Below are 576716 nucleotides of genomic sequence, written 5' to 3' on the forward strand. Positions count from 1 at the left end.
ATGGGAGAAATAAACAGAAAATTGTACTTGAAAAATAACTAGATAAAATTTTTTTATAAAAGAAATGAACTCAAAATAGATTAAAGACTTAAACATGAGAATTGAAACCTAACCTGAAGCCATGAAACTTCTAGAAGAAATAATAGAAATAAAGCTCCTTGCTCTGGGCCTTGGTAATGACTTCATGGAAATCACACCTAAAGCACAAGCAATGAAATAAAAACTAACAAATGATTCCCTTGCCAGTGTGGATCGGCTGGTTGGGAGTCATCCTATGAACCAAAAGTTCACTGGTTGCATTCTGGTCAGGGCACATTCCTGGGCTGCATATCTGGTCCCCAGATTAGGGGTGCAGGGAAGGCAACCAATCAGTTTCCCTTTCATATCAATGTTTCTCTCCCTCCTTCTCCTTCCCTTACTCCCATTCTCTCTCTCAAAAAAAAAAAAAAAAAAGAAAGTGGAATGACATCAAACTAAAAAGTTTCTCCATAGCAAAAGAAACCATCAAGAAGTGGAAAGAAAACTTATGGAATGGGAAAAAATATGCAAATCATATATCTGATAAGAATATAATATCCAAAATACATAGATTCACAAAACTCAATAGCAAAACAGACAATCCAATTTTAAAAATGGACAAAGGACCTTGTTAGATATTTTTTTTCAGAAAAAGTTACAGGAATGGTCATGGGTACATGAAAAGATGCTCTGCAGCTAGTCATTAGGGAAATGCACATCAACACAAGGAGATGCCACCTCACTGTTGGAATGGCCATCATCAAACAGACATGAGTACCAAATGCCGGCATGGATGTGGAGAAAAAAGAACACTTGTGCACTGTTGGTGGGATTATAAATTGGTACAGCCACTGTGGAAAACAGTGTGGAGGTTCCTCAAAATATAAATTTAAAAATACCTTATAAGCCAGCAACTCAATTTCCAGGAATATAGCCAAAGGAAATGAAAACACTAACTGGAAAAAAATACCTGCACCCCCACATTCATTGCAGCACTATTTGCCATAGCTAGGAGATGGAAACAATCCAAGTGTCTATCAATGGGTGAATGGATAAAGAAGTTGTTGCTGTGTGTGTATTATGCAATATTCAGCCATAAAAAGAGATGGAATTCCACCATTTGCAACAACATGGATGGATGTTTGAGGCATTATGCTAAGTTAATAGTTCAGACAGAAGAGAGACACTGCATGTCATCACTTATAGGTGGAATCTAAAAGAAAGAAAGAAAAACAAACACTGAACTCATAGGAAAAAAATCATTATATTTGCTGTTAGTGCAGTTGGGGGATGGGAGGAAGGGAACTTGGAGGTGGTCAACAGGTAGAAACTTCCAGTTATAAAATAAACACTAGAAAGGTAATGTACAACCTGATGACAATAGTTAACACTGCTGTGTGAAAAATGGTAAAGTTGTAAAGAGAGAACGTTCTAAGAGCTCTTGTCACAAGGAGAAATTCTCTTTTCAATGTATCTACATGAGATGATGGATGTTAACTTGTGGTGGTAATCATTTCACAATAAATATAAATCAAACCATCATGCTGTACATTTTACACTTACACCATGATGTATGTCCATAACAACTGGGAAAAATAATTAGATACCCAACATTTAGAGTTGTTTCCAATTGCTCCTACTTCCTTATTTTCCCTGAGTTAGTGATCACATATTAAACTATTTTATGTTTAAATTTATTTGTATGTGTATACAAATCTTTATTTCTCATACACATACACATTGATCTACTCAAAATTCAAATTGTGAGTAATGTGTACAACTCTCCTATAAACATTTTTCAAGTCAGACTGTTCATTTAATTAAATGAACATCATATATAATCTTGTCTCTGAACTGCCTACTCCATACTGATTTTCTTTTCTCTTTGATTTTATACAATAGCTTAAGTTATTCCTCTTTGAAGGACTTATTTCTGACCTTTTTTTCCCTCACTAACCACACACAGTGAAATCTGTTGCCTCTGTAATATTTACCTGGCACACATGCTTTCTTGTTTTGTTAGCCTCCTTCACGTATGTGTCTTTTCTACCAAAAATAAAGCTCTACTTTTCTACCACTGAGGGGTACTACAGTTTTCCTATGCTTCGTGTATCCCAGTTTTACACATGTCTGTACATGTGTAAATAAAAAGAAACTATATTATCAACTGGGGCCTTTTCAAGCTATGCATGTTCTTTAGAATCAGGTTACTCAAACCCACATTTTCTGATTTTTTTAAAAGTTTTATCTGCATGGATTTGTACCACCAAAATTTCTCAGTCACATTTTTTGCTTGCATAAGGCAATACAGGGGATGTGTCGACCATATTATACAGTCTATTTCTCAAAGATAATAAATATATTTACATCATTATCCTCTTTGAAAATGCGATCTAGTGATTCAACAATTCCTCTACTACCTAACCCACTTTTTGCAGATAACGTTTTGTGATTGGGCCAGTTAGCTCAAAGTTTAATAATTTCAGTCCTTTGAAAAGGCATGAAGGTTTAGCTATCTCACTGTAGCTCAGATATTTTAATAATGATATCCAAAGGTGAAGCCACCCACATAAATCACTAAAGAATTTTGTTTACAATATGACAGCTTTTTTCTCTTGGCTTCTCACAGCTCACATCAATTCCAAATTTGTATTCACAAGGCGAATCCCAGGAATACTTCATGTTATTGAGCCAAAACCCTGTACTTGGTAAGACATGCAAAGGTACCTATGCATGAAACTTTCAAGTCTGACATTCAAAAATAATCTACTCACAAAATACAGCTTAATTTCATAACTTGGGAGGCAAAATAGCTTATATGACTCCTCTCTGGGCTTTATCTTGATTTTTTCTGACAAAATGAAGTGCTGTCAAAAAATCAGTCTGAAAGAACTGGAAATCATACCCTCGATTCATGGAGTTGGAGTGCTGAGGGGTGACACAGCCATCATAAGGTAAGTTCAAGTAAGAAGTGTCGGCTCTGGATGTTTCAAAACAGAAAAAGAAGGGAGTAATAGCTGCCTGTGTGAGACCTATTAGGTAGCAGGATGCAGGCCAACCAGACTTTGAAGGTGGTTGTATACACTACTTATCTCTAAATTCTTCTGTTGAACCACACACGCAAAGCAGTGACATCGCATTGATAATCCAGGTCTACTGAAGGAGATAATAACTCACTGCTTCAAGTCTTCCTCGGGCATAAATTCTGCCTGTTCAAGGGTGTTGATGTTAAGTTGATAAATTATGGTATTGAACCTTACCTGATACAGCTCTGAATCCCTGGTGAAATGGGAGTGTGACTTATGTGTGGTGTTTTTTGGCAGTTCTGTGATGACTACCCTTGGCACTCTTACTTCCACTTAGGGAACATGGGATAAATGGGCTTCTTCATCACTATTACTTTTGACCTTTGTACTAGTAATGGCAACAAACAAGCCCTTAATCACTGCCACTTTTTTTGAAACTTGAGATCAAGTCTAAAGGTACTCAGGAGTTCAACCTGTATTCAGCAAGATAAAGCCATGTTTGAATTCAATGTGGTATAATTAAATTTATTGAAGCTACTTAAAGCCAAAATATATAGAAAAATTAGTTGAAATGTAGTTGTTACAGTTGTGTCTGCCATATATAGCTGTGATTTTTTTTTCTGGAAGTAGTCCCATTGCTGAAGATTCAGTCTTGAAAGAACTGAATAGACATTTAGATTTTTATATGTCTCCCATGCAACTTATGTTTCTGCTTGTACATATAAGTTTCTTAAACAACTTCAGCCTGACATTGGAGACTTCTGGAGAGGTCTGTGGACTCTTCCTCTGTGCAAACTAAACAGAGAGTATGTAAGCTTACATTTTCCTTTTACCTCCTCTCCTTTTTTCGTTCATTTACTTTTGCCTTACTTAGTAATGAAATGATGAAGTATCTGTAGACACAGTGCTGAACGAAAGATGATAACTGTTTTCTGTGGCAAGACTTCAAACAGGAAACAAAAATTTTCAAGATAGAGTTGGGGAAAAGAAATGAAATATTACAGTTGAACATCCAGGAGCACATTTTTCTTCATCAAAGAGAAGATGGTTAGAAAAAAATAAACCTAAAAGTTAGCCCAAAACAGAGATTAATTTTAATTAAGGCCTAGAAAAAAATGGCAAGTATATTGAGAAATGACTTTCTCTGCTTTGCTTTCCTTTTCATTTCACGATCTATGCTTGAGGTCAGACTTTCTAGGCTTCTGTAGAGGCTCATTATAGACTAAAAAAACAGGGCACTTTTAGGTATTCCAAGTGAAAACCTAATAGTTTTGGGAAAGGTAAGATGCTGATATACTTCCCCAGTATATCCTTATAAGACACTGAACTATGCACCGTGAATACTACAGTGATGAATAAACTTCAAAAACATACCAAGTCTATTGTGCTCTTGATATATGTGTACATGGCCTGTGTAAGGAACCCAGTGGAGGCAGGGAAGTAGATTAAAAGTTCATGTTCAGTAAAGAAGTTAACTGGGCTTCATGTTGGTTAACAAGTACTGCAGTGCCCAGAGAGGGTGCTATACCCACGGGGGTCTAAACCTGGACCTAAAGTGTCCAGGGGACAGGAAACTACTGAGGTGAACCCAAGTTTTTCCATGCCAAAATATGCCTCTTGGGATATTGACTTTAAACTGGTTATTTTTAAGAAACAAAATATTTGAAATAACCTTTAACCTTCCCCCTTTACTTGCCTAGGAAATACAGATAGAAAAACCTGCTTGCATATTCACCTTTGCATATTTATATTAAGTGTGGCAGATAGAAACCTAGCAAAGCCTGTTTGATAAATCCCTCCCTGGGTCCTACTGTCTCTGGGGAGCCCAGCAAGAATTTGTTAACAATGTGTTTTCTCTTTTTATCTACATGTGAATTGCTTATTTTTCCCTTGAAATCCCAGACTCCCGCCTCCCTCTCCTTTATCCAGAATGGCATGTAAGTTTCAATCGCACAATGTATCCTGAGATCTCATATTCCTATGGAATCTCCAAATGTACATATGCAATAAATGTGGATGTTTTCTCTTGTTAATCTGTCACATGTTAATTTGATTATTAATCCAGCCAAAAGAACTTCTAAGGGAGAGGAGAAAGGTATTTCTTGCACCCCATGCTACTACTGATTAAACACCCAGTATGTGTTACTCACTTTATATATAGGTACATTACATGTACTTTCTCATTGAATGATCACCACAGTCTTGTGAAGTAGGTGTTACTCCAGATTATAGGAGACCATTCTGCGTGATGTGGGAAATGTGGTCCATATTCTACCCACAAAGGCCAGTGGAAAGCCAGGTCCAGCACACAGAACCCACACCCACGGAAAGGTTCTCCTGTGGGGAATCAAGCCTGCATTGTACCTAGGCTGCTTTGAGACTTGCTTTTTGCTAAAACTCCCTCACCCTGAATTGATACAGTAAACGTTTACTGCATATTTTTAAAGTAACTTCCTAAAAATCTATGCTAAACCTCCCAAGGACAAGTGTAACCAGTTCAACCACTTTTTCCTTTGCATTTGCAGATATTTTTTTTCTTTGTAGCAATTAGCAACTTCCTCTCCTTTGTTATCTGTAAAAGGTAACCCCCTAAAGCAAACCTGTACATAGTAAATGAGGACCATTCTCAATGTAATGTGCCCAGAAAAGCAATAAAAGTTTGTCCGGGTAAGGGATAGGGACAGCCCTCTCTTTCACTGAGAGAGTGGCCATGTCATCCCTTTTTCTCCACAGGATTTCTGTAGTCTGTGTGAATTTGGTCTCATCCGTAATGGTGTGGACACTGCGGGCCAGTGTCCACATCACCAGACGAGCAAACCAAGACTCAGAACGAGCATGTAATAACCTCCAGTGGATGTCACTCATTTAAATCTGTAAATTTCAACATGGTTTCTACAGTCAGTGAGACACAAAGTAAAAAATATGTAAAATTGCTGCCTGATGCATTTATGTATTTATTATGCAGATGCCACTTTATTATAATATACCCATAAACAAGAAATAGTGACCCTTTATCTATTATAAGATATATCATGGCAGGTAATGTCCAGAGTCATAACATTCTTCCAGAGGTATAATCACAACCACCCGCCCCCTCCAAAAAAAATTCAGTTAAAAATAAAGCCAAACTTAGAAAAGCTGAAAGAGTAGTCACATTTTAAACACTTCTATACCATTCATTCAGATTCAGCAATTGTCAAAATTTTGGCCTGTTTGCTCTGTATCACTCCTCTTTCCATTCTCCTCTGTCCCTTGCCTCTCTTCCATCTCAGGTGTCTGGTAAAACATCGCACAGTCAGGTTTTACCTAATTGTTATGTTCTCACGACTACATTCAGGAAAAAACATGTTATGGCCAGAACATCGTGTAGGTGAAGTTTGCTTTCCATTGCATCACACCTGTGGCACATAATACCTGTTTGGCTCATCAATGGTGATTCTAAGTTTTGTCTCTTTGCCCTTTATAAATAATAACACACCTATGGGGTATATATAGCCTAGAACTTCAAGATGAAGAAATATTTTCCCCAGTAACCTTTTACCCAAAGACTTCAGCATTTATTGGATGTCCATTGCCCAAATCAATTATTACACTGTAGCTGTATAATAGAGATTCTAAAACACTAAAATTTTTGCCATGTATTTTAGTTGGCATGTAACAATATACTTTGGGGTATATCGTATATGTGAAAGCAATCACACATGTCAAAAAGAGAAAATGGAACTATATTATTATAAATCTGCTTCAATATATTGAAGTAATATATCATCACCTGAAACTAGATTATAATAAATAAAAATGTACACAAAGGATCCTAATGTGACCCCTAAAATAACAACATAAAGAATTACAGCATTAAAGTAAAAAATGGGGGAATTAAACTAAAGTCATACTTTAAAAATCAGTTAATCCAAAGACAGCATAAAAAAGGAAAACCAAAATATTGGCAGTGAATCAAGATGGCAACATAGGAAAATCCTGAACTCACATTCTCTCACAGCCACGCCCAACCTACAGCTGCATATGGAACAATTGCCTCGGAGAAATAGCTGAACAGCTTCTTCAAATCGGAAAATGAGGAACAGGCCAAGCTGAGGCAGACAGGAGAGGCTAAGAAGCAGCATCACCATGAACCACCCCTGGCACAGCCACCCACAATCAGGAGGGGACTCACAATTCCAGAGCTTCTCTATGAGGAGCCATGGGTTTGTACCCAACATGAGGCACCCCAACTTTAAAGGCCTGCACGTGAGAGACAAGTCCCCAAAACGCCTGGCTTTGAAAACAGGGCTTGTGTTCATAAGACCCAAGGGGCTGAAGCAAATGGAGAAACTGCTCTTAAAGGGCTTGTGCAGGGACTCGCTCACCCCAGGACCCTGAGCAAAAACAGAAGTTTGAAAAGCTGCCTGCCTCGATATATGGGAGATTCATTTGCTAATCTTAAAGCATCTGCTGGAAGGGCAGGGGCATACTGAGATCCTCTCCAGGGGCAGAGGCGTCACGGCTGGGTACCATGTTTGCATGTTCCTTCAACCTTGCTGAAATGGATGGCTGACATATCTTTTTCTTGGTGGGTACCATTCCTACTCGCTGACCAGTGGTACTGTCTTTGTATTTTCTCTCTGCACTGCTAATGTTGGTGAGTAGCATCCCACTTCCCCCAATCCTGGGTAGTAACATCTTAGTGCTCTCCCTCCTCAACCATACTCCACGGTGTTAGTATTTATGGGAGAAGAGCTTTAAAGTATGCCCGATGCCTTGGTTTTTGCAGATGCAGCCCAGGAAACATTCCTTGATCACCTGCCTTTGGAGGGCAGAGGGGATTGCGTTTTTGGGTCTCATGGGACTGTGACATTTAGAGAGAGAGCTCTTGGCAGACTACCATCCCCAGGACACAGAGAGCAGACTGAAACACACCCCCAGTCTTTCTCAGAAAGAGGCCAGTTTGTGTGTCTAGGAGCTGAGGCTTCTAGACAGGAGCTGCAAGAGTTGGGTCTGCAGAGGTGCTCTCAGAGACTGAGGGCCAGTGGATGTAATCTTTGTGCTTACTCTCTGACTCATTCCAGCTTGCTGGTAATCCCATAAAAGAGTTTTTACCCTTGACTTCTGCCCTACTTTTCGCAACAGCTTCCAGAGAACACCTCTACATCCCCTGCTCAGGTGGCCCATGGACAAAAAGTTAAGCAGCTACCACCCTTTGGGCACAGCAAGTGGCAAAGGACCCAGGAGCTCAGGTTTTTGTGTGTGTGTGTGTGTGTGAAAAATGCCTATGAGTTTATCATAGATGCAGATTGAGGAGCAGCCTCTTACTTTTAACCACACATCTAAGGATTGACTAGGAACCTTTCTAGAGACCTAGGAATACGAGTGCTATCTTTGTGCACTTCCCCGAGTGCTCCCAAGTATCAGTATCTTTTGGACACAGTATCTCTGACACATGTCTGGTGCCCTGGGTTTTACATCTGGTTCCATCCAAAAGCAGCAGTACACATGTTCTTCTCAAGTGCTCGTGTAGCATTCTCCAGGATAGACCATATGTTAAGCCACAAAGCGAGTCTTAATAAACTTAAAAAGACTGAAATCATATCCAGCATCAATACTATGAAACTAGAAATCGATGACAAGAAAAGTGGAAAATTGACAAGTACGTGGAGATTAAACAACATGCTTCTGAACAACCAAGGGGTCATTGAAAAAAAATCACAGGAGGAATTAAAAAATAGCTGAGACAAATGAAAATGAAAATGCAACATACCAAAATTCATTCAGTGCAGTAAAAGCAGCACTAAGCAGGAAGTTCATAGACAAAATACTTACTGCAAGAAATGAGAAAAAATCCTCAAATAAGTAACCTAATTTTATAACTCAAAGAACTAAAAAGAGAAGGAAAAGCCCAGATTTAGCAGAAGAAAGGAAAAACTAAGGTCAGAATGGAAATAAACAGAGACTAAAAGGACAATAGGAAAGATAAATGAAACTAAGGTCTGGTTCTTTGAAAAGACAGATCAACTTAATAAACCTTTAGAACCCTAAAGGGGGAAAAAACCAAAAAGGGCTCAAACACATAAAACCAGAAAGGAAAGAGGAGATATTTCAATTGACAGCACAAAAATAAGGGCATAGTATGATCATAAGAGACTACTATAAACAATTATATGCCAACAAATAGGACAACTTAGACAAAATAGATACATTTCTGGAAATGTACAACATTCCAGGATTGAATCATGAAGAGACAGAATAATTGCAAGTAAGAAAATTGAATCAATAATCAAAAACCTGCCAACAAACAGAAGTCCATGGCTGCAAAGCTGCACTGGTGAATTATACCAAACATTCAAGAAGAATTAATATCCTTTTCTTCAAATTCAACAATAAAAGAGGAGGAAATTCTTTCAAACTCATTTTAAAAGATCAACACTACTCTGATACTGAAACCAGACAAGTATACCACACACACACAAAAGTATAAGCCAATATCCCCAATAATCATAGATTCAAGAATTCCCCCCCAAAATTAGCAAACTAAATTTATCAATACTTTGAAAAATCCACACATCATGATCAAGTGGCATCATTCCAGGAATGCAATTAATCTATGACAAAAGAGGCAAAAATACACAGTGGGGGAAGACCAGTATCTTTAATAAATGTGGTTGAGAAAACCAGACAGCCACATTCAAAATGATGAAATGAGACCACTAACTTACACCATAGGCAAAATTAAATAAAAGTGAATTAAAGTCTGGAATGTAAGACCTGAATCCATTAAATATTAGGAGACAAAGTAAGCAGTAAATGCCTTGACATTGGTCTCAGTGATGATTTTTTGTGGATTTGATGCCAAAGGCAACAAAGGCAAAAACAAAAGAAGGGACTACACCAAAGTAAAACACTTCTGCAGAGCAAAGGAGACCATGAACAAAGTGAAAAGGCCACCCACTAACTGGGGGAAAATATTTGCAAATCACATATTTGGTGAAGGGTTAATGTCCAAGCTATAAGAACTCATACAACTCAATGAAAACAACAACAACAAACAATACAATCTAAAAGATGGACATAGGAACTGCTAGACATTTTTCTAAAAAAGATAAACAAGTGGCCAACAGGCTCATGAAAAGATGGTCATGACCAGTCGTCAAGGAAATGCAAATCAAAGCCATGATTTGATGTTGCCTCATCCCTGTCAGAAAAGACAAGGAATCACAAGGGTTGGCAAAGATGTGGAGAAACAGAGGCAATGTGCACTGTTGGTGGGAATGTGAATTGATTCAGCCCCTATGGAAAATACTAGGGAGGTTCTCTAAGAAATGCAAGTTTATCCAAGGGGAAAAAACACTAATTAAAAAATATATGCACCCCCCATTCACTACAGCATTATTTGAAATAGCCAAGATATGAAGACAACAAGTCCTTTGATGAATAAAAATAAAATAAAATATGGTGTTTATATGTAAAGTGAAATATTATTCAGCCAAAGAAAAGAAAGAAATCTGGCCATTTGCAGACAACATGTATAGACCAGACCTTTAGAGCATAATGCCAAGTGAAGTTAGTCAGAAAGAGGAAAACAAATACCATATGATCTCGCTTACATGTGAAATCTAAACAACAACATCAACAACACAAAACCAAGGTCAAAGATAGGACTGACTGGCAGTTGCCAGAGGCAGGGGCATGGTGTGGGGGAAATGGGTGAAAGGTCAGAGATACAAACTCCTAGTTATAAACTAAATAAGACATGGGAGTGTAATGTACAACACGGTGACTGTAGTTGATAATACATTATTGCATATTTGAAAGTTGCTGGGAGAATAGATTTTTAAAGTCTTCATCACAAGAAAAAAAAAATGTAACTATGCATGGTGACCAGTGTTAACTAGATTTATTGTGGTGATGATTTCACAACACATAGAAACATTCCATCACTATGTCATATACCTGACAGGTTTAAACCTAATCATATCAGTAATCAAATTTAATATGAATAATATAAACATCACTGTGTAAATGACAGAGATTGTCATACTGAGTAAATTCAGCTTTCAAATAGAAAGGCAAAGATATGTACAATCTATTTAATTTCAATTATACCTTAATAAAACTGCTAAAACTAAGTAAAATTAAATTCATGGCTAAAAAATAAAAAAATACTGACTTGTATGTATCACAGAGTGGTTTTGCCTCATCTCTACATCTTTCATCATCTATAGTATTACCAGAATGAACTACTAATGCATAAGACAGAGAAAAAAGACACATTAAAGTCCTAGAGAAAGTATATATAAGTATGATATTTTAACTAGTTATTGTTTAGGTACAAGAAGGCTGTGAATTTGGTCATTTCAATTTTACATTTTCTCCCTTTCTAACTGTCTTATCATTTGAGTTACCTCTATCACGGATTACCTGGGTATGCCATATCATATCATCAGCAAATAAAGAAATTTACTTTTCCAGTTCTTACACGGGTATTAGATTTGCTAAGCACAGCTCTGCTATTAAAAAAATAAAAAGTATGATTTATGCTGAATGCCAAGAGATTCAGAAACTCCTTCCATGAGTAAAATGTAATCTAGTTCTATTTCTTATTAGATATCAAAACATAAAATCTCATAATCTGGCCAATGTTGAAAAGTATTTATACATGTTCCTTGACAACTCTTCCCCTTCTTTTCCCCATTATCCCCCTTCTCCCTCCCCTCTGGTTACTGTCAGTTTCTTCTTTATTTCGGTGTCTCTGGCTATATTTTGCTTGCTTGTTTGTCTTGTTAATTACATTCCACTTCATAAATAAAGCCTTTAAGAATCAGAATGTTAACAACTTGACAACAGTAACTCAGTAACTTTGGACACACTGTATAAGCCGGGGGTCTCAAACTCACTTCCACTGGGGGCCACATCCACATCATTGGTGGCCTTCAAAGGGCTGAATGTAATATCCACTCCTTCACAGTTAAGGAGTCGTCACATTTGTACGGCCCTAAAACTATTTTGCCCCTTTGAAGGCCAGCTCGAGGCGGACGTGGCACCCAGTGGAAATGAGTTTGACGCCCCTGACATAAGCCCAGGTCTGATTTCAAGGTGCATGATCTGACCCTTATAATTGGCTAATCCATACGATAAATTTTATAAGCTATTTGCATTGCCTGTTATTGTGTAACAGACCCCCCCCCAACTTGGTTACATAAAATAATAACAATTCATTGACTCACACAGCAGGGAAGGCTTCTTGGCTTCATACAGCACCAGGCACAGTGGGCTGACTGAGACTGATCCGCTTTTAAAATGGCTCCTTCGTGTGGCCAGCAAATTGGTTCTAGCTGTCAGCTGAGAGCTTAGCTAGCATTGTTGGCTGAACTCTCTACCTGTGGCCTCTTCAAAGTGGTCTCTCTGCGTAGGGGGGGTTGCAGTTTCCTCACACGTGCAGCAGCTGAGTTCCAAAAGCAAGCCTCCCAAAAGCACCAGGTGGAAGCTGTATCATCCTTTCTAACCCAACACCAAAAGTTCCAAAGCTTAGCCCCGCCCCACCCAGATGCAAAGGGGAGTTACATAAATCCTACCTCTCGGTGGGAGGTGCTTCAACACCACATTATTCGGAGAGCAGATGAGATGGAATGTTAAAAAATACAACCTACCATGGAAATTATTTGTAATGTTGTTTCTCCATGTTTGGTCTGTACACAAAGGCCATCTAAACCAAACTACCTGATGGACATGTGGTGATTCATAGATATCACCTGTTTTTAAAAGTATGTAATTTAAAACTTTGAGATTATAACCTAGGAATGTACTTTTTTTAACAAGTGATTTGGGTGAATTTTGTGCATCTGAAAATTGGGGAACCACTAATCTGTCCCAACTCTCTTATTTGGAAGAAAAAGAAAATAAGAACTAGAGAAGTTAAAAGACCTCTCTAAGAACACAGAGTGGGATATGTTACTTTCAGCCTCACTCTAGGAGTGGGTTACTGTTGAATTATTGAGGACCTGGCTCTTTAAGATCGCTGTCATAAAGACAGCAAAGAGTACATTCAGGGAAGAACACTGCAAACTCGAATTCCTGCTGGGCAAGGAGGCAGTATAAATGACTGTGGCAGACCTGATATGACAAAATAAAACAGGAAACCAGGGAAAGGTCACAAACTAGAAGTTTGAATGATCAGAAACCCAGGGGATCAGAAAGATTTATTCCAGACCCAGGTTGCTTGGCCTGGGAAAGAGGGCGAAGGCAGTGGCCAACACAATAGAAAGGTAACACAGTGATAGAGGAATGAAGGCACCCACAAGAGGTCCTAAGATGTCTTTGGTGCACAGATGGCTCAGTGCCTCCTCTCTCTTGGTGGGCAAGGATGTTTGCTTAGTATTTATTGAATAGGAGGTAGGATCAGGTAAGAGAAGTCAGATTTCAGGGCCTCCAGGAAGGAGCTGAAACTGAGCAAGTGATACACACTGATTTGCCTTAAATTTTAAGTTGCGTGAACATCCAGTTTGATCCCTCAAGTACACACACACATACACACATACAAATAATCACACATGCATGTTTATACCAGTGATTTTCAACTGGTGTGCCACAGCACACTGGTGTGCTGCAAGAATTTTTAAAACATGCAAACCCTATTTAGCCAGGGGCACTGACCTCTTGCCCCTTAGAGTATCAAAGAAAACAATGACACCAGCCAACACAATAGACTTCCAGTGTGAATGAATCAAAATTATACCTATTTTTTTTGGTCAGATCAGCAAAAATATGTATTTTTGGTGTGCTGCAGAATTTTGGTATTTAGACTGTGTGTGCCATGAAATGAAAATGGTTGATAATCACTGGCCTACACCAATCAAACTTTTATAACCTTGATTACATAGAAACAATTACTTTAGTATTTACAATTCTACTAACACTCTTTGTCACCCCTGTAGACACTGGAATCAAGAGAGATTGTGTTTTCCCCAAGGGGTAGAAGTTCTTCAGAAAGTCAACATCAGTGGTCCCCAAGGAGCAGCACCTCTGCTGACCCTGTCCAGGACACTCCAACAGAGTACCTCTCAAGAGATTGTCATTTTAATTGTTCCATGTCCCCTTATTACAGAAATAAACAGCTTGCACTCTCAAGAGCTATTGGATCAAAAGCCAATTCTCAGACGCTCTTATTTTTGTGCAAGAGGACAAAGAAAAATATTTTTGAATTCTGAAGAAGAGTACTTCTCAGAGTACCTTTAAATAGAAATAACAATCTCTTTAAGAAACAAAGTCCAATAAGACTAGCTTTTACACTTCTAGGACAGTAAATAAAACACACTTCAAAGGACCAGACCAGCTCTTAGAGGTCCTGTCACTGCTGTTGGGAGCCCCCACTGGCCTTTGCCCATCAGGGGCAGCTGACGTCCATCCACATGCCCATATCTCTCTGCCACTGCTGATTGCTAATTTCCTGAGTATTAATTACAAAGCTCAGTCCTTCCCCTATTGAGTCTGAAATAGAGAATGAAGCTAACTTTAGAACAAAAGCTGTCAGATCCCCTCATCCGCTCAGTACATTTAAGGCCAAGGACATGCAATGCGAAGAGACACATTCCTCCCCTTTCAGGAAAACTTCTGTGAAATTAGGATGACTCAAACTTTCCTTGTGGGTTCTTAAAATAAAGGGTGAGTGTTAAAGACATTCCATTTTTGAATGGCCCTTAAAAATCTTTTTTCTGGGAGATCTAGAAAGAGGGTAAAATTATCTCAGCTCATTGAACACAAATAGACTTTCTGCCCATCCTTCGCCCCATGGTTAACCCATCGTCTCAGTCACAGCTTGGCCTCTAGTTCCCAAATCAGTGCATTGCGTTAGCTGTTTCGCAAGAGGAGGAAAGAAGGAACAGAATTTTGAGATAATTATTTTTTTTACTTTTGATCTCAGGGAAAAATTGCACACCCTGGGGCTGCCATTTCCTTGTTTTGTTTGCAAGGTGCAGTTTGTGGTACATCCTCACACCTCCTCCCCAAGAACTATTTCACGTTAGCAATTCCCATGTGGAACAGGAAGGAGAGGCAGAGAAAGCAAGGACCGATCTATCACACTGGCGGGCGTGGAAGGTGCCGGTGATGTAAGGCTCTATACTAGCCACAAACGTAATTTTACTCAAGTTTATACTGTTGGGGGACCTACTTTAACATGAAATGCATCTTCCATTTAAAAAAATATCTCAAGCATTTATGATAAAGTGAGTGGAAAAGCTGGGAGCAAGTTAAATCTGAAACACGTGTATCTGCATCCATCTCTTAGGCCCTGCGACTTCCCTTAGAAAGGAGTATGGAAATTTCGTAAAGTTAAAAAGAATCCTTAACCCTAAGAACACAGACTGAAACCTGAAAATTAATCTCAGAATTGTTCAGGGACTCTGTGAGTCCCACACCCCTATGACCTTCCCATCATCTTGAACATGATTTCACATGATTCAAAATTCCTTCATACCAAATGGTTTATGAATATTGATAACATATCGGCCAAACTTCTACCATCTCTTGGCAGCTCTTTCTCCTCCTTCCCTTCCCCCTGGTTTCTCTCCCCCTCCCCCTCCCTCTTCTCTGCCTCCCTCTGTCCCTCCCCCTCTCACTTAAAGCCATTTGTCATTTAGCTATCACTTTTTAAATTTTTATGTCCTTAAATTCTCATTTTCTACCCAATATAGCTTATTTAAGTTTTTTTCCTTTCTGACAAGTACACTTTCTCCACCTCCTCACATACATATCTTTCATGTGTAATAATTTATGTCATTTGATGAACAAAAATAATAAAATGCACATACTAGCTGAAGTTCTCCAAACTGGTGTTGAACCAAATTTCTGGTTGCTGTGGCCAAGCCAAGTTGACACGTAAAATTAACCATCATAATGAATTATTACTTATTGTTGAATGCAATTTGATCAATTCTTTTAAAACTGAATTCCAGCCCCAGTTGGGTGGCTCCGTTGGTTGGAGTGTAGCCCCACACACCAAAAGTTTGCGGGTTTGATCCTGGTCAGGACGTATAGGATGCAACTTATAAATGTTTTTCTCTCGCATCAATATTTCTGTCTTCATCTGTCTCTCTCCCCATCTTTCTCACTCCTCCTTCATTGCTGACCAGATATATCCACTGGCAAAAATGAAAAAAATGAATTCCATGTGTGAAAAGTGTGAAGACCTTCTCCCGAATGCAGGAAAGGAGAGAAATCCTGGCTCCACTGACTGTCCGTCTACCGGATTAACAGTGGTGAGGGTTTCTCTGGACCTTCCAAGTGTCTTTTGAAAGAGATTCATTCCTTCAAGGTCTTCCACCTGTATGGCCTGACTGAGCAGTAATGGTCTATTTTTGTCCAATATTCTCCGAGAGCAACATTTCCTTTGCTTCCCTCACCTTTTCATTGTTCTGTTGATGTTTGTTTATTTTTTGCAAAGATATTCTTAGAACTAGAAGAAAGAGGGAAATGTTGATTGCCCCAGAGTTTAACTCTTAGGAGATTTTGAAGATGTGAAAACTTTAAACCCTGGGAAGTAAAAAGAAATTCAAAAATAGAAATAAAATACATAGATTGCCTTTGGCTTTTCCTTGAATGAACCTAAGTAAGTTTTGAAGTCCCTTTGCAATAAGGTCTGAGCCAGTCCACACTTTCTCCTGCCAAATGTTGCTTTCCGACCCTGGTCCGTCAGGGACAACTGGCAGGGACACCGAGTCACATGGCTTTCCTGGACCAGGAGGAGTTCCCTGCCACCTCGCGATTTCTGCGTCTCTGAAAAGTTGGCCACACTGGAGAGTTTTCCTTTAAGTAGATAAATAACTGTAAGAGTTTTGTGTTGTTATATTATACTTGGTTTTTAAATGTAGATGAAATTAGACCAAGATATACATTTAAATTAGACAAAAGCATGAACACCTGTCCTCCCACGATCCAACAGCTCCTTTTTTCTGGGAAAAGAAAAAAAACCTCATGCCCATCTCAGGGCCCAGTTTGAAATTTGGTGTTTGTCTTTTAAAATACTGCTTAGAACAAATGTGCTTTGATGGAGAGAAACATGGGAAAATAATTAGACACTATCCTTATTTGCATTCTTTAGATCCAATCCTGATTAAATCCAACTAGTAGGGTGTTCATTTTTTTTCCATTGGTGCCAGTTTTTATGGAGTGGCAATTAAGTCTCATCCATGATGAGTGACCTACCAGCACCCTAGGAAAGCCATTTTCCGAGACACAGCTCTCAACCAGCCTAATAAGCAGTTTGTAAAATGAAGATTTCTGTGCAAAGGCCCAAGGAATGGGTAAGATTAGAAGTGACACTCATGAATTTCAAAAGGTAGAGTTGAGCCTGAGTTTCCTTCTGGGTTTTGCTGAAAAATCCAGCCCTTATTTCCCTGGTGTGTGTTTGTGCATGTGTGCACCAGGACTGAAAAGAGAAGAGTCGGACAACTTTGTAAACTTGCAAATACAGAATGTGCACATCACTGAACTCAGTTACAATGTCTGTTGGACAGAATTGGCACGGAGTCAGAGATGAAAGTAATGGTGTGGACAGCCTCACCCCATTACTTTCAAAGCAATTGATTCTGTTGTAGCCATTTTATCACTCTCGATTTAAAAAGGAAAAAAAATGGAGGTGGTTTATCATCTCTCCCTTCTAATGGATAGGAACATAAATTTGCTCTCAATGTGGGATAAGTGAACAAAATATTAAGTGCTCGGCATGTCAGTCTCTGCGTCTGTCCCAAAGATGAGATGGCACCTGCTCAGCTCAATTGCCAAACGTTCAGACTTGCTTCCTGTGTGAGGGATTTTGGCACAAACCATGCTTCCCTACAATGGCTTTTGAGAGTCACAGCATCTTGAAGGAAAAAGAGATGCCTTTCTAAGTGTGTCATTGGTCAATGCTTGAATGTAACATACTGTGTGATGGTAAGATGGTGGATTTTTTAGGGTCTGGCACCATTACTACTATCTGTCTTTGAGTATGTGACTTTTTTAAAATTATACTATTAGCTGGAAAGAGAGATATTGATTAAGGGTGCTTATACTGTCCTACGAAGCAAATGTTTAAAAAGAAAGCAAGCTGAAGAAAGAGAAAATTCTGTACTCAATACTAAACAGGTAGTTACTAAAATATACATAATAGGCTTTTTCTTCAAATGTTGTTCTGCCAACACTGGTTTAAAAACAAACAAACAAACAAACAAACAAACAAACAAACCCATCCCAGAAGACAGTATGATGTTAGAAGGCAAAGTTGAGGGGTGAATTAAGAACAGGAAGGGTCCGATATATTTTACAACCCTATAGTTGCTTGGTTGATCATTTAAGCGGATTGTGGTGTGCCTGTCAGGTCGCTGAGTATGAAAGGAGAAATTCAGGAAGTGTCAGAAAGGTCTTTGAAACAGTGTTTCCAATTGGCTAGGTAACGATCAGTTCATGTTTCTGGGTTGAACACAATGGTTCTCAGACTTTGCTGCCCACTAGAATGACCTTAGAGCTTTAAAACATACTGTTACACTGTCTCAGAGACTCAGATGTAAATGTCCTGGGTTTTGGCTTGGTTATCAGGGTATGTAAAAGTTCCCAAGATGAGTGCAGTGGGCAGCCAGAATTCAGAATCCTGGTTCTCAGACATGGGATTCTCAATCGTGTTCACCTGTCCATAAATGCAGCCATTTGGGATTAGATTGGTGTTTGCTTTGGGAAATCCCTGTTACCATTAAAGTGTGAAGAGGACCCGTAGCTTATCTTTCTGCATCAGAATGTTAACATACAGGGCCTGCCTGAAGTAACGCCTGTTTGAATGTGGTTGGTAGGGTGATAAATAATGCGGGTGTAAGATTTTGTAATAAAAAAGGAGCGTTATTTGTGCTGGACTCTGTACTCAAGCACCGTTGAAGTCACATTTTTCTATTTAGAAACAAAAGCTCAGCTGGGAGTTGTTGGAGATATTTGATGACTCACTGAGTTGATAAAATTAACTAAGTTTTGAATATCATCAACAAGTTATCCTTTAGCTTGCAATATTCCTCTCAAAGAAACTGTTTAGATAAGAACATTCAAACCATGAAGGTCAAAGTACATGAGTGACCAACTATGAGAGAGATAAGTTCTGGGGAATCTAGTGTATAGCATGGTAACTATAGTCAGCAATACTATATTTTATATGTTGAAAGTTACTGAAAGAGTAAATCTTAAATGTCACCACCATAACAACAACAAGAATGGTAATTACCGAATTTTGGGGACCATAAGACTCACCTAGGTTTTAGAGAAGGAAAATAGAAAAAAATTGAAGCAAAAAATATGGTAAAATATTTAATAACATAAATAATGTACACCTTCACCACCACCTCCCCCTCCAAACCCTGAGCAAGCCAGGTAAGCTACATTTGGACTGTTTGGGGTGGGGGGAAGGTGCATCTTATAGTCCAAAAATATGGTATGTGAGGGGAAGGGTGTGTTAATTAAATTTATTGTAAACATTTTGCAATGTATACATACATTAAATGTTGTATACCTTAACCTTACATAATGCTATATATCAATTGTATGTCAATAAAGCTGGGGGAAAAACCATGAAGGGCCCTGGCTAGTGTGGCTCAGTGAATTGAGTTTGGGCCTGCTAACCAAAGAGTTGCTGGTTTGATTCCCAGTCAGGGCACATGCCTGGGTTGCAGGCCAGGTCCCCAGTTGGGGGCATGTGAGAGGCAACCACACATGGATGTTTCTCTCTCTGTCTCTTTCCCTTCCCCTTTCTCGAAAAATAAATAAAATCTTTTAAAAAATAATTAAAACAAATCCACAAAGGACCTTTGAGAAAGCGTAAGTAAGTTTTGACCTTTACCCTTTTAAAAAGTTATTTAAGTGGTTATCTAAGTCAATAGAAGTGAGATCATTGAAATGGTACTACCAATGTTTTATTCAGAAAATAATATTTAACATGATATGTAATATATAAATGCAAGTTATGTATTATACATACTATAAATATACATATATTCCATCCATACATAACTATAAGTGTACTTTTGTCATATTCATGAAAACAACCAAAGGGAATAGAAAAGAGTTACTACCCCCATTTTGCAGAAGAGGAAAGTAGGTTTTTGGGTATGAAGTGACTCGCCCAAGGCTACTCCTGGACAAAACAGTGGAAACAGAGTCAAACCATGTTTCCTCAATCTAAACTGGTATGTCCTTTCTCTGGCAGAGACACCCCTTACAAAGTCTCTTAGAGCCTTAGTTTTCCCAAGGACTAGCTAACTGAAACTGAATTTTTCTGCATTAGAAATAGAGCCAGTAACCAAGTAGTAGGAGAGAACACATGTAAATACAAATGGATTTTGAGGAAATATTCCTATATGATTAGAACACTTATTGCTAAATGCTATAAGTGTTGACAGGGAAACAATTTTGAAATATGGCATTTGGTAATTACGTTATAAAATAATTAATTTTAAATCAATTAAAGATACATAAAAGAAAGAAGTGTTGGTTGATACACTCAGTTGCAAAAACATGTCTGTAAGTAATAATTTAATGATTTGTAAAAGTCATATTTAGCACCTACTTCTAAAAGCAAGAAAATATTTTGATAAACATGTTGTCATAAGAATGGCAGTCAAAGACAAATACCATATGATCTCACCTATAAGTGGAACCTAATCAACAAAACAAACAAGCAAGAAAAATATAACCAGAGACATTGAAATAAATAACAAACTGATGGTAGCCAGACGGGAGGTGGAGGAGATAATGGGGGGTATTAGGAGAAAGGGTTGTCAAGGAACATGTATGAAGGACACATGGACAAAGCCAAAGGGGGGTAGGATCGAGGGGGGGAGGTGGGGATGGCTAGGATGTGGGGGGGAGTGGGCGAGGGAAGAAGACAATTATACTTGAACAACAATAAAAAAAATATTTAAAAAATTAAAAAAAGAATGTTAGAATTCTGAGACATCTGTTTGTCCCTGATGTTATTTCTAAGCATCAGAATTTAGAAATTAAGATCATGAAATAAGTACTTCACACTATATACTGATTCTGAAATATTTTTATGTTACACACCTTCTAGAGAAACTAATAAAAGCTATAGAAGTTCTCTCTAGGAAAACTTCCCATCATCACAGCATTTTAAATAAAAAATTTGAAAAATTGACGGACTCTCAGATTCACATAAGAATTATGCTTAATTAAATGAGTATAAGAATTCAACTGATACAAAGTAATCCATTTAAGTAGAGTCATTTCAGGCAAGGGGACTTCAAGTGACATCATTATTTTTTAATGCAGAACCTTCTTGTTTAAAGAGTGACAGAGCCTGATATGTCTCTATCACTCTGTACATAACTTCAGATTTAAGAGATTTGCTTATTTCCTCTTTAGGTTTTTTGCCAATACTTTTAATCTAGAACTAGAATTAACTGACCACTAATATATTTTAACAGAGTAGTTAACCGCTTAGTTTGGTAGAATTAATAATATAAAGAAAAATATATATATATATATATACATTTCACTCAATTATCTTAAAAACAAAGAAATCAAGGATTCTTCTCAGAAGAGCTGGAAGTTAAATGAGTTAAGAGAATTCTTCAAATCAGTTTTAATAGACGTTTTGGTTGTATTTGATTTCTTTCTCACTGATCCTTAACTACTATCACTTGTTGAATTTAATTTTACATGGTTATTATACCCATTTTAAGATACACTCTCAAATCATGCTAAGCTATCACAAACTTAGTGTTTGATATACCCCAGAATTCATCGGGAAGGTTAAACTTTCAGAGCTCAGAATTAAAACAGCACAGAGATGATTTCAGCTCTTACCTGTGAGAGCTTGGAAGCTTGTCACTCGATTCCTTACAAGTCAGACAGCTGAAAATCAATGACTATTCTTGAACCCGCCAGAGAATTAACGTTGCAGGGCAAACCGCCCTCAAATCTAAAAACACAGGCCCATCAGAAAGATGGCGGTGGATCTGTTTACTGAGAACAGAAGCTACTGGAGACATGCACTCGTACGAGGGCTTAAATGGTACTTGTGATGAATGGCTGGAGGTGCCAGAGAGAAGTGCCTGGGGACCACAGTCTTAGGGGACCCCCACGTTTAGGAACCCCACTAGAGTTTCACAGTGAAAAATCTAAGAAAGATTCTCTTGTGGCTATGCCCAGCAGAGGAGGAGAGAAATCAATGTGAAATATGCCCAGAACCTTCTATATAACAAAGGTCTTGTCTCCAGAACAAAGACTTTGCCAGAACTTTATTCCAGCTGGAAGAAGAGAATCTCTCCCATCATAGCACTTTTAGCCCTTCTGTATCACTGAAGGAGGAGAAAATATAATCAACAAGGGTCAAGATTTAAGGAAATATATTAGGAATACTATAGATGAAGAGGGTGCAGTGAGGCAGGGGGAGAAAGGACTCTATCAATGAAAAGCATTTGTGAAGTTTATAGCCCCCAGCCACAGACCCACTAAAACACTGAGGTGTAATGAGATTACAGAACGCTTCCCACCCAACGCCTTACTTCCCCATGAGGGGAAACAAGTACAAAACACCAGAGGAATTTGAAACCTCTAGCACAGAGACCCAGATGCATGAACATTAAACACAGCCGCACTCCTAGAGAAAGTACCACAAATCCTCACACTAAATAGGACCTCATTATATCAGGTCCTATTACCCAAAGCAACATGTCTGGCTTTCAACAAGAAAATTACAAAGCAGGATGAGAGAAAAAACAAAAACAAAAACCACAGTCTGAAGAGACAAAGCAATGATCAGAGCCAGATTTGGACGTGAGATGTTAGAAATACCAGACAGGAAATTTAAAATAACTATGATTAATATGTTAAGGGCTCTTAGATAAAAAGTAGAAATTAGCCCTGGCTGCTGTAGCTCAGTGGATTGAGCATGGGTCTGTGAACCATAGGGTCACTAGTTCTATTCCCAGTCAGGGCACATGCCTGGGTTGCAGGCCAGGTTCCCAGTAGGGGGTACACAAGAGGCAACCACACATTGGTGTTTCTCTTCCTCTCTTTCTCCCTCCCTTCCCTTCTCTTTAAAAATAAATAAATAAATCTTCTTTAAAAAGTAGATGGGGTGGGGGTGTGGTGGGGGGAATGGAGACAACTGAACAACAATAAAAAAGTTAAGGAAAGTAGAAAATATGCAAGAATGGATGGGTAATGCAAGCAGAGAGATGGAAACTCTAAGGAACAATAAAAAGCAAGTGGTAAAAATAAAAATGTATGTGACATTCTCTAATGGAAATGGAAAAAAATGTGTTTGAAAGGTTTATCAGTAGGTTGGGCCTACTGAGGAAAGAATCAATGAGCATTAAGACATGTCAATAGAAACTGACAATACTAATTTCTGATGAAAATGTGGAGCAATGGGGACTCATGTTTACTGTGTGTAAGCAGTTTGGCAGTTTCTTACAAACATGAACACGGCAGTCATTCTTCTAGGTATTTACTCAGACTGAAAACTCACGTGCACAAAAATACTTCCATGCAAATATTTACAGCCACCTTCTTAATAATCACCAAAAGCTGGAAGTGCAAGATGTTATTCAGTAGATGGCTATTTAAAAAGGTGTAGCCCTGGCTGGCGTAGGTCAGTGGATTGAGTGTGGGCCTGAGAACCAGAGGATCATGGTTCAATTCCCAGTCAGGGCACATGCCTGGGTCGCAGGCCAGTTCCCAGCAGGGGATGCATGAAAGGCAATCATACATTGATCTTTTTCTCCCTCTCTTCTTCCCTTCCCTTCTAAAGATAAATAAAATCTTTTTAAAAAATCAAAAAGTTGTAGTACTTCCATTCAATAGAAGACTCTTCAGCAATAAAAAGGAATGAACCCCCTAGAGGCACAATGATATGGATGGCTATTAAATGATGTTTCTAAGTGAAAGAAGACAGCCCGAAAAAGGTACATATTTATGATTCTAATTATGTGACATTCTGCAAAGGGAAAAGTTATAGAAATAGTAAAACAATCAGCGTCTCAGATTGGGTGTGGGATTGAATAGGTGAAGCGCAGGGGCTTTCTTAGGGCATGTTAACTACTCTGCAAGATTCTGTACTGGTGGATACATAACATGGAATTTGTCAAGTGCATAGAACATTAAAAATGATGCTTAATATGTATACATTTTGAAAATCATTCAGGAGGTTGAGATATTCCATTGTAGAAAGCAGAAAATGCCAAGACATTATATAACTGCATTACAAATATATATATATACACACATATATTATTATTTTTTTTTAATCTCCCAGAAGAGGGCAGGGCTGTAATGTGCTGACCTAAGTCACTTTGGGATGGAGACCACACCGCTGAAAGTCAAAGACAAAAATCGCTGTACTGTAGTTGATAAAGCTGTTTCTCATGGGGGTGCAGGTAAACAATTCTGAAATTACTTTGCATGTATATTGGCACTGAGCAAGTAAATAAATGAATGTGGATGATGGGAGGCAGGTTTTTTTAACTGTTGGAATGTGGAGTTTCTGATTAGAAATGGGAGAAGACCAGGATGATCAATGGGGCCAAAGATGTATCTTGGAGACATCAGTATGCATTCTGGTTTAGCTTAATATGGATAAACTGACTAGGGCTAAAAATATTTGCATGCGTATATGTAAGTTAATATGTGTAAACATGTATTCTCTGTCAGCTGAAGAGGCCTAGAAGCAATGACACCCCATTAGACATGTGCACGCATAGTACCTAGATTTTGGTTTCTAATGCTGCTCTACAATAAAAGAAACCAGAGGTTTTCACAGAAGTGAGCTGAAAGTATTTAAATGATCCCGGAGCACTTGGTAGGGAGGGAGAGGCAAACCCAGACCCAATGATGAGATACGTCAAAGGGATATGGAGGTCAAATAAAAAAACTCCCAATAGCCAAAGTTGGAGCCATTTGAGCAACAAAATGGATAAAGTAGTACTGCATTATAACCACGGTACAAACTAAATATATAGGTGTTCATACTGATATACAAGCTGATTGAATAAATGATAAATAATAAACTGAACTCCCTCCCAGGAGATACTCCAACTCAGCAAGTGCTGATGCATAACTCCTCATTCTTGGTGTGACTTCCTTCCAAAAAGTACAGTGTGGACAGCAGGAAAGAAGAATAACTTACAGGAAGGAAGTCTGGTGACCATGATCTCAGCCAGGTAATCAAAGTGAATATCAAAAGCAATGTCATGTTACTTTTGCATGCGCTTGACATGAGGTGGATTACAACAGACGTTACCACTGTGGTTTTCCTTCCCAAATCCCACCAACCCAGTCTCATCATGAAAAGACACCAGACACACCCACCTGAGGACTGTGTTACAAAATATCTCACCAGCACTCCTCAAAACTTTTAAGATCATGAAAAACAAGAGAAGTCTGAGACACTGTCACAGCCAAGAAGAGCCTAAAAAGGAATGATATCTAAAAATAACATGATATCCTACTTGAGAACCTGGAACAGGAAAAGGGCATTATGTAAAAACTAAGGAAATCTGAATAAAGTGTTGACTTTAGTTAATAACAGCATATCAACACTGGTCTATTAAATGTTACAAATACAGCACACTATCATAAGATGTTCATTATAGGAGAAACTGAGTGAAGTGTATATAAAAAGGATGTCCTCTCCTTGTAATTTTTTGTAAATATAGAACTATTGTAAAATAAAAAGTTCATTTTAAAGTCTTGCCTAAAGTGTTTAACACATGTCAAATTCTTAGGATTCAAAGGTACAGACTGTCTATCCATTGCTAGAATGTTGTTTGTTCAAAAAGCCTTACTTTTCACTTACTCCTCTACACCTTGTTTTTCTCCTCACCAGTCTCTGTGCCTATAATATATAATGAGTACTTATGTTTACAACAACATAAATATTATAGAACCCTCTGTTATTATCATTAAAATCGCTTATTTCCAAGTTTGCCTTGTCAAAGCTGACTTGTCTTTAGAGCCATGTAAACTATCTTAATTATTTCTCACTTTTCTGTTTGGAGCTTACATTTTTGTTCTGACAAGTGTGGACTAGACTCAGACTGCTTTCTCTTGAAAACAACAATCTAATTCACCGGATTAATTTTTAACAACACATTAAAACTAAGTTACTAAGCTTACTTTTATATAAATATATATATATATAAATAGTTACTGTATATAGTTTTAATATACAGATGTATCATGTTTGATCTTTAAATAATCAACAGCAGTACATTTAATACCTCTTTAATATGAAAATGCCTATTTTTCAACTTTGCCAGCTGCCCACATTCTCGGAATGTGTAGCTCCGGTCTAGTGGCTTGTGAAAACATAATGAGAGATGCAGAGAGCCTACTTCCTGGAGGCACATTTGCAACTGCACCTGAACACCAACACAAGCAGAATCATAAAATGGCAAATTGCATGTTTCAGATGCCAAACTGCAAGACCAGATTGATATTCACACCTGCAATTACAGCCCAAAGCACACAGTACGTGGTATGTTCCAAAGAGATATGTGATCGCATTTTGCAAGCACTGCCTGATGGCTGGAGAGCACCGCTTTCCCTGATACACAATGAGTTTTCTCTCACACAATCATGATTGTAGTGATACGAGCATTTCAGAACTATTTGGAGGAAAGTCTCCCATTACATGTTCCAGCTTCGAGGCTCCTTCTACAAAAGAGATGGGTTAATCATGGTAACTAAAATACTGCAAGGATAATTCATATTCATTGCTGATAAAGATTGTGTCACTTTGGTTTTCTGAAAGCCTCAGAGTCATTTTTAAAGTTTATTTCAATGTGGACAAAAGAAAAGAAATGAAAAAATTATTTAGAAAGTTGGTAAAACATTTATTGGGTGAAATCCTGTCTCATGATGGAAATTATATGGGATCTTCAATTACATAGACTTTCTGAGTGCAGAAATGTGGAAGAAAAACGGGGGGAAAAGGAGGAAAGCAACATCTGTAATATATGAGGCCTTCCAAGAAAAAGCCCAGCCATTGTTAATACGACGAGAATGGTTAGTGCCACATCCATGAACCTGGCAGCCAAGAAAGGTGGATTGGAATGTGCCTGTGTGACTAATGACAACTTCACTGTACTAGTCAGTGTGGGCAGTAGATGCCGTTGAGTGAGCACTGTGTCCTGCGTGGTCATCACATTCAAAATGATTGAGCAAGCAGATCAACAAATCTGCATCATTTTGCCTTTAGCTTGAGCATTCCCTCCATGGAAAGCATTCAGATGGTTCAGAAGGCTGTAGCTATGGGCACCTTGTGACTGGCAGCTTCATGGTGACAACATGCCGCTCATGCATCGCACTTCATGCAGACTCAGCCCTCCTACAGCCCAGATTTGGTGCCTGGCGACTTAAGACTTTTCTCAAAACTAAAATCACCTTTGAAAGGGAAGGGATTTCAGACCATCAGTGAGATTCAGGAAAATACAACAGGGCAGCTGATGGTGACTCAGAGAACTGTGTGAGGTCCCAAGGTGCCTACTTTCAAGGGAACTGAGGTATCATCGTCCTATGTACAATGTCTCTTGTATCTTCTTCAATAAATGTCTATATTTTCCATAGTATGTAGCTGGGTATCTTCTGGACAGACCAGAAGAGAGAGAGAGAGAGAGAGAGAGAGACAGACACACACACACACACACACACAACTATCCTATTGATTCTCTTTTTTTGGAGAACACTGACTAATATAGGGTGAGCGGAGTATGATAAGAACCTATACTTAAAAGTGTGAAACCAAGAAGTCTACATATCAAGACATTATCAAGATAAGTCAATGGACAAGGCAGGCTAGACAAAGGTAAGTAACCAGTCATATGTTATTGGTCAGCAACTAGTGAGTCCAGGGCCAGAGGGATAGACTGCTACTAAGGGAGAGGCACTATAAGCAACTTCTCGAAGCAATTCATTTCTTCTTCAGGAATTTGTTTGCTTTTAGGATAGGAGCCCACCAAAATGCCCAGCCATTCCAGGCGGAAGCAGGTGAGACACACTTGAAGTTAGGTAATTCAAACACTTGGTTGAAAGATAGGTCTAAATATAAGTGTTTCCTGATGGTTGTATTTCATTTATAAAGAGGTAATAGTAGTTTTTAATAGAAAATTAGCAAAGAAAAGCCATGTAAGTAAAAGCCAAGTTATCTATGTTTGAATATTTATCAAAATATTTACCGGTTTGGACACGGCTTAGTTATACATAGTGGACACCGTGCTGCACCATCCAGACCATCTACATAGGACACAAGGCCCTATTCCCTCAGCTACGTAGAGTACTGTTAGCTGACTGCTCCCCTCTTTTAAACAGAATTGCCTTGCCCAAGACCACGGTCCTTCTCTAAAGGAGCCAGCACCAACCGAATGTTGAAGTGAGGGGATGAAGGCTCAATATCTTTGAGACAACACTGAACAGCTGGGCTTTAGAGCCTCGCTGTGGGATCCTCTGATGTCTCTGTTAGGACTTTGCTATGACGACAGTGCAGCTTATCCTCTCCTCCTGGGCAATCTTGCTACCTCAGCTTTTCACGTAGACGCCTCCTTTCCTTACCCTGTGTTGAAAGTATGGTTCAAGCAACAGCTTAAAGACAATGCCCTACAAGGACAAGATTTTATGCAGAATACACTCGAAACCAATATGTGCTCTATCATGCTTTGCTCTCAACAGCAGATTGTATGCTCTGTGTACCAAAGGGTGAAAACAGGGGTAGCTTCATGAACTATTGTTTTGAGTATACCACATGGCCAATTTTTTCTTCCAATCCCCAGAAATCCAGGTTCCAGGGGTTAACAGTTCCCAGTTACCAAATAATAATTATCTCACAAGGGGACACTGGAAGAGCCCCATAGAATTTTAAGGAGTGACTGCCACCAGGTAGTTCAGCCCCTTCAGTTGCCAAGGGATCATTGGGAAGTAACAAGAGCAACTGATCCTAGTCAACAAGAGAATGTAGAGCTCTTCTTATACAAGGGAAGTATGGCTGAGTATGTTCAGCATCCAGAAAAAGTGCTCAGGCAACTCTTGGTCCTCTCGTGGCCAGTTCTGACAGTAAATGGAAAAGCAGGACAACCAAGAGATAAGGCAGGCATGGGGACGAGAGATGGAGATACTTTAAAAATGAGGATCTGAGTCAAACCAGCAGAAGAGGTAGGTAAGAGTGAGAGGAGACTGTGAGGTTAATAGAAGAGGGAAATGATGAATATTAGTTTTTGGAGACCATCTTCAATGGCAGGAACTACCCTCTATCCCACGGATCTTCCTCTATAAATTTACTTCAGGAAGGTGAGACCACCATAGTCCTGAAAGAGCTGCTTTCAGAGCTTCAACAAAGGAGTGAATCTGAACAAAACAAGGGGTGCACTTAGAAGTGTGTCTCTTGCATACCCCCTTTGGAATGGACTAACCTGTTTCCCTTGCTGGTGAGGCTACTGCTGGCTGATAGGTGGAATGGTCTCTGGCAAAACATCTAATCAAAAGGTATGATCTGCCTATAATGTGACATTATAACACGTCACATTTGTAAACTTTGTTATGCAGATGCTATCTAGTTGCCTTCAGGTGGAGAGTTGCTTCTCTCAAAACCTTACCACATTTCGGGTAGCCTGCATCTGATGAAATATGGTTATAAAGACCTGGCCCCTATGGCTAACCTTGGGGTAACTAACAAAGTACAACCCTGACTTCACAGGACTCTGCAGGGTCATCTGGACCTTTTGCTGCAATTGCATTGGGAACCAACCTTTCACTTTGCCCATCCTACTTCATTTTTCTTCCTATAATAGTGTCAACACAGAGAGCATTTCCAAAGTAATTACCCAAATGCTACTCTCTATCTCAGGGTCGTTTCCTCGGGAATTTAGTCTGCAATCTTCAATCAGTAGATAATTAACTGAGTAGCTTCCACCATTCAAGATAAAATGAATATAACCATACAAGGCAGGGGACCCCAAAAACCCTGGAATTTATTTATAAAAATTTGTGTGTTTACTCTTCCATGTTGAAACTCCAGTTACCTTCAAAGTACTCCCCATTTGATATAACACACCTATTGAGATGGTTTTTCCACCACTCAAAACAGTTTTTGAATTAATCAATTTTGATGCCTTTTAGTGCTTCTGCCATTTTTTTGACCTCTTCCACATCAGCAAAATGTTTCCCTTTGAGAACTTTTTTTCATCTAGGGAAACAAACAAACAAACAAAAAACACACTTGGAGCCAGACTGGGTGAATAGGAAGAGTGGGGCATGAGGGTCATGCCATTTTTGGTAAAAAAAAAAAACCACTGAAACTTCAGCATGGTGTGGGCAGGTACACTTGTAAATCACCCATTATGAAATGAGCAAACACATTGAAAGAGTCTTAAAAAATTTACTGAAGCCGAATGCAGCCCCTCACAACACCACCAGCTGGCACACTGATCCAGGTGGGTTCCTAGAACACTCACCTACTGGGGGAAACCTGTACTACAAGAGGCCACCAGAAGATAATTCCAGTTTTGGGGGCATGTCCCTTATATACCATCATGGTCTTGGATAATGTTTAATAATGTATATAAAAGTTTCTAATATAATGGTGAGTGGAAAAGAAGCAAGGTATAGAATATAATTATGAAAACACATTAGAGAAGCAGAGAGGGAGAGAGAGATATGGAAGGAAATGCCCCAAGTTGTTTATATAGGCTATCTAGACTTAAGAAAAATTGCAATTTTTACATTTATGTTTTTCTGTGTTTCTTAACACTCCATGCTTAATATGCATTGCTTTTCAACTACAAACAACTATTTTAATTGGCATTTCAATGCTCTGATAGCAGTGTACATTTTATGAAATTTTGGTGTCAATGTAATTTTCACACATAACGAGGATGACTCTTTCATTTATCATTTTGCGGGAGCTACAGGCTTCTTCGTTTTAGCCAATGTAGTAATTTTTGATGGTAGGCTACATTTTCTGCCTTCCTTTGAAATGACTATGGAATAATTGTTGTTTTTGAATGCACTCCCTCCACAAGAGCTTTCCAACTTAACTCTGACTTGTCTTCCTTTAGAACATGCTGCACCTCACACGGCGCTCAGCTGCTGAGATGAGGCTGTGTCCAGGTTGCTGTTCCTGGACTGTGAGAAAGCATCTAATCCCCAGGCATCAACTCACTGGCCATTAGGACACAGACTTTCTAAAGATGGTTTCCAGGGATGCTATCTAGTTTCCAATTTCAAGTTACAGTCCTTTATGCTACCCGCGGCCTCCTCATGAGTCATTTCCCTCCTGATAAATGTATTATCCCCTCTCACTCCTCCAACACTGCTATTTAACCTTGAGGAGCAACAGAGGCAGCTGAAGCAAAAGGGTGGTACGGGGTGGTGTGTGTGTGTGTAAGAAGCAGGGTGCTGTCTTCTTTAATAACCAATTCCCTCAGGAGCTGATCTCTGCTAAATTGGAAAGATCTTTTATTTTGAATGACTGGCTAATGTGATGTCCAGTTAAGTGATTGCATTCTGAGCGCTGGCACTGGTGCCTCATACAGGCTGACAGGCCCAGGTAACCAAAATAAGCACCTACTGCCAGCTGTTGTTAAACGGAGCAAGGAAAGAAGAGGATTAAAATATCCAGCTGGGGTCCTAAGAATGAGGCTACAGCAACACAGCTGTAACAGCACCAGCGAGACAGAGGCATTAATGAGCTTTCTATTCTTGTTACCATTTTAAGACGAGATGGCTGTGCATTTTGGAGGTAAATCCCACTCCTGTTACACAGTTCTGAAAACTCATGATTTCTGCAAGTGTGGTGCAACCCAGAAACAGCCCTGTGCATTCCATCCCTTTTGTTCATCTCTGTTTATATTCTCACCCAGCAAAATCAATTTTCTCCAGCAAATAGAAAATGAGGTATGTGACATTTGCTATTAGAAATAAAAATACATACCATTGCCTCGCTTTTGGTAGTTCATTGCTATGGTTGTATATCCATGTTTAGTTTTGGTTACTATTTTGAACCAACTTGAACTTTTCAAATTGGCCTAATAACTTGTATGGCATATATAGCTATGAACAAAACCTGAATCTTTGCACAAAGATTGCCAACAAATCAAGAAAGCAGATCGCCACCCCCCTAAATGTCACTGTGACTTGAGGTTGCACAGTATGAGGTTTTCCAATGCCTATTCAGCTGTTCATCTGTTTTCATCAATATTTGACACAGCGTAACATTACTGCATCAAAGGCATGCAAAAGGCCTTATGGTGTTGCTCACTGTGATGGATTTAACTAAGTAAAGAAAGTTTGGTTTACTCTAGAAACTTTGCTTCAAGTGCAAGCAATTTAGAGCTGAGTATGCTTGAAATAGTTTATTGCTTTTTTCCCCTGTGCCAAATTTAGGTGTACCTTCACACATAAGCAATCCGCTCCAAATAAAAAGTAACGGATTCACCACACATCTAATGATTGTCTGCCAAAGGAGGCCAAATACAGCAACTTCATTAAAAGTAATTGAAGTCACTAGATAATAAAAAGTTCATGAAATAATCAGATTAGGTTAACTACATGGCAGTGTGTGTGTTTAACTTAAAAAGAGAATTCAAAATAATCAAGAGCTGAACGGTTGATGCGACTTCATTGACACAGTGTTTGAGGTGGAAATCAAAGGGAGTATCTTGATAATTGCAATGGAGACAAAAATGTTGTTTTACTTATCCATCTCATTTTGTCCTTTGAAATAGAGATTTTGAGGCCTCGGCTATCAAAAACATATCAAACCATATTCATTAAATGGAGAAATAGATTTATGCATATGATATTAATTTCTAAAAAATGAATAAATTTTAAAAATGAATGTAAATAAATGAACTGGTAGCTTGTCAGTGTTCTCTAGGTTTCAACGATTTTTACCCATGTGACTTAAGTAATATTTTTACATATGTGAATTATCTAGTAATTGTTAATAATCAGATGAAATTCAAATTTGACAATTCAGTTGGTATCTTCATTGCTCACCCAGCAGCACCAATCCATCCCAAGCTCTACCACAATTCTTTATAAAAACAGTAGGATATAGGAATACATGCCACCTGACCTACCAGCAGATGCAACTCCCACTCATCCATCCTTCTCGCATTCACTCATTCTCCCATTTAACAAACATTCATCATTCCCAACATTACCCTGAAACTGTGCTATATGCAAAAGGAAATAGATACATAGTTTGGTCTCTGAATTCTAGGTGCTTATCCCACACTCAACAGGCTGCATGACAGGAATAAGTAAATCTGCGGTATCTGGGTTGAGATTTTTACTATGCCACTTTTTAGCTATGCAAGATAGAGATGATTAGTTGTCCCAAATTCTTCTGTCACTTTGCTTGAGAAACAAACTTTCGATTCCTTCCTCTTCCCCATCAGCAGTGATGCTATGATGGACCAACTGCACTTAAGAGAGAGCTGTTTGTGTGTGTGGGGTTGATGGGTCAGAGGTGGGGGAAGATGGTCCAAGAAAAGTTCATACAAGGGGGACACACAGCTTTAGTGAACTTGTTCTGTTCTCCCCACAGTTTCTCCTGCTTCTTGAGTGGAATATAAGTGTGATTTCCATAACTCCAACAGCCATTTGAGGAAAACTTGAGAATGAATGTCAAGTACGTAGGTGGGCAGATCATGAAGAGCAAAGAGTATGAATGGGTCCATGATGACTTATTTGAGCCTCCATACAAATCATAAACTGCCTACTTTTAAATATTTTAATGTGTGAGTGAAATTAATTTTTATTATGTTTAATTGTTGATTAACGATTCCTAATTCATAAAGTATGTGATCTTGGTGAGTCCCTACTCTCTCTGAGCTCCCTTCTCTTCAGCTTTAAAATAATACTAGTTTTGTAGAATTTTCAGTGAAAAGTCTTAATGTCTGTAAGATAGCCAGTGCATAATAGGGGTGTGCACAGTGGGCACTCCCTGAGCCTGGGACTCTCTGACCCAGTTTGACTGCTCGATTATCGTGAGTTCTACAACATTGTCGTCAAAAACTATGTTTATCAGGGGTTCATCTGCCTTTGAATATCATCTCAGAATATATTAGAGGAATTAGCTCCTTATCTATAGAGGATTTTCATCTACATAAAAGCTGAAGTCATAATAGGATTTAAATAAAAAAGAAACTAATAGAAATGTCAGAAAGTAATATCAGTGAGAGTCAACTGTTTGGTGCCAGACAGAAGTGCTTTTGCCTCTGGAGATCTATGACTTGATAGGTCACTGAGAAGAGAGAAATACCAATGAGTAATATTTGTCTCATATCTGTGGCATGTTGGCATTCATGGGAGATGAGGCCATTAAAAAATTAACAACAGCCCCAGCTGGTGTGGCTCAGTGGATTGAGCGCCTGCCTGTGAGACAAAGGGCCACTGGTTCAATTCCCAGTCAGGGCACATGCCTGGATTGTGGGCCAGTTCCCCAGTGGGGGGCTATGTGAGAAGCAACTACACACATTAATATTTCTCTTCCTCTCTTTCTCCCTCCCTTTTCCTCTCTCTAAAAATGAATAAAATATTTTAAAAATTATCAACAAAATATGAGATGTACATAGTGCTGCAAAGAGAATTGAACAACAGAAAAATCTCATTACAAAGCCAAGGCTTTATAAAAAATTACATGTTGTCCAAATTGTTCCAAACCAAACGCATGTTCTCTATATGTTTTTAAAGTTTAATTTTTATTTATTTCAAATATATCTCAAATACATGTATCTGCTTTAAGCAGCATACATGTTTATGGAAATAAGTGGGTACACACTAAACAGTATTTAAAACAAATGCACTGGAAAATGAAGCAGAAATAGTCAATGATTAGTTTTGTCTTGGGCTTTCAATATAAAGAATTTATTATTGCATCCTGGTTATGAAATGCAGAAGACTCCCAAAATAATGTCTCTAATTTGTTTTAGCCCTGATGTTTAACCTAATTAACACAAATAAAGGAAACAATAATTAATACACACCGAGGTCTACATGACGTTTATGGCCCTTGGTGTGATGCATGAGGGGAAATGTCTGGCACTTTGAATAATGCAATAATTAAACAGGACAAAGAGGGGGCTCCATTATCACCATGATAATGAAAGATAGGAAGTCTTTCTAAAAACACAGGCTGCCTCAGGACTTGAACGGAATCTGCGCTACACCAGAGAAGGAATAGCTGGATGTCTTTGGGGTTTGTCTTTTTTATTTTCCTTTTTTTTTTTTTGGAGAACTGAGAGTTTCTAATAACCATCTGAAATACTTCCCTTAACTACTTTCCCACAGAACACACACACTTTATCAAGTTCATGAACCTTCCATCCACAGTTGAAGAGGAGGGTGGAGGCGTCAGTCACAGCATCACAGACAGAAGTGGGAGAATCTTGGGGACCCAAACTTTCATGTCTAGATGAGGAGAGTGAAGCCAAGGTGAACAGTGGCAGTATTTATTGTAGGAATTTTTCTGAAATAAGAAAATGAGAAATGGGACTCTTTAGGGGCAAAATGTGTAATATGCATTTGAAAAAGAAATACCAATAAATTTCTGTTGTGTTTACGTGGTTCTAGTAGAGTTTCATTTGTAAGTGAAAGAACATTGACTAATTCAATTTTCAAAAATTCTTCATTTTTAAATAAATGAATAGCAATAATATAATAAAATATTAATATTTAGACCAAAATTGATTTTGCTTTGAGGATAGACTAGCAGGTGAATACAATTTGATAATGAAATAAAATGTATTGCTAATGCCGATGATAGTATTGTGTGTAGTTCTGGGGGAGGGATGGATATGGGATTAGACTCAGAGTGAATAACTGAATCCATAAAAAATTTAGGAAAGGTGCAAGAGTTTTTAAAATTATTATTATTGGTAGGTATTGTGTAGATTTCTAATTTCCTTGACAAGAAAAGGTTTAAAGTGATTAAGTTTTTCTTACCATAAAATGAATTTCCAAGACAAACTAAAATGTGTACAAATGGCTACGTCTCAAAGAAGTATGTTTAAGCAGCTAAATTATTTCAGCCCCAAGCTTTCATGTAGTGTTTTTACAGAATAAATTTAGAAGAGATTTTTTTGTTTTATTTTCAACTACACACTCGGTGTGTAAACCTATTTTCTTGATTTCTTCAACCATGACCCAATCCAACACAAAGTTATCACATTTCAGATATTTCTGAGTTCTGTAGAAGAGAAAAACATATATGAAAAAATGTAGTCATACTTGCAAGCTGCCATGGAAAATCTTAAAATGAGAAGCTAGAAACCACCATGGCATTCCGATTTAAATGAACTCCTGGGACAGTGTGAGACAGGAGGTAGGACTAGGACATCGCGAGTGCAGGAGGAAAGTGATTGGGTGTTTGGGTAACAGGATGGGAAGCAACTGAGGAATTTCTGTGCTTATGTCAAATTAATATCACTAATTCATTCTGCTATTACCGAACTGCCTTCCCCCTTCTGAACGTCCTGCTCTGCCTCATTTCTATTTGTTTTTGCATCTGTGCATAACCACATACACGAGTGTTTCGATATGATTTTCGTGTGCTAGGAAGGGCCCTGATTACAAACGGAACCTCCAAATCTTCCTAGGAGCCAAGGGAAACTCCAATAGTGAATCCCGCTGTGTAATGAAAAATGCCCTGAATTAAATTCCAGAAGACAGGCTCTCTCCCACTCCTTCAAGGTACATTTGTGCAGGCCACTTAACCTTTCTGAACCTCTGCTCCTGCTCTGTATGAAGTGGAATGGCCATGCCTTTAGCCCAAGGCATTGCTATTCTGGTTGTTGCGAATACCAGAATAAGATAAAAATGTTTTACTCTGTATGCTTGGACAGCATCCTCACAGGGTGTCATTGACTAGGTATTTTTGCAACAAGAAAAAAGAGGATAATGGCTTTTAACTTTCATCTCCAAACCCCAATATATTGACACCATGCAATAGGTGTACATATGTCTGTCTCTCTGATATTTGTACTCCATATTTTGATTGTATTGTAGGGCTGTTTCCTTTTAAAATTCAATTTCATAAATGTACCTTCATGTTTGTGCCACAGAAGCAAGTCGCAAAGTTAATAAGACCAAATGCATGTAATAGTAAATATTTCTATAATTTTATGTCTATGATAATGAAAACATAATATATATGGGGTGGGGGGAAAAGCAGGTTTATGGTTGTAAATGCATAAAACACAGTTTATTTGTGTGTTATTATCTTATTGTTTTTCATACAAACAACTGTCAACCTACTGTTGCCCCACCCTGTACACATGTGTGTGTATTCAGTGTGAAAACACACCATTGTCTGTTAGTCTGGGATATAATTTCAAGAAGAGAATTCCTCACTGCCAGCAAGTTCTTTGTTTAGGCTATAATTAATGGCAGTCATTTGTATCAAATGGCACCTACTACACTCAGTAATGGACCAAGTTTTAAAATTGGATTGAGATCAGATTGTGTATGGATGACAAGCTTTTGTTCAAGATTGATGATTGTAAATTGTATAGAATCAGATATGAGCATAGCAGGTGCTTTTCTAAGAGCTTTACCTGTATTATCTCACTTCATCTTCACAAATTTTAAGGCAACTTCATTGCCATTTTATAGTTAAGTGCTTTATAAGCATTATTGCATTGAATTCTCACAACAAACCTTACAGATACCATTATCCTCTTTGGAAATGAGAAAACTGACATTGAGAAAGGTAGCAATTTCTGGACATCGGCTTCAAACTCAGCCCTGTCTGACTTTATGTGCTGCCAAATGGCATAATTTGGGTGGAAATAAGTACAGAGACATTTTTAAATGACTGGTCTGTGTTGAAGTTCCAGGCTGAGTATTTAATAAATTTAAGAGAAATCATCTTCCAGGACCTCAACGAAACCAATTTGTGTTTGTCAAGTAACAACTTTCGTCTGTCTCATGAAATTCTATTCTTAATAAGCACAATCATAGTATTACACATCGATAAAAAGAAAGTAACTTGGAAAGCTGATGAAAGCAGATGTAAAGTAGGAGGAAGAACATGAAAGCAAAAAGAAAAGGAAATGAATGACAACATTATTTTCTAAATGGCAGGAATGCGAAATGATATTGTTGTGAATGAAACCCATATTAAGATAACTACAGGATATTTTTACTATAGAAAGTAATATATAGTTACTGTAATTAAAGTCTCTAAAAAAGAAAATCAAATCAGTGAATCAAATTTTATAAATTAAATATTTTAAAATTTAAACACTAAACCCTATGCACAAAATGACTAATCATAGAAAAAAAGTGCAGCTCACAGCTAAACAAAACAAATTTTAAAATAGAACAAAAATATGAAATGAAATATTTTTGGTAATATAAATTTTTCTCTCACAATCAACCAAAAATATGAGAAACCTATAACAACACTGTATTAATTTGATATGATATCTGTAACAAGTTCTCAAGTTCCAAGAATTAGGATGGGTATGTTCTTGGAGACTATTACTATAGTCACTCTCTAAAGTAAATCAAATAATCTGAATACACACCTGTGGGCTACGCAAAACAATTTGAATCTATAAATAACAAAACCAGGAAGAAGTTAAATGTATTGAATATATTAAAAAGATGTAGAAGAAAATACAACATCATACCAGAAATGACAATAAACTTAAGATATCCAAGGAAGAATAAATGTAAGAAGAAAATTAAATAAAGAAGTTAATAAAAAAGGCAAGAGACTAAAAATGAGATAAACAGTAAAAAAGAGTCAGAGAGAAAGTTATTGCAATAGGAAAAAAGGAAAAGAGGCACCACAATACATAGTTTTTAAAAATGAAGACATTGGAATAGAACAAATGCATAAAACATAACATACATTTCTAAATGTAATAGAAAACTTGAAACTTTCTACCAGCCTACTGGAAATATTGACTGGCAAGAATCAATTGAGATATATGCTAGAAAAATGATTTGAATTCAAAGGTAAACACAATATCCTCAGTGTGTCCAGTCAAAAAAATGAAATAATTGAGAAGGACAAGGTGATTACTGGCATCAGAGTTTTCAAAACAACATATAAATCAAGGCACAATGGAGCAGCATTTTCGAAGGACAGTGAAAGTGTGAACAAAAGATTTGCTATTAAGTATCAAGGCTACTGGAAAACAATTTTAACATGAGGGCACGGAGAGAACGCTGTCAATGTGTATCTCCCTGAACAGTCTACTAGAGGTAGACTTCACCCAGTCAGGAGATGGCTGGCAAAACCCTGGCAAACAAACCAATACCGAGGGTTTCATATATTTCATTATAGAACTGAGTCTAAACCAAAAGTGGAAAAATAATGTGTATACATTCTATGCTCTAGTAAAATCAGAAGAAAGCAACTAAAAAATGAGAGATCTGAGAAAGAAAAAGAAACTTGAATAAGCCACAGACTGTTGTGTAGGAATGCAAATTAAGAGTAGCCAACCAGATAATAAAAAGTAAGAGAAAGGGGAATTAAGGGCACATCAAATAGTATAGATATAAAGGTATCTCTAAAACAAACATGTACAAAACCTGAATTTTCATAAATATTGGGCTGGCCAAAAAGTTGGTTTAGTTTTTTTCTACAAAATCTAAGACACATTTTTTATTTTCTCCAATAGCTTTATTGATTTGGATATTTTGAGTATGTCAGCACTCTCCTGCATGCTATAACCTACACTGATTGTTCTCAACTAATGTCTCAATTTGATTGTTATAACTTCGACTGATCTACCTGACCGTGGAGCATCATCCAGTGACAATCCAGAGCATGGAACTTTACAAACCACTTTTGACACGTTCATTCAGTTGCAGCACCTTCTCCATAGACTGCACAGATCTTTTTTTGCATTTCATTTGCATTTTACCTTACTTGAAATAATAAAACATAATATGCTGAAAATGTTGCATATTTTGTCTGCAACTTGAAAATAACAAATCTTTGAAATGTTCACTTGAAATCTATATGACCCTGCTAACTGCTGTCACCCCAATAAATTTAATTTAAAAATTAAAATGTATGTATTATACATGAGTGCATATAATTTTTATACATAATTTAAAACTAAGAACTTCCAGGCCCTTTTGGACTTTCAAGACAGCTGAAGCACATTTGGGCTGTGGGTTTCCAAAGGAGGTCCCCCATAGTCTCCCATCATAAGCACACAGAGAAATAGGTGGCAAAAGCCCATCCAGCTTTTGTCAAAACCCGCTGCTTTCTCCTCCTTTGGCATCAACACGTGTTTATTGAATCTTACTGTGTACATGGTGGACATGGTCCACTTTCCTGTATTGTGGTGTATTTTAATTTCACAAATCTTTACCAAGGGACTGTTATACCAGGCACTCAGTACTGCTGGGAGTGCAGATACCAACACAAGAGAGTTGCCATCCTCACTGACCTCACTGGGAGGCCTGCATTTCCCATCTCCTTAGATGACGGAGTTCTCATACTTCTATATAGTCTGAAAGTGATTACTCATCTGCAAATTAGTCTGGAGGGCATTTAAACACTGGTATGTGGAGGTAGAGGAAGCAGGCGCGCAACAGTCTCTAGGACAGTCCGATGTGGATTCATAAGGGAAATCCTCACTGGATTGGCTTTCTCTACATGGCCAGTAGGCAAATAAATGCAGGGAGCTTTTCCCTGCAGACACAGGAGCAAGAAATCTTTCATTAAAGCACTGAAAAAAGGAGAAAATATGAATGGAAGAAAGAAGAAAGAAAAGGAGAGTATGAAAGATAAAAAATAAAAAAGGAAAGGAGAAAAGAAAACAGAGAGAGAACACCTTGTATATATTTATAGAATTTCAAATGCAACATGATTTGGCATTTGAATATCACTAGAATGTACCTGTCTTTGACTTCAGCTTTTGCATTATGTATTTATGTAAAATACATTTAGCCAGGAGGAGCCTTTGAAATTCTCATTACTATTCCATGAGAAAAAATTATAAACTTATTCCTGCTTATACAGACTCAGAGTTGTCTGAGAGCCTCCGCAATTTAATTATTTAATCTGAATCTAACTGTATGTCTCTTTTTCTTACCATCTGATTAATTGACATGAAATTATCCCACAGTTATTATATCTCATTAATGCCTTTGGGTCCTGTGTTCCCATTTTGTTGTTCCATCATGTGATTTTGAATGCATAAGGCATGACCAGCTTACTACAATCTTCAACCCTTTTCATCTCATGGCACATATAAATAATTACTAAAATTCAGCAGCGCTCCAAAATAAATGTTTTTGTCAATCTGACTCAAATAGATACAAGTATGATGTATTCACACTAGACCACTATTGTTGTATTTGTTGGCCATTGTCAATTTCTTGTTTAACGACCAGGGGAAAAAGAGGTCAGTGCCCCTGGCTAAGTAGTCAGGTAGTGCATGTTCCAAAAATTCTTACAGCACATCTGTGCACCATGGCACACTGGTTGAAAACTGCTACTGTATATAATAGTTTGCTGCCTACGGGATTTTCAGGTATAGTTTTAGTTTTCAGAGTGATAGAGAATTGGGGGCCTCAGCCTTGACTGAAAATTGGAACTATTCATTGGCATAGCAGAGTCTGAAAGAACTGGCATTCCAAGGGGCAAGCTGACTTCATTTTGCAAGGGTTGAAGATTTGAATACAGCTTTACACACATAGTTTATCAGATATTACAAAATCTTCTGAATGAACCATTTGTTTCTGCAAACAGAAATCAAAATCCATAATGCAAATATTAGGGTAGTAGTGGCTATAAGGCCTGAATAATGGGATGACAAAATACAACTTCGGTGAGCTGTAATCACAAGTTCTAAAAGTCCATCTTTGATTTTGCCTGTGCATTCACTGTTAGGATGTGTATCAAGATGATGCAAATAAAGTTTTTAACACTGTAAATATTGTGATGATGTTTTCTGAAAGTTTAGATCATGAAAATGAGCAATTCTAACACAAATATGACCCAGTCATGCCTTAAAAAAGGAAGACTAAATGACTATTATTTCAATAACAAAGAGAACAACTGGACTAGCTCCTGGTAAATGATCAAAATGGAGTATACTAAATAACACGAATTTGGGAATGGGCAGAATAAAAGAGAAGCTACAAAAGCACACATGGAGACATAATCTCACAAGTTTGTGATGAGATAGGCAAGTACTTCCAAATTAATTAGAAGGTTTTTCATCTGCCAGAAAGATATCGATGCTCAATCAAAAATAGCAGGCACTGAATTTGCATAGGCTTTCCTCACCAAGGAACACATATCCAATATGACCTTGTGAAACTGAAGTCTGGTAGGTAGAGCCCTGGGGTGTTGGATGATGAGCCTCAGTTCAGCAAAAGACCCCAAGGGAAATCAAAACAGAGAAGTTTAACACCCACAGGGCCTGGAAGGAGTACTTGGCAGACCTCAAGGGGTCACATGGGGAGGTCAAGGCAGAGAGAGACACAGAACCTGAGGCACACACACTTTTTCGGAATAATGGGTGGGATGCCTAGGGGGTTCCCAGTCTAAGGCTGGACTGGTCAATTCAAAAGGAAAAGAACAGGGTTTTAGTAGGCTCCATGGGTTCTCGTCTAAGTGCACACTGAGGAGCGTGCTGGGAGGCTGGGGAGAGTTTTCTCAAGTGGGCCATCAGGAAACTTGTATTTCCTGTGACTGGATAGGCTGTTTTCTAGCATGTGAAGAGATTTCAGTCTAAAACGGAACCAGAAGACATGAAATGAAGAATTTCACTTAGGCACCCTCAGAAGAACAAAACTCTTAAGAACTGAGAGATTTATATTCCCTAAATGCCTGCCTTTCCAAAAACTGGGACTTACCCCCTGACCAATACCCAACAAGAACCTCTCCTCATCCTCAGGACAATTAATTTACTGCTTGAACTAAAGCTGGACTCCTCCCGACGTCCCCTGCTTTGCACTTCTTGCCCATTGATAGAGCCCAACCCAAACCTTCAGTGGACTCACCGTCAGCTCTCTGCAGTTGGCTTTTCCTGAACTGCAATTCCTCTGCTCTTCCCGAATAAGCCTAATTTCTGGTCATTTGCACTTGCCTCGACTTACCTCTTTAGGGCTAACAAGGGAGTGCATTGGCATGAGGGGCTACTGAGAGTTTAAGGTCCCCCGTGACCAAACAAAATAGATACCAAGACAACAATGGCAAGCAGAAACTTAGCTGCACTCTTGACGGTATCATATAGTTCCCTTTATCATTCTGTGAAAATGAGCAGTTACATTTCCTGGTACAGGGACTGCAACGAAAATGTCATGTGAGTAAACAAGAGGAGAAATTCTGAAAATAGATACATTGTCTCCTTTCAGTGTATAGCCTTTTCTGTCAGACCTTAACAATTGATCATACTTTCTACAGTATATCAAGTGATGAATTAAATCACGGCAAAACAAAACAACAGAAAATGTTATCCGTATCTACTAGGTTCTTTGATTTTAAAAAATGTAGTTTTAAGTCATTTTCTAAAATTCTAAGAATCAGAAAAATCAGTAAAAATAAAAACAAAAGATGATTGATATCTTGTCCAAATGCCCTCTAGACTCTGCTTATAAATATGCATATTTGGCCAGTAAGGGCAAAGGTAAATTTTGGAACATTCTATTCAGTTTATAAACGTCTTACAAAAGTAAATAAAAAAGATTTAATCTATTAAATTTCCCACAGACCTCATCAATGTGGTGCTAAACCAAGATGTGATTTGCTTACCTATGGTATTGAGGATTTTTGTAATGAAAAATTTTATCACTTCACAGTTTCCTCAAAATGTGCAGAAACACTTAATGGTATTTTAGACTTTATTGAAATAAAGAAGAGATAGGCTTTCACGTATATTTCTCCAGGTTGGGTCTCATTGATTTCAGCCACAGGAAAGATATTAAAATGTTGGCCTATTACAAAACCATATTTTCAAAGACTGGGACAAGAAGAATGCTTTCCAATTCAGAAATACTTTAAAGATGAGAAATAGGAAAAGGATTACTTAACAGAAATATATATGCTGTTTCTCCAAAACCATTTGAAGATATTTGAAGGGCCATCACGAGTCAAGAAAAGGATGAACTGAGAGCCTGAATTATTTATTTAATACTATGTGCGGGTCGCAACAAAAATTCATACAGTAAAAAAACATGACTCATATTTTGGAAATGAGACAGCTCCAGGATCCAAAATTATGTTTATAGAAAAGGAAAGCCAATTTTAATGTCCAAATCTGACTTCAGAAATTCTGATTATCTCTCTGTGATTATGTCAATCTTATTTCAGCGTCAGGGCCTTTGCTTTAGCTGTACCTACTACCTGGAATTTTCTTTCTTTTAATATGACTTGTTCACTTATTTTATTCAGAACCACACTGAAACATCACTTCCTGGAGACTCATTTCTCAGTATCTTCTTTTGTAAGATTTTTCTCTCTCTTTTTTACCTTCTTGGACTATTTCACTTTTATTCATTGCACTAATCACTCCCTAGAATTCTAGCTTATAAATCTATGTGTTTATTCATTTTGTTTTAAAATATTTTATTTATTTATTTTTAGAGAATTGGGAAGGGAAGGATAAAGATAGAGGAAAACATCAATGTGCGGTTGCCTCTCACACGCCCCCAACTGGGGACCTGACCCTCAACCCAGGCATGTGCCCTGACTGGGAATTGGAACAGTGACCCTTTGGTTAGCAGGTCAGCATTCAATCCACTGGGCCACACCAGCCAGGGCATAAATCTATTTGTTTAATTCTCCTTTTTCTGTCTCCCCTCTAGAACGTAAGATCTGTTAGAACTGGGCTCTGTCTTAATCATTAAGCTACAGCAACACCTTATAACAGTGTCTGACTTAGCAAAGGAGTCAGACAAATACTTAAGTATTTGTCAGCTTGTGACCAGAAAGAGAATTCACAATAGTTGCCTTCTTCTGTCTCTAAAATCTTCTGGCACACGTGTTTAAATTATGAAATTTCATTGTTTGTCTCAAACCATGCAATTACAGTAAGAACATCATTCTCTTGGAGGAAAAACCATGCCTTGGCTCTTGATATCTACTTCAAAACAATCTAATTATTACGTATATAGCAGAAGTTTCTCTAGATTTGTGATAAGTTTTACCATTTTTTTAGGCAGAGTAATTATTAAATGAATTCTCCCCAACTTTTTCTCTTTTAATTTTTTTGCCAGTTACAGGAAGGAGGTAGTTGGGGAAAGGTAGTTGGGGACAATCTATTTTTATCCCAACAATTTCCCCAAGCCCTAAGTCTTAAAGTATACTTTCTTTAGAAATATAAATTTTTATTATGGAAAATGTCAAATGTAAATAAGTTAGTATAATGACCCCTCCAGTTACTCATCACTTTTATTATTTTATAGCCAACTTTTTTTCATGCATAGACTCACACAGTTTAACTTCAAAGATTATTTTAAAGAAACTTTCAGATGTTCTATTACTTAACCACAATATTTCACTATGTATCTTTGCAAATGGACAAATCTTTGTAATATAACCACAGTTATACTATCTCTCCTGATGACAAATTTTATTTCCTTAATATCATCAAATATTTCACTGAGTTCAAATTTTACAAGGTAGATACAGAAGGCAAAAAGAAAAAAAATGACACAGCCTTGGCTGGGTGGCTCAGTTGGTTGGAGCATCGTCCCATATACCAAAAATGTTGCGGGTTCAATTCCCGCACAAGGCACATACCTGGATTGCAGGTTGATCCCCAGTCGGGACACATACAGGGGTCAACCAATCAATGTTTCTCTCTCACATTGATGTTTCTGTCTCTAAATCAATAAAAACATATCCTCAAGTTATTAAAAACTAAAATAGGAAATAAATGCAAAGAATACATGTAAGCAAATCAATATTATAATTACATTAAATGTAAATAGTCCAAACACTCAATGAAAAAGCAACAGTTCTGAGACTGGGTAAAAAAGACAGCTATATATGTTGCCTAGAGTCAACTTACTTTGAAAATAAAAACACATGTAGAAAAAAAAGTGAAGAATAGAAAAAGATCACTATGATAATAAAAAAAGTGAGTGGCTATATTAATAACAAACTAAGTAGATCCTTAGAATAAAGAACACTACCATGGATAAAGAGAGCCATTTCATAATGACAAAGAGGTCCATTCTCCAAGGGGATAGTACAGTCCCACCTGCCTTTCACATTATAAAAGAGCTTACAAATAGATGAAGCAAAACTGATAGAGCTGAAATGAGAAGTAGGCCCATCCATCATTATCATCAGAGATTTTAACAAACCTCTTTGAGTAATGAACAGAAGAAAGTAAACAGAAACTCAGTAAAGATATAGAATACTTGAGTAAGACTATCAGTCAACTTCCCCTAATTGACATTTATTGAACGCTCCAATTAAATCCAGCAGGATATATGCTCTTTTCAATTGCACATAGAACTTTTACCAAAGTAGACCTTATTTTTGGCCATAAAACAAATATGAATGCACTTTTAATAATGCAAATTACATTCAGAATGGAGCTCATTTAGATATCAATAACAGGATATTTGTGGAATTCATTTCAGATTGGTGATTAAAAATCAGACTTCTAAATAATATATGGGTCTAACAAGAAGTCACAGGGGAAATTAGAAAGTGTTTAGAACTATGTAAAAATACAAACACTACATATTACAATTTGTAGGATGCAGCTTAATGGAATATGGAGGGGAAGAGAAAGAGAGAGAGAGAGAGAGAGAGAGAAAGCGAGAGCAACTGCTAAATCCTTGTATTAGAAGAAAGAAGAAAAGAAAGATAAAAAGATCTGAAAGCAGCCCTGGCTGGTGTAGCTCAGTGGATTGAGTGCAGGCCTGTGAAGCAAAGGATCGTGGTTCTATTCCCAGTCAGGGCATATTCCTGGGTTGCAGGCCAGTTCCCAGCAGGGGACGCATGAGAGGCAACCATACATTGATATTTCTCTCCCTCTCTCCTTCCCTTCCTCTCTAAAAATAAATAAACAAAATCTTTTAAAAAATCTGAAAGCAAAGGGCTCAGCTTCCACCTTTAGAAATAAGAAATGACAAAGTAAGCAAAAGGAAATAATAAAAGAGCAGAAATTAATAGGAATCATGAAAAAATTTTAAAAAATAAATTAAAAGTGGGTTCTTTGAGAGCAATAAAATTAACAAATACTGGCCAGATAGTTCATAAGAAAGGAACACACAGATTACAAATATCAAGTATGAGATGACATGAATATAGATTAGCTGATATTAACATGATAAAGGAATATTAAAAATAATTTTATGTAAATATATCAGATAATTAGGAGAAATGAGCAAATTCTTTAAACAAACTTCTAAAACTCATTGAAAAAGAATTAAATAATATGTTATAATCTTGTATCTATTAATAAAATTAAAATTGCACTTGTAGTTAAAATTTGTCCCACAAAGAAAACTCCAGGACAAAATGGTTTCACTTGAAAATTCTACCAAACACTTGAAGTATATACAATACCAATTTTACACAAAATGTCCAGGTAATTGGAGAGCATACTCTCCTCTGGAGTCTATGAGGCAAGAATTAGTCTGATACAAAGAGAGAGAGAGAGAGAGCCTGTTGCAGAATAAGTAAACAGTCCCAAAACCCTATTAACATACATACAAAACTTTTTAACAGAATTTTAGCAAGTCAAGCAACACATTAAGAGGATGATATATTATTACCAAATAAGGTTTATCTCAGAAATACAAAAGTGGCTTAACATTCAAAAATCAATAAATGTAATTCATCATATTGCCATACTATAAAAGAAAAACCATATTATCATTTTAATAGATTCAGGAAAAGCCTCTGACAAAATCCAACTTCTATTCATTGTAAAAGCTCTGCACAAACTGGGAGAAAAGAAAACTTCCTCAGCTTAATAAAAGGCATCTATGAAAAACCTTCAGCTAACATACTTAATGATGAAATACTGAATTATTTTCTTACAAGATGAGAAATAAGAAGGCTTTATTTGTACTCTGGCTGGTGTGGCTCAGTACATTGAGTGCCACAGCCTGTGAATCAAAGAATCACCAGTTTGATTCCCTGCCAGGGCACATGCCTGGGTTGTGGGCCAGGTCCCCAGTAGGGGGCGCATGAGAGGCAACCACACATTGATGTTTCTTCTTCACTTTCCCTCTCTCTAAAAATAAATAAATAAAATCTTAAGGAAAAAAGAGAAAGTTTTATTTGTAATATCCCAGAACTTGAAACAAACCTTCTATTTAGTATTCACTGGAGTTTTTGCTAGGGAAAGATGCAAGGAAAGAAATTCAGAGAAGAGAGGCAAAATGGTTAAAATTCATAGGTGGCATGATTGTCAATGTAGAAAATCTGATGATATCTACACAAAATAATATTAAAATTAGTAACTGATCTTATCAAGATGTTAAGATATGAGTATATAAAAATCAGTTTCATTTCTATATAGTCATAAGAAATAATTAGACATTGGAATTTAAAGATAGATACCATTTAGAGTATCATAAAATATAAAATTTGTGCAGGAGGATAAATCTGACAAATATATGAAAAACTATAGCTGAAAACTTTAAAAGTTGCTGAGAAAAATTAAAGAAACCCAAAATAAATGAGGTGATAACACCAGTTTCATATAAATTCTTCTCAAATTTACATAAAGATTCCACATAATTTCAATCAAAACTCAAAAAGACTGTTCTGATGAAAATTGGCAAGCTGAATTGAAAATCTATATAGAAATGCAAAGAGCCTGTTTAAAAAGTTCAAAATTAGAGAACTAAAACTACCCTATTTAAGACATTATAAAACTACAGCAATTGAAGACTGTATTTTGACACCAAGACAGATGAATAGATCAATGGAACAGAATATGTAGCCCAGAAAAAGACCCATAAACTGGGAAAGGCCACAGATTGGAAGGAAAAAAAAATCTTTGCAAAGTACATATCTGATAAAGAGCTTGATTTGAGAATATATAAATATTCTTTAGACCTCAATAATAAGAAAATAAACAACACAGTTAAAAGAAGAATATGGGGCAAAATGTTTGAAAACACACTTCCCTAAAGAAGAAATATGGGTGAAAAATAAGTACACAAAATGCTTACATCATTAGTTTTTAGAACAGCCAATTAAACCAGAATAAAATACCAAATCTATTAAAATGGCTAGAATTCAAAGGACTGAGCATACAGTGGCAAAAATACAGAGTAATTGGAAACTCTTATAAACTCCTGGTGGTACAATTACTTTGAAAACAATTGAGTAAATTTCTCACAAAGTAAACCAGATACCCACCATATGACCTAGCCATTTCATTCCTAGGCATTTACCCAAGAAAATGAAACCACGCATCAATACTATGACCTGCACAAAAATATTCTTCCTAGCTTTATTTGTACTGGCCCAAAACTGGAAGCAACTCAAAAATCCATCAATAGATGAATGAAGAAACAACCTATGGTATGCCAATGCCAAAACAATAAAAGATTGCCCAGAATTTTTTAAAAAATTACTTGCTGCCTCAAATGTTCTGTCATGTTCTTTGTTGCCTATATAATGCTTATTCATTTTTCAACAAAATTCAATTATCATTTCTTCCAGAAAGTTTTCTCTCATACCCTCTTCACCAACCACACCAGGCTGAAGTCCATGGTCCTGCCTTGTGTCTCTTTTGTATTTATGCTTCATTATGGGTTGCAGACACTTTCAGATGCTCATAAACCACTTCTGCTTCCCTGGGCCCATAGCTAAAAAAAAGTCCCAGTCTCCCTTGCAGTCAAGTGCAACTGTACAATTGACTCATAGCCAATGGAACTCAAGTGGAAGTGACATGTAACTCTTTCACTTCTGGCCTTGAAGAACTTCTTTAGTGCAATCTTCCACCCTCTCTGTCCACAGTACTGAAGACTAAGCAGTGTTTTCAGAAAAGGATGAAGTCATCAAATGAAAAGATTCTTGATGTTAAGTGAACTTGGGAAGGCCAGTGACCTAACCATTGGAAACTCAAGTTGAAATTATTAATAAAAAATGTTAAGGGAGGCTTCTGGTCAAGATGATGGCACAGGCAAACATGGCTCAGCTCCTCATAACCATATCAAAATTATAACTAAAATATAGAACAACCATCACTCAGAACTGTCAGATACCAAGTTGAATAGAAACCTGATGACTATGTAATTGAAAAAATCACATCCATCCAGACTGGTCTAGGAGGGGGGGAGATGAAGAATGGGTTGGTCCCACATCCACATGTGGTGAATAAAAATTCAGGGGGATATCTGGGGAGTGAGGAGTCCCAGCCCCACACCAGGTCCCCAGCCCAGGGTTCCAGTGCCAGAAAGATAAGTCCTAATAACTTCTAGCTGCAAGAACCAGTGAGAATTGAGTTGGAAGAAACTTCTAGAGTCCCAAACAGTACCCCTTAATGAGAGCACACACAGACTTACTCCGATTCATTTCCTCTGAGCTCCAGTGCTGGTGTAGCAGCTTGAAAGGCACCAGTGGCACACAGGGAGGAACCGAAGTGTCTGGCATCAAGGCAGGAGCTGGAGGACAGTTTTTCCCCAGACTGGAAGGTGGGCAGAGGCTATTGTCCCTTTTCTGAGCCCTTCTCCTAACAGAGGCACAGGCACAGAACTGGCAGACTGGTGCCATACCTGAGACTCCATCAACCCAGCTAGCATTGTGTACCCCACTCTGAAGATTCTCTGAGGCTCTGTCCCATCTAATTTATGGCCCACCCAAACTGTTAGCAGAGACTTTCTCATATGAATGGCTGGTCTTAGCTCATGCCTCCCAACTTTCTAAATCCTATCAAACAAGCAACAGCTGGCCTCAGTGAACCACCGGCCCTACCTCTTGCTAGGTGGCTCCAGGCACTGCACTAGTAGCAGCCAGACTAGGTTCACAGCTTGGCTTCATCTGGGACCTTCCAAGCAGAACACAAATAGCAGCCATATCGGATTGCTTTATAGCTCATGCTTTATAGCTCGACTGGGCAAAACACAGTTGGGGGCTGACCTTGGTCTGCAATACCAGGGAAACACCAGAGGCTGTACACCCAACTGGAAAGCTATAGACCACATTGGAGAACAACCACCCTGTCCCTGCACAGCTGATCCTCCTTGGAGGGCAGAGGTTGGTGGTCAGTGGGCACAGCCAGTCCTTGCAGTTGACTGGCCTGGGTAAATCCCTCCCACTGATCTGCCAACAGCCATCAAGGCTCAACTACAAGAGGAGGGTTTGGTCAACTCACATGAAAGGCACATCTCAAGAACCCAGCTTGGGTGATAGGGGAAGTTGTGCCACTGGACCCTACAGAACATGTACTTACTATATTAAGCCAAGACATGGAGTCATAGCAGTGCTGCCTAATACATAGAAACAAGCACAGGGAGGCTTCCATAATGAGCAAACTAAGAAACGTGGCACAAATGAGAGAACAGAACAAAATTCCAGAAAAAGAATTGAACAAAATGGAGATAAGCAATTTCTCAGATGCAGAGTTATAAGGATGCTCAAGGAACTTAGTGAGGGCCTCAACAGCATTAAAAAGATCCAGTTGTAAACAATTGAAATTTTAAAAAAATTACAGGAAAACAACAGTAGAGTTGATGAAGTCAAGAATGAAATCAATGACTTGGAACATAAGCAAGCAAAAAAACAACCGATCAGAACAAGAAAAATCTAAAAGATAGTGTAAGCAGCCCCTGGGACAACTTTAAGCATTCCAACATCTTCATAAGAGGAGTGCCAGAAGGAGAAGAGAAAGAGGAAGAAATTGAAAATCTATTCAAAAAATAATGAAAGAAAACTTTCCTAATTTGGTGAAGGAAACAGACATGCAAGTCCAGGAAGCACAGAGAGTCCCAAACAAGATTGATGCAAAGAGGCCCACTCCAAGACACATTATAATTAAAATGCTGAAGGTTAAAGATAAAGAAAATATCTTAAAATCAACTAGAGAAAAGCAGTTAGTTACCTTCAGGAAAGTTCCCATAAAACTCTTAGCTTATTTTTCAAAAGAAACTTAGCAGGCTAGAAGGGACCAGCAAGAAACCATAAAGAAATCAGCAAGAAATCATATTCAAAATTATGAAGAGCAGAGACCTATAGCCAAGATTGCTCTATCCAGCAAAGATATCACTTAGAATTGAAAGGCAGATAAAGATCTTCCCAGACAAGAAAAAACTAAAGGAATTCATCATCACCAAACCATTATATATGAAATGCTAAAGGAACTTAAAAAAAAGATCAAAACTGGGAATAATAAAATGGCAATAAACACATATCAACAGTTAAATCTAAAAAACAAACTAAACAAGAAGAATGAAGAGAATTATGGATACAGAGAGCATTTTAATGGTTGCCAGGTGGGAGGCAGGTTTGGAGGCCTGGGTGAAGAGGTAAGAGGTTTAAGAAGTGTGAATTGGTAGGTACAGAATAGCCATGGGAATGTAAAGTCCCCATGGAGTAGGAAATGGAGTAGCCAAAGAACATATATGCATGACCCATGGACATGAACAATGGTGCGGGGATTGCCTGAGTGGGTGGTGCTGGGTGGAGGGGGGCAATGGAGAAAAATCAGGACAAGTTTAACAGCACCATCAACAAAATATAACTTTAAAAAAGTGTTAAGGAATGTAGCTGTCACTGCAGTTAGCATCACCCCAAACTAATCCACTTTGCATTCATACTGAAAACACTGAATGAGAATTATATATGTATCTGAATCTCTTGCTAGATTGTTGTAAAAATCCAGAGTTTAGGAGCTATACTGTGTCTTATTCATATTTGTATGCCTGAGTAAATGCAGATATTCAATGAATGATGATCTGAAGTACCACATTCTTGAATGTAACGTGTTTCAGGCAATTTGTAAAAGTTTTATCATTTAATTATCTCAACGTTGCTTGAGGCATGTTATCATTTTCTCTATATTCTAAGCAAGAAAAGGGATACGAGAAGACAAGTGATTTGGATGAGGTTGATGACCGACAACCTGAGAAGGAGAAATGATGCCCAAATCTGCCTAACTCTAAAGCCCACGTTATTTTCTTGAAACATGTGTCACAGCATCTGTGGAAACCTGGGTCATAACCGTAATCTTGTATCTTATCGTTCTCAGAAACCTGTTGGCCATATTTGGCTCTGCGGTTCTCCGATGGAGATGAACTCTTTCAAAAATCCCGGAAGGAACTACATATTCTACGAAAGCTTAGTGAAATTTACTATTTTCCAAAATATTTTCAGTCTATCATGTGCATTTATCTTGTCTCTAGAAGGACTGTAGGCTTACCCTTTGAATAAGTGCCCTTGTTTTTTATAGGAGGGAGAAGAGGATTTTTCTTCAAACAATGAGACAGTTTATGATTGAATCAAAACAAAATACCGGTGACTTGTTATCTTCCAACAAGAACTCTGCAGTCTTTTGCTTGCATACTCCTTATTAGTCTCCGTGGCAACGGGTAATCACTTGTTTCCCTTAAATAGATGAGATGCCAACAAATATGTAATAGTGGTTTGATACATCAGCAAAGAAAAGTGCTGTAATGACAGTGTAATAAATCTGAACATGAAAAGTTAATAGCCACATTAGTGACAGCCTAACTGTAGTGTGAAAAGCACATGGAGCCTGAATTTTCAGCTTCTGTTTCATTCTTTTTGTGATACTCAGTTCTCCCTGAATACCCTCCTTCCACCCTCCCTCCCTCATCCTCTCCCTTCCTTTACATAGCCGCAAACCTATAATGAGATGAAAGTCCTTCAAGACTAAAAGATACTTGTCAATAATTTTTTTCTCCCTTCAGAAAGGATGCTAAATTTTTCTGAATTCTACTAAATATTTTTATTAAAAATATGACTTCGAGGTCATCCTTAAAGAGTTAAGTGTGCAATTTGAATCCAATATGTTTATCTAAATAGGTTGCATTTTTCAGTGTTCACCTTGATTTGTTCCAGTCAAGGTCATTAATCTCCATTAGGATAGCCTCTCTTCTCTCTGATTAAATACTTCAGCTCTGTAATAAGGTGTGGTGCAGAACTCACCATGGTTTTTTTTTTTTTTTTTTACCAGGCAGCCAGGGATAGCTGGGGTGGGCTTGAGTTCCTACCTCTGAAAGTATAACTAGGTACTGTGACTCTGCTTGACTCATGGGGTACCTTTTCCTCTCCTCATACTTGCTGGGCATACATGGCCATTTTTTCAGTGGCCATTGGACAGTCATTAGTTTAATGCATCCTAAAAATTAACTGTGGCACCAAATTTAGGCCAAAAGGAGGGGCCAGTCACATATGTCTCCTACATCTCCGTTTTTTACTTTAGTTCTACTACCTCCAGTTACAATGGTTCCTTCTCGTCTTTTCCATCTTCCTTTAACTAGGGTACTCATTTACGTCTCTTCCCTTTATAGAGTAACAGAGTCATCTTAAAAATATATGTCTCCTCTAGGGCATGAAATAGCCCAATGTTAAAAGGTGAAGCTAAAGAAAACAACAGATTGGGCAGTAAAAACCTAAATAAGCATAAATATAATGATACTACTAGAAATTATTTCTATCACCTGCCAAATATTGACCATGTGTCGATCAGTGAGCTAAATTCTATGTACGTTATTTGTATTAAATCCTCACAATGTGGATATTCCTACCTTCATTATACAGGCAACTTGGGCCTTCACAGTTGTTAAACACCTTGTCCAGGGTCACATAACTGCAAAGTGGCAGAGTCAGTATTTTACATCTGCTTTTGTCCAAAGCCAATGCAGAGGTGACAGTGTCATTTAAGGCCAATGAATAATTTTTTACGAATTGTAGTCATCCTTCATGCAGAATTCTTAGAGGGCGATTAACTAAACCCTGAATAGTTTCAGGTCCCTGCTGTCCAAGCATCTCCTCCATTATTAATAAGAGGAGGAATGGCTACTAATTATGTAATGCCTTAAGTGTGCCAGGAACATTCCTAACCCAAAACATGATCACTGATTATAACCATGGGCTCTGGAGTTAGACTGCCTGGGTGGAATTTTTATTCCACCATCGTGAGACATTGGGCTTCTGTTTCTTACTTAACACCTCAGTTTTCTCATTTATGAAGTGGGAAATAATTAAAAATTTCCATTAGTATGGAGTTATCATGCTAATTAGGTGAGATAATACACATATAACTCCTGGGGTGATGGTGACTGCATTTAGGAAACATTCAGTAAGTTAACTAAATTTTAAGTTGTTTTATTGTAGCAGTGCGCTTAGCAATTGATATATTATTGCACCTGTTTCTCTTATAAATTCTATGAATTATGCACTATAGTTATCCATATTTTACAATTAAGAAAGACAAGGCTCAGAGGGGTTATGTAATATTCCTAAGGATGCAGACCAAGTGGTGGCCCAGCCAGGGTTCCTAGTTCCTGCATTGTCCCCACGCCCACCTTCTCAATAGCTGGTACCTGACTCTCACCATTGGACAATACTCTTGGTCAGAAAATACGATGCTATTTGAAGCCAAACTGTGTCCGTGAAAGTTTATCCCCTTGCTCTTAGTTTTTGTTATTATTTAACATACATGAGAAATTTTTCCCCTTCCTGTCGTCTGATATTCCCCATCTTTGTTCACTTACCTCATCCCGAGCTTCCTGGCTTCACTAACTCTCTGTCACAAGCAATTTGATAAAGGTATTATAAGGAAATGTGCAAATGTTACAAATATGTGTAACCCCAAGCGGGAAAACTGAGTTTTCCTGTGTTTGACCAAAAGCCTGTCTTAAATATGAATTTATTCAGGCATCAGGGCTTTTCTTATGATGGAAAATAACAGAGGCAATTCATTGAATCTGTGAATTTCTGAGCCAGTTCTCTGAGAGTTGGTCGTGTATCCTTCCTCACCACCAGGAGAGGGACATACACGTCCAGATTTCACTCTGCCCCCGAGGGGACACAGGGTTCAGCTTGGCAACCAGGTGACCACACCCCCACACTGCGCAAGGACTGCCTTTCGGAAATCAGTAACTTTAGAGAAGTTATGTGCATGTTGAAAATTTGTATCACAGCAACACGCACAATTTTAAACAATAAATCATTCTCCAAATAACTTTATTCACGGAGGAGAGGTTCCTGTCTCTCAGTCGAAGTAGCACTTGATGTTCTGTTCTTCCTGTGTTGAATCTAAAAACCACACAAATCTCCTTCCCCTCTGCAAATTATTATCACAAATGGAAAATGCCCTGGTTTTCAAGGGATGCTAAAACATTGTTTTCCAAAAATTCTCTGGAGTGATTTCAGAAACAATGTCGGGGATGAGAGTTTGATTTATAAAGATGAGTCTCTGTCAGATGTCATCTCTGGATCTGACTTGGCTGAGGAGATGTCTGATTTCATTTCCAGTCAACTCGCACTTTGAGTCTCCTCTCAAGAATCGTGAAGTTTAGTGGGAGGGAGGGGCGGTGGAGTAGAGGAACAGATAAAACAGATGACACAAGATAGAACACTACACACATTTTAACACATAATTAGGAGAGGAATTAGGCAACCAAACCAATGAAACCGGGCTACGTTTCAAGTTAATCCCTTTGGAAATGCCAATTATCTCTATTTTCACTCACATCTCATCTGGTCCACTTCTGTTTTCCGTGGTCTATGGTAAGTGCATCTAAATAGGCCAAAGACTCTGCCCATAATGCCTCTGGCTGTTTGAGAAATACTTGACCAGCCTTTATAGACCAGAACGCCTTCTCTTAGAAACACCATGGCACCCCATCCTGTGTAACCCTCAATAAATTTTGGCTCCTCTGAAATGCTGTCTCACCTGGAAGCCTTCCCTGACCGCCCTTCTCCTCTTCCACCTACAAGTTAGGTTCTCTCTTTTGGTTCTCATACATTTTATGTATCCCCCCAGCATAACCTACATTTATTGGTCTGCCTGTCCATCTACTTTCTAAAGTATGAAATTCTCAAAACAAATGCTATGCTTTAGGCTTAAAACATATATATCCCAATTGCTTAGCAAATTGTTCCTTCAAGAAATGTTTGTTGGATGACTGGACGGATCAATTAAATGATAAGACCTGATAGTGGAAATTTTGGCATCACTACTTTTCAGGCTCACTAGTGAAACATTCATTAATTTGGGACATGACTAAACAGAATAAGAAGAGCAATTGGAAGCAACAACACTTGGGTTTAAATACCTACTAGGGTACTCGCTGCTATTTGCTGTTGGGCCAATTGCCTAATTTAGACTATGCATGCCCTCTTTCACACATTATGCCTAATAAAGCTTACTTCAAAGGCTTTTTATAAAAGTTAAATAAAATTATAGAGGGTGTGGTCAATTTGAAGCGCTCAATAAGTGATAACTATTATTACTTACCAACTGAAGAATCTCTCTGCACTTTCAAACACATTTTTGTTCCTGAATACAAATTATTAAAGAGCTCCCAGCACACACAACCACATGCACAGACATCCCCTCCTTACCACTGATGTTCCAACCAATAGATGATTTACCGACATGCACAGGAGCACAAGTGTGCTCGCAAGTGCGTGCACACCCACTTAAGACAATCATGGGTGCAAAACACCTGTTGTTTTTGAAAACTACCAGTTGGCTTAGAAGCTTGTTTCTAAAAGGCAATGGAGGAATAATAGATCATAATAACAATAATAATAATGACACTTATACAGCACTTATTATGTGTCAGGTGTTATTTTAAACACTGCACATGTTAGCTACTGGACACAGAAACACTATAATGTAGGTGTACTATCAGTATGCCCACTTAACAGATGGGAAACTTAAGCCCAGAGTAATTAAATAACTGGCCCAAGCTCAGACATTTTGTGAATAGCATAGTAGTTGGGCAAGTTTGTCTATGCAGGCGGCAATGACGTGAAGTTAACCCATTATAAAAGAGGTGGCTGGACAGGAGCGACTCAATATTTGTAGAACAGAATGTATCCAACCTTATCATTCTAAACCCATGGAAAGAGTGAATTATGAACCCCCCTAAAACCAGAATTATCTTCTGGAGGGTGGACCCCTTGTAGTACAGGCTTCCTCCACTAGGTGAGTGTTCTAGGAACCCATCTGGATCAGAGTATCAGCTGGCGTTGTCGTGAGAGGCTGAGTTTGGCTTCACTGCATTTTTGTGAAGACTCTTTCAACATGTCCCACTTCATGGTGGGTAATTTACAAGTGCACTTGACCACACTACACTGGGTGCTCAGCAATTTTTTACCAGAAACAGGATGACCCCTCCACCCCACCCTCCCTATTCACTTGATCTTGCCCTCGAGCAACTTTTTTGTTTGTTTGTTTGTTTCCTGGGTGGAAAAAAGCCCTCAAAGGGAAATATTTTGCTGATGTGGAAGAGGTGAAACAAAAAATGGCAGAAGCAATAAAAGGCATCAAAATTGATGAGTTCTAAAACTGTTTTGAGCAGTGGAAAAACATCTCAATAGGTACATTATATTGGATGAAAAGTACTTTGAAGATGACTGAAGTTTAAACATGTAAGACTAAGTACACAAATTTTTATAAATAAATGTCTGGTTTGTTTTGGGGGGGTGGCATCTGCCCTCATATGCATTGTTGCAACAGAGGTTCAAATTCTCATTCCAATGAATGGTACCCTTTTATTGTTTGTTGTCTACTGGCCCCTACAGTTTTGAGACTCCTAGGCATGGTGGGTGGCAGGCATGTGTTCTCAATGTAGGTGCCTCTTTGAATTTGGAGCTTGCAATCACAGTGTGTCCCTGCAGGGGAAGAAGTACAGTGATATCCAGGGCATGTCAACTCACTAGAAGCTGCTCAGCTATGTAGTTATCAAAACTCTCCATTTTTATTCTGGTCTGTCTGCATAAGGCTTACATCTATGAAACACAAATTACCTGCCCTTCATTATAGAGTCTGAAAGAGTCTTTACAGAAAATAAATAAACCTATTTTTGCCCTGCTGTGTATATATATTTCCAAGCTGTTTGTTTTACCTGTAGAAGAGGTGTGGTATAGATTAATAGAAAATCACAAAATAATGTCCTCTTCACCTAAAGAATCTATCTGTCCGCCACAGAAGATGTATGCTAATGTGGAAAAATGTCTTTGGGGGAAAAGCCTGCTCCCAGTGGTGGTGGTATTTCAGTGCCCTGTGTCATGCTCCAGATGACAATGAAAGGCCACTGAAGACTGTGGGCACGAGGAGCTCTTAGACAGTGAGGTATAGCGTGCATCAGAACCACCAAAAGAGCTGCAAACAAGAAGGACTTCATCTTCAAAGATTCTGACTCTCTGCCTTAGTTGGGGCCCGAGAATTTGTGTAACAAGCTTTCCTGGTGATTCCGAGAGGGCAACTTTAGTTGTTTAATCATTAATGCCATTTGTTTTACATCCTTCAAAAACTGTAGAGAATTGAAAAATGTTTCCTTGACCCTTAGGTCATTACCCCAGATCCTAAGATATACAAGCATTTTTAATATCAAAAATGGAAGGCAATTAGTCTCAGAGGTATCATAGATCATAACAAGATTCTCCATTAAGTAATGGGGATAGTTAGTCCTCAGAGCTTTCAGAGTGCCCTCGGGAAGGCAAATTTGGCCTTGTAATTTTTCTACCTGATTTAAAATGTCCATTTTCTGCCATACATCTCACCTGCCCTGGTTGGAGCTCTGGCTCAGAGACAGCGGGGGCAGACATGAGGCCATGACCAGACGTCTCGGGGTTCTGTGATTTTCTGACTGCTGTTAAAGAATTCATCAGGTTCAGCAGGACCTCTCCTTGCTGCTGTGTAATTGATGACCCCTCTCACGACAATCTTATTATTGTGTTACAGTGACTACAACACACGGAAGATGACATAAAATACATTTGAAATGGAATATAACAGGTATTGCCAAGAGCAGCAAGGGCTGGTGACTGGACATAGAATTCGCACTTTGGTCTGAGTGTCTTTGATCCCTCTAGTGCAAAAGCAAAGATGGCCAGAGTGAAGTGGTGTGAATCTGAAATAAGCTCAGAGTCGTCAGCATCATCATCATTGTGATCATTGCCGACATTATTCCCTAACAGGTTTAATTAAAATGTATGTCCTTTAGCCTGGACTACACACGATTTGTAGTTATTTATTCTCTAGCTAGTGTCTATGACATTTTGTTATTCTCTTGATGAAAGAGCCTGATTAAAAATTTTGCAGTGTACAGTAGAAACAAATTAGACATTCAAGTTCTTGATCTAAAGATTGTCTCCAAAGCTCACTTAGTATTTATCTTGGGGCAGCTGCTTGACTTCTCTGATCTTATTTTACATTTTTAATATGGGAATGATAATATTTGTCCCTGTGATCATTGAAAAAATGATAGTGAAAATACCCTAAGCATAGGATTTGGTATAGAACCTGGCACTGAATATGTTTTCATTATTTTTTCCCCTCACTTTGCCAACAAAGCATTGTTGTGACTGCACAGTATAAAGGGTACATGAAGGGGTAAGTGAGGGATAGAGGGAAGGAAAAAGAGGAAATTCAGTAACGTCACTTATAATTTATCATAATTCTCTAGGAGACACGTTCTGTCTCTTGCCCAAGTAGATTCCCTCAAAAAGCAACATGTTTTATTAGATACAAAGTACTCTGCAGAAACTATTATTATTGGAAGGGTCCTTAAATATCGTCAGTTTCAACACACTTATTTCATAATTTGGGAAAAGGGGAGTCAAAAATAAAATCTCCATACAATTCATTAACTAAACCAGGGCATTTATGAGCTTGCAATGAAGAACCACTATTTACTACACCAGTGCAACCTGGATACATTGAAACTATACCAGGCAAAGCAGGATGACTAATCAGATGACCCAAAGACAGCCCATGCCTTGCCAATGGTCCTTTCAGCCATCCCTTTTTTTCCCTCAGTTCAACACTTTTTTTTCTGACATGTCTCTTTTAATACCATATCCTTGGGTTATATCAATGATCAAATAATATATTAAAGAATATTGAAAATCTTCAAAGCTTCCTCTGAGATCAGTTTGAAGCTAGCCCTTAGCTTTCTTCTCTGGCTCTGTCCTGCTTTCCTTATTCCTTCTCTCAAATAAAAACCAACTTTCATTAGCATCCGATTTTGGGTTCTGCTTCCAGGGGGCCAGCCTAAGACAACAGGATTGGTTGTGGAAAGTAAGGAAGAGAGTGTTTGAGAAATAAAAATATAGAGGAACAGACAGTGCTCAGGGTCCCATTTTGCTTGCTTGCCACCTCCAATTTCAAGATCAAAGGCGGAAGGCACGGTGGTACTGATTTGGCTCAAGAATGAGACAAGTCCTAAGATTGTAAATAACCCCTCAAAGGGAGGGGTACACATTGTTGGTATTAGTTCTCTGGGAGAACTGCAGTAAGCCCAAAGTGGGTTGCCTACCTCCCCTAAAAAGAGATGTCAAAGTCCTACCTTGGAATGTGAGAATGTGACCTTATTTGGAAATAGGATCTTGGCAGATGTAGTTACTTAAGATGAGGTCACATGAGAGGAAGGTAAGTTCTACATCTATTACGACTGGCATTCATGTAACAAAAGGAGGAGAGAGGCCATCCTGGAGGGAGGCGATGTGAGACTCACAGGGAGAAACCCAATGTGGAAACAAAAGTAGAAATGGGAGTGTGTGCGTGCAAATTAAAGGCTGTTGGCAACCTCCAGAGACTAGGAGAAGACTCGGAACAGATCCTTCCTGAGCCAACACCCTGACTTTGGACTTTCCTTTTCCAGAACAGAGAGAATGAATTTCTGTTGCTTCCGGCCATCAAAGTGTATGGTTAGTCTTTTAGCAGCCCTAGAAAATGAGTATAACAGTGTACAACGGAAATGAGTTAGCATACACTGGGTTGTTTTTTTTTTCTCATGAATCTGGCAGAACCATATTTTTTTTTAACCGGGGGTTGCTCGCAATTGTGCCCCCGTCTCTCCTACTTCTCATCTAAAGGGATCTAGAGAAAAGGAAACAGTGTCCAAAGTAGGCTTTTATTTTCCCCTACCCTGTATAGCATTCTGCTTCCATTAAGTTCTGCATTTTTGCCTGTAAGTCACAAACATGCAGAGGGGATGTTTATGTTGTCTTTCCCGTCATAAGCTGATCCACCGAAAATGTGCTGACATTCTTGCAAATAATTCCAAGTAATGAAATAAACAGGATAAACTGACAACTGGCTTTTGAAGGTGAACCCTTTAACAGGAGGGTAACTCAGTAACGTTCTAATTGTTTTCCCCGGAATCAGACCTCCGCTGACATTTGGTTTTAGCTTCAGCATCACGAATCCCAGGCTATGATTGGAAAGACCATGCACCATTTCCAAGGACTTGGCCAGAAATTATTCACAATGCCTGGATTATGCACTTTGAAAAATGTGAAACTGAATGTTAGTCCAGATTTTAAGTCTAGTTTTGGCTTCTGCTCCTGGCTTGGGGTGTTCAACAGAAACTTATGCTCCACTTAGTTTTTATTTCTCTTTTAATTCCCAGGCAAAACAACACAAACAAGACCTTGTCCAGTAGAGAATTAACAGTTTAAAAATCATGGATGTTAATACCAATGTCCATGTCGGTTTATTGCCCAGGTAGATAAGAATAATGATTTTTGCATCGTATGGCTAATTCTATATTTTAAATTTTATTCCTATATATGGGAAGGAAATTATTTCAAAAGCTAATATTGGGTTGGCCAAGCAAGTCCATTTGTTTTTTTTCTGTATGATGGCTCTGGTAGCACTTAGTTGTCTTTAACATCATTCAAAATGACTTTGTAAGATTGCATTGTGGCAGCTGTCATATCAGCGCGCATTAAAAAAAAATCAAAATTGGTGATTTTTTGTGCAGCCTTTTGAATACTGAAGATGGAAGAAAATAAGCAACATTTTTGGCATATTGTGCTTTATTATTTCAAGAAAGGTAAAAACACAACTGAAATGCAAAAAAAGATCTATGCAGTGTATGGAGAAGGTGGTGTGACTGATTGAACAAGTCAGAAGTGGTTTGTGAGGTTCCCTGCTGGAGATTTCTCACAAGAGGATACTCCACAGTCCGGCAGACCAGGTGAAGCTGGTAGCCAGCCAATCTAGACATTAATTGAGAACAACTGATGTTATACTACACAGGAGACAGCTGATGCATTCAAAATAGCCAAATCAATAATGCTGTTGGTGAAAATGAAAAATGTTTATTTTAATTTATGGAAAGTACCATACAGACTTTTTGACCAACCTAATAAAAATACTTTCATATGTTTTTTTCCAAACTAATGATCTAGCAACTGACTTGTATTTGCAGTAGTCTGTGGCCCTGAAAACAGAAGAAAATGTATTTAGCAAAGGTATGTCAGAAACATTATTATTTCTGAATTTTTCTTCATATTTTACTTAAAGGAAGAAGAGGTAAGAACTTATTTTTTATATGAAATATGCTTGATGTTTCTTCCTAAAATTCTATTTCTGCTGATAGCTGAAGCCAAATTCTTCTGTAGCAAAACACTGGGAAAATGCAGAATCCCTTTCTTGAATTTAGTCACCCACTGCCTGAATCAAATCTTTCCTGGATGTCAACTCTAAGAAATCCCACACACATTCTAGTCATTAATTTGTCACAGGTCATATTCTGGTGAAGGGAGCCTTAATGAAATTGATGTTTGCAAAACATTGCGCCTTATAAACTGCCTGTCCAAAATGAAAATGAAAATCAAAAAGCATTACAAGATAAACCTAGCAATAATGAATCAGGGGGAGGAAGGAGAGGGAGAAAAAGGGCCCTGAAAATTAGCTGGCAAAAGAGGATGTGGTGGTTGAGAACCAGTATTTCACGCTGGGGTTTGCAAACGAGTGATCACACAGGCCTGAAACAGTAACTGGGGCTGGAGAGTAGATCATAATACATTGCAAAACGTTTCTTCGTCCAAAGGGGGCAGTCAGGGTTCAAGTGCAGCTAATAGCTGATTAGCTGATTGGTAGGAATGCCACTCTAGGACTCTTAGATTGTTCTTAATTTTTCAAGAGAAATCAGAATTTCCAATTAAAAAGGAATTTTTTCATATTTAGATTTTTTGGGGATGATAAAAATGTGTTGAAAAAACACTGTTCAGACAAAAATACCTTTTTTCAGTCCTATGAAAACATGGACTCCGATCTTACACCTGTTATGAGCACTAACATTTTATTTCAGCCAAGACCAACCACAAAGTTTTAAAGTTGATATAAATAAAGTAACTATTCTGCTTAACAATTAATTGAAAGGTACTAAGTGGGCAGTTCAAAGATGAGAACTCTAGTCTAGCAGGGGAGAAAGGAGGGACAATGGGATAGGCATCATTCAGAGAAAAAAAAACAAGTATTTTATCATTTTTCCCTGCAAACACATTTCTTTTGAGAAACGGTCATGAGACATATATTCTGTGAGTCACTGAAAGTCTTAGCTGTCACTTGGAACAATCATGTCACGTCAATTTTCTGCACTTTTCTAAATAGTAAGATATAATAAGAGCAGAACATACAGAGTACACAATTTGTTATAATATTCCCTTCCCAAAGAGCCTTAGAACTTAAACTAAGAAGGAAAATGTTTCCCCCAAATGGATACATTGTCTATGGATTATTTATGAGTAAGAGGAAAATAAGCAACCATCTTTATTTCATGAACCAAGTGAAGAATTAGATGTATATATACAAATTTTCTAAAACTGTCATTATGTTGCATTTGCCTGGACAATTTTGATATTGTCTAAAAGAAAGGAGATGATGGCTACAGGTGTCTCTAGAGCTGCTGAAGGAACCAGGTAACTTTTATCACAGGGAAATAGCACTATGTCTTTCTTTTAGTGAAACTGAAAAATTCTTCTAAGAGAATTCCTGGGAAAATAAAGATTAATTTGTTTACAGCTGTCAGCTTAACTTAGTACAGAACCAGAGACAAGGCAGAACTTTATATATTTTAAATACTTGAGCCAATAAAATTGATAGCAGCTTCATTTCCTATTAGGGAACTTATTGGCATAGGGGAGAATTTCATTATATGACTTAAAACAGAAAAATTGCATGATACAAATCTTACAAATTGTCCTGATTATTATTTTAAATTTAGAGCTTCACTGGCGTACAAAGGATACTTCTTTGGGTATGCAATTAAATACATAATAACAACAGAATCATATTTCAAGTATCAAAATGTAAAACACCAATTCCATCTCAATGGTCCGCCTCTACCTGGGGGCACCTAACACCTCTGACTAAAGGTTATTCAGCATGATTGGCTGAGATGAAAAGAGCCAAGTCAGTCAGTTACTGAAAACATGGGCTGATAAGGCGGCACAATGTTGCATCCTGAGCATTTTAGCTTCCACTGCTCAAGTCAGGCTCCCAGATGTGCAGGGGAGGACAGAAAATGCTACTTCTCCAATAATGTGGCATCACTGTAGCCAACTGATGAGTCAGACACCCACATCTGTGTGGCTACAGGCAAGTCAGTTTCTTTCATCCCTGGTGTCTTTATTCCTTATTTTAAATAAAGTCGTGTCTATTGTACCTCTTCAATGTTTGTGGTAATGCTCCGTCAAATAAGAGGTATTATTGTTGTCAGGTGAAACCTTATAAAAACCTTTTGCCAAGCGGTTGATACTGAACAAAGCCCTGCTAGTATTTTCTAAGCTATGGGATTTCAAGGAGAGAAAAAAAAATAGAAACCACACTTTTCCCTTAAGGTGTTTTTGTTTTTTGCAAGGTTACAACAAATATGGACAAAACCTTAGCCTATTGTTTTTTATTTGAAATATGATTCAATGTTTTGGAATGTTAAGGCCAAAGTTTTCGATCGGAAGCCTGGTTGTCAAAAACAAATACTGTCTTCAATTTGCAATCACTAAATGCAACGGGATTAAGCTATTTTTAGCCATGGGACTAAGGCTCAAATTGGCTCCTGTCAGTAAACAAGCATAGCCATCACTCAGCTCTCTGGATGTGGTCAGTTTGTAGTTCTATTGTTAAGAATGACCATTTAAAACTAGCCAGCACTCCAGTATTCATGCAAGTTGAGTATTTCATCACACATTGGACAACACTGCACTTTCCAGTGACCACTCTTAGGAGGTTATTTAATTAACATGAATTATACAATACCAGTAAATTAAATACTACTAGCAGAAATTATTGTTATAAATAGGTAATAAAACCTTGGTTGAATTGACATGAGATTTCAAGTGATAAAATGAATTTAAAACATGACTAAAAAATTTTCCCAAGAGGAAATATGTTCTTAGCATACAGCGCCATGTGTATAAGGAAATGTGTCTTTAAAAAAAATCAGGTATTTTTTTACAGGAAAAAAAATTAGCTTATGGCATTGCTTTGGTATCAGGTCCATCTAATTTCAAATATGTGGGAATATGCACACTGTAAGTGTAAGATGCATTTTAGAACAATTTTATTGAAATTTATAGGAATTAGGCTTAAGATTTTGGAACCAATTTCGCAACACAAGCGTCTTAATTATTTTTACTAATTCAGTCTATTAAAAAGTATATCTTTATAAAGTAACCTCATTATTGCCTACCCACCCTGCCATACTTTTCAGAAATGAATCATCAAAACGACAAGTGAATTGGCCTGGGTTCCCCAAGGATAATTTGTGTTAAAGCCAGAAACCACGTCCATCGTTCTGTGACCATCAATCAATCTTTTGCCCACATCCTTTGGCTGCAACCCTCTTCCCCAATATGTAACACTGCCACACATTTTTTGTAATTCATTTAAAAAACACATGTCATGCCATGAAATTCTTCTTGATCCTTAAATGAAAACTAAATTTTCCATAATCTCAAGAACTTTGTGTCTCCCGTTTGCGCCCATCACAGAATTCTTCAAACCCCGCGACCCTTTGTAACTAAGCTCCGTGAACATCTAATCAAGTTGCATATAGACTTTTCCAGTGCAGACTTGCCTTCCTTCACCATTCATAATTCTGGTAAGGTATAAATCCATTTCTGGAAATAAAAACCTTATAGGTCTCTCGAGGATGACAGCTCAACCTATCCGTCTTTCTCGGGAAGCCCTGGTATCATTCTCAGAAACAGTAAGTAGACAACAGAGACTTGCCATATAAATGATCCATTTCAGTGTCTGATAGTAGTAGCCTCTGGAGTTACTGAAGAATCTCTTACAAAGAGCAGCTGAGACTCTCCAAAAATGCCTGTCCTTTACATGAAAACCAGTAGCAATCAATGTGTAAAGCATTCACTGTCAGTACTTAATTCCAGTATACGCGTACCTTCGAGATAGGACAGGTCTGGTTCCAGATGACTGCAACAGAGCTCGTGCAGGAACACCTCGGAGATACGGTGGTGTGGCCGTTCGGTTCCTGACCACCGTAACAAAGCAAGTCTTGAGATAAAGCAAACCCTAATCCTTTTCTGGTGGAGGGGTCTTGCTTCAATTTGTTAAAAAAAAAACACCCAAAAACAAAAACAAAAAAACCCTCAACACCTGTGAAACTCAATAAAGCAAAGAACAGTCAAACGAGGCATGCCTGGAATTCTTGCTATTAATAATGGAGAGACGATATAACTAATTGTCCTTTGGCTGTGGGGCACGTGGTCTTAATATGTGGCCATTAGCCAAAACACCTGCAAAACCAGGGCATAATTCATGAAGGGGCCCACTTGTACTGTAGGGAGAAACCTCAACCAAAGGAATGAGGGCGGCATTTAAATTTGTTGCTCCCTTCACACACACATTGCCAACTTTCTGTTGTTTCATTGGGGTTTGTTTTGTTCAGAATTCGTTGTGTTCTAGATTGAGAAAAGAGATACAGTGTATCCTTCATGACTTTGTTGTAAGTCCATCATGGATTAGTACTTCCTATGGTAATTGTAACTGGTGGTGAAATCTGTAGTTAGTCAGAATAGCCTACTGTGTGGTATATACTCAGGATGGGAAGGAATACAGAACACTTTTCAGGACACATGCAAAATATGTGAAGAGCTGCATGGTTCACTAAGAGAAAGCAGTTTTATTCCTGACGGGATGAGAGAAGTGGTCCTCTAAATGCGGCAACAGTAAACCAGCTCAGCTTTTATTCACTGTCATCTGTATTACTCGTGAAGAAATTAAGGACAACACATTAGTTGGCTATTTAATAGTTACCCAGCTGGTCAGAGACAAAGTCTACAACAGACTTTGACTTCTTTTAAGCTCACTGTTTTCCATGCCACTTTGTAATGTTTCCTGTATATAAGTAGCTATTAATGCAACATTATCCGTGCTTATGAACTGAAAGGTAGTTCTATACACCAATTCAATTCAGATGAAGGAGGAGGTTTCTCCATCACTTAAATCATCTTTTAGCTTTGTAATCTGATTTCTTTAGGGAAGCTGAAACATTACATGTGTGTAGAGACAAAGATACGAGTTTAAAATTTAATCGTAAGTGAAATTTAATGCTCATGTTTGCTATGTAATCGTTCTGTTCCTTAGAAACTTACATAGGCATACCTATAACACACTTTGATCCTATTTTTAACACTTCATTGTATCTTAATCTTCAATCCTTTGTTTAGTGATTTACTGCTCTTTTAATTTCTGAGTATAAACACTCTCTTGGCTAAATAGTTTCTTGACAGCAAAATAAGTAGCACCTTTAAAAAAACAGGTATGTTTTTAATTTCTGCATACACACATATGATGATAACAGCAGTGAATTATTACAATAAATGAGGGAATACCCAAGAATACCTAAAGATCAGGATCCTATTGGATGAGGCAGTGATGGTATAAATTGCCAAAAGCCACCTGTGTTTGCTTATGTGAATAGAACAACCAGTCTTCAAAATTTAGGACCAGTGAGAGGAGCAATTTGTCATTTGTAATCACCTGTTTTCTCTAAAGAGCAATACAATACCTCCCCAACAACTGTTTCCCATTTGTCTGGATGATCTGGATGAGGTGCAACAATGCTTTTTCCAGAGGCATTGGGCTCTTGCAATGCATTTATATTTGTTTCAAATGAAATCAGAGATGTTTTCTCTATCACTCCCTTGTCACGGGTGTGATGAATGAGAAGGGATGCATATACATGTATATCCATAAAGTCAAACGACCCTTGGGGATTTTCAGAGCACCAGTGCTGACCAATCTGCATTATTCATCTTTATTCACAAAGAAAGTTCCCTCATGGAAAGAATATTAGCTTTATACCTGTCTGAACTCTAATAGATGTTGATCTGGTGTTGATACATATGTGGAGTGAGGGGAAACAATTCACAGAGAATCCATTGTAAGTTCTAAGGTTAGGCTTCATCCTTTATTAGGTAGTGAGTAAAAGACAACTGATGATTACAACTCCAATTTAAGAGACCATTTCAACAAAAATGGTTCCATAGTGAAGTGAGGCAGAAGGAATTGACGTATTTCTGAGTTTTCTCATATGGCTGATGGGAGAAAATATGGCTGATTTGTTTGTTCCCAGAAAATCATTCAAGTTAGTAACGCCTTGTGATCCAGGATTCTTGTAACCCACAGGCCCTGCCTTCTAGGGGCCTGGCTTGTTCACTGCGGTGACAGCGGGGAGGAACAGCACAAGCACACCGTAGTGAGACTGCATCGATTAACACCAAGTTCCCCAACGGAAAGAGAGGCTTTATCAGGTGTAGGTGGTTGGGTAAGAATTCAGGCTGACCTATAGTGAAAGAAAAAAGTTGACAAAGCAGAAGAAGGAAACTCAAGTTCAAAACGGTCCGAAGATGGTCGCACGAGATTTAGACAGAACCCCAGACAACAAACTCTTGAGGAACTCTCTACCTGATGTACTAGCAGAGTCCATGGGTGGAAACACGACAAGCGCTTGCTAAGACCAGAGAGGAGAGACAATGGTCAATGCAAAATCACCAGATACTCTCCGAATACAAATTTTAATGCTAACCCACCTGTTTCAGCACGCTGTCTACAGTTTCACATTCTTTTTAGCGAAGACTGATAAAATATTAAGTTTTTCTTTTTCTTTCTTCCTACCTGCCTGCCCTCCTCCCTTCTTTCTTTTTTATTTTTTGGTTGTTTGTCTAACAAAAGATATACAAAGCCAACTGCTTCAAAGATATGTTTATATGACAAAGGTCTATAGCTAGATGGTAGACAAGAACTCTAAAGACCATGTTCCATGTTGAGCACCGAGCACGCTGTGGGTGTTACTGAAATAGAAAATGACATACGCTAAATACCTCTCTCTCAAATGGTTTCATCTTGTATCTTTCTCTCTCTCAAAAGTTACTACAGTTTAGATAAGAGTAGTTTCGGGAAGGCCATACCCAACCCTTCCCCATGTTTTTAAATAGTCTTTACAAAACCTTTTCAAAAATATTTTTTTCTTTAAACCTAAATCATGTAGGGTTGATTTGTACATGTTCTTATCATTTTTCTACATTTGACTGCCGTTGTTCTTATTAATGCAACAGACTGGTGCATCAAACCCCATCATAGTGATAGGTACATGTTTGCTTTCTATGGGAAAAAGCAAATAGCCTTTATCACAAATTAAAGGCACAGCTATTTTTATGCCATTTGTTACCAACTTAATGATAACATGTAACATGGGATGGTTATATAATTATTTTATATAGATTTTCTTTTTTATAAGTTATTCTCTTAGTCTTTCTAACATATATACAATATACATATATTTATATATACCCCTGATAAATCTTGTTTTAAAGGTAAAACATCAACTCCTTTCAGCCTTATGGTGAATATCAAAGGCTGTCGGTATTTTACAACTCCACGAGAGAAATGATGGTCAAGTGCATCTTACCAGTATATTTTTTCTTAACAATATATCCTTGGTCTGCAATGAACCCAGATTTCCTTTTCTGAGTTAACATTTAAATATATATTAATTGTTTATATCATGTCAGTAGGAAAGCAAAAAAAGAAAAAGAAAAGAAAACCCACAACAATAGCTAATGCCTATCATCACAAAGCAGAAACCTTTGCCTAAGAGAAAACCCTACTGGTATGATATAAAGGGATATTGCAGAGGTTCAATATTCTGTTTTTACTGGATATTAGCTAACATGAAAAATCTTTTCTTTGCATTATCATCCTAGCTTATGATTGTCCCTTATCCATGAAACTGAAGAGTTGTACTAATTTCTTTTTAAACACCCATGACGCATGGTTTTACCTGTTTTCAGATACAGGTTCACCACAAACTCTTCCCTATTTCCGGGCTAGGGTGGTAAAAATGGTACTTTGTAAGAAATCATCTTTATTACTACCTCCCCAACGTCTCTGTTTGGTCCTGTTCTATTGCTCTGAACTTGAAGTCATCTCCGAGCTGCATAGGCGGAGGAGAATGTGGACCGGGGAGACCTCCACAAAACCATTACGCTTTTGCTTATTTATCGGCTGCTTAACTGGCATGAAATAGTTGTTCGTTCTACCTTTTGCAATTCTTTAAAACCTAGCGGCATAGGTCGAGACACAGCACTATTGTTTGACAAGACATCTACTGCATCTACTTCTGTTGGGATAAACGCCCACTAACTGCTCTCACAGCAAGAGGACCGCACGGAGACTACTATTCACAGTGTTGCTTTGTTTTTTGTTTTGTTTTTTTCTTTTTTTTTTGTATTATTTTAACCTACAGGGTAAATTATTATATACACATTAGAACCAGTTAATGCCCTTAGACCATATATAATTGTTTCATAAAGCAGGAAAGACAATGCAGAGGGAAATAGGTGCCCCGGAAGCACAGTCAGGAAGGCTTCAGAAGTTCTAGATACCACTACAGGTCAAGGCTGGAGATCACTTCTAAAACAACCGCTGTTCCAGAGGAATGCTTGAGTTTGGAGAAAATACCGTCCCTCCCCACCCTCCCCCAACCTCCCTCCTTTTTTTTTTTTAAATAATTTTTTCAATTCACTATCAAAAGTCCTGGCTCTTCAGATATACTTTAAACTATAAATAAACACTGCATAGTTCTCTTTTGTTTGTTTTGTTTTTTGTTTTTTTGAAAAATTATTGCAGTACAAGGACTCCACGTGGAATTCAGTAAGGAGCGAACAGCACGGGAGTGTGGGCGGTCCGCATGGGCCCCGGGGCAGGCCGCAGCAGCGCAGGCGGGAGTGCGGACGTCTGGAACAGAGTGGCCGCGGGCGCAGTTCGGAGGCTGAAGGGGGAGTTCACGGCCACGGCGGCAGCGGCCGCTGCAGCGGCCAGCGGGTTTGGTAGAATTCGTGGAGCCAATGGCTTTGAAGGTTCTTTCGAAAAGACTAATTTTACCTGCAAGGGAGAGGAAAGAAAGAGTTACGAGGGCAAACGTTTTGGAGTCTACACTTGGAATTCAATATGGTGGGGTAGCTTTTTAAATAGAGCAGTAAACAACTACAAAGATAAAGTCACAACTGTGAACTGACAATAAAAATAACAGAATGTGTAGAGAACGTCTTTCATGTGCAAGGCTTGGAAGATTCCTGAAAATGGCTGAGTTAGGGTTTTTAAAAACGTTCTTAGAAAAGTACTCAGCAACCTTACTTTATTTTTCTTGGTGCATACACTTCCTGAGGAAAGTATTCATCTTTAGAAGAAAATTGGGAGTTTTTACTCCACCCCGGAACCAATATTTTTAAGGAGAGATTCATTAATGCCATCAGTTACTACAGGCTATGCAAGGGTGTGCCCAAGTAGCATAGAGAGGTCTGTGGTACTAATTAAGAAAAATAAAAACAACAAAATTCCACTTTCAAGAAAGAAGTAAACTTATCTCCCCCAAAATTTGACATGTCCTGCTTCAACTTTGTGGGATGGTAACAACATTAGGTCAGTCCTACAGACACAACCAGCTCATTCTCTGGCTAGTAGCACCAGTAAGACGGCTGTTCTCACGCAGAAGATGATCCCGTTTATAGAAACAGTGACATATTTAGAGCTAAGGAGGTTCTGGGTGCTAACACTATCACAAGTTGACTTGTCTCTTTGACAACTATTCCACTGAATGTCAAAGGCTACATCTCCACTGGTCAGAGACGGCGCTTAAGGTTATGACTAGAGATGCTGAAACATCAGCTCTGGGCGGAATGCACAGTCTCTCAATGCAGATAAAATTGCTTCAGAGTAAAGTGATTTCATTTGTATAAAATTGGGTCAACTCCTACTTAGTTCTCAGAAGAGACGACTGAAGTTTCCCCTTAACTGTATTTTCATAGGTCAGCAGCACACAATAGCACCGGTTACAGTTGACCGCTGAACAATGCGAGGGGGTGGTGAGGGCTGCCAACCGTCCCCAGTGCCGCTGAAGATCCCCGTGTAACTTTCACCTCCCCCCAAACTTAACCACAGTTGGCCCTGCCCTCCCCATCTGAAAAAGACACCCAACTGTGGATTGAAAATACTCTTCAAACTGAGGTTGACTAAATCCCTGAATGCAAAACTTGTGGATGCAGAGGGCCAACTGTATTTATTGAAATTCACTTAGACGTGGCCCTGCACAGTTCAAATCCATGTTGTTGAAGGGTCAACTGTATAAATAAGGTCTATGTTGAAGAAAACACTTCAGGACATATTGTCTATCAGTTGTTCTTAACTTTTCATTGTGCCTGGGTCTCTGATGAAAGAGACTGAGGCACAGTTAACCAGAAATAAAGAGTGCATGCTCATAAATAGTAGCTTAAGATGTCACGGGGTTCACAGATTTCCCCTAAAATATTACAAAAATTCCAAGTCAGTGTGTTTACTAATCTAAGAGTACTAGTATGTTTAGTAATCTAAAGAGCACACATAGAGTAATGGAAAAAGAGCCTTTCTCAGGAAGTACCTCCCAGGCATTATACAGTGACCGTGGATGAATACTTAATAAAGTAAGCCATGCCTTTGAGGCCGTGTTACTCAGAATCCAAAATATTTTTGAGGATCTCAATAACACCAATGCTCTGTCTCTTGAAGATAAAAAAAGAGATAAAGAAAACTTGACTTTCACTGCTGTTCCTTCCTGAAAAATATCCACTAACATCAAGACCAGATTTTAGGTGATTACTTACCCGACTCAGAAGATTTTGGCCCTTCTCCCTTCCCCACGCTCTGTCATAAACCTGAGCCCAACTCAAAAAGAGAAGGTCCTGGCCTGTGGCTAAAGGCGGCCAAACACCCCCACAGCTCATTAAACCATCAATTCTGTTGGTGATGTAGAGGTGGGACTCTCAAATCAATTGTTCGTCATTACTGAGGGACCTCCCATGTGTTTCACAGAGTAAGTGACCAACATCCAAGCTCAGCAGACCGTGGGACACAAAGACCACACTCACCCCCAGCGGATGTGCTGCCTTCTGGAGTTTGTTGTAAGGACTGTATTTGGGTTTGGGGGGCTTCCCAGCAGCTCTGTCTTTGTGCCTTCTACTGCTAATGTGCTACAAAAGGCAATGAGAAACAACAGCTTAAGAAAGTTCACACCAAAAAAGGTCCTCACAAATCTTGCTTTAACCTGGGGAAGAATATTAATTATTGCATGCAAGTTTCAGAAAGACAAATATAAAAAAGCATGCACTTTTGCCCTTGGATTCTCAGGCCTGGAGAATATGTATTTTTATGATCTCCATTTTAGTATATATTCTAAGAGAGGAGTTTTTTTCCCTAGCCTTTCTCCTTATCATTGCACAGAATTCCCCCCCCCCTTTTTTTTAGAAGTTTATAAAGATAGGAAAGCAGGAAAGATTTTTATGTGCAGATAAACAAAGATGCCCAGGCAGGCATGAATTTATCTCCACACTAATATTTATCTTCATATTTGTACAGCCAAGTGTCAACGCCTTAAATTCTAAAGATAAATAGCTATGCTGCACAAAATCAGCAGAATATTGTACATAGGCGTATAAAACACAACATAATATGGGCCTTCAATTGGAAACAGAACTGATCTCTTTGTAATGCTACTCAGAGTAAAGTGAACACGGCAGGACCAGCCATCTCTTCATCAAGTGGCTGCACAATTTAGAAACACAGTACAATGCCACGGACTCAAGTACATAAAATAACAGGATAGCACGGGGGTAAAGTTAGCAAGTAAATATCTAAACAAGGAAAAATGGAACATTGTGACTTGAACTTTAAATAAAAGCAACACTTCTGAGTGGGAAATCTGGTGGAAACAATTCTAATGTACGTTTCCTGCCACTTTTCATATATAAGAATAGCACAAACTCACTTCAGATAATGTCTAAAGTCTGAGAAGCCAGCACATTTTACTATTCCCTCAGCAACTAAATAACATAAACATCCGTAAATAAGCACAGTGAACAGAAGATAAGTGAATGGTTGGCTGGACGATGGATTGATGGATGGATGGATGGATGGATGGATGGATGGATGGATGGATGGATAAAGGAAGGGATGGATGGATGGATGGATGAGAGAAAAATACAGAAGGAAGGGGCATGAGGGAAGCACAGACGTCTTGCTAAGGACGATGAACCCATCTGTTTTCATTTCCAGAATATGTGTCCTACCTGTTTAAGTTGTGTTTCAGAGTTGACGTGCACATCACAGATTTCACAGTGAAATGTTTTGTTTTGCAGGCCTGTGTTTCCCTTATTAACTGGTCCTTTGCCTTTCACACCTGCCCTAGGAAAGGCTTTGATAGTCCCGCTTCCATTCCGGGCTTCTAGCATAGTTTTGTGCTTTGTACCTGCCAAGGGTATTCAAGAAAAAAAACGGAAAAGAAAAAAGAGGAGAAAAATCTTAGCTGGCAAATGCCCCCAAGAAAGAACATAATAATACAATGTGATGCTTAGGTTTAGTGCAGTTCTTCCGGAGGTTGTGGCTGAAGGATGGGTGTTGACATGGAATATTGGAAGGATGCATCTGGACCACTTTATACAACCTGACTTAATCACTTGTTCTTTTTTTTAATAATGCCCCGCATGACAAATAAGCACCATCAATCTAACAACTAAATGCGAGAGTCCTAAGAAATTAAATGGGTGTGACTTCATTTCATTTCCTCTTGATGCTAATAAGACATAAATGATAGCTGATGAGGAAGAGTGATTGAGTTGCTAACGGTACAGTTGAAGGTGATGGGTAACAAACATAATCGCTTTAAACATGGTGCATTTAGAGAAGTAGCACTAATTAAACACCCGCTTTCTAAATAGAGTACAAATAGGCTTTCCTGGCTATGTGTTTTAGGTTCAGAGAGGAAGAGAAATAGCATCAAGATCTTAATGACTATGCAACCCCCCCCAACTCATTCAGAGAGTAAATCCCACACTGATTAGTGATGTGATTTCAAAGGTAAATAAATGACCAAGGACATAAGGGTGGAATCACAGGCTAAGCAGATCCGCTGTAAATAAGTGCATCCTTCAAATACAGCAGCAACATCACTGGACTGTCACACAGAACTCGTGTAAGTCAACATCTGCTTTGGAAAAAAATCACTAAAGCTCACACGCAAGTTTTCTTCCACAATATTCTTTGGCTCACAATATTCTTTCTCTTGGCATTGGTAAGAATTCTTTATTTTTTTCCCTTAGTCATATGTTTTTTGCTATAAAATTTTCCCTTGTAATCATTTATGTCCTTTCTGCCATTCTGGTTTTATAAATCCTTTTTTTAAAGTGGTTTCTCCTTCCTAATTGCATTTATTACATCGTTACCAGTTCTGAAAGCACACACAGAAAATTCCTAACTTATTCTTGGGCAGCCAGCCTCCCAGAACCATTGAATATGGATGAGAAAAACGTGCTGAGGGCACTCTGGGTCAGTGCTGATCACCATACAAAAACAGGTTTACGGCTACATGTTTCTCTTTTTCAAAATGATTATGACTTTACCGAATTTTATATAAAAACATGTATCTTTACAACTTAGATTTCCTACTTTGAATGTACCATTGCTCTGCATAGCTATGAACAGGTTCATATCACAACCTGTGAGAAAAGAGGAAAATGTCACCATCTAGCGAGAGGACAGGATGGACTGAGACACGGAGCCACAGAACCGGGCGGTGGCAGCGGCTGTGGGCCTCACGGGGGCTGCATTCCCTCGTCTCCCTGGCAAGACGGTAACACGAACTCTTCCCGGTTTGTATGAAGACAGCATAGGGGAGAGCAGAGAAAAACAGTTCTCCCAGGAAGCAAGAGATATATACATACACACATGTGAAATATATTTATATGAAATATATGCTTTGCGTGTGAGTGTTGGGTGTTCAACCTTCTTTATCCAAACAGGTAATTCTATCAAAACTATTTCTTTTCCAGGTAGCTCCTTCCGTCAAACCGAGAAGCATGCCTGGGGCTGGTTTGGCTTATGAATGCCTATAAGTAGTCAGTAGGAGGCTAATGCTTGCCCTGACTTTCTGACTCCTGATTCACTTGTGGTGGGAGTTGGTGTTTCGGGGGCGGAACCTAAATGGATCAGAAAAGTATTTTAATCTATTCAACAACAGTTAAGTCATTTATCTCGCCTGAGAAAGGAAAAAACCCAGATGTCTGTGGCCTGCCTCAGGATTGAGTGTCGGGTGAGTCAGAGAGATGAGAGGGAATTCAACAGATTTGGCCTCAGTCAGAGGATTAGAAATAGCAGGTAAAGTTCCAGAAAATAAAATTCCCCCAATAATATGTCCTTGGCAAGTTACGTCCCACCTGTGTCATGTCCCTGGGGAAGAGGAGAAATGCATATGTGTACATTTGAGAAATATCCCTCCTCTCAAGAAAGCTTTGGATTTTGGGCATTATTTTTTAGCGTTAGCCTCTCCACACAGTAGTAGATAAGAAAACTGAATATCCCTACTCATGCATAGCTTCCTACAGGCATGACTGTGTGCACACATGCACATATACTATACATATAGTATATGTATATGTATGCTGTACATATATAGTGTATAGTGGCTAAAAATGTGTCAAGATGCAGTGAAACACTTCAACTAATAGCTTGGACTCTGGGCTTACTATCCATCATTAGTAGAGTGGAGCTTTTGAACCATGTGACCTCCTTCATTTTGCGGCAGATTGTCGGTCATAATTAAATAGCTATTAGATAGTTTTATAAGATCTTAATGCTTGAATAAGCTGTAAGGATAGCTGTATTTTTTCCAAGTAGAGCTAAAATTAAGGAAACGTGTCCTCCTAGTTTTAAAGCATTTATATTTTTGAGATTGAATATGCGTTAATATAAGACCCTGACTATTGGGAGAACTTATACTCATTTTGTTCTGATAAACACTGCAAATATTGTGCTAAATTACTTACCTGCTCACAACTGCCCTAGGAGTTAGGTGCTACTATTATGGCCACTTTAGAGATACCAGTCTGTGATGCAGAAAGGATAAGCTGCTTGCTTGGCTTACAAAGCAAGCACTCCTTGAAGTTTGTGGCAGGTAGAATGCGGTTTTCGAAGTCCCTACAGCTACAGGGACTTAGCTGGAAACTCACTAAGAATTTCTGAGCCTGCTGAATTCCAGTTACACGTGAATCCCTCATAGCACCTTCAATTTCCTCCTTTGTTAATGCAGTCTTTTCTACACTTGGATTTTGAGTCTTTCAGATCCTCATTCCCCAGCATCACTCTGCCCCTCATGCCCCCACCTTGCAATGCTCCTTTCTGCTCAGCCCAGTATCAGGAAATATGATGCTTAGAAAGGTTGTGGCTCTGTGATGGCCAGTCTAGTCACCTCTGATCACTGGTTCAACATTGTGCAAATATCTTGCCAGACGTGTGCCTTCCTGTGTGATTGCACAGCGGGTGTGTCGCAAGTCTGCTACTGTATTTTACTCCTTCTTCCCCAGAGGACAGAATCTGCCAGACGCTAAAGGAACTATTTTCTTCCTATCGCTTTAAAATGCTGACACTGGCTATGACCTTCACTGGAAATGTCATGATTCCTGAAATGGGAAACGACACTCCAGCCACAGTTGAAATTCAGCAGGTCATAATGCTCCAATAAATACTATTTTTGTTTGCTAGTTTGTTTTTGGTGACCTTGGGTCAAGATATTTATTTATCTTATATCTGCAAAAATCAAGTAGTATGTGCGAGGAGGTGAAGAGGCCACACGTCCCTTCTATAGCTCGCATTTTCACGACCACCCCTTTTTAGGTGGCTCTCCAGTTAGGTACAAAGGAAGAACAAGTGAGCAAATGACTTTTTAAGATTCAATAAATCATTCATGAGGTCATCAGAAAAACTGAGGAAAAAATTTTAAAATAAGAAACATAATTCTACCAAGGCGAGGAGTACCAAAATATTAATAATGTTTATCAAGTTCTAGTCTTTTGTTTTTTTACTTGTATATGTGTATTTAGAATATTTAGATAACTTATTTAATGTGACTGTGTGTAGAATTCCCCATGGAATTATATGTATTTTTAGAAGTTCACATGATTTTTAATGACAACACAGACTTACAATGTAGGGATGTGATATATTTAACCACTAATCTGAGACATTAGTATTGTTCCCTTTTCCCCTATAATTAGGTTGTAATGAACATCCTACTTGTTAAATCTTTTATCCCACATTTGGTTGTTTCCTATGAATAGATTTTTATATGGGATATTATAGGGACAAAGAATATGACTATTTTTAAGTCTTGATTCAAGCTGCCAAACAACTTTCTAAACATTATATAGGATGTTTCAGAGGGATTCATTTTATAGAAAAAAATGTATCTCGGTATAGTTGCAAAACATGCCCCTGTATAAAATAAAATGTCAATATCATACAGTTCAATTTTCCAGAATGCCCATGAAATGATATTTAGTACTGCTGGACCAGGAATTTTCAACCTTTTTTCATCTCACGCCATGCATAAAATAATTACTAAAATTCTGTAGCATACCAAAAAATAGACTTTTTGCTGGTCTGACAAAAAAAAACATATAATTTTGATTCATTCACACTGGCCAGGAATGGCTGTTGTCATTTTTTAATTTGACAGTCTAAGGGAAAAGAGGTCAGTGCCCAACTAAACAGTCAGGTACTGCATGTTTTAAAAACTCTTGTGGACGCACCAGCTGAACGTCACTGGACTAGACCCTTATCAAGCCCATGCAACTGCCAGTGATGATTTGTTACCTTCTCAGTGACAAATTCAGATGATTTGGCTTCTAAACAGGCAGAAAAGCGGCCGGTCTCCACACAAGCAGCAAATGCAAAGGCGTGTTTTGGACGTGCTAATTTGACATTTGGTATAATGGCACTACATTCCAACGCTAGTGCGTCCTAAGAAAGAAAAGTTCTATTGAATCTACACACTGAAACTGTACAATTGGCTTCAAAAGCCTCCATGATCTGTTTCTTTTTTTCCTCTAAATTTCAAAGGAGCCTTTTATGACCCTGACCTCCTATATGATATGTATTTTCCATGTTAATCATATTTTCATTTTGTCTTAGGGATGAAAACTTTGGTTTACTTTATCAGCATGTCAACTAACATGAAGCACCCCAAATGATGACATCCATGGTACCAGGTAACCAAGTAATGCCCCAAAGGAGTAAAAAATCATATCATTTCTGTTAGCTTCCCGGTTGAAAACAATCTGCTGATTCACCAGTAATGTATCCGAAGTCCAATGTGCAGAGTGAGAGAAGAGGTGAGAGAAATGGGGCGTCTAAAACAGGGGAAAGGAGAACTTTGCTGTCAGCATTGGAAAAGGCCTCCGATGAAGAGCTGGGAAGTCGGGATGGGATGGGAGACAGGCCACACACAGCACTACCTGTGGGGACCTACATCATGGACACAGAAAGCCCGGGGAAGAGCTCTGCAGGCTCAAGGATCCGGTGCGCAGAGCCCTGGCTGGGCCTGGGAAGATAGGATGGGAAGATAGATGCACAGGTTGATACAGCAGCCACCTTGAGATCTCAGCCAGTCAGGCCTCCAGAAACCCTCTTTTGTCCATAATCATTGACTACAGGCCCACTGAGGCTTTCCCCTGCTTCCTTACACATGCATCTATGCACTTCATGTGCATCGGTCCCATCGCCTTAAAACAATGCCCTTAAGAGCATGGAAAAAATGCCATGTGACTCTTACATTTACTACCCAGGAGAGTCTAGAAAAAGGATCTTTACACAATGAACTCTAATCACTCAATAAGGACAAATGAGACACGCTTTCATAGTGTAACAGATATAATATTGCATTAGTTCTTTCTAAAAGCAGGGTTTTGGTTACTTTTTGTGTCAACTAGTTTTATCTGTAGGTGTTGAAATTATTTTTGATGAAAGTAAAATGTGCCCTCAGTAGGAAATTCGAAGAGCATTTAAACTGAAAAGCAAAACCCTGCCCACCTCTCACCTTCAACCTGCACGCCCTCAGTTGCGACCCATTTTCAGGTGTAAACTTCCTGAAATATTCTACACATGGTGGAACACAGAGAGGAGGTGTTAAGACTGAATGTTTTTTTTAATTGTTTGTAGAAAGTGTAAAGAAGTCATAATAGCAGAATTGTGATAGGGGAATTTCTATCTTTATTTTCAATCAAACTAAAGTCTTACCATTTTTGTAGAAGATGCTGAACAGGATTGGCAGATAATCTTCGGGCCTCAATAATAAGAGGGACAGGCACCTTAGCCACAGGTGACTTGCTTAAATGAGCTTTTCGCTGGAAACATAACATGACAGCTCCCCTGAGGAAAGTCTTTCCATATTTTCTTCCTGAATACCAAGGCACAAACTAGGCATGGGCTTCTCGAAGGCCTGGTTTTACTCCTATTTTTATTCTCAATGCCTAGCACATAGTAAATGACCAGTGAAGATTGGCTGAAGTATCAGATAATAAACCGTAAAAAACAAGTATTTGTAAAGAGACTTGGGGGCTCAGGTGTCTGGGTCTCAGGAAAAAGAAGAGAGGTCCTGGGGCACATATTAAATACATTGTGACATGGAAGCACACAAACCAATTTCATGATGTTCTAAGTAAATTTACAATTTTGTTTGGGGCCACATGCAGCCTGCAGGCGGCGGGTTGGACACCCAGGCAGCTGTGTGGTTCAGGTTTCCTTGTGCCTCAGTGTGCTCAGCTGTGAGAAAGAAAATGATACACCCTACTGAAGAGTTGTCTTAAATGCATTTATTGTTTTAAAGACAATTGTATCTGCTCAACAGATTTTAGTTAATACTCTCTCTTTCTTCACACTGCTGTTTTGTTTGGACAAAATGTTTAGAGATCTCTAAGCATTTTAAAATATAGTAAAGCCCATCATTGGACAACTGTCTTTTCTCTTTATTAAACAGAAAAGGGATAGAAACAGTGAGAGATAGAATAAATTGTCTAGGGTCGGGGAATCTGGAGTGAGCTCTGGGACAATTATCAAATGTTTCCCCTTCAGGCCATTACCAGGAGAATCTGCCCGAATTAGTAATGAGTGTTCACTAAAAAATATTTCAAAACTTTAAAAAAATTATATTAAAAATCATCAAAATTAGCTACACGTAGCATTACCTAGTAGGATTTTTTTGGGGGGAAAGAAAAGGACAAAACATATTTTGTAATATCTGTGTCTGTAACGTATGAAAAAGAGACTTCCAGATCACTGGAAGCGGAGCTTTAAGCATTCTTAGACTGCTTTGTGAATCCTGCTAGTAAGCTCAGGAGAGCTACCTCTCTTCCCGAATTCCCCTATTAACAAAGCAAAGCAGGGATGTTCCTATGCAAATCCTGTATTTTATTGTTATGGAATATAAGCCAATTAGCTTCAACTTCGAAGGGTTACACATTTGTGAAAAACAAAAAGAGAAAGATGTGATAACACAATTGATCCCTGAACAATGCAACTGGCTGCTGTAGTTAGGCCAATAATCATGCCACTGAATTTGATCCTCAAAAAGTGATACATGGTTTGTTAATGAGAATGAGAGAGACAGAGAGACAGAGAATATGAATGAACAGATGAGAATGCATGGGGCCCAAAGAGAACAGGTATCTTGCAAAAGTTCCCCCCAAGTTCACATACAAAAATTACCTGCAGATCTGAGGTAAAAACTAAGTCTGATCACTTCTAGTCTATTCTAGCCCATTCTACCAAACTGTACCACAAGCAATGTTTGATGGAAGTTATACTTGCAAAATTCGTTTATGATTAAGAAGACATTTTGCAAAGATTAAAAGGAAAACACACTTGGAAAGGTCACTGCTTCCCATGAGCAGATCATAAGTGCTACTACTCAGTGCTACAGGCCTTCATTTTATGTATATAATGTGTTTATACAGAAACAAACAGAAAGGAAACACACTTTGAATTACAATTTGGATGCAAGAAACACACCCCCTGCCCTATATTTGGTTGCTTCTGATCAAAATCGGCATTTAATTCTGGTTCCCTAAAAAACACAGTCCAATCTTAACGATGCTTTCCTAATACCTGGCCCTAGAAGAAAGCAGAGAATCCCTCAGAATTACACTGAATGGGGAGGGATGAGAGGCAGGAGGGCACTGGGGGTGGGATGCTGAACGCGGTCTCTCAGGAATGCAAGTAATAAGTGTGCACATTAAGGACAACTAGAAAGCACTAATTAAATGGGTAGAAAAGGTACTATGCTTTCCCTAGCACCATGAACTGGCAACTGTAGATAATATCAGTGATGGGGAGGTTAGGGGGTGGAGGGATCAAGCAAAAAGGAAAGAGGACTCAGGGCCATAGTGAGGTGATTGTGAGGGAGCGGGTAGATGGAGGGGGGGTATGACAGGGATAAATGGTAATGGAAAGAACTACAAGAAAGTTTAAAAAATTAAAAAAACACCCCTTCAAAACAGAATGACACAGCTGAAATGTCTGCATCCCTTTTCTTCAACAATTAAAAATTGTTATCTTTAGAAAACTAATGTTAGTGATAAAATAACAATTTCCTAAAAATATTTTGTTGGTCTATATTCAGAATAATCAATGTGGTTAATGTTAAGATTTCATATAGATTAAATATGCACATTTTATTACTTTTTCTACAACAAACATCATATGATACGTGGAAATTAATTGAATGAACTCTCCATTATAGAGTCAGCCCCAGACACCCAGGAATTCATCTGGAAGCTTTTGTTTCAGTAGTAAGTTATAAGAGTTTGAAGTCTTTTGAGCTCACAAAGGCTGTAATTCATTCAACCCCTGTGGTACTATATATTTTTATGAAAACAATAGATTATAAATAAACAATGACAGCACAGTGATTGTGAAGGTGAAAAGACAGTATTTGAATTAATTTAATTCTGTCATTCTATGTGACCAGTTGAAGTTACTGTATTAAAGGAGCTGTGCAGTGAGCAGGTGTTGGCGAGCTCCAGGTGCCCACGTGGGTAACTTCCTGGTGACGCACCCTGCACTGGCCACCTTCCCTTCCCTGGTTCCTTTTCCCACGCCCCTCACCCCCCGGAAAAGGGCAGATAGTTATCTGCCCTCAAATCTTTGTCTCTGAGTCTGCTTCTGATGGACTCCAAACTGAAACACATGACAATAATCCCGTGCGGAATCCTGCAACTCCTCCCGCAACTCCTGACAGGAGAGGACACACATAGAGCTTCTCTCCTTCCCACTCACCCGGTGGGTTTCCCCATATCAAACCCTATGGGAAGATGCAGGGCTCCAGGGTGCAGATGGCCCTTGTCTGGGGCCAGTCACCTTCATCTTCATTCAGAGGAAGTCCCGGACCCAGTGAGCCTCCCAGTGTTGTTGCAGGTACAAATAACAGAACTGAACCTGGGACTCAGAAATGGTGCCCAAACAGGGTTGAAGAGCATCTAACAGTACGTCCCTTCTTCGTTTGCCACCTCCAGTCCTGGCACAGCCAGCTCATCCAAGTCTGGGGTGAGGCCTAAAGTGTGCGTTCGGCCTGGACCCTAACTGGGAGAAGATCCCTGGTGTAGGAAGGGAAATACAGGGGCACGGAACACACCCAGCAGCCTGGAGGGAAGGGGCGGGGCTGTAGTCCCCTGACTAGGCTGCAGGTTTGCAGGAGACGTCCCAATAAAGGGATTCAGGTAAGAGCGATGACCCACCTTACGTTTTCAGGTGGGATGGTTTTAGTACCTCTCAGCTTTGACTGCAAAACATTGTACATTTTTTTTCTTTTCCCGAACTATGCTTTATAGGCTCCAGATACTTAATAAATCAGAATTCCTAGATATAGAAAATATATTTTAAATATAAATGAGGGACTATGTTTTCAAAGCTCCATGAATAATTCTGACACACGGAGCAGAGATGAGGACCATAGCAATTTGAAAAATGCTGACCCGATGTGATATAATCTTAGAAGTAATTCCTTTTCACTTCTTAATCAAATGCTTCCGATAAGAATTCAGAAAGGAAAGCCAAATTCTTGACAAATTAACTCCAGCCTCAAAGAAGATGGTTTGTGTACCTCCCCCCCATGAATGTTTCTCTGTTACTATGCAAAATAATCAAGAATTCTTAGAAAGTCCATGGTCTCCCAATGATGTTTATGTGCTCCCAATCATCTTGCATCAGGAAGAATTGTATCTGTACCAGTAAACACAAAACCAATCTGTATGGTATACAGTCTGACTTGGGGACAGATGCTTTTCTGGGTTGCTCAGCCCTTAAACTCATGAACTCTCCCTGACTGCAGCTCATGTTGTAAGCAGGAGAAAGGGGTGTGCTGAAGGAATTGCTCTTTGTCTGCAACTACTCCCTTAGAGCCTTGAAGTCAGTACTTGAACATCACCAGTACAGCACCATGGCTGGTCAATGACAGAGCTGCCGTATTAACTCAGGGTACAGCTCACAAACGATTCTTTCTCTACTACAGTTGCTGACAGAGTTCTGGCAATGAACCCAGTCTTTTAGAGAAAAGTTGACTTGGGCCAAAGGGCTGGGTAAAATTGCAGGCAGGACATAACTAACTAATGAACTAACTAAGCAAAGACTATTATCTATATATTTTTAGATAGACAGATATACCCGATATATACAGATCTAAATAAATAAGCATAGATATATAGTATCTGGATACAGATATAGAACATATAGATGAAATCAAAATATGTTAAGAAAGCATTTCGTCCTGACATGTTTTCTGTTATGATATATTAGAGGTTAGAGTTTATGTTTACAAAGCGTGGGTTTAAATCATTGCTCAGTCACTGAATTTGTTGTGTACCTTCTCGGAGCCTCAAATAAGGTGATGAGCATCTTTGGGTTGTCAGAAAAAGTAAGTAAAATATTATATGTACAGATCATGCCTCAATGACTGCCCAGAATAGACACTTTCTTAAGTTTAATTGCCCAGGTCATAAAAATTTAGCCCAAACAACATTATTTGCCATAAAACTTAAAAACCAAAGGTACATGGAATTAGGCAACAAAATTTTGCAAGTCTGTTGTTGGCACAACTTCAGAAATTTCATTTAGAAGCAAATGCATGGAAGTACTTAACAGCCTAGAAATCAAGTAAATACAAAGCTTCTATTTTAGAATTATTTTTCACTTTATCCCTTAGCAAGAGTGTCCAGCCTTTTGGTGTCTCTGGGCCACACTGGAAGAAAAAGAGTTGTCCTAGGCCACACATTAAATATACAAACACTGATGAAACTGAAGAGCAAAAAAAGGATTTTAAGCAAATTTACAATTTTGTGTTGGGCCGCATTCATAGCCATCCTGGGCACCATGCGGCCTGGGGACCAGAGTTTGGACGCCCCTGCTAATGTTTAATAACACTCACACCTACAACATCCACACCAACACATGAACAGCATATCACAGGAGCCCTGGAAACCCTCCCTTGACCCCATGTCAATGGCATTCGCGTGTCATTTTTATTTTTTAGTGGTTAATGAATCGCACGTAATAATTGCCAGTCTTCTGGCACCTCTTTGTCCCCTGCTGCAAAAGATCTAATCTATTCGGAGGAAGATAATTGTGGCGCAGTTGAGACAGAAAAGAAATGGCTGCATCTCACCACTGTTGTGGGCCTCCAGCTGTGAGGCGGAGTTGACAGCGACCTTGCATAGGGAACAGTAGAGAAGCCTTTTTGCCTTTTCTTCTTCCGTCTCCGTAGAAGGACATGAGCTATTGCCAGTGGCCGTTGTGGGGCTTTTTTCCACGTTGGAGGTGATCTCAGTTGTCATAACACTGCTTTTGCGAATTTCCACAGTTGTTGTTGTTGATATTGCTGGTGTCCCTGCGGTGCTGTCTGCATTCAAAATAGCATAGGGGAAGAAAGTGTGAAAACAGTGGTAGTGTCTTGCCCTATTTGGAAACATATAACTAACATTATATTCTGTTAATAATGATAAGAGCAGCTATCGATTGCTGCCTATTAACTGTGAGTCAGCCGTGTCATGAGGAAATTTACCCAGGTGACCACGTGCACTTTCGGACACCGATAGAAAACATTCAGACGACTCTTGAAAATATACCGACACACTTCACTTTGTTCTATGGAGTAAATAAATATTCCCGCAATTTTCTGTCCCTTAGTGAAATAATCTTTACAATGTATTATACTTTGTACAAATATGGCTTTTAAAATAAACAGGATACTTTTCAGATAATTTTTATTTACTACTTATTTTCCTATTTCTTTCTTTAATTAAAAAAATAAGTATGGATCATTTTACATATGCTTGTACAAAAAGAAAAAGGGAACTTTGATGATGATTGCTTTGTCCAGATCCACAGTTTAGAAAATCATAGTGCATGTATTCATCACCAAGTACAAAAATCATCACTATACAAATAAGAGGGATTCTAGGATGATGTATTTATTATATGCATGCTCGGTTCCAGGCTGTGTTTTGGGAGTTTGTGATATACTATTCAAACATTAGGCCCCTCTTTACAAGGAATACAGCCTGGTCACAGCGTGTTAATGTCAAATACTTTCAAGAGTTTCACTCCTCAAGTGTTGATACGTTGTAACCCTACAACTCTCTGGCTTCCTAGTCTGATTCTAAATCCCCAGAGGTCAACATGTTTAAGTCACAGGTGGGAAACACAAGGTCCTCAGTTGAATCCAGCCCTCCAGCTTGTTTTACCTGGCCTAGCACCTTGTGTTCTCGCTTAACTGTTAAGTAGTAGTTGCATTTATACAACCTTAAAATCATATTCGGCCCTTTGAAGGCTGATGTGGCCCCTGGTGAAAATAAGTCTGACACTCCTGTTCTAAGTGGAACTACCTTGCCCTAACTTCAGTTGGGCATACACAGCTCTCATTCCAAATACACCAATTACCATAGTTGTTAGCAATGTCTGCATTTCCAAGAACAAACTGTGAGTGAGCTCTGTGCTCATATCCTTTCCACTCTTTTACAGCTTATTCTGCCTTCCCACTGGCTGGATCTTAACCTCCTGTTCAAAATATTCCCATATTCCCAGGCTGTCTGTCCAGCTAAGCTGCTCTTGCAATTGTTTCTCATTCCATATGCTCCTGTGGTCACTACCTAATGCCACACTGAAAAGTCCACGGTAAATGGATTGGGCAGTGGCTAGCAAGGACAGTGCTCCACCTGCAGTGACGTGCTGCCTTGGTAAATGCTTCTTTTTAGCTCATACTCTCAAGAGCTGATCACTGTTACAGGATGCATCTTACCTTGGATACCCCTTTGAAACAGACACAGAGGTGGGAATATAGGTGAGATTAATTATAGCTTCTTTCCCAAATGTGGGGTCAGAAATACTAGTCACTAAGAAGATAAATGTGGTGTTGTTGAGGGTTGTTGTAGAAAACAATTCATCTGGATCTTATTTCCTTTGCCTGCCACTCCACACACTTTTAATCACTTACTTTAGCTGCTAAGATCATCAAGTCAGCTTCCTTCAGTGTCATGGAGATTATTCTCCACCCATGTTTTAAAAAATCAGCCCCTCATAACTAGAGAAAAGTAAATAAAATTTACTATAACTCCAGTTTTGCCACCAGAATTCATGTCTTCCTTTGAACACGGAGAGGTGCATTTCCCGATTAGTTTTTACTCATCCTGTAAGGTACCTGCTTAAAAGTACAACATCAGGTACCAGCCAGAAAAGAATTCTGAGAACTTGCATATGCCATAGAATACAATGGCTACTTTAAGATACTCTAGTAGCTTTTCATTTTTTCCAATAAACCAGAAATGACTGTTTGAAAGCATATGCCCATGTCTGTAAATAAATAACAAATGGCCAGTTAATTTGCTGTTTTATACACCTAATTTCCTTTAATCTTCAAAGAAACATGTGCAAATAAGGAACTTCTGGAACTTAAGAAAATCTCCTAAGGTCGCACAGTACTATATGGTGAATGAAAGCAAAGTGTTTCAAGCCACAAAGAAATGAGAGATTTTGAAACAAATACTGTGAAAGATATTCTTGGCCATGACAGTGATCCTCTACAGTAAGGGGACACACACCATTTTTTTTCTTACGATCAGCTCTGTAGAAAGTGACATCAGTAAGTACAGAGATATTTAAAGTTACAGTGGCTGGAGTACAATACTATTTTTACTTATTTCATTTAAATCTAAATCAAGCTATCCCTAGTAATAACCCACTTCTAACAATTGTTCTCTGGATTGACCATGTTTATTTTATGTCTTGATCTGAAAATTGTACATAGCACAGATCATAACAACCCTGAGCTGACTTCTTGATTTTCAGCGACGTTCATAATAAAAGCATAGAATAAAGAAAGCCATGGATCTTCCAACCCCTGTGACAGCTACCTTAGTGTCTTTCCTCATCCTGGAGAATAATGTACATTTATACTGAAGACATCACAAGATCCAGACACCAGGTTCTTGAAGCCTAGGACTTAGTGAAGTATTAACATCTCTTAAGGCAAGTCTGTTGCATGAGACAGGCTTAGGGGAATTGGTACCAAAACACTTAATTTCTGGCACTTCTACTTTGTATCTCCTTTATAACACATAGCTGAGCACAGATCTGTTATTGTCAGTAAGTCTGAAAGAAATACAAAGGTATATTTTTCATTTTAAATTTAATATGTAGATCTATAAAGGTAGGATTACTATTAACTTATGACAAGGCAGATTTTCCACTTACTTTTCATTTATAAGTGGTGAAGGGGCCATTTTTAACCCCAAAATTATTTTTTGGTAAATATATTTTAAGATTATGCTGAATTCAAAGAGAACCAACTATTTAAGAATGGAATTAAAAATTACATACAGCAAGGAGACATGGTTTATAAAATTAACAATTATATATGTTTTATTCATTCATTAAATAGAATCTTCGATCAGTGATCATGTTAAAAGCATCTACTCTTAATATGATGGGATGAGAATTGCCTCTATGTCTTCCTCCCCAAACTCATTATTCCTGTCTCACCATGAGAAAAGCATAAAACAAACCCAAGTGTAAGGACATTCTATAAAATTCCTGACCAATTGTCCTGAAAAAATGGCTAGGTCATCACAGCAAGGAAGACTGAGAAATGCCAGTCCAGAAGAATTTCAGGAGACACAATGACTCAAAATAATATGCTATCCTGACTGCAACCCTGAGGAAGGAAGGGAGAGAGGAAGGGAGGGAGGGAAAAAAGGAAGGAAGGAAGGAAAATACCCAAAGCACATTGCATAAAAAGCTAAGAAATCTGAATAAAGTATGAATTGCAGTTAATAACAACGTGTCGGTATTGGTTCACTAGTTGTGAAAAATTAGCCATGGCAATGTGACATATTAACAACAAAGGAACCTGGGTGCAGGGTGTCCTGACCCCCTCTGTAAGATTCTTGCATCTTGTTCTATAAACCTGAAACTATTTCAAGTTTATGAAATTTAAGAAAATAGAACTATAACCAGTCAACAGGGTATCACTGTTACTTTGGAGAGTTACAGTCACAAGGGATCTTAGAGCATAGTGAGAAGCTATAGTATACCTTTCCTGGTTTGGGGATAAGAGAATTTTAGTAAATGTCCCAAGGTCACATAGTGCTCCAGGGGAGGAACTGGGACGTGACACCTCGTCTCTCCATCCCAAATCCAGTGCCTGTTATCCTCTGAAACGACTTATGTATTTAAACTTCACTCCATCGATATTTATTCAACAGCTATCTTGTGCTTGGTTTTATATTAAGTCACTAAGAATGAGAAGGCCAAAAAAATCTATCCTGTACTAAAGTGGTTTATGAGGCATCTCATTATGTCTTTAAGTGTTAACAATAAAACTAATCCTTAATCAGCACACAAGGAACTCAATACACATTTATTGAAAGAAAACAATGAATGACTGAATAAACGACAGTTACAGAGAATGAGGGCACAAGCACTTTTAAAGCATGGACAAGTATGAGCTCATTCGAGCTTCAGGAAACCTCCCAGGGGCCATGCCCTTGGACCCTCATCCGCGAGGAGAAACTGAGCTCCAGAGACCTGGGGACCTGTCCCGCCCACGCCAGAGCTGCCGGCTGGGCCGCAGTGATTTGAACTCAGACAGGCTGGCTCAGAACCACATGTTCTTCATTTATTGTGTATGGCCAACATTTCAATCATCTTCACAAAAGAATAAGTGACCCCCCCATCAATTAATTCACATTGGTTATGATTTATGACGCATGTTTGAACATAGCATCTTAAAATCTTGACTTGAAAAGAAAGTAAACATGGCCCAAGCTAGAGTCCATCATGTATGTCCACACATCCATTTATGTCAAATTTAAGCTGCTGGAATCCATGTATCAGAAGGAGGAAAGAAAAGGAAAACCTACAGCTTTCAAATAACCTCTTATGCAAGATGGTAAAGTTTAAACTGCAGGCCTTCCTTATTGCCCTCCCTCTCTCCCTTTCTCTCTAAGATAAGAAAGGAGAAAAATAATTCACTTTTCCTAATGTTTCCCAAAGACAGATTCAGATTTCTTTACACTATTCAACTAACGACTCTCCAGGGACAATCTACATGGCAAGGGTTTGAAAATGATGGGCCAGTTCTGTGGGGAGAAAACAAGGTTGGAGATGATCTGGACCTGCTTTTCTGGGCCGTTTCTCTGCCAGTGCCCTGTAGCAGATACTCATCATTGCCCACGGTTCGGCCTTGGCATCCAAACACACTGCTAATACTTTGTGGAACGGGGTTTTTGTTGAGAATAAAAGGAAACTGGACAGTATACAGAGTAGCCCATTTGTGGTTCTCATCCTTGTAGGAGAACATTGTAAATACTTTTGAAAAAATCCTCAAAGCATAAGGAAGGATTCCAGAAAATACCAACAACTTGAATTCCAGATAATAAAATAGAGCAGCCAAGGGACATGGTCTGGATAAGAAATTATTCTCCTAGTTACAGACCTCAAAACCCAACTAGGAGAACCGAAGGTGAGTTAAGTTTTCTCCTTGGTAAGGGTGTAACTGGGTCAGCACTCAGAGTGCCCCAGGATCTAGGACAAATCTTCACTAACCTATCTCAGTGGGTCAGAGAAGCAAAGGCCAGCCACTGAAAGTTCATTTGCATATCTCTGACAAGTTGGCTAGATTTCATAGTTACGCTAAATAGCTCTGCCTGCCAGGGAGGTGGGCAGGACTTTAATCCTTGATGTAGTAGTGCTGGTGGGAGAAGCTTGGAGGTGGTTTGCTCTGTCTCACGGCACCACACCTGCCTGGACTAAAAAAACGGCAGCTGGAGAAAGGCAGAAGTTACAGAATGGGCAGATGTAGCCGACTGTGGGAGGAGTCAAAAATGGGGTTACAGAGAAGGTGCTGGGATTCAAACTAGGCATGGCAGCCATTCCCTGCTCTCGGCTGTGCGGCTTGGAAGGGAATAGAAGGGTTGATACAGGGTACAGCCAAGGGGGAGGGCCCCCAAAAAGATTTGGAATGGTGTCCAGAATTCAAAGTGTATAGGAATATTGGAGAGACATATAAGATGTCCTCACCTTTACCCAGTGGGAAGAGACAAATAGAGCCAGGGCCATTGAGAGCTGTTTTGCATAGCAACAGTTTCGCAGCTAACCTCTGGAATGATTATTTAACATATCTATAAGCTTTAACTGGTTTCATAGATATGTTAAATAGCAGTGGCCAAGTTTGGAGAAGGGAGAAGGGAGTGGCTGGGACTCAAGGTGAAACTAGGGGCTGCGCTCCTGAGTGAGAGTGCCTGTGTGAGAGCTTGGAAAAGACTGGCTCCAGGACATGAGGGGACAACTGCCCAGGTGAAAGGGAAAATCACGCAGCTTTGCCAGAATGGAGATCCCTGCAGCCAGGTGAAGGAGAAAGCCACATGCTTTTGGTGAAGTGCGAACACCTGCAGCTTTGGTAGAAGAGGCCCACGCAGCTTTGGGGTGCCCCCTTTGGCCGCGTGGCCTGGAAAGCAGGAGAGACTTTGACTGGAACTGGGTACAAAGAACTCTTGCCAGTGGACCATGAGAGGGTACCACAGTACTTTGGATTAACTAGAGAGAGATCCTGCCTGCATGGTGACACGGCTGACGGTGCCAGTGGCCTGAAACACAGACGTGTGCTCTTTTCCTGATTTTACGGTACCCGGAGTTGGGACAGTGGGAGAAGCGGGAGCTGTGTGGGTGTAGGTGTATAACCTAAAGGACTTTGATATTTTAGTGGAGGCGTTAGGCCTGAATAGCATTAAATAAACATTTCATTTCCTTTTCACAAATCTCTGGCATTGAGAGATGTCTTTCCAATTGGCGGTGGACAGAAGAGCCCAGTAGATATTAGTATTCCGTCCTTGGGAGGGCCCCTGTTGTGTAGCAATATTTGGCATCCCTGGGTGGGCCAAATATTGTATTGCCCTCCCCCCCCCTTGGACCTCTTGTTCGGTAACAGGGTCATGAACAAGGGACGATGTAGCAGCCATGAGGCCGGCGCGCTCTCTCTGTCCCCCTCTGCCCCTCTCTCTGCCTTGCGGGGTGGAAAGGAGAAGGGCTCTTGGCCATTGGCGGGGTAGCAGTGAGGGAAGAGACATGCTGTCTGTAGTGAGGGATTTTTGCCATGTGGTTTGAAAGAGAGCGGTGAGAAGAGAGAGGTAAGCAAGCAAGGAGCTGTGTAATTTATAGAGAGGGAGGGGGCCATGCAGCTTGGACTATTAAGAAAGGAGATACTGCTGCTGTGATCGTGCTGGCTCTAGCTGATGCTGGAGCTGCCAAGGACTCCCTTGCAAGGTTCTGATTTGCTACACCTGGATTTGACCTGGACTCTCAGGACTTGTGCTTTTCTGGACTATTATATGGAGGCTGGCAGCAATGTATTTCAGATTCTGCACAGGTAAGGACATGGAAACTTTGGGGGATATTTGTGGTGGGGAGCATGGGAAGTGCTTGATCTCCTGAGAAGAGGGGCTCTGAGCTCTCCCGAGGTGGGAGTGTTGTGAATAAAAGCCTGCAGTAATTGTTGGGTCATTCACCACGGTGCCACATGGATGGGCCCCTGTCTGCTTGACAGCAACAGGAATCAGTATTATGACCCAAAGGTGCTGATCATGTTTTCCCATCAATTAAAGACTTGGGGTTATATACAATTTATTTCTTCTTCTCTGTGTGAATTTAAGTCTCACCCAGGCTTACGAGGAAGTGACCAGAACAGCTGCTTCCTCTTAACTAGGTGGACATTTTGAAGAATAAAAGGGTGCTCCATGACAAAAATCTCAAGTTTTCAGAAGTTACTACTGGTGGTCTCTTTCCTACAGACTTTATTTGACATAGCCAACTATTTAGCACAGTACCACACTTGCAGGCTTGGGCAGAAATGGCCCCTGCATTGGGTTCTGTACTTCCGATGGTTCCACATATCACAAGCCACTGAAACAAAAGTCTAATGTTTTCTGATCTTGTAAAAAGTGTTTAGATAACTTTTTCAATAACTAATTGAGCAAATTGGAATCACAGGGAAGGAAAGTAGGAGCTGAACTGGGTGCCCCAAAAGGCAGAGTTCACAAGTGTGTGTGTGTGTGTGTGTGTGTTTGTGGTAGTGTGTGTCTCTGTGTGTATATCTATTTGTGTGCATGTCTGGCTTTGTGTGTGCTGAGAGGTGAGAGGAGATCACAGCCTCTGTTTGGAAACTGGAGAAATGGGTTGGTTTGTTCAAAGGTAGTTGCATCATCATAACTGTGGTATGTTTAAGAGGACAAAGTCCCCCAAATATTCCCTCCTTCTCCTCTGCTCTGCTGGTATGGGAAGTGCTTCAAACTGCCTGGTAATCCTGGACCCACCAATTGAAATCGGAGAGAATGAATACCTCCCCCAGCAGGTGACTCAATTTCGCTGGGTCCAGTCACCACGGAAACGCACTGGCTTTGTGAACAGGCTCTTCCCGGTCCCTGCAAACCTGTGCTACCAACTTTATAGGACATGGGGCTGACTCAGGTGAGTAGATTCCTCATCTTCCAGGTCATCAGGGCAATCACTAGGCTCCGGAGTTTCTATGTGAAACTTGAAGTGTAACTTGTAAATTTTCAGCTCTGTGGCAGGTGGTACCCATTTGTACTCTTGTCTTGGCCCTGAAGCTTTGGGGGTCGTACTGATTGCACCCTCATGCATCAGATCCCGTGCTAATCCCTGGAAGTGGAGAAATAAACATGATATAATTTGTACACTGAGGAGTGATAGGGCTCTAATATGATGAGAATGGAGGGAATATGAATTTGCTCTCTTTGAGGAGAATAAGCAGGAGGAGGTACCCTAAGAAAATATTAGAAAAATAATATACTTCAAACTGATTTATCATACCTGCAATACTTCGTGCCATGTAAAAAATGACCCACTGTACCTTTTTAATAAAGAGACACATTCTGTCTTAGAGTGACCTGAATAAAACTGTTAATGTTTTAAGGGGTCAGGTGTATAATTCTCCTACTTTTACACCACTTGAACTACACTTCCTATGTCTTGTGCATATTAGAAATTATAGAAAGGCAGGGATTTCAAAAACTCAGAAAACAAAAATACCCAACTGCAACTTCTGAGACGCTTCCCGAAGTTGCCCAGCAGGTGATCTGTTTGAGGCAAGGACATCAGCACAGTAGATTCACACACAGTGAGAACGGTGTGCGTGGTCGTCTGCTGAACTCCCTTTGCACCGCACCCTCACATGCAGATTAAAACACGAGTTGTTGTGATGGGAAGTATTTGAGACAGAGCCCACTGTTTCCAAAAAGGAGACTCCACTCTTGGATTTCCCTCTTGAAGCTGGAACCAAGTAGTTTCTTTGGGATTGGCCATTTTTAGGAGGACTGTGTGATTTGAGGGTCATGTTAGACTACGTTTCATTTCACAGGAAAATTTATCAGAAATGTAGGGTATGACGATCAGTGACTAATAGTTTGGGGTAAGAAGGCTAGAGAATATAGTTGCCAGGTTAGCAGTTGGTTGCAGAAACTCTCCGAAGAAGGTGGCGATCAGGACCAGATTAAAGAAGGCTTGACTTGGGCCAGGGAGCTGAGAGGGGAGCGAATGAGGAAGAACAGGAGCAGGAGGACCAGGCCAAGCAGGAGGGAGGTCAGAGGCTCCAGAAGCACAGAGGGCTCAGAGGAACTGTCCATCTTAGTCACCATCCAACAGCTGGTCAACCAAAGCTGAGATCCACTTTATACCTTCAAAGCTTGTAGCTCTGAAACGTCCTTGACCTCAAAAGGGACTTCTCTAGTTGGAACTGAGATTTCACCGAGTACAAATGCAGGCATAAAGCTAGGCAATACTTACACAAACACATTCACACACACGCACACACACGGCAACAGGAAAAGACAGGAGATGCGTGAATTTGGGCCATTGCCCACAGTAGAATCAGGGAATGTGGGAAATGGGAGACCACGCAGCCTCACTAAGAAAAAGGGGGGTTCATTACACCACTCTGGTCAGCTCTCATCCTCTCAGCTTTGCGGGTCAGGTTTTACCAGATGTTTTGATGATCAGTTTGAGAAAAGCCAACAATTTTTATGAAAAATTTCCAGATTTTAAGTTTTAGCAGCTGTGTATGTGTGTGTGTGTTTGTGTGTGTGTATAATGTCCTGTGAGGGGCGAAATCTTCTCTGTGCTCTGCCAGAGCTGTGTGGGCTGCTGGTTTGGAAGGTTCTCGAGGGACACTGCCTGTCCTCCGAGCACAGCTCGCTTGCACAGCGGTTCAGACTCCGGTTCTCCCTCACAAGGCAAGGTTTCTATTTTACAATAGAAATGATTGCGATACAATGATTGCGGCAAGTCTTTTTTTCTTTTCCTTTGCCAGATAATCGGCCCTTGTTTCTTTCAAGTCCACAAGAAGAGGCTTGCTCTAGGGGAGATGCCTTGGTGTGTGTGGACGGCTATGCCTGAGTTCATACTTGTATCCCAGGGGTGTTCTTGGTTGGTAACAGTTGCCTCAGCGAACTCTAGTATCTCACCACATTGGAGCGTTCGTTCCTGAAATTCAGCGGGGATTATACTCCCCGCTGCCACAGCATATGTGTGCTCCACAACACAACTAGAACAGAGCTTCCCAGATGCTTGGTAATTGATAAGTATAGAGGCTGTTGTCAACAAATTTGTGCTGCTAGGCCTTTGCCTTTCTTTGAAAAGTTCAGACTGTATCCCCTTAAGACACTAAAATAAAAATTGGCATAGCAATAAGAAGAGCACGTCTCTGACCTGCTAATGTAAGCTTTCATTTTTAATTCACTTTTGCGTTACACTTTGTAAAACTCTGCTTCTTCCCCTCCATTCTCCCTGTGCTCTCTTGGTTTTCACACTACCCACCAACAACGAGACCAACATGTTGGAAACTTCCGTGAATCAGAAATAATCCTGTCACTGTAAACCAGTGTTTTCTAAAACTTCTGTGCACACCGCAGTCCCCTGGGAGTTTCATAGAACAGCGACTACTGATTCCCGCCCGCAGAGCTCAGGGTTCCGAGGTCCAGGTTTGGGGCTGAATGTGTGCACTCCCCCCGAGTACCCAGGCGGTGCCACTGCTGCTGGGCTGAGGACCATACTGCGAGAAGCTGACAGTTTGTTTCTGGATGACACGAACTGGTCTCAGGTGTAGAGCGATAATGTCACTTAAAGTCATGAAAGTCAACATGGGAAGTGGGGGACTGGAGGACCACTGTCCTTCCTGCACCTGGGGAAGTTCCAGTGACATGGGATTTTTCAGCACTCAAACAGGGACTGTGTGTGGCAGGCCAGCGCAAGTTGATTACCCTAAGTGAGAGTCTGGAATAAATTGGAAACAGGTTTAAAAAAATGCTTTAAATGTAGGCAATGAACACTTTCTACGGAAAGATGCATCGTTTGAGATATATGTAATAATAAATGAGGGAGGATGTAGACACACTCAGACCCTTAAGGCCAAAATAAAATACTTATTTAATGTTCTACTGAGCAGTTGAACCAGGAGCTCTTTTTATAAGAATACAGTCTTCTCTCAGGAACTTGGAGTGTTTGCTTCTAAGGGAATCCATTTCCTATATTGTTCACAGATGTATGCTTGATCCCTTTTGAATGTAAATTAATTCAAAGCAAGTTCATTCAAAACTAAGTGAATCAGAAGGCAAGACCACTAGGCTTTGAGAGTTAATTGAGCGGTTCTGGCCACTGGACATACAACTGAGAAGCACCAAGGGGTTAGTTTTGTCAGAACCTGTGAACTTTTCTGATAAACAGCACTAGAGAGAAAGAAAGGGGAAGATAAAAAAAGAAAATCAATGTATTCCAAAGCTACTTTAAGTGATTTAGATGCCATTAGATCAGAAAACTGCCTTTTTAGGCTTCTAATAGAGATTTTAATTTTCCCCCACAGGAAGGCAGAAGAAAAAAACATCTTCTCAGGTCTCTAAGTGGTCATTCTCCTGTCCTGGGAGCTTTCAGAAGGAAAGAAGTGTGGATGCCACAGTAGCCATTGCCCTTCCATTAATGAACAGGTCTGTGAGTTGAAAAACTCCACTTGAAAGCCAGCAGACAGTCATGGTATATTATGGTTCCTCAGTGACCACACAGGCTGGTTTACCTGTTGATAGTAGTAACCGGCTTCTTCCTTTTGCCTATGTGCTTAGGTTAAACATAAGGGTTTGCTTTGTATCCTTAACTTCCATAATACCTGACTACTGAGGTTTATGCTGTGATACATCATGAATCTTGAAAGCTTTAGTAATTGAAATTGAACACAAAGTGAAAGAGGACGTGCCTTCTGAAGATGAAGTTAGAATGTGTCCAGAATTGAGAATGTAGAGATAGTCATGCCAAGCCATTTAGGATACAAATCCTTGTCATAGTATCCTGTGCAGCAGCTCACATAATAAAAAGAAAGTTATAATTGTCAGCTCATCAATGTTTTTGTATCTTAGAGCTGTCTTGAAGATAAGAAAACAAACTCTCACAATGGATGACACAATGATAAAGTATTTAGTGTGGATATAATATAGAACATTATTCCATCTGGCCTCAGGCACTTTATTCTGTGTATAAGAGTTGCTTAGCAATTTGCATTAAATGTTAGTGTTTCACAGATTGACTATGCAGGGAACATTTAAATCACTACAAGCATACCATGATGTAACTGATAGGCCATTCAGAAATCCACATTCCAATTTTTTTCTCCACATTTCAGACCAGGAAAGGGTTTCCAGGGAATGGGTTCCACAGGAAAAACTATGGGAAATACTTGGCAAAGACAAGAGAAATAAAGTAAAAGAGAGGGCCCTTAAAACATTGAGAAAAATATCATACATTTTAAGTGACAACTTCAACAACTTCTAGGCATTCCACTTCAAGCAGGAACTATGTTGTCTCAAGCACCAAACTACTAGTCATTTCACCCCAAACAACAATTTATTATTATTTTTGTCTCTGCAGAATGGAGAAGAAGAGGGAGTCATCATAAAGTATATTTGATAAAATGTCTGTCTTCAAAGTAGTTGTTTCCATGGAATGTTAATGTACTTCAACCAAGTCGAATTTTAAAAGTTGGAGGACACACAAAAATTAGAAAGAATATGCATATCAAATAGAACAGGAAACATTAGAACTCTACTCATTATTTACTGAAAGGTTGATTGCTGAAAAATTAATAGACCTGCTTAGAAACTAATCAAATTCTGGAGCAAATGTCTCTCAGCAAAACCAACAGAACTATTTTTCTACAATGGTAAGATTCCTTTTTTTTTTTAATCTATAGAAACCATGTAAACCAGGTTTTCATGAAATTGCAGACAGAAAGTTATCTTTCCTATTATTTCCCTATCACATTTCTAGAAGTTTTGGGGTACAGCAAACTGCCCCCTGCACAATAACCCACCACACTATATACTCTTCTGTTTGTTTTTGAGAATATATTCATTGTAATAGTATCACCATTTCACCAAAACAGTAATTGAAACACCAAAAAAACAGACAGTCTCTCTTTTGTCTAAATGATGCAGAATAAGCATTTTTAATTTTCCTAGGCCTCATTTAAGAGACTAGTTATTTTGCCATTATTTAAATAGCTTCAAATCTAATTACTTATTTTGTGTATATATTGAAGGAAAAATGCTTATTCTGGCTAACTTCCTGGTTAGCACTATCAACCAAGATTTAACTCAATCCTTTAAGATAAATATATTTTAAGGAAGGGCTATGATAAAGAATAAACCACCTGGGAATTAATTTCAAAATAAAGTATTATTTTTGATGGTTAGTACTGACCATTCTGATTGTGTAGAATGCCAAATATTTTCATAGCTACAAAAGGATGGATATCTAGCCCCACGACCTGACTTATCAAAGGATGATGGCATTTCTATTACCCTTTGGGATATCATTTCATAAGTCAAATCATAACACTATATTAGAGACCACTTGCGATGAATAGAAGTTCTGAAATTTCATCACTAACTTAGATACATAATTTAAAAATAATTTGTAGCTCAGCTTTAGAAAACAATCATTTTTTAAATTTAGGATACGTATTTGTATAGCTGTTTTTAATTATCACTATTTCTACTTTTAACCAACTGTGAAATTGAAATGAAAAGCCAGCACTTGGGTAAACCACTTGGCTTTGTAGATCACTTTTCAAAAATTGGGTTGGAAGAGATTCTGTTTTATGTATCCTGTTTTCTGTAAACCTTTTCTAAATCATTAGGTTCTTTCGATGATGTTTCTCCAGAAATGGAAATGTCTCAGTGCAATATGTGACTAGTTCTTCATATCCTTCCTGGCAGGCTCTCTGCTCTGGGAGGAAGCCCGGCCAAGGATGCTGGCAGTCCAGGGCTGGGTGTGTGTAGTGAATCATCTGAGTGCATAGGGCGTGTACAAGGCAGACCACATCCAAGCTTGGCACTTGCAAGCCTGTTGCCAAGGAGGCAGGATCACAGCCAGTCCATGAAAGACAATTCACAGGACTGGGGAGAAAAGTCAGAGCCACCAAACGAGTTGGGTGAGAAGGAACAGCCCTGGAGTATTTGAGGACATGGCTGGCAGACAAGGTGGTGACCTTGCCGGGTTATTTGTAGCATGATGTCTTATCCCTTAGACAGAGCTGTCACAGTTTGAGAAAAGAGTATTCATGACCACCATCTGCCCCTCCCACAGAAGGGGGCAGGAAGCAAATGAAGAGATGGCCACTGTGTGTCTAGAGACTTTGGGCTTCATGCCCCTTGTTCCCACTACAGAAAACCAGGGTGAAGAGGCAGGAGAGGCAAGCATGGGGCTCAAGCTGTCTTTCTTCCTCCTCGTCTATTCAGCTGGCCTACTGACTCTCCCACCAAAAATACAACCACAATCTTAATAAATAAATTAAATAGCATGTGTACAGATGTGCTTCTCCTTTTGAGATTTCAGTGTGCTCCCATAAGCTGCCACTCACTGAAGACATTTCTAGAGAAAAAAAAAGTGTAAACTTTTGAGACTGGCTGGGAGGAAGAAAACAAGACAAGGGACCAAGGATTGGGCAGGCCAGCTCATGGGGTTCGGTTGTACAATGTGGTTCGGTGAGGTCATTTTTCTCGGAAGTGCATCCAGGGAACATCGCTGCTTTGGCCTAACTTTGTAAAAAAAACACAATGTTTCTTACCAAAAGGGAAGCCAAAAATAAATTCATTTGGATGATTTAAATGCACAGATAATTCTAAGTGTTAAACTCTTGATACACACTTAGAAATTGAAAAAAATATATTTTACTTTCACACTTTATTTTCACTAAACGTATGATATGTGCATCTTTAGCATTGTGATACCATAGTTTTCATAGTCATTTACTCTTACTTCACACTCCAGAAAAAGGCCATTGTGACTTAACCTTCAAAGTACAATCCCAAAGTCAGTAAAAGTTTCTTCTCTGCCTGACTCGTCAATCTGGGCTAATCAGTGTCTCCTCAGACTTGAAGTCTAATTAAGGTGAAGGGATCTAAATGAGATAGAAATTATTTGGTTTTGCTTATTAGCTCTGCTTTTTGCAAGATAAGGGAGAATTAGAAAGAAAAGAAGCAAGAGAGAAGAGTTAGAGAGAAATGTGTCTTACTTGTCCTTCTAAATTATAAACTTCATTGGAAGAGAACTTTACTGAGCTTCTCCTCTTAAAGCATATTTTTATCAGTCAGCCCAGATGGACCAATGTAATGAACCAATCCACAGAATTTGGATAAATTTCTTCTCTTTCGATCTTTGAAGATCCCATCATCACAGATGCTCTGCTTCTATTGAGGGATATGGCTTATTGAGATTTCTGAGATGCTAATGGAAAAGGTGCCACTGGATATGATGATTTATGAATTCTGATGTGAATATCAGTGACAAACCAAAGTAAATGCCGAAGAAGTCTGCAGCTGGTTTTGCAAGATGTATGGTATACAATATACTCAAAATGATAGATAATGCACCAGCCAAAATTAGACAAAGTTTGCTTCTGCAACTGCTTCTCTGTCTCATTATTTTTGTTATTTTAAATTTTGCATGATACAGAACAGCTCCCTCTAGTTAGTCCAACAATCTAGCTGCTGTCCAGTTTTACCAGTTCTTATTCTAACTGTCATTAACGTTACATGAAATAGCTATTGGGGATAACAGTGCACTCCCTTTAAAAGAAAAAACAATTATAATATTAACAAATGTGTAATAAAGAAAATTCAAAAGATGCAAGTGACAGTAATGTCCAACATCATTTTCAGTCCTTTTTAGTTTTCAAATAAATTTATAAATATTTTTCTCTTTTTATCTTTAAAACAATAATGTGAGATAATAGATATTAGAGTTCTTATTTTTTACCTTCAATAATTTTTATTTTTCAATTACAGTTGACATACACTATTATATTAGTTTCAGGTATACATCCCAATGATTACACATTATGTAACTTACTAAGTTATCAACCAGATAAATCTCGTACTTGTCTGACACCATACACAATTATGACAATATTATTGACCACATTCCTTATGCTGTACATCCCTTTGACTATTTGGTAACTACCAATTTGTATTTTTTAATCCCTTCCCCGTTTTCATCCATCCCTTCAACTCCCTCCCATCTTAAAGACCCTTAAACATTTCTTGTAATACTGGCTCGGTGATGATGAACTTTAGCTTTTTCTTGTCTGGGAAGCTTTTCCTCAGTCCTTGTACTCTACTCTACAAGATTGGTGGGTAAAGCAATCTTGGTTGTCAGCCCTTGCTTTTTATCACCTTGAATAGTTCTTGCCAATCCCTTCTGGCCTGCAAAGTTTCTGATAGGAAATCAGCTGACAGTCTTATGGAACTTCACTTGCAGATAATTTAACTGCTTTTCTCTTGCTGCTTTTATGATTCTCTCTTGTCTTTAACCTTTGGCATTTTAATTATGATGTATCACTGTGTGGGGCTCTTTGGGTTCCTCTTGTTTGGGACTCTGTGCTTCATCTGCTTGTATGTCTATTTCCTTTGCCAGTTTAGGGCAGTTTTCCATCATCATTTTTTCACATAGATTTTCATTTCCTTGACCTCTCTCTTCTTCTGGCATCCCTATGATGTGAATGTTGATACACTTGAAGTTGTCACAGAGACTCCTTATACTTTGGATTCTTTTTTAAAAATTTTATTCAATCTTTATTGTATTTTTTCTCATTACCTTTTAGTCCTGTTATACTCCCACCCCCAGCCATCACCACACTCTTTTCCTTATTTTATGAAAAACAAAACTGGCTTGTTGATATAAAATCACTTGCTGGAAACCTATGGCTATTAATTAGGAAAGCTATTATCAGTACCAAGATTTCTTCTAGTTTATTGTTGCTGCCTGGTAGAAAATATTTAGTCATTAAGAGCTCAGTGTGAAAAAAGTTACATAATATCCATAGAATTTGCAGAATCATATGCTAATTTTTGTTTTTACAAAATACAGGGTGGGGAAAAGTAGGTTTATAGTCGTTCATATGAAAATGGTACAATAGCTAATAAAGAATAATACAAGAATAAATTCTATGTTTCATGTTCTCATAACTATAAGCTGACTTTTGTCCCACCCTCTATTATTGCTAAGACAAAGTATATAACTAGAATACATTATATATTTAGTTGTGAAGTAATTTGATAGTACTTAGAATAAAGCCCATGTATTAAACATTTTTGTGTGATATTACTATATTATTTAAAATTTAAAAACATGCAGATTTTTAACACTTATATTTACTATGGTTTCTAGCCTTATTTTTTGAAATTGTAATAATTAAAAAAAAACAAAAAATAAAGGAATCTTTTTAAAATAGGGGTAAGGTAGCACCACTCTTTTCAAACTATTTCTCTCCCTATTTCACTCCAAGTGAAAGGCAATGTCCCACTGAGCTTCCTCCCTTAAATCAGGAACAAGAAGAAGATGTCTCTTTGATCACTGCTATTTTCAAAACTTACTCAAAAACTTTCAGTGCTGGGACTATTAAGTGAGAACAAAATAAAAAGTACACAAATTGGAATCTAAAGAATCTTTCAAAAAATGAGCTCCTAGACAAGTTTAGCCATGTCATAATACACGAGATCACTGTACAAGAATCATCTGCATATCTATCTATTAGCAATTAGCAATCAAAAATAAAATTAAGAAAACAATTTTATTTAGCACAGTGTGAAAAGAATGAAATACTTAGGAGTATATGTAAGCAATGAAATGGAAGACTGTAAACCAGGGGTGTCAAACTCATTTTCCCTGGGGGCCACATCAGCCGTGCAGTTACCCCCAAAGGGCCAAATGTAATTTCAGAACTGTGTAACTGTATCTACTCCTTAACTAGGAGCAAGGAGCTCGATGCTGCTGCCAGGAAGAAACAAGGTTCCAGGTCAGATAAAACAAGGTGGAGGGCCAGATTCGGCCTGTGGGCTTTGTTTTTGCCACCTGTACAATACGCTAAAAACTACAAAACACTCCTGATAGAAGTTTTAAAACACCTAAATAAATGAAAAGATATTCCTTACTCATGGTTTGGAAAACAATTTTGCTCTTATTAACATCTTACAGAGTGAGCTATAGCTTAAATGCAAAACCTATCAAATTCCTAATGGCCAGGTTTTTTCTTTTGCAGAAGTGAACAAGCTGACCTAAAGTGCATATAGAAATGAAGGGATCCTTGACAGTCAAAACTATATTGAGAAAGAAAATAACATTGGAATACTCATACTGCCTGTTTTCAAAGTCACTAAATACTACAGTAATCAAAACAGTATGGCAAAGGAAAAACAAGCATATATAGATCAATGAAATAAAGCTGAGAATTCAGAAATAAACCCACACATCTATGGCCAATTGATTCTTGGCAAGGGTGACAAGACAATTCAATGGAGGAAGAATAGTGTCTTTGACAAATGGTACAGGAATCAATAGATGTACACGTGCAAGAAGTGAAACTGAACCCCTGTCTCATATAATGTACCTTCCAATGTGAATCAACAGCCTATAAAAAATTAAAATTATAAAAGTCTTAGAAAAAATATGTGACTTTGATTAAGAAATGATTTTTTTAAATGATATAGAAGAAACAAAAGAAAAAACCAAGTTGGATTTCATCAAAAAACACAAAACAAAACAAAACAAAAAAACTTTGTGTATCACCTACAGAATGGGACAAATATTTGCAAATCATATATCTGATCAGGATCTGGTGCCCAGAATATACAATAAATCCCAACAATTCAACAACAAACAAACAAACAACCAAATAAAAACATAGACTAAGGATGTGAATAGGCCGTTATCAAAATAAGATATAACAAAGGGCCAATAAAGATATAAGAAGATATTCAATATCATTAGTCATCAGAGAAATACAGATCGAAATCACAATGAGATACAATATCACACCTGCTAGAATGTCCACAATGACAATGACAGATTAAATTTCAAAAGGACAGAATATAGCAAATGTTAAGAAGATTGTGGAGACCATGGAATCCTCATTCACTGCTGGAATATAACATGAGGCAGTGACCTGGAGCTGTTTGGTAGTTTCTCAAGCAGTTAGATACAGAGTTAACACGTGACTCAACAATTCCACTTCTAGGTATATACCCAAGATAAATGAAAAGATAGTTTTAGACACAACTTCTAATGAATGTTCATCACAGCACTTCGTAACTGCCCCAAACTGGAGACAACCCAAATGTCCATCAACTCATGAAAGGACACACAAACATGTTATGTCCAGCAGAATATCATTCAGCCACATAAGAAAATGAAGCACAATGCGTTACAACACAGATGAATCTTAAAAACGTTATACTCAGTGAAAAAACTCACAAAAAATCACACAGTGCATTATTTCATTTACTAGAACAGTCAATTTCATAGTTACAGAAAGGAGATTAATCGTTGGAGATTAATGGGGGGAGCAGGATTTAGGAGGTACAGGGTTTATTTTGTTGGTGATCAAAATATTCTGAAATTAGATAGTGACGCAACATTATGAACATACTAAAACCTCTAACTGTACACTTTAAAATGATTAGAACAGGGGATTATGTGATTTTGTGTGCCCCAAAGTAATTCTGTTTGAAGCTGACGCTGGGCAATGGCCAGAGGGTTTCTGTGGTGGGGTCCGCCACTGTCTATCTGACTTCATCCTTTTCTTCCCTCCCTTTCATTCTCCCTGTAACAACCACACTGCATTGGCTTTCTTCTTACTCTTCTGCAACCCCCCGAGCATTCTCCCAGCTTAGAAACTTTGACTTACTACACCATTTATCCAGATTCTTCTTCCCCGAACAGTCACATGACCCACCTCCTCTTCACCTGTAAGTCTGTATCACCTGGCAAGGAGGCTTTATCTTACCACTCTGGATACAGCTTTATCCCTCTGTGCATGCTCGTGATTCCTCTCTCTCTCCCCTGCTTTCTTTTTCTCCACAGAATTTATAAACAACCTAAGGGCTATTTATTACCAGTCTCCTACCCAGTGGCATATAAACTCTACAAGGGCAGGTTTTTTAGCTCTTTTGTTGTCTGCTAATGCTTAGCATCTGGAATTGTTCCTGGAACATAATAGATTTCCAGTAAATATTAGTGAATGAATTAATAAAAACAATCCCAAGCTAAAATGATGCTTGTAAAGAAGAAGGAATAGAAGACAAAGACCCAACACCAAGATGATTGCATTTATGTAGAAACCATTTTTCTCTTTAAAAATGTCTAACTTCTTTTGTTCAGATGTGACTTAAGAAGAGTAATTGTGTTTTAAATGAGAAATCATGTTACAGGATTTCTGAAGTCCCTCCAACCTCTAAAGTAAACAAATGCTCTGAAAATGAGAATGTTTATAAAAACTCAGCTCTAAGATCCACAGAGTTTCTTTAAAAAAGTGATTAATAAGTTAATTTGACAATTAAACACAGGTATAATTCTTCATGAGCCCTTCCATTACCAAAGACCAATAGGTCAATTAGACAGGGTGTATGGAGAAAATTATTTTCTGCATTTGAGAAGTTATGCCAGAAATCATATCAAGGCACTATTGCCATCCTTTTTTTACATTTCCCCATTATGCCAGGTCAGGGAGAAAGGGATGATACAGTCCAGAAAAAAAAGTTTCTGACACTCTTGGGGGAAACAAAACCCCCAAACAACTAAACTTTAAGCACCTGAAAAAAGATTCAGCTAAAAGCTAGCAATGCAGGATGAAAAAACTGTAGGAAAATTTAAACTCTCAAGCATCAAGTAGCTGTTTAACACTCAGGAAATGTGACTCAACATTATGAAAAAGATTTAGGTTCTCTCTTTAAAATATGAAAAAAGTTTACTTTGACTAAATATAATGGTTCTCCCAATCTCATTCTAAACCTAATAAATTTCCTTAATGTTATTAGGACGAGTATATGGTTATACTTTATGTTTATCCATTTCATTGTTTCAAACAGGAACACCATCACTGAGTACAAACACACACTGACACTTGTTTTCAGTTAGTTAATTCTACGAGAAGGCTACGTGCTAAGAGTATCAACATCTGGAAACTTTACAAGCAACTTTTGACCTCGTAGCTGAGAATAACCATAATAGCCAATAAACTGGGACAGCCACTGTGTCAAACATTTTGACATAGATCCTGGAAAGGCGAAGCACAGAGTCCCCATAGGACCCAGCAACTCTCCTACCCAATTCCATGTGTACCTAAGAGAACGGGAAACATACATCCACACAGAAACTTGCACACAGATGTCCATATCAGCATTGTTTATAGTATCCCAGAAGCGGAAAATCCAAATGTCCGTCAACTGACAAAAAGAAAAATAAAATCTGATGTATTCAAATGTGGTGGACCCTGTCCAGCAGAGTCCACCTGTTGTGGCTGACGATGAGAATGAATGCACAGGTGACAGCAATCCTGTGGAGAAAAAGGGAACAGCATGGCTACTCTCTCAAGGGGAGAGTGCCTATGGTGCCTCGGCAACTCTCGCAAGAGGAGAGCACCCTGACCCTTGCCTAGACAGGCTTTTATTGTTTTCCTGGGGTCTTACATCAGAGAAAGATTTATTATCTATTACATAGAATATTATTGTCTACATTTTAGGTACAATCAAGGAAATGAAAAAAACATGCAGAGGGAAATGGCAATGAGCTGATTAGCTCTGTCCTTGGGTAAATTCATACAGGCTTTGGAAATTACCTTGAAGACAGACAATACACATTTGTTGTTTTAGACCAGGGTGATGGAGTTTTAGCAAGAGCAAGCCATTACAGTCTGTAAGTATTTTCTAGGCCCGATTCCCACGGGAAAATTCGGTTTGAAGGTCTGGCTCCTGTCCACCACTTTGCTTCTGTAGGTTTTCCATACAGAGCTGAGTCACATTTGCCAGGCCAAGACAAACCGGTCCCCTACATCCAAACAACGAATATTCTGCCCTAAAGAGAAATGAAGTCATGATACATGACATTGTGAATGAACTTGGAAACCATTATGTTAAGTAAAAGAAATTGATCACAAAATACCAGTTATTATGTGATTCTATTTTTATGCAATATCCAGCATAGGCAAATCTATAGAAAGTGTATTAGTGGTTGACAGGGAAGAAGGGGTTTCAGGGGGAGGGGAGAGGGACCACTAATGGGCATGAGGTTTTTTTAGGGGGCTCTAAATTGATTGTGGTGATGAGCGCACAGGGATGTGAATACACCACACACCACTGAACTGTATACTTTAAACAGGCACATTGTGTGGCATGTGAATTATATCTCAATAAAGCGGTTGTTTTAAATAAGTAATAAGCTGTGAACACACCTCTTTATTATGAGGAGACATGACCACCTGCTGACCATCCTGTCACCAGGGAGGACAAGCAGGGGCACAGGGTATGCTGTTATGTCTGTGCACGGGTGGACTTCAGAAGTATCTGGAGGGGGCTCCTTAGGATTTCAGCTTGCACTGTTGGGAGGCTGAGCCTTATAAATTAATACACGCAGATGGGACGGTAGTTATCATACAGCTCAGACCAAAGCAGCAAATCCTCCTAAAAGACAGCTATAATCATTCCTTTTCTAAAAACCTTGTGGAACAAAATCTAAACTACTATGTTTAATACATCAGTCTGGCTCTCGAGAGTTTTCAAGCTTCAGTTCCAGCTTCTCACCTACACATAACATTTTTTATAAGATTTTATTCATTTATCTTCAGAGGGGAATGGAAGGAGAGAGGGAGAGGAACATCAATGTATGGTTGCCTCTCATGCGTCCCCTGCTGGGAACTGGCCTGCAACCCAGGCATGTGCCCTGACTGGGAATTGAACTGTGATTCTCTGGTTCACAGGCCCATGCTCAATCCACTGAGCTACACCAGCCAGGGCCACACATGACATTTTAATCTTCTCAAACTACCCTAGTTGCCCCAAACACTGTGCTCTTTCCTAACTTTGTTTGGAAACTTTGTTTGTGATTCCTTTTCCATGTGCTTATAACACTTTGTCCAAATTCCTATTTGGGTCCTGATCATTTGACTGTAATTAAATTAGTAATCTTTTCAATTAGTAATCTTTTAAATTTAGTAACCTTTTCCTCAGACCATGAGTCTCCCAAAGCCAATATCTGGCATGCAGTAAGTGCTTAAATAAAATACTTATTACTTGGCTGGCTGGCTGGATGATTGAATCTAGTGTTGCATTTAACCGTCTCTGCTTGACATCTCTGCTCTACAGGGAAGGAGGGGAGGCTGGAGTGAAACAATACTTTATAAATACAGTGTAAGTTGAAAATTATTTAAGTGGTGTGAGCAATCACAAATTAAACAGGTGGACAATAGCGTGGAATAAGCACAAGATTGACAGTTAGGATGTTTAACTCCTAATGAATTCTCAGTCCCCAGCAGAAGAGCATTCCACTGTGCCAAGTATATTTATATTTTTAAACAACAAGGCCCTAAACACAAGCCAACTACCTCCTCTACACTAGAGGAGTGCTCATTCAAGAAAGATAAATGTCTATATTAAATGGCCACCTTTCTGAAGTTTGTTCAAAGATAGGTACGATAAGACCCGATTTTCACCTTGGGTAAAGATGAGTGCACATTTCCCATGGAAGACAGACGTCTACTCTCAGGTTCCAGGTCCCAGGCTGACCATGCACAACCTCCCCCAGGGGTGCTCCACAGTCCGGGCTGCAGCCAGCATGGACCCTCATCACTAGCGCTGCTGGCTGCTGCTAACCCACCTGTCAAATTTTCTGAATTCTCAGTCAATTTACTCTGGCTGTTAAGCTTGATCTTTTGTGCCCACATTCCTGTTGCTGCTGTTTACATAAGGATTCATAAGAGACTCAGGCCTGACCTCACTTTCATGCTCTGGTGCTCTCTCAGGCACATCATCTCTTTGCTTTCCGGTGCGAGACAAAAATAAAATTCAAATATAGTTCAGTGTTGTATGCACTGGCCGCATGATGTCGATTTGGAGCATAATGCTTTCAAGTTTCCGTAGCTGCCTGAAATTCAGATGCCTCAGCCTCATACTCTGTGTCACTACTTTGCAGGTATCGGATCCCGTGAGAAACTGTGGGGAGCCACAAAGCGGTTGGCGGGTGTCGGGTCTTTATCATTTAACTCTGATCATGTCAGATGGTACTCAGTATAAAGCTTTAACAACACACTGGTAAAGTTGTGTACTTCAATGGGGACAAAAGGAATAAAACAATCAACTTCCTTTAAATACAATATCTCACTTAACTTAAAAATTAAATCTTTGCATGCAATCTTATAGTGAAGGTATACAACAAATTGGTCTTTGAATACACACATAAGGGGGGGCTTGGATGAGAGAAATAGACAAAAAACTGTACTTGAAAAATAACTAATTAAAATTTAAAAAATACACACATAAGGGTTTATAGGTGTGGTCTCTGTGGTGCATGTATAGAAAATATTATATTCTATTGACTACAAAGTTACCACAGCAATTGTAATCTCTAAAATTGATAGTTTTCTAATTTGAGATACAGTCATGATGTAGTATATTTTAAAAAGAGCAATTAATTAGGGCAACCTAGATTTCTGATCTAGTTTCTGAAAGACTCAAGACTCACTTTTCGGTCATGAAAAAATATTAAGTCGATGGCCTTAATAACACCTAGAATTTGTTTAGCACAATTTGCTAAATGCTTTTATACCCATTCTTTCTCATAGAATTCTGGAAAATCAGAGTAGAAGCTACTTTTGTTAGTTTTAAAATGTGACGGTAGTGGATAACACTGTCTTATATAACTTAAATTTGGTAAAAGAGCAGAACTTAAGTGTTCTCATCCAAGTCAGTCAATCAATCAATCAAAGATGGATATGTTAATTAAGGGGGGTCCTCTGCACAATGTATACATATCAAAGCCCCACCATGTACACCTTAATTATCTTACAATTTCATATGCCAATTATATATTGATAACACTGACGTAAAAACACATAAAAAGCAGAAACACAAGTGGGGAGACTTGAACTGGCTCAAAGACAGGAACTGTAAGGAGCCCCGAGGCCACCGTCTAGCTCTCCCGTCACATATGGTGTCTCAGGGAGCTCAGGAGAGAGAACGATGTAAAACGAAAGAAGACTCTCTGCCTTTCATGTTCGAAAATCATTTTCACTGCATAGTTTTTCCTCTTTGGTCTTCACATTTTAAATGATATGTGATATATTTTTTTTCATGAAAAATTCCTCTTTGAAATTAAGTTTTAATTTTCAAGAAGGAAATTTAGGAGAGCAATTCTAGTACAGATGTTAAAAATTCAAATTATTCATGTTGAGCCAAATGTTAAATAGTACCTTAATTGCCTTCAAATTTGCACAGCAACTAATTAGGACTCTAGCCAGTGGAAATCACGCGGCATCAACCTGTAGCTGTACCTCTCGAATGTTCACAGAGAGGAGCCCGGTATACACTCTGACAGCGTGCTCTCCAAAGAGCTGCAAGTATCCAGCAAAGCTGCAAGCCGGAGCAAACGGGGACAAAAAACACATCTGCAGCCATAATGAAGTATTTTTGACATCCGAGCACTAAATATGGGGCTTAGATTATTCCCTGTGACTTTCTAGTTCTTAGCATAGTAGATGAAAATAGGTAGCAGGCATATAGTAGTTACTTAGTAAATCTTTGATGGAGCTAATTTTTTGAGTCCTTCTAACATTTCTTAGCTCAAATTTGTCTTGCACACAATTTGCACACGCTGTGACAACCACAATCAACAGCTGATCCCCTAGATGACAAATCCAGGTGCCTCCTAGTGGCTCGGTGGTTGGAATTGTTACATTTGAATCTAAACACAACCTTTTCTACTTTTTTTTTATTGATTATGCCATTACAGTTGTTCTATTTCCCCCCTTCATTTCCCTCCACCCTACCCCCCTGTCCCCACCATTACCCCCCCTTTAGTTTATGACCATGTGTCTCAAGTTCTTTAGATTCTATATTTCCCATACTATTCTTGCCCCCCCATCTATTTTCTATCTACTGTCTATGCTACTTATTTTCTGTAACTTCTCCCCCCTTCTCCTCCTCCCACTCCCCCGTTGCTAACCCTCCTTGAGATCTTCATTTCTATGTTTCCACTCCTGATCTAGCTGTCCTTTTAAGTTTGCTTTTGTTTTAGGTATGGTTGTTAATAACTGTGAGTTTGCTGTCCTTTCACTGTTTATGCTTTTTTAACTTCTTTTTCTTAGGTAAGTCCCTTTAACACTTCATATAATAAGGGCTTCCAGTCCCCACTCCCCAGAGACAGGATGCAAGACTTTTCAGGTATGTGAGATCTCTCCGAGTATAATGCTGCGAGCCAGGATTTACTGTCTAGAGGAAAAGCTATATAATGAGTACTTAGCGCAACAGCCATGGCGTTACCTGGAAAAGACATTTACTTCCGAACTGATCTTAACACCTATGACACTTGCTTGCAATTAAGTAGAAAAGAAATATAAGCTACAAGCAGAGAGGGATAGGTGGGTAGACAAATAGCTAAATATTATATTCATGGTAAAAGTAGACATTAAAGTATGTGTAACATTATGCTAGAAATAAACAGCAATTTTTAGGAGGCTAAGGATTAAAAACATAATGGAGATAAGAGACAAAATAAGTTCAAATAAATTTTAAATGCTATGCGGTTTGAATTATATAAGGCTACCTTATATAATTAGAATAACTACATATTATAATTATGTAATATATATTATATATAACTACATATAATTATATAGGCAGTGTATAATTATGTATAATAATTATTATATAATGCTGTACATAGTAAGTTTTTAAAAAGCTAAGCTAGTAACACAATCTTTAATATTGTTTGATGAATAATAGTATATAGACTTGAAAGATTTAAAAAGTGTTACAAATAGCTCTGGCTGGTGTGGCCAGTGGATTGAGTGCCAGCCTGTGAACCAAGGGGTTGCCAGTTCAATTCCCAGTCAGGGCACATGCCTAGATTGCAGGCCAGGTCCCCAGTAGGGGGCGCATGAGAGGCAACTGCACACTGGTGTTTCTCTCCCTTTCTTCCCCCTTCCTCTGCCTCTCTAAAATAAATAAATACAATCTTTTAAAAAGAATTACAAATAGCTACAGTAATATTAAGGGTAATATGTACGTTATTAGTCTAGGTAATTAAAATAGTAATTATACAAAAATAACATAGATTAAAAGGAAAAAGAATAGAAAATATTCAGTAAGATTACAAAACATTATGTGTAACATGATCCCATTTTTATAAAAAAATATATCCAGATATTTTTAAAGGGAGACTAGAAGGATATATATGTGACAAACAAAATTTATTTTTTTGTTTTAAAATACATACATATTAATTGACTATGAAGCTATGTGTTTATTTCTGAGCTCTCTATTCTCTTCCATTGATTACTATGGGCTTATAGTATAGTTTGATATTGGATAGCATGGTTCCTCCAACTTTGTTTTTCTCTCTCAGGATTGTTGTTGCTATGTAGGGCCTTTTGTGGTTCCATATACATTTTTGAAATATTTTTTCCAGTTCTATGAAGTATGTTATTAGAATCTTGATAGGAATTGCGTTGGATCTATACATCACATTGGGTAGCATGGACAGTTTAATGATGTTAATACTTCTACCCAGGAACACAGTTATATGCTTGTACTAATTTGTATCTTCTTCAGTTCTTTTTTCAGTGTTTTATAATTTCATGAGTACAGGTCTTTTACAACCTTGGTTAGATTTAGTACTATGTATTTTATTCTTTCTGTAGCAATTGTAAATGAGATTGTTTTCTTAATTTTCCTTTCTGTTAGCTCATTATTGGCATATAAAAATGCAACTGCTATTCGACAGAGGAAGCAGGCACATACAATGGGATAGGGTAGTTTATTCAATAAGTGGTGTGGGGAAAATTGGACAGATATGTGCAAAAAAATGAAACTAGGCCACCTTCCTATACCATACACAAAAATAAATTTGAGAAGGATTAAAGACTTAAATATTAGACCTGAAACCATAAAAATCCTAGAAGAAAACATAGGCAGTAAAATCTTGGACCTTGCTTGTAGTAATATTTTATCTGATCTATATCCCCAGGCAAGGAAAACAAAAGGAAAAAAAAAAGCAAATGGACTACATCAAACTGAAAAGTTTTTGCACAGCAAAGGAGACCATCAACAAGATAAATAGACAATCCATGAAATGGGAGAACATGTTTGCCAATACATTTGATACAGGGTTAATACACAAAATTTATAAAGAACTTACAAAACTCAGCACCAAAAAACAAGCAATCCAATTAAAAAATGGGGAAAGGTCCTGAATAGACACTTCTTCAAAGAGAACATAGGTCAATAGACATATAAAAAGATGCTCAATGTCACTAATTATCAGAGAAATGTAAACTAAAACTATAATGAGATATCACCTCACACCTGCCGGACTGGCTATCATCAATAAACAACAAACAACAAGTACTTGCGAGGATGTGGAAAAGGGGAACACTTTCCCACTGTTGGTGGGAATGCAAGCTGGTGCAGCCACTGTGGAAAGCAGTATGGAGATACCTCAAAAAATTAAAAATGGATCTGACTTTTGACCCAGCAATCCTGATCCCACTTCTGGGAATATATCCAAAGAAACCTAAAACACTAATTTGAAAGAACATAAGCACCCCTATGTTCATTGCAGCATTACTTAGAATTGCCCAGATGTGGAAGCAGCTCAAGTGTCCATCAGTAGATGAATGGATAAAAACAACTATAGGACATTTATACAATGGAATTCTAGTCGGCCATATAAAAGAAGAAAATTTTACCCTTTGTGGCAGCATGGATGAACCTAGAGAACATTATGCTAAGTGAAAGACAAAAACATTATGCTAAACCAGTCAGAGAAAGACAAATACCATGTGATTTCACTCCTAGGTGTGATCTTATGAACAAACTAAACGAGCAAAATAGAGACAGACTCATAGAGAGCAGGATGACAGCTATTTGTGGGGAGGTTAGGAGGTGGAGGGATTGAGCAAAAAGAACTCATGGGCAAGGACAACAGTGAGGTGATTGCTGGGGAGAAGGGGTATAAGGGGGTTAAATAGTAATGAAAAAGTACAATAAAAATTAAAATAAAATACATACATAATTTATTCTCACAGTTAGCAAAAACACTAATTACTTAAAACAATACAGAGATGGAGAGCGCAGGCAGGTCACAGCAAGGCCAACCCAGGAGGCTCGGCAGATGTGACCCAGGCAGGGCAGAAGCACCTGTGGAGCCTGAGCAGAAGGCGACCTCATTGCTGAGCCGTGGGTGTGGCAGAGCAGCTAAGCCCCTTCCAACTGGGCCTTGAAGACTGCTCTCCAGAACAGCAGGCTAGTGTTCTCTCACCCATCGCTCCAGACTCACTAGCCGTCTCCACCAACGTCTACAGCCATTTCCAAGTGGTTCCACTACAGCCCAATCATCTCTTCAGAGTTGAGGTCCCTCACTTGTTTTTCAGTGACAGACATGATAACATCCAAAATTATGCATAGAGTTAAATGTTTATAGTTTTAGAGATGACGCTTTTTTCTTCCTAGTTTGGAACTATCAGATGGTGCTCTCATGGGAGACTTGCTCAGCCTTAACTTCTTCACATGCAAAAGGGATAAGAGTAAGTTCCACACTATCTTATTTATGGTGAGTGACAGCACCCATATAATGGAAATACCTGAAACCAAAGCAAAGAACTGAAGTGAGGTCTGCGGAAGTACATGCTTTACACCATTTTTAGTTTAACCAAAGGACGCAAGGGTTATAATAAGATTCAGACTCATTTAAATCTCTACCTAAAGCAGATATTTTAGACTACAATATCCTCGGGGTATTTAATAAAGCAATGCTTCAAACACATAAAGCAGACTTTTGAAAAAGCAATTACAGAAATTACAAAGTTTATAGTCGCTGACTGGAAGTTTAATGTTAAAATAACACATCATATACATACAGTTTTTTGTTAACTGTCATCTCAAGTTCTTAAATGAAAAACCAAAAGCCTGCTTTTCAATGGGTGTACTGGTTGGAAGCAAAGACATCTTAATGCTAATCCATTAATTTTTGTATTAAAAACAAAAGCAAGAATGTATCTCCCCAAGCTGTCTCTCTCTCTCTTCCGGTGCATCTTTCCCTCCCCTGGGTGCGGGCACACCCTGCACTGCACATGTGTGTCCACCCAGAGAAAATCCCTCAAATGCTGGTTGCCTTTGTTCTCTCTGGAACACCGTATCAGCCTCAGAAACCACAGCAGTCCACTCTTCTCCAAACAGTGTAGGCTTCTATGTAGAATTACAGTTCCAAAACCACAGCTGTTAGAAGCCGTCCAAAGTTAATATGTTAATGCCATGTTTTCAACTCATAATCCCCCCCAATTCCCCCCCTTTTTTGGAAAACATAGACTCACATACTCAATTATCTACAGCTGCTGGGAAATAATACACACACATACACACACAACCCATGGACTGCATTTCCAAAATAACTTCTGAATTAGGAGGACAAATAATCGCAGCAGATGTGTAATGTATTAAAATGTTCACAGAAATATGACCCATGTGAACATGAGAGAGTATCTCTGCTCACCACACATGACTCGCCACTCTTTCTCCATGGGGCGCAGGCAGAGGGACCCAGGGAAATTTATGAGGCTGTCCTGCGATGCCACTGCTGGCCGAAGACTCCGCTTCAGAGTAAGATGCTATAAATTTCTTTCTCATTAAATACTCAGTCATCTTCACAGGAAGGTTTTAGATCCAAGTACTATATACCCTGTGGTTAACAGAGTTCCATCCATCTCTCTCTGTACAGGAACTTGTCTGTCAAATATTTCTTTGCATGCGTGTTTTTACGGTTCCCTTGACCACTTGGAAAACCTAAATTTTATTTTCATATAGGCAACTACATTTACATCTAGAGTCCTCGCAGTTTCTTTTGCTTTTAGGTTAAGTTTTTACACAACCCTTTAAATGTTTAATGAAAAACACTATTTTTTTCCTTTTGGATACCTTATATTTGGGACAAGGAGTAACTAGAACTTCACAGATCTAATCACATAAATCTAAAAGTTAACTATAACACAGTGAACTACCAACACACTTCTTTTTGTTTTTATACAGAATAAATTTGTTTGTGCTCTCACATGGCTGCAGAGGAAAGGATTCCTGAATGATAAGAAGAAAATGAATGAGGTATAATCACACAACTATCTTTGGGTGTAACAAAACTATGTGTGACACACTCATTTTTAAAGATTGTTTTTTTACTGAAATTTTTCATTCAGAACCATGGTTATGTAGGTGCTGTAAACTGGTTTACTAATGCCATATATAATCTCAGTTCATTTGAAGTACTTTCTTCTCAGTGGGAAGAATGACATATTGAAATAGTTCATGCAGAGCTTAGATCTAATGGCTCTCGTCCTATCTGTACATTTGCAGGCCCGATCTCCCCTGCAACCCACCACAAGAGGGTTACACCCTCTTATCACCTGGCAAGGGCAGACAACACAAGGCAAAACATTTTCAAGTCCAGGAAAAATCCATCAAAGAATGAGTGAATCAGAAACCAAACCTGCCAATGATCACCAGGACTTAAACCTAAATTCTCAAGTAATTCCTCCAAGTGTGCATTAGAGTTACTCCATTTTCTTGGCACTGTAGCCCCATATCTGCGTGAATCTCTACACACACACATCTTGTTTTCTGTTCTGACCCTGCCTCTTCTTTTACTGTGACAAGTAAGCCATTCAGCGTCCACCTGTGTGGATTTTACAACATTTCCATAATCTGTTTCTTTATCACGTGGTTTATGCCTGTGATTCATCGCAAAGCATACTTAAGCACGGCAGTGGGGATGGGATTTGGCACATAAATGGACTGACTGCCTGCAGGCCGACCCGCTCTCTCAGGCTGTACAACACTCAGGCTCCATCGTGGCGCTTCAGGACGCAGGAGCTGCTGTGAGCATGAAAAGAGGCATTTTTCTGTACCCATTCATGCAAGGCACCTCTGCTACCACTGTTCACAAGGATGGTGGAGAGCTGTTGTCTTACTTTTGATAACAAAATTCAGAGTAATATCAATTCTCACCTATGCCAGTGAAATAGCTCTGTAAACCATATCTGCACACGCTCCATCACACCACCCCAATGCATCCTACTAGGCAAATCTGCTATGATTTTTACCATATCCTATGTTCATTTGCTCAACATTTTCGGGATCATAATCCAACAACCTGAACTTAGCATGACTTATAAGGTCTTTTAAGATCTGGTCCCTGCTTCACTTTCTAGACCTACCTTTCAGCTTGCCTGGTCCTCCATATAGCCACCCTAGTCATAGTAAACTTCTCTCGCTTCTTAGAAAATCATTCTTACCTTGGTACTTCAAACATCATGTCACCTGCGCTGTAACATCGTCCCTCCTCCTTCTCTGAGAAGTGCCTCTCTATCTCTCAGCTAAGACAGTGCTTCTTCCAGGAAGCCCTTGAGGATCCCCTCCTGCACACTATTACTAACAAGCATGGCTTTCAACGTCTGTATCTCAGTTTCCCACCCCCTTTACTTGCATTCCTCACTCGTCTGAAAGCTCTATAAGAAATGGTAATATATTTATCTTGTTCTTCATTATGTTCTGTGATTCTTTCTTAAGGCATTTATTAGGCACAAGAATTGTTAAGCTAATGAAAATCTGGTTCCAGCTTCTTGAACTCCATGCTCTCTTCCCATTACACAAGCCCTCTTTCTTCCTGCCGTAGGTCTCCATGAGTCATCGGCCTTGGGAAGCAAACCCAGAAAAACTCAGGGCCCTGGAAACTTAGGAGAGTGTCTATTACTGTCTCACCATTTGAAAAATCAGGGCATATGAACACAGAAAGTTAAGAAAGCCTGCCCGAGACACTGAGCTGGAGAGAAGCAGGCTCAGAATCTGAATCCAAATCTAAATCCCTGGTTTATGGTCTCTCGACTGCACTTAACAATAATCAAGAATTTCTCGCCAACTCCCCCCAACAGGTTCTTGGGCTATCGGCTCAAGCATTTACACTCTTCTTGTTCATGCCAAATACTATGGGGGGTTGGTAGCTCATTTCATTAACGTTTCTTCCCATAGTGCTCATCAGTATCATGTAAAAGTAAAATTAAGAAGGAAACAATGAAATTCTGTGTCAAAACTTGAACACATATTACAGTTCCTTTCGTATTGCATAAATTTGTCAGCTTTTTCAAAGCATGAAAACCAAGGAGAGTTCTTTGGGGGTGTTATAGTTCTTGTTGTTAGAGGTTTACAAAATATCATACATAATATGTATTTTTTCTAAAAGAGTAATCTGATTCTAAATGAACATACATGGAGAGATTAAGTAAGACAGACAGTTTCTTTAAGACATTATTACACATACATGCCGACTTCATAGTATTTGGGGAACGGAACAGTTTTACAAACAGTTTAAGGTATCTTTTCTTTTTTCTTTTTTTTTTTGCTAATTGTAAGCATCTCCCATTGGGTCTAATCAGGGGAACGATGGCAAAGGGTGAGGTGGGCAAACATGCTGATTTCAGTTCACTTGCACCGCTGGAGCGCTGTCCTGGCCTTACATGCCTGGCTCAGCAGTGTCTTTTTGTGGGGTTTCCCTGGTAATTCACAACACCCTAGTTCCGTCCCAGCAAACCCACGCTTCTCTTTAACAACAATTTGAGGCTCACCTGGGTGCCACATTCCCCAGGACTTAGAAATCCCACTTGTGAGAATACACGAAGCACTGATGAGCACATTGGAAATGCTGGTTCTGCTACTTGTGCACGGTATGGATTTGAACAAGTTAGCATTTATAAACTACCATTTCGGCATCTACAGAGTGCGAGTACTAATCACAATGTAATATCTATTGCACCACACCCACTTAGGCTAAAGTGTAAATGGCCAACAACTCCAGATGTTGGCAAGGGTATGGACAAACGACACTTATCTATTGTCTGTGAAATGCAAATTAGCACAGTCTCTTTGGCTAAAAGTTTGGCAGTTTTTTTTTTTTACATAAAGTGAAATGTACTGCTATGTTAGAATACAGCGATTCTACTTTCTGGGTATTTACAAAGAAAAAATTAAAATGTGTCACAAGGAAGGTATACACAAATGTACTGAGCAGCTTTGCACATAAAAGAACCACAGCAACTCAAATAACCATTGCCAGGTAAAAGGAAAGCTTGTGGCATATTTATAAAATGTGTTATTGTTTAGCAAAATGAAAAAATTAGTTCATATAAAAACAACAAGGTCCCTGATGAACTTCAAAATCCCTGCCGTGCAAATGACACTAAACTCACAAAAGTACTGGTATGATTCCACTGTATCACATTCTATAAAAGGCGAAACTAGTCCCCCATGATGGCGAGATTGGCACTTGCCTCTGAGTCGGGAGGGGGTGGACTGGGATGGGGTGTGAGTTAACTGACTTTCTGGGGTGATGGAAAGGTGCTCTTTGTTGACTAGGGTGATGGAGGTCCTGGGGAACGAGATTGTCTAAACTCATTTAACATCTGTGCATTGGGTTGTATATGAAGCATGCCTCAGTCCAACAGTAAAGTCACTGAAATGTGCTCACCCATACTGGTTCGTATAGTATTGTAAACAGACCACAGGAGGAGGCCACAGACTTTTGTGCCATGAACTTGGAACATAATCACAGTCATACTGTGATTTCACCCAGGAAAATGTCACCCTCTGCCCTCCTCATAAACCGAGTTCCCCTCCAGCTGACCCTGTCATGCTTCACAGAACACATTTTAGTATATGTTGCTTTCTTTTTGAGGACAAAAATAAGCACATTATACTAGTCCTTTTAAAACAGGTTTTTTTTTTCCCAAGGAAATTTAAGAAATGTAGGGCATTTCAAAATGAGTGGAATTTTTCAACTGTAATAATACACATTAGACAATTATCAGAAAAAGTACACTTTGGTCTACATTATGAGAAAATGTCTTAGTTTGTTTTTATTCCAAGTTACTCCATGCTGTTCAAGTTGCTTTCTATCTTTTTAAAAAGGACTCCATAGACCGATAGGAGTTCGATTACCTGAGAAAAGTTTTAAACTTTTATTTTCCTTATTTTATTATATCAGTTTGTCATAGGGATGGCCACTTAAAGCTCAGGAAGGAATTATTCAAATGGAACTCAAGGCATTAAACAACCACACAAAGAAGACTTAAAGGGAGAGAAAGTCAGTAATTGTTTTGTGGTCTAGAAATTTAATACTGGATATCCAAAGCAATCTCTCATCTCTTGCAAAGCACTTCACAAAGCAGGTGCATTAAGAAAAAAATTGATGGGTAAGAGGACTATGAATGTAGCTACTAATGGAATGTGTTGATTTTAAAGCTGAGTAAAATGTAAGTTATATCGAATAAGTATAACTGCTTTTCTCTCAGCACTTTACTTGCCGCATGTCACATTAGGCACTTATAGCACATTTTCCCCCTTGGAAATACAAGTTCATTACACAAGTGTGGTAAGGAAACATTTGTGTCCTTCTTCTCTATCTTCTTACTTTTCCTGGTACAGTGCTTTCTGGACCAGCTCCCCAACAAACTGGTGCTGATAGAACTAGAGAGTTAAAAGCACATCGTGAAAGGCCTTTATTTTATCAATGGCCGGATACTAAGCATAATCAAGGCAGCGTGAGGAAAGGAGGCAGCTGCCCAGCTTTAGAATTCTCAGCACAGTCACTAGTATTACCCTGAAATGTGACGGGTGTAGGTGAATCCTGCCTACATTACTCTCCAATTTCTACAAAGCTCTCAGATCATAAAATGACAGAGAACACCATAAACATTTCCATATAAGCTTTTCAAAACATTTAAATATTGTTTCTAGAATTAGCATCAGAAGACATCCTTCAAAATAAATTGGCCGAATTAAGTGTGATATGTAGCTAATAGGATTTCTACCTTTACATTTGGGGGGAAAGCAAAATAAATGGTTTTCCTAACATTCAGTCAGTCACTGTTCTTTACTGTCATATCACAGATCATAACCTACCATTTCAAAGTTGCTCCTGCACACAGAAGACATGCCCTCTGAGACTGACTACGGAGATGAAAAAATGTCGGACACAGCAACATGCTAGGAAAAGGGTCTGGAGACAACTCCCTTCTTGTGACACAACTGTTGTTGAGAGATCGTTCATAACCTGCAGCCACCACCGGGCCCAAGGCACGGCATCGGCGTGAAGCACAGTGTGGGGAGGTGTGCGATTCCATCCCAACACTGTGTGGCTGCCCGAGCCTGATGGGAAACTCAAGCAAGTACCGGGACTCCAAATTCACATCCCGTCCTTAAAGATGGTGTAAGCTTAATTAAATTATTGAATTTTAGGGTTAGATGGTAGGTCTCATGTTATAACTGTCTCCATTGAATATGGAAAACAATGGGGCCTGAATAAAGTGAATGACATGCCCAAGAGAACACACATACTTCAGCCCACTGCCAGGGCCAATCAATCCCAAAGTCTCCCGAGTCCTGAGTTCGAGCTTCTTTCACTGCACCACTTTCTGGATCATTTTCTTACCATTACGTGGTAGGATCTATTCATACAAGGACTTTATTTTCATGAACAAAGTTCAAAGCCATGACCTGCTCATAGTACAAAAGTTCCACTAATTCATAACCTCTCAAGGAGCTCTGGAAACTCACTAAAGAGCCCAGAGCAAATAAGCAAACTCATTTCTCTTTAACAAAGTGTCAGCCTCTTCTATTTGTGGTGAAAATACTTTTCCATTCATTAGTCTGTTATATCAAGTCTTCTAATGATCAAAAGTTCCCAGAGGATGGAATACAGAGAATACTTCTTACCTCTCAAGTTATAACATCAAAATATTGTTATTATAATCAGTTTTGCCTTATTTGAAATAGTCTGCACTGTGTAGGGTTACGTTTCCCTGAAGATTCTTTAGTTTTGACACAATGGAAAAGTGACTTCTTCCTGAGTATATTTACAAGGTCTCTCTGAATATCCTTGTTCATAAAAAAACTCAGAGAGGCAAAGGAAATCAATTATTGTTTGCCAGTTAAGTTCCCCCCCCTTGTTGGAGGAAAACATAAAAATGTTTTCTTCCCATTTCATTACATATATAGGGTTCAGAAAGCAAAATGCTAAGCTTGCTAAGTTACTTTGCTTAATTTAGGGAGAAAACGTGTTTATATGAGGACAGGTTAGTACTATTGTCATCTTGAAATGTGTTCTAGACAGCCGGCCTGAGGGTTTAAACTATCTTACATTATAGTCTTTGATGAATTATCAGGATTCAAGTTTTTCCATAAACTTCGTAAAATTTTTAATACTTTATTCATTTATTTTTAGAGAGGGGGAAGGGAGGGTGAAAGAGAGGGAGAGAAATATCAGTGGTGAGAAATACATAGATCAGTTGCCACTTGCAAGCCCCCAACTAGGGACCTGGCCGGCAACCCAGGCATGTGCCCTGACTGGGAATGGAACCAGCAACCTTTAGCTCACAGGACGATATTCAATCCACGGCCACACCAGTCAGGGTTCCATAAGCTTTTAAAGTGATAATTCCTTATGTTATAATAAAGCCATGTTGCCAGAGGTTAGCAGGTGACAAAGGCAGAAACATTTAATTCTATTTCAACATTGCTCGACATATGAAACTGTGCTAGGCACTTCAGGAGGCTATAAAAATAAGTTTTTAAAAATATGACAAGAAATCTTGACTCTTGAAGAGCTGAAAACTAAGGAAAGAGAACAGACAAGAACTTTGCCCAATGGCACTTCAAGGGGACACACAAGGAGGGAGGCAGCCCATGAACTCCGAAGAGGAAATGATGACTCCCTTTTAGATGGAAGCTGCGCACCTCAGCCACAAATGGGGGCACTATGCAGCCAACTGCTTAAGCCTGAACCATCTGTCCTGTCTTTTACCTCTCACCTCCGATCCATCAACACGTCCTCTTGTTTTTATATCAAAATGTACTTTCAACCCACCCACCACTTTGTGGCCATACTGTTTCCACTCACCATTGCTTCTTTTTTTTCATTTTAAGATTTTATTTATTTATTTTTTAGAGAGAGGGGAAGGGAGGGAGAAAGAAAGGGAGAGAAATAGCAGTGTGCAAGAAAAACAACTGGTTGCCTCTCACATGCCATCATCTGGGGACCTAGCCTGCAACCCAGGCATGTGACCTGACTAGGAATCAAACCAGCGACCTTTCAGTTTGCAGCATGAAACCCAATCCACTGGGCCACACCAGTCAGGGCACCATCACTTGTTGCCTACACTGCAATCACCTTCGATCAGTCTCGTGGATCTCATTCCTAATTTCTAATCCATTCCCTGCCCTACAATGCAAGTAACCATTTCTGAAACATGAACGAGATGATGCCCACTTCAAACCCTTTATTGGCTTCCCATTGCTCTTACAAGTCCAACTGCTTGTCATGGCTTTCAAGACCTTAGCATGACTGAGTTCCTGCCCACCCACACAGCCGCCTCCTTGCTTCTGCAGAGGATCTGGTGGCCCTGCTCAGCCTCCATGCCAGAGGCTGGACAAGCTCTATGTCCCTACCTCACTCCCACATACATTCAGGTTATAATTTAGTTTCTACCAATTCAACTGCCTGAAATTGGAAGAAGGGATTCTGATCACATTTCTGTCTCTTTTTTTCTCCTCTTCTGCCAAGTAATGTGAAGGAAGAAGCTGGTTTTTCTGGGGCTATTTCCTATGGGTGGCTGTTTCCCGAGTATAGTGTCTCCCTGGCCCTGGACGTGGCCCCGTGCTGGCCCAGTTCTACAGTTTGGTTTAGATGTCCTTTTCTTAATGCATCTGTTATCCATTTTATCCTTCCTACTAAAACTAGCTCAGGTGAATTCTAAATCCTGCTTTCCAGCTCTGAAGGATATGTTTACATGTCTTCAGTTTCACTAATATACCAAAGTAGTTTTGCTCCTGTTTAAAGGTCTCGGCACATACATTCTTCCTCAACTGGGCTAGCCCCCTCTGGGCTCCTTCTCATATCTCACCTCTTAATGTGAACTTTAGCATTTCAGAGATACTTTCCTTGGCTGGTGAACCCAACAGAAATACCCCCCATTTTCTCCTACTAAATACTCTGCTTTGTAATTTAATACTAGTTATATAAACCACAGTGTATAAAGTATCAGACACTTTGCATCCGATATATGAAATATGTCTTTATAACCACCTGTCAGTGATTCCTGTGGAAAGTAATACAATAATAATACAAGAATAAACTTGTGGTTTGCATACTCACAACTATAAACCTACTTTTGCCCGCCCTTGCATATAACCTTGTTTATCATGTTCAGACACTAAATTGTAAGTTCTGCCACTTCTCCCCAATGTATACCTGGTCCCTTGGGGACTGCCTGGCACAGCTATTTTTAGAATGAATCTATGTTGCTTCCAGGAATTTTCCAACTTTTCAACCAGCCCATTCTTCTTTCATTGCTTTTCACTGACCATGGCTAAGCCAGTGAAATCAAGAGGGAGGTCTCTACCCAGAGCAGCTGGGGACGCTTTCTCAGACCACAGCATCAAGGCAAACCACAGTGCAACTGCCAGAGATGGTGAGGACCACAGGTGTGGGGGCTGTGTCCTCCTTGCCTGGCACCCAGCAAGGTCTCTGAACTCTGTGTAGGTGCTTGAGAAGTAAATGTTTGGTAAATAAACTGGGCTCATTCAATCCTTTCATCTGAGGACAATGCAAAGTCAGGGAAGGTTACATCCCTCTCTCAAGGTCAAGTATGTTGTTTGGAGGTGACTTTAGCTCCAGCACCATCAGATACACAGAAATCATCCTTTCTTACACCACTCTCATACAGGTCCAGCGTCATCCCTCCTTAGCCTCTCATATTTCACTTATGAGATTAGAAGTATATTTCATTTATTTTAAGCCCTACAAGGCAAAATTGAAAAACCATTTTGAATACTCAAACTTTAAAATGTACAGGATATTTTCTAACCAAGCCCTCTCACAAGCTTTGCTATTCTCAAAATCCAAAATGATTTTCTACTGCTTGAATCCCAGATCTAGTCCTTTGCTAATAAAATTATACATAAATGATACAGTCCTCATACTAATGGTTACATTCCTCATGACATGTTTTCTTAGTTTTATATTTTTATTATGACTAAAATGCATTTGGTGTAATTGATAAGGATCCATATCTCTACTGGCTGGTATAGAAAATATGGAATAAATTAAGAAAAAATCTGCAGAAAAATCTCAGAGATGTTATTTATGGCTCATATGGCAAAGAGAGTGATAAAATGCTAGTAGGATAGTTAGAAATTTAGAAGAAAAAAATAAGAAATTTGCTTGGGGGTCACAATAATTCTTTTGTGTTATTCTATTTATCATTATGAGTATTCAAATATTTTTATTAGACAATGTAATTAGACTAAGCATTTTTATTAAAATATATATGTATGTGCACCCCAATTGGTGTGGCTCACTTGCTTGGGCATCATCCTGCAAAGCCAAAGGTCACCAGTTTGATTCCTGGTCAAGGCATATGCCTGGGTGGCAGGTAGTCCCTATTTGGGGCATGTACAAGAGGCAACTGACTGATATTTATCTCTCACACTGAGGTTTCTCTCCCTTTCTTCCTGCCTCCTTTCCCCCTCTCTAAAAATAGATAAGTAAATTCTTTAAAAATATAAATACATATATATATATATTCTCTAACAACATGTCTGCAGGCATCTATTTCAAATGGAGTAGTCAACACCCGGTTTTGATGTTTAGGTAAATAATAACATGTAAAATAAAAATATACCTTAATTTAAAATGTCTAATGGCACTTTTATTCATTTTTAATCTTTAGGAAATTAGGGATTTAATACACATTTTTAAATCTTTCATAGCTACTAAAACAAAAGGTTTCTTTCTTTTAAAATTATTTAGGCTGATGTCTTTTTTTTTAGATTTTATTTATTTATCTTTAGAGGGGAAGAGAAGCAGAGAGGGAGAGAAATACCAATGTATGGTTGCCTCTCGTGGGTCCCCTGCTGGGAATTGGCCTGCAACCCAGGCATGTGCTCTGACTGGGAATCGAACTGTTATCATGTGGTTCGCAGGCCTGCACTCAATCCACTGAGCTACACCAGCCAGGGTTAGGCTGATGTCTTTGATATAAAAAAAGATTCAAGGGGAAAGACCGTTGAAGATCCAACATTGTGCAATTGCATAAAATTTCAATGTATCTTTATTTTTTTATGAGCCAAACACCCCCCTGCTGCCTAAAAGACACTCATATTTAAAATTTCAGGCCCATTAACTCTTTCGGTCCCTCAAAGAAATAAGCAATGCACACATGTATTAGTACAAATCAAATTTAAAAGAAGACAAAGATGGCATTTTATAGGCACTTAAATTTTGAGTTTAATGTAGGGTCCGCTGGCACTCTTGGAAAAATCTATTTCTTTTCTCTTGGTTTTTACAGCATGATATAAAATCATTTCCAGTTTGATGCTGCTTATGTGTATATGCATTTTGCATAACCTGTTAATCATCAACAGAGGGAAAGGGATATTGTTTTCTCAGCAATCCGATCATCTGGATTAAGAGATAGAGCACAGTTAAATATTCCTGATTATTTGAACACAGCTCTGTAAATATCCCTAAACTCTGACCTGAAGTGTTACACATTTAAACAGTTGAAATTGGTTTGGGCAGAGAAGCTGCCAGCTATGACAGCTTTCCTCTTGTAAACCACAGTGTTTTAAACACGGAGTTCAATCCACTTTAGTTGTGGTCAGAGGATGGAATTAAACATTGTCTCCATTAAGGAAGGCCACTCTTAATTCAGTCATTCACTCAGCTCCTAAAATAGGCTAGAATATTAACCACAGCAGGAAGACAAGCAATCCAATTAAAAAATGGGCAAAGGACCTGAATAGACACTTCTCCAAGGAGGACATACAGAGGACCCATAGACACATGAAAAAATGCTCAGCATCACTAGCCACTAGAAAGATGAAAATTAAATACACAATGAGATACCCCTTTACACCAGTCAGAATGGCCATCATTAAATAAATTGACAAGCAAGTGTTGGCAAAGCTGTGGAAAGAAGGGAACCCTAGTGCACCGTTGGTGAGAATGTAGACTGGTACAAGCACTGTAGAAAACGGTGTGGAATTTCCTTAGAAAACTAAAGATGAAACTGCCTTTCGATCCAGTGATCTTACTGCTGGGACTATACCCTAAGAATCCAGAATCACCAATTCAAAAGAACCTATGCACCCCAGTTTTCTAAGCAGCATTATTTGTAATAGCCAAGTGCTCAAAATAGCCTAAGTGCCATCAGGAAATGAGTGAATCACAAAACCGTGGTACATTTACACAATGGAATACTATGCAGCAGAGAGAAGGGGCTCCTACCCTTTGCAACAACATGGATAGAAATGAGGGTATCATACTAACTTAAATAAGCCAGGTAGTGAGAGACAAATACCATATGATCTCACCTATAAGTAGAACCTAATCAACAAAACAAACGAATAAGCAAAACAGAACCAGAAGCTTGAAAATAAAGAACAAACTGACAGTGACCAAAAGGGAGGGGAGAGGGGGATGGCAGGAGAAGTAAGGGGAAGGGGCAAGGAAAGGAACATGGATGGAGGACTCATGGGCACAGACGATGCGGAGGAGGTGACTGTGGGAATGGGGGGATGGGGTTTGGATGAGCAATGGGGTAAAAGGCGGAACAACTATAACTGACTAACAATAAATTAAAAAGGAGTTTATATCATATACAACTTAAAAAGCAGTAATAAAAAAGAAATAGATGACAGGATAAAGTGACAACCATTTCTTATAAACACTGGGTACACAGATTTTTGTGAATACAGATATTAACTCTTTTGGATCTAAAACATAAATGACCAACTTGATGTTTTTATGCATGACCTGGTAGGCTAGAAGCATTGATATCATTCCCTGTATGGAAAATTTCAGAAGATTCTAGAGCTGTAAGTTAATTTAGTTGAATATTCAGCAGGAAATGCATATCTCTCTGTATAATTTCATCTAGGATACCACTTGAGAAATTTATCATTGCTTTATGTAACTTTTGTGGAAATTTTTCTCCTCAGATCTGATCCATAATTTAGCATGTGTAATTAACACATGTAATGATGTGTTAATGATCTCTTATTTATACAGCATCTAGCTTCTATGAACACAAAGTACTCTATTTACTTAATGCATTCTCTAAACATATGCATCTGGAACTAACTTTGGACTTAAGATAAATTAACTCCACTAAAGAGTAGATTTCTGTAAAAAAAAAGATTTATTTAAAGGCAAGAATTAAAAATTAAGACATGTGAATATTCTTTTGCATGACTATTTAAAACATTTGACTTCAAATTAAGAGTACCGAAAAGTATTTCCTATCTCCTATCAGTGTTCAGCAGGCTCCTGATGACTCACCTATAAACTTACACTCTTATTAGCATCATAAGGACTTAATTTGTGATGAAAGGCTATTTTGCAGTTGCAGCTTATTCTACATTTACCTGCCTCTGTAATTTGCTTTACTTAGGGCTGTCTCTTACATTAATATTCATCACAAAAGCTGCCTTCTAATATTACTTGATTTGACAGAAATGCATTAGCTATGACAAATGCTTCATAATGTACTCAGTATTAAGGCAAGCAAAATTTATGGTAATTATTGCTATTTAAACACATGGATTATTCCTTCTGGTCTTTAAGAAATGGAAATAAAATCTACAGTCACACAGATTAGAGATACCTGTTTTTAAAATGCACTTTATATTAATATCATTCTCCTAAAACAGCCATATGAAGAGGTGATGGTATACCATAATCATGGTAGACTCATGTATTTATTTGTAGAAAGAAGAAAATAAAAAGGAATAGACTTTTCACTTGTGTGGGGGAAAAAGGAATCTCAGAAGGATGAGTTACTTGGTATAACAGTAAGGTTAAGGCTTTTGTCACTCAATATCAGTTCATTCCCCGGAGGGCCGTTGCTTTAAGCATTCCCCTGTCCTTGTCACATACAGCCATATCACCAGCTCCTTGCAGTCCAGAAGATGAAGATCCAGAAGATGAAGAGGGATTTCTTTTCCACTTTAACAATACGAAAAGGCATAGCACATGTGGCTTGAGTTACTACTAAGTTATTTGACTGGTGGTATTTGATATTTGACTTGTTCATATTTTAGAGATCAGCTCACAGGTATAGTCATCTCCCAATAATTCAGCTTATTTCAGAGGTTATGGATCATTTCAAAGTAGCAAGTAATTTAAAGATATCTTATGATTGAAATGTATATGCAGATGGTATTTGGATATATATGGTGTTCTGAATGATTTTAACCAAATAGCAGTATCATTAACTGTCATTTCCTCAGTTACATAAATCACTAAATGTTGTTTTTGAAAAGCACATTTTGAGTTTGCTTATCACATAAGGGAATCCTTAATTATTTACTTAATCATCTAGCTTTTCCAGTTTTGTGGATTGATTTATTGAGGATGATTCCACACTGGGCAGAGGGAGTAGAGACAGGAAACCCATAGCTGCCTAAGACACTGGCTGGGAAATCACTGGGAGACTCTCTCACCTGGAGGGAATCCGGTTAAGATTTCTATCCTAAAAATGGGATTTTTGACAGAAATTGTTAAATTCTAGGACTATAACTAACCTATTTATACCAAAATATATCAACTAAAAAAGTAAACACAAAAGAAATGTGATACAATAAATGAGAAAACTCACTGCTTTAGAAATAAAAGGCAAGGCCCAAAACAGAAGTAAAAAATAAGTTACTATCAAAAGTAGGTATTATTTCCAACAGAAACTGCAACCTAGGAAGGTTGTGTGTCCTACACAACCCTCCAGAATCCTATTTTCGGAATTGGGAGGCTGCTGACTTTCATAGCTGCTAATTTAGAGGCTGTGCCTCTCTGGATACTGACTTAGGAGAGAGATTAAAAGAATTTATCTAGAGAGTCACAAATCCATTCAATGAGCTGCTGAGTGGAAGGGATGGAAGGGATGCTCAGTGATTAATGAGGCCAATCTGACTGATGATCAAAATTTGACCATGCATACGTACATATGAGCGCCCCACTTGAGCTGAGGAGTCACCGTGTGCATGAATTTATAGCTGCATACGAAGAAATGGAGCCAACTGTCATAAAGGCAAGTACAAGCCTTTCAAACACACACATTTCAGAGACATGTATTTTACGATGATGCTCGCTGAAGGCTCACATCAGTCATGACACAGCCTCCCGTCCCGCTTACGAAGTACATGCTGTCTGTTTCTCTGAACGTGATGACATGTCACCAAAAGATGATAAATGTCCTCACAAACAGGTAGGGCTAAAACACACTTGCAATATTTCTCTGAGGTTTTGCAACAACAAACATCTAGACTGAATTTCCTATATGCTGGGGAATAAAAAGTAAAAGGCTTCAACTATCAGAAAAGCTCAAATGTAAAGAGATAAAAATCAGAGGATCTGGGTATTGGGATAGACATTACACATCTATTATAACCACAGTTCTGAGCTGGAATTTGCCCCAAAATTTCTTAACGACTAGTCACATGGCATGTACCAGAATTCCTCCATAGTTGGCAAAATACCTGGAATGCTTTATTTGCTCTATCTGTTCGCTCATTCATTTATTCATTCAATGATGACTACTTGCATTATGCTTTTTTTAATAACCCAAGAGTATGCAAGGCAGTACAAAAATATCCATGAACAAGACAGAAATATTTCTGCTCTTACGGAACTTCTCTACTGACTGGAGGTGGCAGACAAACAAAACGGTGCAAGAAATAAATTATGTACAAGTGTAATGGAGAGACCATATGTGGTACCAAAAAGAAGTTCTCTCTTACATTAAACCTAGTGAGCTCCTCTGTACTTTTCGCCAAATAGTCCAGGTTGCATACTTTCATGCCATGTGGAATAAGGTGTTATTCCTTCTCCTACATGGTGACACACCACATATTTGAGCACAGCTAGCATCATGCTTTCAAAACTTCTCCAGGACAAATGCCTCCAGAATTTTAATTTTTTTCACATTTAACAAAAAGTTGTGGCCCTTAATTCATAACTCTGGTCTTACAGAGTAAGTATTGTTTTTTATACATGCAGTGGTTCACGGACTATTACCTTTGTTCATCATCACATTTGCTACAAATAATTACAAAGCCCCAATATAAATACAAGAAGGACTTGAACATGGAGGGGAGTACATGGATATTTAGTGAACACTGTTAGTTTGACATCTCATACCTAACATCCAGATAGTACTTCTAGCAACACTATCATCTTCCTCACGGTCAGTACTATACCTTTTCTATAGTACTTCCAACTATAATCACACACACATGCAAAATAATATGTACATATATAATGGTATTAATATAAGTTATAGTATTAGAATGACTAAAACTTAATTGAGGAATCAAATAATATACTCCCTGAAATTATAACACATATAAGCTGGATCCCAACCTTGCATCACAGAGGCAACCAGCCTGTTGCCAAGGATCAGGCCTCTGGAGTTAGACTGGCTGGACTCCAATCCTGGTTCCAGCATTACCAGCTTTGTGACTCCGGGCACATACTTAACCTCTCTGTTCCTTAGTATCTTCATTCACAAATAGTAATAATACATTCATACCTTTGTTGGCCTGTAGTATGGATTAAATAAATCAAGGTATGTAAAATATTACCTGCTTGGTATAGATATACACTATTGTTATTACAATTATATATGCAATAAAAATATAATTTCTTTATTTGCTAAAACCAAGTTCTTCTTCTGTAAGAGCTTCAACCATGCTAAGTTGGAAGTGGGTGGGAAGATGCAGTTTCGCATTGAATTTATTAACATCACCACAATCTTTCCAGATTGAATAGTCTCTTTTGGATTATTTTTAACTCTATAGCAGAGATAAAATTTGTCTTTTTGTCTTTTCCTGTTTTTAAAATGATGTAAGACCTTTTGATTTCTCTTAGTAACAGTTTCTTCATGCTAATTACATCACAGGCAGACACTTAGGAGGAGGCCTATTTGTCAAACAAGCCGAACAGAAGAGCTGTGCAGAACAGGCACCGTGAGGAAGGGCATGCTGACCTCTCTCTGTCCCCTTCCATTAACTTCAGGAGAATTTCAGTTGTTCATAACATTTGTTCTAATCTTCCTGGTGATTGAGGCAAAAGGAACAAGACAATTCTTAGGATAAAGGAGAAAGCATGCCAGTTCCACAGAGAGCTGGTATCGGGTAGCTTTCCTGTTGCCTACATGCATCTCCCTATCTAGAATTGAATCTTTCACAGCACTATGACCAAGGCAAATCTTGCAATCTTATTCTAGTGCATCTGACTCTCTGCAGAAGAACTGAAATGCATTGCTCCAATTTACCTGGTTCTCAACCTTCTGTCCATTCAGTGCCACAGATCTTTAGAAACAGTACAGAAACGATATTAAGGAGCCTGCCATCAGAATAGACTTGGGCCCACTGGGCAGTTTGTTACTTAATTTTGGCTGTTTTTAGGCCAGGGGTTTTAGAGGATGAATAAATCCAGCTCTCTGGATGGAAAGTTGCAGCATTTATTTGTTTAATCTCTCCAAGCAGTGCAAAAGCATTACCTGAAAGTAGAACTTAGAATTGGATTTCTAGTCCCAGAGGACACCCCTGTTGCTGCTTGAATTGGCCTAAAGCCCTTGCAGGTAACAGCACATTTGCAGTTAAAGTCTATTAATAAACTGATGAAAGCTCACCAGTTAAATCTGGAGAATGCTATTTAATGCTCTCTTTTGCTTTCAATGGACTGAAACCTGTTAAAACACTGCTAAATAATAAGGCAAATTTTTTCTCGCAGTTTATAGAGGGACAAGGACACACATACACACACATACAATTGAGAGATTAATTTCAATAGGCTGTGTATGAAAAAACAGCTGGAATGGAGTAAAACATAGAGGCTAGAGGGTCCAAGGAGCCCCCCCGAAAGATGAGATAAAGCCCAAGACATTTCACTCAGGCAGAACTCTATGATTACATTATCAACTTTTCCTGGGGCTATTAAATCAGTGGAGCAAAAAAATAGGCACATTTGGTCCATAGACGGAGAGAGCCTGGTACAGCAGAGAGAGGACTGAAACAGCACAACAGATGTCTCAGGGCTCTCGTCACAAGGTGCATGCTCAGAAGGGCTCTTCCGGGGGCTCTAATGCAGAGAACGGCATATTGAGCACAGAAAACGAGAGAAGTTAGAGGATGGAGTTTTAAAGACTTTCCTTAGTCTTAAGTTCCCAGATGGGCCGTTTCATCTATTTTTGGATTCCTGATGTCAAACCAACCAGTTGGCACAGCTGTGGCAGTGGCTTTTTGCTGTTGTGACACCTGCCAGGATCCGGCATCACAGTCAACACTTGGTTCTTCTTTCCAGCCAGGGACGCTCTTCTGTCTACCCTACTCCATTCTGTGGGCTATCCTCGACTTGTGGTAGGTTTCAGACCTCCGGAAAATTTTGAAGTTCTTGTTCAGAATGTGGCTTCAAAGTCAAGGACACCTCACTCTTCTGGTTATGGAGGCTCCTTTCTGATTTCCTGTCTTGTTTATTGGAATTTGGACTCAAAACCTTCCTCTGAAAAGTTGAGACTATCCATTCATCTTTTATGTATATAGTAACCCTAAAATTCTTATGCTTGAATCTATGGCTCTGCTGTTATGATGCTTTTACACCAACTTGGATTCTCTCCTTCTTGCCTTAGTGACCACAGTCAATGTCTTTCCCTGTTACTGACCTAGTTTTCCCCTTGTTCTCCAAACCCTGTCATTCTGCCTTATCTATTAGGACAGGATAGGATAGGACAGAAGACTACTGTGGCAGATTTTATTTTACAAAGATGACCACCACAATAGTTTCCATCTCACAACACCATCTGACATGTGACTTGACACCACGCCATCATTGGGTGGAATCTAGGCCCTCCCCCCTTGCACCTGTCTCACCAACATGATACACCAAAAGGATATTAGGACTTTAGAACCTAGGTTAAGAGGAAGTAAAAGATAAGCCTGGCTGTCTTTTTGAAACCCAGATGCCATGTTGTGAGAAGCCCAGGACACAGAGAGGCCACCAGCAGGTGCTCTAGCATAAAGTCCACATGTAGAGAGGAAGGCTACACAACAATCCCAGAGCAAGCTACAAGCTGCCGTTTCACTGTAACTACACAGAAGATAGTCCTCCTCCTCCTTCCTCACCCAAGCATAAGTCCCCTACTTAATCTCACCATCCTGAGAAGGATTAATAATAGTAATAATCATACCAAGATAATAATTAAGACATGTTAAAATAAATAATTGTTTTTTTCCACATTGGCAAACTTGTAGTAGTTTGTTTTGCATATGTAAAAAATTAAAAAAATTAAGTACCTGAATATTCAGAGGCCTCTAGACCAGGTATAGGCAACATATGTCCCTTGGGCCAAATCCAGCCTGCTGCATGTTTTAATAAATTTTTATTGGAACTCAGCTCATTTATTAACATATTGCCAATGGCTGTCTTCATGTGACATTGTCAGGGTTGAGTACTTGTGACAAAAACGGCATGATTCACAAAGGCTAAAGCATTTAATACCTAGGTCCCTGACAGGAAAAAACAAACAAACAAACAAACAAACAAACAAACAAACCTTTTCTGACCCATAATCTAGAAGAACGGCTGACTTTCCTTCTGTGACTTTGCGCTGTGTGTATTTACCATATGGCCACACAGTATAGTTGTATCCTACCCAAGTATGTAAAGTCTTATTTTATTTTGCACACCAAAGGTAAAGCAACAGATATACACTGATGTATTAGAGTAAAGCTTTCATTAAACTGAAACACACCACGGAAATTCTAAATAACCCCACCTGTGATTTTTATAGTGCTAATGCTGAATTGAGTGAGATGAGGTGTCTTGACATAGATATATGCTCATTGCGCAAACCACGGAATGTGATATGTTGGAATAAATGTTTTATTTTTCCTTCTGGAATAAGAACAAAGCTGATAAAACCAGAAACTTCTGACTGTTCAGAAATTTAGGTGGGTAGGATTTTGGAAGATAAAATAAGGGCAGATTTCTCTGGTTTTTAAGTAAAGACAAATAGTCTAAAAAAAGTAACATCTTAACTGCATTAACCTAATCACAAAGCACCTACAAATTAAATGGGCTTGTGTTATGGATTCTAAGTGTGTTCTCTGTGAAAAAAAACAAACAAACGAACGAACAAAAGAATGTTGTCAGTCAAGGCCCACTTCTCTCTTTCATTCCTTTTTGTACTATAGAAAAATTCTGCAGGATAAAACATAGGAAAACCAACCTATCCTCCCCCCCCCATTAATTGCAAGTGTGATGAAAGATGCTACCTCTCTACCTTTCTGAATAAAGGGAATAATAGTGGACAGAAATACCCAATGGTTAGACAGCCATGCCAAGTAAATTATCTGTTGCTGCTCTCACAGAGCTATCGGATCAGTGGCTTTAACAGAGAGATACATAGCCTGATTAGAACCCTGAATTATTTTGAAGATAGTGGTCTTCACCTACTGTTTCAAAAATGTTCTTAAGATCTATTTTTTTGTCAGGGTGATGAGTAATTCCCCTCTTTTCTAGGACTCAAAAGTTAACCCATATTGGTATCTGGAAATGACTAAAAGACATTTATTATATGACAAATATATTTATCCATAATACTTGCAAATGAGAGATTTATGTAAGGCTTCTACAAATATAAAGGTAACTATAATTTCTGTCCAATTTCTGATACTCAGTCTTCTGCAAGATCAAGTCTTTCAAATGGGGGTATCAATAACTTAGGAATAATTCTTTACATATTAAAAATGTTTTTTATGAGGCTAAAATGCAATAATTTATATGATGACATATTGAAATTTTATAAACTATATAAATAAAAACCACACTATTTCCCTGTTTAGGAAATTATCAACCTTCTAGGGAAAACTATTTATAACCTTGAACTCTATATTCCATTACCTTATATTTAAATATCATTATATACACTGATCTAAAATGTCTTACTAACACAAGTGGAAGCTTGCACTTACAAGTCCTGAATCAATCCCTTCTAGGTTACTGGATTTTTAATTACTAAAATTAGTGCACTAAATATCACCTCACTTGCCTGAAAGAATAAAAGCAATTTTCCAAAAGAGGAGATTTCTGAGCTGTTATACATCCTGCAAGACTTTAATCTCTTCCAATGTAGGCAATCTTGTATCTTTATTTGATAATTTTGCATAGTCATTTAGAAAAATTAATATTTAGTGGAAAAAATAAAAGGCAGACTTTTCTTTTTTATGTAAGACCTGAGTTTTGTTTCTCCAGAGAATTCTGCCATTGTCTGGAGAGTATTACAAAATAAGCAAACACAAAAAAGTTGAGGTTGAAGTGGCTTCAAGAGCAACTCCTAAATTATCTGCTATAAATTTTATATAGAGAGATCAAAGATGATACTTTCCAAAACCCATGAAGCTCTTCTGTATGGCGAAGTAATAAAAATAATGGCATAGTGTTCATTAACACAATGCAGACTAGCAAAAAGCTTTGGCCCTTAACCTCTCTTCTCTTACCAGCTTCCACACAGGTGAAAAGCACAGTAAAGACCCGAGGAGCATAAATGTGGGCAGACACATGCATTTAACAGGTCCAAGGGCGGATATGCAAAAGCAAGTATTTGCAGCAGCACCTTACAGGTGTCAGTGCCTTTTGCAAAATAGTCCAAGAGATAAGATGATATTAATTAACAGCCAAAACTAGGACTAGTGCTAACGAGGACTACGGGTGGATCAAGCATTTTGCTGCCTATGAGGAGGCAGAAAGGCAGAACTGTGGGAGGAATCAGAACTCAGTTCACATTCTAGCTCTGCCTCTGACAAATGTGTTGACCTCAATCAAGTCATTTAACTCAGAACCTGGTTTCTTTATCTGCAAACTAAGAAGGCCCACTTCCAAGAGTTAGGTACTCCCATAACCTTCACAAGCCTCCAGCAGAGAATTTCTAAACCATGTTCTTATAGCCTTTTGTTCTCTAAAGCGAGTTCCTGGATGACAGGAGCCATATCTAAAAACACGCAAATACTGAGTACTCGTTAAATGTTGTATAAAGAACATCTCATCTAAGGGGTTGATTTAGGGTTCCATGACCTTGATGTTAAGCTTGGCACATGCTGGTTAATGATGTTTGTGTCTCCTTCTACCTTCCTCATCTGGAAAGGTCATTCCAATTGCTCTAGACCTGCAGGCACCGCACCTGCTATTATCTCCAGAAACATCATTTCCTATCCTGGAATATATTTTGGGTTTATTTCTTCTTTTACCAACCCTGATGATAGAACTTGTGTTCTGCATCTTAGTTTCCATCTCTGCAGCATCTTATATACTGCAAAAATATTTATAGATAAATGAGCGAATGGATAAATAAAAGAGCAAATAAATAACCTCAAGTTCATGATTTGGACTTAAAATCTCAGACCATTTCAGACAAGGATGAAAAAGATTTTCTTTTCCACAAGTTCTTCTACTTCCTTGGCAACATGAAAGGAATGCATTATGTTTTTTTCTTCTGGCTTTACTTAACTCTACTAGAAGACTCACAGGAAAACAGCAAACTGGACAAAAAATAAAGTAAGGTCCAAATGGGTATCACTACTGCTACATATTCTCCATCTTGACCTTCATCTTGGAGTTTGGCCAGGCACTGACTGTTCGTCCAATTGTTAGTCTGAGGGTGATTGACTTGAGCAGTCACAGAAGTGTAAGGTATTGCCAAGGCTGCCCCCAAACCGAGTCACAATGAAGGCAAACCAAAGCACTGGCTGTGCGTGGCCGGGTGGCAGACTCGCCCCCACGGAGTTAAATATACTCTCCACCCTCAAGTTTAAGTTGATACCAATGTCACAAGTTGAAGTTAGTACATAGTGAATCTGACTCAGTAGAGCTTTTAAAAATGTCCTTAGCTTTCATTAGAAACTGAAGTAGCACAGTAATTTAATAATGAACCTGAATGCAATTATGATAATTAAAATAGCAACTTAATTTTATGCTGTCTCTGAGAAATGTGCAACCCAAGGGTGGCATATTCCAAGTGTGAGTTACACTGGTTAATGCCTTTGATGAGTATTATCAAGTGGTAAATGCAATAAAGGTCAATTAATCAAACTTGACTGTATGTATTCAAACCATTACTATATATTTTAGCATGTGTTAGTTTTCACTGTTAAAAGAATTCTTAGTAGCAATAAATGGTAGGTAGAAAATAGACAGGGGGAGGTTAAGAATAGTATAGAAAATATAGAAGCCAAAGAACTTATATATATGACCCATGGACATGAACTAAGGTGGTAGAGAATGTGGATGGGAGGGGGTGTGCAGGGCAGAGGGGAATAAAGGGGAAAAATGGGACAACTGTAATAGCATAATCAATAAAATATATTTAAAAAAAGAACTTAATTAAAAAAAGAAATTCTTAGGATGGTCTTCCATAAAATAAAAGTAATATATCATTATGCCCTGGCTGGTGCAGCTCAGTGGCTGAGTGCCAGCCTATGAATCAAAGCGCTGCTGGTTTGTTTCCCAGTCAGGGCACATGCCTGGGTTGCGGGCCGGGTCCCTATTTGAGGGTGTGTGAGAGGCAACCGCACATTGATCCTTCTTTCCCTCTCTTTCTCTCTCCCTTCCCCTCTTGAAAAAATAAAATAAATAAAATCTTTAAAAAAGAAACATAACATTATTCATTGATTACAATGTAAAATTGCTAGTTGCTGGGACAAAAATGTAGAAGACAGAGGTGTACACTCCATCAAGGGGGGGATAATTGACAGGGCTGACAAGGCCGGTGACAGGCCATTCCGACGGGCACTGGAACTCAGAGCTCACCCAGAAGGCTGGACGTAGGAATCAGCCAGGCAAAGAGTGTGAATGTATTTGCATGTTTGTGTGCATCCTTGCACACTGCCCTAGCCCACAACATGTGCATCCTCTGTGCAAAAGTGCATGATACATGGGATGGAGTAAAGGGTAAAGGAGGGCATTGCCAGGCACAAGAACACCTTGCTTTCAGTACTTAAGTGTTTTTGTTGGGCTGTAGAGATGTGGGGGGCCTGCCAGAATGGTACACAAAGGTCAGATCACAAACAAGTTCTGATGCCACGTGTAGACTCTGGAGCTCACAGAACATACATGCAATTCTCAATTTAAATATCTGTTTCGTGCAGTATAAGTTCATGTCTCTAACTACAAGAAATTTGGTGTTAACACATTTTGTTTCACACTTCATGTCTATTACTATTAGATATCAAGCCCTTCACCTTCCCACTTTGGGAACGAAGTTCTCTAATTGTTCGCATGGTTTTATAGGTGCTCTTTTCACATTCAGTCATACTTGATTAACGTCCAATTTTGGTTATAGTTAAAATTCTACCTTTAAGAATTATTTTGCAGTTGAATGATTTTTTCATTGTATAAGGTAATGTCTACTCAATTCCTAAGAACAGCATAAAAATAGCAAAATACCACCCTTTCAGAAATTAAAAAACACACATACGAATGCACACATAGATACAGATGTTTCTATAAGCATGACATGTGTACACAAAGCCACTGAGAATTTAATTGAATTCCTCCTGATGTATAGTATTTCACAGATACTAATTAGGTCTTTAGCTTATTATTTATTTTATAGATTTGATATTTAAGGTACAGAAAGACAAACAGTCACATACACAGACATAAACACACACACATGTAAGAGACCCCGTTGCTTTGGGCTATTCCACAAAACTATCACTAGCTTGTCAATTTAGTTTGAATTCCCCTCGTATCTTGCACACCAGCAACTCACCAGCAACTGACCAGAGCTGTGTGACAGGTTAAGCAGTTTAGGTCCTCACTTCTTCGCTCATTCATTATGTTGAGAAGACAACACATTCCTGTCCAGATACATGCTATATATCTGGGTCAAGATTTTTATCAACCAAATGGAACGAGCCAAATAACATTAATCTGGATTTCTTTATGCATGAAAAGAACATGATAGGATGTTTTTGTTATTCCACATCACCCCTACTACACAATTTGTCATCGCTGATTCACATTCAAAGACCCTGGAATCACAATATTCAAATGGGCTTTAGGTGTTTTTTCTCTCCCCTTCTGAATTTCCCTTCTCCTTTTCAGTCTTTCTAGCTATCTGCTACCACCACGCTCTCCTAGCACTTATCACACATCTTGAGAAGGGAACACTTGATAAAGTCTTTCTTTGACCGAGCTGAAGCATGCCATGAGCCAGTACTAAGAAAAGAAAAAGCACTTTCTTCTAAAATAAAAGATCTCACAATGGTGCTTCAACCACTGTGCCAAGATGCTGGCAATTGCGTCCTTTATCATAGTGGTGATTGTCCCAGGGAGGCTTTGTTTGGGACAATGGGTCAGAAAAGAAAGACCCCGGGAGCCTGCACAATTTCCACTACACCAAGGAGGCATTTGTCCACCACTGTACCAGATCTATAAGTGCTGATAGAAATGTGCCCCTTTTCAAATCACTTTATATTGGCTCGAAGTACAACAGAGCTATAGATTCGTAAGCCACAAAACTTTTCTTTTCTTCTTAAAGAAAATGTACAATGCTGATTATAAAGACCTGGGAGAGTGGGATATTTTAAGGACAGGTATTAAAGACAGAATCTTGCATATAAATATGTGTATAAATATGTATATATAATATACACTGTACTATAGCATCTGCATGTATATGTGTAATATAATGTTGAAAATACATGACTTTCTGATATCAAGGCCAGCTTGTACTTTGTTATCATTTGGGACATTTGCTTAAAGCCTCTGTCAAGAAAAGCAAACTTTTCCCATCTTCATTTTGAAAACAAAAACAAAGCTAATCCTATTTGTCTTCCACCAAAAACTGTGTGTCTGGTTTGTAACTGACATTGAAGTTTAGCTTTTCCTTACAAACAATTTGTCTACCACCTTCATTTCCAGATCACCATTCTAATGATTTACCCCCAAGCGAAATGAAATAAGAAAAAAATGTGTGTCCTTCGTTTTGTATGGCACTGAACCTGCTATAAATATGTTAATGCTCAGGAAAGGAAAGAACCCAGACTTAGTGACCTTATCATTGACCGACTTTCCCCAAGAGGCTTTCTTTCCTGATGTATTTGTTGGCAGTAGCTGGCCTTCATTTTACATCAGATATCCTCTCTATCATTAGATAAGGCTCTTTATCGCTTTAAGTCCCTGAACAAATAACATGAATTCCAATAAACATTTAGACTCAATTATTAATCCAGAGCAAATAACGCTTCTTTGCATTCAATAGACTTTCTCAGCAATAGATTCAAAAGCACTGCACTCTTGAGAGGGGAGTACAACATCCTTGGAGTATTATATATTTTTTTAAAGGGAGGGCAAATGGATACAAAAAATGACTACATCTTAAGTGAAAAGTGCAAATTTATATTGTAAGACAGTACTTTTATCTAATGAATACATTGGCAATAAACTGACACTTGACAGAGAATTATGTAATAGAATCCAGAAGAAATGTTCTCGGATCTCACCAGAAAGATGGCTAGGGTAAATCTACACATTTAATAGGTTAATTAACTCCTGAATGCTAATCCCTAAGGGGCATTAGAAATTTTAAACAAGTATAAAGGACACAGGGACAACAACTAAGGGGGTTGGAAATGGGAGGGAGGTGGGGAGCACAGGGCAGGGTGGGCTGGGATGGGAGTAATAGAAAACTGTACTTGAACAATAATTAAATAAAAAAATTAACATCATTAAAACAAAAAAGAAGATAAAAAAAGAAATGTTAAACACTCTTTACCTGTTCAACTAGAGAATCTCAAAGAAAAACCAAACAAATCTCAGGGCCTACATTTGACCCTGGTGAAAATTTGCACCTCTAAAACCTGATGAGCCACATCTCAGAATTCCTTAGATTGATGGGACCCATTGTTCTTTTGTGGAGACAGCACTCACAAGTAAAGTCTAAAGCTTTGCTATGCTTCAGTTCAAGAACAAAAACACAAAACTCATTGCTTCGAGTTTGAAAACTACATATTCTCCTTTACATAAAAAATACCCCATAAAGAAAAAAATAAATAAAATGGTTACTCAAGTATGTACTCTCAACAAACATGTCATTATTGAGCGATAAAAAGAGGTAAAGACATAAAAATTATATTTTACGAAGAATATGAGAGGGTAGTTAGGAAAGTATGGATTCTTTTAGAAATTCATAGGCAGAAAGAAAAAAGAGAAAAGTGATAGACTTTTAAGACAGTTAAAAAACAGTATAAGAAACAAAGACCCCAAAAAGTGGGTCTCTAGCAGAAAATAGTGCAGGTGTGGGGTCTCTAGCAGAAAATAGTGCAGGTGAGCAATGGAAGAAAAGTCGTGAAAGGTAATTATGGTCAAATCACAGAGGAGTTTAACACACAGACCCACTGAAGGTCTCTGCATGGTTAAGTGCTGGGACCCGTGCTTGGGCCAGTCTAAACACACAGTAGGGGCAAAGAGATGATCATCAAGGGGCAAGAACTGAGGCTAGGGCAAGTGTAAGGGTGAGACACATACCACAATGCCAGGAACTTAAGGGCACTAACCACATGTGAAAGATGTTTCCTGGGACTGTGAGGGGAGTGGATTCCAACTGAATCTGTGTGCGAAATGAACTGAGACAGTGCAAAGAGGCAAAGACAACTAGGAGGCTTCAAGCCTAGACGTGTGGAATGCTAAGACACCTAAGCACCAGTGACAGTTGACGCCATGGTAGAATCATGAATGCGATTGTTCACTAACGCTGCTTCCCCTCCCTGGAGGAGATTGTTTGTTCTTGCCCATTATAATTGGGCCACACAACGTGCTGGCGATGGAAGTGAGAGGTAAGTTACCTGTCCCTTCAGTTAAAAAGCTTAAAAGCCTGTTGATTCATGACTCTGTTTTCCCTCTTCCATAGACCTGGTAATATTTAGCTCCTGACTGCTTCGTTAGCCTGGCCCTGGAGTTAAATTAACATGGAAGGAAAACCACAGCTGATGTGTTGAGTGAGTAAGAAATAATTAGTTGCTGTAAAAGCCACTGAGATTTAGAAGTTGTGATTACTGCAGTATAATCTAGCCCAACTGAACTGATAGGCGATGGGAACAAATAAAATTTCTCAAAAAGAGAAAGCGAAGAAAAATTAGAGGGCAGTCTAGCATAAGACTAAACCCAACAACTCTGAATTTGCCATTTCATAGGAAAAGAAAACAACTGACTTAGATTGCCAAGTTACTTTGGGCATAATTCCTTAATTTTTGCCATTACTTTCTCTGTGGAAAACTCTTCTATTTAAAAAAAATGCTGCTAGATCAGATAAAGCTACTCTGGTCAAATCTGAAAATGTTTGCTCTATGAAGTATTGTGTAACAAACAGCAACCACCCTATACACCAACAATTTTGAGTGTTTAAAATATTTTTTAAAATATTACTTAGGCTTGTGAATTTTTCCTTGTGAATGTTTACCAACTAATAGTTCTTATCAGATCACATGGAATAGTTATGTTTTAAAGTTAGGGAGTATCTTTATTAGAGGAACTAGGCTTTCTGCGAGCATTTGGGGGCTGATCCCCGTGCGCTGTCTCTTATTCACCCCTCCAGCATGTAGACTGACATGAGTAATGAAAGGGAACTCCAAGATCATACAGTGAGTAAAAACCTACCAAGGTGTCATTTAGACATATTTGTTAGCCTGAGGCAGTAATGAAAAGCTATAATACATGATTTAGAAATTTAAGAGGGATTATTTGTCACAATTCTCTTTTTATCAGGTGGATTTGTGATGAAAGTTTGGTGGTTTTGTTTTTTTTTTAGTATTCTGGTTCTGGTATATTTGTGAAACCAAGGAAAACCTTCAAGCTAATTTTCTAATTCAAATCCACATTACTTCTTGCTTTTTCACTACTGTTGCCCAGCTTTCTCTTAAGGTTCTTGTCTACCAAATCTTTGTATATTTTGCCTTTTTAAAAGCAATTAGTTTTTATTTTATTGTATTTATCTATTTTTAGAGAGAGGGGAAGGGAAGCAGAAAGAAAGGGAGCGAAAGATCAATGTGTGGTTGCCTCTCACGTGTCCTCTACTGGAGACCTGGCCTGCATCCCAGGCATGTGCCCTGACTGGGAATCGAACCAGCGACCCTTTGCTTCACAGTCCCATGCTCAATCCACTGAGCTACACCAGCCAGAGCTAAAAGCAATGAGTTTTTAATATAGTTGGGTTATCTTTACTGAAAATAATTCAGTAAAATTAGCAAAATATGATTTAATGCATTTATATCTTTTAGCTATGCCTAAGCCCACACATCACAAAATAACACTGTACATTAAGCAAAATGGTTCATATTTTTATTATTAAAGAATACATGATCTTTAATTCTAGAGTCTTATCTCTCTCTGTCTGCCTCCAAGTATCTAACTCTTCTGGGAAAATAGCTCAAGGACCCATTTTGTTTTCTGGGTTATTATCCTTCCTAATCAGTATGAGGAACCAGAACAATCATTTTAAGAACATTCCAATTGGTTGGCATAGGTGCCTCTGAGTTATATTGTAATACAAATGGGATAGGAAACTATAAAATGACAGGAGCTTTCTTGGCTAATTTTTGTAAGACAGTTTTGTGGAAATCCCAGTTTGATAAAATTTGACTTAAATCATCTGGTAAGTGTGCTACAGTCTATGGTCTTTCAAACTATAAAACTGGTGGTGGGGGGGTTTAATTAAAGAAAAATTTTTAGTATAGATGTATAGACCCCCATAGATTAGAAGAGCAATGTCTTTCTTGATGCCTATCACTTCCTTTGACTTTAGAATATTTGTACCAACTATATATTTTACTCTCCTTTCTGCCTTTCTGGGATCTTCTCTAGCTCCAGCCTGAAAGGGGTTTCACCATTTCAACAACATTCCGACCATCAGGTAAGGCCTGGCAATTCCACTGGGAACCAGTTAATTTTAGGTTGCCACCCATAGGCCAATTCAAAATTTGTTTCCACTTGACTTCCAGAACAAGAGAGGACTGATGACTACCATCCTTTACATTTCAGTGTTTAATTGAAGAATAGAAGAAGGCATTCATAACAGAGACAATGCACGTAGGTGCCTTTTCTAACCCAGGTGAGCTGCTCTACCCGCCATGTACCTGTATATTTTTAAATGATGCATTCTCAATTTAACATGGACTTTTGCACTTTAAAGAAGAGTCAAGATAACCCAATGGCCATTACTGATGAAAATATCCAAGAGCAGAAACACTTGGGGGCAAGCAAACTCTTTATATCAAACTTTTTACAGCAAACTCATCTGTTTAAATCAACCCTGTTACATGAAATCCATCTCTTTGTTTTCCCTACCAACTTCCTTTTTGCAAATGAAAGATATTTCTTTATGGAAAGTGTGGCTTTAGAGATGATAGTTTGTTCCCTAGATAACTGGGAACTAAAATTACACTCACATGCATCATTATTGCTCATTCCCCTATCGTCCCCAAGAGAGGGGAGTAAGTTTTAAATTAATAGAGAAAAGATTGATGCTTTCCCTGTAAGTTTTACATGTAAATTAATAAAATCATGTAATCCAGATTTTACTCTGGATACTAAAGAACTGGAGATGACAAGCACTCCTTTGGTACCTTTAGTATGTTGTGACACGGAATTGAATGGATCAGGGATTCAAGGGGGCGAGAGAAAATTCACCTGTCCAAAAGACATTTTACTCAGCACCTACACTTGGTGACAGGGTACAAAGATGACAGCAGCACTCAGCTTCAGAGAGTACACAGGGTTCTCAGGAAGGACTGCATAATGCATCTACCAGTAATACCTGGGTGAGTGACAACCATGTTGTCATGGGAACGTGGGGAGAACATCATTATCCCTTACAGATTCACAGAGGAATAAGCATCTCTTCAGATCCTATGAGTAGCATATATGTGTCTAATGGATGCAATAAGATATAATAAAGTCACTATGATCTGTTCTATTTGTTCACTGTAGCATTTCATGTCTTCAGCAGTCATGGCCAGAAGAGTCTCTTCCAGGTAAGACATTACCATCTATAATGACACGAATGCTTCCTGACTATTGCCATTCATAGTGACTAGGAAACATGTACCAGCCCTTCCCTTTCAGACAGTGATTTATTAAAGATGTATCTATGTATCACAGAGGATTTCCTTTCATGTACATTTTGAGGACCAGTGTTCTCATATTTTAAAATGTTGGCCTAGGGAAACCCCATGGGTTTCCCCTGCTGCAAATAAACTGGCTGTTTGCAGGAGCTATCCCAAAGGGCCTTTCAGAGGCCATTATTTCACTGTGAAGACTCTGTTAAAAAGAGTAATTGGTATCAATAACACTTACCTGGGTATGCAGAAGAAAGGTTACCCAGCTGTAACAAGCCCAGAATAACACAGCTACTACTTAAAACACTGCAATGCTTGGGATTTATGAGAATAAGTCCTGTCAGTAATAATGCCCTTATCAGGGCCTTCTCGATCCATTTGGCATACGGTGCTGTGTGCTCACAGTTAAATCAAATCTGCCACATAGTCGTGGGCTCTGGTGCTGCATGCTAGATCCAAGCAATGCACACTGGGCAAGGTTCTCTTCTCAAACAGGGTTGTTTGGGACAAAGCTTCAAAGGCCTTTATGATTCCTATGTGACTTTTAAAACGGTCAAACGACTATGTCACATGCAAACTCTGCAGTATACCTTGGGATCACCTTCATGTCTTCAGGGTATTAGAAAAAGGAGGGGAATCAATTACCAACACATAGAAAGATGGATTGAGCATGAATCAAGGTGGCAGAAACATAAACAAACAGACACCAGGTCAGACAAGGGAAGAAACCCCAAAGAACAACGATGATGACAGCAACAACAATAACAACAACAATAATAACAATAATAACAACAACAACAACAAAGATCGTTGCTTAACCTGTTTTGTCAGAGCTGGTATTGATGGTATTGGTAGTGATGGAGGTGAAGGTAGTCTTTGCGCTGTCCTTGGCAGTGACAGATTTCTGCTTATTTTTCACAGCTTCCAGTGCTTTGAGCTTCTTGGCATGTTTCGTGCCTTTGTAGTGGGCCGCAGCCTGGCTCTACAAAGGAGAACAAAATGAACCATGCAATCAGGCTCATTTCTAAACTAGCATTCTCTGTATTACTGCAAATACAGACTCCCTTTCAATAATAGGTACCATTCAAGCTAATTTTGGCTGTGGCCAAACAGCAGGGTTCTACTTAGAATGATGCTGGAAAGCAATGGGAATCGAGTTCTAAAACCTCTGGATAAAAGGAAGAGATATTTTATTGCTTCTCTTAGGAGAAATGTAGCTGAGCACTAACACATCAACAGCATTTTCTTTGTGGAGTGGAAAAAAAATAAGAATTTACACCTGTATCGTCTTTGTTCTGCCATAGAAGATGCTGGGCTCCCAAAGATTAACAAGGGCCCTAGAAAAAAATAGCTCTCACCTTCCTGGCTTGGGAAATGTGTTTTCTCTTTCTCCAATGCACCTTATTAATACAATCCCCAACAGGTGTCTACAGAAAGAAGTTCACCTATAACAAGGGAAGTTGGCACCCTGGGGACTGAGATTGAAGCTTGAAAGTTCAAAAGCAAATGTACTGCCTAAGTCCAAATGGAGTACAGGGAAGCTGGGCAATTCTCTGATGCTTTCTTTTCTCCTTGCTTCCCACAGAGGGTCGTCTGGGAAATTGGAGGCAGTGACATTCTTTCAACATGTGGGGCTTTGGTGCCCAGATCTGTTGTCAGGAGGACCCACTGTGTTTTGACTACCTAATGGGGCCGATGCAATTCTTTTGTCTGTGTCTTCTGAGATTTTTAAAAACAGTAATATATAATTTCCCAAGCTTCTTTTTTTTTTTTTTGCTTCACACTATCATTTTGGTACTGGAGAGACACATTCACAGAGGTAGAAAATCATCATAAAGAAATCTATATGCATTCATGTTTATTTATGCAGATTGAAAGCCTTTGTGGCTTGGGGTGGGCTGGGAGTGGGCAGGGAGATTCTTAGGTCAGGTTTTCTAGCTCAAAACCTTTAAAAACGTCACCTCACAAAGAAGGGGTCTCAGTGGAAAGGTATGCCTGTCAGGCCACCCGTTACTGCAAAGGCTTAAACTCAATGTTCCATTTTGCAAGAAAAATAATAATCACATTGTTCTCTTCATTACAGCAACTGTGGTAGGTAGGGTGTTGCAAGCTATCTTTTTATAAATGATAAATAACCCACACCTTCATTTGCATCATTCTAACAAGTATCCTGAAAGGACTAGGTACCCTTATTGAAAGAACACTGGACAAGGAAATTATATATTAGAAACAGTTTGAACAGAGAGGACACTCATGCATCAGTTACAAGTTTTCCAACAACACATAACATCAAAAGACATAGTGTGAGGCAAAATATGAAGTTAAGACTTGCTATCGTTAATTGAAGAACCAGAACTAGACTGAATTGGCTTGATTCTACGTGGAGAATGCTACTTCAATGGACAGAGAGGTGTGTCCCTTTTGATTTCCTGTCTAGTTCTCCTTCTTAATAAATCAAGTCCTTTGGACAAAGCACCACTGTAGGGCAATATGCTACAGTCATTTCAATCACAATGTCGTTGGTCATCTTCTCTAGCAAACTGTCTACATACTTTTCCTTACAGCAAAGTTCTTCTTTTTCCTCTGTCAGCATTCCTACTCCAGTATGGAACTGGATGCTTTATATATAATACATATTAAAAGAGAGTGTCTAAACTAACATTAATATCTCTACGTTATACATTTTAAGGTTTTAGCAAATCTGCCTTTTCAGTGGTATTTCAAACCAGACAAGACTTTGTTTTAGAACACCACAGGATCAGGAAAGTATCACTATTTTGGAAATTAAGAAACTTATCCCAAAAGAACCCAACAAGAGAATAGTTGTATCCCCCAAATACTCTCCAAACAAGTACAACTAAGTCAATGCTTCCCACAAGTGAAATAGCCTGGGGAGCTGTGGGGAGAAGGGGCTAATAAAGTGACCAATAGTCAGGGTGCCCCAAATGAGACACCTAATAGATTAAAGGCAAAAGAAAACAAAAATACACACTCACTTGTTAATTGAGTAACAGTTCCAAAGCACTCTGATAATAATTCTGTAATTAAACATTATTCAGCTAAAGAAAGCCAACTAAGCCTCCCATAAATTTGAAAAACAAATCCCCGTGGGTACAGGGAACCCACACCACAGAGAGCAGAATTTAGGGGAAGGAGGGTCCACAGAGGGGACATAGCACCAGAGGAGATCAATGTGGTTGTGATGGAGTAAAAGTGGACCTAATAGTTGGAAACCAAATGTAGACCCTTTAGGAGATTGTAAATTTTCTTTCTCATTGACTTTTATTTAATGTTTGTAGAATTTATTGAATTGCTCTTGTGTTATACTAGTATTAATTTTTTGATCTGTGCATATTAGCTCCATAACTCTTGGTCTAACTTGATATAGGTGTGTTGAAAAAAGTGCGTTCCTTGTGGAAAAAAAAAAAAGAAAAGAAAAGAAAACCAACTCAGAACTCCTTACTTACTACCCCTTTTTGTTTTCACTGGACTGGATAGATTATTCAGCCACATCCAATCTTCCTGTGACTGTAGCCTAAGAAAAAATCCTGCTGGGAGATTTTCAAAAAACAGCAGTTGGCCAGCGATGCCTCTTTGGGCCCGGTCTGGGCAGAGAGACGCTGGATGCTGGATGTAACAGAGAACACCACAGTTCCTCCCAGGTTGTTTCCTGTTATTTACCAGCCAGTCTCTGAGTCAAGTCTGGGAACCGTCAGACACAAGCAAACACTAATTTTTCACAGGAATGATTCCAAGGTTAAAGAGGAGGACTACTTCCTGATGACATATTTCAGAATTGTGTATTTTAAAAGTAAAGCAGAATCAGATGTTCACAGTACATGCTGAAGTGAGCAGAACAATAAAAATTGGACTTTGACAACCTAACTTTTAAATAATAAGTGGAATTTTGGGGTATTGTGTAATAAACATCCCTATTACCGACCTTGAAATAGCACCTGGCACCAAGGAGTCTGACAAGTGTCATCGCAGAGGCGGGTGCTGACAGTAAAGACAAGGGCACACATTCCGGTAGAAAAGGATGAGGCCACTTTAAATGTCATCACCACATCCTAGACATCAGTGGCCAGTCAGACCGGTCAGTCATCAAATTTAATCCTTGATATTTCAAAATGGCTTCCAGTTTAAAAACAACACAAGTGCCAAAGTAGGTAAAAATAACTGCTAGGTGGCCAACATTTGGGAGAAGAGTTTCATCCTTCTGAAACACACACACATTTACCTAAGTAAGAGGCTTACTTATCTTACTTATCTACATAAGAGGCTTTGTTGTAAATCACTATTATCCTGTGAAACTCACTATATATTTAGTATTCATGTATCATGTTATTCCTTTAGCACTAATACCTTGTGTACTTTTATGCTACATCTTTTATATAAATGTGTCTCAAAATGTTGTTTTTTTAAAATAGGAAGTATATTGTAAGTACATGTATCTGGTCACCATAACCAATGAATTTTCCTGAACACATTATTTCAAAGGGAACAATGTGATCTTTGTTGGTTGAGATAATGTAATTTTATGACATATTGAATTTAATAAAATAAATGGAACACTGTAACATGAAAATACAATATAATATAATGAAGAGTAGTTATTGAAGCTGTTCTTTGGGGAGGGCATGGAGAACACTTGAGTCAGAGGAATTCTTTTTAAATTTTTTTAATTATCTGAGATTGAAAATTTTAGCTTAGATTACCATTTGAAGATGAAGACAATATGAAATGATAAAACATGATACAGTATGCTAAACTCTAAAACACTCTAGATTTATATTTTGAGAACCCTTAACAATTAATCCATGAAAAATGTTAACAATGTTAATTAATCTAAGTACAGTTGATTTTATGCAGCATATACTCACTTCAGGTGAAACCCTGAGGTGGTGGGGCACAGGCTCAGCCACGTGGATTAAGAGCAGTACACGGTGCACCTGGCCAGGGGCTTGTTAAATAGGTCAAACCTCGCTTTTGTGTATACCAATCAAAGGTTTCCAAGTCCTTGCTCTATCTGAATCCCTTTTTCATCAACCAACCCTCAGCTTTATTTAACATCCATAGAAAGCAACTGGAACAAAGCGTGGGACCCAGACCAGTAGCAGCAACAAGAGCCGGGAGCTTGCTAGAGAGGCAAATTCTCAACCTTCCTTCCAGTCCCACAGAATCAGCAATCTGTGTTTTAAAAGCTCTCCAGGAGATTCTGGTGCATATTAAGGTTTCAGAATCACTCATCTTAAATATTACTGCATTTTCTCCAAAGATGACCCCTTCTTCTATACATAGCCAGTCTAGCTTTTAAAGATTAATGCATACTCATTTGAAGATTCAACATTTATATACGTCTAAATTTCAGAAATATATATTACCCCCAAAAATTATCAAAAGTTTCTTTCCTTAAAAACAAGTCATAAAAAAAAAAACTCAGATACATATGTAAGTGGAGGACTTCTATCCAAGGCAGATGAAGGCAAAAGAGCAAATCCACCTTGAAAATCTCCATACAATTCTAAAACCCTATGTAAGTGCTTTCCAGGTCCTTGTGACTTTCTCTTTCCAGTTCCTACTTTTTCTCTCCAAGCTAATTATTATTGCAGCATGACCCTCTGACCCCATTATTTTTACCTCCACATGGAGTGCTTTGCCACAATCCATTTTATGGGGGCTACAGGAATCCCCAGCGCCATGAAAAAATAAGCAAAGCCAAGACCTGTATCACAAATGTTAAAACCTGACTATCCCAAGTACCTAATTCACTATTTTATTTGCATTAAACTAATGTAGTTTAGTCATGTCCTGGTTCTTTATGTACTTAGGGCTTTTAATTTTTTTTTTCTGGAGGAACACTTCTTGCCAGCAGGCAAATAAAAACCACTGGGGAAAGCCAAGTAGAGTGGCTCTTCTGTTACTCCACTTAAACTATTTGAAGGAGAAATTTAAAGGTAGAAGACCTCATTGTTTTACATTTTACTTACTGTTGTGAATACATGTATGTTTAAATTCTTTTACACAATAGGGGAATCGATGCAATGCAGATATTTTTATTCCTTAATTACATGTCCCATAAACAGTATTTACTAATTTATTTCTACTTGTGATTGTGTAGTGAATGTGTAAGTAGATGACTACACTGTGCATAAAACTGAAAATTCATGGCATTGAGCCCCAAAGTAAAAAACATGATTCAATTAAGGGTGCTCTCCCTGAGCTCAACTGATTGATGCTTTAAATGTGTTCCTGTCTTCTATACTCTTCAATATAGAAATTGACAGTAATAGTCACAGGAATAAAAAATAGGAAAAAAAAGATAATCCCACAAGAGTAAAGTGATTTTTATACACCACCACTACTCACTGGGAAAAAATCTAAATAAAAAAGGAGGCATGTCATAATTTCTGAGATACATTAGGTAACTCTAATTTTTATTTTATAAGAAACAAAAATACCCTGTCATCAAATACTTATGTGATTATAACAAAATAATTTAGATGGACTCTTTTTCAAAGCTCTTCCACCCATCTACACCATCACGATGCTTAAACACTACTCATTTAATGTTTTCAAGTATCTGATCTGAATGAGAAGGCAGAGAGCACTTGCTGACTTGAGTGAGAAAAGCCGCTGTGAATGGTTTCACCTGGCTCCTGTGGTGAAACCATCATTTCTGTACCTTTGGGATCCAGGCGCTGTCTCACTGTGGTCTCATGTTGGAGCCTTGACTGGTGGACAGGCTAACAGTGGGCTCTGCAAGCCCAGAGTGCATGGCCTAGTTGAGCTGAAAGGGATATCTGACTCTGGCTTGGTAAGCTCAATATTTGGGGGAGCTTTGGGGGAGCCAGAAACCTGCAGTGAGTTTTAACCCCAGTGATGTAATCACAAAAATGTCTTCTATGGAACTGAGATATGTTAAAAAATGTTGTGTGTGTTCAATAACCCTTTGCAATGTCCTTAGCTAATGCTTCACTCCATTTGTGAGTGTCACGTACCATTTAAAGTTTGGAGGCAATTACAAATGTTGAATCTAAATATGTCTGTGGGTCAAGCTATTATAGGTGTTGGTATCATCGGCAAAGAAAAACATCTTTATTTCCTGGCATGACATGCATGCTTCCTCTAAGTAACCCCCAGCTTAACCTCCAGGCACCCTGGAGGTTGCTGCAGCCCCTGAGCACCCCTCTCCTTGCACCCCGAAGCCCTGCCTCCCGGTCACAATGTCTGTTCTTCAGCAAGGATAACTGCTTGTAGTGCAGATAAGTGGGGGTTATACCTCCCTTTTATTCTCTTAATAAATACCACAGGAAGAAATCATTTTCAAGCCTTTGTATGACTGGTTCCCTCTGCATAGAGCACCTTATCTTGCTGACAGATGGCTACTGGTCACCTGCCACCTCCTTCATGTCGTCTTGGGTGTGCCTGCATTCTAACACTGACACAAGAAGGGTTAAATGTCGTTTCCTTCTCGTAGAGAATCTCTCAACAGAGAGGGAAAGACATGATGTTCCTTGTCATTTGTCCCCAGGTCCTAGTCTAGATATCCAAATAGGCGCCTATTAAATGCACTTGGAGTTAGCGTCACACTTTGATTTCAAAATGGAAATCCGCATATGGTGTCTCAATGGATTTTTATATGTGAACAGGGTTCAACTTAATTCTCTGCCGTTCTCTGGCACTTTGCCTTATCTGCTGAACACACTTCAGGGAATTTTTATGGCACTTAATGTTGTAAAAGCATCTGGCACAAACACAAACTATTATTTTTTTTCTATGGGAGAAGCTTATCACCAACTGCAAATTGTGCTATTTATGGGAGCTCTCTTTGCAAAGGAATAGTATTGAGATTGTTTCACTTTTTAAAAATTCTGATGAATAACTAATATGTTTTTTTTTAAAAACCTGGGAAATTCAATGAGTAATTTCAGCGATGACTCTGCAATTTAAGGTTTATTTAAAAGACCAAATTCTCTTAAATACATAAAAAAATTTAGTGGGAGCATGCTATTTCTGTGGTGACACCATTTTAAACTCTCACAAAGGAATATTTTATGCTCGAAAACAGTACAGAGGAACTGATCCTGACATCACGAACTACTTTCCTTCCTTCAAATCAACATGATAATACATATCCTGTATCTGCTGAAGAAGAACATCTTCCATTAGGGGAAAACAATTAAATTTCCCATTTCTCCGTAACTCATGGAAGGACTTCTTTGTATAGGTTTGTAGCATTTCTAACTCATAAAGCTGAGAATTGTTACAACTGTTCCCTTAATGAACTTGTCCCATGGATCACCTCTAAATTGCACAATTGTTAAGGAGATTCTTCAGGTCTACAAATAATGGTTGATATTTAAGCCAGATGTTTCATAACAATTTTCTGAAGCACTTTGGGTGCACTGGGAGTATAAGAACACAAATAATCTCAAGAACCTAGACTTACAGGAAAAATTCATATTTATTTCAGCCCCTTTGCTATTCATTCACTCACGAAGGATTCACTGACCTGTGGCCAGACGCTACTGTAGTTATGGGGATGGAGAGAAAATGAACAAGTCAGACTGATGAATTACTCTAAATTTACAAGTCTGCTCTATTAAAACATACAATAGGCAAAATAAAAAAGGTTGAAAAATACTAAAAAAATATTTTCAAGTCCTATTGCAAAGGGATTAAACTTCACATTTCTAAATTCACTCTAGCTTAGGCCCAGCCCTTAGATACCATTATTAGCATCTTTCTATTTGCATCTTTCCATTATTAGCATCTTTCTATTTGAGGGTTCACCTACTGCAGTAATTTTAATACAAGCTCCAATAAATTGATGCTGATGTGCTAAACAAAAAAAGTGTGGAAAACTATGTTGATGCTTCTTTGTATCTCAAAATGTGAAGCCTTCAGGCATCAGGAAGCATCACTGGGCACCAGTCGGCTCTTGCTGAGAGCCTTGTAGACTCCGTTAAGGATTATGCTCTTTACTCTCTGCTCAGATGCAAGGCTACTCAAAGGTTTTTGAGACAGGCAGACACATAAACACTTCTGCATTTTTATGAGGTCACTCTGGCAGGAGCAACAAGGCTGGACGTGAGCAGGAGGGCAAGAATGGGGAAGGAGCAGAGGGTTGGATTATTATCCATTATCACTATACTTAGCAGTCCAAAGAAGAGATGACCACAGCCGAAGGTGTGATGATGACAGTAAGTGCAGAGAGAGAAGGGTGCCTACATTTGACTACCAAGTGAGTTAAATATGTCAAGAACTGATGGTGGACTTTGAGGGTTGGTCTCAAAGATGCCTCACAGGTTTCTGCTTTTTGCAAAGGCATGATTCAAGGTTCCATTTCCTAAGAGGTGTTGAGATTTGAAGTGGTCCAAAATTTTTTGGGGGAGAAGAACATGAGGTGGGTTAGGGTATGTTGAGTTTGAGGACTCTAAAATAGGGGTGTCTAACCCACAGCCCGTGGGCTGCAGGCAGCCCAGGAGGGCTATGAATACAACCCAACATGAAATCAAAAATCTACTTAAAGCACTATGGAATTCTGTTTTTGTTTTTCTAAATGTTTATGTATTTAATGTGTGACCCAAAGCAACTCTTCTTCTTCCAGTGTGGCCCAGAGATGCCAAATGGTTGGCCACCCCTGCAAATTTAAAGCACTGAAGTAAAATATGGGTTCTGTAATTAGTTATGTGGTCTGGAGCTTAGAGATGAAGTCTAGGCTGTAGCTAAATTAGGGAGTTATCAGCAACAGATGGCAACCCAAGCCACTGGGAAATGCCATTTGAAAGGCAAATAAAATATTTTTTCCTGTTTAACCACTGAAACGCAATCCTTAATCAGCTGCAACATTTGAATGAATGAAGTAAGACTCTGACTGACAGTGCAGGAGACAACATATTTCCAAATTTTCCATTAAGCTAAAGTATATTTTCATCGCTTAGCTTAAAAAAAAAAGAGTCTTAAAGTGTTTTAAAATCTTCAAGGTCAGCCAGAGAAGGATTCATTTTTATCCATTCCTCTTTTATCCTTATATCAAAGTAAGTGAACTAGAAAGGATTCATTTCTTCTGATACATATAAGAGCATATCTTAGCATTTGGTCCCCTGAGGCTGATTTCATAAGGATAAAGGTTCTATCACTGGAGCTGCTACATCAAGATTGGTCAAGTCTGAGGACGGGAGGCTACATTGAAGTGGCCTTCGACCTATGAGGAGGCTGTTGTCTCGGTTAAAATTGTAGTGGACGGAATCAGCCATTTACAGGAAATATATTAAAGGGAAGGTCAAAACCGGCAAGGCAGGGTGAGAGAGCACTAATCGAGGGTGGACTAAATAGAAAAGAGAGCTGGACTTAAGGAGTGTTATTAACCTGTCTGAACTGAATAGGTTACATCCTGACATCCAAAAAAAAACAGAAGAAGAAGAGAATTTAAAGATTAACATCATATAAATTTCTCTCCCCTTGATAAATGTAGTAACAACAAAACAAAACTAATGCCACCTGTCTCTATCTATTCAGTATGAAGACCGAGGAAGAAAGGGTTACTCTGTAAATCATATATTTAAAAATTATATGTGTCACATTTAAAAGTCTTAGTAACTGAAATTTCAGCACTCTCTGGCTTTCACATTTGAAGAAGTAAAAAGCTGCAACGTGGTGAGGTTACTAAGATTCTAGTCCATATTATTTTTTAATATTTTCAAATGTTAGTTTTCCATTTTTAAAATAGACCTTTAAATTCAATGCTTTGGGGGACAGTGTCAAAACAGGGGCTTCATTTGACATGTTTTCCCCCAATAGTTCTTTTGTGATTAACAACAAAAAAAGTTTTTAAAAAAGCTTTTTCTAAGTAAGAATTATGAAAACTTTATAAGTATGACAAAATGTCTAACTATAGGATTTGGCATATTATCTGAATCCCCAAATTGTTTGAATTTACCAGGGTTGAAGTAAGTTAACAAATTAAAGAACAGCTATATTTTCATGGCAAGTTGGAATATTTTGAAGCCAGTCTTAAATACAGGAGTTGTCTAAACGATGCTTGTATGTATCACTGCTTCCATGGCTTAAACTAGCAAGAGATTTCCCCCCTTGGGCATATATTAACAATTTACTTTTTGCAGACAAGTACACAAATATGATTAGCTTTTGCAAATTGCTTTTATTCTGTTACTGGTAAGTAATTTTTATATTATTACAGCGTAAACAGATGCTCTTTTCCACTACACATTCAGTAGTAATGAGCTAACTTCATGTGTTAAAGCAACAAAAGAATGTTGCTTTGAGAATGATACAGCGATTCAAACATCACAGAAACCCAGAGAAAAATCAAGGATGAAGTTTGCAATGATATCCGAATATTTAGTTTTCCAGTTTTCCATAGGGAACTGTGGCGCCCATGTCCTTTGAGGCTGTTTATTCAAAGTTGTGCTTTCGCCTTCACAGGGCAAGTCCTGGACACAACCTCCCAAGTGAAAAGGTTCCCCCATTTCCTCTGCTCATCCTGCGCCCATTTCCTGAAACTCCCACTGTGAGTGCCATTCCTTTAGGTTAAAAATCAGATTTACTTGTTTGATCTGTTCATTAAAATATTGATGTATTCAACCAGTGCTTATGCTGTGGGGCATTCCAACATCTAGACAGGCATTGCAGGAAGCGGAGGTGGAAAAGGAGATGCAGAACAAGGAAACTATGATAAAACCTGGCGAATCCAGCGTTATGAAAGCCAAGAGAATTAACAGCTTGTGGAAGGGAATGGTTTTCCCTGCTGACTGCTGCTGCATGTCGGCCATGCACAGAATATCCGCTGGGCTTCACAATATGTGTGTTTTTGGTGATTGTGAAACAGGACAGGACACCTTCATGATTAATCCATCAGTTGGAACAATGGGTATCTGGAAAGGTGAATAAATGAGAGATCTGAATGCGCGGTCAAGGTTGCCCACGCAGGTGGCCTTCAGATGCACACATTTGTCTGACACTGTCATTCTGCACTGAGCACTGTTGTCTTATTTAATTCCCCCACTTTCGGTTTCCACATTACAGGTGGACATCTGGAAACACACCTGCACTTTGATGCTATCATTTGTAAAAGCACACACGAGTTTATATTTTTAATAACAGCAATGTGTTATCTTAAAGTGCTTTCACTTTTGTAAAGAAGGTCTATTGAGTAGACAATTTTGCAACTTTAAGAGAAGGAACAATGTAAAACAAACTATGAAAAAATCATCCAATATTAATCCTTGCAGACTTTTCATTGATTTTATTCTGTCAGCAGGTGCATGGCTGGTGCTCAATACCTATTTGTTGAATAATTGTATATTATTGTGCCAAAGATGACACTACACTCTGCTGTCATCAGAAGCATTTAATTTACTTATCAATATATATTAGACATTCCTTCATTGGATCAAGATGTTTTGGATCACATCCTCATGGTGACTGCCACCCTTAGGGAGAGGTGATGTCACTTGGTACAGTAAGTAACAAGAAAGGGGAAGGCAGAGCTCTAAGCTAATCTCCTGACCCTATTTATATATGCAACATAAATCCTTTCACCTCTAGTGTGAAATTTTCCCCATCCCTAAATAGAGTACTGTTACAAAAGGTGAGAAGCAGGTTAATGAGGGAAATGATCTGTTACTTTGAAAGTAAATTTCTAGGTCAAGACTTGCAGTTCAGGATGGCTATGAATGTGGTCCAACACAAAATCACAAATTGACTTAAAATCCTTTATTTGCTCATCGGTTTGCATTGGTGTTTTGTGTATTTAACGTGTGGCCCAAGACAACTTTTCTTCCAGTGTGGCCTAAAGATGCCAAAAGGCTGGACAGCCCTGATCTTAATTATTCATAGAAATATAAACTTAAGGCTTTCCTCCATAGATTTTTTCCATTGGCCACCCTCTGTCTTCAATGGTCATAACTTGCTAAATCACCAAAAGCAAGGGAGCATAGTGGCCTGCCAATCAGAAATGCTTACTGCAGAAAGATTATGTACAAGATAAATAAATGTGTATGTTCGCTAAATGTAAGGTCTATTTTTTTACAGCAGCTTAGCATTAACACAACTAATACCAAGTCTTTCCATAGATTTTTTAAGATAAGAAACAAAGAACTCAGAATTGCCCTAATCGTGATAATATAATAGTCCCCCCTTATCCACAGATGTGCTCCAAGACCCCCAGTAGATCCCTGAAGCTGCAAATATTACCAAACCCTACACACAGTTTTATCCTGTCCATCCATACAAAGGGTTTTATGTAGAGTTCATAGTTTCCCTCAAAATCAGATTTTAGTATATCCATTTCACAGATGAGGAAACTGAGGTTCATCGTGTTTAAGTGACTTGCTCAGGGTCCACAGGGAAAGATTTGAAACCAGATCTTCCTGTCTCCAAAGCTCATGATACTCCTATCACATTATGAAGAATTTTCAAATATTTCTTTTTTTTAAAGATTTTATTTATTTATTTTTTAGAGAGGGAAAGGGAGAGAGAAAGAGAATATAAGAAACATCCATGTGTGGTTGCCTCTCACATGTCCCCAACTGGGGGCCTGGCCTGCAACCCAGGCATGTGCCCCAACTGGGAATTGAAACAGTGACCCTTTGACTCACAAGCCAACACTCAACCACTGAGCCACACCAGCCATGGCAAGAAAACATAAAAAATAGAAGTATATTTCTCACAGAACCAATTCTCCATCTTCTTCTATAACCCTCTATCTTTAACCACAAAAAGAAAATAATACCTTTTGAAATATTCTAGCTAGTTTATGTGGCACAATGAGAGGAACTCAAAAGAAAGTTTTTCTTCCTTGACAAACAACCTGACTATACTACTCTTCTATTTAAGGGTCATGTGAATGAATTACAGACAAGGAGAGTGAGTGGAAGTGATCTGCTACACGCCCAGCCTTGGTTTACTAAAGCTTCCCAAGCACCATTTTCCAGGCTCTTCACACTGCTGCCTGTTTGATGCAGACACAAGTAGCCACTTCGAAGCTCCACATTACAGATGTTAAAACCACGAGAAGGAGCCTGGATTTCTGAATTACTACTTGGAAGGGATGTGCCAATGAATGAAGGGCACATATTTTGGACATTCCCTAAGCAGAATTTAAATATCTATTATCAGAGCCATGATACATCTTTGATTGATTTACACAACAGCCAGAGTTACACTAACCTAATGAATGCATCTACCTTCTTATTATGCTTTACGTCTAGATGGACATACAGTTCCCAGCCAAGGGAGAGAAGAGAGGGTGAGACGGTGTGGGTGCAGACAGGCACGTTGAAGTCTGCATAATTTATTTTTTAGCTAATCTTTGCTGAAAGGAAGCACCAAAGTGCTCTGAAAATCTACATGTCCCATGATTTTAAGAGAAGCAAGAATACAACATCTCTTCCTTTAGGCTTCTTTGGCTATTTGTTTGGCTAGCCTGGAGTAAAGAAATACTTGGTGGGGGGTGCTGGACCACAGATCTGGATGGACCCGAATCACCCTTTCTATACAATTCCTTGTCCGTTTTTAATAAGCCACTATGATTGGCATGCTCAGTTTCCCCAAATGCTCACTATACCTGAAACCAAAGGCGGGACCACGACTAGAGAGGGTTTTCTCCATCCTCCATCACAGCCAGGTGCTACTGCCTCACAACATGCAATGGAATTTCGTCCTGATCTCCTATCTGATGTGGACAGAATAAGTCAAAAGGCCCTGCTCCTTCCTAAAGAGACCTACAAATGACTGGTGAAACTCCCCATGACTTTAACACCATGCACTTCAAAAATAAGCACTACTTTGATTCTAAGAACCTTCAAACCTACAGCTTCTTATGTTTCTTCATTTTTCCTGGCTGTCCTTTCTCATCACGCACTTAGAAAGCGTAGAAAAATAAAATAAATTACTTCCATGTTTTTTTAAAATCTTTTCAGGAGACACAAAGATAATGTTATGATACTTTTTTAAATCTTACATGAATTTATCTATAAATCTCATAATCTCTTTTGCAAACATTCCTTCATTTTTCACTATCTTCAAGTGAAGAAGAAACATCATGTTGCAATAGATGTGGAAATGCAGAAAATGAATAAATCATTGTACAAATTTTAATACATCCAAGGGGATCATAGAACCAGGCCTATGAGCTAAGCAACAGGTATAAGTCTTATTCAAATTAAAATCAAATGAAACTAAGTTTGAGTTTAATGGTCCTGAGTTTAAATGTTGGCTTTCCAAACATGGACAGTATGATCTTGAGCAAATTACTATTTTCTAAACTTAAGTGTTTCCATTTGCAAAATTATTATAGGATACACTATTTTTTACTTTGTCAGGACCAAATCAGAGAAGCAAAATTACAGTGTCTTGAACAAAGACTAAATTTGAGTGAGAAATTCGGGGCATCTCCATCCTGGTCTTTGATTTACTTACTTTGTATCACATTAGAACCTTCTTGCGGAAGAAATAGCGTTTTCTCCATCCAACTACCAGACTCATCTGCTTTTAAGAACCTCAACTAACCGAATTCTACCAGGTCTCACTTGCGCTAATGGGAAGAGAAAACAGTAATAGTCTTGGTAAGACAGAAAACCAACGTTAAGAATGTTTTCAGAATAATTTGAAAGAGGAGTGCTACAACAGACCCTCAGCATGTGGGGCAGAAAGTTTGTTTTATGGGTTATTTCATGCTAAGGATCTTAGAAAGCCTAAGTCTCCCTTCCAAAGAGTGAAGGACGCATGGTCGAAAGTTGCCCAGCCCTACTGCAGTTACCTCTGCAAGAAAGCTGTAAGGAGAAGGGGATGACTGAGAGTCAGCTGTGGGGGAGCAGCAGGGAGAATAACTTGCCAGGGGCCTCGCAGACCCGAAGGACAGTAACACAGCTAATGAAGAAGAGGGGATTAAAAAGAAAGAAATCCCTGATTTCATCTAACCGGACTAGCGGCTGACCTTGTGGACTCACAGGAAATTACATAGGAGAGATAAATAAATTTGTGAACATGCATAGTCATCTAACATTTGATTTCCTTTTTTAAAGATTTTTATCGACTTCCGCCAAGATGGAGGTTTAGGTGGATGTGCCGTGCCTCCTCACACAACCAAGTTTAGGGACAACTAAATATTAGCATCAGAAAACACAACCAGAACACGGAAAACTGAACTTTTCGGAAGTCCGCTAACAACAAATTCTTCAGCCCGACCGGCAAGGGGCGAAACCGGCATCTGGTGAGGAGTTACAAAGGAGGGCTCGGTCGGACCCGGGCGCGGAATCCAGACGCGCGAATCCAGACGCACGGGTTCCAAACCCAGGATTGGACCTAGTGAGCGACCGAGCAACCCACCGGGTGAGCAACTGCAGAGGAGACAGTGGGGAGGCGGTGCAGCGTGTTGACTGCGGTTGCCTAATTGCGCGCGAGCGAGGGAGTGGGGGGTTGGACATAGACGGCGGCCAAGGCCATAGAGGGCGCCGCCATTTCCCTGCTCTGACCACGCCCCCACATACAGCGTCACAACCAAGCGACCTGGGACTCCAAGGCGCTGCTTCTCCCACTTAAAGGGCCAGAACAGACCAAAAATGTCGCAGGAAGACCTCAAAGCCCCACAGATAAATCTAAGCGACGAAGAAATAGCAAAACTCTCAGACGCACAGTTTAAAACACTGGTCATCAGCTTCCTCATAGATCTGGTTGATTATAGCCACAAATTAGAGAAACATATGAAGACTAAATTAAGGGAAATGAATGGAATTCCACAGGAAACCCATAGAGATGAAAAGGAAACTGGGACTCAAATCAATGGAGTGGACCAGAAGAAACCAAATAATGGCCAAACAGAAAAGAGTCAAGGAGCAAGAATTCAAAGAAATGAGGAGAGTCTTAGGAACCTCCAGGACATCTTTAAATGCTCCAATATCCGAATTATAGGGGTACCAGAAGGGGGAAAGACACAACCACCAGTGGAAAAACTATTTGAACAAATAATAAAAGAAAATTTCCCCCAATCTGGCAAAGGAAATAGACTTCCAAGAAATCCAAGAAGCTCAGAGAGTACCAAAAAAGTTGGACTCAAGAAGAAACACACCAAGGCATATCATAATTACATTAGCCAAAATTAAAATGAAGGAGAGAATCCTAGAAGCAGCAAGAGATAAGGGGACAATCACCTACAAAGGAGTCCCCATCAGACTGTCAGCAGATTTCTCAAAAGAGACCTTACAGGCAAGAAGGGGCTGGAAAGAAATATTCCAAGTCATGAAATCTAAAGACCTACAACCAAGATTGCTCTATCCAGCAAAACTTTCATTTAGAATGGAAGGACAGATAAGGTGCTTCTCATATAAGACCAAATTCAAGGAGTTCATCATCACCAAGCCCTTATTATATGAAATGTTAAAGGGACTTATCTAAGAAAAAGAAGTTAAAGAAACATGAACAGTGAAAGGACAACAAACTCACAGTTATTAACAACCACACCTAAAACGAAAGCAAACTAAAAGGACAGCTAGATCAGGAGTGGAAACATAGAAATGAAGATCTCAAGGAGGGTTAGCAACAGGGGAGTGGGAGGAGGAGATGGGGGGAGAAGGTACAGAAAACAAGTAGCATAGACAGTAGATAGAAAATAGATGGGGGGGCAAGAATAGCATGGGAAATATAGAACCTAAAGGACTTGAGACACATGGACATTAACTAAAGGGGGGTAATGGTGGGGTTGGGGGGTCAGGGTGGAGGGGAATGAAGGGGGGAATAGAACAACTGTAACAGCATAATCAATTTAAAAAAATAAAAAATAAAAAGATTTTTATCTATTTATTTTTAGAGAGGAGGGAAGGGAGGGAGAAAATGAGGGAGAGAAACATCTGTGTGTGGTTGTCCCTTGCATGGCCCCGACTGAGCAGCTGGCCTGCAACCCAGGCATGTACTCTGACTGGGAATCGGACCTGTGACCCTTTGCTTCGCACTCCAGTGCTCAATCCATTGAGCCACACCAGCCAGGGCTGATTTCTTTACTGGCAAGGAACTAGGTTCCCCCAACCTAATATTATGGACATAGCTATGTTCTTAAAAGTCCTTGCAGTGAAGTTATTCTCACCTGTATGTAGGTACAGACTAAAGAGGTACTACTATACTACAAGCTGGGAGTGGACGTGGGTGAGAAAATTTCTCATTCCTCAACTTCCTGGTATTCCTCTCCGTAGGTGCTCGTTGCTGCTTCTCCAGGTGGTTCCTGAGAACGTTTTTTGGGACGCTTAAGACTCAAGGAAAAGGAATGTCCTTACAGGTACCTTTCAGTTAAAACATCATATTCAACATAGTACATTTCAAAGAAACAGGAAGACAGACATGCTGTGTTCTGGAAACACTCCTTTTTCTACCTTGAATATTTTAATTCTTGTTAAAGTCACTTGAAAAGGCACATTTCAGATTTATTTCTTCTTTTGATTTTTGGTGAGATGATAAACAACCTTTTTAAATTACTTTTGTTTGTTAATTAAATGCTGGTGTAACTACCATCACAGTTTCAACTCCCACTCTCTTACTTTCTCTGTCATCCAAGTCTATGTCGCATATTCCCAAGATCTTTCAAGAAAACAGGAAACAAAATCCCAGTTCAAACTGCCAAAAGATGTATCTTCCCTTTTGTGGTGGCTACAGAAAAGCACTATATTTAATGAAATGCATGGACTTTGTGGTCAGAAGACATGGTTCCAATCCTCCTAGCCTACCACCCGCTGGTAAGGGGGATTTACATAGGCTTCTAGAGTTCCAGCTTCTCATTGGCAAAGTAGAAGTAACAATGCATGACTGTCCATTCATTCATTCTCGAACCAAATGTTAAAATCCATACCACCTATTAAAAACTCTGCACTAGATGCCAGGGTTGTTAGCCTGATGAAAGAAAGTCTCAGTCCCTGTCCTGGTGAACTTGGTATTATAGGGGTACAGGAGATGGTGAATTTTAACACATTAAGTTCTCAACGCATGCCAGTTATCTCTATAATTGCTCAGGACACTGTCATTATTATGACACATAAACCAATCTTGGTGCAGGTCATGCGGTTTTTAGGTGATTTCAAGACATACATGAAAATAAAGCAAAAAAGAGCCATTTGCTTTCAGATGAAATGTATTTCTCCCACAGGACTGCTGTTGGAATAACTAATGTGTACGTGTATACACCTATGTATGACGCATGTTGCATAGCCACCGTCTGACCATTTTTTGAACTTAAACCCAGCAGTTTCATATGCCCATCCTACTATGTCTGCAGTGGGGGAGGGGCTGCATGAAAGATACGTGTGGGAAGAACAGAGTGATAAATAGTACCTGTTGTGAAAATTTCAGTCTACTCAACATCCTATTTCACTAAATATAGATTTCTGATAATTAGATTTTTAGGATATTCTTAAAAACGGACCATTTTGGCTTTCTTCTGGCTATAGCTCCCATATGGATTCTGAAAGCCTAATGAAAAATACTTTTAAAATGAAATCACCTATACCCCATATCTAAAACAAATGCAGGCAGCATTTGTACAAAGTGCATCTCTGTCCGGTGTCCATAGTATTATAACATTCTGAGTAAATTTCCCAAATAGAAATATATCCAGCAACTTCCAGGGTCATTTTCTGTCTCACCTTTGTGCTTACCCTTTCCAAGTGTATATTCATTTCAGCATACTCACTGCAGCCTATACTGAGTTCACACAACGCTTGTTGAATACCTGTGTTGGCCAGAAGCTATTCTAGGTACCGTGCATTTAAGAATATACGTAAGAGAGTAAATCAAAGCATTTCACAGAGACAAATAGCCTATAAAATTCATTTCCTGGCACTCCAAAATATCACTAGCCTCTAATTTTGGAGAGGCTGTGGAGTCCTGTGAGTTCAGAAGTATGAGGGTTAAAGATCTTGCGACTCACAGCCTGAGTCTGCACCGTGAAGATGGATATAATCACTGCCATAAATTGATAAGTTATGCATAAAGCTACAGTGACAAACAAGGCCACAAGACATCACAGGTCCCTGAAATTACTGATGTACTACCAAACTCCAGTGGCCCTCACCCAGGACGCTGCAGCTCTAAATCTTCCCAATGGACTGGCAAATAAGCACTTCACCATTTAACAGAGGCAGAGGAAGCCATTCATCATGGGCCTGTCGCATGAACTGCTGACGCAAGAAACTTCCTTTTAGGAAACCACACAAGCACCATGTGAGTGCTTATCAGTTGGAAAATACCTGTTCTGTGCCCATGCCATCCGTCCCTATGTGAGACTAAAGGGCAGTTCTTCTTTGAGAAACATTTTGGCGCACTAAGCATCTGAACTCCAGGCTCAGCTTATAGTGGTAAAACTATCGTGCACCTGTCCATGCTATATGAACTTATTTATAACCATAGCTGTGCCTCTATGATGTATCTATATAACTCCAAATGCCAACTGTCTGATACCTGAACAGCAATTCACTGGATACCATTTTCAGAAAAATGTTAGGTCAAATGTGCATTTATTACTCCAGATCTTGTGGCTTTGAATAAAAAGCAAAAGAGAGAGAACCAGAATCAACCTGTCAGTTGCCAAGTCAAGCTATAAATTGCTTCTGGAATGAATTTATATTACCCACCTATATATTTTTTTAATATTTTTTTTATTTTTAGAGAGCGGGGAAGGGAAGGAGAAAGAGTGGGAGAGAAACATCAATGTGTGGTTGCCTCTCATGAGTCCCCTGCTGGGAACTGGCCTGCAATCCAGGCATATGCCCTGACTGGGAATTGAACCGCGATACTCTGGTTTGCAGGCCCGCGCTCAATCCACTGAGCTACGCCAGCCAGGGCTTTATATTACCTACCTATATTTTTTAAAAATTACAATGACTAGGCATGTTCAAAGATTTACTGAAAGAAATGGCTAAAAGGATAGAATACATTGGCAGTGCCAAATTAACAGTCAATTATCTAACTGAGAACGAAAGATAGAAGTATTGGGCATCTAGCAATCCCTTATCATGGATTTGTCATTTGTGACTTTGGAAAGATACCAAGTTTGAAAAAAAAAACGAGAGTAAAACCCACTGTGAATCTACTGCTTTGATTACAATGTTCCCTTTCATCTTCACAGTATCTGCTATGGTCATGTTATCATCTTCACTGTATAAGAATCTGAGATTCTCAGAAGTTGAATTTGCTCAATAGCACACCACTAAGTGTTGGGACAGGATTACCCTGACCGACGCTTTTCCATATCATGACCCGGAACAAATAGTAATTTGGAAAATAACTCCTTTCTCATCAGAACCTGCATTGTGGATTAGGTGCAAACCCAAACAATGGTCTTGGTGATTTTACCAAGGGATCATCCAAAATCTGAACAGACTACTCTCCACACTCTAAAATGTTTACTATAGCAGGCTTAACATAATCTTCCCTTCCCTGCCTTCCCACATCCAGCAAATGTGGTTCAACTCTCTGCCACAAAGAAACTGGAACTCAGTGTAGCAGCAAGTCACTCCCATGCTGATGGGACGAGAGAGCTGGAACAGTGCTTTTACAGGCCGCTCACCTCGATAAGCACAGCTGGGCTAGGGAGACCGCTTTTCCTAAATTCTGCTGCCAAGTTGAATTTTATGATCTTCACTGGCAGATGATCAAATGCAAACTCTTAACTTACAGCCAAGTTACCTTAGGCAGCTGCTGGAAGAACTGATTTAGAATGCAAATCTAGTCCTTAATCTATGGGGAAATTGCTGTAGTGATGGATGATTTTTGAAGCCACAGTTCAGGAAAGACACCCCTGATGCCCTCTAATATTATGGAAGGAGAAATATTTAGGTGTCCATTGTGTACTTTTGAGCATCTACCCCATAGCAGGGACTGGAGTCCCATGAAAAGAAGGTACAGGTGTTTAAAATCAACCTCAACTCTCTTTTCCACATAAGGAAAAGTGAGGTCAGAAGACAGATAAGTAGCATAATTTCAGACAACATCTTCTTAGTACCTAGGATTCCATTACTTTAGACTAAATCATCTAAAGGACAAGGCAACTGGGATGTAATAACTTGCCTAGAATTTTTGTGTAATGTCAAGAAAGTACAAAAGTTATACCTGTTATTGATCCTGCCTCTAAAAATCCTTTTAACTCTAGGATTATCAGTTAAACATGATAGTCTTTTTTTATTCATTTAACTACCAGCTAACAGTGACCTTCTAGAATACTTAAAACACGGGGTTTACTGTGTCATTCTGCATCTTTGATACTCCTCTCTTCCGTCGAACCATATCTTAGAAAATACGCAGTCCTAGTTATTAGGAAGTTTATTTTTATTCCACTGAGTTACTAAAGAAATCTGGGCTTGTACAATACATAAGATCTCATCTCTTGGCAATGGTCAGAGTTAACACAACTACAACAAAAAAGGTACATTGCCAGGCATGGAGAATGATTATTATGGAACTTCAAACAATTCAAAGAATTATTAGAAGAATAAAGGGAAATTTGCTACAATGAGTAAATAATTAGCAAAGTACAACCACTTTAATTTTATTTTCTGCTTTACGCTGTATACAATGGAGAAACACATACTTGACTATTAGACTAGAAGCTGATTATTAGACTAGAAACTCGCGTAACCCATGATTTGCCTCTAACTAGTCACTTTCACATGTGTTCACCGTCCCAAATGAGCCAACAGACAGAAAGGAAAAAACAAAATGGGGCCACTAACCACGCCTGACGGTGGTCCTGCATTTCCTTGATCTTATCCCGTCCCTCTGACCCTTGGTGGTCAAACTGAGGCAACTTATCTGGAAACACAGCGCTCCAAGTACTTGGACAAAACAGTGAGCCACACAGACCACAGTCTTTGACCTCAGAGAGAGTACATACTAATTAGCAATGGGTAATGAACATAATAAATCAATAAATTATACAGTATATTGAAAGGTAACCAGTTCTTAGGAAAAGACCCATCAGGTAAGATGGGTGGGGGAAAAAAGAGAAAAGAGAAGGGAATGACAGGGGTTGAAATCCTAAAGACGTTTTAGACTTGAGTTTATCTACTAGTTAAACAAGTAGAAGATATTGAGTGAGCAGTTGGCACTCAAGTAGGAAGTTGAGGAATTGACTTTAGCTAGAGATATAAATATGAGTGTCATTCTGAATTTATATAGATAACATATTTCTTTCTTCCACCTCCGGACACTGAAGCCATTCTTCTGTGAACTAGAATTGAGACACCTTTTACAGAAAATGCAACTCTTCATGAGACAGGACTATGCTAAAAATCTACTCTTCAAGACTTTTCATTTCCACTGAGGTTTTATTTTTTAGCTTTTTTTCCATTTAAAACATTGGCAACATGTCTCAAATTAGAGGAGATGACATGGTCCAAATTTTAGTAGCCTGATTCCATGACAAACGGGTTACTTCCCAATATCTCCATCAAATTTTCTGCCAGCATGTAAGGTGCTAATATAATTAAAATATAACCAAACATCTTGGCTGTGGGAAAAAAAATGGAGAGAGGAAACTCTTTCCTGAATTATTCATTTAAAATAAATACCTGTAATTTCATACCAGTCTCCAATAAATTGTAATACATTCTCAGCCAATCTTAGTGTTTTATTAAATATACAAACATGGCCACTTAGTCTGATTTTCAGAGTTAGGCATTAGGTCCTACACTGTGGCTACTATTTCATACACTGTGGCTGAAAATCAGCCCTGGCCAGTTCGGTGGATTGGAGTGTCGTCCCATAGACTAAAATGTCTCGGCTCTGGGTCCTGCTCAGGGCACGCGCCCAGGCTGAGGATTTGATCCCCACTTGGGGGCACATACGGGAAGCAACTGATCTGTGTTTCTCTGATACTCATGTTTCTCTCTTTCTCACTCTCTCTCTTTCTTTCCTCCCCTCTCTCTAAAATCAGTAAACATATCCTCAGGTGAGGATTTTAAAAATAAAGTAAAATGTAAAAAATGTATAAAAACTATACAGCAAACCTAAGAGAACAAATTCCTTGCAGCAAACCATTTGACTAGACTCTCTGGGCTAAGAAAAGGTGAGCTATTTTGACCTACTTTTCATGACAAGATTCAGTCTGCTGACTGCTTAATAAATGAGACAAGAGTGGGTGCAGCAAAATCTCACATCAATTATTAAACCTGAATGATGACAAAGTACCCCTTGACAAAACCGATCAGCTACTGTACTAGGACGGTTCAGGACCACACATTCATCAGTGAACCAGCTTGAGCTCCTCGGTCAGCTTTTCCAGACCCATTCAGTGCTGTGTTGTTTATGCTTCCCCACGGATCACTTTCTCATCAATTGATGCCATTTGCCCTTGTTCTGTTTCATAGATTAGAGTAACAAGTAATAATATCTATATATTGGTATCAAATGAAAACATTAATTTCTCTTTATTGTCCTGCTTCATCACTCAAAAATATAAACATATCATTACCATTTATAGAATACATTTTAAGTTTTATAATTAATCGTTTGAATAGTGAGGCAGATTTATAATCAAATCCATGTTATCTTATAATTTCATATTTTCAGTTTTCTTTACACTGTACTTGAAATGTGAAAATATGTTTTATATGTCTCTAAATTATTGTTCTGTATTTTATAAAGTAATAAAAATACTACAAAATGCAAGAAAAAGAGAATCCTTGTGGATTATACAAAGAACATATTAAATGTTTATTTAAACATATATATTTATTTTAAATACTCTATGAAGTTAGTAACTATTTTACTATGATGACATTCTATCATTACTCTAGTACTCCTCTGCAAATGTTACTGTTTTGAGAAATATGAGTTGGCTTAGAGAGAGAGGAAATACTTTTATTGCATATAACATGGACTACAGACATAGCTAAGAGTAATGCTGACTTTGAGCAACAGATTTGAAACATTTACTTCTCAATGTTTTTTTAAATCATGAGAAGAGCTGGTTAGTGTTACTTAAAATAAGATGAAAATTAAAGATAAATATTCCCTAGCCCGAGTTAAAACATAAAACAAACAGTCTAACTTAGAAAACCATTAAAAATCAACAAAATTAGACTTGGAAACATTCTAGTAAAACATATGCTAAACTGTTTTTTACAGAAATAATGAATATTCATTGAATTATAATTCATAGAGTTTTAATGTCTACAGCAACAACATTAAGAAAGGGGAAAAGTTAATATGAAGATAAGAAAACAATTGATCATAGCTATTCTTTTGCATTGAGAAGGCAAAAGCAGTATAATAATAACATAGTACAAATTATCAACCAGACTTTGAAAGCTATTTCTGGGGAATATTTGCTACGAGAGCAGCTAGAGTCAAAGACAGACATGAAGACTCCATGAGACCCAAATGTAAATGATAAAAGCATCGACAAAAGCCTTGAAGGAAAACACTTTTCCCAATGAGGGATGATTTGTACTGGCCTCCAGGTGTAATATTATGTGCACTGATGAGCTGATCAACAGAACAGAACTTCTACCCAGCTGTAATCAAGAGTGATTGATGGTTGGGACAAAAAAGTTGATTATCATGACAAGTTCACTGATGCAGAGAAAATAAGCTCTGCCTGGGAAATGGATGAAACCTGTTCAGAGACTACCTTCTGAAACCTTATTTATAAGGAATTTAAGAGAAGGTTTATGGTTGTACGGATGGACCTGATACTCCAATAAACCTGATAAGAATACATTTGCTATACATCAAATTTGCCACACATCAAATGTATTCATGTATTCTTATCAGGTTTATTGGAGTGTCAGGTCCGTGTGATGCAAGGAATTTAAAAGCTCATTCCGGCCCAATAAAAGGTAAACTACATAATGTTCAATTACATGCAGAGAGATCACTCTACTTCTCAGACTGAAAATCATACATGGACACAGAAAATTACACTTTCACAGCATATCATGCCTCCATATGCCCTCCTCAGCCCCCTCCTTCCTCACCAAGAACCAGTTCCCCAAAGGACTGTAACCTTTACCACTATCAGATTCAATTTACATCAAAACACAGATTTGGACTGAGACAACAGATCCCAGAGGCAGTATTCTGCATTTACATGAGGTTTGGCCAGCTTGGAAAAGGGGAATCGGGGCCAGAATCTTGGGAGTAAGTTCAGTGCTCTAACACAGTAGCTTGACTGTGCAGAGAATCACAGAATATGAAGGAATGCGTCCATTTTTTCAAGTTCTGGTTCTAATGTCCTCAAAGAAATCCCAGCAATATAATGTGTATATAGTATGTGATTTACAGCATGTAAACTACAACTTCACCCTCCTCAAGCTCATCATGAAGCCAAACAGCCACTTCTAATCTAGGCACTGTAAGAAGCTTTGAGTGTGAACAAGACAAAATGAATGGATAGGTTCGCTTCATCTGTACAGAGATCTTTGGCCAGGTGGACACTTGAGAAAGGTAAATGTATTCCATCACCATTACTGTAGTTAATTAATATAGCCAATAGCCAATTAATATAGGATTCAGCAGAGATATAATATCAACTAGCAACCCATTAAGAAAGTCAGGGTACAAAGGGCCATAAAAGCCCAAAGGACCCAATAACAGCCACTAATATGAATTTCCTTTTTCTCAAGTTTTCTTGCTCCTCTTCCCAGGAACAAATCACTCTATTTTGTCCTAATTACTAGTCCTGTAGTGAACCTGATGATTTATGAACTGCTGAAATAAACTATAATGAAACAGAACAAAAGGACAAGGGGGGTTTGATAGTGACTACGATGAATGAAAAGATGAACACCTTTTTTTCACACTTTCAGTTATTGATTATTAATCCAAGTTTCTATGAGTATTTTTAGTGCCTAGTCATACCTTGAGAAATGTATATAGATGTGAAAAGAAACACAAAACAACTGATGGCGATTATATTAGATATGTATTACAAGCATTTCTGGACAACTGGATTACATCAAGGGTTTTATTCCGTGGCTAATAAAGACCTCATTAATCAGACAGTGATAGGACTGCTGATGTGCTACGAAATCTTCAGGGTATAATCATAAACTTAAAATTGGGGTTTTTAACTATACTGATTTTTAAAAAATAATTAATTTAGAGGTGACTACATGGCAAACTTTCAAAACTGTAAGATTTGGTTTCTGGGCTGCACTGAAATCTAAGCCCACTTTTTCATTTCCCTTTTGAGTCATGTGAATTTTCTTTTTTAGGTTTTCGGGAACCAGTTGCTTAGGATATACACTGCATTGCAGAGGAAGCAGGCACTGGGGAAAAGGCAACCTACAATTCCATTTTTATTCAAATGCAGCAATTACTCTAAATGGCCTCGGTGAAGCTGAAACTTAGACCATCTCAGAGATTCCTGTTCCTACATTCATTTTCTCATCACAGTGAAAAAGGTTTCCGGTTTTGAGCACTTCCTTCATTCACTCACTCAACATTGACTAAGCAATATCTGGGACCTGCAGAGCTTCCCCAACATTATTAGGTTTGTTGCCTCAGCTTTTGGGGACATGTGGGCAATGCTTAGCTCAGTTCATTGCAACCATATCTCTTGCTTCAATAAATTGTACCCACTCAACACATTCTTTCCTTTCACGCTTTGCCCATGCTTAACTTTCTCCACAAATTCCTTGCAATCAATAGGTGGCACTGGATGAAATAGACTCACCAGGTTTTCTTTTGTCCCCTTGAATACTTACTGAGATTATTATTGCCCTCGTAGTGGTTCTCAGGTTTGAAATGTGTTTCTTTATTTTAGCTATCTGTACTACCAGCAGTCTAGCTACGAATGCATAAATGCTTTTAACCTTGATTAACTTCTGTATTGTATGCAGGACTTAAGTGATCAATTGTCTTAGCTGAAAACTGTCAGGTGAGAACAATGCAAGTCTCAAAATAAATTTCCCTTAGGGTATGTTATTTGAGATGATACATCCAGCTTTTTCAACAGCTTAAGGGTCTCGAAAAAAGTCAACTAAATATTCTGGCCTTTGATTTTTCCATCTATATAGTCTATAAATGGACAGAATGGTTTCCTAGACATCTCCGATCCTAATATACTATACAGCAATTCTCTGAGGTGCTCACAGTACTGCAGAGAAAAATAAATATCTCTTTGATGACTGGAGTTTATCTCCACATCTACTTGTCGTATCTAAAAACCAACTTTCTCTTTCTAGGCATTCAAGGTCAAATTCTCCACGTCTAGGAAACTCTATACAAAAGTGAATTTTATTTTTCTTTCCTTACAGAGATAAGAAGCCCAGAGAAGTAAGGACTCTTTTATAAAGATTTCTCTTTTCCCTGTCCCTTCTCTGCATTTCATCCAGATGAGAAACTCTGCTATATCGATGACTCAGACAGTCTTAACATGTCCCAGTGCTGAAGTTTTATTTTAAAAAGACTGCCAAAGAGAGTAAGTACAGTGCTTAAACAGATCCCTGTGCTCCTGACTGGCTCATTTTTCTCCTAAAATAACTAGTAGCCAGACCCAACATTTCTCGACTGGTCTTTCTGTTCGGTTTTGTTACCTGAGGATTCTGACAGAGATGTGGGCTCCGTTTCAGAAGTAAAGGCTAGTGAAGCCGAGGGGTGAAATAGCATCCAACTGTACACTTACAGTGTAATCCCTTCCACGGAGAGGGCCTCATCATCTGTTTCAAAATCAGTGACAACCTACAGTCATCGCCACGCACTCCAGAGCTAGTTCCTCACACAAAGGTGACCTGATGGCCCCACTGAACTCCATCTGGTTCCAGGTGTGTTTCCTCTCTTATAGAAGCTGAATGGCCCTCTCATAGAGCTGCTTTTGAAGAAGAAAAGCCCCCCGTGGGACGGCCGTGGTGTACAGGCCAAAGCTCAAATAGCTCTGTGAGCCCTGCAGATGAACGGGGGCATTCTCTCATGAAAGTGATGTTTCAAAGCTGCCTGAAAGTTTAATTTATAACTGGGTCCCTCAGAGCCTTTGAGACTTAGCAGCAGCAGCAACACACTTAAAGGGGTTGAGACTTTTTAATAAACGCAGGTTTGCCAGGGAAAAGTTGCCCCTCAGCTTTTCAAAGGTAAAAGATTAAGGATAACCAGGAATGAGAACCTCAAATGGACACAAAAATGCCTGGAATGTAGACAGTTTAAACTGAATAGATTCCTTTAAAAACTTTAAAGATACAAAAGATTTTTTCCAATATTTGTATTTCTTACGAAGTCATTTAACACTCAGGAAAAAAATAATTGTAACTCCATTGATTATCTCATAAAATAAAAATGATCTTCCCATTGCATTCACTGTACGATTTATAATCCAATTGCCTACATGTTATGTCTTATAGTCCTTAAGACATGGCTGTAAAGAATGGCTAGTCATTTTATTTTATTTCAATTTACTTTTCAATCCCGAGTTGATTTAATTAGCGTCACTCCAACACTCTCAGTGGGCACCTCACTCCAGCCTCCCGTCGAAAACATACGTGGAAAGCACTGAGTCTGATGGTGACAGGTGGAGCTCAGGTGACCTTCCCCCTCTCCTCCCAGCTGACCACAGCCTGGCACTGCAGGTTGAACTGTCCGTCTCACCCTCGCAGTCCAAGCAGAAGGTGGCTTTGCCCAGGGGCTACAGCAGAAATCTGGTGGAGCCAGGCATTTAATCCCCATTTGTTATCCAGGAGCAGTCGTAGCAGACTTTCACTTAGTAAAATTGGTGATCTTTCCTGCGGTTTCCATGGGGACCTGGAGTTTTAGAGCAATTTCAAGAAAGAACATTGGAAATACACGGAGGGGCGAAATGTTAATGCAATCACACTGTTCTAGCACAAACCATTTCTAGTACCATGGGAGACGGACAGATGAGTCGCTCTCTCCTTAAGGCCCCCAGGGTGCACAGCTCTGTGTGACTTTCTTGAGGTCAGGTGTGACCTAGTCCTTACACTCAGAATACAGGAACAATGAGTCCTTAGTCCCCAGTTACAAATGTGCTTTTGTTAGTTATTTGCTGTGTGACCTTGGGGAAATCACTCAACCTCTCTGGACCTTGGTTGCCTAATGAGAGTTATTTTAAAAGAATTCCAGTGAGATTGTGTGTGTGTGTGTATAAGATAATTTTTCATGTTATGATGGTAAAGTGTTTTAAACAGCCTACACTCGGTGTGTGCCTAATATAGTATATGCCAGAGAGCCCTACTAAGCCCTTTACGTGTATTAACCCATTTAATGCTCAAAGCAAGAATATAAGGTAGACTCTGTTATTATTCTCCCCCTGTTACAAATGGGAAACCAAGGCACAGTGAGTTAAAATAACTTGCCCAAAGCCACATAGCTAGTGAGGCAGAATTTGAATCCAGGTAATCCCCTCTAGGGCCACCTGCCATGATTCATTTGACCCAGTTCCCGATCCCCCCACATTCCATAATCAAATTCTGGTCTGTAGAGAGGTGTTCTATTCTGTGGGACAGAAGGGGGGCATCCAGCTTCCTCATTATCTGGGGGAAGTGTCCTTTGAAGCTATTCACCAAGGTAACCTACCTCATAGTTACTACAAAAAAACATTTATCAGTGAACTTCAAACTTTGCAAACTTAAGATTCACTGGAGAGTTTGTTTACCAAAAAAAGAAGAAGAAGAAGAAGCTGATGCGTAGACATCTCCCAGAGATAGCATACCAGTAGGGCTTCAGTTGCAGATGACTGAAGTCATTCTTGCTACTCGAAGCTGAAGAGGATTTGGCTCAATGTTGCAGGGAAGGGAAGGGAACATTGGGAGAGGGGTCATTAGGTGTAGCAGCCAGAGATGCCTCGCTTCTATCCCAAGGTGCCTGGACCCGTGAATTCTGGCAGCACAGCCAATGGCTCAGAGCACACACTACATCCTACAGGTGAGGACTCCACTGTCACCAGGTGGCATCTCCAAGCGGGTGCCGTGCCTCCTCCTTCAATCGGTCATTCATTCTACCATCCAGAAGATCAGCTACTCTGGGTTATGGAAACATGGGAAAAGACAAGAGAGAATCCCGGGGCACCAGCACGTGAACTCCCTTCTTTTGCTGTAAATGGATTGGAGAACAGAAGCAACACTGGCTTTGGGTACCATACTTTCACTCACTATATTTAGTTACATGAGTCTCCAATGCGAAATTCCAGAGACTGTGACAGTATATTTCAAAGTTTCCGATATAATCTGACAGTGCTTTTATTTCTAGATAAACACTTCAGTGAATAACCATCCTGACTATTCCTGATGTTTCTGAATGTTGAGTGAACTTACGATCGTGGAACCTGTAAGTCTAATGAAGAGCTCAAGGACCCACGGCTAAATAAGAGGTGACAGATCTAGACAACAAGTAGTTTAACTCACAGCAGGTCTGACTGGATCCCAGTAGTTCCACAAGAGAAGGAGGCCTCAGGCCCTCTCTCTGCGACAGCCTGACCAGGCAGGAAACACACAGAGTTCCATCCATGCTATCATCGTAGGCTCTGTTGGCACTTTGGGACGGACCTGCCAGCCCACCTGGACCAGATGAGGCAGCAACATCTAAGAGGTGCCCACTGACCCTGTGAGGGCAGCTACTGGCCAGGTAGCCTTGTACAAGTATCGCACACTCTCGGCCCCTCAGTGTCCACACATGATATTAGTAGAATTTTCCTTCTATGTCTAACATATTATGAAATGCTCTTGTTAGGAGATTAACCATAGTGAGGCATAGATGCTACAATGTTATAATTCCTTAGTTGGGGGCCTGAGATCTTATTTTCCATTCTATAAACAGTCATTGAGCAATCATTCTCTACATCACTTAATAATTTTACATCCATGCTGGCCCCGCTCTAAGTTGTCTTTCAAAGGTGCACTTAATAACTTGCCCAGGCCAACCGTAATTTATGCTTATTTTAGAATGCTGATAAAAATAATTGGGCAAATTATAGCCTTTCAGTCTTTAATTAGAAGCTTTTTGCATAACTCCATGTGTGTTTCATATAAGTCTTGAGAACAGTTTTCCTCTCCCCAGCCCAAAGAACAGCCTACACCAGGAGAAGGTGATCTGATTTAAAGTACATAAAATACAATGTAGCATTAAAAAGGTATCTACCGGGCCCAAAATGAACTACCCAGGAAATAGGTATGGCATAATACCAAATGCAGAGTTTATAATGTAAAGGGTCAGAAAATAAATAAAAGCTTAGAGGAAAAGGAAATTGAATTTTCATGATGCAGAGATGAAAAGAACTACAAACTATTACTTTCACTGGAAAGGGAAGAAGCTTTGAAATGTAAAAAGGTTCATAAGGCAAAAAATAGTTTCCTATGTGATGGAGGATTCAACCAAACATACAAGTGAATTACAGTGTACTTTTCCAAAAGGGTTCTATGTTTAAGAATGGAAAGAAGAAGATAAATTCCAGATTTACCAGGAAAAAGTGAAAAGGCAGTTGTATTGAGATTATAAAGTCTTGCTTTGGGATTAAAAGATCTAATATAATATACATCTGTATTTTCTCTTTATTTAGAGATTATTTTCTTATATGTGAAACTCAATAATAAATTCAATTGATCTCAGTATTCAGTTTTAAATATTATATAAAATTAAGATTTATGAATATGACTGGTCAGTAAGTAAACAAAACTAATATTTTCAGCACACTAATTCCCTTTATTGGCATAATAATACTATGGAGATATTTTTAAAGTCTCTAATGGAGTTTCTATTTCTATATTTTAGTTCCACAGTAATTGCATTTTGCTTGTAAATCATGGTTAAAATGTTGCTACGTCATTTATAAACTCAATTTGGGGGTCCTTTCTATTTTTAAAAAACTTCAATATTAAAAATTAGCACTGCAGAGTGAAGTTATATTCAAGTTCAAGATAAAAGGGGGGAGGGCAGTGAATTCCCTTGTGTTCAGTTTATACAGACCCATGAAGCAGGACTGAGTAATTATCTGATCAATGCAGGTAGTCAGGAAACTCAATTCAGACCTCTGAATAAATGAGTATCTATGGTAGGCAGAACAAGGATACTTAAATCCTAATCCCTGGCAACGAGGAATTTGTTACACTTCATGATAAATGGGGATTAAGTTAGCAGATGGAATTTGGTTTCTAATCAGATGGGTTTAAAATAGACAAAGTATCCTGGATTATACAGGTGAGTCCACACTGATTACAAGGTCCCTAGTCCCAGAAAAGAAGATTGAGAATCAGTAATAGAGGAAAGATTCCATCAGCCAGCTGCCTCTGAGGAGGGAAGAGGGCGGCTTCTAGGAACTAGAAAAGAAAGGCCAGGAGCTGAATTCCCCCCTCCAGTCTGCAGGAGAAACATAGTCCAGTGAGACCACTTCCGACTTCTCACTCCCAGAACTGTAAAATAATATATGTGTTGTTTTAAACCACTAGGTTTATAGTAACTTCTTACACAGCAATAGAAGATTAACACAGGAATCATAGTGAATGGGTTGTGCTTGCAACTGTTTAATTATGACCCACGCTGATTACAATCTAAAGTTCCCAAATACCTTGACTATTTTCCTTTTACCACATGCCAGACCAACCTGAAAACAAAGTCGTTAGAATAGGAAGCAATTGTTACTAATAAATACATATTGAGTCTTATACTGCCTTAAAACTTCATTTGCAAAATAAATCGTTATTCTCTTACCAAGGAAATAAAATAAAATTACATTTTAGAAAAAGTACATAAATTTTCTTTATATTATGTTAGGTTCTTTATTTTAATGTAAATAATCATGTACATAAATATATATGTATTTCCTGAAACATACCTGACAATATTTCTAAAGTCCTTAAACTTTGACTGAAAAGCAACAATAAGAGAACTGTACGATTGTTCACTGAGTGTTTAGAAATGATCAACTTTCCAGTGATAACTGACCTTGAACAACATGGGGTTAGGGGCCCCAGCACCCTGCACAGCTGAAATTTGTGCATAAACTTGATTCCTTCCCAACAGTGGGCTACTCATAGCCCACTGCTGACTGGAAGCCTCGCTATGACACACACAGTCAATTAATGTGTATTTTCTATGTTGTGTGCTTATATACTGGTTTCTTACAATAAGTTCAGCTAGACAAAAATCTTATTAGAAATTCAAGAAGGGAAAATCCACCTATAGTACTGTCTGCAGTTATTGAAAAAAACCCATGTCTAAGTGCACCCACGCAGTTCAAACCCGTGCTGTTTAAGGGTCCATTGTATTGAGTTCAGAACTCTTATTGACATGTCAGGCTCCTCTTTCTTTGTTTTTTTAAATAGCTGGAAGGGATTACTGTGTACTATTGATCACAGTTAATATCAGTAATACATTAAATATCAGTAAATATCAGTTAATACATTAAGCTATGGTAAATTTCATAAATTTTACAATTTCATGAAATTTAAATCTTGTTTGTATTAAAAAAACAAGGAAACAAAAACAAAACAAAGAAGAACAACAAAAATTCCTCCAAATAAAATGCCATATGTTTAGTGCATTCTTTATTATAGAAACAAATACATTTAGGATGCAGTGCAGGTAATTTCTTCTTTTTTTTGAAGCCAACAGAAAGGATGTTATAAAATTACCCAATGATTATACTGTACTAATAGGTATGAATTCATAGGGTAGCAGCAACCTTATACAAAACAGAATGGTCTCACAGAAGAAAAAAATACTTTATTTACGCACATCTGTTTCCTCTGCCTGATTATCTCATATGCCACCTTCACCAGGGGACACCTAAGGGTCCTATTCCACACAGCGATTAAACACCGGAAAGGCTAACATTCTCCACAATCCATCTCAACTGAGGCCGAAGTCATGGCACCTTGGAGGAGGCATTTTGAGAGGATGGGGTCCTTTTTTTGCCTAGTATATCAACAAGGTATTCAATTTCTATTTCTTCCAAACCAGCATTCTTTCTCTTTTCTGTACTTCTCAGGACCAACTCCACACCAAAGCAGATTGTGGGCAGCAGTATTTTTTATTGGCCAAAATTGGTTTCTCTGTGATAAGCCAATAGTCTTCCCTGATCCTTAGGAAAAGTATAAAAGGTTTGAATAACTCTTGGTGAGTAATTTGCAAAGCATTGGTCAGGTTCACAATTGTCTGTATTCTGTAATGTTCTCCACTTTGGTTTTATTCATTAAAGGCTTGAGTGCTTTGAGGGCTTAAGAACCCCTGTTAAAATGCTATTATTTCTAGGACAGTGAGTTAAGAACTCTAACACAAAAATAATTAAGGACACAGGGCTGATCTGGAATTGGGCACCACTAAGGCAGGCAAAAAGAATTTACAAAGCCAAAATCTTGACCTTGAAATATAATTTGGGACCTATCTTATTTCAGAAAACCTAACGGTCCTATATTTGACTACTCCCCAAAGGGAAAGCATATAACCTAAATTCAGTATTTTCAAGGAACTAAAACAATACCATTAAACAGCAAGTATATAAGATTATATATGTGGGATTTTTTCATAGTAAAGAACCAAACATAATAAATTCCAAAATTAAAGCATAGAAGGAGTTAAAATATTATCTCTGAATTTTGACATGCTCCATTATTGAAGAAACATGTTTAAGAAATCGCTTCTGCAAGATTAGAACAGCATAGCACATTTTTTTAGCGCATACTAAATGATAAACTTACATCGGAATTAAATCTCAACTGGCAAATGTTGCATGATATGATTTGCTTTCTCCGATGAGGAAGAGGAACCCCAAATGTATGATTTATTACAGCTTTCTGAATCGGGTCCATCTGTAATGAGAAAAAAATACAACAAATAGAAATAAAGCTTGTCAGTTCCATTGGAATGTTGCCTATTTCATTAAAGAGTCAATCTGTACAGCTTCAATCTACTGCTCACATTATAAAAACATTTTTATTCTAAGAAATGGCATGCCTACTTTGTCAAAAAATAGAAAACAATAAGCCTGAAGCTCACTATTATGAGGAAATAATAAATGTACCCATTAGAGTCTGCATACTGTTTTTCTCATTTAGAATCAACAATTTTCTCAGTTTGATAATCCTAAAATATAATTAAAGGTTTATCAAAACTCGAGTTATTATAAAGCCCAGAAATTGTACACAGAAGTGCAGCTACACCATTATCCCAGATGCTTTTCAAAATAGACTTGGTTAGAGGGTCAGCTCTGAAAATAAATTATGGGCCATTATCCAACATAAACCTTATGCCATTCTTTCCTACCTTAAGAATATAGCATACAACTCCTGCTCTCCGAAAATTCAAACATATGGAGCTATCGATGCAGTCAGCAGCAATTTCATGACCCTCTAATACACACTGGTGTCCTATGGATTTATTATTTGAAGTTCAGAGAGTTTGGGCCATAAATCAGTTATCTTTGTTCATCCCATTTTCCCAGGACAAGTGGCACCAAAAATGTCAATAATCAGGATCTAATGAAATGTAATGTCTCCTCACAGAGCTTTGTCCTACAATCCACATCAGTGTTTCTCAACTGTTTGAGGCACATAAAAACTTTGATCGCTTCTTAGTACGTGTACAACCTCTTTGCTTATTTGTTTCTTTTAAGGCTGTGATCAGGTTTAAAAGTGATAACTTATGAAATTTATTTAGCACAGTTGGTGGTGGGCATATTAAAGAGCCCATAAATGTTGGCTATTACTGTATGTTGCCGTGTATAATGTGCACTTTTTCACCCAAATTTTTGAGGGAAGAATAAGCATGCACATTATACATGGGTATCATGACTGCATACCATGGGTATAATAATGGGCATAATAATCTCATGTATAATGTGCACAAAATGTGCATTATACATAGAAAAATACAGCATATTTTCTCTATTGCAGCGCATGTGAGATCAAAGTTAACACGAGTCTCACACTCCTGTAGTCCTTGTTGTCATACTGCCCGTTCCTCACATGGCCTCAAAAATTCAGAATGATTTAACCCTCTTCCCCCCCCTCTTTCCTTTTTTTTGGTTTTTTTTTTTTTTTTTTTTTTTTATAAAAAAACCACCTCCCCACACTCCCCACCCCCTTCAAAGATTTTGATTTTATAGTTTTTTATATTGAAATAAATAAATAAGGATATATAAAAAAGGAAAAAAATATTATACATATAGTCATGACTTCTGGTGAAGGCCTGCGGACTTTGGAACTCCAAACTTGTGTCATAGAAAGTTCTTACTAAGAGTGCTCACAGTGGGTTGAACTATTTCAGATACAATTTCACAGACACACACCAAAGCTAAGGATGCGTCTGTGAAATATTTAAAAGTCACCGTCACTGATATACTGTAGCTTGTTAATTGCCCTAAACAAGTCACTGATAAATCCCACCACCTTTTGTGTATTTCATATCATCAGAACCAGTTTACTCATAGGCTCTCCTCACCGGTAGGCAGGAGGAAGTTCCTGTTCATATTCACAACGTCTACTAAGTTTTCTAAGTACTCTTAATGTACTGTTCTACATAACAACAACTATAAAAATAATAGCACTCAACATTTATTAAGTGCCCTCCTATGCACTAAGCATCATGGTTTATATGTTTAACAGTTAAAATGGTAAAGAGAAAATTATTGATGTAACAATTTTCACCTTCTACCATCACTTTACATTTTATTTATCTGATGTTAATCCTCACCCAGATTCTGGATAAATCTCAGCAATGTGATTTTCCTAGTCACTTTCAGATATTAACAAATTTTAGTATCCTTTCCTCCTTTATTAGTGAATTCTAACATGTTTTGTTTTTAACTAGTTTTATTTGTGTAATTTACACACAATAAAAGTCACCAGTGTTAACTGTAGAATTGGTTGAGATCTGACCAATACATACAATGATACTAATTATCATACAGAACATTTGAATTACTGGAAAAAGTTCCCTTCTGCTCCTCTGTGGTCAATTCCTTCCTTCCACCCCAAGTCTGTGAATCCACTGGTCTGCTTTCTGTCACCGTATTCTCAACTTTTCTCGAAGTTCGTATAAAGGGAATCAATCATACATTATGTGGTCTTTCATATGTCATCTTTCATTAAAAATAATGCTTTTAAGAGTCAGCCATGTGGTTGCATGTATCAGTAGCTTATTCTTTTTTATTGCTGAGTGGCATTCTTCTACATGGAAATGCCAAAAGATGTTTATCCATTTGTCAGCTGATGAACCTAGGAATTGTTTCTAGCATATTCTACAATCTTTTCAAGTCTCCATACACATCTAAAGCTCATTCTCAAATTCAGTTCACTGATTTCATCAAAATATTAAAATTACTTGAACAATTAAAAAAAATTAAAGTTCACTTTGAATTCCAGTCTTTTTTCTTTAGGTTGAACCTACTATCAGAAAGTAGTTTGGAAGGGCATAAGGAATGATACAGGACTCTCTCTCCCTCTCACTCACACACACACACACACCCCCTTCTCCAAGTTCTCCACCCCAGCTAAGCTTCCAAACCTTTGTCAACCTCATACCACTCCTATTTCCTCAGACCTCAAATGGGCAGTACACAGAGCCTGAGAAAGCCAACCACCGCTCGAACGTGTCAGTCTGGCTGCTTCAACAGCCCTCATTCTACTTTCCAGGATCATTCTTATATAACTTTAAACATACCATCCCAATGCTTGTATGACCACAATCACAGAGAACGCTGGGGATAAGTTCCCTTTTGCCAACAGCTACAGAAAACTCAAAACAGAAAGAGGTCATGAACTTAGTTGTCTTATCATGGTATATCGCATCTCGTCTGTGCATAAATGGGGCCCATTTCTATCAGGGGATAAGGTGAGTTATGCCTATAACCCATTTAGGAATACTTAAGTCCTCTTATCATAATACCATGAAATAAAAATGAACTCCACCTGTATATTAAATATGTTCTCTGAACAACAATGCTGAGTTTTTATCTCATGTCGGTGAACAGCATATTGTTTTGATCTTCCAGGGACACTAGGGAGGCAGTGACCACGTTCAGTCCAAATTTGTGTAGGAGGTTTTTTGGAACTAGAAACCCTGAAAATGTGGCATAGTCTCTAGATTTAATTCTTTCATTTGAATTGAATGATGGTCTGATCACTGTGACTATAAAATCAAATATCACAATGCAAAGTCATATATTCTTCTCCAGAGACAATTTTATTTCCCAGTATACTTAAAACCAGGCAACTAACTAAGTTGTATTTTAAAGATGAATTTCACAAATGATAGTTACACGACAAGTATCTATCTTTTATCATTTAGGAATCTAGTACAACAAAATAAGTTTAAGGTCTTCATTAATGAACATAAGTCACATTCAACTCTCCTAATATATACATCTTTAGACATATGTAAAACCATTTACAACAAGGAATTACGAAGAGCAAAATATAAAAACCAATTCTGTTGTTAAATAGTTAATAAAATAAATCTATATGGTATGTAACTTTATTAAAAGTAACATCTACTATCAGCTCGGGGCACACACACACACACACACACAGCCACTGATCATTTTGTTTAAACATACCAATATTTTCCATTTTGATCAAATATTTTGTTCAAAAAGATGAGTCACATATGTTGTTCCCCCACCATGAACAAATAGGTCTGATCATTCAACACAATCATAGTTTGCTGTGCATTGCACATTATCATTAGGGTTTTTTCTACAAAATCAGGCTCCAGAGATGCCAATATATATAGGCAAGAAAAAAAGGGGGTTCTTAGGTCAAGTAAGTTGTAAGAAACAACTTACTTGACCTAAGTAATCATGGTATAATATGATTACTGAGGTACAATAATCGTGGCATTCACAGTGCACAAAAATATTCAATTCTCTGGGATTCTGCACAATAGAAATGTTTTCATTAAATTCTTTCTAACATAATATAACTAAAGCTTTAGTTGTTTTGTTGGTGTTTAAATTTAGCATCCCTGGTTCAATGCATGCAGTTTAAAAAACAGTAATCTGAAAAATAAAATTATAAAAATAAGAATAAAATGTAAACCCTTCAGTACAAAAGTAAAGACACTAAACTAAAGCTGTGATGCATAAAAATCAGATCCAAAAAATCTTTCACACACTTCATTTTCCTACATGGCCCTGAATTGAAACCTGATAGAAATGGTAAGATACATAGTGTTTTAAGCCATATTTATCTAATTTCTAAAGTGGGGTATTTTGAAAGTTAAATTTTTCTAAATACAATATCCAATCTCCCAAAACAAACAAAATTAAAGGATGATTCTGTACTTATTAATATGCTTACCCAAACTATAGACAAAAATTCAATTTCAAACTCAGCCTTGGGCCTTATTTAAAGCCAAACAAGTATTTTTTTTTCCATTTAGGGTCTAAGGATCTTGCATTTCTATCTCAGGCCCTGCTTCTCTCTTGGCCCTCTGGGCATTCTGTTAAATTGATTTGTAAATAAGTGTGCAGGGCACAGCCTCAGGTGGAGCAGCCGTGGCTCTGGGCTCCCTTCTCTAGAACGTCTGTTGTATTTTCAGAGAGAAGCGGGGCTTACACCTGAGTTCACATTTCCGGCTCTAAGACACCTCTTCTCTTTCTGTTCCTATTACTCTTGTGGCTTTCGGTTTTAAATGTGAAGAATAAGAACTTAAATGCCAGGAAGTTTAGAAGTCGCAAAATAAAAAGGCTGTCTCTTCCAGATGGCATTTCGAAGTAACAATGGCAAGTAACGTTAACTCTAGAGGTTACTCTTAAGGGCACCTGTAGTGTGTTTTTATGTTTATAGCATCATTCCCATCCTAGCAACTTCCTGAGGAGCTCTCGTTGCCCCTTGGTGAAAATGATAAAACTAACAAGCCTTGTGATAGCCATTGCCCTTAATATCTGTGACTTGTGGGTATTAAGTGACATTCCATAGAGAACCAGGTACACTTATTACATCAACTATGAACTAGTAAAATGTGTATTTAAGTTATTTATATTGATGTATTTCTTGCCAGTCTCTCCTAGCCTGCAAAGTTTCCTTTGAGAAATCAGCTGACAGTCTTAAGGGAACTCCTGTGTAGGTGACTCTCTGCCTTTCTCTTGCTGCTTTTAAGATGCTCTCTTCAGGTTTAACATTTGGCATTTTAATTATGATGTGTCTTGGCGTGGGCCTCTTTACAGAGGCCCCATCTTGATTGGGACTCTCTGTGCTTCCTGGACTTGCATCTCTATTTCCTTCACCAAATTAGAGAAATTTTCTTTCATTATTTTTTTTCAAATAGAGTTCTAATCTTTTGCTCTTTCTCTTCTCCTTCTTGCATCCTTATGATGCAAATGTTGGACCTCTTAAAGTTGTCCCAAAGACTGCTTATACTATCCTCACTTTTTTTTGGGGGGGGCGTTCTTTTTTATTCTTGTTGTTCTAATTAGTTGCTTTTTGCTTCCTTATGTTCCAAGTCGTTGATTTGATTCTCAGCTTCATCCACTCTACTGCTGTTTCCCTGTAAATTGTTCTTTATTTCAATTAATGTATCCTTTTGTTTTTGACTGGGTCATTTTTATGTTTTTGAGGTCCTAACTAAATTCCTTGAGCATCCTAATAACCACTGTTTTGAACTCTGCATCTGATAGATTGCTTATCTTCATTCATTTAGTTCTTTTTCTAGAGTTTTTATCTGTTCTTTCATTTGAGTCATGTTTCTTATTTCGACAGCCTCCCTGTGTTTGTTTCTATGTGGTAGGTAGAGCTGCTACGACTCCCTGTCTTGGTAGTGTGCCCTAATGTAGTAGATGTCCCTCAGCATCCAGTGACACAGCCTCCCCTATTGCCCAATCTGGGTTCTCGAGGTGTCCCCCTTGTGTAGACTGAGTACCCCCTCCTCTTGTAGTTGAACCTTGGTTGCTGTTGGCAGGTCAATGGAAGGGATTTACCCAGGCCAATTAGTTGCAAGGATTAGCTGTGCCCCCTGATCACCCACCTCTGCCCTCCATGGAGGATCAGCCGTGCAGAGCCCTGCAGGGTGGTGATGCTCTAATGTCCACCGGGTATATAGGGCCTGGGTTTTCCCGGGTGGTGCAGGCCAAAGTCAGCCCCCTCCTGTGTTTTGCCCAGGGCCACCCTGCCTAAACTATAGAGCAACTGGAAATGGCTGCTACTTGTGCTGGGCTTGGAGATTCCCAAACAAAGCCACGCTAAGATTCTAAGCTGGCTGCTGCTAGTGTCCTTCCTGGGGCCACCTAGCAAGAGGTAAGAGGGCTGGAGGCTCACTGAAGTTGGTTGTTGCTTATTTGAAAGGATTTAGGAAGTTGGGAAGCATGAGCCAAAACCAGCCATTCATAGGGAAAAACTACAGTTAACAGCTGTAAATTGGGTAGGATGGAGCCTCAGGGGATCTCCAGGGTGGGGGCAGACAGTGTTAGACAGGTGGATGGAGTCTCAGATATAGCACACACCTGCTAGCTGTGTGGCCCTGCTAGCCTGTCTACTCAGGAGAAAGCTCTCCCCCAGCTCTTGTCTCGGTGCCGGCCACTTCAGTTTCTCCACATATATACCACTGGTGCCTTTCAAGTTGCTACCCCAGTGCTGGAACTCAGAGGGAGTGAGTCTAGATAAGGCCATGTGTGGGTTCTTTAAAGGGAACTGCTTGGGACTCCAGAAGTTTCATTCACTGACTCAATCCCCGCTGGGTTTTGCAGCCGTAAATTATGGGGATTTATCTTCCTGGCACTGGAACCCGGGCAGAGAAGCCTGGTGTGGAGCTGGGACTCCTCACTCCTGAGATATTCCTCCCAAACTTTTATCCACCACGCATGAATGTGGGACCACCCGCTCTGCATTTCCACCCCTCCAGCCTGCATGGGTGGGGTTCCTTTAGTTCCGTAGTTGTCAGATCCATGCAACTCCATTTTTACCAGTTCTGAGTGATGACTGTTCTATAACTTACTTGTAATTTTGATGTGGTTGTGCAAGGAAGTGAGCTGTGTTTACCTGTGCCTCCATCTTGACCAGGTGTCCTTTCCTTGAATTTTTTAAAATGAATGGATAGCATTCAAAATGAATATGTAACATATAAAAATGTGTGTGCACCTGAAGTATATCAGTTGGTTTTTTAATGTGTACATACTCTTATCATCATCCCAATAAAGGTATAGAACATGTTCCATAATCTAGAAGTTTCCTAGTTCTGTTCTTGCCCTGTAAATACCCTCCCAGTGATCACTACCATTATGAGATTATCAATTTAGATTATTTCTGTATGCTTTTGTACATCATAAAATATAATTGTGCAATATGCATTATTGGGTGTATGGCTTCATTCATTCATTCAGCATTGTGAGTATTTTGTCCCTTTTCAGTGCTGTCCCTTGTTCTAATGTATGACTACACCACAACTGTGTGCCAACTCTGTAGTTGATGGAGGTTTCAGTTTGAATCTATTCTGAATAAAGTCCCTATAAATATGTGTGACTACACATTTGTTAGATACAGCAGCCATTTCTCTGAGGTGTATAACAAGGAATTAAATTTCTAAGTAGGATATGCATAGGTTAAGCTTTAATAGATACTGCCAGTGAGTTTTCAAAATGGTTGTTATAATACTGCAGGGCAATTCTGGTACTAAATACCTGGAGTTAGTGTAGTCTCAGTGGATTAAGATCACATTCCCCAACAGGGCTGTCCTCACCCCAGAATCTAGCTGCAAGTTCAGAGTCTCCAAGTTATCTGCACTTCTGACAAACTACCAGTTTAAGGGCTACCATAACCCCAGAGGGTTCAATAACTTGCTAAAATGAATAACCAAATATAAGAAGGCACTATACTTATGAGTATAGTTTTATTATAAAGGCTATAAATCAGAATCAACTAAGTGGAGAGACCCATAGGGCAAGGTCTCCAAGAATCTGGAATGTAAAGCTCCTATGTCCTCTCCATGGACTCAGGACACCCTACCAGGATGCATCACCATCCCGGCACCCTCCCAACCAAGAAGTTCAACCAGGCCTTGCTGTCCAGAGTTTTTATTGTGGTTTCATTATATAGGCAAAATTCACTGAATAACTGGCCACATGCCTGAGCTCAGTCTTTAGCCCCTTCCCCTCCAATGCAGGACTGGTCCCAAAATGCTGAAGCTAGAGGATGGCTATGTGAGTTTTCACTATAGTGTTCTATTCTTCCACATGTTTGAAATATTCCATAACAAAACATTTACTGTAAGCACACATAAAAAAACTATATATTGTTTGAGGTACACACATTTGTATATAAAAGTATGCAAACTAGAATGGAAGGAAGAGCACATAGCAAACTCATAGGAACTGTCTTTTGGGGTTAAGGATAGGACTACAACTGTGGCTAAGGAAGACTAGTGCTCCATCCATCAAGTTTCACTTATTTAAAATATAAAAATGGAAACAAAAATGACAACATAGTAGCAGCTGTAAAATTCTCAGTGAATATGGGTTTTGTTATAATAACATACTCTTTATAAATCCAAAAGTAAAAGTTCACATACAAATCATTCAATAGAAAATACATAAATAAAATCCATTTGAGGGATAATGTTTTTATTTTCCTTTCTATGGGATCTGGATGAGTAGGGGGTTTACCAATCCCCTAAGTTCAAGACAGCACTGAGTGGGGTATGCGTCTGTGTGTGTGGCTGGGTGGGGAGAGCTGCTGAATGCAGGTACACAAATAGCAAAGGATATGCATGAGTTCACTCGGTAAATAAATATATTTGACTAGAGGTAAATTTATTTCCATCAACCTCTTTCATCAGGTCAAGCCCAAATCCACAAAGTTAAGCCAAATAAGAAATATAACATATATAAGTCACATAAATACATGAAGGGGGCAGCCAGTTTTGCAATGCACCAAACTCTCTTTTAGCTTAAGTCTGTTGTCCATTCCACTTCCTCTGCTGTGAACTCTCTTTCTGCCATGCTTTCTAGTTCATCTTCCCCAGCTAATACCTAGCCACTGTTTTAGGACTTTAATCAGGACTCATCTCTTTTCCAGATTTGTAGCTGACCCCATTCAAATGGGCTGGGTGCTCCCACTCATCCTTCATACCACTCCATCATACCATCTGAAGACATCTCTTGACCTTTTTATCTCCCAACACAGAGTCAAGTCAAGGCAGGCCTGGGTCCCACTGTTCTCTGTACCCAGCAATTAGCAGAGTGGCACACACTTATCAAAGGCTTAACACATGTCTGTTGAGCTGCTAAGTAAATCAAAGACCAAAATCAAAACATAACAGTATTGCAACTGTATTAACAACAGCAGTGGGAAAACCTGGCTTCCCACGGAAACCGTAGGCATGCGGGGTGAAGAGAGCTAATTAGAAGCAAAGACAAGTGGGAAATGACAATGTGGGATAAAGGATATAGACGCTGGGATCTACAGCTGCAAGCCGCCAAGCAGAATTTTCTAAATTTTGTATCATGTGTTGTCATCTAAGCAACAGCAAATTGTTGACAGGCTCCCTTTGCACTGTATGCGCCAATGGTGGACCATTTCCCCAGCACCTTCCCAGACGAAGACTAACGGACATACTGATCCCTGATCAGTTAAGGAGAAGTTGGTTTTATTCAGAAAACCAATGCTTGAACGGAAATGAGGAGAGCCATTTGGATGCCATCCAAGTAGTCAGGACATGTCCACGTGTAACAGACATTTCATTATTGGTAGCTTTCTGCCATGACTAAAATAATGCTGTGCCTAATGTCCTCTGAGTTGAATAATCAAGTGAAACACAGGAAGTTCAAAGTAAAAGATGGATAAGCTTGAGGGGATCGTAAGGCATTATTTTTCTTAGAATGATTTATGTGCTCAAGCAAATTGCATTTAACCGATGTGCTGTGGCTCTGTCATGCACGGTACGCCGGGAGATGCCTTTACTCTGAGATTTTTAAGTGGATGTACAGAACTGTCACCAACACGGTTTCTCAGTCATGGAAATTTAACTGTGGGCACCCTGTTATATATCATCTATTTGTGGTGTTTTCTGTGGGTAGGGCTATGTTTCACCTGTGCTCATAACCCCAATGGTTCTCATTCCTTTCCCTGATCCAGTGAGCACTCAATACACATTTAAATTTTATTGAAATGCATTATTTTATAAATTTAAAAAATCCGTACCCTCAGAGGAAAATAAAAGTCTCAGTGGGGGGAAAAAGGATAGAAGATGACTTCATTCTATTGATGGGCTTCCTTTTTCTGCAACAATATTTTTTCTAGCCAAAAAAAATCATTAAAAAACATTTATTTATTTATTTTTAGAGAGAGGGGACGAGAGGGAGATAGAGAGGGAGAGAAACATCGATGTGTGGTTGCCCCTCATGTGCCCCCCAACAGGGGACCTGGCCTGCAATCCAGGTATGTGCCCTGACTGGGAATTGAACCGGTGACCCTTTGGTCTTCAGTCCGGTGCTCAATCCACTGAGCCACACCAGGCAAGGCAAAAGTTAAGTTTCATGTGTTTTCTCTAGTTAAACTCCTTTCTTTTTTAAAATCACGGTGCTATTAGATGGGTTGATTGATTAAAACAATTAAAATGTAAAAAGTACTATGCTAATTGGCTTTTTAATATTTCCTTTTTATTTTTATTTCTTTTCTTTAGATTTTTATTTATTTATTTTAGAGAAGGGAGGTAGAAAGAGAGGGAGAGAAACATCAATGTGCAAGAAATACATCGACTGGTTGCCTCTCTCACACTTCCAACTGGGACCTGGCCAGCAACCCAGGCATGTACCCTGACTGGGAATCGAACCAGCAACCTCTTGGTTTGCAAGCTGGCACTCAATCCACTGAGCCATACCAGTCAGGGATTAATATTTCCTTTTTAATACATTAATGTTGAATCAGTTTCCTAAGGCTGCTATAAAAAAAGGTATTGTAAACTTAGTGGCTTAAAACAACAAAAAATCATTCTCTCACAGTTTAGGGGGTTAGAAGTTTGAAATCAAGGTGCTGGCAACCCAGTGCTGATTCCTGTAAAGAGAACTATTTCTGCATATTCCTAGCTTCTGGTGTTTTACCAGCAATCTTTAGCAATCCTTGGTTTAAGGATACACAACACCAAATCTTCTATTTTTATGTTGCATTCTTCCTATGTATGTTGGTCTGTGTCCAAATTCCCACTTTTTATCAGCACACCACTTATATTGGATCATGGACCACTCTTCTGAACTCATTTTACCTTCATCATCTCTATAAAGAGCCTATTTCCAAATGCCGTCTCTTTCTGATGTATGAGGTTGGAACTACCACACACTCTCGGGGGAGACACAATAAATGGAATGGACAATATAAAAATCTAGAAACCACTGTGAAATTTTACTCAGGCACTAATTCCAGAATTTCTTAGTTTGAGGGAAAAAATACGAATTAAAGTAAGTTTTCCTGCCTTGGTGGTTAAAAAGTAAAAGGGAAAGTTTGAACAATCAATGACTCACTGAGCCCACCCTTCCCCACCTTCTCCTTAACATGATTGTCTTTTAGCTTCAAAGAGATTTGTGATCCCCAAGGGTCCAGGAAGAAGGAATCAGTTCACGGAATTGAAATGTACAAGGAGATGAGGGTAATGGAACAGAAAGAAGTAGTGCAGGCCATTACTAGTGAGCCTGCAAATAATTTAGATGAGGTATTTTTGGAACGTCACAAAATCAAAGTTATAAAGTCTACAGAAAAATTAAACAATGGCATATTGGTATGAGCTTTGAGAATGATTATTCTAATTTTAATTATTTGGTTACATTGGAAAAGAAAAGGCAAATCTGAGGCTACATAGTTTGCCTGTTTCTTTGTTCAAACCACGACTTAATGCACTTGAGAAAGTATGATGAGTGGAATGGCTCTTTTTATACAAATCCCATCTCTGTCTGTAAATTCATATGACCTCTTCCAGCATGAAAATTCCAAGAGAACACATGTATATGGAATTAGGCACACAAGGATATCTTTGCTTTCTATGTTCTGTTCAAAAATGCAAATAGAGCCCTGGCTGGTATGGCTGGCATGGCTGGCAAACAAACATACATGTTTGTACATATGTATGCATGTGTGTATACATGCATATGTATTATTGATGTACCAAAGTATGTAGCAGTGTTTATGCATCATTTCCTCACATAAAAGCTCTCACTGCTTGGAAATGGGCTTCAATTTCTGTTTTGGGCTAGACCTAATAATTTCTTAAAATATTCTATTTCTCCTTGCACTGAAGTATTCAATCACTAATTCACACATACATTTGCCCCTACCCCTTATTGGGGGGCCCTTATACCCCTTTTTCTTAGCTGGTAATGTGGAATTCAAGACACAGGGAGCATTTGGTGTTCGCAAACACTCACTGCCTTCCATGAACTTGCCCAGCTTACATCTCTGGATTCATTTCCATTTCTCCTTGCCTCTGATATTTTGCTTCTGTAATACAGATCTGCTGGCAATTCTTTGAATAATCCACTGTAGTTTATTGTCTCTTGATCTTTTGTAAGGCTCTTTAATTTTTCAATATTTACCACTTATATATTACATATATCATTCTTGTCTTATCCTCTGAAATACTATTTTTCCAAGAGGATCCCCTCTAGTCTTTCAGTAGGTGAGGCTGAATACTCCTCCTCCCAGTCCCCACAACACCCTACACATGCTGGCGACAAGTTATAATAAATATCCATCATTCAAATACTCTGCTTATAGTTGTCCCCTCCCAAAATTGCAGAAGGTGCCACAAGTTTTATTTGTCTAAGAAAACCAAGTGTCTGAGCAGAAAATGCTCCAGAAAGGTTTATTGTTGAAGAAAGTAATTAGATGTAAAAGCAGCTTCTCTTGCCAACTGTCAGTCATTTTAAGGAGAAAAGTATTGCCCAAGATTTAATTCTTGATTGAAACCACTTTGTTCAACTTTGTAGAAAAACTGCATTCTCATTAAATTGCATTGTCATCTGAAGCTGATTGTGTTTTGGGGCCTTGATGTAAATACGCCAAATGAACTGCATGTTTTAAAGTACAAAATAATAATCTGCCTCTTAATATGCTTGCCACATACTGAAGGCAATCCTTCTCAACCCTGGCTGTACACTGGGAATCATCCAGGGAGCTTGTTAAAAGTACAGGGCCAGAGCCCCAACACAAGGCAAATGCGTTCAATGTTTAAAATGTTCCATGGGAAATAGAGACAGACTCATGGAAAGAGAGCAGGCTGACAGCTGTTGGGGAATGAGGGTGTGTAGAGGGGGATGGAGGAATTGAGCAGAAAAAAGAGAGAGAGAGAAAGAGACAGCTCATAGACATGTTCAACAGTATGGTGACTGTTAGGAGTGGGGAGGGTGGAGGGAAGGTGGAGAGAGGTGTAGGGGAACAAACAGTGGACCAAGTCTTGGTGGGGTGATACAGTATATGGATTATGTGTTGCAGAATTCTGCACCTGAAGTCTGTATAATGTTGTTAACCAGTGTCACCCCAATAAATTGGATAAAAAGAAAAAGTAAATAAATAAGTCTCCAAAGGAATGCCTGAGAAATACTGGTTAAAACTTGGTATTAAAATCAACTTCCTGTGATTAAAATGTTTTCATAGGATGTTTCCAGGAAACCGATGTGTTCTTTTCCACTAATAATTTCAGGCAAAAAATCCTTAAAAAGATGGGATATTATCCTGTTTCACAGAAATGGAATCCTAGGCATAGCCAGGATTGGTGATTTGCCATGGCAACCTATTTCTTATTGGGCAGCTCCAAGATTTAAATCCAGGTTTATTAAAACCCACTGTTCTTCCTATATATCAACTGACCTTCAAACATGTGCAGCAGTTCAATAAACTTCTGAACTCAATTTAAGAACTAGATCTGAATTTGGGGTTCTTGGGAATTGGTAAACCTCAGGCAGGACCACATATACATTTTAGAAAAGGAAAAACTATGAAGAAAACAAAACCAGAACAACTTGGAAAAAAAGCCTATTTTAAAGTATTTCCAACAATTGACTTGCTTTTATTACACTGCAGGCTATTTTTAATCCCCAAAGTGTTGCTAAATCACTGTTTCACCTCTGCCCATATCTTTTTTCTACTCTGCCTGGTTTGTACTTCCTGACCTTTTTAAAGAACGTAAAGAAACTAATGTAGAGTTGAACTGTACTTAGAAGTGCTCGGCGAGATGTTTTTAACTGGGGAGACTAAAGAAGAACAAAGTCAAGGCTATTGGGTGGTCTCAGAAATCCTAAAGGTCAAATCCACCTGAACCCATGGAGAAGTAGTTTCAAACCTAACAGCTTCTCTTAGCCATCAAGGCACAGTTACATTTTGGTTATATTTTAAACATATTTTTTTAACTAAAAACATTAAGTACAGTTTATACTCACTATTATTTTGAATTAGTGTCAGTTGTACAGCATGGTATTTAGTCAACCATACACTTTACGAAGTGTTCTCATATCTCCAGTACCCAACAGCTGTACAGTTACTACAACATTACTGACTACTTCAGAGTTTCCAATCTGTAGTTCTCACTGCCTTCACCTTCTCTCCCAACCCCCCAATGGACCTCCCCAATGGCAACCATCAGGCTGTTCTCTGGATCTAAATACTTTTCATGTCTACCATACGGAAACTCATGCAACTTTTTTTTTTTGAAAAAACAAAAACAATGCAGTGCCATTGCACTACTGGCAGCTCATTGTATAAACTACATCTTAAATTGCATAAAAAAAATATATAACCTGTACCCACTCAAACCACTCTTCACATGGCCCATAGGGGTTTGAGAACCTCAGACGGATTCCCATGAGCAAGCACACTGAGAACCACTGATTTAAAAAGTTATCTCGTTAGCTGGTACACTGTCTAGTACGTTTTGTATTTCCCAGGTACTTCAAATCTTCTTCTATAGACACCCTTGGAATATATTGTTCAGTAATTTCTTTTCTAGTTTTGTTTATTTTTATCAATACACACATGATAACAAACCAAGGAGTAGAAAAGAGCTTCAGACAATAAGGAAAACTCTCCCAGGCCATAAGTAAATGCTTGAAGCATTCATTATTTTTCTTCTACTTGACATCATTGCTCTCAAAAACATGCTAACATGTTTACATCTTTAAACACTAATGAAGATGAGGATGTAACAAGTACGTACCATCACAGTTTGTGTGTCTCTCCATGTCCCTTCACATACCTTTCAGAGTTTTATTATCTTCAGCATTCTCTTATTATTTCATAACACTAAATAATGTTTCTACTTTTATATTTGTTTTCATGAATGTGAGTCAGAATATCAAATTCCCTGTTTGAAATTATTTGTCTTCTTGCGTATTTTCTCCCCTTACTTTCCAATTTCCAAATTCGCTCAACTACACTTGGCCTTTTAAATGTTCAAAAAATTTTTAACTAAAACATTTTTCCCCTGCCTACAATCCACTCTCCTTGGCTTTGTTTGAGGATGACTCAAAATGTAAAAGCTAATACACAAAATTATCATTGTTTTGACTTTATCAGTATTTTTCTGTTATGTGACAGGATTCCCTTTCTGTTACTACGGCTCCAAAGCAGTAGACCTTGGCCTATTTGAAGAGATTATTTTTTAGTTTTGAGCGAAAGATCTTCTACTTTTCTATTATCCATCTGTTGCTCAAAATCCAGCCCTATTCTGACATATCTACCATGATTTTCTGGTTTTGCCTCTCTTTTTATATAAACAGTATGTTATCTTAAAACAAAATGGTGTCTTCTCGATCAATCCCCATGTTTTCAGCCCCACCTGTCTCCTGCAATCTATTTTGTTCTCCCACCATTACATCTGGAGACCCTAATTCCAGACTCTTCTCTACTTTCTTTTTCTATGTGCTTCTGTCCATCTATCTGGTCTCCAGAAATGTATAAACCTTCACCTGGTGGCTATTCAAAACACCTTGGTTCCTTTGCACCTGTGTCTCCTTTCTGTATTCCTTCAGGTTTATTTCAAGTAAACCTAGTATTTGTATAATCTTTATTTCATTTTTGAAGAAAACTACAGGTTATTTCTAAATGTGTTTTAACAAAAAATCTGAAGAAAAGCATGCATACTAAAAGTGCACACTAGTACAAAATACCTGATATTTGATATGAATAAATTACAGTTTTCAGGTGAAGGGTTATTATTGCTCGCATTTGATCAGAAAAGCTACTCCACTTAAATAATCACCATTCTGAATAACATTTTAACATCAAGAACATGATTTAGGATCATGTCACTTCATCTGAAATCTCCTGAGAACTCTTAATGAAAGCTGATTTCCTCCACTCTTAGAATATGTATTTTCTTCCATCAGGAAAATAATACATGATAGCTAATAACTACGGTTTCCTCCTTCCTCTGTTGCTAAGTTTATTCTGTGTTTGAAGTGAAATTTCCAAAGCAATTCTCCAGATACTGCTTGATAACAATTTGCATTTTGTAAAGAAAAAAAAATTCCTTGGCTGAAGAAAAGCAAATACTAAAAAGTGAATTGCAGTGAAGGAAATGTACCAGTACTAAAGACTTCTGCTAATTACCTGGCAAAATAATCTGGCTGCCTGAGGACCTCTGGGATGTCCATGCTAACTCTTAAGGAAAACACATCACAGATCAAGTGTCAGGCTGCTAAAATGAATTTCAAATAATTCCAAAATATAAAACAGGAAAAGACCACACACTGGCTGGCACGGCTAGGCAAGCGTTGCTCTGACCATTTGCACTTTATCATGTAAGTGCACACAGCAATAAAAAGAAGACAATGCAGGGTTCAGAAAAGTGGTAAGGAGGATAGCTGAGAATTGGATATTGGAGAGACAAAATAGGTTCTAAAAAATAAGGGATCCTGGAATACAAATCTTGTGGTGGATAGTCTTGAATTTATATCTAGGAATGGTCATCTACTATTTTTTTTGACCTTGGGAAAAAGTATTGAGAGGATTAAATGAGGAAATACATGGAAGCACTTGAAACAGAGCCGGGCATGTTCAGAATCCATAATGGCACTGTGTGGTTTTCAGATACCATCCTTCAGATACTGAGGATCGTGTAAGTGGGAGACATAAAAGGTCACGTGCTGTTTTTCCTATGCTTAAGATCATGCCTGAAATATACAATCATGAAAAATATCTTGTACTGATTGTTGAGAGATTACTTAAGATGATAAAGAATTGAGAGTGATGAATTAAAGACAAATTGGGAGGGTTGATCAATTTAATACGCTTTTAAAGAAGAAGCTGAACACCTAGGCCAAACATATGCTTGCAAGGAGGATGGCCTTCAATTAGTGTTGATGGGTGAAAAGGGACCTCGTGAAGTAGACAGAAGACAGGAACTCTGTGCACTCCTGTCTGAGGTAGGGCATGTATTCCAACCACTGGGGCAGATACAGCAATGCAAAACACCCGGTTCTGATCCCCAGGGAAAAACTTAGAATAATAAAAGCTAGAAAAACATAGACATTTTAGTTCAAATTTCCAAATGTTGGAAGAAAGATAGGAGCAAAGTACCATGGAAACAGAGGAAAGGAGGCAGTTTCTCAGTTTGAAGTGGGGAGAGGGAGTCAGGCAGCTCTGGAAAACATCAAAGAAAGAACCTTATTTGGATTGAATAAGTAGGAATTATTTAGATGACAAAGAAGAAATGATAATTATAACAGAAACCACATATTTAAAAGAATAAAAGAATGTGAGGTTTTCAATAGACATTGAAAATTGAGGTATGAACAAAGAACAGTATGAATGAAAAAATCTGAATGTGGCCAGGTCATCTGGGGCTTGTGAATATCACATGTGCTATGTCCATGAACTTGGACTTTTGTCCTTGAGCAACATGAAGGTATAAAAAAACACTCAGCTCAAAAGTATATGCAACAGCATTTATATTTTTAGAAAAATAATTGAAACAAGAATCTGAAGGGAGAAAATCAATCTGGAGTCAGGAAGACAAATCAGGAAGCCTGTGCAGCAGCCCCGCTAAAAACCACAGGTCATAATTCAGCCAAGAGCCATTGGAAGATGGAGGGATGGACTGAAGAGATTTGTAGGAGACAGGCATTTAAGTCAGCATTATTTTTTTGAAATGAGGCCCAGGGAAGACTGATTCTTCTCTTTGGGTAACTGAATGCATAGTGACCACATTAACCATCACATAAATACAGGAAGAATGGCAAATTTCAGAAAGGTATGTTTGAAGGTGTATGTGTGGGGATGGGGATTAATGAGTTCATTATCGAAAAAATATTAAATCTTATGTGCTAATGGCAGTCTTTATCTGAGAAATATAGTAGAGCTGAAGGAAATTAGAAATAAGTCTCTAGAATCTAAAAGTATGTGCAGTGCTGAAGTTACGAACTATAGTTCTTGGTGTAACAGATGAATGGGTGATATGGAATAGACTTTTGAGTAAAATGAGAAGAGAGGAGGCTCCAAAGGGATTCCTGGGGGAGCTCTGATATTTGGGTGATGTCAGAGGTAAAGACACAACACGGGAGCTGAAGGGCAGAGAGCTGGAAGAGAAGTAGGAGAGAATGGAGCAACTGAATCTAAGGGGACAGAGAAACTGGAAGGAAGGAATTACCATACAGGCCAATTTCTGTGCAATTTCTGGAGTTTATCGAGGGAAGATTCTAGCATGCTTTGGATGCCCAATTTCAATGACTAAAAGCTTAGACTGCCTATACTCTACACGGTAGACACCATAACTGAGCCCGGTGGGATACAAAGACAAAGTCCCGGGTCTCAATAAGTGCGCAGTCCAGTGGGGAAGATAAATGCATGTAGAGATAATTACAGCACAAGACAATATGATTATAATTGCTGTAAAACAGGATGATAAATAGAAACCCACGTGAGAGACTAGTGAATTTTGTTGGGGATGGATCATATAAGGCTTCACAGTGGGAGAAAAGACGCAACTCAAGAGTAAAGTGGCTTTTTCCCCCATAAGCCTTTTCAGTAGATTTAATTAGGTTCTTCTTTTTAGATTCTCATATATAAGCTAAATGAAAATCTTCTGATGACTTCTAATCACTAACCTCTTTCAAAAATGTATCTTTATTTTAAAAATCCATGAAATTTTATTATTTAGATTTTAGAATGTATAGGTCAGTATTTCATTAAAAGACATCCAGCTTTAATTGGAGAATATATGGATAATTGAACTATGTTTGCAAGAATAATAAGAATGTATCACAAGTGCAGAACCTTATAAAGATAATTTTTTAAATATTCTGAAAGACATTAAAGAACTAAATAAATAAGAGATATATCCTATTAAGGATAGAAAATAATTAAAAAGTTTCTTTGTTTTTTCCAAATCCAACTAAATAGTCAGTGAAATGGGAATCAAATAGCCATGAGGTTTTTGATAGGACTTGACAGGATAATCCTAAAACTGGCAAGGGAGAAGAAATTATCAAGAATAAACAAACTGCCCTGACCAGTGTGGCTCAGTAGATTGAGTGTCAAGACACAAAGCAAAAGGCTGCAGGTTCCATTCCCAGTCATGGCACATGTCTAGGTCGCAGGTTCAGTACGCAGGTGGGACATGTAGGAGAGGCAACCAATCGATGTTTCTCTCACATGCCAACATTTCTGACACTCTTTTTCCCTCCTTTCCCCTCTCTCTAAAAAAATCATTTAAAAAAAGAATAAACAAACCACCCTTAAAGAATGAGAACATGGATAGACCATATCCTATCCGATGTCAAACCTTATTGTAAATCTATGGATTAAGACAATGGTATTCACTCAGAGAAAAGGAAATAGACCTGAAGCTTATGAATAAATACATCTATTTTCAAAATGAAATATGCTATTTCATCCAGTCATTCAATATGTATTACTGAGTGCTGATTATGTGCAGGAATGTTCTGGGTGCTCGGCTTCCAGGAGTAAATAAAACACACACAAAAGTACTTTCTCTTCATTGGGCTTATGCTGTTATAGTGGGGGAGATACACCATACAGTAAACAAGACAAGCATATAGAAATTCAAATACCCATAAGAGTGAGGGAGAAAAATAAAGCAGGAAAAAAATGGAATAAGTTTGGGAAGGTGACTTAGAGAAAAAGCCCAAAGGAGGGGAGGGAGGGAGCATGTACCCACCTGAGAGAAAAGCACTTCAGGTAGAGGGCAAAGCAATGCAATCACCCCGAAGGGGGAGCAATACCTGAGCAAATATGTCATTGTCATGTAGTGGAGACAGAAATGACAAATCAATGAATGAGGTGGGACATTTGTTTACCCTTGTGCCAAAAAAATGAAATTGGATTTATAACTCATACTCTACACAAAACGAATTCCCAGTAGGTTACAGATTTAAATGTGAAAGCAAAACTTTGTCTTTTAGAAGACAAGGAGAATATTTTAATAATGTTATGGTAGGAAAAAAATTTTTTACTTATGACAAAAAAGGTTCAAACACCTGTCAAACTAAAAACGACTGTTCATCAAAAGTCACTGTAAAGATGACAAAAAGACAAGTTATCAGTCTGGCAAAGGATTAATATCCTTAATATATAAAGGACTTCAATAATTCAGTCAGAAAAATCATAACTTGATAGAAAATATACATTTCAGAAATTGGAAAAATAAACAACTAATATACATATGAAAAACTGATCAACAGTACTCTGGGAATTTTTTGAAAACATAAGTTTAGGATTCCATTTTCATCCAACAAATGGGCATAAATGTTTAAAAGTATATAATAGCCCCAACAACTGGTAAAGACATAGAATGAAAAGAGTTCTTACCAACCCAGGTGAGAATAAAAACAGGTACCTCTTTTTGGTACTATCTACTGAAGTGGAGTTCCTGGTACTCTTAGGACCCAGCAATCCCATTCCCAGGTGACAGATGAGAGAAACTCACATGGTTGTACACAAACAGGCGTATGTGAGAGCATTAACAGTAGCGGTCCTGGTAACAGCCAAAAGCTGGATCCAGGTCCCCCGCCCCCATCTGTAAAATAGACCTGTACCCTGTGGTCTATGCAGAGAATGGATCAGCCAGCCATGCAGCATAAGAAATGAAATACGGCTTAGTGTGACAACGTGGAAGAATCTCAGACACATGGCTTTGGTTTGGCAAGATAGGGGACAGAGAAGCTATATGTATATACAATATTTCTGGGATGCCAAAACACAAGCAGATATAAATGGGAATGCTGAGTAAAACTTTTGGATAGTGGATACTTCTGATTGGCAGGCAAGAAGATATCATTGGCAGGGAGAAAAATTAATTATTTTAAAGATTTTATTTTTAGAGAGGGAGAGGAAGAGAAACATTGATGTGTGACAGGAACATCGATCAGTGGCCTCTTGCTTGCCCCCATCTAGGGACCTGGCCCACAACCCAGGCACATGTCCCTGTGGGATCTGAACCCACGGCCTTTTGGTTTGCAGGCTGCGCTCAAATCCACCAAACCATACCAGCTGGGTCAACAAATTATTTTAAAAGTTAAAGATAATGCTCAATTTCTTAAGCTAGATAAGAGGTTTGTGATGTTTACATCGTATGATGGTTTATAACACCTTCTGCTTTCTTCACTGGGTGTTGAGGAATAGGGAGCGAATGGGGTGAAACTGCAGTGGTGGGCCAGGGCCCCCCAGCCCTTCGTAGTGGGTGTCACTGTGCATCTCATCAAGGAGCGGAGGCATTCAAAAGAATCCCAATGCCATTACACTTTTTAGGAAATAAATTAACATTTTAAGTACGTGTCCAGTATCTTAAGATCATGTTAGACATGGCAATTCAGGAAAGTACTCAGAAAAATAAGTATGGAATATGTTCCTTGAATTTCTTAACGTACTCCTTGAATTAAACTGTAATAAACTGAAATTCTACATTATAAATTTCTCTTTCTTCACAACTGACTCTTTTATTCCTCAATAAACAAAATATTTACAATATTCTCTGTTACCTAACCAAAAAACTCTATTCATTGCTATATTACCTAAATACCTCTTGGGGGGGTGAGGGAATCTTTGAATGGTAATGGAAATAAAAGGAAATTTAAAAAATTTAATCGATTCCCAAAACCATTATTCACCCACACTTACTTACTTACCTTTAATGAGTTGATTACATGATTAAATATTATCACAAGCAATGTTTAGTTTTAAAAGCCAACAATATTAAGTCCAATATAAACAGAAATTAAACTACTAGGTACTCATAAGTGTTTACTATGTTATCCTCAAACAGAGAAAACACACAGATGTAATTAATTTCGTATGTATTAACCTATTGTTCAGGTCACACACCAAACCTTTATTAACCATGGAACCTCCCTGCCTCTGAAATCTTAAATACATTGTTCACTCTGTCCACTAGCTCCCTCAAGTTCTACTCCATTTTTTCTCACTGTATCCTGTTTTCATCTTCCTTCAGAATGCTGGTTCTTTCCAGCCAAAAGTCTTTATCCAGTATCTACCCTAGAAACTTCACACCAATGGCTGTCATGCTCCATTGTTTGATGATATTCCCATTACATTTCACTTTAATACACCCCTCACAGATCAACCAAACATTTGAATTCTTAGCTCCTTCCTTACTGTTTATTTATCACCAGCTGCTCAAGTCTGACACTCCTTCAAGATCAACTCCTAACTCTTACTAGTGGTGAGGTATTAGACAAGTTAATTAACCTCTTTAAGCCTGTGTATTTATAATTAAGATAATAACGTGACATAGAAGTACGTTGTGAAGATCAAGTGAGAATAGGTTTGCAGAGGACTTAATTAGCATATTTTCTGGCATGTAAGAAATTTCACAATTATCACTTATGATTATTAGTAGTTTTCATGACTTATCTGAGATGAATAAAACCCTCAGGTTGATTTCCTGCTTGTTTCCCACATTCTTGCTGCTTCTCTACAAATTCTATAACAAGATCCTCTTCCTCTGCCCATGTCTTAAATAACACCATTCTCCCGTATTCCATCTGTATTTCAATCTTATGACTTATTTACATAATACCATTTAGGGTCTTTGTAAAAGGACACTATTGTTAAAATTGTAAACAAACACTAAGAGAAACAAGTTCATGATTGTCAAAGGTGACAATATATTGATGTGTCTGATATTTCTCTTTTCTCACTGTGTCCCCTATTTACATTTTCTCCTGAAGTCTTCTCTTTTTCATAATGTTATCATCATGGCAAAAACAATGATTGCATTATGTATAATCTTCTGCTCTGTGGGGGGAAAAAACTAAAAAAATGTATTAGCAGAAAGCTTTTGGTTTGATCAAACTCCTGTTCTTGAATCAGATCTTTTAAATGTGAAAGGAATGGCAGCTTCTATTTTAAGATTTTGAATTCCACCAACAGGTGCCTTTAAAGAAAAAAACCTATTCCATTTCTTCTAAGTAGAAAGCAGTTAGAATCTGTCAATCATAGTACAAAACATCCACAAGGAAAAAGCATTCTAGAACACAAAGCCATTCGTTTCTCTAAATCAAATGGAAAGGTGGATCTCTCAGCCAGGCCCTTTCCTTCCCATACTCTATTCCCTCCCGTGGCTAAGGGACACCAAGGGCTGAAATATGGCCCGCACAGCAAGCTACTGACTGTGAAATGATGACCTGCATGACAGATTCTTGCATGACCGCAGAGTGACCCCCCAAATACACAGCCACCAGAGAACAATAGCCTCCGGTCACATAATGCCTTTTCTTCCTGCTGCTCTCATCTCTTTTCTGGTTACTCCCAACTCCTTCTGCTTGAGATCTGTCCACCCAATTCCACTTCTCATTTGCAATGGGACTCTGGTTAGGCCTCATTAAAGGAGGGCGTGGTGGACCAGTGATGGGGTTCTGGTGACCCTGATTCCAATGGCAGGGATTTGGACATTTCTGGCTCCGCTTCCATCACCTCTTTTTCCACACAAATCTTTTTCTCTTACTCTCTTCACCATTGGACTAGACCCAAGTCTGGGTCAAAACAACTTCTGAAATGTCAATGACTTTTATTCCGCCCTTTGTGGACAAACTTTCATCTTTTCTCTGTGAGTTTAACTGAGGATGGGAAAAGTACCTAAGTAGGACAGAGACTTTGGCCATCTCTTACTTTTAGTACGAGCAGTAAATCTTTCTTTCCAAACACAATTCCCTTTCTTTCTAAACACAAAAATACATGCACGCATGCACACATGCATGTCCACACATGCAAAAACTTAAACAGACCCTATTTTGCTCCTGGGTCCCTAGGCATATAATATAAACTTTGTTTAAACATTCAGACAACAGGAAAGAAAATGGGATCTGAAACTATTGGCAATGAAAAGAAAGTGGCCAAAGGATAGGCTAGTCCCAGAAAACTTCAGGAAAAAAGGAAAAGAGAGGTTTTAAAAGGAGAAAAAAAATGCCAAGGCACTATCAGAGCCAAGAGGATTTCTGACAGGTTTATTCTGCCATGAAGACCTATCCCCTGCTGCTTACTCTCTAAATACGGGCTTCCCAGTTTAGAGCTTTACTTGAAGGGAGTTAAGGTAGCACATGTCCAAAAAGACAAGAAACAGATAGCTTTCCACTAGAGTTGCTGTCCCAGAAGAACACTGGTAATGGAAGATGAGAAGCAGCTCCAGCAGGTAGGGCTTTTGCATTATGGAGTGGATTCGTTCAGCCAATGCTCAAAAGTTGTTCTTTTATCAATGAAAACCATAGGGGTTTCTATGTAATACTTCACACTAGAACTGCCAAGATCACTCAGTTATTTTGCAGTGTGCATTTCTCCTCCAGATTTCCCACGATTGTAGCATCTTCCTGGAAGTGTAGAATGACAGATAGGAACAGAGCTAGCTAACAGAGGAGCTCTGTGTACCTTTGTTTTAGAACAGTCCTGTCTTAGTCTGCTTTTCCAGAAACAGACTCTGACATGCAGATTACACTGTGCAAGTGATTTGAAATGACATGCTCCTAGAGGAGACATACAAATATGCAGGGGAAGAAGGACAGAGAGAGAAGGAAGAAGATAATTAAGGGTGCGATTTCTGCCCATGGATAGTGACTTCAGTCTGATTCCATAGGGCTGTCTAGATAGAGTGTAGGCTATGCTGCAGTTCGCCCTGACCTGAGACAGGGCCGTCGAGCTAGCACATTCCCACATCTGTCAACCATTGCTAAGAACCACCCAAAGGCATCTTAAACTGCCAGAGATTTCTGGTTCTCTGCCTGAAATGGTGATGTGGCTTAGTAGCCCAATAATGGCTGTGTTATGAAGAGTCTCAGACAGTGTTGCAAATAGAAGCATGCCAAAGCCAGGAGGGGACACAGCTACAGTTGAGGAGATTGAGGGGATCTGGGTGGAAAATGGACAGTACTCACTACAACAGGCTCTTTAAGTAACCATGACCTGGTAACTGTACATGTTAAGCTTAGGGATCACTCTGACATGAATGGGAATTGGAGAAAAACATAATCCAGTCCCAAAGTGGAGGATTCTTTCCATCTTGCCTTGCAGAAGGAGATTTTACTTTGGGTGGTAAAGACACCATGCAATATACAGATGATGTATCGCAGAATTGTACATTTGAAAGTTATATGATCTTATTAACCAGTGTCACCGCGATAAATTTAATAAAATAATAAAGATATCTGGCAAAGATTTAAAAGTAAAGGAATTCAACAAAGCTAAGAGGACAATAAACGTAATTGTAACCTAAAAATTATCTTTAAACTTTTTAATTTGTTTAATCCTATGTTCATTTATAACATAATTTTAATCTTCTAGCCATGGACCCCTGAAAAAAGATACAAAATAAACCCATGACCTAGGATACAATTTCCCTTCTCAATTAGCTCTTGAACCATAATCATAATTATGTACATATTTTTTACCAGCAATAACAGATAAGTATTTATTAGTTAGCCTTCAGATCCAACATAAGATAGTCACTTCCTTCATGGGCCATTTATTTGCTCTTATCATAGGCCCCTGACTATCATTCCCTACCAGGTACTCTGGATATGAGGTGAATATTTCAGTTTGATAAGAGTTTATTGTTAGAATTGAACAGGATTGAAAACAAACAAATAATAACATGAACAACAAAACTATCTTTAAACCCCAGAAGTTAGAATCAATTGATTTTCATATATACACATTTTTGTAAAGGCATAGGCATGTATACATACCTATGTATATATATTCAATCAATAAAGCACAAAATTAAATTGCTCATTCGCTACCATAAGTAAAACTAACAGTTAATTAAATGTCTTAATATCTTACAGCCAGTTTAAATAGTTAAGTAGTTGTGACACTCTCTTGTCCAGATTAAGAAGATCTATTTATCTTAACAAAGCTCAGACCAGAAGAAGGAACCCTGGGATCATAGCTCATATGCATCAGGGGTCTATTGCAAGTTCCAACAGACAACCATGTACTTGGACCCCACCCAATAGTTCTCCCAAGGACAAGAATACAGCATCTCCGGAAGCTTGGTTCTTCATTGTTCCAGGCCCTATAAATGCCTATAGCAGTCAAGTCTTTGCAGCCCCTATTAGCAATGAAATTCTCACCCTTGTTCAGTTCTTCACTTACTTCCCCAAGTCCTGTTATTCAGGTACAAGTCTTCACATTAGCGTCGCTGGAGACAGGAACCCAATGCACATAAAACAGGAAAATCAGGTCCCTACTACAAAAGCAATGTCATACCCCAGACCACCTCTAGAAATTGAAATGAACTAATGCTCAGTTTCCAATTTCATTCGTTTTCTCTTCTCTCCCGGCCTCTGTCCAACGTGACACACCCAACAAAGGCACTTCCTCACTACAAAGGAATACACTGCTCTCAGCTGAATCCTGTTCTAACAATTGAGGGGTGTTTGGGCAGCAGAAATAGTGAGAGAGCTCTCTCAGTGAAGCAAAATAAAACTGTCTTCAGATGCAAACCATCTAGACCAAGAAGGACAAAGAAAAGAAGATAAGCATGAAAGTCTTGGAGTGATCTCTCATGAGTACCAGTGTACATCGAGTCAGCCTCCATGCCTTCTCTCATGGTCTCCACCAAAGACACGCACAATACGTGGACGAATCTCCTCTAATGACAGCAATACAGAGGCCCAGGTATTGATGCAATTTCACAATGCACAGGCACTTGTATTTTTCAGGTCATAAGAACCAGCCATTTGATAGCGGTGACTGAAACATAATAAACATTTGACTGCAAAAGTCTGCAGACTCTATCATCTTTTCATGAAAAGAAAATGCAGCAAAGAAAGTTATTCTAAGTGGTTCTGAATTTCAGCTTTAAAAGCTGTAAGAAGGGAAGGAGGTAATCTGAGTTTCAGAGTAGTTTACTGCCAAACACATCAATAATTTTATAACAAATTTGAGAAAGAAAGTGCAGAGCAAAGATACAATGAAAGCCACGAGCCACACTACTCAGTTTACAGAGCTGGGGAGCCCTGGAAGAGCAGAAACATATTCTTCAGAGATTCCTCGTCTTCTTGCAAATAGTCTACAAGTTATGCGGCACAGTCAGAAGGCAAATTCTCATCTGTCCAACATCCTCTGCTTTTGGGAGGTGATGCTGTAAGGAAATCGAAGTCTGGGGCACAGTATACACAGTGGTGCTTCTGCACTAATTTTACTTTCCCTCTGTGCTCCTGAGAAGTTGTGTCCCTGCCAATGTCATCATTTCTTTGTCCTCATAGGTAAGAGATACAAAGAGGATTGATGGTGGAGGAAAAAAGCAAATAATACTTTATGACATACTTTCTCCCTATTTCCAGACCTGAACAATTCAACCTATGAATGCATCCCTCTGCTAATGTACCCCAAGAAACTGAAAGTTTTATTTTACAGTAGGTACGTTGATTTTCCATATGCTTTTCTGGGTATCAAATACACCAGCAACCTTGATGCTACATAATATTATAGACAATAGTTGGTGTATTTGTAGATTTGAAAAAAATACTGACAAATGACCTAAAAACAAGGCATTTTAATTAAATAGGGTTTGCTTTAAAAATGAAGCTAGTTTCAGTTCAAGTTTTAATAAGCTAGTTATAATTTATGACCTAATTAATTAGTGGCTTCGTTTTCTTTTTTTAGTGGGAACACTCAAAAGATTATTTTCAAGTAGTGTAATCATGTGACTCAAGAAATCCTGTAATTTACACTGTACTTAATATTTATGAAATGGAATAAGCAAAACCCCTACAGCTATATTCAACTAATGCGAAGTAGAAATTGTGTTATTAAAAAACGATCTAAAGAAAAATGAAACTTCATTTCTACTCTCACAAAACTTACAAACAGAATGCAGATATAAACAAACCACATGCACATCAAATGGCACAGGAGTTGAGGAGGAAGAGAGAAAATGAGAGTGATTTCTGACAGGGCTCAAGGCAGATTTCAGTGTCTTCTTTATCTTCAGATTTCAGACAAAGCTTAGAATTGCGAGTTGGGGAGGGCCACGAAAATGGAAGGAATGGCGAGAGGCAGGCACATCAGACATGGCAACTACATGGGAAAGGGCACAGAGGCAGCCGGGCTCTCTCAGCCAACTGAGGGGATCGTGTTTTATCTGCAGTATTGAGCAGAGGCAGGTGATACACCAGGAAGGCTGTGCTAAGATGAGCTTCCCAAAGACCTGGAGTGTGTTTTTGAATGGCTGCTAAGTGGCATCATAGACAGACTTTAGAAAGTTTAATCTAACATTCATGTGAAGAGAAGGCTGAATAGGAAAGAAAAGAGAAGACATGGAAAACTAAGACTGGTCTGAAAATAATCCAGGCAACCTTTAATGAGTGATGGAAAACAGAAGGTGAACTGCAAGGATGACTGGCCTTGCTCAAAGGAAATCAGCTGGTTCACATCTCACTTTATAAAAACAAAAACTACTACTTTATAGCACCCCTATTAGCAAATACACTTATAATAATTCATAAGGGGCTATATGACTTAAGATAGAAAATAATCATACCACTCTTAGAGAAAGCAGTCTTGGAAATAAATGCTGATGCTTTCTTATATTTTTAACTTAATATGTATAAGGATGTATTAGCTTAATATTTATACAGCTATATTATATACACACACCTCATTTCTAAGTTATTTTTTTAAAATTCTAGATTTAAAATGGTGTTTCCCAAGGATGAGAATACAGTAGACAACTGCATACACATAATGTTTAGTTTCAGGAGAGAAAAATCCACAATAATAATTAATAAACACATAGAAGAATTTAAGGTGTAGTCGGTAAGAAGGAAATTTAGGAGAAAGAACTGGCAAGCACTACAGCACATATTCCCAACTGGGTCATTTATAAATGAAGAAACACTGTAACTGGACCAGATACTACAGTTGGATTGAATGGCAGTGAAGCAAAGCCATTGCTCAAAACTCAAATTAGGCTTTTGGCCCAATGGATAAGGGACTAGGGTATTAAACAATTTCTGTTTACTTGAATCCTAAAAGAAAAAAGAGCATCAATTTATGCTTTTAGTGAATTAAGACTCTATGAATTCATGTGCTTTACTTTACAGCACAAATTAGGAATGTGACTAGGTTAAGTAAATGAACAACTGGGATCTTCAAACGAATTTTTAACATAAAACTCCCAGGGTCACAGAGTTTCTCCTGGGCTCCCAGGCAAACACAGATCTGTTCAGTTTCAAAACTGTATTATTCATTCAACTTCTTTAATGATTTAATGATTCCAGCAAGTTCACTGTGTTTTCTTTTTTGTGTGTTTATATTTTTTATTTTTTAAATATATTTTATTAATTATGCCATTACAGTTGTTCTATTTCCCCCTTTATTCCCCTCCACCCTGCACACTCCTCCCCCACCATTCCCCCCTTTAGTTTATGTCCACATGTCTCAAGTTCTTTAGATTCTATATTTCCCCTACTATTCTTGCCCTCCCCCCCCCATCTATTTTCTACCTACCATCTATGCTACTTATTTTCTGTACCTTCCCCCCCTTCTCCTTCTCCCACTCCCCTGTTGCTAACCCTCCATGTGATCTTCATTTCTATAGTTCTGCTCCTGATCAGCTGTCCTTTTAGTTTGCTTTTGTTTTAGGTGTGGTTATTGATAACTGTGAGTTTGCTGTCCTTTCACTGTTCATCTTTTTTATCCTCTTTTTCTTAGGTAAGTCCCTTTAACATTTCATATAATAAGGGCTTGGTGATGATGAACTCCTTGAATTTGATCTTATCTGAGAAGCACTTTATCTGCCCTTCCATTCTAAATGAAAGCTTCTCTGGATAGATCAATCTGTGTTTTCTAATGTTCATGAATATCTTACCTAGGGATTATCGACAAAGGCTGACCTCAGTGGAACAAGGCATTCTGAGTCTATTCACCAAGTTTAAAACTTTTTCCGATGTTGTGTTTATAAAAATGTTTGAAGAGCATTCCACTAAAGAATATTTCTAAATACACTTCCACTATTTTGAACGTGAATCTGGGGTCACATGTAAAGTTTTCTGTGAAAGGTCCGTGAAAAGTAAATGCTGGTTCCCCTTGCAGACTGGCTCTATTGTTTACAGATGGACAGACAGACTACTTATGGCAAATGCAGGGCAAGCCATTTTATAGATTTGGTTGAAATCTGTTACTGCATATGTGAGGATGAGAAAGTTGAGCAGGATGCTGGAAAGGATTTTTAAGAGATAAGCACAGTGCCTGCAAATACCATTTCCTGAACACATAACTATTGAAGGGGTGAGCTGTGGGGTTTCAAAAGATACAATCATTAACTTAGAAGAGTTTTCATCTTATACTTATTTTTAAAGACAGAAGTTTTTTTCCAAGTTGCAAAGCCCCTGCATCATGGTTTAGGTAAGAGATGTTTCCTCTAGGTGACCTGGAATAGCTACTATGTATTGAAAATCTGCCACACGCTAAGCATTTTGCTGACTCTAATGCTGAGCTAGTGTATACACTTGAAATTTGGTGTTATTCTTGTTTTACAGATGAGGAAATAAATAGATTATTTATGTAAAGGTATAGAGAACAATATTTGAAGTGGACCACAGAGTACTTTGGTTGAAAAGAAATAGGAGTCTGAGGATTTTTGATTTCTAAGAGTAGTATGGCATTTCTACTTTGATATGTCCTTTTTTTCCTTTTACAAAATTTCCAAGTAAGGCCTTCTAACCTGATATTTATTATTGCTTCAAGATGACATAATCAAATATTTTGATTAATATCAGTTATACTAGGTTGGCCAAAAAGTCTGTTTAGTTTTTTCTGTAAATTGAAAGACATATTTTTCATTTTCAGCAATAACTTTATTGATTTGGATATTTTGAGTACGTCAGCTATTTCACGCTACTGGCTTCTAGTGGGCTGAGACCAGGGGTGCTGCTAAACACCCTCCAGGGCACAAGACAGCCCCACAGCAAAGAATGATTTGGCCAAAATGTCAACAGTATCAAGGAATTTTGCAAACCACTCTTAAAATATTTGATTAGTCACAGCATCTTCTCCATATACTGCATAATTTTTTTGCATTATACACCAGAAATGTTGTGTATCTTCTTCTATCTTCAGTATTAAAATGGCTGCAAAAATTCACCAATTTTGTTAAGTTGTTTTTATATGCATGCTGATATAACAGCTGTCACAATACAATCTAACAAAATTATTTCAAATGAAGTTAAAGTCAACTAAGCACTACTAGAGCCATCATACTGAAAAACTAAACAAACTCATTGGCCAACCCAATATAAAGTCAGTTGATATAAAACCAATCATATCAATATAAAATATCATTTTTCAAAGGGCAAATGACTGCATCTAATATGCCTTATGTTTATTTTTTATGTAAAATGTTTAAATATCAATCTCATAATGAACTAAGTTATATTTACTCATAAAACATATTATAAAGATGTATTTTATTTTAAATTTAGTTGATTGCTTTTTTAAAGAAAAAATAGGAACTTGTTAATCAAATAAATTTTCAAACCACATATGAAGTATTGTTTAAAACAGGTCTAGACAAACACTATGAATTTCTATGCAACATATACTTAATGATCAAGATATTAAACTCTTAAGAAATCCGCTTTTAAAATGTGGTTATCACAGCTTCTAAATTGAGTATCTGAAGAAAATCAAATAGCAAAGCATTCTTTTATGGAATCAAAACAAATCCGAAAGGAAAGTGAAGCAACTCTATCTTAAGATGGGAGATAAATAAATTTCTGTCCCTTAGTCCTTCATCATCATCTGAAAATATCAAAGACACAAGAATCAGAATCAAAACCTGTATGTGGGAAGATAGCAAGAAACATGTTTCTGTACCACATGAAACAAAGTGATTAAAGATGAGGTCCTAACAACTTACAGAGAAAGAAAGAGAACAACGACAAAAAATCAGTTAAGAGTTATCCCTCGGAGTCATAGGGAACATCAGGGATTTGCAACACCAGGCACCGTGAGGACAACATTCTGGGCTGTAAAAGCAGTGGGTGCTCTATGAGAAGTGTTTGGATGGGCAGTTCCCATCTCCATTTCCTATTTCATGCTTTCTGTTGATCCATCATTTGGGAAGCAAGATATGTATTCTCTGGAAATGTTAAAAACCAAAAGACATCATGCCCTGGCTGATGTAGCTCAGTGGATTGACCATGGGCTTCAAACCAAAGGGTTGCCAGTTTGATTCCCAGTCAGGGCACATGCCTGGGTTGTGGGCCCAGTCCCCAGTGGGGGGCCATGTAAGAGTCAACCACACATTGGTTTCTTTTCCACTTTTTCTCCCTCCCTTCCCCTCTAAAAATAATAAGTAAAATCTTAAAAAAGCAAAAGATATTAAACACAGCAGAGGTGCAATAATTGACTAAATGGGAGTTTACTAAAGATCACTAGAATAAATGGTGAAATTTCCTAGGCACTTTCTTCCTTCCAACATCTAGAACTTTGCTGTCTGGCATAACTGCCTATTGAAATAAAATGAAATTAAAACCTACTTAATCAATTGCATTAGCTACCTGCCAAGCTACCTTCCAAGTACTTGACAGATGCACACGGCCAGTGGTTACTGCCCTCGACAGCACCAGCCCAGAACACGCCCATCATCATAAAACATAGTCCCGTGGCACAGTACTGAAGAAATAAGCAATCCGTGTTACAGCCACCAGAAACAACATTAAATACTGTCTCTAAATAACATCTGAAAGCCCAAGAATAAGACCTACAATCCATAATGTTAGACTCTTCTAATAAAAAAAATAGCTGCTACTCATATATCTATCTCTACATTGCTGATACTACGACCACTCACACAGGGCATCAAATTAGCTTGTTCATGAAAATTAGCTTATTACTCTTGAAAATAAATTTAAAGCTGTGGATTGTGAGACAGTTGAGAAAACCTTCCAGCATAAAAGACAGAGAATAAAAAACAGACAAAAGCAAAACACTCTCTCTCTCTCTCTCTCTCTCTCTCACACACACACACACACACACACACACAGAGGAAATGCAAAGGAAACATAAGCAGTACAAAGACAGAAAAAAATTTTTTCCATTGGTATATAATAGAATGTATTCGTGAATAAAATGAGAAGGTGCTGTTAAAAAGAAATATTTAAATATGAAAAAAGCCCAGAGAAATTAATTATAAATACAAAAGCATATATATGCAAAAAGTAGTAGAAAACCTTAAAGATAAACTTGAGAAAATATCTTCATATTTAAAAACAAAAACAAAAATAAGCTAAAAGTATACATAGTAGAAGGATTTGACAATGTCCTACAAGTGAAAAGTACATGTCTCCTCAGCAATTTGGTTCAAGTAACCACTTGAACCAAGAAATTTAAAGATTAATCCTAGAGATTAAACATCCAACTAATGAGAGTTCAAAAATAAAATCCTGGGAAAATTGGCACAGAAAGTTGTAATAAAGCCCAGGAAACATTATTTTTATTGATAAAAATTAACACAATGATTATTATTTGATAGCCCACGAGCAATTTTACAAAACAAGGTGAATCCATATATTCCACTAGATGGATAACCAAGTTATTTACAAAATGTGTGCTTGAGATCAGTTAAGATTTCTCACTTTAGGAAGAAGATAAAAGCATAGGCCAAGACGAATCTGAATTCTTACTGCTGACTCATTTTCATGAATGTAGTAAAACATTCAAAACCTCAGGAAAGATAAAAACCCCAGCTAATGAGGCTATTTGTGCAATTTCATTAGCATGAATACTTCCGATTGATTAGCACAGTGTTACAAGGAAACCTCAAGAGTAAAAAGTAACACAGACAATTGCAGGCTGCTCTCCCAAGACAGAAAAAACCCCAGGGGATGAAACATTGAGGCGGTAAGAAAAGCATCTGGCCTCCTTTGCAAATGAAAGTCTCATAAAAAGCAACATCTCCTAGTGCTTGTAAGACTGGGATGGAGCAATTGCTTCACTTTTAGAAGGTTACAAAGTGTGAAATCAGTTAAGGAAAGCAAAATTTAATGCACTTATTTGTAAAATGTTACCATTATTTTACGAACGAATGATCACATCACTTTGACTCACAAGGATTCAAAGATGACCTGCTCTTTTCCCAGCCAGGCAGAACTGCATTTCATTAATTATCTGGAAGATACATTGGACCCCTGAAAGGGCTGTAGCAGCCTCATCCTCCAAGAAAAACAGACCAGCTCCTACTGCGGTGAGTGAGGTGCTCCAGCTAATGGTCTGCACCCCTCCATACATGTCTCCACTTGCAGCACTTCTCACGATATCATAATGGTCTCTTAATATGGCCCCTCTTCTCTAGGACACTTTATGTTCAGAAAGAATAGGACCCAGGCTCTCTTATCCACTGTTCTACCCATAACAACTAATACACTGTGTAGCACACCTTGGCAGGTATACAAATATTAATGGGAAAAATGAATAAATAAATGGAACGCTTCACTTTAAGATGAGGAAATGCAGTGTTAGGGAAACAAATACCAGCCCAGGGTCAGTTGGTAGAAAAACCAGGAGCAGAACTTAAGTCTTTTGTTCCTCTGCTTATGGCTTTTTTTTAAGCACTAAAATTAATTTAATGCTAATTACTTGTATATTAAAGTATGAAAATAGAATGTTAGCCCATATTTAAGAGGCAGAACTGGCTGAACTAATAAAGTATGTCAACAATAACTGAAAAAGAAACTTTGAAACAAGTTATGCAAGAACTTTATATTTGGTAAAGTCATTTGTTAATACTCTTAAAATAAAGGAGAAGAAACACCACTTTATCAGTGGCATTGTGAGGGAGTGGAATTATGAGAGACTTCCAGGATCAGCGTCATATGGTTTTGTAATGTTTTCATTTTCTATAATCGTGTACTTTGTAAACAAATAAAGTAAAATCAATAAACAAGAGCCATGAAAATGTGATTACAACCTTCTCCTCCACTACATTCCCCTCTGCTGCTCTCACAGCTTCAGACACAAAGATCCGTTTACTGTTGTGACAAAGCCAGCCCACTGCCTCCCACTGCCTTCTCCCATGCAGCTGTTGACACCGGGAGTTCCCTGCCTGTATCCCAAACCTACTACCATTCAGGGCCCAGCTTAAACACCATCATGCTCAATTACAAAAAAATAAAAATAAAAAGAACTGGATATACAGCAAAACGCTGAATATTTTCTACATAACAAGCAAGGGAAAAAAGATGAATAAATGGCTTCCATTAAAGAAGCATACAATTTAATTCGATGATTAAGAGATTGCTACCCAGAGTTGAAGAGGGTGAGAAAAAGACAACCGTGTGCAATATTGGCAGGGATGTAGAGCAGTGTCAGGGCTCTGTTTACTTTTGCTTTGGAAGGAGAGGACTTGACAATGACCTCCAAATGAAAAGCACATGTCCTCTCAGCAGTTCGGTTCTAGTAACCACTGATGAAGATACATGTTTACTTCTTTTTACATTAATAACGACTGCAGCAGTTTTTCCAAAAGGTCAAAATGATAAAATAAGTGTCCATTTATAGGATTCTGGTAACGTAAATTGCGTTGTATCTATAATGATAACATTATATGTATAAAAATGAATGAGCTAGTTCTCTATGAGCTAATATAGAAAAAACCTTCAACATAAGAAGTGAAAACAGAAGCATAGAACAATATGTCTAATATCTTTCAGTATGTTTAAAAATATCTTGACATACGACTTTATAGGCATTAAAACTATCAAGGTATAGTTGAAAGAATACAAGTAGTGATAACTTTCTCTAGGAAGTTGGATTGGGGATTGGTGTTTTTGTTGTTTATTCATCAATATTGTTTGCATGTTTTTGTTTACTTGTTCATTTGTTTTCATTTTAGGCTCAGAAGTGACATGATTGAAGTTTAGGAATTTCAGATACTTGGAAGATGAGTCTGGTGGGGCATCCAGTTTTTGGAATGGAAGAGGAATACTCAGCTAAAAAGCACAGAGTAAGAGAAAAGGAAAAGTATTTTATATTCTAGAATCCAAGGACAAAGAAAGGAGTAGGTGGTTGGCAAGGTAAAACCCAAGGGAGTAAAAGAAAGTAAGGCCTGAGAATTAAGTGGTTCTGGTGATTAACAGACAAACTTAGAGAAAGTAATTAGTCCAGTAAGGTGGAAAGAAAGTAGGTTGTAAGAGCTGAAGGAGTAGGTGGGTAAGGAAATGGGTCACTTAGTGTAGGAAACTCACTAAAGAAATATACACAAAGACCTAGAGAAGTGGAAACAGTTTGAGAAATTTTTTTCACAGTGAAAGGTTATTTATTAACTTAGCTATTTGTTTACAGAGAGAAGACAATGAAATATTTGTGGGCAAAGAAAGAATGCTAAAGCATGATGACTGATGGCTTGTCATGGCCCATGCATGTCAGCAATGGGTAACATCAAATGCACATGTGTAGGGAGTAGCCTTGATGACACTTCCGACATGAGCAACAAGCATGAGAAAACAGGCAAACCCACTCAAAGATTTGCAGTAGAGAAGAGGGAACATAAAAGAAAAACAAACTTAGTCCTAATTCTTATCAGTAGAAGAAACAGAAGCCATGCTCTTTTCATCAGAGTCTGGAGGCTGAAGTAGATCATGTGTGGTGTGTGTGTGTGGGGGGAGAAGTGGGGACAGGTAATTCTGAGAAACAGATAGGGAGTTAGGCAGGAAAAAAAGTTAAGGATATCTGAGTCCCACTGAGAGTTCACATACACAGGGAAAGATATGAATTAGACCTAACACAGATGTTTTGTTAATATCTCCTGCTAAGTACAGGGGTCTGGCAACAGAGTGGAGAAGGTGGAATGGGGTGATCCTGGCCTTAAACTGAGGCGAGAAGAGTAAGGCAAATGTGACTCATAGCATAGCTATCGCAACTTTCTATATTCAGTGGCTCACACCTGTGGCCTGGGTAGGGGACTGTGAGTGTGTTGAGCAGAGGTGACAGGCCAAACAGAATGGCAGTCATGGACAACCTAGATAATGAATCTTTTTCTGCTCACACTAAAAAGAAGAGGTGATTCCTCTTCAGACGTCTTGCAACATTCTGGTCTGACCCACTCCCGTGGCATTTATAACCTCTCCATGCCTCAGTTTCTTCATCTCTAAGATGCATGTGCTAATAGCAAGCACCCACAGGAATAATGTGAAGGTTAATTCTTATTTTTGCCTCAGTTAATTGTTACTACCATCTGGTGAGTTAGGTATTATCATTAATCACAAAGTTATAGATGAAGAAACAAAACTTCCTACTCGGACCTTGAGTAATTCTCGAAAATATTTGAACATAAACATGTCACAACAGCAGCCTGCTCTATTCAACACTACCCACCGCTGGATGTAACATGCACGGCGATTCACGCCCACTGCCTATAGAAAAACCACACGCAGCACACTTTAGAACGTGCAGGCTGGACTCCCGATCCTCTTTTCACCGACTCCACCCCATTCCTGATGGTGCCTCTGTTCCCTGCGGGGGGCTCACCCTGCAGACCCCATCACCTGGACCCCTTCCAGTGGACTTCGGGTCATGTTTGGACAGTAGGGGCATCAACGGGAGAACTGAGGGATGGAGTGAGAGGTCAGAGCACATCTACCCCAGGGCCCTCTCAGTGCACATACCACCCTGACAGTTGCTGCTCTTTGTCAAGACCATAGCTTAAGCCCTGCAGTGCTCAGCACAGCGCTCAGCTCTCGTGGACTCCAGAAATTTATTTCTTCCCCGTATCCCTTCAGGCCCTGCGGGGGTCTTGCTGCCACCTCTGGGTTTCCTGACTCAACCTGTGGGCTCCTGTAGCATTGCCTCACTTCTAGGCAGTTTTCTTTTGATTCTTTTCTATTAAACCTTTTGGGATTTTTTTCCCCCATCAGTACCCTGACTGATTCAGAGCATAAGGAAGTACCATACATTTTATGTACAAAATGGAGCATCAATAATAAATTTTAGGTGGCTTGAGAATGCACTCGAAATAGATGGAGAAACTGAGGCTCACAGAAGGCAACTGGCTCCCAGGCTGAGCTAGTAAAGAGCAAAGTGAAGAAGAGCCAGGTTTGCTCACTGCCAGGGCAGAGGATTTGTGCTCCATCGTGTGGTCCCCCTCACAGAGGAACCTGAACTGGGAAACAAAACGTTCTGATTATGGGAAGCAGCTGCAAGACAGCCACTGTGGCTTCTATTAAACGAATTCTACTGTCAGACCTTTCCACCCCACCGTCAGAGCAGTCCTACCATCTCTCTCTGTGGAGATAATTAGGATTTAACCTCCATGTTGGAGACAGAAGGCTGCTAGCTTTCAAGAAGCAATGTTACCAAAGGGTCAAAACTATTTTCTTCTGATCAATTCTGCTGTAAATGGATGAAGTTCTTCTATGTGCTTCTTGCTTGGGGGACGGCGGGGTAACTGTTCTCCATGCGATATTTGCAGCAAATCATGTATCATTAGGCAAAGTTGAGGAATACAGTCTTTAATTAAAACAATCCCTCAATTCTGAGGCACCGCAGAGCAGAACATTTATTTCCATTAATCTAAATGAATTTCCTAGCTGTGTTTTGTCCTCCCCAAAATTATTCTTATAAATTGATGGTGTGCACACATATTGATGGTGTCTTAAATACACACACATGCAAACACACGCATAGAGATGTATACACATATACACACAGCAGTCTATGCAGACATATACACACAAATATAGTCTTGAAGAAACTAATATAAATTTAATTTGTTTAATGTAAAGAATAACGAACACTTATTGTTTAGTTAGGGAAACGTTTGCATTCATGACTCACTGGGCTACTCCAATAATTGGAGACAGTACTTATTATTGTTGTCATGTTGGACCAGAGAGAACTAGTGGTAAAGACAGAGCAGAAATGCGTATCTTCAAAGAGAGAAATCTATGGATGCTTCTGTCTGGAGAAAGGGAGAAATTATCGGGGTCCCAGATGGTTTTCTGGTCTTCTCCCTACCAGAGGCCTCATTGTTGGGTCCTGCCTTTGAGTTCCATGAGATGTCCCTTTGTCCTTTAGTTAATCTGCCTCTGCTTTTAATTTATATAAACAAGTTTAAATATTTTGTGTTACTTATAACCAAGTGACCCATAATACAGAAATATACTTTTTTAAAATAATTATGTATGTCTTCTAGGAATGTGAATAAGAACATAAATTCTGAGGGTTGCTGGTTTTTAACCATAAGCATCAATAAAATATCAGATGACTAAAAATGTAGAATTACCGACAGTGGTTAAAAGTGTGGGCTCTGGATTCAGATTACTGAGGCTCAAACCTCTGCATCAGAATAACAGAAAAACAAGTTATTTTTACCTACCACACTTCTACTTTCTCCGCTTTAGAATACAGAAAATAAAAGAATTTACCTGAAAAGGTTATGAGAATAAAGTAATGTATAGAAAGAGCTGCCACAGTAACTGACCCAAAGAACAGTTCCAAACATGAGCTGTTTTTGTTGTTATTTTTAGTCTGATGCTCCCCACAGTTACTTTGCCCTGTCCTACTCTCTACACAAACCTCCATTTTGGGGTTCAGGTAGAAGTGTCCAAATGCCATCTACGAGTGAGAGGCACTTTTAAATTCAACTGTGAAGTAAGGTCAAGCTCTGCTACACTCATTAGCATTAACACTTACAGTTCTTCTTTCATCCTTGTTTAAATTTCCAATAAATTTCATCCACTTCCATAAGAATGGATTGGGATGATGAAACTGTGGAGACCGGGAGGAAAATCCGTTTTAAACATCTTGTCAATGATGAGTCAGACAACCTTGGGACATAATCAGGTACCTAATATGAAAATAATTGTGCCATCATTCATAAATGTAAATGACTGCCAAGCGCTTTTGTGAGGAGTCACCCTGGAGTTGTCCCAGCTGTGCCACATAGAATTGTGCTACCTAATTTTGCTGGCTCTGACCTACAGCCCAAAGCAAGTCTTTTCAGAAGAAGAAGGTTAGAGAAAGAGTAGAGTTCATATTCTAGAAGAAGTAAAGCCTACTGGTAGTCCACATAGGGATTTATCCACCACATCAGGCTCATTAACATATAGCTCTAGCCAACTGAGCTAAATAATTAGGGTCAGCTATAGATAGAATTACCACTAATTATTTCCAGATTTCAATCTCTGGGCCTTTCATTCCAGAATTACTGATTAAAAGAAGGAAGAAAAAAAGTGCTCAGAAGTGTGGATTCAATTTATGTTTCATAATCATCTATTAGCAAGCCAAATGGCTCATTTATGGAGAATGCCATCCAAATCAGGTTTTCCAGTAGTAAATATTTAAATTCAAGGCACTTGAGAAAAATGTTGCTAAATAAATTCTAGACACCACTGTTTTGTCTTGTTAACATATCTTCCCATTCTTTTTCTGGGAATATTCCCACTCATGAACTATTCTGAGCATCTTGGAGCACCTTGCCCCATGGTGGTCACGCCCATTGTCATAAGTTTTGGTAGAGAACCTAAAATGAGGTAATACTATTCCATCTTTGGGGTTCTCTTCCAAAAGAAACTAAGAGAGGATGTTTCTTGACACTATGATAGTCTTAGAACTATTAATATATAAACTAGATTGGCTTGCAACCATTTCCAAAGCTACATGAAGACAAATAAAACCCATATGCGGAGAGAAACAGAGATGAGATGCATAGAAAGATGAAAAGAGAGGCCTGATGGAATTTGAGTACGCCTTCCATCTGTCCCTAGCTTTACTCTTACCATTCGTAATTATACAGGCTGATAAAATCTCTCATTTTTCTTAAACTAATCCACTAAACCAGGATTACTTTCTTGAAATATTTTGACACTTGCTTCATAACAAAGACCCCAGAATTACAGAGACAATTTAGACAGTAGTCATATATACAAAAATATATACATATATAGATATGCATAAGTGTAGGAATATGACTTTATAAAGGCCTCATAGTAAGCTTTTTAGAGATTGTATTATAACAAAGGAGAGGCATCATGGAGTCAATTATATAAGAATACCAGTCTATCAGGATATGACTCTAAAACTCACATTACTGGAGTTAAGAGTAAAGCATATTGATGATACTAACTTTTATTGAGTTATTATAATGTGCCTGACATAGATATAAGCACTTTACCTCTATTATTAGATTTAATCCCACAATAGTTCTTTTAGTGTGAATTAAGTATCTACTTATACAAGGCAATCTAACTACAAATTCAGTGACTACGAACAATGTGCATTTTATTATCGCACAGTTCCTGCAGGTTGAAAGCTTAGATAGTTTAGTTGGGTCCTCTACAAGCTTATAATCAAGGTGCCAGCCTGGGGTACAATCTCATCTGAGGCTTAGTGAGGAAAGATCTGCTTCCTCACTCACTTGGTTGTAGGCTGAAGTCAGCTCCTAGTTGGCTATTGAACGGGGACTCATTTTCTTGCTGGCTGTTAGCCTGCCCCAAGTTTTTTGTCTTAGGAAATCTATCTGTAAGCAACTCAAATCATGGTAACCTGCTTCTCCAAAGCCAGTAAGAGAGAGAATCTCCTTGCAAAACTAGTGTTTCAATCACATGTAACAAAATCAATCATGTACATATGCGAGGGGGACCCAAAAAGAAATGGAATTATCTTCTGGAGAACAGGCCCCTTATCCCCACTAGGTGAGTGTTCCATCAGTGTACCAGCTGGCAGTGTTGTGAGAGGTTACATTCAGCTTTAGTGAATTTTTTTGAAGACACTCTGAGCATGTTTTCCCATATCATGATGGGTCATTTACTAATGTACCTGCCCACACAATGCTGAGTGTTCAGCAGTTTTTGACAGAAAATGACATGACCCCCATGCCTCACCTTTCCTATTCACAAGTGACTTTTTTTTGTTGTTTTCATTTGTTTCCCTTAACGAAAAAATCCTTAAAACACTTTGCCTATGTGGAAGAGGTGATACAAAAAATAGCAGAAGCACTAACAGGCATCAACATCGATGAGTTCAGTCTTATTAGGCAGATGGGAGACACAGATAAAAGTCTCTGAAGATGGCATGATGCTTCACCATCATCAAGACGGGAAAACCTTGACTGGAAAGAAAGGTGGGTTTGCACAGTAGAAGCCATATTCTTTTGCTTATACCCCACACTACTTCTGTAAAGGTTAGGCTTCGAGAGATCTCTTCACTACACAGGTAGGAAAAAGAAGGAAATTCACAAGTGAGTATCTGTGAAAATTTACCACTGTTCCAGGCAGGTTGTAGATGTTATTTCATTTAAACTTTAGGAAGCTCTGTGAAATAGCTATCAATTCTATATTCATACTAAGAAACTAAGAAGCAGGGAGGTCATATAACTTTTTCAAGGTAGAACTCAAACCCAAGACTTTAAGTTGGACACTTACATTTTATATATAACATATCATGGTGGAATTTATTCATTTATTCAGCTGTCAAATCATGAGGAGTAATTAAGCTCATATCAGTCACAAGTATATAAAAGCAATGAGAAGTCAGATTAATATCATTGCATTTTGAAAGAGAAACCATTTACTTGGAACTCAAAAGGCAGCTATCTTACATCTGGCTATATTTCTAACTAGCCATGTGTTCAAATCATCTGATTTAGATACTATAGTCCAAGCCTCAGTTTTCCTCTGTAAAAATGTGCCAATTCCATCTTCTCTTTTTTTTTACAAAGTAGCAACTGGAATTATATTAATTAATATGTCTATAAAATAAAGTTCTATAAGTGTAAAAGCTTATCATAGTCATGGCTAAACAAATCCAATCTTAGACACATTTCGCTTTGAATAATGGTCAAAAACAAACATCCTCTTTCAACATCTCCTTTCACCAGAGTACTTGACACAGTCTGTTCAAGATAACTTTTAAGCCTCTCAAATTTAATGGTAAATTTAAAATGTGTATGAGACAGAACAAAATTAAATAACTCTGTCTTTTAATCATCACCTACCCACAATGGACTATTTCAGAAAATGATGACACTATTTTATGAGCTACAAAGAGGTACAGGCACTCTATTTACAGAGACATGTTTTCCTCTAAACCTTTCATGTTTCATTTCAAAACATGATGGGTTTTAATAAAACCAATCTAGAAAATATACTATGCTTCACACACTCTCTTCCCTATACTATCAGTGTTCATCTATGACTACATGGAAGAGAGAGATGGAACTTTCTCTCCCAGTCCCTGGAACAGACAGGGTTATTCATGGAAACTAATTTCAGTACAACTGAATCAAACAAACAAGGAAACGAAAACACTAACAACATACTAACATTTTCATAATTAGGACTGTCCATATTAAAAGCAAAGCCCTTCAGTTGAGGTGAGCTGCTCTTGCCACTAGAAAAGCTCAAGCAAAGGCTGATTATTGGGCCAGATTCAAGTTCTGTGTGGTCTGAAATTGAAGTTTACAGGACTTCAGCCAAGATGGAGCCATAGGTAGACTCTCTTTGCCTCCTTGCATAACCATAAGGATAACAACCAATCTAAAAACAAAAAACAAGAACTGCCAGAAAACAGAACTGTATTGCAGTCCAACCACCAAGGATTTAAAGAAGACACATTCGTCCAGATGGGTAGGACAGGTGGAGAGGACGTGGTGTAGCACTGGGAGGTGGTGGTAGCAGAGGTGGCATTGAGGTGACGCTGAGGCAGCGGCAGCAGCCAGCTGAACTGATGATCCCACATTCACATCCAGTGGATAAAAACCTAAGGAACAAAGGCATGGCCAGTGATCCCAGCCCCTGGCCAGATCACACAGCCCAGGGTTCCAGCACGTGGTGAGTAAAATCTCATAACTTCTGGCTATAAAAACCAATGCAGGCAGGGATGGCAGAATTAACTGCCGGTCTCTCAGGAGAGTCTGTTTAAAGGGCCTATAGGGTATAGAATGTATGCAATCCCACCCACCTTAGGAATAAGCACCAGGTCATCAGTTAGAAGGGTGCCAGACACTTACAGGAAATGGGGGGTGACTAGAAATGGTACAAAAACCAAGCAAGTAGCATTTTTCCCTCTCTGACACCTCCCCCACATACAGCACCACAAAGTGGCAAAGCAGGTTGCACTGCCCTGACCAATACCTAAGGCTCTGCCCCTTACAATGTTAACGGGTGTGCCATCACAGGGAATCAGAGCAGCTCTACCTAATACACAGAAGCACAGAGAGGCCGCCAAACTGAGGAGATAAAGAAATGTGTTCTAAATGAAAGAACAGACCAAAACTCCAGAAAAAGAACTAAGTGACACAGAGATAGCCAACCTATCAGATGCAGATTTCAAAACACTGGTGATCATGATGCTCAGAGAAATGATTGAGTACAGCTGCAAAATAAGGGAAGAAATTAGGGTCATACAAAGTGAAATGATGAAAAATATATAGGGGACTAAAGGTGAAGGGAAGGAAGCTGGGGTTCAAATCAATGATTTGGAACAAAAAAAAAGAAATAAACATTCAACCAGAACAAAAAGAAGAAACAAGAATTCAAAAAATAAGCAGAGGTTTAGGAACCTCTGAGACAACTTTAAACGTACCGACATCAAAATTATAGGCATGCCAGAAGGAGAAGAGGAAAAGCAAGAAATTGAAAACTTACTTGAAAAAATAATGAAAGAAAACTTCCCCAATTTGGTGAAGGAAATAGACATACAACTCCAGGAAGCTCAAAGAGCCCCAAACAAGTTGGACCCAAAGAGGACCACACCAAGACACATCATAATTAAAAAGCCAAAGGTTAAAGATAAAGAGAGAATCTTAAAAGCAGCAAGAGAAAAGAAAAGAGTTACCTACAAAGGAGTTCCCATAAGACTCAGCTGATTTCTCAAAAGAAACCTTGCAGGCAAGAAGGGACTAGCAAGAAGTATTCAATGACTACTCTATCTCTTTAAAGGGCCTTTCTCCTAATACACAGGCGCTAAGTGTTAAGGCTTTAACATATAAATTTAAGGGCAAGTACGAAACACAGTCCATAAGAGTTACCCTGGAGATTCTCTTGATTCCAGTTACAGTCAAGGAACATGGAAGAAAATGGCATAGTGTGACTTTTTTTTTTTCAGCCAGGTCTGAATTATAGATTATCGCTTCCACTTCCATTCCTTCAGCTAGAACTCAGACATAGGGCTGTACTCACAAGGAAAGCTGGGAAAGTTAGTACCCCTGGGGTTGCCACCTCACAACAATGGAAAATAGGACATATTTTGGGTGGACAGGTAGGCATCTCTGTGCAGAACTGCACTCAAATCTTTAAGTTCCTTATTAAAATGAAGCACAGAGTCTCACACAGCAGGAACTCAACACATATAATTTTATTTTACTGAACTTCTATTTCCTGCTCTCCTTCCCTAACATTCTTGATCATGACCTCTAGTCATGTACTTGACCCATTTTTTCCAACTGCACCAAACTAGAGTTGTGTTGTTGCGGCCGTTGTCCTTCTGCTTTATCTTTCATGTTCCATTTAAAGATCGTTCCAAGGTCAGGGCTGCAAATGGCCAAACCGTTTTTAAAAAGTCTCCTCTAGCTCATCTCTGGAGAGAATGTGTGTATAGAAGGTGGTAAAAATGTGTGTCTGTATATACCTGGAGAATGGTTTAAAAAAAAAGGAACACAGCCCATTTTTATAAAGACCTCATTGTTATTCAGTGGAAAAGGGGAAAAGGCACGAAAGCTCATCTAAGTGCAGCTTCAGGAATCTGAGCAGTTTCTTTTACCTAGCATATGAACAGATACATTTCTGAAAAGCTAATCAGAATTAATGAATAGAAAAATTAAGGAATAGAATTAATGCATGGAAAACAGGAAAAGAAAATTGTGATCACGTAACAAGTTGGCTCTATTTAAATAAGCTGAAATCTATTAGAATTTACAAAATAAAACTACCTTAAGACCTCCCTCCCCTTGGTAAAAACCATTTTTGAAAGACTCTTGGTGGAGTTAAAAACTAAAGCAAGGACAGCAGGTGACCAAAACATGGACAAGTGTATGGAAAGTAACTTTGCTCATAAATATCCCACACCAGGAAACAATACATTGTCCAGTCTACATTAAGATTAAAAAATAAATATTAGTTACCTTTGCATGATGGTATTTACTGGGAACAGACCTCACATAACCTTATGGGTTGCTAAAAATAATCTATAATTATATCTGGGTTATAGTTAAAGTGTTTGTATATGTAAAAACTGACGGAACACTTAAGGTAGTATACTGTTTTGTATAGGTGGTATGACTCAATTTAAAAAGAAAAAACAAAAAATAAAACAAAAGTGCTTATGGTTTGTTGCAAAAAAAGGCTTCTCTCCCCCTCAATACTAAAAGAATAAATGAGTACAATAAGAGAGAGAAAAGAAAAGGAAATCTAATCATAATCATAAAATGTGCACAGTTTGATGAACATAAAGGCCCACTGAAGGGGCGAGAGCACACAACAGCAGTTTGAAACTCTGGGGTGGCTGCAATTTACGTTCCTTCCAGAGAAATCTGGGTAACAGAAACAGAGTAAGGAATGGCTTCGTTCCTGTTTACTGTTGGGAATACCCAGAATTCTGACTCATTGATGGTGCAAAATGACTTGCTTCTCCACTGATGCTAAAGACACCCTTCAATACCTTCCATCAAAAAATCAATTTCCTTGCAGGAGAGTTTTTGAAGGAGGCCTGGGGACTTTCTATAACGAATCATGGCAAAACACACTTTCATTCCTTAAATGACCTCTGCAAAACAGTTTTGCACATTCAGTTTTGCAAAATCACAAATGTTTTCCTATACTTTAAATCCAACTAGTTTTGCCATTTAAAATATTTAAAAAACAAGAACTCATGTTCTCCTGCTCATTTTTTTATTGCTTGTTGCACTTAGTAAGTTGTTTGTTAAGATGTCTCCAAACAATACTGAACAACTACGGAGACATGTGTGAGGGAAGCTCACTCATGAACTACAGCATCTGCTGTCTAAATGCACAAGACAAAATACTTTAATGACATTTGTATACTTTTGATAACTAAGACAGAAATGACCAACACAGGCCACTTTGAAGCTGGAACTTCAATTTGTTATAAAAAAGAATATGTACATTGTCATCACTTACAAATCTGAAACAGACATCTTTATTGTAGCAAATACCCAACTTATTACTTCCTCTTTGCTGATTATTTTTTGAAAGGCCTCTAAAAAGTCAGAAGATACCACATCTGACTAAAGGACTACAGCACATTGATTTTTACCCCTACCACATATTTTTAAAATACAAACCTGATATTTTCTTTTCTTTTTTTTTGCAAGGCACTGAATTTTAGCAATTTCCTCTCTGTCGTTGAAACCTCTGCCATCAATAATAATTTCTACATTTATAAGCCTTAATGTGTTGAGTAATAGAAAATTTTGACTTCTCCAGCCACTAAGGATACCAACTTTTCTATTTAATACACTTGAGATCAAGGTGTCTCAACTCCCACACACCTAGAACAACAGCTAAGTTCTTCATGAGAGTTTTCTGCAAAGAACCAGGGGTAAAATATGGGTGCTAGGTTCTAGAGAGATGGGTTTCAGTCTTCCTCTGTGATTAAATAGCTGTGCAACCTTGAACCAGTCACAACCCTTAGGACCTCCTGTGCACACCTAGAAAGCAGGGTGTTTGGACAAAATACTTGCTAACGATAGCTCAAGTTACAGAGGCTCTTGTGACCCCAGTATGTCTGTGCTCTGTATGTATTAGGTGACTACATCCTTAGAACAACCCCAAAAGAAAAGCTCTTTTATAACCTTGACTCTACACATGTAGAAACCCAAGCCTGAAGAAGTTAAGGATCCTGCTCAAGATCAAAACAACAAATGACTATGAAGCAGATTTGAGAGCTGACTACTTCATACGAAGCAGGAGTAAATGCTGTTAGCCACCCCATCATACTGCCAAGGTCTTTGTAGCACCGATGCTCTCTGATATATACACCAGCCTCTTCTACAAAGCACTTAGACCTAGTATCCTCCATAAGGTGTTTGAGACAAGTAACATGACAGAAGAAAAAGAACCTGGGCCAGGCAGGAACCAGGCAACTGACCTTCTCTCCCTCTCGCACTCTTAAGAACTTGTGCGTAGCCAAGCAGGTTGCCAATGAGCTTTCTGTGCCTCACAAATCCTTTAGGTCCCTTCTGTGTCTCCACTTGTGGGGTTTTAATTCTGTATTAACAAACAGTGCCCCCATCCTTGTGAAGAGACACCGAGATTCCTGGTACAATGTGTTCCTTCCTCCTCTGCAGGGAGCTGGACAGTGGCCTCCCATGAGATATGCCCTGGTCCTAATCCCTGGAACCCGTGAATATTTCTGCATGTGCCAACAGAGAAAATGTTACCTTATTTGGGAAAAGGGCCTTTGTTACAAAATTTAGTTAAGGATTTTGAGATGGATTTTTCTGGATTTTCCAGGTGAGCCTCAAATGCTAAATAACCAGTCACGGCAAAACATACTTTTCATTCCTAAAATGTTCTTACAAAACACACATTCATTCCTAAAATGACCTCTACGATAAAAGAAAACAATCCTACAAACCACAAATGCTTTGCTATCCCGTAAAGCTAGCCATTTTCCTTCACCATAAAGCAAGCTCAAAACAGCTCACGTGAACATAGATGTAAGATAGAGGGAGAAGGAGATTTGACACAGGGGCCCACAGAGAGGGACATGCAAGGACAGAGGCAGGGGTAGAAGTGATGCAGCTACACACCAAGGAAAACAAGGGTTTCTGGGAACCAGCAGAAGCGAGGAAGAGGCAAGGAACAATTCCCTCCTAGAGGCTTCTGAAGGAACCAGCCCTGCGCGTCCCTGATTTGGATTGCTAACCTCCAGAACAGTGAGAAAATAAATTTCTGTTGTTTTAAGACACTCATTGTATGGTGATTTCTTCCAACAGCCTTAATAATCTAATATGGTACCCTATTCTGAATGAATTGGGTAAAATGGGATATGATCTACAGTATATTTATATCCAGTGATTGCATAATAAGTGAGAGACGAATATATTCTCTTAAATACCCAATCATGCCATAGAAATTTGTAGGTCCTTTAAGTATAAACTGGGAAACACTAGTAAGAATTGGTATTCTTTTTTTTTTTTTGCAGCTTTTTTTAAAAAGATTTTATTTATTTATCTTTAGAGGGGAAGGGAAGGAGAGAGGAAGAGAAATATCCATGTATGGTTGCCTCTTGTGTGTTCCCTGATGGGAACTGGCCTGCAACCGGCATGTGCCCTGACTGGGAATTGAACCGTGGTTGCTTGATTCCCAGGCCCGCGCTCAATCCACTGAGCTACACCAGCCAGGGCAAGGATTGGTATTCTTAAATTTTAAAAAAGCCCATGAGGAAAAGAACAGAAGTCTACCTAATATCAAGCAATATAGTCGGGAAGGCTTGAAATGGAGACTTAGCGTCTTCTCGCCTCAACCATTATGTGTGTGTGCGTATAAATGTACAAGTACACGCATACTTAGATTCAAGCAGGTATGCCTGTAGTTTTTCTTTTCTGAATTCATACCCCATTATCCAGCCAAACAACATCATAAATCACAAATCTGATGATCACAGTAATTTGCCTAACACTAATGGTGTTATAGAAGACAGACTCTATCCCACTAAAAATTCCTTGAAGTCTGCCTGGGGAATGGAAGTAAGGGTTGCGGAATTTGAAGCAGCTTTAGTGTGCTCAGCCCAGACTTGCTGAAGGAATGATGGGGAAGACCCCACTAGCTCCTAGATCTAAGTGATAAGGTAATTCTGGGCACTCCATCAGATACAGAGAGGACCGGACCTCCACTAATTGTGATCCCTAGTAATTTGCCCACATTGTACCTGAGAAAGAACAAGGGAGGGCTGACTACTTCATGTGCCTGGAGACAGCACCCTGTCCTGGGTACCAAACTGGCCCTCTCTCCAATGCATGATGATAACAAATGTGACGCAAAGATATGTGTCACTTGACTGAAAGCCTATCAGAATTAGCATTATAAGTGCCCAAGAGCCTGAGAGCAAAACATTGGCCCATATTTCAGTGTAAGGGAAAGTTATCTGGGGCAGTTTAAGTTTGAAGCAAATGTAGTCTGAGATCTGTGGATGCTCTGTTTTAAATTGAGGCCAGACAATCTCGGCACTGGGTCTTCCACATCGTGGATTCAAAACAGAAGAACAATAGCTGAAATGGGGCTGTTTGCCATTCACATCAATAATCACAACTCATTACAGAAGAATTCTCTTTTTGCAACTTTTTAAAACCTTCACTCCCTCTCCACCCATCTCCTCAGTCCCTACTTAGTGGCTTTATTTTGGTGAAAAGACATATGATGGGGATGAGACTTTTTCCAGCTTCCTTAGCAGGATCTTTGTGCTAATGAAGTGCCATTTTCTACTAACAAGACAATCATTAGTCTCATTCAAAGCAGTCACTAAGGACAGACTTGAACACCGCCCCCCCACCCCTAAGTCAGAGATCTTTTATGCCAGCACCTAGACTTCTCCTTTCATCCCCAGGAAGCACAGAATGGCAAGCAAAGGCACTTTAACCTCAGCCCACTGATTTTTTTTCATTTGAATGCCCTTTGCCTATTTGATTCTGTGTTTTGGTTTCTCCCAATATGCGGAATCCCAGTCACACACCCAACAGAAACATGGTGGCTGTGTAGAATTCCTGCCAGTACAGAAATGTCACAGTAGGAGGAGGCCATTTTGCACAAAGGCCTCAAGAGGCATAACTGGCAAGGGACACAAGTCCAAAACTGGAAAGCTACAGATGGGAACTAATGGTGTGGTATTGTTATGCAAATCCCTGTTGGTGAACTCATCACAAATCAAACACAATAGACAGCAAGGCTGTATGTGCCTTGACTGTCCACTCACGTGTGTGCACACACACAACCACACATGTATTAAATATTTTCTGAAGCATTAAATACCTACTATGGGTTAACCTTTAAGCAACGGAAAGCAATCATTTCCTTATAATAACCTGCACTACTTACAATGACACTAATAAGAGGCCTGCAAAAGCATAGCTTGGAAAGCTGGACTTATTGCTGCAAATGCTGGGTGGCTTTTTCCCTTGATAATTATGCATTTGCTGTCTAAGATTAATCAGAGAAGTTAATGATGCAAAAAATTACATTTATAATCCAATCTGAATACAGCTGTACTGCAAGCTAAGTTCTAGGTCCTATTAAAGTAAATGGAATTAATGGGCTGTCGCTGGCAATCTTTATATCTATCAGTTACTAATTAACATTCTTCTGTAAAGAATAGTTTGTGGTGGGGAAAAAATAAGGCATACCTTAGAATCAGCTCTGGTAGAGCTTCAGTAGAGTCATTAAATACAGGCCAAAGCAGGGGCTGGTTGAGATGGCCATGCAGGGTGTTCGCAGTGCCATGAGCAAGAGGCGGCCAATCACTCATGTCATCAGTTTAAAAAAAAAAAAAGGTGTGTGTGCATGTGTGTAAGGCTGTTTGTTTTGCACAGCGGCAAATGATCACCACTGAGGATGACCTTTCTGTGGGAAATGTCGACTTCCGCTAATCATGCAAGGATAGAGGCATCCTGGCTGTGAAACAGGAGAGCTCCATCAGTTACCGAGGACAAAAGGATGCAGCCTGTCAACTTTGGAGACATTCAAGCACAGTGGCTGCTCTCATCACAAACACAGCTCCCGGTCTGATTACTGATTTTAAGTTGGTTTCTGTCCTTGTACTAATTGAAGTGTCTCTTCCTTCCCACCCTTTAGCACTGTGTGTGTATGTGTGTGTGTTTGGTCCTTAGTACACAATGGGAAATATATTTTACTCTTCTGGACTTGAATTCTTTTGTATTTTTGTTTTGCTTTTATTTCCTTGGCCAGCAACAGTCCAGGCAAGACTCAGTTTGCTAATAAAGGATGCAGTTTCTTTTGCAGGAGATACACAAAATTTCCACTCAATTTTTTTATTACTCACAAATTGAGACTCTGGAGCAATAAAATCTCCCTTAGGCTTTATCATAGATCAAAAAAGAGGAATCTATTTTAACAGGAAAAAAGTGACAGAGGAAGAAGGCATTGCAAAACAACACTTTAAAAATGAAATAAGGTCAAGGCCATTTGCCCTCAGATTTTCAATATCCCCAGTCTGCCTTGACACCAAACAGTTGACACGGAGTTTGAGGAGATCATTTGTTTGTAAACTTTCCAAAAGTGCCAGCCTTGATTCTTTCAGTCAGATTCATGCTGAGTCTCCCAAAGCAAAGGTAAGGCAAACCTTTTGAGAAGTCAAGTGATGGAATAAATTGAGTCCTGAATTTTGAGTGGAAAGATCAAGGTTGACATTGTACTTTTGTCACTTACTAGAAGCGAAAGCCTGGAAGTTAGATTTTTCATCTATTGAAAGGGGATGAAGCAGATGACCTCCATTCCTTCTAAGGAGGTATTAAGATATTAAAGACTTCATGTGAGCTTACGAATAGAAAAGTGTTCATAAATATAAATTAATTCTCTGTGCTAAATTTAGTCCCTCTACATAGCTATCAAAAGATAGATATAGCTTTAGTGCAGGCTGTCCATCAGAATCCCCTGGGCTGGGGCGCAGCCAATAATATGGCCCTTAGAACGTGGGAAGGGGGACCCTGTCTACCCCTTCCTGTGCTAGGAGGTGCTTTCCTCATTTTCCAAGTCCTGCATGGGTGCCTGGACCTGTAGGAGCTGTCAGGGTCATCCCCTGGGGTGCCCTGAGTAGGGACCAGGACCCCACGGAGCTCAATAACTTTTACCTTTGAGGTCATCGTGACACCTGTGGCCTCCATAGTTCCAGGAAGGTAACCTGGGGCACTTCGTACACAAGTCAGGCCACCCAGTTGCTGACATCTCACCTGGGGCAACCATTCACATCCATCCAACACAAGGCTTGTATGGGGCTCTTGTCTACTCACCGCCCACCATGGACCCTGTGGAAGTCACACGTGAGCCCTGCGTGGTTCTTGTCTGTCTTTTTCTGGTCATCCAGGTCCATAGTACTGACAGCGGACCTTCGCCCTGAGCACCCCACAGTCACCTCCCAGGAGAGCTCTCCTCCCTCCCCACTGGCTCCACTGTGTTCCTAGGTGGCTTTCCAGGCTGTTCCTCCTTAAGTCAACAAATACTTCTGTTCAATGTCCTTTCTTGTCTCCTACAGACATCTCTCACCTCGTGCTGTCCCTGTCCTATTAGGTCATATCTGATGAGTGTGGACCTTTTGTACCAGAATAGAACCACCATTCTCTCTTTTCCCTGCTGGCCAGTGGTCTTGTTTTGGTGGCAGGAGTGTGGTCCCCATTGAAAGAAAGCACATTGTAGAAAAGCAGTGATTGTCACCTTGACTTTTCAGAACACAGTAAGAGACAGCCTGCATATATGCTAAAAAAATTTAAACAGTAAATTTAATGTTACCAAAAAAGAATTATCCTTCACACTTTCTCATATACTCTGCAAGACTGGCATTTCCTGTCATCATCAAGGGGGGGTGGGGCCGTTGGGTGTCAATCTTTCCCTGGAGCTGATGGATGAGGCAGCTCGTGAATAACAATACAACAACCCTGAAATTAATGTGTTAGGAAGAAGCAGAGGCAAGATCTACTCTGTTCTAATACAAACCAGCTCCGAAGAGTCCTGGCATTTTAATGCAACTCTGTTTCCTCCTTCCTACAGTGAAAGATGTAAAATCAACTAGGAATCATGCATTGGGCAATAAAGAACAAAAAGAGATAGTATCAGGACCCTACAAAAAAATCACGTGCACTGACTGGACAACAGAAAAACATATAAGTAGCTCTTCTTTATCCATTTATTCTAGTTTTCCCTCAGTGAATCACTATACCTCATGTGGGCTCATAGATTTTGTAATACATTTTATAATCGACTTGTTCTATATAGTCTGGCTGCACCACAGAACATTTGTGCAGCCTCTACAGATGCTAGGGGCAATTCTGGGGGTATCCTCCTCTGTTTATTTTTTCCAAAAAAGATATATATCTATACATCTATTACCTATAGATCTATCTCTTTATATGTATATAAAAATATATAGCTATGCAGTCAAACTCACTTTCTGTGTCAAATTCAGTTGTCCCGCTATATAGTTCAAGAGGTCTTCATTTTAATTTCTCTTGGACATGATTCTTTTGCCTTTTCATGTAAACTGCATGTTCTTATTTGCCTAGCCCTCACTTCAGTTGATGATGCTATAATACTTCCACAGGCAGGCTCATTTGAACTAAGACTCACGCCTTTAAGATAATTCATCTATTCTTTCAAAATGACTTCTGCAGATGCTCGAAGCAAAATGTAAAGTAAAGGAAGATAATTTAAGACTCTTGCCCCTAAATGAAAAAGAAAATGTTTATCAGCCTTTCTTTCTCAACTTGTCACTGAAATGAAGCGATGATACAATAGTGATGCCGGCTACAAGAACTACTGCTTCTAGAGTTAGAAGCAGTGTAACTGCAGCTTGAGAAGACGGGCCCCGACTTGGAACTGCCGTCACTCACATGAGGCGTCTGGTCTTGATTAGCTGTGTGATCTGCGTGCCTGTGGCTCCCAGTTCCCTGGTCTGTGTGTGAGGATGACACAGCACCCACTCCATGTTGCTGGTGTAAACATCCAAAGAAATGATGCAGGTCAAGCACTTACGTCTGGCACCTTAAACTTAGAATGTGTGTAACAAACACAGGTCCCTACTATTCTCTCATAGGTCATAAAATGATGTTCTACCCTAATAACAACACTTTTATCACACATTAATAGTGAATTTCAGAAAAGGCGACTTTGTACATGATCCTTGAAATATCACTACAGTATGTGGTATGGTTATAAGGACCACAGCAGTTTTGCTTTGCTTTATTTTCTTACACATGGCCTGGTGATACCGATTTTAAATCACTTTTTCTCATGACCATTTCCATTGGTCATGATGATCTGAGCTACAAATTCTTTTTCTTGCAAAAGTAAAGCAATAAAATTTTGACAAAAATTAGTACTGAATTATGCAGGTCAATATTTGAAGTGAAAAGTTGAAATATGTAAAAATCATCAGGATCTACTGAGAAAAGGGGAGAAATTACCCTAAGATGTTTCATGGTGGTTTATTTGTGTGTTTGTTTTTTCAGAGACATAAATAGATTGAACCAAGTATCTAGTCAAGAAGAAATAATATACAGTAAAGAAAATGTTAACATGTACTCAGTTCAGCTTTTTAATCCCACTTCACATGCAACCAATTAACATCACTTACTTAATGAAAACCAACAGCACTATTTTGAGAGATGCCTCGACTCATAAAAGGGCTTTTTATCCCAACATAGTTTTGCAAATTATGGGTTGGTCTGCCTCGGGAGCTCCCCAGGTTGGCCACACACCATAAACTGAAGCCCTGCTTTCCCTGTGCGGAAGACCACCCTGTCATCTATCTGCTTTCTGGGTGACCTACAAAATTAGCCCCAAATTTTAAATTGGCATTAAAGGAAGTGATTTTTTTTCAAAATGTTCTGCAAGAAAAATAGCAATGCTATTATCTAAGTTGAAAAAAGATTTTGTTTATTTAACAATAAAAACAGAAATCTGGAAAGTAGTCATACTTTGAGGCCTTACGATGACTACTGGCAAAAACCGGATGGGTGGAAATCTGGGCAGTTGGGAAAAAGCTGGCTCCACAGCACCACCAGGAAACCTTTGAGTACCATGTAGGTACATGGGACTCTGGAAAGGGAGCATTACTGCCCAGCTCTCTCCCAGCAGCTTGAGAAGACCCGACTCAAGCATCATGCAGGCTTATTAGTGCTGAGTATTCCAGGAAAACTATATGCCAGGTGCAATCTGAAACCCGGACGGTAAGGAAGGAGAGTCTCCTCTCAACTGCAGTCACACTGCGGTGTCCTGACTATTTCCTACTTCTGAGTTGCAGCCAAGTTTCGACCTATTAAGACTAGAGGTACAAAATCTCCTTCTCTGTAAGTGATCTGCCAAATCTACCCCTTCCAACCTACAAATACGAGGCTTTATTTTTTTTATTTATTTTTTATTGATTATGCCATTACATTTGCTCTATTCCCCCCTCCCTTCCCCTCCACCCTGCATACCCCTCCCCCACCATTTCCCCCTTTAGTTCATGAACATGTGTCTCAAATTCTTTAGATTCTGTATTTCCCCTACTATTCTTACCCTCCCCCTATCTATTTTCTATCTACTGTCTATACTACTTATTTTCTGTACCTTCTCCCCCCTTCCCCTCCTCCCACTCCCCTGTTGCTAACCCTCCCTGTGATCTTCATTTCTATGGTTCTGCTCCTGATCTAGCTATCCTCTTAGTTTGCTTTTGTTTTAGGTGTGGTTCTTAATAACTGTGAGTTTGCTGTCCTTTCACTGTTCATCTTTTTTATCTTCTTTTTCTTAGGTAAGTCCCTTTAACATTTCATATAGTAAGGGCTTGGTGATGATGAACTCCTTGAATTTGACCTTATCTGAGAAGCACCTTATCTGTCCTTCCATTCTAAATGAAAGTTTTGCTGGGTAGAGCAATCTTGGTTGTAGATCTTTGGTTTTCATGACTTGGAATACCTCTGTCCAGCCCCTTCTTGCCTGTAAGGTCTCTTTTGAGAAATCAGCTGACAGTCTGATGGGAACTCCTTTGTAGGTGACTGTCCCCTTAGCTCTTGCTGCTTCTAGGATTCTCTCCTTCATTTTAATCTTGGCTAATGTAATTATGATGTGCCTTGGTGTGTTCCTTCCCGGGTCCAACTTCCTCGGGACTCTCCGAGCTTCCTGGATCTCTTGGAAGTCTATTTCCTTTGCCATCTTGGGGAAATTCTCCTTTATTATTTGTTCAAATAATTTTTCAACTGGTGGTTGTGCCTTTCCCCCTTCTGGTACCCCTATAATTCGGATGTTGGAACGTTTAAAGATGTCCTGGAGTTTCCCAAGCCTCTCCTCATTTTTCTGAATTCTTATTTCTTCATTCCTTTCTGCTTGATCATCTTTTTCTTCTGTCTGGTGCTCTCCCTTGATTTGAGTCCCAATTTTCTTTCCATCACTATTGGTATCTTTTGTATCAGCATTCATTTCAATTAATTTAGCTTCCATATGTTTCTCTAATTTGTGACTAAAATCCACCAGTTCTGTAAGGATCTTTATAACCAGTGTTTTGAACTGTGCATCTGAAAGACTGGCTATTTCTTCATCACTTAGGTCTATCGGTTCTGGGGTTCTGAGTTGTTCTAGAGCCATTTTTGGTTTATTCGTGCTGTTTAGTGAGCGGAGCGAAGCCTTAGTTGTTTACCAGGACGGGGCGACCCAGGTCGCTGGTTTGTGACGCTGTGTGTGGGGGCGGGGTCAGAGAGGGAGCAATGGCGGTCCTCTCCGCTAGCCCAGCACATCCAGACACTCAAACGCCTCGGGCTTGCTTATCCGATCCTAATTTTGCGAGCCTGCTGCACCGGGCGGGTTTCCCTTCTCACTGGTTTCTCCGCACATAAATGCGCGCGACTGAGCGACCCACCGCGCCTCTTCCCTGTGCGCTCCGCTCCGGCAGCCAGCTCGCTGGCGATCAGCCCTCGGTTGCCTGCGCGCCCCGCGCACCGCCCCGGGAATTTTTTCTTGCTAACCTGCTCTGCTTCTGGCCTCGCTCCTCGTACCGGTCCAGCCGAGTATCTAGTTGTCCTTTGGACTCCGTATTGTCGATTTTCCGTGTGGCTTGGTTGTGACTGCTGTTAAAAATAGTTGTTCTTAGATTTGGTTGTGCACAGAGGCGAGGTGGACCCTCCACCTACTTCTCCATCTTGGCGGAAGTCCAAATACGAGGCTTTAAAAGGAAGGATGAAGATCCTATACAAACTGGACTTTGTAATAATCTATTCATTCATAAATAGTTCCATCATCTGCCTCTTACATATCTCTTAAATACTTTCTTTAACCCAATTTTAAGAATAAATAAGCTAAAATTAAAATGCAATAAGGCAGAACAGAATTGATTTTTAGAAAATTGAAATATTTTGATGGTAGACACCAGTAGTCAAAGCAAGTAGTCAAGATCTAACCTATCTTGAATTAGATTTGTAAATAAAAAGAAAAAAAGAGATAAGAAAGAAAAAGAAAACATTTTCTAATGATTCCAAATTCATTACAGGGAATTTTCTAAGTCTTCCCAAGTTCATATTCTTGCAGGCATTTTACATATTTTGGCTCCTCCTGTTGACAGTCAAAGTATAAGCAGATCCAAATGAAGAAAAATCAGGAGGGACTACCTGAGAATTCGATAGGGCATACACAAATGGAAAGAGTCTAAGCCAGCTGTGGAGTAAAGCTTTCAGGACTTCAGGGATAGAAAAGAAAAACTTTTTTCTGAATCTAGTCCTCTTGAACACGAATCCTTAGCAACATTTTTTTCTTCCTTCACTATTGGCTATAAAACACAAACATATTCACTAATTTGAACAATGCAAAGGAACAATGTTATGGGACAATATTAGATCCCGTATTTAGACCCTAGAACACAGCAAAGTATTAAGAACTCATTTTTGTCCATTTTGATGATTGAGTGGCCTAGATACAAAAAGTCATAGTGAAGGGGGGAACTCAAGAGTTGGAGAGGTTTAGTTTTAGGTAATAGTTAATAAGCCTAGTAGTTAACACATGTGAATAGTTAACACAAGCTATTGTGTCAGGAACTGAAGGTATGATATGGCCCACCCCGACTCTGGGAGACCACAAGCAATTCGACCTTTGTGCTCCAGAAGAGACCATAAGCAATCAAGGTTGCAGCCGAGCCACTGAGTTCCAGGGAGGACATCCCACCACCTGGGACAGAGATGAAGAAAATCACACAGGACACAGGACCCAGATAGAAAATCACCAGTCAGCAGATGAAAGGATGTTAGGGTAATTCCTTGACTGAAGCTTTTGTCTGATCAACCTCTTCCCTGAAGTCCAAATCCCTTACCTGCACTCTTTCCTCTGGGCTGGCTCGAAAGGAAATATAAGATGGTCTGGTAGGGTGCAAATCCGCTGTCTTCTCAGATGGCTGGCCATCTGAATAAAGTGCCCATAAAGATTCCATCCCTGTCTCTGCTCGCTGGTTCCAGTAGTGACTGGCAGCACAAACACTGGCTTTTCTTGTTTCAACAAAGTTTTGTTCCTGTGCTGTCCAATCCCATGAACACAGTTACATGTGAGTACTTAAATTTAAATTAACTAAAAGTAAAAATTCAGTACCTTGATCTCGCTAGCTTAGATTCCCCATGTTCAACAGTCACATGTGGTCACATGTGGCTACCACAAAGAACAGCAATAAGGCACTTTCATAATCACAGAAGGTTCTAGTGGATGGAGGCACCAAGGTAGTCAAAGCATCTGAGGCTGTCGAGCAAGCCATGTTTCGTTCCAGATTTCTAAAGTTTCCATTTTCTTTAAATCATACGATTGGTCAGGTAGGTATTTTCCACATTTTCTCTGTTTAATGCTCAGAGCTGCCCTATGAAACACATGATATGATTCCAAGTTTACAGATGAGGAACCTTGGACTTAAAGAAAGATAAGCACATTGCCAAGGTCACATACTGAACCCCAGGTCTACCCAGCTCACAGCTCCTGCTCCATGGACAATGCTCTGAGGCTTCCAGAGTTTATACTCACTGGTCCAAAAAATTTCAGAGACATATCCAAGGAGAATGAACCCAACTCAATGTCCTCCATTTGTGTTCTTTGTGTGAAAATGGGACCAGGTGAGGAAGTAAAAAAAAAGGAACTAATATGGTCAAAGAGTCCCCTGTGCCAGAAACTATACCAGAAATGTCTCAATTTTCACACACACATACACACACACACACACAAAGCCCATATAATTATGCACATAGCACAGACAGGCAAAGTGATGGTCATTGAGCTTAAATAACAGGATGGCTTATTTACTGAAGTGGATGAAATGTCATCTCATGAGGTCAGACTTGGTTCTGATCTGTGGCATTCCCTTCTCCTTGTGGGATCTTCCTATTTGGTTTAAGTCAGACGCCCAGTGGCTAAGGCTGGATAAAGAAGTGCTGAGGAGATTTATCACTACCACCACCTTGTGGTGACCTTGGCCACTGCCGGTACTCCTTCCACTCAAGGGAAGGCTAGGTAGGTAACAGAAATACCTCTCACCTTTAGTTGAGGGCCTTGGATGTAATGGGAAGTGTCAAGATGGAACCTGAAAAGTGAGTCCAGGATGAGTGCCAATACAGGAAAACCTAAGGCAAAGATTGGGAAGCAGGATGGAGCACTTGGGAGCAGGAGAGGCAGACAAGTGTGTTAGAGTTTATAAATGGGCGGTGATCCAGATAGATCTCAGAGCCAGGGGCCAAGGCTGGTGGGCTATTTACATGCTTCAGGGCATGAGAATGTGGCCCTGACAGGCACTTTTAAAGGATTTGGGTATTCAGGGGCTTAGGGGGGAAAAGGCAAATATCAATTAGGGATTTGGTGCCTATCAGTGATGAGTTTTACAGTGCTTTGCAGTAAAATGTAATTTAAAAATTAGGGCAGTTTAGGGACTTTTTTTTTTCATAAAACTAAATGGCTACAATTACAGGATTATCTTTTTGTTGAAGTTATCTCTTATGGTGTTAAAATATCTTTTTAAGAAAATGAAATGACACTAATAGCATATGCTAGGTTCTTTGTTTTAATGTCCTTCGTAGGCAAAATTAAAACAATGTGTGTGTGACAGAGAGAGAGAGAGAGAGAATGAATGAATGATTACTGGTTTGTGAAAGCCAAGTCTAGGAACCATTGGGCAATGGAACAACTAGTGAGGATGCTAAACTAAGCCCAGCCTGCGTACTTGAAGGTCCTCCACACATTCCAGTTTACACTGGGTTCTGCAGAATTTTAAGAATGACCCTTTTATCAGTGTGTCATGTTTTATGGGGAAAGCTGAGAGTTTACAAGGGGTAGATCAAGTGCCTTTTTCTCACCCTCTAACCTCATCTCAAGTACCAGAATTCTACACGCCTCCTTTGTTTACTGGGGTGTCTAAGCTGTGCAAATCACAAACAACAGAATAGACTTAGATAAAAAGGAAAATACAAAACAGGTTAAAAACAACTGCCTGAAGGCACTGTACAGTAGTATGAGGCAGATGTGATTTTCACATGAAACAACACATCAAAATGTGTGGTTAGGGAAATTCTCTATCAAGTGTTATTCACTATAATAAGGCTTGACTTCCACAATCCATTCTGCATGCAATTTCCGTTTTCTTCATGAAAAATGTAGGTAATATGGTTATAGATGTCTATAGATGTATTGAGGAAAGCTGTTCATTATGGCATAAACTAAAATATATTAATATAATTTTTAAAATATGTGTTGTTGGAGCAAGCATCACCCCCATGAAGCATCTACTGTTTTGGAGCAGAAGGAAACCCTCTATTAAAGTATTGACCCTGTTGCTTCTGTGGAAAGAGGTCTGCTAGTCATCTAACTGTCTTTGAATGAAGGAACAACATTGATAGATTTTGATGTATCTGATCAAAAGAGTTTATTATAAATTTGTTGTACAGACAACAAGCAGAATGGACCAAAAATATCGAGTGTTTTCTTTCTTTTCAAATATATTCTAAAACAAGGAGTAGGTCTATTAATAATCCCGTTGCCCGTGATTTGCAAGACAAAATTCAGCAGTGATCTGAAAGATTTCACTCTCCCCGCCAAGTAGCGCTTTCCCTTTTCCGCCCCACCACTGTGGACACTGGTTTACTGAATGCTCCTGTTGGGCAGTTTGAGGAGCATGTAGGGTGGCAATGAACTTAGGAAAGCTGAGTTTGGAGATGAGTAAAAGGGTGTTGCAAAAAGTCTTCATGCTGACACCATGCGCTTTAAGTGGCATTTCATTGTCAGATGGGATCCAGGTTAATCGCTCACAAGTTACAGCTTTGCTGTCAGCTTTGCTGTCAGCTTTGCTAACATTAACTGAGGAAGACTGTGGGGATTTATTCCCACATCCGCTACCAACGGGCTATGTCACGTTAGGCACATCACATTTATTCATATCCTAAAGGGTACTACTCTTGGATAGAAAGGATGTAAGGTAACTTTTATGAACAACCTGGATGAAAGAAAATAGTCAATAAAATAAGAAGAAAAAGAGGAAGTTGATTAACTTCTCCAAGTTCTTCTTTATTGTTTTCTTAAAAAGGCAGGTGACTCTGTAAGTGGCTGAATTCTGTTCCACAGCTTAGTGACTGGCCGCCAGCCTTGGAGTGACCTGGGAACTCGCTCATTATACAGAGTCCCTGGGGCCACTCCTGAAGTTTTCACCTAGTAAAGACGGGAGAAGCCATGGATCTGAATTGCTATAAGCACTCCAGGTGCTTAGAAGCACATAACCCTGAGTGGAAGCAATCATAGGTAGTCATAACACAAATAAAAATAGCTAAACTTCATAGTACTTACTACATACAAGAGACTCTATTAAAATAATTTATCCCTATATCTCTTCAAATATGACCTATAATATCCTTTCTAACTCCATGATTTTATGATTCCATGTACCTTCCCACTCATATTTTGCCTAGGAGTTTTTAGTAAGGGCAAAACTACTAATTTTTTAAAAAGTCACCCAGCAGCACTGTACATAAAATTAACAGACAGTAAGTGTTGGCTAAAACTCAGAGGATCAAACTAAAGTCTCTTTTTCTTATGATCTGTTCCTAGTCAACCTGGGGAGAATGAGTCCACCATATTGGGGACTCGCATTTTCTCTTTTCCTGGATTTGCTAACAATAGTGGTCTGTCAAAGTCACTGAAAAGTGTCAGGGAAGACACTTTTCTCAGAGAAGGTGTCTCTCTGTACAAGGGCAGACCCCAAAAAAGCCTGGAATTATCTTCTGGAGGGCGAGCCCCTTGTAATACAGGCTTCCCCAGCTAAGTGAGTGTTCTAGGAATCCATCTGTATCAGGGTACTAGCTGGCATTGTTGTGAAAGGTTGCATTTGGCTTCAGGGAATTTTTTTTTGAAAACTCTTTCAATGCATTTGCCCATTTCATGATGAGTGATTTACAAGTGCACCTGCCCATGCCATGCTGAGTGCTCAGCACTTTTTGACCCCAAACGGCGTGACCCCATGCCTCACCCTCCCTATTCACCAGATCTCACCCTGAGCAACTTTGTTTCCTTGGATGAAGGAAGTCCTCAAAGGGAAACATTTTGCCAGTGTGGAAGAGATGAAACAAAAAACAGGAGAAGCACTGAAAAGGCATCAAAATCAATGAGTTCAAAAACTGTTTTGAGCAGTGGAAATAATGTCTCGATTGGTGCATTGCATCAAATGGAGAGTACTTTAAAGGTGACTGGAGGTTAAACATATAACAATAAACGGACATTTTTTATAAATAAATTCTATTTTGGGAATTCCCCCTCATATGCATTTCCTCACTGAATCCACCCAAACATCCTATGAAGAGGTTTTAGTATCATCACCATTTGACAAGAAAAGGGGAGATTATAAAATGTAAGAAATTATCTCATAATTATTTAGCTAGTGAATGGAGGACCAATGTTCAAAATCAAAATTTTCTAAATCCACAACCCTTACTTTCTAGTTGAACTGGATTTCTAAAACACCAGCCATATTCCAGCATCACTAACACACTATGTACACTCTTTAAAGCCTCACTGTGCTCACCTACAAAAAAGGAAGCTATAGTAAAACAAACTCAAAGGTACACTTGATTCTGGATGTTACGATGATTTGGGGATCACTGTTATCAGAAATGTGAAACCCAAGTTCCTCTTCATCACCATCACCTTCATCACCATAACAATCTCTATCACCAATACCTACTGGACACATACTATGTGTTCATCACCATGTAGAGTTCTACTCCTCTAACACATCCCATGCTCTAGGTATTATTGATTTCTCTATTTGAAAGATGAAGTAAGAGGGAATTAAAATCATTTTATTTTCACTTGAATAAATTAAGTTTCCAAGTTCAAATAACTGATAGGTGATGAGGGTAAGGTAAAACTCCAACTAACCTATTGGGCTTCATAGATAGATAAATGTTTGACTCATGCAAAGGAATATTTTAAAGGATATTTATGTTCAATGTTTGTACCAAAAACATACAAACTTGCCACGAGTGAGCTGGCGTCCTTCTGGTTTCTGGGGAGAGTGAGATATGTCAGTGTGATGTTATATCTCACAGACACACATGGAAACAAAATCCCAGTTTTCTCATGACTGTTTCCTTTGCCACGCCAGACCTCAGTGGAAGGTTGGGCAGCAGGAGCCCTTGGCCCCACACCTGCCCCTCAGGACCAGGCCACGTAGGTCCCGAGTTCTTCTGTCCCACTACCCCAAGATAGGTAGGTGGACCTTCAACTACCCTATGACAGTCAGTGTTTCCGGGCCACATCTCTGGAACTTCCTGGGTTCCATGTCACCTCAACAGCAGACCCGCCCCGTATCTGTCACCCTCTCTCCCCACTCGAGCACCATTGCAGATGGGGTGTTGATAAAGTTGGAACCAAGCAAAGAGTTTTAAAAATCCCTTTCTTTAAAGAAAATACCTCCTTTAAAACCAAGGCGATCGCCATGAATACATTTTTCTTCTCTTTTTGTGGCCAGAAGTCTGTCTTTATCCTCATTTTTTAAACGTATTTGCGTATATTTTTCAAAATATCCCTGGTGACCTGGGAAACCTAAGAGACTTTCTGAACCTGTTTTTTTCAATGTTAGACAGGCACCAAAAGGCATTTTGAGCTTGCAAAATCTTTGAATTTGTGGTTTCTTTTTTAAAACTGTCAAGATTTGAGTTAGGGACCAGGAGTTTCCTAATGCCAGAATTTGAGTAACAGGTCAGCAGGTATTCCTGGTAAGCACTGGGGTAATGACGTTTACTCATCGGTTTACTAAATATAGAAGCATTTCCTTTAAGGCACCAGATTCCCAGAGAGGGCAACTTGTCTACTGGGGGCTTACGTAAAATACAAATGCATGTAACTATATTGACAATGTGCGTATGACTATGGACCTCCAGAACAGATTTCCCTCATCAAACCAAGGTGCTTTTTTCTTTTCTTGAACCTAATGTGTGCCAGGTACTTTACTAAGGCACCATGACATGGTGGTGAACAAAAACAAAATCCTCACTGTCACAGAGAATACAACCCTATGATAGGAATAAAATAATTAAAATGCAAAATTTCCTAGATATACAGTGGTGGTCACTTTGTGATATATACAAATATTGGGTCATCATATTGTACATCTGAAATTAATATAATGTGATATGTCGATTATACCTCAATAAAAAATAAAATAAAAATTTGAATGGGGGGAAATGACAGCATTCCTACCCTCAGAGAGCTTACCTGTAATGGTGAGAGATGGATACTAAACAAATATGTGAAGTGATGTCAGGCACTGGTAAGTGTCGCGTGGAAACACAGTGCCAGGAAAGAGGCAGGTCATACTGGTGACATAATGGAAGCTGATACATTTCAATTAAAAGTGACCAATTTGAAACTTCTCTTAATTTGACCATTGACTGAGTTTATAAGTTTAAACTTATACCATCAGTTTAAACACTTGGGAACTACATTAAATTTTTACTTACTTTTCATGCTGATTTTTGTCAGCTCAAACCAGTTCTGCATGAAACGCATTAAGTTAATTTCCAAAAGAATGTAGTTGCAGGGGTGCGGGGTGGGGGTGGGGGGAGGCAGCAGAATAGCATTTTGCTCTGGGAGACTGAACAATAATGTGTGATATGAATTAGACCATGGAGTATATTCTTTAATGAAAGAAATTGGAGAAAAGAGACATAATAAATCAATTTTCAGATTCAGTTAACATGGACTGTTGCTTCTCTCTAATTTGTAGGGGAACATACATTATCTCTGTTGGATTGGATGTGGCAAAATTTGGGGAAACAGCATAGAAACCATAGCTTTGTGTGAAAGTTTGAATCATATTAGGTTGCCATCAAGCATTTTGAAGTCTTGAAAAATTTCTTTTTCATGTGTCTAATTTAATCTCAACAGGGCAATTGTGTTATATCTGTTTTATTTATTTTATGAACCAATTTATAAAAAAGTTATTCTTATGTTTATTCTAACTTATTTGTTATGAGAAAACCAATGATGTCATAAGAGTGTAACAATTTTGGATAAAATTTGAACACACTGAAATTGAAAATGCATCATATTTGAGATTTAATAGAAAAATTATCAGTTTCCTAGCTATCATAAATTGGTATTCAAAGGCAGAGAAAGAAAAATATAAACTCACTCATTTTGGTCTCTTATATAAGAGTGATATTAAAAATAAACCATTAGAAGCAAAGAATTTTTTTACTCTTATTATTTTACCTCTATTTTCTCCACTATTCATGATCATTCAATTACCTTGAATGAGAGCTGGCTACAGCACTTATATTATACAAAGCCACAGGAGTGTATGTGTCAAAATGATGGATCTTTAAATTGGAGTAGGTATGCAAATGTAGAAAAACACAACAAGTCAACAACAAAACAAGAAATAAAAGGTAAAGAGAGGAATGGAAACAAAACTTTAATATATTTTTCTGTGTTCAGCTAATGCACTAAATTACTATTTTCAGGCCATCCTGAGTATTAGTTCTGGGTGTCCCTACTCCACTGAGGAAACTTCAAAGTACATCTTCAGTTATTTAGATAATCAATAAGTCCATCATGATTCTAAAAGATAGAGCTTTCAGCATTGTGTTCTTATGATTCTAGTAAACAAAAAATTCATAACCAAGTATAAACATTTCATAAAGTTGCATTATTTCTTCCAATGTTAACCTTTCAATAATATATATATATTGCATCATTCATAACACTGACAAAACTAATACATCGGTGAGCATATACTTAAATAATATCTTTGTTAATGTTTTAAAACAGTGGTATTGGTGGCTAAACAAAGCAAATAAAAGGAAAAGATGGCTTTCTGTTTTCATAATGAAATAAACCAAAAAAATCAGCCATAAAGGAAATCCATGGTTTTCTAGCTCTAAATAGCCTTAGACGATATGTATTTCTGTATTTAAAAAAAATAGTGCACTCTTAGTGTTAAATTTGAGAGATACTTATCAAAATTTTATTCTCATTTTCCGGTCAATAAAAAGGTGACTCTATGATATACTCAGCTGAGGACACACAGGTTAAGTCGCATCCTTCTAGCTTTTCCAACTACATAATCACATTTTGGCGCCTGCTATATCAATGCGATGGCTTCTTAAGTATACACATATCCATCTAATAAAATTATTTATAAATAAATCAATGTTTTCAATCCTGATACTTTCCTTCAGTATGTTCTATAATTTAAGCCTTATTCTTTTCTTGGATTGCAATATTTTCCTTTCAGATTTCATTTTGCAGAAGGAAGAAAACTGTCACTTGGAAGAAATGTAATTTAAAATGTGAGGCAAGAAAATGAATTTATTCATACACATCAGGGTAACTTGTGTCAACTGGTTTGGGATTTCAATGGGAGCAAACCATGCTTTTGTTCTTCAGGTCTAATTTTAGTATGAAGAGGCGCTTCCCCAAAAGTCAAAGCCCATCCTTATGCAAATAGAAACCTGTCAATACCTACACATATGTACAGAACACTATCATGGCCACTTTTACATGCCTGAAGTTGTTTCAGAATTTTAATAAAAAGATTTCTTTTATTCCCCTATTTAATAAATATTGATTAGTCATCTGCTTTGTATGAGGCACTGTGAGTGCCTAAAAGCATAATAGTGATCAAGCTGAACTGTAGATTCAATTGGATTTAGAAATGTCACTATTTTCTAAGACAAGAATTAAGAAACAATTAGATGATAGCAAATGACTAAACTGCACTTAGTGTCAATTATACACCCCGCTCTGTTCAAAGCACTTAAAATGCATTAACTAATTTAATCATTGCAACTACCCTACAAGTTATGTTTCATCAGTATCCCTTCCACATAGATGAGGAAATCGGGGCACAATAGATGTAACTGACTTGTCTCCAGTGCAGCTGCGAGGGTGGCTGGGATGGGATGCTGACTCAGGAGTCTTGCTCCAGAGTCTGCCCTCTTCATCACTGCATAGACTTCACGACTGACTCTGAGTAACCCACCACCCATCCATATTTGCAAAGGAACTTTCAATGTGGCATGTATGGAATGAATGTATTATCTCCAAGAGATCTGGCTTTCTCTTCAAATTTTTCTGTTTTTAATTCCCTAATATCTCTCCCCACAAAATTTAGATTTTAGATTTCAAATGACTTCAGTGGGTGATCCTCAGGAGAAATTGCTCCTTTGTTAAAAGAGATAATGAAATTTGATTATTTCCACAAATCCAAAATCTCTACTGCTGACTGTGGATCTAAGATGAATATATAACTTAATCCTAATATTTGTCTCCGTACTTAACTATTCTTATCTGTTATTGAACATAACATCATCCACAAAAGTTTCAAATAATCATCAGAGGAAATTTTTTAAATATATAGCAATAAAAACAAAATACTGGTCATTACATTATATTGTATACATATTAAGAGAAGAATTTTAGCCTGTATTTTTCTTAAACATACTAACAAACATGAGCAAACTCAAGCACACACAAAATTTAAAACAAGACAAATAATTGATCAAGAAATTTAATATGCAAAACTTAATTGGGAGGACATCCTCCCTGGGTTTTATGGTTTTGCGCTTCTGAGCAAAAGGCATTGAAGGAATTGTTCTAGACTACCTTTTGAAGGATTTTTGTGTCACAAATAGCCTTGGTAGTTAGATTGTATCTCCCTTTAAACAGAGGACAAATTTATTTCTTGACCAGTTCAATAAAGATAATACCTTTCTCTAGGGCACAGGTTGGGCAGGTTTGCTAGGAGTTTCCTTTAGAAGACTCTGGTTGTGCTAAGTTCAGTGTTCCTCTGCTGTGACACAAAGGTAGTACATGTGCAGCATCAACCTGTGAAATTGGTAGGATATGTGAACGTGAAGCTCCCAGTGTCTGAGATGCTGAAGGTAATAATGTCATTTGTCTCTGACCCAGGAGTCTCATATCTTAAGTCAGCATCTCTATAACTGTGGTAACTTACTTGTTAGCTTGCAAGTAGGATAAAGTTTCAAATCCTTTACTATTCTTGAGATATCCTATTCAATAAGAGGTATATTGGTTTTGTGTATAGAAAACTATTTTAGTTTTATTTTAAGTAAACCTTAATCTACCTCTTGTAATCTTCAGGTTTCTAGAAGAATACACAGTGAAATATAAGCTTATACTCGACAACAAATGGTCCAATGGCAATCAAATATGAACTTTTAAACACAGAGAAATGTCCTCAGCTGCTGAAGAATATACACATATTCGTTGATATGAAACTCCAAGGAAATGGTAGTTAAAATAGATTATAAAAGGCAGTTTGTCAGATTCAGCAGATAAAGATACACACCACGCATACATGTCTATGCTCATGCACACTCCAACCTCAAAAGGAGTTAACTTCATATTCTCATCTAATCAAACTACCCCTCAGTGGCTTATCAGAATTCCAGAACATGGATAGCAGTCAATTACAATTTTCAACTCTCCTCAAGAACATGTAAGACAACTCTTACATATAACATTTTCATACCAAAATCTTTCAATAACAAAGCAATATATACCCAACACTTCCTCACTCCCTATATCTCCCCTGCTTTTCTTCTATAGGATTTAGCACAATCTGCCATATTTTATATACCACTAGTTCATTAGCTGATTATTTGCCTCTCTGTACCAAAATGCAAGCAGAATGATCCCCAGAGCTATAACCGAATATGACACGTAGGAAGTACCCAATAAATGTTTGCTGAATGAATGACTAGATGCATTAAATAAATAGATATGCTAATATCTTTACAGAATTAGGAAACTATTTAAAAAGTTTTCCATTCTGCTTTATAAATTAGATCATTATAAGCCTCTCTCTACGTCATTATATATTCTTGCAAACCATTACTTTTTATGGCAATATAAAATTCTAGTTTAGCAATCTAATGTAATTTAAATATTTCCTCATTAGTAGGTACTTGGCTTTTGTCCAGTATTTTGATATTATAAATAAACTGCCTCATACTTCTATGAATATTAATCTATGCCTATATTAACACTGCTAATAGACAATATTCTCATCTCAGAAAATTCATTATATACAATTTTACATTAAAATCAATTGTGCTACTGCACTTCCCCACTTTAAAAACTTGCAGTAAAGTATAACTATTTGTATTAGTTGTAGATTTTATTTATTTTAAAACAGTGGTCATCACATGAGTCTCCTGAAAAGATATTTTTTAACCACACTATGACAGCTTGGAAAAATATCTTAGACATAATTTTACTATATAATTCATAGCTCAAATATACTTTAAGGCTTTCAAACAATCTCTCTGTCTTATTTCCCTTTCCCAATAGTTTAAGTAATTAAATATTTAAATAATTGACTTAAAATTATCTTGAATTTTTAAAAAATGGAGTTCTTCCCCCATCCTTCTTTAGTTTTAACTTATTTTCTTTTTTCCAAATCTAAGAGAAAGAAAGAAGCTTGAAACGCACCCTGTACGGTGGGAGTTTTGCAGATCCTATGCTGTTCCTCCCAGTGGTTCTAAATCACACATTATGCCGCAGTTAATGTGGTGGAAAGTGGGCCTTCCAGTTGGAACACACACACACACACACAAATTGAGATTATCATAGTAGTTTATCATCAAGGTTCTGTCTCTCTGCTTTTTTTTTTTTGCACTTTACAATTGAGCTATGGTGTTGGCAAAAAATAATAATAAAAAAGATAAAAAGATGTGAAAGAGTGTCCCATTCTGCACAAAACATGCTCACAATGTCGATCTTCAAATAATGGACCATCTTAGGTCCATCACAGATGTTTACTATTTTCCCTGTGTATCATATGGAAATATGATAATATTTTTGGGCAACAAGTACAATGGCTTTAGAAGGCAAAAGTGCCTCTGTCATTGGCAGCTACCAACTAAATGCCTATAATAATGGCCCAGAAATTTTTGGAATGTGTCCTTCGGTATGTGTGACAGCACATGTAAGAACCTACAGCTTTTGCTTCTTAGGAAACCTGGATAAAGGGGTGGGATAGTATTATAGTTCTGACAGTTAAAAAATGTCACCATTTTCTTACCAACTCCGAGAAGAGCCCTTACAGGAAGCTACAGCTTCTCTGTGGCAAAGGCCATTGTGGGTTGGCCCTTCCGTTTTTCTGGTCACAGGGTCAAAGACCCTCAGACACAGTAAATGTTAACTGTTTCCTTCTAGTGCTAGTAGCTATATTCAGTGGTTTGTACACTGGCTCTGTGGAGAGCTGAGAACTGTGTGAAGCCATTCCTGATATGCTCTCATGATGCACAGAGAACTGGAATGGGACTGAGTCTAGACCAGGGGTGTCGCAAACATTTTCTGTAAAGAGCCACACAGTCAATATTCTAGGCCATTTGTGGGCCAGAGGGTCTTTGCTTCAGCAACTCAACTCTGCTGGGGTAGCATAAAAGTAGCTATAGACAATATGTAAACTAGTGAGTGTGACTCTGTCCCAATAAAACTTTATTTACAAATATAGGTAGCCCAGGGGATAAGGGGCTGAAATGCTAATACAAATACAATAAAGATTAAATAAATAAATATACGTGGCCCATCTGATTTGACTCTCAGCTTACATTCTGGCATGGTGATTAAGCACAGGTAAATTACCTAATTTCTTTGGCCCTTAAAAGCACCACCCATAAAACTATTTATTGAATTCTGGAGTCCTAATGTACTAAAGGATACTGGCATGTGTCTCCACACACGAAAAGGCAATCACACACGGACCTGAAGATACCTTTGCTATAAATACACATGTACACATGGATTTGATAAGATGCCATAGCTGATGTCTGAGCTTCAGTTATTCCCAAGGTATCTTCTGACTACTAAATCAGAAAAATGTCTACAGCATGGGTCTGGCAATTTCTAGCTTTGTGAACACAGGTAAATTAATTATTAATGTTATGTCTCATATCCTTTTATAAAATGGGGATACTATAACTACAAATAACTGTTCTAACTATAAAGGGAATCAAGATGTTCAAATCTTGATGACCCAAGCCATTCAATCTTTCAGTCTACTGACTCATTCATAAGCAGGAGTGTCTTAATGTCCATTTTAATGTGGTAGAATGCCCTACATTCTCAGCAATACTCCAAAAGTTGGAAGTAAAGTTATAGCTTTCTATGTGTGCCTTTGCTGTAACTACCCCCCTGCAGTGAGCATCCTTTCTCATTGATCCGCTTTTGTCCACACTGCAGATTACCCCTCACTTTCCCCCAGAGCTTTTGTGTTTAGTAGATTATTATAAACCATTGAGAGGTATCTAGTGTAAATTTTAGCATGAGGAAGGACACATGGTAACACACAAACAGGGGTAGAAGGGAAAGGTGAGAAGGATAAAGAGTAGGAGAGAGGATGGGGGAGAAGGCAGAGAAAAAAGAAGAATTATAATCACCATCATCATCACCACTGGGAATGTCACGGGTTTTATCCCTCAATTGCCTAGTCTTCTTGCCATGAACCCAGGCTCCTCTTTCTTGTTAAATCATTACTTCTCTCCACTATCTCTATTCCTACTTTCTCCAACCAGATGATGTAAAATTTTTCTCACTTTACTATGCAGATAATATCAGATCTCCTTTGAAGCCATATCTTTAAAACCTCCTCATAAGTCAAGATGCACTTTGATATATTTTTACTCTCGCCCCATTTAGTCAGCAGCAGTAACTAATTAAGAGACAGCGGAAACTCAAAAAATTGAAAATACTCAAAAAATTTAAAATATTCAAAAAATTCGAAAGCAGGAATTTGAACAGATATGTGTACAACTGTGTTCATAGTAGCAGTATTCACAATGTCTCAAACATAGAAATAAGCTAAATATCCATCGAAGGGGAATGAATGAGCACAACATGGTATATATGTACAACGAAATATTAGACCTTTAAAAGGAAGAAATTTCTGATGCATGTTACAGTACAGATGAACCCTGAAGATATCCTAAGTGAAAAAACTCATACACGAATGGACAAACATTGTATGATTTCATTTATATGAGGCACCTAGAGTACTCAAACTCAGAGACAAATAGCAGAATGGTGGTTGCCAGGGGCTGGGGGAGGGAGGAATGGGAAAATGTTATCTAATGGGAACAGAGTTTCAGATTTGCAAAATCAAAAAGTTCTGGAAGTGGATGGTGGTGATGCTGGCAAAATCGTATGAATATACTTACCGCCAGTGAACTGTATATACTTAGGAATGGTTGAAATGCTAAATTTTATATTACATATATTTTAGCACGGTAAAAGAAGACAAAGCAAAGCAAATGCATTTGATTTTCAAAAGTTAATGTCTTTGAACCCTAAAGGCTGGGCTTTTGAGTTTAAAAGCAAAAGCTCAAAAGGCCACAGTATATAGAGTTTCCACCATAAAAAGACAGATTGAGAAAAATGCATGCTCATTAAGAATTATTTTTCTCCCTTCAAAAGATAATATCATTCTCTGCAGTAGGGAAGGCAGCAGAGTCAGAGAAGACAAAAACTTAAGAGCTGGTTTGTAAATAAAAGTCAAGCTGAGTACTATCGAGAGAAAAATAGACCTGTTTCAGTTTTAACCCCCAGCTGTACCCCTAAAACCAAGAAGGGCCAGTAGCACAGCAAGAGCCCAGAGATTCCTTGTGCCCGCCATAATTCAGAAGCAAAATATATGTCTGCAGTGTGGGTAGACAAGATCTACACAAATGAGTGAGCTGATCTCATAGAATTCCAGAATGTTCTAATGGTGTCAAACTGAGCAGAATAACTTCTCCAGCACACCAGAACAGCACTGAACCTGCTGTGGCCTCAGAGAGCCCCTTCAATTTCCCAGGGATCCAGGGTGTCATGGATAAACGACTGAATTTATGTTAAGGTCCTTCATGGTGTGTGGAAATGGCTGGAGGTGAAGTGAACTTCAGGGATCCTATGGTTTAGAAGAGCTGCGCTGTCCAATACAACAGCCACTATCCATGAATGGCTCTTTAAGAGCCTAAATAAATTAAATTTAAATGTTCAGGTACTCAGCTGCATTAGCCACATTTCAAGTGCTCAATAGCCTCGTGTGGCTGGCGGCTACCCAGTTAGAGCAGATAGAGAACATCTCCACCACCACAAAAAGTTCAATTGGATAGTGCTAGTTTAGAACAAAGAGTTACAATAGCAACTTAGGTGGCTGGACAACCATGAATCACACAGAATAGACCAGCTTTTGCCACCTCTTGCCAACACAGACAGAAAAGGACAAAGGACCACACATCCTCTGCCCCCTGACATTTTTAAAGCATCCAGAATGTAAATGTAATCCAGGAAAGTAAAGACAAAGTCTCTGAATGAACTAAAATAGTATTCTCACTACACGTAGAAAGAAAGGGAAGTTCAAAATAGATACTAAGTTCGGCTTTAGGGGGAAAAAGTAAAGTCTCCTGCACACGTGGCCTCATGCATTAAATTTTATATCTCATCTCACATAAACCATGCTTCCCTGGGATGGAGCGAGCCATGCTACAGTGTGAGAGTGGCCGCAGCAGCTCTTTGAGCCAAAATTGTGCTCCTGTCCCCACCCCTGCATGAAATGCCCAGTGTGGTGCCCCGTTTATAGGCCTAGTTTATAGATAGCACTTAAAAGTGGTAGTTTTTCTTATTACCACTCTCTAAACACATCTTGTTACAAACACAGAAAATACAGGTGCCTATCTGAGAAGAAGCAAAACCTCAACATCCAAAAAAGACAAAACTACCTTGGAGGATAAGCAGCCAGTAAGAGCCAAGAGCCTTGAAGTCTTCTAAGTCAGAAAACCTCGGCGTGTCTCTGATACAATGGTCCCCGAGAGTTTTGTGAATTCCCACTTGCAGGAGATACCAGGTTCTTGTCCCCATTGGCAGCACCGGAATTGGTGACAGCTGTGCTCTCAAATTCACAGTCTGTGAACAGTTGTCCAAATCCAATGGCAGCCAAGGTTGTTAGAGTGGCTGATAAAGTAAACAGTTGTTGAGAAGGAGATGCTGCAAGCTGGTGAGATCACACCAGCAGCTGGGACCCAGGGGGCAGGGTGGGGGGTTGGCAGCAAATGAAGACACACAGGAAGCAGGAGGCCAGTTGAGACCCCTGCGACTTCCACGTCTGCAGACTCGGGTGGTAAAGCCAACCTCCTCATCCTTTTGTTTCTAACCTTCCTAACAGTGGGGATCTTAACTACAGTTGGAATGGACAGAGAAAGAATGCATATATAGACCAACAAACCCCAGGTGTATTACTCCTGAGCATGAGAGCAGGGCTTAGAAATAAATAATCAGAATCCTGTATTACTCAGAATCCTGTGGCAAGCCAAACTAGGGATTTAAGCTGGCAGTGGAGAAAAACAGAGCTATTAAATGAGCTATTACATTAGCAGTTAGTGCAACTGCTATAGAAGTGTGTGAGACCTGAGAGTTTCTGGAAAAGCTGAAGTTCCTTGTAGAACCCACCTACTCCCCAGGCAGCGACCAACCCTCAGTGTCAGGTACGGTTAGTGCCTGGGGGAGAGAATAGACAGAAAAAAGGGCAATTGAACAACGGTGAAGGGACCTCATTTGAACTAGCTGGTTTTTTCCTTCCTCATTACCGAGTCACAGCTACTGGGTTTTGTTTTAAATTCAGCTTCTCTGGGTCCATGTTCAGTATTGGACACAGAGACAAACTGTACATTAATAAAACTTAGCAAATGTCTCACCAGGAAAGATTTCAGGTTTTGCCTTTGATTTATACTTTAATACAGGCAGATCTCAAATTAGTCTTCCATCTGAAAGGGCTGCCAAAACCAAGAAATGAGTTTAAAAGAGCACCTTGCAAATCTCAGAAAAGTGTCACCCTAGTTTACAGGGACTGAGACCTAAAAGAAGAGAGGCTGCCAGAGGCCACAGGGCAAGATCACTCTTCTTATGATGGAAAAATTCAGGGACATTCTTACACATGGTTTTTCTATTCAAAAATTGAGAAATAGGGGTACATAATTTAGGGGGTGTGGAAATAAGCTGTGGAAGTAAATGCAATTGTGGGTTTGGTTACGTTTAAGAAAACAAAGAAAGGAAGAAAATGCCATTTGTTGAGCACCTACTAATCCAGGATTTGCCCTACTCTGTAAAATTTTTAGATTGGAGGTTTTGCATGCTTGGTGTTACATGTCATTCTCCTTATTTTATAGATGAGGAATTAATTACTAAGGCAGGTGAAGTAGATGGACCAAGAGCCAAACCTGCTGAGTGGCATTGCTTGAACTTGAACCCAGATCTTTCTCTTCAAAGGAAGCTACAAATTTGAAAGGAGATATATCAGCCACAGACTGTTTTCAGTGGTAACTGAGACTAATTCATTCAGCCAATATTAAGTGAGTGTTTACTGTGTGTTAATTACTGCTATGGGAAAATGGCCAATAGTGAATTTTGGAAACACATCAAACCTAGAGAAAAATCCGACTTTTGACAACTCTACAGTCTCCACCTCCTCCAGAGGCAGCTACACAGAAAGAAAGTAACCTTGAAATGAACCTTTCTTCCTTTTTCTACCATCAAAGGGAAGACTTCTCCATTTACTTTTCTTTCTCATATTACCTGGGAATATTTTCACCCAGCATTCAGAACCAGTGGCTTCAGCACGGTGGTTCACAAATAGAAAGCAATTGAGAGTACTGATTGTTGTCTTGACAGTAGCATGACCCAGCCACACTTTGTCTGATTCTATGGCTTGCTGAAATCAAGGCCAGAGAGAATTGAGAGCCAGTCCAAAGTGATTCTGCAATCTGTCATTTATACTATGCTACCAGGGATCTTTTTATTGGTAATCAATTTCTTAGTGACATAAGTAGTTTCTCATTTCTAAACAAAACAGAGTACTCAAAGAAAACAGCAGGTATAGACAGATCTAAGAATTTCAATATTACATTTACAGACAATCTAGATGTCCAGAATAACTCTTGTTAGCCAAATTCTGATGTAGCTTTAAGAAAATCAGTTCTTTTCTAAGCACTAATCTTTGAAAGGAAATGCCTAAATAACATGCAACGGAAACATCATGAACCCACAATACGACAGTTTCCTTACCATCTTGCTGTAAATCATCTCCAGACCCACATTTTTTTGGCAGAATGTTCTGGAGTGACAGTGATGGGTCAACCCTTCCTTGCTCCCTTTCTGCTCTCTTTCCCTTCATTCTTTCATTATTTACCATCACAAATACAACCATGCTTATTTTTCAACAATGCTTTAAGTTCTGAAGAATATCGGGTAATACGGCTAATTAAATAATGCCCATGAACACAGCTCAATTCCTAAAATAATGATTTTATTCAAATTTCATTATCTGTAAGTCTGTGTCTTTTACCCACTGAATTAATTGTGGAGGTAAACATCTACTTCTCCTTTTATGCTTCTCCCTTTTATGCTTCTGGCTAATTTAATCAATAATTTCTTAAAGTACATCACTTTTCATTTTAAGTGTAGTTTTAAAAAGCAGGCTAACAACTGTCTTCCTCTAACCGTAAATTTTATATGACATAATATTATATGTTATCTGTTACCAATTTCATAGGCTTAGCAGAGTGAAATAATCATTGATCGTTTTCATATGAATGCTATTAAGAAACACAGTGTAAACTTCAACTGATTAAAATGTTACTTAAGATGCTTTATTAAAGTTTATTTTAAAGTGATTTTTCTCATTAAGACTTGACAAATCTGAAGAGCACTTCATTTAATCTACTTTATGAGGATGCTTTGCATGCTGAAGGACTGTGAGATTCCAGAGACTTGGGCGGTCTACAGTTACTCAGACCTGTAGGCAGTTATTTCTTGCAGATCAACTGTACAAATTGCTTTTCACACAAATCAAGATGGGGAGAAAGAGCAGGAGATCCAAATCTTGTTTGTAGGGTCAGTTTTCTATAAACATCCATAACAAATGTTGAAGGGAGCAACTGCCACTCAGAATCTGTGATTCTTACACACCTCTTATGATTACTTGACTAGCATAGCCCATAACAGGTCTACAAAGAAATAATAAAACCGCAATCATCATCAACATTCTCAAAACTACACACAGCATGTACAATATTTTTGAGATTAGTTGTGCTCCAGGAAATAAGATATATGTGATATCACATTTAATCCACAAATAACCCATGAGTCACTTTATAGTATTACTTCCACTTTGCAGGTGAGAAACCTGAGCTATGGGGGACCTCATAACTTCCCCAACATTGCATATGTAGTAAGTAGTGAACCTTCTAAACCTTAGATTCATTACAAAACTCATTGTCTTCAGCTCTACAGATTCGATCCTCAGTGTGTGGTCCATGGACAAGTAATATCAGTTTACCCGTGGCTTCATCAGAAGTACATGCTCTGATTTAATCGCATACTGACATTTGGGAGCATTGCTCTATAACAATAATATAAATAATAATAACAGACAGCATTATATATTTCTTTTTTAAAGATTTTATTTATTTATCTTTAGAGGGAAAGAGAAGGAGAGAGAAGGAGAGAGAAAGGGAAATATCAATGTATGGTTGCCTCTTGTGCATCCCCTGCTGGGAACTGGCCTGCAACCCAGGCATGTGCGCTGACTAGGAATGGAATCACAATCCTTTGGTTCACAGGCCCGCGCTCAATCCATTGAGCTACACCAGCCAGGGCAGCATTATATATTTCTTCATAACTTAAAAGTATGTGCATGGACACTACTTGCCTGTGGGTGAGACAAGGCTAAAAGGTAAACAGGAAGAATGTTCTGGAAGAAAAGGAGTCTATTTGGATGTCACCAGCCGCTGTTTTATCCTGAAGTTTATAAGATAATACACACATGCTGTAGTCTTGCATAATTCTAGAGCATGGACCCATGTCCCTAGAAACTACTTAATGGGCTAGCTGACATCATGGAGACTTGCCAAACTTGCCCAGAAAGGGTTGTCCCAACACATCAAAAAACTATCTTACCAAAAGTAACACAAAGTGTCTTTTCTGAGAATATAATGAAAGAAATCCGATTCAGGAGGGTTTCCATTTATACAAAAAGAAATCCTGGCCAAGAAACTCTTCACCACCAGAAAGTATTTAAAGCTCCAATCTGTGTTATTGAACACTTTAAACAGCTCAAAAAAACCCCACACATTTAATTAAATTATATTGAATGCAAAACTGAATATAGTTCTTCATCAGAAACGCAAGTTAGCTAAAAAATGATGGAATAAGATAGATTTCTCCAATTCTTTGACTTTGTCCAAATAAGAGCCAATTCAATAAGGGCAATCAATCTGTCAAATTAGTAGTATCGAATTTACTACTAAAATTGTTTAAAATGTGTTGATTTCTTGTGCCTATCTCCAAGCTAAGTTATAAGCTTTATTCTTCATTTATTCTAACAATATTCCACAATTATTTAAGAACTGTCTTGATTTTTGCAACTCTGAGAGTGTCTAGTATGGTATGGAGTTATATCAGTCACACAATAAATAAATGCTTATTGATTTGTGAATTAAAATAAAATGTATTCAAATCACTTGGATCGAGACTATAAGTTCCTTGAAGGAAAGGACTGGATCTTGGTCACTGGTGTACCTCCCATGACTAGAACTTTGACAATAACAGAGTAGTTATAGAGTAAGAGGTTGGAGAGAAGAAGGAAGTTACCATGGGATCAAGTTACCTTGAAGGATCCCATGAAATATGTTAATTCCAATAAATAATGCCCATTCTGATAGCTATAATTTCAATATTTTATATTTTAAAATAGAAATTACCAGAGAGACCCCATGTTTTAAAGACCTATCAGTTCAATGAAATAACACTAGCAACTATCAAAGTTTTCAGTTTATACTCATTTTCTATGAGTCCATATACTTTGTGGTTCAATATTATCTGCTAGAAATCAAGCTGATAAATAATTTATATTTTTACAAATGTTTCTTTTATTTCTAAAGGGTAACTTCTACTTAATACTCACATTGTCAAGAGCCAAAATTCATGAAAGCAAAGCTAATATTTATAAAACATACAATAATGATTTTAATAGCGGAATTCCTTAAGTCCGGTCTTTTTAAAACATCAATGCTCCACAGAGTGACAATTTTTTGAAAAGATGTAGATAAAATAGAGGTTTTTATTATAAGAGGTGTTTGTTGAGAGCACTTCAGGTCCATAAGAGTTTTGTCATTCTCTAAAAAATTAAGAAAAAGAAGAAAATAATGCAGATGTGCTGTGGACAAGAGAGAAATCTAGATCCACTTCATCTTTCACATCACCTACTCAAAACACAAGATGGCAATGTCAGTTAAAACTAATGGCTACCAACCAGCCAGTACATCCATAGCAATCACTGCAGGTAAATGTACTATACATGGAATCAGACAGTAATCACAGAGCTAATATACATAGCCACAGTCAAACACTGAAGTTGGCAAGAAGACTCATAGCAGTGATAAGGGAAGCATCCTGGAGTGCAAGTATTTAAAAATCTGAAAGTCTGGGAAAGAGGACCAAAATAAAAGCAGACTACAAGGAAGAATTACTTATGTAATCAATATCTCCAAAAACCTATGAAATTGTATATTAAATATAAACAAATTTTAGGGTTTGTCAACTTTAAATCCCCGGAGTGACATCAGGAGCCAAAATTCAACTTGGAATGAGAAGGAAAAAGTCAACGCCTTGTGTTTACAATAGCTGATTGCCAACTTCTTCTTTGCTCCTGGGGTGAATTGTTTTCTTTGGGATGTTCTTAAAGGTTGGCTTGGATCTATTAAAGGTAAAGCTAACATCCCCTCTTGGCCCCTACAGGAAAGACCTTCTTAATAGTTTAAAACAGGCAGCCTAATATATAGATGAGAAAGAAGTGGATTATGTTTCTTTATTAGCCATGAAAGTCTTTAAAACATGAATTTTTAAAAATTCCTCCAAACAGCTCACAGGCATCTGCAAAGTATAACATATACAATGTGTCACACTTTGAAAAGAAATCTGAGAGCAACCTGGGCTCTCCAACTCTGCATGTTCTCCTCTCACAGATTCCCAAAGCTTTCCAGTAAGGTTGGAAATCAGCTATTGTAAACACAAAGCATTCAGGTTTTTCCTCCTCACTTTGGAAAGTTTCTTGGAAAAGAGCATTTGGCTTTGAATAGAGTGAAAGTCACCAGACAACACTTAAAGACTCAGTCACCTGATTGGAAGTTTGTTGATGTGAGTTGTTTTCCTTTTCAAGGTGTATATTAACTTTCACATCTTTATTTTTGCCGGAAATATGTTTTTCAGGCTCTTAGCATTATCGTAACAATTTTAATTTTTTAAAGAAGAAAAAATGAGAAAAATTCTGGGGCTAAGGTCTATAAAATATTATCTCATTTATGTTCTGGCTCATATTATTTCCATTATGTTCATTCAGCTAAAACAGAGTATATTCATCAGATGTACCATAGAGTATATCTACGTTCATTAAATTCTATTATGTGGGAGAAATGGTTCTATGGTTCTCTTTGGGATAGTAAGCATAGCATTCTGATTTTTTTTTCTTTTGGTGGTAGGAAGAGGTTTTAGTTATTACTAAAATTATGTATAAGATGGTATTTACATGACAAGCTGAATGTATAGACAAGTCTGGTCAACCAACTTTAAACTTAAATTGGGCTGTTTAACCTCCTTCAGGGATGCCGTGATGAATATGTTACCATGGACTCAATGATCCTTGCTTCCAAAGTGAAAACCCCCCTAATACTCAAACCCAGTAGTTATCTAAAAACCATAGCAATTCCTTAAAAAATACAGACCATTCAACAGAAAATTAAGCATCAACTGACAATTTAAATTTGCTGGCTGGACCAACTTGTTTTAAGGGAAGCATAAGTAAAGTTGACCACTCCTGAGACATGATGTAAAGGCAGTGTTTGAATGGTGATACTAGTTTGCCCAAGATTCTAAATTACCACCCTCACCGTACTATGAAATTTGATGTAAGCTAGAACACCACCTCAATCAAATTCCACTACAACTAATATTAATAATAAAACCAGAAATGTTGCTAACCCTTTTGACTTTCTCTGAATGTGCAAGTGTTTAAATGAGAATGCTTTTAATAAGTAAGTTTGAATTGGATTTTAGGAGTAACTCACCAAGCTTGGTCAACACATTTTCTGATTGATTTTGCAATCTTGACTAAATAGCGGGTTACACGAATCGATACATTAACCTTTCTACCTGGATATTAATCTAAAATAGTTCTCCTGGAAGGTCCGTGAGCAAGTGAAATCATGTGTGTCATAGAATTCTCAGAGTGGAGGGCATGTTAATGAGAAAATACATATTAGTAACTGAAGCTGGTACATCTAAGTATTACTATCAGCGAGGCCCTTAACTAATAACATAATACAGGTACTACACATTGCAATTAAATATTTTGCTGAAGACATCTGCAACTTTAAAAATGTGAAACTTTAAAAAAAATACAGAGTGTTTTGCATAGACTATTATAAATCACCATGAACTGATCGACTGGATTAAAACACTAAATATTAACAACTCCAATTTTATCAGTTATTTCCTTTTTGGGGTAACAAAAGTTGAGCATTGTACATGTTGAAGTCTACTCTGCTCCCCTGCCATCCCACTGACTTTCTCTCCTTCCTCAGAATCACTGCACTGAGAGTTGGATGCGTATTGTTCCAGTCAGCGTGGTCACACACTGTAAACCAATCTCAAACCGTCTCTCTTTCTCTCTGTTATTGATGTGATTTTAAAACACACACAGACACACACAATTCAATTTTGTACACATTGTGAAACCATTTCCTCTCCACCCAATATTATGCTTTTATGATACATCCATGTAAAAAGTTATTTCATTTCAAATGCCTCTTAAGGTACATGTCATAAATAGTTCTCAATTTATTTATTTATTTTTTTCATTTCTTTTTTTTTATTGTTCTTTTTTTTTATTTTTTTATTGATTATGCCATTACATTTGCTCTATTCCCCCCTCCCTTCCCCTCCACCCTGCATACCCCTCCCCCACCATTTCTCCCTTTAGTTCATGAACATGTGTCTCAAATTCTTTAGATTCTGTATTTCCCCTACTATTCTTACCCTCCCCCCTATGTATTTTCTATCTACTGTCTATGCTACTTATTTTCTGTACCTTCTCCCCCTTCCCCTCCTCCCACTCCCCTGTTGCTAACCCTCCATGAGATCTTCATTTCTATGGTTCTGCTCCTGATCTAGCTATCCTCTTAGTTTGCTTTTGTTTTAGGTGTGGTTCTTAATAACTGTGAGTTTGCTGTCCTTTCACTGTTCATCTTTTTTATCTTCTTTTTCTTAGGTAAGTCCCTTTAACATTTCATATAATAAGGGCTTGGTGATGATGAACTCCTTGAATTTGGTCTTATCTGAGAAGCACTTTATCTGTCCTTCCATTCTAAATGAAAGTTTTGCTGGGTAGAGCAATCTTGGTTGTAGATCTTTGGTTTTCATGACTTGGAATACCTCTGTCCAGCCCCTTCTTGCCTGTAAGGTCTCTTTTGAGAAATCAGCTGACAGTCTGATGGGAACTCCTTTGTAGGTGACTGTCCCCTTAGCTCTTGCTGCTTCTAGGATTCTCTCCTTCATTTTAATCTTGGCTAATGTAATTATGATGTGCCTTGGTGTGTTCCTTCTTGAGTCCAACTTCTTTGGGACTCTCTGAGCTTCCTGGATTTCTCGGAAGTCTATTTCCTTTGCCATCTTAGGGAAATTCTCCTTTATTATTTGTTCAAATAATTTTTCAACTGGTGGTTGTGCCTTTCCCCCTTCTGGTACCCCTATAATTCGGATGTTGGAACGTTTAAAGATGTCCTGGAGGTTCCTAAGCTTCTCCTCATTTTTCTGAATTCTTATTTCTTCATTCCTTTCTGTTTGATCATTTTTTTCTTCCTTCTGGTCCTCTCCCTTGATTTGAGTCCCAATTTTCTTTCCATTACTATTGGTATCTTTTGTATCACCATTCATTTCAATTAATTTAGCTTCCATATGTTTCTCTAATTTGTGACTAAAATCAACCAGTTCTGTAAGGATCCTTATAACCAGTGTTTTGAACTGTGCATCTGAAAGACTGGCTATTTCTTCATCATTTAGGTCTATCGGTTCTGGGGTTCTGAGTTGTCTTAGAGCCATTTTTGGTCTATTCGTGCTGTTAAGTGAGCGGAGCGAAGCCTTAGTTGTTTACCAGGACGGGGCGACCCAGGTCGCTGGTTTGTGACGCTGTGTGTGGGGGCGGGGTCAGAGAGGGAGCAATGGCGTTCCTCTCCGCTAGCCCAGCGCATCCAGTCACTCACACGCCTCGGGCTTGTTTATCCGATCCTAATTGTGCGAGCCTGCTGCACCGCGCGGGTTTCCCTTCTCACTGGTTTCTCCGCTCGTAAATGCGCGAGACCTACCGACCCACCGCGCCTCTTCCCTGTGCGCTCCGGCAGCCAGCTGTCTGGCGATCAGCGCCCTCGGTTGCCTGCGCGCCCCGCGCACCGCCCCGGGAATTTTTTCTTGCTAACCTGCTCCGCTGCTGGCCTCGCTCCTCGTACCGGTCCAGCCGAGTATCTAGTTGTCCTTTGGACTCCGTATTGTCGATTTTCCGTGTGGCTTGGTTGTGACTGCTGTTAAAAATAGTTGTTCTTAGATTTGGTTGTGCGCCGAGGTGAGGTGGATCCTCCATCTACGTCTCCATCTTGGCGGAAGTCTAGTTCTCAATTTATATATACATTCCTTCACTGATAACATATTGGTTGTTACATATTTTTTTCTTTTTTGCTAATAAAAACAATACTGCAATAATCATCTTTGGACTAAGCCTGTTAGCACACATATGCAAGAGTGTGTCTACATACTTGGGTTCAGTATTTTAAACCATGATCTACAGTAGGAAGCATATATACATACATGAATGTACATATATACATATGAGATGTGTGTGTGTGTGTATATATATATATATTCCTTCTTTAAAATTCTAAACTTTCACTATAATTTTAGGTAAGTAGAACTAAAAATAAACTCTAAGCTCAAAATCATTCTAATTTCTCTGCCTTACTTCAAACTAGGACCAGGATCTCAAAACCAAGCAAGTTAGTAAGAACTTCTACATAGTCTAAGAGCTACTGAAGTAGATTCTGAAAATCAAATTAGTATTTCCTGAACTATTTTACTTATATAGTTGAAACTAATATAATATTGAAAGTCAACTGATACTGAAAAAATTTTTAAAACCAAGCATTACCTGGAAGAAAGGTGGGGCCATATACACACCACATTTGTAGGAAGTGCTGGTAATCTCTCTTGTTCTCTTTCCTACTTTGAGTTCTTAGGAAAACAGAGTCAATGGCATCTCAGTGTAGTAGGTGACAAAAGGCACTAAAACAGTAGGTATGCACCGATGTTCACAAGAGCACAAGGATATTTTCGCAAAACTAATTATTTTCCCGTGTGATTTCCTTGAATAAACTCCTTAAAAAACATTCCCAACCTATTGTGCTACTAGACTATAATTTGAAATTTTTTCCCCCCCCCCCCACCCGGCCCCCCCCCCCCCCCCCATCAAAACCCCCCCCAACCCTTTTTTAACATTCTACTTTCTATCTTTAAAAAATACTTTGGATTAGAAATAAAAATAATAATAATGTTTGTTATCCCTATATATAGTCACCTAAATTTTCCAAATCTTTTTTCATTTCTTAAAATTCCTCAGCAAGGTCTTAGAAGTCAATTCCATTTAACAACGCTCAAGAAGAAAAGCTCGAGAATTAACTGCTAACTTTACCACTTTATTATGTGCCCAAACCCAAGACGAAATGTGGCATAAGGGGTTATGCTTCAGAGAGAGAGGCAAAATGCAAATTGTCCTACTTTGGATTCTACTACTGCCTTGATTTATGAGTTTCAGAGAGAGCCATTTGCCGGTGCCACACCTCACCAGGATAAGGGAAATTGGATAGAGCTAAAGTAATCTGAATCAAATTGTATTTGCAGCTTTCTCAACCATACATTGTACGAATTACCTGAATTACTGCTTCAAAGTCTCCTTCACTTTCTAAGTAGAGATGGAACTATTAACAGTAACAGCACAGCGCTTCTCAGTTCTCTGCTGAAGGTCCAGCCCTCCCCCCATCAATCACAGACCAGTACTTTTATAAAATATAATAAAAATGGGTTACTAGGAAAAATAGAATGAAAAAGCCATACAATATAAGCCACGATTCTTTATTAGCTTCGGCAGATGTAAAATTGCTCTCTCAAGTTGCTACGAAAATTTCTAAATGCTGCTCCCTCTCAATTTCTGTCCTTATCTCATTGCAGACCCATAAACAGCCCCTGGACCAATATGGCTCTAGGAACCACATTTGGAGAAGTACTGAGTCATGAAACAAAACACTCCTGCTGGCAGAAAGTTCTCATTCCTTTGACCAAGAGTAATGAGAAAGAGCATTAACACTGTTCCTTGCATTTGCAATGAAAGGGGAGTGTGGAAAAGACACCTTTCTTCAAAAAATAAATAGTCTGAGAAGGGTATTCTTTCATCTGGACTTAGCTGTGGAAATGGATCTTCCCACCAGTTTCAGCCACAGGGGGATGCAGTGAATATCAACATTTAAGGGGCAAAGAAATCACTTTGGGAAGGTTGTAAAAATATGCTCATTTGGGTCCCAACATCAGACACACTGATTCAACAAACCTCCTCAATGCCTACTATTTCTGTGGTACTTTCAATCTTTAAACACATTTAGACACTCTTTTGTGGTCAATATGATTATTCCCAGTTTAACAAATAAAGGAATGTGGACTCTGGATTTTCCGTAAAGTATTAAACATAGAATTCAAACCTTTTAGATTTGAACTTTACTATTTTTTAACCTTATGTTCATAAATGTGTCTTAAGTCTTAAGAAGCCTAAACTGTTACTGGGATAGAAATGAATTTTTTTTCACTTACTACCAACTAAAGCTATTTATTCCCCTGGACACTGATGGCCCACATACAACACAAATGTTTCTGAAAGTGACACAGTCTACAGTCCACTGATGCTTGAGATGTTCCTCTTCATAGCTGTCTGATCATGGCCAGAATATGATTCAAGAAAGAGCTTACTTTTTAGAGTTCTGTCTTCTAAGGAATAACAAGACTATTTAATTAACAAGCTATCCTGATATACCAACGCTGTGAGAGCCCATTAAATAAAGTATGGCTGTGTGCAGGCAGGAGCTCTGCTATCTATGTTTAGATAGAACCGCACTGGACTTGGATCACTGAATCTCAAAGTAGCTATGACTCAGTGATTCACCATGTGTGTGATTTGGGACAAATTACTTTAGGTCTCACCTGAAGTAAGGTTTCCTTACCCAGGCCACTCAGATAATACCTATAACATGCAAGGACCTTATAAAATTAGATCTTAGAAATAGTGAGTGTAAAATTGCCTTCCTCAATAAATAGCCCAGGTCACTTAGTTTGTGATCAATGATTTTGTAGAAAAAAGCAATACATGATGTATTGTCTTCTTCCTTGGCTTATAGTTCGTTACAGGGAACGTGCAGTAGCTCCAGATAAAGAACTTCTTTATAGTGCAAGGCAGCATCGGGTGGAGAACTTTTCTTCCCCCGAGTTGGCTTATTATCATCACAGAAGATAGATTAAAGCTGGAATGCAAGTTGTCAAAGACATTGTACAGTCTGGCAAGTATAGGTCAATAGATCCGATAGTTCTAAGACTCCTGTGCTGTTATGGCAGCTGTAACTTTAGTACTACAAACAGGGTGGCTGAAGCAACAGAAATTTACCTTCTCACAGGTCTGGAGGCCAGAAGTCCAAAGTCAAAGTGTCAGCAGCATAGGCTCCTTCTAATGCCTGGGAGGAAGGCATCTGTTCCAGACCTCTCTCCTTGGCTTATAGATGATGTTCTTCCTGAGTCTTTTTCACATCATCTCTCCTGTATATGTGTCTCTATGTCTGAATTTCCCCTTTTTCTAAGTACAGCATTCATAACGGATTAGGACTCACTCTAACGATCTTATCTTAACTGATTACATTTTCAATGACCCCATTTCTAAATAAGGTCACATTCTAAGGCACTATGGGTTATTAGTTTTGGAGGCACAATTGAACCCATAACACTATGGTTCAATGATTAGCATTTTTATGAGAAACAGAAGTCAGGGGTCGGTTCTATACTTACTAGCCATGCACCTGGAAATCTCTAGATCATTTTAGGCTTATAAATAAAATAAGTGTGTTGAAATAGACACAAATTAACCCTCAAAAGCTCCTTTCACTTCTAAAATGCCCACATCTAAGTGTTAGCAGGGATCTCCAAAAAAATCTGCTGGATCACAAAATAAGCTACGAATTTAGATATTATCTTATCAAGTCCCCCTATGTGACCAGAGTCACAGTTAAGAAAGTCAGAGTAGGAAACACTTCAAATAGATTCTTTTCAAGAGCAAAGCTTCAGCTCATTATGATTAGATTGACCAATTTAAAAAAATAAATATATAACATGTATTATGCCTCAATTTTGGTCAGAAAGAGATATTCATACATCAAAATACATCTGGAGAGATAGGTACAAATGCAATTTACCACTGCGACACTGCGACGGTCACTTACAAGAGGACAACTGAGTGGCAGGGAAAGAGCAGAGAGGGAAAATGTTTTGTGCTGTTTACAGCTGAATCACAGGAAAATGTGTTAGCTGGTCAGAGCAAACGAGCATCAAAAGAGAAAAATATTCATGTACTGAGCACCGGCTATCCTTCTATTTTCAAGCCTAGACACTCTGTATTTAAGTCATTTTGTATCTTGGGGTCATTATGAGTAGCCATCACTTCTACAAACTTTCTATTTCACAAGCAGTCACAGGGCTCAGCCAACACACTTATACATTTGTTTCAGTGTGAAAACATAAAATGAAAGAAGACTTCATAAGCAGGTGTTTCTGAAGAGGCTTTTGCACTACAAATACGATACACTCAATGCACGGAACCAGCTAGCAATCTGCTGCATCTGTATTCAAAGGACAAAATACTTAGCAATCAATACCATATTTACCATGGCATTTTTTTACCTGAAAAATTCCCATACCCTCTGACAGTTGTGACTGATAAAGACAGGCTTATTTTCCACCCCCAACTCCAATCTGGCCGCCTATTTTAGTGAGAGGTAGGCAGCATCAGCTGTAAAAACTCAGAGAAATTACTGACGCATAAACTGAATTTAGTATCTTTTGAACAAAACAAATGGAATATCCTGCTATGACTCTATCACTGGCTGAGGCAAGGAGAGCTCTCCACACCTGGAGCAGGTAACATACAGTGCCACAGAAAAAAACAATGTCAAGAACAATTTTTGAAAGAAAAGGAGGTGAAGTGTGACAATAAATAAGATAGTGTTTCCATTTTCGAGAAGAAAATGAAGATCCTGAAGGATAGACATCCAAGGATAACATAAACTTGAATTTAAAATTTCCTATTTGGGGATTTACATTTTTAGCATTCACCTATATGATAAATGCATACTTAAGCTACAGCTCTAGAATAATCTCTATATGTTAAGCATATACATATTTAACGCTGTTCCTTTAGAGTCCTAAAGTGCCTCCCAAATATTTTACAGTGACAGACCTTCGAGGCTCACGTGAAATAAATATTATAAAGAACAGACTTTAGACTACATTCCGTAGGCAACCCACTAGGATTTTTACATCACTATTCTTTTATGCAACCAGAACCCAGTATAAAATCATGGATGCAAATTAAGGGGATGACTTGATGCCATGCTTGCTTATGTTTTCCAATAGTTGCTTAAATTAATACTTTTGGTTAGATGTAAATAATCTAATGTATAAAACAGATGAGTACTTAGATTTTTTCACTAAGATATTTCTACCAATTTTGTTTCTTATGGTACAACCGTCATGGCTATTTCTCTTCTATTATCTGTCATGAATTTTTCCTATCTATCTACTTATCTATCATCTACCAGTCTATCCATATATATGTATCCATGGATCCATCTATCCTCCACTCATTCATTGAATAAATTCATGTTGAGTCTTTGAGAAGTTTGTCTCTATCTGATAGTTACCTAACAAATGAGATAAGTATGATAGCAGCTCCTAAATGAACCCTAATCTTTACCATAAAGGCTCCTTTGGACACCTCCCAGGGGACTTTCCTTCTCTTAAACTCACGCAGTGAGTTTACTTTCAAAGGAATATATTTAAGCAATTAGTCACAAAGGTCTTTACAGAATGATTTACCTGCTCCACCCCATGTTTTAACAAATGGAGCAAACTATACAAACAGGGGTCCCGCTTGCCCAGCGCTTATTGTCTAATGTAGTGTTTTGACATCTAGATGTTTCACTAGGGGCAGACACAAGAGCTTCGAGGAGTGAATAATCAGCTATGTCAGTGCCATAGATACAAGAACGATCCCTCCCCTCCACCATCTCTTCCTCCTGCTCTTTCCCACCCCCCTCCTTCTCCTTGTTGATTTGGTGTACTACCATAATGTCAGGCACACAGTTAATGCTTAATAAATGCCGATGAGTGAATCATGTGGTATAAGATTACCCCTCCTTCCTCTTATTCTCCATTCTGTTTGTTAGTGCTACCCTTTTAACAGATGCTTTTGACAGAGTCCGAGGTATTAAATCATTCTCCTGGCTCCCCCCCCTCCACCCACGTATGTTCACAACCTCAGGCCCCACGCCTGAACTACCAAACCAGAATCCACATTTTCACAGAATTTCCCCGGTGATTCATATGCACCTCAGAGTCTGAGATCACTTACATTAACCACATAAATTTCACTTTCCTGAACCCCAACTGATAAAACGTTTGAACCCAAACTAACGCCGCACTCTAGTTTTTTTACGAGAATCGGTGTTTCTGAGACACAGGAAAGACTAGAGTTGAGTCACATGCTAGGATTTGATCTCCTTCCCTCTCAGCCTTTTTTCTCTCCCCTTCCATCCTTTGCTCCCTCTCCCATAATGAAGTGTTATTATATTTCACATTTAGCAGCACAGAGTCCAAGTTCAATGCTAATTTACACTTTTGGTATTACAGAATATTAGCCAAAGCCCAAGCACCACTCTCAGGGAACTGCCCTCCTTTCTGCCTCTGTGTGCAACCTCCTCGCTCACCCTTGTGCACCTCCTGGAAGGGAGGACTCAGTATTTACCGACTATTGGATGCATGCAGGTGCATTTGGGCCGTTTAGTCCTTTAACTTTGATACCAACAGGAAACACGGCCATGAAAAAGGAGAGAAGAAATCAGGTTCAGAGTCCCCAAGAGCACGTTCCCCAAAAGTTGTACCTCCTAGCAACATTTTGAAAGTTCATTATGTTATACCTACTGCTAAGAATATGAAGAAAAGAGGTTAGAGAAATATAAAACAAAAGGGATACTGTGAGACCTTAGGGAAAAACTGTCAAGGTGTATAGTCGCTTTTTAATGATTAGCTACCATTCTAAATATCCCAAGGTCTTTCTTATTGAAGCCCGTGCTCAGCTTCTGTCTCTGGCATTTTAACACTCAGCCAGCCCGCAGATAACAACGCTAAGGCATGTTTAGTCACTCTCATTTTATGGGACAGGACACTGGAGTGCCAGTGGATTCAGCCTCTTGCCCATGATTCAGGTTTTTCTTATTCCACGTAGCCTTTTGAATTCTGCCTTCATGTCACGTCTCCTGTTGGGAACTCAGTCTGCACACCTCTCTGGCTCCTCCCTTCCAACACGAGGACTGGAAGCCTGAGGCTCACATGTCCCTGCCCGCAGCACCTGGGTTAGATTCCACTAAGGAGAGGCACTCGTGGGGGTTGGTTGAAAGTAACTGAGATTACTGGGTAGCCTGTATTTCTGCAACGTCTTGACTCCGTGAAAGCAAGCAGAAAAACAGAGCCAGCTACAACCTTCTCTGACCTTGGCTCACCCAGCACCTGAAAGGTTTTCTAAGTACCTAAGTCCTTATATAAAGCCCTTTCCTGTATGCATGCCTAAAATGGCTTCTATTTTCCTGACCAAACCCTCCCTGAGAAACCCACACACGGCCTCCCACTACGGCCCCTAAGCTGTCATGCTATTCTCTATACAAAGTTCTCTATAAAAGCACCCATACTTGCAAATGGGTCTTTATTTGTCCAATGTACCCTCTGTAAACTGAATTCTTTGTGGCAGAGGTCCTAACATAATTTTTTGTTATCACTGTTCCTCTCACGTAGAAGGTGCTTGATAAATAGTTATTACCTGGATGGAGCAAGTTCTTCTATGCTATTCTAGTGCTTCCTATTTCTCATACCATTTCTTAACATTGTTTCCTAAATCTCATCTACTTATTTCCTAACATTCGTTTCCTAAACATCACCTGCTTACTTAGAGGATTGATTCCTGTGAAGAAATGCAGACTCAGTATAGGCCCGCCGGGATCAGAATTGTCCTGAGCACTGAAACTCCATCTCACGAGGTCGAGGAGCAGGATGGGGGTACATAAGGAATTCAGGAACAGCTGTCTCCGCTCTGGAAGCTACTGGCACATCCAGAGATATGGTATCCCTAGGTCAACAGAACAGCTTCTGTTGCTATTCCTTAAGAGCTGGCTTTAGGTGAACCAAGGGATCCTGATGGTTTTATCAAATGTCCACTTTTTATATCCACATCAAAGCTCAGATCCCACATCTGTTTTCCTTCCCCACTGCCAACTGTGCTTATTTTTACAGATGTTTTGTTATTCTTCCTGACTCACATCCAAACCCAATGGCTTATTCTCTGTGGAAGGACAATAATCAGAGACACCCACTTGTGTTTTCACATATTTTACTTTCCATGTGTATATGTTAAAATTTCCTTCACCATTCTGCTTCACCCTACCTCAGGTGGACAGGTGATTCCATACTCATTATCCTCAGGGGAAGACTATAATGGGCAGCGTCTGACTGTCATGGACATTGTTTCAAAAAGGTCAGCTAGGGCAAGGCTGTTGGGTGGCAGAGTGGTTCATCATTTTCTTAGCAAAGAAGTCAAGCAGTATGGCAAGGCTAGGTGGGAGAGACCATGGACAGCCTCACAAAGTTCATGAGCTGGAAAGGTCATGAAATTCAGGTTGTGACCATCATATGAATGAATGCCTGTGTGGATGAGTAACTTGATGACCAGAGGAAGTCTCCCACCAAAAGCTGGAGGAACAACCTGTGGTTTCTTGAACCTTAGCATGCCCTGAAACAGAATTAAATTAAATTGCATTTCCCTCCAGTGTGATGGAATGAGCTCTAGCGCCAGAAATAAAATCTACTCGCAGAAATAGAAAATTATGTTGCATACACCCTAAATTTGCAGACTGAGATTCACATAAGAACTCAAGCTGTCACTTACAGAGATGCTCTATGCCCTAATCCTGAGTCTGAAGCCACCCAAGCATGGCTCTGCAACCATCCCCCTCAGCTGGAAGCAAAGAGTGGTGTCACCCACGGCTGGCTGCACCCTGACCAGCACAGGAAGCAAACAGCCAATAGACACAGCAATAGAGGGTCTCTCCATTTAAATAGAACAAATGGCAACACAAGTTGCAATCCATTATAGAAAAGAAAGAATCAAGTCAAATTTTTGCAATCATTAGTCAATGACCTTGCACATTCAAAATAAAAAGGGTACTTAGGCTATCATACCTATCACTTAAACAATGCTTTTTATATGCTGAGCCCTATTCTAAGTGACCTAACCTACATAAGCATTATCACACATCTATAAAGTAGGTTAATTATCAGCCCCATTTTACAGACGAAGATACTGAGGTTCATAGGGGTTGTGTGACCTCCCCAAGGTCATGGAGATGGTATATGGAGCTCTGAGATTCAAACCTAGTCAGTGTAGCTAATGAATCCAGCTTGATCACCACACAGCACTGCCTTTGCCCACAAAACCTCACACATTTGAATGGCATAACCCCCAAAGGAAGGGGTCATCAGGCCCACTCCCTTTATTTTAAAGAGGGAGGAGGAGACAATAGCAAAGAAGGTAAAAAGATCTGTTCGGTGCCATATATCTGTTCAGTGTCCACGTATCACTCATTCCTGTTTTATGACAAACAATATTTAGTCAAATTAAACATTTTGCTTTTAATGTTTCCCAAAGGGCAAATCAGAAGTTTAAAACCCAGCCTTTCACAGCCATCCAGGAATTTTACTTCGGCTGCCCTGAAGCTCACATGAGATGAGTGACGGGATGCCAAGCGGTCCCCGGGGCCAGCTGAAGCACCTTGGTGACCATCCCTGGGGTCCTGGGAAGCGAGACTGGAACAGGAGCCGCATAACAGAGGAGCAGACAGGGAACCCAGGGGACTTGAGTGTGGTCATTTAAGAATCAGGGAATTGGATGCTGAGCCGTACGTTCTCTACTTGCACTGAAATACCTCGGATTAGAAACTTCTTTCCACCTTGGAAATGTGATCTTTTCATGCTGCTCTATTTATACTCCATCGACTTCAAAATAAGATTCCCGTGGGAAAATTTCTCCCCATGGGAAAATTCCACCTGCCCCCCCATCATCCCCCACAAAAAAAGCAAAGCAACCACTGTGATTCTCCTGTGCCCTTACGTAAGGACTGGCACGTAAGGGTGACAGCTCACAGGAGTGTCCACAGTACCCACGGTGAAGTTTCAATAAGGAATATAGGACCCACTGCTGTCTTCTGAAGGACAATGACCTCGTTTGGGGAAGATTTAAAAAAAATTCATCTGGGGGCAAAATACCGCAACAAGGAATCTGTGTTATTTAGGCCACCGGGCATCCGGTGACCTCCCATCATAACCCTCTCTGCATTTCTTGTGTCAACAGGTCCTGTCATTGATCAGCTCAGACCTGTACTAACACAAGTGCTGAAAGCTGAATCAGGCAGTATGAAAAAAAATGTCATTTACTGGTTTCTAACCTTTTCAACTCTTCTTTCTATTTCTATCCTAAGACTATGCACACTGCTCACACAAAAAGATGTTGATGAATATGAGGAACCTGACAACTTACAAAGGCATGCTTAAGAACAGAAATAGAGGCAAGAAAGTAATTGAACTTGTGCGGAGCAGGCTGTTGACAAAGGTTCCTCAAAACGGGGTAATTCAAGGAAGACGACTTGAACAATAGTAGCTACGCAGGAGGAGAAAACAACAGAAAACTCTTGCTACCATAACCCTAAGTTGTGTTAAGTTAAGGAGGCAAAAAGTGCTCTATACATGGGATGTGTCACTATTTGTGATGATCGCTGTCTTCTTTATTAAATGAGCTTAAGAGGTGACAGATTTTAAAACTAAAAGAGGGTCCAGACAGAAAAAAAACACATTAATGTTTTTAGACATCTAGCTGAATTCTAATGTTCCCTCTAACAAATTCATTCAATTTCGATTTAGATATATTCCAACAAAATAATAAAACAGTGTTACTCAAAAAGACACTGAAGGGGAAACATAAACTCATGATCGACCCATTCAATTGAATCTATTCTCATTTTCCCTTGAAGGAGCCGGGTTCCAGGGACCTTACATACCCAGCTGCACAACCAACCTCACCGTGGTTTTCAGACAATCACGGAATGAAAAACATAGCAAAACAGAGGTAGTGGCCGACTCACCTCTGGCCTTTAAGGTTTTCCAGCACTTACCTTTCTGGCACAGGCAAGTTTGGCAGTGGAACTTACCGCGTTAAAATTGGGGAAGAGGTTGACTGCGGCCGCAGTGTCGAGAGGAAAAGGAAGAAATGGTTTAATATCCAGCGATGGTTGGAGAGGGGGCGCTGGCGGACGGACCAGGGCTGGGAGAGCAGGGCTCTGGCAGGTACCACCTGAAGAGAGGAGAGCAAAGGGAGCAATCAGGGGTGTCCAGCACACTTGAAAAAACACACAGAAAAACACCAACATCTCTTCTGAGATCAAAAAGCCAGCTTTGTGGGTCACTGGAAAAAATAAGACATGGCATGGCATGACCTCAGCTGAGAACTGGCCAATGAGCAGATCTGCCATTAGTCAGAGGAAGCTGGTGGAACTGCTTCTTTTCCTCACTGGATTATAACTATCTGCTTATGTAAGTAACAGTTGACCAGTGGAACGTTTCATATGCCCCAATCTATCCTTTTCCTGCCTAGAGCTCTGGATTGGGTCAGCAGCAAATCGGCCACTAAAATCCCTCCCTTCAAAAGGAAAACCCTTCCACTGCACCCCTGCCCCTCTCTGCACACTACCATATGCTCAGAATATACATCCAGTCTGACTGATTATTTGATAAAACTGCTCTTTTCCATCACATTCAAAACCCTGGCAGCCAGACGAAATGAACCTGGCATGGAAAGGGAACTTAACCGCAAATTCAGGAGGGTGTACATTACTGCCTGGGTGACCAGAGCAGTAAAACCAGCAGACCCACCTACAAACGCAGCAATCCCTGCACTGTTCAGCAAGCCATGGTGCTGAGCAGTCAGTGACTATCTGCCTTCTTCCCAGTCATGAGTAGGTGGACTTTAGAAGGTCACCAGCGAGCAAGCAGTGGAATATTATGCCAACAGACACCCCCTCTGTGTACAGTAGGCAGACAACCGGCTGTTTGCAACGGCTCACACACCTTGGCCGTAGAACTCCACTGAACTCAAAGGCTGGAAGGACACAAGTCCATGTCAGCATTCCAGCTCCCGTATTTTGAGAACATTCTAAAACATCAATTTTCTGTTAATTAAAGGCTGTTGAATCCTAGGAAACTTAAAGTATGCGAGCATTCTTCTAATCTGAGAGGCAAGCAACAGACTGTAACAACCTGCTGGTGAGGATCCAAGAAGTATTAGGAAAACAAAATGCAGTGGGATTTTTTTTTTCTTTCTCACAGAAAAGGATTCTAAGAGACAGACCAGAGAAGAGAGAGGCTCCTGCCTGGGCCACTTACTCATCTATCATCTTGTTTGTAAAACAAAGTAGAGGGAGACCCCAGTGAATCACTGTGAAGCATCTCACAGTCAACTCTGCCAGCTGCACACAGACCATCATCAGCCTTCATCAGTTACCTGAACACAAGGTAAACATTTTAAAAATGATTCCCCAGTGGGGAATCCAATGCCATTGGACCAGAGGACCCGCTAACAAGGTAACCTAATACCTATCACAGAAGCCATCAGCACCAGATTTAATTAACCATACCAAAAAAAATCATCAGCTCTTCTGCTTCCAGGTATAAACTCAGCTGAAGCCAAATTAACGAAAACAGTATTTTTCCCACTCCTTTAACTTCCCTCTTGAAATGTTTCTCAGCAGCTGCAAGGACAACAATAGCAAGTTTGAATCAGCAAACCAGTTAAAATAAAAAGCAGTGCGAGTCAGAAAGCAGAGGGCAGATATTCAAACAAACAAAGTTTAAAAATAAGTTTTGGATGAAGTCAGTGGTGTGGTGTACCATGTCCACAAGTAATGATAAGATTTAAGAAACCATTTAAAATTATTTTTATTCATGTCACATGCAAGATGTATTCACTGTCTTATTTTATCCTAAAATCTCAGAAGTTAGGTAAAGGCTAACATAACATCAGGAAGAGAAAAATAAGTTGACGTTGCTGCTTCAAGAAACATCCCATTCTTATAATTACAAGAACGCAATTTAGCAGGAAGCTATTCCATAGTTATTTCATTTAGAAAGCCCTCCTCTGGTTCAGAAAATTGAAAGAGATTAAGAGGTTGCTCAAGTTTATTTTTTCATCTGGCACAGTGCTTGGCACAAAGAAGAAATACATACTGATTTGATAGGTAAATTTGATTTTCACTTTCTCTCTTCCTCCGGGATATGAATTTCATTTACATTTCTATATACAGTTTATGGCCCTTTCTCAGTATTGCAACTGGGGTTTCCTTCCTGGGGACAAACAAAAAATCAAGGAAGAGTCATCAACCTCTGGGAAGCTGGAGAAATTATTTGAGTTCATCTCTTCCCACCTGTCTGAAGAGAGAGGGTCATGGGAAAGGAAAGGACATGTGATACCTATTCTTTGGCCATTTGCTACGCAAATACAGGTGTAGTGGGTGTTGTGATGAGCTACCCACAGTCCTCTTCAGGGCTCAGGACAAATTCTCCCCAATGCTTTGAATGCTGGCAGCTGAGGCCTGACCCTAGAGACACTCTTTACAAATTGCCCTGGGCCAAAATGACCCCCCTTGCCCAAGGTCAAACTGCCTCCCAAGGGCAGCGGGTGGTAGCCCCATGCGATGACATTAGTACAAAGGTTTAATGCCTTCTTCTCTCCCTTGCCTTAAGGCTGGCTGAACAACTCTGAAGCTGTATTTCAGTATTAAAGCTCCTCATAGGATTGATAATAGACTGGGGTTTCTTAAGATGACCACAGCCCAATTTCTCCTTCTGCCCTCACTCCTCACAAATGTTCCCAAGAGCACACCCAATAAAGCCCAAGTCCATTTCCAGAAGGACATGACCAGTGACAACAGGGTACAACAACTCATTTTTCTGTCACTAACATTTCTGACTTTAAAATCTAGATATGTCTTGAAATATATGAATTGTACTGATCTGTATATGCTCAGCAGTGAGAATATTATTTGCGAATAGTGCAGAATCAAAAACAGCAAGTACGACATTTTTCATCTATAAAGCAAATTGAAATATACTTCTTGAGGAAATAGCTGTTTCATTCCTTCATTTCTTAATAGAAACTATTATAGAAGATATGAATAAATGTTTATCGCTACTTTCCTTATTATAAAATTATGGTGAAAGTAATAAACATCAAAATACATAGAAAATCTGTAGCCATTTCTCTAGGTTAAATGAGTTATTTTGTTATTACTGTTTACAAATAGTGTTGCTTCATCCATTAACATTTGACATACATCACATTTCTGGAAATACTGCTATTTTTAATTTGAGCATAGCATTTTGAAGCCTCCATGGGGTGGGAACTGAAAGTGATATAAATTCATGCCCTTTGTATATGAAACTCTGCCTATATCTAGTACCACACACTTCACCGCCAAGGCAATTTTAACAAGTTAAATTTGAACAATTATTCTGATTTTGGAGCAACTGTATTTCTTCATACCACATTTATTATATGGCATTAAACTCAAATTAAAAACACTGAGTATAGAATAGTTATTATATACTGAGTAGAGAATTAAATAATGAAGAAAACATAAATGAGATAAAATGATCATTAAGGCTCACAAAACTCTCCCTTTTTGATGTTCATTTCGATTAGTTTATATTTAGAAATTAGAATTGAACTATAGAGCAAACATTAAATATGGCTTTGCTCTATTTACAAGATAGCTGTGTATTCATGGAAGCACAAAGTTACGAATTTGAAAAATATACTGGAGTAACCTATTTGTTAACAAAGTATTTGTTTATTGAGACCGTGAGAAAGTAAGACACAATGACTTCAGATGGTTAGACTTCAATAAATGAAAATGTAAACTTGAAAATGTTTAACAATTTATACAGAGAAGTGGGAATTCTAAGCCAGTGGTTGTAGGTTAAAGCTTATTGTATAAGAGATAATGGACATAAAGTGCTTGCCTAGTACAGAGTCTAGCCAATTGATGCTATAGGCTTATCTTCTTTTAAATGAACCTAATAAATTCCAAAGAAGCTGTTTAGGTTGGTCCAGACCCATATTCAGGCTGCCTGAAAGTAGTCAATCAAGGTAATTTTAAAAGAAACTTCAAATCATTCATTTTATTTGGCATACCACACAAGGAGACTCTTTGCCATAAGAGGCTACTTTGTAAATGTCTTTTGAAATGCACCTTGGGAGTGGAAGAGTGTCCTTCCCACAGCACAGCACTTTTGACCTTGCTTTCTGCACTTGATTCATTCAGAGTTCATCGAACAGTCATACGGGCACAGACTTCCTGTCTGACAGGTTAACCTACTGCTTAATCTTTCATTTTCAAAAATGACAAAACCAAAGTTCAAAATAATCAGGGGGTGCCACTGTTAAATATTCATGATGCTAGTGTGTGCTTTAGAACTGTGAATATAGATAGGAAGAATAATTTTACACACACACACACATATATATACATATACATATCTATACACATAATAATTTTACATTTTTCCTGATGGGATAAATAATTTCTGCAGTATCTCCTTCCTTCACCATCAATTTTATATATATATATAATTAATTTTCCCGTGGGGACAATTCACTCTCTAAATTTTAATATATTTTTAATAGTGAACTATCATTAAATGACAAAACTTCTCAGAATATTCACACCTAACAGGAAAACACTAGAGCATTTATATAACATCAAGTCCTACATAGTTACTTGCAAAGCAAGTAACTTCATACACAAAGCAGCTAATTTCATACACAGAAAGACTACTGACATCCAGTTCCGACTACTTCCGTTCGAACTGCCATGCCCACTGTAGGAGGGAGGGGGACACCAGGAGTTCCGGGGTCTGTGTGAGGGTAGGGATGAGCACTCCAGATCTGACACTACAAATACAAAATAGAAATGAAATGATGGACTTAGGACATGAAGGCAAAACTTGATTTGACACAAAACACTGGGCATAGGATCCTGTAGTGAGTAAAACCAGCTAGCCAGGGTGGGTAGGAGTGATTGTAAAGAACACAGCCACATTTTATGTATCTATTCATTAACTGGTGTGAAGTAGGACTGCTATCCCTTTAATTCCCTTAAATGGGTGGTAACTCTGCCAGGCAACTATTTGTATCCCCAATTTACAAACCCAAAGTCAAGGCTCTAGGAAGTAAAATGTTGCCTAAAATCACATAGGTAATAAATGGCATTTAATGTCAACCTGAGTGAACTTAACAATTTTCAATACATTAATACAAATAGCTTTTTAAAATTAAAACAGGAGCAAACAAACAATATAACAACAAAAAGAATACTCTTCAAAGTCAGATTGGTCCTATTAATAAGCAAGCCCACTCTCTTGAACTCAGAATATAACACATTAAAATCATAAGTCTTGCGAGAGCATTTTAACATGGTTCAAAAAAGAAAAGGCACACTCATTCTAAAGGTGATAATAAAAGAATATTCTGTATTTATCACCAATATTTACCTACCATGGGAACATGCTGGCACCACCCTACGTTTGAGAAAGAATCCAGAAAGACACACATATCATATCAAACATGATTCAAAGGCCCTTGACTTCACATTCTTTAACATCTACTGGACAAATGAGAAAAACAAATGTGTGTTTGCTGTGTTCCTTTGTGTGGCTGCCCCTCAAGTCTGCAAGGCCGTTGGCTGGCGGTTACAATGGGCGGTCTACTGTTATTTCTTCCTCCTTGACTAGGAAACCATATGTTTCTCATGTTTCCTTACCCCTAGGTGATCCACTTCCAATCCTTGTTTAAATATTGCATCCAGTCCCTATCCTTGTTTAAATGTTATTCCCAAATGAATAATCAAACTAGAAACGTATTTCAAGGTAAAACTTGAATTTCGTGTGAATTGGTCACGAGTTTTCTGTTTTTAGCTTTCTTCTCTGTTTTGGAGTGTTGATTCACTGGCTAGGTTTTGAAAAGTTGATTCAGCAGTGTCTGCCTGAGGTGGAAGGGCCCCATCGGCTTAAAGTGACCTGCCCTGGGCTGGTCAATTGCAAGGTTAAAGCAAGGTCTCATCACCAGGGGCAGTTGGTCCCATTAAGTCACACACCTTGCACTTGACCAGAGAGAAGAATGAGGTAAGAATGGAAGTATGAGTCAGGCCAACTGGAGTATCATTCTGGAAACACTGATTCAAAACCATTTGCCAGAATCAACAGTCAGTGACTCGATCTTTAACAATGGGGAAAAGGAGAAAGAAAACGCATGTCAGTAATTCACATTTTCACTGTCTAAATTCTTTATTTATTCATTTTAAGTTGTGGTGTGGATATATATTTCAGTCACCTCAAAACTCATTTTGAAAGGCAGTTAAGAAAGTTAGACTAAGAGTGTTTGCTCTGTCACAGTCACTGAATGTCACGACCAAAATCGAAATATTGCTATTATCTAGTTGCCAATATCCTGACTCAAGTCTTCACTAGGAGGAAAGTGGAGTCTCTTGCTTATTTAACCAAGTCCCCAGACAATTTCTGGTGCCTGGGAGATGCTAGAGAAGATTCTGTTAGGAATGCCAGAGTAAGGAGGTTTAGTCATTTAACCCTAACTGTCCCTCTGTACCTCAGCCCTCTGTCAAATAGTGCAGAAATCAAGACAAGCACCTCCTCGTAGGAAGTTGAAAGACGTCACCTGGAAGCATCCTCTCAAGCCAGCTCCCATGAATGTAAAAATGTCACATTGCCCTCAAGAGGAATGTCCCGTGATTTAATTATTTAATTAATCACAACATCGACTATAACTAATACAAAATGTACTCTAGTGCTGAGTTGTCCAATACGGTAGTCATCAGCCATAGGTTGCTATTTTCAGTTAGAATTGAGTACAATTTAAAATTCAGTGTCTGAGTCACACCAGCCATGTTTCAAACGCGCAGTAGCCACGTGTGGCTAGACGCTACCATCTTAACACTGCAATTTAAAAAAAAGAAAAAAGAAAGAAAGAAACATTTTCATCATTGAAGAAACTTCCATTGGACCCTGCAGCTCCAGTGAAAAGCCAACATCCTTGAGTGACAAGTAATTTACAGATAAGGTGTCTTGTGATACAGTCTGCCTCGGAACGCAGTGCAGATAGGAAGGAAGTCTTGCTTTCTCCAGGGTTCTTCTCCTTTTGGGATCTAAGAGGAGAGCTTTCCCGGAGCCACACATGGACACTGCCACGCACTGCTGGGATCGTGCCCGAAAGGATCAGTCACCCATTCCTAGAGTAGACGATGGCCAATCTCTGAATCTTCATGAGCATTCAATGATGATAATACTCAAAGGGCAACCTAATTTAAAACACTGTTAATGCCGGAATCAATGAGTGTTCGGGATAAAAATGATACCTCATCTTCAAATGCAGGATGCAGAAAGAGGTAGTCATGGAGCAAATGGAGGCTTGTTAGTATCCAAGAATCTCTGACAGTGCTATCACAAAGCTCTGATTTCACCCGAGTACGTCACAGTCTAGTTTCTCTGACAGCCACGTTTAAATCCAGCTAATACTGGCACTTAAACCTACCTTGCCGTGTCTGCCTCTCAGAGTAATTCTGCCATAATATCCAGGCTTTAGTCACCTCAGCCATTAAAGGGAAAAATGATCCTGATGTCCTGTTACACGGTCTTGCTCTTCCGTGACCTCTGCCTTTCGACTGGGACTGTCCTGCACGACCATCTCTGTACCCGAGCTGGGCATGCAGTTCCTCTGCAGCCTGATAAGTATCCTCCTTTGCCATGTTTTCTCCCCATGATAACTGCACAGTATTCTTTGCTTCATCTCTAAGCAGCACTTGCCAATCTGGGTAGGCACTAAATGTGACCTAAGACATACACAAAACATTTCCTGAGCTTAAGTGGTTGACTGTGGTTTTCCCAGTCCATTGAGGTATGTTAAAAGACACAAATTAGGGAATACCTTCATTTATTTCACTTAATTGCCCTTGTTGTGTAGATGGTGAGGCCACTGGTTGAGATAGAGAACACCATAGAAAGACCAGGTCTAAGAGAAGAAGACAAACTAAGTTTTTGACATAATGCATTTAAGGTGTAAGTGGAAATGTGGCCATTGAATCAGTGGGACTAGAGCTTAGAAGACAGTTCTAGGCTGACTTTATTCAGAGTAAACACTGGAGGAGAGTCTTCTGATAGGCACTGAAATCATGGATAGAAAAAAAAGATTTCCTTGGGAGAGTGCAGAACAAAGAGACCACGGCCTGAGTCTTGAGGACATTTAGCTGGTAAAGAAGACTGAGAACTGGCAAAACAGCAAAAAGGAGATGGAGGAGGTGGGGAGAATGTGATCTCCCAGAGGAAAAAGGGAAGGGAGAGACTGTTCAGAAAACGAAGGAGTGGTCACCAGTGTCCAAGGCAGCCTGCCGAGGGACCAAGTAAGAGAGCAACATCTGCTAGATATAAAGTCTTGGAGATTTCTGGTGACTTTTCTGAGTCATCTAAGTGAGGTCATTTAAGTTGATAACATCAAAGAGGAGCCACTTTTGAGAAGGAGCGGGGATGGATCAGGGATTCAGAATGGAGACTAGGGGAGAAATTATTTTGAAAAACTTGACTGGGAAGGAAAAATAGAGTAAGTCACCATAGATACAGGTAAATACATTTTAAAGGCATGAAAAGGAACTGATTCAATCCAGAATATCAAATATAACTAATTTTTGCAATTCTAGATTTCAATGAGCAATTAAGCCCAGAAAATGTGAACCCATGACAGTATAAGTATCGTAATTTGTATTTATCTCAGTACATCCATCCTCACATATTCTCTAAATCTACATCAATGTGTGGCAAGTAACCAATCATCTATTCCTGGTTCAGGATGCGGCTTAAATCTAATGTCTTCTATGTAGCATCTTCTAGACATCACTGCAGAAGGACTACTCTATCGGTACCCTAGTCTGTCTGCCATCTGAACACTAACTGCTGGACTTAGAGCATCCACACAAGGATGCTGTGTCTTGACAAGTATGTCTATTGCATTCCCCCTTGACTTCAATGTATTAGGAAGTCCTTGATACCTACTGAATGAATAGTTGGATCAGCTAACAAATGACTGAATTAAAGTAAATTACAACCTTATGAGATATTGTACCCTCTCTTCTATTATGCCAGATTAACAATTTTTGTCCATTCAGAAACTAGCAACTCCCTTGAAGAACTAGAAAAGAAACTGGTGCTAAATAATCAGAGTTTATTGGAGGGCACTAATAAAAGGTGAGACACAACTTATCACAGATTTTGAGTTCAATTAAGTTTCCATTGTTGATTTTTTCTTAAAAATAAAAAAACAAACTATCCAAACATATAAAACTCTTGTCTTTCACATGAAGGTTTTATTAACATTTTTCTCTATATATGTTACTTAAACATGGATTCATTTTTAGGCGTAAATTTATTCTATCTTTGTAAGCACTCTCTTTTCCTCGCAGGCACCAAAGCAATGCCGTTTCAGCTCCCTCACACCGGGTGCTGTGCCGGGTGCTCTATGAAATATATCTTCTTCGACCTTCCATAGCCTCATGAATAAGGAAATGAAGCAACAGTGAGGTTGAGACAATTGCTCAAGGCCATATACTTAGTAAGTTGTAGAGCCAGAATTCAACACCAAATACTCTGCTTCCGCAGTCTAAGCTCTTATATCTACATTTTATTCCTAGATTGCCTTTTGTCAATAACAGGTGGGAGAGAAAAATGATTCTATAAACATAAAGTTTTAATTAAACTTTGCCAAAGCAAATCAAACCAATGTAGACTGAGGTGACTCTTCAAGCAATTTCACCCATTTCTGGCTTTCACTGAGACTTATAATACCGTATATATAATCATGATTATGCATATATTGTGTCTACCAGATACCATAAACCTATAGACTCAATATTGCCCCCCCCAAAAAAAAATTAATATGGAGGAACCTAATCCCCAATGTGATAGTATTCAGAGGTGAAGTCTTTGAAAGTTGAATAAGTCCTAAGGGCAGAGCCCTGAAGAATAGGATTAGTAGTGCCCTTACTAAGGCCCTTCCTGGGGACCTGGCCTGCAACCCTGGGCACGTGCCCTGACTGGGAATCAAACCAGTGACTCTTTGGTTTGCAGGCTGGCACTTAATCCACTGAGCCACACCAGCCAGGGTTAAAAAGGCTCCAGAGAGATCCCTTATCCCTTCCATCATGTTAGGGGGCCATCAATGAACCAGGAAGTGGTTTCTTACTGTACACCATATTTGCTGACACCTTGATCTTAAACTTTCAAATCTCTAAAACTATGAGAAATTAGTGCCTGTTGATTTTAAGCCACCTAGTCTATGATAATTCTGTTATAGCAGCCCAAATAGACTAATATGTATAGAAACAAATATGTCCACCAAAAAGTATCATATTTTTATTATATTTGAATTAACTTAATTTTGGTTCAGCTCTACTTTTTACTTTGTCTACATGATTCAGAAGAGCATGACTAATTTTATTGAATTTAATGGTAATATCTCCTGGAGCAGAGGTGCCAAACTCATCTGTACCGGGGGCCATATCAGCTTCAAGGTCACCTTCAAAGGGCCAAACGTAATTTCAGCTCCTTAACAGTTAAGGAGTAGTTACATTTATACAGTCCTAAAATTATTTTGCACCTAGAGCTTTTGCTTGATTGTGAGTGTTTTCATTCAATGTTTCACTATAATTTTTTTTCTACATTTCAATTGAGTTTTCTTTCAAAACCATGGCACAAAATTCCTAGAAAATGCCGCTGGAGTTAGCACTGGGTGGCACTGAGAAAGTGCCATGGAGGAAGAGACTGCGTCACTGTCAACACCATCAAATTAAACACAACGTACTAAGAACAGCGAAGATCACAGTTCTGCTACCTAGAAGGGACTATACTTAGCACATCCTATCTGAAGCATCCATTAGCTTCCAAGATTTTGGAACTGTTAGTTCTGGTTTCCACTTTGGTGAACATTCTCACAAACGCTGTAACAGCAAAAAGAAATTCTGATTCCAGTTTCCTCAGGAATATTCCCCACGGAGCTGACATGTGCTCTGTTTAGTCTCAGCCTGCATGCAATTGCTTCTTCTGGCAGGTTTTGCTTAGAACAAACCTAACTTTGTATTTTTCTCTTCATTCTAAAATATCGGGTCCTTGGAAAAGATGGAAAATCATTTACTAATGGAATTGTAGTAGTTCTGGTATCCTCACAATGACTGGCTTTAAAGGGAAGAGAAATAAAATGTTTGGAAGTGACTGCAAGCCAGAAGATTCACACAACTATATTTCATTTTTAGGAGTCCTGTCGCTCTGAGCACTGGCTCTATTCTAGACCTGTGCTAGATGAGTTTACATACATTATTTATGTAAACAATGAAGATATCCTCGTTCTCATTTCACTGATGAAGAAACGGAGGCTTAGTGAGATCGTTTTACCGAAGATAAACCACCTTGTTAAATGGTAGAGCCAAGAAAAATTAGAAGTGAAAGCCCATATTCTTGGATTATATTATATCCTTTTCCCTCTCAAGTACCTACTAAGCTGTGAGTCCCACCAATTTAAAAGAGTAATTGATGGAAGCAGAAATTGCCTCTGAGGAAAAAAACCTAAATTTTTACATTCAAATAGCCAGCAGGCAGCAGATACAGGATTTACAAATTGGGGGGGGAGCGGGGACAAACAGAAATTGCTTACAGCCTCAGGGAGGAGAAAGGCATCACACCAAGGTTACGCAGCCACCACCAAGATGCCACACACAGTGAAGTGTGATGCCTATAGTGGGATAAATTAAAAGACATCATAAAACAATGCAGTTAAAGCTAGCTGCTAAACAGAGGATTAAAGCTAACCTAGAAAGAGTGAAAGGGAAGCAGATAATCAGTGGGAGCTGTCACTCCCTGGAGCCCTGTTGGTAGAGATGATGAGCATTCAAGTCTAAATCTAGAGAGAAGGTTAAATCTAGAGCAGCCTGAGCTCACAACACCAGGCGTTGACCGAAGTCCAAGACCAGAGACCAAGGTTTTTCTGGCTGCCATCATCAAGCTCTCACCTTCCTGTGAATTGTAGCCTAAGATAGATGGTTTTTCACCTGACACGAGGCACATACATATCTTGACTTGTGCTACTAATTCTCAACTCATACCAAACCAGGATTAACTGGCTAATGTAGGAAAGCCAGAGAAATTGTCTGATTTTTCATTAAATGCAAGTTTACGAGGAACTCATCTTCTCATTATTGCTTAGAATTTGGGTGTTCAGAATAGCACAGGCTTAAATGAATTTCTAAGAAAAAAATTTCACTTAGCAATAAGAGTAAAATATTCCAGTAATAAAATTGTACTATCCTGGCATGTGGTAAACCACATAAACTGAATTTCTCAAAGCAGTCCTAATTTCAAAAAAATAATGATAACCACTAAAATAATAATTATAACCTCAATTATATACATATATTATTTTAATTTTCACAAAAATTCCATTCGTTCTTGAAAATTTAGTTTTTTAGCAGCAGAAAAAGGATATATGAGAATAAGTACTGTATGGCAGCTAATTCAAAGTCGGGACGCAAACATCGTTGACTGATTTCAATACCTTACTCTTTGAACAAATCAGATTCTATCCCTTGTCTCCACAAGCCAAGGAGGACAGAAACCCATGATGTGACTCTCCGTTACAGTACTCAGTACAGGACACGTGTTAGCAATCAATCCTATGTCCCCTTAGCCTCTAAATCTTTCTAATACAACATACCAGTGTCTAATCCAGTTGATCCGAGCTCGCTAACCCCAACGTAAAGGATAAAAACATGGCAACAGCAGGACATCCTGAACTCTGTGCACATGCTCATCAATCAGTTTAGGAGACAGAGAATTCCTTTGTAACCAACGGAAGATGGACAGTGAAATAGTCCTCCTGGTTTTCTCATACTAAGCCATTTGGCAAAGGAATTCTAATCAAATTCTTTTGGTTAGAATCTGGGGAGAAGACTAAGAAGAGCATTGGACTTTTCTGACAAGTTCACCCAGCTGATAGGATAACTGGAGATAGGCATTTCCTCCTCAATGAGTGGGTGACTGCCAGTCTTTGGCTTTGTGCAACAGTGGGTGTTGACATAGTAAACATATTTTCTGAGGCCCCTCATGACTCAGATATATTGAACATCTTGAGAATATAGAGCTCCCTCATTGTTATTCTTCCTTATTGATCTATTTTAAGATAGTAGAAGTTCTGTGGATTGACCCGATCAGCATACGCACCTGCTAAATTCTGTGGAAAAAAACAGCTACTAACCCTAAAAAGAAACCCGAGAAGGGGCTCTGCTCACAGGCCCCAGGAATTGGAGTTAGTCCTTTCAAATTCATGGGCCTGTTTGCCTTATATTGTAAAGATGATTTTGTGCTTTTGAAGAACATTAATCCCAAAGGAAGAATAAAATGGAATGAGTCAAACTGCTTCGAACAGGAATGTCTGCTGAGAGAGGAGAGAAATTCTGTAAGAAACATCTCTTCTGAAATTGGCCCCACATTTTCCTGAATGATTCCAATCGGTCCTGCATATCATTTTCAAAAGTCATTATGCCTTCCTTCTGAGTCCTAACTATCTGTCTCCCATGATATCAATGTTATCATGACCTTTTCTTGCCTATTCGTAATATGTGGTGGCCTCCTCATATAACTAAGGTAAGAAAAATACTTCTTAATTTTTCAAGAAATGTGTGTAATTTAATGCCCCTGTGCCCTTCAAGGCTTGGCTGAAAGGCCTCCCCCATCCAGTTAGCCGGATAATCAACTTTCTCTCTTGTAAATTTCCACAGACTATTTTAAGTGCTTTTGAGAACAGGCTTTGTCATCAGAAACCTGAATCCAAATTTCAGTGTTTTCATGTCCTCAGGAACTTGGCAGTTGTTTAGTTCCTCCTCTCAGTTAAGGAAGGCGAGACCTCAGTCACAGGCATTCTTTAAGGACTCCATAGAGAGATGTTTAACAGAGTAAAGGCTAAATCATAGCAGCTATTCTTATTGCCCTTTTAATGATGATTGTTTTATTATAATGGTAAAATAAATGTATATATAATATTTTATTAAGTTTGATTGTATTCATGTTATTGTTTAAATCATTAAACATTGCTTCTCTTACGCAATTCCTTATATTTTTTTCCATGATGCCTAACAAAGTGCTTTGAAAATTATAGGCATTTGAGTGTTCTTGAGTGAGCAGATTAATACATAAATAAATAAGACAGCGCTTATTTGAAAGATTACTTAAAGAAAATAAATGGAAATGGCAAATTACATTCAATCGTTTTGCGTTTTTTCCCCCACCTCTAATCTCTTTGGCTCTCCTTTCGGAAAATAGTTTTCTCCTACTTAATAAAATGGAATCCTTTCCTGAACCATCAAGTAAAACAAACACAGTTCATTAATAGCAGCATATATTAACAAAAGAAATCTAGCTGCTTCTGGACACTGGTTGGTATGAGTTTGGCCTTCCCTCCCTATTTTCAAATAGTATCAAATTCACTTCTTCAGCAAAGAGCCATATGTGCTGCTTAACCAACAGCATCAGATATGACGACTGACACTTTTTTTCACCAGCATGTGACATGTTCTAACATTCACATGCACTAGAATCGAGGCCACTCAGTTTTAGGAGTGGCGTTCTTAGCCACTTGCTACACTTTTCACCCACTCTTTTAGGCTAAGTTTAAACGCCATGTTGGCACTGGGGGAATCTCGATGATAATTTTTTTACACCAGTCTTGCCTGTAGCTGGAGAATTTGCTTAGCCCAGCCAAAATTTCAGTTGGCTCCTCTTTTCAACTACTCCTGGCCAAATCGGAGTGCTACATGGTTCCACGCAGAAATATGCTTCCTTCTCTCCCCTTACACACGAGCCCATGGTTTTACATTCCCTCTCACCATCAAGTCAGCGGCACACACAATCTTTTTTCAGTGGCCACTGTCACGAAGCCAGGCAGACATTTTGGACTGTTTTGGGGCGTTGTTTTTAATTCTGTGTTCCAGTTTGAATTGCTCTTGGCTACATTCTCATTTGGCTGGTTTGGGCTGGGTCTCCACTGATTGATAAATGCCAACTATAGAAATGAGCATAGTCGAGCTGTTTGCAAAGAACTTAAACTTTCCCGTCATGATTAATACTGTTCCAAATATCTCAAGTCCTTCCCTGATAACAACAACAACAAAAGTGGTAAGGTAAATCTTAGGAAACATTATTTTTTATTTTAAATAAGTCATGTTCAGAAAGCCTATGTCGATATATTTATTCTATGAGTAAAAAATCTAACTTTTTGGCACACATGATGCAAATTTGATCGGCATGGGGAAAATTATGTTGTTCATTATGTTTCTGAAAAGGTAAAGGCTGCACAATTGGTAAATTAAAAGTGATTACTTCGGTAATGAGATATTTCAAACAAGCAGGTTTTAATCTGCTAAAATAAATGGCAGGATATACCTCAAGGGGCAAGCTTAGGAGAGCTGGCTGGCCCTCAAAGAAATCTGCAATACCAAGAGCACAAATGTACATCGCAGATAAAGGTGGTAGGAGGAAAACCAGAAGGAACAAAACGACGGCTCTGCATATATTTAGAACACACACACACATACAAAACGTGTTTTCTGGAAGAATTCAGATTAAGAATAATAAAAGAATACCAAAAACATGTTGAAATGACACTCATATGTATTTTTAGTGCCACAAATCAGAAAATATCGAGACTAAAAACCAAACTTAATGCAATGAAAGGAAAGGAAGAGAAAACAGATTCCACTGATTTTATTTACTGATTGACTGGTTGACTGACTGATTTGCCAGGTGTTAAAAACATGGACAAAAATGGAAAAAGAACAGTCAAATGTTTGACATCACTGCATCCAAAATCAGAAAGTAAGACTTAACCATAAATAAGTCAGACTGTTAGACTTGCTTTGGGGAGAAAGGATATGAAGGAAGGAATGCAGGTCACATTTTGGGAACTTCAAACAAAGGTAAGCTCAGAATAGATATACTTTTACATAGAACTCAACAAAATAAAGAGCTGAAACCTGACCTATCGGAAGACTTGTTTGTTATTTTGCTTTATTTTAATGCATAAGCCAGAAAGAATACCTAGGTACGTTCAGAGTCTAATAACTTAGGAAAAATGTACATGACCTATAAAATATCCAAAACAGAAAAAGAAGATATGGTTAAAGGGTATGCAAGTAGAAAAAGAAAAAGAATGGGGAAAAGCTAAAGTTACTGTACTGGCAATGTTTGCCTGAAGAGAAGAGACCCAGTGTGACTTAACAGCCTTCAACCATTTGCAAACGTAGGAAGGATGGAACACACATGTTCTCCATTTCCACCTAACCCAGAGAAAGCAGACAGAGCACACTGGAAGTGCAGAAGAGGGACCAAAAAGTTACTGTAGTTGCAAACATGTCTAGGGAAAACGGCACACTTTCAGGTCCTCTAACAAGAAAGACTGTCAAGGGTTAATCCTTTTTAGAAGAATGAGCCTCTAAGCCTCCTATGCAATTCTGTAGGATTCATATGGGAAGATATGCAAAATCAGAACAAGTTAGAGATTGGATGGGATTTAAGCAATCCAGTAATCTACCTGCCAAGCAGGAGTAGCAAACTTTTTTTAAGGGTCAAATAATAAATATTTTAGGCGACCTGGGCCATAGGGTCTATATTACAATCCCATCATTGCAGTGTGAGAGCGCATAGGGCAATATGTACACAAATGGGCGCGACTGTGTTCCAATGAAATTTTATTGACCAGGACAATCATCATGCCAGATCTGGCTCTCCTGCACTAGCCTTAGTTTGCTAACCATGGTCTGAAGCACTGCTTCTCAGATTTGGGGGAGCATCAGAGACACCTGGAGGGCTCATTAAAACACAGATTGCTGGGGACAGGTCCTGTCTAAAGTTTCTGAGTGAGCCTTGGGTAAGGTCTGCTAATTTGCACTTCTTAATAGCTGTCAAGAAATGACGATGCAGCGTATAGATGGGACTATACACTGAGAACCCTGAGGCCAGAGGATAAAATGATAAGCCCAAGGTCCAGGGGAGAGTGTGTGTGTGTTGAGCGCATTTCCAAAATGGCCCCTAAGAGTTCCTGCCTCCTGATGTGCACTCTGCATCATCCCCAGGACTGGGAATCTCTGCTGACATCACTCCTGCAATGAGGTTCTGCTACGTAACATGACCTCAGAATTGGAAGACTATCAGAATAGACCTGAGTTCATCACAGGTACCCTTTAAAGCAAACATTTTCCTGCTGGTCACAAAAGCACTTAAAATTCAATGTACTGTTGCTGGCTTGAAGAGGGAGGCCACGTGTTAAGGGGCTAACAGTAACAACCAGGTTGCCAGGAGCAAGGCAAGAGAGACCTCAGTCCTACAACCACAGGAACTATGGAATTCTGCCAATGAGAATAAGCCGGAAAACAGAGTTTTCCCCCTAGAGTCTCCAGATGAGAACTCAGTCCAACCGATATCTTGATTTCAATTTTACAATTCCCTGAGCAGAAAACAGAGCCACATTAATACTGGACATTAGACCAACAGAATTCTGAACCAATAAACGGGTGTTGTTTTAAGCCATTGAGGTTCTGGTAAACGTATTACTCAGTAATAGAAATCTAACATTGTGTGTGGCATGTGTCCCACCTCAGCCCTAAGCCTCCCTAGGGGAAGCGGTTACATATCCACAGCCAGACGCCATTATCAACGCCAACAACTTCCAGGTGTGTTCTGCTCCCCCTACTGCCCCCTTACACACAGATGCCCCCAATCTCTGTGTTTAGAAAACATCTCTTCTTGTTAAAACATCTTCCAATAGTTCTTCTGGTCAGGGACTCAAAGAAATTTAGGTAATAAATAACCTACATGTTTGGCAAACTTAATGACACTAATCCTAAAAAGTAGTTACCTATTCTTCTATTTTTTCCAAGTAGCTTTACATTATCTAGCATCTAATAGAAGCCAATTCTGACTATTTCAGTGACTAAACCCCTTTAAGGATCTTTAAAAAGCCCCACATTTATAAAAAAGTTCAAAAAGTCCCCTCAGCAGTTAAGTATTATAAAATCACATTAATTTAAAAGCATTACATTTTCTGACATTTAAAAAGTCTCTGACATGACATATCCATAGTTTGATTTTCCTAATGTTCTTATAAAGGTCATGTTTATGGTATAATAAGCACACATTTGCAAGGGTTATTAATCAGAGCAAAGCTAGGTTGCAAACAGTTTTCCAAAAAATTTCCCATTTTTATTCTGAACATATTAGCTACTTAAGAATGTCATATTTTTCAAGAGCTTACTTGGAAAAAATTCATGATTAATTTTGTTCAAAGGGATGTCTTCATTTTAAATGAAGTGGGAGTACAGCTTAAGAAAACAAATGACATGGATGTATTCTGCTAGTTCAGCAAACTTGCTCGGCAATTTGAAAAATTCTAATTGTTAAGCTAATGCTTTAAAACAGGTACGTTGCCAGTAAGCAGGGAAACTGATGGGCTCTATAAGCTTCATAAGGAACTCACTGGGTATCATCACATCAGCAATACACTTTCTAATTTGTATGCAGCATGACATGCTCAGAAATGCTGCAAAATCCTGGCCCATACAGGTGTTAAACTTTACTGTTTAAACAACTGCCTTCTCATTTTGTCTTAGCAAGAGAGATAGTAAATAGATTCCTTCTTGTGGCAATGTAAGAAAATATACTTTTTATTTATAATATTTAAGAAGTGCCAAGAAGAGGAGCACCCCTAAAGATATTTTGGCTACTATTTTTTGGAAACATTATTTCCCTTGGTGACAAGACTTCAACAAACCCTTAAAATATAAGCACACTTTCAAAATACGTAAGCTTAACAGGAAAAAAAAATGGCACAGCCTCCCAGTTCATGAAAGCAGAAATGGCAACTGTTAAGCATCTGATTTTCAAATTTCTGTATTTCTCCTCAATTTCTCCATGCAAGTTTCTCTAACTTTGTGTGTGATGAACTTTACAAACTAAACATACAACCTGACGCATGCAATTTGCTCCAATAAGAGGAAGAATTTGTTCCAAAGTGCTGCTTCACCTGAGGGGTGGTTAAATCAAAGGCTCTGGCCAGCTTACAAGGGCTCCAAATCATACAGTGCATAAAAGGCAAAGTAAAAACCCATTAGAAAATGATAAAATTACTCATTGGCATTGCTAAATTATTAATGGCATGAGATTTCTGGAAAACCATTCTCATGTGGAAGAACACATCTGCCTTTCTTAATCCAAAAAAAACACAAAAAACAAATGAAGTGCTAGAGATACAAATGATCAGCCACCCTGAGGTTTTGGCCAGGGGATGAGTAAAGCAATATACCAAGAGTAACACCAAGACAGGTAAATCCCCCGGGCAGTAACCCCTCAACTGAGACGATCAGAGCAGGGAGGATGGGTCGACCAATAAAGCAGAAGGAGAACAACAATGAAGACTGGCAGGCAGGCATCGTGGGCTGCCACAGATTTCCATCTTGAGTTTCCACATGGATAAGGGACAAAGACAGATTGAAACATTCCAGCCTTTATTGTGACCCACATAAGAATAATTCAAGATAAATAATACAGGGAAAAAGATATAGAAACACAATGAAAATTAAGAAAGCAGTTTTTTGAATGTCAAGCCACTTGCTAGTTGTAAATTAGTAGTGAGCAAAAGGGTGTATCAATTTGCTATAGTTTATTCCTAGTTTTCCTCAATCATATAATATCAAATGATTGTTTGGATTTTAAGGTTGCTATGATTTTGGGAGAGAAACAGGTGAAGTTAATAATATGTTGCATTAAAAATTTTAATTGTTTTTTTTTAAAATTTATTTATCTTTAGAGGGGAAGAGAGGGAGAGAAACATCAATGTATGGTTGCCTTTCGTGCGTCCCCTGCTGGGAACTCGCCTGCAGGGAACCAGCCTGCAACCCAGGCATGTGCCCTGACTGGGAATCGAACCGTGATACTCTGGTTCGCAGGCCCATGCTCAATCCACCGAGCTACACCAGCCAGGGCTTAATTGGTTTTTAGAGAGAGGGAAACAGAAGGGGAGGGAAGGGGGGGAGAGAGAGAGAGACGGACCAATCTATTGTTCCATTCACCTATGCATTCATTGATTGAGTCTTACCTATTCCCCAACTGGGGATTGAACCCACAACTGTGGCACATTAGGACAACACTCCAACCATCTAAGTACCCAAACAGGGCAATGATATGTCGTATTTAATTCAGTGTACATAAAACAGCATTTCTACATAGAAGAAATCTACAACAATGCATTTTATGCCCCCTTTTCTGCATTAAGTTTTCATAAACCACCATGTATTTGATACTTACAGTGCACAGCAGCTGCCACTGGCCAGCTTTAAGTCTGCAACAGTCACGTGTGGATAGTGGCTACTGTAGTTGACAGTGAAGGCACAGAAGGAAATAAATCTGGCTTTGGATTCAGACTTTGAATTTAAATCCTGTCTCCACCATTAACTAGCTGGGTCCTAGGCAGAATGGTTAATATTTCTTACCCGTATTTCACTTATCTATAAAATGAAAATAAATATTATCTACCCTTAGTGTTATCCTTTGATCTAATGAAATAATTCACATTAAATAACAGAAATACTGACATTTGCTAAATATGTGATTCTTTTTAATTTTAGTAATATTTTAATGAGACCTTGGAATTACTTATAGTTTCAAGATGTGAGAGCTAGAAAACATCTCTGGCTCATAACTACGGAATTCTGCCTTTAACAGTGTGGTCATCCCTTCTGAAATATTAAATATGGCCACTCATACTTTGCTGATTCTCCCATTTAAAAGAAAGACCTGCCTGTTTTCTCCCCCCAGTGGACTTGTGACCTGCTCTCCCAATGGAATATGGAAGAAGTGATGCCATGTGCAATGGAGAGCCTGGGTCTCAAGAGCCCTGCCCTACTTCCCTTGCTTGTGGCCACAGAGCCTGGAGAGCATAAGGTAAGGAAGCGGGTCTAGCTTCCTGCTCAGGCCCGAGAAGCCAGAACAAGAGGAGCCAGGGTCCACAGTCAGCACCGACCTCCAGAAAGGGGAGTAAAGTCACCTTGGACCTTACAGCCCAGAAGACCCTCCAAATAAGTGCTGTACCATGAGTACGCCAGGCAGAGCAAACAGAAAATGCTCAAGCCCAAAATATCATGAGGAAGAATATACTGTTAATGTGGTAACTTCATTTTTGGAGTTGGTGTGTTATGAAGCAATGGCTAACAAAACTATTACCCATAAGCCATGGTATGTTTTTCTAAAATAAAGCAAAATGCACATCTAAATTCACGGGCAATAAAAAGAGAAAGGAAAATCAATGATTTATTAATGATGATCATGTTAATTTTCATTTGTTCCACTTGAGAAATAACTAAATGGATGGATGAAACTCTATGATTATTGTAGAAAAGTTAGAAAATATAAGCAAGGAACAGAAAACACTTTTAAATCACTATAGTCTTACTGCTAGAAGTCACATCTGTTATTTTTGGCACTCTCCTGTTTTGCTCCTTTCTAAAATATATATTTTCAGGGAGTAACATGTTAGCTTACAAATGTTACTTTTGTCCTGTCAAGTATAATTGTTCATCTGAGTAAATATACTTCTAAAAAATCATTTTAAATCATGAAAAGGACTTTATTTTAGTGATATACCATAACTGATTTAACCATCATAAGGAATTTAAGACATGTCTGATTTTGCCATTATTAAGTAAAAATTGATATATAATAATTACAATAATAATAAGTTATTTCAAATGAAACAAAATAAAGCAATCAATAAATGAGGGGGGGATGATAGATGTACCATGAAACACATAAGGGTATTATTCACTCATTATCTTTTTATAATAAAAGTTGCACAAGTCTTCATCACAGCTAGATGTTACCTGCATTTTTTCTAAATCTCAGCTCCTTTAAGTGTTTTTACTAATTTTTCTACTCCTACAGTGTGTATGTATCACTAAACTTTTTTAAACTCATGAATTCTGTCAAAACCATCATAATCTAATGAAATTTCAGTCAATTAATACTTCAATATTCACTTAATAATTCTAGAAATACAATGTAAAAACTCAACACCAAGCCAAGCATTAAAAACGATAGAAGAAATTTTTCAGTTCCCACACCACAGCTTTGTACTGTACCATATGCTTAGAAAATCATTAACAGCTCGCCAGAGTATCTGAAAATAATATGTGAATACTATGACATTGTTACACTGTGCTTGTGCTCCCGACATACTTTGATATGTATAGAGAGATAGTCTTGAGCCAAGAAGGTTGTCTCTAGTTAACAAGAAAGCTTAGAAAAATGGAAGGCAACTGGGATATATGAATCCTATACACTCCCACAGCTGAGACTGGGCAATCTAAACATACAGAGAATTTTCTGATGTCCAAATATTTACAAGCATTTGCCCTGCCCTACCTTCTTGAAGCACAAACTTACTAGCACACTTAAAGATTAAACAATGAAATCTCAGAGTAGTTCTGCTAAGCTATGTTCTAATACAATACTATAAAAGTAGAGAGCAGAGAGAACATTTTGCTGTGTTTATCTAGTACTGTCCAGAGAAGAATACCACCAAATTTATGAACCACTAGAATTCAGTCTCTGGAGAGGTGTGGTTCATTGCCGGGTAAGGTAAGTGCTATTTGACTTACAATGTCTAGATGACCTGTCACTCAAAATGATCAACCTCCCTTTTCTGCCATGCTCACCAAGCAACCTGTATATTGATAGGGCCTTTCTGGCCACCTGGAAAAGGTAGACTTGAAAAGCAACTATAAATAAAATAGTCACTGAAAATTCAGAGCAGACTCAACTACATATCAGTAATTAGACACACAGGTTGAGATTTCATGTATATTCCATTCACAGGTGTCAATCTTTGAAAACCTGCTAGCTTCTTTCTGTCCTAACAACAGATTATAGAGGAGGTCAGTCAAGTAGCTGCTGGAGACATTGATCTATAAGGAGCTCTAAAGCAATGATTCTCAAACTTCTCCAAAATCAACTGGAGAGCTTTAAAAAAATAGATTTCTGGGCCCCACCAGCTGAGAATTTGCATTTCTAAGAATATCCCAGGTAATGCTGATGCTGCTGACTGGGTGGCCTTGAGAACCACTGACCTAAAATATCCTTGGATTACAATGGCAATGTTAAGGAGGTTTATATTGGTTCCTAAATATGACTCTCTACACATCCAGTGAAATATAAGAGCTTCTGTTCTTGCCAACGTAGATAATGTGCGGGAGTGATGTCTCACACCTGGTTCCTTAGGTAAAAGAGCCTAAGGCAAGATTTAACTGTTCGTACCTTATTTGGGAAGTACAAGGCCAGGACACTAAGTGAGGAAAAGGGATGTGAAGCAGGGAAGAATAGCAAACAACTCACAGTAATGCACTGCCACACTGGCCACTGCTTCCCGCCCATCTGCAATGAGACATAGCCAATTCTGCTGAGCCTCACGTGACATCTCCAGACATGTTATTCAGGGAAACGGTACTTTTTGGGGAGGAAATTTAGCTTCCTTCCTTCTCCATTTCTCCTTTGCATGAAGAGAGCCCCACAGGAAGTTAATACCCTCTGATTCCAGGTTGTATCATTTAACCACCTTGGGGGAAAACCACGTTCCATTTTTCAAAGGGTGTGGCATCTCATCCAAGTCTGGAAGTTTCAGGAGAAGACAGAAACACAGATCTTAACACTGACTATACTAGCCTTTTAGCAGCTGCCTAGAAGGGACTGTCCCTCCCAGACTAGCTACTGCACTGAACCAGGTAGAACTGTGAGCACCCAGGCAGTTTCTTAACTCTGATGGTGGGTGATGCAGAGCAAGAAGTGGAGGTCTAGAAAATGGGGGTTCAGAGAATTTCTAAGTAAACCCATAAAATCTGTCTAATGCCTGTAGAAACGAAAACCCTAGCTCATTTTCACCCACTTATCTCCAGTGAATGGGGAGATGTGAACCCCATCCAACACTGAAATGACAGATCCTGATACCAACTCTGAGATCAATGAGCTCACAGTTGCCTGAAAATGCTAGACATCAGCTGAAATTCTAAGGCTCAATAGCATGTGCCATGGTGTTGCTCTTGGGGAACAAGGAGATGTTATTCACTATTTAAAAAATATAAACATAAAACTCTTTAATGTGGCTTCTGAAATGTTGGCTAGGTCAAAAAAATGAAGAGGAAAAAAGGAAGTGCTTTAAAGTGGAAAACATTATCCAGTAAGAAAGAATGAGGACTTTTAAACATATTTGAATGAGACTTTACAACTTTCTTGAGGAGTGTGATCCAATAAACATTTCTGAGTGATGGGGAGACTGAAAATTAAATATATCGAATGTATGAAGTACCTATAAAAAATCCTTTGCTCTAGACATAGAAGTTTGTATAAAATTTTTATTCATATACAGTATTTATTTCTATTAGAAAGATCTATTTTTTTCTTCACTAAATAATATAATTTTAATATAGAATAAAATATATATGCATAAACATTTACAGCCATATAACAAAAAGGATTTGAAGGGGCAGTAAATCATTAAACCATCTGGGATGCATACAGAACTCAATATAGTCAGTCTAGGGGGGCTTAGGGAATCCAAATCTGCAGACTCAGCGACTACCACACCAAAGTTTGAACATGACCAGTTGGCCAACTGGTCAACCTGGCAGAATTCTCATGCTTATGCCACACCCTCCTTATCTTCTTCAGACACCCCAGGCCATTTCCTCATTTCTTTGAAAACACTGGCACTGGAACAGATCCCTCTTTCTTTACCTTCTGCCATGTATAACACCTATACTGAAGATCCACTCTATCCTCTACCCACAGGCTTTTCTCTATGCTCTACTGCAGTGGTTCTCAAAGTATGGTGTCCAAGGCCAGCAGCATTAGCATCAAATGGAAACTTGTTAGGAATGCAGATTCACTGGTGCACTCCAGAACTATGGAATCAGAAACTCTGAGTGCCCTGCAAAGCATATTTTAAAGAACCTCAGGTAATTCTGATGGACCTAAAGTCTGAGAACCACAGCTCCACATCATTCACCACCTAGCTGCCTTCAGCCTGAGCACTTACCTGATCAGTATCTGGAACTGCTCCTCCAAAATCTTGAACTCTGGTGCTCTAACCCCTCATCACGATCCATGTTTACTGTATATTCCCTTCATTAAAATCTCTGGTCCCTTGAAAGTTTCTAGGTCTCCTCTCAGTCTCTCAGTCCTTCCTGATTTGCTTTCTTTCCTCTCCAGCTTGGACCACAAGGTCAACCAATTAAATTGTAGTCTCATGAGTATCCTTAATTTCCTCAGCTCTTAAACTTTCACCTGCAACTGTTTTGTCAATGCCATACCTTAAATCAATCCAACTGCCTCTTTTTCCAGGTTGTTTCTGTGTGGCCAGATACTACTGTAGGAAAATGACAACCATGCTCACCAGCTTTGTTGCAAATTTATCATATGCAACCTCAGCTGGCTCCTCTCTGCTACTTGGCAGTTGACTTATTCTTCCCCTGTTTCCTTTCCCTTCTTCAGCTTTGTAACTTTTCCCATGTCCCCAAGCTTACCTTCAACCTTCACACTTCTTCACAAAGAAAAGAAAGTCACCAGGCAGGATTTCCTTACACCTCCATCCCATCTACATTAAAAAGGACTCAAGGGACTTCCGCCAAGATGGAGGCATAGGTGGATGTGCTGTGCCTTCTCACACAACCAAGTTTAGAGAAAACTAAATATTAGCAACAGAAAACACAGCCAGAACACGGAAAATTGAACTTTTCCGAAGTCCGTTAACAACAAATTCTTCAGCCTGACCGGTAAGGGGCGAAACCAGCGGCTGGCGGAGCAGGGTTGCACAGGAGGACTCGGCCAGACACACTCAGGCCCGCGGAATCCAGGCGCAGGGTCAGACCTAGTGAGTGACCCAGCGAGCAACCAGGCAAGCGACCTTGGGGGAGACAGCCGGGCCCGGGGCTGCGTGTTGACTGAGGTCGCGCATTTGTGCGAGGGTGGACAGGCGAAGGAGTGGGCGGTTGGACCGGGCCGGCAGGTCCCCACGGCAAGCGGCAGTGGAGGGCGCCGCCATTTCCCTGCTCTGACCCCACCTCCACATACAGCGTCATAACCCAGCGACTCTGAGTGGCCCGGCCCTGGTGAACCACCTAAGGCACTGCTCCTCCGCACCCAGCTGTGAGAAGCGGCAGAGGGGGTCGCCATTTCCCTCTCTGGCCACGCCCCCACATACAGCGTCACAACCCAGCGACCTGGGAATCCAAGCCTCCGCTTCTCACACTTAAAGGGCCCGAACAGACCAAGAATGGCGCAGGAGGATCTCAGAGCCCCAGAGCCAATAAATCTAAGCGATGAAGAAATAGCAAAACTCACAGACGCACAGTTTAAAACATTGGTGATCAGGATCCTCACAGAACTGGTTGATTATACCGACAAATTAGACAAATATATGAAGGCGAAACTAATTGAAATGAATGGAATTGCACAGGACACCAATAGCAATGAAAAAGAAACTGGGACTCAAATCAATGGAGTGGACCAGAAGAAACCAAATAATGGCCAAACAAAAAAGAGTCAAGAAGCAAGAATTCAAAGAAATGAGGAGAGTCTTAGGAACCTCCAGGACATCTTTAAACGCTCCAATATCCGAATTATAGGGGTACCAGAAGGGGGAAAGGCACAGCCACCAGTGGAAAACTTATTTGAACAAATAATAAAGGAGAATTTCCCCAATCTGGCAAAGGAAATAGACTTCCAGGAAAGCCAGGAAGCTCAGAGAGTCCCAAAGAAGTTGGACCCAAGAAGGAACACACCAAGGCACATCGTAATTACATTAGCCAAGATTAAAATGAAGGAGAGAATCCTAGAAGCAGCAAGAGCTAAGGGGACAGTCACCTACAAAGGAGTCCCCATCAGACTGTCAGCAGATTTCTCAAAAGAGACCTTACAGGCAAGAAGGGGCTGGAAAGAGGTATTCCAAGTCATGAAATCTAAAGACCTACAACCAAGATTGCTCTATCCAGCAAAACTTTCATTTAAAATGGAAAGACAGATAAGGTGCTTCTCAGATAAGATCAAATTCAAGGAGTTCATCATCACCAAGCCTTTATTATATGAAATGTTAAAGGGACTTATCTAAGAAAAAGAAGTTAAAGAAACATGAACAGTGAAAGGACAACAAACTCACAGTTATTAACAACCACACCTAAAACGAAAGCAAACTAAAAGGACAGCTAGATCAGGAGTGGAAACATAGAAATGAAGATCTCAAGGAGGGTTAGCAACAGGGGAGTGGGAGGAGGAGAAGGGGGGAGAAGGTACAGAAAATAAGTAGCATAGACAGTAGATAGAAAATAGATGGGGGGCAAGAATAGCATGGGAAATATAGAATCTAAAGGAGACACATGGTCATAAACTAAAGGGGGGGTGATGGTGGGGATGGGGGGTAGGGTGGAGGGGAATAAAGGGGGAATAGAACAACTGTAACAGCATAATCAATAAAAAAATTCAATATTCATGTTCCATGGACATGGGGAGAAGGTGGGGTTGGGGGGAGGTGTGAAAAAAATCTGGAAATGTAATAGCATAAACAATAAAAAATTAATTATATTATTAAATTTTAAAAAAAAAGGACTCAAATACTCGTGCCAATCCTTTCCTCCATTCCTTCCTCTCAAGAGGAGATATCTTGATTTCTTTTCCTAAGCCATTCCACCCATCTTCTCCCTTTTCTTCTGTTCCACATTGCCCGAGATCTGATGCCTATCTACTGACAATTCTGATCACTGCTAGGAAGCTATGTTATTTGTATGCACTACTCATCTTGATTCTAACAACGCTTTATTTTTATGGTGGTAAAATATACATAACATAAAACTTACCATCTTAAGCATCTCAAAGAATTAGTCCAGTGGCAGTAAGTGCATCTGAACTACGGTCACTCATCACCACTCTCCATCTTCAAAACTTCATCATCCCAAATTCTATTTGACTATTCTACTTACCTGACCCAAGTACAATCATACGATGTTTGTACTTTTGTGTCCAGTTTACTCCACTTAGAATAATCTCTTCAAGGTATATCCACATTGTACCATATATCAGAATTTTATTCCTTCTTAAGGCCAAATAACATTCCATTGTATGTATATACCACATTTTGTTTATCCATTCACCCACCAATGCATATTTGGGTTGTTTCATCTACAAAACTTTCACGTGGTATTTATTTTTAACCTCATTTTTAGATGAAGATCCTGAGGTTTAGAGAGGTTAACTAAATCGTTTACATCCACAGAACTGCTAATCAAGTGTAGTAAGCAGATCTAAAAACCTCTAACATTATATCTCTGGCTTTTTTGCACTGAATCCCAGAGACTCTATCCCATATACTTCCAGTCTCTGGTGATTGTATTTCATCAGTTTTTCACCCTCAGTCAAGCTGACTTTCTCCCTCACTACCCACTCTTTCTAAAATTATACTCAATTCTGTCCAACCCTATAAATAATTGATTCACTTTCAATTTACTTCCCAAACTCTCCCAAATTTGGCAATCAACAGTCACTAATGATAGCCTAAGTGTCTCTCCTCTCTCCTCTTCCCACTTAATGCCAGTCAATTTTGTGCCTTCACACTCTACCACCAATGTACCTTTCAAGCCTCATCTGCCAATGACACCCTCACCGCACTCTAACAGAATACCACAGGCATGCAGGACACCTGTCCCTCTCCAATACTGCAGGTCTCCCTAGATTCCTTCTTCCAATAATCTATTATTCATGCCCAGGACATAAGTTACCTGTGCAGAGACTCCAGGTCATCCCAAGTCCTACCTATCTCAGGCACAGTAACCACATCTTCCTTTGAACTACCATTACCTACCCTACTGCCCAGCATTTTCTTACCATTATCTGAACATCTGTCATTCCCCTCCAATAGACTGTGAACTCCTTGAACACAATTACTGTTTTTAAATAGAGTACAAAAGTTATATATTGGATGTTACTTGTGACCTTCTTAAAACCTCTTAGCCATTTTTTCTCCAGCTATAGCTGTGGCAACTAGCTTCCCACAGCTGTAACCAGGCAACTTCTTGCTTCAGTAACAATGGGTATCTCCCCAGAGCTTTTCTGATACCTCAATGAGACATACCTAAGGGAGGCTGTTTGCACACAGATTTGAATTTATGCAGGAGTTATACCATGTTGCCACACATACCCACAGGGAAATGGGAGCTGGTGGACTGTCTCCTTCTTCTACCTCTTGAGTGGAAATCACACAGGCTATTGAATACAGAGACTCAGGAGTCCCTGTCAGGCTGAGCCTTGTTATTCATACCAATGATCAGCTTGATAACATATCTTTCTTCTGTTCTTCCCAGTTCTCTACTCCTGTTCTTTGTGATGCTTTCAAAAAATAAACTAAGGTTGACCTTTGAATAATACATATTTGTACTGCATGGGTCCAAGTAAATGCAGATTTTTTTTCCAATAAATACAATCAGCCCTTCCTATTGGTTGGTTTCAAATCTGCTGGAAAACAGTATTTTCATATTTCCAACTACAGATTCCCAACCCAGCTGGAAAACACTGACCTCAATTCATGGTTGTTTGAGTCTGCAGAATGTAAAAGGTCCACTGTAGAATCAGAAGCTATGCATGGATTTTTGACAGCGCTCCCCTCCCCCACTGTTCAAGGGTCAAGTGTACTTGTAATGCAGACCCTTTTCTCAAGCTCTGCTTTCTGGAGGGAATCTCAATCTTACAAACAGAATAATAAATCTTGAGCATGGCTTTCCCATTTATAAGCTGTGTAACCTTGAGCAAGTCACCTGACCTCCCTATGATTCATAGAGATGCTAAGCAAGAAGAACTATGCTGAAGATAATAAGCTAAAGAAGTATATGTCTTTTGTAAAGTATAAGAGGTTTTAGAAATATTAGAATTATCTCCATGTTGCTATTTTTCAAGGTTTAAAAATTTTCCCAAAGATTTATACAAATCAAAAAAATCCAATAAGAAGTCTATGAATTTAAAGAAATATTTTAAAAAATGATGTATCGCCTAACCAAAGAAGAGTGGAAATTATAGTAAAAATTATTGACACTGTAAAACTTAAGAATATATTTCAGTAGAGTGACTTAAGGCATGCCTTCTGATATAATAAAGGCTCATGGGGAAAACCCTGCACCTTGGAAAGAGATTCAAGAGCATGCTAACCAATTGGAAGGGGCAAGGTATCACTTTTCCATGTGGCCTGAAAGTGCTTTCTCTTAGCCCTTTCAAAATACTAACTGGTCCTATAGCCACAAATAGGCACTCCAGGAGGATTCTTGGGTCTTAGACTATCCCACACTTGGCAGAGGAAGACAATATGGGAAAAATAAGAGAAATCTGAACCATGATGAATTAATTCTCTGGACAGTAACTTAAGGACTTTTGTGGACATCTAGACATAAACTGGAATCTTGGTGCTTGCATGTATGGCAATGAACAAGTTAACTTAGAAAGCTTCTTATGATGGATTTCAATTAATCAATCTTGCGATCCCAATTAAGACCCACTTCTGGTTAATTGTTCAGGATCAAACCAGTTATTTAAGTTCACTGAGTCTAATGAAAACAAAAAAGAAAGAATTTTTAAAAGGAAAAAAAAGGGGAGAGAGAAGGAAAAGAAAAGAAAATAGAGAGAAAGGAAAGAAGAGAGAAAAGGAGGAAGGAAAATAACATAATAAGCTTGGCTTTTGAAGTGAGGTCCAACCCAGACTTGGATCCTAGCTCCACCACAAAACTGCTTTTGTGATTTAATACATCATTTCACTTCTCTGTGAAATGACAGCATTATCTCAGAAATTAGATATGGGGAATATAAAGTTCCTGAAACAGAGGAATTGTGCATAAATGGACATCATCTTTGCTGCCACCACCACCACCACCATCATCACCATCACCATCATCATCCCAATTATACCACCTCCCAGAATACAAAAGCACAATGCAAAAAGCTGAGAGTCAGGCATCCAAAGGACATCAAAAGAAGAGCAATGTAATGGAGTTATTTTTCTTCTCTAAAGCAGCTTTCAGAAATTACCTTTCTTTTCTCTTTAAAATTAATCTTGGGGTGCCTCCAGAGACAGGTAATTTTCAAGAGCTGAGCAAAATGAAGCCAATGCACAGGGTTGGTAATACCTAGGGGATACAGTCTGCTTTACAGAATGTATATCATCAGCAAGATACCACCCTGTGCAGCACGTTTTAGTTCAAAGGTTATGGCCACAATTGATTTTAAGCAAAATCACTGCAGGACACAATATGTATTAATAACAGCTTAAGTAGAACTAACCTATAGCCCATCCAGCTAACACCAGCCTCCTCCTCAAATAATAGCAGATGCTTCAATAAAAAGTACAAAATGCATCAATATTCCTCACCACTACAGCACCATCAAAGAATACAATCTTGACCTCAGCACGTCACACAGCCATGCTCAGGAGCATGAGATCTTACGGCCCTAATAATTCTAGCTGCACATGCTATTAAGACTATTTATACACATAGAGAGTCCATGGAGATAGTTCATTGTATTCCTTTAAAATGCCCTCCCTTTCCATTCTCATTGCTGCTACCTCTTGTTAGGGCAAAAAGATGTCGTTTAAATAAGAACAGCATTTGATTCTCCTGAAATACAATTACAAAGATAATTTCCATGATGGTGTTCCCTCGATGCTAGACCCTGTACTAAGCAACTTTTATACACCACTTCTCATCATAAGCAGGGCTGGTGGTATTACAGCCCCCATTCTACAAATTAAAGAAGTGAGGCTCTCGGTGGTGCATCATTTTGCCCAATTTCCTACTATTACGAAGCATCAGAGTTGGATGGGAATCCATTTCCATCGGCTCCAAGGCCATCAGAGTGTATTTCCTTTGAAGTGCCTTCACAGAGTAGTAAGAGGCAGAGACCTGGTGAGTTAAGATATTTAAAATGTAAAGGGGGTGGGTGGGAAGGTTGAACATGGACTTCAGAATCAAATCATTCAAGTCAGAGCTCTGACACTCAGCAGGTGTGTGGCCTCAGGGGCTTTATTTAATTTTTCCATGCTCAGTTACTTTCTCTGAAATAAAGACTCCTAAAACTGTTTGAGGCGATAACTTCTGGCCCCTTACATACCGGCATGAAGAAAACATGCATCGAACGCTGGCTGTTGTTATGACAGCCATTGCATCGTGACAGCATATGACCATTATATACATTCATGTAGCAGCCGGCCCATATGAGTAAAACCAAGACATTATATTCAGCCACCATCCAGAGCATTGAAACGTTTTTCTCTTAAACCACTTGATCAATGAATAACAGGCTTTCTGAATTAATCAGCATAACTGTGTGTCCGCATAACCTACTACCATCCATCAAACTGCAGCCCTTTAAACAATTTATCATTGCCTATCAAAATCATATATGCATTTCCAGGGAATTAGCCAACACAATGACGAGAATGTAGCTTCTACCAAACAATGCTTTATTGTGGGGAAAAATCTACTCCCGAGGGGAGCCAACCTCCCTGTAAATTGGTGAAGCCCGCAATTACTGGGACCCGAAGGAAGGGCATTACTACTGAATCGGTCCTCTCTGGATAGCCAGAAGGGACCTGATGCTATTATTTCATCAGTTTGTATCTTGTTAATACATCTTTGTTTTAATATTATCTAAAACAGGAAAATTATGAGAAAGCCATTAGAAAGTGAGTTCATCATTCTCATCAGTGTGTTAGCGTTTTTTCTTAGTCCAGCAGAACAGCTTGGTTTAAGTATGTGCTCTCAAGCAGCAGGCTGCCTGGGTGGAAACCCATTAATTGTCCTGTGACCTGAGGAGAGGTACTTGTCTTCCTGTGTTACTCACTGCCTCCTTCTCTTACAATGCAGGGTGTGAGCATCAAAGCTGAGCATTTTTCATAAGATCACTGTTCATTCAATAAAGATGTGAGTGCTTACTTTCAGCAAGATACTATTCCACATAATGCAGATACAATAGTGAATAATTTTACTGCCCTTAAAAAATTTATAATCACAATAAATCAATATACAAGGTCTGTCCAGACAAAGCCCAAACACTGTTAACACAATGAGAATGGTTTGCGAGACACCCGTGTAACCTGGCAGCCAAGGAGAGTGGACTGGAATACACGTGCATGAATGATGACAACGTCACTATACTAGTCAGTGGGGGTGGTAGATGCCATTGAGTGAGCACATGTACTGTGTGGCTGTTGCATGTAAAATGACTGAGCCAGTAGGGCAACAAATCTGCATCAAATCTGCGTTAAGCTTGGACATTCCTCCATAGAAACTATTCAATGATTCAGAAGGCCGCAGCTGTGGGCACCTGGTGATTGGCAGCTTCGCCAGGCCAATGTGTCCACTCATGCATCATCTCTCACCTCGTGCAGAGTTCTTTGGTGAAATATCAAATCACCCAGGTGACTCGGCCCCCTTACAGCCCCGATTTGGTACTTTGAGACTTCGGGCTTTTTCCAAAACTGAAATCACCTTTGAAAGGGAAGAGATTTCAGATCGTCAGTGGTACTCAGGAAAATACGACGAGGCTACTATTGGCAGTTGGGAGAACTGTGTGAGTTCCCAGGCACCTACTTTGAAGGGGACTGAGGTGCCATTGTCCCATGAATAATCTTTCTTGTACCTTGTATCTTCTTCAATAAATGTCTCTGTTTTTCATGTTACATGGCTGTATACCTTCTGGACAGACCTCATATATACTATGTCTAAGTAATAAACTGAGCTCTGCCAGTAGTTCCAATAGTAATTAAAGTTTCATGATTTGTTCTAATCAGCTCATTTGGCCTTGCTGAGCCTCATAATAAAATAAAAAAGTAAAGTGGGGTAAAGGCCACAGGGCCCCACTGTCCACTATGGCACCATCGCTCCCATGTGACTCGTGAGCAATTAAACACGGCTGCTCCAAACGGAGATGCGCTCCAGGTGTAAAGACAGTGTATGTAGCAGATGTGCCCTAAACGCAAGTGCCATGTACTAAGGAGTTCGGTATAAAAAAGAGAATGCAAAATAGCTCAAAAATGTTCCATATTAATTATATGTTCAAGAATTTAAATTAAGTTTTACTTGTTTCATTTTGCTTTTTAAAAATGTAAACACCCCCAAATTTTAAATCACCCACATGACTGGCATTTGTGGCTGGTGTTATATCTCTGTTTCTGCTGGGGCATAGAGTGGGGGGGGGGGGGAAGGGCTCTCTTAACAGCATGGCCCTGGGGCGGGGACTGGGAAAGAGTGAGGCAGCAAGCCACGCGGGTTTCTGGGGAGGAAGCCTGTCTGGCTGAGGGAATAGTCAGAAATAAATGAAGTACTTTATCCTACACAACTGAAAGGGGACCTGACACCCAGTCAAGGCGTAAACTTGAATTCTACTGATTATTCAGGCGCAAAGGTCTGGATAATATTTATGAATCTGCATTTATACCACGTGATAAATTTAAAAACTAGTTTTGAATTTTCTTTTTTCAGAGAAGAGACAGCCTGGATTAACTATCATTAGGGATTATGGAAAAGGGAAAGCAGCTGGATGGGACACAAGACCCAAAGGCCTGAGTGTTCTTGGCTCGCACAAGTTCTGTGACCTTGTGACATTCAGTAACTCACTCGGCCTTTCTGAGCCTCGGTCACTGCCATGTAAAATGGAAGGGGAAAAATAAGAATACCTGTTCTGACTTCTGTAGAGAATTGTTGTGATATTTTAGAGAGTTGTTGAAATTATATAATTCAAGAAAAATCATATTTGAATGCTCAGTGATACGCACATGTCAATTTTATCATTGAAATGTACAGGAAAGCTGACCAAAACAGTTCTCATTCAGCTGTGTTGCAACTGCCTGGAAGACTTCACACTGAAAAGAATTCCCTTCCTACTGAAAGAAGAGCACGTTTTCAATAACCGAACTTGTGGTTTTTGCTCATCCGTGGGCACTCTCAAGCCTTCTTCAGTGTGCGCTGTGACCTGAAGGTGGCGTGAGTGTAAGTCTGGAGACGTGCATCTCTGATGGGTCCCCTCTGGCAGTGCAGAGCCCCTCTACGGAGCCTCCTGTGAGGCAGCCCTCTCCACGCCACGCGAAGGCGGCCACGTTTCTCCTTCCCCAGGGCAGTAGTGCATAATCCCCGTAGGTTTCCTTACATCCTACTCAACCTCTGTAAACAACCCCTTTAGGAAGAAGCTATTCACAAGTACACCGTTTCTGTGTGCCATCTGTTTCTTGCTGGATCCCTGACTTCCCATGGCTAAGTACTGATAAAAAATAAACTAGTTAAGTAAGAAAACACTTACTCCAACCTTATCAAAGTAGTGTATGCTGTGTATATTATTTTTTTAAAAATCTTGGGCATGAATCCTCCTGTGTAAAGACACCGCTGAAGATAGTTCTTTTTCACATTGGTCCATGAGTCTGCCCACTAGGCTGGTTTGTTGGCCAAATTATTTGTGGCTCCTCCTCTTCCCAACCTTTGGACTTACACTGAGTGCAGACACTTCAATAGCAAATAGCTACTACTCCTGCACAGTCACCTCTCAGCACTTCCCTCCCGAAACCATACACTCTAGTGCTATGAAGGTACATTTTTTCCCGTCACTGAGGAGGCCAAACTCCCTTCAGACTCTGCACGTTGACAACTATGCCCTCTGTTAGCAGGGTGCACCCCTGCTCTCTACCTGGCTCTACCCACTCAGCGCCTTTACCAACCACAAACACTGAAAAGAAATTGTGTGCCCCTCTTTCATATGCAGTTAAAACAGAAACAACATTCAACCTTTATGGTTGAGAAACAACACTCAACTTTTATAGACCAAATGCACATATTTGGAAAGTAAAAGAGTTTCCTAGGGCTTTTAATCCAATTTAAGTTACATGAGACCGATATATTTCTTCCACTTTTGAGAGGACATTGCATATCTGTCTTACACTTAGTCTGAGGTCCATTTGCCGTCTCAGTCACCTATGGGTGCTCCCCTCTGTTCTTCAAGATTCTAGTCAGGTGCAATTTCCTGCTCAATGCCATCAGTAAATGCTTGATTCTCAATGAAGGGTGCAACTTCACGTATACCTGAGACCCACTGTATATTCCTCCAGCAGAGTCCTGAGCATACCTTACGGCCATCACTGCATGACCTGTCTCCCTTCTAAGAGCTATTCTTCATTCTTTATCTTCTTCCCCTACTTTATGTTATTTCATAGTCTCTATCAACATCTGATATTGTTGATTTGCTTCTACATTCATGATTATTTCCTTTCACTAAAGTGTAAGTACCCCCAGACCATGTGTGGTTCACTGCACTATCCCCAGTACTGAGAACAGTACCTGACACGTACTAAGTAGGCCCTCAACTAATAACCATTATATCAGTGAATGAACAAATAATCTCACATTTCCCATGCAGTGCTGTATGGAGAAGTTTCCTAATAAGTGTTTATTTGAATGTTGAACAGTTTCCCTCTAATATCACGTTACAGTGGCACACTGACTATTTCTTATACCTCCAAGAAGAGGTCTAATAACCACGGTGACCCAGTGGAAGCCCAAGCCATCTAGCAGGGGCAGCTGGGATGCACACCAAACATTTATTATCATTGTGAATGTGGTCCTGCCAGATCTTTTCATGTTTTGAGAAAGCTGAAATTATTGATATTTCTACATTTAAATTTCTCCACTTTAAAAACTTGTAATGCATTAAAAATACTATTATATATTATGTGACCAAAATTAAATATCCACAAGTGTAAAGCAGCCAGTGGGCTATGAGTGTGAGAACTCTGCCCACACCCCAGTCCTATAAAATGCATCCATGGAAGAAGTCAAGCTTTAATAAATATTAGCACCTGAACGAGTAAGCTCCTTTGAAAACAACAAAAGAAACTTCTTAATATAGATTAAGGAGCAATAAACACACACACACACACACACACACACACACACACACACACACACACATCTATACAGTGAAGTTCTCTCTTAGAATTCCAAAGAGTATGAAACAAAACTACTAATTAAGTTAGAACTTAATTTGAAACTTCACCTGAAGTAAATTCTATTGTGATAAAAAACTCAGTGGATCCCATGACCTTCCATTCATTTGTAAAGTGGTTCTTCTTTCTCAATGGGCAGGGGAGGGCAGAGAATAAGAGAGTAACAAGGGTTCCTCAAAGCTCACTTTGCCCTTTGATGGCACAGCTGGCAAGAGAACCCACTTAGTGCCCACTGCCTCTTTCTCCCACCTCCTGCATCCTCCAGCTCCTGAGCCTCTCCTGTGGTTCAGACCTTTTGCATTACATGCAGACCTTGCTGTCCACCTCACAGATTTGGGTTTGACTCTCCAAACTGTCCACTGCTTCCTGTCCAGAAGTACTCAGTCCCTCAATTCCTGCCACTCCCACGTCAAGCCCTGGATGCCAAAGCCTCAGCCTGGGACACATGCCCAGATGAGCTCAGTCACCAGGGAGAAAGCATAACCTGACTAACAATGGCGGAGGTGGGGGCGGGCAGTGGAAATTTACCATTCTTGGACACCACAGAACATCTGATGTGCTGCTTTGCCTCCTCCCAGGGTCTAACTCACTTCCACATAATGACTTGTCCTTAAAATAATTACTCATCAGTTGCAAGACTAACGATGATGAAAAAAAAAACCGTCTTACTTTCCTCTAGGACCAGAACAGACTTTAACAAGGCCATACGGCATGACATGATTACACATTGACTTAGCACAAAGCTCTTACTGAGAATTTTGTCAGCTTTCAAAATATTTTTCTGTTTGATTAAGATATTGTTCACATAGTATATGATTTATCCTCTTCACAATAACTATGTATGGGGCCAGATGGGTACTTGAAACATCAGGGAACCACTCTGTAAAGTACATGATTTTTTACCCATTATGAAATTAATAGAGAATAATATTGAATGTGAACTGTAATTGGAAAAAAACTTAAAAAAAAACAACTTTTGATAGCACGCCTCTAACTTCTTCCACCGGTGTCAATGAAAAACCATCTATCTCTGCAAAAACGTGTATCTCTTGGAAGAGACTGCAATGAGGCCAGCAGTTGATGCTACCTTAGTTATAGCATAGTAATGACTTGATAAAATAGAGAAGATTTTCTGACTTTAACTAAACTATAGCTGAGTTCAGGCAGAAATCGGGGCTCTGGGAACATGTGTTCAAAGTCACATCTATATTAGTTTTATAAACTTATAATCAGAAGTGACCATGAGCCAGGAGGGTTTACTCTAGTTATTAATTTTCTTAGGTGTTAAAGAGTTGGTTATAATTAAGAACACTCAGAAAACTATTGCTTTACATGCGCCATGAAGGCAGCAGTTGGGGTAACAGAGTGCCTCATCCCCCAATAATCCATTTCTGGGGAAGGGATATTTAGATAAATAGATGGCGGATCAGAGGTAGGTAGGTAGGTAGGTAGGTAGGTAGATAGATTCTAACAGCCGAGATAAAAATCAGCTTTGTAGAGCTGACAGTGTATTATTATTCCCTTCCTCCTTCAAGGGCCCGCCTTAGCTTGCGTTCATCTGTACATGAAGACATATCCACAGAGATGACATGAAAAGCTTGATGAAGCTGAAGTTCAAAGGCTTTCAGTAGCTTACCTTTAATAAAATCCAGATGGGATTCAAACTTGAGTGGGTCTTACTTGCCAAGAGTATTTATTATTTAAAGAAAAATTGAGTGAGTTGATAATCTCAATCGTATTGCTGAGAGGGAAAAGAGATGCTTAAATTTAAATAGGTATTCTTCTTTTTAAATAACTCCTTTTTAGATTGGCTTTATTCTGTGACTTACAAATCACATCATCTTTATTAAAGACACTTAAAATATTCAGCATGAAATGAAATTCCAAATGATTTACTATAAATTGTGCGCAGGTGTGGGATTGTTTACAGTCCTTTGGTACAGCGGGAACTCAAGCTTTCATTTATATTTCACGGTGCAGTGAGTACCGTTTAGCTTCGAAATGCTGGGATCATTACAAGGAGGCTTAAAATGTGAAGCCATTGTCCGTGCAGATCAACTTTAGGACTCAACCATTATCAAGGTCTCTACTTAAGACACTGCACGTGCTTCTTCGTTAGAACCTTGAAAGGGAAAGTTCCCTACATATAGACAATATTTAAACCTGTAAAGGCTCTAAGGAGAAAAACGACTGTAGATTAGACAAGTACATGCTATTAGGGGCAAGAGCTGAAACAGGCTCTCCTGGGACAGCAGCCTTTGGGGAGGCCCCGGCCAATTTCTTCTGAAGGGGAGCTCATTTGAGAATGCACTAGTCCCTTTGACTGTATCTTGCTTAATGGTTCCAATTAGTGATAACTGGTCCCTAATCAGCCCTCAGAGATTGGAAAATACAAATTGTAAAATATGACACATCAGCTCTTTTAAAATTCTAACAGATAGGGAGTGAGTAAACAGAATTCATGTGTGTGTTTGTGCTTAGCGGCCTGAAGTCACTTATTTTGTGGTGAATCAGAGGAGCTTTGGGATGGAAACAGGCAGCTGGGTTTCGGTGCTGGCTCTGGAACTAAAGGCACAAGTAAACCCCTAGAAAGTAAAACCCCTCTGTGACTCAGTTTCTTCATCTGTCAAAGGAGCAGCTGGAAGTCATACCTGGACTTCCTCTTAGTCCCTAAACTTTATGACAAAGTGAGTTCTAGTATTAAGTCAAAGCTCCTGAGTATCAGCTTACAATTGTTAGTGATTATAAGTACAAAGAACAACAACAAGTCACTTTGGGTTCACTGCGGTTACTATTACTAACATGGGCAGCAGCAATGATGATACAACACTATGTCCTGTTGAGCTAAGAAATTTGCAACATCGTGTCATGCTTCCAACACCTTAGGAGGAAGCTGTTATTTACTAGAAGATAAGGTAACCTGACTTTCCCAAGATGGCACAGCTCATAAGTGAAAATGTAGCATTTATACTCCAGTTACTTTGGCTCAATCCCACTGCTCTTAACCGTTATCACCTCCTCACGTATATAGGATTCCAGAATATTCCAGCCAATCTCACAGCTGCCTCCCTCCCATGGACATTTAACCTACCTTTGTATTTTACCCATTTTCTTTCAGAAACTGTTTGTTCCGAGTCCCAGAGTACAGAAATGAGTTCAATATTAATGCTTCGCAATACTTAAAATGAAAAAGATGCTTTTATTCCTTTCTTTTCATTTCTGTTTTTCATTGTTTTGGGTTTTAAATGTTAAACGTTATTTTATTAAAGTATGGTTTGAGTGCTTTGATCCCACTATTTATATTTCATTACTAACTAAGCAACAGTGTGGTGATAACTGAGGTGGGAGGGAGGGGGAAGAGGGGATAAATGGTGATGGACAGAGACTTGACCTGGGGTGGTGAACAGGAAACACAGAGGACAGATGATGTGTTGTAGAACTGTGCACCTGAAACCTGTATAATATGTGTTAACCAGTGTCACCCCAAGAAATCCAATAAAAGGAGAAAAATAAATAAAAGAGGCATAAAAAAATAAAAAACAATACATTTAATTGTCTAACAGTTTCAACTGATTTGTGTCAATAGCTTTCATAGGTTCTTCTTTTCACCATCAGATTGTTTAACTGAACCAATGCTTAAAACATCTGACTATGCTACACACACACACAACAATATATTGACATTTATCAGGACTTACAAATCATAGAGCAATTTTTCCTTGAGGGCAAGGTTTGCTTCCCAAGCTTCTGTGGTAGAACAATGCACAGAGGCTTGAGAACACATGGGTGGACTGGGATTACAGTTGTGATGAAAGCACCTGTAGGCCCAATACTTTCTCTCCTATCTCTTAAAATAAAAAGTGTACAGACTGCAAATATAATGCATCTCAGATACACACTGCACATCTTACATTAGTGGTGACGGATACCAAACTGTTACCACAGCTTTACTCCTCCTGGGTGATCTCTCGCTATTTCTGAGTGTATACCGTGGAGCTATTTGTAATGACCGAAAACCAAAAACTAGGCAACTATCCTTCAGCAAGTAGAGGGACTGACACGCTGTCATGCACCCATATGTGGGGTACTATCCTTAAAGCAGTAAATAAATAAAGCAAAATAAATCAGAAGAAATTATTGACACGTAACAATACAGATGAATAGCAAAGGCTTTAGGCTGCATAAAAGGAGCCTGCCTCTAAAAGACTATACATTCTGTGATTTTATTTCTATGATATTCTAGAAAAGACAAAACTGCAGACACAGGAATCCATAAGTGCTTCCAGAATCTGATGGTGGACATAGGTACTCACAATTAGACAGCACAGAGGAATTTGGGGAGCAAAAAAGGAACGGTTCTGCACTTAAATTATGATGGTATGGTAGTTATGAGACTAAACACACCTGCCACGACTGGCAGATCTATAGAATACAGGGATAAATTCTACATTAATAAAAATACATAATAATATTTTTCAAAAGTAAAGTGGGTCCACCAAACCCAAAGATCTGGTGAAACAGGTGTATGATGACACAGGTGATAAAAGGTCAGACCCAGGACTGCAAGGAGAAAACGCTGTCTCAGAAATGACAGTCTCCTTCTGAAGGAAAAGACTAGGAAAGAATGGCATGTCCTGTGTCTCATGATCTGGCCTTGTTTCTCCCAGTGGAATGGGCCCAGGGTGGCAGTCAAGGCCAGGACAGCCCTTTGAAGTTTTTGTGATGGAGACTGCAAGGAGAAAGAAAACTACGTAGGCATCAGCTTGGGCTGTCAGAGCAGCTTTGGAGAATTTACCCTGGAAAAAAGAAATCATTTACCCTGGAAAAAAGAAATAAGTGGAGAGGGAAGACACCCTGCGAGGAGCAGCGGTCGCGGAGCCCAGTCGTGGGAGACGGGCTGGAATGAGGCCCCGTGAACTGCTGCTGCGGAGGTATCAAGCGACCTGCCCAACTCCTGAAACCCATTTTGTCTTCTCAAAGTCCCGCTGTATGACTTTTTGTGAGTTCCTCTGAGGCGCTCTGGCCTCTATCTCTGAATCTTCATCGCAAGCCTCCCTTATCTAAGATCAGATCGTTCAACCCCACAAAGTCTGTCCGTGGGCTGTGCCTAACCTGCATTGAATTTTTAAGCTAGTATTTCACAGTTCTCAGATTTTCCCAATTTTGTTCCTCAGTCGTTTTTACCTACACTCAAGACAGGTCTGGGCTCGTTAACTTACAGCTAGAAAAAAAAAAGAAGGCATCTGGGCTAATTCCGCAGACTCTCAGGGCTGGAAACCACACAAGGTTTCAGAACCGCAGATGCCTGACGATCTCCTCTGTAATGCATCCCCCCAGGCTTATCTGGCCTGTGCTTGAATACCTGCAGGGTGGAGGAACCCATCACTGCAAGAGCCAGGCTGATGAATACTTTCACAGTCCTGATATTAAGAAGTTCCTTCTAAAATTCATCATTCCTTGTGAAGCGAAATACTCAAATTATTTTTGCTAAAATAAAGCCTCTCTGATTTTCCCTTCCTCCTTCCTCTGCCCTAGTTATGTGACCTTGGTCCTTGAGCAATTTAAACCTCTCTGGGGCTAACTTTGCCATCTGAAGGTTTTCTAGAACTTAAATAAGCAGGGTGGCACAAAAGTAGGTTTACAATTGTAAGTACATAAAACACAGAGTTTATCCTTGCATCATTACTTATTAATTACTGCGCTGTTTTTCATAGGAACAACCGTAAACCTACTTTTACCCCACCTTGCCCTGGGCCCCTCCAATGCCTCATCTCAGGTAGCCAAGTTCACATCCCTACATGTTCCTTGGCATTGGCCTTGCTTTCAGCACTAGGCACCAGGCTTGGCAGACTGTGTCCTGATCCTATAATGATTTCAGAAGTTCTATATTCTATTAGCAAATTTGTCAAGATGGGAGAAATAATTAGGATAATTTGGAAAGGATTCACCTCTACCTCATTTGCACACTTGCTTTTTTTACAACAGTCATCATGGGACAATTCTGTTATAAGTAATCCAGTGCTGACAGCCACACCGCCCTACATCATGGGCAGGCAGTCTGCTGCTATCACATGGAGAAAATAGACAGAGTAGTCCTGAAATACACTTATTCACACTGCCTTTTCGAATTTTAAAATACCGCCAAGTAAGTTGGGGTTTATATTTAGCTTTACTGACATACCTGTTTCCAAAGACATCAGGAGAAAAACAAACAACAACATCCAAGGCCAAATCCTCTCTCCCCCCAGAGCGGGCGAGAGGGTTCTGAGACTCAGGAGGACAGACCACAGCACTGGGGCCGGAATGCCACCTAGAAAACCCATTTTTCTACCTTCCCTATGTCACTGGGCATGACGATGATTATGTAGAACTATAGACCTAATAACTACTTACTGTCATAAAAACATACAATGACATGAATGTCATTTTGCTCATTAAAACCTTCCATATTCCCTGTAGCCTATTGTGACAATAATAACTAAACCTTTATTGGGTGGAGCATTTGAGGACTTTTCTCAAGGACCCCCACCGCTTCTGGTCTCCTCTGCCACTACCTACCACCATGATCCCTACTCTTTACAGCAATGGACAGGTCATGATTCTTTGAACGTGATGTGTTCTTTCATATCCTGTACCTCTGTGCACAATGGTCACTCTGCCCTAAAATATCTTTCCCTCTTCAAAACCACTGCAGATGTCCTCAATGCTCCCCTCATCCCTTGGACATGCCTGCTTCTAAGGCAACACTGCAGGAATGTGAAGTCCATTATGAACCAGGATCTCTGTCCCTTAAGGCCAGGTGTCCTCTGCTCCTCATTCTCCAGGGAGCACCTCACCCACCCAAACTAGTTGAGCTCCTGGTCTCTTCTTATCTTACTTCTTCATGTCATAGGTCACTCCCATGCCAGTATTTCAACATGTAATGTTTCTAAAGCCTATATAGCATTTTCGGATTTGTTTGGTTTAAATTATCACTAAATAATATTTTAAATAATAGAAGAGTATAGATGTAAGAAAAATATTTCTCAATAATTGTACACGCTTGCAAAATTTGATTAAAACTCTGATTTTGAGACATTTCAAAATGTACACATTGGAATCCCATGTGAAAATCACATGCTGCATGAAATGAGAATAGTTCATAGAGATATTATTCAGTTTTGCAAATCTGCAAGCTCTTGAAAACATGGATTTTACTGTTGGCTAAATACCTAAGACCTACTAGCTCCCTTTACCAACTCTGTGCAAATATAGTTTTCTCTACTCAATCAAGAGTACATTATTTCTTGAATCCATCACATCCTTTCAGCCTTTTCCGGCAGTGAATTAACTCATTCCGTATTTTTCTCCTGAAATACTTCAACAAACTCCTCAATGGCTTTGATGCTTTCAGTCTTAACCAACTCGCCACACACACACACACACACACACACACACACACACAAATACACATACATGTGCACTCTCTCCTTTCACCTTAGCAATGGCGCCAACATCTTTTCTTGAAATACAGTTGACTCTAGAACAACAGGAGTTGGAACTGTGCAGGTCCACTTACCTGCACATGTTTTTTTCCATAAACACAGTCAGTCCTCCCTATGGGCAGGTTTCACCTCTTTAGAGTCAAACAATCCCAAATGGAAAGCAGTATGTTCACATTCGCAATAGCAGTTTCACAGCTGCAGATTCCCAGCCAGAGATTCCCAGCCAAAATGGAAAATACTGTTTGTGATGCCCCTTTGGTTGAATCTGTAAATAGGAAGGGCTTTGACCATAGTAAGGTTTTGGGGTAGTCAAAAGTTACACAGGTATTTAAGACTCTGTGAGGGTCTGCACCCCTAACCCCATGTTGTTCAAAGGTCAAGTGTATAAGGATCACTTTTCATTGCAAAACTAATTTTCTTTTACTTCCCTAACATGACAACTTGACCAACCTTGGAGACTCCAAGAGAGAGAGGGCCAACGAAGTAAATTAAATTAAGGCGGCTCCTCTATTTCCATGGTCAGAAGCTAAGGGTAAATCTACACATAGAATAAGAACCCCTTTGCAAAGGCCCCAAAGACTCCACCAGGTGAGTATAAGACCCATTCTAGACAAAAGATGCCCCTTTTCTAAATCTCCACCTGTCAGATGGCAGCCCCCAAACTCTGTGTTCCCTCTAACCTCTTCTGTGATTTTCCTTTCAAGGTCTTCCCTGAAGACGCTGCCTCCCCTTTAATTGTCTCATATGCAACTGTGTGTCTTCCACTCTCCTTGTACCACTGGGCATGGAGTCGAAGTGTACGTTCTCCTTGACTCTCATCACCGTCCCCAGGAATACTCCCTCCCCGCAGCCAGCTTTAAATTTTACACATTGTGAGCCACTGCTGCTATCACCCAGGGTGACCCAGGGTCCTCCCCTTCTTTTCTTCATGGTATTAGCCCTTGTTTCTCTACCACCATCTCCTACACTGCTCTTGACATACACCCTACAATGATTTCAATATACCCATCACCAATAATTCCAGTTCACTGGAGTTTCTGCTGTTTGTCTTCCTCTTCTCTGACATTGTCTTCTGCTCTGCCTCCACCACTCTTTCCCACAATCATAGAGTAGACTTTGTCATTCACAATTACTCTAATCTCTCCATAATCTCAGTTTCAAGCATCCTGTCCTCCAAACACCACCACCTTTATTTACAGATCACTCCTACTGTACCAATTCAAACAATCTTTCAGCCCATGAGTACCTACAATCTGCCTATTATACCACCTTTTCAGCCCTTCACCCTGTCAATGCTTTTCTATCTTCACTCAGCTTCAATCTTCGGTTAATCATAATAACACTCTTGTATTAATCCTCAGCTCCCATATGCTTTCTTGCTTTTTTTATCTCCTTCAATAAAGGCAACCATACTTAATTTTTTTATTTATATCTTTAAAGATTTTGTTTATTTTTATAGACAGAGGGGAAGGCGGAGAAAAGAGAGGGAGAGAAGCTACAGTGTATGGTTGCCTCTCAGGCACCCCCCACTGGGGACCTGGCCTGCAACCCATGCAGGTGCCCTGACTGGGAATCAAACTGGCTACCCTTTGCTTCTCAGGCCTGGGCTCAAACCACTGAGCTACACCGGCCGGCCAGTGCAACCACGCTTACATTTTAATCTTTGCCTACTCATGCCTGCACTCTTCAGCTGAATTCAGCAGCAGAGGAAATTAAAGGTGTCATAATGATTGCTCTCAGCTTAAACCCATGTTAACACCAAGTGGGCCCTTTGTGCTGCCCAGTAAAGAGCCTATTACACCACTGCCCAGCCTGTTTCCTCACTTTCCTTGCTCCCTAAATGAGTATTTTATTTTTCTCCTTTCTCTTGAATCTTCCAACATCTTCCCTAACCCAACTCAGAGCCAATGCCCCTGCTTCACATCTCACTGAGAAAATGGAAGCAAAACAAATACCAAAGTTCCCATAATGCATCTGTGCCTACAATGCTCTACCACCCCTGCTTTTTAAAAAATCTTTAAACAGCTTGACAATTTTTTTATTTTTTATTTAACCTGTATTGTATTTTTCCAATTACCATTTAGTCCGCTTATGCAACTTTCTTCCCCAGCAATAACCACACTGTCACCCCTGCTTTCTATGAATGACTGGTGCCCCTAGGTAAAACCAATCTCTGCTCTCGATCCCTGTCCTGAAGTCCGAACACGAACTTTACTCCTTCACTCTCCCCTCTGCCTCCCTACTGGACCACTCCTATTAACTTCCAAATTTTTTATTGTTTGTCCTCTATTCAAAACCAAGCAGACATTTTCCCTGATCCCAGAGCCTTTTCCAGTTGACACTTAATTCTCTTCCTTTATAATGCACTGCCTGAGAGTGGCATGAGATGGGTACAGGTTACCTACAGCAGCTATTCCCATTATCCCCACTCCTATGCTCCCTTAATGCCACTCAACCCAAGCCTCTGCTCACACCACACCATGGAAACTTCTCTTACTAAGATCACTGAAGACAGTGGCCAGTGCTCATTTTATCAAAATGACTCGATCTTTGTCTTTAGATTGTAGGTCTTGGTTTTCTTTCTCCAGCTCTAGCTGCTTTTTCTTCTTTTTTAAAGATTTTATTTATTTATTTTTAGAGAGAGGGAAAGGGAAGGGAAGAAGAAAGAGAGGGAGAGAACCATCAATGTGTGGTTGCCTCTCGAGCGCCCCCCCTACTGGGGACCTGGCCTGCAACCCAGGCGTGTGCCCTGACTGGGAAGCAAACCGGCAACTCTTTGGTTCACATGCCCACGCTCAATCCACTGCACTACACCAGTCAGGGCTAGCTGCTCTTTCTCATTCTCCTTTGCTGGTTCTACCTCATTCCCATGGCCTGTAAATGGTAAAAAAGAAATAAACTCAGAGTTGGGTCCTTATAACTTACTTAATTTCTACCTATATCTCATTCTTACTAATTTCTTTGGCAATTTCTTCCAGCCTCATGTTTTGAATATCCCATTTACACATCTAGCCCAGACTTCCCCCCTACACTTTGGACTCAGCATGCCCAACTGCCTACTCAATATTGTCCACATGCATATCTAACAGGTATTTGAAGACTTTCATGTTCAAAACCAAACTCCCACTATTCACCCTTCAAATCTCTTCCCCTCAACATGGTCTGGAACTGAAGATATGGAAGCTCCATCCTTCCAGGTACCCAAGCCACCCCCCCAAAAAAAAGTTTTTTTAATAATCCTTATTATCCCACACCCAACCCCTCAGCAAATCCTATCAACTCTACCTACAAAATAGATATTTCTCACCTCCTCTGCCATTACCAGGGCACTGTCAAGCCGCAACTAAATAGTATGATAGCTTCTTAATGGGTTCCCTCACTTCCACCTTCGTCCAGGTTCAAGCTATTCCACTGCAGCAGCCAGAACAATATTATTTATGCATGTCAGATCATTTTTGTCCTCTTCTCAGAAACTTTCCATCTTACTCAGAGTCAAGTAAAAGGCCTTATACTATCCTGAGGTCCTTATACAATCACTCTATTATCTCTCTATTGGATCTTCACCACTACCAGTCTCAACTACTTGAAGTTGTCCGCCTGTAACTGTGAACCCTCTCCCACCACGCCAGCTACACTGGCTTCCATGTCATTCTTCCTGCATGTGAGGGACAGTTCTCCCTTGGGTATTTCACATTTGCTGTCCCCTGTGCACAAGACAATTCCTGCCTGTATAAATGCTTGGCTTGATTTCTGAGCTTCTGCAATATATTACTCAAAAGTCACTTTTTCACTGAAACCTTCCCTGAATCCCCAGCATTTCTCTTTACCCTCCCTTTCATTTTTTTTTTTTGCATTTAAAATGTATTCCTGTATAGCACAGAAAAAAATGTTTTATTTATTTATCACAGCATATCTCTATATCCCCATGAGAACATAAGTTCAATCAGTGAAAGAAATTTTATTCTTTTCTTATTGTTCTGTGTTCAAAAGTTTCTGGCACATAGAAATCCTTAATAAATATTGAATGAATAAATGCTTTACTTCCAGCTCTCAGGTGATTCAGGAAGTATATGGTGAAAATATTTTTATAAATACAATTATGCATTTAAATGGACTCACTCTTATAAATCATAAAATCATTTAACGCATTCAAGGAGAGGTAGGATGGATATGTACAAGAGGAAGTTCTGAGATCCTCTGAAAATTTCTAACTTGCCGATAATATTTGGAGCCATGTAAGATTTCCAAATCCCTTGTGATAACTTCCTGGATCTATCTGCAGTCCTGACTCAGGATGCTACAACACATTCTCCTAAACATGAAATCATGAAGGAAAAACTAAAAACAACTGAGGCATTTACTTTCCCACATGATTTAAGAATGTTCAGACAGAACTGAAAAACTGAATTGAAACAACATTAAAAACAATTAGCATTTGTTTTAGGTGTGGTTGTTGATAACTGAGTTTGCTGTCCTTTCACTGTTCAACTTTTTTATCTTCTTTTTCTTAGGTAAGTCCCTTTAAAATTTCATATAATAGGGCTTGGTGATGATGAACTCCTTGAATTTGGTCTTATCTGAGAAGCACTTTATCTGTCCTTCCATTCTAAATGAAAACTTTGCTGGATAAAGCAATCTTGGTTGTAGGTCTTTGGTTTTCATGACTTGGAATACCTCTTTCCAGCCCCTTCTTGCCTGTAAGGTCTCTTTTGAGGACAGGAGTGAACCATAGAAATGAAGATCACATGGAGGATTAGCAACAGGGGAGTGGGAAAAGGAGAAGGGGAGAGAAGGTACAGAAAATAAGTAGCATAGACAGTAAATAGAAAATAGGGGGGAGGGTAAGAATAGTAGGGGGAATACAGAATCTAAAGAATTTGAGACACATGTTCATGAACTAAAGGGGGGAATGGTGGGGGAGGGGTGTGCAGGGTGGAGGGGAACGGAGGGGGGAATAGAACAAATATAATGGCATAATCAACAAAAAAGTTTTAAAAAAATTAGCATTGTGGAGTTTGTCTCCAAGTCACCCAATTTTGACTTTTTTCTTACTTTTAAACTGTATTTTCAGCAGAAATTTTTAAAAGTTAAAAAGTATTAAAATTCTTACACCCAAAAAATAAAGAAAAAAATTACTCCAAAGCTCCTAAAATTTTAAATGGCTAAGAAATGGTCTAATAGACTTGTGTAAGATGTGCCAATTTTTTTGTAGTAGCTTTTAGCTTGTATTTTCATGTAAAATACTGATAAGGCCCAGGTAAAGGTACATTTCAACCTCACTACAGAAAGTGTGCTCCGTCAGCCAGCTGTATGGCTCAAATTCAGGGGCTTGTTGGAAATGCAGACTCTCAGGGCTTACCCCAGACCCTCTGAGACAGAATCCACATTGAACAAGATCTCAGGCAAGTTTCAGGCAGAGGTCACAGTGTGAAATCGCTGCTAAATTTTAAATCTCAGAGTCCTAGTAAAGAACTGATAGGTAGCAAAAGTGCCTAATTCAGACATCAGAAGAACTATCTCTGTAACCAGCTGTAGCCCTGAGTGCTCTCAGTTCTCTTGGTTGCATTTCTTCATTGAAAGATAAGGAGAAAAAAATGGACCTGGAATCGTGGTTTTCAAACTTAGCTGCACATTGGGATCATCTGAGGATCTTTAAAAAAGCAGAAAAGCCTAGTTATCACTTCTAGAGAATCCAATTTTAAATAGTCAGGGATGTGGCCCCTGCGGGCATTGGGATTTTAAAAAAACTTCCCCCAGAGATTCAAATGTGTAGCCAAAGTGGAGAACCACTGGCCTAGAAGAGTGTTTCTTAAAGTGTTTTCTTCAGACCAGCAGCATCAGCATCAGCATCAGCAGGGAACTCCTGAGAAATGCAAGCTCTCAGGTCCTGCCTCAGACCTACTGAATCAGAAGGTCCGGAAGCAGGGCCCAGCCATCTGTGTTTAACAAACCCTCTGGGTGGTTCTGCTGAGCACTCCTGTTTGAAAACACTGACCTGAGATCACCAAGGTCCTTTTCATTCTGTAAAGCTATCATCATTTTAGCACATACTTCTGAGTGCAGATATTAAGACTATATTTGCCCAATGAGTCTCATGATATCTAATTTGAAGACCTTCTATTTGGGGGCACAGTGGGAAAGAAAGAGGAGAGCCTCGGGCAGATTTCCAACTGGTGACGAAAACAACCCCAGATAGCAGCCATGCAATCATCTGTGCCTTTTTCCTATGAGATGAACTTCGTAATTGAGGGGGCATGAATACCAAATGCTTTGCCTAGAAGTCTTCATTTTTTAACATATCTCTCATTAACATGAGAAAAAAAATTAATAGAACTGTCTCCAGTGAGTTGAGTTTAACTGTAAACATGACCCTGTGGTCCATATTCCTGGCAAGGGGGCACATCCACCTCCCTTCTCCATTGCTGGAGTGGTTGCCCAGAAGTCCCCTATAAGGTCTTCGTGGGTGTTGGTCCTTATTCTGACTATTACAACACCCAGGATCAGTCAAAGAAGTTAAGATGCCACCCTCACGCAGAGAGTTGAGGCAGGGCAGTTGAGATCTGAACTGGCTGGATAGTTCACTGCATTGGAAAGAGGGGCAAATGAAACCCTTTGGACAAGCTCTGTCTTTCAATGGTCTGCAACATTCTTCCCATGGTTATACAAAGAAATAATCCAGAGAAGAGAGTACCAAAAGTTGTTACCTCCTAAAAAGGACTCCACAAAAACAGAAAAATCCCTCTCAAATATGTAGAAATAATTGTCTTGTGCTTTGAGTTTCTCTGAGGTTTTATAATAAAAATCAGGACAAGCCCATCCTGTTTTGGAGAGTACCTAATTTATTTTAAAGTGCTTTGGATCCTTAAATCCCTTAGCAATGACAGTAATATTAATTCAGGCTATTTTAAATTATTCAAGTGTAATGTTACACTTTATGGAAAAGATGTGTTTATAAATACACAAGGCCTCTCGACTGTATTTTACAAAGATCAGCATGGAATCTGAAGCTTAGTCTGGCATCTTATATCTGAATGCAATCGTGTCCCATCTTCCGGAGATATCTGCAAACAAATGGGCCGCAGGCATGGCGCCTGGTCCCCAAAAGGGACAAGTAATATGAGCCGCTGTTTCTTGCAGACACGAGCTACAAGAGTAGTTCCTCCCTGTGGTTGTACAAACCAGCAGGCAGCTCTGGATAAAAACTTTCCCTTAACGCCACAGTGTGTGTACAATAGATATTTTGTACAGTATGTGTATGTAGCCCTCCTCCTCCCTCTCTCTCCCTTTTACCTTTGAAAAACAACGTTTTTAGCTATCTGGTGCTTAGGCCTTCCCCATTTACATTGCCTTTTCTGTTGGCCTTCCATTAGGAAATGCCCTGGTTTCTTCTATTCAGCAGGCCCAGGACTGCCTGGCAGACCAGAACCTGAATTCTCAGGATCCTGGGTCCCTCCTGCTGGACAAACTTGGGATTCTGTCTGCCTCTGAGGTAAGGAGGCAACAGGGATCCGGGAGATGCAGCTTTGACTTTCCTTATCCCACTCCCTCATGGGGCCCATTAGGGTTCCATGCCTCACACTGCAAACTCCATCTATCTCCTGTCCCTGACATGACCAAAATTCTTTTGCCAATGTCCATACTAAAGAGACTAGATCTTTTTCTCCAGGTTTCAAACCCATTTTGAAGACTGCTGAACTGAACAAAGGTCCTAAAATCTGCAAGTAACCCCGATCATCTGCAAATCTACAATGGAATTGGTCCCAGTCACCAGATTCTCCTCTCTTCCTCTCTGCCATTCCACATGCCTTTGCAAGCTTACGCACCTTTTGGAGAATGGGCTTCTAGCCTGGCTGTGCTCGCTTAGTTTCGCAGGTCCACGCAGTCCTGGCTCCCCTTCTGCCTACCCAGCTACGTGATGCCTTCTGGTCTTGACTCCTCACATCTGGCCTATTCAGGTTGGGGCCCAGATGGTTTCCACAATATTATAAAAAGTTAGAGGAAGAAAAGTTCAGATTCCCACCCAACCAGTATAACGACATGTTCTTTCCCAGCATCAGTTTACAGGAAAACAAAACAAAAAAAACATGCTTTTTGCAGCTCATGGAAGCTCAGCACCTGTTTGACACCATCAACAAAATATGTATCCAGTTAAAAAATACATTTAGTTAAAAACAATTTTATTTACCTTTTTTTCAACAAAAGTTAAGACCACCTGCATATAGAATAAAATAAGCAAGGAAAACCCTGTGGCTTTCTGAGGATCTGCTGCGATAGGTCAGTTGCATTATAGAGGTTACCCACTGAATTCCCACCACAGCACAAGTCATATTCCTGCCTCTTCACAGGTGAGACAACGTGGTCAGAAGTTCTGCCCAACTCCCTCAGCTGGTTAGGGGCAGAGGAGGGACTCGGCTCATTCAGACCTCGGCTGGAATCTGACCTTCACAACGAAGCCCCCGCAGGCAGATGCCCGGCCCCCCTGTGATTTGCCAGGTCTGTCCTGAACTGCATTTCCCACCCACAGTCCTCTTATATTCTAACACACTACACATTTATTTTCAAATCATGTTTGTTGTTTGATATCTGTCTCTTCCTAAGAAAATGCAAGTTCTTCAAGGGCAAAAATCTATCTATGCTTTGATCACTGATTTATCTGCAGTGTCTAGAATAGCACCCAGGACGTGGCAGAACTCAGCCCAGATGTGAGGAACCTACTAATAAAATGGCTGGACACCTTTACTGCCTCTGTTCTGAGTGCTGGAATAGCAAGCCTACTTTAGTCCATGCTACTCCCTTTGCCGATAATTCAGGAAGGATGAACAGGAGGTCTTCTACCCTTCTAGTCTCACTGGTGGCAAAAAATCAAAGTAATAAGTATTCAAGTCTGCCTTACATCTAGAGGTATAAAGCTTTATAAACAATGAGAGTTTAAAAGCAATAAAACCCTAAAAACAAATTGCTCCTGAGGGCATATTTATTTAAATATGGGTTTGCTACTCATTAGCTAAAAGGCCCTCCTTCGAGCTATTTTAAGACATTTTAAGAAGAGCAACACTTACTTTATAACCCGCAGAGAAAATGGATTATCTTCCCACTCCACTGTCTTTGAAGATAAAGCTGTTATTTCCACAAGCTGTGGAAGATGGCGTGACTCAAAGACCTTGGCAGTCTTGTCAACTCTGAGAAACTCTGGAGGGACAGAAGCTTCGTCCTCCCCACAGAGTATTTTCAAGATAAGGTCTTTGGCTCTCCCAGTTCTTTGCCAGGCTTCTCAGGACACAGTCCTAAACTGGGCTGTCAACTGACTGAGTAGGAAATCTGGCATAAAATGAAACCAAGGCAGGTTTAGAAAGAGAGCAACAGCCCAGAAAGCCAGGGTGGTAAGGAAGACATGCTTTGATAACCCACAAAATGACACCACCCAGGACACCTGCTAGGAAATAGACCTGCAACAGTCAGTGACTTGGCTAAAAAATAAGAAATGGACACCAGGGTCTCTGTGTAGATTGACGAGGATTAACTATATATCCAGTTGGGAAAAATCACCAGATGATTTTCTTTAATTTTGAGAGCAAGAGAAGGAAATAAATGATTAGTTATTCCACTTACTTATGCATTCATTGATTGATTCTTGTATGTGTCCTGACCGGGGATCAAACCTGCAACCTTTGTATATTGGGATGATGTTCTAACCAACTGAGCTAACTGTCCAGGGCAATCACCAGATTTTTTTTTAATTAAAATCTCACCAGAGCTAAGAGAGGGCAGAGATAGCTAACTGAGGCCTTGCATTACAATGCATCGGCTTCACTCTTCCATTAAACCATTCTCCATTCATCCAGTAATCGTCTACTGACTTCGGGTTAGATAACAAACTGCTACCATCTAACACTAAGAAAATTTGATTATGTGTCTTTTCATTCCAAAAAAACCCATGAGAAAACTGAAACACAAACGTCAAATCCCCCCATTTCAGGGGATTTGGCCAGGGGCACTCAGCCAAGACACAAGAAGTGAGACTAAAACAGGACAACCTGACAACAACGCAGGGGACCTAAACTACTTGGCGCTAGGCAGGAAGTGCCACCATCTGCGAAGGCCCACCACCGAGAAACAGACATAGATGCTGCCTCAACAAGACAATTCCCCCAAGACAAAAAGCTGGTGCACCAACAATGCTCTCCAATTCTGACCGAGCATCAGAACCACCTGGGAAGCTTTTACTTGTATTTCATAATCATTTTCCACTAACATACTTATCTTCGTTAATGCAGGGTAATATTTTTCAAAAGGCTCATATCCCGATGACAAATTGCACTTACAGTGATTGAGCACCTGTGACGTGCCGGGCACCCTTCTAGTTCTGGGTGTTCGGCGCTGAACGTAACAGACACAAACCCCTGGCCTGTTGGAACACGAACCCCAGAGTGTTCCATCTGCACGGAATGACTTGAGCAGAGTAAGGCCCACCCAATTCTGACACTGCTAACAGTTTCTTTTTGGAAACAGATATATCAGTACAGCTGTCAAAAACCCTTCTGCAATTTTTATTCACAAGGAAATTTCTTTGGGGATTTCTCTTTACCTTTCTAAGCTGTGCTTTTACTGCTGCCACATTCTATTTTGTTCCTCATCACAACATAAAGCCATGCTTATTTTTTCATGGCTGCACACTGTTCAAACATTTTTAATGTACCATGATTTTATTTAATGTGTCCCCTACTGAGGTTCACTTTTGTTGCTTCTACGTTATACTTGAAAAGCCAACCCTGCATTTAATATCCATAATCGTATGCATGACCTTTTGGGGATATACACTATGTTCCTAGTAACAAGTTTGCTGGGGCAAAAAGTACTTGTTATAAAAATTATGCACATATAAGTATTATCAAATTCCCTGTGAAGAACTTGCAAAAGTGTGTTCTCTCACATATGACTGTGTAGAAGAGTGGCCCCTACCACAATCAATTCTTAAAATTTATTCCAAGTTTTAACTATTTATCAATCTGCTGAGTGGAATATACATACATGTATATATCCATTATTCTCATTTGTAATGTGTAAATTATGAGTGAAATCAAGTGTAGTTTTACATTTTCACTGGAAAATATGCCTTTACTTATAACACATTTGCTTATAGTTTGCATTTTTATTTTGAGCCATTTGCCCTTTCTTATTGATTCTTGTGAACTCTTTGCTAATTAAAGAAATTAGCCATTTCTCTGCCATTGGTGTTTAAATACTATTTTTGAAATTTGTCATTTGTTCTTTTATTTCTAAGTTTTTAAAATAAATTTTCCCTAATACATGTTATTAATTGTATGCAGTTGGATTTATTTTGTTGGGTTTGCATCCTGATTACAAAGGCCTTTCCACTGTAAAAGTATAAATGTATTCACCCAGGCTTCCTTCTATAAATTCATGGCTTCAGTTTTTATTTTCAAATCTTTATTCAATCTATAGTTTATTCTGGAGTAAGAACTGAAATAAGAGTACATTGTATTTATTTATGTGTCTAAATGTTTATCCGGTTGTACCTAAACCATTTGTTTACTACTTCCTGGTTCCAACAATAAATTGAAATATTTTTACCACAGCCTAAATCCCCATACACATAAGTATTAAGGTTTACTTCTAGATGTTCTAATCTGTTTTTTGTCACATATCATTCAGGACCAAATGGCTTAATTATTACAGTTTTATGATATAATGTAGGATAAGTCTCTGCTATCAGAACACTCCTTCTTCATAATTTCCTGGAGAGTTTGCTTATATTTCTTCTTTCAGATAAATTATAGCATAATTTTGACTAGTTCACAATTAAGTCCCATTAGTCTTTTAAGTGCAATAGCATGATATTTGTAGGCTTATTTATGGAGAACTGAGAATCTTGGGATATTAAGTTGGGGGGTTGAAAGTGCTGATTCCTGGGCCCCGTCCCTGTAAATTCTGCCCCAGTACATCTAGAATAGGAAATACAACACACAGAGCTTTTGAAACACTCTGGGTTTTTTTCTAAGACACGTTTTGACAATACCATACATGGAAATTCAGAGAAGAGGTATTTATTCCTTTTATACAGAGTTAAATGGTCTTTCTAAAGATGGGGCATTTGCAATGGACCTTCTTGAAGAATTTGTATAATTCTGTTTATACAGAAAACATTGAAAGGACAGAAAATAATAAGAGTGGAAAATATGAATGCTTAGATTTTTGGAAACACAGAGGCCAAAACAAGCTACACATCAGGTAAGGAGAACAATGCGAGCCAAGTTTCAGAAGGATTAACAAACAGGGAGCAGTTTTGCAGAGCTTAGGATGAAATAAGGAGACTTTTGTAAAAAAAATAAAACTGCAGGTGAATTAGGACCAGCACCTGGACTGTACTGACCCCCTGGATGAGGAGTTTGGAAGCCCTGTGTCAGAACATAAGGGCCCTGGAGGTACCTGAGCATGTGTGTGTGCTGGCAGCTGGGAATCATGTCTGTGGGTACACCCTGAGATAGCAAAGTGCCAGCTGAATTGGAAGCAGGAGAGAATGAAGTCAGGAAACTCATTAGAGACCATTAAAGCAGTTCACACAAGAGATACGCAATGCGGACAGTGAGGAGTCGAAGGAGGGACATTTGATCATGCTTTTGGGACTATGTGCACTTCAGTGATGTACTGCTCCAATGAGTTCCACCCCTTTGCCCCCACAGCTGTTGTTGGATTAGTGATTTTTAAGGCTGGGAGGGATCTTTGAATTCATTTCAATCCTGAGAAGTACAGGGATCCACTCCCTTTTAAATCTAACACTGACTGGAGCCTTGAATCCAGGAGGCAAAGGTGAGGGATAGATAACTTAGGAACATGAATTCCATTCACTGGCTCCCACACCTTCTGTATATCCTTGGGGAAGTAACTTAATGTCAGTTTCCTCATCTCTAAAATGGGAAGAATAATATTCATTTCTTAGATTTTTTGTGAAGAAAGGATGAGCCAATGAACACCCCTCTTGCCTCCCCGGGAAGGAGAATGGAAGTGGGAAGGAGTCAACAGACCTGAGAGCCCAGCTCTCCAACTCACTGACTCTTTTTTTTAGGTTCAATAGGTAAACTGTTATCTTTCATTTTCTCACTGGTCAATTTAAGGATGTCAGATGTTAGATAAGATCCTAAGCTACCATCCAGGTATGAAATCCTTTTACTGCACACTACACAAGGCCTGTATGTTCAACAGGCGGAGAGCATGGTGGGGGTGGGGGGGAGAAGTTTCAGTGGCTCAGTCCACAGAAGGGATGTAGATGAGGACCCTAGACTTGGACACAGCATCCCTAATTAGCATTTTATTAAGTGCAGTGATTTAATTATTTCATTCACCTAAGCGCTGTGCTTTGTAAGCACTGGGGCCTGCTAAGATGGTCAAAAGACACAGCAGTTAACATGGGAGACCCTCTCTCCAACAGAAGAGAGAACAGATGACTGGTGTAGGGAAGGGCCCTTAGTAGTACTTATACCTTAACAGGGATTACTGGGATTGTCCTCAAGTCCCTTCAACAGTAACGACCAGGAAAGTGAGTACTTCCACTTTACATAAATGTCCCCTGCTACCAAAATTCCACAGATGTGGCCCAAAAGCAGTATGCTACATGGAAAATACCAAAAGTATCAATATTTTGGCTCACGAGATGTCCAATCAGAAGGTATTGGGCCTGAATCCTGTGCCTGCCAATTTCAATCTATGTGATCTTGGGCAAGAGATTCAATCTTACTCACATCTTTCCTCTTTTATAAAGTAGAGAGAATGACATCTAGTTCATTAACACGATAACATCCATTTAGGAAATAAATGAGTTGATGTTTGTAAAGGGCTCGAGGGCTCAATAAATGGTGAGTATTATTATCACCAGCTGGGTATTTTTTTTTCTTTAATAAATGTAGCATTTGTACCATAGAGACCTGCTATAAACATTCCAGATCACTCCTAAGCCTACTGTGTTCTAAAGAGAGATGCTGAAAGAGTAACAGAAGAACACGGAGTTAAGACTAGAAGGGAAAAAACACTGAAATACATTAATTGTGAAAATGTGCTTTTACCTCTTAATTCCCACTGGCCCCAAAACAAAATGAAACAGGCAACCATATTTGGCCTTGAAGATAATTAATTTAGAGATATTTCAAGGATCGGCATTCTACTTTGAGGACAAGAGGGCACAATGTCACTTACAAGATACATTCTTTATGTTGTATTTATTCCCATTCTAAAGCATAGGAAATCTTTCCATTTTACAGCCTAATTTATTTTTTGAATAGTGAAACTAATATCCATATGGAATTAACAAAATGAAAGAGACACACAGAAACAGATTGGGAAGGGGAGAAACAAGACAAAAAAGCAAGAAGCTGCTTCACTTTGCACTTTGTTCCGCTTTGAGAATCCAGGCTCTGAGAAGGCTGCCCACAGTTCCAATAAACAGTCACAAGTTTGAAAGCCACTATATTATTTTTTAATATCAGAAATATATGGAGAAATTTATCAACACACAATTTCCATGAGGAACTTTGGAAATAGCCATCAGAATTAAATATGCCTTGCCTCACAAATTCCACATCTACGAATTTATCTGATAGGTATGTGTGCCCATGCGCACAAAGGATTATGTGTGTACAGTGATGTTGATCATTTGTATTAGTAAAAGAACAGAAAGAACTTATTTTCCTTTGAAAAGACCCAGTAAAATAAATCAAAATATGCTCCTGCATTAGAATACTATATAGCCATGAAGGAAAAAGAATGAGAAACATCAATGTATGCTGAATAAAGTAATATGCAAAGTAAGGTATATGAGATGTTCCCATTCCATGTAAGAAAGAGAGGGGATGGATGCATATATTCTTCCATAGAATTTATTTTTTCCAATTTATTGAGATGTAATTGACATACAGTGTTGTAGAAGTTTTAGGTGTACAGTGTAATGATTTGATATATGTATATGCTGAGAAATGATCGCTACAGTAAGTTTAATTTACACCCATCATCTTACATAGTTTCAATTCTTTTTCCTTGTAAGGAGAGCTTTCAAGACCTACTCTCTTAACAACTTTCAAATACACAGTACAGTATTACAAGCTATAGTCACCATACTGTACAGTACACCCCCAGGACTTATTTATTTTATAACTGAAAGTTTGTAGCTGTAACTACCCATTTCAACCATTTCTCCCACCCTTCTTCCCCCGCCTTTCACAGAATTTAGTGTCTCAAATTTAGTGTCTCATTAGTTTTTGAGTAGGAGGTTTAGTTCTCACCATTTACCCACTTAGAACACTCAATTTTTTGAACTTGTACATACATTATCTTTTTGAAATATAGAAAGAATTCTATTGAATTTACGAAAAGATTTCATGGTCTCTCTCAGCTCCTGGTGTTCCATGGGCCGAAAAGAAGTTCGAATTATTATCAGATAAGAAATACCACCCCCTAACCCCACATGTGGCACATTGCATGACATGCCCACGAAGAACTCAGAGAGAAAAGAAATCCATTTGGAAGAGCGAGGTCCCGATAACAGGCACAAACACGCAGGAAAGGCCACAACACATCCAGCACACCTCCTGGCACCGAGAAGTCAGTATCGTTGTGATTAGCATCATTTGTAAGCCAGGATTTTGGAGCATTACTGGAATCGGTGCTACCCTGGTTCCGTGAGCCCTTGTGCAGGCTTTCTGGGAGGGAACTGGAATCTTTCCCTGATCTCAGCTTCAGGTCTCAGCATTAGCTAGCTGCTTGGCATGCAAACAAAAAGGAGTTTGGTTTGTGTGTTGCATCGCTTTTCGGTTTGTTGCCTGCTTCAAAACCCTGCTGCTCTTTCTGGATAGTGACAATAGCCTCCTCGGCTTTGACTTTCAGAGGCTGAGATTTACTGAAGGTCATACACAACGGTGTGGCGGGGGAGTCTGTGCTAGGGAGCTATGACCGAGCGCGGCTGCTCCCTGTAGTCTCACTGCTTAACCTCTCTGCACCACGTTTCCTCATCTGTGGAACAGGCGGAGTGATCATTCCTCCATCACAGGGCTGTTATGAGGACTGGTCAAGGTGATATACTTAGAACAGTGGCTGGCAAGAATGAAGTACTTAATACACCTTAGCTATTTTTAGTAGTCATAGCTCTGCCTTGAGAGGTAGGGTGAGTTCCCATTATCTCAATTTATTGACTTGGAAGCTGAGGCTCGGGGGGCAATTTATCCAAATTTACAACACTAGATCAAGACTTGGTTTTCAGTCTGAGTGTTGGTACTAGCCAGACAGCACATGCATTTACTGGGCCTCCGTGTTCCTGTCTATGAAATAGAGACTCTGACTTCATGTTTAATGGTGGATGGCACAGGCTACAAAAACAGCAGTCAGCGTTGGGAAGAGATGAAAACCTCCCAATTTTGCCTCTAAAGTGGACATCACCAGTGAAAGCGCGATTGTGTTGGGTCCTCTCTGCTACCGCATTTTGTGCTCCAGGAAAGCCAGAGGAGCTCCGCTTTGTGCTCATTTGTTCTCTTGTCGAAATTGCCTAGTCAGCAGCAGTTCAGGCCTGGTAACACCTACTGTGGAAAAATTGGCTGCTCATAGCAGCCTTACTTACTACTAGTCATGATAAGAACACAAAAGGTGTGCTTTGCTTCACACAGTAACGTCATGTATTTGGCAGACTAAAGGCTCTGATAAGTGGGAGGCCCTTGACAGAAGGTGGGTGAATTGGCTTTGCTAGGTAAGGACTGGCAAAGCCAGCTTCATGCATTCAACACCAGCCAATTGAGCATGAGGAGGTGGAACCTCAGACCTCTACTGGAAGTTCATCAGAGAGATGCCCACGGTTGGGTACCATACTCAATAAACACTCACGATGCCAGTGCCCATGTGCCAGGCTCTGTGCTAGGAAGCATATGAGTTGAAAATCTTTCTATTTTCCCCTTCCTAAGCATTTAGTGGAAGCTTCAGCGTAGGTGCTGCCTTGTCTGTTCGTGTGCATGTTGTTTTAAGGATATCGACTGTTAACACAATGACAGGTAGGAGATGGAAGGCGCAGTCATTAGCTGCAGCTGCCCTCATAAGTTGTTACAGAGCTCAGAGAAACACTAATGGATAAACAAGGTCGACAGGAACATGAGGGGTCGGTTCAAAATGTCTCAAGGTGGCTAAGCCTTAGCCAGGCTTTTCTTCCCCTAAACAGCGAACAAAAACCATTAGCATTGACATTCAGGTTAGGCAAACTGTACAGTCAACCAAGAATGACTTCACCCTGGCTCGCCCATCATATCTCAGGACAGGAGGTGATTTACAAGCTGCTGTCTCCGTACAGTGATGCTGCAATAAAGATGATCCATGAGCACTTACACTTGATCTTTGGGGTATTTCTTCTTTTCCGTCATGAAGAAGAATGCAGAGTCAGTTCTATAAATTTGTGGCAATAGCCACTGCCAACATTAAATGTGAAAGAACATTGTGACAGCATGTTGAATGCTTTGTATACGCCATCAACTTAATCATTGCCATTATTCTAGGAAATTGCATTTATTATTCCTGCTTCATAGGTAGGGAAACCAAGGCTCAAAGAAATCAAGTTACTTGCCTAAGTTCTCCATGGGGAACTTGGTCTTGAATGTTGAACCTAGGATTTGAATTGATCTATTGAAACTAGGGTTCCAACTCATCCCAGGCTGTATGACACTTCCTTCATTTCAGCACCAAAAGTCCTGTGTCCTGGGAACCCCTTCAGTCTCAGGCAAAACGGGGTAGTTGGTCACCCTAAGTGGAACTCTAACCCCAGACCATTCAGTGTGATGCAGAATATAAACAGAGCAATTTACATTCGACACTTGGACCTGACATCCCTACCTACAGAAAGCAGTGAGCAGAGCTCAGCTAAGCAATCTCTAAAGCAGGGGTGTCCAATCTTTTGGCATCTGTGGGCCACACTGAAAGAAGAAGAATTGTCTTGAGCCACACATTAAACACACTGTGACACGTAATCACAGAAAAATCTCATAATGTTGTAAGTAAATTTACAATTTTGTGTTGGGCTGCATTCATGGCCGCCCTGGGACGCATGCAGGTGCACAGTAAGAGTCTAAAGCCTCACTACTTAAAGTGTGGTCAGCAGGCCAGCAGCACCAATACCACCAGGGAGCCTGTTCCAAAAGCAGAGTTCCAGGCCAGACCTGAGACCTACTGAATCAAGACCTGCATTTTAATATGATTTCTGGGTGACTTGTACCAACGCTAAATTTTGAGAAAGGTTCTAAAATCCTTTCCAGAACCATATCACTGTGATCCTGAATCAACTAGTATTAACATCTTTTTGGTGCCAACTCAATAAAGGATCCCAAGTGCAGGGGAGGTGAGGCCACAGCTAGGGAGTCCAACTCTGGAAACCAAGGGGCCAGCATAAGGCAGCTTGGAATCAGGCCTGGACTTCATGCCATGGACAGATCGCCCTAAGAGGAAAGATGTGTTGGGAAGGAAAGACCACAAGCTTTAAATTCAGGTTGACCAGACCGCCAATCCTGACCCTGCTGCCTGGGTGACCTGGGGATAAGTGGGGAATCCTAGGGCACAGAATGCACTTCGTGAAGTGGTTACATCACCCATCTTCACGGTTCTCCATTCTGGCCATTCTTTAGAATCAAAGCTGACTCATTGTAGAAGAAAATGCAGATGCCTGGGCTCCACCCCCAGAGAGGGTAATTCACTCAGTTTATGGTGCGGCCTTGACAATAGCCTCATGTCCACGTTGCCCAGGGGATTCCTTCATGTGGCCAGGATTTAGATCCACGGAAAGGCCTCTTAAGGATGGTGATAAGGTGCCACTGCGCCTGGCATGAGGCAGGCATTCGGGCTTTGTTAAGTTCCCCTTCTCTGTCAGTGGTGACCGCATCACCTGTCAGCGCCAGGACTGCTTCCGCCAACCGGAGTAGAGGAATTCTCTAAGGACACTAAGAAATCCATAAAGGCCATGCCTTCAGCTTCACACTCTAATTGTCTTCCTGATTAAACATGTTAACGGGAGGAAAAAGCAGGCCACAGTGCCAATAAAGAAGTTATTTATCAGAATTAGTGTTTAGGATCTTACACAACATACTTCTTTAGAGGGAAAGAGAAAAAAAAAAAAAAACAACAATCTACTTTCTAATGCGCCTTTTAACTGATAAAGCTGCCCTAAAATGTGACTCTTAAAAATCCCCACAGTCCTCTAAGTTATAGCCTGCCATTCCTCGGGGCAGCTAATTAAAACACCTGGTGGTAATCAGCGCCTTCCATATTGTACTCGGTGAGGGCAACGCTCCCCAGCAGTTACCGCGGCATCGCCTCAAAACGAGGGCACCATAAGTTATGAACTGTCACAGAGCTTTAGCAGCAGGCTTTGGGAGGGATGCTAATCACTCCATGCAGAAAGGGCAGAATGGTTTGTCTTAATTTTTTTTTAATAGGCAGGCCAGTCAGCCAAAGAAATCAGTGCTTAAAAGTCTAGCAACACAGGGAAGGAGAGATAAAAATCAATACCAAATCCCTCTTTCCTTGCAAACAACTATTAATAAACTCCCACAGCTTTCAAGGTGTCTGTCCCTGTTAGAGTCTTGGAACGGAAGGAATATAAGGGGCATGGGATCTTCCTGGAGGCTTTCTCGCCACAGCCTCTGCTTCTGCAGTTTCCCTTTGGTATAGAATAATGGCAGAGAACAGATTAGAAGTGGCCTCAGAAGCACATCTAACCCCGTGATACAAGGGGCTATTGGAGGAAGGACCGAATGCTCCCTCCTCAGTGCATTAGAAATTTCTGCTGGAATGCTAAGCTGCATAGCTGAACAGATTATTTCCAAATTGCCATGATAGTTTTCAAAATCCACTCCTCTAAATCATTTGGATTTTTCACGTCCAAGTAACAAGGCCCTTTCATAGAGTGCTTTGCAGATTATAAAGCTTGCATTCAACTTCTCATTGCCCCTTGCAGTCAGGCAGACTTTTTAGCCCATTGTCTAAAGGGAATAGTTGACACAGAGAGTCACTCATGTGTCCAGTATCACACCACCAGAAAGTGACAGAGTAGATACTTGAACTGGGAGGACCAGCGAGGCGTTGCTGATAGCTCTTCAGCCATATACTCCCCCCCCTTACTCACATCTCCCCCAAAGCAAAGCTCTTTCTGATAAATTGAGATGTTTTAGCAGAGACACCGTCTCATGTAGAGTGCTACATAAACCAGGCATACAATCTCCTTGGAGGTCCTTGGCCAGTTTGCCCTATGATCTGTTTCCTGAACTTTCACTGGACGGCCCCAGGGCTGAGTTGCGCCGGCTGCCTTGTCAGTTGGCCATGGGCTTGGTCCATGCATGAGGGCACAGAAGCAGTTCTTTGTTGAGCGGGTAGTGAAAGGGAGGAGCCATAGTAGTTCTCTGCCTCACTCTGTGCCTAAGGCTGAATCATTCCATCCTTCCGTGTGTGTTAGTCCTACCAGGATTCCAGCCCCTCCCACAAGGCCCTGGGCCCTGGCCTCCAGGATGACATCTGTCTCTCCATCTTTCAACTACCAGATTCTTGCTACTGCTAATCTCTGGCTGCCTCACCATCCTTTATGCGGTTGCAAAGCTCTTCCACCGCCCATACAGTAAATCATCTGCATTGAAGTCATTCTTTGTGAATTAGTTGGCATGGTTCCTGTTGGTTCTGGATGCCCCAACAGAAATACCACTTTTTTCCCCAATTTTTATACATTTGTACATTGGGTTGATATAAAGGGAATGAGCAAGAAAGAATCAAATTTTACTGATGGCTTAACATGTACTTCCTGGGCCCTGGCACTTTTGTATGGCTTGTATAGTTTGGTCCTCAAAATAGAACTGTGGGAAATGTATTGTCATTATTCTTCTTTTACAAAAAAAAAAAGGAAAATTTAGATATCAAAAATATATGGTGGCCTGTCCAAAGATACAAAGCCAGTAAGTGGAACAGCTAAAATTCTAACGTAGGCCATTTCTTTCTCTTCATCATTCATGGAATAAAGACCAGCCTGGGACTCTATCTTGAGAAAATCCTGGAGTGGCTGTCACTGTAAATATCAGAGTTTGTAGCACAAATGACTTAGTTTTTTTTTTTTTTACAAGCACTGAGTTAAATAATGAGACAGGAAATACAACATATAATTAGTACAAGCTTTACTACCTGATACCACCTTTGAAAAACCGAGGCAGTAGAGAAAGGCCAGGTCCTGCTTGAGGCAGCTTTATACCTTCTAATTAGTATTTTTTCAACTATTATTAACTTTTTGATGTAAAAAGACAAGGCAGAATGAATAAGAGTATGAATTACGTCCAGACCTCTGATCGATGAGAACGCCACAGTCAAACACAAACATAACTTAGTTCCTGATCATTTGTATTCTATTAGCTGGAATATTTTTCTAGCATTATTATTACAGATAATCTCCCGTTTATCGAATACACCCCTGTGCTCCGCCGTAAAGAGTAAAGAGCACTGAAGTAAGCCTACGGAATTAGAGTCCTGGCCCTAACACTGACTGCCTGTGTGACCTTGAAGAAGTTGTTTTAGTCATCTGAGGCTCGGACTCCTCATCTAACAATAGGAATAATTATATTTGGTCTACTACCTGCAATGGGTCATTTTGAGAATAAAAGAAGCAGAATGTTGAAGCATTCTGAAAAAAAATACAAATTGCTGTAAAAGCATAAGGGATCATGTTTATTAAAGTACGTTTACATTCATTATTGCATCTTTATCTTCAGAGCAATCTGCCACAAGTACTTTCCCTCATCAGCCAAAAGCATGAATATGAAAAAGGTTAAGTGTGAAGAACAATTTTACAAAAGCATTGCAAATAGTGTCAAAATTATCTCTAGTGGGTTTTTTTTTTCAGCCTTAACCAATGTCAGTCTTTGAAACTGGTGGCCTTCCTGGGCATTTCCAGGTACTCTGCCTGTCCCAGCCTCCTGGCAATACCAACATCTGAGGTAATTTCACTGAAACCATATGACGCTGAAAACTGAAGTTGTGATCAGGTAAATTGATACAAGGTATGATTCTACCATTTTATATGATGACTTTAGGTATTCTCCAGACATTTATGTACATTGGTCTTAATAGTCTAATACATGTGTCCCTATGAGGAGTCCCGTGAAGAAAAAAGTAAATGGAAGCAGAACACTATTGTGAAATTCCTTATGTCTATTGTAAGATCTAATTTCTAAGCACTAGTCCTTACTTTTACAGATTAAAAAAGCACAGCTAGTTGCAGGAGCAGGAGGAGTATTTCTCTTATCTGTACACCAAAACCAGCTTTCATGGGGAACATCAGCTTTAAAGGATGTGCTGAGGAAGTGGAATGCCCTGCTCACTGACCTCCAAAACCCTTCTATCTTACACATTCAGCGTGTATTTCTAGGTGCTTATGTGCTGGGCGCTGAGCTAAGCAGGCACCTGAGGACACAAACTAAGCACATTCATGCATTAAAGATCTGGGCGGACCAACCGCATCCCACCCACAGCCCCCATCTCCCACCAAGTACAGTGGTGCTTTGGGGCAGACAGCCTGTCTTCAGAGCACCAGTCATGACACTGAGGCTGACTTCCCTCCCGACCTTGGCCAGGTTACTTTTTCTCTTTCCTCCCTACTTACAGAAATGTGATATTGCAAGTGGGCGAAAAAAGAGAAAACTAAAAGGTTGATAAAGAGAAGAGGTTCAGTGAATTCCACCCAGTGCTCCAATGGAGGCTCACATGCATTTCAGGCTTTGGAATAGAGAGAGAGTTTCATGGTAATACCTTCAGTTTTAAAGGCAGTGCAAACCTGAAGTTCACATTCAATGAAGGCCGCCTTCCAGCTGCTTCATAACGATTTTAACGCTGCGACAGAGCAAAGCATCTTCCTATTTTCAACCCTAGCAATTTGGTTCAAGCATGATCTCAACCACTTTAAGCTTTGATATTTCTAGCCACTTCTTATGCTGTATTTTCTCTTAATGCCACCAATCATGTGTGAAATTCTGTTGCAAAACTAATCTTTGTGGGAAATGATATGTAATGGCTTCTTGAAGAAAGAGAGAGAGGGCAGCGACTATGACCTTTGTTGTTTTTTGACATGTTTTTCATAGTGTAAAACAAATGGAAACATCTTTTCCTTAAGGTCAAAATAGAAATAGGTTTCTGCTCATACAAACAACACCCTTTCTTAAGCAGGTAAAACCTTGAAAATTATTATGATGTGACTTTAAAAACCTCTAATGTACAAAATGGTTGTTAAACTTAAAAGCCAGCTGTGCTCAAAAAATGATTTAATTTCCCTCTTATTAACTCAATACTTCATGTTTTACCTTTCAAACAATGTGAAAAGATTTAGGAATATACAAAAGAAGTGAATGAGGGGTAATAGTTGAGGACTTATATAGTAAGGTACCATTCAACAGTCCAGTGTTAAACACACACACACAAGCCAACACACCTTATCAAGAGAGATTCAGTCAAAAGCAGCTGTGGCCACATCTTCTGGAATGGAAATCAGAAACCACTAATTTGAATTTTCCATTTGTTTTTTGGAACAATTATACCACCCACAAAAGGGTAAGTTTGCAAGTTGTCATTATCTCATGAATTTTGGAAGTTATTCCTTAAATAAACCTATCACATTTCCATATAATTAAAGCAACTAAGAAGGTTCTTCAAAAAAAAAAGCAAGAAAAGTTTAGCTCAAAATTTAAGGATGTGAATTAATAAGGAATCCATATTACTGACTTAGTAATGAAATTTGGAATTTGGTTCCCTAAATTAAGAACTTCATATAAGTTTAATAGAGAATGGTCTTAAGGGAGAAAACTTTATGGTTTTTGAAATACTTTTTGATTTCAGGTTCCTGCATATTTTCCTTTTTGACAGTATTCACCTGTCACATTCTCCACACCTGGTATATAGTAATTTATTATATGTTGTTTACATTCATCTGTAATAAAACATCATGGCAATAACTTCAAACTTTAAAATGGGGGAATCTGGAGTCAAAAATTTCTTCCTGAATTATTCTGTCCCCAGGTCAGCCTCAGGAAGATGGAAACAGCTCCAGCGTGTTTAGAAGACTCAGGTGGACCTAATTCCCCATAACAGATCACTCAGTACATACTAATTAGGACGAGTTAAATGTTTCCACTGAAAATACCAAAAAACAGGAATGTTCTCCTTTGCTGCCTGCTGATTCCTGCTTGTATCCTTACTCATGACCTTGCCACTTACCTGTTTTTCTAACATACTGCTTTAGAGGTGAAACTTGATGGTCCAGCCAAGACCAAAAGTATAAATGCTGACTTGAGAATGTTCTACACATCCCAAGGGAAAAACAAAAGTCCTTATAACAACATACAGGCATGTTTACTATAGGCAGGGGAATAGGTTTCTAGTCCAGAATTATCCTACCAAATTTGTCCTAGCTACTGTGTTAAAGGCTTCCTCAATTAAGTATTTTTTGTTATTGATTAACACACTATGAAGTATTTTTGCTATTTTACTTAGGCATTTTAAGGAAGACAGAGGATCCACAATTAACATCAAGCTGAACTTGACTGGCTCACTCACACCTTCTAAATTTTGCCCAGCTGTTTCTCCATGATTAATCAATATGCCATTAATAGGAGCATTTAGCGTGAGCTCTAAGATTTGTCTCTCAGTTCTGCTCATTTGTTTCAGGTGTATCATTTCTTTTATCATTTCTTTCTTCATGTAGTTGACTCAGGGCCTGATAATGTCCTCAATTTTGGCCACCAAGAACCTCCTCGGAGCAATCAGCCTCCACGGTCTCTCCTGATGGCAGAGGGCTGGGACATGGCACTTCTCTGGCCAACCGCACACAATTTCTGAGGTTGACATGACCAGTGGTCACCACTCACGGCTCCAGCAGTGGAGAAAAATGTTGGGCCAGGTGGAAAGGGGGAGATGATTCAGACAGAAAGTGCTTAGAGGTAGAGACAGTACGCAGGTACAACCTTCTGCCAAGCTCTGAGAAATACGCAGGATGCACTCAAGCAAAGCACCTGCCCTTCATACCAGCACACTCCTCTTAACCAAACTGTAACCCAGCAGTTTGCGTCTGCTGTACTGACAACCACCCACAGCCACTCTTCCTTCACCTGGGGAGAAGTCTCCCAGCTGCTTTGCTTTTATTCCTGGATAAATCTTTTATGGCTAGTCATTCTTGGCACATGTAATTTTTAACTATGTAAAATATTTATGGGGGTGAAGAGGATAACTTCATGAGCATATATTACTCTCCCTTGCATTAACAGTAAATCCCACTCAGGATGCTGCTGACTGGGATTTTCCTTGCTTCTTTCTTTTACATAAACCTTATTTTCAACTCTAAGTAATGAATGCAAGATCAATAGAAGAAGTAACAAAAGTATCCAGGGTGACTGAACAGCAAACTCCTAAATCACTGCGCAGTAAGTACGAATGAACAATTATCAAAAACACTGCACTGAACTCTCAATAGGAGATAAGAGTGAGGTTTACGCCATTAAAAGAGTCCATTAGTCATGTGAGTCTGAGACAGCACACTCAAAACATGAGCTATTCTTGAGAACTGGAAATATTACCTACTCCACCAACTTCCCTGCAAACAGCTGACTCCCACTGAGCAAGGACAGGGTCCAACTGCCCAGTCCCTAGGGTGAGAAGACACACGGAGAGGCAGAGAGGCTGAGCCAGCCTGTTCAGGCAATAACTCTTCCATTACATTTGGGGGGCGCAGAGGTGGTGCAACACAGACACACTGGATGATTTATAAGCGAAGTAAATATCCTCCCTACATAGCTATTCATCACATATTATAGTATCATCACGCTCTTCATCACTCCCTGCTCAGGACACAATTCTGACTCTTCTACCCCATTCTCACAAAGCACCAGAAAAGCCCAAAAATGCAGCCCGGCTTTCCCTTTGTCCCTGTTCTCCATGACTTGATAAATCGCTTGCAGTTCAAAAATCAAGGGAAAGTAACAGGCAAAGTAAAAGCACGGTTCTGAAACATTACTTGAAATAGCGAAAATTCTACACACACGCATAAATATTAACACATAAATACACACACATATATACATATTGGCATAGTTTTAAGGATGGGCGAACACTAGTAGGCTGTTAAATCCTCACGTGCCTGGGTTGCATTGCTCAATGCTTCTTGCCCTCACTCTTGTACCATCCGTTTTATTAGAGACAGGTGGGCTCTCCGAGTTCTGGATGCCTAACAGCCTGAGCAAGGGGTTGCACAGCACAACCTAAAAGAAAAGGCATTCCTGAGCCCACACGATTTCCTCCTGCAACAGAAAAACATCTCTCATGCTGGAATGATGGCAAGACTGAACCATGCCCATGACACAGAGGGCAACTTTAGTCTTGCCTTTAAAAGAATATCGCCTTCATTTGAAGAAGGACATCGTATTTCAATGTGTACTATTAAAAACTTGCATTGCACCGTGAAACTAACTGCCTTCTGAATCACCCTGCTTTACAAGACGCTGAACTACCGTACAGTTGATAACATGAGCGAACCCAGTGAACATCCCTCCCATACACACATGATAATTCAGAACAGCAGGGATGGGCTTTGCCCAGTGCTTTTGGACTATCCCAGTACTCTAGTGAACGCTACCTCCTCACCGCAACCACGTAAGAAATTGTTGTGAGAGGCTGCAAACTTTAAGTAAAATTACGATCTACTTTCCACCCCTCAGATGTCATTACAGAGTCCAAAATTTTCTTTTGTCCAAAAGACATATTATCTCCACAAGCTTTTCCATTTCTCAAAAATAGATTTGTGATAAACAATAATCACTTGCTATTGTATTAATTGCTGACAAATAAGCTAACTACCCCCATGGTTAACCCCTGGAAAAGGGTGTTGTTTATTAACTCTGGATTTTGCTTAAATTAGGCTATGAAATGAAGATTTGTCTTTTCCAAGTTGATTTTAGTTATTTTAAGACCTCTTTTCTAATAAGACACAAATTATAGGGAGATCACACTGCTGTCAAGACAACTAAAGGCATTCGGCTTTTTTAACTTGTGCTTCTTCCATACTTTCACAAATGTTTCAAAGGCTCAAGAAAACAAAGCAAAGCAAACAGTACACACAGAAATAAATACCCGAGAAACTAACACTGCCCCAAATGCATTTATCTAAATATTTCTTCAATCTAAAAAATGACTCTAGACTTCATATTCAAAGCTAACCAAGAAATCAGCCAGACCATTTGCCTCTTGGAATCCCTCCCTAGTCCCTCCCCAGTTGCTGTCACAAACCTTTTAATATCAGATAGATGCTCTTAGATGATGACGCCGGATGGAACTCACAGAAGGAAAGCATAACTTCAGGGAGGAAAGGATGTTCGGCCCCAATCCGTGGCTTCTTACGTAGTGAAGAGATTTTGCCTTTTTCTCCTAGCAGTAAGTTGCAGCGTTACAGTGAAAATGCACAGCTCCCCGCCTGCTTACAGTGCTCCGCTAAGAGCCCAGATATAAGCCTCAGCATGTTTTCTGGCAATGCAGGCAGCTCAGCTGAAAACCTAAGGGAGGCTTCCACCGCGGCACCCAACTACTCAGCACAAGCGATTTAACAGCTCCGAGACCTCTCAAGGTTTGAAATAATGTGCACCTTGTGCTAGGCTGCTCTAGCTAGACGGCAAACTGGGGATGGTCTGGGGGAGTGTTCTCAGCTGTTTAACCACTGCACACCAAAGGGTGTTTTCCCTTTCTGCCTCAGACTTAGGGAAAACCCGAAATGCTTAATGAAACACTGATATCGACTGAGCTTTCACAACATCGGTAGTATAAGAACTTTGTTTTACATTCCATTAAGTTAGCCCATGACTTCCCACGCCGCACCATTTCTCCTTCACTTAGCTAAAAAAGCCAACTTCATGCAGACAAATCAAGGTAAAGTTTATCCACCCCGACCCCTGTCTCTCTTCTTTTCCAACTCAAACTCCTCCACGACTAATAAACAGCCACAACGGTGGCACAAAGGAAGCGTTGAAGGCTGCACCAGCCTGGTCCTCCAGTAGCCAACTGGAGGTAGGCTTAATGTAAATAGAATCCCGTGGTTTAAAGATTTTTTTTTTAAGGGCTTGTCTGTACCGATGAAGCGCTGGGCACTCCCAGCATTACACCAGCAGAGTTAACACTCACCAAAATACATTATGTTTCTCATTAATCGGACAGCAGGAACCCCACCGCAGCGTCTTCAGCATCAGCTCGCACCCAAAGCTGACACGCAGGGCAGAGCCGTTTCATGCTACAGTCGCGGCGGCAACGTCCCCGGCGTGGAGAGCAGCGAGCGCCGAGCGAGCGTGCGTCCTCGGCGGGCTGAGCGCCTCGCAGGCTGCCGTTCCCGGGCTACGATCGCGGGCAGCGGGAGCGTGCGCTCGGGCTGCCTGCTGCACTGCCCATCCTTACTGTAATCCGACTCCTCCTTGCGATGTCCTTGCCGCGCCTGTGACATCAGGACTGAGAGTACTACAAACAGACGCCCCCACCCCGCCACACCCCACCCGCGGTGAGCAGCGGCTCCAGGAGGTGCTCCGATGGCCGGCCCGGACCAACCACGGCTCTCGGGAAGCTTTGACGAGCCCAGAGACCCGGAGGGGGCGGAGTGAGGGGAGTGGAAGGCTCTTAAAGAGAGAAGGGTCTTTGGATGCACACAGGGGATATTCACCGGCGAGAGGGAAGGGACCGGGCTAAGGGGAGGTCTGCCATTAACGTGTAATTAGACACACGTGTATCCCGCCCCTCCCGTGAATGTCATCATCCTCGCCAAAATTTAGCCTCCCCTACCAAGTTAAAAAGGCAGTGGGTGGAGGAATGCTGTCTCGTGTGCCTGCATTCTCCTTTGCCATGGGCTTGAGGGTTTCTCGTTTGTGATGTTTACACCCAAGAGGAATAAAAGACTCACGGGATCATTGCTAGGGAAATGGGGTTTTTCACTTAGGAGTGCTCAGATCCTGGAGAGCCGAAGTTGGTGAAGAGTTATTTTTTTATTTTTATTTTTTTTTTAGCTAAGTGGATTAGACAAATGTAAAGAGAAATAACTGGCAATAAAAGTCTCCTCCCAGTTTCACAGGATCACATTTGCTGCCTCCCTTAGTAGGCAGTAGAAAGGACACTGAAGCCGAAATGATCTTTGGCCCCTAAATGGGAGAGGCATTTAACCTGAAAGGCAACCAAGATTGTGTCAAAATTGCAGTCTAATCACCTGTATAATATACAAAAGTGCACACACACACACACTCCCATTAAATCTGCGATGAACAGTCAAGAAAGGCAAAGCTTAGCAAAGCCTCTGGCTCCTCCAATGGTCTAATGAATTGCAGTTTTTCTCTTACATAAAAAAGGATGTTAGAAAGAAATCCCTGAAGCTTGCTGATTAATACTTAAATGCTCAGCATGGAAAATAAGCCCACAGAGCAAGTTCAGTTTCTTAAGGACTCCTCACTTTTTCAACTCCTCATTTTTTCGGACCATTTAAACTTTAAAAAAATCTACAAAAATTTATGAAAGGAAGAAATAAAGATAAAGAATGGGAGCCTATAAAAGAAAACAATTGATATATATTTTTTTCCTTTTTATGAATGTATTGAGGTGACACTGGTTAACAAAATTATACAGACTTCAGGTGTAACATTCCACAACACATCATCTGTACATTGTGTGTTCACCACCCCAATCAAGCCTCCGTCCATCACCCTTTATCCCTCTATACCTTCTTCCACCCATATGTTTAATATGAGTGTTTATAAGCCCTGTTAGCAAATAGTTCTACATTTTATTGTTAAAATATCCAAGGGTCTTTCCTTCCACAATTCTGTATCTGTTGGTGGATTTAAAGCATATTATTGGAACTAGGGGTTGAAGTTCCTAGCAATAACAGTTTGCTACATATTCTTACAAAAAAGCTTACCCCTCAGTTCCCTCTTCCTGAAAGGAACACTATGACCAGTAGTCTATCTGGCAATCAGTTACAGAGTTTGGTGAATGTGAATAGGTAATCATGTATAAGTCAGAAACATTACAGTGAGTCTTGGGGATGTTCTTTTAGAAATGAGACTCTTCGTGTAAAGCCATTTGGAGGAAGAAAATTTAAATAGTAAAGAATATTTACTTTTTTACTCCTTCCATAAAGTTAAAAATAAAAATAATGTAACAGAAAAATATGGAAGAAACACGCGTTTTTCCTTTTGGACAGATGGAAATCATCCAAAAGCCCAATTAATGGCCTTTCCCTCAGGCAGAAGAACCATCTGTGGTGGAGCTTATTCTTGAAACTCATCAGCTGCCTTGACCTCCTACTTGGGCTAGGGGGCACTGCAGTGTAATGTTAGAATTTTTGGTCCTTCTGAGTTCCTGTAGTTAGGAGATGCAGGCATTTAGAGTGAAGTTTAACACAGGAGATTTGAGACACTCAAGGATTGTCTTAATAATTAATAACACCCTTGCATTTGCATGGCATTTGCAGTTATAAGGTACATTCACTTATGTCATCTCTCCCACAAACTGAGGTATAGAAATGTGGGTGTTATTAATGTCACAGATGAACTTGAGGTTCTGAGACTTTAGCAACTTTTCTGATGACATGGTCAGTAAAGAACAGTTCTCTTGCTAATTGTATGTTGAATTAATGTTGAAGTCCTAAGCAGGTTTCTTTACTCAAAGAAATAAGTTATAAATTCCCCATTTATAATAGCTAGAGTAAATTTCTTCCCCAATTAAATTATGTCAATACATACTTCAGAAAAAATTTATCTATATGATCACAAGTATACAGTTTGAGAGTGTCTGGTGGTTGACAATTCCACCCCCTGCCTGGTCTATAGGGGAACATGGCTGAAAGAGCAGTATGTAGCCTCTGAAAGAATAGGGCATCCAAGAGGCACTAGTGTTACATCTGAACGATGCAGTTCTGTTCAACCAAAAAAACCGAAAGTATCCTCTTTATGTAAGGATGGGTGCCCCTCCCCCACCCTCCAGGTAAGGGTTATCTGGAATGTCAAGATCTCAGATACGAACATTGCTTATCTCTGAATGAAAAACAAATTATTTTAATGTTAATTTCACAGTCTGTATTATTTCACTAAAATTACTTGTACATCTTATATTTAAAAAAAAAATTTTAATGCAACTGTTTTTATTTTGAAACAGAGCAGCATCCAAATGATGGCAGAGCTAGACCCGTGGTTGTAGATGTGGCATCTGTGCCCGACAGATGCTCCCGTGCGTGGGCTGAAGGACAGGCCACGGCGGCTTCCAGGGAAGGACCTTGAACTACAACACTCCTGGCCTTTATCTGTTACTGAGGAGGTTTTAGAAGAGGGGAGATTCTGAGGAGGAATCAGGTCATTCTGTCCAGATAAAACAATATCTTTCACTATTAAAACAAAGGATGCCCTAAAACTTGTTATAAATTTGGGGTTAAAACTTCAATAAATATAACATAAAAGTCAAAGTGATACGAAAAGAATTGTGGTAACATGAGAATTTCCCCTTTGCTCAAATATCCAGATAGCCAACCTTTTGGATCCCTCATGTCCTTCAAGTCTTGCTCAAAGGTTTGCACCCTCTCTTTCCACAGTTTCAGGCTGCCTTGGCCCCTCCCCTGGCCCCTCCCCTGGCCCCTCCCCTGGCATTTCCTAACCTTCTCTCTTCCCTTAGGATGCTCCATCGCAGTTACCACCATCTGATGCACTACCACAGACTTCTATTTATTTTGGTCACTCTTCCCTGTAAAATATTCTCCACAGTGGCAGAGATGTTTGTTTGTTGTTCACTGTTGTACCCACAGTTCTTAGAAAAGTATCTGGCATGTGTTGCTACTCCATAAATATTTGTGAAAGAATGAATGAACATACTGAGTACAACTGGATTGTGTGTAAAACATCACACTTTTCTGTGTGCCTGCCTTCAATTCTTTGAGGTTGATGGTGTCTTATGCAAAGTTTACAAGAATTGAATTTGTCCATGCTTAGCAGCGGCTGTTCCTAAATTCCATGCCATACAGAGAGGGTCCAGGTGGGATAGCAGGCCACAGTCTGTGAGCTTACTGCCCTTTCAAGTTCTCATAGCTGTACGCAGCAGTAACTGAGCTTGAGTTAGCGTGACCCAGTTGTCTTGCACTGACTTCTCCATGCCTCAGATTCATCTCTTACTTGTATCACGGCAATAAAATGTCATCCAATGTTCCTTACTCCAGGCTTGCTCAAGGCCAACGTATTCTCCATATCATATCCATTATTATCTCTTTAAAGCAGAGATGATCAAGTCACTCCCTTAGTAATCACCGATGTCGCTCTATTTCACCTACTGGGGTATAGATGACCTTTCACAATTAGATCCCTGATTACTCCTCCAGTTGTGAATTCTTCATCCTTCACACTCTTCACTATAATCCTATTGCATGACTATAGTTCTCCTAAAGACTGTACTTCCTCTTACCTGCTTTCATTACCTGGACAGCTCCTGTTCAACCTTGGTTCTCTGTTCAAGTATTACCTCTCTGAAGCACTTTTCTAACCTTTTCTAAACTGAGGCTGAATGAGGTGCTGCTTCTATTTTTTATATAGCAAACAACAACTTTTTTAGCAACCTACACTAATTCCTACTCTAGCATTTGGATGTAGTATGGGAATTTTACTCTACTTGCTTGTCTCCTAAATAAAAGATGATGGATGCACTTTTATTTCCATGACCTAATACAAATTGGTATTTAAGAAATGAAGCCATTATTTACCTTCATTCAATATTTACTGAATAAGTTCAATATCTTTTGAATGCCTACTTTGTGTCTTCCATTGTTCTAGGTGCTGGATAAAGAGCAATGTGCAAAGGGCAACCAGAGACATGCCTGGGGGGTACCAGGATGAGCTGCAAGGCCAATGCACTATGGTCAAGTTGGTACTGAAGAGTAGATAAGAGTTGAAGTCAAATGGGTCACATGAATCCTAACTGAGTGGAATTTTGTAGGCCATAGTGTAAGGACTTTGACTTTTATTCTGACTTATATAGGATGGCTTTGAAGTAGCATGATTTTGCGTATGTAATAGCTTTACTACGACTAATGTATGGAGAATGGACTAAAAGGAACAAGGACAGAGACAAGGTGACCATTTAGGTGGCCTTTGTAATCATCTAGAAAAGATTTGGTGGCTTGGACAAGGTAAGAACAGTAAAGGTGGTAAAGAGTGGTTGGGGTCTATCTATACATAGGTCAAAACAGGTCAATAAGATTTCTGAAGGGTTGGATAGGTGAGGGAAGAATAAAAAAGAACAAAGGAAGAGATTTCCTCTAGCTGATATGGAGAAGACAGTGGAAGAACATGCCTGGCGGGGGGTTAAGAAGTAGTCAGTGTGCCCTGGCTAGTGTGGCTCAGTGGATTGAGTGTCAGCTTGTGAACCAAAGGGTTGTCAAAGGCTCTCCAGTTCAACTCAGTCTAGGACATAGGCCTGAGTTGCAGGCCAGGTCCCCAATAGGAGGTACTCAAGAGACAACCACGTATTGATGTTTCCCTCTCTTTTTCCCTCCTGTCCCTACCTAAAAATAAATAAATAAATAAAATCTTTTTTTTTGTAAGAAGTAGTCAATGTGGGGTATATTTAATTTGAGATACCTATTACATATTCAGGTGGACATGTTCCATAGCAGACTGACTATATGGGTCTGACGTTCAGGGGAGATTTGGGGGGTTTATATTTAAATTTTGAGGCCATCAGTTTGTAGATGGTGATTACATTCATGAGGTCAGATGATATCTTCCAGGAAGTAGAGATGGAAATGGAGAGGCAAGGGGGTTAACAATGAGCCCTGGCACATTATAAGCAAGAGGCCAAGTATACGGGTATTTAGTGATTAAATATTTGTTGAGAAAATAATAATTTGTTGAATAAATATTTGTTGACATATGAATGGCATTTTATGAAATGCTATTTATTTTAGGTCTGAGTTTGCCTCTGTCTGATATACCATCATCCTCTATAAAAACAGTTTGAAAAGTGGAGATACAAATAATTTGTTTTATATGAGAACAAATGCCCAATTCAATTGATCAGTGTAGTGTTTTGACCAGAATTGTTTTTAGATTGTGTAGACACTGCTATAAACTCATAAATCTTTTGTTCTCACCTGAAGCTCCCATTGAATTGATCACTAGAAACTTTAGTCTAAATAAATTAATTGCCCCCTAAAAATATTCTAATATCTTGATAAAAATAAAACCCTAGAAATTCTAAAATATTCCAAAATTCTATCTATCTAAATTTCCATGACTTTAAAGACATCTAATAATTTTCTTCTCTATGGGGTTCTATCTGTTATAATAGTTACTAGGGGCTCCTTAAAAATATTTAATAATTAGCACTGAGAGCCTGCTTAGAATTATTACCTTAAAACTGGCTATGACCTAAGCCTAGGCATGTTTCTTCATTGAAAAAATAGTTACTATATACTCAGTAGTATTTTAAAGTACTAATCTAGGTGTTGAAGCTACATCTATAATATCATAGAAATTTCTGACTACAAGGAACTTCATTACAGGGGTTTCCATATTCCTACTTGTCCAGTAGGATTTGGAACCTTTTTCACCTTTCTCTACTGCAGAGGAAACAGCCTAAAACACCTGTTATCTCATTCATCCATGAGTTACAGTTTAATATTTCTTTTCCCCAAAAAGAATCAATGTGAGATATTCCCCTTTATTAACCTAAATAGTATATATATATATATATATATATATATATATATATATATATATATATATCACCTTAAACTACTCAGCCATTTTGTCTTCTAATAAGTCTTCCCTGGGCTTATGTATGGCTCATGTGTTCCTTTAATAACCTGCCAAACATGCTTTGTATAACTCTATCACAATATTAATCAGATTGCATTTCAATCACCAGTTCAAATTTTCAATATCCCCCAAACAATAAAGGTCCTTCAGAGTCATGGTACAAGTTATATAAATGTTAATACCTTGAATATTTTAATATACCCCAGAACACTGCAGAAATGCATGCCAAGAACCAGGAACATGGCATATTGGGTTAGTGACTAGAATATGCCATTAACATCAGACATTGACCATGATTTAGGAAGCAGCAACATTTGCTATGGTTGGAGACAAGAATCAGAATTACATGGACAAGAAAGAGATGTCAAGAGTAATCTTAGGATAGAGAAAGAAATCCCAAAGCTCTGAGGAAAGACCAGCCAGGAGCCAGAGGGCTCATTAGCCATTAGGCAAGAGACAGCTCAGAAATTTTGCAGCTGGAACAGTTCAGGAGGCCAATATGGAAGCCAAGCACCAGAGTCAAGATCAGAAAGTTTAGGCAGAGAGTGATTCAGAGGAAGCTAATCAAACCCCTAGCTTCTCTTATAGGTGGCAATCATTACTGCATTTGCCCTGGTTGATAGTACTGACTACCTTATAACCAGAAGCACCACCAGCTTCCTTTCTGAAGCCTTTCAGATTATCTCCCTGTCCTGCTTCCCTTTCTTTTTTCCCCAAAGCCCTTCAAGAAGTTGTTTATATTTTGTCTAGTGTTTTATAAAGTCAACTCTGGCCTGTTGTTAGTAGTTCTAGACCACCTAGTTTGGTGCCTCACTCATAGGAAGTTGAATTATTATAACTATTATCATTACTGGCAGAAATAAAAAAGGCAGAAGAACTGCCTCCTCCCTCAGAGGCAGGGAGGAGGGTGAGAAGAGAAGGCGGAGTTACATGAAAAGGCACTGAACTCTGAGCCCTCACTCTGCTCCCCAAAGCATCTGTACTATATTTAAGGAGATGAAGCACAAACCCCAAAAATGTAAGGAAAAACAAAGGCAATATAAAGTAAATGACAAGTGAATAATCTAGGAAATGTAGATAAAGGTTTGGTAAAAAATGAAAAGTACAATGGCTTTTAGGCAAACTCGGAAAACAGCAGTAAAGAACTAGAACTCAAGCTTGGTCTTTTAACACTTGCCCAGAATGATAAAACGCAGAAAAACTTGTAAAACAACATAAAACAAAGATGGGATTGTGAATGGCATCTCTGGGAGGCCAAGAACAAGTTAGAATATTTAAGAGTAATTTTCATAAAAGATTTTCATACCAAGTAAAGTTGGAGCCAAAAACACAGAAGCCATGTTGGATGTGGTCTCACATCCCAGCTTAAAAGACTTGAATTCTATTTAACAGATAATATAGTAAGTGTTTGCTAAATGAATTCCTAAATGAGCATCAAAGTGCTTCCAAAGACAGACGTGTAATAATAAGGCTCCAGATATTTGGGGACAGAATAACATGAGTTAATACATCTTGTATAGCAGGTTGAAAGATCTTACACACTCCAGAGATTTCCAATTTTTCTTAAAATAAAATTCATTTATGGTTTCTGGGCAGCAATGTGAAAATCAGCCACCCCCCAGACTCACTACAAATGTGCTCGCAAACAAGATGGAAAGAGAAAATAGAAACATACTGAATTTCTTCTTTTGCTTTAAAATTTAAAAAAAAAAAAGATCCTTCAAGATAAATTGAGTACAGCTCTAGTAAATTTGGATGCTTTAGGTCATGGGCATTCCATTTTTATATATACTGTGATAATAACTATATAGAGTGAGCAGAGAGACAATGCATCTCTGCCCCAATGTCGCAGGAATTCACGAAGTAATTGAAAGTGTTTCCAAGTGTGCATAATTCTGTGCCTGCAGTCAAATACAGTACATGGAAATTTGTTTGGCTTCCTCTGTCAGCAATGTCTAAAACACATAAAGGAAATGCGTAAGTGAAAAACAAAACAGCGCAGTTTCAACATTCTTTTAATTATCTTTCCATTTCTATCTTGGCTTTGCTCAAACATATTAATAATCCTAAGGGCTCATCTCTGATCCTTTTGGTGGAGAAAATGACCGAATGTGATTTTTTTACCCTTGACTCAAAAATGTCAGTTCTGGAAATCTACAGTATTTGTCACCATGAATACCATTTAACTGAAGCAGTCCCCAACGGAGCGCTGCACAGACACACGTGAATACAACTGGAGGAACTTAATTAATCTTGCTGTCACTTTCATGATGCTTTTCATTAGTTTTGCTGCTATCTGATCAACCGGCCTTCCTTGTATGGGAAATGCTACCCACAGCCTCCTGTAAAAGCATTTTCAAAAGGTAAACAAAGACTCACCTTTGTGGTAGGGAGCTTTTATGCAGATGGACATTATCACTGCTACTCTAATATGGAGATAACCTTCCCATTTCCTATTTAATATTACAAAAATCATAAAAAATATAAATATTTACTCTGTCCCCGATAAAGAAAATGCTTTAAAATCTATACACAGATTATGTATTTGAAGTAAAAGGTCACATTTTTCTGTATACTTCTTTTTTTCTTGAATACTGATGCTTAGTATACTATCAGGAACTAGACTGACTAAATATAATTCATAAGAAATCTAGACTTCTTCACTGATGACTGGAAAAGAAATTAAGTGCAAGGTGGATAGAACTGATAGAATAAAGCAAATGAAAATTTAATGATAGTATCATCCTTCTTTGAGTCACATTTTTTAAAAAACTGTTTAATGTAAGTGTAATTTTATTTATATGCATTCTCTTTTGCCTTGTTTTTCAATGCTGGCCATAGTTTAATTCACTTAAAATTCAAAAGGTTTTACAAAATTGTATCACATTTTGATGACAGTTGACTCTTAGACAATGCAGGGGTTAGAGGTGCCAACTCTCCTGTAGAGAGGAAAATCCGTCTATTGTGTAACTTTTAACTCCCCCAAAACTTAACTACTAATAGTTCACTGTTGACTGGCAGCCTTACCAATAACATAAGTGTCAATTAGCACATCTTTTGTATATGTATTATATACTATATTCTTAAAATAAAGTAAGCTAGAGAAAATAAAATGCCATTAAGAAAATCATAAGGAAGAGAAAATACATTTACAGTATTTTGGGGGGAAAAATCTGTGCACAAGTGGACTCACACAGTTCAAACCCATGTTGTTCAAGGGTCAACTGGATATGAAAATCAATTCACACCTGTTGGAGGGCCATCCATGGAGAACTAGAAAAGGAACTCACTGATAGTCCAACTTATGCACTGGGCTCTGATGAAGAAATATAACAAAGGAATGTGGCCCCTTTTCCTCCTATGTGGAAGCCAGCCTCCAAAATTGTTCCCATTGTCTCCTGCTTTCCAATGGTCACTTTTACGTAGTCCCTTTCCATATTGAAGAGGGACAACCTCCGTAACTGACAGGATAATGCTGAAATGACCAAGTGTGACTTTCAGGATTGGGTATTAAAAGGCAAAGTGGCTTCTTCTTCTGTCTTGGATCACATACTCCATGCTCTAAAAGTCAAGAAACCCTCTGAAGAAGCACACGTGGGGAGGAACAAAGACCTCCTTGGTCAACAGTCAGCATCAAATTCCCAGGCATGTGAGTATGCCCCCTTGGAAGTTTGTCCTTCAACGTGGATCAAGCCTTCAGATACCTGTACCCATGACCAACATTTTACTCAATACATAAAAATCCTGAGGGACCCCAAGAACCCACTTACTGAGCAACTCCCAAGTTTCAGATTCACAACTGTGTAAGAAGCTAAACATTTATTGTTGTTTTAAGCTTCTAAGTTTGGGATAGTTTTTTTAAAGCACATTCGTAGATAATTAATACACTATGGGACTTCACAGCCTCGTTGTAACAATCAGACATCTGTACAATGTTAATTAAAATTATCAAAGTATGATCTAGAGCTCAGGTGAGATACACATAAAGCCTCAAGGATGTCATATATCCCTTAGGGTCTTGGTTTCTTAATCCATGAAATGATGGTGTGGAAATGAGTGTGGTTACCGGTGCAAGATCCTGCAGATGTCAAAGACGGAACACAGATGCATAAGGTTTATAGAGGTTTGGGAGTTTAAGGAGTGTGTCATCTATCAAGGGTGTGCCTGTTACTTAGCTTCCATTCATAGTACACTGTGAGGAAATCAGGGCCAATGCTGTCAGATTCTTCTATTTTTTCTTAGCTTTCACTTTCTATGACTAAAACATTACCCATTTGATAAAACTTCCCTATAACATCAATTTGAAGCCATGGTGCTTTAACGTTATGATTGAAACATTTTGGGGTTGTTTTTTTTTTTTGCATTTTCCCAATCTCTTCAAGATTTTATTTGAGGATTTCTGTTACCATATTCAGCAGCTCCATCTACTCTTTCCTTCCATCACTAAGTGTACCCACTCTCTCTAGGTCACTATCAAACTTTTGCCATTCGTCTACCAACAGGTACTCTCTAGATGGTCTCCTCACCTGGCACTTCCTCTAGGAGGCTTTTCTTGATTGCCATGGTCATAGTTAGTGACTACTACTCTCCTGATGTCTCAAGATTTTTTTATCCCATGTGTCCTCCTAGGTATATCTTCCTGTTTTTAATGTAAAATTTCATTAGGTAAAATCAATATGTCTCATTTATTTTATTGCCCATGGTTAGAGAAGAGGATCAGAATTACACACAAAAAATGTCTGCCTGCAATGCACTGCCCAATCTCCCTAAAATGACAGGTGTTGCTCAGCTCCCAGAAGTGCTATAGACAGATAGCTTTCAACTGCCAGGCCCTTTAGTTATTGTTTCAGCTGCCAGAAGCTGCCCTGCCAAGGCCTTTGTGGAGGACCATATCAAATGACCAACATAGGAGTAAAAAAAACGGGCCACTCAAGCTCTAGAGTATCCAACGCTGGCTGCCTTTGGACTTGCAGCACAGCTCAACTTCTTCTCCTCCCCACTGCACCTCCCCTTCCTCCCTTCACAAGGCTGACCCAGAGAGCTTCCTGATACATGTCCTGCATGCCAACTTCACATGTGTCTGTTTCTTGAACAACCCATGCAGTGACATTCTCATTGAGTAAGTTCTCAATAAATGCTTCATGGTATAAATTTAGGTCCCAAGAATTGACTGACAAACAAGACTAATTTCCCAAAAGAGAGGGTATGGTTTCTCCCCCAGAAGCCCTTGAAATTGCTGGATAACATAGAAAGAAAGTCCATTTATTCTCCAGAGACTTGTTGATTTGGGAATTAATGTAAGGAAAAGAAAGCTTGGAATTTAAATAAATGCCTTGTTCCTTATACTCTATCTGAGTAATGGCGATGGTTCAGAACTGTCAGGTCTGCCGGGAGATACTCAATCATGATGCGCTCCTCTTTCTCTTCAATGAAGGTAATCACTCAGCATTTTATCTTTTCTAGAAGATGTCATTGCTTTGAAAAGACAATAAAAGTCTCTCAAGAGTCTTTGTGTAGTGGAACGCTTTCTCTTCACCTTCAAGGAAAAAGCTAAAGAAGAAAAAACCCTAATTAATTGGAGCCTGAAGAAATACATTAGCTTTGATGAACTCCAATACTTTTCAAGTATGACATTTCTTGAGAAATCCTATTAAGCAAAGAAAAATAAAACCCTTGTAGACACAGACAACAGTATGTTGATTGCCAGAGGAAAAGAGGGCTTGGGGGAGGTAGATGAGGGTAAAGAAGGAATAAGTGGTGATGGAAGGGGACTTGACTTGGGGTGGTGAACAAATAATACCACATACAGATGATGTATTACAAAATTGTACACCGAAACCTAAATATTTTATTAATCACTGTCACCCCAATGAATTAATAAAATTTAAAGATAGGAATAAAAAAGAAAAGGCTAAAAGAATAAATAATACATAAAAGTTAAATTTCCTGAGAAATCCTTTGAAATTGAGTAATTAATATGTTCTTTAGTGCCTGTACTATATAACATATATCTTTTATTTATTTATCTATTTATTTTTTATTTTTATTGTTATTCAAGTACAGTTGTCTCCATTTTCACCCCACCACGGCCCCCTGCACCACCCATCGCTGCCTCCCACCCTTGAACCTGCCCACTTTGGCTTTGTACACATCTTTATACTTGTTTCTTGATGGTCCTTCCCCTATTATCCCCTATTATCTTTCTCCCCCTCCTCTCCGGTTACGATCAGTTTGTTCTTTATTTCAATGTCTCCGGTTGTATTTTGCTTGCTTGTTTGTTTTGTTGATTAGGTTCCACTTATAGGTCAGATCATATGGTATTTGCCTTTTACCACCTGGCTTATTTCATTTAGCCTAACGATTTCCAGTTCCATCCATGCTGTTGTGAAGTGTAAGGGTTCTTTTTTCTTTCTGCTTTCTTCTTTCTGCAGTGTAGAATTCCATTGTATAAATGTACCACAGTTTTTTGATCCACTCGTTTACTGATGGGCACTTAGATTGCTTCCAACACTTGGCTATTGTAAATTGTGCTGCTTATGAACATTGGGGTGTATAAGTTCTTTTGAATGGGTGTTTCAGGATTCTTGGGGTATAATTCCAGCAGTGGAATTGCTGGTTCAAAAGGCAGTTTCATTTTTAGTTTTCTGAGGAAATTCCACACTGTTTTCCACAGTGGCTGCACCAGTCTGCAATCCCACCAACCGTGCATTAAGGTTCCTTTTTCTCCACAACCTCTCCAACACTTGTTATTTGTTCATTTGTTTGTAATGGCCATTCTGACTGGTGTGAAGTGGTATCTCATTATGGTTTTAATTTGTAGCTCTGATGGCTAGTGTTCCCTAACCCAACCACTCCTTCTGGAGGAAATAAAAACTAACAAGTTTTGCTTTGGAAATGTCTGTGATGCAGAGATATGAGGAGTCTACCCTAAATAAACTATCCACATTAATCTCCTCTTAACCTCTGACTACATGTTCCCAACAATACAGCATAAACTAAAATCAAGTGGTTTATCACATATTTTTCAAATCAAAGCTTAATCTGGAAGCTTTGGGAAGCTTCCATTAGAGAAAAAAATGGAAGTCATTTTTCATTTTTCCCTAATTTAACAAATATTTACTGAGCACCCATTTGTCAAGCATTCTTTTTGGAGCTAGGGATATGTGAGCAATCAGGACAGATATTGCTCTTGGCTTTATGGACCTTACAGCTTTTCAGAGAATGGAGGATTGTAATTAAAGGTCGATCAATGGCTGCAATAATCCATTGAGATGCAGAAAGGAAGAAAAAGGTGGGCAATCAGGGAGGTTAGATAAGGATTTTTGAGGATGTGACCTGTAAGTGGGCAGGTGAGTACAATTTGAAATTAAACAGATACACGTAAGGGAAGAGTATCTCCGGCATCATTAACAGCATGAGCAAAGGCCCAGAAGAAAAAGGAGTGTAAGACAAGAGTGAAGAGATGCTCAGTCAGGAGGGTCGGGGGAGGTGGTACAGATCAGGAAGGACAGGTAGCTAGGAGTCATTCATGAACCTGCAAGAAGGACTGGGAAAACCACAAAAAGCTTAATCAGGAAAGCGATGGACTGCATCATTATAGATTTAAAAAGCAACAGAATAGTTAACTACTAAGTATTCTGTGAAAGTAAAGCTCTTATATGACCATGTGACTTTGAGATAAACTTATGCAATAATGTCATAAATATCTGGTATAAGCCACAGTTTTTTCTGGCTCAGATTTTCCATCTCCCTGTCATTCAATAAAACATAGCAAGCAAGGAAAAAAAAATATCTTGCATGGCTGGGCTTGTCTAGTTGGGAATTGCCAATTCAACCAGTTTCTGGGTAAAACAGCTTTTGTAGCCATCATGGGAGCTGAGCAAAGAATACAAGAATGAAAACTGAACAGTTGACTGTTTGACAATCAGTAGATTAGCCTTCATATGAGGGGGTCAGTGTGCCGGCTAGATTGAATTCTGTGCCCCACACATATTGATACAGAAATATTGATAGAAAGATAGATAATATATATTATCTATTTCTATATACGAATCACACAATAGGGTAAATGACCCCAATAGTCACATACCACAAGTTTGTAGGTTCATATGCAAGTTATGGTATAATTTTACATTTCTGGCTTCCAAGCCCATTTTTAAATATTTCTTTATTTCTCCCCTGCCTTTAAATTTCCTAAATAACTTCTGTCACATTATGAGTGGCCCTGTTTTTGAAGATCCTCAAGCCGTAAAGAGTATTCTTAGACTGTCATGACCTTTAGTTGCCTTAAGGAAACAAATCCTACATATTTTCAGTGGCTAAAAATGTCTCGTTTCTTCTCTAAAGTTTCAAAAAATAAATGTCTTTCTAATCTCTGTAATATTTTCATGAAATAAGGTGTCTATTGCATTAAAAGCAAACATTTGCAAAAGGTTGTGTTTATGTTTAACATGCATACGCTATATAATGTATGTGAGATTTCACTCTTTTCCAGAAACCTAGGTGCATCCATCTCACTGGGAAATATAGGAAACTTCGGCATCTTTCAGGGTGACTGCCAAGCCATCCTCCCCTCTGGGGAAATTCCTTTTCCAAATGAAATATGCAGGCCTTACTCTCCCCTTGACATGACTGATTTGATTAGGGTGCCCTCTGAATAGAATTTTCTGAGGCCTATGACTTGTATAACCTAGCTTGAAAAGATGAACTAAGACAATCATGTTTGTTCTCAAAAACATTAAGTAAGAGATGGGGAAGGAACTTGTCAATTGACAATGGGCCATGGAACTAGGAGGTCATATAGACTCAAGTCATATGGACTCATACACAAAATGGACATGCCCAGGAAAGTAGAAAAGAAGGGGGAAGGCAGACAAGGAAAACAGTGTACACGCTGGAAGCTGGATGAAGGGAGAGGCACACTTTGATAGGCAGGCTTTGGTTATTCAGTGGTTGCTTTTCACATACACCTTTCCCATAACCTCACGTTTCCCCTTGAAGCAAACTTAATTAGTCTCTAGGCCTTCAGTAATATCTTCCATTACACCCTCAGACAACTGGAAGGGTTGGGTAGTGACACTAGAAGGGTCATGATCAAGTACTGCGCACCGGGCTTCAGACTCCTAAACCAGAGAACACCAGGTGGCAGCATTGTGATGGAGGGAAAGATGGAAGTCCAGGGACTGGGGAAGAAGAGGCAGTCATGCTGGGGTGGGGGCTGGGGGATGCCCAGGGCATTCAGGAAGTGACCTAAGAGTGGTTACAGGATAAATAATAATGGTTTCTACTAGTAAAAATAATCATTTCTAGCTCTCCAGATCCAAAACTTACTCATTTCTGACCTTTATTTTTCATTAACATCTTGTACATGTAAGCAATAAAATATTTTTTGACTCAGTGTAGATATGTAGCTTGTATTCATTGTTTTTAAGTACTATTTTCCTAATAGCCAAAGCTCTTTTATTAATAGACTGATGAAGGGCATTGACTTTTGTCAACTGGATGACTTCCTAGCTGTTATTGGTGAGGGAAATCCTTAATGAAGAGTTAGAATCCCAAACCATAACTCTGGTCCATGTATTGAGGCTTGGTAGCATCCTTTTAAGAGATGAGATGGTGTTTTAGTGAGGAGTAGGAGTGTGGTCTATTATTAGCCAAAAGTAACACAGATTCATTGATTCTCTCCTTTATCACAATTTCTGGTAGTTCACAACAGATCTTCTATAAGATGCAAATTTCAGGGGAGATCTTGCAAGGCAATAGAGAAAGTTTTATTAAACCATTATAGAAAGTCAGTTACGGGATGGAGGATAACAGAGAAATCGTAGTAAGGACAAGAGTAAGTTAGAATAGATGAAACTTAAAAGAAAGTATATTAAATGGAGTAAAGTAGAATGAAAGGATATAACAAATTAGAAGACAGGATAAAGAAGTAGAGATCCTTAAAGTCAAGAGCACATAGTTAAAACTGTATGTGCTGGAAAAATCATTTACAGTGGAGCCGATGTACTTGAAAGGATTTGTGGTAAGGCAAAGAGGGCAGCCGCATGAGGTTCTATTAATATAAATCTTACCTAATCCAGTACTTGATTCAAGTTGTGGGCTCAATGACCATATACAACATAACTAGCAAGTATAAGATCTTTTTTATCCCCATCTTTTCTTTTGCTCATGAAAAGTGGCTAAAGAAAGTGTGTGTACAGTCCCCCCAACACTCACATGCACAACGCAGCTAGATCTGTCTAAGCCTAATTGAAATAGAATTTGGTAGCAAAGATTATCAGTTGAGAGCCTTATAGAAATCAGAGTTATTAGAGAAATACTAAGACAGCATGAGGCAGCCACCTTTAAACAAGACTGAAGCTACACATGTTTTTTAGGTTTGTACTATTAGCCTACAAAATATATTTCTCTATCTAGCTCAATTTCCTCTCGCATCTGACAAAAGTTACCATTTTTTACCTCCAAATTTAGATATAATTTCTTCCAGGGTATTTCATGACTGTGCTGATAAACCTCCTTTGTGTTTCCTCAATACATTTGTTGTAAGTGCCTTGACATTTGTCTGTTCCTTCACAAGTCTGTATGACTCTTAAAGGCGGATGTCATGGTGAATTCACCCCTGTATCTCCAGGGTCTAGCGTGCAATCCACAGTAAAGACCCAATAAATACTTGTCAAATGGATGGATGATGAATGGAAAGAGAGTTGGGTAGAGTGTGGGGTGGGGGAGAGAGAGGAAGATCAACATATATAGTGACAATTGTAAATATTTTCATAACAGACAAATGTGACCTTTGCTTGGGAGTATTTTGGTAATTAAAGAAGTGGACCTAGCATTTCTAATGCTAGGTCTAAGCACAAAAATGCATACGATAGTTCATTATTATGAATAGCCATTGCATACTAAGTGCTAGCCAGCAATTAAGAGTAGTCATATTTCTACATTATTACAATGTGTTGCCACTATCCACGTAATTACATTCTAGTCTGAGGGGATTTTACAAACATGTACTTGTCTTTCATTTAAAGGGAGAAATCTAATTGGGATATGTAGAGAGATGAATGCAAAAAAATGAGAGAATCATAAGGTCATTCATGCCATGAGACCTGTGCCTGCATTCTCATATGGGCAAAGAGGAAGGATCTCCTTGAAGTTAGAGTAATGACCCATTTTATAACCAGAATAGAGTATTTAAAAAGGAGTGACACACCATAATTAAATCTACAAAAAAGGAAGTTGATAATTAATAAGAATATATTCTTAAACTTAAATATTATGCTTTTTTGCTAGGTTCTATTTCCTGTTTATTTGTATGCTGGTGGAGGGGGTGTGCAGGGTGGAGGGGAATAAAAGGGAGAAAAAACTAGGACAACTGTAATAGCATCATCAATAAAATATATTTTAAACAATGAATCAAAATCAAGGTGCGATCAACAGGTTTTCCGACGCCAGGAAAGGTTACCTTAAGGAATGAAGCTCTAAAGAAAATCTTCCTTGACTATTTTTTTCTCAAGGAAGAGGTAAGTCCCTGCATCTTTCTCCATCAATTTTAAACTGAACACAATTCTCTAGAAACTGCAGTGTGTGGTACGTCTTGGTTTGTATGCCCTTTCTCTTCACTAGACCGTGCATTTCCTATGGGCAGAGTACTTACCTCTGTATTTATCTTACTCATGTCTGAGCTTCTGGTGCCCACAACAGTGTCTGATACACAGTGAACCCTCAATAGGTGTTTGTTAGATGAGTGAATAAATGTATGTATGAGGAGTGAATGAATGAATGAATGAATGAACACAAGAGGAATAAGAATTAACATTGACCATATGGCTGAGAATATGTATATTTTCTCTGATTATTCTCTGGAAAAGATGGTAATGAAATATTTTTAAGAATGGAATTTGGCCATGAGACTTTGTTTTGTTGTTTTGCTTTGTTTACACAAAAATAATTATTTATTGTTTTAAGATAGGAAAGTTCTTTTTTCAATGGCCTATGCCACTATTCCCTATCTAAGAATTTCTCCCTTCCCTAATATTACTTAATCTGAAGAATAGAAATATTAGCTAGATGATTGGTTTTTCTTAGAAGATATAACACCAGACCAAAGGCAGATAGAAAGACAAGGGTTTATCCACACGGAGAAGTACTCAGCAAAATGCCTATCTCATATTCTTAATGTTTATGTCATTAGAGTTTAACTTCCCACCAACTGGACAGTATTGGACAGATATTGCCAAGCGTGAGGCACTTATTTATGATTATTTAACCACAAAAGACCTATGAAACTGCTTTATTCCCAAACCTGGTTTTACAGTGCTCCACTGATGAAATTCTATATATCTTAATTACAGTCATGGTTACATAGGGTACATTTGTCAAACTAATCAAACTTTACACATAAGAACAGTGCTTTTTTATTAAATGTAAATATAATTTTAAAAAGAGAGATGGAAAAATAAATGTTAAAAACATAGAGACACACAAAAGAACTGGACTTGGTAAATATAAAGTTGAAAGTTAGAGATAGACACAAGATAAGGTCGGAAAATTTTTTAAAAGTCAAAATAAAATTTAATTGTCTAACAGGTTTGAAGGAATTTTGTTACATCAGAAACAAAGAGCTCCCTGGGTTTGCAGACAGGCAAAATGTTCTAACAGAAAGAGTGTACGTTTAAAGAGATTCTGACCTAGGGTTGAATTCAAACGCTGACCCTCAGAAGCTATGTGACCTGAGAAATTTACCTAAGCTGTTGAGATTCCATTTCATCATCTGTAAAAACAGGGATAATAATCCCTACTTTGTTTTGTTAGGGTCGAACCATTGGTTCACATGAGTGTCTAATAATTAGCTGTTATCATCATTGTTATCCATCACTTGATAACATAATGTTAATGTTTGTACATTTCAAATAGTTATTGTAATATTAAAAGAAAATTTACCATTTTGTGCTTTCCTGTCTGGTGTCTTCAAGCTTCACTAATAGTCTCCTTCGTGACATGGGTTTCTCTATAAAATTAAGGGTCGAACAGAAAGAACACCTTTAAAAGAGAGGCCGTGAAACTCTGTGGGAAGCAGAACGGGAGAAGTGGGAGGAAAAGCTTCAATTCCATGGTCTCACCAAGCTCAGACTGGTTAAAGAGAGAACAATTCCCAGGAAGGATATTAGGGTGGGTACAGACAGGGATGGATTGATTTGGGAAATATTGAAGAAATTTTGTTGACTAACTAGATAGATTATTATCAGTAGTGCTGGGGTCTGATGAAAGAGTGAATCTGATTAAGAATAATTTAGGGTTTTAACTTTTCCAAATCAGTGCCTGTCATGGATATGGGAACTTGGGGAAATTTAAAAATGCCTAGAGTGTGTGTGGGGGGTGGGGGAGGGAGTAGTTATCAAATTTGGATGAGATCTCTGTGGTATCTTGGAAACAAGGGAATGGAAATGACCTAGGCAGTTGGACAAAGGGTCTGAAACTGAAAAAGCAGATAAAGGCCAGTGGTATGCCCGTGTTGGTAAATGCTTAACAAATGGTTCTTCAGAGAAACAAAACCCTGGTCTGTAGCTTTTGCTACACATTATAAATTCAACCAGCATAGCTTTGGAAGAGATGTGCGCTGATAGCTCTTGCAAAGAAGTGCAATTCAAGGAGCAGGACATTGTCAAAAGTGTAAAATATTCATGGGAGGTGGAGTAAATTCCCCCAGATGATGGTTGCCTTTTGCCTAGCTTTTCCTTCTGTTTCACAAGTTTCCTTTATTTATTAACTCTTTCACTCAGGGTTATGGGATATTTACAGGAAGAACCGGGGTATCTACTCCTTAAATCAGCTTACAGCTTCATTGTCCACACCCACAATACCAATACTTCCCAAGGTCATCTGAAGGTTAAGGTTGATAAAGAATAGCTGCTCCTTACTTAAAAAGGGTGGGGGTGGGGAAAGAAAAAGAGGGATAAAAACTGCTTTGTTTTCCCAACAGCAGTCTAAACTCTTAAATGAACCTCAGTGTATCTATCTGAAGTTGAACTCTCTCGGGGCTATCTCCTTCAGCAAATAGGGCCCTGTTTGTTACCTAAGTACTAAATTTAAATTTTCTATAATTTTATCATGACTTTTTTGCTTATTTCTATAACTGTTCTCCTTCATATACATCCCCCACACATACATTTGCTGTTTTTATATCTCCAGAAATTAAATTTTTATACTGAAAAACTTGTGGTTTTTAATGACAGGAAAATCATTATTTTCTTAATGATAGAAGGACGCAATTCTAGAGTACATTTTGGATTATCTAAGCTAAAGATACTGTAGGTTTTTTTCTAAAGCTAATTTTTTTAAAATAGCATTTTTCACTAAATATAAAATTATGAAACATTCCTGTTAAAGGATTTGGAAAATTTCCAAAGTAAGGAAGAAAATGAAAACCTGTAATCCCATACACAAACATCTTAATAGTATTTTCTTTCAGACAATCAACTATATATCCATGATGACATATGTTGCTTAGTATTTAGTATTTTACTGTATTTCTGTGTTATAAAATTTTAATATTATGCTATCATCTTCCCCATATCATTAAAATTCTATAAAAATCATCTTCATTGTCGAATGACATCTTCTGAGTGTACCATGTGTATTTAAACATTATTCTACTTTTGGACACTTAAGATGGTTTCCAAGTTTTCATTAGTGTAAATGGAATAGCAACGGACATCTTCTTCCATTAATTTTTGTGCTGTTACCTATTGCTTCCTTGGATAATGTCCTAGAAAGGCAGTTACTGGGCTAAAGGGTAAAATTGCAGCAAAGAAGTTTGGTACAGTGCTCAACTGTGCTCTCAACCCGACTGCACCTATTTACAATCACATCAGCACCGCCTGTGAGTGTCTATTTTCACTCCATCACCAGCACTGAATGCTGCCATTAAGAAAAGGAATGTGCGTGCGTGCATCCTATTTAATAAACAACAACTGGCGTTTCATTGCTACTTGCATTTTTTTCCCTTATTGATAGGTTAACATTTTTATAAGAGAAAGTTTTGTTGTGTTTGTGTGAATTTGTCTTCATATCTTGACTGTTTTTTTCCCACTGATGTTTAATGTTTTAGTTTACCCAAAGAATTTGATGAAAGTTGAAAGTAACTAAAATAATGAACTTTATTTGAGCTTCTGAAAATATAATTTCCAAATGGAGCATTAGCGATTACCATAACAGGGAAAATAAAGCCAAACTATGAAAGTGATGTTTACTCATCATAATTACACGAAGCAAAAGAAACATTATCTTTTAGAGCTATTGGGATCCCATGAGAAAGGCACATTTGCTACCCCTTTGGACAGATAGTGAAGGTGCTTTCTTCACTGGATGCAGTTGTATTTTAGAGGAAAGATTAGATCCAGAAGGGTTTCCAGTTTCCTTCCCATCGCTGCTGAACTGTGCTGTAGAGTACCCCTTGCAAACACTTGCTGTGGACTTGAGATATGATTTTCTAATTTTCCCATGGCCCCCACACATGCTACTTCCTCGGCCTTTTCACCACATGGGGTCATGTTGCCAACAGTGTCTTTGGGATAAATTTGAATTCGTTAGGCTTGAATTTAATTATATTATATAAACTCGAATATGTTCCCTGTAGGCTTTGAGGGAGTAGCTTCTGTAGGCAACTGCAATGTCCTGTTTTGTTTAAAATATTCGTATTTTGATAAATCCACTCTAACACCAAACACTTTTTCGATCTTTGTCAGGAACTCATTTTCACCACATCTGCCTGAACCAATTTTTTTAAAGAAGTCCATATTTTAAAGAATTTGCTAAGGTTTTTCCCTATAACCCTATATCCTTTCTAAATACCTCTCTCTTTACCTGGCCGGGGCAGAATGGTGAGAGGAGATGAACAAAGCATCATTTTACAGGCTTTCCTGGCACCACAGCATTTGACAAATAGTAATCAAGTTCTGACTGAAGTGTTCTTAGTGCAAAGAGAAGAAAGGCTTTCCAAATGCTCAGACTGGAAAGAGGGATCATTTGCAAAAAATTCTAAATGGACTCTCCGCTTGGGACCATATAACATAAAGTGGCTCATGCAGATCTCCCACTGTAGATTGCCCAATGGCCCCAAATCTTCACCCCCAATTAGACCGTTTGCCAAGTAACGTTGTAGTTTTTTCCAGGAGTGGGCGTATATTTTAACCCCTGCCTTATTTTGAGCGTGGCTTTGTGACCACTGTTGATTAAAAGAACGAGGTGTGCCATGTTTGAGCCCAACTCTTTTACGCCTTCAGTATCACCATGAGAAGAACCTCCCTCAGCAAGCCTGCAGCTCCAAGGAGAATGAGAAACACAAGCAACAGAGACAATCCAGCTAGCGTAAACCCTGCAGTGAGAAGCCCAGCTGCCCAGGGATCGCAGCCTGAAGCAAACCCATGCAGCTGAGCCAAGCGTAGATCAGCCCAACTGTGGCCTGGATGCAGTGAGAGTCCAAGGAGAAAAACCAGACCATAAGTAATTGCTGTTTTAAGTCAGGGAGTTCTGGGAAAGTTTGTTAAATACCCATAACAAACTAACATAACATCCTGGAATTTTTGCAACGTACAACTTAGATATTCAGTGCAAACTTTGGAAACATTAAAAATTCCTCAGGAAGAAATCTAGTCAGTGTTTCTCAGTTTGGAGTGGTGATGGTCGGCTTTCTCAGGTTCTTGTTTACAGTTCCTGAGGCGTGCCTCCCACTGGAACCATATATGTTTATTGGCATAAATGTATATGCCACAAACAAACCCCCTTTCTCACAAATACCCTTTTTCCCCTCCTCAACGCACCTTGCCACCTCCCTTCAAAGCTCTTCCCAAATGCTCCAGTCTTTTCCTACCCACAGAGATGAAGAGAGTCCCAATGAAAGGTGGCAACAGTCAAATTCAGAAATAAAGCAAGCCTTTCCATTTCCTATTCATCTCACAGGGGTAATCCAAACACTGAAGCACTCCTAGTCAATCAGACAAGCTCTTACTGCCAGCTCTTGAAAGATGCGGAGAAATAATTCTGATTCAGGGCATGGTTCATGAAAAACAAAATCTACAATCACAGAAAAAAAAATACACACACACCTGTCTCAAAGGAGACAGAAAAATCACCTCCCATATCTTTCTATCTTTTCTGATTTCTCATAAAAGAAAAAGAGGAGCATTTTTGCTTTATAATCTCATTAAAATGAACTAGAAAACCCCAGTCTAAACTCTCCATTGATCGTGTTGTGACTCAGTTTCACCAAAATCAATAAGCTACTTGTGGCTAAGTGTTCTAAAAGCAGGAAGCAAAATGAAGGGAAAATTCTGTGATTAAAAGACGATTTTAATAAAGCAAAATCCCCATCTGGCACATAGTCTGGAACATGATTATATGTGGGCCAGCTCCTATTAATACCCCTGCTTTTCTAAGTTCGACAAACCTCGCCTGCTTCATTAGACAGAACTAAAGCTTCCCATGGAAAACCAGGTTGGACAAGGAGATATTCTTTCAGCAACACTCATGAAGTGGTGATCCAGTGGCTGACATGATCAGAGGCATACCACTTTTAGTGGGAAGCAGAGAAAACTTTGACCACAGCCATGGCTGGAACACAGACAGCTCACTGCCTGGCAATTACCCACCTTACACATTCCTTTCTCAGCACCAGCGACAAAGCCAAGAGCATCAGTGTCATTAAGCAGCATTGGGCGTTTCGGGATGGAAACATTCCACATACTTCACGCTCAGTGAAACACGAGTGAGCAGATGATGTGAGTCAAATGGATTTCTATCTCAATGATCATAAGCCCCAAAGGGCACAAACCTTTGTATTCAGGGACATGTCTAAATAGCTCACATGAAGAAATATACTTAAGTTTCCCCCCGCTTTTTCAACAGGAGAGGAAAGAACACACGAAGAACAGATTATTGTTGCCCTTCCATAAAATACATGACTGGAGGCATAATATTTAGTTCATTATATCATAACTATAATAAAAAGGTAATCAAATACCAACTGTAATTAGAGAGGTTAGCATGGCAAGTTTATATAAGAGCAAGTTTGGAACATTAGAAAGAAAAAATCATTTTTCTGACTTTCATTTCTATCTCAGAGGAAAACAAAGGGGTGAGGAATTAACACAGACTCTTCTGCATGACACCAACTTTACATGGGTAAGGCCATTTACCATGGTGCACATGCAATGAAAGAGGATGGAGCGTGGGGTTCACATGCCCATTTCAAACTCAAGGGCTCAGCCGTCTGGACATGTTTATATTAATTTCTGGGCACGGCCTTAGATTCAGCAAACCCCATCACCTATTGAAAAGTACAAGAATCTACTAACTCAATTATTCAAAATAGCATTTTATTTTTCTTTCTGGCCTCCCTATGTATTTTCTTCGACATTGTCCAACAATTAAATTTACATTTTTAAAAAATAGACTCAGAAGAAACTCTGGCTCCAAATGTAATTTTTAGGCCTTGTCTGACAAGGCAGTCTTGCTCACTGAGGGGAAGAAAGAAAGATGAGCTTACCTCTTGTGCTATGTGGAAGTGGCTTTGGGGTCCTCACAAGTATACCACTTAATAGCACACAGACACACAGCAACACGCACAGGCATCTCTATAGGAAATAACCACTTCTGGAGAGCCAACAATAACAGTAATAACCGTAAACACATTTCCCTTACCATGTGTCAGGCACAGTTCTAAATACTTCTATGAACTATTTTAATTGTCCTAACAATCCTATGAGGCATGTTGCACACATCTCACATGGAAGTAACAGCTTCACAGAGTGCTAACAGCCAAAGTGAGTACGAGGTGAAGGGCATAAAATCATCATCACTTCTAGCAAGCGAGTCATGTCGCAGCTGATCGAGTTCGTCTCTGACATCTCCCTGTCTTCTTTACCTACTTTCATTTCTTCTACTCAGCCTGTGTATTCCTCTGTCTCAATATTTTCCACTATAAATATATATTTTTACTCTACATTGTTATGGCTTATTTACTGAAAAATAGGACTATGTCCCTTTCCTTCATATGAAGAGTGAATTTATTAACTATTTACTTTTTCTTTCTTTCTAAATACCTAAGAGATGGCCTTGACTGGTGTGGCTCCATGGACTGAGCACCAGCCTATGAACCAAAGGGTCTTTGGTTCAATTCCCAGTCAGGGCACATGCCTGGGTTTTGGGTCAGGTCCCCAGTAGGGGACGTGTGAGTATAACCATACATTGATATTTCTTTCCCTTTCTCCCTCCCTTTCCATCTGTCTAAAAATAAATAAATAAACTTTTTTTAAATAAATAAATAAATAAATAAATACCTAAGATATGTTAGGGACCAATAGTAGTATATGCATGAAAGTGCTGTGAAGACATGCAGTAGCTTTTGAAAGCCCGCAGCTGCCGTGTTAGTGCCTCTGGCTACATTCTGGAGTAACCCACATCACTTCAGGGAGCTACTGTGTTGTCCTGAACACATCCTTTTTTCTTCACTTTCACCTTACGGAACATTTTCTGTTACCATATCTATCGGGTGGCTAATAACAACATTCACATATTAACAAAAACAAAACCAAGGATTTCCTGCAAGGTCTGTCACGCATTCCGGTTGTGTATTTCCCCACATCTGTCACAGCAGTTACTTAATACATGAGCACTTGAAACAATTAGTGTTAGATCCATCCTACTAGAGATATTCTGAGGCAATGATTTTACTGGATTTCCCCAAGTTGAATAGAGATGGCAGGAGATAATAATAGACGGGTAACTCAGAAGAAGGGGGTAAGGTCGGCCATGCTAATCTTTCAAAAAATTAAAGGGTACAAGATAAATATGAAATCTAGGAAAAGGGTAGCTATAGCTTTCTTTGAAAAATAAAGAGTGAAGAGGGAATCAAATGATCTTTCACAAGAGTAAAAATAAAATAACTGAGCATTTTCAGATAAATATTGTCAGGAGAAATGGGAGGTAGACATCTATTGTTCTTTTGCCCATGTAAGATGGGCTGCCTGTTTACATCTAAAAAGGAGACACTGCATAAAATATGCCCCAAATTCCTAATTTATTTTTATCTCCCTCTAGAGTTCATCTGGAAGCAAATCATGTAAAACGAATATTATATATTTTGAAGACTTGGCCAAGGAGTGTCGAGTCTTGAGTTCTCATACGATATGCAATATTTTGAGAAAACATATTTCTTTATAGGAAACCTCTTTAAATCCTGTTTCCTTTACCAGTCATTTGGAACAAGTATTTCATGAGTCTCAGTTCTAATAATACCTTATATAAATTCAGGCCAGAGAATGACTAAGGGTTCCTTATTGTGTTAACAGTGTAAGCCAGGCACCTGGAACAAATGCTTAAGTCGTGTTACTATTATGATTCCTAAAGTCATAATATCAAAGGTAATAAATATCTAAGCAGCCTGGGTTTTTGAGGTTGATCTCTTTACCAGCCTGACAGAGAAAAGTTCTTACAAGAAAGCTTCTAGCCCACAGGTCAAGATGAATCAAATAATCGACATCCCCAGCAATGTCATGTGACCAAGAAAAATGCTTTAGCGGTAGCAATAAAGTGAAAGTTGAAAAGGCAAAATGGTGATGAAACAACTGGCAACTTCCATCACTCCTCAAACTGATGAAAATTGCCTCCCTTGATAAAATAGGCTCCTCACTCTTCTGGCTTTCTCTCTTCTCCACCAGGGAGAAGACTCGTCTGCACCATTCACTCTACTTTCTCTGCTCCTTCTCTTCGAGGGTAAAGCACCCACTTTATAAGTTGAATCCACAAGTGAAGCTCTCTCATCACTGAATGCACCATTAGCATAATTCATTCAGAAGAGATGCTGCCCTGCTTGCTCTGAAGTCAATAACTACTCCTGTGAGAGCTGTGTCTATATGCCTGTTGACAGTATTCAGTCTTAGGCAATATTTAGTGGTGCTTGCCCCATATGGAGGGCAAAATAGGAGCGCTTGTTTTTATGAGGCACCAACAGAAAATTTCCAAGCTTGGAACTGAGAGAAATTCTCAGTCACCTGGAGGGAATCTAAGGATCAGAACATTTAATTGCATCTTTTTAACCCAAGGAAACTGAGGCTCGGAGAACTTAAGAGGTTTGTTCAAGTTTACTCATTGACTCAAGACAAATGAGCCTCTAATTTATAGACTTTTCACCCAGACTTTGATCATTTTAATTTTCAGACTTTGGGTAGATCATCAATTTAACTTATGTTTCCTTTTCTAGCTTGCTGTTACTTAAAGCCTCTTGAGGTTTGCTATCTGTGTAACTCTGAGAAGGCTGCTTAGCTTCTCTGATATTATTTCTTTATAAGTAAAATTGTACATAATAGACATGATTAAGATAACTATTATTTTTATGATTATTTGGAGAATTAAGTTAGATAACACTTTTAGAAAACATCATCTGTCACTTACCTTATAAGTAAGTATTTGATAAATATTAGTGCCCTACCATTCATTACTCTTTGGTAAGGGTCGTACATGCATTAACATAATGAATATGTAGGTTCTGACGTGTATGAACAGAGGCTAATAGGGAAAGTGGAGCAGGAACTTAATTTAGCCCGGCCACTTCACATCCTGCATAATTAGGCTCACCTCCCTGAAAATTTGTTATGCCGTTATAATTGCATTTAGACTTGGAAAAACAGAACACTGCTAAAATATTCACACCTCACCTGCATTTCCTACTCATAGTCTTGCTGTTTTGCTTGTCCTTCATGATTAGTAACTGATCACTATTATCCCTGTTCTATGGCTCAATATTTCAAGATCATCATATATTCCTTTTATAAATTATATTTAGGAATCCTCATGCACTGTGCTTTTCTGGTATTATAAGTAGAGAGATACCCGAAAGAACCTGATATATGGATGACCCAGATAGGTAATAAACAACCATCAATTCGGATAAAGTTATAAGGGAAAAGGATTTAGTCTGATCAGGGCTTCCATTAAATTACATTCAAAATTTGCCCTGGCTGGTGTGGCTCAGTGGATTGAGTGCCGGCCTGTGAACCAAAGGGTTTCTGGTTCAATTCCCAATCATATCACATGCCTGAGTTTGGGACCAGTTAGAGGGTGGGTGAATGGCAACCACACATTGTTGTTTCTCTTCTCTTTCTCCTTCTCTTCTCCTCTCTCTAAAAATAAATAAATAAAGTCTTTCTAGAAAGTTACATTCAAAATTTAACTCTCCCAGAGTCTCAAATATTACATCAGAACAGTGGAGAGAGAAGAAACTCTCCATGGAAATCTTCCAAGTAGAAGGGCAATAGTACCTTCCCTTAGGAAGGCAGTTAGATGTTACACCTGTTACCCTCTGGCACAAACATTTTCAGAGAGTCCTAAGTGTGGGCAGACTGTCCATATAGGGCGTGAATCTAAAATATCATCTGCAAACGTCTCAGACACAACAACAACACAATTGTTCCTACACAACTGTTACTCTTAAACTAACAACACAGTTTAGTGTATAAGCACTCAGCCCTTGGAAAATCCATCTGTCTAATATCATAATAAACTAATAATTTTTCCATCTTTGTTCCCTCAGTGTCAAGATCCTTACCTGGCCTTTCTGCATTCAAAAGGAGCTTCATGACAGAAGCAGAAGGGTACCAGCTAAAAGATACTCTTCACAACAATAAATAAGTACAATGAAATAGCAGCCCCAGAAAAAAAGCCAACTGATCTTTTCCCTTACAAAGGTGGGGATGTTTATTTGAATAAGGAAACATTCACAAGCTTACACTACAGCTGGAGAAAGTTAAGCTTTTCCTAAAATATTATGATGGACACACACTTCCCATGACAAGACTAAAAATACAGCATGAAAGCAGGTCTCCCAGAAAGTTGCAGCAGAGATTTTTTTCCTCTTTTTTTCTATCAGAACTCATAGACCACAGTATGCTGTTATCAGCACTGCCAGACTAATTCAGCGGGCAGTTGGGTTCTCTCATACACGTGCTTATCGGTCTCCTGTAGAAAGTTTGTCATTTAGTGCACTGTGGGTATTAGGAATAAATTACTGGGACTGTATTCTGCCAAGAATAAAACTTCAATAAAAATCAGCCAATAAAGAAGAAGAATGTTATTATGGCTTCAAAATCCACATGTATAAAAGGAAACTGTACTCAGTCATTACATGGTTATTCTTAAAAAGGAAATTGTCTCTTACTGCCAAGCTATCTGTGTGAGATACTTATTTACTCACCTAAAGATCTATGTTAGCTCCAGGCAGGTCCTGATATGCTAAGGTTATGGGTTCCATTCCTGGTCAGGGCAAATACAAGAATCAACCAATGAACACATATAAAGTGAAACAAAAAAGATCAATATTTCTCTCTCCCTCCCTGTTCCTTTCTCTTTCTGAATATCAGCTTTTTTTATTAAAAAAAAAAGCTTTTTTGGGCTCGTTCTCACATGGGACAGTTGAGTTTTGAACTTCCAGTCAAGATGATGGTGTAGATAAATGCAGTACTCATCCTCCCACAACCATATCAAACAAATTACAACTAAACCACAGAAAAACCACCATTCAGAAAGGCCTGCAATCTAACTGAATAAAAATTCTACAACTAGGAATTTCCAGAAGAACCAACATCCAGCCTGGTAGGAGGGATGGAAATGAGGAATGGGTTGGTCCCACACCCATATGTGGTAGATAAAAATTGGGGAGGGATATGATAGCTTCAGAGGTCCCCCCTGAGGAGTGATGGGTTTCAGCCCCACACCAGGCTAAAATAATGGTAGGAAACTTCCCTACTCTGGTAATGGAAATAGACATACAATACAAATCAAGGAAGAACAAAAAGTCCTCAAAATTATGAACCCAAAGAGGCCCACACCAAGACACATCACAATTAAAATGCAAGAGATTAAAGACAAAGTGAAAATCTGAAAAGCAGCATGAGAAAAGCAGTCGTTACCTACCAGGGAGCTCCCATAAGACTGTCAGCTAATTTCTCAATAGCAACTTTGCAGGCTGGAAGATGAATTGGCAAGAAATATTCAAAGTGATAAACAGCATACTTACAACCAAGATTACTCTACCCAGCAAAGCTATCATTTATAACCAAAGGCCATATAAAGAGCTTCACAGGTAAGGAAAAGCTAAAGTTCATCATCACCAAGCCACTATTACATAAAAGGTTAAAGGCTCTTCTTTAAACAAACTCATAGATACAGAGAACATTTAACAATTGCCATTTGAGAGGGCATTGAAGAGATGGGTGAGAAGGTGAAAGGATTAAGAAGTAAAAATTAGTTTGTTTGAATATTCATGAGAATGCAGAGTACAGTATAGAGAGTATAGTCAATTATATTCTAATAACATATTTGGTGTCAGATGGGTGTGATATTTATTGGGATGATCACTTAGTAAGTTATACAATACCTAATCACTGGGATGTACACCGGAAACTAATAATACTGTATGTCAACTGAAATTGAAAATTAAAAATAATCAACTTAAAAAAATCTTTCGATGTTACTTTTCAAGATACCAGCATAATCACGTTAACCATTTTATTGGCTCCTGGAGTTTCTAAGGTAGATGATACTTCTATTCTGCATGGCTTAAATATAGTTATTAACATATAGATTTCAGACCAATGGAAGCTATTAAGAAGTTTCAAGCAGTCTCTTTGACAGGACTAAGTAAATGTATACACGCTCATAAAGATAGGGAATCAGGGAAGGAATGAGGGTAAGGGAATGAGTAACTACAATGAGGGCAAGATTTAAGAGGGCTCCAAACATTTCAGTAATCAACCTAAAAGGTATTTTAATATATATTTTCCTATAAAACTAAATTAATGCAATAAAACATAATAAAGAAAATTTAAACATTTTAAATAAAGGCAGAATCAGCCTTGCTGATTTCTCCTCCTGCTTTAGGCTTCGATACAGCTCCACACTGTACTGTTATTGATTGTGACTTTTATTTAAAACTTTCATATTCTGTTCATCATGGCTGTTTCTGCATTTTATTTTTTAAAATTGCATTAAAAGATTATTTATCTCGTTCACTGTCATTTGGGCAGTCCTGTGCGCTTTGTGACCACGGTGTGTGCCTCACTTGTCTCACCCTGGTCGGGCCCAGAGAGAGACCTGCACATGAGCTCCGGCTTCAAAGTGACTTGTGCCATCACAGCTGATCGTCCGCGCAGCCCCCGGAGAGGAAAGCGGCAAAAAGTGAGTGTTAGAGCACTTCAGTAACTTTCCCTGACTATGAGGAGGGCAGCTGGCACACAAGCCCTGGGCTGTGTCATGCCTGAGCTCCACAGCTAACCTCTCTGCTCCATTGTCTCTCCCTGTTCATCCAGGGTTATCACAAACACCAAATTCAATCCAGCAAACACCTAGTGAGTCCCAAGTCCCGACTCCATATTTTGTGGCACTTTGATGGAAACTTGAAAACAAACACTGGTTCTTCAGTGTCATTGTGAAAGACTGAGGCACACATAAACCTACTGAATTGAGCTACAAATGGTGATCATAAAGCACCCTGTATGGTGCTTCATTTCCATAGAGTCACACCTTTGCTGTGAGAAAGAGGAAAAAATGCAAGAAACACTGAGCATGCTATTTATCCCAAGTGCTGGTACTTAGGATTTTTTTTACATATGACTTTATTTCACCTTCATAAAATTCTGTTATTGATGCCTTTATTATTCTAACAAAGAGATTCACTAGGTTCAGAATCTGCTAAACATCACAAACATAGGTGATAAAACTGGGACCTAAACTTGGCTCTCTCTAACTCTCCTTTTCTGAGATTCTTCCCAAAGAAATGTATAAGTTGCTCCAAATGTTAAAGGTGGCCCTACTGACTGTCCTGGGCAAGCACAGGGCACTGTGTCCTGAGTATAACGTGCTAGTTACTGGCCAGACCAAAAACATTTTTGATAGTCTCAATCCAAAAAAGCCAAGAACTGCTGGAGAGTACTGTATGTCTCTAGGGGAGTCAGTGGTTTTTTTTTTTTTAAGTCTTTATCGTTTGCTTTAGCATATTTCAGATTTTAAACATATACAAATTCACAGCAAATGGGATATAGAGCCTCTGGCAAGAATTATTCAAAAGACTTTAATCAGAAATTTTGCTCTCATTCCCAGTGCCCTGAAACCACATATCCTGTCTTCCTCAGTACATTATCTCTGACTCAATCTATGCTAGGCCATCAGCAAGAAAAACAACTTTCAAATACCTCCCATTGTGCAGAAACTCTGATCTGAAACAGCACAGCATCAGTGGTGACAGAATAATAAGGTCATTTATACTTTTCTGTTTGGTGATTCATAAAACCGAGTTGAATGTAATTTTTTTAACACTAAGCTTTGCCATGTCTGTGGACATATGCTAATAAATGAAAGGAACACATTTTTTTTATAAATGAACCTTATCTTTTAAACCAGAAATAAATTCCCAAGCTAAATCTCCAAATATATTTTTATAAGCCCATGTGAAGTAAATCATCATGTTATTTTAGGAATTAAGCTACCAAAATAAAAGAAGAGGAAAAGAAAAAGAGAGTTTTACATTTATTTAAGCCTAATGATTCAACATAGTGGATTAAACACATGTGTTTATCTTTATTCTTGCCTGAAACCACTCTTAAATGACAGCAAGAAATACTAAATGCATTAATCCACAAAGACAAATGAACAATAATACAGAAGTAATGTTAATTCACATTTGAAAGACAGAGAATGAAAGAAAAATATGTAATTAAGCAAAGTAGAAGGAGCTGAAACTAAGTATTTAGAGGAATTATTCATGAGAAATCAACTTGTTGAACTCCCAGAACGCCCAGGAATTGGAAGCATGTGGTATCTCCTTTGAAGGCATGGGTACAACCAGAGAGCACACCTCCTATAACTTTTGCAGAAGAAAGGAGACTTCGAAGACAGGAACACGAGGCACAGAGAAGGGAAGGAGTGTAAGGCTAAAGGAAAAATGGAAGTATTTAGTGAAAGTCTGAAAACTAAGTGGGAACATACACCCCACCTCCAAGCCCTTTGCTTCTAATCACTGTTCAGATACTGCCATCCAGCTCCTCATTGAACATACCCCCTGCCCTGCAGGGCATTAGAAGCTGCTCCTCAAGGGAAACATAAAGATCCCAGAAAAATGCCATTCAGATGCCAACATTTTGGAAACTGCCCAGAAAAACAAAACAGCTTTCTGCCCAACCTCCTTATAATGAAGATGACCAGCCCCACCATCTCTGCCATCAACTTTCAAACAAATTTAATCTTTATGGTATTTTTCCATTACTATTTATTCTCCCTATACCGACTCTCCCCTGAGCAATCACCACTTTTTAACACCTCATTTCTTAAAAACGATGATCACCACATATTTGAGGAAGGCCTCCTTCATGAAAACCAGAGACCAAGGTAATTGAGGATAAAACTCAAAGAATGAGAGGCAATCAACACTAGGAGCAGAAGAGTTTCTTTCCTTTAAATAACAGTGGTTAATAACCTCAGAGAAGTAGGAGTTAATATTGCATGATGGAAAAAAAACAGGATGCCATGAAAAGAAGCAATCAGATAAAAACTCTAAGAAATTAATATTACAATAAGAGTAATCAAATATTCAATAGCAGTATTAAAAGGTAAAGTGAAGGATGTTTTCCAAATAGCAGAAGTAAAAAGACAGTTAGATGGAAGTGACAGAGAAATGATAACAAAATTAGAGAACTGAGCTATACAACTTTGATATCTGCCTAACAAGAGATCCAGAAATAAAATTAAGAAGAGCAAATTACAAGTAAATAAATAAATAAATAAATAACACACAAACAGAAGGATCTGTGCCCAGGTAGATAAAGCCCAAATAAAATTCGAAAAGGGGAAACGGGATCCTCACTAAAGCACGTGGTATAAGTGTGAGGCTAGAATAAAAACATTTTGAGATACTAAGTTTTCCAAAGAAGAACCTCTTTTCTACTCTTTCTATCCATTGGGGGAGGAGCTTATTCTCCAAGAGGCAATACTCCTGCTAAGAGGAAGCAGGGAATCCGGGGAGCAGGCTTCATGGGATTCAATACCTGTTAGAAGTGTGGAAATTTCCAAGGTGTTGGTTGATGCCATGTGTGATAAAACAGTCACGAAGTAGCCTTGAAGGGCTGTTCATCTAGACTAGAGCAGGAAGCCACAGAGTATTAGAAAAGAGTAATAAAAAAAAGAATAAATCAGATAGAGAATCGGAGAGACTAGACCGTATGCTCTTGAAAGGTGTGAGAAAAAATATCCGCAAAGCCCCAAGCAAGTGAAAAAAAAACCCGTAAATGATGTTCTGGAAAAACAAAAAGAAATTATACAATAAAGTAAAAGTAATTATAAGTCCACAACTTGGCTTCACCATGAACAGCATGTCCACAGGCATAATAAATAAAACCCAAAACACTGATTTAATTAAAAACATAATGTAATTATCTTTGGGGGATGGGTAGGGGTGTGTGCTGCACACATTGGAATTCCATATATCCTGTCAAAAATTATAACTCAGGCAAAAGCAATAAAATCCTGTTATTTGTAAAATAATAAAATAAAACCTGGAAGAAGTATTCAGGAGGACGGAAAGTGGTAGGTGCTGGTGAACAGGGCTTGGGGGTAGAATGCTGGTTTTGCTATTAATCTAAATCTCAGAGAACATTTTGACCTTTAGACGATGCACGTGTGTTTATTTCTTAAGTATATAAGGTAGTACAAAGTCAAAATGTTAATAGATTCCTTTTTACTGCCTTTCTGCAAATAAATTTTCCTGAAAAATAAAGGTAGACGTCACTGATTTACAAGTTCAGAAAACAGCCTTATTCCCCAGTCTTTAAAGAATGCTGAATTTACTTGTTTATATAAAAACGAAATCATAAAATACAATAGGAAATTCAAAACTAAAAAAAGACCCAGAATGCTTCAAGTATTTAGCAGGATTATTAGATGTTTTATGGGTACGGTGACATATTTTTGAACACAGTTAAGGAATATCCTATGACCTTCATGTGTATGACTTTGGGCTTCCTTCAATTTGTCAGTGTTGTCAGAGTGCGTTGAAAGGACGGAGTAAAAGGCACTCAAAGCTCGGCCAGGGAAATTGACTAAGGATATTCAGACCTTAAAATGAAACATTTTGAAGCTGTTCCCAGACTGAGTTAGATCTATATGAAGAGATCTCCCGCAAATATTAAGTGAAAGGATGAAGATGTAAAGAACAGCATGTATTCTGTGATTCCTTTTGTACACACAACACACACGAGTGTTTATTCTTGTGGAGGCACAGACTAATTTTGGGAGGACACTTACATTGCTAACAGTGTTGGCCTCTCAAGGAGAAATCTCAAGGGAAAGATTCATATTTCATTGTAGGCTCTCTAACCCTCTGATTTTGTTAACGTTATGCATTTTATTTTCAATTAAAAAGCAATTCATAAAGATAAATAAAATGCTGATTTCATGCTGCCAATCAAATAGATGGTTTTGATGAAGAATGGAAAGCTCAATTAAGTTAGTTAAAGGGGAAAAGGAATTATGATACTCATACAAAACCAACACACAGAGTTATCTGCTGGTTGTACGATTCAGAGTGAGTGCTGTTTTTTTATAGTATTTTTGAAGTTTACAAATTTTCTACAGTTATACTTCTATTTAAAATAAAAAGATACTATTCAAAAGAAAAAGAAGAAAGAAGAGAAAGTGTCATGTCTTAATCTGTTCTCTAGGGCACAGAGGATGTGCAGTCAGAATGCAGCTTTTCTGGAAGCAGAGAGTGAGCATCTGGATATTGCATTTGCAGATGGACTTCATACAAAGCATATGGTGGATTTTCTCAAGGAAAATTGTTGCTGTAGAGGCACAAGTTGCTATTTAAACCTTGGCAGACTAGGTCTTTTTTATGCTTGACTTTTTTTTTCTTTCCAGTATGTGAATCAGGCATCTGCTCAGATTTTCTTAAAGAGTTCTCCCACTATTGAAATTATTTTTCTTCTTTGCAAATCTTGTAAGTTATAGAATGGGAAATTTGGATAGCTTGGATGGCCAAGGGGGATCATTTTTTAACTTGTCCTTTAGGGTTATTTATTTTTCTTTCTGCTCCTGAAGATGTCAAATATGCTAAAACAAGGGCAAAGGAAAACAAAACATAAGAAAACACTATAAGCCAAAATGAAGATATTCACAGAACCAGGCAGGCATAGCACTAATTCAGAATAACAAGCAACTTCATTCTGTTTATCAGAGGTTATAAGTACTTTTCATGGAAAGTAAATGGCTTTATAAAGGTCAGTGCAGAATTTATCAACTTTATTGCATGTTTTCTTTCCTTTCTTTGGGTGTGTAAAAGAAACACAATAGAAGTTCTTTTTTTTTTTCCATCTCTTTTTTGCAACATGACTAGATAGAACAATTGCTTCCTTTCCACCTAAGTTGTTCAGACAAGTTGTAGGTCCATTTTTAACCCTAAACAAATACACCTTCGAGAAGCTCAAACTAAGAAACAGACATAAGGTGGGCAGTGGCATGTAAGATAGACAGGAGAATGACAAACATTTACACAGAAGAAACAGTGACAGATGCCAAAGGTATTGCAGAAATGTCTTCACTACAGGTAATTGGCTCCTTTACATTTAGGGCTTGCAGCTGAAAGCTATAGGAGAAACTCCCTTCCCCAGAGAAGAAATCTGGCCCCTTCAATTTCCCATCCTGCTTTGGGGCCAAAAATCTGCAGCTCTGCCAGTACTCAGGGTCCCCCTGGGGATATTTTACAAAAACATTAGCAACTCTAATGGTCTTCATTATTTAATGATTTCTAACATTATGTATCTGAATGATAACTGGAGCAAACTTTAGAAAGTTTAACAACTTACGGCCTACGTAATGGGATAAGCTTTAATCATTTTCATAATCTCTCCTTTTCTGCAAAAGATATTTCATCATCGAAAGCAGCTCAAAGTTTTAAGATTAATTTGTAAATTATATTGTTTTGAGTGGTTAACTTTTCTCGGCCTTAAATTTTCATATCTGCAAAATAAAGTGATGGAGCAAATAAACTCCGACGACCCTCCTGACTTCGCTATTTGATAACAAGACCTGCTTTTCCCTGGAGAGTTCTTTGCACCCCCACACTAAGAGAGCACAGGGATTTATGAAGTCATGGCAACCGCTCATTGCCTCTAGGTAGGCAAAGGTTTGCCTAGGCAAAGGCTGGGCATTTTTCAGCCTTCCCACCAAATCTGGCCAGCTCTGGTTTCGGTAGATAACATTTTACAAGAACACAGCCACACCTATTTGTCTGCTTATCCCCTAGGGCAGCTTTCATGGCCACATTAATACCTACTAGCACAAGATGTCATCTGGCATGTAAAGTCTAAACCTGCTACACTTGAAATGCATATAATATTATGAACCATTGTCACCCCGATAAATTTAGTGAAAAAATAGAACCAGAATGACAAGGTTAAGAAAAAAATAATGCTTAAGTCTGAGTGCTCCAGCCCCAGTTGTCCTCAGCTCACCCTTCAGGCTGAGTTACCTAACAACAGTATCAGCCCGCTCGAAGATCACCCAGCGTGAATGGAAAAGCCATCCAAATCTTTCATGTAATCATGCACACAGTTGCTGTAGACCTCCGGGGCCCCATCGGCCCTCTTAATAACGAAGGAGTCTGGAAAGTCTGTGCCTCCCCAGATTCAGCAGTGGCAGGCTGTGGACTCACCCCGGTAACAGATGGTTTTATTAGTGGCCACGGCCAGACACTTGGCTGAGGGCGGAGCACATGCCATTAGCGTCTGTTCCACTTTGGTGGAGAATAGCTGTGCTCACAAGGAAAGCTGAGTCCAAAAATAATTGACGGTGAGGGAGACAACATGCTCTTGGTGTCAACCAGGGAGAAAACAAACTGCGGGGGAGAAAAAAGTCTTTTCCTTGAGCTCCTAAATCAGAAAGGATAAGCCTGAATAATGGTGTTATTTCCGTGGAAGAGGAAGGTCAGGATGTCTCCTAGTGGGGGAAGAATAAAAGCAGGAGGAAAGATGTCCACAAAGGGCCTCACGCTCAGAAAATCTGTGGGAAGAGATTCGGACTCTGGCTAGTTGGCAAACAAACTGAAAACACAACAAAACAAAATTCTTCCCCATCTACCCCTTTCCACAATGAGAAGCACTCAGCTATGAAGAGACAGCAGTCAGACAGCACGCAATAGGAAAGACATGCTGCCTTCTCAATGGCAAACACACGATATTCCTTCTAACCCAAACAAAGGGACATAAATATTTAAGACCAGGAAAGCAAAAGCTGGTAGTTAGCTATGGGCACAAGTACTCAAGTATTTTAAAGATCAAGAGGTGTAGGGTCATCCCCTCAAGCAGAAGTAGATTTGCAGAAATAGCATCATTGCAAAGCCCAGATAGCACTTGGTTTATTCCTGTAGTTGGCAGCTGTATGGAAATACTGTCACCAGCTGTTTTGCTTTGTGGGTTTTTTTTGTTTGTTTGTCTGTTTTTATTTTTTTTAAACCAAGTTCTGGTAGATTTCCCTGGTTCTTTGGAGCTTTCAAAGTCAGAGTGTATTAGAGAACTTCACTGCAATGAAATCTCTCTAACCATCTTAGTTTTCTATTCCTGGGTGACAAAGTACCACACAATAAGCAGCTTAAAACAACACAAGTTCATTATCTCACAGTTACATGGGTAGGACTCCAGGCACAGGTGAGCTGTTTCCTCTGCTTATGGCCTCACCAGGCTGAAATCAAGACATTCTTTGCCTGGGCCTGTTATCTCCTCTGAAGCTTCGGGTCCTCCTAAGCTTAGGTCTGTACAACCAAGGTCCCCATTTTCTTGCTACTTCCAGATCAGTGGGCATTCTCAGCTCCTAGAGGCCATCCTCAGGTCCTTGTTACATGGCCCTTCCTCTTACAACATGGTCGCTTAGTTCTTCAAGGGTAGCAGGAGAGCATCCGCTATAGCCACTTGACTTTTCGAATGTATCAATGAATTAGGTCAGGCCCACCAGGATAATCTCCTTTTGGGTTGATTCAAATCCACTGATTAAGGACCTCAGTTACATCTGTAGAACTCAACTTTGCTACATAAGGCAACCTACTTGTGGATGTGAATCTCATCATCCTCACCGGTCCTAGTATCCCTCACATAAAAGATCACATGAGGGAGCGAGAACCTTGGGGGCTATCTTTCAATTTAATGTGATGCACTATTTTTTTTAATCCAAGCGCAATTTGTATAACATAAAATGAAGTAGCTTAAAGTGGACAATTCAGTGGAATTTGGTACATTCACAATGTTGTGCAACAATCATCTCTATGTAGTTCCGAAGTATTTTCATCACCCCTAAGGGAACCTCATACCCATTAAGTAGTCACTCCCCATTACCCTCTCCCTGGGCCGCTGGCAAACACTAATCTGCTTTCTGTCTTGGTGGATTTACTTATCCTGGATATTTTTGTATCAGTGGAATCATAAAATGTATGATCTTTTGTCCCTGGCTTCTAATAGTTGCTGGACCTTTGGGTTGTTTTCATCTTTTGGCGATTGAGAATAGTGCCACTATAAACATTACCATACAAGATTTTGCACATCTGTTACCAATTCTTTTGGGTATATACCTAGAAATGGAATTTCTAGATCATATAGGAAATGGCAGAATATTTTTTGCAGAGGCTGCACCATTTTACATTCCTGCCAGCAACATGTGAAGTTTCCCTTTCTTTACATCCTCACCAACACTTATTTCAGTTTTTAAAAAAATTATAGTCATTCTAATGGGTGTAAAGTGACATCTCACTGTGATTTTAATTTACATTTCCCTAATTATTAGCAATGTTGACATCTTTTCACATTATTTTTGGCCCCTTTTATATCTTCTTTAGGAAAATATCTGAAAAACAAGCCCACTGTTCATTTCTTAAGTGGGTTGTCTTTTTTTTTAACTGAGTTGTAAGGGTTCTTTATATATTCAGTATACTAGACCTTTATCAGTTTATTCAGTAACACTAGACCCAGAAGTATTTGTTGGAGAGACTATTCTTATAAATTGGAACAATACCCTTGATGAAAATCAAATGATCAAAGATTTATTGGTTTATCCCTAGACTCTCAATTCTAACCCACTTATCTATATGTCTACTCTTTTGCAAGTATCATACTGACTTTATTACTGTACATCTGTAGATTGGGAAACATGAGTAGTCTGCATTTATTTTCCTTTTAGAAGATTGTGTTGACTATTTGAGGTGCTCTGAAATTCCAAATGAATTTCACGATCAACTTGTCTATTTATGCAAAAATATCCATTAAAGTTTGATAGGGACTGTAATTAATCTTTATTGATGTAATCAATCTTTTCGTTGCTTTCTGTAGTCTGATCATCTTAATGATATTGTCTTCCAATCCATGAACATGGGCTGACTCTCCATTTATTTATTTAGGTGTTTTTAATATTAATTGGTAATGTTTAGTAGTTTTCCCTATATAAGTCAGGCACCTCCTTGGTTTCATTTATTTGTATTTTTGTAATATTATAAATCAACTTGTTTTTCCTACCTTCACTTTTTGAATTGCTCATTCATTACTAATTCACAGAAATATAATTGAGTTTTGCTTTGTTGATCTTGTATCCTGCAACTTTGCTAAATTCATCTATTAACTGTAATAGTTTTTTGTAGATCCCTTAGTATTTCTATGTATAAGATTATGTCATCTACAAATACAGGTAGTTTTATTATGTTATTTCCAATTTGTAAGTCTTTTATCTCTTCTCTTTGCCTAATAGCAGTCTAGAATCTCTAGTATTAGCATCCTTGTCATGTGTGAGGTCTGTCCAGAAAAAGTGCAGCCATTATTAATATAATGAGAACAATCTGTGAGACATCAATGTAACCTTACATCCAAGGAGCATGGACTGGAATGTGCTGTTGCACTCAAAATGACTGAGCTAGTAGAGTAACAAATTCACATCAAATTTTGCATTAAACTTGAACACTCTTCCAAAGAAATGATTGAATGATTCAGAAGGCCGCAGCTATGGGCAACTGGTGATTGACAGCTTCATCACCAAAACACTCCACTCATGTATCACATATTGGGCAGAGTTTTTTGGTGAAACATCAAATCTCCCAGGTGATTCAGGCCCCCTACAGCCCAGACTTGGCATCCTGGGTGACTTCTGGCTTCTCCCAAAACTAAATTCACCTTTGAAAGGGAAGAGATTTCAGACTGTTGATGAGATTCAGAAAAAAATACAACAGTGCAGCTGATGGTGATTGGGAGAACTGTGTGAGGTCCCAAGGTGCCTATTTTGAAGGAGATTATGGCATCATTGTCCTTAGTACAATGTTTCTTATATCTTGTATCTTCTTCAATAAATGTCTTTATTTTCACAGCACATAGCTGCATACTTTCTGGGCAGATCTCATGTCTCATCACAAAGGAAAAGCTTTTTCTTTCACTCTCGAGTATATTGTTAGCTGTGGGTTTTCATAAATGCCCTTCACTACATTAAGAAAGTGGCATTTATTCCTGGTTTGAGTGTTTTGTTTTTGCATTTAATCATGAACAACTATTGGATTTTATCAAATGGTTTTTCTGCATCAGTTGAAATGACCACACATTTTTATTCCCATTCATTGTATTAGTGCGGTATATTATGTTGATTGGTTTCATATGTTGAATTTCCCTTGCATTCTTGGAATAAGTCCCACTTGATTCTGGTGTACAATACTCTGCATAGACTGCTGGGTTTTGTTAGCTATTCTATACTTAGGATTTTTCTATCAAGATTAAAAATGCTTTTTTGGTTACAGTTTTCTTTCATTCTTTATCTGGCTTTGGTGTCCGGTTAATGCTGGTCTTATAGACTGTTAGGAAGTATGCCCTCCGTGATTTTTCTGAAAAGGTTTAGAAGTGTTGGTATTAATTGATTTTTAAATGTTTGGTAAAATTTACCAGTGAAACCATATGCACTTCTCTTTGTCGTAAGATTTTTAATGATCAATTCACCCTCTTTGCCTTTTTATCTATCTATTTAATGATAAGCTTCTATATAACGTATCTGGCACTTAACAGAGGCACTTTTCTCTCTGTGGCCAAAACCCTTGCCTTATGAATTTGTTAAAGCAAAGCCATCAAACAGAAAACCACGTGGGAGTGAAATAAGAACTAACGGTTCATGCAGCTCCAGCCTCATGTGGCTTGAGGAAGGAAAGCAGGTCATTTGCCATATAAAAATTGGGAGGCACAAAAAATTATTATCTTAGAGGTATTAAAATGGGATGACCAGAAGATAATCATCTATAAGGAATTGATATCTTTGTCATAAACACTAAGAGGAAAACATTAACAATTAAGTTATAAAAAAATGAACAATTTTCTTAAACTAGGTCATATACATGGGTCAGTCAGAAATGTCTAATTAATACATTTCCTAAAAGACAGGAAATTGTGTATAAAAATGTAATTTATGAACTTATTAACGTCTTATGAAAATAATATACACTAGCTAAAATAGATTGCAATTTTAATATTGTTCCAAAATTTATACTCATGAAGGGGGTATGATGTATTAAATATTATTTCTAGAGTATAGAATAAGAGAGGTTTTTGGTGTAGGTTATGTAGACGGAGTCATTTCTTTGATAAATCCAATTATTGTTTCCAGAGGAAAAAATGGGCTCACTCCTTTTTGGGGTTCACTCCAATCCTTTGTTGTTTCCAAAATAAAATTTTATTTATTTGTTTATTTTGCTTACTACCACTGAAAAAGAAAGTTCTGAGCCCCTTCAAACACAGAGTCAAAATAACGTTTGTGTAATAGATATCTTCCATTAAGTAGTACATAACATTTGAACCAGAACCTTATCATGAGGAATATGAACTTATTTTTAAAATGGATCCACTCAGTTTATAAAGGGTGGTAGGTGCAACCTAAACTACACACATGCATGGGTGACAATGACGGCAGTTCGCAGGGGCTAACTGCATCAGAGGATGACAACGATGACAATGATGATGATGATCCTGCTCTGGAGGCGGGAACATTCTCAGTAGAACACTATCCCCTCTATGCATCTGTGTTAAACATGGGTGAATCACTCAATCTCTGAGCCTTAATTTTCTTAGCTCTAATATAAGGGTAAGAGTGCTCACCTGCCCGTTGGGAAGATCAATAATGCCTATGAAACGCTTTGTAAGCCACCAGACTGAAGCAAAGATAAGTTTTGAAGGACCTGTGTGCAAGTGATTGACTGGTAATTACTCCCGAGAGAAACAAAGGAGTCAGGGAAGCAGGACAGCAAAGGGGAAGAAGAGAGGGAAGGGTGGGAATTTAGGCAGTTTTGCTCGTGCTGGGCGCTGGGGTCCCCATTATGTCAGAGTTTGTCTGCCTTCAAGACATGCTACAGGTCATTGCTAAGGGACCACCTTGTAATATAAAAACTCTTTAGACACTCAACTTCTCTGTATGTGTGAGCAAACCAACTCTAGAAATCTAAAGACAGTCCTCCAAAGAGAAGTACAGGTGCAGATGGTATCTCAGAAGCGCAGCACCAAATGCGAGGGAGAGAGGAATGGGTGCTTAAATGGGGTAACTGATGTGCCAGGATCTGGGTGGACCAAGAGTGTCTACTATGACCATATTTCTTAACATTTAATTTTTCCCAGATTTTCATTTTCAGCAGTTTTTTAAGACATTTGTCTAGACATAGCATTTTTTTTTCTGTGTAAGAGGAGATAGAGACACTACTATTTAAAATCAAGATGCTTTAAAAACTCTGCAAATCAATTCTGGTTCCAGAACTCAGCATAAAGCATAAATATTCTATTAAAAATGGCCTATCCAAATATTTTAATTGTCAGCTTCATTTTTAAAATAACATTTTTCTTTAAAACTTTAGAGAATAGATGTAAAAAAATTTTGAGAAAATGTCCATGTTTGTTCTAGTCCATAAAAGATACATGTAGCACCCATCATAATTCAAGTAAAATATAACTTCTCCAGATAGCACATTAAGAAACAAAAGCATTTTTCTCAGGCTTCACCATTTCTCAGGCTGCCTGATATTGGACAAATTCAAGTCATTTTTTAATATCTCCATATGAGACACAGTTCGCACAGAATCATTTATCCCAAGAGTCTTCGTGAGCAAACTGGAGGCTGGGGAAATGCCTTAACAGGCCCCGAGGGATAATTAATCACGGCTCATTTTGGAACTGCACCCAGCATCTGTGGCACTGTCACTTGAGAATAAAAAATTCAGTAGTCTTCAACCTCAACAGGAATATTGTCAAGTTCTATACAGTTTTGTTTCATGTTTTGACAATGAAGGGATCTCTCCTCGAGGTATTTCAACTCATTGAAAAACAGAGTTAAGGTGTTTTATAAAGGTGTAAATTATTGTAGTTGAGAATGGGCACTGTCACAGGGCAAATTAAACCTGCTGTACAGTTTTACCCACCATGAAACATTCGGATACAATTATGACTAAATTAAGATGTGTTTGATGAGGTTGTTTCAGTAAACAAAAACTATTTTTATACCACATGCCTAATGTTCACAATGATTGTCCTCTGTGAATTTTTAACTTGTTTTCTTACATGATGAAATGTCACCGCCATCCTGAATTGAAAAGGCTAAATGGATCTCTATTTTCAGGCTGTAATTTAAATGAACTCACATTTGGTGATAGCAATGGTTACCAGAGGTGAGTAGGGTTTTTAAAAAATCAATCAGATGAAAAAATAAGTAAATCTATTCCCAGGAAGTACTTCAGCTTCTCTAGGAAATGCAGACTATGAATAAGAGGTGACCCAGAGTAGAAGAAGTGGTATTACTTGTTCATCTGCCATGCTTTCCCCAAAGTGAAGCCCCTAGTGTGTGGAAGTGCCTGTGTCCAACCTGAAGTTCAGAGTTTGAATCCCTCCTGCTTCAGAGCCGTTCGTCCCTGGGCAATTCATTTTAGTATCATCTGTCTTCCGAGTCTTCATCATTGACTTAATTTAAACTGTTGTTAATTCCTTATTTACACCATCTTCTTATTTTTACAGAAGATTAAACAGCATCAGAGAGGTTAAATAATTTGTCCAGTGTCATAAATGATGAAGGTGAGTCTATTTCAGTTCATAATTCCATTTTTGTTGTTGTTCACTGTCTCACCCTTTTGACTTTTATCCCTTGGTTGCTAGAAAAAAAATTACTTGAAAAATTAATCTTAATAATAAAATTTAAGAGTTGTTATTTCTTCTTTGAAAAATTAAAGTTTAAACAAGAAGACTCTAGAAGAGCTTAGACTGGAGTATGCTCTCCACTATAATAACTACTTACGTGTAGCATTTCAATTTAAGTAAATAAAAAAAAAACCAACAAAACTACAAATTTCTCAGTTTCAAGAGTCACATTTCAAGTTCTCAATAGCTGCATATGGCTCCTGGCCACCACAATTGAAAGCACAAGTAAAGAATGTTTTTATCATCACAGAAAGTTCTATCGGAAAATGCTGGTTAAACTCTAGACCCAGGACTGCCTATGTTGTATTCTACAGTCACGAATGTTTTATCTGTGTTCTTTTTCTGACTCATGGGTGTGGTATTTTGGCTTACTTTTATACCAATGTATAGCAGTGTTCATCTTTAAGTATTTTGTCAGGCATGGGCCAGCAGAAAAACTGTATCCCAAAATAACAGATAAGTTAAGGGGTTTCGAAACAAGACATTGTCTCTCATTGTTTGAGAGGCTTGGAAGACAGTGCTAAAACTCAAACTTCAGATGCAGCGTCAAGTTTTCTATGGACAAGAAATCAAGTGAATTAGATACCACACATTAAGACACTCTGTGACTACTAGATTTTTCACCTTTTGTTTGTGTTTATTTGTTTTTACCTTAAGGGAAATACATGTAGCCAAAGCAAGCGCCACCTTGGACAGAAACGATCATTTGATTCTTATTGATACTTGGAGGTAGAGTGGGAAAAGATGGATCTGATCACCATCAGGGCTGCTCACACCGCATAGTGGGTTTCTACTTCCAAGCTCGGAGAAAGACTCTCCTCGACAGCCTTTTACTCCTTGGACCGTCTCCACCCATTTGTAGGATGTGGGGAAACAGTACCAGGTGCAGGTAACATAAGAGAAGGTTGTCTGTTGAGTGGCATTAAGAATTTTGATGATTGTATCTAAATTAAATTAATTCTAATTACGGCTGTGTATATGTCTGTGCATGTCTGTGCATGTGTGGGGGGGTGGGAGAGTGAGAGCACCCGCATACCTGCATAAGTGCTGTGTGTAAATTTGTTATAAATTTGGGTGTAAACATGGGTGTTCAGGTATGGAAATAGGTCACTGGCAGTTTTCACTGTGTGGACTAAAATGAAAATATTGCTGATTCTCACTGATTTCTGGTCATAGGTGACAAATCCATAAATGAATATCACCCACTCAATCCAAGACAAACAGCCTGCTTGTGATTAGGAGAAAGAACAAAAGACCATTCTGTGAAACAGAGATTTGTCTCCGAGCATGTGACTCCCCCGTGGAGAACAGTTTTCTCATTTATGAATTGAATAAGCTGAGCAATGTTGGACCACGCCACCTCTAACATTCAGACTCCTCCCCCTAACATAACTGCCTCAGAGTTGTGAGGAGTACAAAAGGAACTACACCACCACAAGGCTGGACTTAACCTTTTCCTCTCCCAACTATCCAGTAATGCTAATGAGCAGCAAAGTGACCATAATGCAGAAATGGGAAAAGAATGGGCAACTGCTTGGAGCTTGGGACCTCATAGAAAATGAAACTTTTGTTTTCTGGATAATTTTTATTTGGCTAAAATGCCTGCTACATGTTCCTTCTATTTACCTCCCATACACCACAGATGGGAATCTGAAAGGGGTCACTTTCAATGTTTTGGAAACCATAAAAATATAATGTCTGTAAATAGACAGCATTTGAATACACAGTCTTGCATATACCCTTGTTCTCATTTGCCCTGCACAACTGATAAGCATGCTAGCCAAACAGCAAAGTATGCTTATTTGTCTAGTACTCAGAGGGCCTTCTATTCTTTCCTCCTTGCTTCCTTCATTCTTCTATTCTGCTCCCTTCCCTTCCCTTCCCTTCTTCCTTTTTTATTTATTTTTTATACCAATCTAAACTCTTTTTGCACTCAGTACCTGAACAGAGAATGTCATGAGACAGGTATTCAGTAACACTTGTGTTGATAGGGATTCCATAACAATTTTATCAAGATTTTGCTCATTCCCTTCATAAAATACTATCAAAATCAGCAGAAACTCCCTTCAAGAATTCCTGTTTATCAAGTGCTCTGTGCCACCCATTTGACTTTTAAAGTCAACTTCCTCTATTAAATATAATTCTATCATTTTGTACTAGTTAATTAGGACCAGAAGAAATTATATGGACTAGAGAGAGCTATAATTTTAAATCAGCTCATAAAAATTTGTGTTTCTCTTCCTCTATTAGTGGTTTCTCAACTTTCCATCAGAAAACTTAGCTAAGCCTCTTGCTAAAACGTATACAAACCCTCAACCTGAAGACGAATCGCAGTGATAGAAATCTGAGTATCTGTATGTTCACAAGCCCTCCACAGGAATTCTGGCAATGGGAGCCAAGACTGGAAACTGTTCATGTGTGTTCAGAATGGGCATTTCATTGTCCATGCGTGCTTTTTCTGGTCAATGCCAACCACCCTCCTATTTCCCTGATGTGAATCTAGCCCACTGCATAGTCCACAGTACTGTGGGAAGCCAAAAGAGCAAGAAAGGACACACAGGATTTGGATTAGCACTGTCCAATAAAAATACGGTGCCGTTCACACGTGTAACTTTCAATTTTCTAGAAGTCACATTTTAAAAAGTAAAGAAGTTGTTGAAACTAATTTTAATCTTATACTTCATATTAACAATATATCTAAAACATTATTTCAATCTGTGAATAATACAAAATTATAGTTATTTTGTTTTTCTTTTTAGAACACAGTCTTAGAAGTATAATTTACACCTGGAGCATTTATACCTGGGGACACAGATTATAAAAAGAATATGGCCTGACTTTGGAGTTTCATGCAGATACTATTTTCATTGTATAAAAAAGTAGTATTGATCCCTGGCTGGTGTAGCTCAGTGGATTGAGTGTGGGCCTGTGAACCCAAGGGTCGCTAGTCTGATTCCCAGTCAGGGCACATGCCTGGGTTGCAGGCCAGGGCCCCAGGGGGAGGGCACGCAAGAGGCAACCACACATTGATGTTTCTCTCCCTCTCTTTCTCCTTTCCATCCTATCTCTAAAAATACATAAAATCTTTTAAAAAATAGTACTGAGTTAAGAAATAAAATAGATAAGATATTCTAACAATCATTAGTAGGTGTTAAGTATTAATGTTTTTAATCCTTACCCAAGGATATGTTGATTTAGAGAGAGAGCAAGGAGGGAGAGAAAGAGACAGAGAAAGAAAGAAATACTGATGAGAGAGAGAAACTTGATTGGCACCTCCTGTATGTACCCAACTAGGAGTGAAACCCACAGCCTCCGGCCTACACGATAATACTGCAACCAACTGAGCCATCCAGGCAGGGCTTAAGCATTAATTCTTACCATGACAATAATACATTCTATTTTTTAAAATATTTAAATAAGTTTAATATTAGTGGAATGGAATCATGGGGAAAATGTTTCCTATAATCTTTCAGTTACTTCTTTTCACCTTTAACAAAATAAGAGCTTTGTTTATATTATTTCTTAAGTTTTTCAGAATACCAACCACTGTTTGTGAAGGGCACCTATAAATACATCAGTTTTGGAAAAGACCTCACTTCTGAGTAAGGTTTGAAGAAAGGCTGTGAGTTGCTGTTGCAGTTCTTACAGAAGCTTCTAGTCAATTCTCATATGTAATCCTTGAAAGTATGGCCCAGATACATTTTTCATGGCTATTTTATTAAAATAAAATAAGAATATAAACTAAGTCAAACATCAGGACAGGGACTTCAAAGTCAATCCATTTTTCTTTGATAATATGCAGAGACAAATTTGCTCCCTGAAATGGACAAAGTCATAATAAACATTATAATGTCAAAGTTACCTAGCTGAGCACCCTAAATTCAAAATTTGCAGTATTTTTAGGATATAAATTAAACTTACAGAATAAAGGTATTTCTTGGACATTTGCTCTGCGCCAATAATTCACATCTTAATTTTGTATTAACTTCGACATTATGTTTGGCCAAATGTGTTTGAAAACAGAATAGCTTAGTATGGATTTTATTTTATCATTGTTTCCTGATACTGCAATGAAATGATAGATCAACAGGCAGTCAAAAGCAGGTGATTAGGGAGAAAAGGGCAAAAAAATAATTGGCCAATCAAAAATTTCTATGCACAATAGCAGTGCTAATATTTTCCTTTTTGTTGCCATTGTGTATATGTGTTATTGCATATATGTGCTTCTTACTTTTTCTTAGGTGTACAAACACACTCTCACATACAGTTTGTAATAATGAAAAATAGCTACAAATCTTCTGAGGTCCCAAATTCAAATATATCATATTGAACAGGGGCATACATATATTTTGGCTAGTTATCTGCTCTCTAGACTTCTAGTTCCCTTTATTAGTACAGAACCCCAATTAAGTTGGGTGTCAATATTTCCCAGCCTACCTTGGTGTTAAGACTGCGCATGTGACAATCAATTAAACATAAACAAAAGTTCTGGTTGGGACATTTAGTGAAACCTTTTACAATAGAAAATACCTGGTGAGTTTGTCCTTTTTTCACTGCCCTTTACATTTGCTTTTCTGTCTAAACTGTAGAGGTGATATCTGGAGATAAAGTAGCCCACTGATATTCAGATGAAGTGGTCTGAGGATGGTGGCTAGCCCCAACAATAATGGAGCAAACAGAATAATCTCAAGAGCCTAGTGACATCATGGCTTACTGTTTCTGTACCAGCCTTCTTTCACCTACAGCTGAAATTAGTCCAGTTAGTTACTTTTCCTGAAAATATGAAGAAGTCTTGGGAAACACTAAGAAACTCCTCTGAATTTATTAGTAATATTATCATTTTTCAGAAGGAAGAGGTGACTCAATGTTAACGATATTCTCTTCTCTTCATGACAGTTTCCTCAAATAGTGGAAATACTAAAAATGTCTCCTCATTTCTTGAATCTTTCACCAGTATAATTTTACCTATGGACATTGGCTTGAGTCTCATTAACACATGACATAATGAAATTATGGGTAGAAATCAGCAATTGGGAAGGAAGTTTTGAAAGATTTGCTAGAGGGGGTTAAACATATTAATAGGGTCATCTTGACTTTGCTAAGGTACTAAGTTGAGAAAACCAGAAAGCAGTTCACTTTGACTCAAAATGTCTCTAAAAGCTGTCAGAAAGTTCCTACAGCATCCACAGACAGGAGCTGCATTTTGCTGATAAGAAATAGAAAGTAATTTCTTACATATAATATATAAACTCTTTAAATTGATTTTTAAATCTGCTCTTTCCAAATTGTCTATTCCATAGCTCATTCTGATATTCTCACTGCCTCAAAAGTCAATTGTGATGGCTATTGCATGCCAAGCACACAGTCCTGGCTTTCCTGGACGTATAAGAAAACCTAAGATTGTCCATCTGCTTCAGATGCAATAATTTATCAGATACTGGATTCCACAAGGAAGATGAGAGATGTTGTCAGTCACCAATTTCAATACATATTTTCTGAAGTAGACTTTGCAACAGCCTACAAGTTTTCGTTCCAAAATAAGCAATTCATACTATAGATTATTGTTATGTATGAGGAAATATACCTGCAGAAAAATCAGAGTTTTAAAAATGAAAAACAAGTAAGGAGTTAAAGAAAGTAAACACATTTTGTGTGGAAAGTGTGTAATTTATTAAAATATATATCACTTATGATCTATGCAAAACTATGACTTATGAAAACTTGAATATTCCAGTGGTCAAAGATAAGGGAGTGGGTGTACATTTTAATACATTTATTTTAATGTGAGTAGATTAATATGTATGTGAACTACATAAAATGTCATATACATATAATCATTAGTATTAATCTTTAAAAATATATAAAGCATAACAAATGCTAGGAACTGTGAACACCAAGAGAGTAATTATTTCTCTGACAGTTCGTTTTCCTGAGAGTTTAAGGAGCTTAATTCTTCAGCTGGAAAAGACGAAATGCTCATTTACTCATTGTACGTGGATGTAAGATGAAAGTACCGTATTTTGCCATGAATAATGCGTACCCACATTTTTGGCCCAAACTTTCAGGAAATCTTTTGTTTTAAGTTTTTAATTCAATTATGTATTTATTTACATTTAGATACTTTTTGTATTATAAAGAAATTTTAACATTTATTTTTGAACATATGGTACAGGAAATTTTAGGTAACAAATAATGACAAAACACAAGAGCCAATTTTAGGTACGACCCATGTACGATGCGCACCTTTTTTTTCCCCTCAAAAAATTCAGCAAAATAGTGCCCATTATACACAGCAAACTATGATAACTGCATAAATGAGCAACAGAGATGGGAAATATCTGACTGAATATAATAAGCTATTCTTATCCAGTTGAGTTTTTAAAATTAAGTTTGGTGATTGAAAGCAAAACTCCTAACATTGTCTGATGTTTTTCAATGAATGTACATGTAATATGTAAGATAATTACAAAGGTGGGGGAGGAAGAGGTATGTAAAGAGTGATTAGATTTTTAAATTTCCCTGAAGTCATAAAATATTGAAACAAGGTAGTAAATTGTGATAACTTAGGAATGTATCAACCCCCTCAAGTACCCACTAAAATCAATATGCTATGATATATACTCAAAAACATTGTAGATAAATTGAGTACTGAAAAATGAACAAGAAGGCAAGGAGGAACCAAAAACACAGAGGGAATACAAAGAAAGCCAGTGGATAACCTGAACAGAGCTAGAACTAAAAAGGAAAGTATATTCATAGTAAAAAAAAAAAAATGCCTTCTGAAACAAAATATCTAGGCACAGATTGTTTCACTGGAGAATTCCTCCAAATATTTTAGGAAAAATAACACTTATTGTACACATTTTTTTTTCCAGAAAATAGAAGAGAGGATACCAACATTTCTCAATTCATTTTATGAGACCATCATTATCCTGATACCAGAACTGGACAAAGACAGAACAAAAATATTACAGACCCATATATTCCATGAATGTTGACAGAAAATCATTAATAAAATATTAACAAATCAAATTCAGCAATGGTTGCAAAGAAAAATACACCACGATGAGGTGTATTCCAAAAATGCAAGTCAGGTACAAAATATAATAATCAATCAAACTAAATAATTAATCTAAATAATCTAAAAAGGGAAACTACATGATTGTATCATTTGATGTGGAAAAGTATTTACCATTCATAATAAAAAAGATGCCAGCTTCTATTTTTTTGTATGTATCTGCATATACATATATGTACGTTAAAAAATAAAAATATTAAGCAAAACTAAAGAAGCCGGTTACTTATAGGGAAGGAATGGAACAGGTGGAGAGAAAAGAGACTGAAGCCAGATTATTTGAATATGCCTTATTTACACTTTGGTTTTGGACCTTTCTAAGTGTTTCACATAATTATTAAATAAAATAGATAAAATAAGACTACCTGTATATCAATTTGGAAACTCATGTGCGCAGGTGAGAATTGTTTTGAATGAATTTAAGCGAGGGATTTTGAGTATACATTCCTGGTGAATATATCTAGAAGATAAAATAAATTATAAAGATCACTTAAGTGGAAATCATCTCATCATATATGTTTGCATGAAATAAGTCAGTATATCAAGGTCTTTAGTGTCCGCATTTTCCACATAGCAGCAAGGAGATATAGAACATGGGTACAAAGGCGAAAATCAAAATAGTCAAAGTGAATAAAAATAACCTGAGGTGTTAAACTTGAATTGGAATTAGCAGTAGATATCTATTTTACTCTGTTTACCCTAAATCCTATATCTTAGCTTACACCATGAAAAATCTCAAAAGCAACAAGTGCAGCGGAGACCACCTTAGTCACTGAGACTGAGGTTTTCAGGTAACATTTCCCACTTGGACGTACCAGGACTGCTTGAGAAAACTGTAGATCATCAGGACTGGGGCAGGAAATATTCAAGATAAGACCAGAATATATCTTCATATTAAAGAAGAAGAAGGCTATCAAAGACTGTGGTGGTCATTTCAAAAGAACCAAGAGTCGATAGAAGAGGCACCCACTTCTAAAGATGGGATGGTTTTAGTAACAAAAAGAATAATACATGCAATTCATTGAATATATAAAATACATTAAAATGTGAGAACTCAAGCAAAAACAACAAGACAGAATGGAAACCAAGCATATTTGGAGGTTGTTAATATAAGGCACCAATGAATTCTTCTGAAAACTCATGAAGGAAGGAAAGCGTCTGGCCTTTATTTTGTCTTTGCTGTGTAAATTGTGTCTCAGGAAACCAAACTGACCTGGACTGGTACCTCTATAAAAGAATTCCAGCTATCTAATGCAGAAAGAATTAGAATACCACCATTTTGCAAATTCTAATGAAATTATGTACTTAGGCAATGATTAGCAACTATTGCTAAATTATTTAATGAAAGACTGATTGATGGTGAACTGTATAAGAATAAATGAGGTTTACAAGATGTGAACCCACTGATAAACTTTAAAACCCCAGAAAAGGAAACAATAATACATTTTGTACTTTCTGATAGAATGTAATAGAAATTACACAGAACTACCTCTATTTTTGTGGAAAAAAAAAAAAAAACTATCCTAAACTTCAAGTCTGTATGTAACTACTAGTTTATAGAAAACACAGTGAGCAAAAGGACACATTAAATGATACCAAAAGGCTGTAATCAGTCAAATTCAGAACACAGAAAATTTCACAGAATAAATTATCTAGTTTCTTTAATAAAACATAGGCAGAGAAAACTCTTGTAAATTCAAAAGTTCTTTAAAAGATACTAAGAGACTGATCAACCAAATGCCCTGTTTTGACTTTTTTTGAAACTTGATTTAAATAATCAAATATAAAATATATTAACGGCATGATTAGGGGAAATTTAAACAATAGCTAGATACCAGGTGATAGTAAGAAGCTTTATATTTAGGTGTGATCATGATCATGTGTTAATTTTTAGATAAAGAGCTGTTTATCTCTCTTTTTAAAAAGATTTTATTTTAATAACAAAAAGAGAAAAATTAAAAATGGTATTTACTTATTTTTAGAGAGAGGAAGAAAGGAAGAAAGAGAGGGAGAGAAACACTGACGTGTTGTTATAGGAAAATGAAGCAACCAGACACCGAGGGATTCTGGAGTACGAGGTTCATTTCTTAACGTGCACGGGCTCAGAGGAGTCAGTCTCCAAATTCTGAGCCCCGAACAAAGGATTCTTGGGGAATATATAGATTAGGGGTCTTCCTGTGTACGTAACAAACTGTGGGGTACAGAAACAGAATGTGATAATCATTCTATCAGTAGGGGTGCTAGTTTCAGTCCTACTGACTATCCGGCTATTTGCTTTCCCAGCGGGGTGCTAGTTCCAGTCCTGACTATCTGGCCGCCCACCCTCCCAGAGGGCTCCATCATTCTCTCTAGGGCGCCTGGGGCCTGGGCAAACAAAGGTTAAACAGAGGTTTTCCAAAGTTTCCCATATCAGTGTGAGAGAAATATCCATCAGCTGCCTTTCACATGCGCCCCAACCAGGGGACCCAGCTGCATCCCAGGCACGTGCCCTGACAGGATTCGGAGTGGCATCCTTTCACTTTGTGGGACAATGCTCAACCAACTGAGCCATGCCAGTCAGAGATTAAAATATAACTAGGACGTGCTTTAAATAATTCATTTGGGTATACAGTGTAGTGAGGAAATGAGAGAAGAGAAACACTAAAATGAGATGCAGTATATGGCTTCTATCGGGCCGTATGTTAATATTTGCAGGAGCTGGGAGATGAGCATTTATTACACAATTCTCTTCTATGTATATAAAAATTGTATTTATTTATAGAGAGAAAGAAAAGGAGGGAGAAAGACAGGAAGAAAGAGATACATCAACGTGTGAAGGGAACACCCATCAGCTGCCTCCCACATGCCCCCATCCAACAAGGGAGGATCCAGGCATGTACCCTGAGCAGAAATCGAACCGAGGACCTTTCAGTTTGCAGTAGGATATGCAACCCACTGAGCCACACCAGTCAGGGCTGTATATATTGTTAAATTTTCTATATTAATAGAAAAAGTAATTTTAGGTTGAAGAAAATGCAAGAAGGAAGAAAGGAGATTAAAGATAGAGTAGTAAACAAAATAATTAGGTACATCATAATGAATCTAAACCATTATTATACCAAGCAATAATAAATCAATTTCATTTTTATATTGAAAATTAAAATAAAACTATAAAGTTATGATAGAGAACTGCATATAAAGTATTAGGAGGTGATTGATGTAAACAAGTTCTAGGGGCTTATGTTTTTCTGGAATGAAAAAGATATTTAAATTTATACTTGGACATAATAAGTCAAGTGTATCTACTAAAAGGAGAAATAAAAATTTTTTAATTTGTAGGAGACCATTCTGCGTGGCGTGGCATGGGCCCAGCCCCCAGTGGCAAACATTTACTGCAAAGTAACCTCTTAAAATCCATGCTAAACCTTCCAAAGATGAGTGTAACTGGTTAACCACTTTTGCCCTTTTCATTTGCAAATATCCCTCTTCTGTGATGCACTAACTCCTTTGTTTTCTGTAAAAGATAACCACCTAAAGCAACCCCTGCATAGTAAATGAGGACCATCTTGTAATGTGCCAACTGGCCAGTCACCACCAAGGCTAAAGCTTTTGCTCCCCTTGAGAGGGAAAAGCCATGCTGTCCCTTTTCCTCCACCTGACTCAGTAGTCCCTGTGAATGTCTCATTTCATCCATAATGATGTGGACACTGCAGACCGGTATCCGAATCAAAAATTAATAAGAAAAAAAGGCAAAAAGGAAAGAAAATCATAAAGGTCCCAGAATAAATAAAAAGCACTCAATAAGATGTTAGAAATAAATTCAAGTATATTAATAATCACAATCTATGTTAATAGACTAACCTCTGGAATTAAAAGAAAAATTGTCATGTGAGACATGTGCTCTTTAACAAAGGCTCATACCTAAGACAAAATACACAGAAAGTCTGAAAGTAAAACAATGGGAAAATACATTAATAGCAAAATCCTAATATAAAAAGAGTTGGGGTTGTTATGTTAATGATACAGGGTGCAGCCAACGAGCCCCCCCCCCCAAAAAAAAAAATTTGGAATGGTGTCCAGAATTCAAAGTGTATAGGAATATTGGAGGGACATATAAAATGTCCTCACCCTCACCCAGGGGGAAGAGACAAATAGAGCCAGGGCCACTGAGAGCTGTTGTGCATAGCAATAGTTTTGCAGCTAACCTCTGGAATGATTATTTAACATATCTATAAGCTTTAACTGGTTTCATAGATATGTTAAGTAGCTGTGGCCAAGTTTGGAGCCAGGAAGAAGGGAGTGGCTGGTACTCAGGATGGAACTAAAGGCTGCGCTCCTGAGTGAGAGTGCCTGTGTGAGAGCTTGAAAAAGATGGGCTCCAGGACATGAGGGGATAACTACCCAGGTGAAAGAGAAAACCACACAGCTTTGCCAGAATGGAGATCCCTGCAGCCAGGTGAAGAAGAAAGCCACATGCTTTTGGTGGAGTGTGAGCCCCTGCAGCTTTGGTAGAAGAGGCCCACGCAGCTTTGGGGTGCCCCCTTTGGCTGCGGGGCCTGAAAAAGCAACAGAGACTTTGACTGGAACTGGGTACAAAGAACTCTTGCCAGTGGACTGTGAGAGGGTACCACAGTACTTTGGATTAACTCCAGAGCCTGCACAGCTGACACAGCAGCCTGAAACACAGATGTGTGCTCTTTTCCTGATTTACGGTACCCGGAGTTGGGACAGTGGGAGAAGCGGGAGCTGTGTGGGTGTAGGTGTATACCCTAAAGGACTTTGCTATTTTAGTGGTGGTGTTAGGCCTGAACAGCATTAAATAAACATTTCGTTTCCTTTTCACAAATCTCTGGCATTGAGAGATGTCTTTCCAATTGGCGGTGGACAGAAGAGACCAGTAGATATTAGTATTCTGTCCTTGGAAGGGGCCCCTGTTATGTAGCAGTTTTTGGCATCCCTAGGTGGGCCAAATACTGCCCCCCCCTTGGACCTCTTGTTCTGTAACATTAACATAAAAAATTTTGCTTGATGAAAAAAATTAATAGAGAGTAAAATGTTCAATATAATGATAATAGATTCAATTCCCCAGGAAGAAACAAATTCTATAAAACAACATTACTTCAAAATTAGAAGGCAAATTTTGAAACAAGTACAAGAAGAAATCAATGAATTACTTTAATACAGGGCTATGTTATATAAATGTACCTTTTAGTGGTGACAGATTAATTGTATATAATACAGTAGAAAATAGAGTATATGAATAATATTAATATGCTTTTGCTAATGAACACATTTAAAATGCTTCATTTCATGTTTTCTTGATTTATTCCCAATACTGTTCATTTTTATTATGCTTAAAAAGAACATATATTTTATAAATATGTATTTATATTTACATAAAAGAACATATATTTATATACTCTATAAGCATAATAACAATGAGCAGTATTAGGAATAAATCAAGAAGACATTAAAAACTTAAGTAAACTCACAATAATGAACTCAACTGAATTACTAATTTAAAATATTTCAATAGGCACAGATGGTTTCTCAAAGATGTTCTACAAAATTTCAGGGAACAAACAATTCTAATCTTCTATAAATTCTATTCTTACATAGAATTTTACAGGAAAAAGCTGAATAATTTTGTGAAACAAGACAGTAGAAGGCAATTACATTACAGGATAATCTCACCAACAAACTTAGATGGAAAAGGTCCAACAAGGAATGAAGAAGTTAAATTCAGGAGGGTACTAACTTATGACAGTTTATGATGTAAACTATCATAAATTAATTGTTTTTATTTTAATAGTGCAAGGCTGGCTCAAGTAAAAAATACATATGACCATCCTAATACTGGAAAACTATTAAGCATTAGACAATTTTTTAAAAAGGCTTTTATGATAAAACAAACAAAAAACTCTAAGCTACTGAAAGTTGAAGGGAACTCTTTTAACCAGTAGAGGGTACTTAGAATTTTAAAAATCTGCATCAAACATTATAGTTAACAATGAAAGGTAAAATCTATTCACTTTAAAATCAGAAATATGTTAAGAATTCTGATAAACCCAATTTAAAAATTTGGCTAAATATTTGAATGAGCATCTCAGAGAAACAAATAAAATTTATCATGTTTGGGAAAAGATGTTCAACTTCACTGGTAATCAGGAAAATGTAAATTAACATGACAGGTTGATGCCATTGCACACTCACCAGGTTGTCCAAAATCAAAAACTTGGCTGAACATAAGTGTTGGTGAATTGACAGGTACACTCATCCTTTGCTAGTGGGCACATACATGTGTATGACCATTTGCAAAACAATTTGCCAGTATGAAGAAGAGTTAAAGATGCATGTATTTGATACCCCAGTGATTCTATTCCTAGGTATCCAATCTATAAAGTTGTGGAAAGTGACAACAGATGACCTGAATGAGAATATTGACACTGGCATTATTAACAGAGCAAAGGCCAAATTCCAGCTCTAGTAAAATGGCTTAATGAATCCTGGTGCACCTACTGATTGGCAAAGAGCAGAAGAAAGGAACTGTGATGACTCACATCTACACAGATTCATCTCAAAAATGTAACACGAAGTGGAAAAAAAAAGGCGAGTGGCAAAAGAAGGCACGTGGAATCTCACAGAAAGATCAAAAGCAAGCAGGCAAAACTGTATAAAATAGTATTGAGATATGTACATATATTATCAAGCTATAAACAAAAGAAGGAAAATGGATTGCTTAAAATTCAGGATAGCAGCTACCTGGGAAGGGAGCAAGAAGAGAAGGAATTAACAATCAACAGGGTAATACAAAACACTTCAAAGATAGTGTAACGGTCTCCTTTTCAAGCCATACACTGTCATACTTACAGTGCATTCGTGAGGTGCTGTGTGAGAAACTTCAAAGTCTATAATTAGGAAGTAGGTAGAAATGTGCACATCGTTAGTTCATGCAGTTGCTGACTCATACCAAACCCGATGTTATACAACTAGTAACATACAATTTGTGTAACTTTGGACTTATATCATTGTAGCCAAATTTTTGCTCAGATAACTTTGTGGGTGTTGGCAATTCTTATTTGTATACTAAACATTGATTTACTGGACTTGGCATTCATTACCTGTCCGACATCTATGTACCTCCTTGTAAGTTCCCCAAACAGAAGACTATGCATGCATTGTGTATAAACACATTGTGCTTTGATTCACTTCTCTTTTCATCAGACATTCAGGCTGTCTCTGGGGATGAAGTCAAGCGTTGCTATGTTCAGATGAATTTTCTGGCCCAAGGAGATAATTTTGCGCGGTCAATAGCAATATCCCAGAAGTGAGCGAGAAAACTCAACCAGTGAAACAAAATTCAATAGTAATATCAGAGCAGAAAACTCCTTAACCACAGAGGGTATGTTTTCCAAAGAATACACCAGTAAATGCAAATGGAACACATAGTACCTACATAGGATGTAAGCTGATTGTGTGCCACATTGTCAGATAAGGTTGCAACAGACAAAAAAAAAAATAATTCAGCCTGTGTAACTCCCAAGAGGCCTCCATTGCATAGGTTTACTGAGAGTCAATTTATGTTAATGGATTGCACAGGGGTGTACATCAAACCTGAAGTTGTGGCCTTACTGAGAAATCATTGAATTATTACACTATGTAGTGATGCATGAAAATAAAATGTAATTGTGAAGGAAAGCATTTTGGGTATAGACTATGCATTTTAGTAATATGAAATGATGCATTTCTGTCAGTTCCCCAAACACATCATGGCCATCTGTGCAAACCTAAAACTGAAAGGGGATGACAAAAGGTGACTAATTAAAACACGACTTCTTTCAAAATTCATTATATCACAGTACAGGGCACCACCCAAGGCCTCGAGACTACGGAGACAAACAGCGAAGGCTCCCTCCTCGCATTGTTTCAATTAACTTTATATTCAAGACAAAATATCTCTGCCTTTCAGAATTTTTATTAAAAAGATTACAGAACAATGCTGCCTTTAAAAAACTGTTGAAGCACATATTTGTGCAAATACATGAGTAATACAACGAAGTAAGAATATGCATAACTAGGAAAACTATTAGTATATAAAAATCAATAAAAACAAAAATTTTCTTAAGCTCAAAGATCATACACACCTATGTATATGTTTGCACATAACATGCATTCATATATGTATATCTATATATGCCTCTTGATCTTATATATTTTATATACCCTGATCATATATACACAAGCATATATGCACATATAACTACATATAGTTTTATATTACCTCTATATAGCTATAAATATGTGGATAGTTGTATAGTTATATGCATATCTCAGATTTTTTAAAAGAGCTTGATACAGAACAGCGGTAAAACTGAGTAGAAACTAAGATTCCATTCAGTGGTGATATCACTGTGCAGGTTCTCAAGTGAAAAATATTAGCTATAAATGAAAGTACAGTAGTGTAATATCTTATAAAATAATTTAGAAAATTTAAGGAAAAAGCAGACATTGTTCTAAAACTTCCAGCCAACAAGAGGACTGTTCCTTCACAGTAAGATAAAGGCAGAGAAATGCTCCTTTTGTATCATGATGCTGATTATAACTATAATATGATAATGTGACATTTCAAACAAAATTGCTTTCATTAACAATGTTATGTATAAGTGCTTTTTAGAAAATTAATATATTCAGATTATTGAAGGTAAAAGAGACTCCCATATCATTTAAATATTGATTCCATTGTCTCTGAGATATTTCAAGGTTTGCAAGGATCATCAGCACCACACAGGTCATTCACAAAAAAAGCCATTTCTTCTAATATCCGCATCGACTTTCCTCTGCCAATATTTAATAAATACACACATCAATGCAAACAAGAAAAGGAACCCAGTCTTTCCCCTTAAAAACTGCTCCAAGGGGAATGTCAACGGGAGCGTGAGCTCCAAGAGAAACTGCGTGAGCAAGTGGAGCCTGGGTCAGGTCCATGTAGCACTGCCTTTCTTACCTTCCACGTGTGTTGCCAGGACAATTTTGCCACTTGAGCACACACTATTTTCTATTCCTCTCAAATTATTTACAGTGTTGGTGGCTTGTCTCATCACATCAGTCAAACTGCTTTTAGTTTTAAGAAATAAAATAGGAAACTAGAACTGGCTAAACATGTTATATTGTTTGCCAATAACAGAACTCTCCAGCAGAATTTCCCTTCTGTTTCTTTGACCAGAAGTTGGTCACATGATCATTTCTAGGGGTAAATGAAGCTGGAGAAATACAAGTCTGGCCTTTGTAGTCTCTACCAGTAAGAACATGGGAAGGGAGAAAGCCTGGGAACATGGGAGGGTAGCAAACCAAAACTGTCTACTGCAATCGCCAACCTGATTGTGAGTTATCTGAAAACTGGGTAGTATATTACTCATGTTTTCAGAAGAGTGGTCTGTTCCATGCTGGGAGCTTTACACCCCAGCTACAACTCTGCTTAGTAGCACTACTCAGAAGAAATATTTAACAAAGCACACAGGAAGCCATGTCGTTATTGGTGTCTAAACAGGGGTAGGGCATAGGAGAAGTTCAGCAGTATGCTTGGAAGTTATTCCTTCTTCAGAAAGTGTGGGTAATTTAGGTAACTTCTGTCACTGTTCAATCAGACAGAAAAATAAGCAAGGTTAGGGTGAGATACAACTATTTTGCTGAACATGAACTATATATGAGGGTGAGAGCTATATTTTTTAAATTCCAGAATTTTACAAATAGATGCAAGTTTCACAGTGTAATGAAGACTGTTGATTGTTGAACAACTGCAGAAAGAAAGCTAGAGATTCTCTGAAATTAGAATAATCAAGAGTTGAGATGGGAGGATTATTAGGAATCAAAAAATGGACAGAGAGTTCTCTACCACATGTACCTAAATGAAGCAGTGACCAGGACAGGCTTTAAGATCAAAGTGCAAGGAGAGCTTAGCTCTGCCACCTGTTCTACTGTAGAGCTTTTACCAATTCAACCTCTTTGTGCCTCTGTTTCAGTATCCCTGAAGTGGGGATTCAAATAACACTCCTCTCATAGAGTTATTGTGAAGATGAAATTAGGTACTATATGCAATATCCCCTGAACATTGACTCACTGTAAGTATCTGATTCATGTTAGTTTCCGCCATCACCATTCATACTCTTAAGCCACACCCAAGACACGAATTGGCCGTCCTTCATGAAGAGATTTGAAGTCAATGCCATGACTTCTCTGAATATTATTTAGTTTCTACTAAAAATGCATTTGTAAATCAGCTGTTAGGCAAACTGCATAAACTCACACAAGCATAGATATCTACATATGTGTGTATGTACTTATATAATGTATATAAAAATATATTTCATTGGAGCATTACAAGCCTCTTACAGGACTTATAAGGACTTCTTCAAATAGTTTTTAAGACATTGGTTGGCACTAGTGGGCAAGCAGCACCCCTTAAAACAGGAGACTGGATTAAGTTAACTCCTGTCTCAAGATACTACCTGCTATACTAGATTAGTAAAATTGCTTGAGTCAAATTCACATACTGAGTAATTTATAGTTCATCCAGATTTCATATGGGAAGGAGATCAGAAATCACACCAACAGCCTCCTTATATTAATATACTGGAGTGCCTCAATTTTGAAGCATTACAACTATTCCTGGAATGCTGAAAGATGACAAATTACAAATAAAGTTAATTCTCCCAGACTTCTAGGAAAGTCTTCAAAATGTGCATGGCATTTGGCTCTTCATTCAAACGCAATTGCTGATCCTTTTGAAATCTGCCTTTCACTAGCTGAATATGTAGTGTAGGAAAAAACATGCTGAGTTTGTAGCATATGTTTCTCTCTACATTCAAAAAATATTGGTCAAGGGCTGAACATATTGAGAGCAATTAATCTTCTGCTTATTTACCTGCATAAATGCCATTATGAGTCAGTAGTATTGAATATTAAGGAAAATTTGACTTACAGTTTATGTATTTTCTTTTGATTACTTTCTATTTTCTTTCCTATTCCACACTTACAACTGAACTCATGGAGAATATCATGTCAATAAACTAATCAGAAACAACCCATAAATAAAAACTGTATATTTTACAAAGGAACAAAATCTATGCATACCAGAGTTTGTTAAATTTTTTAAAACCAGAGTCATATTTGCTACATGAAATATTCCTCTTAAGCCAATATGTTCATATGTGTTGAGAAGTTTCATGGCTTTATGTTCACATACATGCATTCTGCATGTGCTATCTCTAAATGCCATTTCCAAAAAATCCAGTCAGATAGGTGTTCACTGGCAGCTTTCAGGAAACCTTGAAGTTGGCAGGGGTCATGTCTTAATCATCTTCTGAATGATATCATCAATATATGTTTTACTAGGTTGTGTTTTGCATTAGAGAGATAAGCAAACAAGAATGGGGTGAATTTTATAGCTTTTTAAAATAAATGGTCTTGATCATATAAAATCTAAATCACATCAGAATTCACGACTTCCCAGAAGCACACTTGGGCACATGGTTTACCATATGCTTTCTTTACAAATATTTACTGACATTTACTATCAGGCAGGTATGGACAGGATGGAGTCAGCAGGGGGCAACACAAACATGAATGTTAGTTTCCTGTTGCTGCTGAACAAATTACCACAAACTTAGTGGCTCATAACAACAGAAGTTTATTATCTTGCAGGTGTGGAAGTCAGAAGTCCAAAATCACATTCACTGGACTAGCTTCAAGGTGCTGTCAAGGTGGACTCCTTTTAGAGACTCTAGGAGAATATCATTTCCTTGCCTTATCACAGCTCCTAGAGGCTACCTGCATCCTTCAGCCCACTGTCCCTTTCTCATCTTCCAAGTATATCACTCCAACCTCTGGTTCTCACCTTACATTTCCATTTACTGACTTTGACCCTGTTACATCCCTGTGAAAAGGGTCTTTGTGATTATACTGGGTCCATCTGGATGATCCAGAAGAATGGTACCCTCTCAAGGTCCTTAACTTAAGCATATCATCAATGCCCCTTCTGCCTTGTAAAGGCACACAGTTACTACTTCTGAGTATTATGATGTCAGCCTGTGTGGGAATGGGACAGTATTCTGACTACCACAAGTATCTGCTTTCATGAAGTTGACCTTCTAGGGATAGAGAACAGACATGGAAATGAATCAATAAAACAGAATTCCAGGAATGAATATGTACTACAAAAAAAACTTGTAAGGGACATAGGAGAGTAAGCAGCTGGATACGGGGAGGGGGTGGCTCTTTTGTCTGAGGTGGTCATAGAAAGCCTCTGAGATATGAGACTTCAGATTTAAATATGAGGAGGAGGAAAGGAACTTTCTAGATGGAAGGAACAGTGAGTGCCAAGGCCCAGTGTTAGGAACAAGCTTGGGTGTCTTCGAGCAGAAAAAGGTCATGAGGTGGCTGAGAACAAAAGTGCAAGGAGACACCGTCAGAGAGCAAGGTTGTGCCCTGACCAGAAAGGTCTCTGTCTGTCTTTTACCCAAAGTAAAAGGGAAAGTAAAGGAGAACTTTAACTAGTAAGAAGACATGATACAGTTTATCCTTTGAGAAGGTCACTTTGGCTGTTGATTAACGGTATAGACTACAGAGGGTCAAACTGGTGGACATAAGTCAGGTTGGGAGGAGCAGTTGCAGGTGCCAAGGCAAGATATAATGGTTTTCCCAGATTAGGTTTTTCATGGGGGAAATGCTGAGAAGTTATGGGAATATGTTTTACAACAGCTTCAAAAAGATTTGCTTGTAAGCTTCTGATTACTCTAGCAAAATGCCATCATTATATCCATCAAATGGAAATCGTCTCTCCAATGCAAACACATAACAGGCATGAGTATTTTGGGGATTGTTTCCCAGTTAATTTGATCTGGCAGTTGATTTGACTAATATTTGTTTAACTGAGTTGACCAGCTGTTTGGCTGAATGGATTGGATTGATCTGTTATTTTAGCAGTGTTGACGTAGCTGTCACCATTTCTAGGGTACCTCTACACTTACATTCCTTCCATTAGCTACTTATAATTGTCTTTGCTGATGTCCTTTTGGCTGCATTGGGAAAGCCTCTACGTGTCATTTGCATTGGTGGCTGTTGGGTGTCAAATCGGTTCTGTAGCTAAAACCGTATTTGCTTAGCCATTCTCACTTGGTGTTTGTTTGCTTCCTTTCTTCACTGCTCTGCCCCTGCCTGTCCAAGATGAGGTCAATTCTGGCCAACATCTTGCTCAAAGTATCTTATTGCTCAGGTTGTGGAATATGCTGGAAAACTTTAAGTAGATGTTCCATGTTTGTGATTTCTTAACCTAGGCAAATATTTGTGTCTGGAAATTTTGCTTGCAGTGTACAAAGAAACCTTGTATTTTGGGGGGAAAAATAAGCATGTGCATGTTCACTACTGCCTTGGGATAGGCAGAAACCCTGGAATGTTTGCAGGAAAATATTGATTCAATTGGTCTTATTTATTCCCCCAAGTTCATCTGAAGGATGTCATGCCATAGATTGGCTTTAAAAGCTAGTATATAACACATTTTGTTAAAATACTAGGATTTGGGGTTGAAGAGTAAGGTTTTATAAAACTAAACAAGTCAGATTCCAGGACTTCAGAATTTATGTATAGAGTGAGACTGGAGACAGAATCCAAGCATGAGAGAAAATGTTTTCTGACATTTCTTTTCAAAACAACTCAACACTCCAGGTTGTTTTTAGAGGCACAGTTACTGTGTAAAAACATTTTGCTTAAAAATGTCCTCTTTTTGCAACCCAGAATGCCCTTTCTGTTAGGTTCTATCATTTCCTTCAAAATATAACTGTTCCAGGTCTATCTCAAGATGACACTCACCTGTGGTGGGGAGGAGCTGAAAAGCTATTTACCTCATAGGACGCAATGAGAAAACAGAAAATATATACAAAGTCATGTGAGAGAGACATAGTAGACACTCAAAAATGTCATGTATTTCACTTAAAAAATATATTCCTTTAGCCCTTTTATGGTTAGCTGATCCACTGGCAAAGTTGTTCTTAATGGATGAGCCTTGGATTGGGACTAAGAAAATTGCAGGTTGTCCCATGCTAGTGGTTGTGCTTGGACTTCAACTTAGACCTTTCTGCACTCAAGTCAGAGGTCATCCATCCCACTTGGCTACTAATTTATTCAATAAATATTTACTGAGCTTCAGTCTGGTTCGAATTAACCCCACTTTATGCAGGAACACAAACTTTGGGAACAAAGACAGTGAGGGTTCTCCTATTCCAACCACCGGGAAGGCAGATTGCTTCCTGCTCTGTGTGAGGGGAACATGAACATGACTCCTTTACAGCCCAGAGATCCGACCCTGGAATCAGACAACTGATTCTGGTCAAACCTGGGTTTGTGCGATGGGTTTCCCCACAGAGAATTTCAACTATGTTATCTTAGTAAATCATTTAACATTGCATAACTCTGTGTTCATGCCAAAACAACCGACAGTTTGAAAATATTAAAAGAAGCTTATATCCACATGTTTATACTTAAACATCTTATGAGAAATGGGTAATAAATGTGATTTTTAAATATAAGCACTATGACATTAAAATGCAATATCCCTTAACCACATGCATTTTTAGACAGTATTGTTAAATAATTTATCTTTTGCTTATTCCTGTCTTATCTTTTCTACCAGGTGTATATATTTGAAATTTTTCTCTTTATTAAATTTGACAATACTGCAAATGTTAATAAACCACATGCCTTGTTTGATTCTTTATTATTCACATCCGCTTTCATTTAAAAATGATTCAATAAAAACCTGAAAAATAATTACAAAATTTTTTCTTAATGTAATAAATCTTAGAGCAAATCCATTCATCTCTAAAATGTTACCTGCCTTTTAAAAATTTATATGTTACACTCATTCACATTCTTTCAGGGTTTTATCATAAATAGTAAACATTGTTTTCAACAAATACTTTGAAAATTACTGGTGTTCAGTCCCTACTTCTGACTAGGAATTAATTCAAGTTCATAGATTGTCTTTAATTCTCAAAGATCTGAAAAGCAAGTAACCTCTCATAATAATCGAACTTTACAACATGGGAATTGCTCTTCCTTCACTATGAGACTCTCCCAGAAATTAAATTATAGCTGCCCCAGAGAATGTCCTTTGTACATGGCCACATACCTTTGAAGCTTTGTGTTATTCCCCCTCACCCTTCTGGATTAGCCCAAAAATAAAATGGGCTGAGAGTCAGATGGTACAACTCTCCATACCAGGGTATTCAAGTGGAAGTTGTTAGGGTCTCACAAATGTGATCATTTGTTGCCACAGGATGGCCATTTGTTGTCTTACCAGTGTGGTCATTTGTAGTCATGGGATGACTACATCCTATAGCATTTTAGGATGAAGGTGGCCCTTAAGACTGCAGAGTGGAGAGAGGGTTGATTAGTTTATCATTGATCTTTTGAATCAGCCAACATCCAGCTTTACCCCTATATTTGCATTCTCACTTAAGCAAACCAATAAAAAGTTTTATTTTTGAAAGGTAATTTTGTATTATATCTTCTATTACTTGCACACATACTGAGTATTAGGCTGACCTGGCAAATGCTAGGCACAATTTTGGCCCTAAATAAATCCACTTATTCACTGGCATATAATTATGGCCCTAAATAAAAACTTAATTACTGCAATTTAGTTATTGTTAAAATTCAAATCTAATGAAGGTAATGTCACATGTGAGCTCTAACCATAAAACAAAGGATTCTCAGTAGTTAAGGAAGATAAAAATTAGTGAGAATATTTGTAGTTTGTATATACTTTTGTTAGGTTTGGGGAAAAGGAAGAAAAAAATACGTTGTTCTTAGTATTAAACAGATCCTGAGTGACTATATAGCAAATGGCTCATAATCTTTCCATTGTAAAACATGCTTAGAACAAGTTTTCCCTCCAGGAAGTTGTGATAATAGCATATGTTGCCTCCAAAATCCCCTAGTAGGATAATGTTCCTGGCTGAAATACTTTTAGCCCTCCCAGGAATGTGGCAGGCGAATATGACTTGGAAGGAGGAACAATGTGAGATTATTTTTTAAAATATCTAAACCAAATCCATATGTTCACTAGGGTAAAAGACACAAGTAATAAATAGTAATAAATACTAAATCCATTATGTCCCCTAAGGTAAAAGACACAAGTGTATAGACTAATAGGAACAGCTAAATATATAAGGAAAGAGGCATGCAGCCCTTTTAAAAGAGGGAAAGTTTGTAATTATTTGGAAAGGTTTTTGGTAAACCAGAAATTATACTTGCAACTAAATTGTCACAAGAGAAAGAAATATTTTTCCTTCTTTTAGTCATAAGTAATGGTGTGTCATTTCCAAAAAATTTTAAGAAGTCTTCTAGGCTTAACAATGATTGTTCCTGAAATTCTATCTCATAATCCACAATTATTGTATAAACAAAATGTATTAATGGGCTCTATTATTTTAAAAGAAATCATGGGGTCCTTTAGGAGCACCTTTTAATTTTTTTTATTTATTTCTGTTGATTTTTAGAGAGGGGAATGGGGGTAGGGGATAGAGAAAACATCAGTTCATTGTTCCACCCATTAATGTACTCATTGGTCTATTCTTGCATGCCCTGACTGGGACTGAACCCACAGCCCTGATGCATCACGACAAAGCTCCAACCAGCTGTGCTACCTGGCCAGGGTCTGGGAGCACATCTCTGAGTGATGGTGAAAAGGGGGGCAGAGTCTACAGGTGCCTGAGAAATGGAAAGACAGGTAAGAAACATGCATTCAGCTGGTTGATAGATTTGCTTATCTATTGTGAATGACACTGTCACATGGAGATTCTTTTGGAGAACTTTTAATTGCTGCTGCTGAAAGCAGAGAGAAAAACATGTTATGTTTTGGGGGCTAGTGTCATTAGTTTGCTATGCTAGCTCTTAAAAAACAGTTTTGATCTATGAACAAAAATATTATTCTGAAGAGGCACCAAGAGAAACATGGGGTTTTTACAGTCACTTCTTCTACTGTGATCATCAGACACTTAGTTGGTGACCTACTTACTGCTCTCTTGCTCTCTCTCCCTTACCTCTTCCCTGAACCAAATTCAACACTTAAACACATTTACACTTCTCTCCCTTTGATCTACAAGGTGCAAGGACTGTGGGTGGGGGAAGCCAGCTGGGTGTGTTTATTTACAGGTGAGATATAACAAAATACACCTACAAAGAAAATGATCAAGTCTGAATTATAGACCAAAAATTGGCAAATGTTTTCTGTAAAGAAAGAGCCAGATAGTAACTATTTTAGGTTTTGCATATACATCTCTATCATAACTATTTAATTCTGCTGTTGGCATGAAGAAGTTGCTACAAAGGAGTACAGGTACATGAATGGAGGGGAATTGTTGTGTTCCCACAGCACTTACACCTGCTGCAGTTTGAGTTCAGATAATGTCCTCACTCTGTGAAGTATTATCATTCTTTTGATTTTCTCTTCCCATCGTTTAAAAATTATTCTTAGCTCACAGGCATCCAAGAGCATATGGTGGGCAGGTTTGGCCCCTCAGTCATAGTTTGTGGACTATGCTCTGGAGCAGCCCTGTCTTAAATACTGGAGAATGATGCAAATCGGAAGCATCATCCAGCTTAGCCTAGATGTCTTCCTCTTCCCACTCCTTGAGCTGATCATCTCACTGTTATTTGTTGCAGCATGAGACATTGTTAAGCAGGAACATTTGATTTGTTCCAAGAGGTTTTGTGATGATGTTATGAAAGGTTTGTAAAAAACTCATACTGTCTATCTTCATAGCTCTATAAAATATAAAGATGTCATATAAAGATGTCTTTTCCATGCCACAAACATCACAGTGACAGAAACAAAAGTTTAAAGCATTGCATGAAACTTTTTTGCATGTTCCTCATCAGATGTCTTCCTACAGGCTCCCTTCTTTCCATCTCTAATTCAGAGAAATGTGTTCTAGCTACTGAAATCCTTTGGCTTCTTTCAGGCACCTTTTAATACATATAAAACACTCCAGATAACGTCTTCAAACAACAACAATTGATTCAGTCTAGCCATGGCTCCAGGGTTCTTCTGCTGAGCTCACCAAGGCTCACTTGTGTACCTGTGCTCAGTGGGTATGTAGGCAGAGGTCAGGACTCATCAGGGAAAGTTGGAATAAGTAGGCCTCTCTCCTCATATCCCAGGCTTCTTCATGGTGAGCTCAGGGCAGCCTTCCAAGTGAACACAGGTAGAAGTTGCAAAGCCTCTGGAAGATCAGGTTCCAGAATTTGCTTGGCATCATTACTTTCACATTCCATTGTTTGTTCCACTGATTGTTCAACTCAAGTCATAATACCAGCCCAGATTCAACAGCAAATTTGAGGTAACCAAATGACCTACCACACTACACTTATCTCAGGGCTTATAGAGTCTATGCACCCAGATTATCCTTTTTATGTCTAAGCATTTAGATTTTCATGACTGCATATTAAGAGGAACAACCTAAATGGCATAGTTACAAAGCTGAATGATAAAATTTCAGAACAACACAGATGAACACCATTTGTAAGATTAGATGTTGTCATAAATCAGTTTGTATTGCCTCTTTTCATTTTGGTAATGTGATACATTCAAGAAGATTGCCCTTGGACATGATTCAGGGAGTGAGCATGAGCAAAATGCTACTGAGAACCACAAATATGTCAAGAAGGAGCTTCAGCACAGGTTCTTGAAGGAGTTGGGCAAAAAGAAGAAATGGATGGTATAGACTGGAGAAACAAAGGTAATGAGGATGCTTTGATCACAGTCACAATCAGATGGTGGATCAGGAAGAGCTCCCAGAAGCTGTCCTGGTGAACCTGGGCAGAAGTCAGCAATAAAGTGGCCAGCCTTTCTTGTTAGAAAGCGTTTAGTTCCAACTTAAGACCTCTTTGGCCCAGCTCTTTATGATACTGGAACACACATTTCCAAAGGTCCCAAGGACACAACTGGAACTCTGTGTTCTAACAGTTGAAGTGATGGGAAGGAGAGGTGCAATGAGGTTATGACACTGCTGCGGGACCCCAAACTGACCCCATCCATCCTGACTTAATGCTCAAGTCAGCTCAGCCCAGATCTTGTTAATGGTATTTATAACAAACTAACCTGTTTAGTATGCCTTCTACCCTGAGATGTCTAAGATGCCTTCTACTGAGATGTATCCTGGTATATGTAGCATTCAACTACAGTTGTAAAGTGACATCAATTATAAGATATATCCTGATTAGTTTCAGAGATAAGCTGTGAAAAAATATGCTTTTTAGAGGTGATGAAACTTTCTGGTAATAATAACAAAAACAATGTGAACTAAATAATCATAGGATCATGCTAAGCTTCATATTTTTTATCAGTATAAGGGTCTATCAGGGAATTTCTATTATTATTACTCCTATTGTACAAATAAGGCAATGAGGCTAAAGAGATGATATCAGCTGTTTAAGTTCACATAGCTAGTAAATGCAAAGTCAAGATTCTATCCTTGATCTTTCAAACTGAAAAACCAGTTTGAATTCTTAATCACTAAGCTCTATAGCTTTTTCTGCACATTGGTCATAGATAAGAATCAAGATATGATGCAATGAACCCTCGAAAAACAATTTAAAATAATTAAGACTTCCAAGACCTAAAATTAAAACAGAATGAAGAAAAGCTGCAGGAAAGTGGGATCATTTTCACTTCCCACCCATCATGGGGTAGTGTAAGGAATTCTATTGTTACATAAAAGGCAGCATGCTTCCTCTTCCCAAATTCCTTCATGTAGGCATTTCATTCATCCCTTTTGTGTAATCCAGTAGCCCTCAAACTTCAACAAGCATAAGAATTGCTGTATGTACAATCCTAAAATTATGTACTTTATGGGAAGTTTCAAAAAGTCTTTAGCTCATGTTAGTGCATGAATATATTTGGGATTTCATAACCCTTAAGCTGGATACTAGTGTGAAAGTCCCTAGCACATGACTTTCTTCAGCATTTGGTGATGTTCCATCTAATATTCTAGAATTACCAATTTAAACATTAACTTTTGACATGTCACTGAGCCATTGCTTTTTTATCCATTCAGCATGGTCAGGTAGTATATCTAAATACTATGCTGGAGATGCTGAGATACAATATGCAGCTCCTGGCTTCAAAGAGTTCAAGGTCTACAAGAAACCAAGAATTAAATAAATGGCCATGACTGAGGTCTGCTCACAATAGCTTGGTAGCACAGGTAATAGAGGTTCATCAGTTTAGCTTCCCTGATAACATGAGGCTCCTGCTGAATATTTAAGAATGTGTAAAATTTAAACAAGTTCGATGGTGAGGAATAGTTTGCAAGTATGAGGGGAAGAGCAACTCAAAGGCAAGGACACTCAAGAGCAAGTACATTAAAGACTATTCATATTACTCTGCACTAGTGCTTTTCACTAAACAGCATGTCATGAGCATGCTTACTGATCAGTGATAGCAGGTCTATGGGTAACTCACCATTTTTACCAGCTATATAGTTATCTCAAGGCTAGATTCACTGTCTTCATTCAACTGTTCCTCTCTTAGTGGACATTTGGATTATTTCCAGGGTTTTGCTACTACAGTGTTGCTATAAACATTCTGTTATGTATATGTATGTTTATGTGCTTTTATTTCTCCTATGGTGAATTTCCAAATCTGACATTTTGAGTCCAAGGATGTTTCATTTTTAAAAAAATTACAGGCCACTGGATCAATCTGTATTTTCACCTAGCAGGGTAGGTCACAAATCTTATTAAATTGTGCTTATTTTAAGAGCACAAAGGTAACAGCTCTTTATTGCAATTTGTGATATTCTGACCACTGTGAGGTGGAAAATATTTCTTTTCCTCTGATTAGCTGGTTTATAGCCATTGGGCATTTCCTCGTTGTCTTGTCCTTGTCATTTTTAGGCTTTCTTCTAAATGTTTAGATTATTAACCATTTTCTTCCAAATTATACACACTTTCCCTATTATTTGTCTTAACATTTTTGTAGTGACTTTGACTGTGTTAACTTCTTGTGTGATGCACTTTCTTATGTCATTTTTAATTTTTATAAATGTATATGCATTTTCTTTGCTTTTCTAAATTTTTCAGTTTCTGCTCTTCTTTTCAAAGGTCTCCCATACCTTGAAATTTACAAAGATTAATATAAATTGTATTCCAATACTTTTACCATTTCTAAAATTTAGATCTTTTTTAAATTTATTTTTTATTGATTATGCCATTACAGTTGTTCTATTCCCCCCTTCATTCCCCTCCACCCTACCTCCCCACCCCCACCATTACCCCCCTTTAGTTTATGAACATGTGTCTCAAGTTCTTTAGATTCTATATTTCCCATACTATTCTTGCCCCCCATCTATTTTCTATCTACTGTTTATACTACTTATTTTCTGTACCTTCTCCCCCCTTCTCCTCCTCCCACTCCCCTGTTGCTAACCCTCCTTGAGATCTTCATTTCTATGTTTCCATTCTTGATCTAGCTGTCTTTGTTTACCTTTAAACTACAGATCATTTTAAGGTGGCTTTCTTCTTCAGCTAAAAAAACAATGATGAAAACCTGTTTTTGATATAAACAGTAATTAGGTATATAATCTCTTCTCATTAGTGCAGGTCAACTGAGACTTGACACTTCTCTGTCCCTAGGCCCAGGCTATCGGAACAGCCACTTTCCAGAACAATAGGAATATAACCTGTAATACTTCTCAATTTGGATGGTTGTAATAACAGGGAATTGGGAGAAAAAGGATTCAGGTAGGAAAGAGAGTAGATTTTATCCTAAAATCTGATTTGTATCAGATCTGAATTCTATTGCTTAGGTGAATTTTCGCCACTTATTTCCAGCAGTAATGAATTGAATTGGATCCATTTTTGAAAGGCCAGGCAGTGACTGGTAGACATGAAAGATAACTTCAAACTGAACTTGGCTGACCAGAGGTTCTTTGGGGTCATGGTAGATGCTCATGGTGATGTTTTCTTATATTGATGCTGCAATTAGATTTGGGGCATGGTTGTTTATATATTGGTCTGAGAACATTAATTCATATCCAAAGGGTTGCTTTCCAGTTATATAACTTTGTAAGGGGAATGAAAGTCTTTTCTTGCTTAACTCAGCTTTGCAGTCATTCTGTCACCTTTCAAACACCAAAATAGTGCAGAAATACAGTACTTTACAGCTCTGGTTACCTCCACATTTCATCTGCTGTCAAATAGCAGTTAAGCTGATGCAGGAGGATTATTTTGATAAGACCATTTCTAAAGACAGAACTCAAAACAAGAACATTCTGGTCTCTCCCATTAATATCAAATATGTGGTATTCTGCCAGGCACTGTAGGGGCGCACTTCTGAAAATCTGTTTTCTTTCAAATTGCACTGCATTTTATTTTCCGAGGAACACTTGGTCCTTATTTGAAATAGGTCAGAGTAAAAGCTTTTAAGAAGAGTTTCTTCAGAAGCTGGTTAGGCTTTTATTGGAAACCGTGGTTTATCCTAGAAAGTAGTTCCTGAATAATTGTTAGAGAATGATATCACCCCTTTTTCAGGACAAGCTGACAGGACCCCCCCCCACCTCACCACACCCCCCGTGTACAGAGCTCTGAAGATGGTGTAAAGACATTGAACTCTTAGGGTGGGAAAGAGGTTTTCGAACACAGTGAGTAGAAGATCTAGAAGATTTATCTTAGTTCTGTATCACTTTGCTCTTTGCTGGGGGTCTTAAAAATGGGTGTAGATAAAAAGGTACCCAGTGTGGTGTTAGCGGCCTAGGAGTTACTCCTGACCTAGGCGTTAACCCAGAAGATAGCCATCTGGGTTATCTTTGAGGCTATGTTTCAGCCCAGAAGTATAATCCTTCTGGCTATTTTAGGAAAGTGGACTCTAGGGATACAAAGCCATTTATATTCTTTATGTTATGTAGCCTAAGCAAATGAGAGGTAGACAGACCCTGATTAAAGGGTGATGACAACTGACAACATTTTTTGTTATATCAACTAAAATGTATTGAGCCATTAAAATATATAGGACACTGTACTAGACATTGCAGAAAAAATGAAGGAATTATTGTTAATGGGCATACATGAAAGTCAGAATATGATAACAAAGAATAATCAAGACAATACCAATTTTGAAAAAAAAACCCTCAGCGGATGGTGAATTCTTAATGAATGAGTCATTTGATTAAACTATGACAGGTAGAAACAGTTCCAAGGGTCCCAGGTGGACATAGGAGGGCTGGTCCCTCCAAGGCGAGACTAGAGCATCCATTCTAACTTTCACTCTGTGACCATCAGCTCCATTCAAAGCAGCATGTTTCCTACTGGAGAACAAACTTGAATGATGCATGGCTTGTGCAAGAAGGAACTCGAGTAGGGAGACAAAATACATCCATAAATAAAGATGATACAAAATAGAAAGTAATGCATTATGGGGAAGTATAGATCCTTGTTCTTGGAAGCATGTTGGAATTTAGAGAGATGATACTCAGCAGGACAGGAGGCCAGAAGTGAAGATCTGGAGGTACATGTATCTTGCAGCATTTTCACTATCTTATCTAATTTTAGTCTTTAAAGAACTGGTGAGAGGTGGACCAGTGCATGGCAGGCTAAGATTTATTATTCCTGTTTTACAGATGAGGGTACTCAGGTCAAGAGAGGAGGGGTTTTGTTATTATTTCTTGTTATACTTTTGCTTCACACCTCAACATGTACAGTTGACCCCTGAACAAGGCAGGTTTGAGCTGCGCAGGTCCACTTATGTGTGGATTTTTTTCTTTCAATTTGTAGTTTAGCTGACCTGTGCAATTCAAATTTGTGCTGTTCATCAGCTGGTAATTGGAAATCGGCATGTGCTAAGGACCAACTTAAATCTTATGAGGATTTTCAATTGCAGAGGCAAGCAGTCAGTGCCCCTAGGTTCCAGCATTGTTCAAGGATCTACTATAGTTTCACAAGTCTTTTTGCTAAAGAGATTTCCTCCCAAGTTGGGATCAGAGAATCAGTTGCTTTATTCTAGCTAGTCCACTGATTGACATTATGGATGGTGCTTTTTCCTGCATGCTGAAGTTGTCTGAAGCTTCATTTTCCGCTTTGTCAAGTGGGGGTAATAAAGCCTGCCCTACTTACAGAAATTAGACAGGAGATAAACCACCACACAAAGGGAAGTTGTGAACTTTTGCTTTGTGAACATTCAGTCTAATGTCAGTGTCATGACGTGGCTTATAAAATTCATTTCAGTTAAAGATGCCTAAAATCTGAATATTGAGATCTGTGCAGAATTTGTCACAATCAGTAATATTGCACTATCAGTAAAGTGTTCATGTTCTACTTGGAGCTAAAATCTTTATTTAGCTTTGAAAGGCAAAAGACATCAATGTTACTGTAATTTCACGGACCTGCTCGTTCAGTCTCACAAACTGATAAACATCAGTAGACAGCGCCACTGTGACTCCACTGAGATAATTGAAGAAATCCTGGTGGACTTTAGAATTGGTTTTATAGATGTTGGTTTTGCATATCATAGTATTACTGTACTTCTGACACTTCACAACAACTGTTGATGTACCGCTAAACCGTGAACAGAGGCAAAAAATACAAGAAGCAGCACTTGCTAATCTCTGACACACTGGTCTTAAGGTTACTTTGTAACTTTATTCCTGAGAATCACTCAGTGATAAAATGGTGGGAATTATCATTGGTCATTTACTCCCCAGTCTAGTTTGATGAGTGCTAAATCAGAGGTCCCACCTCTGTGCTGCAAATTTGCAGTCTGTGATAAAAGAGAGAGGGCTTCCTGAAATTAAAAATATAGAAAAAATGTGTAGACTTACATTGGCCTAGTGACAACATTTCTCTACACAAATGTGACTTCTAGTGTAATGGAATATAATAATGAGAATAATTTGGGTTGTGGTATGAATTCATAAATAAAGGTACACAGTAGTTCTTACAACTAGAGAGAGCTATTACATAGTCTCCTCTTTCCCCATCTTTTTCTCTCTCTTTATTAAACCCCTTTTTAGTTAGAAGACCTACCTCTGAACTGATATGAAGATCTTTCTAAGCAAAAAGAAATTTTGTTCAGTGTTAAATTTTAGAAAGATGAACTGAAAAAGCCATGCCAGTTTTCATTAATTCAGAAAACTTTTCAGTGTTACAGTCTCTCCCAGGAAGGAAATATTTCTACAGTTCTGTAAGTGCTTTCTGGTGTATCAATGTGCCCTTGCAGAGACATCTGAATAACCTCAGCCACATTTGCCATTTTATAATATCAGGATGTTCACTGAAAGGACTTAAAAGACTTGATTATTAGAGATGGGATTTTTGTGGTTAATGAGAGCTTATAAACATCAACATCTTTGGCTTTTAAAGAAGAGAGGTAGTGCAATTTCTACATCAATCTCAGGTTAAGAAAATACACTTGAGTACAGGAAATTATTTGGAAATTCACACAAAGAGATGTCACTAGAGTGAAAATAAATTAATCTATTGATAACGGCCAAGAAATAACTTCACACAATATATACATGGTACCTAAATCATGCTAGAGCTGAAAACTATACCACAGTTTCAATTGCTGGGGAGTCTGCTAGTTATACAGAGATAAAAAACAAACAAACACCTTCTGCTCTGAAGTCAGAAAGAACATGTACTATATCAACACAGGGTATGTGAGTTGGGAAAAGAACCACACAGTTAATCTTTGCTGTGGAAAGCCTTCCTAGTTACGACTGTAGCACAGGGGAAACTGAGTTAGTAGACTGGCAGATTTGAAAAACGTATTTGAGAGCTGATTCTCAATTGTGTTCTCTAGGTGCTCAAATCTAATTAATATATACTGTAGCCTTTCATATTTTCATCCTTACATCTCTGCTCAATGCCGGAACAGGTAATAACCAAATAATTCAGAAGTCTTTTAATGTTGGGGCAGAGTTTTACAGATTTAAAAAGCACTTTCTTGAGACTTTGGTCAAAATGGAGGTGTAGGTAGACATGCTTTGACTTCTTGCACAACCACAGAAAGAATTACAACTAGATCTCAAAACAAATAACTCCCAGAACCATCAGAAAATCAAGCTGTATGAAAGTCCCAAAACCAAGTATTTAAAGCCACATTCGTCCAGGCTAGTAGGAGGGGTAGAAAAGTGGAAAATGGCGGAGAGGCAGGGAAGATGTGGTGTGGCGTGGAGTGGAGGAGGAGCAGGTGGTCCCATACTCTGTATGGTGGATAAAAATCGGGAGGGATATCTTGTGAGTGAAAGATCCCAGCCCCAGGTCAGACCTCACAGCCCACTCTTTCAGCACTGGGAAGTTAAATCCCCGTAACTTTTGGCTGAAGAAACCAGTGGGTGTTGGAGAGACAGAAGTAACTGCTGAATTTTCAAAAGACTCCATTTAAAGGGCCCACATGGACTTAGAACAAGCTCAAAACCACCAACTCTGGCTTCAGTACCAGAGCAAAAGCTGGAAGGGTAACAGTCACATACGGGAAGTGGGTGAAGTGACTGGAAGTTGGGGGAGTGACAGGCAAACCTCCAGAACTGAAGGAGTGGCACAGTCCCCTCTCTGAGCCCATCCCCCCCTCACACACACACAGAGCCACAAAGCGGTGAAGCAGGTTGCCTCACTCTGGCAATTACCTAAGGCTCCACCTCACACAATTTACGGGCGCCTTCACCAGGGAGCGAAAGCAGCTCTACCTAATACACAGAAACAAACACAGGAAGGAGACAGAGAAATATGGCCCAAATTAAAGAAAAGAACAAAACTACGGAAAAAGAACTAAACAAAATGGAGATAACCAATCTATCGGATTCAGAGTTCAAAACACTGATGATGAGGATGCTCAAAGAACTCACTGAGTACGGCAACAATATTTAAAAAAGACCCAGGAAGAAATGTAGGTTACACTAAGTGAAATAAAGAAAAATCTACAGGGAACCAACAGCAGAGGGAATAAAGCCAGGATTCAAATGAACAATTTGAAAGGTAAGGAAGAAATAAGCATTCAACCAGAACAGAAAGAAGAAAAAAGAATTTTTTTTAGAGGAAGATAATATAAGGAGCCTCTGGGACATCTCCAAATGTACCAATATCCAAATCCTAGGGCTGCCAAAAGGAGAAAAGGAAGAGCAAAAAATTGAAAACTTATTTGAAAAAATAATGAAAGAAAACTTCCCTAATTTGGTGAAGGAAATAGACATGCAAGTACAGGAAGCTCAGAGTCCCAAACAAGTTGCACCCAAAGACAGTTAGCACAACACCAAGACACATAACTAAAATGCCAAAGGTTAAAGATAAAGTGAGAATCTTAAAAGCATTAAGAGAAAAGCAGAGAGTTGCCTACAAAAGAGTTCTCATAATGTAACAGGGTGCAGCCAAGAGGAGAGTGGGCCCAAAAAAAGTATTTGGGATGGGGTCCAGAGCTCAGGGTATCCAGAAAATATTAAGATGTTCTCACCCTGCCCCCCAGGGGGAAGGGACAAATGGAGCCAGGGCCATTGAGAGTCATTTTGCATAGCAACAGTTTTGCAGCTAAAGTCTGGAATGGTCATTTAACATATCTATAACCTTTAACTGGTTTCATAGATATGTTAAATAGCTGTGGCCAAGTTATGAGCCAGGGAGAAGGGAGTGGCTTCTACCCAGGATGTGACTAGGGGCTGGTCCCCCGAGTTACAGTGCCTGTGTGAGAGCTTGGAGTTGATTGGCTCCACAACATGGGGCCACACCTGCCCAGACTAATGATGGCAGCACAATAAACTTGCAATAATACTGGAGTCCTGGCAGGTGTAACTGATTGTAGGAGGAGTTGGAAATGGGGCTGCAAAGGAGGATGGGTGTGGAGATTTAAACCCAGATGGGGCAGCCATGGAGGGGAGAACCATGCGGTTTTGGCCAGAGTGCAGACCCCTGCAGCCATTAAGGAGAGCCACGAGGTTTCAGCAGAGTAAGGATCCCCTCTTGGCAAGGTGGGGAGGAGAGCCACACACTTTTGGTCAGAGTGCTGACCCCTGCAGTTTTGGTAGAAAAAACCAATGCGGCTTTGGGGTGCTCCCTTTGGCCGTGTGGGCTGGGAAGCAGGAGAGACTTTGACTGAAACTTGGTACAAAGAACTCTTTGCCAGTGGACCATGAGAGGGTGCCACATGACTTTGGATTAATTAGAGATTCTGCCCAGATGGCAACACCGCTGATGGTACCAGCGGCCTGGAAAGATGGACGTGTGCTCTTTTCCTGATTTACGGTACCTGGAGTTGGGACAGTGGGAGAAGCTGTGTGGGTGTAGGTATATACCCTAAAGGACTGATATTTTAGTGGTGGCGTTAGGCCTGGACAGCATTAAATAAACATTTCGTTTCCTTTTCACAAATCTCTGGCATTGAGAGATGTCTTTCCAATTGGTGACGGACAGAAAAGCCCAGTAGATATTAGTATTCCATCCTTGGGAGGGGCCCCTGTTGTTCTGTAGCAGTTTTTGGCATCCTTAGGTGGGCCAAATACTGCTCCCCCCCCCCCTCAGACCTCTTGTTCGGTAACAATAAGACTGTCAGCTGATTTCTCAAAAGAAACTTTGCAGGCAAGAAAGGACTGCCAAGAAGTATTCACAGTGTTGAAGAGCAAGGACCTACAACCTAGATTACTCTGTCCAGCAAAGCTGTCATTTAGAATGGAAGGTCAGATCAATCATTTATCAGACAAGGTAAAGCTAAAAGAGTTCATCATCACCAAGCCATTATTATATAAAATGTTAAAGGAACTTATTCAAGAAAAGAGAAGAACAAAACTTTAAACACCAAAATGAAACAAAGTCACAACCATCAACAACTGAATCTGAGAAAACTAAGCAAACAACCAGAACAGGAACATAACCATAGTTATTAAGATCATTTGGAGAGTTATCAGTTGGGAGGGGTGGGGGGGAAATGAGGGGGAAGGTACAGGGAATAAGAAGCATAATTGGTAGGTACAAAATAGATAGGGTGATATTGAGAATAGTATAGGAAATGAGGAAGCCAAAAAAACTTATATGCACAACCCATGGACATGAACTAAGGGGGGGGGAGTGCTGGATAGAAGGGGTTGCCAGACAGAGGGGGGCAAAGTGGGAAAATTGGGACAAAAGTAATAGCACAATCAATAAAATATATTGAAAAATGCACTTTACAATAAATTAGGATAGTAAGAAAATTACTGGCATTAGTTGTCTACACGCTTGATTTTTTTATTTTGTCTTTACATTCAGGCAGGACATTGTTTTAGTGGTTTTCCTCTAGCATATGAAAAAACAGGGATTTGCTGAGAAGACTGTGGCATGTTGCTGAAAGGGCAGAAGCATCAGAGTACCCTTGTGATGTGGGGACATCTATGAGAATGGAAAGTGACTTTGTTTTCTCTGAGTGCCTGCGTCTGGCTCCTAGGCATTGCCCATATTCTCAACACACCCCCCAAGAGTGGAAAGTGAGAATGGGAAAGGTTTGAAGAAGGGGCTTGGTGATACACTTGAAGACTTTTGAACCTTGCGCAAATCACAATCCAAAGCCACAGATGCTTGGGGCCTGAGGGGACCTTGTAGGTTGAGATGGTGGTTGTTCTGGCAGAAAACAATAAGCAATAATAGTCTATGACTGCTGTACTTGACTTTCACAACCCTATGGATTTATGACTTACCAAAGATCATATGACTAGTTAAAGGTCAAGCAAAAGCAAGACCCAGATGTTCCCACGCCCCATTCAGATTCCTGTCTGTGGCAGGGCTCCAACCTCAACTTTTCAGTGCAGGCAAATTCTAAATTCTAATTTCACATCATCTGCAAAATAATTTATCTTTGGAAATCCAGCTGCTAAAGCTATTTCTCTCTAGTAGGAACATGGAAGAATTTATATTTTTATGACTGATTTCCAAGAGACCCTCCCTGAAGGAATAAAAAGCTGTATAAGCAAAGGACATTTTTAGTTGTTTGGAAGCATCCCATCACCTATGTTCAAAACAGTTGTTGCTGAGGTTCCTTTGCTTCAGTGGTGTTGAGAATAGAATAAGAAATTTTTCTTTCTTTGTCTTTTCCTCCCTCCCTCCCTTCCTTCCTTCCCTCCCTCTTAGTGTTTTTCGACTACAGTCTTTCCCATTTTCTGCCCAGCACTCTTCCCCACACCTCCCATCCACACCTCTCATAACATGTTTTAGGTTACTACAAAAAAATTAAATAACTACATAATTAATAGGCTTTGTATAATAATGCTTTTGTAGTTTTCCCCTCATCTGTGAAGCCACATGTCAACTTCACTGAGGTGCGATTTTCATACAATAAAATCCACTTATTTTATTTGTGTAATGTTATGACTTTAGACAAATGCAGAGAGCCTTATAAGTACCACTACAGTGGCAATATAGAACATTTCTGTTACCTGCAGAAAACTCCCTCTTGTCCCTTTGAAGTCAATTTCCTCTCCTACCCATGGCTTTTGACAGTCAGTGATCATTTTTCCCCCTTATTTCACTTTTATTTTGATAAGAACACTTAACCTAAGACATAGCCTCAACATAGTTTTGTGTCTAAAACAGTACTATAAACTGTAATCACAATGCTGTGTAGCAGACCTCTTATTTATCTTATCTCAAACTTCTTGTGCAGTGATTAGCAACTTGCTGTTTTCCCTGCTCCCAGCCCTAGCAACCATTACTGTACTCTCTGCTTCTATGAATTTGAATCTTTTATACATCTCATATAAATGGAATTTCGCAGGGTTTGTCCTTCTGTAAAATCACTGAAAATAATGTCACGCTGCCACATATTGCAGGATTTTCTTTTATTAAGGCTGAATAATATTTAATCACATGCATGTAAGACCTTTTCTTTACCTATTAATCTGCTGATGGACCTTTACTTGTTCCTACATCTTGGCTATAGTGAATAGTGCTTCAGAGACCATGACAGTGCTCATATCTCTTTGAGATCCTAATTTTCATGCTTTTGAATAAATACACAGTAGTGGGATTAATGAAGTATATGGTAGAAAATAGAGTAGAAAAATGTAAAGATAAGAAAAACCACATGATCATTTCAGCAAATGCAGAAAATTGATAAAATTTAGCATCCTCTTATGATAAAACCCTTCAACAAAGTACAAATGGAGGAAAATTACTTCAGTAGAACAAAGGCTGTCTGTAAAAAGCCCACAGCTAGTATTTTACTTAATGCTGAAAAGCCGAAAGCCTTTCCTTTATTGTTCTATTTTGAGGAATAGTACAAGGATACCCACAGCTGCCACTTCTATTCAATATACTGGAAATTCCTATCACATCAATTAGGCAAGAAAAGTAAAAAAGGCAACCAAATCAGAAGGGAAGAAATAAAAGTGTGCGCATTTGCAGATGACATGCTCTTTTATCTAGAAATCCCTAAAGACTTCCCCCTCTCAGTAGTGTTAGAAGTAATAACAGAATCAGTAAAGGGGCAGGATGTGAAAACAACATATACAATTCATTTGCTTTCTTTACACTAACATCAAGCAAAAAAGATAAAATAAAATATTATCAAATAATTTAAAAAATACAGAAATAAAAATTAAAAAAATAAAAACAAAGAATAGATGAGACAAAGAAAATACCAATAGTGAAGTAGTGAACTGAAACCCAGCTACATTGATCATTACATTAAATGAAAATTGTCTAAATATCCTAAATAAAATGCAGATACTATAAGAACAGAGTTTTTTTTAAAAGAACCAACTTTATAATGTCTTCAAGAAATGCACTTTAAATATAAAGACTGAAGATCAATAAACATAAAAAGTTGGAGTGACTATATTAATATAAGATAAAGTATTCCTGACAAGAAACGAGAGATAAAGAATAATATTAATGATGATAAACATTATACATATATATAAAACTAAAACAACTCGAATTACTCAATGACATTTGTAGAATTCTTAACAAATGTAGACTATATGCACATTTTACAAAAAAGAAATATTCACCAAGATTGACAATATTCTGGGTCATAAAACAAGTCTCAAATTTTTTTAAAATGGTTGATTCACAACAAAATAATACTTACGTTTCAGTGTAAAAGACAAGAAAACTGCAATACAACAAATATAATAAAAAAATAAAATAATGCAAATTTAAAAGAAATAAAACTTTATTTGTATATGACACAATCATGTGGCAAAAAATAAGCTAATGAATTACAGAAAGGTAAAAGAAAGAGGCAGCTTTGCAATATTATAGGATATAAGATAATATAAAAAGTAATTATATTTATATATATGGTCACCAATGTGTTTTAGAAACATCATTTTAAGACATTTAAAGACTTAAAAAACACAGGGGTAACTTTACAAAAGATCTGTAGTACCTATATATTGAAAAGAACAAGATATTGCTTAGAAAATCTAAAGAAAAACTAAATAGGGGATATACCACCCTTATGGATTAGAAGACTCACTACTGTTTACAGAAGACATTAATTATAAAAATAACAAAATAATAAGTTGGATTTTGTTTAAGTTTAAATATTCTGGTTGTTAAATTTTCTCTTTAAGGAAATATAAATAAGACACAGAGGGGAAGAAACTATTTGGAATACATGTACATAAAGGAACATAAAGGAACTTTATAAGGAAACTTACAACTCAATAATAAAAAAAAGACCAAGTTTTTAAAATGACAAACAATTTTAATATGTACTTCACAAGAGAAGGCATAAAAATGACAGGAAGACATTCACACTTGCTTCAGCCTTTATTCTGTGATTACTCAAGGAAACACAAGTTAAAACTACGGCGAGACACTAGCATCCTCTGCTAGAATGGCTAAAATGAAGACTAAACATACCAAGTATCAGGATAAGGACCAACGAAAACTACTACTCTGTGCTGGTGAGTATGAAATGTACAACCACGTTCTTTCAGCAGCTTCTGATCAAGTTAAATGTACACTTAACATATGACTCAGCAATTCTACTCCTAAGTATTTATGGAGAAATGAAACATATCTTCACATGAATGTTCACAAAGCCTTTAATAAAAATACTAAAAACTAGAAATCTTTCAAACATTGGAAACAGCTAATGTTTAAAAATATGGTGGTGTATACTTATAAAGAATGCTGAACAGCACAAAAAACAAGCAGCAAAGAAAACTTCTTGAGATGATAAGATTCCATGGGTTAGAATTGTCTTGTGATTATTATTAATAGGTGATTAAAAGAATATAAGATAATTTTTATAAAATATTAATAATGGTATGGACTTCAGCATCAATTATCTTTTTTTTTGCATGTTTATAGCTGTAAGCAATCAGTATTCTATTAACTTGCATAAGTAGATGGACAATGGAAGTTCTGTGATGACATTATTAATGAATTATTGGTCTCTTTATATGCTAGCAACCACATGCAATCTACCAAAATGTATTTTCAAATTATTAAATTGAAGAACAGAAAATTAACTGGTTTGTAAAATTATCTGTTATCTCTGAACAAGAACCATTCAGTTTTCCAGTAACAAAACCATTATTTCTAATTTTCCCTTCGATTCATGTTTCAAATGGCTTTCCCGGGACAATATACTGTTATAGATTTTAGATGAGTAAGAGGTAAATGCTTCTTTGTAAATTATGAAAGGGGAAGTGAGAAAATAGAACACGTGTAAAATATTTTCTGATTTTACAAAAGAGTACATATGAAAGTTGAGGAGTTGTAAATTGATTCCCTTAAAAGAAATCATTCCACAGAATACCCTTGGGAATGATGACCCTTGGGAATGATGACCCTCAGGGGTGACATCCCTGGACTGGAGACCAGTGCTCTAACATATCTCCAGTCTTACCTCTTGCCCCCTGCAGTCCATTCTCTTGACAGCAGCAGCCTAAGTGATATTTGTGGCAATCAAAATAAAATTTATAAAAATTAGACTTCCTTGCTAGTCATTCACCTCCACCCCAGGTCGCTGACTGCAATTAGAATGAAGTGTCTGATCCTCAACTCTGCAGCCATTCCTACTTTCTCATTTTGTACTGTTCTCCGTTTCTGGTTCCAGATACACCTGTCTCTCAGGCATATCAAGTTCACACGCCCCTCAGCCTTTGCTCCTGGTCACTCAACCTATACAGTCCCTGTAGACACCTGTCTCATGGCTGTTTCACCTTCCCAGTATTTATTACCATCTGATACTGCTTACTTTCCTCTTCTAACGGTGCTTCATGACAGCAAAATCAAAATCTTCCTGTCTTTTCCCCGCCTCTCCATTACCTAGAACTGTGCCTTGTAGGTACTCAAAACATATTTTTAAAAAATGTAAATTAGCCAATGAATTAATACCAAGTAGTTTTAATAGGCATTAGTTTTCAGAAGATATTTCGATGTTGAACAATTTTTTAAATGCTTTATTTTTTTAATGTGAATTTATCATTTCCTAAAGCTACAGGATGTGTGCGGTATCTCTTGTTTGACCGGACATCTCCAAGCGATCTTTGAGTGTGAGACAATTTAGAGAAGGTAGAAATTTCAACACATTCAGTTAATCGCATAGTCATTTCCCTCAGGACATTTCCAACAGGGTTCCTAGGTCTTATTCATAAAAGAGCTTCCCTAACTGACTGTAATAGAACAGCACTCGTTTGAAAACTGTCATCTCCAGATCTGTGTCTTTATTGATTTCTACATTGCTTTTACTTTCAGGCATCAAAGTCACAAGCAAAACAAATATGATGCTAAGTGGTTGATTGTAAAGGGGATTATTTTCTCTGAAGAATTTTGAAGAAATGTTGTGATTCTAAAAAAAAGGATGATTAGACAGTAATTACTGTCCTGAGCTGACAGTTAAATTCTATTATTTCTGCAGTAGTATTTAGAACAAGATGACACTGTAATTACTAAGAATTGGCCGTGAATAAAATGGTGGGCAAGATGAGAAATTATGAATTGAGGAATTATTTCAAGGGTTAAAGTTCAGTATGGAATAATTGAACTTTAAATAGAACAGGGGTTAGAATATTGAAATATGTTGGGACCTGAGGGAAATTACACACAAAAAGAAAATGTTCTTCCTCAAGCCCCTGACAAGGTTATCATGAAATAACAGAATTAGCCATGAAAAAAAAAGTTAAATATCCATGTTCGCAAGCATTGTGGGCTGCCTGAATTTAGTTTTCATTTCTTCTACTTGTTTCTTATATACATTAATGCAAAATCTCCTTGTATATCTTTTTAAGATTTCCTTACCCAGTGGTAAAAGCCAGTTAAAGTTTGAGATACATTTCAAAAATGAAATTTCCAAAGACATTAAAGTGGTTTAACACTGTGAGTCATTAAAAAAAATCTGTTAAAATTGGGTGTGATCAAAGTCACATAGTCTCACCTACATGTAAGAACATAAACTTTTTCTCATTGTTGGTAAGAAATTCCTAGTTATTTTCAGTGAAAGGAGAGTAAAAGGTGTAGAAACATATATCTGACGTTTCTTTCAACTGTCTATTTTCTTGTCTGGCAGATTTTAAAAGTTGTTTTGAAGAAAACATTGTTTTGAAGAAAAAAGGTAATTGTCTTTTTTAGCTCAGAAATAATGTTTTGCAAATCAATCCACTTTCATTTTATAGCACAATGATACATTATAATTAGTAATAAAATGCTGAAGTTTTTGCATGTTTTAAAATTTAATATTTCAAAATTTGCATTTCTGTTTCTTTTTTCTTCTGCAGTATCACTGTAACAGAGTAAAAGTGCCCAAGTAGGCCTTTATGGGGGGGAAAATGAAGGAGAAATTGAACTTAGAGTTGAAAGACTGGATTTTGAGCCTTGATTTTATTACTTGTTAACCACATGATGTGACATGCTATTTCATTATTATGGATGTTAATTTCCTCATTGTAGAAAGGACAAAACATCATTTCCTCACAGTATTACTATAAGGATTCACTGAAAATATGGCTGTGAAGTCATTCATTAAAAAATGAAGTACAAAACAAAAGAAAGAGTATACACTGAATTATTCCAATTACATGAAGTTTAAGAAAGGCAAAGCAAATGCCTAATGATAGAAATCCAACCAGTGATTATGGGGGATTAGGCTGTTTACTGGAAAGGACACAAGGGAACATTCTAGGGTGATAAATTATTCTATACTTTTCCTTAGATGCTAGTGAAAATATTACATACAATATAAAAAGTCATGGGGATGTGCACATAAGTTTTGTGCATTTGATGGTAAATTAAACCTCAATAAAATAAAGAGGAGAAAGATAGAACTAGAACATCACATGCCTTAGCATGGCCACAAAGCCAGCCATGACCTGCTCCTTATTTACTTTTCAGTTTTCAAGTCTGGCTACTCCCTTCTCCTTCTTCAGTCAACTTTTGAACCAATTATTATCTCCTGGCCACAACTTCTGCATTCTACAGTTGAAAAGAACTTTTAACAGGTCCACTCCTTTGCTTACTTATATCCTAATTTAACTTTACCTACCAAACTCCAAGTTTCCCCTGAAATCAAGAACATTTCCAGAAATATTCTACACAGATAATCTTAGATAATCCACCCTTGCAGGGCTACTAGCTCTATGCGCATGCAGCCTAGGCAGTAGTTGAGAGTCCTATGCTTCCGAAGGCCTTGTTGTGGGTTGACACTCTGCTGTAGTCAGGCTGACATTCCGAAGTCTTTAATGGGGGCACACGCACTTGCATTTTGCACTGGGTTCTGAAACTATCTACCGGGTCCTATTCTTCTGACTTTTCACTGCATCTGCACCAGCACCCTTTATTGTTAGGGTGTATTATTTACTTCTCTGACTTACTGACTTACCAAGAATCTCTTTAATCATGACTATGGCTTTTCCATTTGTATTCCAAGAATCTAGCATATCTCTGAGCATTTAATTGGCAGTGAATAAGTATTTGTTGATTGATAGACTAACTGACCCACTAATTGGATTAATTAATGAATAACAGAGCAAGTTAATTAATGTTATTGGGTAAGAGACTGATACAATAAGCTAAGAAATATATCAGACTTGAAGAGTAAACTGAAAACTACAATCACTTGTTAATCAGATCTGTATATTCATTCAACAGATATTAAGTACCTATGCTGAGCCAGAAGACTTGATTAGCAGGCCAACACATCTATCATTCTCCAACCTTGACAGCCTTATCTGACTGTCCTCTTCTCCCCACGCCCGGGTGAACACAACAGAGAACACTGCTGATGCAGCATGTTTGTCCCTGAAGACCATGGCAAGAGCTGAACATAATGCTGGGCAGAATCAGTGAGCGTTAGGCATACTGCCATGTTGTTCTCAAGCTTACTTTTTAATGTTTTTCAAACTCCACTCATTTGTTATCCTTGTAAAATCACTTTTCAGCAAATCCCTAGGTAATTTACTCCCTGTCAATCAAGTGAGATACAGAGGAGAAAATGGCTAGGGGAGTGGTATGGAGACTTTGAAATATCTGTTTGTTGTTTTTTTTTTTTTCAGATACAAACCCTCCAGAAAGCAATTGTTGGAGACACCATGATTTCTACTTTCTGGTTCGAAATCCGTCAGAGTTCTCATTGAGCCATTGTGGCTTCTGGGTCTTTTAATAAACAGGCAATGTTGTTATCCAAAGTACATTACCACACCCCAATCTATTTCCATAACCATTCCCCAAAGTAACTCTCAGAATTTGCTTACAATCTAGGTTATATTTTTGTCTCAAAATAATTTCTTTCTTTTCCCTTAACAGTTTTTCAGTTGACAAAAATTGCACTCTTGCCCTGGAAGGTTAGCTCAGTTGGCTAGAATATTGTCCTGCACACCAAATGGTTGTGGGTTTGACCCCAGGTCAGGGTACACACCTAGGTTGCAGATTCGAACCCTGGTCGGGATGCCTGTAGGAGGCAACTGTTTGATGTTCTCTCTCACACTAATGTTTCTCTTTCCCTTCTTTGTCATTCTCTCCCTCTCCCTTCCTCTCTCCCTAAAATCAATAAACACACTCTCTGGTGAGGATTAAAAATAAATTACACTCTCTGGCCTCTCAGACAGCCTGCTCAAGTGTGCAGTCTCCACAGACTGCCCAGAGTTGCATTGCTTCGTGAACGGACGGTTCTATAGGTACCATGTTATTTCCTCTCTGTGGAACTAAGGCCTTCATTGTCTTTCTAGTGCTTTAATCCTATGAATCTGGTTGTATCTTTGTCCTATTCCACAGGAAATTAGAATCACAATCATTCATTCTTCCCACACACATCAGAAAACACTGCCCAGATCACTTGTAGGCTATTAGAGACCCAGAGCCCTTTAACTGGTGGAATTGTCATTCAGTCCATCCTAAGGTTTTCCTTAACTTTTTGTGCTAAGCGGTAGAGAACGGCAACTTGTTTTTAAAGTTAATTTAAACTCCTGATATATAGAAACATAGAAATGAAGATCTCAGGGAGGGTTAGCAACAGGGAAGTGGGAGGAGGAGAAGGGGGGAGAAGGTACAGAAAATAAGTAGCATAGACAGTAGGTAGAAAGTAAATAGTGGGGAGGGTAAGAATTGTAGGGGAAATACAGAATCTAAAGAACTTGAGACACATGGACATAAACTAAAGGGTAGGTAAGGGTGGGGATGGGGAGTAGGGTGGAGGGGAATGAAGGGGGGAATAGAACAACTGTAACAGCATAATCAATAAAAAAATAAAAAAATAAAGTTAATTTAATCACTCATGTAAACCTATGTATGCTTTAAGATCTATGAGCTAATTATCTAGATCATGTTTGAATCTTCATAATGATGGCAATAACTTTAACATACTGTGATGCTAATTTAGTTTATTTATATGCCAAACACAGGACTGGAGAAAATCTATCATCTATCTTCACAAAATATACATATACTATGTGAGTACAGTATATGTGTGTATATATATGTTTATATGTTTAAATATATAGTGTGTGTATTGTGTACATTATCAGGTTCTATGAGTTCTACTCATTGAGAATAAGTAGAAGAGTGTGAATTACAAAATGCTTATTATCTAACAGGAGAAGCTTTATCTTGCTATAATCTCCAAGAGAAATAATTCCATGATATAGTTTATGCCATCAGTTGACATTGAACTTCCCTAGTTTTCTTCCTTACTTACTGATCATTTCTTCATCGCCCTTTAGTGCATGCACTTTAAGAACTGAAGTTTAGACATTAGAACAGCCAGGATGATTTCCACGGGCCCTCTTCTCCACATGCATCCCCCAGCCCCAGTCTCACTGGCTCTTAAAGCATCTCTACCTAGCTCATTGGCTCTAAGTAACACACGGTAATAAGCTTATCTCAACCCTCACTAGTTGTTTGTATCCCTTTGATCTTTTTTATTTTTATGTTACTTCATAGTACAGTTGAGATAGTATATACTCAGTTATTTATTTACTTCTAAGTTTTTAATTTTTGGTCTCCTCTATTGAAGTATAATGACACAGGGTAGATTTTTGTTGGTATATTCTTCACTTGGTATTCCCAGCTTTAATGCAGTGAATTATTTAGATCCCAGAAGAAAATAGAATTCTTCTCATGTAGTAAGAGTGGTTTGTTTGTTTGTTTGTTTGTTTGTTTGTTTAGAAAGTATGCGGGGAGGTGTATAAGAAAATCACAAGAGATTTGAAATACCCAAAAATTAGGGAATGAGGGGAGTCCATAATCCCGAGTCCCCAAAAGGAGGTGCGGAGGCTAAAGAGGAACTGGCGTTCAGTGAGAGCTGAAGATCTGGTAGTGGTTGCCTGGCAGGAGTAGCAGTCCTAGCAGCAAAGTAAACAGCTCCAGTCACACAGCCTAAAGTAGCAAGGGAACAGGGGGTATATGCCCTGATCTGTTGTCTCCTAACTGAATGTCCTGCTGATGCTCGCCACTGGCCAAACCCAATAGAAGGCCGAGGTCAATGGAGCCTAGAAACTTGGGGTAGGGGTCAGGTGGAGAAGGATGGAGATGGGTCTGAGGGATAATCAGAGAACAAACAGCTAATGTACACTTAACATATGGCCATGGAACAAATGCAAGTCAATGTCCTCAAAATATTATTTCAAAGGAAGCTTAGAAACTGAATCCAAGTGAGTTTATCTCAGAGACCTTAAAAAAGTCAAGAACATGACATTGAAATGAAAATCAAAAGAGGCAATTCTGAGAGGGGTTAAAGTAAAGAGATTCTAACATGAGCTCCTGAGAAAGGGTCATTTGCACAGTGGACCCTTTGGTCAAATTTAAATGCTCATATAAATGAGTAGATACAGCAGTCCCTAAACTCCTTAGTCCTGGGTAAGTTCTACCCCTAACTCCTCCGTTTAACTAGGCAGCACTCCTGGATGGTAGCATTAATCCAGTGTCCTGGCCTGTGCATCTCTCTGCAGCTCACCTGGTACACAGTGAAGGCATAATGGCTTCACAGTGACAACTGATCAGATAACAGAGCCCATCTGGGAACACCATGCGGTCCCCGTTTTCTTTGACTGTATACCCCCTTTTTGAAGAGCTTTTCTCTATGTCAAGAGATCTAGGAACCGATTTGACAACAGGAAGCCCAAATAGCAGACATCAGAGTTATCAACCCTTCCATACAACAGGGAAGAAAATGTAGAGCTCTTCATATCTGAGGCTTGAGGAAGGGATTCTTTTAAGTAGCAATGCCACCCAGAGCTAGAATTTACCATTTCTGTAAATAGTAAGAAAACACAGGTAAGAAATGAAAACCACAAACAGCTACTGAGCCTTTCTGCTCTGAGGGATCCTAGAAGCTCAAAGAACCTCCCTGAGCAGAAAGTCACTTTCTACTGTCTGAAGGTTTACTTCTGCTCCAGGGAGAAAGCTTGGAGCAACAACGGGCTCTGGAGAGCCCAGAAGTCGGAGAGTTGGAGGTTACGCATGTGTGGATTTATCCTTCCTCTTAAGTAGTTGGGTTTGGGGAGAAAAAAACAAAACCACATAGAAAAAGACAGAAAACAATAAAAGGAGAAATATACCGGCCCATTTTTATGGTCATGTGGAAGAAAAGAGCATTTTGCTCTCTGTCCCTTTGTTCTTACGAGAGGCCCACAAAATAGGGCATTCAGGGGAAAAAAAAAGACAAAACAGCGTGTTTCATGCCATGTCAAGGTGCAGCCTGCAGAGCTGTCTCCCTGCAAAGGGCCTGCGCTGCCGCAGCATCATTACTGCCTTCCACTAGGGAAGCTCTAAACACATTTTTTCCCCTGCAGCTATGAGGTGCTGACCTCACTGCTGGAATTCGAAGATAAGAAATATGTTTTAATCCGTAGGTTAATTATTGAAATTACAACGGCAAACAAATATTTTGGGAAACTTCAAGTTGCCTCCAAACATGGCACTTTCCATTTTAAGCCCAAAGTACAATTGTATATTCAAAGGCTCAGATCTGCCCCCAGATTCATGCATTATGTATGTTGCACTTCCCTGGGACAGGACGGATGTCACGCTCCGCGTCCTGCTGAAATGAGGAAATAATTTCAGGCAGAGTTTGACCGCAAAAGTATCAAAACTTAAAAGAGAAAAGGAAGGGAAGAAAACTTGGAACCCAGTTTTTAGGACTTAGGAACTTTACTAATATAGAGTGTCTCTGTTCAGTAAAATAAATAAATACATACATACACACATACAAAATAAAAAATAAGTTATGCAATTAAGACGAATGTTGACATGGCACAGTAACAGCCACAGAAGTACATTCTTTGGTGCCCAAAAAATATTTCTGAAAAAGGTCATTATTGAACAAGGTTCAGCACACCCTTTCTGTAAAGGGCCAGACGCTAAATATTTCAGGCTTGGTGGTGACGGGATCCCCACCATAAATTCTCAATAAGTCACGGAAGTGCAAAGACTGACAGATGTAAACAAATGGGACTGTGTTCCAACGCAACTTACATTCCAATTTACAATGACACGTGGCCACACAGATTTGGCCTATAGGTTGTAGTTTGAGAACCCCTGAGGTAAAATATATACTTTTACAAATGAATTAATATTTTTACTAGGCAAGTTAAATATTCAAAAGCGTACAATACGGCCTACTTTTGTAAGGTGATCATTCCCTTATAGATCCCTAGCCTCTTTTATGAGCTGGGCAAGTAACAAATTCTCCCAAATCAGCATCAATTAAGAAGGGAGACATTTTCATCGCCCACATCAAACTGCTCCTGGAAGCAGATCCACCATCCCTTCTGTATTAGTTTTAACATCTCTATCATCAGCTTAAATAAAATCTCAATAGTTTTCAGAGCCAGGCCCGCAAACATTTTCTCTAACCTCTACCTCAAAGTCATTTTATTAACTTCAGCCAAGGGTACCACGGCAGTTCTGTTGCAGTGGTGTTCTGCTACTCTGGGGAAGAGCAGGCTAAGGAAACCCGAACGCGTGTCTGAAGCAACTCCATTCAGTGTGTATTTGGGGATTCCTGTTAAACCCAATACAAAGGGGCAGAACGCAATAACATCCTTTGAGATTCACCGCCTGATTCTCATTTACTTGTCCTGATTTCTTTCAGTCTCCAGGTACATCTGCCAGTGTTTATTTTTATGGCTGATTTATGGTAAATGTTTGATTAAGATACCTCCACATCTTGCATTCTTAAGATGCAGCATGCAGCAGGCAAAGAGCAGTTTAAACTGTCAGTTCAAGGTCAAACTAAAACATTTTGGTCCACTCAGCCAAACCAGTGAGGTTGGCCAGCTCACTAGTCTGTTCACAGACTCATCTCTTCATCTTTGGTGCATCTGGCAAACCCAGGGAAACAGACTGCTTTCAAACAAGCTCGCTCTCTCTGTCTCTCTCCCTCTTTTTTTTTTTTTTGCTATCACACCACAGCACAGGTGTTTCAACTGTATCAGTACAGTCTGTCATCATAAGCTGAAAAATTCAGAATAATTACAATTTTTCTGTGTTCAGAAGTAAGTGGAAATTTTCATTTAGGGGTATCATTTGCTGCTCATGAAAATGCATTTATTTATCTAATTACCTCTACTCACTTATATCACTTAATGTGCTGTACTTGATGCTGTTTCTAATATGACCTTGAAAACCAGTAAACTCTCTGTGTGTGCAGCGTGATAATTTAGATAACTGCAATTAATTAAAATGACTATGGTGAGAATTGGACCACTATATAACTGAGTTGAAACAGCTTGACACTAAAACCTTTTATCAAGCAGCCTTATTCTGCAAACTCCAGTTGGGAAAACCAGATGGCGTAGAATGGAAGCAACCTTCAAATAGTCATAGGTGGATGTGGCATCAAAGAAAGAGAAGAAGGAGGTGAATACTGTGGTTGTCTTCCCAAGAGCCTTTCTTTCTCTCATTTTATAAAACATGTGAATCTGTGGGTAGAATCTGCTGTGTCTAACTCAGTCAAGGTAATCTGTCTCCTTGCTGCAGTAATTGGTTGAGGTAACCTGGTTTATGCCAATTAGCAAATAGCATTCCCTCGGCCTTTTGCACACATAATTAGGGCCAGGGATACAGGAAGGAAAGTTCTAAGAGTAACATGGAAAATGGTTATTCTCACATCAGGAAAGCCATACCAAGCCTTGAAGATGGCATTGCAGTTTTATCAAACCAAGCCTAAAGGTAGACCATCTGGTCCTATGACCTAAATAATCCCTTTACAATTTTATAGGTATAATTTACCTTTTTTTAAATGCAAGTATTTACAATATACAGGAACAAAAGTAAACACTTGGACAAATACACAAGTCCTTTATTTATATATTAGGAAATGCCAACACATTATTGATATCAAATTCTTTTTTTAAAAAGTATTTAAGATGTTGTAGAATGTTGTAACTCATAGTTCTGCACTCAAGTAATTAGGAATAGGAAGAGCACTACTGTGGAAGCATTATTGATGAACTAATTTTGTGTACTAGAGGTAGGACATCTTTACTATTTAGCAAGTTAAGGTTAAAAGCCTAAAATAAATGCAGTAAATACAACAGCTTTGATAATGAAAGGATGATCCAAGAGATATGAATTCGCATGAAATATTAACTTAAAATTTTGTATCACACTGGGATTATAAGAATGGAAATGAGCAATAGAAACAGCCAATATTTTCCTTCATCATTCCTGATCAAAGATATGCCAATATTTAATAAGGAGACCACAGGTGACTTCCACCATTGCCATATCATGGGGCACATTGAATGAGGACTTCTCTCCAGATCCTCATTATGCTGTGTGTATGGGATTCCAGGTTAAGGTCCTACACTAAAGAGAGGTAATTGAATTAGGAGGAATGGGACAACCTTGGATACCACCATTCCACAGCCAAGACAGACCTATCCAGGCAAGCAGCTGTGACTCCTTATAGTGGTTCTCTTCTTATTTGCACGGGCCCTGTTACACCTGCCATTACATTCTCAGAGTGCTGTGCCGGCAGCTCTAATGACCTGAGACATGCCTAATTTTAAGTCAAATAAAGCTATTAGCTCTATTACAACTGGTCTTGGCTGTGTCCAGAATTTCTGGAGCCTAATGGGAGTACACGGGGTCATCTGACATCCCTCTCTACTTAGTTTAGTCTGAAAAATTTGCTTTTCCTTCCTTCCCTGACTTTACCTCAATTTGTGCACAAATATGTGGAAATATATGCAAATAATATGCTTGCAGAGGGGTATAGATATTTGAAAATACACATATAAATATTCATAGAGTCCACTGTCCTCAAAATCCCAGAGGCTAGTAGCATAAAATCATGTAGGAAAACCATATTAGAGCTCATATCGAAGCAAAATAACTTACTGATACTGGTATAGAAGTATCACTTAAAAACTAAAACTATGTACTAATAGTTTCACTTCTTTCTGTATTTGATCATTTATGCCATTAATTTCAATGTCGTCAACCTAAATGTTCAAAAATGTTGACTTTCGTCAGCATCTGATTATATTTTATCATATATCTTTGCTTTTCCACATTATTATAGGTTATGTGAGGGCATGAATACATGAATGAATTAATAAATGTCAAAATGCTCATATTAAACATTTATGTTTATTTATTGAGCAAGCTTCTTAGCTATTAAAAATAAAAGTACCGATACAATAGTCATCAAATTGTAAGCTTTGAACCTGTTTCCCAGGATAAACTGATATTTAACCAAATAGCATTTAACAGAAGAGTTGGGGAAATTTTTTGGTGGAGGTAAGATAACAAGCTACAAAGGATCTACTGAATATTGCAAAAGCAAAGGACATGGACCTGGAAAGACAGACAGTCAATATATGTCAATATAATTGGTGCAGATGGGCCAAAATTTTAAGGACAGGACTCATGCTGCCAGCAGACACACAAAGAGCTACTAGTGTATTTGTGCAGACATAGGAAGTGGCCAGCAGAATCTAGACATTACAGAATGTGAACATATAAGTTAACAGTGTTTCTCAAGCAATTAATGTGCATATGAGCCACCTGGGAATTTTGTTCCAAATGCAGATTCTGCTTCACTGTCTGGGGAAAAATCTACATTTCTAAGAAGCTTCCAGATGATGCCCATGCTGTTGGTTCTTGGACACTCTATTTCAAAGGAAGGAAACATCCTCAAAATGAATAAAGATCTAGGAGATGTTTATACCTCACAATATATGTTGTGCATATAATTTTCTTATGTGCACACACACAGAGTTCATTTCATAGTTTAATTCTTAACTACTCCAGTTGCTACCATTCTGAAACCTGAATACAACAACCTAGATCATTTAAAGCTGTGAGATATTTGCTCCTTATTCTGAAGTTTCATTGGTTATCTGAAAAGGTAAGCATCCTTTTCATAACTTAGGGAAATTACAAGTTCTTTGAGCATCCACTGCATCATCTATTGTTTGGGATATATGCCTTGTCTATCTGAGTCCCTGCTTCTCTAATTCTAGTTGAGTGACTAGAGAAGTGAACTGATCCTTAAGAGCCTCAGTTTCCCTATTTCTAAATTATTGATAAAATCTATATTCCTTTTTACAAAGATTGTATTTATTTACTTTTAGAGAGAGGGAGAGGGAGAGAAACATCTATGTGTGAGAGACACATTGATCAGCTGCCTCTCACATGCCCTCAGCTGGAGACCTGGCTTACAACCCAGGCATGTGCCCTGACTGAGAATCAAACCAGTGACCTTTTGGTTTGCAGGCCAGCACTCAATCCACTGAGCCACACCAGCCAGACCTGATAAAATCTATATTCTTGAAGATCAAACAGGCTAACAAATTTAAAATGTTTAGCACATCCTTGGTACATCATGATTTCTCATTAAATGACAGTGTTATAAATACTAGTAAAATAATATAATACTATTATGCATTTTCTAAAGGACTATGCAGGTTTAATATTATTATTAGAACTCTATAATTAGTCTTTTGGCTCTGGGTGTACCTGAAGATAACTATAATGCTTTCCATTCCATTTTCGTCAACTTGTTTAATTCTATTTCTTGTCTCTTCTTGCAAAGAAACTTAGTATTCAAGCCTAAAATGTTCTCATAAAATAGCATTTTGTTATTTTGCCAATAACTCAGAAATGTAGGTCAAGTAAATACAAGTGGTGTGTGAAATGAAGCCTTCGGAGTTAATAGTGCTACTGACCAAATAGTCAAACATTGTTAGTGTGACTATGGTGGCCTGTAGGAGTCAACCTACCTTCAGAACTGTGCCTTTCTTCTCTCTTACAGTGAATACTCAGGGAGTGGGGAGAAGACTTTTTATTTTTAGAGGAGTCTACCACTTGCCACATTTAGTTTCATTTGTTGTAATACAGTTGTCTTTTCTCAAGTCAATATGAAATAGTAGCCTATGATACCAGTGCAATTATCAATAATTAGAATGTTTACTACATATTATGGGTCTCTAGAGCCCTTAAGTAACACCATGAATCTTCCCTACAAATTTATAAATAGATGGAATCAATATATAGTGAAACCTCAAAAACTCACACCATGCTAGTGTTTAATTTGAGATTTATCAAACGTAGGTCTGACTGCTCTGGCTGGTGTGACCAAATTAGTTGGAATGTTGTCCTGTGGACCAAAAGGTCATGGATCCAATGCCTGGTCAGAGCATACGCCCAAGTGCTAGGTTCAGTCCTTGGTCGGGGTGCACACAAGAAGGCAACCCATAGATGCTTCTCTCTGTGAAATAGTATGCCATGTTATGCCTGCAGCAACCTCCTATATCTTATGTTTACTGTCTCTCCTGATTGCATCATTTTCTTTTTGTGCTTGCTTTTACAGCCTAAATTGACAGTGTTCATAAAGTCTACAGTAATGTTCTAGGACTTCACATTCACTCACAGCTCACCCACTGACTCACCCAGAGAAACTTCCAGTCCTGCAAGCTCCATTCATGATAAGCGTGCTCTACAGGTGCATCATTTTATACTGTATTTTTATTGTAACTTTTCTATGTTTAGATATACAAATTCCTAATATCACATTATAATTCCTATAATATTTAGTGCAGTAACATACTTCACGGGCTTGTAGCCTAGGATCAACAAGCTATACCAGACAGCCTAGGTGTGTAGTAGGCCATACCATCTAGGTTTCTTTAGGTGCACTCTATGATGCTCACACAATGATAAAATTTCCCCATCATTCACTTTTCAGAATACATACCCATAATTAAGTGATATGTAGTAATAACTGTATATCGTTATTAAGGCATTTTAACTGGCCTAAGGAGATAGAGTATGATAAATAACATTGTTTTCAGTTTATGAAAGCAGAGTCTGAAGATTGTTGAAAATATTAGTTGAGGCCTGTCCAGAAAGTACCCAGCCATGTAATATGAAAAATAGAGACAGTTGTTGAAGAAGATACAAAATGCATGAAACGGCTTCTGGCCAAGATGGAGGCATAGGTAGACACACTGTGCCTCCTCACACGACCAAAATAAGGACAAGAAAAATTTAGAAACAACAAAAAAAAACAACCAGGACTGACAGAAAATTGAACTGTATGGAATCCGACAACCAAGGAGTTAAAGAAACTTTCATCCAAACCTGTAGGAGGAGCAGAGTCGGGCGGCCTGGTGGAAAGGACTTGTGGCAAAGCAGTGGTTGGTGGACCTCTGGTGCACAAGGCAGCTGGTGGACCAGGCAGTCTCACATTTGCATGCAGATAAACCAGGTGAAACTGGGGAGCAAGACAGACCTTCCAACCCAGGGCCCCAGCACCGAGAGATAAAGCCTCAAATCCCTGATTGAAAACACCTGTGGGGGTTGAGTCTACGGGAAAGGCTCCCAGCCTCACAGGAGAGTTTGCTGGAGAGACCCACAGGGGCCTAGAATGTACACAAACCCACGCACCTAGGAATCAGCACAAGAGGGGCCCAGTTTGTTTGGGGGAAGTGGCAGAAGTGACTGAAATTTGAGAGACGGCAGAGCAAGCACCATTGTTTTCTCTCTGACCCCACCCCCACGCATAGCGTTGCAACCCAGTGACTAAGTTGCCCCACCCTGGTGAACACCTAAGGCTCTGCCCCTCATATGTAACAGGTGCATCAAGACAAAAAAAATGGCCCAAACGAAAGAACACATCAAAGCTCCAGAAAAAATACAACTGAGTGACGAAGAGATAGCCAACCACGAGATGCACAGTTCAAAGCACTGGTAATCAGGATGCTCACAGAATTGGTTGAATTTGGTTGCAAATTAGATGAACAAATGAAGGCAACGCTAAGTGAAATAAAAGAAAACATACAGAAAACCAAAAGTAATGGGAAGAAAACTAGGACTCAAATCAATGGAGTGGACCAGAAGGAAGAAAGAAACAACCAAACAGAAAAGAATGAAGACACAAGAATTCAAAAAACTGAGGAGAGGCTTAGGAACCTCTAAGACATCCTTAAATATTCCAACATCTGAATTATAGGGGTACCAGAAAGGGAAGAGGAAGAGCAACAAGTGGAAAACTTATTGAACTTCCCCAATCTGGCAAAGGAAATAGGCTTCCAGGAAGTCCAGGAAGCTCAGAGGGTCCCAAAGAAGGTGGACCCACATAGGAACACACCAAGGCACATCATCATTACATTACCCAAGATGAAAGATAAGGTGAAAATCTTAGAAGCAGCAAGAGAAAAGGAGACAGTTACATACAAAGGAGTTCCTATTAGGCTATCAGCTGATTTCTCAAAAGAAACCTTATTACAGGCAAGAAGGGGCTAGGAAGAAGTATTCCAAGTCATGAAAAGCAAGGACCTACATCCAAGATTACTCTACCCAGCAAAGCTATCATTTAGAATGGAAGGGCAGATAAAGTGCTTCCCAGATAAGGTCAAGTTAAAGGAGTTCATCATCACCCAGCCCTTATTATATGAAATGTTAAAGGGACTTATCTAAGAAATAGAAGATAAAAAGCATGTACAGTAAAATGGCAGGAAACTCACAATTATTAACAACCACACCTAAAACAAAAACAAAAACAAACTAAGCAAACAATTAGAATAGGTACAGAACCACAGAAATGGAGATCACACAGAGGGTTATCGACAGGGAAGTGGGAGGGAGAGAGATGGAAAAGGTGCAGAGAATAAGTAGCATAGATGGTAGGTAGAAAATAGACAGGGGGAGGGTAAGAATAGTATGGGAAATGTAGAAACTAAAAAACTTATAAGTATGACACATGGACATGAACTAAAGGGGGGAATGTGGGTGGGAGAGGGTATGCAGGGTGGAGGGCAGTGAATGGGGAAAATGGGACAACTGTAATAGCATAATCAATAAACTATTGAAAAAATACATGAAACATTGTACATAAGACAATGATGACTCAGTCCCCTTGAAAATAGGCACCTTAAAATCACCATCAGTTGCCCCATCATATCTTCTTGAATCTCATCAACAGTCTGAAATCTTTTCCCATTCAAAGGGGATTTTAGTTTTGCCAAAAGCCAGAAGTAGCAGGGCACTAAATCTGGGCTGTAGGGAGGCTGAGTCACCTGGGGGATTTGATGTTTCACCAAAAACTGCATGAGATGTCATGCATGAGCCGGGGTATTGTGTGAGGAAGCTGCCAGTCACCAGTTGCCTATAGCTGTGGCCCTCTGAATTATCAGAATAGTTTCTGCAGAGGAATGTTCAAGTTTACTTAACACAAAATTTGAAGCAGATTTGTAGCTTTACCGGCTCAGTCATTTTGAATGCAACGGCCACACAGTACACACACTCATTCAGTAGTGTCTACTGCTCCCACTGGCTAGTACAGTGAAGTCATCATTGTACATGCACATTCCAGTCCAGTCTCCTTGGCTGCCGGGTCACCTGCATGTCATCGTGCAAACCATTCTCATTATATTAAGGATGGCTGAACTTTTTCCAGACAGACCTCATTAGCTTTCTTGAATATTGCAAAATAAATGTTTAGAAATATTTTCTAATGTCTTTACTGAGAACTTGCTAAGGTAGAAATCTGAACACTGCTGGGTCAGGTGTCAAATTACAAGGTTTTACAGCTTGAGGAACTTTTGTAAAAGAACTTGAGCTATCAGTTATGCAGACTGAATGAATGTCTTTCACGTTACATGCACCTTGTTCAATAGCAAGGTACCTAAAATTCAAGTACAGTACTACATAATTGATCTAGTCATTTTATTCACATGTGTAAAGTTCACTACTTCAATACAAACAAGAGATTTTTATGTGCAAATATAAATATTTTATATGCAGCCTAGAGCTATAATTTACTCTGTGGCAGTGCAAAGGATGCTCGCAAAATTTACATCACAGGGCTTTAAGTGACTAAACATTAGTGGCAAAAATAATACTAAATTATATCATCACACAGAATTATAAATATGCTAGCAAACTTCACTATACATCTGTTTATAACGTTAATATAGAGCTACAATTTATGCTGTGACAGTGCAAAGGACACTCACAAAATTTACATCCTGGAGCTTTAAGTGACTAAACACTAGGGGGAAAAATAATAAATTATATCATTTAGAATTATAAATATGCTGGCATACTTCAATATATGTCTGTTTATAACATTCGCAAGCATACAGTTAATATATACATTGGTGATTAAAAATAGTAAGAGAATAGAGAAAACAGTTTTAATTTTACAAATCTAGAATTAAAAATAAATGGTTGCATCACTATGCATCCATGGTATTGCTTCCCAAAAGTGAGTTTGCATCATGCTCAATGGGAAGGAGTTTCTGATTCAGTAGGCCTGGGGGCAGGGAACCCAGGAACTTGCATTTCTAACAAGTTCCCCAACTGACACTGAGGCTGCCAGTCCTGGCAACCACACCTTGAATGCCACTGCTCTAGAGTATGTTATTTTAGTTTGGCATGCACAGTAGCTCATTCTCTTTTGACACTTACTTTTTCTCATTAGAGCCAAGGTATTCAGAATTTGTAAACATGCCTTTATCATCACATTCTTTGTATCAATTATTAGAATCATCTGAGTATTTAGAAATATACAAATACCCAGACCTCCCATGTTTAGGTGTAAGGCAAAAATTCTCAAACTTGGATATTAGAATCTACTAGGGAGCTTTTCAAAGTCATGAGGCCTAGGTTGTACCCCATACCAATTAAGTCAGCATCTCTGGGGGTGGGAATTGGGCCTCACTAAGTCTCTGTGTGATTCCAATGTGAGGCCAAAGTTGAGAACCAACCTGCGTGCTTGAGAAACACTGTGTTAGGAGTCTGTAATCCAAAGTGTCCTCTACTGCTCTTTCTATGAGGATGAAAATAATCACAAAAAATCAATCTCTCTTTCTCTCTCTGTCAAACTGAATCTTGGCATTTGTATTCACTGTATTTAATACATTTAGGTCTCTAATTTTTAGGTACTTATAAATGTTCTAATGGAAATACTATACTTCAGTGCCTGTTTTAAAATAAGAGATGCTATTTTATTAGCCTATTTTAATGCCTTTCAAGCTCCCACTTAATGCCAAGAGGAAATATATATTTAGTAGGAAAAAGCCCAACAGACTTTTTAATGCATTTCGAGACCTTATACCTGAGCTCAGAAAGTCCAATAGGACTTTCTGAGTGAATGGAAATTTTCTATATTTGTTTACTTAAAATATAGCTAGTATACCTGAGAAATTGAACTTTACATTTTGTTTCACTTGAATTAATTTATATTTAAATAGTCACATCTGGCTCTCGGCCACCATACTGGACATACAGCCTTAAATAATAAGTTCAATCTAGCACTAAACTGGCTTGCAACAAGCAGTACTAAGTATTTTATAAACTTTTAATAATACATACATATGTGTAATATATATGATGATTCTAGAAGATTTTATATGTGCTAGGCTGTATTTTAAGAAATAAAATATATTTTTCATTTTGTTCTCATGATAACAGCTGGTAAAATTTTTCTGTAGAGCCAGAGATTAAGTATTTTAAGCTTGCAGTCCTTGTAATCTTTGATACAACTTCTCAACTCTTACACTGTAGTGAGAACACTCGCACACAATCCATATAGTGTAAATGGGTGTGGCTGTGTATTAATAACTATTTGTAAAATAGACAGTGGGAAAGATTTGGCCCATAGAGAATAATTTGTAGGCCTCTATTCATGATAATTGTATAATTTTATTGATAAGGAAATAGTAGCAGAAAGTGAATGGGTAGCTACTCCAAGCAAGGGTCTCATTTCTACTATGAACACTTGCTTCGAAAATTCACCTTCCTACTTCTGACTAGCATTTTTTTGAGATTTAAGAGGCAATTTCTTGACCAGAATTATCCATAATAAGGAATGCTTTCCTCCAGTTTACTACCTGGTCATCTTTCAGAGACAAATTTCCTTAAAGTGGTATCAGGCACACTATTATAATGTGCTTCTTGTAAGTCAGGATATTATCATGCAATTCATGATTCCAACTGCTAGACAGGAAGGGGAATTATTACACAGCAGTTAAACATTATGTGAATGCATGTATATGATTGTTCAATACAGGTATAAGAAGCTGATCTGCCACATAAAATTAATTCACCTAACAGTAATTAAATGCCAATTATGTTCAAGGTCATGATTCTTCCTAAGGAACCTAGAGTCTAAGTAGGGAGATGCAATGTACATAAGTCACTGTAGTGCAAGTTGACTTAAGGGAGGCAGAGGCTAAGTACCATATTTTGCCATGTATAGTGTGCACCCACATTTTTGGCTCAAACTTTCAGGACAAAATCTTTTGTTTTAATCTTGAAATTCAATTATTTATTTATTTATATTTAGAAACAAAACCAAGTATTGTATTCCAAGGTATTATTTTGCATGTGGATATTGTTGTTGCTTTGTAGAGTTATACTTTTAACACATAAACATAAATAAAATAATTTAAAACATTAGGTTTCTTGTGTCTTTAATTTAAGACATTATGAAACAGGAAAAACATAGATACATTCCTAAAATAACCGATAGGAAATCCAGGTGGTTAGTTTCAAAAGTATTGTATAAACTACATAACATAGCTACTCAAGAAAATCAACAATCAGGAAGACCGCTGCAAAATGTAATTAGCTTTCAAAGATGCATACCCTATAGAAGGACAGGATCGTTTAAGTGAATTCTACCTATATTGCCATTAATCCAAAGATGTATATTTGACAGTATTATGGTGAGGAAAAGCACATTATTACACATATGTAAATCAAATGGTAAATAAAAACTATTTGCTCAGCATCTAAATAGGTTAGTACAAGAGCATGCTTTCATTAGAACAGAACATAGTATTCTCAGTTACAGGGATACTTTAACTGCATTCTTACTTCACTGTGGACATGTTATCCATCTGTTACATGGATGTTTGAGGCAATTTGCACCTTCCTGAATAAGACCCTATTTTCAGACGTAAAATTCTAGGCTCTCATATTCTATAGGTTGCCTAAAACAAGAAATATTAAAACATTACATTAGCTGGCAAAAATTATGGAAAAGACAAGACTTCTTTTATCTTTATTTTAGTTGGAGCTTTTTATTTTTATTTTAAATTTAAACTGCCTGTTTTCCTTCCTGCAAAAGTACTGCACTGCATACCAATGCTTTGAGGGACCCAGAAACAACATTATACAAACTCATTAGCACATAGATTAAGTCAACGGAGAGAGATTATTGTTTCACTTCAGGAGTATCATTCCAGTGCTAATGGTTTGGTATCTGGTGACATAGCAGAGGTACAATGTCAAACAGTGTAACATTCAGATGAGACATGAAACACTCTTTGGAGGAGGCAGACACACACATTTTATCCTAACATATAGCTATCAAGATACTTTTTATTATTATATTTATTGTTTTAACTACAACACCCATATAAACTATCATAAACCTTAGAATCAAAGATCTCTTCAACATGTGACATCCCCATTTCCCGTAAACAGAGGTTTCCTAATGTGGGAATACATATTACATTCGAAAGCAACCTTGATACTGTCAGGGTGAAGGTCAGCAACATCCAGTAAATTGAATAATCACCATTACACTATATTCTGAGGGATTGGTCAATAAAGAATCGTGGACACGTTAAATGCAGGCTTACAAAGTACTACATGTTTTAAATGATGCAGTTCAGATGTACCCTTAGTGAAAAAGTGCATAATATTCTTAGCTTTTAATGCTATGTAGGAAGAAAAATAGTTTAAGCATTATAGCAATTTGTTAATGTCACCTATCTGAGAGCACATTCGATTGTTGCACCAAAAGCCAGAAAATTAACCCTGAAGCCAATCTAAGATATTATTTAAATAGTGTTCTTACCAGAGCAGTATTAAAAGCAGTTCAATAAAAACAGTTGTAAATCTCTTAAAAAGAGAATTTCAACTTAGCATTCAGGCAAACTCTTCTTTAAATTAGATGAATGCTAATAAGCCCACAATTGGTAAAAGAGGGTTTTAAGCATGATGATAAGACAAAGAAAAGATGAGGTGCTTTTATATACTCTTGTGGAAGTTTAAAAAGAAGCCTCCCAAATACACAGAACACACATTCCCAGTTCTAAATTTGAATAGGGTATCCAAAAATATCTACCAAATAAATTGGAGCTGCAAATTTAAAAAAATTCAGTGCCCCCTAGTTCAATATTTTGATAATAATTCTTCCCACACAGAAAGTTTATATTCTTCTTGAATAAGATCCCAAAGTTCAAAAGCATTGCTAGACACCGTGATCCCTTCTCATCAGCTCTAAATTAAAATGTTCATGCATGATTGGCAGGTAATGCAGAGACTGAGCAGTTCATTCTTGGCATGGCTTTTTATTGAGATGTTAGCCCTGAGTAAAGGGCAGGCCCGAAGCCTGGTTTCATCATGGTAACACTAAGACTGGATCCAAGATACAGATGCCTTTATATCCAGTAACTGAATAGGTTAACCATTCAACAAATAAATTCATACCACTAGCACCGCTAGATAAATCTACAGCAGGTACATATGTGTGACTGAGGTAAAAAGAAGCACTATTGTTGAGTCTGATTTCTGACTTTGTAACTCGCCATTTGGAGCTCAAAATTATAAGTACTAATATCCTTTTCTGTGATACCTGATTTAGGAGGGCACTGTCTGCCACATGTTTCTGGTATCAAACTTTAGTGTGCATGAGAATTACTTGGAACATTTGGGAAAAAAACAAACTTCAGCCACACCCCTGGAGATTCTGATTCATGGGTCTGACAGAGGGCCCTTAGTCTGCATTTCCATCTAATAGGTCCACTGGTGATGCTGCTGTCGCTGCTAGGACATTGCTCCTAGGCTCCATAGAACACACTTTGAGTAACAGAACATGATGTGCATGTTTACAGCCTAAGAGCAATAGGCTATATCATAGAGCCTAGGTGTGTAGTAGGCTACACTATTGGGTTGTCCAAAACATTCATTTGTTTCTTTCTGTACAATGGCTCTAGTAGTGATTAGTTGTCTTTAACTTCAATCAAAACAATTTTGTTAGATTGTATTGTGACAGCTGTCATATCAGCATGCATTTAAAAAACTTATCAAAAATATTGAATTTTTGTGCAGCCATTGTAATATTGAAGATGGAAGAAAATATGCAAACTTTTTGGCACATTATGCTTTATAATTTCAAGAAAGGTAAAAATGCAACTGAACTGCAAAAAAGATTTGTATGGAGAAGGTGCTATGACTGATTGAATGTGTCAAAAGTGGCTGGAGGACAGAGTACTGGAGGGAAGAGGAGGAATAAAGGGAGAAAAAACTGGGAAAACTGTAATAGCATAATCAATGAAATATACTTAAAATGGTTTGTAAAGTTTCTTGGTACTATTGACATTGTGGCCAAATAAATCTTTGCTGTGGGGTTGTCTTATGCATTGGAAAATGTTTAGCAGAATCCCTGGCCTCTACCCACTTGGAGCCAGTAGTGGAAGATAGCTGACATATTCAAAATATCCAAGTCAATAAAGTTACTGGTGAAAATGAAAAATGTGTCTTCTATTTAATGGGAAAAAGAAAACTAAACAGACTTTTTGGCCAATACGATATTTAGGTTTATTTGAATGAACTTTATGATGTTTACGCAATGAAGAAATTGCCTAAATATGCATTTCTCAGAATGTATCCCCATCATTAAGTGACACTTGACTGTATTTTCATGGGGATTGTTAATAAACTGGACACAAACTTAAAGATATATTACTATAAACTTCTTAGCTTTAAATAGAAAAACAAAAAAAGATTGTCTCATTCACCACCACCTTATTCTAACAGATCATTTGTGCAGAGTAATAGCAGCAACAATGTATTTGGAGATTTTGGCTTAAGGATAACTGAAATGAATGATAGCAGTCTTATAAGAGATGAGAATAAGGACTTAGACATAGTCTGTTATAAGGTATTTAAAGTCCCATGAAATGGTATAAAGTTACTTAAAGTACACTTGGATTAGTTATAGATGTGTACATATATTGAATCAGGAATTTGTTTTTAAAAAGTATAATTGATAGGGGAAAAAAGGACATGACATAGGATCATGACAATGAACATGACACGGAATGCTTAATTAATACTAAAGTAGGCAGAAAAACAGTGGTAGACATAAAATTTAAAAAGAACAAAGGTAATGATTAGAAGACAGTTACAAATATAGTGGGTATTAGTGCAAGTACATTAATAACTATATCAAATAGTCACTTTGAATGCTTTAAATACATAAAATTAAAGATAAAGACTGTCAATGACTAAAAAGAAGACCCAAATATAAAGCCAATTTAAATGTGAGGGCACAGATAGATTAAGTGTAAAGGGATAAAGAAATATCATGCTAACACTAATCAAAAGAAAGCTGAAGTAACTACCTTAGTTTCAAAGCTGATTCCAGAGCAAGGAAGATCTTCAGTGATAAAGAGGGTCCTTACAGAATAATAAAGGGGTCAATCCTCCAAGAACAAACTGTAAGCCTTAAAGTTTATGTGACTAACAACAGAGTATCAAAATACACAAGGCAAAAACTGATAGAATACAAGGAGTAACAGAATGATTCACTATGGGAGTTGGAGACTCCAACACTCTGCTGTAGCTGACAAACCCAACAGGCAGAAAATCAGTAGCATATAGAACAGCACCACCAATCAGAGGAATCTCATTGATATTTACAGGATACTTCATTCTAAAACAGCAGAATACACATTCTTCTCAACTCACATGAAATATTCACTGGGAGACCAAATTTGGGCCGTAAAACACAACTTATCAAACTCAAAGGAATAGGTGTCATGCAAAGCATGCTTTGAGGCTACAGGGGGATTAAGCTGGAAATCAGTAACAGAAAGATAGCTGAAGTATCCCAAAATATTTGAAGATTAAGTCATATACATATGGGTCAAAAAACAAATCATCTTGAAAAGGAAAAATATTTTGAAACAGATAAAAGTAAATTGATCATATTTGTGAGATATAGTAAAAGTAGCACTCAGAGGGCAACTTATAACATAGAATGCATATATTAGAAAATATGAAAAAATCTGAATTTGATTATCTATGCTCCCATCCTAGGAAAGTGGGAAGAACAAGCAGGAAAATTTTCAATTTCAATTTAAAAAACTCAGTAAAATTGAAAATAAGAAATCAATAGGAAAATGAACAAAACCAAAACTTTTTTTTGAAAATATTAATACAATTGATTAACCTCTGGTAGCCAGGATAACTAAGAAAAGAAGACACATATATTAGTATCAAAAATAAAAAAGGGCTATCACTACAGATTTCATAGATATTAAAATGTTGATAAAGGAAAATAATGCAGAGATCTATGCAAATTTGATAATTTAGATGAAATAGGCCAATTTATTTAAAGACATGAATGGCCAAAATTCTCACAAAAAGAAATGGATCAGCTAAATGAACCTATATATTGATAATTAAAACAAATAGAATAAATAACCTTTCAAAAAAGAAATCACTGGGCTCACTGGTTCATTGGCAAAGTTTACCAAATATATAAGGAAGAAATGATTAAAAAGGAAACAATACAAATTCTCTATAATTTCTTCTGGCAAATTGAAAAAAGGGAAAACACCCTAACTCATTGTATGAGATCACTATTACCATAATGCCCATACCAGACAAAGATGGTATAAGAAAACTATAGACAGTGCTTATAAACTTACATGTGAAAATCATAAAAAATTAGCAAATTGAATCCAGTGATTTATAAACACAATTATATACCATGACCAAACTAGATTTATTTCAGGTATGGGCAAGACTGGTTTAAAATTTAAAATCGGTGAATGTAATTCATTATATCAACAGGCTACTGAACAAAAATCACATGATTTCATCAATAGATTCAGAAAAAACATTCGTAAAAACTCATCAAACTAGAAATACAGAGGAACTTCCTCAACTTGATAAAAAAAATATCTACAAAACACTACAGACAACAACAGACTTCAAGGTGAGAAAGAATGGTGAACTCAATGGGCAGCTTCCCCACTAAAATGAGGCACAAGGTAGGAATGTCCCTTTCACAACTCCTTTGTAATTGGTAAATACTGAGAGGCCTAAAATACCTGCTAATAATCCTGATGATAAACCATTTTAGCTTAATATACATACATATTAATATATGTACATCACTATATATATCTCACATGAATATACATACACACCCTGAATACATATGTATACTTGCACAATTTCCCTCCCCTGAGCTAGATGTTAACAGTTGCCAGCACACTGTCACTTAGAGTTGTCCTGTGTCTGTTCTTTCATTTCCATCCTTGGCAGCAATGACTTTGTCATGTTCATTGCTCTATCCTCATGGTTTTAAACAGTGCCTGGCATGTTGTAGGTACTCAACAAATACTTGTTGAACAAATGCATATGTAACAAAATGCATGAGTATTATAATTATCAATCTAGTAAATGGTTACATCTTCTATTAGGTCTATGTATCTTTGTTAGAAATTTGTTTAACATAGCAATTTCCACCAAGTATTTTTTTAAACCAAACTTAGACACAAACTTTGAAATTACTCTGTCATTGTGATTAGTGGTAATTTTTGATAAAATATTTTCTTAAGTAACATATACAACATATATATTAATTTTTATATAATCTTATTTAATGTCTACACTTGAAGATGTTTATGTACATTTCTATGGAGTAGGAGATCATTTATAAGTTATAAATATATAGATATAGACACAATAAAATAATATAGAAATATACTGTTATTGATACATGATTAAATGTATTTGGAAATAACTGTCTTTATCAATACAGCCTTAGAAGATTTATTTCTATCTGAGTATGTTTGCAATTTCCTTTTCCCATAGTATATGATGTACTAGGTTGTAAACTCTCTGAAAGCAACAATTATTTTTTTTATTATATGTATATTCCTAACACCATGCATAACTGGAAATCAATAGATATGCTTTTGAAAGAATGAAAATCAGTTGAATTGAAAATACTGAAGGCATTCCCGATAACCAAATAAGGATATATTTGGTCTCATGGAATAACACATCCTTAGGGAAAGAATTTTAAAAGTCATAGCATTTAATGTAGTAGAAGTCTTCTAATTACATGGTTTTACATACCACCCTTGTACACTTAAAATAGTTCCCTTGCCTTAGGGAAGCCTTACTATTCAGACTTGGAGACCATGATGAAGTGGTTGCTATTTACTGGTGGCAAAATGACCTGAGAGAGAGTACAGAGCTTGCAGATCTAAAGTTATAAAGGGACAGGAGCATTACAAAACATAACTGTATATCTTCGGCAAATTTTGCAGCCACTACCATTTGGCCTTGATAACACCTTCTCTCTAAAGATGTAATTGAACTGTGTAATTTGGAGTATTGAGAGTACAAGGCTGACAGTGCCAGTATTAATAACAGACAATGCCCATAAAACAGTTTTGACTTCTGCTCACAGGTAAGTGGCTATCACGTGTATCCAAGGCAGAGTGACACAACTGCTACCAGTTTTCTACCCATTGATTTGTGTAAAATACACCCAGGTCAAGTCAAGGTCACTACATCACTAATTCCCTCTTTTAAAGCTTATCTGTATTTGTACAAGTGGATATGGTAACTTTAAACATGTTTTGGAATGAAAAGGTATATAACAGATGACAGAAAGATAAAGTGATGGTTTAGAAACACGGACACAAACATGTGTATATATGTGTGTTCCTATAATAGGCATGTGTGCTAGTAAACACTTTACATGTGTTATACATATTACTTATGTCCTTAAAATTGCAGTGAGTTCATCTAATATATTATAAGTTAGTTTATAGATTAAGTAATCTGAAGTTAAACTATCAGTTAAACACACAGCTAACAACTAGCAGAGATATGGCATCATTCAACTCTTCGCCTGATTTCAGATATATTACACTGTTCCCTACACTTCTATTTAGAACTGTTTTCAGGGCTGCATAATCTTTCACTCTTCTCTCTTCCTCTTCCCTTGAACAGTTTAAAGTTTCATCTTTCCTTCCTTTATTATATTACTCACATCCATTCCTTTGGGAATCCCCTTTTACTCACTCTTAGTTGAGACTTTTTTCAACTCACATCTTGAATATTAAACTATTTCTGCTTCAGTGTATTCCTCCTGAAGTTGCCAAATCTAATCTCTCTAAACACCATTTTAAGCCTGTGACTCACTTGCTAAAACCCCCACGTCCGCCAAGACCTCACACTCCAATTTTATTTTCTGGAGATAGGTGATCTGCCTTCATGTGAAATGTTCCTGATGCTGCCCTGTGATTCTCCTCTCACCTTTGCCGAGGCTCGACCTACACACATGCCATGTTCCCTTGCTTCCCCCTTAGCTGGCTCCAATTCAGTCCAACCTTTGACATCTAACTGTGGCCCCATCAGCAACAGTGTCACTGTCACTGTTACCCTCATCACCACCATCATCATCCCTCTGTTTGTCAGACACTAAAAACATCTTGATTCAAAGAATACACCCTGGGAGACCCTGGCCAGTCAGCAAACCATTTCCTGCCGCTCTATAAGAAGGTAAGGACAGAAAATGGGAGAAAGCATTTAGAAACCTTGATTTCCATTTAATATTATCATGGCATTGACACGTGAAGATTGACTTGTGAAGATTTTAGTGGATTAGAAATTAAAAACCAAGAAGAGAAAGCTGGTCCCTCATCAAAGATGATTTGAAAAGTATTGCTTAATAGTTTTCCAAAACATTTTCACAAGTAATATAAGTATTCCATGTATGCTGAAATATCAACAATAGATATTTTTTCATCTTACAAAAATAAAAAGAAAACTGAGGGGTAGAAAATGTGATTTGGTAAAACACATTTCTTGTTAGTGGTAGAACTTTTTAATCCAATTCGAGTGATCTTTCCTCTGGGTCCCGGTGCTTATGTACAAGGGGAACTGCATAGTGAGCACAGTGAGTGCCCCCATCTGCCTAATCAGAATGGAACAAAGTCACGTACCTCAAATCACTTAAGAGCCACTGGATTCCTCAATAAGTGTCATCTATTGAGACAAATTAATCAACATTTGTATGATTATTTCACAAAAAATAAGTAAAATATATACGTTTATTCTTTCTACTAAGAATTACTCTAGAGAGTGATTTACTTTCTCATTCATTTGTTTATTTTTTCAATCAACTCACATTTATTATATTTACTGAGCATCCACTCTATTCTAGGCACTGGGCTCAGTGCCAGGTATATATGAAGAACAAAACAGCTTTTCTACAATAAGTTCATAGTAGAAAATAACAGGGATTTGGATAACTTTTCTCATATTTTATGTAATTTTGTGTATTATTTGAAGTCATTGGAAACTCAATTTTCCTGTTTTGCAAGTACAAAAGCTTTGAAAGAATTCTATCTAATGTGGGCATAAAATTCTGCATAGCTTCACCCTGCTGCAAGCTACTAAGTATTAGCTTCTGTCTAAATGTTCTTTCTTCCTGTAATTGCTTTCTTTAGGATCGCTAATCTTCCAGAGAGTCATTGTTTACATTATGTCTTTGCCCATTAACCACCAAGTCATTTCTTTTTACCCTTTACCCACTCCCAGGAAGAATTAAGAGCAACTGTTAACACAATTAAAGCTCAGTTTAATTTCTATGATCCATTTGCAGTAAAACACCATGACTCTGGACTCCTGGAGGGTTTTAAGTACCATAAGATCAGGTTTGTTCCGCTACCCTAAGTGACCTGTATAGCAAGAAGACTCTTTTTATGTGGAACACCAAAATACTCAGATTCCCTAAGCAAGGTCATTGGGACGCTCTGTTTTCATAGGAAGAAGCTTCATAATAACGACTGCGTTTCGACTCTGTATGAAGCTGGGAATCAACCCAGCAAACACTGTATTCAAATACAATTGCAGCCTGAAATGGAGTCTCAAAAGCACAGAGGCCTGGAATTTTGACCCGCTAGGAAAATCCATTCAAGAGCAAATGGCCTCAAACATACGACCCCATTCCCTGAGCCTGTGATTTCAGGTAGCACACACATTCCCAGAAACGTGTTAGGTTAAAAAGATGACAGTGGTGTCGCACAGACGTCGGTAGTTTACTTAAAGTTAATTAATTTAACCTGAACCTTTCCTAGAACCGTAAGGCACAGTAGACTACTAGTGATAATTGATTCTATACGGCCTCCGAAATGGTCAAAGACAAACACAGCTGGGCTGTGAGACAGTTCTGGTTTGCTCTGGATTATAAACTATTTTTAGTACTTAGTTAATAAAGGTGATTTTCTTAAGGGGCCTGCAGTGGAATGCATGAACTGCCATGCCATGCTGTTAGAATTGGGATTTGCAATGGATGAATCTATGAAAATTAACTCCACCAGTGCTGCCTGGTTCTTAGAGCTGAAGCACTGGAGTGCCCACTTGTGGAGATGCTAATGGAGGACGTTATAACCTAGTTCATGGTTTCCCAAAATAAAGCTACTGTCGAAGTCACAGATGAACTCAATAGAGTCTGTCTCCTTATTTTTTATTTTGTGCTTTAATATTTTATTACTATTACTTACAACAGCAATAAATGAATATTTCAGAATATGACAAGCAACTTATATTAAGTGCTCCTTAGAAATGCTTTACATATATTTTGCCATCTTTGAAGTTGATGTATTATAATAGTGCATTTTAGATGACACTTTAGGTTTGGTAAAATATGGCAACTGATATAATCATCTAAGCACCTTCTAAAGAAGATTCTGCTTTTACCCCCATCTTAAAGATGAGAAAACTGAATCACAGAGAGTAACAGCCAAGCTGATATATCAAGTAAACTGCACAGCTGAGATTTCAATATAAGCAATCTGGTTCCAGATTTAAACTCTTAATTACTATGAGATATTGTCTCAATGACACATTTAGATATTTCTCATGTGCCATCTGAACAAGACTTTCTCATGAGCAACTAGCATTGATATTTTCAAGTGTGTCCCATCAGTATGAAGATAGCATTGATATGTGTATAAAATTAAAAATGCATAGTATTCTGTGTTTACTAAGTGCATCATACTGTGAAAATCTTTCTATTTTGTTTTCATCACTCAATAATAATTTTTGCATGAAGTCCTTTTAATGTTTTCACTTTTACCTTAACTGTTGCATAATATTCCATTCTATGAATGGGCATGTGAATGATTTTCATGTTCATATGAAACAGTCCCACAGTGAAAGATGTTTAAATGTTCTCATTTAAACAAACTATTTTCTAGGTAAATATAAAAACTTAGAATTTCTGGGTCACGAATGTGTTTCTATTTGCATCTAGAAGATAGAACTATCTTGACTATAATGCACCAAGCCTATTGCACTGCATTTTGTTCCTAAAATGAGCAAGTTATTTAATGCTATATATTAGAAAAGTGAAGACAACTCATGAGACTTCTGGTCAAATGGCAGCGTAAGTAAACACAGCTTGCCTCCATCACACAAATACATCAAAATTGCAACTAAAATACATAACAACCATTTGTCACAACTGTCAGAAATTGAGTTGCATGGAAGTGTCACAGCAATGGAATTAAAGAAACCACATCCATCCAGACTGGTAGCAGGTGTGAAGACATGGAAGGGACTGATCCTATATCCATGTGTGGTGGATAAAAATTTGGGAGGGATATCTCAGGAGCAAGGAATCACAGCTCTACATCAGACTCCCTAGTCCAGGGTTCCAGTGCCGGGAAGATATGTCCCCATAACTTCTAGATGCAAAAACCAGTGGGAATTTAGTCAGTGGAAGAAACTTCTAGAGTCTCAAGAAGTTCCTGTTAAGGAACCCACATATGGACTTGCTCAGACTCACTCCCTCTGAGCTCTGGCAACAGGACAGCAGCTAAAAAGGCACCAGTGACATACAGGGAGGAATTGAAGTGTCTGGCATTAAGGCGAGAGCTGGGAGGCAGCTTTCTCCCAGACAGAGAGGCAGCAAAACCATTTCCCCTTTTTTGAACCCTCCCTTCACAGAGCCACAGAGCCAACAGGCAGGCGCCATATTTGAGACTCAGTCAACCTGGCTAACACTGTTCGTCCCACCCCAGATTTCCCTGAGACTCCTTCCCACCTAACATATGGGCCCACCGTAGTTGCTTTTCCATATGAATGCCTTGTCTTGGCACATGCTTCACAACTTTCTAAATTCTTTCAAATAAACAATAGCCAACCATGGTGAGTCTGCAGCCTCAATACCTCTTGCTAAGTGGCCCCTAACCTAGCACCAGAAGCAAGCAGCCTAGATAAACAGCTTGGCTTCTCCTGGGACTCTCCAAGCCCACCACACATAGCAGCCATCCCAGATTGCTCTATATCTCAGAAGGGGTGGCCCCAGGCAAAACACGGGTGGGGGCTGACCTTGGCCTCTACCACCCAGGAAAACCCCAGAGCCTGCATACCCACTGGACAGCTGAAGACCACATTAGAGCACCACAACCCTGATCCCACATAGCTGATCCTTCACAGAGGTGGAGGTTGGTGGTTAGTGGTCATAGCCAGTCCTTGCAGCTGACTGGCTTGGGTAAGTTCCTCCCATTGATCTGCCAATGCAATCAAAACTCAACTACAAGAAGAGGCTGTACTCATCCCACTTGAGGGGTACACCTTGAGTACTCATCTTGGGTGATAGGGGAGGCTGTGCCACTGGGCCTTAAAAGACACCTACTACATTAGGCCATACTACCAAGTCAGGGAGTCATGGCAGCTCTACTTAATACATAGAAATAAAGAAAAGAGGCTGCCAAAATAAAGAGTCAAAGAGACTTGGTCCAAATGAAAGAACAGACCTAAACTCTGGAAAAAGAACTAAACGAAATGGAAATAAGCAACCTATCAGATGCAGTGCTCAAAACACTGGTAATAAGGATGCTCAAGGAACTTAGTGAGTACCTCGACAGCATAAAAAAGATCCAGTCAGAAATGAAGGATACACTAATTAAAATAAAGAACAGTAGAGTGCATACAGCCAAGAATCAAATCAATGATTTGAAAAATAAGGAAGCAAAAAACAACCATGCAGAACAAGAAGAAAAAAGAATCCAAAATAAATAAATATAGCATAAACAGCTTCTGGGACAACTTCAGGAGGTCCAACATTTGTATCACAGGGGTACCAGAAGGAGAAGAGGAAGAGCAAGAAATTGGAAATATATTTGAAAAAATAATAAAAGAGAACTTCCCTAATTTAGTGAAGGAAATAGAGACATGCAAGTCCAGAAAGCACAGAGAGTCCCAAGCAAGATAAATGCAAAGAAGCCCACTTCAAGACACTGTAATTATAATTTAATTATAATTAAAATGCTAAAGGTTAAAGATAAAGAGAGATCCTAAAAAGCAGCGAGAAAAAAGCAGTTACCTACAAAAGAAAGCTGATAAGACTGTCAACTGTTTTCTCAGAAGAAATTTTGCAGGCTAGAAGGGAATGGCAAGAAATATTCTGAGTCATGAAAAGCAGTGACCTATGGCGAAGATTGCTCTACCCAGCAAAGCTATCATTTAGAATAGAAGGGCAGATAAAGAGCTTCCCAGACAAGGAAAAAACTAAAGGAGTTATCATCTCCAAACCAAATGGTGATGATATATGAAATGTTAAAGGAAATTTTTTTCAGAAAAAGAAGATCAAAACTATGAACAATAAAATGGCAATAAATACATATCTACCAATAGTTTAATCTAAAAAACAAACAAGAAGCACTTACTTTAATCTTCTAAGCAAACAAGAAGAACAGAGACTGAACCATAGATATGGAGAGCATTTTGATGCTTCTCAGGTGAGAGGAGAGCGTGGGGGAAAGGTGAAGAGGTGAGGGGATGAAGAAGTACAGACAAATATTTTCAGAACAGTCACCAGGGTGTAAAGTATAGTATAGGAACTGGAGTAGCCAAAGAACCTTACTCGTGACCCATAGACATGAATAGCAGTGTGGGGATTGCCTGAGTGAGTGGTGGATGTTGAATGGAGGGGGCAGAGAGGGAAAAAATGGGATAACTGTAATAGAGTAATCAATAAAATATAATTAAGAAATAGAAAGTTATTTCTCAAACTCATTTGAATTGGTTTTCTGTATCGGAGGATCCTTTATAATACATTTTTAATTGAGGTTTATACACGCACTACAGATATTTTATTTAAAGAACTGTGCATGTGGAGGGCAAAGGGCTAGAACAAGATGTTGCCAGTAGGAGTCTGGCTGTGATGCACTACCAGAAAAAGGCAGGTGCCCTTGTTATTTTTCATTTCTCAAATGCCTCTCAAATCTGTAGAACACATCAGGGCAGTGACATTTTGCTTGTCACAAATAGCACTAACAAGAAATCAAATAGGATAATTTTGGTGTTATTGGATCAAAAAATTTTGAATGAGAAAGAAAACCGCTGTTTGTCATCTTTCAGCACAATGAGTTTAGTCTTCTTAACTCAAAGTGTTTGTTTTCATAAATTACCTCTGACAAACTGGCAGCCTTGTCTACATGAGAGAACGTTTGCTCAGGAGAAGACACTGGGTTCTGTGTATCATCATCTCTGGGATTAAAATGCTGGCTCTCAGCTACCTTTCCAGATGCTTCTTGTCTGTGTTCTTAATATAGTTGTTTAGCATTGAAATAGTTATGTCATCATAACAACGAATATGAATAGCAGGGCCGTAATCTTGAAATGGTGTTGGGTTTTTGTGTATTAGCTCATCTACTATAAACCAACCTTTCTTCAAAGGCAGGAAATTATTAAGATAAATTTATTAACTTAAGTATCAAGTCCTTCACAAACTCTCTAAATACAACCCTTTTCTCACAGCTACTATAACACACAATAGCACTTCAATTTAAAAATAAATGGTTTAGGAATAATACCATAATGGAGAAAAAGCTGTCTCTGAGCCACTAGGTGCTATATTTGAAAGGGCACGTGTCCTCTTGGAAAGTTGCTTACAAAACTTCAGCATCAAAGGACACATAACTGTGCAAAACTTTAGTTGGTTTCATCATGCTATTTCTTTAATCGTAGAGTGGAGATAGGGGACCAGAAGTAACATTCATTTTTCCTTCTTAATGTGCAAGTATGAGCAAATACGCTTCTACCGCTATGCTCTTGAACTGTTAAGCCAGTCCACCAGATGAGTCCTTGGCCATGATTTCGCTCTGCAAAACAAAAATAAACCTAATAAATTAAATAATTTTTGAAATGTAATAATAATATGGGTATGTCAATAGCTTCTAAGTTTGAGAATATTGCTCTTCATCATAGTGTTAGTAATAATTTTGTCTTTCATTTTCATTAGACTATACATATTATCAGCTGCAACCCCTTGTTTTGCTTAGCTAATTAGGTGGACTTTGTTTTCAAGAGCACAGCTACCTAGAAATTTTTCCAGTTTCTCCATTTTATCCTCAAAAAGTGTGCACAAACTTTAAATGAAGATAGATGAATAAGAAATTTATACTAATGGCATTTACACTTAGAATATTTACTCTGGAGAATGGAGTAAAATGTAACACTTCTCACTGTTTAACAAAACTGTCAAGTATAGACTATTCTGAAAAAAATAGTATTTATGGTTATTTGGAGGTGACAGATTTATATAAGAAAATACCATATATCATTTATGGTTAGTTTGTATGTAAATAAGATCATTCTCTTACTATTTTGTCTAGATTTATGACAATGACTTTGTAGTTTATCTTCTTGTCAGGAACTCCATTATTTTATTTTATAATAATTTGTTCTATTACAATTAGTCCATGGGGGAAAAATGTAATTGATTTCAAAGTTAGAAACATGCATTAATATCATTATAAATAATTTTCTTATTTTTGAAAATAAGCCAAAAACTCCTTTTTTCCTCCCATAAAAATGAATCATAAGTAAAAATGATTTTTCTAATAAGATAAGTGGCTAGACAAAGTGACTTTGTCAGTCACATATTCTGGGCCTTTGTTTTCCACATTTATAAAATAAAGTTTTACCTGATCATAAGATTCTATGACATACACTCAGATATAAAAACTTATGATTTTGTAAGTCTACCATTTATTTTTGGTCATGCTATTTTAGGATATGAACAACACATACAATTTGGCAGATTTTTCCAAGATTCCAGAAGCTTGAAATGGCAGGAGTTTAAATAAATTTACTAGAAATAATGAGAATTGGATTTTGATGATACAGAAAATTATCTGCATGGCAAAATAAAGCATATTAAATACAGAAACAAAGATCATTTCAGTTTTATATATTTCATCAAATTGCTGCCCATGTAAAGATAGAATTTCTATTTATGGAAAACAAGATTGTTTATGAAAGCGATGCATTTCTGTCACCATCTTTGAGGTTCTATCAGCAGCTAACGTAGGTTAAACTATAGGTCAGAACGATTGGTCTCAGACGTGCTACACCATGTCATTCATTTCATCATAGCTACTAAGTCAAACTTCTTGTCTTTCCTAGGGGAGCCGTTTGTGCAGCATTTTCTAGCATCTTAAATGCATGCTCACAAGGCATGCTTCGACATTTCAATTTGATGTGTAACCCAAGACACACCATCATGACACAGGTGATCTGCAGAGGGATAAGGAAGACTGAGGGTTTGTCATCTGATTGGTTGCTACCACTTTGCAAGAAAATATCAAACATTTAAGTAAAACCATTATTGTGAATTCTCTTTAATACTATTTTGGCAAAATATAATTTACCCATGCAAAAATGACCCTGTGGTTTGTCTTACACATAAAGGCAGTCTACAAGTTATGAACACAGTGCTCTAAAAAGTTCCTTTTTAAATTGGTTGGTTGGATTTATTTTCCATTGATATAGAGCTTCAAATAATAATTGTGTTCTCTGGTCAATTCAAAAAACTTCTCACCCCACAATATTGCTAAATTGATATTGTGAAGGCATATATTAGAGTATGCCTTGAAAAATCAGTGAACAACTCTGCAAGTAGTTTTGCCTTCATTGATTGTTATTGCTGAGTGTCCCTCCTAATGTCTTTACTTTTATATCTAAGTTTCTCCTCTATAGTTATCCCCTGAGACAGTTGTATGGCCTTGACCTAGATATTAAGTTGGTTCTTGACCCTGGCTAGTGGCATATTGGAGCCAGCTCTCACTGGCTCACTAGAGATAATTATTAAATTTTCAGAAATTTTGCAAGCCATCTGTTCAATACAGCCAATATTAAAAATTAGATTATATATGCTTACAATTAAATTATATTGAAACAAAGGCACTCAATGGTCAAAACTCATAAGTTCTTAATTATTTTACTACATTTTACTATTACCTATTCTCTTGAGGTAATTTATGTGTATTGCATATTAAAATACTATGCAATGTTGTGGTACTGCACATCTCTTTCCGACTCCATATTCACTGACATTATGTTGGTAGCTTGAACCAAAATTGACCTTCCACTCGTGTTTGTTGATGTAGTTTAATGAAATACAGCCATGCTCATTCATTTACATACTGTCATGGCTACTTTCACACTCGTGACAGAACTGAGTAGTTGAGACTTAGAGACGAAATGGCCCATAGAGCCTAAAATACTTACTGTCTATCTGGCCATTTAAACAAAAAGTTTTCCAACTCTTACTCTAGATTTAAGAAAGTGATACAGAAAATACTGGTAATTAAAACTAAACTTAAGAGTGTGTCATGTCTGTACCTGCCTGTTACACTGAGAATAGCACAGACATTTTTTCCATTATTCATTTCACAAAAAAGCCCAGTGAACTTCAAAATTACATTTTTGTTCTTGTACTTTGCCTAATTTATTAATATAAATTAAAATAGCAACTAATACTCATGTCAAACTATACATGTTCACAATGAAGTAAGTTCTTTGCTAAATCAAATAATAATCAAACACTTATTTTTAGTCTGATTTCATGAACCACTTGTTAGTAATAGAATTCATAAAAAGGATAGTATATTTCACAAGCTTACATACTAGATTTTATAAAACTATGTTTACTGGATAAAGAGTGAAAAGATTGGGATATAGCTCCATTTGTCAAATCATAATTAAATTGCAACCATAAGTTAGCAATGGACTCAATAGTTTGTCAAAACCAAGAAAGCAATTCAGACTTAATTTGCTATAAGAAAATTACAGTGAAGAGCTTTAAATATATATATAATATTGGGTACTAAAATATCAGTCAATTTTTATACTAGTAAAATTTATAATGAACTTATGTATAATGTATTAATCCCATTTGTCTAGGAAAAAAAGAACCAACAGGTTTTATATATATATGTATTTGTATATATATATATATATGAAAATATATAGAGAAATTGATAGAGATGTATGTATAGATTTATCTACCTACCTACCTATCTACCTACCTACCTACCTATCCATCTGTCTGTCTGTCTATCTCTCTCTCTCTCTCTACCTATCTAATCTTTTAAAGGATTTGACTCACATAAAAGTGCAGGTTTAGTAACTTCATAATCTACAGAATAGTCCAGAGGCCTGAAGACCCAAGAAATAGTTCAAAGGAAGCTGACTGTCAGAATTCTCCCTTGCTCAGAGGAGGTCATTCTTTGTTTTCTTAAGAACTTCAACTAAACTGGATGAGGCCCATTCAGATTATGGAGGATACTCTTTACTCAAAAGTTCATTGATTTAAATATTACTCTTATCCAAAAAAAAAAGTCCTTCACAGACACATCCAGAATAATGTTGACCACATATCTGGTTGCCTTTGCCCAGAGAAGTTAACACATAAAATTAACCATCACATACATATATGTATGTACTTTTTTCCTAGATGTGTGATTTAAACACTGACAAGCACACACTGATGCCCAACGCTCTATTCCTCTAGTGGTCTGCCTATTTCATGCGTGCTGCTCTGTTCCCTACCTCCGCGTTATGCCTGGAGGATGGAAGAAGCTCCTCTCTTCTGAGTCATGGTACAGATGAGGTCTTATACTCAAATTACTGCACAGTGATTATGGATGGAATAGCTGGATCTGGGTGTGACTGACGGATGGAGTGGAGAGGGGGAGGAGGAAGAACCTTCTCTCCCCTTCTTGGTTTAGAACTGGCAACCTCTTGAAGTGAGCTCTGTCTGTATTTGGCATCCTTTCACGCTCTTCTCTGAACGTCATCCTCCCTCACTAATGTCCCAGTGGTCCTTAACTTTTCTAAAGAAATAGGCCTCAGGGGAATGTGGGACAGATGACTCAAAAAAACCTCAGCAAGCTTTATAATTATGTGTCTTGTTAAATCTTAGAATGCTTTCTTATCTATATCGAATTGTTGAGTACCTATAAAGAAATGGAGGCACTGGCAGCTAGTATATATTTATAGAATTTTCCCTGGTTTATATTTGTCAAAGAACATAATAAGTTGATGAGATCTGAATTTAAACACATGATTAGCATTGGCCCTGCATAAGCAAATCTAAAATGAGTTGTGCATTTTTTTTAAACAGTTTTTCCTACATAATGACATTAAGTTAATCTTTGTCTGTGGTCATTATTGGATCCCCAGGGTCCCCATGGGTCCCTCTCAGCATATCTTTTCATTCGTATGTGTGGACCACCTGGCTAGAACGGCTGTTACCCCATTTGGTGCCAGACTTTCAAGAGACTTGGCAACTGGTTCTTCTCTTCCTCACCTCCCCATGGATGTCCCTGTGGAAGCAGCATATACTATCCTTCTCATGGACATTTCAAGTTGTTCCACTGTATACCTCACTAGAGAGAAGAAATGGTCCCTGACCTCTAGGGGAGAGGAGTACATTAAAATGTTAGCTTTGGGAAACACTTACAAAAAGACTTTAATTTTGGTTTTTGTAGTTTGTGGATTCTCAGTTGTGGAGTGACAGTTTCTTTCATGTATTGAAATGTCATAAAAGATATTTGAGTTTTATGGAGTTAGTCTGAAATTCCAGAGTTTGTTCCTCAGTGTACTCTTTTAGTTTTCTACAGCCAATGATTGATTCTAATATTTTGGAAATCATTTAAAGAACCATAACTGTACTCCTTCATGGCATAGTTTCTAAGAGTGAAGTTATGGAATGAAGAGAGAATACTTGTGTATGAAGAATTTAGAAGAGTAAAAAACATCAACAACTAAAACCTGAAAGTTTCTTAAATCTAGTAGGTTAATCAGTGATGTAGGAACACATATAAAGGACCTGTGGACAAAGCCAAAGAGGGGAAGAATTGAGGGTGGGGGTAGGTGGCGGGAAAATAGAGACAATTGTACATGAACAACAATAAAAAATAAAATAATTAAAATAATGTAGAAATAAACAAAAATAAAATTTTGTTTTACTATTTTAATGGACTTTTTAATAACAATTATCTATCAGTGGCTGCATGTTGGGGAGGCAAAAATTAACAACACAGACGGCATTTGCTCACAAGAGAGTGTGAGTTGTTTAGGGGTAAAACAGCACAATAAAAGCAAAAATAAGATAAGTAACATGAATAACAATCATTCAGTAAAGAGAACAGGGAAATGTTAAATTTAAAATCATCCAATAAAGTGTTAAGACTTGGCCGAGCCTCTGATGATTTTTAAATAAAGAATGCATAGAAAACATACTTCAAAGATGCCACTATCTTTTTTTAAGATTTTATTTATTTATTTTTAAAGAGAGGGAAAGGGAGGGAGAAAGAGAGGGAGAGAAACATCAATGTGTGGTTGCCGCTCATATGCCCTCTACTGTGGACCTGGCCAGAGAAACCCAGGCATGTGCCCTGACTGGGAATTGAACCAGCGACCCTTTTGTTCATAGGCCCATGCTCAATCCACTGAGCCACACCAGCCAGGGCCCAGCTATCTGTTCTTATATTACTAGAAATGATATAAGGAGTTGAAGAGACAAAAAAAAGTATTGTTAATAAATTAGTAAAATAATTTAAAATATTGCTTTAAAAATTATAACTTTACAAATGGGTGACATATTTCAACTTAAAGTGTATTAATATATTATAAAATAACTTGAGCATTTATGGAAGAAAATTACATCACAATGAATAATATTTCTTTTAAAATAAAGTGATTAAATGATAAGAATTCATTTCCTTTTCATATTTCTCTTTTATTCAAACTCAATAATTGCTCACCCTCTTTTTTGAGAGACAATTGCCTCAGTGTTTTCAATTCCAGGCAATTCTTTCTCAATTGTCTAGATTGCAAAATTTTTGTATGAAGACTAATAGTTCAAAATTATGTAGCTTAAAAAATGTTCATTGGTTATTTAAATAGATGGTTAAGTAATCATCTGGAGTGTAGGAAAATGAACTACCATGGACCTTCAGATTTTGACATGATTAGAGATTAAACTATTATATTGTATTAAATAGCAAAAAGAAAAAAAACAAAAAAGTTTCCAAGGATAAACCTGAAGACCACTTGCATTTAGAAGTCTAGAGGAACAGGAACTTTGAAACAAGATGGAAAAGATAGAGAAGGGAGAAGACTGTCACAGAACACAGTGGGCACTTTTTAAAGAAGAAATAAGTTCACAGTGCTTCATGGAGGTTAAAAAATGCTGGACAGCGGTCAGCACTGAGAATTGTCCAGATGGAACCATCAAGGGTTTATAGGTAATTTCTTTCAGGCGAGTTTTCAGTGGTGCTATAGACACAAAAGAAAGAGCTGTGGATTCAGGAATAAGTGTGGGGTTCGGGGGCGGGGGGAGGAAGCAGAGAGTCTCACTACATTTTTCAGCAAAGTTAGCTGAAAGGAAAAAGAAATAAGGTGTAGAGGCAGGTAGACGGGTAATGGATGGATATAGATGGTTACAGAATGTTAAAAGTGAACCTCTTTTGCATTTCATATAAGGCCTCAAGTTGATGGCAAAATAATAAGTGGTGAGTTTTTCCAAAGTGAGACGCCAGTTCATCTAAGTTCAGGGAACGAAGGAGGTGTCAGAGGACCACCTCTGTGGCTTATCTCTGATCACCCACATCCAAGCAATTATCTGTTTGGAAAGCAGGACTTGCAGGATGAAATTAGAAAAATCACTTCACTCTCCCCATCATTCCCCAGGCCAATTAAAGAGACTGGAGATCTAGAGTTACTTAAAGACTACACGTGATTTTCTCGAAGAGAGTAGACAGTGTGAATCCCCTTGACATCTGGTGAAAGGCGGAGGAAGGAAACTTCTCAGTGACCTCAATAACAGCAGTTTAGGGGACATGGTAGACAAGCATCTGACATTGAAAGCAGGCTATAGAGAAGCAATTAGCTGAGGCTGCTTGAGAGAGGGGAACAGAATACCTAAAATACCAACAATCAACCCCTTTGAGATCAGGAGAAAGTATATGTTTGCCATAGATCAGGTGTGACACACGTGAGGTAAAGGGCAGTCTGGGCGTGGCTGTAGATGCTGCCTAAAAGCCCACCAAGAAGGAGGAGGAGACCTTGGCAGTGACAGAGTGGAGGGGAGGTGCCAGGTAACCTGGCCTGAATTAGAATCCTGTCCAATCAGACGGTGGAAATTCATCAGAACAGATCCTTAGTGCCCTCTCAAAAAGAAGCAAGAGAAGGCTTTTAATGTCTGCCAGGCCATCAGAAGCTGGCATCTCCCTCTGTGTTTGTCAGTCTCTGTGTCCAAATTCTCCTTCTTTTATGAAGACATGAGTCATACCGAATTAAGGTCTACCTCATGACCTCATTTTAAATTAATTACCTCTTTCAAGACCCTATCTTCAAATAAGATCACATTCTGACATACCAGGGGTTAGAATTCCAATATATTTGTTGTGATGGGGGTATAATTCAACCCATTATATGTGACAAGTCCTAGTATTTGAATATACAGATTACATAAGCAAGAAATGAAATAATCACTGTATAAAAGAGGGAGAGGATTTAAAGTTAATACATAAGCCTCAGACTTAGGGGGGGAAAGTCTTTAAGGCCAAAAAGAAGTAGAAAAGAAAGCATGGTGCTAGGCTCAGATAGGTGTAAGAAAAATTGTGGGGGGGCGGGGTATAGGTGAGTATGCGAAAGCAGTTTGCTGAACTGTGTCCTCTTTGAGAATAAGGATAGGGAAGCAATGAGCTCAAGTATTCAAGAGGAACAACATCAGAGTTGTTGATAAAAGAAGTAATAAAAGTGATTGAAGTAAAAACTGACTTGTGGTATTGAGACCAAAGAACATAAAAATCATGGACTTGCAGTGGCCTCAAACTGCATTGGTTGTATGACTTTTTTCTCTCTTTTTGGATTTCTTTCCTGTCCCCAGAAGCACTTTAGTGTTTGATAGCAGCAGGCAAGAAAGCGAATTTTTGAAGCAGTGTGGCAAAGTAGGAAGCTAACTTCAAGTTTAATGCATATAGGTTTGAATTTTGTCTCTGACACTCATTGTACAGCTAGTTTACAGACGTTCTAGAACATTATGTTTCTATTCATATACAATACTTAAAATAATCCTCTCTTTACAATGATGTGATGAAAAATAAAATGATAGAGGGAAAGTGTTCATCTAATACATTGCTTGGCACATAGCAGGTCATCAATTAAAAGACACATGATTGCTATTATTATGTTTTCAGTGTTAAGATTCTCGTCATTATCCTCTTTCAGGTTTGGTGGTTTTGAAGGATTTCAATGTGTCTTTATTAGACCTTTTTTGTTATTGCTCTATAACAAATTATCAAAAACTTAGCTGCTTAAAGCAACACACATTTAATTTCTCAATATTTCCATAAGTTAGGACTTCAGCCATGCTCAGCTTAGTCCTCTGTCTAGGGTCTCCCAAGGCTGTGATCAAGCTCTTGGGCTGCTTTCTCATCTGGAGGCTAAACTGGGGAAAACTTCCCTTCCAAGCTCAATAAACTTGGCAAAATTCATTTCCTTGAGGTAGTCTGACATGGGGCCCTGGCTTATTACTGGCTATCATTTGGAAGCTCAGTGCCTACTGGCACCCACAGTTCCTAGAGATGCTCCAGTGCTCCTTGGCACACAAGTCTCTCCAACCTGGCCACTTACTTCACCAAGCCCATGAGGAAAATCTCCAGCTCCAGTCTGCTAAGATAGAGCCTTATATCACGTAATATATTAAAGAAAGTGATATCTCATTCCCTCAGTCACATCCCATGGTTAGGAGCAAGTCTCAGGTCCTATGCACACTCCAGTTGAAAGGTTTACAGAAAGGTACAAACACCAGGAGGTAAGAGTAGTTGGGTGTCACCGCAGGGTCTGTCTGCTTTAGGTAACCAGCTCACAAAATTGATTGACCTGATATGTCTGTTCTCTCCTTGCTCTAATAAGTATCTTCACTTTTGACCGCTGATCTTGTTGGCTCCACTCTTCAGGGTGGGCAGGAAACACAAAAACACACACATACACACACACACACACGATTTAAATGGAACTTGTTACAACCTCCTATGAAAAACAAAACCCCAAATAACCGAGTACAAAGCAGTCTGTCAAGGTGTACTTTAAGTCAAACAAAAAGCAAAGCTCTTGTCCATGCAAAAAACCTAATTGTCTTAAAAGAATGACAATTAGGCATCAGTGCAATATGCCGATAAAATAGAAATATTGCCAAAGATTAATGTTCTGTTATATGAGGATAACTGTGCTGCCTTAGGCAGATTCCAGAGAAAGCTCTTCAACACTGTCCACAGGCAACAATGGACATTAAATGGAAGTCTTCCCAAGCAGGAGTGTCTAATGACAAGCCATGTGCCAATATCAATGTACATGGCATTCTAATTCTCCTGCAACAATGCCAGAGGGACAATGAATTAGAGACAGAGGTAGGGAAGGAAAAGAAATCAGCTTTGGAAACTCGAAACACAGCTTTCAAGAACGTGACAGTTTGGAATATCCTATCATCAGTGGGCCTTCCCCTACCATCTTGATTCAAACACCTCCTCACCTTTCACTTTTCAACTCCTTCCCTTCTTGGTTTTTCTCAAAAGTCCTATTCACCAGCAGATGCTATATTATGTGGTTGTTTATTAATTATCTTTCTTCCTAACTGGAATGTATTCATATAGGATATAACACACAGGCTTTGTCTGTTTCGCTTGTGCTGGCTACCTAGTGCTCATAACAGAGGCAGGCACGTAGGAAACTGAATATGTCCACTGAAGAATGAATGCCACGACTTCACAGCAGCAGCCAATACCCAGCCAGTGTTCTACCAAGGGGTTCGATCCATCTGAAATCAGGCTGAGAGGCTTTAAAATGTCCTAATCATCTGAGGTATGAATTAACCAGGTTATACCCTACTATTATTATTACTAAGTGGTAGATATATAAAATTCTGAAGATATAGTATGTTTCTGCTATTTTAAAATCTATACTAATTCTCCAAATTCAGTAATTCACAGAAAGGTTCCCTGGCATTGATGTGATTTAGAAAAGTTCCACTCTGTCTGCTTAACAGTCTTTGAAATAGAGAACCAAGCTGATCAAAAACTACCAAATCAAAAGAGTATTATCAAAAACAAGAAAGATATTGGTTTCTGCTTTGTGCATGCAAAATATCCATTTTAATTCCATTGTAGCTGATATGATAGCTATTCATTTCAAGGGCAACTAAAATTTACTTTAAAAATTAAGTTCTCATACTTGATCCATGGGGTAGGAGGCTTTCTGAATGAAAACATTACTTAGAACAGTGGAAATGAAAACATCTCAAATGCAACTTCAATCACTAAAATGGAAGAATCCAAATTTTTAGAGAACGAGCAAGATGCTTGTCTGGATTTCTCATATGTTTTAGTTTATAGCCTGAAAAAGCTGCAGGGTCAAAGATATGCTGGTTTGGCACAAAGACCTCAAGGGAAAAACTATCATAAATGATTGCCTCAGGTTTGTCCAAATAAATTCCTCGAGAAATCTCTAAGGATATAATGATCCAGAAAAATCATTCTCAAAATATACTCTTGTCTTTACCTCAGTTTGCTTCTCCAAATAGATTTGGTTGCGCTTTGGTCTCATTAGATTTAAAACTATTATTAGCTCTACTGATTTAACTTGGTAAAACTCTCATTAATGCTATAGTGACTTCTTTCAAAATGTACTTAAAAAATATCAAGATTAAGATTTATTGGTTATCTGCCACAACAAGTCCTATTTATATTCAAGGGAGCTAAACATAGTTCTTTTCTTCAATGGATTTTAAAATTAAATTAAATTAAATTTAAAAATGCTGGCTCTCTCCATCAACTTTTCTACTCCTTTTACCTCCACTGCTCAATGACTCTCTGAAGTTTATTTCCAAAAGTGATTTATTTGCACAGAAAGATAAAGTCCAGAAGTGAAGTGAAGATCAGTGTTTTTCCAACTATGGTTTGTGACCAATTCATGAAGTGTGAAATCAATGTATTGTTTTATGTCTTACAAAATGAAATAGAATAGAATAGAATGCAAAATATCAGAGTAAATTGCATGTTGTAAAGATAAGTATTTTTAAAAATGTTTTTCTTGTGTATATCTGCATTTGGTCTCAGGTAAAACATTTTTTTTAGAATAGATTTCAATCAGAAATGTTTGAAAAACATAAGAGCAGGGAAGAGAATGGCATTTAGAGGCAAACAGACTCGGCCTGAACGCTGGCTCTTACACTCCCTAGGTGACACCCAGGAAGTAACCTCCCTCGCCTCAAATGACTCATCTAAATGGTGCTGATAATTCGTGTGGTTCACTGGAAGGAGACTGGTAGATTAGGACCACTTTGAAAATGAGACAGAACAAAGTAGATTAACATTGTATCTCATCCACATCTGCTGTTAGCACAGATATAGCCCATTCTAAATATGAATTGCATATTTACAGAAGTGATGGAGATCTGGCACACAAATGAAAACATGAGTCAAAATATCAACCAACAGAAAAGGTGTCTTCCACATTGCGGCCAGCCAGCTGACTCTCAAAGGCACCCAAGTCACCAGCGGGTTTTACTCTGCTGACTGCAGTCTGGGAGCAAGCCCATGCCATACACAAAAATGAGTTGTGACCTCCATGGATAATATTTTAAAAAGACTAAACAATAAAGATAACTTGGCATTTATGTAAAATATAAAACCTGTTAAATGTTCTAATGTGTCCTCAAATAATCTAGCTCACTAAATGTTTTCCACTGAACTCATTCAAATTAATTATCTTGATCATTAGAAAAATAAACTAACAAATGAAATAGAACCACAGTCATGGAAACATGGAACAAACTGAAAGTGACCAGAGGGGAGGGGGCAGGGGGATAATTGTGGAAAGAAGGGGAAGAGACTAGACAAAGAAAATGCATGAATGACCCATGGAACTGGACATCCATGTGGGAATTGACTGTAGGAGTGGGGGGCGGAGGTGGGATGGGCAGAAGAGGGCAAAGGGGAAAAATTAGGACAACTGTGATAGAACAACAATAAAAATAATTTTAAAAATTACTGATCTTGAACTACTTCTGAAATTTTAACTGTGTTGAGAGAGAGAGTATTAATAGTGTCCTGAAGGGTGAAAGTTGCTTTAGAGAGAAATTTGAAATTGAGAGTGGACAGCAATTAGAATTCCCCTGCTGCTAGGTCTAGCTGTTTCAGAACTTAGGAAATTAGTGATGAGATGTGCCACATGTTATCAAAGCTGTTATAGATTCTAGTACCTGAGTTAGGCAATCATCAGTTTTTACTCTGTGCAGACTTTCAATAACAACCATCACTGGAGGAATTTAGTTTTTTGATTTTATCATGCAAAGAAAAATTATTTTGATTATATAGTCTATAGATCATACCTAAAGATAATCACTGCATTAGATAATTTACAAAAGCAACTTTTTTTATATATTCAAAAACTTTACCTAACCTAGCAAGTTTGGAAAGATCCAATGATAAAATATTTGTGTATGTGTCTCTAAGCAATTACATATATATATACTTTACATTTCTTAAAATTTCAATTTTTTGAACTTGCATAATCATGTATATTTAATCATTTTTAAATTGTCTTAATCTAGAAAATTTCTGACTTTTAACAATATACAAGAGAGACAACAGAATTACCTTTATCATAATTAATTAAAATGAAAGAAATTTAGACTACTAAGTTAATAACAAACCATTCCAAATATCACAAATACTATCTTAAAAACCAGTACATTATAATTGGTCTATTCAACTAATAACACCACTTGGAAAACACACTTTAAAAAGGTTTAAATATTATATTGTCATAAATGCAGAGAAAAACTGCTGAACCAATATTTCAAGCCAAAAATACCCCTGAATTTTGGATTCATTATTTTTTCCCCATTTGTTCTCTTCCTTGTCTTCTATGACATGATTTGTCATTGTGATCAAAACACAAACTCAGAGTTTTATCTTTCAGGTTACAGTCTAGTTTAGAAATCATTTTAGCAGCATAACTCACCTTATTTTAAATGTGAAGATCTGCTTTATAATTATTTTAAGTTAATGAACTTTGTTGTTGGTACAATTCTCTAAGTTCATGGTTTGTGGGCTCCCTCCAGTGGCTAATTTAGCATCCACAAATCTCCTGAAATGGCTATTTAAAAATACTAAGCTTATTTCAGCAATGACAATCCATGGTTTCCAAATTTCTGAATTTAAATCTTACAAGAAAGAATAAGTATCAGCTGTGCGTGCAACTCTAAACCATTATCTTTTTATTTACTTAACAAGAAATGGTAGGGCTTACTACATAATGCAAGGCACCACACCAATCTCTGGAGAGTCAAGATCAGAGGCAACCTCTTTCCAGAGCTCACTTTGAAGAAGTGACACAGATATTTATAAACAATGACAAGCACTACCAACCAAAACACAGTGAGGTGAGCACATAATGGTGGTATGTATAAATTGAAGTAGAGACCACATGTATTAAGTAAATAATCCTAAACAGACCAGGAAAAACTTCTCAATAGATTATAAAATAAAAACATGTAGTTTGGTAGAAAGGACACTCTAAGCAAGGAGATCAGCATGCCCAAGGGCCCCATTTCAAAAAATCGTTGGGCACATATGGAAAATTAAGTATTTCTGTTGCACTGACTTGGCGTTCACCAGGGTAGGTGGTAAGAGCTAAGGATGCTCAGGAAGACAGGAATCGGAATATGCAGGATGCAGGGTCTGACCAACAGCTAGAAGATAGCCTTTTGCATTTTTCAACCACTAAAGCATTTTTTCAAATGGAAATGGCATGGACAATTTTCAACTTGGGAGAAGGAAATTGTGGTGATGACATGCAGACCACGTTGGAGCTGGGAGAAAAACCAAGTTCAGGGTGTTCAGGTAGGTGATTCTGAGGAAAGAATTAAATGATCAGCAGGAAGTGAATGCCAGAGATGGCAAGATGGAAGTAAACAGAGAGCATCGGGTGATGTTAACACCTTAGATATATGGCAGATTCAGGAAAGTGCCTATGACGCCTCCTAGAAATCTGGTTTACATTACATTCAAACTACTGTCTAATTGGCAGAATTTTAAAAATTGAAGATGATGTCATTGAAGATGTATGTAATGTCCTTAATGCCAATTATGTTTAGTGAGTGGGATAGTTATTTGGACCATAGTAAAATTAAATTTGGGGTGTGAGCAAGGGATCCCTTACTTTGATATTAGGAATAGTGCTGTTCTTGAGATATCTCTGCTCCCATGTCAATACAAGAAATGTTATGTCCCTATGTTTCTTCTGGCAGGAATGTTAATGGAAAAAGAGAAATTTGGAAAACCTACAACTTCAGTACCTGAACAGTTTAGCCCACAAATATGTTAAGTTCAAGTGGGCAATAGGTGACCCTTGAGCAGCACTGATGCTTTGGAGAGATGTCATTCTTGGCTGCCCCAAACTCAGTAATTTGATGATTTCCCACAGTGTATTTACCACCTTCCCACAGCAGAGCTCCCTCTAACAATGAGGCACACACACGAGTTTGGTTCCACAATTAGATATATCTGTGGAAGACTCTGACTTGCAACCAATTATGTGGCGACAGTAAGGAAGGGCTTGGTGTATCCCTTTTTTGTTTGTTTTCCCCAATATACTTTATGAATAGGCAACATGTTCCTGGAAACAACAGCTATGGAAGCAGCTTCCTATCCAGAAGCTCCCTGATTAGTAGAGTGTTAGGAACCACCCTGCCTGATTTCAGGAGCTGTACCTCCATCCCCCATGGCTAAGGGTGAGTGAGCGACCTTCAGACCATAAGCCACTAAGGAGACAAAGCTTATCTCCCTGGCAAGAGTGCCACTTCTGCTCCTTTTACTTCATTCATAACTGGTCCCCAAAGCTTGATCAGTTAGCCAATGATGAGTAAGATTTCCCAAGGGGAGAACAACCTAAGACAGGCATAATCACGTGGAGGCCCCAGGGAAGGACTTGGGGGGCTACAGAAAAAGGGGGTATGGGACCCTCACCCCTCAGCTATGACATAGCCTGAGTCCTCATTCTGTTTGCAAGAAGTCTCCTAATCTCTTGGCTACCTTACTACCCCTGCCTGACTTAAGTTAAGCCTGAAACAATGCTGTTGGTGGGTACCGCCCTGTACTACAAAAGGCAGGTTCCCTAGGGCAATCAGGCCTAACAAAGAATATGTAAAATCCTGTGAAACCTGCTTTGTTTAGAATGCTCTCCATTAAATAAGGGTCCAAGCAAGAAGTGAGTTTGTTCCTCAAAGTTTTATAGCTCTTTATCTATCTGACCCTGACTCAAAATAGGCCCTCAGAATTCTTTGTTATCTATTGTTCGGTTCTTATTGCCTAACAATAATTAATGAGCTTTACCTGTATTCCCGTGCAAAACATCCCCAATAAAAGCCCATTGAGGAAAAGACTCTTGGCCCTTCTCCTTTGAGAGATCAGCCACCTTTCCTCCCCAAGCAGGTCATGTCTTGGTAGACTTATTCTCATCCGTGGCGGCTGGGGGTGGGGCCTGCAGGTGGAGCCCCCCCACAGTAAAGGTGGTGTAGTTTCAGAGCCAGCAACCCTGTAATAGTTTCCTCCTGCAATGAGGCATGATTGGGAGAGAGACAGCAGTTCTGTTCTCTCTGAGGAATGGCAAGGGCTAGGGAGAATAACGATATAATATGGGAAAATGTTCTTGACCCTCACCGTGGAGTACGATTATTTCTGCAATGTATTCTTAATAAATGTATACTTACATTACGCAGAAGTGATTCTGTTGTCTGCAATTTTGAATTCTTGGCCAAAATACAAACTGCTAGAAGTCACTACAGGCAGCGGAACTCTAAGGAAACAAGAAACTTGGGTTCTCTTCCTCCTGGGAGCCCACCCGAGCCTTTCCCCTCTCCTTCTTTTTCTCCCCCTGGCATGTTTTCCTTGCCTCTCTCATTCTTCCAAGTTCCAAGGGCCCTTCTTTTGCCTCTGTAATTTGTTTCCTGAGGCAATTCCTTCTAAAGCTCACTTCTTCTACCTCTGTTCCTTTCTATATAAATTTTCTCTCATTAAAAATAAAAAAGGAAGTTGGATTGGTCTTCTGATAGCTATGTTTTTATAGGCAGTGAGGAGCCAGTTATCATGGGAGGATGGAACTTTGGTAGACCATAAACAGCAGTCATGAAACAGCAAGGGCAATGGAACGTAGAGTCTATGATCATGGAGACTTGCATCTTTGGGCTCTGAACACCTGAATAAGAACACATAGACTAATAAATACAGTAGTGGTTCTCTTGAGACTTCCACCTGGTTATTTCAGACTAATCATGCTAAAAACAAGCAAAAAGGGATTAGTACACTGCCTGTGTGATTGACCTTGATTATCAAATGAAAATAGAATGCTTCACAATATTTTGGAAGGAAGATACATGGAATTCGAGAAATCAAAAAATTATTTTGCATATTTATAACCTCATAACTAGCTGCAAAAATCAGAACTATATTAGCTGTTCTTATTTTCTTCCCTCCCTACTGTGTCTTGTATTTATTTACATAAGCTAGCTCATTCTCCTTTCTCTTACTTCCCTTTTCTTATTTTACAGAGGGTAGACTGGCTGTCATTAATTTAATAACTTATTTCATAGATTTCAGGACATGGAGAGAGGATGGTGACTAGGCAAGAGGAGGGGTGAACATCAAGCAGAGATTCTTGTTTTGGATTTAGTGTAGGTGACCTCATCTAGATGCATTTGTGAGGCCATCATGTTAATTTAACTAGGTCTGAGAGTTTAATTTTACCACTATACCTCTAGGAAACAAATTTGCTAAATTCTCATCAACATCCAACGTGGATTTATTGTGTTGACCAAAAAGTCTGTTTAGTTTTTCTGTAAATTAAAAGACACATTTTTCATTTTCACCATTAACTTTACTGATTTGGATATTTTGATTATGTCAGCTATCTTCTGCTGTGGGCTTCTAGTGGGCAGAGGCCAGACGTGCTGCTAAACATCTTCCAATGCATAAGACAGCCCTACAGCAAAGGATTATTTAGCCAAAATAATAATAGTACAAAGAAACTTTGCAAACCACTTCTGACATGTTTGATCAGTCACAGAACCTCCTCCATATACTATACAACTTTTTTTATGTTTCAGTTGTGTTTTTACCTTTCTTGAAATAATAAAGCATAATACATGGAAAATGTTGCATATTTTCTTCCAGCTTCAATATTAAAATGGCTTCACATAAATTCACCAATTTTGATAAGTTTTTTTAATGCATGCTGATATGACAGCTGTCATAATACAATCTAACATGAATTGTTTCAAATGAAGTTGAAGACAATTAAGCACTACTAGAGCCATCATATGGAAAAAATACACTTTTTGGCCAACCCAATATTAATTTTTGTTATTATTTGTTAGTTTTTAATAAGCTGTAACATTTAGCTTCCATCTTTATACCAACCAGAACTTACTCCTCATTTCCACCCATCTCAAGTTTCTTTGTGAATATATATGAATAAATCATGAGCACTGCAGTTGTATTTTTGTTCATTCAAATGTTAGACTATGAAAAACGTGAGTCAAAATGTACAATATTTCATTCCTCTAGCATTTAAGTATTGCTTTGGAGGCCAATTATTTTAAAACAAGTAAAGGAACAATGTGCAATGAAGAGATAAAATTACATTTTAGTGATGTTGAATGTCACAAAAAAATTTCATTATCACCGAGCAAAGACACCTGGGCACATATTCACTAATAAACCCCCCCCTGAGATCTAGCATAATGGCCCTGCTCTACACCAGAATAGCTCACTGTAATGGAATTTTCATAATATAGATATCTCGAATGTGATTTCTGGAGAGTTTCATTTTCAATGCTATTGGAAGACAAGCTTCACACATAAACAAATAAAAAATGGTGTTCATGCATAAACTACTTGCATATTATCTTTTAGGAAACAGTTTAGTGTTGTTTTATATAGTTTATATATGTAGTTAACTGCAATTCAGTTATTTGGAAAGTACTAAGATATATGCATAAAATAACTGCCCATTGCTAGATTTTCTAAATACAGTATCTCCAGTTATAGTGCATGTGTCGGGATGTTTTAGCTCCAAGTTATGCAAACCAAGTAAAGTTTATAGAAACATGAGGTCATTTTCTGAAATAATAGAGGTCTGATGGTGGCTGCTCTCTGGACCTATTGATGTAGTAGCTCAATGATGACAAGTTCTCTCTGATGTTATAGGCATTCCCCTGATGATACAAGGATGCCACAACTCCGAGCATTACTTAGGCGAAAGATAATGTCCTGAGAGAAGGAAGAAAGAGGACATTTCTTCCCGTGCATATACAATTTATTTAAAAGAAACCTTTTCTGAGGATTTCTCAAAGGATTTCTCCTCTGATCTTCTTGGCCAGAACTAGGTCACAAGCCTTTAATCTTATCACAGGCAATCAGGAAGAGAGATTAAGAGGCTCAGATTATAATAGATATGAGTCATACCCTTGGGTAGTGATTCCAACCATTAGAAAAGGGGTGTAGGCTCCAGGGAACATTTGTGGTTGTCACAGCTTGAAGGTGACATGACATGCTAGAATCTAGTGTCTAGAAAGGAGTCATTCTGTAACTCATAGGACAGCCTCCTACAACAAAAAATGATCTGGCCCAAAATATCAATCACACTAAAGTTGAGAAACCCTGTCCTAAGTTTTCACTCACTTTCCCTGTTTGTTCGCCTTTTGATAAGTGAACAAAACCAAGGTTTATTATCAAGAAATCAAAACTCTCTCCCACAGAAGAAAAATAATATATTAAATCAGTGGCTTTCAAACTTTACAACAAGAGCATCACCTGGACTGAGAGCTTGCTAAACTGACCATTGGGCCCCATTTCCAGACATTGTGATTCAGTAGTTCTGGGGTAGAGGCTCAAACTTTTCCATTTCTCAAGTTTCCAGGTGATGCTTATGCTGTTGGCCCATACCCCACACTGTTGAAAACCATTTTATTTGAGCATGCCCAGGAGATTGTGAATTAGCATTCATCGGATTGCACCACTGGACAACTTGACTTCTCTAGGCCTCTGCTTTCTCACTGGGAAAATAAACAATATGTTGTACTAAAGGAAGAATCTAAGTGAATTGTGCTAAGCAAATTGCCTGCCTCATTCCAAGAAATGTGAATTTTAATGAGAGAATAATAAAATGTTCAACCTAAGCACCAAAGAAAGGCCAATTAAAACAAGCATGAAACACTTTCTATGTTTTGAAAGAGATAAAAGCAAACAAGAAAAATACTGAATGCTGGTAATCAGGGGAAAACAATTGGAGCCACACCTGACACTATTTAGCAAATTTCACTCTAGAAGGATGACAGAATCAAATAAGACAGACAAAATGATGGAAGAAAATCAAAAGGAATAAAATGGGATGTTTACTGGCTCTATGGAAGAATAATAACCAGCTTCAAAACAAGAGAAAAACATATGGCTATTTCATTATGATGGTGATAATATACCTTTGCTTATCAACATACTAAAAGAAAAAGACATTAGAAAAAATATTTACTTAAATATATCAGGAAAGTGAGTATTTTGCATACAGTGTAAGTGCTCATTTAAGTGTAAAGAAAAAAATAATAAAACAGTAGAAAAATAATACCTGATGAGTCACACAAGATGAACTATAATATGGAAATAAGCCAAGAAGGTAAATTTAAAAAATAAAATAGTGATATTGGGGGGGGGTCATTATAGTTGACAAATTTATGTATATATATACAAACATGTAAAAAGGAAAATAATTCAGTTGTTTACTAGGTAGGCCTTGTAAAAGAGCTGTAATGATCGACATTGGCCTTGGACTGGGATAAAAGTTGATGATTACCAAAGTCCCATGAATGGTATTTTTGGGGGACATCAGCTAATTTGGTACATACCACAGCCCTCTTTTTTCACAGAATATACTATTTTTTTTAAATTTTATTTTTTAATTCATTGTTGTTCGGTTATAGCTGTCCTGCCTTTTTCCCCATTGCTCACCCCATTGCCCAACTCCCCTCACTGCCACAGTCAATCCCCCCCATTGTTTATGCCCATGAGTCCTCTATTCATGTTTTTTGCTTGCCCCTTCTCTATCTTTACCTAGTTATTTCCCTCCCACTTCCCCTCTGGTCAATGTCAGTTTCTTCTGTATGTCCAAGTCTCTGGTTCTATTTTGCACATTTGTTTTGCTGATTACAACTGCAGAGCATTATGCTAAGTGAAATAAGCTGGGTGGTAAAAGACAGATACTATATGATCTCAGCTATAAATGGTAACTAATCAATAACAGCCCTCTTAAGAAAGCATTACTATCTCCATTTTACAGAAGAAGACACTGAAGTTCAAGGAGGTGAAGCGACCAGCCCAGTTCTGCCTGGCATCAAAGCCTGTGTTCTATCCACCACAATTTCAGCCTTGTCCTTGGATAGTGATAATAAACATCATAATATTAATAACTAACATTTATTGAGTGGCAAGTGCTGTGCTAAGCAAATTGCCTGCTTCATCCCATTTAATTCTCAATATAATCCTGTTATCTACTCCCATTTCTAATGATAACATTAAGAGGGTATGTTCAAGGTCATAGAACTCTTACAGCCAGGTCTGCAAGATTCCAAAGACCACACTTAAAACACTTTCTCCTATTTTGCTCTTTAAATTAGTATTTTTTAAAACAAGAGAAAAGAAATAAAAATAAAAATATCCAAAGAAATAAATTTTCCACTGGTTGTCACTTACTAATTTGAAAAAGGCATTTGTTTTAGGGATTAAGAAACAGATGGGACGGTCTTATCTGACTTGATTTATCTCTTAATTTTCATCCTCACTTCCCAACCCTAACCTCTGGTTTAAAACAAAATTTTCAGCATCAAATTTACTAATAGTTTCCAAGACTCCAAAGTTTGAAAGAGTGTGAAAATGTAGGAAATAAAATAGATTTAAAATCTGCCTGTCTCTCTCAAAAAGTACACCAAAAACCTCAGATATATACATTTGGTAACAATGGATGCAAAATAATGTAAGGATAAGATAATTACAGGAGTAATACACATGGTTGGCATGCATTATATGCCTACTGGATGCCAGGCCTTATGCTATATTCTTTAAAAACATATTTCCACTTAAGCATCATAACATTCCTCTAAGGTAGATCAGTATCTCCATCTCCCAGATAAGAGGAATAATAGTTACCTGATAGGATAATTTAGAATGGTAATGTAAACTTTGGACAGGTTGAGTTCAAATTTTATTCCCTAACTATTTAGCTCAAAACAGTACTCAACCAGTGAGCTAAACAGTGCTCAACCAGTGTGCTAAACTGGGAAATGGCAGCTATGTAGAAAGCTATGAGGATGAGAGTTATTAGGATCCAAGTTATTACAGAAAGACCCAGATTGATAGGTTATCTTCAGGAAAAAAAGGGAGAAAGGAAAATACAAAAATTTTTTTTAATCCTTGCCCAAGGATATGTTTAATTGATGAGAAAGAGAGAGAGAGAGAGAGAGAGAGAGACAGCAATGTGAGAGAAACATTGATTGGTTGCCTCCTGTACATACCTCAACTGGAGATTAAACTCACTACCTAGGTATGTGTGCTGACCAGAAATGGAAACTCCAACCTTTGGGTGCATGGGATGATGCTCCAACAATGGAATTCACCTGGCCAGAATGAAGGAAGGAATGAAACCAGAAAGTCAGCATTTGTACTGCCTGTCACTACCAGAACCAATAAGTAGAGACAAGGATTAAATCTTTATGGCACTTTATTCAGATGCCAGTTATGTGAAAATTCGGTGGCTTATGTATCACCAAACTGTCTTACTATCTCATCTCAGGCTGACCTTTTTATAGCAAGAAGGAAGGGGTAGGCATGTGGTTTGTGAAAAAAAAAAGGTTAATCAGATAAGAGTTAGAGTCCTGTGGAGATTTTCCCAGTATTTTTTTTGTCTGTCTGGGTCATAGATGTTCCCTCGCTGGAACACAATAGCTCATCTACCATCTCCATCACTTGCAGAATCCCTGGGGCACAAACACAGAATTGCTTGTTGACCTCCTAAAGTCATGAGGGTCAAGAATTCTTGTTCCTGGAATAACAGCTTTCCATGTGCATTAATCACTTAAGCCTATCAACTATAACTGAAGCTAAAATCTTTAACTATTGAGTTCTTCTATCAGGAAGACTTTGATAATGGGTAAAGAATTTCAGCAAGAGTAAAAAAAAAAAAACAGAGATAAGCCTACAGTCTGGTATTAAAAATGCCACATACAGTAGATCATTTGATGCCAGTGTCAAGGTTATTCGACTGGTAGAGATATTTATAGTGTCCCCCTCCACTGGGTGATAGGCTATCATTCTTTGTTCTTTTGGTGTCACCTGAAACATGACACTAAACTTCAAGTTCCACTGATTAAAGAAGGATGTCCAAGTAAAACCCAATGTCGAACTTACATAATTGGATCAAAAGCTGATTTTCTCCATATCAAAATATTTGTAGAAGTATATATTACCTATCTGAATTTAGAACTTTATACATTCTCAGTTAGCTTTATACTGAATGGCAAACTTTCAAGGATGTACAAATTTTTTTTTGTATAAAACTCAGTGAATCACAGAGGCCCCAAACTATTAATCAGTCAATATGAAATATCTTAAAATTTGATCGGAATAGATCAAGTTATATTAAGGTAAGAAAATAAGAAGCTAGGAAAATTCTTTGGCAAGTAGAATGGGGAAACTGAGACTGATAGCTGAACAAAATAGCCAAACAATTTATAGCCAGATACAGATAATATCTAAACTTAGGGTTGTTCAGCCCCAGGGACAGAAAAGCTGCAAAACCAGGTGGGTGACTCCAGGACCAATGACCCTCTTTCCCTGGCATTGCTCAACCAGTGGAGACCACAACTGTGAAAGTATGTACCTGGAAAAGCTGATCAATATTCTATTGAGATCATCCCTTAAGAGCTCCCTTAAACTCCGAGCCTTTAAAACCCTCAAAGGAGGCTCCCAGCACTTCTCCCTCCTGAGTGCACACCCTCACCTCTTTCTTCCACCTTTTCCTCCCCCACAGGCAGGTATCTGCTAAATTCTAAGGCACCCCAGGAGTCTTGCAACCAGGGGAGCAATGGGCAGTGGCAGCTCAGCCCAGCCTAGCCTCCTGAACCTCTCTCCAAGGCCCCCTATTCTCTGAATACTCAGTGAGCCAAAGCAACTCCACCTAGCCTCATTTCTTTCCTTACCATTTCCAAAGAGCCAAAACAGCCCGCTTAGGCTCTTTCCTGTTGCTTCTTCTATCCTAAGCCCTTCTTTGTTTCAATGTCCACAGCTTCTATAAACATTCTCTCAAGATCACTTGGACTTGTATGTGAAATCTTTCCTACATGAGGTCAAGAACCCACATGCTACCTAGGCAGGCCCACTCAGTGCCAGTCCACTTTCTGGTAACAATCGAACTGTATTTTCTCTTCCTTCTTCCTTTTATAGAATAAAATTGCTTCCAATCAAAAAAAAAAAGAAAAAAAAGAAAGCAGAAATTAATGGAGTTTGAGAATAGGAATTAATGGAGCTTTTCCAATAACTAACAGAGTATCACTGAAAATTATTTTTCCTTGGATTATCATTTGTATTTATTTCTAATATTTTAATTTTATTTTTCTAGGAAGCAAGACAAAGATAACTCAAAGAAAATGGCATTTAAAAAATTGTGATGCAGTTATTTAATGAAAAGGAGTAGCTGCTGTATTTACTTTTGTAGAATTTAACAGTCTTTGTCCTTTAATTAGCCTCATCAATATAAACCTCTTTCTTTAGTCTTTCAGACCAGGACTTAAACTTCACCACTGGCATAGTAGAAAGACAACTTAGTTACTGGCATGGTGATTTATAAGTAAACAACCTCTGCAGTGCTATCTTTGCACTGCACCACACCTATAAAATGATTGCACCTGTTACACCATGACATGCACTGTTGATACCATAAGATAAACCAAACCACCCAGTCATCTTTCTAAAAAGGGATGACCCATTTCAACAACTAGCAATATGCACCAGCTTTTCACTCTTAGGACAGAAACTAATCATTAGATGGATTTGGGAAGCTATTTCCTCCTCGTTCAAACACAGAATTAAATGTGTGTGTGAGGAGACTCACTTCAAATTAAGAACCACTGCCTGGGGCAAATCACAGCATTTGATGTAATGATTCAGTCATTTAAAATAGGCCCCAAGCTCTATTGTTTCACACTCACACCTGTGCTCTGTTTTAAAAAGCTCCTCGGAATCTGCAAGGCTGGCTTAACAGCCCCATCTCAGGCAGGCAAAAGGCCAGTGCCTCAGCAAGCGTTCTATGAAAATCAAAATTGATGGCTGTCACCGGACTTTATTGGTTGATAAAATTGTTCTGAATTTTCATTGTGGTGGTGGTTATGTCGGTGTAAACATTTCTCAAAATTCACTGAACCATACATTTAAAGTGGTGTGCTTCATTGTGTGGAAATTATACTTCAATAAAGTTGATTTAAAAAAATGACAGCTGTCCATGTCGACCATGAACACATGCCCCTCGGGCAAAAGCAATAGAAACCATCGAGTTGGCTCTGGGTGCACCCTAATAAAGATTAAATATAGCATTTAAGACGTTGTGCAGTCATGAACAGTTGGACTTCCTGTGAGAAACTGGCAGTATAATTAAAGATCTTCTGGGAACTTTATCTTACTCTCAAAGACAAAAATGCTCAACACGAGCCTCTGGAATTTGCCTTTTCCTGTCTCAGACTAACAAACGAGTATGCCAGCATGTGCAGCGGCTTTCCAAAGGTTAGTGTCCCCATATATGCACACAAGTCATCATTAGAGTAGGTGAAGTGTAAGTTCAAAGTGTGTAATAACTATACAGAGTACATCTTCTTGCTTCAAGAAAATAAAACAGCATAGATCTCTGGGATTATTAAAAACATGTCTAAGAAATATATTCATGGATGCTAATTTCCTAAATACATAACACTGTACACATTGAGAAGCAACATGCACTTCTAAAAACTACCTTTAATTGTGTGACCTTGGCAAAGTCATATCATCTCACTGGCTCTATCTCTATTTTTGCTTCTGTAAAATAAATGGATGAGACCAGATAAAGCCCTCTGACATAGAACATCATAAATCATACTTATACCATGGATTAGAAGCTCTATTTTTACTAACTAGAAATTCTCTCTTTTCAACACCAAACACTTTCTCTTCTTTTGTCATATGAGATTTGGAGAAGGGATGGTGCTGATAAAAGAATGAGAAAAAAAGTTTTAGTTATTTCACTGAGACACAGAGAACACTTTAAAAACACTGATTTCTTTTCAGCCAACTGCATGAGATAAGAGAAATGTTCTATAAGTTGGGGTTGTCAGGAAAATATTAGAGAGAAAAAGCATATATTATTGATAAAAACAGTAAAAGAGAAATGAAATAATGATTCATCTTACTAATATTTTAACAAAAGATCTATATGAGAATAATATCTTTCATTGAAACAAGTTGAACATATCTTTGACTTTGGTGAAAATAACTTTATATCTTAGATATTCTGCCATCATAGTGTGTTGGATTTACAAGGGAACATGAATGCTCATCAATACCAGTTTCTCACTCTGATGGTACCCCAGTATTTTAACAGAAAATTCAAAGATAACTGAACTTGCCTTATTTTACTTTTTTTTTTTTAAAGGCATGCAAACAACTTCACGCAACTGTCCCTTGGCATATTTAAGCCAACCTTCGATGGATATTTTAGGCATAAATATTCAGAGATAGCACCAGGGACTTTCTCTTATCTTGTAGAGGCTAAATTTTATCCAAGGTTGCATTTATTCATTTACTTTAAATTGTCAACACCAGGCAGTCTTTCACAATTTCTAACCAGGGCATACTTCTCAGCCTATGAAGAGCTGATGGAATAATGGATTTGTCCAGGGAATCTAAATCTTTTGGAGTCTGGAGGATAAAATACAAAGGAAGGCCTTAGTGTACAAAGGCAGTGGCACATTTTAAAAAATGTCATTTGGGGGCAAAAGCCACCCAAGGATTATCTACAAAAATACACCCAATTCAGTGCATTGTTTACTATTGATCAAAGGTCTCAAACTTAGTAAAGTTACTTGTTTGTTAACTCAATGATTTTTTTCTGATAGACATGTAAACAATTCTTCATTTTATTTTTATTTATTACTAAAACAGATAACTCCAAAATGTATGGTATTTTGGGTATTTAGCAGTATTTATTTAATTTTTTATTGTTGTTCAAGTACAATTGTCTCCATTTCGGCCTGCTATCACCCCTGTTCCCCACCTCACCCATATCTCCCCCTACTCTCGAATTTACTCCCTTTGGCTTTGTCCATGTGTCCTGTATACATGTTCCTTGATGGCCCTTCACTATTTTCCCCCTTATTCCTCTCCCACCTTCCCTCTGGTTACTGTCACTTTGTTCTTTATTTCAATGTCTCTGGTTATATTTTGCTTGCTTATTTGTTTTGTTGATTAGGTTCCACTTATAGATGAAATTATATAGTATTTGCCTTTCACTGCCTGGCTTATTTCACTTAGGATAATGCTTATCAGTATTTTTAAAGTGATTTTAACAAAATATTTCCTTGTTAAATGGTCTATATATACCTAATTTCTAAAATACTCTCTGAATTGATTGTAACATCTCACTGTGTCTTATTAACTGATGTGTTAAATGAAATAAAAGGCTTCACATTTCACTTTATAGTAGCCTGACAGTTATGCTTTTCCTTTTTGAAAATTATAGACTTATAAGAGGATGAGATGTTAAAATGGAACTGTTGATTGCTGTATTTTTTGAAGAAGGTTACGATTAAAGGGCTGAACTCTGAAGCACGTAACTGGAGAATATACGAACCTTGAATGCCTGGGGAAAAAACTTACATAGAATCATCTTAAAAGCAGGCTCCAGCCCAATCAAAAGAATGCAGTGCTGTGTATGCAGCTCCCTCTACTTGGGAAGAACTTTATCTCCACATACTCATCTCTTTACACCCAGCAACTTACTGGGTGTTTCTGCAAAGCTGTCAGTATTTCCCCAAGGACTGAATTTCCTTCAAATCATTTAGGTCACCCTTCTTTAAAGCATGTATTATTTTGTCTGGTAACTAATCCATTAAATGTCACTACGGACTCCCTTTCAGCTTAATACTCAGAGTCTTTTGAAATGCAGGCCCAGCACTGACTGGCCCAAGTTGCCAGAAGAGGAACATAAAAGATTGCACAAGAAGTACAAAAATTGCTCCTTGACTTACAGATTCTTACGTGGTGGTGTCCCAAGGGAGCTTTATTTTGGATAGCTTAAGCCAGGAGTGTCAAACTTATTTTCACTGGGGGCCACATCAGTCTCACACTTGCCTTCAAAGGGCTGAATGTGATTTTAGGGCTGTATAAATGTAACTGGTCTTCAACAGTGAAGTGGGAGCTCGCCACTGCCTCTGGGTAGAAACAAGGTGCAGGGCCGGATGTATAAGGTGGAGGGTTGGATTTGGCCCTCTGGCCTTGTATTTGCCACCTGTGGCAAATACAAGGTCTGGCCTTTAGGTCTGGCCTTTTGGGAGATCAAAGCCTCAACAAATGATCCCCTAAAGAATCTCTCTGGGCTTTCCCACCTTCCTGTGAGCTGAAGAACATGATTATAGGGCTTCAGGAGGGTCCAGTTCTTGCTTCACTGAATGATTTTGTGTCTGATCTTGCCTCCACCCAATGTGCTCTCTTTGGTTTCTCTGGGCTCCTTTTCCACAGCTATGGGCCAGCACCACTCTAATCCTATGCCCACCCAGCCTTGGCTCCAAAACCAAGGATTTGGCCAGAGACTCAAGCTGTTTAAAAGTTATTCCCAGGTATTTGGCTTCTGGAAGCTCTTACTGTTCTCACATCCGGGACTCTTGCCTGTCGCCACACTAATTTATTTGTCCCCCAGCTGCAGCTGGCATGAACAGCTGAAAGACTTTATCATGTGATCAAAAGATACACCCCAAGTTCCTGCATTCACAGTCTTCAGTCCTTACCTCTGCACCCTGCAAAGTTAACTTGGCAGGTGCACTTGGACTTTGTAATGATTCTGCAATTCTGTCTCACCCTGTTTCCCACTGCTTGAGAGCTAGCAACGTGGTCATTCTCTTTGGAGTTCCCTGGAGATCATGCTGTATCTACCCAGGATTCATACTGGTATCAGTCTCTAGTGCTGCTAATTTGGTTCCTTGTGCCAGACAATTTCAAAATACATCTACCACCTGCTCATCAAGAATGTTTGTCAGAATTTATGGGCAACCAAGTGTTCTTTCAATCTTAACCTTAGCTTTTCTTTTACTTTTCATTAAATTTATAATAAAGCCCAATCTAACAGAATTTTAAAAATACATATGTATTTAATAAGATTTTTGAAAAGTATAGTCATAACTCTGTTATCCAAAGACAAACACTGCTAACATCATGGTATATTAACTTCATACTTTTACCTCAACCATACAAAAATATACATTGTTACTGTGAAAAATGACATTTTATTATCTATGCAGTTTCCTTTGTTTTCATATTAGAAAATCCATTTCCATGTCAATTGTGTATACTTTTAAACAGCTAAACTGCATTTCATTCTACAGACGACCAATTTTCATATGATTAATTCCTTATGGTTGAAATTTAGGTAATTTCTTTTTTTTCCACTGTAAACACCACTGCAATGGGCATTTCAATCATACATGTGCAATAGTCAGGTTAGGACACATTCCTAAAGATGGGATCAGTTTAAAGGGGATGCAGTATAACACTCTGATACATATTACCTTTCACAAAGGTTATTCCAGTTTATTCTACCCCCAGCATGTACTTATATTCTCGTCAAAATTTAATACTATCAACCTTTTACAAAGTTTGATATTAAAATACAGGAGAGGACTATCATGTCATTAACACAAACCTTGCTACAGGCTATGCACATCATGGTGCCCTGGAGCTTAAACTCTGAGACCAGAATCCTAGCAGGACCCAAGTGAAAGATAAGGGAGGCCTCGGGGAACTGGTGAATGTTCCACCTGGAAATACAGGCCCAGACAGACCTTCTCTCATGGAAGGATGAGAAAACCATGTAAACAGAACAAGGGGCCTGTGAAAGGATGAAACATTTAAAGAACAGAAGATGAAGACGTTATACTCAAGATGAGCATGAAGACAATATATTTAAAACATTACTGAAACTGGAGAAAATTTACTTGTTTACTTTCTTAATATATATTTAAACAAAAAACAAGGGCTCTCAGAAACAGGAAAAGAAAGGTGCAACCAAGATGCCAGTGGATGATTTGAAAATTAGATGGGTGAATAATTATGGTAAGAAAAAGAAAAATGCAATCGTAGGATGCAAAGCTGCATCGGAAAGAGCTTGATGGATATCGCCTGAGACATCTCTTTTCTACTGAGAATAGTGTTATGTTGTAAACCATTCACTTATTCTAACAAACAATTCTGGGTACCTACTGCGCAGCTCAACATGTGAGGATAAATGCTGAGAATCCAGTTTGCAAAGAACTCACCTGTAGAGGGCAAGGCCAAGTGGAAACACTGTCAAAGAGGCTGAGTTCTCAAATGAGGCTGGGCAGAGGGCTGTAGGAGCACAATAAAGGGAGGATTAACCATACACAGAGTGAGGAAGGTCTGCACAGAGGATGTCGCCTGAAAATTAGGGCTTGGAGAATGAGGTACATTAGGCCCGGCTCTGGAGGGGGCGGACGAGTTCTGGGGAAGGTAAACAGAGGTAACATCCTCAAACCCATCTCCACCTAGAGTGAATTACCTTTCATATACAGGTCCTTAACATCGCGAGGGATCATTTTAGCTCCTTAAAAATCTTTTGCTTAAGAAACACAAAAATTACAAATATGCACACTCGTGTGTCAATGTTATGACAATTTCAGCTGTTAAAAACATGTTTGTATGACTACAGAATGTGAGTTATTTTTTTCCCCAGGAGGCAGCATTATTTTTGCATGCTAAATAATCACAAGTTGTCCGCCTATGAAAAAGTTACAAAAAATTCACATTACTACTTTTTAAAATATGGTAAAACAAAGTAGAACTACAACTGCCAATATTTAAATTACTTTTTGTCTAAAGGTCTCTGAGTCTAAACAAAGAGTTAATCATTCATTGATAGTTCAAGTAATGAAAACGCAGATGTTCTATTTCTTTAAATAACTTCTCTTCCTACAGAATGGCTATGTCCTGTGAAATATAATTCATGCAACTATAATATGGATCACATATGGAAGCAATCCCATTCTATTTTTGGAACTGCTTGACAGAACTCTGTCACTGTGGAAAATACAACCTCCTACCCCTCCACCCCCAACTTTTTTTCTTCATGCAGCAAGTAATCAGTTTGGCAACACAAAGTAACTCTGATGCTCTGAGAACTTGGTGACATTTTGTTTTCCGTTACGTCAGGTGGGAATGAAAAAGGACCAAACATTACTGATAATTACGTTAAAAATCCTCTCAGATTATGTGCAGGTGGGACTCATCATTGGTGACAACAGCACTGTAACAATCATTTCATCTCTAAACACAGTTAAATTGAGTTTTGTGGTTAAATGTGCAAAGGAAGAAGGTTAATAGATAGGCACACAAATTCTCCTTCCTCCCGAGACTCTCCAGTTCAAGTCTCTGAATGAAACGCTCCAAAGTCAATGTCCTGTTTCTCATAGACAAGCACAGCAGGAATAGCACAGGCCTGAGGATTATTGTGGGAGAGAAAAAACAATGTACATGCAGCAGGAAGACCAATTCCAAATATATAACTCTGAGAACACTCTAACAGAGATTGGTTACAATTAATGGGTTTTAGCGTTCTTGAATAAAAAATGAGGTTAATAATGAGACTATATCCTGCAAAAGGGAAAGTGAGACACTATATGGGATGAGTCACAAAGCAATAAGTACACATTATTATAAGCCTATATTTATGAATAATGCATCATCATTATATGGAATAAAAATTTACAACAAATTCCTTTTGTGACTTTGACAATTGGCATACAAGTAAAGGTAGCTACAGAAGAGGTATACATGGCTTTTTAGACAAAACACTATTTAGCTTACTATAGCATTTCGGAATGTGTATAGACCCAAGCAGCTGTGGGTTATTTCACACACAACCACACACACACACACACACACACACACAGACACACACATGCTGCCTATTGTCTTCGTTCTTCATTAACCATCATTGTTCTACTTTACTCCCCCCACAGGATTGCTCTGCCATCCAGTATTTACGTGGCTCTGGGGTTTCATTCAGCCATTTAGTTCACTGTCATTGGAAATGGTAACATCTGCCAGGCATCATCTCTCTTTCGTGTATTTATTATACAGATTCCATATGTTCCGTGTAGTTTCTAACTCTTTGAAATAGAGAAAAGACAGTCCTGTGTGACCAGAGGAGAGGGAGGAGAGGGGAAAGAGGAGAAAGGAGGGGAAAGAAGAGAAAGGAGGGGGAGGGGTAAGCAAAGGAACAGGAACAGAGGACCAATGGGCACAGACAATGTAGGGGATTGACTGTGGCAGTGAGGGGAGGCGGGGCAGGGGTGAGCAATGAGGAGAAAGGTGGGACAACTGTAACTGAACAACAATAAATTTTTTAAAATAAAAATAAAACCTGTTAAGCTGATAATCTTGGAATTTCTGAGCTCAAAAAGTCATCTTTTAAAATGTCATTATATGAAGAGCTTTCACACTTTAAACTCTTAAATACTGTTTCCTCTGTTACTGCTAAAAATACAAACACTAGCAATGAAATTTACTACTATCAGGAAATTATTACATTTTTATTTAAAACATGCTATATAACTCTTCCAGTGCAATGAGTTAAAAGCCTTTGGAAGTCTACACAGCAATCTGAAAACCCATTCAGGGACCGGTAATAAATGCATCTCATGTTTAAAAATATTCATGTGTGAATGAATAGATATTATTGGCAGGTCAATAAATAAATAGGGAAAAGTGAGATGGGACATTGGCTAAAGGAGGGGGACCAGAGGAGGCACTTGTTAGAAAAAGTAAAGAACACTGCATAAATTCCCTGGAAAGAAAATGATGGCATTTGAGAAACAGATGAATATTGGAGGAGGGGCGAAAGTAGGTTTGCAGTTGTGAGTACATAAAACAGTTCATTCTTGTATTATTATCTTTATTATTTGTATTTTATTATTATTCAAGTACAGTTGTCTGCTGTTTTTCCCCGCCATTCCCTTCTACCTTTAGCCATCCCACCTCCTATTCTTATATTATTATTATTTATTTATTACTCTAGTATTTTCCATACAAACAACTGTAGACCTACTTTTGCCCTACTCTGTTATGACCCATAATTTTAATATGAGTGTATGAGCTTTAAAATTAAATTTAGGCCCTGGCTGGTGTAGCTCAGTGGATTGGGCACAGGCCTGTGAACCAGAGGATTGCGGTTTGATTCCCAGTCAGGGCACATTCCTGGGTTGCAGGCCAGTTCCCAGCAGGGGACCCACGAGAGGCAACCATATATTGATATTCTCTCTCTCTCTCCTTCCCTTCCCCTCTAAAGATAAATAAATAAAATATTTTAAAAATTAAATTAAATTTAGTGGTAAAATTTTATGTTTGATGTATATATTTATTTATATACAATTGTTTGAAGTAAGAAATTAACATAAAGTTAATATTTGGAAAACAGCACGGCATTCAGTAAAGTTCCTAAGACTAAAATGTGTCTGCTCTACCCGTAAGCCATGTGCTGGGGGAGGGTGCCAATGGGGAGAAAGGGTCTACCTCCGTGTTTTCAGAACAATAGAGTTGAACAATCTCTTACACGATCTTGGTGCTTCTAAAGCTCCACATGTATTTGTGGATACTGTTGACAACTAAACCTAGAAATAGTTGGGGAACACACTCAACAGCAGGAACTGCTGTTTTGAAATAAGCTAAAAACATTTTATGACACATCATTATCTGTCATTTACTACATTTAATACTGGTTATAAGACATATTCATAATGCTTCCTGTTACGTTTCTAACAAAGTAAAAGAAAATAAGCATTTTTTAGACCCCCAGTTTCATGAACTCAATATGCCCACTGTGACAAGGCCGTGCTGAGAAGAGGCTGGAGGTTTGCGTCCGTATTCTTGTTCAGCCATCTATGAACTACATGGCTGAAGGCAAGGTGCATACCTTCATAAGGGCTTGTATTTGTAATATGGCCATGTTCTTAATATTCAGCTCACAAAGCTGTTTGGAAAATCAAATGATCTATGATGGTGATCATAAATCATCCATGATGACAAACTGGTAATACTCAACATATAGGGTCCGGCAGAATTAATGCCCATGGACTGTGGTTGGTAGGGTCATAATATGGGTGTAACAATGTATAGTTTTAATTTGAACATTTCCCCTAAAGTGCCATATGATGTGCTTGAGTGTGATACGGTTACATTACAGAATTACATGCAGAATTACATTACAGAATTATGACTTTGTAATAAAGTTTTTGTAATAAAGAGGGGGTGTTATTTGTGCCAGACCCTGCATTTTTTAATACTCTTAGTGAACAAGAAAAGCAACATTGCAGAAGTTAGTTTTTTTACACATTGTAACTGAATTTTATTTATTTTTAGTTTTATTGAGATATAATTGACACATCAGATTGTGTAAGTTTAAGGTGTTTAACATGCTGAGTTGATACAACAGTATATTTTCAAATGATAACCACAAAAGGGTTAGTTAACACTTCTGCTACCTCAAATAGTTATGCTTTTCTTTCTTTCTTTTTTTTTTTTTTTGGTAAAAAGACCACTTAGGGTCTACTCTTAGCATTGTACCATTTTTATTGCCATTAAAAGCCATTAAATAATGTCTCTAATTATTTCTCAATACGTTATTTTATTAAATTGGACTGACATGAAGGATTTGCCATGTATCTATACATGGGTATTGATCATGGTTTAGAGAGAATTGTATTTTAAAAGACAGACATCTATGACCATAAAATAAATTGTGTTAAGTTTCTCAGAAGTAATAAATGATAGTTATATGGACATTTATCAGTATACTTGAGTTTACTAAAAGTAAACTTGAGAGTAATTTAGGACTTTGAGACCAAAATTCGAATTGAAACCAAGATAAGGTTCTATTTCTGTGTTAAAAAACACTCAAACCAAACAAAATTAATCTAGTTTCTTGCTCTAATAAATACTTGCTGTTGGAATCTAAGACCATGAACCAACTAAGGAGTACACTTCTCAAGACTAACCATTTTCTTATTAACTCATTTCAAGACACTTGTGCTGCTCACACCAACCCAAAACTGAACTCTGCTCAATCCCATCTGTTTCTCTACCTTATAAGACCTGCCTTAAATTATTCAGCCCAGTCCCTGACACTGGTTAAATACTCTGCTCTAAGCTTCCATTTTGAGACAGTATTAACTCTCAGCGGTATACCCCCTTACTGCAATAGGTCTAAAAAACTTAGCTTTACTTCATCAACACATTTTTCTAGTAGACTTTCAAGGAGTTGACAGCTGACACAATTTTTAAGATACCATTTATGGTGTCAAGAGAAATACTGAATCTCTTCTACCCTCATGTTGGTAAAAGGCAAAGTGCTCCTTGGTACACAGATACATCTGAATATGTGTGGAGGAAACTAGATAGACAGGATCGTGCTTTGATCTAGGAGCTGTGTGCCATTCAAAGCAACCCAGTGGGTGGTTCTCTAGTGCATGCAAGTAGGAGACACCCCCAGCTGTGCATTGTAGGAAGTGCATAGCATTAGAACTGGTCCCACACTTCTGGACTTAAACAAGGGGAAAATCCAATTAATTATATTACACTACACAATATACTGACAATAATTTATGCTACACTTGGGCATCTACAGAAAATCTGTTGAGAAAGAATGGCATTCCTATTCTATTTTGTGCCCCTTTACTCTTGGGTACTTCTCAGAAATAGCATTTGGCTCCTCTCCAGAATATATAGGAAAATCTCAAGTTATCCTGGCTTCCACATAGAAGAAATTGGAATAGTACTGACAATCTTATTATGGTTTGATAAGCCTGGAAACAGAACTGCAATGACAATGAGGAAAGAGTAAACTGTTCACGCTCTGGATGGGGTTCTTTTTCACTCTTGCAGACCAGCTGCTAATCACCCTGGACAAGGGCTCTGGAAAAGTTCTTTGGAGGAGTGATTGATCCAAGATTGATCCAAGTGGAATCTCCTGGCTGGAGAGGCAGTGCTCCTCCAAAGGTGAGTGATTTGCTACCTTCTCACCAGGAGAATGGATCCTGGTGAGCAGCAGGTGTAGGGACAGAGGGGGAAGGATGACGGGGGTGGGGAGAACAGTGAGATCATGAAGGGCTGCAGTACGTCCTATGTATAACCATTACACCTTTGCAGAAAGAATAAAATTCTTGTGGCTTTAGCTTCTTCATATAAAACTGTTCCCCAGGGTTTATATCTGCTGTTGTATGAAATAACCAATTAACAGAAAAACTGAGCACATTTCACTTCCCAAAGTTGATGTCAGAATAAGAATACCTATAGGAATTTCTGAGTTTTGTGTTGCTAATTCATTCAAAAACATTTACTAAAAGACTATTATATTCTAGGTATTGCCATCATCCTTAAAGTGATGACTTTTACTATTCCAATCAGAAAGGTGGACTTCTATAAGCAGGTATTCATATGATTTTATTTATTAAAATAAAAGCTTCTATATCAAAAACCTTGTCTTTATTAAGCTGTATATCAAAAGTCACTTACTGCCCTGGCCAGTATGGCTTTGTTGGTTGGAGTGTTATCCCATAGACCAAAAGGTCACTGGTTCAAGTCCTGGTCAGGGCACGTGCTTAGGTTGTGGGTTGGGTTTGGTTCCTGGTCAGGGTGTGAGCAATGTTTTTCTCTGCCATCAATGTCTCTCTTCCTCTCTCTCTACTTCTCTTCCCCTCTCTCTAAAATCAATAAGCATGGCCTCGGGTGAGGATTTTTTAAAAAGGTCACTTGCTGTTTCTTTTGTCCCTACAAAGGTCACTGGGTTTCTATCCCTTTGTGCTGAAAGTATCAAGAGCTTGGCTTTCTAGAAGAGGTTAGAACTCTTACTTGGTGGGGATCAGTAATTCCACTTCCCTCACCACTCACTCTGCGGCCATTCTCCCAACCTTTGATCACAACGCTAATTCATCATAAGCCCATTCCTCGTAATGAACCATCTGTCTAGATTTTCTCATCAGTAGTTGTTCAAATTAGGCAAGGATTTGTTGGTGAGTTATTTTTACTCACAACCACATTAATGCACCCTAAAGTAATCAGCTTATATTATGTGGCCTTTCATGCCGAGTGCACAGATTTGCAGCTTGTTTGCTTTATCTAGGCTCATGCTTGTGAGGCAGCTGTTAGGCATTTAGTTAATAAAATCCCCTTCCCCCAGGGACCTCTGTTTGTCCATTCCCAGGGAGACACGTGGAGCCCACAGTTCAACACCGGAAGCATTTTAAATCACTTTTTTTTATAAATGAAGCCAGCTCCAGAATTTGGGTGGAGGGGTTCTCTAAAACCAGCTAACTAATTGAAGGGTGACAAAACTTGGCCATTGTGTACCTTAGTTTTCTTGAAGGGGGTGGATTAACACTTCATATTCTATTTGAGATAAATCACACTGACTTCAAGGTGTTACTACGTAAATGATCTTTGAATGTCCTTAAACTATTCAGCCTCTAAACCATTTTTTTTTTACTACTTCTATTTCACCTTTTTTTGTGAGGAGGGGTGTCTTATCTGTCTCTTTTCAAACACTGAAGAAATGAAAATGTGAGATTAAACCTTCTCTCGTTTGATTGTGTCCTTGCCAAAAGATCATATCAGTGAAGAAAACTCATTCAAATACCTCATTAAAATTCAGTCCCTAGATGAGCAAATTTAATTGGCATAAAGTCAAGCTACATAATTATTTAAATTATGAATATTTCTAGAAACAGAAAATTATGATGAAAGGCGTCTATTTACATTGTATCATTCCATTGTGCTGCTGTTAAAAAGAAAGTAAAATATAACAATATGAATATATAACACCTTTAAAACAAAAATGTTTTCTTTAAAATACCTTAAACACCCTTTGGTTCACTTGTATTTAAACGCAATTTAACTAAAAGATAAGGTATTTCTTTATGAAGAGTTCAGATCAAATCTAATAATATTGTGATAAATTATCCTCATGTTCAGCCAGACAGCTTTTCACATAAAAAGTCATGGCAAAATATTTCAATACAAATCTATAAAAAATTAGTATGTGTGCACATACCACAACCAAAGGGAGAACTATAAGACTTTGTTAATGTGAGTCACCAATAGAAAGTCAGAGTTTAAAAAATTACTTTAAAAATTAGTGAAAAACTAATTTTTAAAAGGAGAGATTTAAAAGGAGAATTGTGCACCTCTTAACACCCTGCATATTTCTCTGCTATTCCATTTGTACAGTATATTTTTCTCACTACCCAGGGACACTGAGTGTATGCTGTGACAGTACTGTGGCTCTCTGGGAATAAGATAAATGCGTTTAGAATCTCGGAGAAAAAGTTTACAGTTTATTAAAATTCAACCCACTATAGAACTGCTGACACTTCATTTCCCGAAAGACACTTTAAATTCAAGTTATTTTTTCTTATTTTTTTTGTTTTTAAGATTGGAATTATTATCGTTGCAGGTATTTGCTAGTTTATGACAATGCAAATAGAATTGTAAGCATAAAGCATAATGGCACTGTGTAACTTTTGAAAGACTATGGTTTTTTTTAATGTAAGTGTCTCTCTTCTAATTTTATTCTTTGATGTTTTTGTTTTAATTAAGCTTTCTGTTATCAGGTAAAATAAATTATGAGTTTCAAAATACTGTCTGTATAGATGGTTTATATTAGTGGTTAGAGTAAAGCAACCAATTTACTCAAGAAACAAGAAACATGAAACTACTCCCCTCTCCGCCCCCCCAAGAGAAAACAAAACAAAAGAAAAAAATAACAAAAGTGGTAATTTTCTCTATACACAAACAACAAAAGGTCAAAAGTAGGTTGGCAGTCAGGGACTTTAGAAAGTAGGCAGAAAGCAAAGATACTCTTCATACCTCATACCTTTTATGGCACTCAGGTTAAACAGAGGAACTGGAAAATTTTTGTCCCTTGTGAATGAGTTTCACCACACACATCAAAACATGGCTCAGAAATGAGTTTTCCCTGCTGAAACTACCATGGGCATAGCTCTTATTAAAATGGCCTGGGACAGCTTACAAGCTAAATTGGTTCTGTAAAATTCTGGCTGAAAAGCAGAGAAGATGACCACTAACAACCAAGTTGTGTACTACATTTTGTTTTCATAGATAGATTTCGAACTTCTTGCTTTAATAGCAGAAATGATTCTTTTTTTCTAAATGTTTATGAACATCAGAGGCATGTTAGCCCACATCGAGAGCCTAATGCACATGTATCAAAAGGTAAAACTCTATGTAGGTCAGGTTCCACTACCAGAAGGCAGTAACACTTGAAATTTGTAATAAAAGAAAAAGACATTTACAATACTGGAAAGTAATACATTTCCTGGATAGGTGTGATTAACTTCAGTGATGGATATTTTGTATACTTTTTTGTATATTTGAATCTTATTTCTGATTTTATTTCTTGTTAGTTCCTCAAGCTGATCTTCCACATTATTTAGTTGATTTTCTGTTGAGCTGGTTTTATACTTGGCTGCTTCTGATACAGATTTTTAATTGTAAATTCATATTTAAAATGTGATCTTGACACAAATAATACCTATTATAGACTTTAGAGAATAGAATGAGCAAAAGGAACAACAAAATGACATAGATTCCTATACTCAAAAGTAATAATTTTATGTCAGTTGTATGCTATTTGCCATAAATTTTTCCAGTGTAGTAGCATGTATACTACTTTAATACTTTATTTTTAATTTTAATGCTCTACTATTAGTCTTTTCAAGTGATTAAACATTTGATTCAAAAGCAATTTCTATTAAAATGATTTTTGAATATTTTATTTATTTATTTTTAGAGAGGGAGAAAGAGAGGGAAAGAAACATCAATGTGTGGTAGCCTCTTATGCACCCCCTACTGGGGACCCGGCCTGCAATCCAAGCATGTGCCCTGACTGGGAACCAAACTAGCGACACTTTACTCACAGGTCAGCACTCAGTCCACTGAGCCATACCAGCCATGGCTCGAAAGCAATTTTCTATGAATTATTTTGTAAAAACTTCTCACAATTTAGCTACCCTTAGTGTTTGATATTTGGGCATTGGAAGAAGCTACTATTGTTGTTGTTATTTTGGTTCTTTTACTCAAGAATGTAGCAAGCAGAATCAGTGACTTTTTCAGTGGAGTTTGTAATTCTAAAATTGCCTTTATTTTAGAAAATTGTAGGTGGTTGGCCTGAATAGTATGTAAACACCATCATAACTGTCATTTTGACAATAATGCCAGTAGTTCTAGTGATCAGCATATCTGATATAAAAGGTAAAGAAACAAGAAAGGGGATTACATGGTCTGTGGTTTAAAGAACCTATTAATTTCCTTTAACATGGTTCCACTCTTCCTCTTTATTCTAATATCACTTTACAATTCTGCACTACATTGTATTTATCTTTGTTGGCTGAAGGTGCAGTGGTTAAATCATTTTGCCTTCTTTTAATGTTTAATCACTTCAGTTAAATTGGCAGCTTGAAATGACTTCTTGACATGGAGATTCTGTGATATTAATCAATGTCTTTATCTCCAGCTCAGCCTTTGTTATTTATTAGCTCCAAGGGTATTTCAAATGCTTGCCCTAGATCCCAACATCTGAGAGAAAACATTCAAATCCTTCCTACTCCTATTAAATAAAGACAGACTTAATTTGAAATCTCTTTGCTTGCTATCAGATGCTTTTATGATGTATTAAACAGTACCAGGAACATGGCATTCTCTAATAACCTTCGTTTAAATAGTTGCTCGTCATATCTTGTCTTTGATATTTTATTATAATATTGCCAAGGGACTCAGAGAACGTTGAAGAATAATGTCAGAATTTAGTCTTCATTTATTCATTTATCAACAAGGATGTATTATGGTCAATCATGTACGAGGAACCAAGTTTGGCACTGATTTCAAAGATGTAATATTCAGTCATGTGCTGGTTAATGAAGGGGTTACGTTTTAAGAAATGTGTTGTTAGGCAATGTTATTGTGTGAACATCATAGATTTACACACACTTAGATGGGCAGGGGTGTCAAACTCATTTTCACCAGGGTCCACATCAGCCTCACAGTTGTCTTCAAAGGGCCGAATGTAATTTTAGGGCTGTATAAATGTAACTACTCCTTAACAGTTAAGTGAGAGCTCAGCATGGCCGCTGGGTAGAAACAAGGTGCCTGGCTGAACAAAACAAGGTGGAGGGCTGGATTCGGCCCAAAGGCCCTGTGTTTGCCACCTCTGTGGTACAGCCTCCTAAACAGCTAGATTAGCTGGTATACCCTATTGATCCTAGTCTATAAACCTGCATGGCATGCTACTGTTCTGAACACTATAGACAACTGTAACATAATGATTAGTATTTGTGTATTTAAACTTAGCTAAACATGGAACAGATACAGAAAAACTGTGATATAAAAGATAAAAATGTCACACCCGAATAGGGCACTTACATGAATGGAGCTTGCAGGACTAGAAGTTGCTCTGGGTAAGTCAGGGAGTGGTGAGTGGTGAGTGAATGTGAAGGCTTAGCACATGGCTGTACACTGCTGTAGACTTTATGAACACTGTACACTTAGGCCACAATAAATTTATAAAACACTTTTTCTTTATAAACAGCAAATTAACCTTGGGTCACTATAACTTTATAATCTTATGGGATCACCATTATAGGAGGTCCTAGATTGACCAAAACATTGATATGCAGTGCCTGACTGTATGTCATCAAGGATGTTGACATCCCAGCTGTGGACACAGACAATTACAATGATAACACACTTTGAAAACTGTTTTCTAACTCCATGATGGCTGCAATTGCCCATTCAAGACCTCTTCTTCTATTTACTGGCTGTGTAATATGGGGTATATTAATTTACTTAAGTTGGTGGCCAAATATGTAAAGTGAACATTATAACTCTACGTAACCCATGGAATTGATGAGAGGGTTGAATGACATTCTTATGTAAAGAATTTAGCAGTAATTCTGGCACACAGTAAACATTCAACAACTGTAAATTATTGTCTTTACTGATACTGTCACCATTTATGAGAAAATGGAATAAACAGTTTTGTAAAGTGTTGGGCCGTGAGGGGCTTACGCTGCCTGTAGACGTGGGGAGGGTTGTGCAGAGAAGCACATAACTGAGCTGTGACTTTGGGGATGAGTAGGAGTTCACCTTAAATTAGAGAATTGGGGAGAGGGGGTTCCTACGGGGGGTGAGGCTGGAACACAAGCAGGAAGAGGTGAGAGTGTACGACGTGATCATCCAGGAACAATGAAAAATAGGAACCAAACTGCTGCTTAACAGAATGTTGATGGTTATGTAAATTACTGCGAGCCTGTAACAGAGGTGGGCAGCATTCATACTTTATGAAAAAGAGAAGATAATAAATATTTCATTTTCAGGGAGTGAAGGTGTTTCTGTCACAACTTTTCAACTTTGCTGTGGGCTTTGGAAAACCATCATAGCGATATGTGGGGGGAGGAGCCAAAGTAGGCTTACAGTTGTTTCTATGCAAGATAATATAATAATTAATACATAATAACACAAGAATAAACCCTGTTCTGTGTACTCATAGCTGTGAACCTACATTGGCCCCATGCTGTGTATAAACCAGTGAGAATGGCTGATTCAATAAAACTTTATTTACAGAAACTCAAAATTAATTTCATATCACTTTCATGTGCCAAAAATATTATTATTATGTTACTAATTTATATTTTTAACAATGTAAAAGTATAAAATCCATTCATTGCTCATGGGCTATACAGAACAGTCTGTGGACTGAATTTGGATTCCAGACCATAGTTCGTCCATCTTGTACAATGAACTATTATGCAGCATTTAAAATACAGTATTGATTTACAAGGATATGTACTAGTACACCAAAGTGTGCCTGGTTATTAACCCTAAGCACAAAGACTGAGAAAATAAAAATCCCGAAAAAAAAAGGGTACCAAAATGTCAACAGTAGCTTATTCTCAGTGTCATAGATTATATTGCACTATAGTTGTTATAGGTTTTACTCTTTCCAAAATTCTAAGCTGAGCATGAATTAATTTTAAAATTAGAAAATACAGTTGTTATATATTAATATTGTTAATTGATAAGTCCTTCAATGTGGTTTTAGAATATATTCATTCAAAATAAAAATGAAATGTTCAAAATCAAAATAAAATATAGATCACAACAATTTTATTTCTTTTACAATTGCTTTTATAATTTTAGCCTACATAGAGTAAAAAACTGACTGGTCAGAAAAGAATTGAAGAGATTAACAGAGATTAATTTTCTGTTAAGAGATTAACAGAAAATCTGTTAATATTTAGTGCTTCCTATCTCTTCTAGTTTCACTTTTCTGATACACATAGTCATTCTGGGAAAGGAACATCAGACAGTAGCTATCAGTCCTGGACATTACTAACATTTTCTTATGAGGGGAGGAGTGGATGCTGCTGAATGGGTGCCCAGTGAGGGCTTCCTCTTATGAGGAAGAAGGATCAGGCTTTCAGGTAAGCATAAAATTTGGGAGGAAATGATTTTGCTTATGATACCTTAAATCCCACCCCCAAACAGATAAATAAACTCCTCAGAAATATAATCATTCAAAATGAAATACTTTCTGAAAAATCAACTTCAGACTTATTCATTCACAAATATTTATTACATCTCAACTATGGTCTAGACACTGATGTAATCACTGAAGATAATGTTGGGAGAAAGGCACCATGTATAATGGGGAATCGTTCCCTTTAAGTCAAGAATGAAACAAGTATCCCAACTATCATACTTGTATCCAGACTATCATAGTTGTAGTCATCATGAACACCCCATTTGGGGCAATAGCAACAATAACACCAAAAACTTCAAAAGCCCAAAGGTGTGCACAAGAAAAAAATATAAGTGTCTTCAATTGCCAGTATTCTCCAGAAACCCACATGAATCTATACATTATTAAAATAAAAGAAATATTCATCAATGTAGATAGATTCAGGGTCAGTATAAAATCAATTACATTCCTATATAACAACAGTAAGGAGTTTAAAATAAAATCAGAAAAGTAAAATGATACTAGAATAGCAACTTAGATATAAAGTACCTGTCAATAAAATTATAACAAAAACTGTGCAGAATATTTTTAGAGAAAAGAGAATTGAAAGACATCAAAGACCTCAATAAATGAAGGGCAATCTATGTCATAAATTATTAATCCCCTCAAAATTGAAGTACAAATTTAACTCAATTTCAATCTAAATCTCAAAAGGTATTCTGTTGTGTTTGAGCAAATGATGGCAAAATATTGGAGAGGAAAGGACAAGAAATAGCCAAGACAATTTTGCAAATGAACAGAGTTGACCCTATCAGATAACAAGAATTACTATAAAGTTATGGTAATTTAGAGCATACAGTATCAGTATTAGTACAAAATAGATTAGATTAATAATTTGTGGGACAGAGTGGAGAGCTCAGAAATATACTTAGGTTGATTAGCTTTTTAAAAGGGATCTATTCAATAATTCATCTAGGAAAACATTATTAGATTCTCCACATAACACAATATAAAAATACGAATTCTTTCTACTTTTCTACATATTTTTTCATAGTACAAAATATGAAAGAAATTACCTGGGGTCTGACAGATTGTCCTTAATCTACATTTTGGCCAATGATATAGAATGAAATATTATCAAAAGTCAGTATGGTTGCAGTGTTTATGATTCAACCCCAAGATTATGGATACTCTATGATTCTAGATACCATAAAACCTTTGATGCTACGGCATTCTTTTGATAAAGAGCACTTGAAGTTCTCAAATAAACTGTAAAAAAATATGTAAGTGGCATTCACTGCAGAAGCTGTAATGATCCCTCATTTCTTAACTCAGATGTCAAGGAATCAGCTCAAAATTCTCAGTTCCAGTGGTTCCTCCTCTCAGTAAAATACTGGTTATCTTTTTTTTAAAGCCTATCTCCCTCTTTCTTCATACAGCTGTAAGTAATAAATTATACAATTATGGTTGAGAGGAGTTACTATCCTCCTGGACATTATGAGAGCCTGTTGAGCCTGAGAGTCAGGTTTGCACCAGAATATTCTCTGAGTCAGGTGGCATTGGGCTTACCACATGGCCAATAAAATGACCCTAGAATTCTGCCTAGGATCCTGACCGTAGGATTTCTAGAATGAATATTCTACATCTTGCTACCACTGTGGGCTACAGGATTGGCAATACTTACTGAACTGCATGTTTAAGATCCATTCAATTAATTATATGTAAATTATATCTCAATAAAAAGATTGTTGAGAAAAAAAATAAAGTGGTATTATGGTGAGGTTGGGGGGAGCCTGGCCAAAAAGTTTGGGAACTGTTTCTTTCCACACCCATCTTAGAGATTGCACAGTGCATCTGAATATGAAAGTCTGGTGAGTGCTGCCGGAAGACTTGAGGTTAGCTTCGCTGCTACAGAAAGTTGGAGACTGGCCCAAGGAGAGGCAGTGGGTAGAACTGAGACCAGAAATTAATCCTCACATTTGTAGCCAATTGATTTTTGGCAGTGATGCAAAGATAATTTAGTATGACAAGGATAGTCTTTCCAACAAGTTGTACTATGAAAATTGGATCTCCATATGCAAGGCATAAATTTCAACCCTTACTTCACAACACATACACAGAAAACCCTCGAAATTTATTATAGGCTTACGTGTAAGAAATAAACTATAAAACATATGAGAGAAAATGTAGGAGAAAATATTCAGGACTTTTGGCTAGGCAAAAATTTCTGGGACATGAAAACCAGAAGCACAAGCCATTAAAAAATTACAATTTTGATTTTATCAAAATGTAAAACATTTGTGCTTTAAAAGACCACAGTAAGACAATGAAAAGCCAAACCATAGAATGGGAGGGAAATATACACAAATTATATTTCAAAAGGGATATTAATAGAATATATAAAGAACTTTAACAACTAAGTTATTAAAGATAACTCAGTTTTTAAAGAGGGCAAATACCTCAACATCAAAAGAATATATACAAACTGCTAACTAATAAGCACATGAAGAATAGCAACATCATGAGTAATTAGAGAAATGTGAATTAAAATGACAATCAGGCACGGTTTTTCACCCAAAAGGACAGCCAATAATAAAAGAAAAGACAGATAGTAACAAGTGTTGGAGAGATTGTGGAGACACCATACCCTGATGTACAGCCAATGGGCATGTAAAATAATATGGTCACTTCAGAAAACAATTTGGCAGCTTTAAAAATCTAACATATCAGATGACCCAGAATTTCATTCCTAGGTATCTAGCTAAGAGAAATGAAAACTATATGTCCACAGAAAGATGTGTATGCAAATGTTTATAATAAAAAGTTCGATCAATCCAAATCTTTATCAGTTAGTGAATGCATATTTTTATTTTACCCATACAGGAAAATATGATCTAACAATAAATAGAAACATTCTACAACATGGATGAACCCCCCAAATACTACGCATGATGCCACATGAATAGTAGGCACACACACTATGACTTCATTTATATGAAAATCTATAGAGACAGAAAACAGACGAATGATTATCATGGATGGGCTGGGCATGAGGACAGGACTTCACTACAGCAAATGTGCGACATTTGGGGTTGATAGAAGTGTTCAAACTGTGTTGCGCTGCTGTTCACACAATTCTGTAAATGTGCTAAATGTCACTGGATTGTATACTTACATGGGTGTATTTGTGGTGTGTAAATTACACCTCAATAAAGGTGTTTAAAAATGTGGGTTAGGCAGATAAAAGAGAACTGTTTGTTTTTAGTATAGAAAACATACTTTAAATGTCATCCTTATAATACAATATTTAGCTGCTTTGTTAATGTTCCTAAATCTAGACCTATGAAAAGAATGTGAAAATGAAATTAAGTGAAAACCAGTTTCAGTACATAATTCCTCACGCAGTGGCTTAATATAGGCATAGATTTTTTACGTATAGTGATGGGCAGCATCTCCTTCAGGCTATCTGCCATAAGTAGTTTATCTCGCTGCCCAGCTTTTGATTAAATATTGAATAGCAGTGAGTTTGAGGTTATAATCCTTGACAAGTATCTGGAGTGCAGTTATTCAATGTGGCTGATTAGGTGGAGAACCATCAGCTTTAACAGTCAATTGAGCTGGTGCCAGGATTACTCTCTTCTTGAGAAAGTCAAGCAGCTTGAAAAAACATTCTGGAATAGAAAGCCATCCACCTTATTTCTTGACTTTCTCAAACAACGTTAAGTAACTTCTAAAAAGTCAGACACTTCAACTCATATTGGCACCAGAAAACACCACTGAGTAATAGCAGCATGTAAAACAATTCACAACCATGCTTGTTCTTGTTCACGATCATGATTAAGATACAATTTTATATTAACTATAGCAACAATAATTACTTATGGATTATTACTCAGATCTATTTGAAGTATGTACTGAAGTTGGCTATAGGAACAGAACGTCATAGGGCTAGAGCAGATACATGGCTTTCTCCAAAGCAGCTGGACAAGCTTCCCCTAAGGAATAATGGTCCAGTACAGGGAAACTTTCTGATCTTTACAGTTCTGCACTGATTTCTCTGCATCATTTCCCCACGTGCTATTGACACTCTCTTACAATATTGACACCCGCTTCAACCTGGGGACTTACACAGTTAAAAACCGATAAAATATGCTTGTATCAATTCTCTGTTTCCAAAGAATATTTTATGTTGCTTTTCCTCTTTTACCACCATACCTTAATCTCTAGATCTGAGACCTGAAACATCAAAATGTTCATCACAGCTTCTTTTATTTCTCTGTCCCCAAAAGGAGTTTCTCTGATGTGTAGATCTTGCTAGTTAACATGCATGCCTTCATTCACAGCACATTTGAAATTGTGTACCTGTAAGCTGGTTCATAAATACATAATGGGATTGATGATAGCAATTAAAAATGATACTAATATACAGAATTTTTATCTATTTACAAAATGCCAGTGCTTCATAGATCCATTATATCTGTTCTGTATAACCTAATGGTAGTAGTCATTGACATAGAAAACAAAAAGATAGCATTTACTTATCTGAGAGAAGGGGGAGAACCTTTATTAACTTCTGTATAACACAACAAATAGCAATAAGTGGGTCATATCTCAATATGACTGTACCAGTGAGTTTTTGTACAAATTAAATCTTATTGAGAATGTCAAAATATTTCTGGGTCACTTCGAAGAAGTCTACAAACAGTAAAATTTGAACAAATTTTCTATCTCCTGCTTTCTAAAATATAGCATTTAAACTTTCTTTTTTTAATTAAATTTATTGAGGTGGTGCTGGTTAATACAGTTATATAGGTTTCAAGTATACATTTCTATAATGCATGGATTTTTTTAGGCTCTTTTTCCTCAAGTCTAGCAAAGGACTTAACTTCAATTCAACTTAGATACTAGGATTTCCAGGAATATCAAAGGAGATAATGCATGCAAGATATTAGCAAAGTTGACAAGTGAATTGCTGTCTCTCAATTCATTAGTTATTGTTATTCACATAGTAATTCACTGATAATAATAAAACTAATTTTGGCAGAAAATGAGTTAGAAAAAATTTAATGAGAAACCTGTGTTTTTGGTATTTAAGAAACCTATTTCAGACAAGGGAATAGAAACAATATTCAATATATCCTATAATTGGTTCCTTAGCTCTGAGAAGAAAATATTAATAGTCTTGTTCAATATTATTTGGAAAATCATCTGAAAATGATTCTAGTTGCATTGTATTTCTTTTTCTTTTTGGATGGAAATACACTGAGTGAGGGGAAGTCTATAAAAGCTGGAATACCAGGGGCTGGCTGTATGTATTTGGTTGAAATATGCTCTATGCTCTGTGTACTCCCTCTACATCAGAAAGGTTTGCTAGAAATAACTGTTAATATGTTATCTGAGTTTCATGAAAATCTATGTTGCTGCTTTTTAAATTACTAGCATCCATCATCAATTATTTATTCTAAGATTTGTAATAGAGATCTTGGCTTTCTACCAGATCACCCCTTCGTACAATTATGTTGGCAAAAAAAAAAAATCGATGTAACTTTAACTCCTAAGACTCAAACTACTTTTATTGACTACATCATAGAGACATTAAAATATATTAATAATCAAAAGTTGGCTACAGATTGATAACACAGCATGAGCTAATCCTAGTGATATAAAAGAGTTCAGATTTGGGGACCAAATTGCTCTGGTTATGGGATAATTAAATAATCTCAGCCCTGGGGAAGGCTGCTTTGGCTGGCAGCTTAACTGTACTAACAGATGAACTTGTTTTGCAAGCAAATGAGTAAACAATCTGTTAAATATAATTAATTTGGGTTTTCACATTGTTCCTCCACTTTTTATTTACCAAATAATTCTCATCTCCACTTATACATGAAGGGCTGATTTTACAAATATTAGTTATGGCTTAAGTGATGAAAATAAGACATTCAGCGAAAACTGTTTTTACTTGAGTGTACTTGGTACACTCTTTGATCTTAGTTGTATTGTGACTTGAGGATGCTTCTTAAAATTAAACAAAAATTAATTTACCTGATTTGTCTAACAATTCCCTTTATAGATGACTTATCTATTTTAGTGTACAATAATCTAGTAATCATTGTACAGAAGGAGAAGAGTGAAGGAGTATTTGCCCTCTGATCATGAAAAGTTTACACTGTTGTTATTTGTGATTAAAAAGTCAAGTCTTAGTCCTATACATGCCTTAAAATCCTTAAAATAATTGTCATGAGAACATCCTTTCAATAAGATACTGATTGGTTTACTTTATATAACAAACACGTAACACTTACTAAGCGACATACATTGTGCTAAGTGCTTTATTAGCTCATTTATTCCCTCAAATAACCACAGGATTAGGTATTATCCCCAAAAGATGAAGGGCAAGGACATAAAGTGAAGTAATTTACTGAGGTGACAAAGCTAATGTGCAGGCTTGAACATAGAGAAGGCAGGTCACATGACACAGCTTTTAAAAAATGTATGGACTTGAGAGAGAGAGAGATTATTTATGCATTCATCGGTTGCTTCTTGTATGTGCCCTGCCTGGGGATCAAACCCACAAACTTGGTATAGTAGGATGACACTCTAACCAACTGAGTTATCTGGTGAAGGCACTTAAATTTTTAATTTATTGATTTGAAATACAGAGAAAGAAAGGAGGGGGGGTGGGGGTGGGGGGAGAGAGAGAGATCAATTATTTATGCATTCTTTGGTTGATTCTTGTATAGGCTATGACTGAGGATCAAACCTGAAAACTTAGTATATTGGGATGACACTCTAATCAACTGAGTTACCCAGACAAAGCATTTCATTTTCTTTTAATGTATTGATTTTACAAAGAGAGAGAGAGAGAATGAAAGGGGGGATCTATTGCTGTTTTCAATGCTGTCACCTTAGAGTTCATTTCAAAACTGGACACTATAGAGTTGTTTTTTTTTTTTTTTTTTACCAAATACAATTTTCTATAAGTCTACTTTCTTGGGCAGACTGAAAGTTGCTTGCCTCTTTGGAACCAATCTTTTCTTAGCACGTAGAACAAAGACTATATGGGCAGACTCGGTTTCCCTAAAAGACCAGCTCAAGGAGAGCAAAGTTCAAGTGGTTCGAACAGACACTGGACCTGAATCTAAGCCACCTTGTTTTCAGCTGGGCGTACCTCACAGGAGCATCGTATCTTGTTGGCCTTTGCCAAATGAGTGTCCTAGGAGCCCATACCACATGAGGTTTTGGAATTTTCCACAACACAGTGTAAATAGAATTTGGTTTATTTGAGTAAAGTCAGGTTCTGAAATATCTTGAAGTTTGAGTTTGAGGTGTTGGGTCTAAATTGCAAGAGAGAGGGGAACAGTGAAGGTTCTTGAGTTGAGAATTGGAAGGGTAATTGGAGTAAGGCATGATTATGGACAGAGAGACAACATATACAGGTGACTGGAGAGAGGATGCCAGGGAGGGAGGGCAAGATGAAGAGAGAGAGCCAAAGTGGTTTCAGAACTTCAAGTGTGGGTAACTCTACACATGTCATTTCTTCACATCCCTGCAAGAGAAAGATCTTGTCTGGGAGGAGATGATAGAGACAGGGAGGGTGGCACAGAGTTGGGAGAGAGAAGATGTGAATGAGACTTTTGAACAGCATAATTATTGTGGCCATCACATAGCATAATGAGGTTAAAAATGCTCAAGCTTTACAAAGGTAGAACTTTAAAAAAATTAAATCTATTTATGTATTCAACTTTAGTTTGTATATAACCTTATACTGGGTACATTAGATTCAGGCATACAATATAGTGATTTAACATGGTTATACCTTAGCGGGGGTGTCAAACTCATATTCCCCAGGGGCCACATCAGCCTCCAAAGGGTCAAATGTAATTTCAAATCCTTAATAGTTAAGGAGTAGTTACATTTATACAGTCCTAAAATTACATTCGGCCCTTTGAAGGCAACTGCGAGGCTGATGTGGCCCCCAGTGAAAATGAGTTTGACACCCTGCCTTAGATGTAATCACTCCACTAATTCTAGTAATCATCTGTCACTGTGTAAACTTATCACAATGTTATTGACTGGATCCCCTTCCCCTTTCTACCATTGCCTCCCTGCTTTCTGGTAGCCATTCCTTTGCTCTCTCTCTCTCTCTCTCTCTCTCCTCTTGCGCTGAGTCTGTTTATGTGAGACAAAGAATGTGTATAAATGACCCACAGACATGGACAACAGTGTGGGGACTTACTGTGGGATCAGAGGTGGACTGGGTGAAGGAGGGCAAAGATGGGAAAATTGGGACAACTGTAACAGAATAACGATAAAAAGATTAGCTAATAAATGAATTAATAAATAAATAGGAAATAAAAGAAAAGGATGAATCCTTTTTTTGTCTCTGCCAGCATGGGTCTATGGAAAGAAAATTTTTACCAATACTCTAATTTCTTCTTTGTAATTAGCCCTATGCTGTGTGGTAATCAATCTAAATTGTTAGCCCCTATAACTTTCTCATGAAGGCCATACGTTTTCCTTCATAGCACTTAATGCAATTGATAATTATATACTCATTTATGTGCTTACTTTCTATATGTCCATTTAACATAATTTGTAATTATATACTCATTTATGTATTTACTTGTTATATGTCCATTTCCTTCACTAGACTGAAATCTTTATGAAACCACGCACTTTATTTACAGCAATGTGTATCCAGTTATTAACATATTTTATGGTATGAGATAAATAAATGATCCAGCTTTCTTCTCTGCATTAAAAGCTGACATTTAAAAAATCTTACAGACATGAAAAATAACTGAGGTAATACCTAGAAGATACTATTCATTTCACTGTGCTAAAGAAATAAAATGGACTGCCAGTGTAAGTCTATAAATATCCTGGGCTTTTATTAGAAATCAAAGAGTAGGAATAGTTGCAAGTAGGTTAGCAGTGAATTGCCAAATTTAAGCATTCCTCTTCCAAGTGGTTAAACTCTCTAAACATTTCAACTGTTCGGGTTCTTGGATATAAAACATTTATGAATATAAAAGGTCATAATGTAACATTACGATAAGCAGAGAGAGAAGCACTACTCTGGATCAGAGATTTACATTATAACTCATAGAAGCTAGCCTAACAGCGGGTGCTACAGAAAAGAAAAAGTACTTCCTGAGATAGAAAAAAAAAATGAGTTCATAAAAGTTCAAACACTTCGAAGTGTAGTACAGCATCCACTAATATTTTTCCACAGATGAAAGACCCAAATAAAGCAAGCTTTAAAAAAATCAAAGTACAATAAAGGTCTGTGATCCAGAACATCTTCAATCACAGCCTCTTATTCTGCTCTGTCATCTAATTTCACCATTCTCCACTCCAGTGCCTTTGACCTTCGGAGAACAATCATGCCAATTACTTTGACAGTTATTTGCCCCATTGTGCTTCTGTAATTGAGTTCACCTAAGGACCTGTTTGATATTGTATTAATAATTGTTTGTGAAAGAGGCCTTTTAGCCAACTAATAAATCTTTGTAAAATCCAATCAAGAAACTTAAGAGAAGTTTTGTGCTATTAGTGATGAAGTGTCCTGAACTATCTTGAATGGGTCACTATTGTTTTAATTTTAAAAAATGTATTTATTGTCACAATTATTTAGAAATAAAAACACAAAGGACATTTGTACTTTATTATGTCCTTTTGCCTTGAGATGAAAGAAAAAATTATCCCTACATAAGTATTCCTGCAGTTTGGTATTAACAAGAGAACTATTAGTGTTTTTATTTTGATGATGAATAAAATATACATTGGCAATTTTCATTGTTTTATACATTCTCAAAGTTATCATCATCTCAACATTTTCTTAAAATATATCCAATATTAAAAATATTGTATACAGCTCAAAATAGCCACTACAAATAAGCATATTTTTCCATTGCTGCAACCAAAAAGACTAAAAGTGCAAAATAATATTTTTTCCAAAAAATATCTCTCCTCCTCGCAACAAGTGTCCAAACTTCTTCAAATGCCAAACATGCAGTTTTCAGAAACATCAGCACAATGCTCAATCTCTATCCAAAAAAAGAATGCCCATATTTTGTATGCTTCAAGGAATTCTCAACACAGCAAAATGCCAATGCATAGACACTGTTATGGACAGTTTCATTTTCCCAATGTAATTTTATGTATCCATTCAAAAAGATTTTTAAAGGTACCCATTAAGTTGAGATACTCCCTCTAATGCCTACATAGTGGTGACCGTATAGCTGCAAGGGCTTCTTCCCAGTCAAGCCAAGATCTGAATAACAACCACCAGGAAAGCTTTGTGCATTGACAGTGGGGCGCCTGGTGAGCCTGGCCAGTGAGAAGACCTCAGGGTAGCCTGTCTAAGTACCATCATTGCAGTGCACCCAGTCCAAGCCTGCATGGACCTCCTGCAAAGGTGCGTGGACTGCCAGTGTGAGGAAGGCAGCAAAGCATGAAAGTAGGTAGAATATTTCTAGTCAATGATTGCCTGCTCAGCCCTCCTACATGAATTAGCCCTTTGTCAGGCAATCATTCATCACATACTTCCCAGATGATATAAACATGATTTTTTAAAGCCATTCTCTACTCCCTCACTGTAAACTTTGTGTACATTTAAGTAGGTCTAGAATTTGGCCACGTTCCTCCTCTTCAGCTGTGTAGACACCTGCCATGTCAGTCACTTACTGCTCATCATCCACTCCCCCTACTGAACGCTTTTATTCTTCACTGTTTAAAGTACACATTCCCATCCAAACACCCCAATCAGAAATGTTTGTCTTTCTGCCTTTACTCAATACAAAGATGATCAGCCCTCACTTTTCCTTTTTCTTGTCCCATTTCAGTCCATCCTGATTATTTTCATTCTAATTTTAGTCATTACTTTAAAACTGTGTACATGATGCCCTGGCTGGTGTAGCTCAGTAGATTGAGTGTGGGCATGTGAGCCAAAGGATCTCGGTTTGACTCCCAGTCAGGGCACATGCCTGGGTTGCAGGCCAGCTCCCAGCAGGGAACCCACAAGTAGCAACCATACATTGATATTTCTCTCCCTCCCCCCTCTAAAGATAAATAAATAAAATATTTTTAAAAATACCTTTAAAAATATAAAAAAAGTAAAACTGGGTACATGAGTTTACTCAGTGCTTCAACCCCACTGAGGAGTCAGTCATCTCACTGGCCTCTGTGGTCTCCCAAGTCAGAGCCTATATTTCATGCGTCTTGGTACCTGCAATTTGGTGACCAGCAGTGCTGGCTGTCATACTGAAGGGGCACACTTGTTACTGAACTGATTTTCCCAGGGTGGCAGCTGAACAGGAAGTAGAGAGCCACTCAGTAAAGACAAGTGGACGGAAGCTTTGTGCTGTCATTGCTGCAGTAGGAAGAGGGGTGGAACCCCCCACACCTGACTCCTGCAGTGCTGATGAACAGCAACACTATCAAGCAGATGTTCCTATCCCCAGTTCACAGATGAGGAAAAGGAGTCTTAAGAGTATGGAACTCAAAGACCACGCATCATTAAGGAGTAGTGAAAAACAGAAACTTAGTTTGGCCTGATGCTAAGGCTGTTTACCACACAACTGTAGGAAAACCTCAGCCTCTTAAAATTACCTTTAAGTAACTTACTAGTTATACAACATTTAAAAACAATAACCCTTCCCTGAAGCCTTTTTGAGTGCCTAGATATTTTAAAATATATGAGATTAAAATATACTACTCATACCTAAGAATAGCATTTAGATGAATGGCAAGAAATCAAGGGTTACATACAGTATGACAAAATGATAACTGTCTTAAAAGCCATGTCATACATCCAATAAATGGTGCCCTGAGCTTTTATGGGGATAAGTGTCATTGCAGGCTAAAGCCTTCATGAACAAGATGGGCTTAGGAGAAAGACCTTGGAAAACGAATGGAAAGCATTTCTATTTCTACCATTGGAGAAAACCTCAGAGTTGGGATGAGATCTGCTTAAGTACAGCACAGTGTCCAGTCCAGATGACACTGAGTAAACTCATTTGGCAAAAGAGAGAGTCTGCATAAGAAATGATGGGTGGAAGGGTGGAAAATTGTCCCAAGGAAAGAGAAAGACAAACCCTTCTAGACTAGTATAGAGGGGATAATTGGAACTAAAAGAATGTTCTCAGTGCATGCTTCACTTTTTCCCAGAATTTTCCTCTCTTTTCTTCTCCAGGCCCTTCTCTTTTAGAGGTTTTTGGAGCCTCTTGTTTGTTTATGTTGTTTTGTAAGTAAGTTTCTGGCCAGTCATGGACAATGACAGCAGTTACCAGTATTTCTCTATCCTGCTTCACCATTTCCTTTTCTTTTACAACATGTGAAAGAAAAATTTTTTGAAAGTCCAATATATTAGCAGACAATGTGATGCAGCAAACAGATATGCAGAGGTTTTGCAGGCAGACAGAGCTGGATCGGACTGCAGTGTGGACATTGGTGGCAAGTTGCTCTCTCTCTATTGATCTCCCATGCTTCATCTATAAAATGGTGAAAATGACTACTTGACGAATTCACACTGGAAATTATATATGCAAAGCACCATTTTTATAACACACTAAATACAATATTAGCTCTGGGTATTATCAATTCATTCTACATTTATGTCAAAAATTTACATTTTATACCAGAAACTCTCCTTTCTTATTGTTATTCAATTACAGTTGTCCCCATCTTCCCCCCAGTACTTCCCCCTGCCCCACCGACCCCCACCTTCCACATTCAGTCCTCCCCACTGCCATTGTCTTTGTCCATGCGACCTTCACAGATGTTCCTTGACAACCATAGAAACTCTCTTATAGCACAGAAATAAAAACAAAGCAAAACATAACAGAGGTGCATGCTATCAACAAACTTATATTCCAGTTAGGGAGATAGAAAAACATTCAGATAGTAAACATGGAATACTATTTTAGCTAGACTTCAGTGCTGGGAAGAAAATCAAGCCGTGCTAAGAGGGTATGAATACAGATGGGAGTATGGATGTCTCAGAAAGAGTGGTCAGGGAAGTCCCCATGTACAGATTGGTTCTGAATGAAGAAAATACCCCATCTGAAAATGCGGTATATAAAATATTTGTCAACACAGAGATTATTCAAAAATAGTTTTGCTACTATAAAAATATTATCAACTTTACAGAAATTAACATCAAGTAGAGATGTATCACAAACGACCTAGCCGATTACTTTAGGATAATTAGTATTTTATCAATGGCTGAAAGAGAGACAACATTAAGTCTAAAATGTTTGAAACCAATGACTGATGAAGATCAATGAGAAACAAAAACAATTTGAAAGAGTGATTTAGCCAGGGGAAAATATGGTACATTTTACTTATTTATGTTCTTTCAAGAACAAACTATTAAACAAAATGAGTTGAGTGCTGTCTCTACTGTGTGGTGGTCAAAAGAGAAGCTTCGGGAAAGAAAACAGCTCCATTCTCAAGGCTTGATTTTTCTTAGCTACATGACCTAATTTTGTGGAAATTCATTTTTATTAAAAGACCAACATAGTCCACAACAAAAATGTGATCTCTTTCTAAGCAGATCAGTATTATGTATATGTAATAAGCCAAGTCAAATGTCAGCTGTAATAAAACTTCTTGCTTAACTAACAGCAGTGAAGAAAATAATGATCTCTAAAACTACAGTGATTAGGTTATATATTTTCTATAGTCTTTTTGAATTTTAATTCCATGACTCTTTAATTTCCTTATATTGTAGGAGACACATATCACAATTAATTAGAGGCAACTAAACTTTTAAGCACTATGACTGGAAAGAAAAATGAAATAATTATTGTGCTTGTCCTTTTTCCTTAATAGACTCTTTTTATTTTACAAAGCAGAATAACTAGATGCTAGTAGGTTATATACAATTAATTACCCTCTTTGATTAATTTCCTCTTTGGGAAATCCCACTTTACTTTGTCTTAGTTTAGTAAGAAATGTATACAATATACACATACGTAGACAAGTGTACATTGTATCTGGGACGAGGGCATACCAACAAACAGTAACACTGTAGATCGATGTCAGTGTTATTTCAAGAACCAGATTACCGACAATCTTACGAGATAATTTTTAAAACTTCTGAAAAAGTAAAAAATTCTTATTTTTAGAGAAACCATAGCCACTTGGTACCCAAGTAGCTTGTATTTGAGATATAATGACTTTGGTTTTTTTTTTTTTTTTGGACCAGTAAGACGAGAATAAGCAAATAATAATTATTTCAAGTTCATTTGCTAAAAGTGTACATTAGTAAAGGGCTCTTTAAGATTATCCCCTAATTCTAATTTCTAGTGAGTCATCCTGTCCTGTAAAATATGATACAAACAGAATGCAGAGACTTACCCTGCAGTGAATACATTGTTTAGAGACTTACTAACTTTGGATAAGAGCACATGGTCATGAGGACAGAAGAAAATCTAAGCCCTGCAAAAGCAACCACGTAATTTGGTTCTTGATTTATTACATCTTTGGCAGGCAATGCTCCAAGCTTCCATGCATATATGGGCAATTGGGGCATCCGTGATGAAGTGCTGTTGACAGAAGTGTGGCCCGTGGTAACATGATTGCTATAATAAGGAACCACAGTAAGGCAGACAGCTGTATCAATGGTTATTCTCTGCTCTGATATTTCTAAATGTCAATGCACCATCACAAACTGTCAGGGGGAAAAATGTGAAGATGTGGGAGAGGAAAGAGCATCTCTATCTGCAGTTCCTTAATCAAGTCATTGTCTGAGATGTCCCTAATCACAGGTATATAATACAAGCTGTTCTGCTACTTCTCTAAAAAAAAATGAGGATTTCACCAAAAGCTGAATGCCAGATTCATCATTTATTTTGCCTCGTAAGTAAGACATTACAACTTAACCCTTTTAGGTCCATACTAGAATCTTCTAGACAAAATCTAAGAACTTATAACTATAATGTTACTTGACATAAAAACATATTTTTAATAATAAAAACTGCACCAGGGAAGCCACAAAAATGTTAACATTATGCTGAATTTAGCTAGTTTGTACCTGAAGACAAAAATAAGGAAAGAATTAATGTAGCTTGCACATTCCAGTTTATTTCTGTCTAATCTACAAGTAAAAAAAAATGTATATTAAAAAGTAACTAACTGTTTCAAATAACTACTCCTTATTTGACAGAACCTGATTTTCTAGTTTATCTATGTTCCAATTTATCAAATATTGAACTTTAAAGTATTAATGACTTCTGCAGTAATGACTTCGAATAAACACATGATATATCTACTGACTATTTATAATATATTCAGTATATTTCACCAATCCTTTAATTCAGGAATTAGTCCACATGCTAAAATGTAGAATAAATTCTAAAAAGATAATGAAGAATAACATGTAACCAAAATTATACAGCATATAAAAGATGAAATCTCTTTATCTGGGAGATAGCTTGCTCTTATATATCGATAATATAAATGCATTTCACAGGTTAGTGTACTGTGCTATACCAATATAAATATGCATATTTTTCCCAGCAAGAGTTAGAGATTTTACTAACTGGATATACTTTTTCTAGCAAAGAAGGGAAGAAGAATACCATAGCCATTTGATGCAATGGTCAAACTAAACCTGAAGATTCTGATTCATTTTGTTGTATATGGAAATACAAAGGAATCATTAAACATTGTTACATTTCATGACAAGAACTATGACTGTGCTGAAAATTCAATCAAGTTTCCAGGCTAGTCCAAGAACAATAATTTTAACATGTTCATACAAAAACAACAACAACAAACAGAGAACCATGGTATTGCATTCAACAAACGGAATGAAGCCAGACACTGTCTATGGTTTAAAAACTGAAAAAGTATATTTATTATTTCTTTATGTTTCAGCTGCTTTGTACTTAAGTAAAAGGACTGTTTTTAAAAATGAACTAGATATAAATAGATTTTTGTATATGTAAGGACTCTGCTTTTTTATATTCTTTCACGTTAACTTACCCAACAGCATTGCACTTGCTGCTAATGAAAGGAGAGCAGGCTGTACAAATCTTCTTAAGTCTCCCGTGGCAAGAAAATTATTACAGAAATGAATAGAAGGAAGTCTCTGGAGCTTTTCCCCTGCCTTCTTGTTTTACCAAAGGCTGTTAAGATCACACTGAGAACTGTCAAAGCCGAATAAACCACTGGCAATTGGGCTTATACCCTTTGGGCAGTCAGGCTTTCAGAGGGGATGATTTGACTTTGTCCAAGCACCAATATATTAGAAGCAATATGAAAACTCCCAGAGACTGGAGCCTGGCTTGTAACTGTAGACAAAAAGGCTCTTTGCTGCTGGTGGTGGTTTGCAAGAAAGGGCTTGTCAGAGAGAGTTCATTCAAGCAGCCTGAAATCACATCAAACCCGGACATCTAAGTACTGTTAATCTGCAGCTTTGCACATTGTAGTTTTAAAGCTGTTCAGCTGCAGGGTGGGAGAGCAACTGGCTTTGGAGAATCCTTTAGAAAAGAAAATGTTCATTAAGATGTACAGGGTGAGAAGGAGGGATGGCTTCCAAGCTACCTCTAGGAAATTATTTGAAAGTCAAAGGCAGATTACTATTTTATAATAGTTTAGAAAATATTACAAATGCACTATCCATATGAATAACTTGAAATTATCGCTATTTTAAATTTACACATAGGTAGACTCTTAGAAAATATATGTCATAATGTTGAGATTTCTCAAATGCCAAATGCATACATACATTCACTGCCTCTATATACAAATGTATATATATGTAGATTAAAAGCACAGAGGGGGTTGGAAAAGAGAAGAGAGAGATTTTCCCATGTCAAGCAAGCATTGGTTGGAACAAGAAAATGGCATCTGATGTAATAGAGTTTATGAATATATTTCTAGCCTTCAATATTGTCTGAACTTCAATAGAATTTTTTAACCTACATGGATATTTAGGCCTATAGACTACATGTTTATAGTAATATTCATGTTAGTTATATGTTTTATGCATAGAAGAGCAAAAAAATTAAGGCTGGTTCTTCTATTTATTAGCTGTCTGAACTTTGCCACTTCATTTAAAAACTTACTTTCAACTTCCAGAAAACAAACCATACTATCTAATTAGAGGGCTGTCAAGATTAAATCATTTTGCTGATGTCAAAGAATATGACATGAAGTAGGTTGAACTAAAGTTGGCTTTGCAAAACTCTGAATTTTATATAATGGTAAAAAAATTATCTTCAAAAACATATTTTGTACTTGTATCAGAAGGTGTCTTTGCTCAATGGGCCCATGCCTAATTGATGTACCATCTTAATCATACCCTTAACTAAAATTCTCATATTAACCTATATCATCAAATTGCTACACTTTGTGAAAATGTCTTAGAAGATATTTAAATATGTGCTTCAATATATCAAGTTTATGACCTGGTACCATGCATTTATTCTAGAAATATTAGTAACTCTGCTTCATTTCTTCTTTAAGCAATATACATTAATAAGGATAAATTGAACATTCTGCATTAGGCTGCTCAATTTCAGAGATCTAAAAATTAAGAAATAAGTTCACAGTAATATGAATTTATGCTGAACCCAGTAATCATTTCTTAATTTTACTTAATGCAGTGTGTACATTCAGATGGCAAATTAGCTGACTTAGCCAACCCCTGCTCACTTTATGGATCAGCTCACCAAGTGTATTTACATATTTCTCCAAGTCATGCACTGGTGAACCACAAAATTAGGATCTCTTCTTTTGAGGGTGCATTGGTTCACTGATTTTCCAACTCTCTTCTAACTTAACCATTTCCATCCTTTATTTATATAAAACAATTAGAGAAAGTGAATAATAAAGCCATTTATTCATTAATTTACATTATTTTTGCACAAATATTTTTATATCTATTCAATGCTTTGTATTATGTACAAAGAAAACTGACTCATACAACAGTCTACACTGTCACCTATGCCTGTACAGGTTTTCCAAAGTAGAAGCTGAATTTTATTATGTTCTAAAGATAGAGTTACTGAACACTTACTTTCAGCTTTTCATTATTTTCTCTTACATATATTTAAATAGAATTTCCTATAAGCTAATTTTTTTTAACTTACACTATATCAAGAATAATTTTCTAACATTTTAAAGAGTCTTCTATGAGAGCAATTTTAAGAGGCCATGCAGTATCGCAATGGGTACATCTATCATGATTCTTTAAATAACCCCCTGGTCTTGGATAAGTGGATTAATGCCACTTGACCCTTCTGGCAAGGGACAGACCTACATCAGTTTGAGCATTCCTAAGAGATAACTTTAAAAATCTCTATGGTTTATTTCTAATTTAAATATTTCAAAAATGGAATTTGGGGCCAAAGGTGATATGAATATTTCTGCTTGCCCTCATGAAATTTTGTAATAATTCATATACCACTCTGTGTATAAGAATGCCTGAGTACTTTATCTATAACTTTATGTACAATGTCAAATTGGTAGATAAAAGTAATAAATTTATAATTTATAAAACTTTTTAATTAAAACTTTTTAATAAATTTATAATTTATAAAACTTTGAACTTTTTGATTAGCAATGTTAACAAATTTACATTACATTAGCTACTCCCTAATGAATTCATAACATTTTTTCAAAACATGCTTTTCTTTACAAAAGGGGTCTGTGGGTGCACCCAGGCAGTCTTTATTCTGATTCTATTTTTATTATATATTAAGAGAAATCATAGTCATTTTTAATTTGTTTTTTGTAAATAATACCTTTTCAAAATTCTTGGCTTATATAGTTTCTTACCTCTCAGATTTATATTCTTCTATTAAGCTATTGTTAAAAAAAGGAAAGAAAAAATTTCCACTTCATTAGTATGTGCTGAATGTTATGTTTTCCTCAAACTAGTTCAAATCAGCTGAGATTGTTAAAGAACCAGGTACTTTGAGGGACCTCACTATGTCAGCCCCTCACTGGACTAAACTGAAGACTTACTTTTTTTGAGCAAAAAAAATGGGACTTATTTTAACCAACCATATACCATTGACCTCACACCTTTCTATCTAGAATTCAGCTTCAATCCTTCGACAGAATAAGCATGATGGAGACCCTTCTTCTTCTAGGGCTTACACACCCTGTCTTCACTCCTCAGCAAAATACTCTGAATTTCTCCACTGACCTGCATTTTCTTACTTCATTAGCTTCCCCACCCTCAAGACCTGGTAGTCTTTGCTTTATTCTCTAACCCCCCATTTCCTTGATTGTAAGATACCATACATTTTTTAAACTAAATTATTTATTTTGGAATAATTTTACATTTATAGAAAAACTGCTAAGATGATACACAGAGTTCTCATATAACCCAGGTAGTTTCCTAGGGGAAGCTAGGTTTCCCCTAATGTTAACATCTTCTATAACCACAGTAAATTTGTCAAAACTAACTAATTGAGCCCTGGCATTTTAAGACACATCATGGACTTACTACATCTTTATTGAATAAAAGCATCAAAAAACCTAAGCACAACATGACATTATTCACATTAATTTTAAACCAAAATTTGATTTCAGAACTATTGAAATGTGGGGAAAAATAAACATAGGCTCTAAGGTCAAATGAGTTCAAATTCTGATAACATGACTTACGGTCCCATGATCTTGGAATTTCCCTAGGCTGCAGTTTTATCATCCTCAAAAGGGAGATAATATTAGAACCCAACTCAGAGAGTGGTGATGAGGATTAAACAAGATAATTTAAGTTCCTAATTCAGAGTTTAGTTTATAAAGAATCACTCAGCATGTGTTGGTTAACATAAATACAAATTAATTCCTGAGGAAGGATATTAAAGTTTTGTTATACAAAACTTTATAAAGTTTAAAAAAATGGAACTGATCTTATCTTCTATAATGCTTTCAAAGAATGGTATAAAAAAATGGAACTGATCTTATCTTCTATAATGCTTTCAAAGAAGTTTAAAAAGGAAGCATGTCCATTTACTTTGCATTTTCACAGATTAAAATAAACTCAAAAGAAAGACATTTAGATGCTGAAGGTAGAATCACTGGGTACATGGAACATTCTGATGATCTATGAGCTCATTTGTAAGACTTCCAGAGAGGTTCTCCATGGTGCCTTAAACACATGCTCTTCCTCTCTCCCCTTCCTGAATACATTCAGCAAATGCAAAATCAAGATTACAGGTGGCAGGCTTCTGTATTTTCTAACTTTATGTTCTTCATTGGGTTACAAACTACCATGATTATCAAACCTGAACACTCTACAATGTTATCTCCTTTGCTGTCTGGATTTTCCTCTAGCATCTCCTTACCCTCTTGTTTCTGTAAGAATGAAATGTAATAAAACATTTGTCAAGGTCATTTGGAAAACACACATTTCAAGCAGCAACACTTACAAACTACAGGCTCCAAATATATAATTTTTTTTCTTTCAAAAGTCACATCAAGTTCAATGGGTAACTATTTAGTTTTCAAGTGGCAGTAAAACATCTGGAAAAAAGTGGAACTGACTGGCTCTTTGAGTTCCATTCTGAATTTTCCTAATATCATTATATTATTGTACTTCGACATTCCTTTTATGATTATATTTGTTATGATATATCATACTTGAAACTTCCTGAATAAAAATAGCTTATGTTTAAGTAGATACTGCCAAGGAAAACTCTTTTTTTAGAGAGGATAAGGGAGGAAGAAAGAAAGGGAGAGAAACATCAATGTGTTGTTTGCACATCCCCACAGGGTACTTGGCCCACAGCCCAGGCATGTGGTCTGACTGGGAATTGAACCAGTGACTCTCTGGTTCTCAGGCTGGTGCTCAATCCACTGAGCCGCACCAGCATGGGCCAAGTAAAATTTACTAAAAAGTTTCACCAGGTGGTTAAAACATAATATTGGAAAAGCGTTGGTTATTGGTGAATATTTTTAAATAATGTAGCTTGCAGGAAAATGATATTAACTCTTTTTTTTTTTTTGCTCAACATACATTCTATATTTTCTAAATATCCGAGGAATACAGAGAGCAGTTTTGGTACTTTTGTTTAATTTTAACAGATATGTTCCTAGCCATTCATTATTCTAATGTTCATAACTAAAATGAATATGGGGGCTTGGAGAGCAATTTATTTAGGCTTACATAAAGATATCCCTGCAATATTTGGAAATTAGAGAAAATTAGAACAGATTTCTAATTTGAACAGCAAAGGCACGCACAGAGTACAGGCACACATAGTTTGCAACAAAACACTGCCAGAGATTTGCTGAACAACGAGACCCCTTCCAACCGGCTTTGCGAAGCTATGTTTACAATATTGTGAACAGACATGACTTGTCTGCAAACACAAAGCAAGGAGAGATGGGTATTCTTCAATCATTTCTAATTGAATTCCTTAACGTAAAATGTCTGGTTTGAGTTTATTTAATTACGGGACATGAGATACTGTCCCTCCCCATTTGAAAGATAAATACACAGATATGTCATCAAAAAGTACAATTTTGAGTCACAGTCTTCTCATTATTTTGTTATATAAATAAAACTCTTTGTGCCTCAGGGCTTGTTTGTTTGTTGTTGCTATGACAAGGGTCTTATAATAATAATGGCAACTTCTAAGGCTGAATATTTGATTTTAATATATTTAATGAGTGGTGTTTGATCCAAAATATCAGTAGATGAACTTTATCTCTAAATAATCCATCTCAATATTTTTTTTCTTTCAAATAACCTAATAGGGATCAATTTGCTCAAAACTGCAGTTTTTGATACATTCTCAAAATGAAGATTTTTCAGTTTATTCATAGGCTGACAGGAATCTAAAGAGCAAGTAGAAAAACTACTCAACTCAGAGGTTTACAAACTTTTTATTTTGTGGCACTTTTATTGTCTTAGAAAATTTTTCACGATACTCTCAGGTCAAAAGAAATATGTGAGTCCTATTTATTAAGCAGTTGGATCCAAACAACTTAATAAATATGTATTTCTTAACAACTTAGTAACCCAATGATCTAATGACATATATTAATAGAAGTAAAACATTACTTTTCTTTCATTCATTCTTAAATTACCATAATTACTTAATAATGGGATGCACAGACCTGTTCAGCCTGACAGAATTTCTCAAACACTAGAGTAAGATTAAACCCCTTCTTTACCACTTCCTGTTCTTCCTTGACTTTTGTGTTTTACTTGTTCTTTTATTGCAACAGCTACCAAAAAGTAAACTTTAGCACAAATATAACATCATGAAAAGTAATGTATGTCATCTAATGTTGAAACTGTGAACAGCCTCAATTAAGTGGTTTGTGAAGTATATGAATCCCTTGAATAATATAAGGGGTGGCGGAAACTTTGTTAGGGTGTCTTAGAATAAAAAAAGGGCTGTTAGAGAGTAAAGCAAAGACCCCCAGGTCTTGCGGGCGGCGGAACTGCCATGCAAGCAAACACAGAGCAGTGGGAAAAAACAGAGTATTCTGTTGAGGAATGAAGCCCAGGTTCTCAAGCTCTAGAAGTAGAATGGCCTCTATAATGCTTGTCCTATCAAAGGGCCTAAAGTCTGACTATCTGTGCTGTCTTTGAAAAAACCAAAGTATCGACTTATGCCCCTGTGAATTTACGGAAGTTTTTTTGGACCATCTTCGCACACATTTTGGGAACCATAACCTTAATTGTTTTTATATCACGGAAATTCAAGGTATTTCACTATCATCAATAAAGGTTTTTCTGTTGTACTACAAGCACAGTCTCATTGTGGAAAGCAATGACAAGGTCTTTTCCCAAACAAAGTAAACCAACCAGATGGCATCCTTCTTTCCCCCCATAACACCCAGCACCATAACACAAATCTGATGTATTGCTCTCAGTGACTGGCTTCTTATTCTCCTTCCTGACCCTGTTCTCAAAGTGGCTGTGGGGAGGGGCTGGTATAGGAGGTGGCAGCTAAAGTTCCTAATTTCTTACAGGTTTGTGAGATAGAACATAAAAGGGAGAACAAGGTTGGATGGTAAATGTAGATAACTCCAGCTCGAGAACTGGACAGGGGGAAGATGGGCCATCTCATCTCTAGTATTCTCCTGTACTCATCACCTCATGTCTGGCCAACATGTATCAACTAAATAGGTGACTCTGTAAGGCCTTGGTAGTCTGGAGGAAGCCTCAGCTAGCCACTGGACCCAGAAGCATCTCTATTCATACTTAAGCTAGGGCAAGCAAACCCCATAAGGTGATGCCAAGCTGAACAAGAACTTGGATTTGTCTAAACTTTTAAATCTGTTCTCAAATTCCTAGGCAGCTAGATGCATGGGTTTGTCCTGGCCATTTCATCAACTCGCAGTTTACAGAATTCTATACTATGCATCCACTTACTGAGTTGTGGTGGTAGGAGGGTTAACTTTGGGTATCCAAGCTTTTGGCATCTCTGGGCCACACTGGAAGAAGAAGAGTTCTCTTAGGCCACACATTCAATATACAAACACTACTGAAAACTTATGAGCAAAAGAAAGGTTTCAAGTAAATTTATGATTTAGTGTTTGGCCACACTCATAGCCATCCTGGGCTATTTGCAGTCCATGGGCCACAGGTTAGATACCCCTGATTATCTGCTGGAAGTCAGTTCTGTACTGGCACATGGCAGAGCTGCAAGAGTGGTACCGGTAATGAACTCTTCCACAATTCAGAGAAGAGGATGTATTTGCAGGTTTCTCACAGGTAGATAAGAACTTGAGTTTATTCATCCAAAACACTAGCCATGAGCCAAATTCTTATTCCCAGTTCCCATATGGCACCAAAGATGAGGCATCCAAACTTCTGCTGATAAGTCCAGACTTTGAAGAACTCAAAAACCTTGGTGGAATCTTCCAGTCATGCCTGGAGACAGGGCTGCACCAGGAGTAGGAAGTGCACCCTATGACTCTAAAATATGATTGAACCTGCTTGGACTAGGGATAGATTTTCCACATTTATTTTAGCACCAGTCATTCTACTGAATTTTTAAGGTTTTTAGTAGTGTTTTAGTTATCACATTATTGATCAATAAGAGGCACAAATATTACAAAAAAGAAACACAAATTTGAAAAAGGTGATGTTAAGTGACAGTGGGCCAAAGGATGTCTGAAGCCAGTATGTAGTTTGAAATACCAGGCAAATGTAGAAAAAATTCTCAAGAAAAATATTCCACATGAGGCCTAAATGCTTCTGAATAGGTACAGCATTATTTATTAAAAGACCTAACTCTCTCAGACCCATTGATCTTTTAAGAGCTGCTATAATATTTTTCTTGAGCCCTAGCAATCTGCTGTTTAACTACAACTATAAAATATTCCCACCATTCACTTTATCTATGATAAATAGGCAGTAATAAAGGACTGTATCATTTAAATAAATGGGATACTTCATCACCTCCTTTAAATAGTTTCTGCCACCCCTTATATTATCAGCACAGCTGACAAGTTGCAAAATTAAATGAGTTGGGTCTTATCTCTGTTTAGGAGTTTGCCCACCAGCTGGTAGGTTATCAAAGCTTCAGTGTCTGTGTTTTGCCCTGTTTGTGACTTGCTTTCATTTCAAAAGATTAAAAAAAATATTAAACTTAAAGTGTCTAATACTTCTTGTTACCACAGCATTAGTGCTGATTTTTTTTAATGAGCTCATTCAAATATGTTACAATGGTTCAAGTTTGACTTCTGGTTATAACTAGTCAGTACTAGGTCATAAATTCAAAACTTGGGTGTTAGAAAAATAAAAAGTAATAAATATAGAGTGAGATCTTGAGGAATGCCATTTGTCTAAAATTATTATGACTATTTTGTTTTGATGAAAACAACAGAGTATTACTAATAGAATGTACATCCTGCTGTATTACACATTTTTAATGTAATGAAATGTAGTTTAGTGAAAAATTAAACTGTTTTAGACATGGTCATGCTAACAAAAATGTATATTTATATGACAGAAAATGAAAGGAAAATTAGAACATATTAATATCTATTCCATAATTTTTAATTGACACATGTTACCAGAAATATATTTGTTAGTACAATGCTGGAAGGATTTCCATTATAGTCAGGAATAGTCTAAACTTAACATCTATCAGCAATATCATTTAAAATAATTCTGAAAGTGCTAGCCAATTCATATTATTGTCAATTTATTTAATTTCCTAATAATTAACTTATTGGACAGGAAAACTGTGTCTATATTTTATAAAGTTAAAAATTTTAACTTTTATCATAAGAAGTGGTAAAAATTTATAGTGGTCCTGTTCAATCATATTACTTGGGGTTTATTTAACAAATGCAATATTCTTGGCCACTGTTAAACTTATACAGAAGCTTTAGAAGTACAGTAATTACAGTAACAAAAGTGGAGGCAATTTTACAAATGATAAAGTTTGTTTGAGGGAAGGTGAGACAGGATTGACCCTCTACAGTATTCGAACTGTAAACATTTTAAAGGGAAAAACAACAAAAACGATGCCCATGGGAAACTCAGTGCTTTCCGTTTTAGTTAGCTTTTCAATCACTGGGAAAAAGTTCCTGGCCGAGAGAGTGACATCCGCAAGGCAATTAATATGTCAGAGAAACCTGTTCACAGTGATAAATGAACCTTCCGCCTTTGGATACACATGTGCAATGGGAAAGAGTGATTCAGGATTCTGGTAATTTGAGGAAGTGTTATGCTAAGCCTGTTCTCTCAAAAGAATCATGAAATGAGCCTGCTCTCAAACAGAAGAATCCATGGCCTCAGTAGCCAAATTGAAGCCTTTGGTCAAAGCACACCTCAGGCAGAAAGCACTCTATGCATTTTCTTCTGGGCTCTGCAGTTGCTCCTTCACAGGTGATCATCCAGTTTAACCTGGACTTAGTACTCACTGCTTCTTGCATTAAGGTTGTGCTCACCTTACTGGAAACCTAAGTCAGTAACAGCAGTACGCAACTACACTTTTCCCTTAAAATTCCACAGCTATTTCACAACTTTGTTCTGGTTCCACGGCAAGTTAATTTCTTCCTGGTTTTAAAGCCCCAGGCCTCGTCCCATTACTAAGTTTTAGGAAACTTCCTACCTTATGAACAATGACATCCTTGGGGGTTATCATAATTTTTATCCATATCTGCGAGAGAGGACATTCACCTAGAGAAAGAGCTCTCTGTTGCCATTCTCCTAAACAGTCTTAGAACTAAAATTTTGCCCTTCTCTACCTTCAGAAACTTGCCTGGCAGAAGCCTGCCCAGCCCCAGAGGACTTGCATGAAATATGGCTGGAACGGCGTGATGGGTGGCATGGGGGATTACTGCCGGCTTTGTCTCCAACTGTCTGCCTCTGAGCGTCACCATCTGGCCACCCCTGTTTCCATCATCCCATTTCCTCCTATGGGGATTTTCCCTCATGGCTTAGAAGCTGCTAATGCATTTCAGTTGCCTGCCCATAATTTCACTTTGGTTCTTTCCCCTTCAATTATCCATTCTGTAGCCCATAGGCCCTCCTCTCACCATCTCTACTGATACATAAAATGGCCCAGCCACAAACACACTAGTTGCATTCAGTGTACTGATAACCAATGTGGGGGGTGCAGGCAGCAGGCAGTAGATGATGGAACAATTCCATTTACATCCGCACCCTGACTCTCCTGACCACCCCTGGTGTGTCCCAGGGCGACTCCACCTGAGCGCTACTCCACACACTTGCACACATCACAGATGGGGAGGTGGTGAAAGTGAGGTAACTATGGAGACATCCTCCTCTAACAAACCTGCCATAATTTACTGGACAGAACACACACCGGCTTACCTCTTTCCTCCCTGAGAAATCCTCGTCTCCTACTAAGTGGTTTTCAAAATTAATGAAAGTAAGCCTTGTAGTTCATACTGCATCTTCTCTTCCTAAGATTACTGACATGCAAATGATCAGCAGCATCATTTTGTTGGCTGATCACAATAAGATGTATATTTCGTATATTTCATAGTAGGGACATAGATAGTGGCAATGGAGGACAGGAACATGGGCTTTGCCCTCAGGCAGACTGGAACTCAAACTTTATTCCTCCATTTGCAGGAGTTTCTGTAAATTTCAATCTCAAAAATCTCAGTTTCTTCATCTCTAAAATTGAAACAATAACACAAATACTATTAAAACTAAAATGAGAATAGTGATGCTTATCCACAGGCTTGCTATGAGAACAAATGAGACAATAGTTATACAGTGCCGCCTTGCTGGGAGCTAGTTATGCAATTGATAAATGGTAGTTCTTATTCTATTTTATTGCTGTTATTACTGTTACTGATAAGAAACTGTATACCTAATTAAAAATGCTCTTATTCAATGAAAAGAAACATTTTCACCTGCAACATGATCCCAGGGTAGAAGCAGATTCTGTTGCCAATTTATATAATCACTAACTAGATAAACTATTTTTCCAAATAGCAGCAGAAAGTTTTAAAATTGTATTAAATATCCAAAGAAATATTAAGCCAGAGAGGGATGACTTGGGGTTTCGTGATCAGAAAGCTTGCTAAATATAAACCATTGATGTTTACATATAATTTTTATCTCTTAGTAAAGCAAGGTGCCAGTATTTTTTATTATAAAAATCCAAGAAAAACAAACCATTGAATATAACATTTTGTCGCATTTTCTATAAGGGGAAAAATACAAACCATAATATTCTCTCTTTAAAATCCTGAGATATAATGCAACATTATAAGATAACACCTAATGGTATTGTAGCTAAAATATAGGTTTCTAGTATTTGGTTTTTATTCTAGTGATTAATAAAGTTATATTTAAAATGTTTCTACAACCAATATTTCAATTATATAAATGCCTTTGCTCCTATTACAAATAACAAGTTATCCAGGTCAGAAATCTAATTTCCACAACTTGAAATTTCTTTGGTTTTCATTATTTAGAGATCTATTTTAACTAGCTAATCAGAATGAAGATTAGTGCTTTTAATAGACTGGAAAAACATACCTCAAATAGGACCAAATGTACAGTCAAAATAAAAGAACATGCTGAATGCAATTAAAGAACTGCAATTTTTCTTTCAAGATTTATTTTCCATCTGTGAAGCCAAGATGATAAGAAAATAATTCATTAAGTCATGAAATATCACGGTGACTCCAATGAAAGAGTAAAAATGAATCTCTTTCTTTCCCTTCTAGATGAGAATGCAGGCAATTAAGGCATTCGTTTTGATTTGATATTTTTGGAGCCCTGGAAACAACCATCTGAGGTTTGTGCCCTCACTTCAGTCAGAGGAGTTGAAGTTTTCAAAGCCCAGGAACATGATGCGGGGACGTGCTACCAAGTCTCCTTCCAAGGAGGAGAGGGGCTGGTCCCATGGTGGGCAAAGAAAAAAGGACCCTTGGGCCAGGGTGACTGCCTGAACCAGGGGGATCCTGGAAAGCACCACCTTCCTTAAGCTGAGATGAAAGAGAGAACCTGACCCAGAAAGGGAAAATGACTTGTATAGTGTGGGCATGAGCTCCACAAGGGGCAGAAGCCTTCTCTGTTTTATTCAGTTCTAGGGGAACAGAGTCTAGAAGACTACCGGGCATACAAAATGGCTTGGTGACTAGTTGTTCAATGAATGAAAGAGTAAATAGGAACTTAAAAAATTTTTTTCCTGTCATCAATTTGGCCAATTTCACATCACAATTGACAAATGCTGGACCTCAAAACATTTTCATTTTTCTTTCATCTTTTTTTTGTTTGTTTACAATAGGTATTTTGCCAAAAAAATCTTTGTTAAGAAGAAGACAGTTTAATTATACATTCTAAGTAATTGTGGAATTGGTTCAATTGCAGTGAAACAAATTATGGCAAGGCAGAAAAAAATGTCTTTAGAACAAACTGCAATGGTAAATTAAATGAATTTATTTTGCATTTTAATTATAATACCCTTCATTTACCTAGAAATACAAATTTGTAAAGTAGTGCCATACATGTTATACATAATGTGGTTATATTTCAACTGATGAATAACTGATTCTCTATTATTTTGTAAGTGAATGAATTGCAGCCCCTGATAATTATTTATTTATTAATATTTAAGATTAATAAAGAGCAATCATACCATAACCTCAAAACATCCAAATTCAGTTTGATACAGAAAGTCAACCATGTGATAGAAATGGAAGGTAATGCCTCCTTATATCAGAATACAAACTAAAATACATGTAAAAATACAAAAAGAAAGAAGTGCCTCAGGTTACAGCCCTTTTAAATTTACTTGAATAAAGAGAGGCAAATAGAGCTCATTTTTAAAATTATTGTTGAATAGCAATTGTAGCGAGAACTTAGCTTATCTTGTAAAGTGCAAGCATAGTTATATACTTACAGAATGAGGACTCATGCATGCAAACATTCATTTTTAAAAAATTTATTCACCTGTTTACCCAACCATCCTTTTGTCTGTCCATCTATTTTTCCATCTACCTACTGACCCACCCATCCAACCATCCATCTATACAAGATTTTGTTCATTCATTCAGTTACTAAGTTCTAAGCCTTGTGGATTTAGTAGTAAAAAAACAGTATTACCCTTGTCTTTCTTTAATTCTAGAAAGACATACTGTCAGTAACAAATTAACCAATTAAGTATAAAATAGAAATTTTGATAAATACTACAAGAGTAGAAATGTAAGGTGCTATGACTGCTTATATCAGGTGTTTCTGAAATTATTTGGGGGTCTGGAAAGGCTTTCTTGAAGACACTGTCTCTGAAGAACAGATATAAATTCCATTTTTTAGTGGAAGAGCATGGGAAATAATTTAGAAAGGAGGAGGAGGAATATTTGTAGACCTCTGAAATGAAAAGAACCATAGTAGCTATGAGCCATTAAAAGAAGACCAACTCTAAGGAAGAGAGTAAGGGGTGGGGGTCACCTCATGGTGGGGAAGTTGAGTTGTTGGAAGGTCTTGGAAGGTCATACAAGGTCTTGTGGACCAGTTTAAGAAACTTGGCCTTAATCTGAAAGTAAAAGGAAGACACTGAAACATGTAAAGCAGTGACGATACACGGTCACATGATTGTCATCCGGAGGTACTTGTCACTGAAGTGTGAAGAAAGGATGTGCAACTGAGAATCAAGCAGAAAATGTTACAGAGGTCACTGCTAAGGTGAAATGATGATGCATTCAATTAGATGTAAAGAGAAGTAAATAAGAATTCCAAAATTTCAGAAGGAAGTTTGGTCTGGATTTTAAAGATTTAGTAGAGAATATAAAGTTTGTTTCTTCCTGTTTGAGAACATAAAACTTGGAAGTACTGATTTTTTTCAGATATAATTTAGTAATTCAGTCCCCGGAAGGAATATTTGGTACAATATTCACAGCTGGCTGCTGGTCATTTTTGCTAGCTGGTGTCCATCCTTCCATGGGAACTTACATATTCTGTACCAGATGATCATATATTTTTTTTCTGTGTTGTAGCATAAAGGTCAGCCTATAATCTCATAGATTGGTGATTTTGAAACTGTGTTTGCTGATGAGGGAATATCCATATGTACTTGGGAAATGTTATTTAACAAAGTGAAATTGATTTTCATCTTGAAAGACAACTTGGAGTCACAGTTAGTCTATTGTGCGAGGGAAACACAGGAATGAGAAAGTCCCTAATTATTTGAACATGCAATGCTTTTTCCAAGATCCTCTCTTACAACTGTCGTTTTATGGATGAACTCTGGGCAACTCTTTGTTAAATAGTAGTCTCTTACTCTGAGTAATATCTTTTACTCAATAATCCCAGCCTGGTTTTAAAACCCAAAATAGCAACAAATGATCTTTTTTCCAAGTCTTTTAACAAGACTTGTCTGGAAATATTTTTAAATGTTTATTTGCTTTTTAGGCCACTAGAACTTAAACAAACTCGGGTCTTCTACTTATTACTCTGTTGCAGTGACCATTTGAGAGAAGTTTATCACCAGTTCAGCAGGTCACCTTCACCCTCCTGATGCCATTGGCTCTGTGTTGGATGTTTTTGGAGGTAGGGTGGAGGCTGGAAGTCAGGAGGATTTTACTGTAGTTTTTCAGATTATTGTCAATGATCTAGCCATGGTAGTTTGCAGAAAAGTAGTTAAGGATAGAGAGGAGAAAGAGTTCCTATTGCTCCTACTTGCTGTTTTCCATTCTTATCCAAATTAATATCTCTATTGCCTAAGAATCTGACCAAGTATCTAAAGTGAATCTACATTTTGAATACCTGTCAGTCAAAACACGGAACACCACTTTCAAAAACATTATTATTTTTATAATTTGCTGCCTCTGGTGGTCAAATAAATTCCTCAACCCTATGCCTTTAAGGTATAATACAATGGATATGCAAGAGAACTCTTAATGAGAGCTTTATGTATTTCTTCTCTTTGGCAACTAAAAATGTACACACACACACATACACAGAATTCCAGAGATACTCATTAAAGGCAACAAAGCCTAAATAAAAATGCTGGTTCTGGCAATGATACTGGCCAAAAAAAGACAAATTTCAAGCAGAAGTGCAATAACAAACTCAATGCAATTTTAGTATGACTATTAATACATACTATTCTGGGTACAAAGCATTGTAAAGACATTAATGCAAAAGGGACTAAGTATTAGCTAAAATATTTTAAGTAAACAATCCATACTCAATAAATTGCAGGCACAGTGTTTGGTTCAGTGCCTGGAATATAATAACTGGTATATAAATGCTAGTTACATCATCATGTCTCTTGAAATCTTCTAATTTAATTTTGTACATTAGTCTACTTGGCTCACAGTTCAATTTATAATCTTGAGTAAATAATGAACTGAATTTACCAAGATAAGAAATCAAGATTAATAAGTTTAAACTCTTTCAAATACGAAATGTAAGTTTTATCTTTTTTACCTCTCTTCCACCCACTGAGACCTGGAGTTGGCATCACTATATGTTTAACAAAGTGAAAACGTTTTACAAATGGGTAAAAAAATCCCTGGGGGCTCTTCTAAAACTCCTGCTTCAGAGAATTCTTCTTAACTTGTTCCCCTGTTGATCCTTAAAAAAATGAAAATGAGAAGAATCTCCAATTTCCAAGATTTTGAAGCAACAGAATATCTTATTTTACATTCAAAGGTAATTTCTATTCTTATAGACTATATTTGGATACTAGTAATAGAAGTCTGTGAAACATCCTTAGAAGCCCCTGAACTTAGGAAGATGTATGTGTTTATGTTCTAAACAGAGAAAAATAATGTTAGCCCTTATGTTTATTTCATTCCATTCAGCTACAGTTTTCCAGCATAATCAATTCCAGACATAGCTCTAGATTTCATAAGTACAATGCTCAGAAGATGAAAAAAGTCTGCACCAACTCAGCCATAAGAAAAGATGAAATACTGCCATTGGTGACAATATGGATGGGTCTGGAGACTATCATGCTAAGTGATGGATGTCAGATGGAAAAAGTAGAGAAGCATGTGATTTCACTCATAAGTGGGATATGAGACTGAAAGCAACAAATGAACAATTGAGACAGAAGAACAAGAGAACTCATGGGCATAGACAACAGCATGGTAGTTAGCAGAAGGAAGGGGGAGGAAGCAAAGGGTAAAGGGGGTCAAATATTTGGTGACAATTTGACATTGGGTGGTAAACACACAATACAATGCAAAGATGATGTATAATAAAATTATACACTTGAAACCAATATAATTTTATTAACCAATTTCACTCTCAATCAATTTAATTGAAATAATTTTTTACAAGAATGTAAAGAGATGTTTGACAAGGAGAGATGTGCCTTCCAATCACAGCACTGAAACTTAACAGCTTGTGTAACTTAGTGATTAGTAGATTTTAACTTAAGCTTCCTTATCTGCAAAATGAATTTAAGGATAATTAAATTTCAAAGTTGGAGCAAGGGTTCAAAATGAAGTAATATGCATAAATTGTATGCCACATAGAAGCACTCGTTTATTTAAAAATCAATTATTGAGCACCTCTTATCAACCATGACACAGTGCTAATGATAAGGAAACACAAGTAAATAAAATAGATACATTTCCTAGAAGTAACCTACCAAGATATACAGAAAGTAAACACATAAACAAATGTGTTTAAAAAACATAATGTCAGAAATACAAATTTAGGACTATTCTTCAGAATAACTGACCTCTACTGTTCATAACATGTCAAAAAAAGGAAAGAAAGATAACAAAATGTTTAAGAACAGTTCCACAATAAAAGTCTAAAGAGCATGAAAACTAAATGCAGTGCATGAGCCCAGATCGGATTCTGGCCAGGGAATAAATGGCTACAGAGTCCAGTACTGGAATAATTGACAAGTTTGAACATGGGCTTTGGTTGGGTAATATTATAGCAATGTTAGTTTTCCTGATTTCGAGAACTGTTCTGTGTTAGAGGATGTTCCTGCTTTTAGAAAGACACACTGACAAATTTAGGGGTAAAGGAGCAACATGCTTCCAACAACCCTCAAAGGCTCAAAACCACATCAGGAAGAAGAGAGGGAGGGAAGAAAAGAGAGGAGAAAGGACAGTAACGCAAATGGTCAAAATATGAATAACCGTTGAATCTGGGTAAAGTCTATATAAAAGTTGTACTGTTCTTGCAAGACTTTTGGAAGTTTGAAATTATATAAAAATAAAAGTGTACTTGGAGGGAAGGTAGACAGTTATTCAACAAGTATCATTTCCTTTTTCCCTCCTTTTGGAATGTGCCTTTCTGGGGTAAATTTTGCTAATCTTAATTTGAATTTCAGCAGTAGAAAGAGAGACTTATACTTTTTCAGGCCCACCGTACTGAGTAGTACAGTTCTACCTCAATGGATTTGATGAAATCAATAATTTATTGTACAGGACTTTAGGTAGAATTATGTTACTGACATGAATGTGTAGAAACACATCCCCAAAGACCCAGCATAGATTCTAAAGCTGGTGTTTTATTTGGAAAACAAACTGTGCAGCAAATATGAAAAACATATCGACATTTCAAGGCTATGGAACTGGCCTCACCTTTATTTCCCATAACAAGTGGAATAAATGAAGAACTTTAGGTTAGTGAAGATGCATCTGTGGTTTTCAGTTTAATTACTGTAGCATTTCTTGAACTGGTTCAAATCAGTATCACGTGGCACAGGCTCTATTATCACAACTGATCATTATATGCATTTCCTGATTATTCTAATTAATAGCATCACACACATCAACTATCAGATCTGCTTCTGATTTTTAGGATAATTGTAAATGCACATACAAATGAATGTATAAGTCTGTGTGTGTTTTAGAGCAGAGAGCCGTGGATACCACAGAATGCATATCATAGATAAAAATGTTTACAGTATGAGATAAATAAGGTCAAACATTGTGAAAGTTCTATACATTATATGTTCTACAGAGAAAACTTCTCCCTCTAAATTGTGAAATGTGGGTACTTGTGAAAATACGGAATCTAGAAGGACTGCAATGGTTGTAACGTGAGGAAAACTTATTTCTCCCAAATTTACTACCTTATGAGTTGGCACCTGCTTAGTCTTATTACCATCTAAGTATTTACTCTAAAAGAAAAGATACATAAAATTCAAATCTGAAACGTGCATTTCCAGGTGTTTTGGAGTATGTTAGAGTAGATCTATAATCCTGCTAAGAATAACATGTATCGCAATGAAATTTTAAAAGATTTTATTTATCTATTTTTAGAGGGAGGGGTGGAAAGGAGAAAGAGAGGAAGAGAAACAACCAATGTGAGAAACATTAATCATCTCTCCTAAAGGTGACCAAACCCCACACCCAGGCATGTGCTCTGACCCAGAATCCAACTGGTGACCTTTCACTTTGTGGCAAAATGCCTAACCAACTGAGCCACAAAGGTCAGCACTACCACAATGACATTTTAAACAATGGATTTCAAAGCATGAGAGAGTTGCTGGATAGCCAGTTTTGAAAGGCCACATCCTGAGGAAAGGCACCCTTATTTAGGTAAGCTAATTTCTGCATACTGGTTTTCTCCCTGGGACATTTACTGATTCTTGATATAGCCCAGAGTAAGACTAAGCTGGGTAGAGATGCTGCTAAGTGTCTTAAAACACAAAAGAGCTTTCGATGATTTCACAGAGTTGGGGAAACAAAAACCAAGATTCTGGTATTACATTGGATTCAGAAATCGATTAACCAAAATTAAAATGAGGAATGAGGCTCGCAGAAGTGAGATTATCTCACTTTTCTGAGACATACTTGTGTGTAGTCCCATTAAGGCATTATCTGATTAAACTACATAGAAAAATATTGATAGGAGCCACACAGAAAGTGTGAAATGAAGCCAAATAGGGCCAAAGGGTTGTGTGGAGTCTTCAGCATTGCTACAGTGCTAGGAATACCAAAATTGCATTTTTAGATCTCCAAGGATGAGGGAGCACTAGAAAGTACTCCAGGATCTAACTGAGGAACTCCCCTGGGTGTGGGAGTAAGCCAAAGATGGATGGAACCTTGCCAAGACTGCAAACTGACATCAAGTTAGTTCAAGGCATGATTGGATTTAGGTGCTATGTCTCTTTTTTTTTGTCTGCCAGAATAAAGTTTCATAGGATAATATCAGTCATTTTATCAACAGTCCCACATGGATTGTTTTTGGCTTTTAAGAAATGTGAAGAATTAATCAGAAGAGAAATGTAAAAAAAATAAATAAAAACAGGAGGTTGAGTAGGGGGATGTGTGTATATATCTGAAAGACTACTCAGTAGCCCTGTGTATCCTTAAGGAATGAGCAGGATGGAGACAGATTGAGAACAAGCAATCATCCCACCAATTCTTCCCTCCACTAGTAATTTGGCAGAACCAGGGACACTTGATGTGGTCAAAGGCAAGAACAAGAAACATCAGATATTAATAATAACACTATTAAAGAATGTATAAACAAATAATGAACTATTTTAGTTGTCTTTCCCACATAAAGACACACTATTTTCCCTCTGTGTTTTTTTGTTTGTTTGCTTGCTTAATAGTCTTTACTATTTCCTGAAGTGACATGTCCCAAACTTGTTTGGAGGCTCTTTCGCAGCTTTACACTATTCTGACTGGGATCTCTTGTTTGTAGACTCTGAGCTCCTTGAGAGCAGGGTCTGTTTCTTAGTTGAGTATCTGCCTTCTCTAATAAAGGCACCTGTCAAAGAGAAAGTACTTCGCAAATGTGTGTTGCCTGTTACTATCTAAACCCAGGATTTAAATGAGGACTAATACTGTAGTATTTTAGATATGTACATGTTTTGCTTTTGTTTTCAATTTATTTCCTTTTCCCCTGGAAAAGGGAGGAAAATAACCCAGGAACTACGCCATCCCTGGCAAACACAGATTAGAATGGGTTTATCCTGGTGTGACTTAAACTTTTGCTAGATTTTCTAAGACTCAAGGTTTTGGTTGTGATCTGACACATGTTTATGATCAGATTTTGCCTCTGCCTGCAGACCATACTGGGTATTAGTAAAATTTTCCATGTGACTTTTTCTCTGATTACTCTTAGTGAGTACAAGGCATTTCCACTAATGATGTCTCTAGATGGCTCCCCACAAATGTAATCAGTAAAAGCATCGCAAATTGGCAAATTGACACTTTAAAAATTCTTCCTGGGCAGGGAGGCTCGATGGCATGGGAAAACTAGATTAAGGCACTCAGCATTACCACAAATGTTTCCTGTGTTGCTGACCTCAGTTCTATAAAAAAAATACTCACAAATGTACTCCAGGACAGTTTGAAATCTATGAAAAAAATGCACTTGCTTTCTCTGCTAATATCAAAATCAGAACTTTAGATTTAAGAGTTTACTTGCTCTGGGCACAGCTTCCAAGAATCCAGGTTCACCAGTTCCGATTATTTCCTGTCATCGGACATGGTGACACAGAGCAAGAGAAAGGAATTGTGACTCTCTCTGGTAACGGCAATTTTTCTTTTCAGTGGTCACTTTGACCAAATGCTACATGGTTGATGACTCATTTGCTTGCATCATTTTCTTGGCTAGGCCCAAACAGACCAAAAAACATTACAACAGGTATTTTGTCATCCCTTGTATAACTGTAGTAAACAGAAAGACACAAAACAAAAATCTGTGCTCTTATATTATGTACATTTAATGCCACACATCACTATTAATTATAATCATATATTTTATGTTAGATAAAATCTGAGAGGCAGCTCTACTGCAGAGATAATGAACACCAAGGTCTCAAGATTGAGCTTCTTGTCCAAGACTCGACAGTTAATTAGTAACTAAGCCGAACCACAGCTTACTTCCTCTGGCCAACGATGAAGAGGCTTCCCCTAAAAAATTGTGGGGTAGCTTTTTTTAAAACTGTGTCTTGATGTCTGAAATAAATAGGGAAGGAATAAAACTCTTGCCCACTCCAGTAGAACTTTTACCTTGTAACAGCCAATGTTCCATAACTGTCTCTTAGATCCCTGAAATGACTACTGCTTTTCTTATGTTCCATGTCAACAGAAACATTGAGAGACGGAAGAGAAAAGAACAAAGTCTTTGCAGGAACATTCAGGATGAAAAGGAGGCAGATATTCAGAGGAAGAAAACACCAGGGTAGAAAAGAATGTGTCAAGCCTCAGGCTAACAGAGAGTTATGCTGACAATATCACGTGATGATCAATCATATGTTTTCATGGAGAATAATCCTTGCTACTGTGGTTTTTAAATATGTCCATAGGTTCTCTGATACTTCTCTCTTCAAACAGCAGAACCTAATTTCCCTCTTCTTGATTTTGGGCTGGACTTAGTGACTTATTTCTAATAAATAAAATATGATAGAAATGATGGTTCCCAACTCCCAAGGCCAGGTCGTAGGAGGCATTGTGACTTGCCCTTCTAGATCTCTTGCTCTAGGTCTAGGTTAAGCCTGCCGCCATACTGTAGGAACACTAAAGCAGCCTTTTATTTTATTTTTTATTTTAATTGTTGTTCAAGTACAGTTTTCTGTCTTTTACTCTCATCCCAGCCCACCCACCCTCTCCTCCCCTCTCCCTCCCATTTCTACCCCCCTAGATTTTGTCCACGTGTCTTTTATAATTGTTCCTGTAAACCCTTCCCCTTTTCCCCTGAAATTCCCTCCTCTCTGGACACCGTCAGCCTGTTCTCTATTTCAGTGTCTTTGGTTATATTTTGCTTGTCCATCTGTTTTGTTGATTAGGTTCCTGTTAAAGGTGAGATCATATGGTATTTGTCTTTCACCGCCTGGCTTATTTTGCTTAGGGTAATGCTTTCTAGTTACATCCATGCTGTTGCAAAGGGTAGGAGCTCCTTCTTTCTTTCTGCTGCATAGAATTCCATTGTGTAAATGTACCATAGTTTTTGGATCCATTCATTTACTGATGGGCACCTAGGTTGCTTCCAACATGTGGCTATTGTAAATTGTGCTGCTATAAACATTGGGGTGCATAGGTTCTTTTGGATTGGTGTTTTAGGGGTTTTAGGGTATAATCTTAGCAGTGGAACTGCCGGGTCACAAGACAAATCCATTTTTAGTTTTCTGAGTAAATTCCATACTGTTTTCCACTGTGGTTGCATCAGTCTGCAATCCCACCCACAGTGCAGTAGCGTTCTCTTTTCTCCGCAACCTCTCCAACACTTGTTTGTTGCTTTGTTTATGATGGCCATTCTGACCGGTGTGAAGTGGTATCTCATTGTGATTTTAATTTGCATCTCTCTGATAGTAAAGCAGCCTTTTAGAGAGACCTTTGTGACAAGGAACTCAGACTTTCAGGCCACAACTGACACTGTTAGCCAGGCCTGTCACGGAACCATCCTGGAAACAGACCCAACAGTCCAGCCACGCCTTCAGTTGACTGCAGCTGGTATCCTGCCTACAAACACATGAGAGATTTTAACTAGAGCCACTCAACTAACCCATTTTCGAATTCCTGACTCTTAGACACTGTGAAATAAAGGCTTTCTTATTGTTTAGGCTTCTTATTTTAAACCACTAAATTGGGGGGTGATTTTACATAACAGTAGATAACTATTAATGTGTACGTTGAGGTGATGAGACAGACATTTATACACACCTGCTTGCTGTCTGGATGAACCGAGCCCCCAGACAGCTGCTCTGGGGCATGCAACCTCCTGTACAGGAGCCCTGCAAAATGGTTTCATTCCTGGTTTCAACTGGACTTTGGTCTCCCAAGATGCTTTTGTTCCATATGTTTGTCATTCTCCAAATTACAATCACATGGAATTACAGCCATGATTGTCTGCCACAATGTTCTGATGCAACAGTCGAAAATCAATTATTTGTGGATTACCTCTTGATTTAGACAGGCAAAAGATAATTATTAGCACATGATGATCATTCTGTTTATCAAAATGTATTTTGAATTTTAGATTTGGAACAAACATTTGAATAAATAATGAAGTATGCTTCAAATATATTACGCAATCATAAGTACAAGAACCTATTATTTTCTGGTGCTGAAATGTACTCAGTGTATGTTCTTAGAGCATATTTTCTCTGTATTAAAAAAAAAGAACAACAAAACAAAAAAACAAACCAGACAGACCATCCGGTCTGTAAGTGTGTAATTACCTTTGGGTACTTGCTTCATTTTAGTTCCATTACAATGCCTCAGCCAGCCCAGGGAGCACAAAATTAACCTCTTGATAACTCACTATCTTGTTTGGTCATGACCTTTGCCACTTACCCATTTCTATCGATGATATATATCAAGCTGATGAGTGAGAATGTATCTGCTTCTAGTCTCCCTGAAGCTTCCGTGTGTGTGTTTGATTTAATGCAAAGTGTCATATGTAACCTTTTCAGCACCAGATCATCACATTTTGTCACTCATCTTTATCATTTTCAGGTTTAATTGAAGACAAACCTTTAATTTGTTATCAAAAGTTGGTATATTTTACCCTGACCCCAAATGCAAGATTCTGCTATTATTTTAAAGGGCCTCTATCAATTCCCTTTCTTAAGAATTTGTGGGAGGTATCACATACAAATAACTGCTATGGGGTACTACTCATTTTCTTTTAAAAAAAAAAAAAAGGATCCCTAAGCTAAACATTTTGACTTGCTAATGAAATTACTCTGTCATCTTAAGGACCTATTGACAGTGGAACAATTATCCTCATGACTGAACTGGAAGCAACAAGGAACTCTTTACAAGTTCAGAGTTACAAACCACGTTCCATTTTGTGTGTGCCAGAGCATGAACTTCTTAACTTCCTAATAAGAGTGCAAAATGCTCACTGCGCCTTTTTCTGGATGGTGAGATTACAATTGACCTTCGCTTTTATCTGTTCATTTCTATTCATTGACATTAACTTTAAGAGTAAATAAATATTTCCCCTCCATTACATAAATATACAATTATTAGTAATCATATTTACACTTCATATGTAATTTATATATAATGAATAGTATCTTTGCATAACTCTGACATGCTAAGACCAGAAAAAATACATAAAGCCATCAATTGAATCAAATATAGGTACAGAAGTCCTGAATTTTCCCTTATTTTATTGTTGTAAAGTTCATCTGATCTCCAGATTCTTTACAGAGAAAGATGATGAGCTGAAACACCTACGGCGACCCACTAGGGGAAATTCTGAGCCTCTGAAATTATTGAAAACCATGCAGTTGGACTTCCTTTGAAAACAGAATGCTACATTACAGGGCAATGAACTTCCTGGCAATAACTCTCATAGGTTGTTGCAGCAAATCTATTTTTCAAAACCACCTCCGTGTGATCCGAGGGCAGCATCAATAGGATGCTGCATTGACAATGAAAATGCTGCATCAAACTGACTAACTAGCAGCAGCTCTGATGGATGCATAATTTTCTATTTAAAATGTAAAATCCCTTGTACAAAGACATTTGAGTAATTATGAAACAGTAACTAATCCTTGACAAAAAGTAATTATGGAGAGGGAGACTTCTCTTTGCCTTCTATATTGTGTGCATGTGTTTAGATCCATAAGCAAACTAATCAAAATGTTGCAACATATACTGAAATGCTGGCATTTTAGATGGAAACCAGTCGTCCTTTTGGCAAAGACTGTTCCATGTTTCTGTGGAATTTTTAAATTGTGGTGATAACAAACTATTTAGTGAAGAAAACTGGAGACAAGAGCCAAGATCATATTCCCAGCTTTGAGATCTGTAGCCATAGGCTGATGCTACCACAAAGCCACAAATTTTCTAAGTATAAAGTGGGACAGAAAACACATTTGTTTAGTTAGCAAACATTTGGGGCAATAGGGTATAAAATTGTATTATTTATACAACTAAAATTTAAGAAAACAATTTGGAATTCATCTTATTATTTTTTGAAGTTGACTCTTTCCAAGATTTAGACATGGTTGGGCAAATGGCTGGCAAATAATCTTTCTGCTCTAGCATGTCCACTTCTAAGATGGACAGATGGATTATGGAACAGCCTCAACAGCAGGCACTTCATTTGAGAGCCCAGGAGGTAAAAGGCAGGTGCACAGTGATGATCAGGAGCGCTGCGGCAGCTCACTGCATTTGGAATGTGAGATGTCCATTCACTTTGCTTTTTGATCAGCCATGCTTTGAGTAAGATTTACTGAGTTGCTACTTCATACCAATCACAGTACCCAGAAGTTTCAGTGGTCTGTGAGTCATATCGTGCCTTCCTGCCTGGCTGTCCAGTCTCTCTACAAGGCAGCTCAGTGTGAGAATGGAATTAAGGACTCCAGCGCCAGACCACAGAGGCTTACATCCTGACTTGTCCACTGAGTATCTGTGGGATGTTGGACAAGTCAGCTTCTCTCTTCAGTGTGCTCATCTGTGGAATGAAAACAGTAATAGTCCTGCCTCATGAATCTGCTCTGAGATTTGAGTAAAGCTATGTGTAACTGTATAATTCTTGGCATTCAGTATTATATAGGTTATTTGTTATCCTTTTTACCTCTACTCCAATATAGCATTGCTATAAATATTGCCTACTAGATCATACAGTACTTAATTTTACAGAAGATAGACATACAATAAAAGTCAAAGATCAGAAAAATTCCTAGAGGGTACTTAGAGGGTACCTCATTGCTGTAGGCATTTGAAAGCCTTTACTATTTCCTCTGCATGTAAAGCATAAGGATATGCTTAGACTTTACCCAAACAAGTTCATGTTAAACACAATAAAACACATGCAAATAACAGCAGTCAGCAACAGGAGGTGGTAGAACCATTTCTATGAGACAGAAGAAAAACAGCAGTTTGAAATTATATAATTATCATCCATGATAACTATTATATCATTTACTCAGCCCTTACTACCGAGCCAGGCACTAACCCCTTTAAATGTCATCCAAATCAGCTGTCACAGCAACTCTACAGAACAAGTACTATTATTTTACCCATTGTATAGATGACTTAATTAACTTTTTCCAGGTTGTCTGGATAATTAGGCAAGATAATGACAAAAACTCAAGTCTCTCTAAGGCTAAAGTGCATATCATTATACTCTACTGAAACTCATGTAATATTATCAGCATATTGCTACATCATTAAATGTTCTTCACAGAACATTTTCTCATGGCTGCAAAGCACCCTGGTCTATGACTCTACCATAATTAATTTACCCCTTTGTGTTCTGTAGAATATTTAAGTTGTTTCCAGTCCCTTCACTACTGCAGATTATTTGAAATAAAAGTCTTGATGTATAAATCTTTGTGTACATAGTTGATCAGTTTCTTAGTATACATTCCAAGAAATAGAGTCACCAGAACAAAGGATTTGATATGTGTCTAAAACTGTCAGTGCAAATTACCCACCGAAAATGTTATTTATAGAAAGTCGCTCTCTCTCCAGCAATTTTTGAGCTTGCTCATTTCACTACATCTTTCCCTATCCTGAATATTACCAATATATCTTTTCTAAAAATTTTTAATCAATATGCCAGATTATAAAAAGGGTGTATTGATTTAATTTGCATTCTCACATCCACTGGAGTACTTAGAGTGAAAAGTACCATTACTAAAAAACAAAGCGTATGGATAACACTTTGCATTGTTATCTATCTGCATCCCTCAGCTTTCTCTTTGCATTCAATCTTTGCTTTTCCCTAACAGAATTTTGTAAAACTCCAACTCACAATTTAATGGACAATGTTTGGAAAGTTTGCCCAACTTGTCTAGATAAAGTTTGTTACCTTCTCTGATCTGTACATGTGCCACGATGTTATTTATTCCATTGTGGTGAAATTACTGTTTTACCATTCTTGAGTCTCTTCTAGATTATGAACAACTTGAGAACATATGATCGTAAGGTATCTTGGGTCCCCAGAACCCAACACATAATGAAAAGTCTTCTAAAAAATTAATTAGTACTTCCCACAAAAATATATTGACTCTGGATTTCAATCTTTTTTTCATTATTTGAGTAAATCATGAATATACTACTCATTAATCAGTGATGTACTTGATTGGTGCTGTGGAACAGTTCTAAAAATGAATAAAGATGTGCAATAATTTTGTTCTATAAGAACTGTACTATGAAAAAGTAAAAATTAGCCTCGCTCATCATCAGAATGTGATGTTCCTATGAAAGTAAGGGTAATGTCACCAAATGAGACATCAGAAAGCCCACATATAAAATATTCGATGTTTCCCCCCAGGTCATATCACAGCTTCGAAATGGCTATCAGCACCTCCTTTTGGGGTAACTACTGCTTTTTACCAAATCCTAATGCAGCTTTGTTTCATTCATCTTTATTTTTCTAGGAAGTTAAAATAGTGCAATATCCAACCACTGAGCTTCCCTACACCTTGAAAGTACCCAACCCATTAGAGAGTTTGGCCGCTGCTTTCTCAGACCCTCTTAAGAATCATTCAGCACAAGGCCAAACCCATACAAAGTGGGTGAGTCCACACACTGTCTTACTCTCCCAAGATTGCTTCCTGGGGTACGGTTTCTCCTGCTGCACTAAGCTAAGTAAACCCAGCTTTCATGGGAGACGTGTTCCAGCTCACCTTCAGCTGGTGAGTTTTGGTGTTTGTTAGGTCACTTCATGAATACAGACCTACATAGTGTTTATATTCAACAGCATTCACCAGCCAAATAGATACTCGATGGAAGGAAATTGATATATCAGATTATTCCCAACTCTGAAACCTGAAAACCTTGTCAAAATGCTCATGTCTTATCATAACTGGGGAAGTAAGTATGAAAACTTCTTTTGAGAGAAAACAGAGTTTGGAGTTAGACTTACCTTGTTTGAGTACCACTAAAGACTTTTTCATTCGTCTGCACAGTGGGTGGTTGGAGATGCAGAACTCTAGTTTGTGAGGGAGAGGTAGGTTGGAGTTGATGCTGAGGAATCCTAACAGTAATGTTAAAGTCACCAGTGCTCCTTATCTTGCACTTGCTCTGTGTATGTACTGTATGCCAGACTCTGCAAGAAACTAGGGGTGTGTGTGTGTTTACATGTATGTATATATGTATATACAAATGCATATATACATAAATATATACAAATAGATATAATTCATTTATTTCTTCAATAACCATGTGATAGAGCTGTTTTATTTTTCATTTATAAACAAGAAAACTGCTAGAGATATTAGTTAATAGGCTAAAGGCCAAAAAGTAATGATAGTGGGTTGGCCAAAAAGTGAGTTTTTTTTCCAGTAAGATAGCTCTAGTAGTATTTATTTGCCCTAAACTTCAAAACAATTTTGTTAGATTGTATTGTGACAGCTGTCATATCAGTGTTCATTAAAAAAACTTATTATAACTGGTGAATTTTTGTGTAGCCATATTAATATTGAAGATGGAAGAAAATGCAACATTTTTGGCATATTATATTTTATTATTTCAAGAAACTTAAAAACTCAACTGAAATGCAAAACAAGAATTGTGCAATGTATAGCAAAGGTACCATGACTGATTGAATGTGTCAAAAGTGTTTTGTGAAGTTTTGTGCTGGAGATTTCTGGCTGGGCCATGTTCCACAGTTGGGCAGACCAGTTGAAGGTGACAGTGATCAAATTGAGACACTAATTGAGAACAATCAACATTTACCACATGAGACACTGCCAACATACTCAAAATATCCAAATCAATAAAATTATTGCTGAAAATGAAAAATGTGTCTTTAATTTTATGGAAAAAACTAAATGGACTTTTTGGCCAGCCCAATAGAATCATATCTGAGTATTAATGAGGCTGACTTCATAGATTCTACTCTGATTTCCAATAACACAATGAAGTTAAAAAATTGTTGAGAAAATTTGTAGAAGATATGAGATCTGAAGACACTGATCATGGCTGATCTTTTCATTTTGGAGAATTACACTCACCAAGTATTGCAATCAAAGTGGCAATAATAAATATTCTCATTTCAATTCACATGCTTAGATTGTATGAAAACTTGTCCATGTTAACTTCAGATATGTCAAGAAGAAGGGAAAACAAGTTTATTCTGTCTTAGGAGACATTTCAAATGGAAACAATAAAGTTAAGCTATCAAGCTAACGTCATAGAAATTGTTTGTCAGTGCAAACAGGAGAAACTATGTTTGCTATGTGGCATTTTAATGCAGTGTAATGACCTTGGCTTCTCGTTGATAAAAGCAACAAGAAAACCACAAGGAAATGCTGCAGCTCAGTGAGCCTGACTGACATGTTTGGCTGGACTTCTACCTTGCTAAAATGAAACTCGAAATGAGTATGTTTGTTAAGAGCAGACAGGATTTAAGAGGTATGACAAAACCTTTAAAAAAAGCTAAACCCAGAGGACCAATTCTGTGTCACTCTTTTCCAAGTGACATGTGTTGAAAAAGAAATTTTCTGCTTTGCTCTAATTGTATACATTAAGGCAAGAACTCCTCAGCGTGTGTGTGACGGTAAGGCAATGGCGGTCAGTCTAAGCCTTCTGATGACGATGGTTTAAAATGCATAAAATAAATAAAGTGTTGAAATAAAACCATTACAAAGCAAACTAATACATGAAAACACCACTGTCAAAGTACTTTTAAAATGTGATACGGTCGTATATGTTCTTGTTTATTAACACATTAAATAGCAGATTTCTTGGCAGGTCTAAAAATAATTGTCATTTCAAGGTAATGATAAGTGTAAGCCATGGGTCAAGAGATCTGCAACACTGTTAGTAACAAAGTGATAGGAATTTTCAAGAGTACTGGGGTTTGTCCTCTGTGTTCAAAGTTGAAAAAATGCAGTATTTCCCTTACAGGTGCTAAAATATAGACGTGATTTTTATCTTTCTAATTACACATCAACATACACCAACCACCACCACCAACAACAAAAAGCATGGGAGTCCATACACTGACCTCGAGTTAAGAGCTTCTGTATTAATGTGTTTCTACTTTATAATACAATTCGGCATTTCCTTAAAAAGATAAAGAAAGTTAAATTATGCTACTAGTATTTTGAGTAAAGGAAACTTTGACTACTTGAAAGACAGAAATGCTACAAGAGAAATGAACTGTGATACACAAACACAGGAAACATGCTTGTATGCTTAGAATCAAATTTGAAATTAAATAGTTAACATATCTAGGAGAGCAATTTTCAATCTTTTTCATCTCATGGCACACATAAAGTAATTACTAAACCTCTGTGGCACAACAAAAAAATATATTTCTTTGCCAATATGACAAAAATATGTATAATTTTGATTCATTCACACCGGCCCACTACTGTTGTATTGGCTATTGTTATTTTCGTATTTGACTATCTAAGGGAAAAGAAGTTAGTGCCCCTGACTAAATAGTTAGATATTGCCTGTATTAAAAATTCTTGGGGAAACTGGTTGAAAATCTTTCACCTAGTAAAGTCATCACTTTTCTTTGATCTTTAGGTCTAGCATAAGTTCAGTGAAGCTAGTATTGTTTTGTTGTAGTGTTTTAATTTTACAACATGTTGCCAAGAACATCGCACTATGTACCATTTTTTCCCTTTTGCCTGCCAGAGTCACATTCTCTCCCTCCCTACCACCTTTCCTTTTTATAGTGTTTCTTCTACAGGGATTGTTAGACATAAAGAAAATCTTTGGATTAACAGTAATCACAGTTTCAAAAATGCTATCCCTTTGATGGTCTTATGAAGGGATAAACTTTGAATAACATTTGCTTTAATGTCTCAAGAAATCAAAATTTAGATTTGTGGCTTGGCAAGTAAACCCTAATGCTATTCATGGACAGTAATGCCAGAATTTAGGGCTTGGTTAATTACTGAGAGAGAGAAGCAATGAATTCATCATTTACTTTTTCAAACAGAAACACACGAGATAGAGAACCAATGAAGTCATCTTTTTTATTCTCCCAACGAGACATACACGAATCTGCCAACACTCCTTACTCTTATATTGAATAGACACCCTTGTAACTCAGGTTAAAATGATACTTAAAAATTTTAGGAAGTTTTCTATTCTTGTCAAAGAAAATTATACCTTCTAAGATAGAAGGAATACTTTCGCATGAGAAGTGACTTTCTAAAAATGTACGTCAGATGAATTCTGACGGAATTGATGAAAGTGCAGGGCGATGCTAATAGGAACTAAAAACACCCTTGGGAAATAAGTGTGTGCCAATGGGTGCTTACTCATTAACATAATCACTTAGATTTGAAAATGACAGATTATCTGCATAGAATGTGAGTTTCGGCCATTGCAAACCAACAGCCAGGGCCCCCCACCTTTCATTTTCCCACATAAAGAATCGTGCTCCATGAGCCCCCCCCAAAAATCTCACCAAATGGAGAAAGTATCCATTAGATAATTTTTAGAACACTCAGCGGGAAATATCAAAGTACTACGATTTTTCTAAAAATGCGCATGCCTTCGTTTCAACAGGCATTTGTAGAAATAGGAATGAGCTTTAGAGTATTGAAAAGCAGAAGCAAAAATAGACAAAAGGGCCATTATTTTGGTGTCTGTCTCCAACTCTAATGACTAAATTGCTGGTATTTAACGTTTTAAAAGCTTTCTCCCCATTTTAAATGTGCCTTTTTGAGCTCTGACTGCAGATGTAAAGGGAAAGAATCCCACTTTTATGTATTTAATACAGCCCAAAAGACATGCCTTCTGGCTCTAATTTCACATGACAGTCTGGGCTTGGATAATTCTTCAATACATGTATATGTAACACCGGAGGCCCAATGAACAGTTTTAGATACATTTATGTCCTGCTCCGCCTTTTTAGAAGAGGAGGAAAAGCAACTTCATGATCTAGGGCATCTGTGGAAAGTCAAAATGTTATCTTAGTCAATACGCATTACACAAAAACAGTCAAGTGAAGTATGGTGAAGTATTTGGAGGTTTCTTAGTCAAAAGATATCTGGGTATTTGGGCCAGTCGTGTTTCTTTTTTTTTTTTAACTTAATAAAATTCTTGTAAAATTAGAAATGTTTGTAATACAGTATTTTAAGTTTACAACTTTGGAAAAAATGCAGGTGTTTCCAGAGATGACTTTTTAAAGTGAGCTTTCATGATTATATACAAAGTGTTTTGAATAGTTAACTCCTTTTCGGTATCATAACTCATGGAGAATAGGGATAATCCTGAGAAAAAGGAAGTTGAATAATAGATAAAAAACGAGCAATAAAGCATCAATGAGAGTTAAATAGGCTATTTTAGAAGTTAGTGGGAAGAGAAAAAATTTTAAAAAAGAATGTCTCATACTTTTGGCAATACAACAATCGGCAAGAGAGCACATTAGAATTTTTCTCTTATCATTTATTTTATTTTTCTTTAACAATTTTTAATTTTATTTTTAAGATTCATTTATTTTATTTTTAGATAGAGGGGAAGGGAAGGAGAAAGAGAGGACCAGAAACATCAATATCTGGTTGCCTCTCACATGCCTCATACTGGGGACCTGGCCCACAACCCAGGCATGGGCCCTGACTGGGAATTGAACCAGTGACCTTTTGCTTCGCAGGATAATGCCCAATCAAGAAGCCATACCAAGTCAGGGTGCCATGTTTTATTTTTAAGTTTGGTTATGGGTAAATAGGTCTTTATATTCAGTCCATGTTTTTTTTTAATACTCTAATACCAAAATATTTCAAAATAAAAGAGAAATGGAAGCGGAGAAAGATAGAAGTAGAAATAACAGTAGAGCAGAAACAGTACAATGGAGATAAAGTAGGCAAGAATGAAAAGGAGGAAAAGAGATGAATATATCCCCTTCTGAACTGTTGCCAAAGTCTTACAGTTAAATTAGTAATATACCTGGCTCTATTTACTCTTAATAGTCTGTTGTAGAAAAAACAAATACAAAACTCTAAGAGAAATCAAAACTAGAAGATTACAATGAATAAAATATGAAGAAAATATATTACTTATTATTTTTTTTATTTTTTTGGTTACTCCATTTCCTATACAGTTTTTCTTCATGTAACTTATTTTAAAAAGCAACTTGTATGCAAAAAACAGGGTGACCATAGAAAGCAAAACAATAAATCTGGAAAGATCCAGAGCCATTTTAGAAACTATTGCCATAAATATCTTTTCAGCCTATGTCACAGGACTCAGAAGATTTAGGAAGTTAACTTTTGGGCAGAGTAAACTTATGAGTTCTCTACACAAGATTTGCCAACAGAATCTTCTCTGCTTTGGCAAGGAAAGAAATTATTAGCTTCAAGGACAATTATTTATTTCCATAGACATTTATTGAGTTTACTTGGTTCAGGCTCAGATCTGAATCCCATCTAGTCTATATAATGTCCAATATAATAGAGTTGCAGTAACCACATCTTAAGCCTAGAATCTACCATCTAAGACTCTACTTGGTTCTAGATAAACAAAAGGCTCTCATTAACTCAATACTAGAAAACATTTCAGGGTCAAACTGGATTTCAAAAATTCACCTCACCCCACAGACAAAAAAAAATCCTGCTGGAATTCATTCTAGGTATATCACTATTTCTCATAATAGTTTAACAATTTTAGCACTTCTGTATGAATAACTATTTTGATAAATGGTGTTGAGTTGTTTATATTTTGAACAGGAAAAATAATGCAAGAAGAGCTATTTTAATAAATCTTGTCAATTTTTCTCTTTTTTCCTGTCCCTCCCTGCCCCCAATGAAAATATCATCTATTCCTAATTAAATGTACATGATCAATTCCTGGAAAGAATATTTCAACAGATCATAATTGAAAAGATTTTATGACTGATATAATTCACTGAAGACATGACACATGGATTTCTACAAGCTTTTTTAATAAATCATTCCTAAATTATTCCCAGAAGCATAATAAATAATTACTTAGAGCTTGATTTATTTTTGCATATATCTGTAGTAATTTATGAATAAATTGCACTGTGTTTATTATTTCTAAAATAGTATGTGTAAGCAAAAATGGTCTCCACTAAGAAATCTTTTCATAGAAATAAATATAAAGTATTGCTGGATAGTTATTTTAAAACATCTGTAATACCAAAGAACAGTATTATCCTTAGAAAAAAAGGTATGTCTGTATTTCATCAAAACTGTATCTGGTTCCAAATAAAGCTATCATGAAAACAGATGCAAACCACCCAAGTATGAATGCAATATTAGCTTTGTATCCACCTGACTTCATTTATTCACACTGATGAGCTTGGCAGACTCAGCTCAAGGCAAGAACAGAAACTCTTACTACCATAGGATTTGATGGACACATGGAAGAGAGAAACACCAATGATACAGCATGATATTCCTTAGGAAGTTTATAATTTTGATGCATAAAATAAAGTTGTGTGTTGGGGACCTCTCTGCCTGGTTTCAGGAATTGTACCTGCCTCCCATGGCTAAGGATGAGAGAGCAACCTCTGGAATGCAAGCCACTAGGAGACAAAGCTTGTCTCTGGTGTCAAACGCTGCCTCTGCTTTCTCCCCCTGCCCCCAAAGCATGGAAGGACCTGGAGGCTGCAACAAAGAAGGAGTGATAGACCCTCACCCCTCCACTATTCTGACATAGCCCAAGTCCCCATGTCATTTGGGAGAAGTGCTTCCTGGCTCGAATCTACTTAACCTTGAAAACCTACGAGGGGGAAGGCAGTGCAGCTCCTTGCCTTGCTAGAGTGGGATCTGGGGTAAATCTGGCATAAGAAAGAATTCCTAAAAGTCCTGTGAAACCTGCTTTGCTAAGAATGCTTTCCTTCATATGTTAAGGGTCCGAGCAGGGAATGAGTATGTCTCCCAAAGTTTCTGCAACCCCCTTTCCTGACAGACACTGACTCAGACTAAGCTCTCAGATTTCTTTGAAATGTTATCTACTGTTTGATCCTTGCCGCCTGTATTCCTGTGTATTACAACCCAATAAAAGCCATTGAGGAAAGGGGTCCTGGCCTTTTTCCTCTGAGAGATTGGCCACCTCTCCTCCCCAAGCAGATCATGTTTTGGTAGTGTTACTTTCATCCGTGGTGGATGGGGGAGGGGGGGCTTGCAGGCAAAGTCGCCCCCACAGTTGTGGATAACCAAAGGAAAATTTTGGAATCTAGTACAATTCAATCCAAAGTAAACCCTTGAAAGACAAATGTGAATAGTTCTTTTTTTTTATCCTCACCTAAGTACATTTTTTTCACTGCTTTTAAAGAGAGAGGAAGGTACATAAATTCTTTTAAATTGGTGTTTCAGAATTCTTAAGGTATATTTCCAGCAGTGGCATTGCTGGCTCAAAACGCAGTTCCATTTTTAGTTTCCTGAGGAAATTCCATGCTGTTCTCCACAGTGGCTGCACCAGTCTGCATTCCCACCAACAGTGCACTAGGGTTCCCTTTTCTCCACATCTTTGTCAGCACTTATTGTTTGTCGATTTTTTAATGATAGCCATTCTGACAGCTGTGAGGTGATAGCTCATTATGGTTTTTAATTCGCATCTCTCTGATGGCTAGTGATGCTGAGCATTTTTTTATGTCTATGGGCCATCTGCGTGTCCTCCTTGGAGTGGTGTCTATTGAGGTGCCTCGCCCATTTTTTTGAATTGTCTGCCTTCCTGGTGTTGAGTGGTGTGAGTTCTTTATATTTTTTGGAGACTAAACCTTTGTCCAATGTATTGTTGGTACACATGTTCTCCCATTCAGTTGGTCTCCTTTTCATTTTGATGATGTTTCCTTTGGCCGTGCAGAAGCTTTGCAATGTGATATAGTCCCATGTGTTTATTTTTTATTTATTTTTCTTGTCCTAGGAGATATATTGGTAAAAATATTGCTACATGAGTATCTGAAATTTTACTGCACATTTTTCTCTAGGAGTTTTATGGTATCACAACTTATATTTAAGTCTTTTAGCCAGTTTGAGTTTATTCTGGTGTGTAATGTAAGATGTTGATTGTTTCTTTTTTTTTTTGCACATACCAGTCCAGTTCTCCCAACACCATTTATTCAGAGGAGTGTCTTTACTCCATTGTATGCTCTTGCCTCCCCTGCCAAATATTAACTGACCATGAAGACATGGGTTTGTCTATTGGCTCTTTATTTTGTTCCACTGATAAGTGTGTCTGTTCTTATACCAGACTGTTTTGATTACAGTGGCCTTTTATTATACTCATCAGTAGATGAGTGGATAAAAACAAAACAAACTGTGATACACCTAGACATTGGAATACTATGTAGCAGAAGGAAAGAAGGAATTCCTACTTTTTGCAACAGCATGGTTGGAACTAGGGACTGTTATGCTAAGTGAAATAAGCCAGTTGGTGAAAGACAAATACCATAAGATCTCACTAATAAAAGGAAGCTAATGAACAAAATAAACTAATGAGCAAAATAGAACCAAACAAAGTCATAGTTCATGGACTGACTGACAGCCATAAGAGAGGAGAGGGGAGGTGTGGACCGATTGAAAAAAGGTGAAGGTATCAATCAAAGACTATATACAAAGGACCCATGGATGTGGACATTGGTGAAGGGACTGATATGGAAGTGGGGGTCAGCTGGGTGGAAGGGGGTGAAAGGAGAAAAGGTGTGACCGCTGTAATAACATAAACAATAGGTGCATTTGCAACTGCCACTGCTCTCTAACACCAGCATCTCCTCCAGCTCACAGAGCTCCAGCCCAGGGAGTTGGGGGGTCAGTAAAGAGGTCTCTATACCATGGCTCATACAAAGTAGGCTGCCCACAAATCAACTGGTGGTAAAGCCCAGAGGAAGCAACTGGCTACCAAAGCCTCTCACAACAGTGCACCCTGCACTGGAGGAGTGAAGAAACTTCATCGTTGCAGGCCTCGTATGATGGCACTTTGTGAAATTAGACGTTATTAGAAGTTCACTGAAACTCTAATTCCCTAACTTTCCTCCCAGTGCCAAGTGTAAGAAATTGCTTAGGATTCAAAACAGATCTGTACTTCCAGAGTGCAGCTATTGGTGCTTTGCAGGAGGCAGGTGAAGCCTATCTGGTTGGCCTCTTTGAAGATACCAATCTGTGTGCTATCCATGCCAACTATACCCTTTATTCCAAAAGAGATCCAGCTAGCATAATGCATATGTGGAGAACATGCTTAAGAACCCACTATGATGGGAACATTTCATTCTTTTAAAAATTCTCTTTTTCCTGTAATTGGTGCCTCAAAACATTGTGCGTGTGTGTGTGTGTGTGTATTTCCATTGGGTCAAAAGGTACCTAAGTATATGACTGCAAGTGGGAAATAGGGGACAGAAATCAGGTATTGGCAATTTTCCCATTTTCACTTGTGTGTGAATTTTTTAATATAACTACAGGGACATAAAGCATTAATGTACATCAGGATGTTTTAGTGAACAAGTTTCAGCAGCTCAACTTTATAATAATATAAATAAACCTGTTACATTTTTTCTGGACAATGCCAGTGTTTGAATATTCTTAAAACAAGTAAATTTAGATTTATGGGATGTCACCCCAACCAACTGAGCCTCACTGGCCAAATGTGAACAGATCTTCATTTGGAAGAGAAAAAGAATACAATAAATAGCAGGATTCATTCTTGAAATCTGGATAAAAATGGATGCTTAAAAAATCTAAATAATTTCCAAATTTATTAAAGTGGTAGAGAAAAACCACAGTATATAATGGAAGATGAAAGGAAAAACAATTAGTGAATTAGAAAGTAGTCAAACACAATTATAAATGAAAAATTTAGTAGAGATATTTAAAACCCAATAGATACACTAATAGGCAGATTTGACAATTCTGAAGAAGGAATTACTAGTGTGTTGGAAAGTACACATGAGAAAATTACTAGAAAATGTTCCAAAGATGTGAAAACAAAATAATTATAAAAGGGAGGGTAATAGAAATAGAGTTTAGAATGATAAGGCATAAGCTCTATGTTAATAGAATATCCAGAGTGAAATAGGAAGAATAAAAAAGTGATAATGAAAAAACATATAACCAATGATTTTTCTGAAATTGTTTAAAGATATATATTCTTCACAGACAATAATTACACATAGTTCTAAGTAGAGTAATTAAAAGTGCAAAACATGTTAAAATAAAGAAACCAGAAAAATAGTTTAAGTACAAATAAAAAATAATTTGACTTAAATTCTTATGAACCAGAAATTAATGACTTATTGTCTTCAGAGTGTTCATGGAAAAGAACTACTGTAACATACTTTTCCCAGCTAAATATGACTCAATACTAATTGTGAAATGAAGGCAAAATAGACTTTGTTTTCCACTCATAGGACACTACTGAAAGAAACACCAAAGTTGTAGGTCAGTAAGCAATAAATTGAATTTGTAATAAACAAGTTAGATATAAGCAGCAATTCAGTCCAAATACATAGGTAAAGATATTAATAAAGCCAAAGAAGTATAGATGGTATAACAATAAGAAAATATTTATTTGAGCAAGGTATTATAAACAAGGAGTGCTGAAATACTAAAAACTCATAAAAATAAAAAGGAGAAGAGAAATATATTATTAACGTCAGACTCTGCTGTCAAATGCACAACCTAACAATTAAATGTCATTGCTGAAAGGCAATAAAAATAGGGAATTCATTTACTACAAATGAGTCAGGGGGAGATGATAAATAAATTAAAATCTACAGATCTAATAGAGTATCAGGTTGGGTGAAATAGGAAAAGAAACAATGGCAATATATGTATAAATGATAGAATAAATTCAAATCAGTCAGAGTAGTTCTAAACTTATGAATTCTTAGTTAGCCAAAAATTATTGGCATAATTTGAAACCAAAAATAATAGAACTTTGATTTTTATGAGAGATAAATAAAGGCAGAAAACTGTACTTAAACAAGAATTAAAATTAATTTTAAAAATTAAAAAAACAGATACAGCTAAAAGGTAACAGCATAGATAAATTCACAATAGAGCTGGAGAGAGATCTAACTGAAAGCCTACTTGCTTAGCAATAGTAATATAGCACAAAAGTGGACTTAAAATATTACCTAGAATAGAGTTACTTAATTTTGAAAACAGATTAATTCTCTCTGCTTTCATGTAATCCCAAACAGATGTGCACTTAACAAATTAGCCTAAAATATGTATAAATGAAAAACTAAGAAAAATGAGCTTCAGTTTCATCTGTAATGTGTTATTTTTGAGACAATAATACCTATAAAATATGTAACAAAATGTAAACCTACATTAAATCTGAGTAGTAGGTACAGTGGTGTCTTTTATATTATTCTTTGTATTTTTATGCTTGAAATATTTTATAATGATGATTAAAAAGTTGTGGCTGTAGCATGTTAAAAATTGGGCAACTATTGTTCAATTAAGCCACTGAACTAAGCCAGAGTTTTAGGGATTTGCATGTATGCACACTTAAATCATGTATATTTATATATGTATAAATTCATGAACATTCAGTAAAGATTTGTTCGATGCTTACAACTTTCCAGTCATGAAGGCAAGCTAGGAGCTGAGCTACATTATGCTGTAGAAACTAATAACCTCAACAACTTCAGTGGTTTAACACAAAGGTTTATGTCAAAATAATGCCAAGTCCATTGCAATTCAGATAAGTTTTTAGAGCTCTTCTTCTTAGCCTCATGTGGGCTGAGGAAGCACCCCCGCCCCGACTTTTGGAGCACAAACTTTTCATAAAATGAAAAGATAAAAAAATCACATGCCAATTCTTAAACGTTTCACCTTTGAATGTTCTCATTGCCTTGTATTTTATTCATGAAAGTCAGATGGCCACGTATAACCCAGAAGAGGGAGTGAAGTGACAGGAAGGAAAGCGGAGCTAGCAGTATTCGTTTAGGTCGCTCTGCGAAACACAGTACTCCCTACTTCATGGAACTAGCAATTGACTACAGAATCTAGATAAAGATTCCTTAACTTCAGCACTATTGACATTTTGACTGGAGAATTCTTTGTTGTAGGGGATAGTTCTACACTTTTAGTTTTACTAAATGCCAGTGGTAACTCCCAACTGTGGCAACCCCAAATATCTTCAGATGTTGCCGGGTTCCCTAGGGGGAAAAACTAGTTCAGCTTGAGAAACCTTGGTCCAAAAAAACTATTTTATAGAATAGATTATAAATCTGTGAGCTTTTATAATAAAAAGTAGCAGGTGCCAGGAATATAAATAAGTTTATCTCCAAATTTGTATTTAGTTACCCTTGACCTTCACAAAGTCCTTCTTAACAACATGAGAAGCTCTTCCGTTTTGGTTTGCTCAAAAAAAGAATGGCAATAATATGCTCCTATAGAATGCCAATTGTTTCCTATGTCAGTGGAAAAATGTGTTTTTTTGACAAAAAAAAATATGGGCACATAAATAATATTCCAGCCAGGAAGCATGGCCTTGGCATGTTTCTCTACAACCCTGGCGTTGACTCAAACATCGAAAGCATTAAGGGTGAATTCAGGGCAGTCTTCACAGGGAAACCGGGAGGTGGAGATCAGTTGCCAGAGATGCAATGCTGAGAGAACGTACTAGGACAGTGAAAACGAGAAAACACCAACAGCCAGGGACCAGATGGTTTCTGTAATAAAGCAGTTGTTGCCAGAAATGAGTAAGAAGTGTTGATGTTAGTGTTCACTCATAGATGCGTGTTCACAGCTCAAATTTCTGGGCTGAGGGATGAAGTATAATGGTGCCCCACTGGATGAATGGAGAGGAATGGGACTGAGAGTCACCATCCATTACATTAATAAACCAAAGGATTGGAAATGAACCCCAGTGAGCAGGAAGGCTGCCTGAGGAGGGCAGCGACAAGGTCCTCGGCAATATTGCTAAGGAAGGAGAAAGGAGCTAATCAGTTCAAAGTCAGGACAAGGATGGATATTTTCTTTCAAGTTCCCTTAGGTATTAATGATACAGAAGCATTTGGACCCTTTCATGCTGCATTATGGAGCACAGGAAAGTGAAAATTATAATGCAATGTGTGTTTTTAATCTATTTAGCTATTATGAATATTTATGTGCTAATTCGTAGAATAATAAATTAATAAAGTGATGCTATAAAATTGATTCACTGGCATCTTGTTTAAAGCCTGACACTAAAGCTATTTGCTTTAAATTAAGTCCTGTAATTTTCAAGGAAGTAATTCTTTAGTATCTTAATCTATAAATTGTTTGCTTAAATAACAAGTATTCTATGGCCATAGTGATATTTATTTTTTTGAGAAAAGGAGTAATATATAATTATAAATGAGTCAAATAATAAAACGTATAAAAAATGGGAATTCTCTCTATTTCTGCCTCAAATATTCTCCCCAACCTTTTGTAAGAGTCACTTAAACTGTAAACAGTTTTTGGATTCATATGTAGACTTCACTTTTCATTTTTTAAAAAAATTTGTGTGAAGTCTGTTTCTAAAGAGTTACTTTTGTTTTTGCAGGGTGACCCCGCTGTTTCACAGAATTTAGAGGAGTTTAAATGTCAATTTTTGAGTTTCCATGTGCAAAGCACCGAGTCTACACCCAGAGAATACAGATTCGGTAATAAAGAGGGGCGCCCTAGGGCACAGGACCTATATGCGATCTGAAATCCTCCAGAGCAAAGCATTCTCCCCTTGTTTGTGGAATAGGAGAATTTCTTTAAGCTCAAATATGTATTGTTTTTAAATTATTATTACATTTGCATATATTTTTATTTCTGTGGGCAGAGATGAGAAAGCCCATTTTAATTCATACAGATAGGTTCGGAACAGGACATCATTTACGTCAAGGACAGCTTTAATGGCAAATATGTTTAACCCCCCCTCACCTAGTACCAGTTAAACATCTAACAATCAGGAATTCAGTAAATGATACTAAATGAAGTTGTACTGTATTAATTATAACTACATACAAGAAAAATGTGGGCATGTATGTGCGAAACATGTATATGCGAAACATTCTTATTTATGTATTAATTTCTATACTTAAAGAAACAACCAAAATATTTCTTAGGTGTCTCTGACTAGTATATTCAGTGCTAGGAATAAAAATACCCCCTAAAGTTCTACCAAACCATTTTGAGGACTCCAAGTTTATGCTTAAATACACACCCTTTATATAGGACCAGCCACACAAGCCTACACTGCTATACACAATTTGTGAAATCCAGTGAAAATTGGAGATGTGGGATCTTCCTTCACAAATTACTAAAAAGTTCAAGGTCGTAACAGCAGAGCGTTAAGCTGCCTTCTGAACATGAAGCCCTGAGTGACTGCGCAAATCACCGGCCCATGAAGCAGCTTTACTTTGCTGGGTTCTCCTTCTAGAATGAACCCTAATTCATTCATTTACTCAATGTGTTTTTATTAATTTTCTGTGTTCCCAATGCTGTGATATAAAATGAACAAAGAGAATAGCAACTTGTAATTAAGTTACTGCATATATACATTTGATTACTCAAAGTTTATAACTTTTACCAATCAAATTAAAATTAGCAACTCTTATTTTAAAAACA

The 576716-nt window shown here is 38.2% G+C and overlaps 1 protein-coding gene across 2 annotated transcripts; it reads right to left on the bottom strand.

The window, feature by feature from the left end:
• Positions 1–71989: 71989 nt before the first annotated feature.
• On the bottom strand, positions 71990–354094 carry ZNF385D (zinc finger protein 385D). 2 transcript variants are annotated; one of them, XM_037143986.2, is made up of 8 exons: positions 353696–354094; positions 280942–281084; positions 184329–184439; positions 149503–149665; positions 86997–87230; positions 75583–75761; positions 74386–74487; positions 71990–72367 (listed from the first exon to the last, which is right to left on the bottom strand). In XM_037143986.2, exons 1-8 carry the CDS (start codon positions 353715–353717, stop codon positions 72134–72136), a joined length of 1188 nt encoding a protein of 395 aa, XP_036999881.1. In that variant the 5' UTR covers positions 353718–354094; the 3' UTR covers positions 71990–72133. The 2 variants fall into 2 exon arrangements, with proteins under 2 accessions (XP_036999881.1, XP_036999880.1); XM_037143985.2 differs by lacking the exon at positions 353696–354094 and adding an exon at positions 352811–353061.
• Positions 354095–576716: the final 222622 nt, after the last annotated feature.

This window comes from Artibeus jamaicensis, unplaced genomic scaffold (assembly GCF_021234435.1).
Source record: "Artibeus jamaicensis isolate MK-2021 breed Jamaican fruit bat unplaced genomic scaffold, CSHL_Jam_final contig_519, whole genome shotgun sequence".
Taxonomy (NCBI): domain Eukaryota; kingdom Metazoa; phylum Chordata; class Mammalia; order Chiroptera; family Phyllostomidae; genus Artibeus; species Artibeus jamaicensis.

Excerpts from the sequence above, each read along its gene's own strand:
- ZNF385D (XM_037143985.2), bottom strand. The coding sequence starts at position 352,874 with ATGCTTTCCTTCTGTGAGTTCCATCCGGCGTCATCATCTAAGAGCATC. Across the intron at positions 184,440-280,941 it reads TCTTCCCCAATTTTAACGCG|ATGGACCCGATTCAGAAAGC; the intron begins GTAAGTTCCACT and ends TTCTCATTACAG. Across the intron at positions 87,231-149,502 it reads TACCAGCTCTGACAAAACAG|ACAGCACCGCAGGGACACCA; the intron begins GTTAAGCAACGA and ends TTTTGAATGCAG.